The sequence below is a fragment of the Mya arenaria genome, chromosome 14 (assembly GCF_026914265.1).
Source record: "Mya arenaria isolate MELC-2E11 chromosome 14, ASM2691426v1".
In the NCBI taxonomy this organism is placed as follows: Eukaryota; Metazoa; Mollusca; class Bivalvia; order Myida; family Myidae; genus Mya; species Mya arenaria.
The window spans coordinates 43,197,628-43,763,578 of NC_069135.1; the positions used below are offsets into that span (position 1 = coordinate 43,197,628).

The 565,951-nt window shown below is 35.8% G+C and overlaps 14 protein-coding genes and 1 pseudogene across 30 annotated transcripts; 3 read left to right on the plus strand and 12 right to left on the minus strand.

Moving 5' to 3' along the window:
• Positions 1 to 60,947: 60,947 nt before the first annotated feature.
• LOC128217800 (metabotropic glutamate receptor 8-like) lies at positions 60,948 to 152,184 on the minus strand. 3 transcript variants are annotated; one of them, XM_052925195.1, is made up of 10 exons: positions 151,792 to 152,184; positions 77,109 to 77,325; positions 68,937 to 69,028; positions 68,449 to 68,644; positions 66,915 to 67,040; positions 65,123 to 65,329; positions 64,645 to 64,771; positions 64,111 to 64,276; positions 63,020 to 63,784; positions 60,948 to 62,799 (listed from the first exon to the last, which is right to left on the minus strand). In XM_052925195.1, the coding sequence occupies exons 1-10, from the start codon at positions 152,143 to 152,145 to the stop codon at positions 62,386 to 62,388; spliced, it is 2,664 nt and encodes an 887-aa protein (XP_052781155.1). In that variant the 5' UTR covers positions 152,146 to 152,184; the 3' UTR covers positions 60,948 to 62,385. The 3 variants fall into 3 exon arrangements, with proteins under 3 accessions (XP_052781155.1, XP_052781153.1, XP_052781154.1); XM_052925193.1 differs by lacking the exon at positions 151,792 to 152,184 and adding an exon at positions 125,222 to 126,052; XM_052925194.1 differs by lacking the exon at positions 151,792 to 152,184 and adding an exon at positions 111,217 to 111,609.
• An 8,678-nt stretch (positions 152,185 to 160,862) lies between these two features.
• LOC128216729 (translocon-associated protein subunit delta-like) lies at positions 160,863 to 167,859 on the minus strand. Its single transcript, XM_052923382.1, has 6 exons — positions 167,729 to 167,859; positions 166,634 to 166,752; positions 164,713 to 164,793; positions 163,870 to 163,959; positions 163,265 to 163,330; positions 160,863 to 161,117 (listed from the first exon to the last, which is right to left on the minus strand). The coding sequence occupies exons 1-6, from the start codon at positions 167,790 to 167,792 to the stop codon at positions 161,010 to 161,012; spliced, it is 528 nt and encodes a 175-aa protein (XP_052779342.1). The 5' UTR covers positions 167,793 to 167,859; the 3' UTR covers positions 160,863 to 161,009.
• A 1,484-nt stretch (positions 167,860 to 169,343) lies between these two features.
• On the minus strand, positions 169,344 to 171,771 carry LOC128216159 (52 kDa repressor of the inhibitor of the protein kinase-like; annotated as a pseudogene).
• Positions 171,772 to 175,898: 4,127 nt separating this feature from the next.
• Positions 175,899 to 203,401, plus strand: LOC128217108 (copine-8-like). Of its 2 annotated transcripts, XM_052923990.1 has the most exons (21): positions 175,899 to 176,073; positions 177,169 to 177,256; positions 177,869 to 177,972; positions 178,429 to 178,468; positions 178,845 to 178,918; positions 180,232 to 180,263; positions 180,926 to 180,954; positions 188,286 to 188,389; positions 188,936 to 189,040; positions 189,873 to 189,914; positions 191,443 to 191,518; positions 192,980 to 193,036; positions 193,702 to 193,763; positions 194,592 to 194,747; positions 195,105 to 195,177; positions 196,327 to 196,454; positions 196,747 to 196,849; positions 197,165 to 197,222; positions 198,453 to 198,526; positions 199,612 to 199,816; positions 200,216 to 200,355. In XM_052923990.1, exons 1-20 carry the CDS (start codon positions 175,994 to 175,996, stop codon positions 199,783 to 199,785), a joined length of 1,659 nt encoding a protein of 552 aa, XP_052779950.1. In that variant the 5' UTR covers positions 175,899 to 175,993; the 3' UTR covers positions 199,786 to 199,816; positions 200,216 to 200,355. The 2 variants fall into 2 exon arrangements, with proteins under 2 accessions (XP_052779950.1, XP_052779948.1); XM_052923988.1 differs by lacking the exon at positions 199,612 to 199,816 and having other exon boundaries at positions 200,216 to 203,401.
• On the minus strand, positions 181,623 to 186,111 carry LOC128217107 (uncharacterized). The gene is made up of 2 exons (XM_052923987.1): positions 185,595 to 186,111; positions 181,623 to 184,836 (listed from the first exon to the last, which is right to left on the minus strand). The coding sequence occupies exons 1-2, from the start codon at positions 185,924 to 185,926 to the stop codon at positions 183,486 to 183,488; spliced, it is 1,683 nt and encodes a 560-aa protein (XP_052779947.1). The 5' UTR covers positions 185,927 to 186,111; the 3' UTR covers positions 181,623 to 183,485.
• An 8,063-nt stretch (positions 203,402 to 211,464) lies between the features above and the next one.
• On the minus strand, positions 211,465 to 232,235 carry LOC128217106 (uncharacterized). Its single transcript, XM_052923986.1, has 3 exons — positions 232,147 to 232,235; positions 224,370 to 224,864; positions 211,465 to 213,248 (listed from the first exon to the last, which is right to left on the minus strand). Exons 2-3 carry the CDS (start codon positions 224,738 to 224,740, stop codon positions 211,922 to 211,924), a joined length of 1,698 nt encoding a protein of 565 aa, XP_052779946.1. The 5' UTR covers positions 224,741 to 224,864; positions 232,147 to 232,235; the 3' UTR covers positions 211,465 to 211,921.
• A 3,106-nt stretch (positions 232,236 to 235,341) lies between these two features.
• LOC128217680 (transmembrane reductase CYB561D2-like) lies at positions 235,342 to 238,770 on the plus strand. 2 transcript variants are annotated; one of them, XM_052924987.1, is made up of 3 exons: positions 235,342 to 235,480; positions 236,006 to 236,043; positions 236,432 to 238,770. In XM_052924987.1, exons 1-3 carry the CDS (start codon positions 235,414 to 235,416, stop codon positions 237,065 to 237,067), a joined length of 741 nt encoding a protein of 246 aa, XP_052780947.1. In that variant the 5' UTR covers positions 235,342 to 235,413; the 3' UTR covers positions 237,068 to 238,770. The 2 variants fall into 2 exon arrangements, with proteins under 2 accessions (XP_052780947.1, XP_052780948.1); XM_052924988.1 differs by lacking the exon at positions 235,342 to 235,480 and adding an exon at positions 235,514 to 235,888.
• A 1,711-nt stretch (positions 238,771 to 240,481) lies between these two features.
• LOC128216457 (FERM domain-containing protein 4A-like) lies at positions 240,482 to 347,407 on the minus strand. 7 transcript variants are annotated; one of them, XM_052923033.1, is made up of 24 exons: positions 347,349 to 347,407; positions 345,972 to 346,040; positions 305,715 to 305,780; positions 303,949 to 304,043; positions 301,303 to 301,398; positions 295,273 to 295,357; positions 290,908 to 290,987; positions 285,641 to 285,724; positions 279,563 to 279,628; positions 279,067 to 279,124; positions 278,150 to 278,236; positions 277,023 to 277,099; positions 273,923 to 274,027; positions 271,697 to 271,838; positions 270,176 to 270,323; positions 258,147 to 258,280; positions 257,781 to 257,903; positions 256,876 to 257,022; positions 255,593 to 255,674; positions 249,415 to 249,482; positions 248,749 to 248,861; positions 246,576 to 248,234; positions 243,469 to 243,684; positions 240,482 to 242,866 (listed from the first exon to the last, which is right to left on the minus strand). In XM_052923033.1, the coding sequence occupies exons 2-23, from the start codon at positions 345,984 to 345,986 to the stop codon at positions 243,495 to 243,497; spliced, it is 3,720 nt and encodes a 1,239-aa protein (XP_052778993.1). In that variant the 5' UTR covers positions 345,987 to 346,040; positions 347,349 to 347,407; the 3' UTR covers positions 240,482 to 242,866; positions 243,469 to 243,494. The 7 variants fall into 7 exon arrangements, with proteins under 7 accessions (XP_052778993.1, XP_052778987.1, XP_052778988.1 ...); XM_052923027.1 differs by lacking the exons at positions 345,972 to 346,040; positions 347,349 to 347,407 and adding an exon at positions 325,192 to 325,786; XM_052923028.1 differs by lacking the exons at positions 345,972 to 346,040; positions 347,349 to 347,407 and adding an exon at positions 325,192 to 325,779 and having other exon boundaries at positions 243,453 to 243,684.
• Positions 347,408 to 354,718: 7,311 nt separating this feature from the next.
• On the minus strand, positions 354,719 to 368,941 carry LOC128218267 (glutathione S-transferase Mu 4-like). The gene is made up of 7 exons (XM_052925886.1): positions 368,869 to 368,941; positions 364,467 to 364,542; positions 360,971 to 361,041; positions 360,013 to 360,094; positions 357,273 to 357,373; positions 356,897 to 356,992; positions 354,719 to 355,127 (listed from the first exon to the last, which is right to left on the minus strand). Exons 1-7 carry the CDS (start codon positions 368,899 to 368,901, stop codon positions 354,933 to 354,935), a joined length of 654 nt encoding a protein of 217 aa, XP_052781846.1. The 5' UTR covers positions 368,902 to 368,941; the 3' UTR covers positions 354,719 to 354,932.
• Positions 368,942 to 370,848: 1,907 nt separating this feature from the next.
• On the minus strand, positions 370,849 to 383,831 carry LOC128216689 (glutathione S-transferase Mu 4-like). Of its 2 annotated transcripts, none has more exons than XM_052923333.1 (7): positions 383,653 to 383,831; positions 376,555 to 376,630; positions 375,770 to 375,840; positions 374,086 to 374,167; positions 372,581 to 372,681; positions 372,197 to 372,292; positions 370,849 to 371,398 (listed from the first exon to the last, which is right to left on the minus strand). In XM_052923333.1, the coding sequence occupies exons 1-7, from the start codon at positions 383,683 to 383,685 to the stop codon at positions 371,204 to 371,206; spliced, it is 654 nt and encodes a 217-aa protein (XP_052779293.1). In that variant the 5' UTR covers positions 383,686 to 383,831; the 3' UTR covers positions 370,849 to 371,203. The 2 variants fall into 2 exon arrangements, with proteins under 2 accessions (XP_052779293.1, XP_052779294.1); XM_052923334.1 differs by lacking the exon at positions 383,653 to 383,831 and adding an exon at positions 379,615 to 379,763.
• A 3,866-nt stretch (positions 383,832 to 387,697) lies between these two features.
• Positions 387,698 to 389,516, minus strand: LOC128218363 (uncharacterized). Its single transcript, XM_052926022.1, has 2 exons — positions 389,439 to 389,516; positions 387,698 to 389,292 (listed from the first exon to the last, which is right to left on the minus strand). Exon 2 carries the CDS (start codon positions 389,282 to 389,284, stop codon positions 387,917 to 387,919), a length of 1,368 nt encoding a protein of 455 aa, XP_052781982.1. The 5' UTR covers positions 389,285 to 389,292; positions 389,439 to 389,516; the 3' UTR covers positions 387,698 to 387,916.
• A 5,705-nt stretch (positions 389,517 to 395,221) lies between these two features.
• Positions 395,222 to 421,222, minus strand: LOC128216160 (succinate-semialdehyde dehydrogenase, mitochondrial-like). Its single transcript, XM_052922739.1, has 11 exons — positions 420,976 to 421,222; positions 400,844 to 400,965; positions 400,212 to 400,295; positions 399,708 to 399,878; positions 398,653 to 398,769; positions 397,813 to 397,956; positions 397,182 to 397,325; positions 396,307 to 396,465; positions 395,822 to 395,991; positions 395,660 to 395,718; positions 395,222 to 395,430 (listed from the first exon to the last, which is right to left on the minus strand). The coding sequence occupies exons 1-11, from the start codon at positions 421,220 to 421,222 to the stop codon at positions 395,222 to 395,224; spliced, it is 1,626 nt and encodes a 541-aa protein (XP_052778699.1).
• Positions 421,223 to 424,289: 3,067 nt separating this feature from the next.
• LOC128218272 (neuromedin-U receptor 1-like) lies at positions 424,290 to 437,021 on the minus strand. Of its 3 annotated transcripts, none has more exons than XM_052925893.1 (2): positions 436,928 to 437,021; positions 424,290 to 425,692 (listed from the first exon to the last, which is right to left on the minus strand). In XM_052925893.1, the coding sequence occupies exons 1-2, from the start codon at positions 436,954 to 436,956 to the stop codon at positions 424,396 to 424,398; spliced, it is 1,326 nt and encodes a 441-aa protein (XP_052781853.1). In that variant the 5' UTR covers positions 436,957 to 437,021; the 3' UTR covers positions 424,290 to 424,395. The 3 variants fall into 3 exon arrangements, with proteins under 3 accessions (XP_052781853.1, XP_052781854.1, XP_052781855.1); XM_052925894.1 differs by lacking the exon at positions 436,928 to 437,021 and adding an exon at positions 427,544 to 427,664; XM_052925895.1 differs by lacking the exon at positions 436,928 to 437,021 and adding an exon at positions 426,967 to 427,001.
• Positions 437,022 to 489,929: 52,908 nt separating this feature from the next.
• LOC128216162 (uncharacterized) lies at positions 489,930 to 491,296 on the minus strand. Its single transcript, XM_052922741.1, has 2 exons — positions 491,261 to 491,296; positions 489,930 to 490,790 (listed from the first exon to the last, which is right to left on the minus strand). The coding sequence occupies exons 1-2, from the start codon at positions 491,294 to 491,296 to the stop codon at positions 489,930 to 489,932; spliced, it is 897 nt and encodes a 298-aa protein (XP_052778701.1).
• A 3,033-nt stretch (positions 491,297 to 494,329) lies between these two features.
• On the plus strand, positions 494,330 to 558,200 carry LOC128217888 (leucine-rich repeat serine/threonine-protein kinase 2-like). Of its 4 annotated transcripts, none has more exons than XM_052925323.1 (67): positions 494,330 to 494,456; positions 495,748 to 495,976; positions 496,329 to 496,420; positions 500,675 to 500,757; positions 501,109 to 501,197; positions 501,569 to 501,712; positions 502,138 to 502,269; positions 503,976 to 504,101; positions 504,588 to 504,710; positions 506,872 to 506,981; positions 507,247 to 507,332; positions 507,799 to 507,905; positions 509,362 to 509,491; positions 509,813 to 509,943; positions 510,610 to 510,738; positions 511,288 to 511,368; positions 512,123 to 512,265; positions 512,651 to 512,762; positions 513,105 to 513,205; positions 513,581 to 513,700; positions 515,658 to 515,757; positions 516,444 to 516,542; positions 516,961 to 517,152; positions 517,789 to 517,929; positions 518,145 to 518,291; positions 518,729 to 518,817; positions 518,945 to 519,017; positions 519,268 to 519,446; positions 519,570 to 519,680; positions 519,915 to 520,057; positions 520,243 to 520,391; positions 520,883 to 521,006; positions 521,729 to 521,840; positions 522,048 to 522,119; positions 522,409 to 522,519; positions 523,246 to 523,341; positions 523,805 to 523,947; positions 524,203 to 524,362; positions 526,048 to 526,174; positions 526,415 to 526,483; positions 526,814 to 526,910; positions 527,111 to 527,165; positions 527,287 to 527,415; positions 527,652 to 527,810; positions 528,297 to 528,388; positions 529,214 to 529,305; positions 529,628 to 529,728; positions 530,012 to 530,077; positions 538,056 to 538,147; positions 538,409 to 538,542; positions 538,775 to 538,881; positions 539,022 to 539,095; positions 539,244 to 539,307; positions 539,481 to 539,546; positions 540,200 to 540,379; positions 540,705 to 540,803; positions 541,567 to 541,692; positions 541,873 to 541,977; positions 542,426 to 542,632; positions 546,798 to 546,902; positions 547,562 to 547,740; positions 548,212 to 548,290; positions 553,786 to 553,952; positions 554,263 to 554,406; positions 554,777 to 554,949; positions 555,307 to 555,375; positions 557,095 to 558,197. In XM_052925323.1, the coding sequence occupies exons 2-67, from the start codon at positions 495,760 to 495,762 to the stop codon at positions 557,214 to 557,216; spliced, it is 7,776 nt and encodes a 2,591-aa protein (XP_052781283.1). In that variant the 5' UTR covers positions 494,330 to 494,456; positions 495,748 to 495,759; the 3' UTR covers positions 557,217 to 558,197. The 4 variants fall into 4 exon arrangements, with proteins under 4 accessions (XP_052781283.1, XP_052781284.1, XP_052781282.1 ...); XM_052925324.1 differs by lacking the exon at positions 494,330 to 494,456 and adding an exon at positions 495,149 to 495,296 and having other exon boundaries at positions 556,225 to 558,200; XM_052925322.1 differs by lacking the exon at positions 494,330 to 494,456 and adding an exon at positions 495,149 to 495,296 and having other exon boundaries at positions 557,095 to 558,196.
• The last annotated feature ends 7,751 nt before the right edge of the window (positions 558,201 to 565,951 follow it).

A 565,951-nucleotide genomic window follows, 5' to 3' on the forward strand; every position in this document is an offset into this window, starting at 1 on the left:
CTTAATTGGCACAATTTATCGTTCAGTTCTGTGATGAACATTCGTTTCATTTGGCAAAATATACAAAAAGCTTTTGAAGACAAGAATTCTTTTGGTTTTACTATAAATACCAGATACTCTTACGATATGAAGCATTGAAAACAGAAGGCCACCTAGCCTGCTATTTACAATATTTGATGAAATGACAACATAACACAGGACCTATTTGAGCTGACGATGTCAGGTTTCATAGAAACGCCAACAAAAATATTACCATCGTAAACAACATAATTTACCTTTCACTGTAAACAGAATTTGTTCATAAACAATTTGAAAAAGGTATTTCCTGATTTTGAAAATGATTTTATTAAAAATAACTGTTTTGGTTGAGGGAAAATATTATTTCTTTTCAATCTCAGTTGATGAAGAGTGTAAATATACGACTTCAATAAGATGATCGGTAAAAATATACTACATAGTGTAACGATACCACTGCGTCTTCAAAACAGATAAAAAAACGTTGTATTGCAAGTATACTGCCATTTTAATGAAAGAGAGATGCCATAAACCTTAACCCACGTCTTCGACAAAAAAGTTACACAAACAAGGCTGTGTTTTAACCTTTCACACAAGACTCGTAATTCTTGTCTTCCCTGCTGTGGAAGGCCAATTTTCCTGGATGAATAAACAAATCTTGAAAAAGCGTTGACAAAATAATTAGTAACGAGCTTTAACAATGTTTATAATTAACAAAATAAAAATGAAGATCTGAAGATCATCAATTTTCTGGTAGCAGTTTTGTTTCCTTGTGGGCTTATCTTAGTTGATTTAACTGTATTATTTTTGCATTTAATTACCTGCAGAAACGGCAAAAAGTTAATTAATTATATACAATACAACTCATTTACAAAACAAAAAAAAAACATTATGTTTTATGATGAAATATGCTAGCATCAATAATTCCTGGACAGCCAAATGTATGCGATTCTAGTAATATTATAGTTTTGACATTTTCAAGAATGAATCACATGCTATTGTCATACAATATGTTTCGTGTACGCAATGCATGATTCTTGTCGTATACCAAACTGCAGATGTTCTATGATTAACCTCATGATTAATTGACGCCAACGTGTCATCTCATGGTATGAGAAATGGTATGAGAAACTTGATATGGAGAGTATTAAGTCACATCAACATTTAAAACATGAAACAGAGCTGGATCAACTAAAATAAGCCTTTTTTCAAGATAACGATAGTCTAACATTAACTCTCCCTGAATATAGGTGTACGAAGTCCGCACTTTTGATACTGCATGTCCAATTTAGAGATAATAACATATGTTCTAACCAAATTTCTTCGAATTAACGAACGGCCTTTTCGTCGTAATTTCCTTCGCCAACATGTTTAACACAACAAACATGTGCAAAATGCAGACGACGGATATTTCATGAATAAGAAAAAAATATTTTGATATATGAAATGTTTAATTTCTTGTTTACAACTTACAGTTCAAAGAAATTGTTGTCAAACCAATACACATATTAGTACTTTGTATAAATAATGTGTTTGTACACTGAAATGTAATGAGAAAATGCTAGGAAACATTTACAAATGCGACACATGATTCGTGAGCAAGGAACTATGTGAATAGGAATATTAACAAAATGACGAACATTTCCCTTAATTGCTTCACCTTAGCAACATTTTTTTATGGCAGATTTTCGAAAGTGTGCTATAAACGTTTGTCAAAGTGAATATGTATTTCTTTACCAGTTGACACCCTTAGAAATTCAATTGCTGTTCAGTGCGGTAGCTTCAGAACGATTTATGTATGTCAAAAAGTAAATCTAAAGGTCAAGGACATATATGAAAAATATATTAAAACTTCATTGATTTAGAATAAAAATACAATCGGACTAGTACTTAAGAATGTTGTTTTGTGTGTTTTTCTTCAAAATTGTATACATGGATATAAAATTAGAACTAAAGTGACAAAACTAAGAAGCATGTTTAAAGCTTACGATTAAACGGCACTTCTATAGCTTCAAAAATAAGAAAGTAGATAAAAAAATGTCATAATCATGTCAGCAAATGACAGTTTTGAAATTTGTTTACAAAATTGTTTACAAAACAACATAACGGTACACATTCTACACATTTCATTGCATTGTAGTTGCAAATATTAAAAATGAATTTGAACAGTAATGGTAGACTGAGGTTATTATTGCAGCCATGTTTTTGACGAATCGGGTTGATTTTAGCACTTTTAAGTATAATAATTTATTTCAAATTACTTTGAATTTTGACAATCGGCTTCGTCGAAGCGTCCTAGAAATTCATATAAAGAGGGAAGGTCCTGCCTCTGACGGCCATATTTTGTTGGCAAGTTCGGTTTGATTAAATTAATGACAAAATGTCGCCTCATGATTATATCAATTTATATCATTTTCTGATAATCAGTTTCAGTAGAGAGGATTTGTTTTCTGGGGAAAAGACATGTCCATTATGACAATTAATTTTACATTATTATTTTGAATGTATACAATTAGTTTCAGAGGAGAATTATTTTTCGTTAAGCGGAAAAAAGTGGCTCGATCTATGTATTTCAACGGATAAGATTTGTTTTGTACAGTTTGAAGTCATCTAATGAACCTTTTTTTTAGAAGAACTTCTCAAAAGATATTGCTTTTGCATCTAATGAACCTTTTTTAAGAAGAACTTCTCAAAAGATATTGCTTTTGTCACAGCAACAAAATTTCTGGGTGGAATACTTGTTTCAATAATAGATAGAGGATACAAATTTGACAATGCGGTTATAGTGCAATTGTTGTTAAAGAAAGGACGAGCGACGAGCGATTAGTGATCACAATAGCTCAAATAGAGGCTAAACAATCTGGGTTTTATATAATAATGCCCTTATGCAATTCTTTAAATCATTATCCTTTTCTTTTGCGCCAATTATTAATTTATTGGGAAGACGGTACTTGTGTTGAAGTATGCTTACATCAAATCATATGGTCTAAAGTATTGAAATTGTTATATTTTATAATTTGGTAATCGGGGTGAACGAGAATAGATAAAGATTATACAATATTTGACACGTTTCAATGAGTGTGATTGTTCGGAAGTTGAAGCGGCTTTATACACAGTTGGTTTAGGAATGAACGATGCGTCACAAAAGTCATCATCATCTTCTTCCTTGCTATTGAGACGAGGAAGTGTTTTGACGAGTGCCGATGCTTAGATGAGACAAAGAGATATGCCAGGCATGTATCTATTTACTGTACATAAGTTCACGCCCCGAAGCAATTATTAAAGGAGTGCGATTAAATTGATAAACACGTAACCAGCCGCCAACATTCCCAATGTTGAAACAGAAAGCGGATTTAGAATCCAGAGAGTGTCCCATTTGAGTTGCATGACAGGAAGGGGAAAACATAAGGTTAAATTTTCATTCGGCGTGTAGCCATCTGGGCAATTCTAACAAGTGAACCCGTTCAGAAAGGTCATAAAACAATAAATTTACATGAACGTTGAGTGAAACCTTGCATAATATTCACATTCATATCAAATCAATTGATAATTAAGCTCAGTGATCAAGGCCTGACCAACACAATTATGAGTAAGTCTCAGGTTAGATATGTCGCTTAAAATTCAATATAACTCCTTAGCCTGTACAACCTAAAATAAAGCCACTGCTCCAAATCCACAACCGTTATAAAGAACACCATGTTAAGTGCAAATATTACTGATGCGGTTAAAAATATTATCCAAAATAAAGACAAACTCTTGTGTGCGCATGGTTACACATTAAATGATTTTTAAAAATCAAAACAAACAAATGCTTCATAATCATTATAAAATAAACATATTACCTCCCTTTAATACTTCATATATTAATAGTAGCGTCATCATGGTGTACATAAATATGTAATCTATAAAAAAAAAATAATGGTTGATCAATATAAATTAAACAGAAACATTATGTTGATATCTTACATGCACGAATATATTATTGCACCCTTATAATGGTTGTCAATTTGCCTTGATTCTTGATCTCCCATAAAATAAAACTGTTCTTTTTATGAAAATTTTCATTTAAATGCAAGAAGTGCACACGTTATTTAAGGCAGGTGACAAAAAGCACGTTTTTTCATACTACGGTTATTGTAAAGATTATGATGATTTATTATAAAAGTACACGGCATTTCCCTAGTGGACGATGACAAATATTTTAAAATTAGGGCAACAATAAGACGCCTTATGTAAATTTAAAATAAGGAAAATTGGGGCTCTCTTTGTGGTTATGGGAAACATTGCAAAATAAGTTTGTGTTGTACCTTCATTTCAATATCAAAAGTGATTGAACTGATGCAGACCGACAAATACATCATAACTGGACAGAAAAAAGCTTAAACTTTCATATGTTGAAAAACACCACATGGCAGTATCATTATCCTGTGAGAGTGCAACAACACAACTGTATTACATGAACATTTCTGTTGGTGTATTACAAATAACCATTCTGAAATGTTTCCTGCTGATTTTATGACAAAAATAACAGATGCACTTCCATAATGAAGTGCTCCTTTATAATGGTCTAACTACCGAAGGACATTTCTTCTTTATAAATCCTTGTATGTTATTTGTCGCGAAGGTGGTTTTTGCAACAAAGCCAGTCGTTTGAGCGTCACAAATTTGCAGTGATTTTTTTGCTTTTGACAAATATCATAATAAATAAATAAGAAACATTAATAACTGACGGGCGAAATCTGGAGAGAAATAACGTGGGCATATGGGAATAATTTATTTCCAAGGCACGCGTATAAGTCACCGTCGCCAATTTCTGGTTATTTTCCTTAATGATTTATAATGCCGGCGATTAAATTGATAAAACGGCATACATTTTTGCAAACGAGATAATTATTATAATAAGTAATACATATTGGCACATGGTTCAAATGTCTAAACTAAGATGCAATCCAAACCAAATCGCTAATCTGAAGTACAACATTTGTTTGTTTCTTTTCCAGAAAATAACTCATATAGACATGATGAAGTGTCATTTCCTTTCAATAATACAATGAAATCTATAGGGACAAGCCCAGTAGTCGACAATTCACATATTAACCCTTTTAGAGGCACAAGGCCAGAACCAAAACGTCAATGAACTAGAGACACAAATGTATGAACATCACATGCAAAAATCAACATCAACGACTTTGATTAGAACGTCTGTGAAAAGGGTTTTCGCAACCCCATAAATGAACTGACATGACAAGACAACTGAATGAAATATTATTCACGCTATATGCTCCGAACACAATACATCATCAAAATGAATAATATTTGAGAATAGTAATGAGTTATTAAAATCCAAACAAATTGATTTTACCTGCATTAACACGACGCTTCGGGAGCAGACATAGCGTTTCCATGCGAAAATTCGCTGCCCATCATACACAGGATGTATCTTGGCACACCACCTGACTGACGCCAAAAACGTCAATTACATCGTTCTGTTTACGATGTCGTAACGTTATTAGCAGAGTACGACAGTTGTTTTCGTTGACAAATATTACCACAGCTTTTGGCTACTTAATTAAAAAAAGGTTTTATATTAATACAGTTAAAAGATTAATCATTGTGATTTGAGTTATTCGACAGAATGGTTAGGAATACGTCCCGTTGGGAAATAACCCACAGCATCGCACTGATTATTTTTTAATCAAATTCAAATTCTTCTTAGAATATATATAAGTACTTGATCTCTCAAAATTCCCTTTGCATTATAACTATACTGAAAATGTAGGCTTTGATCTCACTTGGCCCAATCATCGAAGATATCGTGGATGGCGACGGCAGAAGAATTCGACAAAATTATGGACGATCTCATCTCTATTCATTAAAAGTTTTAGATTAGTTGAACCCGTGTTTTATTTAGTTTAAAGCTCCTTCTTATATATATATATATATATATATATATATATATATATATATATATATATATATATATATATATATATATATATATATATATATATATGCTTGATATGTTATGCAAAGGATACGCTAGATGAAAGAAATGTTATTTAAAAATATTTGTATAATATTGATATTACGCTTTATCAGGACAAAAATAACACCATTATTCATCGCAAATTCGCCTAGAAATTTCTTTAGCATTCCAGACACGGCATCGGTAGATTGACATTATTGTTCTAGATTGCATGTAATAGTTCATCTGAGTTATATCGTAATCGAATTTATTAACAATAACGACGAGAACTGCCCCGTCGCAAATCATGTATGTAAAGATTGACGAACTACGACAGAGCAGTGCTTGTGGAGTTGATTCTATAATGTAATAATTGTGGTTATTTCAGATGTAACATGAAATGGGATAAGTTATTTACGCCCGAGTTAAATATTATTTCTCGTCGTTTAGTATTACGGTGATGAACAACCGAACGACAATCGGCCTCTGTTGCGTAGTAATTATACAAATACCACACACAGACCACATACGCATCAGAATAGCATTACCAAGCCTTGCCTTATGACAATATGAACAAAGATTACAAGTGTTCCTATATTTAGTAGGTAAATTCGTTTTGAACATTTTCATCAAGAACTTGTTTAACATAAAGTGTCATGCCTATAATTATCAGAATACTAGTTGGCATTTGAACTTGTACATCCGGTTGATGTCATAGAATTTTGCGGTGAAAGGGCTTATTTGCGAAAACCTGTTTATCGTTACTTAAAAGACAAAATATGCACTTGCAAAACGTTTAAACACCGAGATTTGTAAATTCAGCTGATCAATGCATCATTTCTTACCACACACATATATGACGACTAGTTGATTTTTACAGATAATCCAAATGACACATATGTTGGTGACTTCATTACAGCTGTCGACCACAGTTTCCCCGTAAAATAAATGTATTTAATCATAGCTCGGAAATTATAGTCCTCATATAAATCAGGATGTCGCGGAAAGACATCTACAAGATGTGAACGTTACGTTCAATGACCGAATTCCAGCTACCTTTTGCCAACATTTCTCCAGGCTCTTGTTAAAGCGAAATGCTTGGAAATGCTTGAAGACAAATATAATGACACTGGGTGAGAATAAATACTTAGAAAAAGTTCAGACGTGTGTCGTCAGTAGTATGACAGTTTTTTCTTATAGCGTTTATCTTAGTAACACCTTTAAACATTTCTAATCACGACTAGAAGATGTTTCGCTAATGCATGTCAAAATAAGGTAGAAATAACACCTTTGTCATTCTTAAAATACGAAAGCGATCTTGGCTGGTATTCAATATTGGTGTTAATTGGATCTAAGAACTTTGTAGCCGATTGGATTACGTGTTATTTAAAACTGACCAATAAAGTGAATGAGTCAATGATGTATAGCTAACACTATTGGTGAATAATAAGTGATTTCGAATGAGCGCCGGCTTTAAAAGGGACTAAACCTCTAAATGACTTTAAACTGATTTGTTGGCTTTCGATGCTTTTAATCATTTCGGGTGACATTTATGAAAATCTAGGCCTCGCATCTTCTCCGTTGTCCTCCTTTTCTGACGTTTCTACTGGCATTGATGGTAGCTTAAATATAGTGCAATACAGTGTGCAGAGATATAGTAAACAGGACATATTGTATACCGATCTACGTAACGTTCACATTCTAGCTTTCACAGACACATGGTTGACACCTTAAATTGATTCATCCCAGTTGTTTCGTTCTATTTTTCAAAATACTTACAGAATAGGTAGTCCATTTGATCCGCATGGAGGTATCATTGTTTACTTCAAGTCTGATGCTTTTTGTTTCGGAGCGAATGGATCTCGAAGTTAACGATATAGAATGTACGAGTATTTGACTGGAATTAGGAATAAACATCTTCTGTTGGGTATTGCTATAGACCTTATTATGCTAATGCGTTTGTTTTTGAATGCATTAACAATTCAATATGACTGGGGATTGAAACTGGTATAAACAATATGGTACTCGCCGGCGATTTCAACCTTGACATTAACACATATTCGCCATAAGGAAGAGTCTGTAAAGAATTTTGACTTTTTTCATGCCGATATAAATATTCATGTCGAGCAAATTCCTAATCAACTAATGACTTTTTGTTAATTATGTAAACCTTCAAAGGTGGTCACTATTCATATCATAATGATATTAAACAATATCTCCGTCAGAGAAGAAAGGCTTACAAAATTGCTCAATGTTCTCAAAATAAACACCAGTGGCGCAGATCAGATTCGAAACTATGTTACTCATCTTCTTACAATCGCATTATAAAACTTCGAGAAAGTACTATCCCCCTATCAGATTTTTTGGACTATTAAGAACTTTTCTAATCAAATGACTGTTTCTAAAGACCTTCCTATTCCATCTACAGTTTCACTGTCTATCAATTTAACAATGATAAGGAAAACCTTCTAAACAGCTTCGTCCAATTTCAGACCCATATGAATGTACCGAACGTACCTCTTCCGAATTTTAGTGATTTTATGCTCCGTCATTACAGGACATTTATATATCCCACCAAGATGTTAAACAACCTGAAAACCGAAAAGCCAAATGGGGCCTGATTGTGTTAATAGCTATGTTAGCTGAAATATCGCAGCCTCTTCGGGACCTCTTCCAATCATTCGCATTGCTCTGGTAAAGTACAAACAGAATAAAATGTTGCTCATGTCCACACTATATTAAAGAAGTCTGATCCCATTAACCTTGGTTATTACCGTCCAATATCTTTATTGGGTGTACTAAACAAGGTAAGAATTTTGCACAAATAGAGGTTCAGCTTCTAACACCATGATGATTTTCTTTCTCCTATCTAATCAGGCTTTATTCCAAAGGACTCCACAGTCAATCAGCTTGTATAGATTTTCATTAGTTCTGACTTGCATAAGATCAAGGAGAAGAAATTATAACCGTTGTCTGTAATATCTCGTAAGCCTTAAATAGCATGTGGGACGAAGGTCTTCTTTTTAAGCTTCAAGAGAGTGGCATTTCCGGATCCGTATTGTTGTTGATTACTGATTATCTCAGTGAAAGAGAGCAGTAAACCAAATAGACCGGTGCATCCAGCTATTTTTATGAATAACGTTAACAAAGCAGACGTTGCAACACACAAACATTTGGGTGCCACACTTTCTAGTAACTGTTCATGGCTTAAACATATCCAATCCATCATTCAGAAAGCCTACTAGAGTATCTACTTTATGCGATGCTTTAAATACGTCCTTGATCGGAAATCTCTGCCAGTGCCTTACACAGAATTTATCTGACCTTTGTTATAATATGCTGACGTTGTGAATGAAAATCCTTCCCAATCTGACGAAGACCTAGCGAAAGTATAAAAAGAGGCGGCACGAATTATCTCCGGTGCAAAACGACTTTTGTCCTTATCAAACTTGTACACTAAAACGGGACTTGAATCTCAAATAGAAAGAAAACGGAAAAATAAACTAACCTTATTCTACAAGGTGTTTCATTTTCTTACACTGACCTTTCAAGACTAATTCCATCACCAGTTGCAGATACAAACTCGTTCAATTTTTAACTCTCTTAACCTATGGAATGTTGCAAGTAAATCACAAATACAATCAGCCTCCATTTTCCAATGTACCATATTTCTTGGAATGTTCCATCAAAAGATGTTTGTTGTTCTCTGTCGCTTCATTCTTTGAAGCAAAACCTTGAAAAGAATACAATTACAATCCATTATTATTGCGATCGCAAATGTAGGGTTGCCCATACAATATTGCGTATTTACAGTAGGAGTCTCAATAAACATCTGTTCTCCAAAAACGTCTTACTTTTATACTGGACAAATTTAATCAAATATGTTCCGATGATCAATTCAATGTAATATTACTGTTTACTGGGTTTTCCTCCTTAACACAGTTTGTATACGTACAAAGTATTCCTTTTCATAAAAAAGGGAAATATTTTTTTTTATTCAACTCAAAGATAGTAGCATAAAATGTCTTACCAAATTTCTCATTAATCTCTTCGAATGCACTAAGCCTTTTTCGCCGTAATTTCCGTCGTCGGCAAGGGTACTGACATAGTTCCAACCGAATCAGGCGGTAATCTCAACCATAGCGCGTGCTTAAAACGAATTGGGGGAACAACTCATGAGAAGTATTCGAATCAAGACTTGTCACTGAGATCGATACTCGTTGACACATAACTGATATGAGTAATCTAAAAAAACAAAGGTAAATAATAGAATGGAATAGTTAGAATTATAATTATGATACTTTTTCTTGAAAAAAGGATGTGTATATTGATAACATATTGAAGGTGTGTTAGACATTTGTACAGAAGGGTGAATACCTGTAACACACGTTAGGTGTGGTAGATATATGTACTGCAGAGCTGATACCTCAAAGAACGTTATTGTGTGGTAGATCATTTTTTTTAAATACATTTAATGCACTCTCTGGTAATATGTTTATGGGAGGTGTCAAACATTTGTTAAGCTCACTTATTTGCATTTTGTGTACATACATTATTCACACGCTAGGTATTGAAGAAATGTGTCTGTAGCTAATATTTTGAGAGTCAAACAAGGTGTTCAAATGAAGTCTAAAATTGGCAAGAAGCAGTTTGCCAGTGAAACCAGCCAATCGATACCCGACTGAATGATCAGCACAAATATAATATGGGGTTATGCACCAGTCAATTGTAACCACGCCCCAGGTCCAGGGGTATGCAGGGGAAATGGGCCGTGTTCATACCTTCCAGGTGGCCGGTTGAATGTGGTGTCTTTTCAACAAAAATAGCAGGGAATGGGCCTTACGTGGGGTGCGTGGGCATTTGGCGGGGATTTTTCCAGCAGATTGATACCGCAGGGTGGGGATTTTACCAGGGCTTGGCTGTACCAAAAGTTAAAGGCCCTGCTATTCCATGAACCTGGGGCGGGGGGGGGGGCGTAGTTGCAATTGACTAGTGCATTATCAGTTTCTCATTGATATCCACCATGACCTCTTACAATTAGCTCTGTTATCAACAGTAGTGCACTGCTTGGAGAGCAGAATCTGGTGGGAAGCAGTAGCCTGCATTGCCATTTTCTCTTTTAAATTATGTTTTTCATACAAAGTGTTATTGTTATTTCGTAAAATATGTAATTTTGCATCAAATGTTAAACAAAATATTAGAAGAATCATTCCGAATTTGTGATGGGTGTTTCAACGCTTCAAATACACAAACAATGTCATTTTGGTTTTTACGTAGAAAATGCAGGATACCTAATTGAATGCCTACTTTAGTGCCTCAATTTGAAGCCAGCTTTATTCATAAATATTAAAAATAAACAATCGTATCACATAGTGATAAAACGATTATCGAGTACAATCCATTAATCGTCAATGACTATGCTATGTCGGCGACAATCAATAGTACTTGTCCAAAATCGACGTCGCTAATGTTACTTCCCGTAACTACATATATTTCTTTTATTGGCAAATGTCAAGTAAAGGTCTTTTTTTCCGGTAAATTCTCGTTGAGTTAATTTTAACAAGGGATGTCACTGACTTACACAAATGCCGTGAATGTAAACACTTTCACTTAAAACCGTATAAACTCTCCCAAATTTCTAATTGTTGTTAATTTTTTACATATTTCATAAAACCTTCTTCAATAACCTGTCTCTTATGGTGTAGTGGGTCCGGTCTTACCTGCAAATACCGGGGGTCCCGGCTTGATGCCTTCTGTTTTCGAAACCTTTTTTGGTATCGTTTGTAATTAATTAAGTTTCATGAAATTAAGATATTCCAATAGAAATGTTGAATATAGCAGGTTATTGAATGTTAAGCTGATTCACAAATATATAATATGCTTTTACATGGATAAAATGCTTAGATAACTGACCTGATGCAGTGTGCATCATTTTGCAATTGATTTGCAATTAAAAAGTATGTGTTGTGTTGTTATGTGTTTTTCGTTCAGTTATTAAAGAAAAAAAAATGGAAATATACTTACTGTTGCTAAAAGCATGAATATAGCATCACACGTACTGATTCCAGGTATAACCATTATTATCCGATAGTAAATCGAAATGCTTGGTCCGATTCGATTCGATTATCGATAGCAAATAGGGTCCGATTTTCAATCACTAGTATCACATTGACCCCTAGTTTGTGTAACTACAAGTATTATTTCTGGCAATACCATTGTAATGAAAAAAATCTTAAAAATGCACTCTTACTCCCAAATAAGATTTACCACAATTATATAATAATATCGTTTTAATATTCCAAAAAGGATGAATGAATGTCAAAAACAATGGTTCTTATGAAGGATATCGAGTTTAATTTGAAAGAAATGAGCCTGAAACACAGTATTCTACCTTTTAAAACTATAATAGACCACAGTAAATCTTTTAGCATTCACCTATCATTTAATATATCGCTTTCTGCTAGTAAATACACAGTTACAATCTTATTATCAGTTTTTTTTATATTTTCCATAAATGCATTATTTAGTCAGTAGTTTAAGGTTTAATATCAGTAAACATTTATGTTTGTTATACATGTGTATGTATTGATCTTAAATAAGAGTGTCACTTGAAAAAAAATTGCTTGACACTGCTGTTCAACCAGTCAAAATACAGACATGTTCTGAAAACAATACTAAAATAACAACATCTGAATTCATGTTGACCTTTATAGTAGCAAACTTCAACCCTCCAAATGTTCTAATTGTTTAATGTAACCATACATATTTTAAGTAATTAAAACAGGAAATATCATTACAAGCACATGGTATCAGGTTTACTCCCACCTCAGATAGGTATATACAGAATTTTGGACATGCTGGAAATTTTTATCTTGCCTTCGGGCAAAGATAAAACGGGCAAAGATAAAACAAAGACCCGTATCGAACTAAAATTGTAATCACACAATTACCTGCCTTGTTGAAGACCGTCATCTGTACTATCATGGAAACCTTGTCCTGTGGCAATATTTAAACTCCTAATTAATTTATTTCTCGCTTCAAATAGCACCATTAAAAAGTGTTCATGCTCCATTCAAGAAACGATGCTGCACTTTCCTCAGAACTATTTAAAGAACAATTTGACTATTTACATAATTTGAATCACTGCATGTATGTCCATGACAACCACGATTTATCACATATCTATATGCACATTATTTTAAATTTTACACTTTGACGAAAGAGTTCCAGCGTAAAAAGTATATTTTAACATAATTTTGTTAAACTGTGGTGGGAGAAGAAGCATCTTCCATAGCCGCTCATGTAAGATAGGTTCGTCGCGTAAAGAGGTTTACCGTTACACCCTATGCTTGGTTTGGGATGAACTATCTTACACTTTTGGCCATGGAAGATACTTATAATCCGTAAAATAGGCTATCTTGTTATCATTTTATATCACCCTTATGTTCAAAGTGTTAAATCTGAAGCATACATGTATATACAATTGCTTTTTAGTTTGATTATACATACTTTAAGGGAATAAACAACTCAGTTTACAAGAAATGTTAGAAATTAAGGTAAAAGATCTAATGCAGCATAACTAAAGGTCAAAAATACATATATGTTTAGATGAAAAACAAATCAGATTTTTCCATGTATTTGAATCTTGACATAAATGTACATCTTTCTGTACATTATCACTTGAAAGTAGTGATGTTGATGACAATGATGTCAACAAAATTTAACGTCATCACACAATGAATAGAGAGTTGAAGACAAAATGATATTTTTCGAAGAAAGATGAACAGAAGACTGGGGGACGTGTTACGCATCATGTATTTGTTAAAATAGAATTTTTTTCCCGGATCAGACATCACAAAAGTTCAGAAAAAATCTCAGTCATTCGGACGAACAGCCTCTGATATTTTGTCGGTCCGAATAAAAATTTGCTGGTCCGACAATGTTTGTTTGATAACTTGCTTTATCAAAGCCTTTGTTGCTAAGAAATAAAAATGTATTAAGATATTAACCAGTTAATCTTGAACACAAATAATAGCTCACAGAGCTTTATTTGACAAAATCTGATTAAACCATTTTTATTTCAGGTTCCCATATTTTAACAGACAGTGTCACACTCCCACTTAATCGTAACGAAAATTCCGATTGGGCGATTGTTTGGCAATTTGTATTCTTTGGACCGTACCGGTACCATTTTCGTTATCAAATAGCATGTTCCAAAGGATAAGATTATTGTTTGGAACATTTGGAACTTATAACATTTAAAGCATTCCAATGTTTATGACAAAAGTTTACCATTTTAGCGTTTCAAAACATCGCGCGTTAAATACCCAGTAGTAAACATCATTTGGTAATGTATTGCAAATGGAGGCAAATGCTGCATTGTGTTTGATTTAATGCGGTATGCATTCCGACATTTACACTATCGGAAAACAACATCGGATTCGAAAACAAATGGTTATTTGATAATTTTATTAAAAAAAAACTCATGATTTTCTGTTAAACAAAATAAATTATTCTTTAAGAATAAATCTTCATTATTTTTTTTACACCTGGCCGTGAACAGTCGGTCAGATGGACTGACCCCATAACAAATTTAGTCGGACCAGGTCAAAATTCACCAGTCAGGATCGTCAGAGCGACAGCTTTCCCGATGTCTGCTGGATTACCTGCAAGTCTAGTGCCTCAGTGAATCATTCCTATTTGAAAGGAAGAACGAGCCAATTGACTCAACTACCCAGCATGCATTCAACCATGTCTTCTCCATCATGTTGGGAATAATTGCATGGCTATTATCGATCATGTGATTGATAACATTCCCGGTGCTATAATCACGTTTGATGAGTATGGCCCTAGTGCGCAGGTAATACCAATTGGACAATGCAAACTGTTACTATATAAAGTAACACATGTTTAAAGATAATATATGGTGTTGCAGAAACGCATTTACATGAGTCAAATTAGAAAGTACTAAATTGAAAATGAGATGAAAGGGTATTTATTTTAAGAGTTTCACAACTTATTACAGCAATTCACATATTCAATAATGAATATTTTTATAAAATCCTTTTAAATCAGCTAAACTATGAACCTGTAGAAATCCTCAATTGTACAAAATACATCATTGGAACCAAGGTGAAGGTAAATTCTCCTGAAATGCTGATGTTCCACCTCTTCCTGAACTCGGCAGCGGAAGTTCTTCCTGTCTTTTACGTAACGAGCACCTTCAAACAAGTGAAAAATACATAGATATTAATTTTAGCATAGTTTGTGTGGCAACTTGTGAAAGTCACTAATCTCACGATTGCTTATTCAATCTATTCTTAAAGATATGGTTCCTTTAACAAATGCGGATTTATTCGATTGCACCACCATTTCATACAGGAGTCACGGTCTATTGGCTTGCCATGATGGCTGGAATCGTCTCTTCCTTTTTATGTTTAGAGTTCGGTTTTAGTTCAGTTTAGCCTTTTAGTCCCTCAGTGCCAAATGAATTCTGTTGTTTTATTTTTCGCGCTGAAAACAGTGGGGAATGGGCCTTACATTTGGCAGGAATTTTACCAGCAGTTTGTTCCCAATTTTACTTGGGATTAACTGGACTGTAGGTCAAAGTTTGATGGACTGGGGGGGGGCATGGTTACAATTGACTGGTGCATTATATCTCTCCTTGGCACAACATTACCCTTAACTGTGGTCTTGTGTTGTCAGGGAAACCATGAGTACAAGGGGGGAACCCACTTGAACAACTTGGTACACTCAGGCAACAAGTTTACCAATGTTAAGGACTTAGATATTACTATTGTGTGTAACACTCTGTGGCCTTGATGTCCGCCTACGGAGGTTGTGGGTTCGATTCCTGGCCGCGTCATACAAAAGACATTAAAAGTATGGTACAAGTATTTCCCTTGCCTGGCGCTCGGCAATTAAAGACATATAAGTGATGTACTCAGTACTGATTAAACCCAGGAAAGTTGTAGCCGGTGTATCGGTGCTTTACACCGAGTACGTAAAAGAACCAAGGGGTCTCTTCGAAAAAGCTAGGGTATTGCACGCGTATTTCCTTGTATCCCGCCACTGTCTCTTCCACGTGCTGTCCATTCAGCAAAATCAAAGGACCCAATTGGAAATAAGTGCTTGCACTTTCATGGGTTATCCTTGACCACAAGGTCTAAATAAATACAAACATACATACATCTGGAACGGCTGCAGTTTTGTACTCAAAAACCTTCTTTTGACAGTTACTATGATTGACATAATCAGTATTAGCCACAATAATGCGCGTTAAGGGAACGTTTTTTAACATTTGGATATTTATTGTGTTCCCTCGCCAACACAAAAATTAACTAAGACTCTGAAGCGGCTGTTTGTATGGACTAAATCAGTATAAGATCTGAAAGATATACTTATGAATCAAAACAAACTGATAACGTAGAAATTAAGGTATTTATCTAATTCAAATATTGTATAATGAAACTTACCTGAGACGGCCAGGAATGAAATATTCACGTTGCTAGGCCGAGTGTTGCTCGAATCTCGGAGTCTGTAGACATTGGAGTCACCAGCCACCAAAACACCTTCCATGATAAGCTTAAAATAAACTAAACAGCAATTTTGCAAAGTGTACGGATATAATTTGATTTAAAATCAGCCTACAACACGCGGATAAATTCAAAAATCTAGATTCGATCGCGAAAATACAAGACTTTTAGTACTGAAGTTGACAGACTTCAAAAAAGGAGCGCGTCACAAACTTTTAATGCGTAACGAAGGATTGAATAATTTTAAAGATCAATTGGCAATCGAAACGTTATGACAAAAACAAGCAGAGCGCTTAGAAAACAGTCTTTTTGCAATGTTGAGAAAATATTTGGGGTTTTCCTCTGGCACATTCGAGAGAATGCACCGCATCCGTTTCCGATAACCTTGACCTTATCTAAATCATACGACCGGTCATGTGATTTCTTTATTATAGTGCTATTTTTAGCATTACCAACGCGAACCAAACGGCCTCTGCTGAAAACATCTAAGTCAGGAGTTATTGCTTTAGTTTTGAAATAACAGAAATTATATGGGCGACGTGAAAAACGTTTGCAAACATTACTTTTCCTTTTAAAGATAAACAAGTATGCTTGCACGACTCTTTGAAGATATACATTAACAGTTTCTAAATATCTGCCAGGGGAAAATTGCATAAAGCTGGATTGATTATCCGCAGTTTTTAATTGGCCAAAAGTCATTATTCGATAATCAACATTTTGACCAACTTTGACCAAATAAAATAATAATCGGTTTTACACAATTAACTGCTGGCTTTTTTAATCAATACTGGACAACTCTAGAGGAGAACTAGACCGAAATTATGGAATCAATTAAACAATGAATTACAGATACAGGACAAGACTTCACTCTTTTAGCCTTTAAATCTGCGAATATTTTAGAAGTGCTAAAACTAGACAATCTTTTATAAAAAGTGTTTGATATTAATGCTCAATGCGGCAATATGCAAATAATGTTATAGCTCATCTGGTGATTTAATCAAATTAATTTTACCGTGCAACCTTTCAATTCAAACATTTACTGCAGACAACTTGTTGAAACGTTGAAAGCTATATAATAACGTTGTATTATTTCATTTTAGTTTTTGCATACAGACAATTTCTGTACTTCTAATTTATATCTGAAAAATATATAAAAGAAACGGAGCAAAACAAAATTACATACTTTAATTAACTATTTTTATGTAACTATGTCTATAACTCGTTGTGACGTATGATTTAAATCATCAACATTTAAAACTAAATTCACTAGGCAAGTACGTGTATGTACCGAGAAACAGGAGAAATACATGGCAGTCAAGCTGTCATGCGGCAGAAAGATAACAAATTAAACTTCTTCTTTTTTTCTTTACCAAAAATAATAAAACATTAATGATTTACATGCCTAAGGTACTTAAAGCATGCAGCTTTGTGCACAAGTTTTCCACAGGCAATGCATATCTACAGCACCTACTTTCGGCATTAGTAAGTGACGACTTATGCCTTGTTTGACCGGTAAAAACGGAACAGACGAGCGTTTGCAATCGCCCCGCTACGCTCTGGTTTAACACAATCGTCAACGTAATATGACAATAGAAAAGAGATCTTAGGGAATCACAATATACCCCCGAATTATGAATAAATAAAGTTTTGTTTGACTGAAACTGTTTATTATCAGGCATAAGGAGTGTAACACTGCCAGCGCCAGTGTATATTTACTCTGTTTTAGTGAATCAATAGGACATACGTAGTGAGTGTTTACAATCGCCACTAGTCAGAATTATGAAATGGCGTTATTGAAAGATAACTGGTGTTGAAGGTAAAATACGCATTAAATAGTGTTTCAAAAAGCTACCACAGTCATATGTTTTTAGGAATGAATGATGTGAACAAAAAAAACAATAAGATTTTCCCGTTTACGGATAAAACCTTCCTCTTTATTCTCAAAATTATCTTCGTTCCTTAAAGTGACACTTTTATTCAAAATCAATACATGCACATGTATAACAAATACATATTTTTAGTGATAAACCATTAACTACTTACTAAATAATGCATATATGGAAAATTACCGATAACAACATTGTAACCGTGTATTTAATAGCTGAAACGCAAAAATATTAAATGATTGGTGAATGCTAAAATAATTTCTGTGATCTAATATAATCTCATAAGGTAGAAATACCGTGTTTTAGCGCATTTCTTTCAAAGTAAACTCGGTATCCTTCATAAGGACCATTGTTTTCAACATGTAATCATCCTTTTTGGTATATTAAAACAATTGTATCAAGTGTGGTAAATATTTCGTCTTGTGACGAAGAGTGCATCTTTAACATTAATTCTTAAACAGTTATTACTACACATTGTACAGACTGATTTGCATGCAACATTGACACTTAAGACGCTTTTCTTTCCCGGGCTTATCAACCATAAAATTGGAGACAACTAGGATGCTACATTTAGAGCGCATTATTTTTTCAGCTCCTGGCGGAACTAAAGAAAAGATAATTAAATTGAATTGGATTGATTTAAATTGTTAGAAAATAGTTTCCCGTGAGAACAATTATTGTCCTAACAAATATAATATGACTGATGACACTCATTGGAAGATTTTATAAAAATAAATTTGGCTGTGGAATAAATAATGAGTTGAGAGACATTGTATTGGCAAATGATTTTAAACACATGACTACAGGTCATATCTATATATAGCACATCCTTTTTTATGTAGTTGCATTTGTCCATATGGGCCATGGCCTTCTCGATATGTTGAAAATAAATCTTAAATCTTGAATTTTTGAAAATATATCTAGAGTAATTTGGATACACTTGTGTATCTATTAAACAGTTCTAAAACAGTTGAATCATTGAATACCAATCGTCAGTTTCTCCGATATTTAAACTTGATTAAACGTAAACATGACAAACAACTACATGAAAAGCTATTTAAAACATATTCACTAAAAGTCCTTCAAATGTTAAGAAGTTTTGTTTTATATTTTTGGACTTGCAAAAACAACTTTTTTCATTGACATCACTTAAAAGAGTCCTTGAAGTAACAACTTTCCAAGACTTTAAGAGTTAACATAGGCGATGGAAATGCATCTGTGAAGTATTGAATACATAAAGCTGCCACATCACATACCAACTCATGTTATATATCAATGTAAACCGTGCAGGAGAACTTGTCAATTTAGACTTTGGATAATTAAAACAAATTGTATGTCTTTGGAAATAAACGTTGCTGAAAAAAATGCTAACAAACTGTTTCGACAAAATAATATAAATTTTGCAATTTCTACATGAAATAAATAAATTCTGTTTTAATCTATACTAAACCATTGGAAACATCAGGACAAGCGAAAAAGACAGAACTGTATCACCAGCAAATATACACTAATATGAACACTTCCCGTAAATAGCTTTGCCTTATTTTGTCCGATGCTTCATTTTAGGAAGGCATTTTCAATTGACATACTCTAGAAACGGAAAAATAGGAATGGATACATGCTAATGACGGTGAATATGTATAAACCGATGGCGATTTCCAAACAAGTTGGATATAAGTCTTTGGAGTCCCGATCGAGTGTAGTTAGGACAGGTTTATAAATCATGCACTATGACCTGCAATTTTGAGCGGTCATAAGAGGGTCTTACGTGTTATTGGTATTACTGCTTCCTGCTACGGGGTTAATGCCAGCACCAGTCTTTTACAGGTCCAACAACAATCGGGTTAGGGGGCTGGGACAAGCAAGATTCACAATTGGCTCCGTTTTAACTCGCTGGACTTTTATTTACGTATAATATAGTTGTTCACATTGTGACTTCGATTATTGATTGCAGTACAATGCCTCCCAAATTACATACGTTACGGCCATTGTCATGCGATGAACAAGTCGGACGACTAGTTGTGACATATCGGGTTTAAGGTATAAGCCATGTAATACAACTCGGGAAACATCGGGTAACATCGACATATATCGCCACTCGCAGTAACAGATCGCGACGAATATCGGGCATATTCGGCATGTACCGGATGTTGCTATTTTTAGAAACAGAAGGTTTTTCCCCGCTATTCATAGGTCAATAATGGAATTTCTACATCGTAGTATTTAGAAACTCGGTGATGTTTTTCTCATGAATATACGTTTAAAACAAATAAACACTAAAAGTGCACGCTGACAGTTGATTACGATACATCTAACAATTTGAGTCATTATAGTAAAACATGGATAATAAGTGAATTATACGCGTAATAGCAGATTTTTTCTGTCAACAATCAGCATGGATCTGGGAAATTCAGATATTCGTATCAAGGGGCTATGAATGTAAGTATCCTTGAGCAGTTTTGTACGTTGATGTGTTCAAAAACGCTCGTTTTTTAATTTATCTTTGGAATTCTTAAATCATTTTTTTATTAGCTAAATGTTAAGACAGCATGTTCATATTTTTACATGTACTTATGTACATGTTACATATTTTACATGTACTTATGTACATGTTACATATTTTTATATTTAATTATGTACATTATTTATGTATATGATATGAGTATGTAATCTTTAATTCGATTGTTTTATCTTAGAAATATAAGACATAAAATATTGTTTAAAAATGATGTGTTTTGGTACTTGACCTATTTCTAACATACCATAACAAATGAACATACCCGTATTTTTTTACAAAATGCATATTTATAAAATTAACCTGTGAGGAAAAGTTTAACGTTGTTTGGGGCTTGAAGCCATGACTGCTTTGACACTAGCGACATTCATTTGCTTGGTGTAGGTCTCGTTAAAACCCCAGACTGTCTTTAATCATTATCAACCATATGCACAACAACTAGACATTTGTGCCTACCAACCCTTACTCTTGGCTAAAACGGATATTAGTGCAGAATGTATAATACTTGTGCATTTGTATTTTAAGGTGGTAGTTTCTGCTGGTTGATGATCAGAAGTCTAATTTCTTTCAGGCAGGAAAATGACTGAATACTACTAAGTCAACAACACTGGGTTATGAAGAATTCCAACCTGCATTAAATACTATGTCGGATCCTTGAGAGCGGATTTGACAACCATGTCTATCAAAAAGGCAGTCGCATCTGATAGAGATGATGTTAGTATTTCATATAAAACATATTTGACTTGGTTTTTGTGATGATGATGATGATGATGATGATGATGATGATGATGATGATGATGATGAATTTTATTGATAAATTTAATAAAACAAATATATATATATATATATATATACATGTATGTATCAGCTTGTTGATGTTGAAGTACAACTTTTTCCTTTACAGCACTAAACATTCTAGATGGGTAAAGTACCTGAAGGGGCATGAAACCAAATCATCATTGACTCAGCATTGACTAATTATCATCTGTGCACACACTACAAGTACAAACGCATGGGAACAGACCAGACTTCAAATGTTGAAGAGTGAAGAATTATTGTGAAAAATCTAAATGTTAGAATACCAATGACGAAATAAAACAGATATACATCAAATTACCCACAGAGATGGTTTACATGTTACAATATTAAAAAAACATTAGTTGAGAACTTTCACTCTGACATTTTTGGAGGGGCATTAACGCCCAATTAGTGTTCTTGTTTCTTCACATATTTTAGTTTAAAAGTACACTCATTTTTTGGGGCTTTGTATTCTGAGTTAGTATCATAAGGAAAATTCATTTATTTGAAAGAGTACATTTTATGAATAAGTTCAATTAAGCTTTTTAAAATTTTAAAAGAAAAAGGTTGATTTTTAAGCATTTTATTAGCTATAAAAGTGTATGGTTACATGACATAATGTATATTTTCTTCAAAACTGGACGGTAAACTATCATATATTGTCTTTTAAATTATTCAATAGACATCATAGATAATATTTAAAATGATTTCAGCAGCTTGCCTTATATTTAACTTTTTTTTATGAATTTTATAAAACTGCTAAATATTTTCAAACATTGAAAAACTGCTCTGTTCCGAAGACTCACAAGATCAATCAAAATGATTTTTTTCCATGTGTATCAATAATGTGTTCGTTTGAACTTTCGTTTTCTGTTAACTAAAGTTTATTTTACAAGAAACTGTTGTGTTTATTTCATAATCTCTGATAATGCGAAAAAAAAATCAAATATAGACAAAATATTTACTTGTTGCACTTTGTAGCCCTTGGAGTTTGGGGGTGGGTGTAATGAAACATAAATTACTTTTTTAATTCACGGTAAAAAATCTTCAAAATTTGGATAAAAGTCCCATAGTGTACCATAATTATAACTATGTTGTCGGTTAAAGCTTTTATAAAAGTGTGTATTACGCGGCTAATACCTTAAGAAGATACGAGTACATAAGCATTTATGACCATGCAATAAAACTTGCGAAAACAAACTGCACATTCATAGAAGAGGTAGTACGACCTGTTCTGATCAATAGTATTTCATAATTATAATCTAATCTCGAATTGTAGCGGGAACATTTTGAAAATTTCACTCATATAAACTTCGAAAATAATATTAGTCATAGTTAAATATGATAGGACTTTTTATTCTAACGTATGATCTGGAATAATTTACATTCGATTTTGAAGTTGAAGTGTTTAATCCAGACAACACTGAGAGTTAGTTTACCAAAATGTGTGAAGTATACCTAATCTTAAAAAATGATTTCATAAGTGATTGCTTTATCAATTGTATAGTATACATGCTCTTCATCGGTTGTTTTGCAGCAGTACTAACATACTTTGAGCTTGTATTAAATAGATAACTCAGAAATCATGATTCGACATGTTTTTTCCTGACCAATAGTATACCGACATGCGTTTCCATGTAGTTTCACAATTGATGTGTTTACTCTAAGTCAATAGCGAAAAAGCATTTTCTCCGACCTCAGATAAGTAGATCCAAACATTTAACCATGCTAGAAATTCTTATCTTGCCCACAGGCAAAAATAAAACAAGTACTCGTATGAAACTCTTTTTTTATTGTCATCACACAATTACCTCACTTATTGAGGACCGTCGTCTGTAGCATTATGGAAACCTTGTCTTGTTGCAATGTTTAGAATGCTAATCGATTATTTCTCGCTGCAAATGGCTCCATAAAAGAGTTTTCACGCACCATTCAAGAAATAATGCTGCAATCTCCTTAGAACTATTTAAAGACCCATTTGACTCATTTGACATAATCTGAATCACTGCACGCATATCAATGACAACCACGAATTATCACATATCCAAACGCATTTATGTTCACTACGCACAAGAGAGTTCCAGCAAAAAATACATTTTTACTTTATTTTGTTTAACTGAGGTGGGATAAAAAACATCTACCATAGCCGCTCGTGTCAGATGGGTTCATCCCAACCCCCGGTAAACCTCGTTTCCGCAAAATACCCTACACTCGGATCGGGATGAACCAATCTTACAGTCTCGACAATAGATGATACCTATAAAATTCAGATTTTAAGTAGTGCCTCCGTCGTTACAAACATTTATATGTCTGCGACAGATTAGCTGTACTGTACATGTTTTCGTTAAAGCAGGATAGTTTCAACTTCGCTTAACGAATACAACTTGAAACACTTTAACATGATCCCCAGTTAAATGTAATGACGCACGAGTTTGTCAATTAAAATGAATTGTCTACTGTGTAAAATCTATTTATAAACACAAAATAAGCAGAAACTACAGTTATGCTTCGCCAAATATTCAGCGAATGCAAAGAACCTTATGCATTAAAGAACAGATTTAGCCAGGCTGATGAATGCTCTTCTCCCCGAATTTAATATAACCTCCAATTACTTGTCCAAAATTGGCCGAAAAGACAGATCTGTTGGCGAAGCTTGTCTCTTGAGATTAGAGACTTAGAAAAAATACAAAGTAGCCAAAATATAATCTCTATTCAGAAATCAATTTTCCAACGTCAATTTTTAATGAAACCTTCAAACGGAGTAAATCTTGCTTGGTTTTCATTTGATTACACTTTTTGTACACACATATATTTTCTCTCGAATTTTCATTGAGCTTTTGAAATAAATGCAGTTTATGCTTTTCGTATCGTTGTATAAATTATACATAACAATACTAACAAACTATCTATATGAATACAACTTTACGCGAGAAGAAATTTGCCTATAAATTACGGACAATAGTGTCGAGATTTATTAGATTTTATCTAAATCGAAAACAGCCCATCAACTGAGTCAGGTTTTTTATTTGATTTTTAAGCATAGGCAGCAATTTGTGTAAACAGCGATTGAACTTGATTAATGATATCAGCCGCCGTCAGTTGTTTTAAGATCGTAGAGAGTCGAACAATATCAATCATGTTTATTTTATAAAAAAAGATTATCCAATCCAAGAATATAAGTGTTGGCGAATAACTGCATTGATGTTTTGTGTTTATGTTCTGTATTAAAGTATGTTTCTGTTTCGTTATTTAATGGACTATTGCTAGTATAAATGAGTGGGTTACTGCAAAGGTTTACTTGTCCTGTCTTCTTCTGGCCAAATGCTGCCTGTATCGTAAATCATAATCTCCGTATCAGTTTTGGCCTGCCTTAGTTGTTTCAATGATTTTAGGGTAGTTAATATGGCGGAAATCTTTCCATTATGCTTTTTTGCAACATCAAAACTAGAAGCCCACAGATCTCAAGACATCAATTTTGAAGCATTGCCTTACTTTTAAGCATACACGTAATGTGACAAACTAATTCGTGTACACTTGAAAACACGTATCTCTTAAATATCTAAGGCTGTATTGCGAATATTGATCACATGGAGTGATAAATGACGAAAGTCAACAAACAAAATTTATGCTGGAATAAAATTATTTGTCTGCGATATAGATCATACAGTTATCATTTGTTTCTATTAATCTATTGTTTGAAAGCCAACGACAAATTGTGTTCACGTACTTCTATTCGGCTGATGTTTAAGACAGTTCCATTTTACGAAAAATAAACAGGTGCACATGTAAGAGATACCCTGTCATCTCAAGAAATGTTTTTGGAATATGTGTACTATATTACAGGTAACTTATTGTATATAGCTAGTCTGCATCACACTTCCTCTTTAGTTACTTATCTAATAATCCTCAAAGAGTAACAGATTATCAATTCAATTTTGTTCCTTTGCAGATTAATTTGTCTGTATCTAAGCTAAGTCAGAAAGTCTCTTACCTTAATAACCAAGGATTTATGTTAGATGTTTTGCATAATAATTAGATTTTGGGATAATTGGTACTTAAAATGAAAGATTCGGTGCCTTACAAACATTTGTTTTAATCGCCAAAAACAACCTGTTTTCACAATGGCCACTATTGAAATTGTTAAATTGCACCTAGCTGGGTCGATCGACTAATTGATCTGGCAATTTTAAAATGATTTTAGATTTTACTTGGATACTTACTGTTTGACAGTTCGTCTCTATACAGAGAAGAGATGTTTGATAATAATACATACTTAAGCATTGTTATTGATGTGCAGGTTCCAATGTGAAACAAAAACTTATATAACACTTCTTGTAGTTCCATTGGTTGATCGATTTGCTCTGATGATGTTTGCCTTCACAAATAAATCATCTCCATATAACCCTCTCTCATAAAATATGCACAAAATGACTCAGGATTGCCTTTGAAATTGCTTTTAGACTATGTACAGTTTATACAATAATGATCGATATGTAATCATTGAATGACCGTCTAAAAGGAGAGCCATTGTGTATCACGATGACGGCCTTGTTTCTGCATATATCTCGTATGAACGGACATGATTAATAGTGAGCGAAATGAATGTTGATGTTCATACTACAGTTTAAGACCTTTGGGTGACCTGGATTAAAAGAACTACCTTTATTCGATTTAAATGGAGAAAATAAATAATACTAATTATTGACTTTTAAAATAGGAAATTATCATTTCGTACTTTCCTTTTGAATGATAATTCTAAATGTGAACATAGTATCATAAAATAGCTTCCATGCTCCATCAATGGTTCGTTACTTTATCGCTAATTACCATTATCAGTTGGTTAAAAAGCACAGAAGATGTAAAAGCGTTAATGGTAAAAAACAACTGGAAGCAGACAAAAATGGCACATTCTTAGAGAATTACACATCGTTTGGATCTAATCTCAGTTTGCATGGATTACGGGATGTTTTGAAATCATGAGATCCTGAAAAAAAAATATAATGGAAAAATAAGGCACAATCCAAGTGGCCAAGCAAGAAGAGCCTGTTAAGAGCACAAGGTTAAGACATAACACATACCATCAGCCTCTATGAGAAAACAAAACGAAAGTGAATTTATAACTATAATAGAGTCTCATATAATGTCTGATAAAATCTCGAGGTCCACATTATGTTTTATTAATAGAAGTTAATGGGTAATACCAACGGAAAGCCGAAATGAATCACTGACTCACTATAAGCTAATGAGGTAGATAAGTGAGTGGAGCAAGGCGCTTTGCAAACAGTACATGAGCAGCTGCCGGATTACTCTGGTGAAAATAACTAGATAAGTAATGAACGTTTTTATATGAAATTTCACGTAAAGAAAATAAAACTATTTTTTTTCTGAAATAAATCCGATCGAAAGATAAATTAGCAATGCTGTTTACTGAATCGCAGACGTATGTACTCGCTCATGTTTGTTCTCGTATGCACTTTTTGTGTATGACGAAATAAAGTGTGGCAAATCATTAGGAGTGTTCAAACTTAGATACTTTCAGTTGAAACCCTTCAACAAATGTTAATATTTGCTCAAATATCGTTCATAAAAACCACAAGTTTCCTGATAAGCGTCAACAGCTTTGTTGTTCTAGAAGAGGACCACCAAAGGAACATTCATACAAGGTTTAGAGAAGCTAGTTGAAGAAAACTGTTGACGACGGACGCCGGTCGGTCGACGTCTGACGACGGGCAATCACCCTATCACAATAGCTCACGATAAGCAATTTGTGCTAAGTTGAGCTTAAAATATACAAGTGCTCGGGAAAAAAGTACAGTGATGATTGTCAAGTTTTTTGCATGTGTTAACGCTATGAGGTTGGTTTAACTTCAAGTGATCGTTTTTTGCAAATTTCTTTAAATTTTGCCATGTTTCGCATGCTTTCAATGAATTAACACAGGCAAGCTTAGGTAAGTTTATACTTTTCTACGCTATGAAATTTGACCAGATCAAACGAAAAATAAACGAAAAAAGTAAACCCCTTCAGCAATTAATGCAATTAAAAGTATTGAAACTGGTCTTCGATATTTAAACTCTGGAGCTCAGTATCTATTTTTCGAAACAATCTAAGAAAATGCATGTGTAATATTCTGGAATCGATACATCTAATCACATCTAGTTTGTCGTATAATGTCACACTGCCCTTTAGTCACCAGTCTTTGAAGCAAGCGTGAGAACCAATCGTCCACTAAATCCTATTCCTCTGGAGATAAATTTGTCAATACTTAACGAGATGAGAATATTGTGCAAGAAATAATGATTTACTCCAAAGTATGATTAGAAATTTATCAACGGAAATACATCTTTTGAAGATTGTAACCTTATTCATCATATCCAGATCCAACTATAATAAGATTGAATTCTTTGCCAAAACCTTGGTTTTATCAGCTTTAAAAAGCAAGAATAACTGGTCGTTGACGACGAAATAAGTAGTACGATGATAGATCAAAAGTGCATGCTTTTATTCTCTGCAGTAATTGGATACTTAATGTAAACTAATTGCATATCCGTTTTCCCCATGAGATGCATTTGCACATTGTTATTAAGGATTGATTTTATATCTATGTGTGCTTATTCTGTTCACTCGAAGTTGCGCAAGCAATCAAATCTATGAGGCGCACTAGCCATTTGGAGAACATTTTCAAGTTGATGTCCATGCATTCATAAAGGAAAAATTGATTTATAACGTATTTATCGTCGGCATGTACATAATTGAAAACAACCTCTTTGAACCGATGGATTTAAAAAAGTGTAGGCAACATACTGTTTTTTTTTTCATGAATCTTTATCGTTATTTGCCTATAATTATGATCATGTTATTTCAGCATTTACTTTACACTCCTTTGACAACATCGTACACGCGTATTTGAGTATTATAAGTCGTTGAATTACTTTCGTGATGGAAATACCTAATGTTTCAGACACTATCGGAACTGTACATACTAGAAATTAATACACAACAGCAACTATAGAGAGCTTGATATTATAAACCGAGTGTATTAGCGATATCGGAGTTTTCATAGATTTTTAAAAATAAATCTTACCTCGTTCAAAGCATGTTATATTTCATTTAACGCTAACTTTTCACATAATAACCTGGGTTATGTTGTTTTTGAATTTATCCTTTAAAAGAATGTTGCCAGGAGTGGCTAATGTTTTAAATTCGAAAGCTTCGACCTGCGACTTTAAGCAGGCAAGGATAGCTTTTACACTTTAAACTTGTAATCTGTGACGCTACTGACGGCTCGTTTTGAATTGGTCCGTCAACTACTACAGTCGGGCGTGAGGGAATATGTATTGGAAGGTGAAGGTCAAGCCTGGTTCGGTGACGGTCCAGATATTGGTCTAGCATTAGTCTTACATTACTTACAAAGATTAGAAATATGTAGGTATTTCTTAGTGCGATCGCATTCCAAGCCGTGGAGGAAATACAACTTTTGCCTTCCGATCACATTAATAGCACATTGTCGTCCAAATATCGGATGACTTCGTTGGACTTCGAGAAGATATAGAGGCATTTATGGGCATGTAGTAAAACCCGAAGTCGACAATAAAGGCACTTTCATGGACGGTGTCTGATATCTCGTGCCAATAAATTTCGTCCCACAATTGGTATATAATCTTATTTAACACTTGAAGGGTTACGATACATTTTCGCCTATTTTTTAAACCCAGAATCACATTCTGTAAGAGAGATCATTTGAAGAGTACGCAATACTTTAGTAGGTTCAGGACTATTTATTACTGAATTGAATGTATGTAATTTGCAACAACAACACGATGCCGTCTTGCTTTTAGACGGTAGATGATGAAGAGCGATGCAAAAAATATACCTTTGTTAGTGCGATTAAAATATATACTTATATGTAAATAGCCCTTGAAGGTAAACAAACTGTTATTTATTCAAGAAGCCATTCGCAACTCAAATTAAGAAATCAATATGAACTTATTGTTTCAAATAAATAAAATTATTGAAAAAGCACTTACATTTTAGCGCCGTTTATATACTTTGTCTATAAATGTACACATTTTTATTGGCTTTTCAGCATTCTAGCAGAAAACATATCTCATCATGCTGCATTACAAAAGGTAATACACATCGGGATGGAAGCACTGAGAGATACAGGAGCACTTTGTTTAATAATAGCACAGAAATGGACACTCGTTTCTTCTTTTCCTGAAGCTAATCAGTAGTGGCCCATTACCATTCCTACCTCATTTGTCACAGAACATGCTTTCTTTTACACTCTGAGACATTCCATCAATAGTGTGCAAGTAATCGAAGTAAGGGTTTGAGAACCTTAAGTAGTGCCTAAATAGTGTTTAGCAAGGTCTACGTAGTGTATTAGTTTGTCTCTGTATTGAGTCAGCTAACAAGGAAAACAAGGTCAACGTAGTGTTATGTTATGTCGCTGTATTGAGACAGCTAACAAGGAAAACAAGGTCAACGTAGTGCTATGTTATGTCGCTGTATTGAGTCAGCTAACAAGATCAACGTAGTGTTATGTTATGTCGCTGTATTGAGTCAGCTAACAAGGAAAACAAGGTCAACGTAGTGTTTTGTTATGTCGCTGTATTGAGACAGCTAACAAGGAAAACAAGGTCAACGTAGTGTTTTGTTATGTCGCTGTATTGAGTCAGCTAACAAGGAAAACAAGGTCAACGTAGTGTTTTGTTATGTCGCTGTATTGAGACAGCTAACAAGGAAAACAAGGTCAACGTAGTGTTATGTTATGTCGCTGTATTGAGACAGCTAACAAGGAAAACAAGGTCAACGTAGTGTTATGTTATGTCGCTGTATTGAGACAGCTAACAAGGAAAACAAAGTCAACGTAGTGTTTTGTTATGTCGCTGTATTGAGTCAGCTAACAAGGAAAACAAGGTCAACGTAGTGCTATGTTATGTCGCTGTATTGAGACAGCTAACAAGGAAAACAAGGTCAACGTAGTGTTTTGTTATGTCGCTGTATTGAGTCAGCTAACAAGGAAAACAAGGTCAACGTAGTGTTATGTTATGTCGCTGTATTGAGTCAGCTAACAAGGAAAACAAGGTCAACGTAGTGTTATCTTATGTCGCTGTATTGAGACAGCTAACAAGGAAAACAAGGTCAACGTAGTGTTTTGTTATGTCGCTGTATTGAGTCAGCTAACAAGGAAAACAAGGTCAACGTAGTGTTTTGTTATGTCGCTGTATTGAGACAGCTAACAAGGAAAACAAGGTCAACGTAGTGTTTAGTTATGTCGCTGTATTGAGTCAGCTAACAAGGAAAACAAGGTCAACGTAGTGTTTTGTTATGTCGCTGTATTGAGACAGCTAACAAGGAAAACAAGGTCAACGTAGTGTTATGTTATGTCGCTGTATTGAGTCAGCTAACAAGGAAAACAAGGTCACCGTAGTGTTATGTTATGTCGCTGTATTGAGTCAGCTAACAAGGAAAACAAGGTCAACGTAGTGCTATGTTATGTCGCTGTATTGAGACAGCTAACAAGGAAAACAAGGTCAACGTAGTGTTTTGTTATGTCGCTGTATTGAGTCAGCTAACAAGGAAAACAAGGTCAACGTAGTGTTATGTTATGTCGCTGTATTGAGTCAGCTAACAAGGAAAACAAGGTCAACGTAGTGTTATGTTATGTCGCTGTATTGAGACAGCTAACAAGGAAAACAAGGTCAACGTAGTGTTTTGTTATGTCGCTGTATTGAGACAGCTAACAAGGAAAACAAGGTCAACGTAGTGTTATGTTATGTCGCTGTATTGAGACAGCTAACAAGGAAAACAAGGTCAACGTAGTGCTATGTTATGTCGCTGTATTGAGTCAGCTAACAAGGTCAACGTAGTGTTTTGTTATGTCGCTGTATTGAGACAGCTAACAAGGAAAACAAGGTCAACGTAGTGTTTTGTTATGTCGCTGTATTGAGACAGCTAACAAGGAAAACAAGGTCAACGTAGTGTTATGTTATGTCGCTGTATTGAGACAGCTAACAAGGAAAACAAGGTCAACGTAGTGTTTTGTTATGTCTCTGTATTGAGTCAGCTAACAAGGAAAACAAGGTCAACGTAGTGTTATGTTATGTCGCTGTATTGAGACAGCTAACAAGGAAAACAAGGTCAACGTAGTGTTTTGTTATGTCGCTGTATTGAGACAGCTAACAAGGAAAACAAGGTCAACGTAGTGTTTTGTTATGTCGCTGTATTGAGTCAGATAACAAGGTCAACGTAGTGTTATGTTATGTCGCTGTATTGAGACAGCTAACAAGGAAAACAAAGTCAACGTAGTGTTTTGTTATGTCGCTGTATTGAGTCAGCTAACAAGGAAAACAAGGTCAACGTAGTGTTATGTTATGTCGCTGTATTGAGACAGCTAACAAGGAAAACAAGGTCAACGTAGTGTTTAGTTCTGTCGCTGTATTGAGTCAGCTAACAAGGTCAACGTAGTGTTATGTTATGTCGCTGTATTGAGACAGCTAACAAGGAAAACAAGGTCAACGTAGTGTTTTGTTATGTCGCTGTATTGAGTCAGCTAACAAGGAAAACAAGGTCAACGTAGTGTTATGTTATGTCGCTGTATTGAGACAGCTAACAAGGAAAACAAGGTCAACGTAGTGTTTTGTTATGTCGCTGTATTGAGTCAGCTAACAAGGTCAACGTAGTGTTATGTTATGTCGCTGTATTGAGACAGCTAACAAGGAAAACAAGGTCAACGTAGTGTTATGTTATGTCGCTGTATTGAGACAGCTAACAAGGAAAACAAGGTCAACGTAGTGTTTTGTTATGTCGCTGTATTGAGACAGCTAACAAGGAAAACAAGGTCAACGTAGTGTTTTGTTATGTCGCTGTATTGAGTCAGCTAACAAGGTCAACGTAGTGTTATGTTATGTCGCTGTATTGAGACAGCTAACAAGGAAAACAAGGTCAACGTAGTGTTATGTTATGTCGCTGTATTGAGACAGCTAACAAGGAAAACAAGGTCAACGTAGTGTTTAGTTCTGTCGCTGTATTGAGTCAGCTAACAAGGAAAACAAGGTCAACGTAGTGTTATGTTATGTCGCTGTATTGAGACAGCTAACAAGGAAAACAAGGTCAACGTAGTGTTTTGTTATGTCGCTGTATTGAGACAGCTAACAAGGAAAACAAGGTCAACGTAGTGTTTTGTTATGTCGCTGTATTGAGTCAGCTAACAAGGTCAACGTAGTGTTATGTTATGTCGCTGTATTGAGACAGCTAACAAGGAAAACAAGGTCAACGTAGTGTTATGTTATGTCGCTGTATTGAGACAGCTAACAAGGAAAACAAGGTCAACGTAGTGTTTTGTTCTGTCGCTGTATTGAGACAGCTAACAAGGAAAACAAGGTCAACGTAGTGTTTTGTTATGTCGCTGTATTGAGTCAGATAACAAGGTCAACGTAGTGTTATGTTATGTCGCTGTATTGAGACAGCTAACAAGGAAAACAAGGTCAACGTAGTGTTATGTTATGTCGCTGTATTGAGACAGCTAACAAGGAAAACAAGGTCAACGTAGTGTTTTGTTATGTCGCTGTATTGAGACAGCTAACAAGGAAAACAAGGTCAACGTAGTGTTTTGTTATGTCGCTGTATTGAGTCAGCTAACAAGGTCAACGTAGTGTTATGTTATGTCGCTGTATTGAGACAGCTAACAAGGAAAACAAGGTCAACGTAGTGTTTTGTTATGTCTCTGTATTGAGTCAGCTAACAAGGTCAACGTAGTGTTTAGTTCTGTCGCTGTATTGAGTCAGCTAACAAAGGAAAACAAGGTCAACGTAGTGTTTAGTTCTGTCGCTGTATTGAGTCAGCTAACAAGGAAAACAAAGTCAACGTAGTGTTATGTTATGTCGCTGTATTGAGACAGCTAACAAGGAAAACAAGGTCAACGTAGTGTTTTGTTATGTCGCTGTATTGAGTCAGCTAACAAGGAAAACAAGGTCAACGTAGTGTTATGTTATGTCGCTGTATTGAGTCAGCTAACAAGGAAAACAAGGTCAACGTAGTGTTATGTTATGTCGCTGTATTGAGACAGCTAACAAGGAAAACAAGGTCAACGTAGTGTTTAGTTCTGTCGCTGTATTGTGTATTAATTCAGCTAACAAGCATAATACACTTTACGTAATGACATGTTCTTTCGCTGTATTATGTATTGAGTCAGCGAAAACGCATAACAAGTTATACGTAGTGTTTTGTTCTGCCGCGATTTTAAGTCAAGTCAACCTCAAGCATAACAAGGTTTACGCAGTGTTATATCTTGTCGCTGTTTTTAGACTTCTTTTTCTTTTCGCTAATGTACAAATATCTACAACGGAATACTTCGAATTTGTATTACTAAATGTGTCCGACATTTATAGATAAAGAAAACTATATCAAAGCGTTATCAACGTCATTATCGAATTGTAAATATAGAAACAAAGGCTAGAATTCACCTCACACAGGTAAACACCGAGTGCAAATCATTGAACTATAGCCGACAAATTGGAAACACCAGACTAAATATAAGGCCACAGACCAATAACGATTTCTATATTTGGGATTTAATACACCTTCCCTTTTGCATGTGTTATTCTTGTAAGCAATGTAACAGCAAAAAAGGAAAATATGACAAGTTTATATGAACAAATGATACCAGGTCAATATTCAGTTTGAATAAGGTCTCATTTAATTTATATTCCTGCTAAATGCATCTTCATTAAAAAATATATTTTGATACTCTTACCATTAGCACTGAGCCGTGAAAAGGCCGTTAATAATTTCATGTATTATTAGTTTTCTTTCAGTGTGGATGAAGAAGAAGAAAAAGAAAGTTTATTCAAAGAAATATATCACACAATACATATTTGAAATAGGCCAACATGACCCGTGATCAAATCAATGTAATACAATGACTTATATATACATGTATGGCGGAACAGATTGATTGACTCTATTTATGTATTCACAGATTTAACAACTATATTCATATAATTTAATATAATTGTCTTTATCGGTTATGAGTTATAACTTAAATACATATCTATCAACCGTATGACTTATGCACAACACTACAATGATACCATGAATTTTGATAAGTAGTTCTCGTTACTACTGTACTCATTATCTACAAATAACTTCAATAATGTTTTGCTAGTTTGGACTAAGTTTTTAACAGAAAGATAGGCTATGGAATACAAAAATCAGGCTTGTACGTACAAATATGTATGGTTGTCATCGATACCGGTTAATGTGTGTCAACTTATTCCGAATAATTTATTGATCTGTTGTATTTCATATATACACTCTACGTCTAGCATAAAGAGTACCGTTATTCAAATACAATGTAACCGTACACTAAGTCGTGTTTACACTCATTCTTAATTTTCTTAATTCAAAAGCATGATATATGTATGCTGATAAGTTTCTTACAGTATTAACGTTTTCGGACTGCAGAAGTTATACAGTCTTATACATACTAGGCCTAAGTCTATAATATCGTTTTATGTATTTATCTCTAATAGTATTATAAAGATTACATTCCATCAAAAAATGGTATTCATCTTCAAGTACTTGGCATAAATTACAGATCCTATCTTCTCTTGTACATTTAACCATCGTCCAGTTTCTATTTGTAAACGATGAGAACTAAGTCTTAACAGTGACATAGCAATTCTATATTTTTCTACATTAACAATATTCAAGTATGCTTGGTATTCAAAATCTGATAATCTGATGTGTTAGATTATCATTAATACATCCAAACAGCATATCGTAAAACATGAAGGCTTAAATATTGACAGCTTCATAAAATACCATTCTTGACCTTTTGACTATTGACTTAAACCAATTCATCACATTTTAAACTCGCAAAAAAATGTCGTTTCTTCGAGTCAAACCGGCATAAAAGTTTCCTGTTCCACTCACTTCAAGCAAAATGTATGATCCAGCATACGCGATCATTCAAAGAATATCAAACTACTGAATACGACTGAAACAAGCTTTTGTTCCAAAACCACTTATTGCTGTTTGCCTTTGTCATGAATGCGTCTTTTATACAGTATGTTTTTTTTGTTGTTTTTTCATATTTTGAAACGCTGAAAATGTGTATCAATACTTTTCAACCTCTTCTAGTCTGTAAATCGCGATATTTCGTTTGAGGTTGAATGTGAATTCACTGTATTCATAATCATCTATATGATGTATTTTTCTTGTAAGATATTGTTGTTTTTTTTCAATGTTTTGACATTTTCCCGGTAACTCATTTTCAAGCTTAAATCTGATTTTTTAATATTATGTCAATGAATGTTTCGGATATGATTTCAAGTTCGGACAATATATACTGAGAACGTATCCTACATTCCGATGTGCATATTCAAACTCAGTCGTGTTACTAATAAAATGAGTTAAATATTTTAAAAAAGGAAACAAGTCCAACCTTCAAGTATTTAGTTGCAATTGTAAACTCAATTGTCCTTTGAATTAAGAACAATACGAACTGGTATGAGTTCCGATCGGCGATATATGGTTTTCAACTGTATACCTTAAACTTCACTCAATGTTAAAAAAGAACAATTTAATATATTGATTTAAGGATGTATTTTCTGAATTCGAATTAAGATAAAACACTGTTTTGCTAAGGCAGTTTTTACTCGGCACATTATATTAAGTTACTACAATACGTCCTTCCAAGAACAATGTTTAGACGAAATTCCTACCCATGTCGGTTAAAGATTGGTAAGCGAAACGTTTTGTTGTGGGTTGGGAAAGAAAATCCTTTACCTTGCTAACCTCGCTTACGTTAAGTATCCTCCACTTGGTATTGGATCTATATAGCGCTTTAATCTGTGGAGTAGACTAATTATCCTTTAATACTCGTTTCTGCCAGAGTTTTAAGTATGATGTTCAATTAGTCATTTTCAGAATAAAATATAAAGAAAGCCAAAGTTATTAGATGCATTTCCAATAAATAAAACAAAAAAGACGTATTTCATGACACCAACTAAGTGCAGGTAGCATTTGTCATACATGCGTGATTAAGTTTGCATTTTCTGATCGATATTCACCAGGGATGATCGTGCTATCTAATGATTGACAGCGCATGTTGTGAACGTCTAAACCTTTTTGTAATCTTTCAACCTGTTCTTGTTTAATTTAATCTCGACAGACATGTTTACATATCTAAAGCAAAATCACTACTTCGAAGGATAGAACATTGTGCTTTTTATTTGTTTATACCAGATCAAACTGCAGTACTTATAAACCTATTGTATTCCACTTTGACAACTATTATAACCAAACCTTTCTTGGCACTATTTATCCGATTTTATAAAGTGTCATCGTTGTGCTCGCAGTCTTACTGCATCTTAATGATGGAACCCCTTTCTCAACAATCGTTTCGCACGATTGTTTTATTCGGTAAGACTATTATTTATGTCATAATACGTTTTGTGATTGGTCACGTAAGACTCAGCTGGTTTCAAATTACGATGTCGTTTTATTACAAATTAGACCGAAATTCTACGAATAACTTACAATCTTACAAACGAAAATTTCTGCGACTGTTTCAATAGCGCGTTCAAACATGTTTTCGCACGATCACTATGTATTAAGTCTTTCTACGTATTTCCGTTTTAAATAGAGGTGTAATGCACGTTAATAATAAAGCATTTTGTAGATTAAAGACATTAGTTAATTTAAGTACCAAAATGGCCATATACTTATCATATATTTTTTAAAATGTGCACGTTGTGTTTGCAAACGCCAATCTAATAGCTGTTTATAACATTAATACCCATCTGTCTGCATGAACGGGATAATCATGTATGAACAGGAAATGAAATAAACATCAATAACAACCGCCTGGTTTTAAAATCAGTATTAAGGACATGCTTTATTCTTGATGGGTATATTTCTAACCAGGGTTTGCTTTGTATTAATGTATTTCGTGCTGTTTTTTGTTCTAAGCGTTTTCAATTGAAATCATTGACCTTTAACATAATTGAAAAGCTAAGAAAGATAAGCACATTTTTACGTGCGGTTGTATATATTCAGATTAGTATTGTTTTGGATTATAACAACTTATAATCCTATAAATATGTTTATTGATTTCATACATCAATATGAGGACTGTTTGGGATTCCATCAGACTTATTATCCTATATATGCGGTTATTGATTTCATGCACTGAAACGAGGATTGGTTATTGCGTTCATATATTAAGATCGCGAATTATCAACTATTAATATTCAAGTAAATTTAAGTGTTTATCTTGTAACTGTTTGCATTGTGCCAGCAGGTCACGAACAACTTAAATCCACTTTTTATAATGTGTTAAATGTATCATTGTCATCAGCGTTTCAATTTTTCGTTTAAAAGTTATTTGAAGTGATTTTCCCGCGTAAGTGTGACGTAATATGATTAACTTTTTCCGGTTACATACGGGTCGTTCTATTTAAATAATGGATGAGAGAGAGTTAAGGAAATGAAGTATTTGTTTACATTGTTGAAAGAACTAATGAAATAAACTTTTGGTGTAAATATATAAATATAAGTATTGCAGTGCGGGATTGATGTCATTATTACGGATATGGCCGCAGTTGGTCTGATTAAAGCTCTTGTTTAGACATGGTTTTGTTTTTTAAGGATTTTTGTTATTGGAAAATCACGTAGTTAACATAACGTTGTTCTGTGCAAACTCTCTGCAGACGAATATGTTTTTTTTAATTATTTTTGATTTACGTAATATTAGTTTGATTCACAATATAACGAGCTTAAATTCATGTTTACATTGATGTCTAGAATTTCAAGACCGCTAACTCCTTGTATGGGAAGAATGTTCCACCAAAGAAATCTAGATTACTTATAAGAGAAAAATCTATGCAATAACCCAAATACGGCTACACAAGCAATGCCGCTTAAAGTTAAACGCACATACTCCGTGAGTTTTTTTAACTCACAAAACATCCAACTTTAAAGATGGCAAGTTTTCCATGGTCGAATAAAGTATAATGATAATAAAATCAGTGCCAATTGTTAAAAATATGAAAAACAGATATTACACTGTGTAGTGAATTCCGAAGTGTTGTTATCTGACCTTTACATCAATTGAACTAAGTTTGGGCAAGATAAGCCTCTTCCAGTAACACAATATAACTGTTGGTATATAAGTATACTTAAACGTTCCATTCACATATGGATATATATTCTGTCTAGACATGCTGTACTAAGCAAAAATATAATATTGTATTCGACTGACTTCTATCATGCTGGCCAAATAGCCCTAAAATGCGAAAGCTTTTAAAGTTATCCATTCCCTGTGTCATCTTCATTTCGATTTGCTCGATTGCTTGATGTATTGTGATCATGGTTTGTACATGCAACCAACCCACACACATGCGAACTCTTAATAAGGATTCTAACAATTATGCGGATCATTTTATCCTACGTTTGACTTTAAATGTGATGATTATATAACTCGTATAGGTGTTGAATGTAAAGTCTTCCAATAGCACAAAACCATCGTTAGCGGTTGAATTCTCTAATTTCGCTAAGAGGCACAACGTAACGAATATTTATTTAGCCTATGAGTGCTCTGCCACGAATATTTGCATTGTCGTTCTAGACAAGCGTACCAATTGGCAAGTGATATTTGACGTCATGGTTGACATTTAAGCTCTCGCACTGAGCAAACGTCCACCAGAACATATACGAAAAAGACGACGACATCAAAAACTTTGACAGTTCCTGTCCAAAAAGATAGAGAGTCTCTATATCCGGTCAAGATTATTGACGCATAACGTATTTGAGGTAATCCTGGTATGACGTTTTAAGTAAGCTCCGCACTAAAGAGAGTAAACGACGCATACTAAAGTAATGTTATTTATTGACATTTTCTATCTATTTAATATTGCTTTTAATAAAACAATATATTTTTGCAGCAACGCATTTGCTAAACACGAAACCTGATTTGCCTCTGGGGGTATTTCAATGTTGCCAGGGTTTTTTAGTAAATGTTCGAAAAAGTAATGCTTTACTCTAATAAAACTTTTGTCGAATTTTTCGGCAAAATATTTATAAAAAAAGTTGCTGCTGTGTTTTAATACAATGTTTACGTCTGATTTACCTGTTTCTTTTTTCAAGTTAAGCTTTTTAGCCTTCATTGAGGTTAAGAACTGCCGAACTCCATCTTATGCATTTTTTAGAATTCAAAAACTAGATTCCTACCTTGTTTTTCAACTTAAAGAACATCATTTCATAACAGCTTATTTAAAGTTTTCTTACAAGTTACAATAATTGAATGGCATGGCATAGGGCTTTTAAATTAGTGTCTCTATTTTTTTCTTTTGCATGATACGTCTTAAGGAAAAACTGTTATTATTGAATTTAAATATCGATCACAATCTCTTATATTAGCTATATCAACATGATTCCTTCTACACAACTTATTGGCTTTTTATTAGAATATTCAGTTTCTTAAATGCCATATAAACGCATCTGAAATACCACAGGGGCAAATGGTGGTCATGTAAAAGAGGTATAATGAAATTTTATATAAATGTTTTAGGTCCTAAACTGAGAGATGGTACTGTATGGATTAGCATGCAGTTATCATTTGTACTAAAAGCGATTTGATTTAACCCAAGCGCTGTGTGATTTTATTTGTTTAAAGTTCGTAAACATTCATGTCGATGAAGATTGTTGTAAACGTGTCGTACATCATTAATGCCAAATGAAACGCTTAATTGTGCAAAAGCATTTTAATTCTACCCAGCTGCCTTATTTGTCAAGTCCGTTAATTTCATTTACGCAAGGGGACCGTAAATTGTTAAGTGCTTTTAAGATTGTGTCTTCAAAATGTGACATAAATGATCACGTTACATGGGAATCAAGCTTAAACGCAATGTTAATAAACCCTTGATAACACAATAGGACCTGAAGGAAGGCCAAAGACCTCAATTGCTTCCATAAACTTGTATAAACTAGAAACACCCAATTCCGCAACATACACAAAAATAATTAAAAAGCCGCCAATAACAAAGAATATGCATTGATCAAGACAACTTGTATACCATTTGTTTAGAAAAGCCATTTCGGGGGATGAAATTTAACTGCCTACATTTTCAATGTTACACACTCGCAATCTTCTATGCGTTATAGGTGGGGAACATGTCTGGCTTTGTATTGGTGTGTGCTTGTTAATGTGCATACTTTACTCAGTCAAGCGACCTCTTTAATATACGCAGCTAGCCGACAGCATTAATATATGCAATAGAGCGACCACTTGAATAAACGCAGCCGGTCGACAGTATTAATATACACAGTCGAGCGACCACACATTTATATATGCAGCCAGCCGACAACATACATATACGGAGTTGAGCGACCACTTGAAGATACGCAGCCGACCGGCCGATTTAATGAGAAAAATGCATGACTTTTGTTATAGTGGTCGACTTAGTGTTCATACTTAGATTTTTTCTTCTGACACAGCATCCGTTCAATTCAAGCAATGAACCTGGTTTAAACAAATAACGAATGATTGATAAGTAACCAAAATACATGTATGGCGAAGTTTGAAAAACTCTTCAATTTCATTTTACAACATATCATTTTGAGCATTGGGTACTGTTTGTTGCTGCGTAGAGAAGAGTTAAATAAAAAAAATACGCACGCACAGAGGACTGATATCTAGGCTTCACGATCCCCCGAAAACATAACTTTTTAAGACAGATGGTCAGACAGAAAAAATCGGCTTCTTTATAAGAAAAATAAAATTGGTTGTACGTTATCACTATATATTCGATAAGGTGATTTCACATTCCTTGAAAGCTCTTAAATCAATATCCTATAATCTAATTTAGCAGAATATAGGCCATTTACAGCTACATGTTGAGGTTTCATCTCGACACTTTTAGGCTAACCCATATATTAATGATCGAAATTATATGGAGGCGTCATTCAGAGAGTTAATGTTTCTTTCTTTTCAAATGAAAAACAACTGCCGTGTAACTACTTCAGAAACAATGTTCTAAATGCAATTTAATAAAATAATGCATAAATAAGTGAAAGGAAAGTTTTCAAATACACTAATATATAAAGCTGAAATTTAGTTTCATTTAATTTCGTAGGTTACAGGAAAGATGGGGATTGTTCCCGGCCCAGAGTTATAATTCAAACAACTCACACGTTTGAATAAAATGACATTCTCTCACTTTTTTCTCTCCATGTACGCTGGCATTTGTTTGTTAATGATCATGAGAATTATGTCACTGACAATGTAATATGGAATAGAAGAACTTGGGTTAAACAACGCACTTGGATCTTATAATAAGGTGCCATTTGTTTGTAAAGAAATATTGTGTTAAGTTGAAAGAATTACAGATATTCTCTATTTATCCTAAAATTGTCGGCATTGCTTGAAACGTGGCAAAATGACCGGAGGAAAAAATCATATGGCACACTGATCTTTACTCTTTACCCCACAACAAAAATATCCACTTCTAAATATAATAATATGAGTGCGTATATCAAGACAACGCGTTACTAGCTAATATTTATGGTGAATTCGAACATCAACATCCACGACCAATCCCTATTTATGCTTGCAAAGTTACAATTAGCGGTGTTAAAATATGCCCCATGTAAATATATCTTCCAATGACTTATGAGATGGGGAGGGGACACTGCTGACAGGGATAATTCAATTTCTTTTTGTGTATGTGTGTTGACTGTCAATTGACAGTTTTATTAAAAATAATATTATATCATTTTAACAATTGAATTATAACTATACTAGCTACCCTGTCACGTATTTTTACTGTAATCAAATGCTTACCGGTGTGAAACATATCAATATTTTATTTCATATCTGCGTCTTTATATAATAATACTGTAAAAGTCATTTCTGAGAAATAATTCATGTGTAGCTGAAGCAATCCTATCAGCAACGAACAATTTCGTCATTTTTGTTATGTTTTTCATGTTTAGTGTCTTTGTATATACAAAAATGGTGTGTACATGAAATAACACTAATTTGGTAAAAAATGAAAAAAAACGAAATGTGATTATACGTTCATCAAATTCTCTGGGTTTTTCTCTAGAATTATGTATTATTTTTGTTTTAAGGAGATAATTAAATATTTAAGGATACTATTTATAATGTTATAATTTAATTCTAATTGAGAATGCAATAAAGATGCGTCGCTTTGTTGCACATGACATGTATGGCATAGGTTTGCCGAATAGGATTTTACCAGCACTTTCTTTATTATAATGAATATTTGATTATTTATGAACATTGTATACAGTGAAAGTAGCGTGAGAACTTTATATATACTTCATCTACTTTTAGTCTAAAATATTGGATAAAAATGAGATTAACAGCATATAAACAACAAGAACCAAAAACGATCAATGTACTGTTATGTCAATTTTAACCCCTATACATTAAGATAATTCCCAACCCTTTCAGGTTTTAGGTCTCCAAGTGTTTTAAATTGCCAAACAAGCCATGGCCACAATTTCATAAAATGATTGATATATATTTAAGCATGAACTTTGCATGGATTATAGAGAAAATCATATATGTCATTTGCTTGGAACAGAAAATATATAGACTCACAATGTGTATGCTTGAAGTGTATATACACACTAGGAATGGATGACATTGTTTAAGGAAGTACTTACTGAAAGTATTTATTACTAAAATAGTACATACATTCACGTTTTTGTTAAATACGGATTTCAAAAAATGCCACGATCAAGATCATATGAAGATCAAGAGTGTGTGCACACTTAAACGTATGTCATTTGCTTCCGAAACTTGAGGAAATTAAATACCACCTTTGTCAATCGTATTCGCCAAATATATTAGGTTTATGTGAAACATTTTTACACGCAGATATCAATGACAATATGCTGCAAGTTAAGAATTACACGTTTGAAAGGAAAGACCGAGAACATAAAAAGGGAGGGGGTATTCTTGTTTACGTGAACAATAATATACAGTACCGTAGACGTCTAGATCTCGAGGTAAATGACATTGAATCGATTTGGCTTGAAATTAATGGTCTATATTGCAAATCGTTCTTAATCAATTTCATTTATCGACCTCCGAACTCCCAACAAAAATGGATTGACTTATATGATAAGCAGTTAGAAATAGCTGATAGTTCTAATATTGGGTTTCATTTAATTGGAGATTTTAATATCAATTATTCGCCGGAAAGTGGCAAATATAACAACACTAAATGGGCAGATCTTACCACGAAGTATGGCTTGGAACAATTAATCAAATCACCAACAAGAATTTCAAAAAATAACTCTACTATAATAGATCATTTATATACGAATATGAGTAATCATGTAACTGAATGGTGTGTGTCTCACTTATCACTAAGTGACCACTTTCCCGTTTGTTTCACACATTCTATTACAGACAAATTACCAAAATTGGCCCCTAATAGCCATACAGTTATACAATATAGATCTTTTAAGAAATTTGAAAAAGAAGCTTTTCAGGCAGAATTGATGTTTTCAGGACTGGATGAAATAGACTCATTGTCAAATTCCAATGATGCACTGAAAAGATTTTATGAAATTCTAAATGGCATTTTATCTAAACATGCCCCAGTCAAAGATAAACGTGTGAAACGCGAGAATCAGCCTGATTGGTTTACTGAGGAAATTATATCTATAATAAATCACAGGGATAAATGCCGAAAAACTGGCAACATAGACCAGTATAAAATACTTAGAAATAAAGTAACTTCTATGATAAAGAAAAGTAAAAAGAATTTTTTCAACAATGCAATAAAAGACAATAAAAATCCGACATATTTATGGAAAAATCTAAAAGATATTTCACATTTGAATCAATCAACTGTGACAGCATTACCTCATAAAATGACATTTAATGAATTTCCGGTTGAAGATCCGTCAAATATTGTAAACGAATTAAACAGTCATTTTGTAAGCATTTCAAACATTATAAATAAAACAAAGTTTTTGAATACAAATTTTAGAAACTTAAAACATATTCTAGATACAAAACTAGGTACAAATAGGTTTGAGATTAAACATATTACCCCTTATGAAGTCCATACTATTATTGATAAATTAAATGTTGGAAAGGCCACAGGCATAGATGGAGTAGGCCCCAAAATTTTGAAGCAATGTGGTGATACTATTACACCTTGTATAGCATCAATTATCAACAGTAGTATAGCGCATGGAGTTTTCCCTGATAAACTGAAAGAAGCACGAGTAATACCAATTTTCAAGTCGGGCAACAAAGAGGACCCCAATAATTACCGCCCCATTTCAATACTCCCAACTATATCAAAAATCTTTGAAAGGCATATAGCGACACAGGTACAGTTGTACTTTGAGAAAACCGATGTCATACACAAAACACAATCTGGATTTAGAAAACACCATTCATGTAACACTGCTCTAATAAGACTTATAGATACTTGGCTTAAAGATGTTGACAGTGGTAAACTAGTTGGTGCGATATTTTTGGATTTGAGAAAAGCTTTCGATTTAGTTGATCATGAAATTCTTCTTTATAAATTGAAACTGTATCATTTTTCTGAAATAGCATTGAATTTGTTTAAATCATATCTTGAAAATAGAAACCAAATTGTAAAGATTGGCAAAATTAAATCGCAAAAACTCACTGTTACATCTGGGGTACCCCAGGGTTCCATACTGGGACCCTTGCTTTTTATTTTATACATAAATGATATTGCAGTTATGCATCCAACATTAAATATAGATCTATATGCAGATGACTCAACACTTTATGAATCTGGATATCAGTTGACGGATATTCAAAATAAATTACAACATCATTTAAATTATGTTAATAAGTGGTGTCAACTAAATAATATGTCATTGCATCCTTCCAAGACTAAATGCATGTTAATAGGGTCTGCAAATAAATTAAAAAACACTGGGAATCTTGAACTTTGTATTAATGATGTTCAAATAGTTAATGTTGTTGTGCAAAAGTTATTAGGGTTGTATATAGATAATACACTAAACTGGCATGTGCAAATCGATTATGTTTGTAAAAATCTGAATAAGAAAATTGCACTTCTAAAAAATATAATATATTTCCTCACACCTGATACAAAACGAATGTTTTACAATGCATATATTCTGCCAAATTTTGATTACGGCTGCTTGGTCTGGGGCAAGGGAACCAATTCATATGTGAATAAAATAAATAACTTACAAAAACGAATTGCAAAAATCATACTTGGTAAATCTAAACGAGATTCATCAACAAATCTATTTAAAGAACTAAAATGGCTAAACTTCTCGGATAGATGTAAATACCACGCAGCAGTATTAGTTTACAAGACGTTGAATAGCATGGCTCCATCATATATGTCAGAATTAGTAACAGTTTCAGACAATAATGTATATATGCTAAGATCAATGGCACACAAAGATATTGTTTTACAAACTAGACCTCGTACTAATTATATGAAAGCATCGTTTACATATTACAGCAGAATTGTTTGGAATAATATACCTTTGGAAATACGAGAATCAAAAAACTTTAATACGTATAAAATAAAGGTCAAACAGTACCTCATAGGAAACTTGTGATTATACAAATTGTGATGTTTTATTCATAATTATATTTAACTGAGAGTATCTGTCTAATATTGATTCAACATCATCATCATGTCATCATATGCATCATTATCGTCAGCATCAACAGCATACTTATAATCATCATCATCATCGTCATCGTTGTTAGCATCGTCTTCATGTTTGTCTTATGATTATTTGCCATATTTTCATTCTGTTTCAGAGGGCCATATCGAAAATAAGATTCTGTAGTTTTGTACATGATCTTAATATGTCACCTTCTTAAAATAAAGATATTATTATTATTATTATTATATAAATTCAAAGTAATAACATTTAAGAACGAGAAGTAAATAAAAGACAGAAAAGATTATTAAAAGAATATTAAAACTTGAAAAGCAAAACGACAAACAAGAAGCTAGACATAGTATAACAGAAGCGAGACATAGATTAACAGAATCGAGACATAGTACAATAGAAGCGTGTCAAATTGTACACATTGTATAACAAAAGACAGTAAAACAGAAGGGAGACTTAGTTTTACAGAAAATAGACATAGCATAACAGAATCGAGACATAATACACTAGAAGCGAGATATTGTATAACAGACGCGAGACATATTTTTACAGAAATTATATTATAAAAAGCAGGACATAGTACAGCAGAAACGAGAAAAAAACTATAAAAAGACCGAGACATAGTATAACATAATTCAGACATACTATTACAGTAGTGAGACAAACTATAACATAATTGAGACAACGTATAACACAAGCGAGGCATAGTCTGGCAAAGAAGCGATACTTAATGTAACAGAAGTAACCATTGTATAATAGAAGCGAGACATGGTATAACAGAAGAGAAACAAAGTATACCAGAAGCCGGGGATAGTTTGAGATAAGTTAAAGCTACTATAACAGAATCGAGATATGGAATAGCAGAAGAGAGTCAAAGTATAACAGAAACGATAGTAGAAGGAAAAATAAGTACAAGCTTCAAAGCTTTCTTTTCGGGGTTTTATGATGTTTGTTTTGCATTTGTTACGTCTATGTTCAACTTTATTTTACTGGAGAAAATCGTTGTATATCTTGAAAAGTTTTATTGAAATTAATATCGAAAAAACCAATACGACAAACTTTTAACTCATTTTGCTTTTGTTAATAATTGTGGCTCTTTTCTAGTATTGTTATGTGTGTTTTTCAATTTGAAATAATCCGATTAAAGAAGAGAAGTGTGGAAAAGACAAAGAATGCCAATAATAAAACTGAAAGGAACTGTTCTTTCACGAAAATGTCGATTTGAGCCCATAGTGGGAAGGTGGGGGAAATTTAGATTGGGGTCATGACAGATTTTCTAACTGTTCGTTCTTTTAGGAGCCAATAAGAAATAAATTGAAATTGGGAACTCCTATTCTTCTCAAGAAGGAAAATTGTATTGGTCAATATAATACGTGTAACGCGTTATGACAATTTTCTAAAATAATGGGTCAATATTGTCGTTATTTCACAGTTAAACTTATCCTTGTTCAAACTTACAAAGCCATAGTATTCTTATTCAAAAGTATTCAAATATAATATGTGAACAAGTGCCAAAACAATTATAAGCGCGAAAGGGCTTACAAAAAGGAGAAAATACATTGTATAGATTATGTATATAGCTCATTTTTATCAATATTCATTTTTTATTTCGATTTCAAGTCTATTATGGTGTTAAAAGTTTTACAATGACCGTAAGGGTAAATAGAATCCGACAACTCAAAACAACTCTAGTGGCAGCAGCCCTTTTGCATTGGTTGGACGGGTAGATATGGCGAATTATTCGAACAAACTTAATATATCGACTTATTAAGGCATTTTCATTAGTGGATTGAAACTTGAAAAAGGATTTTACAAAACAATGCTTGCGTGTGAACATTAAATAATGCCGTATTAAAGACTGCAGTGTTGAGCATTTCACCTTAATTTACATGACATTTGTACATCCGGGAAATCTTTTCTCAACATTGCATTGCCTAAGTGCATTTTATTAGACAAAATTCAATTTGTGTAGGAATTAAGTAAGTTGATCGACATGTCATTGGGTCCAGAGGTAAATTAAAACCAGAGATGCCCAACGAAATAAGCCGATGAGATATGCTCGAAATAAGTACTATCAAATAACTGCGGTGTCCTACATTTTTGCAGAGTTCATTTGGGGAACTCAGTAGTCAACTATTTCACTATGAACGTTTTAAAGACACATGTATCAAAGCATAACAGATTTCTAAGAAGCCAACAAAGGGATTAAATAGATATTGGGGTTGAGTACTTTGAACGGTCTTCCTTTAGTAAACTCTTACATATGTCTATGGAATTGTGATAAATCTCATTTACTAAACGCTTTGCTGGTTTACCGTTTAACGGAGTAATAAATATATATATATTCTGCACATATAATACAGTCCATCTACCCGTTCATAGAACCCTAACGCAAACCTGGTGGCATCAACTTCACACATGTCGATTGTTCCAACATTGTTATAATGCAGGACCTTAATTACCTGTTGTAATATTAAAAATTATTTTTTTCTTCTATTCTTTATTTAATAACATCTTAATCATATTTTGTATAACGTATTATGTTTTTAAGAAAAATAGCATTTGCTTCATATAAGCCGTCTGCTTCTTCTTAAATCTTAAACCTTATTTACTGTTATGTTCTTCACCGGATAAAAACATACGGAAACAAATCTTATAACGATGCCTGACATTTCAAAAACGATATTAACATTCCATGAAAGAACACTGCAGGACTAATGGGGATACAGACAACGGATCAAAGTCGTATTTTGTCACAGCGGATGCCTTTTTGACAACGATGTACGTTGATGGTGCTAATTAATTAACACAATCAACCACCACGGAGACTTTTTTATGAAAGACAAGGGATAAAGGCCACAGCGTTGTGCTTTGACACTCTTTTAACCGATTATTACAGCAAGATGTTTTATCAAGATTATGTGAGGCAAAGTGAAAATATTATTGACATTGCTTAAATGACGGTGATGGAAATTTGGAGAAGTGAGGCGAAAAGCGATTAATAGACCTAGTTAACATGATTTACCCATCAATCCGACTGTTAAAAGATGTGGATGATCTTTTTTTTGCAAATGAAGGCATTTACGCAGAACAAATAACCTTGTATGGCGTTCTCAAGGATGGTCACTGACTTCCACCAGAGCTTAATTCCGGTCACATATGAGATAAAAGTAGACATTGATCGGACATGTCTTGAAACTGAGACAAATATGAAACATATGCATCTAGCAGAACCTAAATATCCAATTTCGTTACAAGCGTGTTTCGTAAAAACACGCTGAGATACCTGGAACTGTATACATTTGTCTTTAACTTTCACACTCTTTTGCCGGATAGCTTTTGGAAGCGCCTGCTACTTACATGTCTCAAAGAGGTATATATAATCAATTGTGTATGGCCTTATCATTTCTCTATATCCACTTAAAGTGAATACGAAATCTCCTGAATATTACCTTGGATCTGATTGCCGAAGATACCATTTGAGCTTGTAGCGCGATTTTGGGCTTTCGGACATAAATTTGCTTTCACTGTTTTATTGGGTATTTGAACTAACTGACATTTCAGGAAGCAATACTGAAAATTACATGAAATTATCACTTAAATTGCGTTAGATACGTGTTTATATGTGAAACTATGTATTGCACATTTTGAATGCTAAATATGACGTCACATACATGTCGTTATTACGAAAGTACATTATTGAAATTACTTGCACAATTTACGATCAATCAATATTGCAACTAGCAAATAATTTATTTATTTTTCCAAACACAGAATCTTTCTGAAACAATAATCCAGATAAAAAGGATGATTCATTTGTGTATTTTTTATCCATTGGGTCATTTTAAAAAACAGACAAAAATGCCTTCAAATTCAGTAAGACCGAAATTCGTGGTTGCTATGGAAACATGATAAAAATACTCCTGATAATGCGTCTAGAAAATAACTCGAATACTGAAATATACATAGAAAAATTCACTATTTTTGGCATTTTTCATGAATGATTAATTCATTTGTAATAATTATGTCCGAAGGCCCAAAATTGCACGATGCGGCTCATTTATCATGTCGTTTCACACAATAGGTAGGAAGAAACCCGGCCGTCATTATATAACATGAAGAAGGTTGATTTCAAATCCAAAAAGCTAAATATTTACAATGGTACATACATAAACATGAAAAGGGGAAGGCACGCAATAATTGTTTAAACAAGCGTGAAAGAACAAAAGAAAATAATAACTATATAAGTAAGTTGTGAAACAGTAAAAATAATATGTGCTTCATTTTTTATTATAGCAGTCAGATTTGAATTTATTACAAAATGTAAGGATAATTCATTCAGGAATAAAACGTTGTACTGGCTTTCTTCAGAAGATAACATGCTTAGAATTGTGACAGTTACATGATGTATTAATCAATACCGTTTGGTTTAGCTAACAAACTGTATGAGTATTATCGACTTACATATCCAAACCATGTAATGACAGCCCAAATTATTGATCGAAAACAAAGATTTGTCTGGGACTTTAAACATGATGGCATTAAAATACAAACACACACTCACTACATTGCGTAAAACAATATCATTGCCTAAATGATAGTTATTGTGTTTTATCAAACGATCGAACAAACAACATAAATACTAAGGCAATACAAGGACTTTCCTAAAAATCATGACGTACATAAAGGAGGACCACTATTTTGTGATATAGTTATACCTCCTGCTGTACAAAGCAAAATGGAGGCTATATCCGAATCACACAGGTCGTCACGTCCGTCCGTCCGTCAGTCTATCCATTCGGTTGAAATCTTTCTCTTTCATAGTCGGATTTAAGAATTAGTTCGCATAAGTGACCTCCATAATATATAGGATGTGTCGCGAATACGACCCTGTGACCATATAGTTAAGGTCAAGGTCGTAGCAATCTTCTTAATTTAGTTTACCTTGCTATTTAAGCCTCACCGATAATTGTTCGCGTCCATATCTGTGCCAAGTAATATAGGATTTTAAAATTATCTGTCGAAGTGACCACAATTATATGAGGGTGACATGATTTATCAAAGAATTGTCTTTAATCATGTGAAATCTGCTGTGTTATGTATTACGTTTAACGTGAACGCTGTGGGTATTTTTCGAGACAAATGTTATGTATATCGATATAAATAATCTAGCTCCCACTTCAATATGACATTCCGTCAGATAACAATCAATTTATGATAGTGTAAATACTGGGCGAAATAGCCCGGAATCAATCAAATGATATCATTAATTTTCAATTATATGACGTTATTGATTGAGACAGTGCGTATGAACTTGTCTTTTACCTCATAATCTCTCTTGTCTTGGTCTTGATTAAAAATTGTCAAAGCCCTTCCTTATTATGACCTCCTATTTCACATTGCGTGCTCTCTGTAAATTAATTGGGATATCAACGTACACTCTTACAAAATGTACTAACTAAACAAAACAAAAGAAATACATTTTTCTATTGCCAAAACCATTCGGATTAAAGAAATATTTCTTTTTTTAAAGGTTGAAAATACGTTAATTTTGAAATTCATCAAAGAAGTTTGATATGACATCGAAATTGGAAATGAACTAGGTCATCCTTTACAACATTGGTTTACAACACAACTCAATACAACTTACTTAGAAACGTGAAGAAAGTCCACTTGTTGTTTCATCGGTTGACTGTGTTTTCACACAAATATCAGTATCATCTCTTAAAATTTCACAAATTATAATTGTTTTGTGAAATATGTATACTGTCGAAGGTTAAAACGATTCGCACTTAATACCTCCATGGTTTCATGGTGTCAATTCACTCATTCAAAGACGAAAGGCACATACAAGAGCCAGACGCTCGAACAATGAACACCTGGTGAATATACAGGAAGATACAACCCTGTTAATATTACTATTAGAACCGCCAAGCAAACCTATTATGACTAACTTTCTCCGAAACATGGAGATAATACCTTCTCATATCAACAGAAATATGGTAATTAACAATTTTACGCAAGCTGACGAAGAGGACTAAGAGAAAGTTCGGTATGAGCCAGCGCGAATCATCTCCGGAGCAACACGACTCTGTATATTGAAGCATAACTTAAGTCTCTGAAATAAGGAATCTGGAATTAATAAACGTACTTTTTATAATCAAGTATGTACTTAATGACTAGCAATATCACGACGAGATATTGAAAGCAAAAAACATAAGCGATCGATGTTGTACTATCATGGATGTTAAAACTCGAGACCTGGTCCCAGTATTACAAAGATACTTACATATTTCGTCTCAATCTCAAATAATTTGATAAAATAACAGCATATTATTATTCAAAAAGGATCCGATGATGTTGCTGTGATATTGACCCAAACAAAACAAGGCCAAAACAACAATGTTGTCTTTCATAGCAATAACGCCTAATTATTGTTACAAAACGGACGAGCCGAGCTGCTTGAATGGGTGTGTTTTTAATTTATGCCATTTTCGCTCGATGACTCGTATTTGTCATTTATTAATGCAAATTTTATTTTTACGAAAGGACGGATCGACTACGATGTTCTTGTATGACACAGTTTATATTGGTAGTTGAGATTGAAATCTCAAATCTTAGATAATTAGGTTTGGCCATTGCGACTGTCTTAAACTACAAGACAAACGTTTTCACAATGAAAATACAGGGATAAGCCCTCTAGCCTGATTAAAACTTTCAATAAATATTCTGTGTAAATATAATATAACCATCGAAAACAACATAAATAACCTTTCAATGTAAACCGTATTTGTTCAAGAAGAATTGGTAACAGGTATGCACTGATTTTGAAAATTATTTAATTTGAAGACAAGTGTTATGCTTAAGGCAAAAAAAATGTTTTTATTAAATCATAGTTGACGAAAAGTGTAAATGTACGATTTCCATAACGCAGATTATCGGTAAAAATATACTTCGTAGTGTATTGATACCACTGCATCTTCCAAACAGATACAAACACGTTTAATTGCAAGTACATGGCCATTAAAATGAGAGGGACATGTAATAAACCTTAACCCACGTCTTCGACCAAACAAGGCTGTGTTCTAAACCTTTCACCAAAGACTCGTATTTATTGTCTTCCCTGCTGTGGAATTCGAATTTTCCTGGATGAATAAACAAGTCATGAAAAAGCTTTGTAAGAAGAATTCGTAACAAGCTGTAACATTGTTTGTTATTTACAGGATCAAAATGACACAAGAAACATGGTCATATTAGAGGTAAATCTTTAAAAAAAATGATTTTGTATCTGTATTTGAAGATCCATTAATTTAATGGTAACATTTTACTTCGTTATATGTTTGTCTTACTTTTTGTTTAACTGTATCAAGTTACTGAAGTTTATTAGCTGCAGAAACGGAAAAAATAATTTAATTATATACATTATAACTCTTTTCTAAAATGAAAACGTTCTGTATAACTACTGAACAACAAAATGTATGCAATTCTTGTAGTATTATGGTTTCAACATTTCGACATGTTCAATGCTGAGTCACAAGTTCTTGTTATACCATATGTTTTGTGTACGTATAACATGATTCTTGTACGTATACCAAACTGCAGATGTACTAAATTTGGTTAACCTCATGATTGATTTACGCCAACCTGTCATCTTATGGTATGAGAAATGGTATGAAAAACTGAATATGGAGAATATTAAGACACATCAAATTTGGCGGTCATTTAAAAAACCCATAGAGCTTGATTAACTTAATAAAGCGGGATATTTAGGATAAGCATAGTGTAACATTTACCTATGCAAAAGGAGAATGTTAGCAACTATAATGGACACTGTGCTTGTTGCAGCCCCTATCACACCAGAAACATTCAAAGTTGGACCTATTTAGGAGCCTAACCCTAATACTGGTAAAAATAAACTTTTCCCTGATTATTGGTGTACGAAATCCGCACTATTGATATTGCATATATATCTATTTCGAAGAGAGAAGAGCAAACGAAACGAAACTAATGTTATGATGTCGAACTTAGTTATAATAAAAAAGTTCTTACCAAATTTCTTTGAATGCACAAACATCCTTTTCGTCGTAATTTCCTTCGCCAACAAGGGTACTAACATAGCTCCAACCAAATAGTGTAGCATCGTGAACCATATCGCGTGCTTGGAACAAATCAGGCGGCACAGCACGGGTGAATTATTTAAATCTAGTCTTGTCGCTTAGATCGATACTGGTTGACGCGTTATTGATTATAGGACTCTCAAAATAGCAAATATATACAATGGAAAGTCATCAAATTGCAAAGGGTAAAACGCATACATCAGATATTGCTTTATCACACATTTGTAAGAAATGCAATTATAACGAAATGTATTTCTTAATAACACACGCTAGGTTTGGTATGTATTTTTATGGAAGGGCGAATACATCTTTATATCTGAACACCATGGTTTTACTTTTTAACAATTCTATAATTATTTCAAAATCAATCAATCGAAAGCCACCTTTAAATAAGCTTACTTTCCGAAGGTGATTCTCTTCAGTACCAATAAAATAGCTTGACACATAATGTTGTATTACGAGATTTGCAAATCTACGCCTCAAACGGCAATAATAGCTTTAATTTTAGACAAGTTTGGAAGATTTGAAGATCTATTATACACATAAAAAATTTACTTTCGTCGATGGTTTCAAGTTAATGAAATAACGGCACTGAGTGTAATGAACAAAAACTTAAATGAGTATGCATAAAAGGGTTTACTGTTTATTGTTTCTGGCATCTAATCCTCTAAACAAATTGCACTAATCTTTATTTAACATTATTAATGAACCACACTAATTCTGAAAGAGCTTCCAAGGCTAGGGGAAGCCCTCTTTTCTCCATTAACGGGGTGAAAAGGCATTATTGGTAACAGTTTTGCAGGGATTTCGCACACAACCTTCATTTTTACAGAAACCTTAATGTCAGGAGTTATTGTTATAGTTGTGATAGTACAGTAAGTTCATGGCCATTTTGAAAAAACAACAACACAAATCTTACTCTGTCATTTAAAAATCCGAACACTCTCAATCACTTTGCAGATATAAATGTTCATTTTGTAGAAATCTAGCCTCTGAAATAACAAACGTCCTTTTTTCAAAGTCAATACTAAAACAATATAAAGGCTAGTATACTAAAACAATATAAAGGCTAGTAGAGGAACTTGGCTGTAATATACAATCCATTATAAATTGGTAACGCATACAATGTTGCGACACTCTTTCATGCTTTAAATCGGCTCATGTTTGAAGAAATCTTGACAAGGTCTCACTTTTTGGCGTTACTTGCTTACTTAAGCGTTTGAGTAAACAATGTTTGAAGCACATAATTGCATTAGAAAATAAAATAATAATATACTACATTGTATAGAAAAGAGATCTTTATGAATCAGAATACACTTCCGAATTATGAACAAATCATGTTTCATTGGATTGAAACTGTTTGTTGTCAGAACACTGCCAACGTTCCTTTATATTAATTTTGTTGCGTTAGGATGTAGAACGGGGCGCCTGCTTTCAACCGCAACTAATCAGGGTCATGGTACACCAAATGACAATATTGAAAGATTTCTAGTGCTGATGGTAAATTACATTAAGCCATATTGTGTTGCAATGCAAACCATTCTTCATCCATTGTGTACACAACGATTTAATCAGACAACAGTGTTCTACCTGCATTTAAAGACGAGTTGTACAATTTTCAGCCATCCATTGTCAAGTTTCGGAAATAGTATCGTATAAAACAGAAAATATGATACTTATTTAATAGTATACGCAGGAACGACTAGAGTATAGGGGAAAGCAAATATGAAAATAAAAACTACGCAGATTGGTCCTGCTCCTGTACACGATACTTGATCCTTAGTATGCATTTTTGATACCAAAAATGAAAAGACGACAGCTACTATAATATCGTTTCCAATAAATGCTTGCTTCAATTACAATTATTATTATTAGTACCATTCATAACTCAAACTCGATGAATGACATCCATTTAAAGACTTGAATGAATTTGTAGCTTTGTTTGTGAAATAATTATGTTTTAGGAAAAACAGACGTTCATTACATTGGCGAATAATACAGAACATAGAATGTGAAGGACGTTCATTAAATTGGCAAATAATACGATAACATAGAATGTGAAGGACGTTCATTACATTGGCGAATAATACGATAACATAGAATGTGAAGGACGTTCATTACATTGGCGAATAATACGATAACATAGAATGTGTAGGAGAGTGATAAGGTTCGCTCATATATTTGAAATTTGAGTGGAATTTGAATATGAACACATGAATAAAGAGCAATTCTGGGTTATCCAAAAATATGTTCTAAAGCAGTAGGGTTAATCTGTTTAAATCATTGAATACTAAGCATCCGTCAATCCCTCCTCGTTTGCCAACCGATAACAAAATGTTCAATTCAGTGTTTCCATCACCGACAGCAAAAAACGTGCGGTCAAATAGTCTGTGTTTTGTAAAAAACAAAAAACATGATAATGTATTCCCAAGATAGGAGATTTAAAAGAGATTTCGTATACGATCTCTATACCATTATAGTGAAGATCTGAAGTCATGATTAATTTAAACATTTCAAGCTAAAGGGTCACATATTGAAGACCAACTTTTGTCCTCTTCTCGGCTTCTTTTTACAATGTTTAAATGAGAAATTTTGGGGGCATTACGCTTCCCATTTCTAGACAATTGACGTTGACCTTGTGATAAACTACTCCTATAAATAAACTATATGGCAAATGCAATATCAATAATCAGCGCAAATTGCTATAAAAATTTAGGAACATTTCATTTAGACGAAAACATATGTACTTCTATTTCAATTGAGCTCTCTGAACAACTCTTTCGCTTTCGCTTTAATAACATTAAAGCTGAGTTTGAATATTGTAATACAAGGCTTATACTAGAAATGAAACGATATTTTATTCTTGCCGCACAGTTAAGCCTTATTTAAATGAAACATTATTTTATTTAAAGGATTAAAGCAAAAAAAAAACACACTTTCCAAAACCTCAATTGTTCAAAATGTCGATGCAAATGCATCTCAAAAGTATCAAATACATTTATTTGTCTGCAACATCGCATGCATCACATACAACTCATAAACGATGTCTATGCTAAACCATCGCATGATCCATTAGAGACCAGATTAATGTAGGCTTAGGATGCTACAAGTAAATGACAAAAACATAAAAGTCAATGTCGAGACGTTGCATAATGTGAAGCGTTCTGCTTAATTTATCTGAAATATCTGCATTGCATTATGCATCATTATAAGTTCCTCTTAATTATTCATTGCATTTGTTATCGCTTGATTTATTAGGCTTAATGATTGTTTATCTTTCGTTGTACCATTTATTAAAATATATACTTTTACAATAAAACGAAAGTCTAGCCAAACGATGGATACAGTTTAAAAAATTATTCTCTCATTGTATAATGCATTCTTTATGATTTCAAATACATGTTTTCCCATTGTCTTTACAGTGGTCATGTTTGTACTTCAAAGCAATTCGTGTTTGTTAATTTAGCATATTTGTTTATACCCGTTCACATTCTCAAACATTTTCCATTCTATCTAAAAGTACAATTTACCTAAAGCATCCTTTCTAAATTATGACGTGTATTTCCGCTATTAATGATCAACTGTATTAAATTCACCCTATAAAGTAATGTATGAACACTTTTTGTCTATAAATATATCGTTTGATATTTAATATTTAACAATATACGTCCACGTAGATTTCATTCATGCTAAATAATCTGTATTAAACTATTGAAAGACCTTTTTATGGGGGAATACCTTGTATACCGTAATGACAAGTGAAACCTTGCTTATTTTTATATATAATTAATTATAATAATATCATGAAAAGTACGGGATAAGACAAGAAATGCAAATACAAAGCAAATTTAGAGGCACAAGGTAAGGACTTAAACGATTTCAAACTAGACACAAGACTAGACACAACAATCAGAGAATACACGCCTTTACCTCTAAATGAAAGTATAATCGCCTTGAAAAACAATGAAAACTACAGAGACAAGCACAGCAGTCAAAAAATAATAAATGAAACCTGTTAAGAGGCGCAAGACAAGAGCAAAAAAATACTGAAACATGAATCTACTATATGCCAAGTGTTATATTAGTATCGGTGGCCTCGTCATGTGAAGGTCTTCCTTCGATTTACTAATTCCTCTTATTGTGACACTTCACATGGGGTTGGTCACACCGCCAGTGTTGAGACCTCCACACCGCTTTAACACAGTTCGAGGGGAGTACGAATGGACATGCTGGACTCGCGACTGATGTTTTGTAATGCTGTTTGGCTGTTCGTAGAGCTCGTTGTTATTTAAGAGTCTATGAAAGCATTATGGCGTGACCCCAGTGGCATACATAAATCGAACTGCACATCTGTTCTAAACATTCTTATTCAAGTATGAATTTGGCATAACATCGGAATTATATCGATTCAGTTGACAATGAAAAGCGTCAAGAGTGATTCTATGCTTTAAAAAAGGAAAAAAAATAGTAAAGAAGCGCTTATAAAATGTTTGTAATTACTTGTTTAGAATTAAAACACTGACCATCACTGGCTTCATAGCATTTTGCGATTGGTGGTTTCAAATGAAGCCGGTTTAAAAATAAATAAATATAAAAACACTAAAATACTTAATTTTGTTTGAAATAAATAACTCAAATTTCTTGTCTTGCTCTGATAGATATATCTCTTGCTTTTTTCACAGTTAGTACGTTCTTCTTCAAAGATGTTACGTCATAGTATGCGAGAAAGCAATAAGTACAGAATTTAAGTTATGCCTCCGCCATTTATATCATGTGTACGTCTGTAACAGAATATATGTTCTGTACAATTGGTCTAAAAAGGCATCCGTTTAACCAATGTTAATTAAACTACATTTTCATTAATTCAGTTAAATATAATGACTCATGAATTTGCGGAGGAAAAATGAATTTTCTACTATGTAACCTATTAATGAACATGAATATACAGAAAGTTGAGAGACACAATCCAAACCATAGTGGTCCTTTGCCATACAATCAACGAATGGTAACGAAGCTAGTATAAAAATAAACAGATATAGGCAAGATGATTAATGAACCTCCAATTTCTTGTCCTAAATTGGCAAAAAGACAAATTTGTTAGCGAAGCTTTTCTCATGAAATTGGAATCTTATAAGAGCAGTTTCCATTACACCAGTTTGTCACTTCAATATGGTCTAAGAGTTCAATATGTACAAACACTTCATAAAAGCGATAGACATGCAGGTCTTACGGCATTTTAAAGTAAAATGTAAGTCTTTGAGTTGCTCTTGTATTTTGGAACACTTTATCGATACTCTCTGAGTCTTAAAAGTTACGCACTTACATGATGATTCTTTCTGGCAATTAGTCAACATAAAAACATGCACAGCTGTGCTGTATAAAGAAATTATATGGCATTATGACGTACCATGTCATTGCTTCCGTTCCGTATTTTTATTAAATATTTGTTCAACATATGTCTAATCTCCTGCTATATGTGCCTAAGGTTATAAACATTTGTTTAAATAGACAAAAATCCACTTCCGTCGAGTTTGACCTTTACAAAACATATATTGTCATAAAATGTCGACAACCATCATTGGCATAATCATGTTTACGGTACATGGAAGAAACTACGTCTAACATAAACAGGCAGTTAACTATTTAAATGTTATTACCATAGTAAAAATCATATTACGCTTAACTACGTACTCAACTGTTAATTAAATTAATTTATACTGGGTACGGTTTCATTATTCAAGGCGATGTTGTTGTATACTAAAATAACAACCTCTTTGTTCCAAAAGGCCTTAACAAGAATCCAAGAACAAATAAAAATAAGAAGTCTTCTTATTTCGTTTTAATTATTCAAATTTCATGTTCATTTTTGTAAAAAGTGATTGATAAATTTTGAATGTCAAAATATTTATTTGAATATGTACATTTATATACATAAAAGAGAGTTTTGGCTTTTCAGATACATAATATGAGCATTTATGATCTACATCACAAAAGGGCACATGTATATTTACACACAATACATAATATACAGCTAGACGATTGGTCCGAAGTATGTGTGTACATCACCTTTTTACAAATACATATGACAATGTGAAAAAGAAATGCTATGTCTATGTACATAAAGTTTCACTAGTGTATAAACAGGGCGTTAACATCATTTATCCTTACGAATAAGACAGCGTTTGCTTTTTAAAAATATCTTTTTATCAGTGAAATCAAAACTGACCAAGAACGACGATGAAATTATTATTTAAATATAAACATAACTTGTAAGCTGTTCAACACAACATAAATGTACAAAATAAATGTAAAACAACTGCAGGCGACGGATTTTTTATAAATAAGAAACATAATTTTGGGATATAAAATGCTCAATTTCTTGTTAATTAGTAACATTTTAAAGGAGATGTTGTCAAACTATTACACATAATATTATTGGAAAATTGTATATATAATGTGTTTGTTTATACAAATTTAAAAAGACAATGATAGAAAACATTTACAAATGCGTCATATAATTCGTGAGCAAGGCAATATTGTTAATCTGAACATTACCCTTAATCGCTTCTTTATTATTATGAAATTTTCGAAAGTGCGCTATATGAATTTTTTACCAATTGACACCCTAAGAACTTCAATTGCTGTTTATTGCGGTAGCTTCAGAATATAATATGTTTGTAAAAATGTTAAGCTCAAAGTCATGGACATAGTTGGAAATATTTTAAAAGTGTCTAAATTTCAATACTTGAGAATCATAAATAAGACAATGAGTTTAAAGGATATTGTTTTGTACTTGTTTGTTTTTTTTACAAAATTGTACACATGCTAAAAATACTACGTATTACAAAAGATTCAGAAGCAGGTCTTAAGCTCACGATCAAACGGCAGTTCCACTGCTTCGAAACAAAGTAAGTAGGTCAAAATGTCATAACCAATGTCATCCAGGGAAAAAAATGAAATTTGTTTGCAAAACTCTTCACAAAACAATAAAACTATACACTTTCTACAAATTCCAATGCCTCATAGTAACAAATATTCAAAATACATTTGAAAGGTCATGCTAGAGGTTATCTTTGCAGCCATGTTTTTGACAAATTTGGTTGGTGTTAGCACTTTTGATTACGATAATTTCTTTCAAATTACTTTCAATTTTGACTATCGGTTCCATCGAAGTGTCCTTTAAATTCATTGAAAGAAAGTAGGTTCTGCCTCTGACGGCCATATTTTGTTGGCAAGTCTGGTTTGACATTCATGAAAAAGGGGTCACCTTATGATTATATCCGATGTCCGATACAGATAATTAGTTTCAGTGGAACGGTTTTGTTTAAAGCTTTAAGGGGGAATGCTCCTTATGACAATGCTATTATTACTTAATTATTTTGAATTTATACAATAAATTTTAGTGGAGAATATTTTTTCTATTGAGTCGAAAAGCGGAAAAAGTGGCTCGATCTCTTTTTTCAACGGATAAGATTTTTTTTTGCCATCATGAAGTAATCTCATGATCATTTCTCCAATATGAATCTTAAATGATATTGCTATTGCCACAGCATCAAACTATTTCTGCATGGAATTATTGTTTCAATATTGTAAGGGGTATATATGCAAAGCTTTTTTATCAATTTGACAATGTGGTTATAGTGGAGATATTTGTTTTTTACCTTTTGCTAATATGTGTTATGCGCCAATTATTAATCAACCGAATGTGCTCATGGGGAAGTCGGTACTCATGTTGAAATATGTTTATTACGAATCATTTAGTCTTAAAACATTAAAATTGCTATAGTTCACAATTAGTTATCGGGGTGGGTTAGATTAGATTATAATTATACAATATATGACAGTTTTCATTGAGTGCTATTGTTCTGAAGTTGAAGTGGCTTTATCCACGGTTGGTTTTGGAATGAACGGTTCGTCACAAAAGTCATCATCATCTTCTTCTAAGCTGTCTGAAAATACATCATTTACAGTCTCAATTGTCATAGTTGTAGTAAGTGCCGATGTCGTGATTTTTTGAGCGTCCTTCACATGCCCGTTGTGGGTCTCGTAAGAGGCATAAGACGAGGCGTTGCACAACGCTCCTGGACTGTTAACGCTCGGTATGAAAGGTTTGGCAAAACTTCGCCCGGCTGCCTGTAAACCTGGCGTTGCGCCTTGTCGAACGTTCTTGTGTGGTTGAAAAATCACAATGTAAACCTTTGGTCCAAATAAACACACAAGCGCGACAGTAGCACTTATACTAACACACATACACAATGAAGTCACTTCGATCTGAAAAGTAAACAAATCTACAGTTAATGTGATGTAAAATGGATCAATAATTTAAAACAAAATAAATCGACGATTTTGACGAATTTAAAAAAAAGCATTTATTTTTTCGTAAGCTACAACCGTTGTTTAGAACTATTCTTATTGAAACTAACATTTCTCGCGCCTGTGTGAAAAGCATGCATCTAATGTGTAAAAGAGTATTATTGAATGATGTCGTTACCTTAAAGTCATGATTGGCACCAAAGTATATTGGAATGAATGCTAACCACACGATACACGTGCTGTACATGGTGAATGCTATATACTTGGCCTCATTAAAGTTTTGGGGGATCTTTCTCGTTTTGAATCCAAACACCGTACACAGAATAATAAGAAGCATGTTATATACGAGCGATAGAAGGATTGCTATCTGGCTCGCCTTGCAAGTTAGCACGAGGAAGTCCGTGTAGTGCTTCACGTATAGTGTTTCTGGCTTCTCGAAACCAATCCATGTTAATCCTCCAACTATTTGCACGGATACAAGGCTTAAACAGATACAGATTTGAGACCGCGGACTCGTGTAACTTGGTTTCTTGACCATCGCCTTCACTCCGCGGTTAAATATCCTGTATATTCGATTTGTTTTGACGAGCACCGATGCGTAGATGAGACAAAGAGATATGCCAAGCATGAATCTTTTTACTGTACATAAGATAACAGTCGGTTGTGCAAGAAGTATAAATGTTGTTCCGTATGACATGAAAATCCCACACAAAAGAACATAACAAAGTTCACGGCCCGAAGCCATTATTAAAGGAGTGCGATTAAACTTGATAAACACGTATATAACGTAACCAGCCGCCAACATTCCCAATGATGAGACAGAAACCGGAAGTAGAACCCAGAGAGAGTCCCAGTTGAGATGCATGACAGGAAGGGGAATACATAAGGTCAAATTTCTATTCGGTGTGTAGTCATCTGGGCAATCCTGACAAGTGTACTCATTCTGAAAGATCATAAAACAAAAATGTTACATGAGCGTTATGTGAAACCTAGCATTATATGCACATTCATATCCAATCAATTGATCATGATCATGGCCTGACAAATACAGTTATGAGTAAGTCTCAGTCTAGCTATGTAGCTTAAAATTTAAATATTACTCTGATGCCTGTACAACGTAAAATAAAACCATTGCTCAAAAACCACAACCGTTATAAAGAAGACCATGTAAAGTCTATATATTAATGATGAGGTTGAACATATCCAAAAGGAGGTTAAACTCTTGTGTTCGAATAGTTACACATCGTGTTTTTGAAGTATAAGGGCTACCTTTAACATCTGATTTTCCCGGCATCGTATGCAGACCCAGCAACACGTGTCGCTCTCCACAGTGTTATTCTTGATGTATCCAAACGGGCATTCTTCCGAACAAACAGACCTCGGAACGTTGGTAGTGCGGTTTCGGAAAAGTAGTGTGTCGTTGAATATCACCAATCTGAAATTAAAAATTGTTGAGTAGACTTTGAAAAAATCTGTAAACAACATTTCCTTACTATTTAAAAATAAATAAGGCTGTTTTTGCAGAATAATTTTAAATGATAGTAAAATAAAAGCAAAACTAGATAATTAATTGTGTATTACCCTGGTTGTCTAGATTTCTATACTTTAATATATCTTAATGATTGTTTCAATTTAAACAATGCATAAGCCCGTGCTCATGGACCGTTAACTGTGGTATTTTTGCACTGGTTAATTCAAACGTTTTCCATACATTGGATGTAGTTTGTTCTTGTTTTTCGGGAAAGATAATTTTACCAGACAATATGAACGCGAGTGTGCTTTCGAGGGAGAGATACTCCATACCTATCAATCCACTCGCCCACTCGGACATAGTCGTATCTGTCTCCCGTGAGATGCTGGTATTGGAAAATGTCATACTTGCCCAGCCCGTCTCCTTTTGAATCAAACTTCACCTCATCTCCTCCGATACCTAGGGTAAAACGTAAACAATTGACTATACTACAATAAGAAACCAAAAACACAAAATCTGAGTTTTGAGCTTATTGAAATAATCTTTGTAAAAATAGATATAATTTTCTTCCATTATATTAAAACCAGCAAGTTTTCCACGTTACAAAACTAAAACGTTTGTACTGTAGAGAAGAACATGAAATGGATATTTATAAAAAGAACAAGATAAATATATATCTTCTGTAAGTTATTGACAATCTTCATCAATAAAAATAGAGACAAACTTACTTTTTCAAACATATGGAGGTCTTAACTGATATAAAGGCTTAAAGAGTAATTGATTCTTATTACACAGATAAAAATAATTTACCAACGAAAGAGACATTGCGGATATAATTCAGCACTTCCTCTCCCGTTATATAGCCAGCCTCGAGGCATTCCCGAGGACCTAGCGGACATGAGTCCGTTAGAAGGCTGTGCACGGCATGGGCGAGGGCATAGACCGAGTCTATCACAAACTGAACCAGGCCTTCCTGCTCGTAGTGGGCCTTGTTGAAAGCTGATATGTCCTCTGTACCTGATATCAAATAAATTTATACGGTTACAATGTCACAACTGCTTGTGTTTTATCAATTCCTTTCTAGTTTTTATAAAGTCCTTGGTCATATAGGGATAGGTTCACAAAGACTCATTTTTGGCTTTGCAAATTTGCAAAAACAAAAAATAACTAAACGTTTGTATTTAAAGAAGTGCTATAAAACTAAAAGCCTTATTATGTAATGCAAATAACACAATCGTTTTGCGTTGTGTTTTTTTGTATAAAAGCAATTATAATTTTTATAAAAATGATAATTATGCAGTTGATGAAAACAGCGTACATTCGCATCTAAATAATGTTTTTAGATATCATATGAACACCTCTCTTATATTCAATTTATTATATATTATTGATATTTTTAATAAGTGACCACAAACTCTGAATGCTGTACACTACTCAAACGCTCGAAAAGGATGTAGTCACTCCGAAATAAATTAACAATAGTTCCAAAAAACCTAAAATATGGTAAAACATTTTAACTCATAGAGTGTGGTTACTATTTTTATTTGTATTTGTTAAGGCTTATGTAAAGCATATATTTCCTACATCGAAGCTGCGGTAGCAAATAATTGAGCTTTTGTAAACCATCCTATTCGAAAAATACATAGAAAACACTTTAATGATAACTTAAAAACCCAAAAACAAAGTTTGAAGACACGGGTGTACGAATCCGATAAAACTTGACATGTATTTCATATTAGCGTAAACTATCCGTCATTAATACAAAAACCGCTACTTGAAAAGATTTAATATTTTTAAGTTATATATAAGTTTTCTCGGAGAGAAATTCTATTAATACACTATACTATTTGAGAAACAAAACAAAATGCTATATAATCATAGTAAAAATATATTACTTCCCTTTAATACATCATATATTAATAGTAACGTCATTATGGTGTCATTCAAAATGTAATTTATGGAAAAATGATATAATGGTGAACCAATTTAAATTCAACGAAAAAAAACAACGATGTTGATATCTTACATGCACTAACACATCATTGCATCTTTATGAAGAAATGCTTACCTAGATATTTCTTGACTCTTTCATCATATAATACTGTTTTTTTATGAAAATTTGCAAATTAACACTATCAGTGCACACGCCTTTTAAGGCAGGTGACAAAAATCACGCTATTTCAAACTACGGTTATTGTAAAGGTTATAATGAATAGTTGTTAAGGAACATGGCATTTCTCTGGTTGGCGTTGACAAATAGTTTAAAATTATTGCAACAATACGACACCTATCTTTATTGAGTGCATATGACAATCTTACAGGCTTACCTGTCTTCATATGATGTATATTTTGGTGGGGTTCAAAGCAACGCAGTTGTTTACATTATTTTAGTGAATACACACTCATAATCATTTAACCAACTTAGTGTTCGATATTATATTTTGTCATCTGACCAAGGCTCTGTCCACCTGATTCATATCAATAACGGCTCACTGTTGATTCACCAACATAATTTCTACCGCATATTTAAAAAATACAGTCATCCCATTTGACTAAATATAATTTCGAACACTAACGCACTTTTATGCGTTGGTCTACCTACCAGAGCAGCGTGTTCTGTTCGGCTTGTCTTGCATGGTGCAGTCGAAGATAGACTCCCAATATTCACTGAACCATGGATCAATCTGGGCATGAGGCAACGTAAGACCCAAAAAGTACTCGTCGAAATCTGAAAAAGAGGTGATCTGATATTTTAAAGATATATAAAGAATTATGCTCATTTTGTGATGGTGTGAATATTTGCTCCAATGTACTACAGAAACAAATTCTTAAGGTAAATGTAAAATAAAGAAAGTATGGGCTTTCAATGTGTGTGTAGGGGGTGTTACACATTGCATGCAGTATACTCTTAAGATGGTTTGTCTACCGGAGTTCATATTGGAAATAGGCACTTACATAACACCACTAGTATTTTCTCTTATAATAGTTGGAGTGATACGATTGTCCTCAATCAACTAATATTAACGCCTAATCATGGAATGTTAGAAAATCAAGTTTATTTTAAGGATCGTCTTGACATTGTTTGGAAGAACAATGATATGGAATACGGTCACATGTTCATGTCTGAGATTGTGTATGTTGATATTTTTCACGAAATAGTTAGGATAAGTTTGCTTTGTAGGTTCTTTTCAGCGCAAAAGTGATTGAACTGATGAAAACCTACAAATATATCATTACTGGACTGGAAAATAACAAAGCTTCAAAATTAACGTTTAGACGAAAACCACATGGGATTATGATTATCCTGTGAGAGTGCAACAAACACAAATGTAATGCATGGAAATTTCTGTGGGTGTATTAAAATAACCATTCTGAAACGTGTCCTGCTGTTTTTTATGACAAACTAACCGACGCACTTTCATAAAGGACAGCTCTTTATAGTGGTTTTACTACCGAATGACATTTCTTCTTTAATAAATCCTTGTATGTTACTTACTTTTTTCGCGAAGGTGGTTTTTGCAACAAAGCCATCCGTTTGTACGTCGCAAATTTGCAGTAATTTATTTTGCTTTAGACAAACATCATCATAAATAAGAAATATTCATTATTGTCGGGCGAATTCCAGAAATAACGTGGGCATAATTTTTATGGGAATAGCTTTTTTCCAAGGCACGCGTATAAATCACCGTCGCCAATATCTAGTTAATTTACTTTACGATTTTTAATAGCGGTGATATAATTTATTAAACGGCAAACATTTTTGCAATCGTGAATTTTACATAAATAAGTAATAAGAATGGGCACATGGTCGAAAGTGCCAGTTGCTTTCAATAATACAATAAAATCTATATGGACACGCCCAGTAGTCGACACTTAAATTAAACCTGTTTAGAGGCACAAGGACAGAACCAAAACGTCAATGGACTAGAGACACAAACGTATAAACACTTCATACACAACATCGTCAACTTTGATTAAAACCTACGTGAAAATGGTTTTCGAAAAACCATGAATAAACTATCAATGACTAGACAACACATAATTAACGCTATATGCTCGGAACACACTACATCAACACAATGAAAACTATTTGAAAACAGCAATACATTATTAAGATATAAACAAATCGTATTCACCTGCAATAACCCGACGCTTCGGAAGCAGACTAAGCGTCCCTTCTGCGAAAATTTCCTGTCCATACACAGGATGTATCTTGGCACCCCAGCTGTCTGACGCCAAAAACGTCAACTCCATCGTTCTGTTACGACGTCGTAACGTCAAAAGCAGTTTACGACAGTTGTCTTCGTTGACAAACATTACCACAGCTTTTGCCTATTAAATTTAAACAGAAACATCATAATACATATTAGATCATGGAATGTATAAGACATGGCAGCATTTTATGAAATATATACATATATATACATTAACCTGTTGGGTTTTTTGTATATATGCAGCTAAATGAATTTATTGTGTTATAAATTATTCACCAAATGCTTAGGAATACACTCCGTTTGGAAAAATTCCACATTATCAAACTGACTATCCTTATCTAATAAATTTAAAACTTCTTATAATAAACAGATTTGCATGTGGTCCCACGGGTTCGACTTATCTGAATAACCTTATGAATAGAGATGAGATCGTCCACAATTTTGTCGAATTCTTCGTCCGTCGCCATCCGTGATATCTTCAACGATTGGGCCACACAGATGCCTGAAGTGAGATCAAAGCGTTCATTTTCAGTATAGTCATGACGCAATGGAAATGTCATGGACACGAAGTTTACACCCACCTTGTTAACAGGCATTTGGGGTACACAGGATCAAAAAGAATTACATCCACCATGTTAAATCTAATGCACTTGGGATATACAGGGACAAGAAAAATCTTACTTCCACATCCTTTAATAGCAATGGAGATAAAGAGGGACAAGAAGCTTACCCCCATCTTATTCAAACGCACTTGAGTTATACAGGGACAAGAAGCTTACCTCCATCTTGTTCAAAGGCACTTGAAGTATACAGGGACAATAAGCTAACCTCCATCTTGTTCAAACGCACTTGAGGTATACAGGGACGAGTAGCTTACCCCCATCTTGTTCAAATGTACTTGAGTTATAGAGGGACAAGAAGCTTAGCTCCATCTTGTCCAAAGGCACTTGAGGTATACAGGGTCAAGCAGCTTACCCCCATCTTGTCCAAACGCACTTGAGTTATACAGGGACATGAAACTTACCTCCATTTTGTTCAAACGCACTTGAGGTGTACAGGGACAATAAGCTTACCTCCATCTTGTTCAAACGCAATTGAGTTATACAGGGACAATAAGCTTACCTCCATCTTGTTCAAACGCACTTGAGGTATACAGAGACAAGAAGCTTACCTCCATTTTGTTTAAACGCACTTGAGGTGTACAAGGACAATAAGCTTACCTCCATCTTGTTCAAACGCAATTTAGGTATACAGGGACAATAAGCTTATCTCCATCTTGTTCAAACGCACTTCGGGTATACAAGGACGAGAAGCTTACCCCCATCTTGTTCAAATGTACTAGAGTTGTAGAAGGACAAGAAGCTTAGCTCCATATTGTCCAAAGGCACTTGAGGTATACATAGTCAAGAAGCTTACCTCCATATTGTCCAAACGCACTTGAGTTATACAGAGACAAGAAGCTTACCTCCATTTTGTTTAAACGCACTTGAGGTGTACAAGGACAATAAGCTTACCTCCATCTTGTTCAAACGCAATTGAGGTATACAGGGACAATAAGCTTACCTCCATCTTGTTCAAACGCACTTCGGGTATACAAGGACGAGAAGCTTACCCCCATCTTGTTCAAATGTACTAGAGTTATAGAAGGACAAGAAGCTTAGCTCCATATTGTCCAAAGGCACTTGAGGTATACAGAGTCAAGAAGCTTACCTCCATATTGTCCAAACGCACTTGAGTTATACAGAGACAAGAAGCTTACCTCCATTTTGTTCAAACGCACTTGAGGTGTACATGGACAATAAGCTTACCTCCATCTTGTTCAAACGCAATTGAGGTATACAGGGACAATAAGCTTACCTCCATCTTGTTCAAACGCACTTGAGGTATACTGGGACGAGAAGCTTACCCCCATCTTGTTCAAATGTACTTGAGTTATAGAGGGAAAAGAAGCTTACCTCCATATTGTCCAAAGGCACTTGAGGTATACAGGGTCAAGAAGCTGACCTCCATCTTGCCTAAACGCACTTGAGTTATACAGAGACAAAAACCTTACCTCCATTTTGTTCAAACGCACTTGAGATATACAGGGACGAGAAGCTTACCCCCATCTTGGTCAAAGGCACTTGAGGTAAACAGGGACAAAAAGCTTACATCCATCTTGTTAAACAGCACTTGAGGTATAATACAAGACTGCTAATTTCTGATACCTAGTGCCCTATTTCATTCTGCATAGATTGAACGAGTTTTACGTCCAAAGAAAATATTTTTAAACATATACTCCAAAAAAGCAGTATACACACTATTGTTTGGCTTTCAGAAAAATGCTATAAGTCAATCAATGATATATTGCACATTTTAGTAATTAATAAAGCATACATTTTCAAATGATTATGATTTGACGGGGTAACCAAGCACCATATTTAACATTTTCGTGAATGGCTCAGTGAACTGACAAGCTCATTTGTACACCTCTCCAGAAACAGACATTCAACACTTCACCCTCTGCACAAAACGGTCATAAATATTAGGATCACAGGCTAAAATAAATGTATTTTTCACATGTACGAAGAAACGTACATTTACTTTACTTATGGTGGCTCTTTCTGTACAAAACACACAATCCAACATAAATTATATATTTCTATGTGTAATATGTAATGACGGACGCTATTGGTGTACCTGTATTGTGTTCATTGGAAGACATTTCGCAAAAGACGGGCTAGATGAAAGAAATATCATTTCGAAATATTTGTATACTATTGATATGATACTTTATCAGGACAAAAGTAACACCATTATGATTATTCATCGCCAATTCGCCGGAACATTTCTTTAGCATCCCAGACACGGCATCAAAGAATTGACAGAATTGTTCTGGATTGCATGTAATAGTTCATCCAAGTTATTCTGTAACCGAATTTATTAGCAATAACGACGAGAAATGCCCCGTCGCAAATAATATAAGTAACGATTGACGAACTACGACAGAGCAGTGCTTGTCAAGTTGATTCTTTAATGTAATAACTGTGGTTATTTTAGATGTTCCATGTAATAAAATAAGTCATTAACGCTCGTGTTACATGATATTTCACATCGGCCCCTGTTACGTAGTACTTGATACACAGTTATCCATAAATTTATTGATAAAACAATGAAAAACGAAGGGACAATCCCAGTATCCCAAAACTTATTAAGTAGAAAATGACCCAAGCGATAATGAACAAGAGACACAAAGGTATAAACACCACATATACAAGATATACCACAAACAGACCACATACGCATCAAAACATCATAACCGAGCCTTGCCTTATGACAATTTGAACATTTACTTCATGTGTTCTTATTTTTAGTTTCATTCATTTTGAACATTCCATTCTAGTAACATGTTCTACATAAAGTACCATGTCTATAATTTTCAGAATACAAGTTACAAATTACAACTTGTTCATCCGGTGGATGTCATAGACATTTGCGTTGGATGGGCTAAAACATATATATCGCTAATTAAAAGACAAAAATGCATAAACGATCATTTAAACGCCGTGATTTGTAAATTCAGTTATTCAATACATCAGCTATGGACAAGTTTCCCCGAAACACAAATTCAATTGATTTTAGATCGGAAATCATAGTTCTTATAGTCCTCGTGTAAATCAGACTGTCTCGGAACGACATCTACAAGATTCGGACGGCATGTGAATTTACCAAATTTCAGCAACCTTTTGCCGACATTTCTCCAGGCACTTGTTAAGGCGACATGCTTCGACATGCTTGGGGATTAATATTAAGACCTGGATAGGATAAGATAAGTAGAAACAATTCAGACACTTGACGTCAGTGGTATGACAGTTATTCGTATAACATTAAGCTTATTAACGATTTAAGACATAACTAATCACGACTTGAACATTGTTTTCCTAATGCATGTCAAAATCAAGGTAGAAATAACACGTCCGCCATTCTAAAAAGACGAAACCGATCTTGAATTGTATTCAATATTGGTCTTAATTTGATCTAAGAACTATGTAGCTGATCGGAATTCGTGATGATGATAGATGACTAATACAGTGAATGAAGTCAGTGATGTATAGCTTATACTATTGCTGATTAACTGTATAGGCTCAACCACATGTTTTGAGTTTCACTCTTATAAAACAGTGTTAAGCTGAATAGCATGTGTAAATGCCAAATGTAAAGACTTTTAATGATGTATAAGCAACTCGAAAACTTTAGTATTATAATTCTTATTCAGATATTTCGGTTATAATAAATCAATGTCATGGCAAAATATGCTGGCAATTAATAAACACTTACTTGAAATCATAAACATTTTAAACTTCACCCAACCTTATCACTTAAGGGAAATCTTCTTTTATTTTTTTTCGAAAGAATTTTGTACGTCTCCTATTTACAAAATCTTTCTTACTTTTTATTTTTACTTTTCCTCTTAAAATTTCTCTCTGGTACAGGTTAGTTAATATGTGGATTCAATACGATATTTAATTCTGGTATTACCTGATTTCAAATGTCTATTGAAATAGGCAGACTTCGAATGAGAGTCGGATTGTTCTGCTACTACCAAATACGCACAAAAGGGACTAAACCGCTTACGGAAATGAACTGATTTGATGGATTTCGATGCTTTAAATCATTTCGATCGACGTTCATAAGATCCATGCCTTGCACCTTCTCCATCGTCCTTCGGTTCTGATGTTTCTACTGACATTGATAGTAGATTAATATAGTCCTAAACAGTGTGCAGAGCTTTTCCAGAATGAAGGACTAATTGTATGTGGATCGACGTAACTTTGACATTCCAGCTATCATAGACACGTTTACATGTTAAATTGATTCATCCCAGTTAGTAAATTATATTTTCACATTCCATCTGAATGTAATAAATATATCCCTCCCAAATTCAAGTGAGTCTGATGCTCATTCATAACAAGACATTTATATATCCCGCCAAGTAGTTCTAGACTCTATAAACATCCTTAAAACCGAAAAGGCAACCGTGCCCGATTGTGTTAATAGCTGTGTTTACCGGTAATTGCATTGGAAATATCGCACCCTCTTCGGGAACACGCTCTGGTAAACTACAAACACAATGAACGCTATTTTAAAACAGTCTCTTCTCCAAGAAGTTGGTTATAAATATATCCCTCCCAAATTCTAGTGAGTCTGATGCTCATTCATAACAAGACATTTATATATCCCGCCAAGTAGTTCTAGACTCTATAAACATCCTTAAAACCGAAAAGGCAACCGTGCCCGATTGTGTTAATAGCTGTGTTTACCGGTAATTGCATTGGAAATATCGCAGCCTCTTCGGGAACACGCTCTGGTAAACTACAAACACAATGAACGCTATTTTAAAACAGTCTCTTCTCCAAGAAGTTGGTTATTACCGTCGAATATCTTCACTGAGCGTTTTAGAAAGAATTATGCACAAATATAAGTTCAACTTCTTTCACCATGATGATTTCCTTACTAATCCCTTCCAGTCAGGTTTTATTCCAAAGGACTCTACCGTCAAGCAGCTTGTTTCGATTTATCACTCGTTTTTTCTTGCATTAAATCAGTGAAAAGAAGTTAAAGCAGTTGTCTCGAAAGTCTTTTAAAGTGTGTGGCACGCAGGTCTTCTTTCAAGCTTCGAGAAAGTGGCATTTCCGGATCTCTTTTGGTGTGAATAACTGATTATCTCAGTGAAAGAAAGCAGTGCATTGTTCAATCTGGGACCAAGTCAAACACCGAAACAATACCGCCTCCAGGCTCAATTTAAGGTCCCTTAATTTTTCCATATATATATATATATATATATATATATATATTTCTTTCATGCTTTTCGATGAAATATGGGGTTTTACCAGTGAAATAACAACAGTGAAAATATCAATTTGATATTTTCACTGCAAAATAAGGAGTGAAAATATCAACTTTCAGAACTACTTTAAATTTCTTTGTTGTTACATGTACTTGCCTTGATCAAAACAGAACACTGGACCTCAATAAATTATGTCAAAAAATGTTTAAAAAAAATAAAAGAAATGTTTTATAAATTTAAACAAATAAATATATAATTGGAAATTAACAACTTACCGTTTATTACCGGTTATCCCGTTTATCAAACATTTTACTGATCTTTGAAGCTGAATGTTCGAACATTTGCTTTCATACCAAACAAATTACAGACAAAAACAACTGTTCGAACATAAATAAAATTTTATATCATCGTTCAAATGTATTTTGAACTGTTAACCATTGTAGTACGTAAAATGAGCTTCCTGGAGAATTCACACAACAATTTACAGATAGATCCGAGTTTTTTTACCCCACCCACACCTCAAAATGTGTCAACAAACTAGCGTGGCATTTACTCTTTTAATATCTGGAAAACAAACATTTTAAAGCGAAACAGATTGGTCTCTGACAGTAAGATGACTGAATATTAACTTACTATAAAAACACGCGTACATGCAGCCTTAAACTAAGAAAAATGGTTAAAATCCAATGAGTATCCACATTTGTTTTGCTAACACATTTGACCTTCCAAATTTTCATTCTTTAAATAGCGTAGTAATTTGGTTATGCTTCATGTCCAACTTAAAATAAAAAGTGTTTTCATTATTTTTGGAACATATGTGCACTAATAATACTTCATTGTTTACTGTTCATAAAGCTTTGCAATAAAAAACGAGCGAATATTAAGCTATAAGAATGAATAGCAGAGAACTATTTCTCAGCAAACCGAAAGTAGAAAAGTTGACAGCTATAATTATGCATGAGGGGCGCCCCACGGGTAGCGGCGTAAAGCCCACCCTTTTCAAAAAAGGAGGTAATTCAGAAATAAATAAAAAAAACAAATAAACTCCGAAAATAAGCATAGAAGAAACAGAAAATTTGTTTATTTCAGTGTTAGATCGTATTTAATTTCACTCGTGATCATAAAAAATCTACATTGAAATATGTTTTTCTATGACACTCGTGAAAAAAATATGATCTTACACTGAAATAAACAAATATCCTCTATATATATATATATATATATATATATATATATATATATATATATATATATATATATATATATATATATATATATATATATATATATATGGAAAAATTAATATATATATCAATGATATTGCTCTGGAAAATAAATCACCCAAACGTCATTTTTGCGGATACCACTACCTTAAATAGTTTTGTAGATGACCCTTACGATGCTGCCGAGCAGCTCAATACTGAAAGGGAAAGGATTCACACGTGGGCTTAAGTTGGTTTGTATCATTGAGTCCGGCAAAAACAGAGACACTTCTTATCCATCGTAAAACAAAAAGACCGGTATATCCGCCTATTTTTATAAGTTACGTTCGAATAGCAGACGATACATCACACAAACATTTTGGTGTCTCACTTTCTAGTCAATGCTCATGGCATGACCATATATATCCACTCCGTCAAACAGAGGGCCTGGCAGCGTATCTACTTCATCCGATCCTTTAAATATGTCCTTGATCTGAAATCTCTGTCATTGCTTTACACAACACTGATTTGGCCTTTGAAAATGCAGACATTGTCACGGAAAAACTTATTTCTCTAAAAAAAAGCGTAAACATAAACCTTTAAAAGAAATATTCGAGATGTTTTACTCTCTTACACTGACGTATTTTTCAACACCTAATACATCACGAGTTGGAGATAGAAACACGTACAATCTTTGAAACCGTATCAACCTTCGAAATATTGTATGTTATTCACAAATACTATCGGCCTTCTTTTTTCAATCTAACATCTCTTCTTGGATTGCTCTATCAGAAGGTGTTTGTTCTTCTCCATCGTTGCATTTTTTTCAAGCAAACCCTTATTAAGAATAGTACTACAGTACCCGAAGCCTATTATAATTGCAAATCTAGTGCTGCTAACACACTACTGCGTATGCACTGTAGCATTTTTTGCCTTATGGGACATCTTATTCATCATATTACATATTCTTAATATTCAATTAAACATAACGTCCGTTTCACCAGTATTACTAGCTCTGCGGAGTGGTAAAGCTCTCTTCTCTATTCTAAATATTTATTGTTTTGTGCATATATTACGTGTCTGCTTTTTTAAGTAATGTCACCCATACAAAAAATCATGTTACCGTTCTTCCCTTTTATGAACACGTCTTTTGACATACACTAATATACAAAATATGTTGGTGCACGTTGGGGAACGTTGTTTTATTACGAAAAGAAAAAAGAAACTACGTTTATAACGTACGTATAATTAAAACAATATATTTTAAATTCAAATTTCAAAGACAACGAACTTTTACAGACAAGTTAGTTGATCGGACTTTCTTACCTAAAGAATACTGTTATTTAAAATCGTTTTTCATTATTTATGTTTAGAAAAAAAACTCATTCAAATATAATCAGATGACCAATTAAATACAATAAACTTTTGTTTGCTTGGTTTGTCCCCTTAAAACATAATTTTCATACGAACAAATATTTTTTTTGTTCTTTAAAGAGACGAAATTATTTGTTTGTTTTTTTTCAACTCAAAGAGCGAAGCACAAAATGTCTTACCGAATTTCTTAGCAATCTCTTCGAATGCACTAACGCCTTTTTCGCCGTAATTTCCGTCGTCGGCAAGGGTACTGACATAGTTCCAACCGAATCGGGCGGCAATGTCAACCATAGCGCGTGCTTGAAACGAGTCAGGGGGCACAACTCGTGAGAAGTATTCGAATCGAGACTTGTCACTGAGATCGATACTTGTTGAGGCGTAACTAATTTGAGGAATCTGAAAAGACAAAGGTAAAAAATCGTATGGATTGGTGAGAATTACAATACTAATACAATTTCTTTGATCAGAATGTATTTAAGAAATATAACATCCACTGAGGGTCATATGACATTATAAGGACCGGCCAGTCGGCCAACGAAGGTGTATATGGACAGAGGCGTTAGGCGAGGTCAATTCACCTTCGGGGACTGACTGGCCGGTCCTTATAATGCCATATGGCCCGGAGTGGTGTGCTATATAAGAAATATTATACCGAACACTTTTCATTACAATTCAATATTTTTAAAGCGATTTAAATGTGTTTTATTGAACAAAGCTAATAATGTTTACTTGCGAAAAGTTTTCGCCGTTGTGAAAATAGCAAGCCGCACTTACCAATTGCATGACGTCAGCGGTCCATATTATATTTTTGGCCGGTCCGGACCTCGCCAAAAATGTAATATGGACCGCTGACGTCATTAAACTGGATTTTCATCAAAATACAGTGATATACGGACCGATCGAGTTTATATATACAAAGAAGGGACACATTTATGTGAGGTATAATACTCATAAATAACACACTTAATGTGTGTTTGATATTTGTACGGAAGTATGAATACCTGCAGCATACGTTGGATGAGGTAGACATATGTACGAAAGGTTGAATACCTGCAACACACGTTAATTATGGTGGATATTTGTACGGAAGGGTGAATACCTTCAATACATGTTAGGTGTGTTGGTACATTCGTACGGAAGTGTGAATACCTGCAACACACGTTAGTTATGGCGGACATTTTTACGAAATGTTGAATGCCTGCAACACACGTTAGGTGAGTTGTGACATTAGTACGGAAGGATGAATGCATGCAACACACGCCAGGTGTGGTGGACATTTGAACGGAAGGGTGAATGCCTGCAATACACGTTAGGTGTGTTGGGACATTCGTACGGAAGTGTGAATACCTGCAACATACGTTAGATGTGGTCGACATTTGAACGGAAGGGTGAATTCCTGCAATACACGTTAGGTGTGGTGAACATTTGTTCGGAAGGGTGAATACCTGCAACACACGTTAAGTGTGGTGAACATTTGTTCGGAAGGGTGAATGCCTGCAACACACGCCAGGTGTGGTGAACATTTGTTTGGAAGGGTGAATTCCGGCAACACACGTTAGGTGTGTTCGACATTTCTACGGAAGTGTGAATACCTGCAACACACGTTAGGTGTTCGACATTTGTGTGGTAGGATGAATACCTGCAATACACGTTAGGTGTATTAGACATTTGTACGGAAGGCCGAATACCCGCAATACACGTAAGGTGTGGTGGACATTTGTACGGAAAGGTGAATACCTGCATCACACGCGGGATACGTGAAAGTGGATACATTAAATGTCCGCTATGATTTTCAGATATTTGTTGAATATATTTAAGGCACTCTTTGGTAAATATGGGTATGGCAGGTGCAAAACATTTGTTTAATTTCACCAATTTGTATATTTGTGTACATACATTGTTCACACGCTATGTGTAGATATTTGTATTGGAGCGTTTATACATCGCAGCTGAATGTGGTAAGTAATTGCATTGAAGGGTCATAAATCGCACACAAGGTGTTGTTAATATTTATTTGAGAGGGTTAGTTCATACAGCACACACTAAGTGACGTAGATATCTGTATGGGAGGTTTTATACGAAACACGCTACGTGTGGTAGATTGCATGGGAGGGTCCATATTTCGCACGCTAGGTGTGTTGATATTTGCATGTGAGGATAAATACAAACAATATAAGCTACGTGTATTTGTATTGAAGTTATTATTCTTACCACAAACTGTGTGTAACAGATATTTCTATTAAAGTTAATACATTTACCAAACGTACCATGTGGTTGATACTTTTATTGAAGATTGCATATATTTAACACATGCTAAATGTGGTTGATATTTGTACGGGAGGGTTACTTCTTACAATTCAAGCTAGGTTTGTGAGGTACTTGTGGGCCAGGGTAAACATATAACACACGTCAGGTGTGGTGGCTATGTGTGTGCGAAGGTGAAGATATTTGTATTGATGAGTTGATTATTGCTCCACACGATAATTGCAGTAGATATTTGTAAGGGATTGTTTATACAAACAACACAATGATTTAAAGGCTTGAAGAGTCTTCATTCTCATATTTAACAATCAATAAATCGAAAATACAAAAACCTCGGAAATGGAATTTCGTATGATAATGACATCAATCCAAAACAATACTTTATTTTAGGCTTTTCTAAAGTAAATGAAGTAAGCCCACTTTCCCAAGAACATCCTCTTCAAATAACAATGTGAAAAACCACGATGCTTCATTACGGAAACGTAAACGGCATGGAGAAAATTTACGCCACAAATGGAAAGAACGGCTGTTATTTTGCAGTCTGGAAGATTTGAAAAAAAAAAAAATGGCAGAATTAATTGCGACTTTCCTCTATTGTTACGAGAAAACGAAATAACGAAATGGAGCAGATTTACCCTCAAAAAGCTAATTAGGGTGCATAAAAGGACCTACGAAATTGATTTCTACTGTTCTACCCTCTGACTAAAAATTTGTATTTATCTTTATTAAATACCATTCAAAAAGCAATCTGCTTTTGAATGACTATTTTAAGCTTCAATGAAGAGTTCTATTTGCCATCAACAATAATAAATTAAAGGTAATGATTTAGCACTGATTTCATACAAAACCAGAATTTCTGAGAACATCTATATGTCAGGGGACTTCTTGCTTTAGTTTTAATATAACAAATATTATATGGGTGACAAGAAAAAGTTTGCAAATATTATTTTCCCCTTTTAAGATCAAAACAGTATGTTTTTCAGCTTCTTTGCAGACTAACATTGATCTGAATATCTGGGCCAGTTGTATAAAACTGGATAAGTAATCTGCAGTTTATCTTCTGGTAAGTTTGCAGATGCAAGCAATTTAATTGTCCAAAGTCATTATTGGATAAATGTTGACAAATCAAAGAACATATCGACTAGCTTACACCAAACGAAAGAATTACTTGGCTTTATACAATATACCGCTGGCGTTTTTTAATCGATCCTGGACAAATACTAGAAGAGTACTTGACTGTAATATCGAATCCATTACACAATGTGTTACGGATACAAGAAAACTTCACTCGTTCAGCCTTTAAGTCTGCGAATATTTTAGAAATGCCGAAACTAGACAATATCTTATGAAAACATGTTTGATATTAAAGCTCAAAGCGGCAATGAAATATGCAAAAAATGTTTAGCTCATCTGATCCTTTGATCAATTTAATTTCACCGTGCAGCCTTTCTATTCGACAATTGTCTACAAACAACTTGTTAAATCGTTTAAAACTAGATAATACCGTTAACTAGTTTAGTTTGCTTTTGCATACAGACAATTTCTTATTGATATATATCTGGGGGAAAAAAGAAAAACACACGAGTGTGTGCATTTGCCCCGCTACGCTCTGATTTAACAAAATCGTCAACGTAGTAACACACTATAAAACAGAGATAGTTGGGAAGCACAATAAACACCTGAATTATGAACATATCATACCGTTAATTGCTATGAATACGTGTATATATGCTCTGTTTTAGAGAATGTATAGGATAAACGCAGTGTGTGTTGACAATCGCCACTTGTTGATGAACATGCGTTATTGAATATGTCTTTACGAATAAGGCTATGAACAAATATAAACAGATTTACGGATAGAAACTTCCTCTTTATTCCCCAAATAATCTTCATCCTTTAACATTCATTGTTAAACAGATATTTCTGTACATGGTACATACTCATTCGTATGCAATATTGACACTTTCCCCGGCTTATCAACCATAAAATTGTAGACAAATAGAATGTTGCATTTCGATTCCCTTTTTTTTCTATAATCATCAGCTACTGGTGGATATAAAGAAAAGTAAATTAGAAACTTGTTTCCTCTGAAAAAAAAACAATAAGAAAATAATACAGTTCAATGTATATTATTCTGACAAAGAGAAAATGAGTGATGACTCCCATTGGAAGATTCTATAATAATAAAATTCGGCTGTGGAATAAATCATTTGTTGACTACAACAAGCTCAGAATGTAAATGACAACAGCCATCAAAGTCAATGTCGTGACATTGCATAAGCTATGTCCTTAATTCCGTCTAAAATATCGTCATATCATTAAGCATTGTTATCATGTCAACTCAAAAATTAATTCGACATATCTCCTCATAATGAGATATGAAGCCTTAATATCAGAAGATTCGCGTTAATACTCTCAATGCAAAAACTTTGTATTGGGAATAGATCTATGACAAGACTGTTATGCAGTTGTCGTAAATTTGGAATAATGAAAATAATGAAATACGGAACCCGGTAAACTTGCATTAACATGTGTCTGAAATTGCTGTCTTAAATACAGAAAAACTGTTTCGACAAACTAATTAGTTGGCATTTTTACAGAGAAAAATAATTATTTTCTGTTTTAATCTAATATATTGAAACATTGAAAACCAAATAAGCCAAATAGACATACATTTGAAGAAGACCTTGATAAAGTCCTAATAGGCACGAACTTAAGACACATATGTTAGATAGTGAATGATTAGTTATGTTTTACGTATACAAGCTTCACTCATACATAATGATCGCTAATGAAATATTGGATATGACTGTCCTACAGTGAAAGACCACATATCAAAGTGTTGGCTGTGTTTCGATAATAGAAACACTACGCTTAAATAGCTTTGCCTTATCTTAGTCAAAGCTTCAATCCTGATCAGTAGTATCCAATCATCAAAATCCATGTAGTTTCACATCTGATGCGTTCTCCTCTATGTCAATAGCGAGAGAGAAAGTAATAAATTCAGACTAAGTAGTACCTTCGTCACTTCAAACATTGATACGCCTGCGACAGATGAGCTGTACGGTACTGTACAAAAGCATGCTTTTTCAACTTCGCTTAACAATTACCAATTGAAAAACATTAACATTAACCTAGATAAATGTAATGACGCACGAATTTGGGAATAAAAATAATAGTATGTAAAATCTAACTATATTATTGTTTCGCAATACATTCAGCGATCCCATGAACCTGATTCATAAAGGAACAGATATAGGCTTGCTGATACTTGTCCCCGAATTTAATATAATCTCCAATTATTTGTCCTAAATTGGCAAAAAGATGAATCATCTGTTAGCGAGGCTTATCCCTCTTGAATAGAAACTAAGATAAAAAGTTTTCATTTAATACAAAGAAGCCAAAATATAATCCTTATTTCTAAAACACAACATATCGACTTCAATTTCTATTGAAGCCTTCGAACGAAGTAAATGTTGCTTGGTTTTCAAATGATTACACATTTTGTACGCACTTCTTTTTTTAATTTTCATTAGGCTTAAGATGCAGTTTATGTATTTCTTATCGCTGTATAAATTATGCATTACAGCATCGCATACACACCTCAAAAACCAGCGTGCACTTAGATTTACATAAATAAACTTTTATGCGAGATGAAATTTGCATATTAAATAAAGACAAGGAAGTCGGGATTCATCATAATCTATCTTAATCGAAAACAGCCCATCAATTGAGTAAGATCTGTTTTTACAGTATCAGCAGCAATTTGTGTAAAAGAACTGCGATCGAACTTGGTATAGTGATATAAGCACATCTTAGTGTTTTTTAGATCATAGAGTGACGAACAATGTTAATTATGATTATTTCATTAAAAAAAGATAATCCAATCCAATAATATATGTATTGGCGAATAATTGCATTGATTTTTGTATTGGTGTTCTTTTGCGTATGTTTCATTATGTTTATTTATTGGACTATTGCTTGTATCAATGGGTGGGCTACTGTAAAGGATTTACTTATCTTGCCTTTATAAGGCCATATGCAGCCTGTGTCATAAACAAAATATTGGTATCGGTTTGTTTTTTGGCATGCCTAAGTTGTTTCAATAGATTTAGGGTATTTGCTGTGGTGGAAATGTTTCCAGTATGATTTTTGAAACATCAAAACTAGGGGCTCACAGATATCAATGCATTAATTTTAAAGCATTGACATCCTTAAAACATTCACGTTAAGTGACAAACTAATTCACATTCACTTTCAATGCAAACACGTTTTAAATCTATAACCAGGCTTTATATTAATCACATGAAATGGCAAATGCCGAAAGTACAACAAACACATGCATGAGTTTATGCAGGGATTAAATTATTTGTCTATTTTAAAGTTATCATTTGTTTCTAAACGTCTATAGCAATATGCGTTCACGCACTTCTATTGGACTGGGGTTTTAGACAGTTTTATTTTACTGAAATAAATAGTTTCACAAGTAAGATATGTCTTCTCAATTTTCTTTAAGAAATTATTTGTGTATGTGTTCTGGAATATGTATCCTGTATCACAGGTAACTTGTTTTTAGCTCGTCTGCATCACAATTCCTCTTTTGTTACTTGTTTAATAATCCTCAACGTAATCGTATTTCACTGCAGATTGATTTGCCTGTATCTAAGCTCGGTCAGAATGTCTTCGTTTAACTATCAAGGGTTTATATAAGGATTTTTGTCCAATACTAATGAGATTGTTATACAATCATAGTAACACAAGTATGATCATATGTATGAATATTTATTATCCAGGTTTTTTGGTAGTTATGAATCGATGCCTTACAAACAAACCTTTTAATCGCCGAATACAGCCTGTTTTCAAAATTGCCACTATAGTAAATGTAAAATTGCATCTAACAAGGTCGAATGACTAATTGATCTTGCATTTTTAAAATGAATTCAGTTGTTGCTCGAAATTTCATATTGTTTGACAGTTCTTCATTTTACAGAGAAGTATTGTTTGAATACGATACATTCCTAGCATATTTCAAGGCAATCTGATTGTTAAAGCACTTTTGTTATTGATGTGCAGGTACCAATGTGAAATTAACTTCCCTCTGAAAGGCCAATATAACACTTCCAATGAATCTAAAGGTTGATCGATTTGCACTGATGATGTTTGTCTTCACAAATAAATCTTCGCCACATAAACCCCTCTCATAAAATCTGCACAGAGAGACCCAGGGTTGCTTTTGATATTGCCTTTAGACTAAGTACAGTACATACATAATGATCGATATTTAATCATTGAATGACCGTCTTAAAGGAGAGACATTGTATATCACGATGACGGCCGTGTTTCTGCCTATATCTCGTATGAACGGACATGATTAATGAAGAGCGAATTGCCTGTTGATGTTCGTACTACGGTTTAAGACATTTGGTTTGTCTGAATATAAGAATTTCTTTTAGTGTATATAAACGGAGAAAATTTATAAAATTGTTGACTTTAAAAATAAGAAATTATTACTTCGTACATTCCCTTTGAAAAATAATCCTCAACAGAACGTAAACAAAGTATTGTAAAATATATTCTATGCTCAATAAATTTGTCGGTATTTTATCGCTTATTACCATTATCAGTTGGTTACAAAAGTAAAGAAGATGTAGAAGCATTGATGGCCAATAACAACTTGAAGCCGACAAAAAATGCACATTCTGAGACAGAGAATTACACATCGTTTGGATCTTATCTCATTTTGCATGGATTACGGGATGTTTCGGGATTATTTGATCCTGATTAAGATACAATTAAAACATAAGGGACAAGCCCAGTAGCTTACACTTTATAAGAGGAGTATGTTAAGTCAAAGGGTTAAGGCCCAACAAACACTTAAAGCCACAGTGCCACTTAAAAAATAACCAACGAATTTCCTGGATCACTGACTCACTGTAAGCTAATGAGGTAAAAAGAGGGCGGAACATAGTGCTTTGCAAACACTACCTAAGCAGTTGACGGATAAGACTGGATAAATAAGAAGATAAATACCGTACTGAACATTTTCAAATGACATTTCACGTAAAGAAAATTAAGCTCCTGTTTCCAAAATAGATGTAAAACATATATTTTCGAATGAGAAATTATCAATTTTGTTTATTGAAAAATCACAGATTGGTTCATGTTTTTGTAGAATGCACTTTTTGTGTTTGACGTAAAAAAGTGTGGCAAATTATTAGGAGTGTTAAAACTAAAATGCTTAAAGCTGGAATCCTTAAAAACATATTGATATTTGCTGAAATATCGTTTTTGAAGACCACAATTTTCATAATTACTGTCAACAGCTTTGTTGCTCTTGAAGAGGACCACCCATGCATCATTCATACGAGGTTTAATTGAAATTGTCCTAATTGATAAGGAAGAGATGTTTTTGGCAGGAAAATGTTGACGACAGACGACCGTCGGACGACGACTGACGACGGACAATAACCCTTTCATAATCTCACGCTGAGCTCTTTGCGCTAAATTGAGCTTAAAATACACAACAGTGCTCCGGGGAAAGTCCTGTTTTGATATGTCATGTTTTGTCTATGTATGGGTTTTGCATGTGTTAAAGAACTAATGTTGGTTTAGTTTTAAGTGGTCCCTTTTGCGAATTTCTAAGTTTTTGCCATATTTGGGATGTTCAAGAAGACTGAATCAGGCAAGCTTCGACACATTTATATTCTGCTACGTTTTAACGTTTGTCCTGATCAATTCTCAGCAAGTAATACCATATAAAGTATTTAAACTTGTCTTCGATATTTACACTCTGGAACTCAGTATTTATCTGTCGAAAACAATCTAAGAAAATACACGTGTATTTTCCTGGAATTGATACATCTGATCATATCTAGTGTACATGGAATGCCACACTGTCCTTAAGTCGTAATTCTGAAAAGCGTGAGAACCAATCGTCCACTGAATCCTATGCCTCTGGAGATTAATTTGTCAGTACTGAAAGAGGTGAGGATGCTGGGAAAGCAATAATGATTTACGCCCAAGTTTAATTACATTTATATCAATTGTACATATTTTGCAGATTGTTACCTTATTTCATCATATTTATACAGATCCAAACACAATATAATTAAATTACTTGCCCATTACTTCTTTTTGTCAGATTTAATGAGCAATAATTACTGACTACGAAATCAGAAGTACAACTCCATGAGGCACACTAGGCCTTTAGGGAACATTTTCAATCGTATGTTTTGCATTCATAAAGAAAAACATTAATTAAACCAATGGAATCAATCCCTATTAAAATGACTCCATAAGATGATTATGTTCAACTACTCATCTAACAATTTAAATCAAGAATGGTGACAATAAAGCTCTTCCTACATAAATTGTATTGGTCATGGATTACTAGAATTGTTGTACTTATAGACAGATTTTACACGTTGTCTTTTGGCTACTGGCGATCGGCGACGCTACTGATAGCTGTTTATAAAGTGAATTGGTCCCACAACCACAACTGTCGGGGGATTTTGACATTCACTGCTGGTTCGGTGATGGTGTGAAAATTGGTCAAAGATTTAAACTTTCATTTCTTGCATATACTAGAAAGATGTAGGTATAACTTAGTGCGATCGCATTCGTAGCCGTAGTAGAAGTACAAACTTTGCCTCAAAACCACAATAAAGGCCCCTTGTCGTCCGATGAACATGTCGAACGACTTCGTTTGACTTTGGCTTGGAGAAAATACAAAGCCATATATGGTCATGTAGTAAAATTGGAAGACGAAATTAAAGGCGCATGAATAGGAAATGTCTGAAGTCTCGTGCCAACAAAATTTCGTCCCATAATTGGAATGAAATCTTATTTCACACTCGAATAATTACGAGGTGTTTCGCCTATTTTTTTACGCCCATAATTACATTCTTTAAAAGAGGTCATTTAAAGACTATGCAATACTTAAGTAGGCTCAGGATTATTTATTACTGAACTGAATGTAAGTAGTTTCAACAGAAACAAAGAATTCAACACGATCTGGTCTTTTTTCAGAAAGGCGATATTGAGGAAAATAATTTAAAAATTAAGAAAACTCCGACAATTAGATTAAAGAAACAAACAAAATGTTGATTTCAGTTTAGGGTCGTAGTTAATTTCACTTATGATCATCGAAAAGCTTCACTGCTAGTGAAAATATGTTTTCCTGTGACAATTGTGAAATATATACCATCTTATACTAAATTCAAAAAGTATCATCTACGAAATAGTTATTTCAAAGAAATAAAGTTAATAAAATAGCAGTTCAATGTAAGTGCCGTTTGTCTTCCTTGGCTTAAAGTGTACACATATTTATTGGGTTTACAGCATTCTAGAACAAATATATCTCACCATGTTGTAGTACAAAACGTTATACACATCCAGTAGAAAGTACTGAGAGATACAAGATGATTTTGTTTAATAAATAACACAGAAATGAACACGCATTTGTTTTTGTCCTGGTGCTGATCAATAGTGACCAGTTACCATTCCTACCTCATATGTCACAGAACATGTTTTCTGTTACAATCTGATGCATTCCATTAATAGTGTGCAAGTACAAGATCTACATAGTGTTTTGTTCTATCGCTGTATTGAGTTATGTAACAAGCATAACAAGGTCTACATAGTGTTTTGTTTTGCCGCTGTATTGAGTTAGGTAACAAGCAGAACAAGGTCTACATAGTGTTTTGTTCTGCCGCTGTATTGAGTTAGGTAACAAGCAGAACAAGGTCTACATAGTGTTTTGTTCTGCCGCTGTATTGAGTTAGATAACAAGCAGAACCAGATCTACATAGTGTTTTGTTCTGCCGCTGTATTGAGTTATGTAACAAACAGAACAAGGTCTACATAGTGTTTTGTTCTATCGCTGTATTGAGTTAGGTAACAAGCAGAACAAGATCTACATAATGTTTTGTTCTGCCGCTGTATTGAGTTAGGTAACAAGCAGAACAAGGTCTACATAGTGTTTTGTCCCGCCGCTGTATTGAGTTAGGTAACAAGCAGAACAAGGTCTACATAGTGTTTTGTTCTATCGCTGTATTGAGTTAGGTAACAAGAAGAACAAGGTCTACATAGTGTTTTGTTCTGCCGCTGTATTGAGTTAGGTAACAAGCATAACAAAGTCTACATAGTGTTTTGTTCTATCGCTGTATTGAGTTATGTAACAAGCAAAACAACATCTACATAGTGTTTTGTTCTATCGCTGTATTGAGTTATGTAACAAGCAGAACAAGGTCTACATAGTGTTTTGTTCTATCGCTGTATTGAGTTAGGTAACAAGCATAACAAGGTCTACATGTTGTTTTGTTCTGCCGCTGTATTGAGTTAGGTAACAAGCAAAACAAGGTCTACATAGTGTTTTGTTCTATCGCTGTATTGAGTTAGATAACAAGCAGAACCAGACCTACATAGTGTTTTGTTCTGCCGCTGTATTGAGTTAGGTAACAAGCAGAACAAGGTCTACATAGTGTTTTGTTCCGCCGCTGTATTGAGTTAGGTGACAAGCAGAACAAGGTATACATAGTGTTTTGTTCTATCGCTGTATTGGGTTAGGTAACAAGCAGAACAAGGTCTACATAGTGTTTTGTTATATCGCTGTATTGAGTTAGGTAACAAGCAGAACAAGGTCTACATAGTGTTTTGTTCTATCGCTGTATTGAGTAAGGTAACAAGCAAAACAAGGTCTACATAGTGTTTTGTTCTATCGCTGTATTGAGTTAGATAACAAGCAGAACCAGACCTACATAGTGTTTTGTTCTGCCGCTGTATTGAGTTAGGTAACAAGCAGAACAAGGTCTACATAGTGTTTTGTTCCGCCGCTGTATTGAGTTAGGTGACAAGCAGAACAAGGTCTACATAGTGTTTTGTTCTATCGCTGTATTGAGTTAGGTAACAAGCAGAACAAGGTCTACATAGTGTTTTGTTATATCGCTGTATTGAGTTAGGTAACAAGCAGAACAAGGTCTACATAGTGTTTTGTTCTGCCGCTGTATTGAGTTAGGTAACAAGCAAAACAAGGTCTACATAGTGTTTTGTTCTATCGCTGTATTGAGTTAGGTAACAAGCAGAACAAGATCTACATAGTGTTTTGTCCCGCCGCTGTATTGAGTTAGGTAACAAGCATAACAAGGTCTACATAGTGTTTTGTTCTGCCGCTGTATTGAGTTAGGTAACAAGCAAAACAAGGTCTACATAGTGTTTTGTTCTGCCGCTGTATTGAGTTAGGTAACAAGCAGAACAAGGTCTACATAGTGTTTTGTTCTGCCGCTGTATTGAGTTAGGTAACAAGCAGAACAAGATCTACATAGTGTTTTGTTCCGCCGCTGTATTGAGTTAGGTAACAAGCAGAACAAGGTCTACATGTTGTTTTGTTCTGCCGCTGTATTGAGTTAGGTAACAAGCAAAACAAGGTCTACATAGTGTTTTGTTCTGCCGCTGTATTGAGTTAGGTAACAAGCAGAACAAGGTCTACATAGTGTTTTGTTCTGCCGCTGTATTGAGTTAGGTATCAAGCAGAACAAGATCTACATAGTGTTTTGTTCTATTGCTGTATTGAGTTAGGTAACAAGCAGAACAAGATCTACATAGTGTTTTGTTCCGCCGCTGTATTGAGTTAGGTGACAAGCAGAACAAGGTCTACATGTTGTTTTGTTCTGCCGCTGTATTGAGTTAGGTAACAAGCAGAACAAGGTCTACATAGTGTGTTGTTCTATCGCTGTATTGAGTTAGGTAACAAGGTCAGCCTAGTGTTATGTTCTATCGTTGTATTGAGTCAGCTAACAAGCATAACAAGGTCTACATAGTGTTTTATTCTATCGTGTATTGAGTCAGCTTACAAGCACAACAAGGTCTACGTAGTGTTTTGTTCTGCCGCTGTAAAAAGTCAGCTTACAACATAACAAGGTCTATGTTATGTTTTGTCGCTGTATTGAGACTCCTTTTTCAAAAGCAAAAGCAAAGTAGCTAAGATTTTAATGATGTATTTTTACGATTCAAATAAAGTCAAATCACTGTTTTAATTTGAATTATTTAATTGTTTTCGTTACGAACCTGAAACTGCATAACATCCTTCAATAGAAAATGTTTAGATGTTAATAAGTAGTCCCACGTCGGTTTAAGATTGTTAAAAGACTTCAAGAGTTTTGTTTGCTTTCGAGCGGGTCGGGCGGGCGTGGAAGAAAAATGAAATCCAAAACTCGCTCACGTTAAATATCCTCCACTCGGTATTGGATCTATCTACCATTCTTATCTATGGAGTATAGTAATTATCCTTTAATTGCCGTTTCTACCAGAGTTGAAAGTCTGAATTTCAATTAGTCATTTCAAGAATAAAATATAATGAAAGCAAAAGTTTTAAGTTTCATTTCCTAGAAATAAAACAAACAAGAGACCTATTTCCTGAAACTCTAACTACTTGCAGGTAGCATTTGTCATACACTCGTGATTAAGTTTGCATTTTCTGATCAATATTCACCATGGATGATCGTACTATCTAATGATCGACAGCGCATGTTGTCAGCGTCTCAATCTTTATTTTAATCTTTCAACCTGTTCTTGTTTAATTTAATCTCGACAGGCATATTTACATAGTTTAAGCAAAATCACTACTTAGAAGGGTAGAACAGAATGATAACTATTTATTTATTCCGGATCAAACAACAGTACGAATAAACCTGTATAGTATTTTATTTTTACAACAATTATAACCAAATCTCTCCGGGCGCTATATACCCGATTTTATAAAGTGTAATCGTTTGTACTCGTTAAGTCTTACTGCATGTTTATGATGGAACCCCCTTCCAAATGATACTTTCGTACGATCATTTTATTTAGTAAGAATAAAGCAAACGAGTATCTTTTATTTCGAACTAAGTTTTGTAATTGGTCACGTAAGACTCAATATTATACTCAAGTTTCAAATTATGGTGCCGTTTTATTACAAACTAGACCGAAACTCGACGAATTACTTTCGAACGTGCGTACGAACATTTCAGCGACTGTTTCATTTGCGCGTTCAAACTTGTTTTCGTACGATCAGTACGTATTCAGGCTTTCTACGTATGTACGTTTCAAGTAGAGGTGTAATGGACGTAAACAATAAAGCATTTCATGGTAGATATAATTTCTTCTGAAATATAAACATGAAAAGCGAAATAAAAACGCCAGATGTATATTGGTTCATTAAAGAGGTCTGCGCCTTTGTGAGGCAGATCGAAGATAATTCATTTATTATTGAAGGTGTAACCTGGGAAGATGGCATCGACCGGGGAAAATTAAATATGGAATGAAAGAACGGTAAGGTATAAACAAATAGATTAAATACATTAAAGTCAATTTCAGTACTCAATTGGCCAATTATAGATATAATTATCATATTATGTTCATGTTTGTCTTTGCAAACCCAATCTTATATCTATGTAATACATTACAGTATATACCCATTGTATATGTCTACATTTGCGGGATATAATGTACTTATTTACGCTTGGTAAGATTGTTAATCATCGCGTATAAATATACTTGTAAATCGAAGTGTTTATTTTGTTATTGTATGTTTGTACCAGCAGGTCACGAACAACTTAAATCAACATGTTAGGAAGTGTTAATTGATTATATGTTAAATGTATTGGTGTCATTAGCGTATCGTTTGAAAGTAATTTGAAGTGATTTTTTTCGCGCGTTAGTGTGACTTAATATGATAAAATATACCTGTTTACGGTCGGGTCGTTCTACTTACAGAATGGGGGAGATAGAGATTGTAACTGAAATGAAGAATGTTTTAACAATTCTTAAAAGAAATATGAACTATTGGTGGCAGTTGTGCTGGTTAAAGAACGCGTGGTGTCCTTCGGACTCCACACACTTTAACCAGCCCAACTGCGTTCATGAACTGCGTTCATATTCCCGATAATGACATCAATCCCGAAATTAATTCCTAAAATATACGCTGTTATTTCGGTATTGAAATGGTCGTATCTAAGAAAGCTAAGAGACTAAACAATCTGAACAAAGTTTGCATATTTTATCTACGTTATTTTCGCAATGAAGCCTTGTGTCGATGTGATTGCATCCGGGCTTGAATCAAGTCTCCCGACTTCTGCGGAAAGCTTCGGATATAAAAATAATATATACACAGATATAATTGACATGGCTAGAAAGTGCATAACACTTTCCCTGCAAACGAAGCTATTTTGATACAAACAAGACTCAAGGACAGTAAAGCTCTTTAGACATGTTTTTATTTGAGAGGATTTTTGTTTCTTTTTTTCTGTTTCTGTTATGCTCAAAATAAAGACAATCCTCAAACTAAGTTGCGTTCATTGGAAAATCACGTAGCTAACACAACGTTGTTCTGTGCATACTCTCTGCAGACGAACATGTTTTTAATTATATTTCATAGTATAATATTACGAACTTACAAATTCATGTTTACACTGATTTCTAGACGTTTTAGACCGCTAGTTCTATATGTGGGAAGAATGTTCCACGATAAAAAGCTAGAATTCTTATAAGAAAAAAAATCGATGCAATAACCCAAATCTGGCGTAAAAGTACAAGCAATGCTGCAAGCATACTCAGCGAGTTTTCTTAACTCACAAGCCATCCAGCTTCAAATTCAATAAAGATGGCAAGTAGCCCATGGTCAATAATAGTATTATAGTATAACATATAACAATAATAAAGTCAGTGTCTATTGTTAAAAAAGATAAAGAAAAACAGACTTTAGACTGTGTAGTGAATTCCGAAGTGGTGTTGTCTGCCCTTATAAAAATGGAACTTTGTTTACACTGACCGTCCCTATATCACGGTTCTTAATTTGGGCAAGATGAGACTTTTCAAGTCACGCAATATAACGGTTGGTGAACACCCAGTTTACTTAAACAATCCATTCATATATAAATATGTATTCTGTCTAGACATGCTATTCTGAGAAAAATATAATATTCTCTTTGACTGACTTTTGTCATGCTGGCCAAATAGTCCTGAAATGCGAAAGCTTTTAAAGTAATCCACTCCCTGTGTCATCTTCATTTCAATTAACTTGATTGCTTGATATATTGTGATCATGGTTTGTACATGCAACCAACCCACACACATGCGAACTCTTAATAAGGATTCTAATAATTATCCGGATCTTAAGTAACATTCATCCTACGTTTTACTTGAGATGATGATCATATAACTCGTTTAGACGTTGAATGTCTTCAAATAGGACAAAACCACCGTTAGCGGTTGAAATTTCTAATTTAACCAAGCGACACAACGAAACGAATATTTAATTAGCCTAAGCGTGTTCTGCGTTGAATATTCGCATTGTCATTCTAGACAAGCGTACCAATTTGCATGTTATATTTGACGTCATGGACCACATTTAAGCTCTCACATAGAGCTAAAGCCCACCAAAACATCCACGAAAATGACATCAAAGACTTTGACTATTCCTATAAAAAACCATACAAGAGAGTTTCTATATCCGGACGAGATTCTTGACGTGTAACTTATTTGAGGTAATCCCGGTATGTCGTCTTAAGTAAGACGTACTCAAGTTAAGCTGTATATTAACATAGTTTCTATCGATTTAATAATACTTCAATAAAACAATATATTTTTGCAGCATCGCACTTGCTAAACGCAAAACTTGCCTCCGTGGGTTTTTTAATGTTTTTTAGTAAATATTCGAAATTATAACCAAAGTCAGTTGAAAAATATTATAATTACAAAACGCTTTACTCTTTTAAATGTTTTGTCGAAATTTCTCGGCAAAATATTATAAAAGAGCTGCTGATGTGTTCGAGTACAACGTTTACGTCTGATTAACCTGTTTCTTCAGTCTCCATTGAGGTTAAGAACTACCGAACTCCATTCATCATAATGCATATTATGCATTTTTAAACATACTAGAGTCTTAATTTTTTTTTTTGGACAAGTCACTTATAACAGCTATATTATTATGTTTCTTCAAATACAAACTATTTCCTTTTTTATTAATATATTCAGTTTTTAAATTTCCATATAAAGGCATCTCAAATACCACAGGGGCAGATGAAGGACATATAAAAGTGGTATAATTATATTTCTTATAAAATTTGAAGGGCCTAAAATGAGAGATGATACTTAATGGAAAAGCATTCAGTGATCAATTATCTGACCTCACGTTTAAAATCTGTGTCTGGAGATATATATGCACTGAAAGCGATTTGATATGTCTCAGGAGCGATGTAATTTTTTATTTGTTAAAAGTTCGTAAACATCCTTGTCGATGAAGGTTGATGCAAACGTGTCGTACATCATAACTGCCAAACGAAACGTTAAATTGTGTAAATGCATTTTAATTCTTCCCAGCTGCCTTATTTGTCAACTCCGTTACCTTAATTTACGCAAAGGGAACCGTAAAGATCTTATGTGGTTTTAAGATTGTGTCTTCAAAATGTGATAAACATGACAAAAATACATGTGTATCAAGCTTAGATGTAAATAAACCGTTGGTAACACAATGTAACGTACAGGGACGAGCCAAGAGACCTATTATGCTCCTTTGAACTTGTTTAAAGGCCCATAAAACACTGAATGAGCGACACTCACTTCCATAACAAACACGAAAGCATTAACATACCATCAGTAAGCAAAGTCTTTTCAGGGGTACGAAAACTTGTGAAACATTAGTTTTGAATAGCCGTTTCGAGGAGTGTTTAACTGCATACATTTTTAATGTATGAGTTGTACGTGGATACTCTCCTCTGGTAGCTGTAATTATGTCTGACTTTGAATAGGTTTGTGTTTAATATACGCAGCCGAGCGACCACTTTAATATGCACAGCCTGTCGACAAGATTAATATAAGCAGGCGAGCGACCACTTATATATACGCAGCCGGTCGACCACTTAAATATGCGCAGCCAGTTGACAAGATAAATATAAGCAGTCGAGAGACCACTTGAATATACGCAGCTAGTCGACAACATTAGTATAGGCAGGGAGCGACCACTTGAATATACGCAGTTGAGCGACATCTTAATTATACGCAGTCGATCGACACATTTTATAAGAAAAATGCATATTAATAGTCGTCGGATTAGTGTTTACTTATTATTGTCTCTACTGGCACAGCCTTTGTTTCAATCAAGCAATGTGCCCGTTTTTAAACAATAACGGATGATTGATTAGTAACCAAAATACACGTACCGGTGAAAGCACTTCCATTTCATTGAACAACATCTCATTTGTTAACATTAAATACTGTTTGATGTTGCGTAGAGAAGAATTTAAGAATGAAAAAAATGCACGCGAAGAGGATTCCTATCTAGGCTTCACGATCCTTGTAAGGAAAGATTCACGTATGCACGGTTGGAAAAGGTCGACTACGTTTCTTATAAAATAAACAACACAAATTGGTCGCACGTTATCACTATGTATTCGATGAGGTTCTCATAGATCCGCTTTAGAATAATCCCAAAGAGAAGACAATGTAAAAAGGAGTAGACAAAGTAAATTCAGCATTTTCAGTAAATGTTTGTAAAGCTTCAAAAAACTGAAAATACGGAAAGTAGCCCATATCCTGAAAATATATACCAATGCTAAGATTCACCACCATGTGTTCAAATAAATAAAATAAGTTACACAGAGTTTGAATTTCCGACTTGGTTATATACTCAAAACTGCTATCGAAACAGGTTGGTCAAGCTTTTATCTACAAAACAGTTTGTAGATTTGAGAGATTAAAAAGATTTTTTGAAACTGTGCAATTAAGAATTAAGATGGCAACCTTACTAGACTGCAACAAACATAGCTGGCTGTCAATTATGTAGAAAAAGAGATTTTAGAAGGAGATTGGCGATTAATGATTTTATATATATAGCATCTGACGAAACAATCTTAGCACGAAGTAAATTAATTATTCCGACTAAGAATTGAAATTTAGACAGGGCATTTTCCTGCCATATGGCACCTCACAAACTCTTAAAAGATGAGTGGGTTGTGATATATCTGAACATAGAAAAATGAAATTGTACTTAAACGTCAATAAATGTCACACGAGTTAGGTCGGAGATATTCCTTCGCATGGCATAAATCGTGCTTTTGGGTATATACCAAGTCGAGTGGAGGGAATAAAGAAAATGCTTTTGTCTACATGGGGTGTATCGTACTCTGTGGAGTTATGTGTGTATGGTGTGGTTTGCTTGATGTTTGACATATAACGGAACGTATTGAAGTACCCGCACACGTATATGATAATGTTAGGTGGCAACATAGAGTGTGTAGAATAAGTATTTGAAAATGTAATGGATTCACATTATCATTTCCTTTATATTCTTAGATATAAAAAACAACACAAACCCATCAGGCCATTTCAATACTCCTGACATGGTTGGTGCATTTTTCTAACCATTTCTGTAGATTTTTAAATGACATGATACATGGTATGTCATGGAAACATTTCACTCATTCTGAGAAGATAGATAATAATATAAGCTCCTAGCTATCTCCGAAATCCTAACGATGATATATTTTCAATATGTGTTGTTTCAACGTATGCACATGAAATAAATAATGATTAATATAATATGATGAATGACATTAATCTCCAGACAGCTTCCGTCATCTTTATCGAACGGTTTGGAGACTTTATACTAGGATAAGATATGAGTTCATAATAAGGTTTGTCATCCTACGAACAATACACATGCAGAGAGCAAACGGGTCCTTGAGCGACAGTTTGAATTTTTTTACATCAACTTTGACGTGGACTGCTTCGTATCAATCCAGTGAAGCTATGTGTCTGGGACATTGCTAAAAAGCGAATTATCTTATAGCATGGCTCATATTATGTACATGTAATTACAATTGTAAATTAAAGTCATTATTTCATGTCATAAAATGGGAACCAAATTACAGAATAATATCAGTTAAATGGATATTAAAGACGTGAAATAACTTATTGTTAGTGTGTTTCAAACAAATTGATGTAGTTTTTGACGATAATTATATATTCACTGTTTATTATGTCATAATTTAATTTTATTAAGAATGCAATAGAAATGCGTCGTTTGTTGTATTTGACATGTATAAAATAGGGTGCCAGATTTTTTCCAGCACTTCTTTCTTCAACAAATATTTCAAAATTTATGAACATGAACATTGTGTACAGCGACAGCTGCGTAAGTAGTATATTAAACATATAAAATCGATCAATGCAATTGTAAAACCATTTAAACCCCTATAAATCAAGATAAAATTCAACCCTTTCAGGTTTCAGGTCTCCAATCGTTTTAAGTTTTCAAACAAGACACTCCACAATTTCATAATGAATATTTATGCATGAAATTTCCATGGATTATGGAGAGAGTCATATAGATCATTTGCCCTGGATCTAAAGATCTAGACGCACAATATGTATACTTAAAGTTTTCTACTGACAGTTTATACAAACGATTGGCATGGTTGGTCATGTTTAATTTCTTCTAAGTTGTTTTTACTCTAAAATAGCACTAATATTTATAATTATACATTTCTTTTTTACCTTTATATTTACCAGAGTCAATCGTTGTATATCTTGAAAAAGTTTAATTGAAATACATATCGTTCAGAGCTAACGACAAACTTTAAGCTCATTTACCTTTTGGTAATAATTGTAGCTCTTTTTAGTAGTTTTGTGTCGTTTCTGTCGAGATAATAAGATTAAAGAAGAAAAGTGTGGAAAAAGACAAAAATTGCCAATAATAAGACTGAAAGGAACTACATTTCACGAATATGTCAATTTAAGACCCGAGCGGGAAGGTGGAGGAATTTAGATTGGGGTGATGACAGACCGTCTGGCTGTTTGTTCTATTAAGAGGGGGCCAATAACACATATATTGAAAATTTGGAACGCATACTATTTCGAAGAAGGATAATTGCAAAACTCAGTATAATACGTAAACAGCGTATTGTATTTTTTCTTATAAAATTAGGTTAATATCAGCGGTAATTTCAAAGTAAAATCTTATCCTTGTTCAAGTTAACATAGCCTTAGTATTTTCATCAAATATCATTAATAATATGTAAAAAAAAATGTTATTAACTTAATGATCAGCCCGAAAGGGCTTACAAAAAGGCAAAAAAGCTTAGTATAAAGCATATATATAAAACGTTATTATCAATATTCAAATTGTTTTTCGATTCCAAATATGTTATGGTTTTAAAGGTTTCACAATGAACCTAAGGTTAAATGGAATTTAGGTCCGGCAATTCAAAACGACCCTACCAATCCAGTTGTAACTGACTTTTTGCATTGGTTGGCCGGGTAGATATGAATAATTATTCAAACAAACTGAATATATCGACCCCTCAATGCATTTTCACTTGTGAATTGACATTGAAATATAATTTTACAAAAACACGTGCTTGCAATTCGACATAAAATAATGTGTTTTGCAGACAACAGTGTTGACCATTTCTTCTTAATCGAACTGGCATTTGAACATCCTCGAAATCTTGTCTCAATAAATTGCATTGCCTAAGTGCATTTTATTAGACAAAATTCAATTTGTCTAGGTATTAACTAAGTTGATCGACATATAATTGGGTACAGAGATAAATTAACAACAGCGATGTTTAACGAAATAAAGTCGATGAGTTTTGCTTGAAATAAATACGTATCACATGACTGCGGTATCCTATCCTGTGATCTTTTGTTACTAAGAGCAAAACTAAATAGTGCAATGGAGACAGACAATATTATCGAGCCCAGAAGTCAACTAGTTCACTATGTACTTTTAAAGGCACATGTATCAAGACATCCAAGGAGCACATGAAGCATATATTACATTAATCAAAATATCATTAATCAATAGAAATTGGGGTTGATGCCTAAGAACGGTCAGTGATGACATAGTACATTGTAAGACTTATTCAAAATCTCAAACTATTGTCCCTTGTCAATATATTGCAATCAAACAGAACCTTATCTTGTGTATAACGGTTCTTTCCTTTTTTGCTTTAGTACATTTTTACTTTATTGTGTATGAAAATGTGTTTAATCTTATTTTTTTTTATGCTTTGCTTGTTTGGTTGGAGTATTAAATATATATTCTTCATATATATTTCAGTTCTTCTACCCGTAGATAAAACCCTAGCGCCAATCTGGTGACATTAATCTGATACCTGTCTATGGTTTACACTTTGCTATGTTGCAGGTCTTTAACTGTTGTATTAATGTTCCATCTTCTTCAATAACATCTTTTGCATGTTTGTATAAAGACTTATGTTCTAAAGCAAATGATTCATATAGGCCCCCAGCTTTATTTTCAATCTTAAACCTTATTTACTGTAATGTGCTGCACTTGGTAAAACCATACGGAAACAAATCTATGAACGATGTCTAACATTTCAAAACCGATGTTAACTTTCACAAAAGATCACTGTATGGCCTTTGAGGGTACAGTTAACGGATCAAAGTTGTGTATTGCCACGGCGGAGGGCATTTCGACAACAGCGTACGATGATGGTGCTAATTATTTCGACACAATCAACCACCAGGGAGACATTTGTCATCAAAGACAAGGGCTTAAGGCCACAGCTTTGTTCTTTGACACTCTTGTAAACAATAATTAAAGCATGATGTTATATCAAGACTTTGTGGGACAGTGTTGCGATATCATAAACATTGCTAAAGTGACGTTGATGAAAGTTTGGAGCTTTGGGGCAAAAAGCGATTAATAGACCTCGTTTACATGTTTTAACCATCAACCCGACTATGGGAAAATGTTCTTTGCAAATGAAGGAATAAACGGAGAACACATACTTTATATGACGTTGTCAAGGATCCTCACTGTGTTCCATCAGAGCTTTATTCCGGTCACATATGAGATAAATGTAGTCATTGATTGATACATTTCTTGAAACTCAGTCGGGGAAAAACATATATGCATGGAACAAATGACCTAAATGTCCATTTAATTTCATGAGCATACAACCAAACATCAACAAGCAGTTACGCATTTAATCAAACATTTCTAAACCCAAGGATGTTATGAATTAATGTTTAACAGCGTAACTAGGGCATTTCGGGACCATCGAGCATTCCTGTCACATTTTAGATAATTAACAATAAAATAGCCCTAACTTAACATTTTGATGATGTTTTATTAATTTTAAAAGAATGTTTTTCATGTTTTACTCGATTCGATTTTGATGGCTGACCCGATCAACAATAATCCACGGCACGCCAATTGCTTTCATTTGTATCAATTATCCTACATCCATGATCATTTTTCATATTTATTAACATAATGCATACGTGCAAACTATTTAACTCGAGAGTTAAAATGTTTATGTCTGAACGATTTGTTTCTTAGCGGATCAATATTTAAAATGAGAATCCCAGAGGTCAAAATCCTTTTTCATTGATATAATTCTATAAGGGCCATTATTTTTCATCACCCTATGCTTAGCACAAATCACTGGTATGTTTTGAATGTTGAAACCAGAAACACCAACCATTTAAGGAAATGATCATGGAACCTTTGTTAAGTTGTGTTAAAAGCGAGAAATCACTTTAAATTACCTGGAACTGTATACATGCGTTTTCATTTTTCACACTCGTTTACCGGATAGCTTTTGGAAGCGCCTGCTACTCACATATCTCAAATAGGTATATATGATCAATTGTGTGTGGCCTAATCCGTTCTATATTACCACTAAAAGTGAAAATGTAGTCTCCTGAATATAAAGCTGAGCTCTCTGTTACCAAAGTTACCATTAATCATGTCATTTCACACGAGATATAGAATGAAGCTCGACCATCATCATTATATAACATGAAGAAGGTTTATTTCAAATCCAATATGTCATACGGACCATGAGGAAAACAACAAAACTGTACATACATTTACAAGATCAATTTTGATGCAAGGCATTAAAGACGTCGCGAATGGTTTTGAAACATGTCTAAAAGGAAGCTGATGCATTAAATCAGGATACCAAGTTTTAAGTACATGCATTATTCAGTTATTGAAAGAAATCGGGGTTTCAGCTTAAAGTCACCACGACCTTGACCTTTGACCAACTGATAAAACAATAGTTAGGGTACTACTCATTGAGGGATCTCTGCCATGTTCGAGGTCTCAAGACCTCAGCGTTTTTCATATATTGATCGGAACATAATGCCATTCAACGCTTTGGAATGATAACTGCATTTAAATATTTTTTTTGATCAATGCTGATGTTTTGTTCACGATAACTTAAAGCTCTTGTAGATTATCAAGTCAGCACTCATCTTAATATACAATGTTTTGTCTTAAACGACGGTCATTGAAATTAACAGTGAGGTACTCGGTTTTGATCAAAGGGACTTCCCTACTATAGATTTTTAAAGTAGTGTTTGATGTTGAGAGTGAAAGTTCCACTGTTGTTATTTCAAATATAAAACACCATAATATTTCACTAGGGCATAGAAGAAGTATACATCTATATTCCCCACAGACCACAAGAGACTGCATTCTTGACTGGTCATAAGGTTCAATTAACAAAGTGATTCTTACAAGAAACATTTCTATACATTTTGTATACGCTTTTACAGCTATTACAAACGAAACAAATACAAACATAACATTGCTTAAGTGATAGTAATTGTGTTTTGTCAAACGATCGAACACACAATATTTATGCTTAGGCAATACAAGGATTTATCCAACAAAAAAATGACGTACCATTTGAGTCAAAACCGCCTTAATCTATTTCACATATAAAGGAGGGGCGAGTCACTATTTCGTACTATTGCTATACCCGGCTTAACAAAGCAGAGTGAGGCTATATTGGAATTGGGCACTTGCAAATGTCCGTTCGCCCGGTTTTCGTAAGGTTCATATCTTTCTCATTCATGGTCGAGTTCAAAATGATTTCGAAGAAGTGAACACCATAGAATGAGGATGTGTCGCGCACAAGACCCATGTTCCTATTTTAAAGGTCAATGTCACAGTAATCTTGCTATTTAAGCCTAAATGATTATAGTTCGTGCCCGGTCCATATCTTTGTCATACATTCCGAAGTAAGCACACAAGTATGAGGATGTATTGCGCACAAGATCGGTATCCATACCTTCAGGTTCATAGTCTTGGCAACCTTCTAAACTTGCTATAGACCGTAAGTTAGTCCCGTTTTTGTCCGGCTATTTCTCATTCATGGTCGGGTTTTATAATTATATGCCATGAGTTGCGATGTGTTCCATAGCACAAAGAATTGTCGTGGCGTACTAGACCCGGGCCCCTACTTTAAAGATCAAGGTCACGTCAACCGTCTGAATTTAGAGTGGTCCCTCGGTCCGTCCAAATTTTTGTCTGGTCAATATCTTTCTCATTCATTGTCAGATTTTAAAATTAATTGGCAGAAGTAACCACCATAGCATAAGAATGTGTCCCCAACAAGACCGTTGTTTCTACCCTTCAGGTCTAGGTCACAGTAAACTTTTGAATTTGGTATGTTTGGCTAAATGAGTTTTAACGATTAACAGTTTGTGTCCGGTCCATATCTTACCAGTCATACAATGTTGGATTTTAAAATTAATTGGCAGAAGTTGTCACCATAGTATACGGACTTATTGCGCAAAAGACTCGTGTCCCTACCGTTGAGTTAAATGTGAAAACATTTTTTTTCTGAAAGTAGTTTGTTAGTCTATAAAAGCATTACTGGTGATAGTTTAAGATGCATAACAGTACCAATAGTATCCAATGTTCATTATGTCTCCACATTATTGACACTAATATAGTACAATTACCTTTAATTAAACAATTTCCACTTGATTTCTTTAGTTGTTCTGTCCGGGCAGTATTTCTGACAATTTGACGAGCGGGGGTATTTATGACATTAAGTGATAGCTCTAGTCTCTTTTGTTTCAGGCATTTAATTCTTGAAGAAATCACATAGCTTTCACTGTAAAAGATGATCGAGGAATATAATGACGGGTTACGATTGATCCGGACATGAGCTAATGTGTCTCGAATTCTCAGTTATATGATCCTGTATTTGTAATTCGATTGATTAGCACTACCTTTCTAAACAAAAAGACCCATTTCACCCCAGGAAATTGTTTACTCTTCTGCGATCGAGAAACAATAAAGGTAAGTGGTAGGATTTCAATAAGCAAAGCAATTTCTCCATAACTCAATTGATTTTATTTCACACAAAATACAAATGGATATTAGAAAATAGATTAACACCAACATCAAAGATGAGGAGAGAAACTGCTCACAGGCCTTTTTCTTGTTCTAAAGTACTCGATGGTATGATTTTATTTTAAATGTCTGTAATTATGTAAAACCCATTATGTTGTTTACTGCGTCTAAAGTGCACACTGATTTCTTTTCGATGCATACGCTTACAGACATAGATAATCTAGCTCAAATATAAATATTCTGTCCGATAAATCTCAATTTATATCAGTGTTAATATTGGGCGAAATATCAAGGAATCAATAAAGTGCAAACTATCATAAGTTCCTAATTATTGGACGTTAATGAATGAAACGATGCGTTTGAATTTATCTTTAACTGCATGCTATTTGGTCAAAGTCAAAGTCGTGCCTTACCTTCTATTTCACATAGCGTGCTCACTGTCAAAACATTTGGCTAAGGATTTATGCGAAAAAAACTATCTGTGCCAGCGAACCTAGAACGAAATAATGTTACTGGTGTAACCCTTAGGTAAATCAACATATCTTTTTCTTTGCAAGATTGAAAAACACGTTTAGAAAATTAGAAGTTTGATATGACATTTTCAATTTGCCTTGACATTAGATAAGCCTTTACAACATTGTTTACAACTCAATTTAACTTATTTAACAAAGCCACCGGTGTTGTGTTTCATCTTTTGACCGGGATTCTTGATTTCACACAAATATCGATATAGAATATACGTTAATAATTTCATTAATCAAATTATGTTTGGTGAAATATGTTTACTGTCAACGACATTACGATTTGCACTCATGGAAGCCCATGGTTTAATAATGAACGTCGTAGTTCACTCCGTCAAAGGCGAAACACATATGAAATAGTCAGATGCTCGAACAAACAACACCATTGACGATTTAACAGGTACAACCATGTCAACCAAATTTGTTAAAATCGCAAAGCAAGCACATTATGAAAAACTTTAGTGTTCACAATCGATTCTAACTTTGTTAAGGAAAATATTCTGAATTACTTCTTTCAATCACAAACTGATCGAAATGTACATAACATACGTTTTCTGTACATCTCGGATGTTCCATCTCAGCGGACCGTGAACAGCTTCGTTCGAATGTAGAAAGGAACTGAAATTTCACTGCCCCTTCCCGAACCTTTTTAAATACTGTTTTGTTCCGCGGAGGTACCAAACCAGTGCAAACTGGCTTATGTCTGTGCTATGTTTAAGAGGTCATATCCCCAAGATGTCGATTACTACCGTTCAATATCTATGTTGAGTGTTGAAAGTAAGGTCCTAGAAAGAACACATAGACACATGTTTAACTTCTTACGTCATAGCGACTATTTAACCCCAATTCAGTCATGCTTTTTTCCCAAGCAACCCCACTGTTAATCAGCTTGTATCGATCACTTGTTCTACCTTGCTCTATATGAGGTCGAAGAAGTTATAGCAGTGTTCTGTGACATTCTCATAAAGCCTTAAATCGCTTATGGCTTGAATGTCTTTCTTTCAAGCTTCGGGAAAGTGGCCTTTCTGGTTTCCCATTATAAAGACTTATAATAACCAATTGTCTCATTCAAAGAAACAGTGCGTTGTCATGTTTGGGTATACATCTAAAACGGTTTTCAATAGATGCCGGAGTCCCGTAAGGTTCTTTTTTGTACAATTACTCTTCCTTGTCTTTATATATAATATTGTTCGTGAAATTAAATCACTCATACGTCTTTTTGCAGATGATATTAACCTTAAATACCATTGTCGACCACGCTATTTTTGCTGCTCAGCAACTAAATAGGGACGTATAAAAGATCCATCCGTGGGCCGAAACGTAAGCCCAAATTGCTAATGAGGTAACATTGAGGACACCTACCAGTTTTTTCACCAGTCCCCTAATACTTAAAGATATCACCGCATTGCTTTATGCGAGCTGTTACAGTATGTCAGCTCATTTTTTCGGACAAAATACACAGAAATAATCATCGATCCTTCCCGGTTGAACAACGTACTCAAAGCAAATTACGTACAGAATCTACGACTCCGACTCTAGAAATCTGCGTTATTTAGTTTAACAGAACGACCGAAAGGCGACAAACTTCATGATTAAAAAGAAAACAAGTACGTGATTTAACACTAATAAAAAGCTACTCAGTATTATTTTTATTTTTATAGAAGCCAAAAACAATTTCTTGAATGGGCCAATTGGTTAATTAGCCATTATAGAGATTGGCCAACCATGTTCTCCGCCACCGGATTGTTTCGGATAAGAAAAGATTACAGAGGATCGTATTACACTACTTTAAGACTAACGCATGTTACATGTGACGTAGAATATGACATTTTTATATAACTGAATTTTGACATTCACGATCTATAGTTACCTCATCGAAATATTCTATCGTTAACTAACTTATCAAAAGTGCGATGAAATTCCGATTGCCTAGACAAACTCCATACACATAAGAGTTCAGCATAAAAATAAATCCAAAATTACCGCTTTTAGGTGCTGCGGCGTGATTTTATAAGCGCAGGATAAGATATTAAAACTATACAGCACCCCCTGTACTCTCCAGACCTAGCACCATGTGACTTTTGGCTTTTCATAACAATCAATAACGAGTGTAGAGACTCGCGTTTCGACGACGTCAAAGACTTGCTAGTGGTTGTTCGGGTGTGATTCGGGAGAATACCAACAGAAAACTTCAACTACTGCTTTAAAACTTTGGTTCACAGACACGAAGAGTGTGAGAAGTACTCTGGGGAAAATTTTGAGAAATTTTGATTTTGCTTCTGGAAATGAATAAAAGGTATATAGGGCTATGTGTGTTTAACGAATTGTGTACAAATTTTACAAAAAAAATAAGAATGTTACGGCACTTGTCCAGGAACTTTCCTAACACCCATCGTACACCCCTTTTAGAAAAAATATGATTTATATACAACAACTACTAAGCAAACACGTTTTCTGTCAAGTTCTAATAACCGATTAAGCAAATATGCCAGAATGATGTACAATCTGTTATTGGCAAATGTCGTAAACACTGTAAGTTATTTTAAGACACAACGATGAGATAATTGCGGAAATGCATTTTTATAATTCCCTTGAGGTTCTTTATTGACATGTCGTGTGTTTCCGACGTACTACGCTTTAACTTGTATTTACACAAGAGGCCTGTAATGTTGTTAAATGCTTTTACGTTATCTATAATGTGTGACAGACCTGCACACAATACAGTAATTATCAAGACACCGAAACGATACGTTTTTAAAAGGATTAAATATACCATGCAACGTTTCTGCGTTGTAGAGCAAAAGAGAAAACGTTGTATTAGGTGATTCACGCCAAAGAATTGTCCGTGTAATGTCAAGTTTACAAAACTAGACATGAGTGCATGTTGTTTGACATGTCTTTACAGTCAGTGGAACAGGAGGTGGGTTTTTTCAAGAATAAATTCTGATAATGTTTAATTATTCAGATAGACATAAACATGTATTACGGAAATGTTGACTGGGAAACTGTTTTATTTGTGTGACAAGATCGTTTCACAAACGCTTATTACCATCAAAGTGCAAACGACGTTACCTTTAATTGTTTGAAGTATTTACGTGTAACTTTTGATTCCTTGCCAAGAACGATATTTTTCCTGATTGCCCTTCTGAAGATGAAACCGAGTGTCTCCTATTTTTTTCTGTCTGCTTTTTCAACAAAACCTTCTCAATCATTCTTAACCGTCAATAACATTTCCATGAAAGAGCTTTATCAATGTGTATGATTATTAAAAACGTATATATATATTGACGATTTATTCGATTTGATATTTCACACAAATGTGGGCCTTTGTCAAATTATTGTCGTTGTGTATTCAGGTCAGATGTTGCCGTATCGGCTGGCTCTGGAAACATTTTTATTGCTGTGTACTTGCCATGTCAGAGTATGATGTCTCCTTTGGCCTTGGTCATATTGTTATCGGTGTGTATTTAAGTAAGACGTTGACGTATCCCTTGTTCTTGGTCATGGTGCTATCGTTGTGAATTTAGTTTAGAGTTTGGACGTCGCCTTTTTTCTTTTTATATTGATATCGTTATTTTTCTAGGTCATAAGTGGACCTTTCCGTTGAGTTTGGTCATATTGCTATTGTTGTTTATTTGGGTCGGAGGTGGACGTCTCCGATGGCCATGGTGGTATCGATATCGTTGTCTATATAGGCCAGAGGCAGGAGTATCCGTTTCCGTGCTAGCTTCAGCTGGGTTTGAACTATCCATTTCCTCTGAAGTGAAGTTTGCTTTTCACTTTGGAGTTATCTAGGGACTGTAAAATTTAATCAGAGGTGTATATTTTATTTTTTTCTGTAAATATTCATTGAAGAAAATAAATAATAGAAGCTTTACTACTTCATAATGAATTTCTATTTTAACCTGTTATTATTGACTCGCACTTTGATCCACCGCAATGTGCATATATTTTAACATAATTTTATTTTTCATCAGGCATGTCTATGATGTAGAAGATATTTTATGCAGGACATATTCAGCAAGAAATAACACGGATTAATTGAATCCAATGAAAAGCCATCTTTTCTGATGCCACTGGAGTTTGAATTTCCGGAGAAAGTTAACTGTTCCTTTTCTATGTTGTATCTAATATTAATGTTCTGATCCATTTAAAGACGGCAGAAATCAATTTTCAACGGAAAGCAAGGCATTATTTTCAGAAATAAGTCTGACCAAGGGACATTTTGAAAAGGCGTCCTACGGGTTAGTTCCATGATCTGACGTTGGGGGGGGGGGGGATAGGGGAAATACTGCAATCTCTTTCTTAAAACATATCGGATATTTTTACTAGAATTCCTCATGAAATATTTAATAGTTTTTAAAAATTATTCCACCTAAGGAAAGCTAGGCTTTCAGAAATATGTAGCAATTAAAATAATATAACAACAGATGAATGCATATATTTGTTGTTTGTTAAAAATGTGCAGTTTAGGCGAGTATATTTGGATGAGATTTTGAAGTAAATTGATTGATGAAAAAGACATTGAAAACGCCTTAAAGCGGAAACGATTTTTGTAACGTTAACTATACATGTATGCCATCATTATATTTTATCCGTGTTTTACACTGTGTTTGACATAACCTCTGCTTATTGTAAAGCAAAATGACAAGTGCAAGATTTAACACAACATGCCAAACAATCAATGCTTGGTTTACCATGGTTACAACAATCTGTCAATAAGTCTCTCCTGTACTTTCCATGTTGCGGGATATGAAAAGAGTTTCGAATTGTCATGAGATATTCCCGGAAATGAAGATAAAGTTTGAGGATAAAGGACCGCTTTTCTGGAAAAGTACCAGCGAACTTATTATAAATTTAAAGGAAAGTCAGATGTTCATTATAAAAAAAAAAAAAAAAAAATGGGTTTGATTATATGTATTTATATTATATTACAATTATAAAGATTATCATAACTCAATTGATCATGAATATTCCGTTATTTTATGAAAAAAAATCCAATCATGACTATGAAATTCATATAGCAAACAAACATAATAAGTTACTGAAAACGAATAGCATGTACCTCATATATAATTTTTCATGGTCATATGTGTCTGCTGTCTTGTGCGTCTCTCGTTATGCTTAGGTCAATCTGGCATTAAACACGCTCATACATGCTGCTGGGCTCGTCCGTTTGGTAACAATAATATCCAATTGGACTCTTCTTTCCTGATCAAGATGTCTTTTAAACGTTATTTAACGTAATTAAAGTAGCGGTGTTTACAGAAGGGGGATAAATAGTAATAAAAATAATAGCAACTTTTATCGAGTGTGCATTTAAATTATATCTGTAAATGAGAAAAAAGGACGAATCGAATTCGATGTTCATGTGTGGTACAGTTTATATGAGAAGTTTAAAATAAAACCTAAAATCTTAAATTGAAACGTTTGGTTATTGCGACTCCGAGACAAACATCTTTCACAATAAGCCCAGTAGTATAATTGAATCTTTCAAAGAATACTCTGTTAAGAGGCACAAAGTTAAGGCCTAACATAAACCACATGAAGACACACAACGTTCAGAACAAAACAAACAATACAAAACAACATTTAAGCACACAGAGACCACACACGAATCAAAATATCTGTATATGTTAGGGTTACCGCTTTGGAACAGTCAGGAAACAGGATGCACTGGAGGATTTCACTTACGTATGTGCGCACAACCTCACAGAGCAACAGGGATCCAATGGAGGATTAAACTAGTGTACGTGCACACACACAGAGAGAGAGAGATTCTTTATTTCCTCCGATATGAAGAGACATGACACATTATAAACAGAACATAATACAAAGAAACATATTGAACAAAAATTTACATAAATTATATACAACAAACAAATATATCAGACAGGAAGGATAACTATAAATAATACATCTAGTAATTCTGTATGATAACTAAGTACTTATACAGTGAATGAGACATAGTTTTGTAATTTCATTTACATTTCCCCATTCTACGACGTCTTATTGTTAATAATTTGTTTACATATATTATAATTTCTTGTTTATATTTTGAATTTCTACCGAGCTAGCCCAAAATAACCTAAACGACGAAAAGCGAAAGTCTAGGTCATAATCACGGGAGTTATTATTTGTTGTATCCGTATTTATACAGGATCCTAATGTACTTCAGTGCCGCTTTGAAAGCCTTGACTCTAACTGTGTCCTCTATAGATAGCTGCGGAAAACCAGTTAAAAGTTCGATTAATTGCTCATAAATCGTCTCTAGAAGCGCTCGAGATTTTACAAAACATTATTTTGTGCAAAACCATTTGTTCTGTTATTATTTCACATTCTTGGCATTTGGATACAAAACTTCTTGAAAAATATTTACTAATAATCAGCATAGCAGTCCTACAATTTTTCAGCTGGTCTCTATACATGTTACTAAACTGCCACATTAAACAAGGTTCATATTCACAATGGATAGACTTAAATAATCGTAGGTTCACATCGTTTTCCTGTGATATTTTGTATTTGGTTACAACACGATTATTTATAGATTTATTTACAGTAGATCTCCAGCTATCATGACTCGGAAAAATTGCATCCCTTTGGAAGTGTCATAATACATGTATTAGATTATATTTGCCTAAGATTCTGTAAATGTCTGGAATAAATCCTGTTACTGCACTTGGTTCTCTTTCGAATTTGCATAGTCTTAATAGGAATAAGTTTAAGGATTAAAATAGTGTGTTTGCGCACAACCTCACAGAGAAACAAGGATCCACTGGAGGATTAAAACGGATCCACTGTAGGATTAAACTAGTTTGTGTGCGCACAACCTAACACCGAAACTAGGATCCACTGTAGGATTAAACTAGTGTGTGTGCGCACAAGCTCACACAGAAACTAGGATCCACTGTAGGATTAAACTAGTGTGTGTACGCACAACCTAACACAGAAACTAGGATCCTCTGTAGGATTTCACTTACGTGTGTGCGCACAACCTAACATAGAAACAGGGATCCACTGGAGGATTAAACTAGTGAGTGTGTGCACAACCTAACACAGAAACTAGGATCCACTGGAGGATTAAACTAGTGTACGTGCGCACAACCTAACAGAGAAACTAGGATCCACTGTAGGATTAAACTAGTGTACGCGCGCACAACCTAGCACTGAAACTAGGATCCACTGTAGTATTTTATTTAGTATCTTAAAGTATAAACAATGGTATGAGAAACTGAGTATGGTGAATATTCAGACAAATCACCTATGACCGTCATTTAAAATAAAACATAGCTGGATCAGCTAAATATACTGTAATTTTCAGGATAATGATAATGTAAGAGTTACCTTGAAAAGACGAAGTATGTTAGCTACCATAATGGACACTGTGCTCGCTGCAGCCCCGATCACACCAGAAACAGGCTTCAGTTGGACATATTTTGGAGCCTGGCCGTCATTGCATTTGTAATCCGCAAGATCAATGGTCGTCATTTGGGCTTTGATAAAATCCATACATTGTTCTAACGCGTAGGTGTCAAAACTACAAGTATCTAAGATGTGAACTCCAATTTTTAAACCTGGCAGTAAATCTGGGTCTCGGTTAATGCTGTCTACTGCAAACAACATCGCTTCAAGGCGTTGAATGCCCTTTTCACGCTTGATATCGCCGCAATTCACACCGTTCTGACCTTTTTCGTGCATCGGGAAAAGCCCTCCAAATATTATGTCTCCGTCAAGACGAAGTTTCATGTCATCTATTCCAACTGATTGTTGAAAATGAAAGACGACAGTCAACGTGAATAACACACTGACATAATATTCCATCATTTATTACAGCTTTTTGACACAACGTCGAATCAAGTAACTTTTTCTGCTTTCATATGGTCGTTTTCGTAAAATATTGACATCAAATTCTTCCTTGGAATAGAATTGAAAAAAACTGATTGTCTGAAAGTTTCAAGATGCAAAAGCTTAGAACAGTATCGCAGATAACAGCATTAATGGCTCTAGAACACTTCGAATTTAAATTTCCATTGGCAGCGCCAAACAAGGAAAAGCTTTATCTGATATTTATGTCAGAGATGTGAGAGAAAATGCAATTATGGTATCCACTATTTAACAATAAATTTACCGCTTTTTTCCCGTAATAGATATCCAGATGGAAAGACGTATTCCTTTATTCCAGTGACATCCTTAAAAGTCAGATTAAAACAATTCACTTTTAATGATATGCCCAAACAAAATTCACGGATGACTTAAATATCCTTTGAATACATATTTATAAATTTGACCTTGTTTTTTATACTTTCTCTTAATTATATTTTGTATTGAAAATATTTTCAATATGCATGCATAAAACTACATCTGAATATTATGAAATCACCGTCAATTTATTCTCGCAAACTTTTAACTATCTTTTATTTTCCTGGTACACTATTTTCCAAATAATTTGCGTACAACGCGATGTCGATAGGCGAATACAACCATGTGTTTTTTTTTATTGATGCCATACATTTATACTCTAAATCAACGTAAATCCAAACAACAGTGTGTCGATTTACAATTTAATGACATTCCTTTTTGTGATGTTCATTTTCTCGGATCCGCTGCGATTGCGTATAGGCGCATGTCGCGAGTGAAAGTTTCCCAGTGGAAACCACGCTAGCCGGGCGATTTTAGCGCCTCGCTGAGACGATGACAGTCATATTGGAAAGTTGAACAGATCGAAGGTCAGTAAGTTTTCAAGATTGACTGGTAAGGATGGTTCCTCGTTTTGTATGCTCTCCGTTAATTTCTTCGTTAATTTTCGTTTTAAGTTTTACGGCTCATGTTTTTGTCCTTGTAGTTTTCATTGAATTATTTATGTTTAATAAAATGAGCGAACAGCATGACGATATTCAAGGCCCATAAAACGTTGAATGTCTGACATTTACCAACTGATATTACTTTTCCTTGAAGGGAACTGCAACACCAGTACATATCAAAGTTTTGTTTTGTCATTGTGGGTGACACTTTCGACAACGGCGTACTTCGATACATGTACATTTTATAAATTCATTTTGTCACAATTTATTTTGACATTTATTATTTCTTTATTATTACATGAAACAAAATTAGCTTGCATAAAACTGTTATTGATATGTCTATCTATGACCCACTCCATTGCCTTTTTAATGGGTGGTCACTATTTAACATATCTGCAAAATTATGCCATTGTTTATCTGGTAAAAACATGCTTTCCTCTAATGATATTTTATAACCAGATTTATATATCAATTCCAGAAATACGATAGATATATTTTATTCTTGACGTTTGCTTCCGATTACTGCTTTTAATTTACCTAAAAGACAAAACTTCTAAACAGATTGTCTCTTGTGATTTTGACATCTGGGAAATAATTAAATAGTCGTGATTTAGTCATTAATTTATATTCATATTTAAATATGTCTTCCACATCGATAAGATCGTGTTTTTATAACTTAACAATCTATTTCAATACAATTTAAACATCATTTTCAATAATTTCAAGGTCATTGGCATAAACAACATCGACTAGTTAATCAGCTTTGTATCTTATTTATGAGTATGATTTTAATGTATCATGATAGAGAATATTTCTTCCAAAAACATGTTTAAAGCCCTTGATTAAGGTAGATAATTTAAAAAAAAGCATTGTAATTGAAAAATCGTGCATGCCATGTTCTGTTCAAAATAGGAATAATTTACAAGATTATTATTATATGCATATGTAGTAGTATAACAATACACACTGAATGAGATCTCATTAAGATGAGCTACTTCTGTATACGGCCAATGCCCACTTATACCGATTTGCAACGGTTTGAACGGTATTCTAATTTCATGAACAACAAAAGCATATTAATGTAATAAGTTTGATATTATGACATTATCCATTTTATTATTAATGTTATAACTGCAAGACTTATAAAGTGCAAGCCTGAAGTTTAAAACACTTCACCACCGTTAAATAAAGTGTAAGGGTTATACTTTTTATGTAATTCGCTATCAGTATTTATATGAAGAAACAAGTAAAGCAGTTGAAAATTTATTCAAACCAATAAATAGGGCATATTAGAAAAAAGGTTTTCTTTAAAAAAAAAAATTCGTTTCGACGATTTCTTTGTGTGGTATTTTGTGGAATGGTGAACTGTGTGATATTGAATCAGAAAACCCAGCGTGCAATACGGTTTTGATTTCCGGTTTCTATATGTTATGCTTAAATCATGCATTATTTTAAACAGAAAGTTAGGTATGAGAAAGTATTACTTTAGCTACCTGCAAGCGTATGTGTTGTCTTAGTAACATTATCAATCAAAAATAAGGAGAGAAACGAAAACAGAACACTTGCTTAAACGCAAATAAAACATCATCAACAGATGGAAAATAGTAACTAAAAGAAAGTCTTCGAACAAAGGTAGTTAAATTTATTCATTGTCATTTATTGTGACTTCTTCAAAAAAAGAGTATCGCTTAAGCTAGAGTTGAGGGGCGTTGAAACTGTTTCAATTGATATTAATAACCAGCCTCAAACAAACCGAATGAATGTCGTTTGTGCTTCCATAGAAACTTTCTTCCAGATCGTGATGCCTGTTTGATTACGCTAAAGGTGTCCTGGTGTTGTGGCATATCCACTTTTTCACCATGCTCATATTCATCTTTGTTGTCACAATTTGCATAAACCATAATCCATTATTTACTTACTCTAAAGAATATCGATGACATGAATACATTAAAGGAATGTCTTCAATCATGAACAACCTTTATCGGTTGCGACTAGCATTGTATGCTGTGCTTGTTCTAGACGTATTTTTGATTTCGAGACATAAATAATCTCCTACTCCAATATGGTGTTCTGTCATTTATATCAGTGTTAATACTGGGCAAAATGTCCCGGAATCAATCAAGTGCAAAATAAGATTAGTTTCCAATTATGGGATGTATTGATTGAGACGGTACGTAACAATTTGTCTTTGACCGTATGCTATTTTGTCTTTATCTAGATAAAAAAAATGCCATACACGTACCTTATCTTCTCTGTGCCTTGTATGGACTAAGATTATTGGCTATGGATATAAACGAGCAGGATAATTATTGGTTCATAACAAAAAAAGCAAAACAAATATTCCTCTTTTTATTTTCGAGTAGTATTTAGTCGTATCCCTTGCTTTGCCAAGTCGATAATAGTTCATGGTGTTATTCATTTATCCCAAACCTTTTATATCATTTATACACTTCTCGGTGGAAATCCTTTATAAATTGGTTTAAAAACATGGACCCAAACTAATTGTATTGGGTTGTTTGGTAGGTGCGAATTATGAGTGATAAATTGACTTTTTATATGTTACCGTTTGCTGCAGAAGTCAATAAGTATTCTACTCGGAGCCTTTTGTGTGTGTTGGATGTTCTTTTTGATAAAACATTGCTTGAAATGACAAAGATAAATATTTCTGTCTTTCTGCGGGTTTTTTCACTTGCCCTATGTAACCAGGAAACATTCTGCTAAAAAAAAGGAATCATAGATCCTTAATAACTGTACAACGTTCTTTAAGCCAATTAGGATCATCATCCACCAACGTGACTGTCAAATCCACTAATAATTCCGTCAATTCTTTATATTACCCAATCAAGCAAAAATCACAAATCCCAAAAGGATATATATACACGTGTATACTCGACCTTCTTGGACCGTACTCGAAAAGCTTCTTTCTAAATTGCTACATATAAAAAAATACACTGTACTGTATGACAGTATAGATTAATTTGTTTTAACAATTTTTATTCTAATAAAACATGTTCAATAAATACAAGTGATATATGCACAAAACAAAATAAAATAATCACGACATAATTGAAAAGGAGCTTTGCGGCTTTTACTACATCTCGCTTCTTTCACTCTTTCTCGCTGTCTATACTTGTGTTAAAGGTGTTCTGAATTTTATTATGTTTTCACTTGTAAGAATGCGATCGATATTTTAGAAGGTGTATGACAAATGAATGAAGTCGTAAGTATTAATTCGCGATAGGAGAATGAAAGTAGACAAAATGAAAGACACGGAACGAAACAGGGAGAAAGGTGCAGTGCGTGGTGGGGGTGCGTGGACAGATCGGGTCAATCGTGAAATCAAGTATGTTTTAATTTACAGAACATAAAACCGCGGCGTTTTAAAGGGACTGTACTCCGTATGATGAAATAGCGAAAAAAAAATAATGTCGAAAACTGACATAATATTGGTATCGATGTGAACAATGCATTGAAACTTACTTACTGAAGTACCACATGGTTTACAATTTATTATTGTTCGCAGTGTGTTCGGTTTTTTTTTCATTAAAAAATATTACTGGGGATGTCTACCTAGTAGAATTCATTCCTTATGCGTGATTGGCTAGTCGATGTTATCACGTGATATTACCGAGTTAGGTGTATAGCTTAATTATATCACCCTTTAAGATTAAGACTTCGTAGCCCATTGGATACAACGCTGGACTGAAATTTTGGCGACACCGGATCGAACCCGGTCTCCGACGCATTTTTTATTATGGTATTCTTTTTTACAATTGTGATATCAACGAGTAAGACATTTTATTAAATAATTGTCCTGAGATTCGTTACAGAAAAACACTTTTTTTGGTGCCAATCTGGTGTACAGTTCCTTTAACTTTGAAGAAAGTATGCTGAAAGTGGTTAAATATCGTTGTGTTTGTCAGGTACGTGGCTTTTCGTAATTTTTCCATTACTGACAATGAACTTGCGTTCACCCTCTTAAGAATGTGGAACTGTTTTTTATTCTTGTTAATGCACCAGTCAATTGTAACCATGTCTCCCCCGCAAGTCCGGTGGTATGCGTGGGATAGTGGGGGAAATGGGTCGTGTTGTAAGGATTGTAGTTGAAGGATGCAAGGGTGGAGAAGAATGACATGCAGATTTTGTAGGTGACAGGAACAAATTGGAAAATAATTGGGTTAACAAGAAATATTAAGAAGGTAAACACAATTTCGGCGATAGTAAGGGACTATTTAATCAACTCGGGATAGAGTGTTATAGGACCTGTTTCTGGTTTCCGTGCCCAGCCTCTTTTCTTCCGATATTTAAGTCCTGTTTAAATATTCAAGTCGAAAAGGGAAACAAGTCGTGTTATAATAAGGTCATTGCCTCAAGCTAACTTTTACTAGGACGCCTTCGTCTGCGAGCGTAAGATTGTCACAAATAGAGATCGAAAAAATAGTGTTGTTATAAAACCTGAAGTGATTTAAGATATATGCGGTTTTTAAATATCGCATGAGGTAAATACATTGCCAGGCCTTTTTTTGACGGACTGAATCTGTCAATGCAATGCGCAGTACTAGTGTGATGCCTTGATGTTTGTGAGTTGGATCTTCCGTTATACAAACACTACCCATACAGATAAGTGGATGTGTCTATCTGTTTGTCTTTCGAGATGTGAGAAGTGTTTTGGTTGTGGCTTGGGTTAAATGATAAAAGTCACTTTAATGTCACCATTTACTTGCTAAACAACAAACTTCGACAGTGGTGTATAGGGGGGGCAGATGAAAAGACGATTTGGTTATTTTTTCACCATGTCATTAATATAAAAGAGGGGGAGTAAGTGACCAAGAACTGAACCTTGAGGTACTCCGGCAGATATAAAGACCTTTTCAGACATAGAACCAAACAAGACAACGCAGTGTTTTCTTTCAATAAGATAATCAGTAAGCCTTAATACTAGTGAAACGGAACTTGAAAAGAAGGCATTAATTTCATACGCATGTCAAAGACTTTTGAGATGTCGCGGAATACTGCGTAAAGCACGTATCCTCATCTATAGCAAGGCCCAACGAGCACTAGATAGATACAAGCTGAATAAAAGTGGTGTTGTTGGATTATTTTCACCATTTTAGTTGAATATGTACTAACAATCTTAACCACTTCTCATTGTTTACTTAAATATACAGAATACATTTTGACTTATTTATGTGTTTCATCAAAACTTCATTAAAAAGCACACACAACAACTTCACAATAGAAGTTCAACCTACTGGTCCATGAAAACAGGGTCAGAATAGATATGTTTGTTAATCGACGTGCTTACGTTCGAGAATATCAGCCTTGATAATATGTCGATTCTGCACATATATACAAGTGTTGTTCGGAACATTTCGCGTAAAAGCTTGTATCCTTGTACATTTCAGTGACCCCATACACTGGAGTATATCGTGGTATGAATACGTCATTCATGACCTATAATGCTAAATAGTTTGAAATAGAAACCCATGTAACGTTTTGAAAATTAGGATTTCTGAAACTCGTCACTGTTTCAATTTGATATTATCGCAATGTGAAATAACAAGCAAATACTGATGTTTTGTATGTGTGTTCATAAGGTCCAACAATTCATAGATAGCTTTACTTAAAGTGCATTGCATATTTTTAGTAATAAACTACTGTAAATAAACAGTGGAACTTTGCAATGTTCATATTCAATGTATCACACAACAGCTTTATAGTCTTCGAACGAGTTTATAACTATAGTTTATCTCCTTGAATAAGATAACAAAGTTTTGGCACCGATGATATCATCAGAAAGACTTACTAGTAGTGTCGCGGAGCAAACACCAACCTCCTTCGTTCCTTTCAGTAGAAAATGGGATTGACTCAACCATTACTTGAGTTACGGGACTTGCTGAACATTAATGTTTGTCTCTGGCAGCATGCATTTGTACCGAGTTGCATTTGAATGTAAGTATCTTAAACGGTGTTTTATTGCTAGCTGATGTTAGAATCTTGGCACGCTGGGCACGACACCAATACTATCCCAATACCTTCATAATATTCTCTCAAAAAAAGGGAAGACCTAAAAGTAATAGCAAATATCATATCAAACATATAGAAAACAGAAAACAGTTATATTTGTCTTACATAGATATGTATCTCTGTTTACGAGTTGAAAATGCTCTGTCCACTCACCCCTACCACGCACTATAAAATACGTTGTTCCTGGATGTTCCTCTGACGTTGACAACAAGTCAATGAAATTTACATTCCGTACGTAGGTCACAGTGTCTCGGAAGGCATTACATAAGCCATTGGTGATATCGAATTAATAAATCGACCGTGTCTTCTGACGTTTGGAAATTTCGTTGGGTGTCTGTAGGTGATTGATCACTGTGCCATTAAACAGAATCACAGTGATGGGATCGTCTCTGAAGTTTCCATTGTATCTTTGTAGACTGTCTTATAAGAATTCAGACAATAACCATTTTTCTGCCAAACATTGTCTTGTTTGGGTCTTACGTCGTAAAATTAAATATTTGTCCAGACGTTATTGATTAAGATAGAATCTAATAAATCCTGTTCTTTATTTTCTGTATTAACCTAAAGGGTGTAAAATCTGTTTTCGATGAATTCGTTAAAACTGTATATTTTTATACGACGGAACAATCCAATGTTAAAAGTACAAATTCATTTTAATTCATTCCTGGCTGGTTTGTATTTCGGGCGTATAGTGTTTTTACAATGATTGACACAAGCGCCGTGTATTATTGTTAAATGCTTTTTGAGGTAATCTATATGGCCTTTTGCGTTTTCAGTAGTAACATAACGTAACCAAGTATTGTTTGATATTGTTACATAATTTATACCGTTTCAGATCTTACAAAAAACAACATTTCTTACCGGTCACCATTCTTAAAGATAAGACAGATTGTCCCTTAAATTTATTTACATTTTCCGCTTTTCACAACAAAACAATTAGTTCTGAACGGACCCTAACATTTGTCTGAAAGAGTCTATTCTCATCTGTTTTATGACACCGGATATTAAAGTGTATGGCTTCTTTCTGCCATGAGAATTGACAAAATATTATTTTCTTCACAGAAAATAGGGTCTTGGTCAAATTTCTAACGTTTCGTTTTCAGTATAGAGGTGGACGTCTCCGTTACCATACTCGCTTCAGTCGGAAGGTACATCATCTTCAATTAATAAACGCTCTCTTTGTTTCCAGGCTTTAGTCACTGTCTCTTAAGTGAAGTTTGCTTTTCACTCTAGATTTCTCTAGTGACAGTAGGAATCAATGAATGATGTATGTTTGTTCGACTACTTGTTAATTGTTCACCGAAGAATTGAATGGATAGAAACTGTACCTATTAATACCGATATTCAATTTAAAGGTGTTATTATTGACTTGCACTTGGATCAAATACATTTAACATACCTTTTTACATAACAAAATATATAGTAGTTTTATTATGTAGAAGTTTTAAATACATGAAATTTTAAGTCCAAACAAGAACTGACACGGATTATAATCAATGTAAAGCCATCTTGTCTGAAGCCAAAGGATTTTATATTTCCGGAATGTGTTTCTCTGCATCGTTCTCATCGATGATTTGATCCGTCTTAAGATGGCAAAAATCAATTTGCAACGGACAAGAAGGCACTTTCACCAGAAATAAACCTAAAAAAGTGGCATCTGTAAAAGGTTTCCCAGGGGCGAACCGAGAATTTGACACCTTTTAGTTGGAGATTTAACATGGACATTCCTCTCCCATACACAATCTAAACCCGGACAACGTATCTTTCCCTATACCACTGAACAATCATCGACAATTCGTAATAAACCTGTATGTTCACAAGTTCTTATTAAATGTTCCTTTAAATGTTAATGTCGATGACAGCGCATTAAATTGTAAGGGTTTGCAAATCCGTTTTCTGAGAAAAAAAAATAATTCAACGTTTCTATAAAAAAAACGCCCGTATTAACACCCATTGTTATGTTTAAAATCTACTGTTATAATAATCAAATGCTGGTCTTACCTTGGTCAAACGAATTATATCATTACTTTCTTTAGTACTTTGAATGTTTCTTGACATTTACGAAGAGCATTTGCCTCATACAAAATGCTTTATGATAATATTTATGTGCTTAGCGCTTGACATTCTATGATAACACTGGGAAATGTGCAATGCTTAGAATGGTTAAAAACTTGTATCGGTCCTAAACACCGGGCAAGTTAAGGGATTTTTTTCAAACACAGCTCGTCGCACGCGAACCTCCTTGTACATCAGCTTGGATTTTCAACAAGTTTCAATAAGTCCTTTATAAACTCTAAGAGATACGTTTTTGCTTGGTCTGTTCTTTGATTTAACTTTCATTGCGAGCTTTTGAACAGTTTGATTTACTCTTTCCTGATCAAATGTAACAAAACCACGTTATACAAACAACACAGATAATGATCTTTTTCACAGACTCCAAATACTACTTAAATAGGTTGAAAACCTAGTGGCAAAGAATCTAACATCAATCATGTTTTCAGTTGTGCCTTATGTATAAAACGCTATTTATAAATTAATTTAAACAAATCTAAAATGCATGGCCTTTGCGACTGTAGGGCAAAAGCAAATCAAAGGTAATGTTACTGATAAAACACAAAAATTTGACTTCACAGTTGCGTTTCCCCTTTAATTATACCTTACAGATGATATCATTAGGACATAATCACAATTCTTAACGACGTTCGCGGGATATTGATCGTGTGTCTCTTGAAGGTTATTTACCACATTGAATCGTTGTGTTTCGAGATGAACATCACCTTTTGCAAAAGTTTACGGCAGTTTTAATGAGAGAGAGAGAGAGAAGAGAGAGAGGAGAGAGAGAGAGGAGAGAGAGATCAGACACAGCGCACGTCTATGAATACAAACCGCAAACAAACATGGCTGCGTTTAACGTTTATTTCCATACTCGTAGATAAATGCATACTGTGGAAGTCCAATTTTCCCGAACCAATAAACAAGCCTTGAAGGACCTAGGTACCCGGAAACATTTGTAGTTATGCAAATGCCAGAGAACGGGTATATCTATGATAAAGTGTCTGCGATAGAAGAAAAACAATACCTTCATTTTCTGCATAATTCTAATATAAATTATTTTTTTGGCCGCGTTACGTCTATAGAAAATGACGATTAGTGTTTACTCGTAAAATATGTTCCGTTTTTGTTGTTGTTGCACAAAAAGTGCTGTGACATTTGTGACATATTGTTTTCGTATTAGCTGATCTGTTAATTCAAAAAACATTTTGTTCTAATTTTGCTCAATAAAGTGAATTCTGTTATTTCTGACTTCGTTTCGCTGTAGTAGCCTACCTTGATTTCAATACACAAAAATACGAAACACATTAGAATTCATACGCGCATTTGAAATGGCGGTAAATATAAATCAAATTGAAACCGAACAATAAAAAGGAATAATTAAATAGGCAGGTATAAAATAAATGAAATATCTCTTTGTCGGTGAGTAAACATGTATCCGACTCGACCTTCAGTTTTGACGAATCCGTGTTTATACACCGAACTCGGCGTGATTTAGGTCACTAGAAAAGCGTCCTATCATACTATCCCCTATACAGTCGATACCCGTTGGCTCGAATTTGTTGGCTCGAATTCCTCGTTGGCTCGAATTTGATGTAAAGGGACCGATTTATTTAACTGAAGGTAAACGTTTCCGCTTGGCTCGATTTTTACGAGGCTCGATGTATTTTCGCCGGTCCCTGGGAGTTCGGGCGAACAGGGTTCGACTGTATATCAAAACAAGATTATATATAGAGAAAGAAATATTTCAATCACATAAGACATGTTCTTGTGTATGTTGCGTATAACGTGTGCATTTAAATTGTTCGAGACATATGTCATGTTTTGAAAAATTCATAATCTCCAAAATGGCATTCTGTCACTTATATCAGTGTTTATACGGTGTAAAATGTCCCGGAATCAATCAATGGCAAACCATCATTAATTTCCAATTACGGGACGTTATTGATTGAGACGGTACGTAAGAATTAGCCTTTGATCACATGCTATCTAAATTTGCTAGAATCCAAGTTGCCATTAACACGACTGAACTTCTCCTTTGACGTACATTGGTCGGTGTAAGATAATTGGCTAGAGAACGAGTAGGAAAGTTTTCGATGCTGACATAACAAAAAGATAAGTTATCATTCGATTTAAAACCTAGTTGTTCATAGATTTATCACTTTCTGTTCCAGATTTAAAATATTTCCATGCAGGTTAGAATTTCATAAAACTAATTTAAATAAAACTTGCGCTTCCTCTAACATAATGAACAAAATTGGTTTGCAGTAACTGGACCCAAACTATTTTGGTCGGTAGAAAACTGTCTTGTGATGGATTTACTCTCTAGTGGAGAACAACATACAGAAGTTACATTTTGCAGTGAGTTAGCTGGGTCATTTATAAAACAATGTTGGCAATGTATTCAATAGAGTTTTACATCCTTGTGGGATGCTTTTTGCATGTCCTAGATGACCCAGGAATTTCCGCTAAAAACGCAGAGAAAATCATAGATCCACTTATGTCAAGGAAATTATGCACGTTATCTATTAACGGTCAAAATTCGTGTCCATTAATGTTACAGAAATGACGAAAGACGCTAAACTTCATAATTTAACAAGAAGGGAGAGTGTAATAAAAGGGATAATAGTTGGGGGCTCGTCCCGGATGTTTTTATTTTGTATTTGTAGACAACCAAACATATAATAAAATACGATAATACCCTTTTTTGCTGCACAATATGAGCTCCGTTGGTTCCCTCGTTGTAATAATGTAAATAACTGTTCAGACGGCAGTGATGGGATGCTATTGATTAAGAGAGAATCTAATGAATCCTGGTCTTCGTTGCCCTTAATTACTATGGACATTTTGTCCCTTGCGAAAATGCGTTTGTAGATGTTAAGTGTAGGGTTGAGGAAATCAGAATAAAATAACAATACATTTAGTACGTCCATAATTGGTGCATCTTAGAGTCAATACAATGTGGGCTCAGATATATCAATGGAGAAACCTCCATCGTTCTGTCAACATATTGTTTTACTAAGAATAACATTCAAAATAAACGAGTAACTATTACACGAAAAAAAATCAAAGAGAATGAAATGATTTAAGAGTTATAAATGACCTGTTATTGTGATATTCGGATTTGAATTCATTTACTCCTGAAGTTGTGTTTCGAGGTTCTGCATATGTTAAATGTAATATAGTTCATACTGTGTACATTTTCGACTACATTGAAATAGAAAAAATAGTGTTCAAAGTTAAACCACTTCGGCTATTAGTGAGATTAAAGAAAAAACTACGGACTGAATAGAAATGTCATATGTATGCGTTCAAACTCAGCATATAAAAATAAGATACAATATTGTTTGTACTAACTGTCACCCCTTTTTAAAAAGTATGAAAATAATATGAATATCATATAACGTAGATAACGCATTGACGCACTGACCTGTCCATCGATTAAAAACATACACATTAAATTTAAATCATTAAGGAATAATATTTATAAGGAGAAAATTTCGTTATATTAAATGGCAATTACGATGAACTTCATAATGATATTAATGAGATATTAACTGTGTATTTGCAAATCAAGATTCTGTCGATGACGCATGTTATGCCTGCACAAAAGGTTTTATTAAGACAGCTCAAAAACATATTCCACGAAAAGAAGTAAATATATGGCCAAATGATAAACCGTAGTACGACTCTGATGGGGTGATATTCTTTACCCTCGCAATCGGGTGTAATACATTATGTGAGCTCGGTTCAATTTACATGTACAATATTCTATTTGTACCAACGCTACATGTTAAAATACCTGCATATCGCGGTAAGTTGCATCGCGGCGATATGCCGCGTGCATGTACGCGGTAGCAGCAGATGAACATGGTTATAACGCGCACCACCGCGTTGGCTACCGCGGTATATATCCCCGCCTGTTTTCGCGATGACGCAATCTCGCCCGCGGTGGCAACCCGATATTTGCCAAAAAACACGCTTGGTTGGTAGTGTAGATGCCATAAAGCTCAATAGCGCATGTCAATTTTTAACAAACTCCAAACACGACAGTGTTCTTTTCAGCCTAGATTCGTTATTTCTTGCCTGCTGTGAAAGTCCTATTTTTCTAAACCAATAAACAGTTACGCCCCAGCATGTACTCGTGTAATTATCATTTGATACTGCATTTTATTCACTAAAGACGATAGTAGCATGTATATATCTATCACATATTCAAAGTCGAAGCACTGGTTATTTACACCGTCTTGTATGAATACAAAACTACGAAGAATTTTATTCTTTGTTAATGACAAGATAAGCCTGTCACAAAATGTCATCTTAGGAATCGAGAAACGTGATATAAATAACAGTTTTAACAAATAAAATATGGCCGTAATTGGGTGGTTTAAAACTTGAAATAACGATTTGAACAAGACGCATCTCAAGATGAGAGTAACGTTAGATTTATTGATTAGAAATTTACATACCTGGAATAAACGGAGAATGTTAGCTACCATAATTGACACTGTGCTCGCTGCAGCCCCTATAACACCAGAAACAGGCTTCAGTTGGACGGATTTTGGAGCCTGGCCGTCATTGCATTTGTAATCCGCAAGGTCAGTGGTCGTCATTTGGGCTTTGATAAAATCCATGCATTGCTCTAACGCGTATGTGTCAAAACTACAAGTATCCAAGATGTGGACGCCAATTTTTAAACCTGGTAGTATATCAGGGTCACGGTTAATGCGGTCTACTGCAAATAACATCGCTTCCAGACGTTGAATACCTTTTTCACGCTTAATATCACCACAATTTTCACCTTTCTGTCCTTTTTCGTGCATCGGGAAGATCCCGCCAAAAATAAGGTTTCCGTCAAGACGCAGTTTTATATCATCTATTGCGATAAATTGTTGAAAATGTAAGAAATAAGTCAACGAGAATAACACACTGGCATAATATTCCATCATTTCATAAAATTCTGACACAAAGTCGAATCAGTAGCCTTTTTGCTTTCATTTATCACTGTTAATCCATGGAAATCAGTGCACGTGAACCCACTAATTGCCTGAAGGTTTATAGCTACAAGACTTTAGAATATTATCGCAGATAACGACATTAGTGAACACATTGAATTTAAATTACCATTGCTAATGCCAAATGGGGAAACGTTCTTTCTCCCTCTCTCGTTCTCTGATATAAATGTTATTGATGTGAGGTTAAAATGAATTAATGATATTCACTCATATTCACAATATTCAGACTATATTTTCTTAATAGATTTCAGAGAATCGGATGAACATATTCCTCTATTCATTGTACTGTTCACCACTTACTAACATAATAATGGAAAACAATGCAGAGTACTTCCATAAGCTTTAAGTATATAAAACATTTAATTTCCTCTTTACTCCATTATTAATTAAACAGGATATAAATACTTCCGAATTATATATCATCGTCAATTTATTCTCGCAATCTTTTATACTACGTTCATATCCTGGTACTCTAATTCCAATATTTCTTGTGTGTATTGAAAAGAAAACATCATGATGTTAAGTAAACCCAAAATAAACACTGATATTATTTATTGATGACTTCCGTGTATCATCCGAGTGAACGGTTATCTTAAAACGACAATAGAGTGTCGGATTACAATTTTATGATATTCCTGTACACGGCGTATTAGAGCATGTCGCAAGTGAAGGTTTCTCATCGGAAACCATGCTAACTGGGCGGTTTTATCGCCTCATTGAGAAGATGAACGTGGTATTGGAACGCGAGCATAGATAAATAGACCGAATAGCAGTTAGTGTTTAAAATGTATTGGGTGGGATGTTCCTATGGTGTGTTTCATCTTCGTTAAACATTTGGCTACTCTGTATGTCCTTATTGAAATGATTAAAACGTCAACGGTATTTCAGGCTGTCAAAACATTTGTTTTCACTTATTAATGTTTTTTCCTCATATTTGGTAGGACTTTCTTCTATTAAGACGTCTAGATGTTATTGATAGCTGATGACTTGGTCCTTATGGAACACTTTACGCGTGTATTATGTTTGCAATCAATTTCATTCAAATAATTAACGAAACACGTTGTTGTTGTTTTTAAAATAAAAATATATGTTATCTAAAGTGGCATACATTTAACAATTACAAACAGACGTTAACATTTCCTACACAATAATGCAGGACCAATGTGGACAACAAATAACATATCAGATCAAAGTCCTGTATTGTAAGGGTTTGATGATATTCTATCATCGGCGTACATGGTGCTAATCAATTGCACACAATCGACAATCTAACAACTGCTCATCTGCTGGAGACATGTTTTAGATGGAATTGGAGACAACAATACTGCACTTTGGCAATCATGATAACCATAATTAAAGCAAGATGTTTTTATTCAAATGAGTGTTGTTTACATTGTCATTGACTGACGTTGATGAAAAGGGTGTGGAGCAGTAGGGCGGATGAGGATTAATATACATTTTTACTTGATTTAACCATCACCCGACTACGGAAAAAAGTGAATTAAATAGTCTTCGCATCTGAAGACATACACAGAGAATAGTGACATTGTATGACGTTGTAACGAATACTCCTTATATCCCAGTTACATTTTTGCAGTTAGGTCGTCTTAAACCCCGACTTCATGTAAAATTCACAGACATTAATTGTATAACCACATAATTTTATTATTCATTATAGGCTTAAACAAGAAATCACATCGGTCATTGTAAATAAGTCAATTAACATAAAGGAGTTTCGGAAATGAGATCTTTAGCTCTCTGATTGTTTAAAAATTGAAAATGTTTGTTTTCCCGCGAAGGATTTTTCAAGAAAAGTAAGACAGATCATCTTTTAAGGGTAAAAACGAAGAGTAAAACGTAAAATAGTATACACATTATTCAGGACTTTTTATGTCAAATGGACTTGCCTTGTTTTCCTTTATTGCTTTGAGACCTACATATCAAAATTGTCATTACTGGTCGTGCTAAAGTGCTGACCAATTAGCTGACGTTATCAAAGTAGAGGGATACTGTTGGCCAAATACTGCTGACGTAATAAAGAAGGAAACTCTTATTAGTGAAATGAAAGTAATTCGAAGCTTTTTATGTACCATAATGCACCATTAGTTTGTTAAATATTAGTTTTTTAATGACATTTTATTAATGTTGATATTTTTATATTTCATCAGAGCGTTTAGTTGCAAACCACGAGCAAACTGCAAACTGGGTCGATCATTATTGTCAAAAAGAATATTTTCAAGAGCTCAGTTCTTGTTGGCCATATATATTTACGCCCTGGAATAAATCGAATAATACAGCACATGGCGTTTCATTACATTTTTTGAGATGAAAACATTTCTGTATTGAAAAATAACACGTAGTCAAACAGTGCAATACTCTGTAATAATGGGTTATGATATTCCTTTCAAAGCTGCCATAGGAATAACCCAACAAAAATTCAGCCAAAAAACAATCTCTATAACATGCTATCCTCTGACACTTTACAATTCCAGCTATAAGCATTAACACTTTATAAGGATGCAAATTGTATTATATGTTGAAAGTTCAGTCCTATTACGCTACTAAATTGCCAATAAGACAAAGATGTTATTCAGACTATCTCTTGAGATTATTAGTCTGAAATATCATTTATAAGTTCTGGTTCGTTAATTTAGTTCATATTTTAATCTTCAATCACATTGCATATGTAGTGTACCATATAAATTGTACCAATTTTTTTTTTAACAAATTAAGATGTGCCGCTAGTCTTATACCATTTTAAATACCAGTTTCAGTAAAAGTCGAAAAAATCGTCATTGACATTATTGACCAGTTATTTGTCTTTGTATTATATAAGAATCATTTTAATAATTAAAAATGATTCTTCAAAACAACAGTTTAAGGCTTTCGTATTGTATTGCTCGTTTGTTTTAAACAACCAATCAACAAAGATTATGTTCGTAAACAATTTTAAATTTTGTTTGGGGTTTTTAAATAGAAGTTTTACATAACATCGTCGCCATCATGCATTCACAAGAGAGCTACAAGTGTTTACTGAAAGTAAAATAACCCGGAAGCACGTGACATGAACACAGCAGCCTCGGTTTGATTTGGAATGTTCTTTCACAGCGATGTTATGTGATACACTATCAACACCCTTACACCGGTATACTGGTTTCATGAAACACAAAACGATATTAAATTTAGTCAATTGGACATAATGTTATTTTGCCAAAAAAGGTATTACCAAAATGGAAGCCGCATTTCGAAACTCTTAAATAGCTAATTGATTAAGCAGACATATTGATTGCTTTCTAGTGCTTGCTCTTTTGTGTGAGTTTTCTTAAAATAAATGTGTCAAATTTGTCCATTGAATAAGTTTAATCCTCCAGATAGTTTTCAGCATCTTAGAAAGACTTTTTTCCGGAGAAACTGTAGCCTAATGATCCACGGTACATCATACTACATATTTCTATCGAGCTCATACCTGTACTAATACATCTTAAAAGAGACTGCTCAATACAATCACTTAATTTACCAATGGTAGCTCCATTCGGGTTCTGTTATTTTTTTGGAATGTATTCCCCATTTTCATGAATACATCTTCATTCTCTACGCGGAATCCTAGGTAACAAATGTTATAAAACGTACCGGATAACGTCTAGTTTTGAGTGACTGTGCTAATATAAGAGCCATGACGACACGATAAAAAGCCGTGGAAAGTCGCTAACCAAAAATTGGGTTATCAGCTGTAATTCTTACCTCCAAACGATTTTGTGCACTTAATGTCCACTTCATGCCTCAAACGGCTTATATAAAATCGAAAATTAATACTTTATTTCAAACAATTTTTCGAGAACACCACACATGAATACATAGGTATAACGATATAGAGTTAGGTAATTTCACACATTCCCCTTTAGAAATGTGTACAAAAATAAATCTAATAATTTTAAACAAATACATTGATCAGAAAATAGAAAAAGGTAATTGTGCTCCCGCTGTTCCCAGCTTTCTACATACTATTCAACTAAGTCAATCTAGCAAATACTAAATGAACAATTCAATGTCTACCACTTTAGATATGTTTTATTCGTTCAAACACTTGTCCTAATTTCTTATTTCATAATTATATACATGTATTAATATTTTGACGGAGAGACTTTCGGACAATTAAAATGAGATATATATATAGGGTTGCTTCGTGACTGGGTTACTGTCATAATATTTCATGATAAACGTTATGCTTACATAAACGAAGTATGATCGATTGTTGCGCGTCTGTGTATATCATTACAGCTTTAAGAGTTTTGTTACAGATACATACTTGTTATAAAGACGGTAGCATTACTTAAGGCTTGAAAACATTCTTTGGGATTCCCACACGTTATTGACGTAACGTCTAAGAGTATTGCAAAAAGCTTCAATTTCTGAACTTCGAGAAATCTGATGACGGGCCACTATTGATCCGGACGATATCTAATGAGTCTTGTTGAGTTATTATTTTTCTATCAAAGAGATCCTGTATTACTACTCCAGTGAGCGCTAAGTTCCTCATAAAGATACAAAAATATCAAAAATAGTTGGCGGTTTTTAACAAGGACAACACTGCCTGCGTAGCTCAAACACAAATTACAAATGGATATATGTCAATAGATGTACATTTTAATACCAGCAAAGATGAATAGAATGACAGAAACAGTCTACTTAATAAAACGCAAATAAACATTTTCAACAGATGGAAGTGAGAAAATAAAAGGAAAGCACAATGTAGAGTTATTCATTTACATTAAAGAGCGTTTGATTTGACTGATGATTCTTAAAAATGGTGTATCGCTGCATACGGTGCTTTGGGCGTTGACAGTAGCTCACCTTCCAGTGCTGTCATAAAACAGTTTCAATTAAAACGCGATAACTGTCATATTTATTTGATGCTCGATGACGCCAACAGGAAAGTGTGCTAAATTTCATATTGCATGAACACTAATCCATTTCTGCGATGAGGCCTCTGTCTCATTCTAGACAAAAGCATCTTGAGGTCTTGTTTGTATTTAAAAAATGAGTTCAAGCATATAAAACGAGTTGTTTTGTCTGTTGCATCTAACGTTGTATGCGGGGGTTTTCGAGACATATCTTGTGTTTCGAGACGTCAAAAATCTAGATCCAGTGCCTCGGAATCAATCAAGTTCAAAATATAATTAGTTCCCAATGTAAAGACGTTATTGATTGAGACGGCATGTAAGAACGTGTCTTTGATCGCATGCTAATATGTCTTTGGATTAATTAAATTTTGCCATAAACGTACCTCTTGTTGTGAAATTTGCTCTGTCAGATAATTTCCTAGTCAACAAGAATAACAAATATAGAAATAAATTTATCGTTATGTCAATAACCAAGACGTAAACATTCATATCATGTTCTTTGCTTGGTTGCAAATCATTATTGCAGTTAGTATTTCATCAAAACCAATTGATATATAAAGTAAACACTTCTCTATGGCATTAGCAACTCCCATTAAAATTGGTTTACAGTAGCTTGACCAAAACTATTTCCATTGGATTGTTTGGTCAGTCGAGAATTATGAGTGGTTGATTAACAATTAAAAAGAGAACAAGAAACAAAATTTACCTTGAAGGCACTGCAGAAGTCATAAAATATTAGACTCGGGGCATTTTGAGTCAGTTGGATGAAGCATTTCAATATGCTGACGCTATTACGCGATGCTATGCGCAACCCCTGTTTCAGCCAGAAACTCTACTAAAAATTAGCACGGAAAAAATCATCAATTCTTCAAAATTTGACAAGATATTTAAAGTATATTAAACCTAACCCAATTTGACTGCCAAAATGCATGTCCTCTTTAACAAAAAAGGACAAAATTGGAGAAACTGATAGGGGACTTTGCAAACGTGGGGGATGTAAATCTATGGCGTGATTCATCTTAACAAACATTTTACACAAATTGAAAACAAAATCTATCCTTCAGTCCTTTGTTGTATTATACGCAGCAACAGACACCTCTGATCTCAATATTCATAAGATCAGTATTCTAGTTTTGTTCGATTGGTGAACGAGCAGAATGGTGTGGAGGCAAGGGACACAATGCTAGTAAACTATGACGTAGACCGGGAGCAGGAATTAATTACAACCATATCGTTATATACTCAAATTCTTGTAACTTTTTAACATGAACTTATGTATCAAAGGTGTTCAATTGCCTAAAACGCAAAATAAACAAGAAGTGTCTATAATAAGGTACTCGGCTATGGTAAACCGGCGGGATGACTAATGTCCGAATGGTTTAAATGTTTGACATGATATATAGATTTGTTTGGTTTAATTGCTGTCGGTTAATTCCTGGGTCAGTGTAACTGTTTGAAAGGAATATCATAACCATGGACAGTATTACAGAGTATTTCAATGTTTGACTAAACACTGTTATTAAGAAATGTTTCCATCCCTAAAAAGGTAATAACACGTCATGTGCTGATCAAAATTAATGAAGGGTGTCAATGTGTATGACCAGCAGGAATCAAGCTCTTGCAAACATTCGTTTAGACTATATAGACCGACATTTAAGGTATAAAGCCAGTTTGTTTGTGGCTTGCAACTAAACGCTCTTATAAAATATAAATACATATACGCTTTAATGAAATATCATTATAAAAATAATATTTAACGGTACATAATGAACATAAAACAACTCTTCGTACTACTTTCATTTTATATGTTTGAATTTTGTTCTTAATCTATATGGCAGCAATTGGTCAGCAGTAACCCTTTACTTTTATCAGATAATTGGTCATGACTTAAACCTGACCCGAAATGACGTTTTTGTTAAGTTGGTATCAACACAAGGAGGAAAACAAAGCAGGGTCGTATTACACCAAAACAACAATGTCCAACAAACGATATATTATATTATTGTTAGCGTTTTACCTCGTTTTATTAACCATTTAAAGATAATCTGTCTTAGTTTTCTGGAAAAAAAAAACGTTTGTAGGAAAATAAAATTCGTGGACTTGTCAACAATCAAGAATCTGAAGAAGTCATATCCGATACTCCTTTATTTTATTTGACTAATTTTACAATTACCAATAGGATTTCTAGTTTATAAGTTTATAATGACAAATCTTAATTTTGTTAGTTCCTTTTTTGTGAATTTCATAGGAAGACAGTGCTTTCAGACGGTCTAACGTTGGACGCCACGTTATGAATTTAGTTTTTATTTACTTAGGAATGAAGAGTGGTATATACGCATCCATGCTGGATATCTTCAAGTGTAATTGTAAGAGCTAATAGCAGAAAGTACCACATAAATGTTGATGGATTGACCAATAAAGTATGGAAGAACCGTTCTTTGGACTTTTTGAATCCTTCCTTAAAATAAAGTTAACCAATTGTGATCAATTAATTGCTCAGCGACATACAGTAGTGAGTGCTACTTAAGAGCAATATGGTATTTTCTTATTGGAGAAATGATGTTTGGTATAATAAGAAAACGTATACATCTGAGACCTGCTCCCAATATAACAAAGTCCAGTCTCATTTGACTTCTATCACATAACAGCATATAATTATTCTAAATCGGACATGTATTCCCCTTTTTGATGCGCTATGTCTCATTACGCATTCTCTCATACATCATGCGATTGTTTCTAATAATCAAATAAGGTCATTAATAATGCATAGACCAATAGAGAACAAATCATTATGTATGAGTGTTAGCTCTAGCATTAACTTACTTCAGAATATTGAAGGTTTTTTTATCAACATAATTTCTGAGATAATGCGATTTTAAATGAAGTAAAACATGTCAAGTTTTCAATAATGTTAAGCTGTAATGTACTATATGGTGTTGAAGTTTCGTTTGCGAAATGAATTTAGTAGTTCATGATATTAGGGCCTGCTCTCATCTGCAATTCAAGTTTTGTTTCGGGGTTCTGCATTATTTTTTAAGTACATGTAGTTGATACCTTGGACATTGCAATTAATTATTATAAAAAAAATATTTAAACTGTGTATGCGACATTTCAAAAATATACTACGTTCACCCATTTTGAAACCAAAACATTAAGAGAAAATGTAAGTAGTATTCAACTAACACTACGAAAACATTTTTTAAGTTCAGAATTCCACTAAATGAGTCCAAAACATAAAGAAAAAAATCCTGTAAAAAACTTAACAAGAAAAGGAACTTCAGTCATGCGAATACAAATATAATATTGCGGCTGAATTTTAAGATAGATGATGAAAGAATATACAAACATGCCTAAAACCGAGTATCAACTGGGTGGTATTCATCATTTGTCTTACCTTGAACTACGCAAAACAGTCACAATTTGGACTGCAGTATAAATAACGTAAGTATCAATGCCATGAATTTAGTTAAATATATATGACCAAAGTAATGGTCAGAAACGGTCAATTGATTATCAACAAATCCAACAAAATCTGCTCGCACAAATTGTCGATGTCTTTATCAACAAATCCTACATCATTTGCTCGCACAAATGTTCAGTGTCTTTGTGAACAAATCGCACATGATCTGCTCTTACAAATGGCAAATGTCTTTGTCAACGAATACACAATAAAGGCATAATCTGTCCACTCGTACAAATGGCCAATGTTTTTGTCAACAAATCCCACATAATCTGTTTGCTCGTGCAAATGGCCAATGTCTTTGTCAACAAAACCCACATAATCTGTTTGCTCGTACAAATGGCCAATGTCTTTGTCAACAAAACCCACATAATATGTTTGCTCTTGCAAATGGCCAATGTCTTTGTCAACAAAACCCACATAATCTGCTCGTACAAATGGCCAATGACTTGTCAACAAATCCGAAATAATCTGCTCGTACAAATGCCCAATGCCCTTTTCAACAAATCCCACATAATCTGCTCATACAAATGGACAATGCGCTTGTCAACAAATTCAATATAATCAGCTCGTAGAAATGGTCCATGTCTTTGTCAAAGAATACAGCATAATCTGCTCGTACAAATGGTCAATGTAATTGTCAACAAATCGCACATAATCTATTCGTGAAATGGTCCGTGTCTTTTGTCAACAAATCCCAAATAATTTGCTCGTACAAATGGTCAATGTCTTTGTCAATAAAATGCCACCTAATCTGCTCGAATAAATGGCCAATGTCTTTTATGATAAAATTACTTGCTATGAAGTGACAGTGACGGTAAACTCAATGAATGGTGTTTGTTCAATTGTCGTTATACAATTAAATGGATAGTATATAAATTGTTTTATACCGACAAAACAAATTAACGCAGTTACATTTTACTCGCAGTGGATTTACAGTTTAAAGTTTGGGTATGTTTGAGAAAACTGCATAATGACAAGTTATCTAAACCTTTAGTTAAATGTCAAGAAAAAAGTAGATGTAAGAGCTTTCATAAAAGAGAATATGTGTTCAAAGCCGTGTTCTTGTAAGAATAACTCAAATGTCAACTTTACAAAAGACGCACACATAAGCGCACACAATTATTATTGACATTTATTGTATCATTAAATTGATATTGGGCTTACCATGTCTACAATAATATGTCAATAAATTTATTTTGTTTTCTTTATGAGTATGAAAGACATAAAAATATAATCGATTTATCAAGGGATATTCCCGTGAATGATTTTTTTCTAGTTCAGAGGTCCGATTACCTCTGGAAATAACAAAATCAAGATTTTCTTAAGAAACAACGGAAGAGCATTATCTAATTGGTTTAGGTATGCTGATAATTAAAGAAGTCCAACTTCAACACAAATTATTTATTTATGAAACAACGTTTCGGCCATTCGGCCTTCATCAGGTTGTATGTATATAATGAACAGGAAATGACGTCAACATCAAATGATGTCAACGTTGATAACGTCAAAATATAGCATACATTTTTGCGTAAAATAATGTCTTATAGGATCTAAAGAGATACAGTTATACTGGTAAAATGCAATATAGATGCATAAACAAACATCAATAAACCAGTATAAACTATGCAACATTAAATAGGTTAAAACAGTTATAAACCAGATTAATTCTGTGATTTTTTTTAATTCTGCAAGAAGAATTAAAATAATATTTTTGAATTCATACCATTAGGAATTACTGTGGCAAGAATGTGCATCCATTTACTCTCCTTTAATAATCGTTTCCAATTGTTCTCAATTTTAACGATTGGCATAAAAGAAAAATCATTGAATTGGTTTAGGGAAAGAGATATATATAAGTAAGAAGACATTAGAAGACATGAGAATTATAATTAAAGACATTAAACATTAGATCATGGATAGTCCAATTCATATTATGAAGACTTTTCAAAACAATCTTAACATGTAACTGTTAGATAATTATTGCATGTATATATAGTGTTATTCAGTTGAGTTGAGTGTCTGTTAGGCCTTCAACCGTGTTGGTTGTTGGGCTCGTCCGTATTATTGACAGCTATAAAACAATCAAATCAGAGAGCAGAAACTTTCTTGCTTGATCTATTATTCGGCTTTAGTGAACACAGCTATTTTGCTCTTGTATTGTTTGGGGTCTACTTTCCTGATCAAGATGTCGTTCAATGTGTAATAAAAGTAACATAAACGTAACATAGGTGACGTGATTTAAGCAATACTTAAACGATCGATTGTTCCTGTTTGTTTTCGTATGCGTTTACAGTTTCTCTTGAAATAATGCGAGAGTATACATCGAGTGTTTATTGTTTGACTTGCATATCCAGTTTTGATACAGAATATCGTACTTAACAAATTATGATAAGAATTTTAAATCGAATCGCAAATGTAAAACGTTTAGCTATTGCGACTGTGAGGCATATTTTTTTACTTTAATTCAAGTCAAACTGTGACAAATGGACTGTCAGCAGAATTGACAATATTACCGATGTAATTTCACAGATACCTTTCCCGTACAGATGATATGGTTAGAAAATGATTACATTTCTTAACGACGTCTACTGACAATTAAGCATGGGTCTCTTTGAAAGTAATTACCACATTGTATCGTTTTGCTTCGTGATTAACATCAGGAAGAATGAAAGCTTTTACAAAAAGGTACAAAACCAATGATATGTATATGATAATATATTGGGATATGCCATATTTAATATGTTATTGTATCTAATTCGGCCAACCGAACAACAGAGTTGGGGGAGGGGGCTACACAATTGCTTCTCATCTCAGTCTTTGCATAGAAAATATAGGGAAATAAATCATATCATTAAATAAAAACCATAAAAATCACGAAAAAAATATTTATCTTAAGATATGAAAATCATTCGTGTCCTATTAAACAAATGTTATGGTTGAGATTGTTTGTCATGGAAATGTATCTGAAGAACACTTTACGTACATTTTCGTTTTGGTTGTATGTTTTTGTTTTTAGCGTTGCAAACGTAAACTGCGCTCATGAATGTGGGGTGGTCGTGCTTGTCTATTTTATTGCTTGTTTCCTTTCTGTATTCAGCTGTACCAATAACGAAGAGAACCTTACATTTCTTTATAATAATATTAAATAAAATAACAATAAATAATATCAGTCCGAATTCGCACAATTGTGTTTCTTTTGTTACAAAGAAATTTTCATTATATTGTTCACAATAATTACGCAATACCGCTTATTTAACGTTAAATAGCTGACAATAACTAACGTATTAACGCTTGTTTAAACACTGTCCTCGTCGTTTCATTCTTACTTAAAATGCCACTTTAACGACCTTTACAAACGGTAAATATATAGAATGCTTGAAAAATACAATTGTCAATTTTCAACTCTGAAATACATGGATATTCATGAAGGATATCCGCATTTCATAATAACATCACAGTATACATATATCGTAGAAACATCAAAAATTGTTACTGTATATGCAATATCCAGATTTCATATCAATTCCGGAACTTTGTTTTTTTTTTCTAATTGAGGCCGATGTCGGAAAAGCTTGGCCTCAACATTGATGAATAAATAATTAAAATGTATGTCTTGCTTTGATTGGTATAGTGCTCATGCTTCAATTAATTGCACGTAATATAGTTCAATAATTCAAAGGCAAGAGTAGAAAAGACTAGTATAGGGAGTAGTATAGAGAGTAGTATATATAGGAGCATTCTCGTACTTTCGCTCTGCGACATGGTACGCGTCTTCGTATTTACACATTCCGAGGTTTGCATACATAAGTATAGGCATTCGATTCAATAAGACCATGTTCACGTGTTTTCTTTTACACTCCATTTATATACGGGCCGTGTTCTATTTATTTGTACAGATTCAATTCACACCGTACTGACCTTTTTCTTGCATCGGGAACAACCCACCAAATAGTATATCTCCGTCAAGACGAAGTTTAAAATCATCTATTCCACTGCTTGATAAAAGTGAAAGACAACCATTAATGCGAATAACACACTGGCATGAAAGCTATTTAAGCCATCTGACACAGTGTGGAATCAAAAAGCCTTTTCAGCTTTCCTACTGTCCTTTTCGTAAAATATTTAAAGCAAATGATATTTTTCCTAGAAATTGAATTTAAAAAACAAAAACAGTTAATTGACTGAAGGTTTCAAGATGCATTAGTGGCATTAGAGACTCTGAAACACTTTAAATTTTAATTCCCATGCGAAAAAGCTTTATCTGACATTAATGTTTTTGATGTGAGGGTAACTTCAATAATGATATTCGCTCTGTTACACGAAATTAACCGGTTATTGAACATTATACATTTCAAGGTTGTAAGACAAATCGTCTTATTCTACTACAGTATTTAAATCAAATGAGTTTGCCATTAACTAAAATTACAATGGAAGAAAAACACAGGCCACTGCCATGCACTTAGGATATAGATTTATTAGCTTATATTGTTGTTGTTGTTGTTGTTGTTGTTGTTGTTGTTGTTGTTGTTGTTTATTTCCTCTTGATTATGTTTTCGTATCGAAACATATTCAAATATACGTGAATCTAAAATAAAATGCATAAATCAAGAAACGAATGGCATGAAATAATCGTTAAACCATTCTCGAAATTGTGCACTACGTTTCAGTTACTAGTAAATGAAATTATCGACAATTTAATTCCCGCGAGCCTTTTCATTGAATTCATTTTCCTGGTACATTATTTTCCATATTTCTTGCGTGCATTGCTATGTCAACGGACGACGGTAATAATGTCTCTATTTGTTAATGCCTTACAACAAGATGTCGAATAACAATTTAATGGCATTCCTTTACGCATATTGATGTTAGCACATATCCGTGGGCAAATGACAATCGACGATTTACCCCCTTTACTGTAGCTTCATATGATGTTGAGGTTAAACACCACCATTGTAAAATGATCATTTTTAGACAACAGCAATTACCAGAAATCCTTGTATCCCATTTTATTGTATTCTTTTTGAATGTCTGAATGTCTTTCTGACCTTTGGTAGGACTTTCTTTTCTTTAGACATCGAAGCGTTTCTTACAGAACGCACCGATCGTGGTTTCTGTTGGTACTAAATTTTATTTAAACAAACTAATAATGAAGAAACAATAGGTCTTTATAATATATGTTATAATGGTATGTCCATCTACCGTTACGTGAACAAAAAGTGTCATCAAACTCGTAAAGTGATTAAATAGTACCTATGTTTATATTGCATAAGACCTTGCAAAAGTTGTCTCCGTGTTGTCAAAGTCAATGCATCGCGCATGTCTTGAGCTGTTAATGTACGCTGATTAAAACGAGTTTCCCTAGCAACTAAACATAACATCCGATTAAATAAATCTAGGCGGCTGTACGACATAATTAGTCAAGGATTAGGTATAAATGTTCTAAGGACTATTAATGTTAGTATATTACGTGAAGAGCTAAGTAAAAATAAATGATATTATTTGTGTATAATGTTATGGCCAAACAGCGACCATGGCTTCATTGAAAAATAATGTATGAGCAGTTATGAGGGAATCATATAAGGGTAAAAATGTATTAATTTTCAGCGCGACGACGCTTTGTGTTTCAAGTCAAGTCAAGTCAATACATTTACTCACTCAAATCCATGTACAACATAAAAATAAAGAGGTTTATAATAATAACAATGTAATGCAAGGGTTCGAAGTTTAGTAAATATAATGTGATAACATAGTACCATATTCAAATTACAAAATAAATATCAAATACTCAATCTGTATCAAAGTAAATAAACGGTGTTACACAGAAAGAGTGTCACTTGTTATCAATTTCCATTACGAGCAACACTTAAATATATACGTTGGGAACACCTGTATCTCCTTACAATTAATTAATTATAAATATCAACTAGTACAAAAAAACCATCATGTATAACATACCGTATATAACATGGATAAAAAGAAAAACGAGAGATAATGTCATAATAAACGTTGGGATTGTGAAAAAAGAAGCATATTTGCAAAAGCCTTTAAACCAATTTACTGTTAGCATCGTTGTAAAATGAAGGAAATTGTGAATACAAGTCTCCATTTCTTTCAATTTTAAACAAAGAAGCCGGTTTCTTTCGGAAATAATAACCGACGTTAATGACTTTAAATTACAATTGATTTTGTGTTTCTTGTGAAGTAATCACCGCAGCTCGCTGATTATGGTGGAAATGAACATGCAAAACATGTTTTTATTTACTGCGAACGGAAGACTTTCGAACAATTAAGGAGACAATCCGTGGTTTCATGTTTTATGTCTTAGTAAGACAGCATGCAAGAATATTATAAGTTTCCATCTGATGTATTAGTGTACATGTGTAATGCACAAAGTAAAACACAGGATTAATATTGAAGAGCCTTTGTTTTGGTGTCTTAAGGAGTTAAGCAAGTTTTACGAAGGGATATTTTTTCAGATATTTGTTGCAATAAAGTACTTCTTCATGGAAAAATATATCGAATTATATTTATATTTGTTTTGAAATAACACCAACATTTATTCATTCAGATAAATTTGAATGCATATGAATAGTCTGTCCTTGTTTAATGACGTTGCGTGTCACTCTTTCGTGACGGTTAGTATCAAATACTAAGCCTTAAAACAACGTCTTATTTAATGGCTTCACAATCGGGCTTGTTCTTGCAATTTCTGTTTTATTATGACTATATAAAACATGTCATATTTCAGCATCGATATCTCCATTTCTAGCGTATTTGACTCACCAAGTAGAGTACGGGCCTACGATAGCTAATTATAAGTATTCAAGAAAATGCTAAGACAGCGAGTGATATAACACAAATGTATTGTATTTCCATTTATTGCCAATTTATCAATTTTGATTGTGTGTGATTTAACAAACCGACGATAAAAACAACAGTAGAAAATGAGAGAGATATTACCACTGATAACAAATCGCTGCCTCTTTCTTTTTCTATAAATTCATTGTTTTCATTAACTTATTGCATGTGCGTCGATAAGATTACCAATAAGGTATATTCTTGAAAGGGCGATGAAAAAGGGAACGGTTCCCCGTAAGCAGATGTATCGCGGCATCATTTATTCATCCCAAGTCAGTTATTAAGTGTGTTTGACCTGTACAAAAATATTCCACAACAAAGAATGGCTTCACTTCTTTTATCCTTTCACAGTTGTCTCAAAACGCAAGAGGTTTTCTTTACAGCGCTGTTGTTGGTGATTGAAATTAGATATAAGGACCGTTGCTTTGAACATTTATTTCTAAAGCATGCGGAATATTGGTTTTATACTGTTACCTTTCAGTAAAAGTCAAGGAATGACACTGCATTTTTTTTCGAATTCTAAACATGAATCAATAGTTTCCGAATACGATTGATTGATAACGCATGTGTTAAATGGGCTAGACACCAGATGGTCCAAAAATCGGCTATGTATATCATAATATCTTTTCCTTGAAAACGAAATGCCAGACTGTTCCTAACGTTAAATTAGCGTTAACTAGGAGCTTACTCAAGATAAAACAAGACCAGACAAGACATTAAAGATTAGACATTTTATTTGTGATTCACTCAGACTGACAAAGACATTTATTGTTTTCAGCTCCTAATTAACGCGATGAAGTGAACTGCGTTAAAGAAAATCACTAACGTTAAAGGGTCTAGACAGCAGATGTTACAGGAAAAAAAGGAAATTGTCAAAAACTTGCATTAAATTGTTATCGTTATGTACAACGCATTGAATCTTACTTACTGATGTATCACATCGCTTAAGATACATGCTTTTGCGCATTGTCTAGTTTGTAACCCTCATGTAGAATGCCATATCATATGTTGAGCATCGAAACCGGTGGATGGCATAAGCCAACTGCAATAATTATAATAAAAGAAATTGTCTAGTTTGTAACCCTCATGAAGACGATTTCTCTTTTTACTCGAATGTCGATTGTATGCCGCAATACTAAATTTAATATGATATATTTTGAAGCATATTTTTTAAGAAGATCTAATATGTTTAATTGTATTGAGTTGATGATAAAAAAAACTGTTAATGATAGAACTTTGTCAATGTTTGTGTGTAAAGCGTTTGGATTACGATGTTCTTTTTTATATATTATAAGTAGAAACATATACTCTATTCTCTTTTTTAGACCTAAGACTAATTTGTATACAGATTATCTATTATGATTTGTAAACTCATTGACATATTGGCGTATGTATAATGCAATACATTTACTAAACTTAACTATCTGGGTCACGGTTAGTGCAATATATTTCAAACAATGTTGCTTCCAGGCGTTGAAAGTCCCCTTTACGCTTGATATCGCCGGAATTCGCACCGTTCTGCCCTCTGTTTGCTGCAGAAACAACAAACAACTATTGTGTGTCCATCCAGGTTACAGATCATTTATTGATTTCATTCCAATGGATATTTGAAAATGAAAGACAACCAAAAAGGTTATAATTAGGCTTTGGAAATATTCCTTGATTATATTACATACATGTCTTTTTCTGAATGGAATGTACCATCAAGACACCCATTCTGTTTTTATATAATTGTTTTTGTAAAAAAAATGAATAGCTTTGAATTAAGTTCAAAGTAACCAAATAAATATTTGAAGGCTTCAAGATACAAAAGCTTAGAATGGTAGCACACAAAATGTCTTTAATGCCTCCGGGGCATTTTGAACTTTCAATTGGCAACTCCAAAATGAGAAAATACGTTATCTGATATTAATCCCTATAATCATGTTATTGATTGAAAAAAAACAGTTTCACATTACTTTTTACACAAACTTCCGTATTTGATTTCGTCTATGTTGGCAGCAAATCTTCTATATTGTCATTACACGTAAACGTTGCGCACTCTGTTTAAATATATATCGGCCAATATTTACTGGAAAATAATCGCATATTATCGCATATTAATTAGTTTCTGTTTATTTTCAAAAAACTTCCCCAATTTAAAAATGTTCCTATAAGTGCATGCAACTTAACTACATTACAGTAACATGAAGGCATTGTCAATTAAATTCCAGAAAGGCTTGATAGCGGGCCAGGGCCGCTGAATTAAATTCCCGCAAGGCTTGATCGCGGGCATTGTCCTTGTACTTGATTTAAAATATTTATTACGTGCATTGCTTTGTCAACGGACGAAAATAACAATGTCACTTTTTATTGATGATTTCTAAACCTTCCAACATTGTTTCGAAACGCAGTTTAATGACGTGTCTTGACGCGATGCACATTTCAACGGATCCGTTTCGATTTTCCAGATGGAAACCACACTCATTGAAACATTTTAGCACCTGGCTGAAACGATGACAGCAGCCCTGGTGTACGGCCAAATAGGTATAGATCAATGGTGAGTACACTGGCCAAACCTGAATGAAAATATTTCTGTTGGTAAGGACGACTTTCTTACACTGAGATGTTCAAGCGTTGTTGATAACTGATATCGCCCTTACAAAACGCTACCATCATGTTTAATATTCAATTTCATTTGAATATATATATATATATATATATATATATATATATATATATATATATATATATATATATATATATATGTTTCGATTTCATTCTGATCTTAAGGCTTGGTTGAACTTTGCAACGAAGTTCTTGTTTTATTCAAAAGCTTCGTTTACCAAATATCAAACTAATATATCAGTTATACACACCGTTGCGTGTGTGGAAACCTGAATAATAACGTGTTAGGCTCTTGTTGATATAACCGCTGTTCTACAACAATACATTCCACATATCGATAAATAATTTCCATGATTCAGGAAATGAATATGCTTTCAAAAGATATTACCGAAAATGGAAATATATCTGAGCTATAAAAGTGTGTAATCATTAGTATTCCATATAATGTTTTTTTTTTATCAAAGCTCACACCTTTATAAAAAGATATTCTATTCAGTATCAATACATACAACGATTTGACAAAATATTATATTTTATAGCATAAGAAAAGATGATTTTTTTTAACTGGCAAAATTAACCACTAGTCTGTTTGTCACATGTGTAGAATGTAGCTTATGTCAGAAAATTGTAAATAAGTGATATTTATTAGTATGATGGAATTTTACTGTATGTGTATATATTGTATGTTAAACTGTTCAGAGATGTAGGAATAAAAGTATATATAAAAGTGCGTTATTATTATTATTCCATATTATGTTGTGTTTTTTATTAATTACACGGTGCAATTATGATTGAATTATCATCAGTTGTAAATGTTTTCTTCCGACAATGTAAAATATGACAGATGATATTCAAAATATATATGTACACCAGAATATGATATTCACAGTATCATAACACTATCACCTTTACGTGACGTAAAAGCTCACACCTTTATAAAAGATTTTCTATTCAGTATCAATACATACAACGATATGACCGATGATTCAACGTACATGTATATGACAAATGACAAACGACAACGTCGACTGAAGACAAGAATAGATAATAAAAATAAATGGCGAAATAAAAATAGTTTTTTACGAGCAAATGTTCTAAAACAAGGTCATAAAGTCAGTATTAAACACCTTTGCGAAAAAGCTTGTCAGCGCGATAAGTCGAACAAAGGCTCCCTGAAAACGAATGTACCTCGGTAACAAGTATTTGTTCCAATTTAACTATAAATTGGATGTGGCAAATACAAGAATATTCCCGAAGAAACTATGAAGCCACTTTCCTTTCATATAGTTATTGACATGCAAATAAAGGGGATTACCTCGCGATAAATGAACATAAGAGTTGTGGTTTTCCGAACATAGTTTTCAAATGTATGCATCATTGGTGATATACTGTTGGTCTTTCATTTGAATTTATGAACTCACACTGCCTGGTGGTTAGTATTTTTCCTATCGAGTAGAGAGTTCAACAGTTCAAAAATACCAGCGATTGAAGACGCAAATGTTTGAGTAAATGAGAATAAACATTTATGTAAAACTAAAAAATGTTTAAGGGACTTCTACTCGTTTTTAAGCAACTCAATAGAACAAAGTTCCTTTGTATATGTATTGCATTTGGGCTTCGATAAAATCCAAACATTGTTCTAACGCGCAGGTGTCAAAACTACAAGTATCCAGAATATGGACGCCAATTTTTAAACCACGCAAAATGTCCGGGTCTCGGATAATGCAAAGTTTAATATCATCGAGTCCGACTGCTTGATAAAAGTGAAAGACAACCATTAATGCGAATAACACACTGGCATAAAAGCTATCATTTTATTTAAGCTTTCTGGCACGGTGTGGAATCAAGTAGCCTTTTCAGCTTTCCTACTGTCCTTTTCGTAAAATAGTTCAAGCAAATGATAGTTTTCCTAGAAATTGAATTTAAAAAACAACAACAGTTAATTGACTGAAGGTTTCAAGACGTAGGTGTGGCTATAGAGGCTCTAACACACTTTGAATTTAAATTTCCATTGGAACGCCAATGAGGAAAAGTTTATCTGATACGAGCTCGTATTAATGTATTTGATGTGAGAGTAACTTCAATTATGATATTAGATCTGTTACACGAAATTGACCGCTTATTGAACATTGTACATTTCAAGGCTGTAATACAAATCGTTTTATTCTATTACCGTATTAGAGAATAAATGTGTTTGCCTTTAACTAAAATTACACCGGCAGAAAAACACAGACTACTTCCATGCCCTTAAAATATAAATTTATTAGTTTATGTTGTTGTTGTTTTATTTCCTCATTACAACGTTTTGGTATTGAAGAATGTTCAAATATACGTGCATGTAAAGAAAAATGCGTGAATCAATTAACTAATGGCATGAAAACTTTTTTAATGGCATTCCTTTACGCATATTGATATTAGCACATATCCGTGGGCAAATGACAATCGAGGATTTGCCCCATTTACTGTAGCTCTATATGATGTTGAGGTTGTAAAATCGTTACATCAGTTCGTATAATTTGGTTAATATAAAACTTTCGCTTATTGAAAAAAGTTTAAGCAAATTTAGTGAAAAAAGCATCTTATAACTAAATAATTGCTTAGTATTCAAGCAAATGCTAAAACAGCGAGTGATATAACAGGAAGTTGGTATCTGTCCATTTATTGCCAACAAAGCATTGAATATGTCTGATATAACAAACTGCTTCATTGCGATAAAAACAATACTAAACAAAGAGAGATATTACCACTATAATTTAAAATCGCTGAATCTTTCTATGTTTAGAATTAGAACAAGAATAAACTAATTGCATGTGAGTCAAGAAGATTACCTATAAGTTATATTCTTAAAAGGTCGATAAGAATGGGAACGGCTCTCCGTAAGCAGATCGATCGCGCCATCATTTATTCATCCAAAGTCAGTTATTAATTGAATGTGGCATGTACAAACATATTACACAATAAAGAATGGCTTTATACTGCTTATATCCTTTCCACAGTTGTCTCGAAATACAAGAAGTTTTCTTTACAGCGCTGTAGGTTGTGATTGAAATTAGATATAAGGATTGTTGCTTTGAACATTTATTTCTAAAGTATGTGGAATATTGGTTTTATACTGTTCATCATTCAGTAAAACTCAAGGAATGACACTGTATATTATTTCCTATTCTGAAATATCATTCAATAGTTCCCGAATACGAGTGATTGATACGCAAGTGTCAAAGGGGCCAATTTCTCGAAACTTCTTATGCACAACACTTTTACAGGCTTAAATTGCTTATTTCAAATAGCCAAAATTCATTCATAAATTGAAATGAAAAATGGTTTGTTGTATTTATTATATAAGATAATTCGCAAATAATTGAAAAACAAAGATAGTAAGCTTAGCTTAATCCGGTTATAAGGGACTTAAGAAGTTTCGAGAAATTGGGGCCAGATGTTCCAAATATCGGCAAATTAGTATTTCCTCAAAACATGCCTAGAATTGTCAATGCGATCTATTAGTTAGTACCGACGCTATTCTTTTAACTTACTGGGAGTTACGTTGTAGACAACCGTAGTAAATTTCGATTTAGACAAATGCGCAAAAACTGCGAAAGATACATGTGTCGTAAGCGATGTGATACATCAGTAAGTAAGATTCAATGCGTTGTACACAACGATGACAAATTTATGCAAGTTTTTGACATTTTTTCTTCTTGTAGTTGTAACATCTGATGTCTAGTCAATTTAACGTTCGCTTCAGTCGCGTTAATTATGAGCTGACACAATAAATGCCTTTGTTAGTCTGAGTGAATCACAAATAAAATGTCTAATCTGTAATGTCTTGTCTAGTCTTGTTTTGTCTTGAGTAAGCTCCTTGTTACGTTTTTTTAAAGTTAGCAACGGTATGGCATTTCCTTTGAAGGAAGGGATACTATGATAGAGTTGTTTAGTAGTTTGTTTGTTTTTTTTGTTTACAACAAAACAAACATGTATGCTTAATTAGAATATATGTATATTATCTCTTGGTAATGCTTTAAATGCAAAAAAATGGTACATACAATGCAATTTATCTAAAAGAGTAAGCAGTTCATGGATAGCTCAAAAAGAGTCGGGAATTTCCATCACATGGTAATTACCCATTGTGACATATAGCCAATAAAATTCACTATATAGTATCCTCATATCATGCCAAGAACAAGACAGATAGAGTTTGAATATATTTGAGGTTAAAAGAGCAAAATATATTTGGAATTATAGACCAAGTGTATAACCTCGGTGGACTTTACTCATGCGGTTTTATGTCCATTTCTCGGAAAATACACTTCAGCACTGATCATGTGACAAAATAAATACAAATGGTTAAAGTTTAAAAGTTAAAAGTCTTGGATAAGCTAATCTCCATATTCGGAGTGGGTTTAACCAATGGTCTCTTATTATAAAGCCAATTATGTGTCATATAATATTACATTGGGGTCAATTTATGTTTAAGGGTATAGAATTAGATTTTTTCACATCAAAATGATGCATTGTTTGGACTGGCAATAAATCCATGTTTAAACTTAAAAGTTATTCATCTCAATATCCCTGCATTTCAGTTATGCATACATTGGCTCTTTTCGATAAACTAATGAATCCAGTCCCAAGTCACGGGTCTGAAAAATGAGGTATTGGTAAAGGTCCAGTAATTGTCTATCTGGGTCACGGTTAATGCGATATACCAGGCGTTGAATGCCCGCTTTACGCTTCATATCGCCGCAATTCTCACCGTTCTGACCTTTTTTGCTGCATAAACAACCGCAAACTTTTATGCGTCCGTCTATGTTACAAATCATTTATTCCAGAGGATTGTTGAAAATAAAAGACAACCAAAAAGGTTATTATTACGCTTTGGAAATATTCCTTGATTGTATTACATATTTTTGAATGGAATGTGTCATCAAGTCACCCATTCTAATTTTATATAATTGTTGTTGTTTTTTTGTAAAAAATTGAAATGCTTTAAATTCAGTTCAAAGTAGCCAAATGAATATTTAAAGGCTTAAAGATTTAAAATTTAGAATAGTGGCACATAAAATGTCATTAATGCCTCCGGGGCATTTTGAATTGAACTTTCAATTGGCAACTCCAAATGAGAAAAGACGTTATTCTGATATTAATCCCTATAATCATGTTATTGATTGAAAAGAAAAACAGTTTCACATTACTTTTTACACAAACTTCCGTATTTGATTTCGTCTATGTTGACAAAAACGTTTCCTAAGTCAATAAACGTACACATTACGCACTCTATTTCAATAGTATTCGGCCAATACTTACTGGAAAGTAATCGGATATTATACCGCATATTCAATAATATAAGTTTTCTATTCATTTTCAAAATACTTTCCCAATGAAAAATATGTTCCTATAAGTGCATGGAACATAACTTTTAGAAAACTACATTACAGTAGCATGAATGCACCGTCAATTTAATTCACACAGGGCTTGATCGCGTGCTGATAGAAAATGCATATTGCAATGCAATTGGTTCTCTATGTGAAAATAAGGTGAGTACACTGACCAAACCTATCAATATATTTCTGTTGGTAGGACGACTTTCTTACATTGAGATGTCCAATGGTTGTTGATAACTGATATCGTCCTCACATTACGCTACCATCATGTGTTGAACAGTTAGATTCTTAAGCTGATGATATTTATGCTTATTAAATTGGATTCGTCTAGTGACCTAACAGAACAAAAGACATCATCTAGAACGGAATAACGAAATAATCCGTTAATGAGAAAAGTACATTGCTAAGGTTTCTTAATGCTAATAAATCACGTGATATACAAGGTAAAAATAATTAAGCCCTGTACCTGGAGTGATGCACATCCACAGACACCGCATGGACACAGAAATGGTAAATTTAAACAATATGTATCAAAGATATATTTTGATTTCATTCTGGTCTTTAGGTTGGGTTGAGCTATGCTACGAAGTTCTTCTTTCATTCAAAGCTTCTTTTCCCAAATTTCAAACAATTATATCAGCTATACACAACGTTGCGTATGTAAAAATCTGAATGATTACGCGTTAGGCTCGTGTTGATCTGACCGTTGACCCACATCAATACATTCCACGTATAGATTGGTAATGCCCAAGATTCAGGAAATGAATATACTTGAGATTGTCAAAAGATATTACCGAAAATGGAAATATATCTGCGCTATAAAATATCGTAATCATTATGATTCCATATTATGTTGTGTTTTTTATCAATAACATGGTGCGATTATAAGTGAATTATCATTAGTCGTAAATGTTTTCTTCCGACAATGCAAAATATGACAGATGATATCCAAATTGTATATGTACACCAGAATATGATATTCACAGTATCATAACACTGTCATCTTTACGTGACGTAAAAGCTCATGTCTTTATAAAAGATTTTCTATTCAGCAACAATACATACAACGATTTGAAATGATGGTTCAACGTATATTATGTATATGACAAATGGCAAATGACAACGTCGACTGAAGACAAGAATAGATAATAAAAATAAATGGTGAAATAAAAATATTTTTTACGAGCAAATGTTCTAAAACAAAGCCATAAAGTCAGTATTAAACACATTTGCGAAAAACATTCTTGTCAGCGCGATAAGTCGGACAAAGGCTCTCCGAAACCGAATGTATCGCACTCGTTCAAAGTCAATAATAAATTGGATGTGGCCAATACAATATTATTCCCGAATATACGATAAAGTAGCTTCCCTTTTCTTCCAAATATTGTCTTTACATGCAAATAAAGGGGATTACCTCGCGAATACTGGACATAAGGGTTGTGATTTCCCGAACATATTTTCAAGTGTATGCATGACATTGGTTATATATTTTTGATCTTTCATTAAAATTCATGAACTCACACAGCCAATTGGTTAGTAGTATTTCCTGCCGAGAAAAGAGGTTCAAAAGTTCAAAAAGACGAGTGTTTTAAGACGCAGATGTTTGAGTTAATGAGTATCGCCATTCTTGTAAAAATAAAAATGGTTAAAGGGACTTCTTTTCCGGTTTTTAGCATCTCAATAGAACAATCTTCCATCTGAAAATAATTTGAGGCGCTCCTACTACCTCCTATAGCATTCAGATGTGATATATAGTTTGGAATAAGCCGAGTAAGACGTCTTTCTTATGCTTTAAATTTACATTAATATTTACATTAGTGTTAAAATGAGCTTGGAAATAATCGCGACTTTTCGGAAAGTAAATCACCTGTCGACTAACCATGTGGTATATACAGGCAGCCAATGAAAATAAATGGCGGTCACTTTTATGCACATATCATGCCAAGCTATGGCTTTAAGGAGGGAATGATATTTAAATTAGTTTTAAATTTGTTATGCAATTGTGTCGTTCACATATAAATTCAAATATATTCTACATCGCCGCTTTTAATCAGGCTGATCGAAAATCTATTTAGTGGACAGGGAGGTAATTAAGGTAAAAAGAATATTTGAAAATTCAGAGAAAAGGTGAAATATCATTGAGCTATACTTAAAGTGAATTGTGGAAGAAATAACTATTCTAATGATGGGCTTTCAATAATTGTTTATTGGTCCGGTAAAAATGGATTTCCAGCAGGCAAGTAATAACTAGTCTGAGATGAAAATAGGAAAATACCGACTTCTCTGCTTCGCTTTCATTTGGCAGTAAAATTACAATACTATGGGTTCCTTTTTTATTTTAAAGACCCGGTAAAATCAATAATCAATTGTAGATTTATTAACGGTTGTCCGTCCTTACAGAAGTTGTATACAGGAGATCGATCTATACACAATTTGGCTCCCTTACCCCATACAGATGACAATGAAAAACGCTCATTTTTATATCTAGAATGCAGTATTAGAACATGTGTTACACGATTGTTTACGCTAGCATTAAACATTGTATGACACATGCGGAAATGATATAAATAAGGAAATGGCATATTCAATGAAACCGCAGTGCTGGTACAACACAACGACGCGGTATTATATTCTACGATCAGGGTCACGTGATGGCAAAACTTATATGACGATCAAAAATATTCATTTAGAAGAACCCTAGCGGTCATCTACTTCAACAAGAGTGGAGCTGAAATACTTTTGATACTTTTTTATGCGATTTGAATGAGAATGGTGCACATGCTTTATATAAATTATACATTTTAAAATTAATACACATACCTTGAATAAACGGAGAATGTTAGCTACCATAATGGACACTGTGCTCGCTGCAGCCCCGATCACACCAGAAACAGGCTTCAGTTGGATGTACTTTGGAGCCTGACCGTCATTGCACTTGTAATCCGCAAGGTCAGTGGTCGTCATTTGGGCTTTGATAAAATCCATACATTGTTCTAACGCGTATGTGTCAAAACTACAAGTATCCAAGATGTGGACGCCAATTTTTAAACCTGGTAGTATATCTGGGTCTCGGTTAATGCTGTCTACTGCACATAACATCGCTTCCAGACGTTGAATGCCCTTTTCACGCTTGATATCACCGCAATTCGCACCATTCTGACCTTTTTCGTGCATCGGGAAAAGCCCTCCAAATAGTATGTCTCCGTCAAGACGAAGTTTCATATCATCTATTCCGACTGATTGATGAAAATAAAAGACAACCATAAAGGTTTTTATTACACGGAGGTAATAGTCCATCATTATTTTAAAGTTTTCTGACGGAACATGTGCTATCAAATCGCATTTTCTGTATTCATGACTGTTTTCGTTAAATATTGAAATGTATTCTCTATGAAATTAAGTTGAAAGTGATCAATTGGGTATCTGCTTGATATTAAAAAAGGAAAAATGGAGTTAACAGTTAAAAAAGACTTCAAATTAAAATTCCCATAGGCAACTCCATATGAGGAAAAACCTTGGCTGATATTCATCCCAATATTATGTTATTACTTTACATTATATCACTACTATATTATATTACTATATCAGCACGTCCAATTAATTTTCTTTTTCCTTTAAACATTTTCGGGTGGTAAAATATGTATAATAAACTTTAGTAAAATACGTTACAGTTACATGAAATCACTGTCAATTAAAATCCCGCAAGTCATAACAGTGCGTTCATTTTCCTGCTACATTATTTCCAATAATTCTTGCGTGCATTGCTATGTCAACGGACGAGAATAGCAATGTGTTTATCTCTCGATGCCTTCCATTTATTCCAGAATTAACGGTAATCCTTAAAATATTACGTCGAATAACAATTTAATGACATTCCTTAACGCGACGTATATTCTCGACTCTGCTGAAATTTAAGGTTCCCTTGCGCAAAGCAGCATGTCGCGATTGAAATTTCCCATCGGAAACAGAGCTAACAGGGATATAAGCGTCTGGGTTAGGCGTTGACAGTGGTATTGAATTGCTGGAATAGATCGAAAATCAGTTGGTGATGTCTTTATACCGGTTTACTTTTCATGCCAAACGATATTATTACGCTGTGTTTTTACTACCAAGTGTTTGTTCGGTACAGGGCTTTTCCCCAGTTCATATTTGTGTAAATATGAGTTCGAGTTTTACTGAACGTTCCAATGCAGAAATCCCATCCTATATCGGTAAAGCTTTTTTGATGCGTACGTGGTCTGTTCATGGTGTTTGTTGTAGTACGTTCGTGTCTCTCGCTCAGTGCTGTACATTGTGTTTCTAATCAGGGATTTTATTTGAATATTTAACTATAAGGCTTGTTCCTGTAGTTTTTATTATACTATTAAATGGTCGAGAAATTCGTCATCAATTGAAAGTTTTATAGTCACTTGGTACCGGTGTTTGGCACTATAAAATACCGACAGAAATATTACTAATTTATATTCTCTCAATTGAAAGCTCTTTTATAATGAATAAAATTGAAAATAAAAACGTATCGACCGAAGAAATATTTTAACTGTACATTTTGACAACGAATGTAGTTATTTCTAACTAATATTTCTTATTTTGAATAGTCGTTTACGGGCTTGACAACACTTTACGAGTTTTGTTCTCCAGTGCAGACGTCATTTATTGATATGAATCAAAATCATCGCGCAAACTCATAAAATGTTAAGAATGTTGTTAAAACAAACAATGCACAGAAAGAAATGGTCTTCTGAAAGGCCTCGTTTAAAGAATTTTTGGCATGATAATCCCCTGCTGTGCAAATCCTGCTAACTGCACCGGTGTCACAGTAGGGGCCAATTTCCTGTGTTTTTGTTTATGTGGCTCAGGGTCATTTAGGGTCCATTTTTATAAAAACAATAGCATTCATAAGTATTTGAGTAGCAATAATCTGAGTTCACATGAAAGCTATATCATATACATATAGACAAGGAAACTGTAAATGTTTAGCTCTTAGCCCTGTCCTTATCTTCTTATTGGTATACGTGTGTGTTAATTGCCAGATACAACAGTAAACCATAAATCACTCAGTGCCTCTTGGAACTGATTATATGTGCTCAATGTAAACACTGTCCAAAATCTAGAGGTCTCCGTATTTTCAAGGTCGATACATTGCGGCAAACAGTTTCCATAAGACGTTGATTTACACTAATTCTAAGGAATGTAAGTTCCCCTCGCCAGAATTTGATCCAGATATATGGAATAATGTGTCTAGTAAAAGGTTTAAATCTTCTTGAAGGTCATAAATCAAGTGTTCTTGTCTTATTATACTAAGGACTATTGATGACAGTGGTGCCTTTTCGGTGGTTAATTTGAACATAGTTGTGTATTATAAACATGATAAATCCACTGTTTCAATCCGTGGGTTTTTCAAAACAGCACATCAGCAGTTTAACCCGTGTCATTCGCACACACTGCTTGGGAGAAATATCAATAAATTTATTTAAGAAATGATGTCATTAATTAAGGAAACATCAAATATCGAATATCATTCTTCAAAGAAATACAAGCGTGAAGTCAAAACAAAATGTGTTTGTTTCAGTGTAGGAGAATATATATATTTGATATGATATTGCCACGTCTAAATTCGGAATCTGCCATTCAGTTTTGCTTCCTACTAACAAAAACAAGAAGCGTAATCGTAGCCTTCATAAAGGGGCAAATTACACCAATTCGGAAGTACCTAGTAATTGCTAAATGCCTTATTCCTTTTAATTAAGACATTATTGTGATTCAAAGCATGCATGGTTATACCATCTCAGACCATTTGCTACCTTTTATATTTATAAGTCTTGATAGTGAATGGTTAGTGATTTCAAAAACAGGCTAACATGCAGGACCTACTTGTTCGACATTTAATTGTTACATTTTCACCGCATTGTTTGTCCTCGTACACCGGATATTGTCATTTTACCGAATACACAGTGGTTACGTTCAACTAATTTTATTTTTCTTAGAAAGAAACGTAACTTTTTCTAACGTTGTTTAATGTTTAGTACACAAGTGGATCTCCCCATATATGGTGTTGGGGGTCATGAAGCACTAGAAACCAGTGTAATCTTGCATGCAAATTGATCAGTTGACTATAAAGATATTGACTATAAAGATATCGGAAATTTATTTAGTGGTATCTGACCTAAAGGCACGAAGAAATTAACAAGTTACGTTTAAGGAACATTTTTTTCTATAAATAAGATAGTCGTGAACTTTGAACTTAAGAATGCTACTAACGTGATTCTAACAATATTAATTTAGATAGTCAGCAAATGGGTATTTGTCAAGATTTTCTCAAAACATAGTCTATATTCTATGGGCAGACAAAAACTAGTATCCGTTTCATATTCAAATTACAAATATCAAAGCTGAAAAATATTTTGATAAACAAAAATAAGGAGTTATTTTAGTACAACAAATCAGAGGCTGGATACAACGACAACTTTAACAAAAGCTTATCCTTTAGCAATGACCCATTTTCGTTCACATGAGCAAGCTCTGGAAAATAAGAAGTTTGGAGATAAAAACAAAATGTTGTTAATTTGCCACCATTATGTTTGTCTGTCTGTTTATAAATCGAATTAAACAAATGGCGTTTTTAGAATTGCGTTATATTCTAAAAGTCGATGTATACGTAATGCAGTAATAGCACGTGGGTGTCTAGTCATTGGGTACATATATATATAAACACGATTTAGCTCATGATATTGACGATTGGATATATACTACTCCCTCTTACATCTGTTAAACAAACATTCGGACTTCGATGAATGTCTTGTTTAAGCAAATTGATAACGGAAATATTTTATTATTATACTTCTCGCTACATTTTATCTCATTCTGTTTGGCCGTAAACTGTTTGTATGCTACAGGCATAATTGCCCGAATGCATTAAAGTTGTTTTTGTTGTTGTTGCTGTTGTTGTTGTTGTTTTAATTTCCAAATACATGTAAGTTTAAATCTGACTTTTTGACGTTCGCTGTCGGTGTGTGAGTCCCTCAAGTAATGTACAAACATGAGCGCATAAGGTGTGTCCATTCCAGACAATAGTGTGTATACTCTCTATATACTAGTATAGTAGCGGAATAAAGTGAGTATGGATACAAGATGAGTAAAGACATTATGGACAGGACATGAATAAAGGAAGTATGGATAGTTGATGAATGGAGGAAGTATGGACAGTACAGGAATAAAGGAAGTATGGATAGCTTAGAAATAAAAGAAGTATGGACAGTATATGAATCAAAGAAGTATGGACAGTAGAGGAATAAAGGAAGTATGGATAGTAGAGGAATAAAGGAAGTATGGACAGTAGATGAATAAAGTGAGAATCGACAGTAGAGGAATAAAAGAAGTATGGACAGTATATGAATCAAAGAAGTATGGACAGTAGAGGAATAAAGGAAGTATGGATAGTAGAGGAATAAAGGAAGTATAGACAGTAGATGAATAAAGTGAGAATCGACAGTAGAGGAATAAAGGAAGTATAGACGGTAGATGAAAAAAGGGAAGTATCGACAGTAGAGAAATAAAGTGAGTATTGACAGTAGAGGAATAAAGGAAGTATGGACAGTAGAGGAATAAAGGAAGAATGGATAGTAGATGAAAAAAGGAAGTATGTACAGTAGAGGAATAATTGAAGTATGGACAGTAGAGGAATAAATAAAGTATGGGCAGTAGAGGAATAAAATTAAGAATGGACAGTAGAGGAAAAAGTATGGACAGTAGATGAATAAAAGGAAGTATGGACAGTAGAGGAATAAAGGATGTATGGACAGTAGATAAATTAAGGAAGTATGGATAGTAGATAAATAAAAGGAAGTATGGACAGTAGCGGAATAAAGGAAGTATGGATAGTAGACGAATAAAGGAAGTATGAATGATAGCGGAATACAGGAAGTATGGATGTAATAACATTCTTTTTTTATTCGTTCTTAAAAACTATAGAAAAAGGCAGCAATATCAATAATTACCGATTGGACTAATCTGAAAATTGCTACTTGATGAATTTCTCTATATTAATGATGATATTATCATAGCTGCATTCACGTGTTAAATAGCAGATGTAGACATCTTCAACGAACTTCTTGCGATCATTTGCGACAAATTTCTTACGAACCATGCTTGAAACTCCAGTTTTTGGCCTTATATTCTAGATCTAGCCTTCTTTGAATGAGATTAAAGAATCTGTCAAAGCATTACCGTTGTAGCCATTTTAACACAGCCATAAAAGGCAATTACTAATAGCCCATAAACAATACAAAGAAAAGTTGGCATCCTGCTGTGACACCAGGGCAATAAACAAAGGGTGCACCGCTGGGAATAAAAAAGCCGCACATTAAACAAGGCCCAAATGCGATGTCTTAGTCGTAAACCTTACGCTGATTAGGAGAGTTCGGAATCAAGTTAAAGGCAGAACCTATGCCATGAATGTCCTTGCGATATTTTAATGAAACTCAGCTTAAGCCCAAAACAAAGTTACGCCTACAAAGTTACGATCTTTATTGAAACGAGCAACGCCTAGCCTTAAAACCTGAGCTATACAAAGAGTTGTGTTGAGTTCTCTGTAGTGGCTTTATAATTATCGTAATGTTACCCTTTATTATGGGCTTAATAACCCTTAAAGTACGGCCAAAGGCATTCTGAGAAGGGAGTATCTGTACAGTTGGAATGACTAATGTTTGTGACAAATATTCATAATGATAGAAAGTTGCTTTGTATTGTAGGGCGTGAGTATTTTAAGTTATTATCAAATCTCAAAATGCGTCTTATTGCTTTTAACCGAACTTGTTATATTCTAAAAATCTTGAATGTACAAATATTAAGGGTTTTCGCAAGTGGAAAAGTTGTTAGAATGACCAAAACATTAAATGTTTAAAACTTTCATTTTTTATTTAGTCTCGAGGTTCATTATTTAGTATTATACATAAATACTTTGTAACTTGTGTAGATGCAATGAGTTGAGCTAATTTTACGAAGGCAGTTTTATCAGATTTCTAATAAAAAATCATTTGCATTATTCCGGATATGTCTTAATACACAATTTATATATGTTTTTGTATCAACAAAGTCTTTACTACTATCGGATCAAAAATGTATTGAGGTCTAATGGTGATTGCAGATGTTTTAAGAAAGATACCTGCATTTTTGTAACCATGAAATGATTTAAACCCACTAGTTTTCATTGTTTTATTGAATATATTTCTCATTTGAAAGTATATCATCAGGACATTTTTAATTAAGGTAGTCTCGGGCACTTTGACACACAAACATACTTAAATATTTTTGGCAGACTTTTCCGAAATAATGCAAATGCTTTTTGGTAAAAAATCTGATAAAATTTACTTTCGTTAAATTTGGTCAAATCCTTATTACCCCAAACATGTCACAAAGGATGTTTGTTTTACTCCCTAAAGTATTGTTCCTCAAACTAAATAAAACATGAACTATTGAAACGTTTCAATTTTTGCCCTTGCCCACCAACTATTGCACTGTGGAAGGCCCTTAAAGAATCTACGTGTCGGTGTGTTGTTTTTTGTAACAAGTTAGATAACAGAGATATACCAGTGGAAAAAGTAACGGTGCATGTCTGTGATATTTGATACTCAATGCGGTCGTTGACTATGCCTCAATTAATTAATAGTTTGCCTCGCCTTCCCCGATCAACATTTGAGGGGTGGGTCGGAGGGAAGGTTTTTTTGTACTTCCTAACCCCTTAATTCCGTAATGAAAAATGAACACAAATACGACTACGGGAGAAGCTAAATCACTTTAAGGATAGCTAGTAGTTCTTTTTGCGTTGACTGGGTAAAGCCAAGCAAATTTCTGATTATTTTAGACCTTATTAAGTACAAAGTAGTACATCAATGGACCCCCGATACATATGCCGATACATATGCTGTCTTTATGATACGACTTTTAAGAAATCATGTCTTTATTAAACACTGTTACTTCTGAGTTATTAAAAATCCAGTATTTTGAATTCAGCTACTTTTTTCAGTTTGAAGTGCATGTTTCTCTAATAAGATTTATCAAGAAGTTTATCTTTGAGACTTTGTAGATAGAAACAAAGTAGAAGCATCAAGAAGTAGTTGTTATGGCTGGTTTCTGACTTAAAGTATCTGTTGTGTCTTGTGTTAAATCATGATCAAGTCCGGCAGAAAATATTCTATGGATACATCAGTTCTTGTCAAGATTGAATTTTATAAATACATTTATCACACCCTATACCTTGATACCGGTTTAATACAACTATCACATATTTTTCTGTGTAACTCGTGTGCAATATAATAATATCACTCCGCATGTTTGTCAACAATTTAATTAAGGGTCATACGCCAATTTCTAATTTGCTTTTAAAATAAATTTAATTTAAATGAAGTTGTTCATTTTTCATGGATATCATCTCAGTATTCATTCTACTTAAAAACGGAATTAAAATGATCAGGATTTTTTTTTAAATTCTTTTAAGAGTTCTACATTTTTGCAATGCATATAGCATGGGAAATAGCGTTGCCTGTCAGTTGTGTATTCGATTTATCTTCAGGGCAGGTAAACCGGGTCTTCTTTTGCTCATTATTATCGCAAAATGCATGCGTGGAAAAATAATCTGACACTGGTCAACATATAAATGCCAGAGGCTCGCTTAGTTACAAATTTCATGAGATCGTTGAATAAATTAAGATTGTGTATCATATGACGATTCGTGACATATCCTATACCTATATATATGTGGAGAGAAATAGAGTGCTAAATCAGTGAAGATTTTTCAAGAAATGGTTTACGGTCCTGTTATCATTCAACAAGATTAAAGTGAGTGTGTGGCATGTGGGCTTGTTCCAATAGTTTCCATTACAAAAACATGTAAAATGGTGCGGGTGGTCAAGTGGTCAAGGTGTCCACCTCTCTCCCCAGAGGTAGTGGGTAAAAAACGTGTCTCTTGGCCTTCCAGAAGGGACATCAATACTTTGTTCCGACCAGGAAATGATATTCAGCTGCTAAAATCAGAATCAATAAACCTTAAGGTAAAACTTTATTTGTTGTATACAATAGATATTTGTTGAATTGAATGAAGATTTTTCGATATGAAGAAAGAAATTAACGCATTTACATAAAAATATTTTTATTTCACTTAATTCTGTATCTTCAATACATAAGTTACAACGACTAAACAAATTATATGCACACCATTCCTTCCGCAAGTTTTCACTGAGAATGCAGGCAAATTGAATGGGAGTATAACGTTCAGCGAACCAAAAACAAATTCTAGAAGGAAGTAATAATTTCATTGGACGTTTTTCCATAAAAATATCCACAAATAGAATTATTCTGCCCGAATTGTGAAAGTTGATTAGTTTTCTAGGGGTGCGGGATGACAAGGTTTTCGCAGCGCTAATGAAACATGGTTGTTTTTTATCTATAAAAACCACATCCAGACTTCATTTGCATACTGTTTTTCATATAAAAACACTGAACTCCAATATTATTTTTAGACACAAATCAAGCATACAAAAAGCTAGAAAATTAAAATAACCACAAAGTTTTCCACTCTCTCTAATGAATATAAAAATGTAAATAGGTTAATAGAGGAAGGAAAATGAGCTTGATTACAGAAATTAGAAAATCATTTGTCACTTTTCCAGTTCTAGGCACTTTGTTATTCCTTAATTTAATGTTCTTGTTTTTTTTACACAAAATGCAAATTCAAAGCTATTAAATAAATATTGATTCAATATCTGACAAAAAAGGGGGTTATATTTGCATAATCCTTTAAAACATTGTTTGTAGCCCAATCAATTTCTTTTTATCAAAGTAGTTAAACAATTACAAATACTTAAATGAAGATCTAGTGAAAAAAAACACTTAATAAGTATTTTATTTACATATTTAATGTTTTAAATAAAATTTGTAAACAGGTTTTGCATATTCAACCCTTTGAGTTTGAGCCATTGCAAACAATTCTTTTTAAAGATGGCCTAAAATTATTTAATTAAATGTCACTAAAGATGGTTTGCTTTTCAAGAAGACTGCAGGCTATTTCTTGCAGAGTAAGCCAGGAACCAGACAAGGACTGCTGTAGCAGTGGCTACAAGTTCGCTGGGTACCAGTGGGCCCTTCCATACACCCTGTAAACAAAACATAAATTAAATTGGTAACATTCTTTAATCTACAATAAAACTTCAAACAGACTTTATTCGGAACTATTTCATTCTAAGTTGTTCCATACATGCAAGAAAAGCTCATTGATTAATTTTGATAGAATTCTACCCTTGAATTTTAATTGTCATTTCATTTCAAACAGTGTGTACAATCATGCATTCATAAGGTAAAATAGTTGAATCTATTTATAGAATGTTTGTTTTAAAGCTGCACTCTCACAGATTGAACGCTTTGACAACTTTTTTTATTTTTTATCTTGGAATGAGCAATATTTTGCGAAAATCTATGGAAACCAGTTATATAAGACTGCTGACAAAAAAATTAGATCGCAGATTTTTATATTGAAGTTCAAAAATTGATGTTTTATGCATTTTTCTTAACCCGTTAGTAACAGTTTAAGCCATAAAACATTAATTTTCAAACAGAAATATGCAAATCTACGATCTGATTTTTTGTCAGCAATGTCATATCATTGGTTTACAGATATCTACGCAACAATTTGCTCTTTCAAAGACAAAAAATTAAAAAGTTGTAGACACGCAGGGCTCTCAATAAGAGCCGGGGGCCGGGGATATCCCCCGGCAATTATGGCTGTATGACCCGGCTATTCTCAGGTTAACAGCTGCCTTCTTAGTTAGTATTATGTTGTGATTGTATTCTTAAAATGTCCCTTATCTTAAATAAAAATAATACTTTGTCTTATCGTAAAAAAAAATGAATTGAAACGATGTATTACGATCAATTTTATTGTTAAATGCGCCCGATTGCCGATTTGCATCGTGGGATTCAAAGCGCTTGTATTTGAACTAATATGCATCTACAAGACTTGGAGTGCTTTGAATCCGACAGACGCTTATTTAAAATAACATGAGATGATATTGGCATATTAATTCGTTAAATTACAACCAAGAACATTGGCGATAACAAGCTAAATATTCGATTAAACAACAACAACATTAAAATGCGAAAATGTCAAACAGTAAAAAAGAAACAAAGAAAAATAGAATCGTTCTTTGTTTCTAGGAAGGTATATGAATGATATTCCAGTTATATTTATGGCGACTCAATGACGGCGCAATTGTGGGTCTGAAATGTCATTGCAAGAACTGCACATATTTCGGATACGATTATTTTCGACTGTGTTGATATTCTTTTGAAAGACCCATTTTTCTGTTACAATGAGTGCTGGAGGATGACTATTTTTATGAGAAGATGACTATTTTATATGACTATTTTGATTCAATTTTCCTTTTTTGAATAAAAATATGTACGTTTTTGAACAAGGATTATTTTTGTTTACTTGTATCAATGGTAATTACACATGTAAAATGATGTTCAAAACAGGAATTTTGCTCTAACGTGAGCTAACCTTGACTGAATTCATAATGCTTAAAATCGTTTTCGGCAGGGGGCCTGCGGCCCCCTGGACCCCCGGCTGAATAGGGGCTCTGCCCCTAATACCCTGCTGGGAAAGATCACCCAGACCCCCCTTCTACTTTCCTAGAACACCCTCCTACTTCAAAACTTATTGAGAGCCCTGGACACGGTAAATCTGTGAGAGTGCAGCTTTAACTAGGAAGTTGCAACAAATGCTAGGATGCTTGAAATCAAAAACAAAGAATGAGTTCCAAATAGCGACTATTTGACAAACTTCATTTCCTTTCTATTTTGTATATAAATTCATTTTTATTATTGAAATACTTAATTTAAATAATAATTCCAAATGTCACCAAATCAATTAGAATATCAAACCAAGCAGTACATGGTTTTACCATCCTAACTTATAAATAGTTTGTTTTTTCTGATATCATAAATAGGATGTTGACGGGTCCAATGGCTATGCATTGTTCTTAAAAGCACTGCAGAGCAAATGCTAACGCCAGTTTTATGCAAGAGGGCTTTCCTATACATGTGCATATTGTCTCTTGCAATGTCTATACCAAGTTTCATTTTAATATTTTGAACGGTTTAAAGAGTAATGGCCAATGTTAAAATTTTGCATGACCTTGACATCGCTTCTAAAACACCACGAAGGCTCTGACAATTGCTGACATTTTCCTTCGAAAAAAGACAACTTGAAAAAATCAAAACAAAATCCAGAAATAATACTCACAGAGTGGCTGACGTTGATGGAGAAGATAGACTTGACAGATGATGTGCCCTCACTGCTTCTCTGGGCCTGGAAAATAAACATACCAATTTTAGGCCAACTGATTTAGAATTTGTTACACAGAGGCACTTTTTAACAAGCCATATAAGAGTTGCATATGTTCAGTACCATCCCGTCCTGTAATAAAATCGCAACGCAAACCCTTACAACATGTTAAAGGAATGGTACTTGCTACCAGCGCTTTTATCCACCTTATTTGTGAATGGCACAAAGGACCCTTAGAATTGTGAAAATGGCTACAAATGCCCAATATTGAGAATTGACCATAGTATATCTCAAACAAAGAAAAGCCCCCCTTTCAGCTATTAGATATCCTGGTTATGTGAAGCTTTCAAAAGGCCTCATTCAACCTATATATAGTTTTATGTCTAAATAAAAACAAAACATTTCCGAAGATGACCATGCCTCTTTTTGGTAAAAATCTAAGTCAACTTTATTAAGTTAATATCAAGTACCAGTAATCAATCATTTATTTCATAAAAGTCCAAAAACAATTAAGACTTTCAGCATTAAATATTTTATGCAGCAAACTGCAACTGAGTGCATACCTTTCTCAAGTTGGAGAATCCATCTTCATCATAAAACTTGACATCATATGATCCAGATGGGAGGTTCTTGTTCTCATCGCTGAAGCTCACCTGAAATTCGGGTATTGTAAATCATTTTGCATTATATATATTATTATAATGAATAAATCGATTAATGCTTGTAAAATTCCTGATGGTTTGCCATTTTGGGCATTTTTCATTACAAAAATGTATTGACCTTAAAATTTTACATTAGGTCAGTGGATTGATTATTACAAATTGTTTTGCTCAGACTGAAACTAAGTATACTGGAGTCCATTATAAAATTGGAAATATTTCATTAAACATGATGAATTTCAATTTGGATTTATAATAACATCTTAAATGTAAAGGTAGTGAGTTTGAGAGTCATTACTGTTGACTGGTTACTTGAAATGTCCAGTAAAAATGCTCTAGTTTATGAAGTCTTTTTTCTATTTGGAGCCTAGTGCCTGTGGCCTATGATTTGTATGTAATATTTGGATATAAACAGCAGAATTTTTACTTCTAGTTCATGATATTATATGAAAGCATTATTATGTAATTATGTAAAAGCACCTTGTATATAATGAACCAGGTGTTCTAAACTTAATTTAAATCTGCTTCTGTCTTGAATGCATCTTTTGTATTCCCATGTTTCAAAATCATGGATCCTGAGCAAAAAAAAATAAGAGTTTTAACTTCTATGCAAAGTTAAATGCACAGATTACTTTATAAATATGCATGCTGCATATGCACCTGGCTTTTCAGGAATAACAATGAGTATAGGACTCGGAATGCTGAGCAAGACAAATCGTTGCAGTTGTATTTGGTATTGAAATTCACCTGATATGGATATTTTTCATTTTCTGCACTCCTTGTCACAGGAACGGTTTTTCCGTTGATATCTGCATACAGGGTCAAATCCTGGAAACATCAAATGCTGTAATAAATCTTTCACAACATGATACACGTGATTACGTGCATGTTTACCAAATTCCATAAAAAGAGTTGATTGGTAAAAATATATATTGAAATACATCAAAAGTGAATAAGCATATCTCTTAAATTAAAATGATACTAAATTACTAAGTATATCTTAAAGAAATCAATAAGGAACTCATTACTCAAATTATTCAAGAACTGCCAATATATTTCAAAGGTGTTTCTACTCTTAATATTTTTTTATTATAAATGTACAGAATTGACCTTACGACAGGATTTGATTGACAGGTCCTATCAGCCAATCAGAATGCAGGGCTGATAAGCCGTGTTGCTATCCGCCATTTTGTCCGTCAAACTGACCAGAGTCCGTCATATACATGCGCTGGCAATTCCTCGCCTTTTTAAGTATTATGGTAAAAAGGTGTTGTCATGGCACTTGTAATTCGGATACAAGGTAGCCAGGCCGACTAAAGATGGCTTCCAATTCGTTCCGTATTCGAAACCAGCGAGTTATTTAGAAAAATGCAAGTGCTGTATCAGACTCTGTGGAAGACCTCATCAACAGCTGAACTTGGAAATTTTGAAAGATCGTTCAAAGGCGAAACATCTATACGTCTGTACAAAAGTATTTTTTTGAACAAAACTACTTATTTCAATCCGCTCAAAATTTATTTAATACTGAAATTGTCCGTGCATGACCTAAATAAGTGTTTCTATTTTTAAACTATAAACATCGTACATTTATGCTTTGGCTTGTGTTGTCAAATCGGCATTAATGGCCATTTAATATCAGGTTCAACATGGACATGATTGATTTCATTCAAGATAGAGGTATTTTTGTTGATACCGTTATGTAGTTTTTATAAACTGCTTTGCTTTCAAAGTAAATCAGGAAATATCGTACAACTAAATTTTTGTCCGAACCATCGCATGCTTCCGAATCTCATCTAATCGTATGGATCCTATGTAAACAATGGCTTTTGTAGCTGTCATTCCGACACATTTCATAGATTTCTTATTTTCATATCAGCACTTTGTCGACGGGAAATCCAATCAAGAAAACTCTGACCCTCAAGCAGCTACTGTATTTGACCAGCTCACACCAGCTATGCGTTACAGTATGCGTCACACACACGCTTTTCCTTTGTATCGATGTCAATGTTGACAACATGGCGGCTATCCGATTTTCTCTGACTTGGATAGATTTCACCCCGTCAATGTTAGATATCGTCATTTTCTAAAGATATATCGAGCCTTCCGATGTAGCAGCCAGTTACAAATTCCTTTGACTTCTATTTTTTTCGCATTGTAATGTCACATTTATGATAATTTGTCAGGAATATCGGAAAGCGAAACGACGCGAGACGCCATTACTTCCTCGTTTGTTTGACGGACATAGACAGAGTTCGCTCCCTTGATATCAGGGGGCGTGGCTTAGAAGCCCCTGTCGTAAGGTCAATAGCAGCAATATATTTGCAGTTGTGTTGACTTGGAACTCATGGTGCTATTAACAATCGTGACAGGAATTTTGATATTTGAACCATCACAAGTAGAAATTGGTCTAGTTATTTTTTTTAATAGTAAATTTTAGTCTTAATACCAAATATGCCTTCCATAAAAAAGCATTAAAATGTAAATGTCCTTGAAAGTGCCTATGACCTTTAAATCAAACTACACCATATCTGCTATATTTGTCTTAAATATGATACCTATTTCAGCCTGTTGCATTTATGTGATTAATAAAAGCAAATATTTGCCATTTTACTGTGTTGCCATTGACCTCAGCTAGAATCACTGACTCTATTTTAAGGGTCACTCGTACCTTGGCACCATTCTTGCAGGACAGCGAAAACTGGACAATAAACACTGTGTTGGTAGAACTGCTTGCTTCTGAAGTGGTGTATGTGCTCGACTTCACTGATGGGCTCGTACATACATCAGCTGAAATATTACAGCACAACCTTCTTTTCAAGAACAAGAGGAAGATTTCCATTTTTGTACAAGGTTATTTATAAGATCTAGGCCTACTTTTTGGCAGATATGCATCAATTTAGTTTCTCAGGTAATTTGTTAAACAAATGGATGATTCTCTTTGTACAGTATTTATTAGTCTTAATTGTAAGTTAATAGAAATAATTTCCAACCTGATTATCCTTTAACACTTGCAGAGAAGAAGACAAACAAAAGATTACTTGCAAGATGCCCCTTTCGATACCACAAGTCCATGTAGATTTCTAATCATACATAATTTAATATCAACTTTGACTAGCTTGTCTTCAAAATTTCTCAGTTTTGATAACTCCAATGTGAATGCAAATTTAAATGTTAGTGTGTTGAGAGGTCAGGTGATTACTAAAGTTAACCCAAAAGGAAAAGTGTGGCAGCGCGCTGGGTTGACTTGAACATATGACTGCCAGAAGACTAGTAGCTCGCCCACAAACCAACTAAGATTACCGAGCAGCTGGTTCGTGCCAACACACTACATGACAGACAGGGACAAGGATAGGAAATAGACTCAAGACAAAAAAAACATACAAATAATACCATTGCAGAGAGCAGAAAAAGATACTTATACATAATCCTCTCAGGTTTCTTTGGTCATTTATGCCCAGAAAACAGTCACTTTTAAGGACACCAGGAATTTTCATTTTCCCATCTCCAGGGGTGGCATTTATACAAAACCTGCAAATTTTCTAAATCCCCTGAATGGGACCTTCGTAAATGATTTCCTTAAAGTCACGGGCAATTAGTCATTTTATGCAGCAAATACAAACAACTGTGCCTGAGATGAGATTGAGAACATATTTTGCCACGTTGACAAATCGACAATGAGGATTCTGGGACTTACAGCGAATGAATCTCTTAATATTTTAATAATCAGATTAAATGTTTGCATACTATTATACATAACACTTACCCAGCACCATGAATGGCGCAATGACAAGCATAAAAGCAAAAATTGTTTTGCCGGCGACTATCATCTTTCTTTTTTTGTCCACGTCAAGGAAAAGGTTCGAGTAATCCGAAAAGTTATCGTGTTAACACGGCGAATAATAAAACGGTCTGAAGCAGTCAACACTTTATAACGGAAATTGTAAGTTGGGTAGTTCTGTAAGATAACATTTTCTATAATTAGCAATACAACCTACCTTGCGTAAATAATACCAAAGAATAACGGCCAGAATAACGACTGTTCCGACCATTTATTCAAAATTATTTGTCTTGTTTCGGAAACAGCAAAAAGCACAACAACGCACCACTTCTTATTCTTTATAGTTTGGTTTATAAAACTAAATAATTTCAATGAAGTATAATCAATTATGTAAGTATGCAAAACTTTTAATTAAAATGAAAATAAATAATCGGCAATAACGCTATATTTAGAGGAAATATTTGAAGTGAACAGTGATCTTAAATTAGTTCGCCTCATGACATCAATAAGGTCACATGCGCTTTTTGGTGAACCGTGTACACAAATGCGTTTTCTACGTCATTTTCCCCCAAATTGACCATTTTAAGTGTGCAAGAACAAATATGAATAATTGATTACTGGTCCGGATAAAAAATCCTAACCTCGGGCCGGCTTCAAAATTAAAACAGCGTCGTAGTAGTCATAAAAAAACGGTTTGTTGTTGAACGTTGATACAACTTCGAAGTTACAACGTTGAAATTGATTTTTAATGTCCATTTGAATACGTCACCGACGTAAACGGTGTATAGGTCCGTGCTAAATATGTGACAACATTTATTTAAATTAGAACAACTCGCGATCGCCCTCTTCCCATCCAAAACAACATCGGATGTATGCGGATGCTTTTGTGCAAGAAGTTTGTAAAATTAACAATACTAATAATAATACTAAATTGGAGTATTTTAACGTGTAATTTGCATTTCAAACTGATTTCCAGCGAAGTGTTTTATTGCATAAATAACTTTGAAGATTCCTTAGGGTAAGGCTTAACTGCGAAATTGATATTGCTACGCGAACTACTTGCAATGCAGATTGATATAAATAATATTGACATTATAAACCGTTGATATGCATCCTATGATATATTACATGACAAATGGCCGAGGTGTTCCGATTGCATTTCTTTAACATATGAGTTTTATTGGTTTCTATTTTACATTCAACGCATATTTACAGAAATATATGTTGTTGTAACCAGGGGCGTAGCCAGGCCATAATTCGAGATACTCCCGCCTTTCTAGGGGGGTCCGGGGGCATGCCCCCCGGATTTTTTTTAATTCACAGATCGTCTTAGACGGCATCTGAGGGCATTATGGCATCAAAATTGTAAGACTTATACCGTGCAATATATCTGGGGGGGGGGGGGGGGTTAATGGAAATATGTAAGGAAAATGCAAAGTCACATATATTAACATTCGATACGTAACAAATACTAACTTCATTATACATTTTTGTAAAGTTGAAATAACATTCGTATAATATCAAACATCTTTCGCTGCGGCGTCAGTTAGTTCATTAAGTGTTTATGCAACCACTTAACCAGTTTTCGTCTACAATATGGTTAAACTTTGAAAATAAGAGCAAGGCGACGATCTTTTTGACGGGCAAAAGCATCCAGCACTTGCTCAACGTTGATGTTTCGCTCCTGGTAAATATTCAGTAGCCCAAGCCCGGATAACCTCTCTGTGGTCATGGTATTTCGGAGGTAGGTCTTGACCCGCTTCATCGTTGAAAACGACCTCTCTGCCGTAGCTGTGGATACAGGCATACACAACAAAATCATCATGCATATCCGGATATTAGGATAGGACGCCTCAGTTGCCACGCCCAAGCTTGATTCTAGGCATGGATATGGAGCAGGGGATGTTGTCGTCCATTTAGCCGTCCATCTGTTGCACTCCCGCACGAACGTCTCCTGGTCGCACCCTGGTAGGTCTGGCTGGTACACTGCGTATATCTCTGCAGCCCGAGCAGGTGTGAGCCCAGCAGCCTATAGTTATAATAAAACAATAATCATGGTTATAAAGTTTGCAATTGTTTTTACCGCGACTAGTTTGTATCATTACCAATATGATGAAGACATTTAACGATATAATATCTACACGCCAATATATTATTAATAATAAAGAAACATGTTTCGCTATTCGTGAAAATATTATTTCTCTGACCACTCGTGAATGATAACATGATCATACACTCAAGTCAACAAATATCCTCTATATCATTGTTGAAACATGTATTAATTCACTAGTCATATAAAATATAAATATAAGACAAAATTAAAGACAAACTAATTTGTACTTTTGTTGGCAGTAGATACTGAGCAGTGAATCTTCCATGTGGATTTAACAGCCGATTCGTCAACTCCACAATGAGATGGTCTACGAATGGTAGATACATGTTGACTCTCCAGAATTGCGAAGGGGTTTGGGCCGGAGCGTTTGGTCTGTTGGCTTGCCGACCGTGGCAACGAGGAACGGTGGCCTCAACACCGATGTCGTCTGCTAGAGAAACGGCTTTGTCATATAGGTGGTCCCACAGCATATCGTCATTTCGTTCATTCTGTAATGAGTTCCGGTTAAATGTATAAATATAAATATGACCAGAATACTGTTTTAATACCACACAGAAATGCGGTGGTTTGATATTCATATAAACGCATATTGTTTATAAGCATTAATCCAGCCATTACACAATCATACATAATACTAAGTCTTATATTAATGGCTATTTGATCATTTCATATAGTACATAATTATTTTTTTTCGAGAGTTGCTATGCGTAAAACTTATTTGTTAATTCCAGTAAGTCGAATTATTATACTATATCTATAGACATTACGTACATGTCTGGAACAAGACAACTTGAACGGCAAATGATCATACATACATACAATATTAATACTATATTATGTATATACATATTACATATAAATAACGAAAATACCTCCAGCATGGTGATAACAACTCGTGCTTCCTCGGCTGCCTCAAGCAAGTCGCAGTCTTTCTTCTGGAGGATCTTTGATATGTTAACAAGACCCGACAACGCATGCTCTACCGCGACCAATGTTATGACAAACTCAAAGTTCTGTATTGAGCGGCTATATCCCGCGGCTTTTGTGTCCCCATAGTCGCTCGCTAGCTCGTCCAATGACCCCACAACAACTCTGAAATATGAATAGTTTAATATGGAAGTAAAGAATTAATAAAGTGGTTTTGAAACGTACTATTTCAGGCATTTACAGTCATTTTAATCGCAAAAATCAGAGAATATAAACTCAATTTAAAATGTTCTTATGTTTTTAATACAATCATGTAGAGTACAAATTATATTTAATGTTTTATGCATGTTTATAAATATAGTATGAAATAAGTTAAAAACTGTTCTTTTCATCAGAGTATTCATTATATTTGCAAAGTATTGAATGTTTGACTATGAAAATACCTATATGAACACAGGAACGTGTGCAACGCCTCTGCCCTTGCGGCCCAGCGGGTCTCGCACAAAGATTGGAGCTACGTGCGCCGGTCCATCTCTTCGCGTGCAGCAGCGTCATTCTCAAGGTTTTCTTGGAACCTTAGAACGCGCTTGGCGGAAAAGTTAAACGCAAAAGCAATTTGCTGGACAGTCCCCATCATGTTCCGGGCGTACATTTCCTTCGAGGCATGGATAATTGACAAGTTAAGGCTATGTGCCTTGCAATGGGTATACACTGCACCAGAAATACGCTGCCGAATCCTAGCTTGTACACCCCTGGATCCCTGACATGTTGGCTGCGCCGTCATATCCTTGGCCACGCATGTGATTGATGTGCACACCCGCACGCTCAAGGTTGGCTAAAAACGCATTTGCTAATGATTCGCCTGTGGTCGATTCACATTCTGCAAAGCCTAGAAACTCCTCACGTAGACCTGTTCCATCAAAATAACGGAGACACATGGCCATTTGCTCCATTGTACTGGCATCGGTGGCTTCATCTGCTATGAAGCCAAAACATTTTGCTTCGTTACACTTCGAGACAATATCGTCCGAAATCTGTTTAGCGCAAAGGCCAATAAGTTCGTTTTGAATATCCGGACTCAGGTACATGGACCGGGGATCTCCATTTGTAAGATGATCTTTCAAGACTCTATCATGTTTAGCTTGAAAGCTCAATAAAGCTTTGTAGTTTCCCCCATCATCATCGTGCCCCCTGAGTGCAATGTTCTGCTTTGCACAGAAGATAATTGCTTCAGTGATGCTTATCATTATCTGTCTGTTCTTTTTAACTAGAGTGTTGTATTGTGATGACAGTATTCGCATTATGTCTGGTTGATTGCCATTCATGGCGGACAAGAAAGTATCAGCAGAATCACAGTTCGCCAAATGTGCTTCAGACTTAGCATGATTAGCAACAATTTTTGCGATATTGTTCCAGTCACGGAGAACCGAGCTAACAAGGGTTTTCACGCGTGAATCAGGGCCGGAAAATAAGTGGCATTGGGCGCAATAGACACCATCCGTCGATAAAGAATATCGCAGCCATGGGAAGTCCACAAAATACTTTGCTTGTAGTGTACGAAATCGTCCTTGGGCGTACCTGAATGTATACACAAACAAAAAATATAAATATATTAAAATATTTATGTACGCGAGTCATATTGTCAGTTTTATGTCACATTTAATGATTTTGGTATCTCGGGTTAGTTTAAAAAATAAAAAATTAAAGACGTCGGTTCGGATCGAACTCACATCGTGAAATTCGTACGTCCCCCATGCATTCTTTACACCACGGTCTCTGCTGCTGCCATCAGTGTATTGAGTACTATTTGTATTGAGCTGATGGTACTGCTGATTGAGATGGAATGAAATAAAGTTGTATAAACTATTACTAACACTGTATAAATTAATGCTAATATGTACCAATCATTTAATGATTATAACATATACATCATTAACAACAGCAGTAATGATGTAATAAATACTGTACTATTTTACACTTTAGAATTTAAAGTGTGTAGAAGGGGGAGGGGGTGTATAAAACATTTCTAACCTTGTTGGAAATTTAAATGTAGAAGCGGCCGTCCATTGTTGCGACATCAAAGTGTGTTTGAAGTTGTCTTCATATGCTCTCGAAGAGGCACAGGTGCCATCTTCCCGAAAAAGATCTGGATACGGTGGACCGGCTGATGTTGTGGAAGCCATATTGGTTTAAAATTACCCGCTCAATAAACTTTACTTGACATGTATATAATGTATGGGAGACAACTCAGATTTATACAGCTATGTAATTGTTCCGGTAGTTTACCTTCGATTGAAAAACAAGAAAAAATATTGCTGAAAACAAAAGCTAGTATAAAAACACATTTATAAATGTGGTGAAAATTTTATTTTATGCGAATTGTGACTGTCTTCATTGTGTAATATGTTGCCTGTACCCCCTTTAGGGTTCAAGTTTTACATCATTTTTAGGCCATTTGAAATTTTCATTTTTCAAAATCGAAATACTCCCGGGAGTATGAGAGTATGCCTGGCTACGCGCCTGTAACTGTTGTTTGATGTATAATTATCGCCATTTAAATAGTTACCAACGCTTCTGTCTGCTAATAGAGATAAGTAAAAAGTATCTAAAATGAGAACAGCATCATGCACTAGTCTGTGTTTTTCGTAAATATGGCACGGTGGTTGGTGCAGTGGGAGTGAGGGGGGGGGGTCTTTGGGGGATAAAGTTTACTTGGTATTTATACATCGGAAGATACACCGCAGTACACATACACCAATGCCCCGACCCCTACCTGGTGGGGGTAAAAGATTTGTCGTAAACGGCTTTAGTAAGGGTTAAGATAACTATAAATGTGTCATTATACTTCTCATATTACACTTTTAGACGGAATTCACCACGATCAATATAACCAATTTGCAACTGGATCGTTTTTCATTGTTCTTTATCTTATAAACCCGCTGTTTACAATATTAAGGTTTCATTGAGACGAAACAGATACCTACAACCAAACCATGCTTTTAAAGTATATTCAATGATTATTATTAAACCATGGAAGACTTTTTAAAAATAGGTGCCCGCTAAATTACAGAATATTTTTCTTGCCCTATGAATACAGTTAATTCATGCTTAACTGTTCATCAAATGTGATCCATTTTGCCTCGAAGAAATCGTGTTTATGAGTTGTATATATACTTCTGATTATACAACGTGTATATGAGAAATGGAGCATTGAAATAGCGAATGCTGATTGGTTGGATTAGATTGAGCGTGGTCCAAGGAACTATATAATGCCAAAATATAACACCAGAACAGTGGCGGATCTGTGGTCTTGAGGTTACACACTCGACTATCAATCCAGGGGTCGCAGGTTCGATCCCCCGTCGCATCACTAAAAAAAACTAATCGTCTTCCGGGAGGGACGTTAAATGGGGGTCCCGTGTGACAGTGTTAAACACTGGTGCACGTTAAAGAACCAGGGTAGCTCTAACCAGGGTTACTTTCTGTCTGTGCACTATGCTCCAAAAACCTAAAATGACTAACAATCTTAACGGAGCACTCGCCGAATGGGCAAGGCCCGAGTGCGAGTATAAATAAGCTTACACACCCACTAGAACATTTATTGGATTGTGGATGGAAAGCCCGGTCAACCAATGCATACAATTGTTAACACTTGCAGCAAATTTACCAAGTGATGTATATAGTGCAAAAATTATTTGCACCATGCGCAAGTAAAGTATTGTTAAGTCGAAATTAGAAAGCCATTAACCAGCATTTATCAACACTACAGTTTGCATAACTAGTTAGTTCGTTTGCATTTATGTGTAGATAACATTTCATTTTGAGATGTTTTTTTCATAATTATATTGATGAAAAACATGTTAAATGATTGATTTATAACTTAAGTGTGATGCAAAGGTGGATTCTAGAATTTCGCTTTCGGTTTAGCCCTCGCCTTATAATTTGCATCTGAACTATATTCTGTGTGTCACTGCTTGTGTGTGTAAATATGTGTGTATATAAGTATCAATGTATCGTATTTTGCAGTTCGTTCTTTGCTCTTCATTTATTGGAGGAACATAAATATCTATCTATATCTAAAAGGCTTAGTTTAAGGAATGTTTGGCAAGATACAGGTATAGTTCCCTGCTGTGTATCCTTTGTTTATTGCATTTGTGTCACAAATGGGTTCCAATTTCCTATGTATTTATTTATTGGCTCGCTCAGGCCATTTAGAGTTGACACTTTAAGAGTGGATTATCTCATTGTCTAGCTAATACATATAAATATATGCATAGCATACATATACATACAAACCTTCGATGTCCCCTCCCGATTATTATCACAAAGATAACGATACAGTGACGCAAACTCCTGACAGAAATTAGAAAGAACTAGTTCACAACCTTTAAACAGTTATATCCCCCCTTTGGATTGAACATACTAACATATTTAAAAATAATTAGCCTATCTATTTTTTATAAATCATATAAATGGCATCAGGTAAAAGGCTATTAATTGCATGCTGATTAAAACATGTTTAATGTATGACATGTCCGGGGATATACCGTGAATAGCGGCGGGGAAATGGGCCGTGTTTTTACCTTCTAGGTAGCCCGCAGTGCCGGGTGGATGCGATGGTTTTGTCTTCGCGCCCAAAATAGCGGGGGATGGGCCTTACCTAGGGTCCCTGGGGTGCGGGGGCATTTGGCGGGGATATTAACAGCAGTTCGTCCCCGCTGGGCGGGGATTTTACCCGGGCTTGGCTGGACGGCAAGTCAAAGTCTCCGTTATTCTCCGGACCTGGGGGTGTGGTTTCAATTGACTGGTGCATAAGAAGTTGATCGAACAAGACAAAAACGTTATTTACTGTATAATTAATATTTCATTGATATAATCTTGATAATATTTTCCCCAAATATAAGCACATCGATTTAAGTTAAATAATCAAAGCTTTGAAGCATGCAAAGCAATTCTATTCTAAGTTATCTGAGACTAAAATTCTAATGCCATATAAGTTCCGGACAATATTAATATCTCACATGTATGTTTTTACGTGTTTTAGTTAAACTCCCTTCCGACCGTGGACGTTTTGACTAAAACAATATTCTGGGTTAACAAGCTGAGTGTCAAGCGTTTGTCAACACTGATATGTTTATTTCGGGGTACGTTATTTCGGAAATAGATAAAAAAATATTACAAAATAATACAAACACTGCGTATGCTTCAACATGTCAGCACGTCCAGCGCAGTTTCAAGCAGGAACCTCGGCAGTGCCTGCCACTCAAGTTGAAATTAGTGTCAAATGCAGGTGAGAATATTGGTCAAGCTTTTTTAATCAAGGCATTAATGTTGAAAACTTATTAAATTCGTGAAAATGGCATTATTTTTTTGCCATGGGCAAAACAAAACAAAAGCTGGATTATTGTTTGACCACGGCATGCACCAGGTTCCCCAATTCTGGTGCTATGGTCTTTGATCTGGGAAGTCTTTACCTGGCAGGTATTTACTAATCCTTATAAATTTCCTGGTATTTTCCATTATTTAAAATCCTGGTATTTTTTGCCAAAATGAGATATACTGGGAAATTCTTTATGAAATATAGAAAAACATTGTTAATTAATACCAACTTAAACCACAAATTAACTGTCCAATTGACAGAGTTGTCAATTTGTTCTGATTTCAATTTGTACCTAATATAAAATATCATCTGTGTATTTTCCACTTTCAAGGGAATGGTGGCAAAAAGGAAAAAAATACTAAAATGATTAATAAAGTGTTCAACTTGTTTGCAAATCTTTTATTCAACAATCCTGTCAATATATTCATGAATTACACTATATTGCTTGTAAAGAGGTCAATGGTCCCCCAAAAAATAAAATCTAAAGGTATTTTTTTTTCCTAAGAAGGGGAACAATATATATACTTTTTCAGGAGGAAAATGAATTTCAGGCTTTATCTGTAACTGCTTGATTGATGAATCTGTACATTTTTATATGATCTAGACTTTAATTTTTATATACAAGTTGCATATATAAAAGGTAAAAAAAGTTATCAATTACTTTATCTTTTAATTGGACTTTATCCCATTTTTCCTAACTTGGGACTTACCTATCATGCTTTTTTCCAAATAATTGGAATTTAATAAGCATGATGAGTCACTAGTTTGGGAAAATTAGATAAAGACCAAAAGTCTTTTACTCCTTAAGTACAGGGAGATAAATTGAATGCAAAAAATAACTAGTTCGAGTCACTGTCTCTCACCAAATTGTCCATTCGCCAAAGCAATTGTAATTAAAAAGTTAATCAATTGCAACAATGTGTAATTATTTGTGTACAAGATATACTGTGATGGGTCTTTTAAGTATTTGACATAAAAATGTATTTTTTGTTATTTATATTTCAGAGGACTAAGAGATTTAGACACATTTTCAAAGTCAGATCCAATGTGTGTCATGTTCACAAAAGATGTGAAGTCGGGGCAGTTTTACGAGGTAATTGGAAATATGAAGAAAAAAATACTCCTATATAGCCATATAAAATGATGACCAGTGTAAGTGAAAAAAATGATGACATTTGTCATTGATATTTAGGATTTATGTGTATAAGGTATTTTTTTTCCGTACTTAAAAAGAGGTCGTAAATTGGGCCTTATTTCACATTTTCAAAAATACTTTGTACAAACAATTTCATAACCATTGTTTTAAAATCTGGCTTTTTTCCAGGATTGAGTGGCACTATTTTATGTGCCATCATTAATTGAAACTCTTGTTCTTTTATCAATGTCTCAAGTATATTTTTGCTCTAGAATTAGTTTTCTTTGAAATATTAAGATATGTATTTTTTTATCAACACGTTCCATGGGATAAAAAGTTTTTAAAAATAGTTAAAACTTTAACATTCAGGGTATTGAATACTTCTATGGTATTATGTGGGGAAATTAGTTGATATTGAGAATCTATTTAAGCATTTTAGTGATATTGTGGTCAGGTATTCTAAATATGTCATATGTTAGTGTCTTTATGCTATTAAATTGATCTCTGACTTTATTCTTCGATCATTATGTTATATACTTATTTTAGCCAAATGTTTTATGCATATTCCAGTATGGCCGCACAGAAACAATACAAGACAACCTTAATCCAGACTTTGTGAAGAAGTTTGTTATCAACTATTTCTTCGAGGAAAGCCAGAAACTCAAATTTGAACTGTAAGTTTATTTAAGCTTGTTTTATTCTTTCAGTATAACTAAATATATTGAAATTGCTGACAGACTATGTTGCATTATTTCTTTTGGGTTTTATATTACAGATTTAATGAATATGATTATCATTTTATCATGGTACCAGTGTGATTTAATGTACTTTAAACATTAAATACAAGCTGCATGGGAAATATTTTAAGATATATAGTCCCACTTGTCTGCCTTGGTGACCCCCAACCAATCTCATTTGTGGCCGGGCCAGCTAGGGATCGAACCCAGCACACCTGGGTGATAAGCAATTGCTCAAGCCAATGCAACCATGGTTCAATGAATCATGTTTAATGACTCACATTCAATAATTGTACAGTGTAGTATTTATAAAATAACCAAGCAGACAAACATACTACAACATACTGTGTAAATTTATCAGTGTTAAAATTTTGATAAAATTTTATATTTCAGTTATGATGTTGATTCAAAAAGTGCAAAATTATCAGACCATGTAAGTATCTAAATGAAGAACTACCGTAAGTTTGAAAAGCGAAAAACATTTTTAGATGATGACAAAGACAATTAACAGATTTAAAGAACTGCTTTATTTTTTAATAGATGTGTGTCTCTTTGGGGGTTTCTCCAGATTTATTGCATTCAAAAATGCATATGCTTGTAGGATTGAGTTATATCACACACAAATAAAAAAGATCATGCTTTTCTTGCAAGATGCCAATAAATTAACATTTTTCATACATTTTGTAAAAATTAAATCCTAAATAGATAAGGTCTATCTTTCATACAGAATATTGGAACACAATAATGCAATAAGTTAAATCTGAAATACCAAACCATCATCATAACATTTACTTCTACCTTGCTTGTAGGATTTCCTCGGGCGGATGGAATGTACTCTGGGAGAAGTGGTAGCAGCAGGCGGAGATTTTCAGAGACCTCTCATGTAAATTTCTTAATTTTGAATTCTATTGGGTGCTCTGTAGTTTATGTTTTTCTCGCTTCATAATCAAGCCTACTTTGAATGTACTTATGCCTTATATTTCACGGATTTTCTTCATTAACCAGGTTTTCACCTAGTTAGTTGAATGACATATGTTCTTGTTTTGGCAGGCGAGCGGGCCACGTCAAACTTACCTATGAAACTGAATTACTTTAGTTAGGTTTGACATATCTTGACAAAACTTTGTATAATATAGGAAGAGATTATGGAGACCTTTCATGGGGTTGCATTTTGGGCCCCTGGTGTCAAGATTAAGGTCACTGTTACTAAAAATAGAAAACAATTGATATATCTTGACTTAAACTGATATTTAGGCAGAGTTTATTGAGACTTTTAATGGGGTTGCATTTGATGCCCCTGGGGTCAAGTTCAAGGTCACTGTTACTAAAAATAGAAAATCAGTTGATACTGAAAAACTTAAGTTATAGTTGACATATTGTGACCAAACTTGTATGTCGGAAGAGTTTATGGAGGATTTTCATGAGATTGCTTTTAGAGCCCCTATGGTCATGTTTGGTGTTATAAAAAAAAGCAAGGCTGAAGTACTTTAGTCAATCAAAAACCTGGTCTGTGGCATTGTGGCTTTTCTTGTTAAACATGCTTGCATTTACAGATTTTAACAGAACAACAGCTTTAAAAATGCTTGGCCTTTCTCTGTACAAACACATGTCCTCCATCACTCACACATTGTTCAGTGTGTGTATACCACGTGATAAATTACGTCATATATACTACGTCGAAATGCAAAAATTTGCTTAAAATGAAGACTTAAATCAAACATAACTTTTCATTTACAAAACCATTTTAAATGATACAAAGAGCAGTCTATACTGCTTATAGAGCCCCGCATTTGTTTTATATCCGAAATTTTATGAGGTCATTAGTTTCCTCAGACACTCGACAAACATGTTTCCAAAATAATGTTTTGACAGTGCTCCGTCAGACCGCTGTATTGTGAAAAGGTATGTCAAAGTGTTTTAAGAAACTAAACTCGCAATCAAATTCTGGTAAAAGACTGAAGGTAGGGCTCCGAAAGCGGCGTAGACTGCTCTATGTTTCATTTAAAATGGTGAAGAAATAGTGAAGTTATCTTTATTTAAAGTTTTTTATCAAATCAAATATTGCCTTCCGATGTAGCATTTATGACGCAATTTATCACGTGGTATACACACACTGTTGTTGAAGGTTTCCTAAATGTAGTACTTGTATGATAACACAGCAAACTAACATACTACAATGTATTAATTGATTTTCAGAGGGCAAGGAAAGAATTGTGGAAAAATCATTTGTAAGTACAAAAAAAACGATTTAAATATTTCTGATTTATTACAACATTAGAATTTGAAACAACTTCTTTATTTTTCCTCCTTGCATTAGTAGAAAGTGACTTAAAATTAAAGCTTCACTATAAGACAGAATTTTTGTTCCCACACGCAGAGTGTAGATATCTGTGCCTGTATCATTAAGTACTTAGAAATGTGCCTGCACGTTTAAATGCCTGACCCACACATATGTGGGCTTTGGATGTGTCGTGACCCCCTATTATTTTGGTATCATTTAAAGTGTTTTATGTAAAGAAAAAGGAAATGTAAAAATTATACAGAAAATATGACATACCAGGATTTTTTGAAGTGGAAGCATTGCAAATAGGTTGTTTTATGTCCAATTTCATTTGAAATAAAGAGCAAAAACACAAACTACAATATCTTTATGTTTAATGAAGTTTAGGAATTTACATATGAGTAATTAGCAAGCAATACCTTTTCAAAGAATATGATAAATGCTATTTACATGGGGTCACCTGACCCAAAAAATTAGCATAATTGTTCATTGTCCTATCAGTGAAGTGAAGCTTAATTGTGCTTCAGATTCCATGGCTTCAGTACTTTAGTTAATATTTGTTAAATTGATTTTATATTTCATTTAAAACAAAATTCACCTTATTTTCAGGTCGAGCAGAGGAGTTAGGAAATTGTAAGGTAAGGCGAGATTATTTGCTTTGTTTTGGATATTCTTATCGCCTACCACCCATCTCATAAACCTATTTTACCACCATTTTCTTTAGTGAGACATAGATTAATTTATTAAGGTAATTTGTTTCATTCCTGTGACAGTTCTTGATTCTTTGAAACTCGCAAGGCTTGGTAACAAGCACACAGTGTGGAGATCAAAGAATAATCTAAATAATTTTGTGAATTAAGAGTAAATTTCATTTGTAACCCCCGACATAGTATTGAGCTGAAATTACTGACCTTACAAGATTTTCTCCTACGCACATTGTGGAATTGCTCTCTTATTATTCAATAAAACAATAGTGAGGACATTCCTCCGGGTAGTCCCAATGTCAGTGTCGTACTGTGAGGTAGCTAAACATTGCCACAAGAAATTATTAAGTGCTTTCTTGTATCATACCGTTGCATAGGAACTAGAGAGGAAGAAGCCCATGAATAGCCTCTATCAATCAACATAAGACAACTGAAAACTTACTTTTAAAGCTTACATCTTACCACAGTGCAATGTTTACTGTTGACAGTCGTGTAGAGATATTTGTTAATGAACATGTAAAAAAAAAGGAACTAATATAATCAAAGAAAAACATAGATGGATTGATACTTATTATTTTGCCTATTATGAAAAACATATCATATTTACAAATTGCAATATATAATGTATATTGTACAGTTTGATTTCATGCTGTTTATTATTCAGTGTAAAACGCAAAACATTAGCATATCATGTAACGAGGTACATTCCTCCCGGTAATAATAGGTGAAAAATATGTCAAATAAAATAAGGTAAATACAGCTTACAGCAATATTCTAATATGATACTTGTCACGTAAAGTTAAAAGTATGATATAATACCACAGACTTTGACCACACTACAAAAGGGTCCGGTGTTGCAAAATTTTTGCCTGGTTAAAAAAAAACACAATAAAATTCTTTTGAGGGTTACTGTATTTAGTTGTTCCTGCTACATTTAAGCTTCGTAACCAAGTGCAACAACATAAAGCAGATACACCATGACCCATCTAAAGATGGCAATGACCTATGATATAAATAAATAATATTATATAAATGACCAAATGTTTATGGCATACAGTATTAACAATATTTCGTAAATAATGAAATGTTGAAATGTATTTCACTGTATAAACTTAAAAACTCTAAATTAGAACGTTTTTTTACCAATTAAAATGAATTTAACTCTCAAATGTTATTATACCCCCCAAAACAAAGTTTGGGGGGGTATACTGGAATTGGGTTGTCCGTCTGTCCGTCCGTCTGTCTGTCTGTCTGTCCGTCTGTCCGTCCGTTTTTTTTTGTCCGGGATTCATCTTTGTCGTTATTGAACAAATCTTTTTCAAACTTTCAGATATTAATGGCCATGATGTAAACTTGCGCCTCTGTGAAATTGGTACGGGTCACATGACCCTGACCAGAGTTATCTCCCCTTGATGTGTTAAAGTAGGCAAAATAAGCCCTGTCCGGGATTCATCTTTGTTATTATTCAACAAATCTTTATCAAACTTTCAGAAATTAATGGCCATGTTGTAAACTTTCGCCTCTGTGAATTTGGTACAGGTCACATGACCCTGACTGGAGTTATCTCCCCTTGATGTGTTAAAGTAGGCAAAATAAGCCCTGTCCGGGATTCATCTTTGTTATTATTCAACAAATCTTTATCAAACTTTCAGAAATTAATGGCCATGTTGTAAACTTTCGCCTCTGTGAATTTGGTACAGGTCACATGACCCTGACTGGAGTTATCTCCTCTTGTAGGCAATATTAGCTTTGTCCGGCCTAACTCCAGGGCAAACAACCTTAAGACATGGAGGGGTGGGGGGTATTCGTTAGCCTATGGCTTACAGTTCTAGTTTCACAAACCATTTGTTTGCTTAAAGATATAATATTAGTCAGAATTTAAAGTGACCATCAAACAATGTTATGGTTCTAAATATGTTTGTACAAGTAGGTCTAAAGTAGGCAATTTGGCTTTGTTTACAATAAAATGGATGCAACCTTGCCATTTAAAAGTTTTAAAACTATGTACAATTGTCAGTTTGATTGGTAGACTGTACCTGTATCATGTGATGAGGTTATTATTTACCTTCAGAAATAAAAAAAAAATCTGACTGAGCATTATATTTGTGTATGCTACTTTCGGAGCTTTGTTTGGTGTATTTTGTACCTCATCATGATGATCTTTAAAGAATTTCTATAATGTAAACTTCTTAGACCAATTAGATTTCAAATAATGCATAACTTATTTCTCTTTTCCTATAAAATATGCACATTTTGTTAAAATCTCTGGTTCACCGTTAGATTTTTTGTTTTGGTGTATAGTTTGTAGACACATCAATTTAAAACCATGCTCGAGTTAAATATTTAAGACTGACAGGATGTTGAATGTTGCATGACTTAATCTACTGTTCCTTTAGATATACGAATTGTGTTCAAATCTTTGGTTTTCTGGTTGTCTTGCCATTTAGCTTGTCTATTTGTTGAAGTTATTCAAGCTCAAACACTGAAATCTGATTGTCTTCATATCGTCCAACAATAAGACTTTGTGTATGTCCTTTGAACCATACTGCTAAAGGCATGCTAAATTCATCTTCCTCTGTGACCAGTGTGGCCAGCTTGTATTTACCCTCTTTGTCCACCTGAGTCACTTTCTGGGACATTTGTGAGCAGACAAACACATGTCCTCCATCACTTACACACACTGAAGTAGGCAGATCAAAGTCCGGGTCCTGAAGAGTTGACAGAATATTCCCACTTGTGTCAATGGTGATGAATTTGTTTGTGTGTGTAGCTGGTATGTAGATGTTGGTGCCATCTCTGCTTACTGTGAATCTATTCACTGTTAAGTTGGAAGTATTGTCTTCGTAGATCATTTTTACTAGCCGGCCTGACATTGTGTACTGGTAAATCGCTGTCCTCGATCCTATATAGAGGGTACCATTGTGGTGAGAAATGCCGAGACAAGAATGTGGAAATGTTAGCCTCCTTGTTACACTCAGTGCTCTACCTGTTACTTTGATGAAATGCACACCTTTATTGGTGAGAGTTACAGCAGCTTCATTTCCTGCAATATGACAGATATGTTGTGGTCTATCAGGGAGTTCACATGTGGCTGTCACCTGGTACTGGGAGTCTAGCAGCTTTACCTTGTGGTTTTGGTGATCTGTGATGAGGATCTCTCCTCCTGGTGTCTCACATATTCCAGTTATAAAGCTTTCATGTTCATCATATTGCATGTGAACTGTGTACTGTGAGCAGTTCTTGATCTTAAAAATAATACCTATGCCTAAGTGTTTACCTTTGCCCGGTACTCCGGTGATTTCTCCAAGTATGTTCAGTCCAGAGAGGAATTGTTCAATCCTGGGATCAGCCTGGAATGTGAGGGATGTGTCCGGCTTGATTGACAGTTCCTGTAGCAGGCTCTCTGCTTCCCTCATCTTGTCCGTGCATTTCTTATACGCAATGTAAGAAGTGTTGTCATCTTGCTGGGATTGGATTGTTTTTAAGTAAGTGCTTAGTTTGTCAATGAGCTGAGTGCACTTGTCAATGTTCTCCTGCAGGAATTCATCTGTCTCATGGAGCAGGTCATGCAATATGTCTTTGGTCTTTTTTTCTATTTTATCAAACTTCTCATTCACCTTCTTTCTCAGTGATTTGATTTCGGCTAGCATTTTCTTCCCACAGTCTTTCAGGGACTGTTTGTTGTGAGTCCTTTTCTTGGTGATGCCTTGAAGTCTGGTAGTGATCGTATCAACATTAGCAGGCAGTTTCTTGAAGTCAGTTTGTTTCTTTAGACCTTTAGCCAGGTCTGGAATGTGTTTGATACTTTGACACATTCTGAAAGATGTTAGCGTTGATTTTTTTAACACATATTCAAACGGATAAAAAAATAAAAAATAAGTGACATTAAAGGGACTTGTAAGTGTTGAACATCAACTAAAACCATGTAATATGTGAACAAAATGCTTGTTTCAATGATAAAAAATCAAAATCTGAGATTTAAAAAAAAACTAATTTGATTTTATAGACATGAGAGGTAAATAAGAGTTCAGTTTGTAGTATTCCACCCAGTCTTGCAATGCATATGACTACATATCAGATGTTTTTGAATATTTATCAAATTCTACATGTCATTTGTACATATCAGACTGCTCCCGTGAAGTCACAACACTCTGTTCAAACGCTTGCAGAAATTATGTCCCTTGATTAAGTTAGAATATACACTTAACTTTTATTTGAATATCACGCAAGGATAAAAATCAGATTTTAGGTTATTGACATGGAACTAAGATGCTTTATTTTAAATTAAAAATAAAAAAATAAAAAAATAATCTTCAATAACCAAATCAAAAGTTTGATTTAGTTTGAAACGTGAATAGGTCAGATTTACAATATGTAGATGTATTCAAAAGATGACTAAGCAATTCTTTGAAACAGCATGGATAAGCCAACAGACGATACTGCGACAATTGAAACCATGAATAGATATCAAACATGTTAACAAACATATTGGTGACCGAATGGCCCAAGATCTGCATTTTATATCATATTACAAGGAAAAGGATAGGTTACGTTTTTTATAATGAATGACTAACCTGTGATTAAGAGGGACACAAATGTGGCAACACAGCTCATCATGGTCCTCACAGAGCAGTTCAAGCTTCTTGTCACCATGTTTGTCACATATCTCTATGGGGCTCAGTCCTGCATACCCCACCCACTTGCTCACATCTTGTCTTCCAAACATTGAATGTGTCCTGTGCAGTTTGTTGTGTAGTTGCTCACAGTTGTTGCAGTAATATTTCTTGCATTCATCACAGAAGATCTGTGCCTCATTATTTAATCCGTCATCTTTACATGGAGAGCAGGTGAAGTCATGAATAAGGTCAGAGGCTTGTTGAACACATAAGTCAAAATTAAACGCCATAGTTTCCTTTTGAAATCACATGTTTTATCTCTTAATGGATCTTTTTACATATAAGTTATTTTTTTCTTTCTATCCATGATTAAAATTCAGCAACTGGCTATTTTATAAAATGATTCAAAGTCAGTTGTGAACTATCAAGGTTTTTATCCTTATAAAATCAAATATGTGAATATTTGGAAAATGAATGTGAAATTGACTCTGCTCCTTTTACCAAATTTTTTGTTGGCTCACGTTGTCAAGACAGCTTAAACAGAACATTCATGACAGTGAATACAAACCTTAAACCACATGCATCGTTAAGTTTATACTGGATACAATAGTAGTATACATTTAAATATACATCAGAGCTGAATTTGAAATTGTTTTGCAGTGTCAAATATCCTATGTGCAGCTAAATACATAAAGTTTCATCACTGTAAACTATAATATTAGTTTAATAGTCGATATTTCAGGTCTTAATAAACTTAAGATAATTCATTGATTAAGATTACTTTAGGTGCAAAATAAAATGACACCATTAGAAATTTGCCACATAACACTTATTTTTTACTATTTTGAGTGTATATCGGAGATAGTTACACACTTTCTGTACAATAGTTGCCTGCTTCTGTTGAGAAAATGAACACAAAAAGATCCTTCAAGGTCGTTGGATCATCATGAGAGCAGTTTACAGGTCATGGTCTTTAATAAGTGCAAAATAGATCATATTATAATTTTGTGTTGCAGTATTACCTCTATAAATATTTGGACTAGACCCATCGCATTTCTTAAAGTTATATATGGTTGAGCATGAAACAACAATGGTTACAGCTCCAGACGTAGTAAATAATTGATGTTCATATCTCCAAAAGTATTGGGCTTGGACTTCCAAAACCTTTTGGTATATTTTCCAGCATGGTAGTTGTGCACCTTGGTCCTATTTCATAAAGGATATAGACTACCTAATAAATTTTATATCAATTCTATATATTGAACTGAATTGAACTATTTGAACACAAAAATAACACTGATTTCTAGTGTTTCACAACCCCCTAAACTATTTATCAGGGTTCGACACTAACGGTAGTCCGGTAGTCCAAGACTACCAGATTTTTGGTCGGACTACAAGACATTTTAAGTCAATAGTCCGTCGGACTACTAGAAAAAAGTAAATATCACATCAGTGAGCATAAAATCTTTATTACGCTTAAACTTGTGAAAACGTGATGTCAAGAAGCCGATTATCACCGTTAAACACTCATTGTAAAGCTTGCCGAAGATGGCGGAACAGTTCTGGACAACGCGGACTGTTAACCAAATTTTGCGCGCATTTCGTATAGCCTTCGATCAATGTTTAAACCAGTCAGTAGAATGTCTTTATTTAGAAAGAGAAAAACCATTTTCGCACTCTATGGTGTGTTTTAAACGTCAGACATGTGCACCTCTGCCAATGTCAGCTAGGTAGATTTGGGTCCAAGTGGCAGAATTTCTAAATTCCTTACATTTTCAGTCAAAAACAATGAAAGATACGATGAAGACAAACACTTGATGGTTGTTACTATTTTTAAAATTTCGGAAAATAAGTCATGGTTATTATGGTTTAGGGTATTGCCAAATGTCGGTGTTTATATAAAGCAAACAGAAGGAACATTATGTCTGGCTTATGAAATCTTTTAAACTCGCTTTTTGAAGAGCAGCTGATAAATTAATCATACTGCCAAAACAGGTATAATGCAGTGTAAGTGCAGACAACGACAGAATTGTGTGCGTTAATTTACGCGCCAAAATGTTGTAACATTTTATACATGGAAGTGCTAGGGCCTATAACAATTGACACCACGCCGATAGCGATAAGGCTACAACTACAGTGTCACATGACCTCTTAATTAGGGACCTCTGACAAATACCCAGAAGCAGACGATAATAATACAAAAGTTATCAATGACAATCAGATAAAAAATGCATGGAACATGGTAAAACATAGCAATAAAAGCAAGTATAACATTAAATAAGTTCAGTATTATTAATTGTATGCAATGTATAATTCAGGTAGAAAAATGTCTAGACTAATTTATTTCTAAATAACATCAGAATTTTGTTACAGTACAATAACAGTCTCTAAAACTCAAATAAAGGGAAACGAAACATCTATTAATTATCCTAGACGCTCAAAGAATTTAAGCTGGCGCACAGGAAAAACAAAACCATGAAATAAGTAAAAAATAGTTACTTCAGATTTAAGATTTTTGAAATCATGACTAATATCCTGCAATGACATATGCCCCATGTTTTCATTTAAACATTCAAAGCTGTGTTGTTGCATATGCTTTGCTTGTTAAGGAGACATATGTCTTAAAAAGTCACAATTTTCTTCTTGAAGGAAGTGATCCATCTGCAAATGAAAGGCAGCCAGCTAGACAAGAAAGACTTTTTCGGCAAATCAGACCCCTACTTGGAGTTTCAGCGTGCTAATGAAGACAACAGGTATTGATTATTAAGTTATAAAACAGTTTGTAGTTAGTAATAATTCAGTGGATTTGCTCTACAGCTAGTCTACATCGGTCGAAGGCCCCCAAAATTGAGAGATTTCATGCATCTTAATGAATCTGAAATGTAGCAGTAGGGAAATGGTTGTCTGAAAAAGCCTCCTGCTAGCTCAGGACCAAAATATTACTTCTTTTGCTTGATATTCTTGACAATATAAGAATATCAAGCAAAAGCAGTAATATCTAATATAAAAGATTGCTCTATGCCCTAGCTATATTATTGCAAGTATATTCATCATTATCACATGAATTGTTATTCCCTTATAACCAAATGCTTTCCAGTCAGTTTTATCTACTGAAGCAGCGGTATTCAGAGACTATCAAGCCATGTGAATTGTAATTACCGGTATACAAACAAATGCAGGCATTCGTTTCAAATTTTTATTGTAAATCTTGCTGGACCTCTGCAAGGCATCATATAACAGAGACAAGTTTATCGAAATATTTATTGTGCTGATCTAACAAAACAAGTTCACATTTTCAGCTTTACCGTAGTACACAGGACAGAAGTGATCAAAAACACACTTAACCCAACGTGGGCCCCTTTCCGGGCCACCGCCAGAGCCCTGTGTAACGGAGACTATGATAGGTAAGATTTTTACATATATATATATTCTTTTAACCTCCGTGCTGAAAAATTGATTGAAGATATGGTGAGATACAAATGCCATCATATGGCTCATACTTATATAAAATGCAATTATATGGCTCATACTTAGATGAATGCCATCATATGGCTCATACTTAGATAAAATGCCATCATACGGCTCATACTTAGATAAATGCCATCATAATAAATGCCATCATATGGCTCATACTTAGATAAAATGCAATTATATGGCTCATACTTAGATGAATGCCATCATATGGCTCATACTTAGATAAAATGCCATCATATGGCTCATACTTAGATAAAATGCCATCATATGGCTCATACTTAGATAAAATGCCATCATACGGCTCATACTTAGATAAATGCCATCATAATAAATGCCATCATATGGCTCATACTTAGATAAAATGCAATTATATGGCTCATACTTAGATGAATGCCATCATATGGCTCATACTTAGATAAAATGCCATCATATGGCTCATACTTAGATAAAATGCAATTATATGGCTCATACTTAGATGAATGCCATCATATGGCTCATACTTAGATAAAATGCCATCATATGGCTCATACTTAGATAAAATGCCATCATACGGCTCTTACTAAGATAAACTGCCATCATATGGCTTGTACTAAGATACATATGTTATCATATGGTGTGATACAAATGCCATCATATTGCTCATACTAAGATATAAATGCCATCATATGGCTCATACTAAGATAAAATGCCATCATATGACTCAAACTGTCAGAGATGCCATCTTATTACTCATACTAAATACAAATGCCATTGTGTTTACAGGAGCATACTTGTCAAGTGTTGGGATTGGAACAGTAATGGAAAGTAAGTACATGGAATGGAATGATGGTATGAAAAGTTTAGTACGATGATTTCCTGGAGTCTAATGTCTTGAATTTCGTTTTTTCTCTCTACATCTTTTTTCATTGATTCAAGTGCTTAAAGGGGACTTTTCAATTATTGATAATTTTTAGGTCAGTTAAAACATAAGGTACCGTATTATACTATGCATAGGACGCGCTTTTTTACCCCAGATTATCGTCTAAAAAATTGCCTGAGGCCTTTCTATGCTATTAGGATTTTATCAGTTTTTCACAAGTCCATTTCAGGCCCAAAATGTCGGACCGGAGACGAACACGGTAATGGTAAGTACCAATACTGTGTCCACCGAAGAGAGCAACTGATTTAGGTAAAATAACACAAGTTAACACACGCAGAAATATATTGAATGTTTACTTTAAAATGATTTATTGAGAAATAAATTGAAAACAGACATGAGCGTTTACTTTTTTACAAAAGGGACGCTACTCACAAAAACTTGATGTGAGTCAGCACTTTAACTGGATTGAGTTATAACGGCAACGGAAAATCGGGATATGAGATAAATATCAATTAAACGTTGTTCACGATTTTAACGTTTCGATATCAATAATTTACAAAACATTTTGTATGTTACTGTTTTAAAAAAATAATAAAGGAATGTGCATAACGCAAAGTAGCATTATTGTCACTATCAAATCTTTTCAAATGTAGGAAGGTGTGAAAAACACCCACTGTCTGTCATTAGAAAAACATCAATAGAACGAACTATTGCGATGGTAATACTATATGGTTGTTTGTTCGCACTTTACCCGTCGTGCCTTCCGCTGGCATGGATAATTACCGACACGCATTAATTATGCCTGACATGCTTTATTCCGCACAGCGACAAGCTTTATCAAAACAATCATCAGTTTTGACGATACACAGTTCTGCAACGGTTGCAACGGTTGACTGTCAGTCAGAAGGCATGTCGGAACTATTGCAACGGTTGACTGTCAGTCAGAAGGCGTGCTATTACAGCATTTGTATAAGTCTTATAATATGCGTGAATGTTCTCAAAATGTCAAGACTTATATCATGGTTGTGTACACTAAATTACCGAAATGTTAAATTACCGAAATACGACGATATGCTATGCTATGCTAGCGTCCTATACATGATATAATACGGTACTGTCTTCATACTTGGTATAGCCGTTAGTCATGGTCAGTAGATGACTACATGTACCTATTGACTTAGGAACCAATAAGTTAAAGGTCATGGTGATCGTGACCTTTTCTAGGAAAATATGGGCATTTCTGATCAATAACATTTGAACAACTTAGTATAGAGTCTTCAAACTTGGTATGCACATTGGTCATGGTCAGTAGATAACCCTATTAAATTTTGGGTCAATAGATGAAAGGTTAAGGTTATATTTATTAGAAAATTTAAGGCTACTCCTGACAGGTGACACATTCAATTCTAGTCTATAAGTAATGAAATGTCAGGGAATACATGAATTCTTTAAAACAAAATGCTCTGTTTTTAGCCCAGAACTTATTGGTGAGTTTTCCACCAATCTCCGTGAGCTGACTAGAGGACCAGGGCCTACCAACGCATATGAGGTACTATCACAGAAAGCAATATACTACATACATGTATTGTTATAATTGCAAACTTTTATTTAAAAAATTGTATGTTTTTGTAGATCAACTGCACGTTCCCCAGCACTCTTAAGTTTCTTTCTTACTTGTTAAAATTCAAACTTTTCATACTTTTTGGTAAAACATGCTGATTTTTCAATCAGTTTTTATCTCATACCTTAATTTTTTCACCAATTGCCTCTTGAGTTTGAAGCATCATATATACAAGTGACTTGAAACATTTCTGACCCGAGATGACATGATGACTACCGTATAAACTTTCAACAAATGGAAATATTCGTTTAGGGCTCTGCTTCATCAAAAGTTTGATGAAATAGGTATATGAGATAAAATTATATTTGTTAAGATAGAAAATCTTTGCCAAATGTTCTTTATCCAGGGTACAAAATTACTTATTTTTCTAATTTCTTATGTCCCCTAACTCCTACTGTCTCCTACTATTTTCTTATAAAAGCTCCTATTTCCTAATGTGCTTTGAGCCTCAAAAACTAAACTTTGATCACATTCAAAGTCATGGCAAACTCAAGGGATTGCTTTCGAGCATGTTTGTCAACATCTTCATCAGCATCTTCACACCTTTCATTTCTGATCAATTACATTTGACTTATTGATTTTAGGGTCAATGATCAAGGCCATGGTACCCTTTACTATAAATATTACAGATGCTTTTGTTTTTGATCAATAATGTCTTGATGAAGTGTTTCAAAGTAAGTCTGTTCACTGGTTATGGTTGATGACCCCTTTTTATTGAGGGGTCAAAAGGTCAAAGTTTATGGGAACGTTTGCTACCTTTGCTATTTTGTGTCCGTCTGTCCACATTTGTGTGTGCAATGCAATCAAATATAATGTTTTCAGTACATGCATATTCGTATATATTTATATAGTACATGTATGTTTATGCTCATGTATATTTAGTCCATTTATATTTACATACATGTATATGTTTCTACATGATAACATGAATACTATGTACATGTTTTACTTGAGAAATGAGAAAGTTTATTATTTTTTTCTCTCCCAATAGCAGCAATTGAATTTGAAGGGCAAATTAATATCACACCATCTGTCCCAACTGTTTTTTTGTGTCCAGTCTGTAACTTTGTCATGCTAGGAGGGATTTAAAATTACTTGGCACATGTGTTAAATACATAAGGATGGCCCTTCCTCAAAGGTCAAGGTCACACTTCAGGTTTATCATAATGGAATGCTGCGTATATGCACATAGAGTATAGTTGGTTGATATGCATGATATAGTTGGTCGATATGCACATGGAGTATAGTTGGTCGATATGCACATATCGAGAGGGATTTTAAGTTAAATTGGCACTCATGTTTGGCACATATAGATGATGTGTTGTGTGCAATCATTATGAATGTGTCTGCCTGGCAGATAAACTAACAAAAAGTGTTGAAACATTTCAGATCGTAAACCCACAGAAAAAAGCTAAGAAGAAACACAAATATAAAAACTCAGGAGTGGTAAGTACAATATGTTAAAACTTCCTTTTACATTTAAATCCTCTAGAAGGCTGCCATCTCCCCCCTCTTGTGGGGCAAAACATTGATGCAAGGTGCAAAAGGTCTTTGAGAGCTATAAAAAAACAAAACTGTTCATAAAAGCCATGCCATTCTCTATTCCGAAATCAGACATTTTCCGTCAAAAACAACCTCGGATGTCTATGGACGATTTACAATGTCAGAAATCTTAACTTTTAACTATGCTGCAAGTAGCTCGCGTAGTGATTTCAATTTGGGAGACATAATTATTTATACAATAATAAACTTCAATGGCAATCAATTAAGACTGAGTAACACTCAATACATTATAATACTACAATTAATTGATACTGAAGTTTTTTTCCATGGAAAATGGCCAAGGAGTTCTGACTGGCCATGCTCAAATGTATGAGTTTCTAGAAGCTAATAAAATTTAAACTATAAACAGGAAATACTATGTTTATGAAACAATGTATATATAAACAAAACTGTGTGATTCTTCGACCTTCAAGACATCATAATTGCTTTTTGGACAACTCATACATATATTTATTATGATGATAATTTTAAGGCCATATTTTCGTACAGTTTTTTAAAAAGTATTTAACATGCATATAGTTTTTCCAGATTATGAAATTATTTTCCAGGTTTCTCTTCTAACATGTCGAGTGGAGCAAGAATATTCATTCCTCGATTACATTCAATCTGGGTAAGAGTTGTATATCAATTATGAATTATATTAATGAATTCTTATATCCGATGAATTCTGTTCTGATGAGTGTAAGTGTGATTTTTCTTTTCGCAAACTATTTGAATTGAAATCTCAGAAAGAAAATGTATTGCACTTAGTATCCTTCATTTTCAAAGATATGAAATGGTACTTTTTTTTGAAAAATTCAACTAAGGAAATCTATGACTCGTACAAATTTTCAAAAATGGATGAAAAGAAACAATTTCTTTCTTAATTGAATATAAATTGACAGATATTGAACTGTCATAAGAAAATAATTGAAAGTTTAGTTTGTCCATCAAATAAAGAGACTAAAAGTGGTTTAAAAGAAACAGTTATTCACTTAATATCAAATAGATTGACATATTTTATTTTGCAGTAAGATTGAAATGTCACAAAGTCTTAATATAAACTCAACCTAAATTATCATTGATTTTATAAGCTCATCTGGTTTTTCAAAGAAAAAGAGGAAGTTATTGTCTGTGTTGTCAGGCTTGCAAACCTTTAACCTTGCCCAGATACAGTATGTGCATATATAACAAGGCCCATAACTCTGGCTGGAAACACTTAGAGTTATGTCCCTTCTTCGACTGAAAAAACAACAACAACAAGAGTGTGATCAATTGCTCAGCAGTGTTCTTGTTTAGTCAATACATGTATGACATCTGAATATGTTATATTAAACTCAAGAAAAAGAAAAAAAGTGCTATTTGTTATATATGTATTATTAGCTCGACTATTCGAAGAATAAGGAGTGCTATACTACTCGTTCAAATTAAAGTATGTATTACGTTGTATGTTACTCAGGACAGAGATGGCGTTCACAGTGGCAGTAGACTTCACAGCATCCAATGGCAACCCAATCCAGCCCAACTCATTACACTACATTAACCCATATGGACAGCCCAACCAGTACCAAATGGCCATACAAGCCGTAGGAGACATTATACAGGACTACGATACGTAAGATTTGAATTAAGTTTGGTTTAAGTCATTTTTTTTAGGTCATCTGTTCTTGAAGAAAAAAGTGGTGGTGCTATAAAAGCCTGCAATACCGTTTGTGTGCAAATTTATAACTGAAAAGAAAAGATTCTACAATAAACCTTGTCAAAACTAGACCAATTACCAATGAGAATTAAAAATCTTTTGCAAATGAAAATCAAACTTTCAAAAAAATACCAAATAAACAAGTGCAATCTAAGATATTTAATTAGTTGTATTAAAAATTAAGTAAGTTTGGACTTTGAAGTTTTAAATATGTTTTGTTTTTTATTCAAAAGTAATTTTATAATTAAAATAATCTGTGATATACTATTTAAGGGACAAGCTATTTCCAGCATTAGGATTTGGGGCCAGATTTCCAGATATGAGTGTACAACATGAATTTGCATTGGTAAGAGATTGCTACACTTGACTGTCCGTATTTTCTCTCAATTAAAGTTGTTTAAATTTTCCTTATGCTCTACAATATAAGGGTTGGGTATAAAAGACTGGCCGGACCGGACCAAATCTGGACCAACGGAAATCTCCGAACTGTTACGGAATTCGTTCGGAATTTTCCTAATTTTGTGTTCGTATAAAAGACTGGCCGTACAGGACAAAATTAAAATATGCATTGCTATGTTTAATAGATATTTTATTTATTGAAATTATATTTTATTATGTCTGTCTGTGCGCCTGTATGAGCGTCTGTATGTATGTCTGTGCGTCTGTATGTGTGTCCGTATGAATGTCTGTCTGTCTGTCTGTATGTATGTCTGTCTGTGCGGCTGTCTGTGCGTCTGTAAGAATGTCTGTCTGTCTGCAAACATAGCAATGCTTTATTAATTTGGTACGGAAATTAGGTAAACTTCCGAGCGATTTCCGTAACAGTTATGAGATTTCAGTTGGTCCGGATTTGATCCGGTCCTGCCAGTCTTTTATACCCAACCAATATAAGTGTGAATAAAACATTTCATTGTTTAACTTTGTGATGCCCCTCATCAGATCCACCCTTGACCCAACATTATAGTAAGGACCTCGGACAATATCTGGTTAAATTTTGCAATTTTGGTTATTAAAGATTACATTTATTCTTGCCCATGATACACATTTTTCTGTTACTGTAATTTTCTACATCAATGGACAACCTTTTTTATTAGTTAAAACACACTGTTGCATATTTTTCGCCATTAAAGGCCTTGTTTAAGGAATGTTTGGCATGACTTTCCCCTGCTGTGCATCTCCTGCTAATTGCACTGATGTCACAGTAGGGGACAATTTCCTGTGTATTTGTTTATTGGCTCAGGGCAATTTAGGGTTCATTTCTATAATAAAACCTCCCAACCTGCACAGCAGGATATTTAGATCAGAGATCTGATAAGACAATTAGGCAATTAGATTAAGATAAAGCCAACAAGGTTTATAATAAATTACAAAATTATTGAATACTAATATTAAAATTAAATCAGAAAATATCTCTCAGCTAGGGTCAATCAATAAAAATAATTGGACTGAAATGTGAAAAATCTAATGACTACAAATAACTTGTGTTGCTTTCCAGAACTTCACCCCTCAGAACCCGTACTGTAACGGTATACAGGGAGTTTTGGGTGCGTACAACAATGCCATCAAAAGTGTTCAGCTGTACGGACCAACCAACTTCGCACCTTGCATTAACCATGTGGCAAAGTGAGTACTAGTATCAAGAATTATTTATATGTAATGTGTTTCATTATGAACGTAACTTAATCATACGTTGCTCAGTTATATATTGATACATGTAACCATAATATGGTGTGTAATTTTGAAGATTTATTTTATTAAGAAATGGAAACAACTCTGACATGGCCTTTACTATAGTAGGTAGGGTTCAATGCAAATAAAGCAATATGCTGATAAGTTTGTGACTTATTTTAATACTGTTTTTATGCAAGTCCTCAATTAATTTTGAAATAATTAAGCACATATTAAATCTCCTCAGATTTGCTGCAACAAAACGTGATGGTTCTTGCTACTTCGTATTACTTATTATCACCGACGGGGTCATCTCAGATATGCCACAAACCATGCAGGCCATCGTAAATGTAAGTAAAGCAGTTCTTATTTGTGATCAAGGCTCGGCACAAAACATTTCTAACACCTTAGTTTATTACAGCTGTCCTGCTTTGAGATCTTCACAAAGGTTCTAGGGGTGCATTACTTACATTGTGATTGTAGTTTATTTTTGATAAAAAGTTAAAGAACACATTGTTTGTTTCGCATACTGTAGGACCTAGGGGTTTTTTCTATTGTATTCTTTGTTTCCACTAAAACTTGGAGTAAAGATATACATTTGGAAGCTCACAACTATTTGTATTTATTTTCAACATTTGGTTATTGAAATGCTGGTCGTTTTTCAGGCTTCCACTCTTCCCATGTCCATCATCATTGTCGGTGTTGGTGATGCTGACTTTGAAGGTATTATTATACAAATTAAACCCTAATTCCTTAATTGTATTTCAATTAATAGCTCTGTAGTATTCTAGAATATTGCAGTATGAAATTGCTACTTAGGAACTGATGTTTCTGTGGTAATCAGTAATAGCAAATCAATTGGAATTTCTCGGACATAAATCTCTGTTAATGCATAAATTTGTGAACCACTGGAAAACTAATATCACTGTATGGATGTGTGAAAAACTGGAATTTCTTGCATACCAGACGTGTGTTTTAAGTCATGTGACCGGTGCTGGAAAAAACGTCTTACACCCACATGTAATATGAGTCACGTGCAACAACGCGCCACTTCTTACTTTTTTTATTGCATGATTTATGAAAAGTATATTATGCCATTCCAATAAAGCATATCAGATATGCAATTATGCAAGACTTTTAATTAAAATTTAAAAGAATTAAATCGTAAAAACGTGAGTTTTAAAGAAATATTGGACGTCAATAGTGATTTCAAATTACTACGCTTTATGACATCACTGGTAAACAACGTCACATGCGCGTTTTAGTGAAATGTATAAAAGTGTGTTTTCTACGTCAATTTTTCCACAAATTGATAATTGTAGATATGCTAGAAAAAAATTTAATTATGTTTTTCCGGTACGGATCGAAAAATCCGACCCCCGGGCACGCTGTATGGCTGGTAACTTGTCAAGCCCCATTACCGGCTTACGCGCATGCCCTGGGTTGGATTTTTCTATACATACTGGAAACAAATGTTAGATAGACTAGTTATTTAAAGTTTTCTCATGTAATTTTGTGTGTTTTTTTGCTGAACGTTTCACAGCATTAACCGCTTGTTGTCAGTTAAAGGCTGTTTTAAAATACTTCTCTTGTAATTACTGGAATGCTTGGTTATCTATTCAACTCAACTCAACTCAATTTATTTGTAAATAAAGGCCTCCGACCCAGAATACAACATCAACAAACGTTTACAATAATATAATCTGTGCCACCCTGAAATACTGACTGCTTTATGTTTTATCTACTATCTAATGCAGTTGCAATTTGATAGATAAAATATGCAACATGTTTAACGACAAAGCTATTGTTACTGCTCATTAAACAATTAAATGAAAATTGATTTCTCTGACCACTATATACCAGTTATATAGATAATTTATTCGTATTTCCTCATATTGTTGGCACTCGAAAAAGGCGTGGTGTTCATTTTCAATTACCTGGAATTTATTACAGCTATGAATGTCTTGGATGGAGATGATGTTCGGCTTGCATACCAAGGAAGGGTAGCGCAAAGGGATATAGTTCAGGTAACATTTTCTATAAATAGCTTGTCTTTGGAATGAACAAGTCAAGCTATTGTTGTAGCCTTGGCATCATAATTATTGTGGACATCATTTCTTTTTTGGCCTGAAAAAAAAACATTTCAAATTATTCACTTTAAACTTACTAAACATGTTTCATTACACAGTCCATACATGTAACAAAGTCCATACTCTGGGTTAATAATTGTCAAGCCCATTTAAACTGAAAAAACAACAACTGTCTACAGGGTTAGTCTGCATGTAGTGAGCTTGTAACTATGATACCGTCATCACAGAATACTTCTAGACTAACATAAATAAATTACTACATGTAATAAGTAGGATACTGTTTTGATATTCATAGTCATCGGTGGCATCTTAACATTTCAAACATAACATTTAATTTGGATGCAATCTAAGCACAAATCAACCCATATCTATCCATATATATGATATTGCACCAACTTATTCATACCCAATTTAAATATAACAGAATGTTCTATTTCACATCGGCAAAAACTATGGGATTCCGAATTTGAGGGGTTTTCAAACCACAACCTCATCCTGTCATGAAACATTTGCAAATGTTAAATTCACCTTGCATGTGCTGAAAATCTTTTTAAGGGGCTAGACACCAGATACAATTGCAAAAGAAAAAGAAAAATGTCAAAAAATTTACATCTATGTGTACAACGCATTGAATCTTACTTACTGATGTATCACATCGCTTTCGACACATGCTTCTTTCGCAGTTTTTGTGCATTTTCCCAATTCGAAATGTACTACGGTTGTCTACCACATAAAACCCAGTAAGTTTAAAAATAGTGTTTTTATATATTTATCTGTACTCATAAACAGATGTGATTTAAACTGGGAATGCACCGTTTTAAACAGGGAAACACAGATGGGACAGCAACATTATTGTTGCGTTTATTGTTTTAACCACTTAAAGTGACGTATCATCAGCCTCCTACTAGCTCGCATTGACAATTCAAGGCTTGTTTTGAGGAAATACTGCATTTGCCAATTTTTGGACCATCTGGTGTCTAGCTCCTTTAAGAAGTTAAGAATAATGTTCAATCTACTTGCAGTTTGTCCCTTTGAGAAATTTCCTGCAACGTAACCAAAACTGTCAGGTGGCACAAGCAGCTCTTGCTAAGGAGGTTTTGGCCGAAATTCCTGAGCAAGTAACGAGCTACATGAAACAAAACAGTATCCTACCACGAGCAAGACAACCCGCCACTGCCCCACCCCCTTACCAGTAACTAGACACAGAAATGCATATAAAGGCACCATGTAAGCCTTTCCTTAGTCGTGTTAAATAGTTTAAGATACTATCATGTTTAATAAAAGTTTGCAACATCTTAAACAGACTGTAACTTGGGTCGGCTGTGTAACTTGGGCCGACTGTGTGTTTCTCATGGTAAATAATGGCTCATAAAACTTGGCTTGTACTTTTTTTTGGATTTGGAGTCTTATATGTGGCTTAGCAGTTTTATTGGGGGTTTTATTATTCAAATCAAGTTATTTTTAGAGCTATGATATTCAGGTGAGCGATAAATAGCAAGTCTTGTTAACTTTAGAAATCTACTGTTAATTTTGCACATATTATGTACACTATATTATCCACATTAGAATATAACATAACTCTTGTCAGTCTCCATACTACATGTAAGCTACTCAATCTCGTTACAGTTTGTACCATTCCGAGAATTCAGCCAGCGCTATGGTAACTCCAGTGTCGCTGTGGCACAGGCAGCACTAGCTCGTGAAGTGTTGGCAGAAATTCCTGAACAAGTCACATCATACATGAAGATGAACGGATTCTTACCTCGTCAGCCATCAAGCCACGCCCCCTCTGCCCCACCCCCTGTGCGATAGGATCCTCTAGAAATCTTGAAATTAAACTTTGTTGTGAAAAAAAGACTGTGAAATAATAAATGTGAAATGAATTGATATTTTGTGGTACCAATAATTAACAGCATTATGAATTGAACATCATATTGTGAGATAGGTGAAAAACAGTGAAATATGATTAACAGTGAAATATGATTACATGTATCCGTGTTGTTTTTTGTATTTCAGTATATGCAGTAGATCAATCCGTATTGTTTTGTTGCCATCATGGAAACTGATAGGTTCAAATTATTTCCATGAAATAAAGTGTGCTAAGCAAATTCAGAGGTTAATACTAGCTTTTAAGTTATTTTACATTCTATTATTTTCTCTTTTGATAGAAACTTATGTGCAATATTTAGATGTTTTAAAACCATTTTTTTAATTCAATGTCTGAAGAAAACTGAAGTTAGAACTGATAAAAATTATTTTACTGTTAGATGCTATCCAAGCTTGTTATAACTAAGTGTAAAATGAGGAGATTTAATTAGTTATGTTTAAGTATGATTGTACACATTTATATTCATAATGCTCAATTATAATCAGATATAGTTATTATGTAAAATAAGAAAGAAAAAGGGAACAACATGTGATAGTTTGCACTACCAGGCTGCTGACAAAGGCTGCAACACTTAATACCAATTTTGTGTTGGCACAAATGTCTTTATACTGTCCATTTCTCATGCATTAAATGCTATAAAACCCACTTTTTAAAATCAATCAATGACAAAACATTAGTTTGGAGATCCATTTTGTTGGAAGCCTTTTTAATAATTGAATCAATGATCCCCATATGTGCCATCACTAAAATGTCTTGAAAGTTGTTAGTTTATGCACAATACAGTGTTATTGAATGGAAATCTTTTAGGGTCTTGGATATTTTAAAACATAAATGAACAAGACTTTTGCTAGAAAAATACCAGTATTTGTTTGAGCCTTTCTGAATTTCCATTGTATCATGTGTATATTTGATTGTATATTTGATTTCTTTGATGATTTTTTCATGCAAAAGAAATTATTTTAATTTTGTTATTTCCAAAGCTATTCTTTTTGTTGTGTAGTGAACTTGAGTAAATTATTTTGATTTTAATGTAATGCATTTTTTTTTTGTAATGTTTAAGTGTAAAAAGTTCATTAATACAGTTTGAAAAGTAACATTGTATGTTATTTCATTTACTTCAGGGTAATAAGTTATCTTTGCAAATTATTTAATGTATTTAGTAAGTGTTCTTAAAATAAGGAAACACTCCTGAAAAATCAGCTTTTGCCAAAATATCTGAAGTCGACTAAGACAAAAATATGTACCTAAAGTCTCTAGTTATATAAATAATTGAAAAACCTTGTATCTCTATTATCATACCTTGATGATTGCTTTAACTCTATAGTTCCTCTATCTTTACAAGTATTGTTTTATTTCTATTTTTTAAACTATGATATGTTGGCCATTTAACTGTGTTGCAAGTAACTCATGCTAGTTTTGAACAAACAAGCACAGTCCACCAATCACGTGATAGTGGCAATAGTCATGTGTGAACTTCATAAATTTTTGATACAGCCAATGAAATTGCAGACAGGCAATCATTAAATACTAGGCTTAATCATTAAGAACTTCAACTTTCGTGGCTGTTGAAAGGTCCACCCACTGCCACTCATTGGATCCCTGCATCAGATTTTGCATTGACAATGTGTCATCCAATGAGATTGTATTCTAAGACATTTAAGCTTTGCTCACTCCACCCATTAATCATTAAGATTTTAATTCAGGTCATCTAACTATTACATAAATCTTTAAACACCTTTTTTTTATTTCATTAATAAATCTTAAATTAAAGGCAATACTAACTCTTACACCTCATTCCCTACTATACACCTTAAAAGACATAAAACATGCTTTTTGAAAAACGAACAATGAAATAAATGATATCAAAAGTCGGCTTACTTGAGCCCAAAACACAAGTGTTGGCAGTGATCAATAACAATGTGTTTGGAGATGTTGGTCTGCTCAAAACCATTGTGACCAATTTCAAACCATATTCGTAGAACAGCAGTACTCAGTTGAAATGATATCAGTAAATCAAATGTAGGTTTCAAAATGTCTGTAAACAGAATAGATAAAATCAGTTTGACCAATTCAATTTTTATATCTGGTTCAATTCTTGTTAGGATAACTGTTTTAATTTTAAGGTTGTGGACTCATGTGTAAGGTGTTATGTATCTTACATGTAGTATGGTGAGTCAGTTTTACAACATTTTACAAAATGGTTTATCTGTACTTTTGAAAACTTATTAATAGTTTAAAAAATGATACGTTACTGTCAGGATATAGACTGTGAATACATGTGTTTTTATGCCGATTGTTTCTGGCGTCAATACCTTACAATCATATATGTTTTGTAACCGAAAGTTTTGCATGTAATGGGCATTCCAGACTCTCCTTTTGACAGGCCTCATGTCAACCAAATACAACATACCATATCATGCCTATGTTGTACCGTACATCCTCTATGTTGTACCGTACATCCTCTATGTTGTACCGTACATCCTCTATGTTGTACCTTTCTTGCTTATGTGTACTTTGCATTGTTAATTGTTTCATATGTGAACAAACTATTTTAATACTAATTCATAATTATTACTACATATACAATAATACGAGTATATTAAAGTTAGTTTACTCCACACATTGTTATGTCATGGTTTATGATAGAACATAACTTACTACCATATCTTCATATATAATATATATTATGGAGATATTTTAGTTACATTTTCTCAGAACATGCAAAAATATAACATATGTATGGTAATGAAAATTTAATATAAACCATGTTTGTACATTTTATTGCAATGAGTTTATTCTGTGATTTATTGAGACAGCCCGTGGAGATATAATTATAAATTGTAACTCTGAGTTTTATTATATAAACTGTATAAATATATGTATATATGCGTGTTATATTTACAATCTTTATAAAATAAAATCATTTACAGCATTATTTGTGTACTCACAACTATTGGTTTACCTTTTTTTTTTATTAAGTCCTCATAATTAGTCAAGACATTATCAGCTGGTTGTTCCCAGAAACAATGGATGTGATGGCAATGAAAGTCTACTGTTTCTATGGAAGTCAATGGTTACTAAGGAAGTCATTGGATGATATGGATGAAGGTAGTTTCATAGGTATTCATTGGTTGCTAAGGAAGCTATTGGTTAATAAGGTAAAAAATGGTTGCTAAGGAAGTTATTGTCTGCTAACAAATATAGTCAATGGTTGCGAAGGAAGTAATTGGACGGAAAAGAAGTCATTGGTTGCTATGAATGAAGGTAGTTGCTAAGGAAATCATTGATAACAAAGAAACTCAGTGGTTTTTAAGGAAGTCACACACCAAATATCAAGGGTCTGGGACTTGCAGTTTCAGATATTTTCAAAAGAAATGCTATAAAAGTATATGGAAATCCTGAGACCCCCATGGCGAGGCCAGCTTTGGCCCCAGGGATATTATTTTAACAAATTTGATGAGGAACACTACATAAGACTACATACCATAGCAAAGGACTGAGCCATGCCGTTCAAAGATTATTTTAGTATATAGAAAACCTGAGACACCGAGGAGAGGCCAGCTTCAACACCAGGGACATAATTTGAACAATCTTGGTTTATAAGAGCCACTACATGAGACTACATGCCAAATATCAAAAGTCATGGATTTGTGTTTTCAGAGAAGATTTTCAAAGCTTTTACTTTATAAATACATGTTTTATTTCTAGATTATTTTACTTTCAGATATTTGATTTTTAGCTCTACTGGCCAAAGGCCAGAAGAGCTTATGCGATGGTAATGTGTACGTAGTATGTGCATCTGTGCGTCTGTAAACAATTGCTTGAGAACACGATACAGTCTTCAGTTTTGATTGTATCTCGATGAAACTTGTACAGTATCTAGATATCCTTTAGAGCTTGAATCCTTTCGAAAACCAGCCAGATCCGCCCATGCATGCCTAGATTATGGCCCTTGATAGTATAAAAAAATGCTATTGTGTAAACAATTGGTTGTGAACACCATACAGTCTTCATTTTTGATTGTATCTCGATGAAACTTGTACAGTATTTAGATATCCATTAGAGCTCGGTTCCATTCGAAAACCAGCCAGATCCGCCCATGCATGCCTAGATTATGGCCCTTGATAGTATAAAAAAATGCTATTGTGTAAACACTAGCTTGTGAACACGATACAGTCTTCAGTTTTGATTGTATCTTGATGAAACTTGTACAGTATTTAGATATTCAGTAGAGCTTGGTTCCTTTCGAAAACCAGCCAGATCCGACCATGCATGCCTAGATTATAAGCCTTGAAAGTATTAAAAAATCAGTTTGTCTGTAAACAATTGCTTGTGAACATGATACAGTCTTGTTTTGATTGTATCTTGATGAAACTTGTACAGTATTTAGATATCCATTAGAACTTGGTTCCTTTCGAAAACCAGCCAGATCTGCCCATGCATGCCCCCCCCCCCATGGAGATGCAAACGACATCTGCGACGTTGGCGGAGGCCTAGGGAAGAGTTCTCTTTTCTTTGTAAGGGACGGACTCCCCCACCCCCCCCCATCTTAAATTGGGAAATGTTAAAAACCTTTTTGTCTGAAACCACTATGCAAATCCTTGCTATTTTGAACAAGGCTTTATTTAGTGGTCCACTACCATGGTTGTTCAAATTATGCCCCTTGGGTCAAAACTGGCACTGCCCTGGGTGTCACTATTTTCCTAAAGACTTATTTAAGAAATATTTTAAAAATCTTCTTGTTTCGAACCACAAGGCCCATACTTAATATTTGTTGTGGAGCATCATATGATGCAATTGAAAACATGTGAAATAATGCCCCTTGGGCAAAAGCTGGCCCCACCCCTTTTGACTTACTTATTAATTTTTAAAGCTACAGTAAGGAAATTTTGACCATGTGAACAGTTTTGCAAACAAGCATTAATGTTGTCCTCGGATGTCCTCGACTTTGACCGACTTTTTATTTTTAAAGCTACAGAAATGAAATTTTGACGATGAGTACAGTTTTGAAAGCAAATATTTTTTACCCTCAGATTATCTTTACTTGGCACATATTAAAATAGTTCATGCAACTAATCTGCTTACAACACTTCCTGTCCTCAGATGTTGAACGTGAAGCGTTTTCAGCTAACCCAAACACTAAAAATGAACTATATATTTGTTGCCTATTACTCAAACGTACATGCTCTGGATTGAAAATGACCACAAGAGCCATGCCAGTAGAGCATAGGCCCTTTTGGGCCTCTTGTTATTTTGTATTAGACTGAAGTACCGGTATTTATCACATTGAAAATACATAACTTAAACAGCAATAATAACTCATTTTACCTTTCTAACTTTGAATAGTCAACATCTAGATAACATCATACAAATACATTATATCCAATAATAACTAGAACTGTAAGCCATAGGCTAACAAATAACCCCCACCCCTCCATGTCTAGGTTGTTTGCCCTGGAGTTAGGCCGGACAAAGCTAATTTTGCCTACAAGGGGAGATAACTCCAGTCAGGGTCATGTGACCTGTACAAAATTCACAGAGGCGAAAGTTTACAAGATGGCCATTAATTTCTGAAAGTTTGATAAAGATTTGTTGAATAATAACAAAGATGAATCCCGGACAGGGCTTATTTTGCCTACTTTAACACATCAAGGGGAGATAACTCCAGTCAGGGTCATGTGACCTGTACCAAATTCACAGAGGCGAAAGTTTACAACATGGCCATTAATTTCTGAAAGTTTGATAAAGATTTGTTGAATAATAACAAAGATGAATCCCGGACAGGGCTTATTTTGCCTACTTTAACACATCAAGGGGAGATAACTCTGGTCAGGGTCATGTGACCCGTACCAATTTCACAGAGGCGCAAGTTTACATCATGGCCATTAATATCTGAAAGTTTGAAAAAGATTTGTTCAATAACGACAAAGATGAATCCCGGACAAAAAAAAAACGGACGGACAGACGGACAACCCGATTCCAGTATACCCCCCCCCCCCCAAACTTTGTTTTGGGGGGTATAAAAACTTTGTTTTGGGGGGTATAACTAGAGATTGCTTTTTAGCTCACCTTAGCCGTAGGCTGAGGGTGAGATTTTAGGATTGATGAATGTCCGTTGTCTGTCGTCTGTCCACACTTAGTTTGTTAACGCTCTAGTGGTCTCATTTTTGCCTCAATTGTCATGAAACTTGGTCAGGATATTTGTCCCAGTAATTACTTGGACAAGTTCGAATATGGGTCATCTGGGGTCAAAAACTAGGTCACATGACCCAAAATAGAAAAAATCTTCTTAACACTCGGCTACTTTTTCAGTCCAAATATTCTGAAAATTTGTCAGAAAGGTTGTTTCGATGATTTCTAGCTCAAGTTTAGATATGGGTCATCTGGGGTCAAAAACAAGGTCACAGAGCCCAAATAAAGAAAAACCTTGTTAACACTTTAGAGGTAACATTTTCAGCCCAAATATTCTTGAAATATGTCAGAAAGGTTGCTCCGTTGATTTCTAGCTCAAGTTCGAATAAGGGTCATCTGGGGTCAAAAAGCCCAAATATAGAAAATCCTTGTTAACACCCTAGAGGTAACATTTTCAGCCGAAATAACCTTGAAATTTGTCAGATAGGTTGTTTCGATGATTTCTAGCTCAAGTTTGAATATGGGTCATCTTGGGTCAAAAACTAGATCACAGAGCCCAAATATGGAAAAAACCTTGTTAAGGCTCTGCAGGTAACATTTTCAGCCCAAATATCCTGGAAATGTGTCTGAAAGGTTGTTTCGATGATTTCTAGCAAGCATTTTTTACACAATAGCATTTTTTTATACTATCAAGGCCCATACTCTAATCATTTCAAGGCCCATAATCTAGGCATGCATAGGCAGATGGTTTCCGAAAGGAACCGAGCTCTAATGGATATCCAAATACTGTACAAGTTTCATTGAGATACAATCAAAACTGAAGGCTGTATCGTGTTCACAAGGAATTGTTTACAGACGCACAGACTCACATACTACGTACAAACTACCATCGCATAAGCTCTTTTGGCCTTTGGCCAGTAGAGCTAAAAACTGGACATAAAATAGTTCCACCTATGGTGTATGGAAGGGCAGACAGGCACCATCCAGTATGTAGTCCGATCAATTACTTTTGAACCCTTTGTCCAATCATGACCAAATTTGGTCAGAATGTGTATAAAAGTGTTTAATAATTAGCAAAATTGCTGTAGCTTTAATTATAGAAATTACCTAAAATTGCTCTTGTCCTTTCAATAACTTTTGAAGCATTTGTCCAATCATCACAAAATTTGGTGAGAATGTGAATGGGCATAATAAATCAGAGAAGCCAAATCCCTGTTATTGCCCTTTAATTATCAACAAGTCTATAGCACAAATTTTTACTAAGGTGAGCGATAAAGGGCCATCTTGGCCCTCTTGTTTGAAAAAAGCGCTTTTCTCCCTTATTGTGTTGTGGTAGCTGAGAAATAAGCAATGATGGACATACCCCATGTAAGATGAGTCACGCGCAATAATGCGCCACTTCTTATTTCATTTATTGTATGGTTTATGAAAAATATATTATGCCATTTCAATAAAGCGCAATCAAATATATATGTTAGCAAGACTTTTAATTAAAATCGAAAATAAAAATTCCTAAAAAACGCTTTTTTAGTTATTTCAAATTACTGCGCTCTATGACGTCAGTAAACAACGTCGCACACGCTTTTTGGTGTAATTGTACAAAAGTACGTTTTCTACGTCATTTTTTCCACAAAATGATAAATTAAGATATGCAATAAAAATATCAATCATATTTTTCCCTCGGGCACGCTGCGTGGCCAGTAACTCGGCAAGCCTCGTTACCGGCTTACGCTCCTGCCCTTGGGTCGGATTTTTCTATCCGTACTGGAAACACATAATAGATACTTATAAACTTTGTACTTTTGGACTGAAGACAAACTGACAGTGACCTACAGACTGGTGACTAACATTTCATTTTTACCTGTAATGTGAACTTGACCTACTGACCTAAAAAATCAAAAGGGGTCATCTACTTATCATGACCAGCTTGCATACCGAGTATGACCTGGGCTCAAGCATTCTTTAATTACTGAGTGGAAACTGTTTTTTCACCTGAAGGTCATCGCAACCTAGCTTGACCTTTGACCTACTGATCTCAAAATCAAGGCATCATCTATTAGTCTTGTCCAGGTAGCAATCCCAAGTATGAAGTTCCTGGGTGCCAGCCTTCTTTAGTTATTAAGCGGGAACATATTTTCAGCTCAAGGTCAGTGCCAATAAAACGTTTTACACCTGAAGGTCACTGCGACATTGGCCTTTGACATACTGATCACAAAATCAGTAGGGGTATTTGACTAGTCATGAACAACTTTAATTTCAAGTTCCTGTATGAAAAGGATTTTCAGTTATTGAGCTGAAACAATTTTACATCGCCACGACCTTGACCTTGGACCCACAAAAAAAGACAAATTATGAAGCATGAAATACTGTAACAGCGGAAAAAATATCATGATTAATCAGGAGTCAAAAAACTTAGTTATTGTTATTGAAATAATTAAACTGATACAATTTGACAAACACATTAAATTATAAACAATTCACAAAGTTCGTGACACGGCCCCAGTTGGCAAAGTTTTTAACAAACCAACATGGCTCGAAGGAATTTGATGAAGGATCACCTTAGGAACATTACTGAAATTAATTTTAAATCTTGTTAACAGCTTCTGTGGAGTTGATTATTTTATATAAGGAACATTCTTATTGGTTTCAATTGACCAAGTGGTTGAGAAAGAGAGTTTGAAGGAAAAGGTTGATGACGTACGACAACAGACAACAGCTCACCCTGGAGCTCTTTGTGTTCTGGTGAGCTAAAGAAGCATCATTAAAGTATATATACAAATAAATGATCATATCCTTCCATCCACACTATTAGATTTTTTTTATAATATAGTTTATTTTTGCACGTATGGGCATTCCCCACTTTCCTTTGACTATTGCATAACCCAAATGGCTGAGTGTACACATATTCAATATAGCTAACAATTGAATTACGGTAGATTGTTACAATTGATTAAGTGAATAAGAAAAGGTCAAAACAGCATTCACTTTTTATTATTACAATTACTAAACTAGAGCTATCACTGAAGGTGATTAATACCCCCGAACGCTGCCTCTCGTTATGATTTAACATTGTATGAAGTTTTATGAAATTCCATCTAGTAGTTTTCAAGTTACTGTACGGACAAAAGTTTGACCAAAAAAACACAGAAAAAGGCAATAACTCTGTAATTTGCTAAAATAGTGTAATGATTCATGTACACTGAACTCCTTCTCATTGTGCTGTAGCATTGTATAAAGTTTTATTACATTCTATCCAGTAGTTTTCAAGTTATGCCCCGGACAAGAAAAGTAACAAAGGGCAGTAACTCTGTAATTGGCTGAAAAAGAATTGCAGTTCCTATACACTGCACTCCCTCTCATTATGATCTATCACTGTATAAAGTTTTATTAAATTCCATCCAATAATTTTCAAGTCATGCTCCGGACAAGAAAAAGTAACAAAGGGCAGTAACTCTGTAATAAGCTGAAATAGAATTGCGGTTACTGTACACTGCACTCCCTCTCATTATGATCTATCACTGTATGAATTTTATTAAATTCCATCCAATAGTTTTCAAGTTATGCTCTGGACAAGAAAAAGTAACAAAGGGCAGTAACTCTGTAATAAGCTGATATAGAAATGCGGTTCCTGTACACTGCACTCCCTCCCATTATGATCTATCACTGTATCAAGTTTTATTAAATTTCATCCAATAGTTTTCAAGTTATGCTTCGGACAAGAAAAAGTAACAAAGGGCAGTAACTCTGTAATTGGCTAAAATAGAATTGCTGTTCCTGTACACTGCACTCCCTCTCATTATGATCTATCTATGTATGAAGTTTTATTAAATTCCATCCAATAGTTTTCAAGTCATGCTCTGGACAAGAAAAAGTAACAAAGGGCAGTAACTCTGTAATAAGCTGAAATAGAATTGCGGTTCCTGTACACTGCACTCCCTCTCATTTTGATCTATCACTGTATGAAATTCTATTAAATTCCATCCAATAATTTTCAAGTTATGTTCCGGACAAGAAAAAAGAAACAAAGGGCAGTTACTCTGTAACTGGCTGAAATAGAGTTATGGTTCTTGTGCACTGCACTTCCTCTCATTGTGCTTTACCATTGTATTAAGTTTTAATAAATTCCATCTATTAGTTTGTAAGGTAGTGTCTGGAAAAGTATTTGACAGCAAAAAAAAACAAATAAAGGGCAATTACTCAGTAATTAGCTAATGTAGAGTTATGGTTCTTGAACACTGCACTTCCTCTCATTGTGCTTTACCATTGCATGAAGTTCCAATGAATTCCATCCAGTACTTTTCAAGTTATACTCCGGACAAACAAAAGTAACAAAGGGCAATAACTCAGTAATAAGCAAGAATAGAGTTATGGTTATTGTACACTGCACTTCCTCTCATTATGCTCTATCATTGTATGAAGTTTAATCCAATTCCATCGAGTAGTTGTTAAGTTATGCTCAGGACAAGGTAAATTGCAACGGACCGACCATCAAACCGACAAACCGACCAACGGACCACAGGGTGACTCCAATATACCCCCTTCAAACTTCGTTTGTTGGGGGTATAATTGGCAATGTTGTAGGGACATGTAAATTAGTTTCTGTAATAAAATAAGTTATTACAAAATTACATACATGTGTGTGTGTGTGTGTGCGTGTGTGTGCGTGTGTGTGTGTGTGCAGCGTGTGCATTTGTGAAAGTAGGCTTTTTACCCTGCCAATGGGGCTACATACATTTGTACTTTGAGATTTCTGTAGCCAAATCCAGACTTCTGTAGCCCCACAGCTTACAGAAAAACATTGGACAAAACTATGAGTACTTTTTATGATTTTAGACAAGGAATAATATAAAAACTATTCAGTATGTTATTTTATTCAGAACTTTAAAGATGCAAGTATTGGTTGGTCCTGTCAATCTGTGTTCAGTATTCAGAAATCCTCGGCCATTTTCCACCAAAACTGTTCTAAACACCACTGTTTTCTATGGAAAAACGGCCGAGGAGCTCCAAATGATTATCCGTAAGTAGGTAAATGGTGTCGAAGTAAACATTGACCTGACATATTTTTAATCAACAAGCCTGATGATTTCATCCTTATTTTATCCTAAATAATTTTTTCTTAGCCTGGGTAATTTTTTAGTCACCTCTGGCGATCCGGCTACCGTTAATTTCGCACACTGTATATGTAAAGATCTTACAGGATTTTGAAAATGAGATAACCAGAATAGAAGCAAAATTTACAGATTCTGTAAAAAAACTCGAGTATATGTTGGTTTCCAATCTCTTCCTGACTTTTAGTTTGTTGATTTGTTTAACTATTTAAGCTGAAACACAGAAATCTCATTGCTCCGACCTCCAACTATGATACTGTGTCTAGTAAACAATACTGCGCAAGGTTTGTAAAGTACATCTGCCAAGGTGGCCAGTTTGTGTTTGCCCTCCTTGTCCACCTGGGTCACTTTGTGGGACAGCTGTGAGCAGACAAACACATGTCCTCCATCACTCACACACACTGAAATAGGCAGATCAAAGTCCGGGTCCTGAAGAGTTGACAGAATGTTCCCACTTGTGTCAATGGTGATGAGTTTGTTTGTGTGTAAAGCTGGAATGTAGATGTTGGTGCCATCTCTGCTCACTGTGAATCTGCCCACTGTGACTCCGGCACTATTGTCTTCGTATATCATTTTCACTAGCTGACCTGACATTGTGTACTGGTAAATGGCTGTCAAGGATCCTACATATAGGTTACCATTGTGATGGGCAATACCGAAACAAAAATGTGGAAATGTTAACTGTCTTGTTACACCAATTGTACCACCAGTCACAGTGATGAAGTGCACACCTTTGTTACCGGCACCTAGAGTTACAGCAGCTTCATTTCCAGCAATGTGACAGACATGGTTTGGCGCAGGAATAAGCTTACATGAGGCCACCTGATAGTGGGAGTTCAGCAGCTTTAATTTGCTGTTGTCTGTGATCAAGATTTCTCCTCCAGGCATCTCACATAAACCATTTACTTTGCATTCACTATCACTGAGCAATTTTACAGAGTATTTTGAACTGTTTTTGGTCATAAAAACAAAGTTTGGGTGTTGATATGGATCTTTGACAGGAATTCCTTCAATTTTTCCAAGTGTGTTTAATCCGGAAAGAAACTGTTTGATCCCGGGATCGGCCTGGAATGTTAGTGATATGTCAGGCTTAATGGACAGTTCCTGTAGCATGTTCTCTGCTTCTCTCATCTTGTGCTTGCATTTTTTGAAGGCTATAAAGAAGGTGTTGTCATCTTGCTGGGGTGAGATTATTTTTAAGCAAGTATTTAGTGTGTCAGTGAGCTGAGTGCATTTGTTTATGTCCTCCTGTAAGAAATCATCTGCCTCATGGAGTTGTTCTTGTAAGATGTCATTGGTCTTTTTCTCTATTTCATCAAACTTGTCATTCACTTTTTTCCTGAGTGACTTGATTTCTGCAAACAATGTATTCCCTGAGTCTTTGAGAGACTGTTTGTTGTGTGTCCTCTTCCTGGTGATTTCTTGAAGCCTGTGATTTATGTTTTGTACATCAGGTGGCAGTTTTATGTAGTCAGTTTGTTTTTTCAATCCATTGGCTAGATCAGGAACATGCTTGATGCTTTGACACATTCTGAAAATTGTGAATGTTTTATTTTCTGAGCTCTCACAGCATGAACATTATTCCGTATGCTTTTTATGCCCCCAAAGGTGGGCATATTAAAATCGCACCTTCCGTCCATCCGTTCGTTCGTCCGTGTGTCTGGCTCAATAACTCGTGTCCGGGCTGTAACTTTCCCTTGTATGGACAGATTTTAAAATAACTTGCCACATGTGTTCCACATACCAAGACAACGTGTCGCGTGCAAGACCCGTGTCCCTACCTTTAAGGTCAAGGTCCAGGGTTCCCGCGGGTCGGTGGAATTACCGAAAATCCGAAAATCCCCGTAAATACCGAAAATCCCTTCCATTCTCTGAGGTATATAGCGTTTTCTTTAATACGCCCGGATTTACTACTTTATTGTGTTCGAATGTTGTATGCCGTAATTGTTGGAGGTTGGAGAGGGGTGGGGAAGCCTGGGGAGGGTGGGGGTGGGGGTCGTGGTGACTAAAACCCGGGACCCCCTTTCATTTTACATCGAGTGTGCGAGGTGGTTTGTACGCCGGGAGTAATTACTTATTATTAGTGTCATCGCTTGTATGCCATAGTTGGTTGTAGAGAGGGGAAGGGGAGTCGGTGGAGGGGTGTTGGGGTGACTTAAACGTAATCAAAACCAACGAAGTATGATAACAAGATTTATTCATTCAGTTTCGTTTATGAAAATTGAACTGTATTGGATGACACCGCACAGCAAGACACTTAAATGTGCGATCTGATAAGACAGCAGACGGTAATAAAGATACACAGAAGTTGTGTACTGTACATGGGCTGAAGTTATTTTGTTATCGTAGATATTGATATTTAATGTTTTAACTTCAAACTAGTAATTCAATTGATATCAAATTATAGTTTTTTATTGATTTTCTGATTTTTAATATGTCGTACATTGATTGTTTAATAGCTTTTGTATTGATATTGCTTGTAATTAGTTATCAGTTTATATTGTTGAAAGCGCCTTTGAACGTGTATATAGAAATGGTGCTGTATAAGTAATCGATAAATAATAATTAATTGTGTATTGTGAACAAGTTGTGTGTCGATAAAGGTGAATAACTGGTATCAAGCGGGAGTTGATTATACAATTGTCCTTATGTGTATCATAACGAATTGTATGTGTCTCAACTGTTATGTGGAATCGCTTGGTAATTTTCATTGCACAATCTCGCGAAGAAATAAATGCAAATTGTACAATTTCACTTAAATACCATCACTGCACCTAAATACGAATCATCAAAATCATATTAACATTGGTCATGATAGGAAAGTGTTATTAATGAATAAAGGCATAATCTAATATTTTATATCGTAAAGCATACCGTTTAAATACGTACATGCAATACTCGTCTCAATATCGATATGGACATGTCATTGTGAGATATTGGTCCATGTCTGTTATCTATCAGTAATGACACCCCGCTGTGACAGATTCTTATCGTGCGGTCAGTACCTGGAACCATGCTGTCACTGATGACTATAATACGATGTGTATTGAACCCCAATCAATGGCGTTCTGGTTCAAAACGGAATGCTCCTGTGAACCAGAAATTAAATCTTGTATTTTCACGGAGGTAACAAGTAAGAGTACGCGGTGTATGAAAGAAACATCGGAAGTCTGAATATTTATTTCTTAGTGTAATGCAGTTCAAGAGTACGTTGCACGTCAGTGTTTACGATATTAAAGAAATTTAATATAATACACCACTGAGGGCCATATGACATAATAAGGACAGGCCATTTACCCATCGAAGGTGTATATGGACCGAGGCGTAAGCCGAGGTCTGTTCACCTTCGGGGGCTGAGTAGGCGGTTATTATAATGCCATATGTCCCGAAGTGGTATATTATATGAAAGAGGATGATCTTAAGCGAAGTGATATTGCTAATTTTCGACCATATGAGAGCGTTCAGTTATGGCAGGATGAATGTGGACTTGAATTGGACCAAAGATTTGTATTATATATAAAAAAAATTCTAATTTAGATGAAAAACAGATTGTTCATTCACCGTGCCATATCCAGGCCACACCACGAGGAGGCGCTCTCGGCATGGCCCATCCCCCACCCCCACCCAAAACCAACCCTCATTTAGTTGAAGAAGTTTCAACACATTCCTAATTTGTTACGTACTACAGCTTCAGAGAACATTGAAATGCTACAGCATCTTCAAAAAATCATAAAAAATTGGTCTAATTGAAAATAACCTCCCTCCCTTATGGACTTTCATTTCGTATTATTTTAAGACGGACTGCTTATGCAATGTTAAAAATATTCATCAATTAATCCCGAAAGAAATCGATACTTATTTTGAAATAATCATCCTATTCTGCGAAAACAGTTAGGTTGCCGAAACATTCACGGGAATGACCGTAAAGTGATATGTTCGAATTAAAGGTAATTAACAACCGTCTTGCCACTATGACAGTACTCGTGAACTGTACCTTGTTTGTTATATAGACCTATCTAGCTCACAAACATTTTTCTATAAACCTTAATATCCCGTTTTAGAACTATTCACATAAAGGCACACCAGCATTTAAATGGGTTAGTAATCATACAGAAATGCAATGTTTTAAGTCCACGTAAGAGAGCTATGTAATGGCTCTCTTAAGCAGCAATGTAGCACTAACGCGCAAGGGTTGTGGCAAATGTAAAGCATGTATAATAATAGAAGTTAAATACACATATGATAGCCTGAACATTCAGTGTATAAAACAAAATAAATAAAACATATGTACAAGATGTAAAACTGAGTTGACAAAACAGTTGTATAATGACTGTCAATTATCAATCAAAGCATACAAAGAACCCATGGCTAGAAAGATACTAGTAGGTATAATGGTGTGACATTGTTGGCAGTACTGTTGAATGTCACGTCAATGCATATGTCTCAGCTTTCCCTAAAGGGGGACATAAACTGAAAACATAAGCACCTTTTTTTCATTTTTTAAGTACAGTTGTTACTTCATGGGTACCTCAAAGACTCGAAAGCGAAACGCGAGGAAAATATGCCTGTAACATGTCATGTTGTCGAGCAAGTTCGAACTCTTCATGAACTTTTCCTGAACTATTTTTATTTATTTGTTGTTGATGCGATATAGAGAAATATTTTATCATAAAGCGATGATTATGGAATAATTCATCCCAGTAAATGTAGTCGACATCAGCTAACCGTATTTATTGCTGGCCGATTACAAAAGGAGTAATTGCATTTGCGACGTGAGTTGCGCTGAGAGATATGCCACCTCAGTGAGACTGAAGTTTCCCTACAATGGGATTCACGGCGGGTCTCTGCAGCAACAAACTCACGCGCTTAAATGGGTTTCACTGATTGTCTAGCTCTGACATAAATGGTACACCCCAAAATCGAATGTACCATGTATATCGTTTGACATAAAAGTGCATGTTGACATCAGCTAGCCGCTATTATTGCTTATTATTGGCGCATGGTTTTCGACGACGACAAAAGGTTAACGCAATTTGGAAAAAGGAGTAGTTGCATTTGCGACGTGAGTTGCGCTGAGAGATATGGCACCTCAGTGAGACTGAAGTTTCCCTACAATGGGATTCACGGCGGGTCTCTGCAGCAACAAACTCACGCGCTTAAATGGGTTTCACTGATTGTCTAGCTCTGACATAAATGGTACACCCCAAAATTGAATGTACCATGTATATCGTTTGACATAAAAGTGCATGTTGACATCAGCTAGCCGCTATTATTGCTTATTATTGGCGCATGGTTTTCGACGACGACAAAAGGTTAACGCAATTTGGAAAAAGGAGTAGTTGCATTTGCGACGTGAGTTGCGCTGAGAGATATGCCACCTCAGTGAGACTGAAGTTTCCCTACAATGGGATTCACGGCGGGTCTCTGTAGCAACAAACTCACGCGCAAGCACTTCAAAAGGTATGACATGTTTTCCATAGTAGACACAGCATGGCACGAGCAAAAATGATACAAAATGTTACATAATTCAAAAACACATTATATGAACAAAAAGACATACAATAAAACACATAACATCTAAAATGACAATGTTTTTTTTTTGTACCGGACAATGGCGCACAGTAAATCCACAACAAACAATTGAATGCGCCTATGCATGAATTTGATGTTACTCCATATAATGGGAAATTTTCGTTTGGTAATTTTCAACACGCTTTTTTCGGGTACGTCGGCGTCACATGATCTCCCATATGAGGCGCCCTATCAGATATGGTAAAAAACAGTAAAATTTGGGGTTAGTTCGTAAGTAGCTGGACATGATGAAGGCAGCGACATCAGCATTTACGTAGTTTCAATTAATCTAGATGTTCCTGTACATAACGAATGTTCTGGTCTTACCGAGCGCCATATCCGGTGATCTTATATATATATCGAAACAGTTATCACAGATAATTACAACACAACTGAGAAGCACAATTAAGGCGTTTTCGAAGCACAGCTAGACAAACTGATACATGACATAGGTCTTTAATATATTTAAATGTCCGCTGACTGGATTTAAATGTATGTTTTTTTAATTTCTTTGCCATTTTGCTTTCATCTATATTTGTTTTAATCGGTGGTAGCTACGTGAATTATTTTGTTGTATTATTTTCATTTTAAAGAAGGATTTTGAAAAGTTATCTGCATTTCATACAGCGCCCTTAACTGACTGTGAACACAAGTGGAGGTTACACAATTTCTACAAACAGTAAAAAACGGGGACCAAGTGACAGTTGAAAAGATGGAAATAAACTGGGCAAAAGAAACGCGAAATTATACACCAATAGATTAAGTTTGGTAAAATGTGGCAAATATCACAACAACACAAGCATGACATGGACATAAATAATGGTTGCATAGAAGTATTCATGTTGAGCTCCATTTTTTCGAGAACAACCTCAGTTAAGAAGGTCCGTAAATTCTACATTATATAATGAAAAAAATGTGTAGATTTAAGTTGAAAATAGTTGCCCGTTAATTTTTATAAAATTGCAAACATAAGTACAGCTGCTTAATTCAATGTACAACGCGATCTACTTGCGTGCGGCGTAGTTAAAGTGTACCGATTTCTTACTTTGTAAACCGTTCATAGACATTTGAGGTTGTTTTCGTAGGAAATGGCCAAGGTGCTCCGAATGAAAACATCGGCGTACATGCATAAATAGATTGCATAGGTTATAAATATAACAAAGTGACCACGAAAAAAATATTGCATAGAATAATCAACATCAACTCATTGCACACAATATCTGATACAATACAAATAAAACATTACAAAATCATGTGCTACTGTCAGCGACTTTAATGTGAACTGATTGGTAACTGAATGTGAATTTGCAGTGAGCATTAAAAGTCCTAAATGAGCTAATTCTTTAAATAATTTAAATTAAATTATAATACCATATACATCTTTTCGTAAATTTTTACAGTTGTTACAATCTGTGAAATCTTGTCTAACTTAGCACGTAGCGATGCTTTACTTTATCAAACAGTCGGCTAACCACAATATAAATATTGTAAATGGCTTCACAGTCGTTGCCTTTGTAATATTCTTTTCAATTATCACCTCATTGCAGCATTGTTTTAATAATTGTCATCCGTATATATTCAATTGAAGTAAAACATAATATATACAAAACAGAATATATATGCGGCCTTTCAATTATAGAATTACTTCACAATTTATGACTGTAACATTTCACAGTGTGCAAAGTGCTTAAACATCACATATGAATACATAATATATCATTGTACATTCAGACCTAATATTTAGTACGCTTAATTAGGTTGAGTCATTAAATCGTGACAGTAGGTGTTTAAAAAAAGTCTACAAGCTGCACTCTCACAGATTGACCATCCTAAAACTTTTTAGTGCGAGTATATTGGCATGTCGTTATATGACAACTAGAAACAAACACGTATAAATCGCCGATGTAAGCTAACTAAATAGGAAGTTAGGTTTTACTGTACATAGTGAGTGAACATGAAAAAACAACGCACCTTGTGGTCCTCATTGCAGAATGCGCCTAGTCGCCAGACGTGACTGTCCCCGAAAATTGCAACTTTCTTCATTTTTAATAACAAGAGTGAACACAACATACATGCAATATATTTGAACACACCTTTATATATACTGACAATCTGGCGATTGTGCTCAAGCCATGCCAAGGTGTTAATTCTACTACAAACACTCATTACACGGTTCTAACTTTGATATATCAACAAGCGCTTTCATTAGGTACTGCGAATTCACACCTTTTTACCAAACACGTTAAATTTAACATATCACGTTCTCAAGGTGTTCCGACTTTAATTAGCCAATTTTAAAACCCATATTCGCTTTCTTTAAAAGCAAATGCTAACAACGCTTTTCCTAAAATGTATTCACTAAATCTATATTGTACTATTATTATACCAAGAACAATACGAATATAATTGATAAAACATACATATATATATAAATAGAAACACTGACGTGCAATGTACTCTTGAACTGCATTGCATTAAGAAATAAATATTCCGACTTCAGATGTTTCTCTCATACACCGCGTACTCTTACTTGTTACCTTCGTGCAAATAGAACAGAACAGATATTTTATTAAGACTTGTACAACGTACATCATCTTCTTAACCACAAATGAATAATAAATAAACAAACACATGGTATGACATAGGTTATACATAATATGAAATAGAATCATAAATACATTCAAAAAAATATTCACATCAGGTGAGGATGAACATAACTATTATAATTATAAGTCAATATTTAAAGTTGATCTTCAAATACTCCTTTGTGTAAATACAAGATTTAATTTCTGGTTCACAGGAGCATCCCGTTTTGAACCTGACCGCCATTGGGGTTCAATACACATCGTATTATAGTCATCAGTGACAGCATGGTTCCAAGTACTGACCGCACGATAAGAATCTGTCACAGCGGGGTGTCATTACAGATAGGTATCAGACATGGACCAATATCTCACAATGACATGTCCATATCGATATTGAGACGAATATTTCATGTATGAATTTAAATAGTATGCTTTATGATATTAAATCTTATATTAAGCCTTTATTCATTAAATACACTTTCCTATCATTGTCATGACACATGTTAAAATATGTTGATGATTCTTATTTAGGTACAGTGATGGTATTTATGTGAAATTGTACAATTTGCATTTCTTTCTTCGCGAGATTGTGCAATGAAACATACCAAGCGATTCCACATAACAGTTGAGACACATACAAATCGTTATGATACACATAAGAACAATTGTATAAATTAGGCACACAATTGTAAGATATTCTTTTTTTTTATGTACAAGTGATTCAAAGGTAATATTTCTACTATTGATACAACCTTATTCATTGTGATTTGACTATAATGTTTTCTGGCTTCATGTGAATGACCGTCCGATACTCGTATTGGGTATCATATGAATTGTAGTTAGAAATTATAGCAATCAAACACAATAAAATGTGATATTGAACTAGTCGTTAAAACATTAACATATATGAAATTAAAAGGACTTCCCGGGATTTAGCCATCCCCCTCGTCCGACTTCCACACCCCCCTCCACCCACCAACAACATTGGCATACAGGACGACCAAAATGAAGTATTACATATCGGCGTACACACCCTCGCATACTTTTTTGTATACGGTAAGGTACGACCATACCCTCCCTTACCTCTACAATTTGAAATGAGATATGTGAAAGTAGTATTTGAGACTTCTTCGTAGCCACCACCCCCTCCTCCGACTCCCCCACCACTCTCCAACCAACCTCAACCACGACATACAACCCACTTAAACACAATACAGTTTTAAACCATACTGCATACTCTTGTGTATGTAATTAGATATATGAATGGGGTTCCCGGGGTTTAATCACTCCCTGCCCCACCCCAACTACCCCGACTCCCCCACCCCTCTCCAACCACCAAGATATACAGCATACAACCCACTAAAACACAATGCAGTTTTGAAGGAACGGCGTAAAAACCTCCTCGCATACTGTTCTTTTGTACGAACTTTTGAAAATGAAAGGGGGTCCCGGGTTTTAGTCACCACGACCCCCACCCCCACCCTCCCCAGGCTTCCCCACCCCTCTCCAACCTCCAACAATTACGGCATACAACATTCGAACACAATAAAGTAGTAAATCCGGGCGTATTAAAGAAAACGCTATATACCTCAGAGAATGGAAGGGATTTTCGGTATTTACGGGGATTTTCGGATTTTCGGTAATTCCACCGACCGGGTTCCCGCTGGCGATCGCCATTGTCGCCATTTGCGACAAAATCGCAAAAGTGGCGATAACTTTTTAAATTTGGCGAATTTATGGCGACAACGATTTTTTTCTGAAATATTTTCTTAAAATGACGTAAGTGGTGACCATGCGGCCTGCATGATAATCGATTCTGTCACTGCCATAAATCAAGCGCATCTGCTGGTGCGACAACAAAAATTAATCCGATAATTAGGGCAAGCAGTCACGGCCCAGTCAACACCTCGCTAATTATTGCAGAATTTTATTGCTTTCACGGATAAACAATGACATCCTTCAACTGTTATGTCTCTTATTAGCAAACAATTTTAATATTTAGCTCAACAGCCTTGTTGTTGAATAATTATCGTGTTAGTTTTAAATATGCAAATCGTAGAATTTTATGTTGTCGGAAAGTCACGTGATATGCAAATTTCGTAATGACGTTTACGCGCTTAAAATAGACTTGCTTTCGGTTTTGTCGCCATTTGTAATTGCTATAAATGCAGCATTCTAAGAGTTCAAAAAGTGTCAAAAAGATTAACAGAAATCAAATAAATAGGATTAAACCCCATTTGATAAGGCTTCTAATATATTGGCTGGAGTAAAGAGTAGGTAGACAAATTTCTATTAGGAAAGTTATGGCCCTAGTTTGACAATGTATATTTCTTAGAGTTTTCATTTATTTTAAATTTATCTCATAATTTCACAAATGTATTCTTTTATTGTATGCAGGCATTAGACTGAAATCAACATATTGATGTTTATGTCACATTTTTTGCAATATTTTTTTTATTTATATACTAGTCCATATACAATGAATTTTGTCAACAGAATAACAATTTGCTATTAATATCTTGTGCTTCATGTACAACAAAATGTTATGATTTGCACGACAATGTGCTAATTAAATGCAATTTAAGGCTCTTTAAATGCTTAAACCCCATTAGCTTCAGGGGGCTTCGCCCCCTTGGCCCCCACAAGGGCGCTGCCCTGGACCCGTAAGGGGGCCTATCGCGGCCCCCTTAACCCCCCGCGAAAAAGTGGCGACAACTTTTTAGAACCCAGGGGGAACCCTGAAGGTCACACTTAGTGTTTATTCACAATGGAGTGCTGCATATAAGGACATAGAGTATAGGTTGTTGTGTCCAGGCTGTAACTTTCCCTTGTATGGACAGATTTTAAAATAACTTGCCATATGTGTTCCACATACCAAGACGACGTGTCGCATGCAAGACCCATGTCCCTACCTCTAAGGTCAAGGTCACACTTAGGTGTTTATTCACAATGGAATGCTGCATATAAAGACATAGTGTATAGGTTATCATGTCCGGGCTGTAACTTTCCCTTGTATGGACAGATTTTAAAATAACTTGCCACATGTGTTCTACAGACCAAGACGACGTGTCGCATGCAAGACCCGTGTCCCTACCTCTAAGGTCAAGGTCACACTTAGGTGTTTATTCACAATGAAATACTGCATATATAAGGACATAGAGTATAGGTTGTTGTGTCCAGGCTGTAACGTTCTCTTGTATGGACAGATTTTAAAATGACTTGCCACATGTGTCCGACATACCAAGACGAGATGTCACATGCAAGATCCATGTCTCTACCTCTAAGTTCAAGGTCACACTTAGTGTTTATTCACAATGGAATGCTGCTTATAAGGACATAACAGTGTAGGTTGTCAAGTATGGGTGGTATTTTTATAGGCAATTTAAAATAACTTGCCATATGTATTTGACACGTAAAGGCAAGATCAACTTTTCATGTACTGACCTTGTTCATAGGTCAATGTCACATTCGGGGGCATTCGTCACATACTGTGACAGCTCTTGTCTTTATCTTAAAGAATTTGCTCAATCCGATCCAGCCTTGCAATACTTATCAGTAAATATCAGAATTGTTCAATGTTTATTAAAGCAGTTATGTTTCTTGATAAACATAATTTCAGTTGAATATCACAAACAAGGGGTCCTGCTAAACGTCACTGTGAGCTATTAAGAGAGCTCTACTAAGAACTACAAAGAGATAGTAAGAACTACAAAGAGTTACTTTAGAGCAATAATTATAAATATGAAGAAGTTTAAAAAGGGTTAGTAAAAATAGACTTTTATTTTAAAATTCACTTATTCATAATTGAAAAAAAATTCTTTTCACCAAAGAAGATTATCATAAATATTGTTCTATTAATACCCAAATACATGCAACAACTTGAAAATAAGCTTACTTTCTGAATTTTAAATACTGTCCTAATCTTTGATTTTATGATTCATTAAATTATTACATTTCTTTTTGTGCATTTAGGTATCTCTTAAGAGTTCTTAGTAGCTCTTAGCAATTATTAATAGCTCTATATTAGTAGTTCTCAGTAGCTGTTAGTACTTAATTGCTCTTAGTTTATAGTAGCTCTTAGTAGCCTTTTGTAGTTCTTAGTAGCTTTTAATAGTCCTTAGTATGTTACTTAGTTCTTAGTAGGTCTTAGTAGTTTAGAGTAGCATTTTGCAGGACCCCAAAAATGAACAAATTTAATTTCAAATATATTGGAGTGTTACTATAGGTTGTTGATATCTAATCACAAACTGTAATAAAATTGCTTTTGGAATTAAATTTCTTTTAATGAAATTAAACAAAAAGTTAGCTTGAATGGATACTTCAAAGAAATGTTGATTAAAATTAAAAACTGAACGCTGAATACTGCTACAAACAAATTGATGAGTATATTATGATGATATAATAAAATTGATAACTAATCAGTATTTTGCATTGACTACAATTATTTAACAATGATTTATGGATTGATAAGTTATAAAATAGAATAAACGACTAACCTGTGATTAAGAGAAACACAAATGTGGCAACAAAGCTCATCATGGTCCTCACAGAGCAGTTCAATCTTCTTGTCACCATGTTTGTCACATATCTCTATGGGGCTCAGTCCTGCATACCCCAACCACTTGCTCACATCTTGTCTTCCAAGCACGGAATGTGTCCTAAACAGTTTGTTGTGAAGCAGTACACAGTTGTTGCAGTAATATTTCTTGCATTCATCACAGAAGAATTTTGCCTCATTATTTAATCCATCATCTTTACATGGAGAGCAGACAAAGTCATGAATTAGGTCAGATGCATGTTCAACAGATTCAAAGTTAGATGCCATAATTTCCTTTTTAAAAATAACCCTGTTCAAGTACTTGTTCATATGAATTTATTAGGTTGTTAATGTTTCTTAAGTTAAGATGGCAGACAACAGTCATCATCATTTCGTCAAATGGAGGTGTGTGGTCCATACTTGACAAGAATCACCACTTGTAACTGAAATCAACCTGAAATGAAAAAAAATCACATTTTCAATTTTCACCTTACATTGGTTGACAAAAATGCTAAAAACAAATGCATTGCATGCATGCAGTGGCTGTCTTGAAGGCAAAGAAAATAATTTGGAGTGATGATCATTTGCAAGGTATTATTTTATGTAGTTTTACAACTTTAATTGCAATAATATCCCCTGGAGGAGAGAAAATACCCCAGATATTTGATCCATCCCCTGGTCCTCCGGAGGGGGATGAATATTCGGTCCCCCAGATTTAAAAAAAATATATATCATCATATTAAAGAATTATAATGATTTAATAGAAGCAATATCTTGATCAATTAATCACATTTCCCTAGTCTAATGTCAATTTATGGAATTTATGTTATCAATGATGATACAGCTTTTTTGTTGAGCTTTTTTGTCAGAGTCATCTGTTTCTGCAATATATAGGAATATATATCGCAATAATACATACCATATCCCCCAGTGGAGGGAAATCCCTAGGAATTTTATTCTATCCCCTGGTCATACATGCCATATTTCTGAGAGGCTTTCCAGGGGATTTTTGTCTGAATTCCAGGGGATTTTGAAATTACACCAAGCAATTTTTAGGCAGCGAAATCTTAAGCAATATCTACATTTATGATATAAGAATAAATACAGAAACACACTCTTATTACAATAATTTTTGGATTTTAAGTCATCATCGTCCATCATGTAATTTCCCACTTATAATATTATCGATGCTTTCCACTGACAACCTTGAGCAAGTTTTTTTTTTAAAAACGGGGGATAGGTCGGAATTCCGGGGGATTTCCCCCACCACCAACAGGGTATAATGGCATGTATGCCTGGTCCTCTGGAGAGGGATAAATATGCCCCTATATTAAATGGTCTCCAGAAAGATGGCATGTATGCAATATCTACCTAAAATATGCTTTTACACATACATGTCTATATTTATACTGGTATACCAGCATCCAAAGACTTTCCTACAGTTTCCTCAATAATAACAACATGGCATTGGTTATGATATTGTCCCTATTATAACTGTCTTACAGTCTAGTTAAGTCGCTACCACCAGCTAGAGATTCAGCCTAGTCCATATAAACAGCCACTTCAGAGTCTTTGACAGTTTTTGATTTGGCAACTCTACGCATCCATATCCCACTTGTTGTTTTCCTAACCAATAATAACAGGTCGCAGCACGAAGTATATTGAGCGAAAAGATAACAGGCACCTGCTAGATGGTTTCAAAATGGCAATGCTTTGCGACAGAAGTTGATCTAAATTAAACTAATTATTTGTGTTAAACACTTAAGTGTAATAAGTAAAAGGTATTGGCTAAAATAATTAATAAAGTCAGGCACGTAGCGTCCTATACGCAGAGTACGCAGACGCGTACAGATCATCTCAAAAAATCAAAAAAATGAATAGTTCAATTTTGCAAAAAAAATTAACCCCTACATGTAGAAGGATGAGTAAAATATAATAAGTTGTTTTGTTTAGGTCAGATTTCAATTGTAAAACTATAAACTAAATTGTTGAAATAACGATTGTTTACAAATCAAGGCGTCTTCTTATTTTGAATGAGTATACGACGCGTAGAGCTACTCGATAATTCAATTATAAATATATTTGTCTGCCTTTAATACTTTCTATGTTGCAATGTTTTGAAAATGGCTGAAATAAAATCGAACGCTCCAAATTAGGGAAACAGTTTCAATTTCTGAATCACATAAGACTTATTTACACACATCGACCAACGTCAACTTGACATTATCTTTTGCTTTTCAGACTGATTGGATCAAGCTTATGGTGGTAACAACCTCACTGGTTCGTGTCAAACAGTCGGTAGAGATATTCCACAAGCAAGGATAATGAGTATTGTGGGCCTTAACGAGGTTTTGGTCCACAAGGTGGGGATTCGAAGGAAAAGGCGTTCGGGTATCGCCAATCAACGACTGGAGCAACCTAGGAAAGCTGGTTACAAGGCACCAGGCGTTGAAATAACACAATGTTCGCTTCTTGCAACAGATAACTTCATCAATATTTCAGAAGGTAAAGAGAACGACATCGTCGCTAAGTTGTTTGACGGCATGATATTGTTGTAACTAAAAACAGACAGATACTGAAATGTATTAAACTCTCCATTATCCTTTGTGGAAACTTAGGAATAGCATTGAGAGGTCACGGAGAAGATGATGGAAACTTCAGTACAGATAATAGGCTTTTACGTAACTACTTGGTTAAGAAAGAAACTGAAAAAAGTACACGTACCCTGAAATTCAGATTTAGCTAATACAGATATGTGGAGAAATCATTGTTGAAGATATTTTGAGAGAGTGCAACAAAAGCCCATGTTATGGATTCATTGCAGACGACGCTATAGACTGTAGCACAATATAACAAATGGCTTTAATGGCTAATACCTATAATCACTCTAGTGGACACCGAACACGTCTTGTCAGGCTTGATTAAATTAACTGCCCTATTACAAAAGAATGACTGTGATCATTTCGTCGCAGTAGAGGAGTCAAAGGTTGAAAACCCCATGATCAACAAAGAAAGTAATGACCCAGCAATATGAGACGCTCTCTTCCAAAGTGCCATAAACATTGCCCAACACAATGCCATTGAGCCATCTTTACAAAGAGTTGCGCAAAGCCAATTGACACCACTGGAATATAGACCTAAATGACCTTAGTTCCAACAGAAGATAAACATGTTCCTGCCATTCATTGATCACCTGTCTGCAGAATTGGATGAACGCCTTCTTAACTCTACTCGGCGCAGTATCCGCTCTCGAAGCGACTTAACCAGCTGTCAGAGGCGCTGCATGACTCTATCTTTGATTCATACAGCCGAGATCTTCAGCTTACGAGATGACGTTTCACAGAGAAGTTTAAAGATGGAGAACAAGGTATAAATATTCTGTGTTACTTACATACACACTTATATGTATTGTACATGTGTAGCAGTGGTGCAATAAAGCTGTATTTCTTTTCCTTAATTCTACCTGCATTTTACATATATTTGGCTTGTTACAATAGTACTTACAGCCAAAAGTGTTAAAAGAAAAATACTACCCATATAATGCTTGGATATTTACATATAAACCATCGTATTTTATCATTAAATCTTAACATCAGAACGCCGACTTTTTAAACTTTTTTTTATAATTGATGATATAAATAAATTTATATTTGCCAAAATACGAGAGACATTCTAAGATCGGTCAATGTTGATGAGGCAGAAAAGCCATCCGATTTGTCTGACACAATCAGGGCCAGTAAATTGTCTTGTTTGTATATTAATTAAGAGAAGCAACTTGACAGTGTTGGATAATTTTGTAAGACGCAAAAAGCAGGTAACTAGTGCTTGTCAGGGATCGAATTTAACGGTCGCTAACTCGCAAAATGCGAGTAAGAATCGAAAAATGCGAGTAGAAAATCCTGGCACTCGAATATTTTAGCGACCGCGAATAAAATCGTCGAATTCGCTCAAACTCTCCTTTGCGCTTTAAAAACTTTCCGCAAGTTTACTGCATAATAGATAATCACGTGACCCGGTATATGGACGCTTGTCGCTGCGTACAAATGTTACTATCGGATATTTAAGTAAGCGCCTGGAAGATGATCATGTGACCGTGTATGGACGCTTGTCGCTATACTCAAATGTTATTATCGGGTATTTAAGCAAGCGCCTAGGAGATAACTGTTTTCGTCTCGTTTGTGATTCGCAACTGTCAAAAAAGAAGAGAAAATTAACCACGTTTTGTTACGCGAAAAGGCCTGGAAAGGTGAAAAGGCTGACAGCGACGCGGGGATTGACCGAGAAGCCCCCCAATAAAACCAAACCTAGCGAATAGTCATGAATTGTCGGTACTTTGTCGCAAACCAAAAATTCTCGGTCCGATTCTACGGCATCTGTCAGAACCGTCAAAAAATAGGAAACGGAGTTGAACACCAAACTTTTGTATGCAACAACAGAGAATAATGGCAATGTTGAATTCAAAATGTAGTGTGATGTTTGTAAAGAATTCGTCAGCGATAAAACATCAACTGTAGGCATTTCAGTATTTTATTTTTTATTTACTAAGCAACAGTTCGCACCCTGCCCATATTACTTGCTAGATCCTCCATGCTTTGGTCACGTGTGCAATATACATTACCATCGAAAAATGTCAGTGTACATATATATTTTCAAGAGAAAAACATCTACTCTGTGTAGGATTCGAGCCTATGAACCCCTGCTTGTAAGTCTGGTCCTCTACCCAACTTGACTTACCAGGCACTTGGCTACTCAGTCGCATTGAATGGCTTAGAATAATGACTGTTACACTCCTCCCCACTTTACATTTTGAAAGTATAAACTTTGGTGGGGAGGAGTGTCACTTACTACTAATGATTCAAGGCTTTTAAGTAACCAGGAGCTCAGTTAGCCCAGCTGGGTATATGATTTATTTATGTAAGAATCAAAAACAAAATGTAAACGTTTATAGTTTATTCTTATCTCAATGCACTTGATAAACAATGAACATAATGCTACAACAAAACTACTTGTTTATTTGGCAACTAACATGAAGTAAAACAGCCTTTTAATAAGTGCTAGTGGAACCCACCATTTTGCTAGTTGAAAAAAATGGCACTAGCAAAAACTTGCTAGTGGCAAAAAAAGTTAAATTTGATCCCTGGCTTGTGTTCGAGTGACTGTTTCATTGTGTCCATACAGAAGAATGCTAATAGCATCCGTTGCGATAAGTACCGAGTCTGTAGTGACTAAATGTTGAATGATGATGTTATAAATACTCGTGGTTTTTAAGTTTTACACAAGCATTGGCGTGTATAGCTGTATACATGCTGATCACACATATTACTGCTTTTTTGCCTAAAAATGAATTGTGGTAGCTGTCAGTTATCATGATTATTATGGCATCACTTTTATCGGATGGTGTCAGGATATCAATATCATTTCATGATCAACCTCATTCCCTCTATATATATCAATTAAACCATTATCTTTTTTGTTGACAAAACTTTGATACGTTAAGGGGTCAGATTGCTCCGAGAAGTCACTACAGACAATCTGGTAAACAATAATTTTCCGGGGAAGTACTTGCGTACACATCACAAACCTTCTTGCTACGCCCCTGAAAGTGTAACTTTTGTGTTTTTATTTAACAGTGAAGTGTTAAGTATTGTGGAGTAACAGTTGAAAAAATATATTTTACATTGGTATGGATCAGTCGACTAAGATTCAGCCGAGCCACACTACCACACTCACTGTTGTCTTCTACCTAAACACACCGGTAGTTTATGAGACTATTTAGTTGGGCCTCCATACAAATTGGCCCCTTACCAAATCGGCCCCTAGTTGAAACGTTTACCTTTCCGGCCCCTTACCAAATCGGCCCCATCCTGTAGACGTTTCGACATTTTGGCCCTTATTTATTTATATTTTTATTTCCAAATATAAATAAAAATCATAAAAAAAATATTTGAAAAGAAGTTATAATGAGATATGTTTATTCACATAAAGCTATATATGCACAAAAATGTATTGATAAAAAAAAAATTTAAAAGAAAATATATTTATACTTGAACACAAATATATATACTTGTGAACATAGACATTTATTATGATATTGTTTTTCTATAAAAAATAAATCGAGTTAAAACATTAATCTTTATACATATGTACTTCAAAAAAATCTTGAAATAATCTTTAAAATAATATTCATAAGCATGTTGTTAATATTTACATGAGGTATAATGAAATGTATTTTATATCAAGTCCACTATCTAAAACTGTTTCAAGCACCCATCATCCGCCATAGATGGCATCAACATTTCTCAAAAACTTCTTGCACGTGACCTCACGCGAGTCATATAAGTCCCACTCATCCATAATCCTGGCGTCAATATCTACATAACGCTCTCTACGCTGACTAGCCCATATAAACAGCCACTTCAGAGTCTTTGACAGTTTTTGATTTGGCGACTCTACGCGTCCATAACCCACTTGTTGTTTTCCTAGCCAAGAATCACAGATCCCAGCGCTTAGTATATTGAGAGGAAAGATAAGGGGCACCTGCTAGATGGTTTCAAAATGGCTATGCTTTATTGACAGAAGGCGATCTAAATTAAACTAATTATTTGTGTTTCATAAAACACTTAAATGTAATAAGTAAAAGGTTTTGGCTAAAATAATTAAAGTGTAACTTTTGTGTTTTACTTTAACAGTGAAGTGTAAAGTATTGTGGTGTTGGTGTTATAGTTGAAGAATATATTTTACATCAGTGATTTTTTTTTTTGGTGCAATTTACTGCCTTCTAAAGGCTGTTTACCCTTGTAAAAAACTGTCCATTTTTCCCTAAATTTTAAAACTTTTCCCAATTTGATAAATGCAGATTACGTTAATGAATGAAATAAGCAATTAATTTCGTGAAATATAAACAAAATCTTAACAAGACTTACTCTTTCACAGCATAATGTATGCATAAAAAAGTTAAAAAATGTATATTTTCCATTATAATAGCTATTTTGGCCTGATTTTGTATTTTTCCCAAAGTCAACTTCTTTTACCAATTTGCAAGGCACATGCAGTAAAAATAATTCTTAAAAAAAATCACTGTACATTGGTTCGGCTCAGTTGACTTGTGGCATTTAAGGAACAAAATGAATATCCAAATGATAAAAAAGGTTTTCTAAACCCACATTATTGTGGCTGTACGGTGACAGCCAAGGGCTGCCTCCAACATTTATATAAGTTGTTTTTTTTCTGAGACATTTCTTTTATCAATCTTATCAATGTATTTCATTAATATTTGTCTATTTGTGAATTTACATATCTCATTTACAACTTCTTTTGAAATAAAATTTGACAATTTTTTTTTTCTTTATATTCAAAATAAAATAAAATTAAGGGGCCGAAGTGTCTGTGTTCAAATTCAGTAAGGGGCCAAAAAATCTTGAGTCAATTTAATTAAGGGGACGAAATGGCAATGCCGAAACGTCTAAGGCTTGCCACAATAATGCGCGTTAAGGTAACGTTTTTTAAGATATGGATATTTATTGTGTTCCCTATAACGAAGAGTCGCCAACACAAAAATTATCAAAGACTCTGAAGCGGCTGTTTATATGGACTAGTCTAAGGCAGTAAGGGCCGATTTGGTTGTAGGCCGATTTGGTAAGGGGCTGATTTGTCTCGCTCCCTTTAGTTGCACTATATGCCAGTAGCTCATCTAACGTATAAAATTATCAATGAGAATGTAATTGTTCTCTACTTACCCAAGTTATGAGGTGTGCCACTATGTTTTACCATGTTTTACCACTAACTTTTCTTAAGACCATTATTTCGATTGATCAGTGTTAAGGAGACGCTTGGGAGCAGCCAACAGTATTCATATATCGATGATGGGAACGGTTCATGAATTACATGCCCTGTATAAGTGTAGATATTTTCATTATAAATATACCCTTTAGAGCAAATTGCCTAACAGTTTGATAGATAATAAACTATGAGGAAAACCTTTTGAGTCAGAATAGGTCTTCATTTTTTCTTTATATATATTTAAAAAGTTTATATATTAATAGACAAAAAATAGTTCAGTTATAGCAGTGTAAATCAAAGTTTTTTTCCTTCTGTCAAAACTGAATGCCAAAAGATCGTACGCTATTTCTGATCCATCATGAGAGGTAATTGCTCTTGACTTACAATTTTTGTTGTTCACAAAATAAAAGTCACTTATATTTAAGCTTAGGTCAATAGATATCACACTAAACATACAACCTTTAAGAGTTTTCACATTACCAAAGTTGGTGGAGAAGGCTAGAAGTATTCAATTAATGGTTAAGATTGATAATTCATATTTAAATTCATTTACTTAATACACATGTTTGATAGTAGAAACAGTTATTACTTGGGCTTTAATTGTATTATTTTTGTTAGTTGAAGGCCTCCCGGTGCTGATGGTATAACAGTTGATTCTGATCCGCTTGGCGCAACCAGACGCACGTTAGACTAGATTTTATAACGTCGATTGAATGTGTAATCAGGTTGTCAGCCCATCCCCACCTAGAATCTGGAAAATAGCTTACTATAGGACCAAATTCCGGAATACCGCTTCATTTTGATATTGAATCCGGAATACCATAAGTAACCAATTTAGTTAAAATATTACACGTCACAATTTGTCTTGAGTTTCGTATATTTTAATTAAAAATTGCCTTCTCTAGCCATGTTTTACCATACTTAGTTATCACACACATGTATCGATACCTATATATTTGTAACTTGCGACGTCAAACAAACACCAACAGATCCCTTTAGAGAAAATCATGCTCGACCCTGAAGGGGTCCGTTGGTCTTTATATACAGTAAATTCTCAATCCACACAGAGCCTGGGCTTTGCTTATTTGCATATTACCAACCAAGTAAATATACGTACTATGAACGTACTTCCGTCTACAACGGAATGTTATTCTATGAACGCAAATTCGCCGCCTACAGCGGACCGTTACAATACTATGAATGCACATCCGCTGCTTACAGCGGACCAAACAAGTAAACATACGTAGTATGAACGTGCTTCCGTCTATAACGGGATGCTATACTATGAACACCATTCATGTTTAGCGTTTTTTTTAAGAAATGCGTGGGGTTATATACCCGCACATTTTTAGCTATACACCAAATGGACAAATAGAAGCAAAATCAGTTATAGACCGCACAGAACCCAATGTTTTGTTCTTTTTTAAAAACGTTGTTTATGCTGTAAATATATATAATTCAATATTGTTCAAAATGAAATATTATTGTCAGTTATATTTGCTATTCCAATATTATCCATCCTCAGGATGATATTATCCAACTTGACTGTAATATTTAATACACGTGACAAGCGGCGGTTCGTAGTTTGGATGTTGTGTTTCGAGCTTGGAACGTGCCCTTTCCAATGAGCAAAGCACAATTAATGTCCTACAGTAGTTTCGGGGTTTCTTCCTCAGGAAAATATATGAATATATTCTTCGAAACTGTTTTCATATTGACGACTTGTCGTGAATGAACGTCATTATACGGACGGGATGATTTGTGATTTTTATTATTATTAATTTGATTGCTAGTACATACGTATGGGAATCACATTTAAGTTACGCATAATTTAGGATGCACGGTTTTCGACGAGATTATTGGAATGAGGTACGTGCATGCTCTTTCCACACTTTTTTAAGACTATTTCATTATTTACCATGAATTTCATTTTCGATTGTCTTTATTACTATTTTTTTCATGGACTTTTTCGTTTGCTCAAACAGGAAGTATAAAAATACAAACCAAGCAAAGTATAATTAAAATGTACATACATGATATAACTGGTATTTTTATTTCCTGAATAAGAAATAATTTGGTCGATTTTATAATCGTTTAACGCAAACATGTATGATCTTATACTTTGTTGGGGATCAAGAGCGCATGATCTTGTATCAATATACTGTATAAGGAATTAATAGATGAAAAAGAGATTATATAATGTCCCCTCATATAAAGAAATACTAACATTCATACTATATAACAATGTATGATTAATCATAGTACAATGCATGCTAAGACAACATGCTATCTATACTGGCCATTTTAAGCTTATATTTACTTCGCGGCACGTATATACTGCCTCGAACCTATGTTGAATGATATAACCCCATTCAATCATAACCATTTTTATACTGTATCGCTTAAAACGCTGAAAAATATCCTGCTACTAAAAAGATGCGTATCTGTTTTTAACTTGCGTAGAAAACGATTAACCTCGTCATCGATGAACTATTAAAATGCATTTGTTGAATTACACATTCATAAAAGTGAAATCATAGAAATTTGCTTGCTGGGATTTTATTTGCATTCGAATAACTGAGCCGCACATGTGTCAACTGAAAATAAGTTCGAACAACCAAATACTCATAAGAATTTAAAAAAATAAACATTCATTTTTCAATAGCTAATTTAAGTAAGCTACTTTCAATGCCATTTGTGATAGCATTTATTGGCGCAATAATGCATATTGAGTCACGTTTTCAAATAGTTATTAACAAACATCCCTTCTTTGAATCTTCGATTAATGACCACTTTAATAACATCATTCTCGTACACCAGAGTAATGATACTATGCGTACCACCGATTTATCATTATCAAAGCTCATCTGAATGAGAATTAATAACATATGCGTTCGTTGATACATGTACAAACATTCTGTATACTTTACACATACACCCAGTACGGAAACGCAGAAGCTTTTTTGACCAGTCTTCGATTTGGATTTTATATGGCGTTGTCTCAATCAAGTCTATTCATCGTTCCTACTTGATTTGTACCCCTCGTACTATTGCTATACAAAAGCTCGATAGCAATTTTACAGGAACAGGTAATTCAGGCAACATTCCCATCCTCATTAGCTCAATAACTGTTGACTGCTCTTTTTAAAAAAGCGTCTCTTTTACTAGTAACATTGATGACATTACGCCCAATACTTTCACAATCTTTTTTTTAGTGGAACAATATGGTGGCACATATCATTACTGTCCTCTTCTCGGGGTTTATGATTTATACTGCATGGCCAGGCTCGAGTATGTTCGGATTCTCTGTTTGATTTTCGCAATCAGTCATTTTGCCATTATTGCTTATATCCGGATAAACAGATTTCGGATGGTCGACAATTGAATGTCATAAATAATTCACATTCATCAATCTTCATAAAGTTTTGTTTTAATTATTAATAATCTTAAATATTTTTTGTGTCAATAACTGACTGTTAAGTGTTTGGATGTAAGTAAGAACAGGAAAAAGATCTATATCTTAGCTGACCGATGTCAGTAATTTTTTTTTTTGCTAGTGTTTAAGGTGTCATGTGTTGAGAAATAATCCAGCCTGCAGTAGTTGGAAGTAACAAGTTAGATTAAGTTGCCAATTCTTTTGATTGTGGAACACTTACAAGCATTTGATATCAAAATGTTGTACAAGCCCGGTTTTGCCAGGTTAGATTGAGCAATTTCCTTATTATCAACTATTGCAGTAATTAATTGAGTATTGTATTTTACTCAGTGAAATTGCTATGTGACAAAACTTCATAACGCTTTCTATTCTTGTTTTAGGTCTGTTTTCATGGCATCCAACATTGATGACATTAGCGGTAAGTTAAATATTAATATGGAAAACTGTTTACAAGGGTCATTTGTAGCATTAGGAGTCTTCAAATGTACATTGCTCAGAAAGCGAACATCAATTCATTAATGACAAAATGAAAACATGACCAGAAGCTAATAGTATATATATTAATCATTACAATGCCAACAGTTTCCAGTTCATGAAAAGCTGAGTTTTTCATTGGAATATATTCTAAAATAGTGATCTAGTAATATTTGTACTGATTTATTAATGTATTTCCTATTTTATAAATGTCATTTTTTTTAAAACATGTCTATGTACAGACAAAACGATAATACACAAGTACAAACGAAAACGTATTAAATATAATTAATTTTTTTTTATATGTTTATGTAATTTGCATATCATTTCAGTTTGTGGTAGGCATGTTTGAGGCTATGCTGGTGTTCAACAGAGAGAGCTCAATATTTGTTAATATGCAAAGACCTACAAAAGTCCTCATCCATCACGTGCTTCAAGTGTTCGCAGTTGTGTGCTCACTCACAGGATTTACGGTCATTTATTATAACAAAGTTTTAAATGAGAAACCACATTTCACCTCATGGCATGGTCTGCTAGGCATTATAACAGTGTGTGCTATTCCTTTAGCAGCCTTGGGCGGAAACATTGTGAAATACCAGTTTTTACGAGATTTGTTCAAAATTAAGATCAGCCTGGGAAAATTAAAAATATATCATGCCACAGCAGGCCTTGTGGTGTTTACCTTGGTCATGTTCACTCTTATGCTGGGACTGTACTCCGATTGGTTTGTAAATCAAGTCTCCAGCATTCTGTGGTATATTTCTGCGATGTCGGTTTCCTTTATGGCTGTTGTTGTGATGAATCAAGTCACCCAGGAGTACCTTCCAAGAGCACAAGGTCGGGTACCGATAACAAGTCTGGGCCCAGCATCTGCAGCAGCTACAGGTAACAGAAACACTGCAAAATTTTCATCAGGAAACCAGACAGGCAACAAAAGTGCTAAGAAAGAGTCCAAGAAGAAGAATTAGAATAAACATGTAGTACTGTTTTTACATGGTTTAACATGTCCATGTTGTTGACATTAATGATCAGTCTTTTTTAAAAATCAGATTGTTGAAAAATTACTGCTCAATAAAAAATTGATGAAAAATAAATGCTCATTTAAAATTTGTGTGAATATTGAAAAATGAAATGTTTTAAATTTATAGTTTCTTCTGATGTGACAATTTTAAAATTTCAATTGCATGTATTATGCTACTGAGTATTGAATGTTGAAATCAAGATATTGGTAACGAACAACTTTCAAGAAAGTTCCATCATATACAAAGAATCAAGGTATTGTCATAGTCTGTGTTTTGTTGTCGGCCTAGTGCATTACTCATTTACCATTAAGATATTCATATGAAACTTGGACACATTGTCTCTTGCAACATGTTTACTGTGTGTAGCAAGGCTGGTAACTCTGGGCTTAATTGTTGTTGATTTTTCCCCTTGTTTGACTGAGAGAAAAAAACAGAGACAACCATTGTTTTTTTGCTTATCTTCCTCTTGTTTGTTTTTTGAAATGCTTTGTCATTATGTTTATAAATGCACTATATTTAAGATTTGTCATTAGTATTTTAATCAACTATATTGTTAAAATTCAATCAGCTGTGTTCAAGGTTACTTATGTGTAACTAAGTATTACTTATTTATCTGCCTTGACATTACATGGTAAGGATCGTATTTATCTTTTACAAATTAATGATCAAAAACTGTATATTGCCTGTGCCTTTTAAGATATTTTGCCTTGAAAAAGGTAAAAAAAATAAGTATATTATACTGTAAGTGATATTACAGAATTAATAAAAAAAACTCTCATGTGTTAATGGGTTTAAGGATGCTTGTCATTGAATACATGTCATATACTTGCTGTTCAGGATTGTACATTTGATTTTGTATTTGCCTTTAAAATCATTTCACATTTCATGATTTGTTGGTTTATAGTCTGTTTTTAAAACTTAAGTGCCTGTTATATCATTGGATTTTATTTAAAACTCCTATATCTGTAGAAATTGTACAGATGGCTACAAGCAGATAAGATTTTTTTTAATATTGTTTTCAACTTAACTATACTATCTGAAGTTCAATTTACATGAATGTATAGCAAAACAATGAAAATATAGACTTAAAAAGATAATTTCAACTTGCACTTAGAATCTACAATAAGAAGGGCTTAGGTCTAAAACTCAATGACAAAACCTTTCTGGCTTTACATTCAATTTTGGTTTGAATTTTATTTTACTACTGTTGTGAAGGAAGAACATTCAATTTTAGTTTGAACTTTATTTTACAACTATTGTGAAGGAAGATATAAGAACATATGCTTAGTCTATCTGTGTGTGCAAGAGGGTGGTCTTGTGTTGTGGGGAAAATTGGAGAGACCGGGGAAAACCCCAGCTTGGTGACCACCAACCAAACTTACATAGGTCCATGCTGGCATCAATTCCTTGGGCGCCTTGCTGAGGAGAGAGTGTGCTAACCAATGTGTTCATTGCAGTATTCCTCATATTTTGGACCAAAAGCAATCATCTGGTATATAGCAACGAAAGTCCAAACCTGTTTATACACCATGTTATTGTGATTTCCTTGTTTATACTTTCCTAGTATAATCCAAATTTGGGACCAGTTAGAAATTTTAAGTGTACATGTAGGTATTTCTTCTTTACAGGATATTAAACTTTGAAATCCATTTGTTTAGGTTTACCTTTATTTTATGCCTCTGCAGGGATGAATATAGTAATCAGACTGTCCTTCCGCCTGTCCGTCCCTCGGTTACCAGTCAATATCTGAAGAACCAGGGACCCCAAATTAGGAAGGCAAGTTGGTCATGACAAGCAGATGAACCCTATTGATTTTGAGGTCAGTTGGTCGAGGTTTTGGTGACCTTGAGCTGAAAATCTGTTCCCGGTCAATAACTGAAGAACACTTAGAAATAAGGACCTCAAACTTGGTAAGCAGGGTGGTCATGACCAGCAAATGAACCCTATATATCTTGGAGGTCAAGGGTCATAATGACCAATGACCTTAAGCTCAAAATCTGCTTCTGATTAATAATTGAAGAATGCTTAGGCCCAGTGACCTCAAACTTTGTAGACAAGTTTGTCATAACCAGCAGATGAACCCTATATATATATATTTATAGTATGACCATATGTCTGACAAGTATGATGTGAATATCTTATTACAAAGTACATTGTGACAACAGGGTGTATTTCAAAATGATATGGCAGATGTTACATTTCACTTCATCATAGATCAATATATGGTAACACATTTTGTTTCGATTGGTGATAGTATCATATTATATAATTATAATGAGCAGTGTACGCAAAAACTTTTTGGACACGCTGGACATTTTGTCTGATGTCTTTATCGTTTACGCAGGACAATTTCTGGTTATGTAGGACATTTTTCAGAAGACATGTAAATAATGAAATAGGTTGTATTACCTTTCCCATCTTTGTATCTAGAAACAATCGTGTCCTTTTTATTTACACAATATCCAAAATCAGCCGGACATTTTTTCCAATATGAGGTCATAATGTAGCCAAAGCCTACCGATTTTCCACTTCTCAGAGAAGTGCCTTGTTACTTTGGAAGGATTTACTTTTTCACTATCGGACTGTTTTCTTTTCTTACTACCGGGTTTAGCCCCAGTTATATATTTTAACCCTAACATACTTGTTTACACCTCTAGAGACTAATAACAAGGCTATGACCTCATCCCACTTGACCCGAGAATCTCTCATGACAGCTAGTTTAAAGTGTGGAACTGAGATATAACACTGCATTATTGTCTCGTCGAAAATGTTCCATTAATTGCTTAAGAACAAAAACTGTTTATTAAACTAACATATGTTGATACATGGTCATTATCCATGACTTATAAAGAAGCTGTCATAGTTAATTAATTTGGCAATACTGGTTTACGTGGAAAATTACGTCAAAATTACGTCTTTTAAGGAAGACGCATTTTAGTTCCATCTGTTGCACATGCGTACTACACAGATTAGGAGTATAAACATCCGGTTAAAATGACAGATGTCAAAGGTTTCATATGCGATGAATATTTCAACTTTGGATATTATTTTTACCCAAACATAAACGTCGGACAAATCTGTCCCACGTTCTTTGAAGATACGACAGACAGTTTGAAATCTACCGGTAATGTCCAACTGTCCGACGTGTTCGCGTACACTGCAATGAGGAGAATAAAATCGAAGCTATTGCCAACACTGAACTGTTTGCAAAAAGCCTACAACCTTAATGATGGGCTATGACAATTGTCAACAACAACGATGATGATGGCAAGACTGTGACAGTATCCCAACATTTATCTCCAAAAACCAAACAAGCTAACAGCAACCTGTATGTCCGGGATTCTGACAACAAACAACATGTAATGTTTTTATCAATTTATTCATTGTCATAGCATGACATTTAATTCATTCAAATCAAAATCAATAGCAACATTGCCTTCAAAAATATCCTCTTTACAAGATGAACAAGTTATAATAAGGAAACATGAGAGAAATACATGTACCAAAATGAAGGTCGAATGTAAAACAAATCAAAATAACTTTCTACACATTATAAATGTTAGCTGAATGTAAGTATAATGCAGGATAAGTTAAATGTTCAGACTAGCATATAGTATTTGTTAAATCTACACATATTAATTATAATATTGACAAGAAAAGAACAGATGAACATTTTTGGTCGTCATTTCCAAACACAACCTACTGCAGTAACATAATAAATTAACATATAGTCTATATAACAGACTATCTGAGAAAAATAAAAATATTTTGCAATTGTCATTAATATAAAAAGTGAAGCAAATTTGAACTTTGGGCGTTAAACCTCCTAGAAATGGAAAACGAATTCACTGTCTTCCTGAATTAATATAATTATTGTAAAACATTTTTGTCAAAAGCTCATTTTTCCCAATAATTACATTTTTGCTAATCAGTCCTGTTATTTGGCACCAATAAAAGTTGTTCATAAAACATCTTAAAGAATTTCCTAACTTCATAAAAATTTGCATTCAGTCGAATTAATAGATATTAAAATTAATTGTATTTTTATCAAAAAGTATAAATTTTAGTAAAGTATTACCAGTATATGATTTGAATATTAAAGATGTTTCCCAGTATCAACCCATCATATGATATGACCTACAGACATATTGTGAGACAGTTAAGTTAGCAAAAGGCCTTCAGTTAGGAAAATGCCATAAGTTAGCAAAAGGCCTTCAGTTAGGAAAATGCCGTAAGTTAACAAAAGGCCTTCAGTTAGGAAAATGCCGTAAGTTAGCAAAAGGCCTTCAGTTAGGAAAATGCCGTAAGTTAGCAAAAGGCCTTTAGTTAGGAATAAACCTTCAGTTAGGAAAAGACCTTCAGATCTTTTAGGAATCCAATAGATAAATGTAATTTTCAAAATAGGGCAATTAAAGAGAGTAAAATTTGCCTCGCAGGGTTTACGCTGTGATCATGTAGACACATGTATAAAGTATGATGTTGATAATTTAAAAAATAATGACAATCAACATTGCACAATTTGATAAATACATTTCTGAATACTGAAATGTTCAGGATAAATTGTATCTGTTAATAGAAGTTGATGATCAAAAAGCATAAAGAGTCTATTTGCTTAGGTATAATGCTTCTTAAAACCTTCACCCGTTCATTAGGGAAAAAATGAAATATTGCAAAATAAATAAATATCTAATCTCTTCTAGTTAATGTTATGTTATGTTTGAGTCATGTAATGTATCTCTTTTTTCAATGTATTGCAAATCAACTGGCCTTTTCAAATGGCATATGAAAACAAAAAGATGAAATATCCGAAGATGTTAGAAGAAATTAACACTCAACAAAAATAAATAATGTAAGTTGTAAATATTCATAAAAACAACTGACTTTTGACAGAAGCCTATTCGAAGCAGAACTATAGGCTCATAAGCGTACAAGAGAGTTTCTGGTATATATGTAAAAGTTTTAATGAAATCTGACTGTGAAAAAAACAGTTGCATTGATAACTGTGGAGTAGGTTAAATAGGGTAAAGTTATTACGGCATGTGTTACAATCATTTTAAGCTAAAAGGAACTTATGCATTTAAAATGTAATTGAAGTAAAAATGACACATATATTAATACATGTTTCAGATTCTGTACAAGTAAAATTAATGTTTTGTGTTAAAAACCTTTATGTATCACAGAATGTTTTATCTCATGTCCGAGCAAGATTCAAGTTTTACAAACAATACAGGCATACTAACAATACAACCATTATTCACCCTACAAAGCGGCGATTTGGTGTCCACAAAAAGGTCGTTCACACATTTATTACCAGTGGCAGTGCCTTCAATCCAGTGTTGTTTATTTGTTGAAATTCAAGCAATATTAGCCCTTCTTTATAAACTTTGTGAAATAAACATGAGATGGAGGTGTAGATTGAATGTCAATTGTTTACTCAACGAGCTCAAACTTTTAATGTTCTAGTCACTTCTTTTAATTTCAACATGCATTTATGACACTCAATAAGATTCCCCTTTCAAGAATGTTACAACAATCTATTTTATCACCATTTATGACTGCAAGAATGAAGATACTACTGTAAAGTCCCTCCCATTTTGTGTGTGTGTATGTGGTCATTATTGTCCTTGCAACTAATAACAGTAACTCGTATGATGACCCTGTCTATGTAGCTCCGCTGTAGAACTGGTGTGATGGTTAATCTCGTATATATGGATAACGAGGTCCGATTGTCTGGTCAAAAACTGCCTGAAATGATGGAAAGAAGAGCTCAATCATTTCAAAGTAATCAAATACTGATAATAATGAGTCTTTAGCAACATACTTTAATAAGACTTTGTCGTTTGCGAGTAGAAAATTATGATACATTAAATAGTTTCCTTAATTTATGCAATCTAAAAAGTAACCTCAAGTAAGAAGTAGAATCATTGTCACTAAATATGCATCTTTAAGGGTTCAATTTAATGATTATCAATGACAACTGACTCAAACAAATAATAATTTTTCCTCCCTACTTAATAAATACAAGGAATTATCTAAAGCTGATGTTGGAGTATGCTACCTACTTCAGGCAAATTGTGGAACTCCCTTGGTTTTCAAATAGGTGGTGCAATATCTTCCTCAGACGAATGTTGAAATATCCCTTCCAGTTTTAGACAGATGATACATTATCTACATTAGACTTATGTTGGACTATGCAACCTGCCTCAGACAAACACTTTCATCACTTACCGATCTCAGATGGTTAATGACTTGTCTCAGACGGATGTTAGATATTGCTTGCCTGCTTCAGACAGACAAGAGGTTGCCTTAAACAAATGCTAAATTCCCTTACATTGAAATTCCTGTACCTGTCTCAGACGGATGATGGCTAATCTCAGACGGATGTTGGATTCCCCTCACCCTCGTACCACTCGAGCATCTCATTACTGAAGGCCTTGGAGAGGCTCCCTGCAGGGGACAGGTGGAAACTACTCATGGTCACATTGAGGGGGTTCACGGGGGATCCTGGAGTCCTCTCGGGGGTTGAATACTGACGCTGGTGATGGCCGGTCCTCGCCGGGGTTCTGTGAAAATGAAATATAAGGTTGAGGGAAAAGGTTTTCATTGGTTTACATTTCAATTGTTTTGCTCAAGTTTTAACTGAACATCCGAGGCCTGCTGCATAGTTCTGTTGTCCGCTTATAAAAAATTGCATTAAGTATCTCTGAAATGAGTCTAGGGCTGACATCACCTTTGTGTGAATAGAGTTCATATTATTTTGTGTGCAGGCATATATATGCTTATGAAACAAAATTTAACTTTCACTCAAAAATTGTATCACTTTTTGATTAAAATTCTTCTTATTCTAACTGATTGTGCTTTAACAATTTTTTTTTTTATCAAATCAGCTTTGAGACAGTAACTGAAAAACAACAATGAACTTACCAAGAGTTGGTTCTGCCATATGACATAATGATGATGTTATTTTTGTAGAATTTATGCACTAGCACAGAAAGTAACTTTGTATAAAAATAATATAGCTAAAAATGGTATACAGACAATTGAATGGTTGTCCACCTCTGTTGATACTTGTATCAATCAAATGAGACCTTTACAAAATGCGATAATCTTTTGAATTTAATTATCATTTAAGGTTGTTTTCTGAAATTTTATAAGAGACTCCATGTCTTTGATTGCAAAGTTACTTTCAAATCTGCTAGTAATATTTATATACCAGTTTAAAAGTGTATTAAGATTTAGCATTTACAGATAATTTACATGTTTCAATTTCTTTATTTTACATAATGTTAACATTGTTCATAAAAAACCCCAACATGTCATGGAATTCAAAATAAAGCCATATCATAGATACAACATAATATCATTATAAAGTTGGCAACAAAAACAGAAGAAAACATCAAACAATACATGACATTGTGTACAATGAAATATTTTGGTATACAGCTCATGTAAGAAGAACAAAATATATTAATGCAAGAAAATTGTATTCAACAAACAATGATGTGACCCTATATTATTATGGCGTCATTTTGAAATAAAACAAAAATGCTATCAGGTCACTTGTCATCAAAAAGGCATCATCACCGGATAAAATGACCCGCTTTGTAAATGAAATACTTTGAAGGTTTTAAGTGCAATTATATAAAGAAATAGATAGACCCCCGTGGCTTTGTTCTCCTTTTTTATTGTATTGAATTGAATTCATTCAGTTGTTCCCCCCCCCCTCCCCAAATAAACAGATATGACTATTTGAGTCTGCATAAAACAAATAACACAAGTCGCTTAAATGATAAAATAAACAAATAACAGCTAAGAGTATCAAAAAAATTGCTATTGGAATATCCTTATGACTTCATTATGTCAGGACCTGTTGGGGTGAGTCTAGCATTTAATATTCCATGTGAACTTCACTATCACAATAATTAATAAAAGTCTATCCAAAATTTCAGTTAACATAGTTTAATGCTCTTTTAACTCTTCATATTCTTATCTTACTAAATAATGTGGTCATCTGTCTAAATTATGTGGTTATTTTTCATACTATCAATTTAATGTCATTTTATTGTTTATGCAAACTCAGCCCCAACAGTCAAAATACCAAAAAAAATGGAAAAAGAAACCAATAACATATCAAACAAAAAGGACTATAACAAATATACAATGTATATGCTACTGGCAGTTCAAGGATAACCAATATTCTGGTACATAAGAGTAAACAATAAGACATAAATATTACATATTGATTAATTCTACAAGTACTACTAAACTGAAAATGCGACAGCTTCATGCAGCCAATGTGCCTTGTGCTTGCTTCCGTGACACAACACCACATAACACATGTTCTGATTGGTAGAAATGATGTGAAAGTTAGTGGAATGCCATGCTAAGAACCAATGAAAATGCTTCTTTTGTAAGTAATGCACACACGTTTTACACACATGCTTTACTCATGCATAATCTAGGGATTGATCTTTTACTAGATGATATTTCTTCTAACGTATTTACTAAAGCAGCTACTAATCTAAACTAAAATTATAAGTTCTAGCAGTATATGTATATGCTAATAAAATCATAATGAAAAACATGAATGCATTTGTCTATAAAAGCTGAAACTGCGTTTAATTGCATTCATCTTCTGCTAAAAAAATTATAAATGTTTACTGACTTTTTATATTGTTTTAAAATCTTGAAAACTTAACTCAATTTTAATATGAAACATTTTAACACAGATTTACCATTAATGTCAAAGCAATGGTTCCATCACTCAAAATTTGTGCAATTCTTTTGAAACATGGCCAGTTTGCTCTAGTCAAAATATTTAGTGCATACTTACATACATCAGCAAACTGTGCATTTTGCACACAGCCATAATCCATTGCAGTACACATGACACAAATATTAAAGCGTGCGCAAGATTACCTTACAAAGCAGCTTAAATGAACTCGAGCCTCGATGAAACAGCAGTTTCGTTAAAATTAAAGTTGTGCACAAGCCATACATATCAGCAGCAACATATCAACTTGGGTAAATAAGCAGTAAGCCTTAGTGCATGCCTCAAGTTTGAACGTAATAATACAGAGAAAAAGCTTTATAAATATGCAACTTAAATTGAACACTTAGTAAAAAATTTCATTTTACTTTAGATTCCATAATTTTGCATGTTAATGTTCAATCACATTTGAGGACGTTTTTATCACAAGAATCATATGCACATTGAATCAGTATTAGACAAAGCATGACACATTCATTTGTCAGATCATTCATATATTTCACATCATCAACATTTCACATCTTCACATCATTTCCTATCAATTCACCAATCAAATACATGTACAATTAGAAACTTTGTCCAAATATTAAAGGGTACCATCCGGATTATCACATATCTGGCCATATCAAGCACAAGGTCACAACTTTCTGCACTTTCCGCTGACCGCATTTCTTGGCCTCTCACCTTTGCCCTGTTGTAGCTGGGGCCTCATGGCTGCCTCGATGTGTGGGTGTGCCGTGTGACACGCGGACTGGTTCACATTTCATGGACGTAGGAGGTTGGTAGTGCGTTTGTTTGCTGGACTGGTGTTGCGCTTTGTACAAAACGCGGCCTCCTGGAGACTGTACCGTGTATTGAACCCGTGAGGTTGTGGTGCTGACGCCGTATGTTGTTGCTGTTGTTGATGATGATGATGATAGGGAACTGATTTGATTCGACTGGCCACTTGGATTGTCAAACTGTGAGGTGCTACCTGAATGTGATGATGGGTATGGATAGTTGCTGACCATGTGACGGGATGAAAGAGGGGACCCAAAAGGTGAATTTGACCCAGCCCCGCTTTGGCCCCTGTATGCTGGATGGTGGGCCCCTGAAGGGGTCTGAGTCCCGTATCTTGCCCCATGTGATGGGTACTGGAGATTGGAATGATTGTCACTTTCTGACATTTGCGATGGTGAACTTGCCCTACTCGAGCCTACCAGAGCATGGTGATACTGTTCTACAAGTCTTTGTCGACGTAGCTTTTCGCTATATTTATAAAAGTCCTTCATCTCAAATGGTTTTGACACTTCTACATGAGGGGACATTTTAACAGTCACAATTTTACTTGAAATTGGCTGAGGCATCCCATGGGAGGATTCTCCTGCGTACCGTATATTAACACTAAAATCACTGTGAGATTTAGGGGGAGGATGCTGCCCCCTATGACCCTCATAAACTCTTGGACTATAACACTGGCCTGAAGTTGAATCACCTGCTCCACTTGAGCCATATGACTCAGGGGGAAATAACCGTTTTGTTGGACTTTGAACAATAGGCGAAGGTTCTGTCGAGGCTGAATCATTCCAGCCAGACTGAGCATACGTATCATGGTTTAGTATCTGATTCGGATTTGCTGATTCATGTTTTACAGGCAACTCAATCATTCTACCACTCGAAGAGGTCGAATCACGCCAAGCATCCGAGTTATAACGATCAGCCCTATTTATCGGAAAGGGTTGCGAACTACTTCCAGTGTATTTATTATGAGTCCTATTTTTAGCAAGTGGAAAATCCGTCTCTTTTGAACTACTGGCACTAGGGTTATCCCTGTCTCGTCCTTGTGAGGAGAGATCAAACTCAGATCTAGATGTCCGTTTACCAAACTTTGCTGACGTTACTGTAGAAGCTTCACTTTCCGTGCCCGTATCACTTAATTTCCTTTCATATGTAGGCCGTTTTTTTGAATGCCGTTCTAAACTTCCGTAATTTTTTAGGTTATTTTCCAGACTACCATGCTTCACCTGTAGATGTAGTTTGTTCTCAAACACACTATCTAACGGATCACCAGTGGGATCACTGGGCGTCACAAGATCCTGGTTACTCTGGTAACGAGAAGTCCGCCTAGATATTACATTGTACATGTTATTTGTAGAACTAAACCCACTGTCCCGTGACCCCTCCAAGCCAGCCTCTAATCGTTCATGACTCCCAGGAAGGGGCCCAGACTTTGACCCCTTGACTTCCTGGTCCCCATGGCTACTGGTGCTGGACGGTTGCCGTGATGCCAAAGTTGGGTATGTCTGATTGCGGTATTGATTTGAGTAGACGGCATTTGGCTTGTAAAAGTCATCTAGACTGGGACTGAAATGACACATTTCAAAATCAGCAAAGTTTTTAAAAGATTCTCATTTGTTTCCCAAATACAATGTTGAAAAAATACCAACACTTATTTGTCTTGGTGTTTTGTTTTTGTTATTAACATAATAAGGTAAAACATGATAATTTTTACAGCTAGTGATATTGGATTAACTATATATGTGCCCATTGTCTCTCACACAAGGTAAGCCAAGTTCCATGTGAATGTCTTGAACAATTCTGGTTACTGGTTATGTTGATATTTTTTTTAAGAAAGGCTTTAAAGCCAGAAACACTTAGGCTGTGACAATACACCTTTTCTTTTAAATAAGACTTGCTGACATAAGCAAAAGCACAAGTGTGCAACAAGTTTTATGGTCCAAAATATCTTGAATGTGTCCTTTACTTAAATAAAGGTCTATAGTTAGGATTAAGCATGACCATGAGAGCAACACTAGGACAAAAGTTTTGCTTTAAACAAAAAAGTTTAAAGTTAAACAAAACTTGACGGTATTCCCACCTGCCGTGTGCCCCAGGCAGGGTCATGGAGGCGATCTCCCGCTCCACATACTTGGGTGCGGTGTTGGAACGTTGAAGAGTTGATGGCTCCTTCACACCCACACGGTCCTCGTGCTGAAACATGGGAGGAAACCAAGTTGTTGTTAATTTATTTTATTATTACATTTAAGCTCAATTGTGAAAAACGCTCTTACCAATGACCTCTTGTATGGGAGGCGGACATCACTAGACCATACTCGCTCACTTTCTTTTATAATTGCACAAGAGAACTGAATACAGACGCCATCGTGCACTTATTTGTCTTTAATCACAAAAGAGATCTGAATACAGACGCCAAATAGCAAAAGTTTTGGGGTTGCATCTCAAAACACAAACAATTTGACAATTACATAAAAGCTATGACAATACCAGTCCTGGATTTGTACCCTTATAAACAGTCCTGACAAATTCCTCAATTCTATAGAGAACAAGCTCAATATCCCATATATAAAGATGACAGTATTTACCTCTTAGTGAACATGACTATATCTGACATGTTTGTATGTAGAAACTACTAAATTTTCAGTTTCAAAGAATCAAACCAAATATCATGAGATTAGTAGTTAACACATATTTTCTATTTGAAGTGTTCTATTTAAATCCAGATGAAACCAGTATATATATAAACCTGTTTGTAGTTACTACGGGCCCCTCGTGGTATCAGTGGAGATTGAGCAGGGGAGATAACATCCGAATCTGAAACATAAATTACACAATAACTTCTCTTGAATTTTAATTTGTTCAACAAAATTGGTCTTAAATAAATGAAGGATTTATAAGTGCAAAATTTCAATAATTTGTTCAGCAATCTTATTCATCTTTAACATTTGATTTCTCAATTTGGATCAATATTCCATGCATCATAATATAATAGAAAATTATATAGATCATGATACTAACAATTACATCTGTATCTATCTAAAAACACATTTTCTGAATAATCAAGAAATAAATGTAACAAAAGTTGTTCAACATTTAGATTCAGCCTCACATCTGAATGAACACTGACATGGATAACACATGCAAGATGACATGACAAAACTTCTCACAGAGGGGTCCATGCAAAGCAAAATCACAAATCAGTTTCGGGATTACCAGAATTTTGTATAGATCTACAACATGTTAGAAAAACATCATCAATCATATTATCAACCTATGTCACAAGTCAAAATCATCATTCTGTTGTTAAATAGAGTGCTTTGTACTTAAATTAAATTTGGTTTGCAACAAAAAAGAAGTTTGGTACAGTTAAATGTAAAACATTACCTACATATTGTTTTTTAGTTTGGTGCTCACTAAATCATTCGATGTGCTTCGTGACTAATTTTAAAGTCTATAAAAATTGACTGTTTCAGGCCATGCTCATAAATTTTGAAATTACCTTGACCAAATATTCCAGGTCTTGAAAAAGTAGCTTTTTTCTCAGGCATGTGACAAGAAATTAAAATAATGTAAGAGAAATTTTTGGAAAAGAGACAAAATCTAACACAGGAAAGAAACAAATCATACCAGAACAAACGCAGAAACTCTTATATTACTGAGAATTTTGTCAAACTGTGGTGATTAGACATTGATTAAACCCTGAGTTATTTTGTTACTCAGAGCCCATTATCATAAGCCCAATAAACATGTATATTAACCCAGCCTTCAGGATCTAATTTTGATACCAAGTTTTAAACGGAGACGAAATTGTAGAAATCTTGTATGATATTCTACTTTGATGTCATTAAATTTCAAGTGAACTTATTACCTACATTTGCGTCAAATATGAGCAGACATGCAGTTATAAAAAACAATCAAACCCCTTTAAATATTTTTTTTCCATCAAAAATTGACTGATTGACAATGTACAATCACCACAACCTTAAAAGAGCAGCAGACAACAAGAATTCAAAATGAAACAGACAACACTTTCTACCAACCACTGTCTGTCATTTCCAGACTCTTTACACTTTTCGCTAGAAGACATAAAAAATAGTTGAGATTATGTATATTACAACATTCTTGAAATTGATAGTATATAGTTAAACATTATGTTGCAAGCTCATGTCATATAAAAAAAAGTTTTAATTATGTCACCTTGCAGTGTTACCAGTCTAACTTAACAAGGAAAAACATCAGCATTTAAATGTGTATATTTACACTTAACACACCAAATGCATCTATCATATAAAATATAAACCATGCTATCTTTTTTTAAAACAGCTACCAACATTTGTAATACACCATCCTTCTAGATTTCTATCAGATCTATGATGCTATAGATAGATATTTCATAAAATATTATACAACAGATAACAATTTTATGTTATCAAATGCTTTTTTTATAGTCTACAAAGATTTCAAGATAAATTTCAGTTGAATAATTGCTGTTTTTTCTTCAAAGAATCCATAGCCGCCTCCAATCTCCACATAGAGTTCCTATTGAAATAAATTTCAGTGGAAAAATAGTTGGCTATCCTTTTTTAAGATCTCAACATCCAGACATGATACTGTTGAGCAGAATCATACATCTTTGTAACATATCCTCCTTAATTGTTTAACTCACTTTATTATCTCCATTTTCCTTGTATCAAGTTCAATATTTTGTGCGTGTGTGTGCATGTTTTTTTCTCCATCCTATTATGCATTCAATCCAGGTTTTTCTGATGAAAATGATGTCCATCCATTTAATTGTATCTTTTTGTAGATGGTGTTAGCATATAGCTACCCATCTGACATGCCTTTTCCTTCTTTTCAGTAATGTATGACAATTCTGTCCTCAAGTTTTTCCAGAGACAATAGTTTTATTAGTTTTACAACAATAGTAATCCTGTTGTTGGTTGTAGTAGTTGGCATTAAATATGTTTGCCTCTGTTTTCTACCATGAATTTTGTTTTGCAAAGATTTTCTTTCCTGTTTTCTTTTTTTCATGATACATACCTGTACCTTTCACAACTGTTTCACATGCTTGAATCTGATGTTAAAAACATCTTCATAGTGACTGTACACTGAGTACATTGACAACACCAACAAAAAAACCTTCTTGGGAATGTACTACATTTACCTGCAATTCAGACCACCATTAGCAATTTATTTGGTTGCATCATTTTCTTATGCTCATGTAAAAGCCACAGGGTCTGTTTTATTCATCAAGAAAAAAATACAAAAAACTACTCCTTAAATGATTCTTTCTTTCTTTTATGTACAACCTTTTTCAGATGGCTTATGTGCAAAATAATTGTTGATACTAGATGTGTGCATATTATGGCATAACACAATCCCTTACAGCCAAAATATGGCCATGAAAAAGACAATTTCTCTGTTTTAATTAATTATCATCTGCTAGGATACCAAATGAATGATACTAAGGTCATTATTTTTTGGTAGAGGCTCATAAGAAACTTAAATAATAAGCACACCCAAGTAATAAAGACATAATGAATGCGAGACAAAAGAGTTCCTTGTTTTTTTTTGTTCTGTGCACGCCCATTGCCAGCATAATGGCTTCTTACGCCCCATGTGGAATTTAAGAGGAACTTAAAAGCAAAAGATATAATGTACCACCATGTTTTTAAGGAGTACCTTGGATACATATGGGTGTTAAACAGTTATCAAAAATTTAGTATTGACTTAATTTGGTACACAGAAAAGTGTTACATAATATTTGTTACCAAGAAATCAGACCAAAAAGAAGCAAAATTAGGTATGCAGGGGGACGTATGAAGAATTATTTTTTTATTAAGAACACAAATGGTTGTTGTACAGACTGGCTCAAAACAACTTTTTGGGTCAATCAGTATTAAACCCTATAGAAAGGATAAGTTATGCCCTATATTTTTGGGAGCCTTTCATTCAAATGCAAAGCATTTTTACCAATTAAAACATTTGATCAGTGAGTATCCAAATTGATGACTTGAAATGTCTACTTTTACCTTAAATTCTGTAACAGGTTTATACCTAACAAGCCTATATGCAAGTCATTTGAAAAAAGGGACTTTTTGACTTAACCAATTGCGTTTAAATACGTAGTCCAAATTATTTTGACTTTTTTTTTTGATAAATGCATCTCAGTAACTGCCTTATCTTGAGATCTGATGATTCTGAGTTGAAGGGGCAGTAGTACATTCCCATATGAATTTAGTTACATACCTTTTATCAATATAGATATAAGGATATAGGTATGCATTTATATGCTTCCTGGTGGTTTTTAGAGATTTATCAGTGAAATAGAAGTGATAATTTAAGCCCGCTCTCAGTTCAGAATCAAACATCAGAGCTCACAGGGCTGGGACACAATTTTATTTATGTCAATTCAGAAATGATGTTTCTTGCACAAACGATTACAATTAGTACGATTTTCTAAAAATATGTAATTAAATGACTTTTAACTCCAATTTTAGGTATATAATAGAAAGAAAAATTGTTTGTTTCAGTGTAAAATTGCAATCTATTTCACCTCATGCTACACCACTTGTGGACTATATCTTTTGGAGCTCACTCAGTGAAATATATTACAATCTTACATTGAAGCTAACAATTATCCTCTATTTTAGTTTATGTATATGTTACATATATATTTACTGGTCATTACATTTTAGTAAATATAATCTTGTGTCAAATTGCGAAACATATTTGGAAATTATATCAATAGAATTTCAAAATGCCAACGGTTATCCGTTTTCCCTTCCATGGGGGGGGGGGGGGGGGGGCGTTATTTTTAAACCATGAATTTAGAGCCTTACGTGTGTATTGTCACCGGTAATTGACTATTGACTATAATAGTTGTATGTGAATGTCTGATCTATAAATGGCGTATGCACAAAAATGCCATAAACAACACCAAGGCTGACAATACCTCAACTAGACAGGCTTTTTAGTTCTTTTTAAACTGCAATATTGATGATGAACATTACCATGTTGTTGGGTTTTTTTTGCAGATAACCGTGGTCATTTGATTTTTCTCTCTTGAGTATTTTCACTCTCAGGAATTTCATAAAAAAGGTTGGTAAACAAAACAAATCATTATCATTTTTCCTAAAAAAAATGCAACTATATACCGTTACACCAAATGATTTCCACCGATATATGAAATGGAATCTTATGATAATGACCAATGAATACTTTCCATCCCCAAATGGCTAATACAAAGCCCATGTTTTAAAAACCATCACCAATAATAAATCTCCATACAGGAATATAGGAGAAGTTACAGGGAAGTACACCAAGCAAAGCCCCATAGGTTCATGTTACTTTATTATTACCAAAATATATATTCATCTGAGTGCATTTATTGTCCTAAATATATTCATATCAAATAATGCTGCATATCATATGTATCAAAATATAAATGAGACAAAATGAGACATTGTTATACAGACAGACAGGCAGACAGACAGACAGATGAACAGAAAGACAGTGAGACAGCAATAGTACATAAAAAAAACACTATTTACATAGACAATACAAACAAATAAATAAAAGAACTTGGTCCAAAAGGAAGAGTTTAAAGTATTCATAATTTTTTTTAGTTGATTCGTTTTTTGGTAAATTAATCAAAATATTAAAAGATTGGTAAACTAGGCTATAGAACAATTAAAATTGTATGACTTGATAAAATATTTGACTTAAAACTAAAGATGAAACTGTGTTTGCATAAAATGAGTACCGGTAAGTTTTTTTGGTTTTTAACAATATTTACACGAATATTGTCAAATAGAGACAAACAATACTAATACTAAATAAATTACTGAGATATATACATAATGATTGAGCTTTAAATATAATATCAAAATTGATGATTGTCTGTGTCTTGGTTTTCAGTCATGAAATTTTGATCGGAGGTAGAATTAAAACTTGGTCATCGTTTGTATACAACTTTTAGAAAAATTTAAGCATAAGCTGAAACATTTATAGCAGAGCCTTTTGTTACTCCAATAAATTGGTAATACAACAATATATATATAAGAAAGCCAGCATCCACAAATTAGTACCCAATAGAATATCACCCTATAAAATCTAACTTGCAATGCGTGACATGTTAGTTTATGATAAATATATATAGATATATATGAATGATTTTTTATACAACATAGCACCATATGTATATTGCACTAACTGTGTGATTTCCAATACATTTCAGACAGTCTTTCCCTGTTTTCTTCGCTGAGATTCATATAATTTCATATTTTGCTAATACTGAGACAGATTTACTTCCCCTGATTCTCACTTTTAGAGTGATCTCCATTAGTCTATGCCACCTATGATTTCTATAAACCTCTACCCCACTATTCAAACTGCAGTTTCCTTGTTGGATCTGGGAGTGAGCGGAGAGTATTTCGGAAACATGGTGTGATGCCAAGACGCTCTCTTGCTTCGTCGTGTGTTTGGAGACATACAGGCTACTTCTCGTTGCTTGTGTGCAGGGGGAGGAGTGAGGAAAGACAGATCTAGCGGTGAATCGTCTTCCTTCGTTTGAGAGTTCTTAAAGGATGAGGGGTAGAGAGAGTCGTTTGAGATCTTGTAGGACTCTTCAGAGCTAGAGGTAGCCAAGGTATCCATGCTGGTGTCAGCTAGACGGCTCTCCTCTAGGCGTGACTCAACAGTCAAGTCCCGAGAATCATCCATACTAGAGTCGATTATCACTGACAGATTCTTCATATCTATAATACCACCTTTCACTGGTGACTTCCCAGAGTCTATAAACCGGTGATACTTGAGCAGGTTCTTTTCGCGAAATGATCGAGACAATCGATGGGCTACTGATGAACTGTGACGAGATTTGGCGGGTCGGTGAATGACCTCTGTGTCAGTGACACAGTACGTACCATCAAACTTCCCCGACGTTGCAGGAGAGGATGGAACGCTTCCCTTCCGGTACTCACTCAACTTCTTCTCCATCTCTTTCAACTGGAAAAATATGAAAAGTTGAGAATATGAAGAATATGAATATTCATATGCTTTGAATTAAAAAAAATACCTTGAAAAGTTGGGTAGCTCTTGGGATAACTCAATATCAAATTAGTTTTTCATTGCATTGCAATCACATTTTTTCTTTTGGCTTGAAGACTGTTACAAAACTTCTTTCATATTGTAATCATTGTTTTTAACATGTCTAAGCTTAATGTTTAGATTAGTAAATGAACTTTATAAATATGTAAATATCTTACATAGCTGAAGTTACAGCTAATTACATTTAATTTACCAGTAAGCAGGTCATTAACCGCCAACTTTGGGGATTATTTTCAAATTGGAACAAAACAGAATTCCCATAGGTTACCATAGTTATAAAAACCTGCGTGCCAAACAATTACAGCATCTTTTCAAGCATTTGCCAAAGTTTAAATGAAGACATTTAAGGGTCACCATATAAATATACCAATCACACAGATGGTATTATCTTAAAGACAGGAAGGGAGGCACAGCCATTCACTTGACCTGTTTAGTTATATTTTCATGAACTATTTGCTGAGATTTGTTTTTGTACTATCATGTTTTATAGGTTATCGACAGATCATTCTTTTCTTGGTTACATGTTACATTGAAGTTTTCAAAACTCCAAACAGTGGCAGATTGTATCTGTCTTAAAAACAATTCTTCTGGAGACTAGCCAATGAAATATACCCAGAAATAAAACACAACTCAGGAAGCTAGCTAGGATTTATCATTCAATCACCTTTGGGATGTTCCTGATAAGCTTTCAATGCTTTCAAATCGTAATAAAAATTGATATATCACAAAATACAACCTGTTTCCTAAACTTTATTGATGACTCAGTGGAATGTTTTGAGAGCTACCCAACTTACTTAATATTCCATTACATATTAATTTTGCTAAAAACATAAACATTTTGAGCATAAGTAGATTAAACCATTAGTTATAGAGTTTAAATTGTCCTGCTGAATTTCTGTCTGTTTCTTCATGGCAATATTTTTTATATTCATTTAACACAAAAAGCAAACTTAACAGTTCTAATTCTTTTATTGTCTTTTTCTAAAAAAAATCTTTTTCATTGATATGGACACAATCATAAAACATTTTTTGTTCATAAAACATTTAGAATTAGAATGAACCCCATAATCTTTGAAGTCTAGATCAAGCCACTAGTTACCTTATTCTGGGCTTTGATGAAGGAGTGACGTCGCTGCTTGCGTACAAATCGTGACACTGACTTGTCGGAGGCAAGCTTGTGCGCGGCGCTCGTGATCTGCTTCTGTAGCTCTAACTCAAGCTCAAGTGTCTGGCTCATGTCCTCCGACTGAAAGTAGACATAATATACAAGGTTAGGAATGTAGGCTACATTGAACCAATTTAATAATTTTGCATAATTCAAACTTAAATGATACAAAAGCCGTAGACATGCATAGTCAAATATTTTGTGTTTTTGCCTCGGTTTCATAATTTTTAAAATATATATAAGATTGACTCATAAAATGATAATAGACTGCACACTTGGATATTCTGTGACAAACATTATTTACATTGTTAGTACTTGATGATAAGCTGCGTGTCTTATGGCTTAAAATCAAACATAGTAACCGATCAGTTACATCGAGTAACAAACTTAACCCTAAACGGGGGACTTTGGATTCTAACGTGTGTTAAACAAGGAGTACTTATGATAATAATGTGTGATAATCAGAATTAACCCACATGGGTAAAAACACTTCAAAATCCTTGAGTATCTCTCTTGCTCTCGGAATTATTCTGCACTTGATAAGAACATGACTAAACTTTACCTCTCAGAAATGATGATGTCAACTACCTAACCAAAACCAAAAAGTTTTCCCTCTATGCTCACTTCAATATCCATGACACATGAGTCAATGACCTATGATTGTTATTCTCATTAACACTTATCAGCCCTGGATTTAGCAAGTTATAGCTGAATAACGAATTGCAACCATTGAACAATGAACATAACAATTGATCTTCAAAATTTGAAGCAAAAAGGGACAATGCTTCTAGTATGACCCCTGGTGAGCATGAATTCTGACTGAAGGAAAGAGAACCTACCTCATCCTTGTTGCCCATGATGTTTGAGTGGAGGGAGAATGCGGTGCCGACACGCCGACGGATCTGCGGGGGCTCCTCCCCAGGGGCTAGTGGTGTCTCTGGTGGCAACACACCTGTCAACTCCTGGAATAAGGGGATAATTTGTTAGAAATTTGTTATAAATATAACATTATATCCACAAGTATCAATTTTCATGCAGGCCTTCCCTTGGTCAAGCTGATATGTCAGTTTGTATATATAACTATACCAAGTTATTTTTGACACCTTATTACAAATGAAAAATAATGCATTTACTAAAAATAGCACATTTAATCATTTTAATAAAGTTTCAAGACTTAACAGAAATAATCTTACTCTCACACTTACCCCCTCTTTGATACATAGTAGTTTGAGGTCCTCCGTACGCTTCTTCAGAATCTCTTCCAGGGCCTCGCGGCGAGCCTTCATCGCCGTGTACATCTCCCGCTGGACCTTGCTAGTCTCAGCAGGATCAAAGTTCACTGAAAATACACAAACATAAGGCATGGTTAGTTTTGCATGACTGTTTGCATTTTCAGTACTGTGCTGCATGACTGAATTTCTGATTCAATTACAATTTAGGAAACAAATCCTGTTGCACACAGAATAAAGACAACTGTTATACTCGTACCATGTCACTTATTCACAACAAAATCAACTTTTTGAAAGCCAGAATGCAACATTTTTTTTGTTGATTCTTTAATAGCACACCAACCATTTGCTGCACATTTAGGAATTATATTTACTTCAACTCTCCCTTCAATGCAAATCTATGATAATATTCAATACATAATAGCCGCATGTTGAGCAATCAAACTTCAATTTCTAAATTCAATTCAGCTTAGATCACCTACAGAATGCCAGATTTGTTAACCATCTCAAAACCATGTTTTCTGAATTTCTTTAATATTTTAAAGAATGTTTCTCAAAGGCACAATTTTTACAAATAATTATTTTACAGCATAAGAACATACCTGTCGTAAATAAATAGACAAACCTTATTGTTCTTTTATTGAAATAATTCATAAGAATCATTGTGCCAAGTTATTTCAGAACGAACCAATCAATTTTTCTTGTCAGCGAAACCAATAATGGCATTTATAATTGTCAATTATTCTTTTTTGTACCCAATACCCTATGTAAAATGAAAAATCTGGTCTTTAACTTTACCATAATTATGTATATCAAATATTACGGGTGTGTCAAATGTGTGTTAAACCACATTTGCTAAGCTATGATATTTTTAAGCTCTTTAGTGGTTACAATGACTTTCGTCTCATTATCTTTAAGAAAACCAAAGTTTTCACAACATGTAATCGCAATCTTTCTTAATATCATTTCCAATTTTCCATAATGGTCCTTTTCTGCCCCATTTCATACTTCCAAACTTATAAAAGTAAATATTTTTAATCTTTCTTAATGTCAGATTGACCAATCTTTTCTTAATCCTGACTTAAGATTTATCTGTCTAGTACATTATGCAAAAAAGAGCAAATAATTGGATAATACCTAGTACAGTGGTTTAAGATGGACCATTGATTATCAGAAAGTTTTAGCACTTCAATATTATCTACCTCCGAATCTTAAATTTGTCACAAGATCAACTCCACAGGAGTAAGATTTCTCCATTCCAAAGAACAAATTTAGATCGAGCCATAATGTTCCATCTCATGATATAATTCAAAATATTTAAAACTGTGATACATAGAACTTGGCAAACATGAATTTCCTTTGAAAATGGGAGCGTTTTTTTGCGGTGAAGTGAAAGATAAATATGATAAAATAAGGGCATATTGTACAAAAACGGGGTTTTGTTTGTTCAGAGTTTATAAGGACTCGTGTCGTTTCCTGTCTCACATTATCGCAAACCCAGCATGAAACCCTTCCTGAAAGACAGGTCACATTTGACGCGATATTGGCCCGTAATTTGAGAATGTTATCAATCTAACTGGTAACAATGACGTGATTAACATTAACCAAATACCATTGCAGTAATGCAGGTGATTTATTATTGTGTATCGTAGGTGTTAAAATAACAAAATATAAATTTTGCATCACACCGAGCCTGGCAACAAATAAAAGGCATAGGACGCTGTTCATGAATCATAATATAAAGGTTTATTACCTGTTACTTAAATTAAAGCACAATGCACATCATTCTTAAAATATCTATGAAATCTCCATTTGGATATAAAAAAATAAGGAAAAATCACACATAATTATATACAATGTCTCATAAATTTTTATGTGACCTCTTATTTTAACATTTTTTTCTTGTGTGTACATTGTGACCAGCAGCTTGTATTCACCATTTATGCAAACAAAGGTTGACATAAAATGTCACCATAAATTAATTATAAAGGTGGTCTCATATGTAAATATCCGGGTCATGACTTAAGTTAATTTATGCTATCATTAAAGAATAACCATATTTGGGCGAGGGAAAAATAATACATTCCTTTGCTATGAAAATAATGACTTTGATAAGATTACTTAAAAGAATTTCATCAAGATTTTTTCTTTATAGTTGTTTTAATTACATAAATTAAACAAAGATTACTATCACCATTGGTAATTTTTTTTGATCTAGTAGATTCTTTAGTGAAGTTAAAGAAATGTTTTATAAAAACAACTAAAATCCACTGTCCAGATCAGAATTAAGATAATGCTGTTATCAAATCATCACAGAAAATGTTTATGTAGGCATGTCTTTGATCTATTATTGTGTAGTGATGTTGTGACCACATTAGTATTGATTCAAACATCAGTTTCCCACTGATTTTATCTTAAGCTGATTTATTAATGATAGTAAATTTTTTTAGTTAATTAAGCCATTATAAAAAAAAATCCATATATATTTTTTTATTATTGTCCATTTCTTCAAAAATAAGGCTTCAATTTTTTAAATATTAATGATATAGTTACTTCATAAGTGCAAGCCTTAAAATTTAATATTATTTTCTTACCTGTCTTTGATGGTGATTTTAAAGCCATTTTAACATTATTATTCTCTTCATCCATGGAAGCATCCATACTTTGTAATGTGTCATTTAAACTACAGTCCTTTAATCGCACACTTGCTGCATGCACCATTGTGGACGGCATTTTTGTTCAGTACTCTTTTAATTTATTTAAATCCATACACATGTGTACATCTAATTAAGTCCATAGTCTCTCTCATAAAATCTTGGTCCTATCTGTCTTCACAATGAATATATCAAATTGATATAACAATATAACTCCATGTTTCCCAATAATGTGTATATTTGTTAACATCCAATACTGAAACAACTTAATTAACAGTTTCTTATTTCTGATACACAGTTTCTATGTCTGTCTGACTAAGTAAATATTAAGGCAGAAAAAGTCAGAAAGGAATTTATCAAAAACTATAAAAATCCCCAATAATTTGTCAGTTTCTCATGTGTCCATTTACATCCAATATTTCCTTTGATTGTCACTATCAACTCTTTCACAGTCTCACTGTAAACCAGTCTAGTACAACTAAGCTGTAAACCAGTCAACTTCTCCACTGTTGCATGATGGGATACTGTAAAATGTCTTCTGCTCCACTCAACTACCAATCATATCAAGTAATTGGTGTTATATGACCTATTATTGTGCTAAATTTTCCTTTTGTCTCTTTCAATTTTGAATAATTTAACTTTCTATAAATGTCAAAGGTCCAAGTAATACTAAACTTGCTCACTATACTTTTGAATAATAGCTGTCCATTTGAAAGATCCACCCATGATAAAATATCCTCAAAACAGGGTCTTCATTGTTTTAAAGCACCAGTATATTTCAGCAATGTTGCAAGTGAATTAATTTAAACAATGATAGCTTTCACTACATTACTTTTTGAAACATTTGTATCATTCACAGTCTATTAAACTTCTTTTTATAAAATGCCAAATGGTCAATCAAACTGTCTGATTAACAAAATACCATTCTTTTTTTCAGATTGTATTTCAAAAACAATCTAATATTCTCTGGGAATAAGTCCAATAAGATATGATTATTTAGTTTTTCTCACAATATTTTCATATCCTGTAACATGCAAAATCGACAGGAAACTGTAGCTTATGAGAACACCGTATTATATCCTGTGTTGTTTAAACGCAACTACCACTTATATTAGTCCTTTATTACCTAATAATTTCAAATGCCAGCTATCAAAAATTCTTCACCTTATCTGTCACATTCACACAATTCAATCCAACAGCTTTTAACCATATAGATCCATTTGCAGTTTATCACTAAATAAATATTTCCTCTCTCTTACAAATTTAATCCGCTTTTAAAATGAATCCATTATCAGCTTTTAAAATCAGTTTTCATTTTACTCCTTCGAACATTAAAAGCCTTAAGCTACATAAAACAATAATAAAACAAACTAATGTTATTCAATTTTAACAAATTTAATTCTCCAGCCCTAAGGCCAGACAGCCATGAAAATTTGGTTAAACACCAAATACTAGATAATATTGAATCATTTAGTCTGGTGATGTTCAGTAAACACTTCTACTCCTTCAAGACCACATTCAAAGTTAATCCTGTTTTACCAGAGTTTTTAATCAAGCAAAGCCATGAGTGAATCTTGCATGTTATTTGATTTTCCAACTTGATAAAAATAGATAACTGAATCACTAGTGTACTTGTATTTTCTGTAATGGTTAAGACTTTTACGTGAATGAAAGAGCAGGCCAACCACGAAACGTCAGGTGCGGGGGGGGTTTTAAATTATCACTTTACATCTCGATGAGCATACTGATGAGCATACGTTAGGTATGTGTAGAAAATACTACAACAAAATTGGCCTGAGGTATGTTTTCATACAAGGAAAACTGTCCACGCCTTAAAGATGTTATTCAATGCATTGGTTGTAATTATCGAAGATTGACATACTTTATGAAATACCAAAGATTAATGGGCAAGGCCGAAGTACCCTAAAATTTAACCAAAATACTTCATCCTATCACATGATCTGATCTGGAAGTCAGCCTATAATCAAGCCCATAAAAGTAGCCTGCCAGCCAACTGTTGGGTAAATTCAATTACATTCGGTCAAGTAATTGGCAGAAACACAAAATTCCAGAAGTTTTCATGTGACTTTTTAACAACCAAGATTCACTATCATTGCTGCATGTTCCTCTACAATCTCAAAACATGACAGTTCATTCAATAGTCAAAATTGTTACATCCAAGTCATTTCAGAGCTTTTCCATTCATCAACATCAATGTTTACACAAGAGGGCACAAACATCAGGATAATCCATATTCAAGTTTACAAAACACAGAAAAACACAAATCAGAAGTCTAGACACAAGTATTACCGATTCTGCATCATGTTTCCTGTTTTCACCAAATATCAGGTGATTCTGAGGCCAGTATTTATCTAACAATCATGACCAACTGGTAATTTGTAGGAACATGAAAGTCTGGAAAAGCCACCAGGATTCTGGCTAGATCAAGGCAGATAACTCTAGGATGGGAGACTGCAGCCTTATCAACTTTATTCCACAAGGACTCTTATCTCCTACATCATTTCATTACACCTGGGAGAAAAAGGCGCCTCACAAAAAAACATACACTGTAATCACTGACAAAAGTACACACATTTTAATGATCAGTCTTCTACCCTTGGAGGAAAAGTACATGCATTACAGCAGGTACAACATTTCAGATAGGCGTGTAATTTGACCTGCAGGATACATGTAGTGATAAACATCAAGCTAGGGCTGTTTTACAAAGAACCTGTTATCCTCAATGGTAATAAAAACTTAATAAACCTTATTTAAAGTCATCGGTATAACACTTTACATCTTTTCATTCTTTTGCCCAAAACTGGTTTTAAGTCAGCTAAACCGTATAAAGTCCTAAATCCCTGGTTTTCATTGAAGTTCAACAATATTTTTACAATAAAATGTATTTCCTTAGCTACCATATGTCTCCTTGAAGAATTTTCAATTCTAATAATATAATTACAGAGGCAGTCATTTTCACTCCATGTGGTGATAGAAAAATATTGACTAAAGATAGGAAATTATCGAAATTTATCTTATGCTCTTTATAATCCATCAATTAATATCTTTAAAATAAACAAATACTGCTGAGAACACCCAAAGAGTAAAACCACATTAGCACCTTCTCAAAAGTATGGCTAGAAACATTGCTAAACTGTCAAAAACCTAGGGTAGCAAGGGTCACACTTCCTACTGTGAAAATGGGGGCAAAAATAACAAGAAAAGTGCTATAACCTTTTCAATGTATCATCTGTTGCCAAATATCAATAAACGTCAATTATAATCATACAAAGAAATTTACCAAACAAATAATACCCAAGAAATGAAACAGATACCACCAGAACTTACAAAAAAAGTTATAAAAGTAAACTTCTGAAATATACATGATACAAAATATTTACCTGAAAAATTCAGAGTTCCATCCAACTTGGTAATACTTGACACATTTAAATTTGTAGCCACCTTCATGATTTTAATTTTTTCTCTGGTAAGCAGGTTCTATAAGTGACTCTAAAACAGCTCTTTTCACACCCAAATCAGCCCAGTTATGTAAGTTTATGGCCCTTTACCACTTGCAAGATCTGGCCTCAACAATTTAGTACCCCAACAGTTTTAGTATTTATGGCCCCTTTAATCCCAGATTTGGGGTCATAAAAGTTCTGCAGTATGCTACAGAGTCCCAATCAGAGAAGTACAATTAATAATCTATTATCATTAATCTTGTTGAAATCCTTGAAAATTCAAGTATTATTTTGATTAGACCAAGATGCTATCTGATAAAAGGATCAGAACTGCATGTAATTTGATTTCAAGCATCATCAATATATATGAAAATCAACTCCTAATTAATTACATCAATTAGAAACCAAATGAAGTATTTCAAATTATAGGATGCAATTTGTGTTGCAAATGACTGGAATAACTTAGTTTCTTAACCTAATAGCAATTAAATGCCCAGAGGGAACAACAAAAGCCACATTTTTCTATTTTCAAAGAGACAATGGGCTATTATAGCACATTGTCTTACACCAAAGTAAACACATAATTGTCCAGGAAACACCCACTTTGTACACAAAAATGTGGTACTTTCAAATGATTAAGACACTTCCTGTGTCATCATTTCAAACATCAAGGCACATGATGACTACTTTAGGTAAACAGATTATCTAGAATATTACTGCAGATTTTGACATAAGATTGTTTTTTACAAAATATTGTCAAGAACTATACAAATATTGTCAAGAACTATACAAAATATTGTCAAACAGACTAAACATAACCAAATAAGGCCAACCTGTGATCATTCTTGATAACAAGCTGAACAAAAGTCCTGTCTCTTAGTTCCTGTTCAGCAAAGTTACACCTTGTTTGCATTTTATTTAAAAATGAGACATTTACTAAAAAGAGGGCCATTTCTTAATGAACTTGGAACCAAACAGTATAATGGTATATAAAATTATATGATTACATATTAACCATATTGTGTGTAAAATTTAATTCACTGAAATATGTTCAATAAGATTTATAAAATTATAAATGTATTTTATGATAATCAAAACTTACATTTCTGTCCACATTGAGTCTTCATGGTACAGGTTTTCAATAGCAATAGGTTGACAAATAAAGAAGAATATGAAGCACTATGATATAAATAAATACAGCACACAGTCAATCTCAAAGGATATCATGGATAATGATGAATATATTTTAGAACAGCATTATAAAGTTGGCTCAAAGTCATCTCAAACTCCACACCTATCCAATCAAAAGCCTTTCTCAGATCAAAGAACACTGTTGTTAATACCTATTGAGATGTAAGTTGTAATCATTACAAAACAATGGCAAACTGAATGGTAAGGCAATAGCACCTGTGAAAACTATCAGGAAATCATCAAACAGACACTTCCCTAACTGTAAGTCACTAAATACTAATCAATTAGTGATTAATTATAATGTACTTATTTTTTCCATTCTCTCATGTGATAATTGGGTCATTATAACTTTTGAAATGATTGCTGGTGTGAAATGGTAATTGATTGTTTGTTATGCCTCATCTATTTCAAAATAAACATCACAAAAAATCAATGTTTTTTTCTATAACTTTCTACAGCATATTCTTACTATGGAAATATTTTTATATAGAACCAATTGCATTTGTCATTACACCATGAATTAAACATTATGAACAAAAATGTTTTAATTCTTTATTTGTAAGGCCCTTTATAATCCAATACACTTCAATAGCCACTGTAAGAAACAATAGAGGAATAACATTTTTCTTGAAAACCTAATTTCTCTCAGAAAACACAGAATGATGAATGACTGAGTCAATCAAATGTCATATTTTTTCTCTTGGACTACTATAAGTTTGAGTTGTGGATATTGTTGCACATACTATTGTAAGTTTCATGACTTTTGTGAACTAGTTATGGCCTATGTAAATTCCAGTTTTTGCACAGCAGCAACAACACAGAAAGATTGCAATGTTATTCCTCAACTATTTTGTCTTCAGCAAAAACAGGCAAGTTCATCAAGTTCCATTTTTTCTCTGTGGTAAAGGATTTCTCAAAAGCATTAGACCTAATGGTACCATAATGTGGCATTTAAACACTCAGAGTACCACAAGAGTGTCAATTTACAATGGAAATGTTACAAGGGGAACACTGCAACTCTCTTGAGAGTGAAGTGATCTAAAAACAAGCTCCATTTTAAGAACAATACAAAGTTCAGCATTGCAACTGTGGGAAAATTTCAGCAAGTTCAACCATATTTCAAATGCCATGGGCAAAATGAAATTGCAATGACCAAGTTAGATCAAAGAATAAAATGTAGTTGCATCATTTGCGAAATCACCATTTCCCATGACAAGACAAAAATGCAGGCTAATCTAGTGTAAAACTAAACATTTGTCGTTAAAGACCAACATTTTTTGTCTTGACAAGACTGCTGAAGTTCTCTAGAAAAGAAAAATGATTGTTGGTTAGGCAGGGACCATCAAAATTTGGGGCTCCAATTGACACGATTAATGATTTTTTAAACATAAATACCAAAAGTTATTAAAACATCACATATATGTATAAATTGTCATGACTTACAAATAGTACATGAAACTTTTCAATGACGTTGAAAGGAAGTTGTTGTAAAATTGAGCAATCATATCTCAATTCATCAAATTATTTTGACAGAAAACACAGAAAAGTGTCATGTTTTATCTGAAGTAACATCCATTAATTTGAAAACAATTTATAACAATGTTAAGTCATGTAATTTTAATTAACAACTGTGTCCACTTTACTAAAATGTATTGCCAATTAGGAATAAATTGACACCAGTTTATAAATAATTGCAAATGAAAATAAACACACAGTGCATTACAGAGATACGTCACTTCTTTTTAATAATTGGAAGTTTCAATAACTATAAATATTGCACTCAAACAAGTCACATAAAAAATAAATAGAAAAAGTAAGACAAAACCTCATTTTCTAAAAGCTGATAAAAAATACCAATATAATTTTAATATAAATAAACACTCAAGTAATAATTATTTCCTCTTGTCTTTTTGCAGAAAAAAATATTTTTTTGCTACTAAGCATGTGGTATAAAATTCAATTTTATCAGCTTGAATGATCTTTTTTCAAGCAAAATGTTCATTTTTTGCTAGTGCATGGTATCATGAAAAATAAACTTGTTCCACACCATGTAATGAAGGTACATGCACCTACCACATCAGACACTCCGTTAAACAGGTGCGCTGGCTCAGTTTCATTCTTTCTGATTGATTACAGTTTACATCAACCTAAACAAAGATGACAATGTATGGTTTCTTTTTTGGCAGCCACCAGAAATACAAAGAAACCTCATAAAAATTACATGAACCATTACATCCAATAACAGGTTTTTTCAAAATTAAATATACAAGGGTTGTATCTTCCTGAACATATTTTAACTTGCACACACATACTGTCAATCCTTTGTGTTTTAAAGACCTCAGCATCAATAACAATTTCACAATCAATTGCATTTCAATTTTATGCTCCAGATGATTTTAAGTATAAAATATTTCAACATGAGTGAAATTGGTCTAGAAAAGTCTTTTTTTGGCAAATAAAACATGCCTGATTAAGGGTGATGGTTAAATTTCAATTATTTTCAACATCAGTTCCTATAAATGCCTTTTTGACCCATGAAAATAAGTGGCGTGTGGCTCAGTACTTAACTTAACAAAGATTCCATTCGGACAATAACAAAGATTTCATTGGATAAATGGGTATCAAAATAAAATTAAAACCACAAAATGAGCTTGGCATGACTACAGTTAATAACACAAGCAAAAGGTCATTGTTTGTCGGACAAGTCACAATAGCTTCCAGCAATAAACGACTCCTTCTATCTGGTCTCTTTTTGTTCCCATATAATTTTATTTATTACCGAAACATTAACGAAGAAAATTAATTGATAATACCCCAAATTTCACCTGTTCTCCTTTCAAATTAATATGCCCTTAAATGTATCTGGTCTTTCATCAGTTACAAAATCTCGTTACAAGGAAAACATTTGGTCTAATTATCCAACCAACAACATGTTCATTATCCAGCAATATAGTTTCCATCATGCTACCATAAAACCATGAGATAACTACATCACGCCACAAAAGTCAGGATTCAATTTTTGATCATCACCATGTTACTTGAATAGGTGAAGATGAATGTTCATAGTCAGATGTAAATGTAAACGGTTGGGCACTTTGCAAATTGATGGCAATTTTATAAAACTTAAAGAATCTTTGGCCCAAAGTCATATTTTTGCGTGCCCATCACCACTCATGCTAAATGAAGCCTAAAAGTCCAACATGGTGTGTAAGTTCTACTACTTTAGGTGCAGGTTGAGTGTATCACTTGCATTAACTCCCTAGTTCTTCGATACAAATGTCTGAATTAAGAAACATCACTATTTGTAAATTAAATGTGAAATTAGATTGACTGAGCCAATGTTAGACACTTCAATGCCAAAAAATGTATTTGTTTGAACCCAGAACCTCTTGGGTGAGAGTCTGACACCTAGATCACAAGACCACTCTCAGCAAAGGTCTCTTTCAGCTTTTAGCCTTCTTTGAAACCAAACCAAGCTGCAAAACAACAATCTTATTCCATGATGGGAACAAGAGCACAAGAAACATCAGATATTACAAACAAACTTTCTTTCTTCTGATAATTCCCCCACATAGTAAATTACTTTCTAAATCATATTCAAAACCCATTAACCTCTTCTGACTACAATGCGCCCCATAGCAGATAAACAATCTCATAATATTCGCATTTATAAGGCCAAAACCTAGACAACCAACCTCCATCACTTGCCGGGATGGAATTTATCAAGACCAATGTTCTCATTTGTATCACTAAAAATCGCATAAAGCTTTGTCTCAGTATGTTGACAATTGCATTAAGTTGAGAGGGGAGGACCTGATTAGCTGATTTACTGGCTACAATTTTAGCCTTGAGATTATTTATTATAAGGGAATAGACATCAATTCTTATGGTCATTTTTGCACAAAATATCTTTTACATAAAGAAATGATCTGGCTGACAGAAAGCATGGTAGCCGTTTGCCAGTGCTGATCTGTTGTTTGTTATTTAGACAAACAAGGGGAATAACTCAACAATTAAGAGAGCCAGAGTAATTAACCTTGCTATCTTTTTGTGTAGAAATGTGCATATTGCTTCTGAAAACAAGTGAACACAGTTTCAGTTAAATATCTTGGACAGGTTTTGTGTTATGGCCAAGATAAACGTTTTTGCAAGCCACAGCCACCAACAATGCAGCCACCAACAACGCAGCCACTGCCACAGCCACCAACAACCCAGCCACTGCCACAGCCAACAACAACACAGCCACTGCCACAGCCACCAACAACGCAGCCACTGCCACAGCCACTGCCACAGCCACCAACAACACAGCCACTGCCACAGCCACCAACAACACAGCCACTGCCACAGACACCAAGGCTTTACCTTAACTTTGATTCTTAAGAACAGATAAACTAACGAGTTAATTGTGCAGCAAATGGTTAGCTAATTACATTTTCCTTGAATATATAAAAACTATTTCCATTCTCATTTTATACATTCAACAGATTTTCACAAATTACTCAAGTTCCAGGTACAAGTAACCAATGTTACTCAGGCAACAACAAATTCAAGAAAATCATATTAAAACTTGTCATTTTTTTTTCATACAATGGTTCAGGTAATAACACATCAACATTTTGTCAAAAGAATATGAAACGCAAATACAGATAAGCCCATTTGAAAAATGAACAATATTTTCATCTTTCTAGACTATACTCACAGTTAAATGTTGAGGCCCCGAGGCTTGGAAGACTGGCTGAACTGCCGCTGCGACTTATGTCTGATCCGAGAGATCCCGTCAGTGACGATGTGCTGGTTGAGAGAGCCGACGCAAGCTCACTGGCGCTCCGAACTGATGGAAGGTTTGCCTAAAACACCCTCCCAACTTCAGTCCCCGGCCCATAAGGACGGGGACACCATGCCTGGGCTAGCAAATTGGCTATCGTTACAGCCCAATATTATGGGCTCAAAACACGATCATGCCTGGCACAAAACTATCCCAGCACAGATTTTTGATGTGTAGGCCAACTTGGGCTATCATTATATAACACTTTGGGCACCATATACATGCCATGAGCTGGGAACCAAAATTAGCTGAAAATTCTGTGCTTAAGCCCAGTTTATAGTGACTTATGACACTAACAAATGTTAGCCTGGAGTTAAATATTTTATTGTATGGGCTCTTAACACTTCCTAAAAAGATCTAAAAGGCCTCTTTTTAGCACTTGCTAAAAGCTTTGCAAAAAGACTAGGGCTTAAATGGGGATGAACTCCAGTCTTTATGGTAAACTGGTAATAGAACTTTGAATAAACAAACATACAGAACTACATCTTACAGTCACCACGATCAATTTGAAATGTTTAATAACATTTTGTTTATTTCTCAAACTCTGAAATCTATGAAATTATAGCAAAGAACTATTCATTAAAATTTCAAAAACTTCTTTCTCAAGCAATTTATTTCAAGGAATCCAACAATGTGCCATCATTATTTAACAACGGGGCCTGGAAAAAATGACCATAATTATGTGTTTTTGTTCTATTTCCAACCTATTGAATATCATGTAATAATTTTCTGAATTTTGTATGAACTTTGTCATTACAAAAATGGCCGGTTTCAAGTCAACTATTTCATTATCTTTTTTTATGACATGTCAACAGTTATAATTAAAGCATCTGTGAAATCAATTGTCTTTGCTTCTGAGAATATCAAATTAAACAGCAAAGACCATCATTAAGCACAACATTAAAATTCAAGACAGCTTTTTACAATTTTCAAGAAAAACTCTATAATTAAAGGCGCTATAGAACGAAAATAAGACTTTACAATTACACATATTTTTGAATTTTGAACAGTTGAAATGTTATGACCTCAATTAACTTTTTTTCTTGATATCACAGTTACTTGCAAGTCTGTAATTAAATCATACTTCCAGTCCTGAAAGGGGGACAACTCGTCAGATATAAACACATTCATTGGATCAAGTTAAACTTACTGCATAGAGCAAGCAAAGAGCTATTCTGACTGTATCTAAACATTAACGAAGAACTTTAAACTTAATGAAAAGCATGGCAGGTTGCAGTATCAGTCAGAGCCAGTGAACATTTTGAAGTAAAAACATTGGAACCATCAATGAAATACCAAAATACAATATTTGACATCTCCACTAACGAAGTACTGACTCCAATTTTCAGGACTAGTTCGAAATAATGGCAGACTCAGTCTTAACACTAGCCGTACCTTGCTTGCTTTTCGCTCGTGGTAGAATTGGTGCTGGGCTACGGCCATTGACCAGATACATTTTGTCAGCTGAGGCGTCGCTCCGAACCATGCGTGGACATTCACGTTTCCTGGACCGAATGTTCGTCTACTGACTGAGACCCTGTGACAGAAGAACATCATTTAAATATGGCTGGTAATGGGAGTAAAAAAAAAAAATTCTGTAAGAAAACACTTTCTGCTTTGTATACACCGACCATTCTTTTTACTACCAATGAATCTTTACTGCAAAATATTTCAAAATCGTTACATTGAAACAGAAGTGTATGTTAACTGAAAACACTTTTTAACTTAAACTGAACACATTAATTACAGAACATGACTTATAAAACCAGTTATCCCATCGCAATTTCAATGTCTGGACTGTAAATCTACTCTAAAAACGTGCCACATTCAGACAAATGGTTTTCTCAAAGGCACTAAGTACTAGCATTAATTTAAAGACTCCATAATTCTTAAACAAACTGTTAAGATATTGTATTATCACCATGTAACATATAACTTACTGAAGTCTACAGGTCTACTAAATTTTTGTATCCTTCGATCTATTCAATCTCAAACATGTAAAGATAGCAAGTTTATCCTAAAATAAATGTTATGACATAAAGCATTATGCTGAACACAAGAAATGCAGATATTATTACACGATATATATACTATAAACATTCAAAGCTGAAATTCATCTGAAACTGAATTTCAAACTAAATGAATGTAGATGCATTTAAAGTGTATCAAATTCAAGTGATGTAAAACACTCCTGTTCAATGCTCGAAAATCAATCAAATCGATGACTTTAACATTGACGAGTATTATTCACATATCCTTAGGTATTCTGTCAACACCACTTGTAAACAAATGTTTGTGTCAAATACGTCAGAGATTTGTACCGAACTCTTTTTTCCAATTTTACTGGCAAAAGGTTTTTTGAGTTTCGATTTCTAAAATTGTATTGAAAAATTAATACTGAAAGATTCAATTTTCCAAATCAAAAGAAATGCAGTGCATGGCTGACTAAATCCTGGGTAGTAAGTCTTTCAAACAGATAACGTTGTATTGAAATAGATGACGTCAGACAGAACAAGACTTAGTGCTATTTGTAAGCTGCACTCAATTAGAAAAACTCAGTTTTGCTGTATGTATGACAGTGATCTAGAACCAAGTTAGATAACTTTCTGTTAATATAGACATTAAGACTTGAACAGTTGCAGTCTCCTATGAGCAAAATCACCATGGAAAGCTTAAGCATAATGTTGATGCATTTAACATTATAAAACATGCCTGTACAGATATGTTAAAGATGTGTACAAGTCTTGGCAACGTACTTGACCCCAAAATCAACAAGATCGAAGTATTTATAAATGACATATGCAATGTCATACATGTCTAATAAACTGACACTGGCAAATTAGAGGCAAATCCCGGATTTGGTATGAGAGAGGCACACTTTCGAAGTGCCTCGGAGGCATGTCCTCCCTTTCCAAGGTACTCCCATAATAGGCTGTTATCATGTCAAGAGGGGTTTGGGGTCACTCCCCAGTGCAAATAACAACAGTCTTACATATGACAACCAAACACGGACGAAAAACAGGCAATCTTGTGTTACAATGGTAAAATAATTCATGAGATGCATGTTAACATTGATGATGATTACTGTGACAAACATCAAAATAGAACCTTGAACTTTCTGTGTATTTAAAATAGAAGAGCAATAAAGAAATAAGCAAATGCAACATCATGCGTGCAACACATGGGGATGACAATACTTGTCTGCTTTTCTCAGTCAACAAAGGTGCATAACTCAACAAATATTGAAGCAAGAGTGGGCCTTGCTTCACACCCTTATTGTCACTGGTAACATGTTAATATATATATATTACAAGAGTTTTTTATGGCAACAGCCTAAAAGTATATCTTGGTTGATTGAAATGTATGCTTGGGGCTTCAAGTATCAACAGATGGACATATTTTTTCAGGTAACAAGAACATTGTTACATGTTATTCACAAGATTTTAAGATGTTTTACTGAGGTATTGAAAAATTAGTTTGGGTGTATGGAATCTACATGAGGATCATCTGACCTCTCTCAGCCAATCGGATAGCATCATATACGTATGAGATGATATTCAATATCGTTTTTCCTGCAAACATGTCTTGGACAAATTTTGTGCGTTTTATTTCCAGACTTACTGTGTGGTTGGGTCAGAAATGGCTTCAGAAAGCTCGTCCGTCTCATCCAACGGTTCTCGTATGGCATCCTCGTACAAGTTGAAACTGCTCAACGTGTGAACCACACTGGACGAACACAAATACATAACAGAAATCAGCACCACCCTTCAAGTTTTTCTTTCCATTTGAAGTCGATTTTTCATTATATATTATAAATCAGAAGTTTCAGGAACTTTCTGAGCAATTTTCATTCTTAACATCAATGTTGTTTTTATTTTGTGTGGTAAATTGGAAAGTTTATGCAAAATTTGTATTGAACAATCAATTACTCTGCAATGAATTTGAAGAAGCAATTAAGTGAAATTTATTGAGAATAAAATTATGTTACACATAGAAATAGTTCTGAAAATGTATATAAAACTCAATCTTCCCTCAAATTCTTAACAAATTTGATGTAGCACTCATAAACGTTATATTTGCAAGCCATATGAAATGAAACCATAATTTTAAGTGTTTACTTGTGCCAAATGACTTGATAGCATTTTACTTACTTCTCATAAAATAAATATATCATAAAACAATAGCAGCTGCAAGAATATATATATTTTTTAGATATCTTAAAATTTTGATGCCAAATATTCGTGAGATTTCACTCAAGTTAATTTTAAGAATAGTTGCTAGTCTAATGAAATAGTTTAAAGAAATTTTACTAGTTTTTTTCAATGAGGTGTTTCTTTTTGACAACTTGAAGAAGGTGCCCAAAAGAATAGAAAGGAAAGACGAACAGAAAACCAGTCTAGAGGTCACGCATCACTAAATTCAGTTTCTTCAGCTGACAGAACACTAGAGTACACAGCAAATATATGAAAGAAGTTAAGATTTGTAGCAGAGGAAAGTTCAAACAAATTTATAAGACCAAATGTGTGTAACAGTACCACGCCACTCAAACAGCAGTGCATGTGACGTGACATCACACCACTAAACATCACTACAAATCTCGATAGTTAGTACAGAATTTGTTATTATGGTAAAATGCTGAACGATTGTGCTTTTGACAGTAACTTCTCCGTATAACTAGCATTGACTATTCTTGTACACAAAGAAATGGATGAGTTACGGTCGAGTGTAGAAAACATCTTAATTAAATCAACGGTCATCCATATCGGACATTTGGACGAACAAGCTCCAATTCCTGGAATAAAGCTTGAAATAAAAAAAATCAACAAACTCAGCTTTATATATTGAGCAAGCACATATATAAAGCATAATGCCAGTGAAGGGTTTGCAAGCGTATGCTAATTTTGACCACTGAACAAGGAAAACAGGAGTTCTACTATTTCGAACATTAGCGCGTTGTAATGGCTTGCCCATTCAAAATTAACATACAAAAACCTGTTTCAATGTTTTTTGAGAAATGAGATAACATTACTTTTTATCTTACTGTTCATCTTGTAAATTGTACTTACATGATTTTCCTTAAATAAATTTGTTGTACGTTATTTATGAAGGAGTATGTACATGTCTACCAGTGTGAGTATCAGCTTGATAGATATAACCATGTAAAAAAGTGTGGGTACCAACTCTGCAGATGTATTATCATATACAACTGTTGTTATAGTTCTAGAGATCTTACATATAATTCTCAGAATTATGATGAACATTTTGTAGTTCTGTGTATTTTGATTTTAATTCATATAACATGCAACATGCCATTAAATATGTTCACTATACCAGTTGAATATTGAGTTATGTATTAGGAGAACAATTGTCACTAATTAGATTTTATTTAATGGATTATATAAACCATTCAAACATTTTTCAATGTACTCAAATGTAAATAACCATTTATGCTTAGTACAATAGGTTATGTTTCTTTTGTACTTGGCCAAAAAAGTTAATTTCTATATTTTGCAAAAATAGTTGCAAATGACCGTGAACAAGGCAGCGTCTCACACTAAAAGAATCTCTCAAGTTGAATGATACAGGAATATCAGGAATGGATGGTAGTTTCATGGGATGACAACATATACACACACACACTGCACTTCTAGTTGAATTGGTTAATTCTGGGGGAAACAGGAGTTAATCAAAGACAGACATTTCTTTTAAAAAAGGGCACCTTCTTTAAAGGGAAACAACTCTATAAAACAAAACTAAGGGAGATAATTTACAAAATATTCTCAAAAGAATTGTTAGCTTTGGGAGAGAATGTTTTTATTTTTTAATTGAATACGGTTAGTAAATTTACAGTAAATAAATAGTTTTGTTATGCTACAATGCATTTCTTTTCTTTTATGACATATTATAAATAAGTAACATTTATCATGCAAATTAATAGGTTTGTGCTACCAAAGCCAATTAATGAAGTTTTTGATTCGTGCAGACTGCTACTGTTTTTGGTGTGAAAAATCTCAAACAAATAGAATATAATGTAAAAGAAATAAAAATATTCCATATATGAATATCTAAATACAACATTTCTTTTACATAGCAGCCAGAAAAGAAATTTATGACACATTGTAACGGAAATTAACTTATAATAGTTTTTGATACCGCATTATTTTAATTGATTCTTTCTTTGTTCAGTAAGCTCTGTGTATGTTATAATTCTGTTTTGATGTACACTGATGCACTATTATATAAGTAATCCTAGGATCACTTTATCTACCTAGGAGAAATTTTCAAATGTACAAAGGGCTCCAGGTTTGCAAACTGCTGCTAGGCCTTTTGATGGAACGGCTGCTGGGTTTTGCTACATATTTATGGCTTTGTTATTTATATGTAAAAAAATATATAATCCTACAAGAATATTAAAAAGAAATACAATAGAAAGACAAAACTAAAATGGAATGTGAAATATTCTGTAACGAATACATGATATTCAAAATGTTCATAAGCGGGATATTTTTCAAATGTTCCTTTTGAAAAAGAAACTAAAAATTGTGAAGAAAACACCTAGCATTTACTGTACCATCAGCTCGTGATACATTTTTTTAGCAATACCAAAAAAATACAGAGCCATATATGTAGCTGATCCATAGTAACAGTGACTGTGTCATAAATTTCCCTATTATACATCCATTTGGACTGCAAAAGGGACTACAATGGTTGTTGTACCTACCGTTTGGGGTCGTGCACTTCAATGGAAAACTTTCGTTCCCGATAATACAGGTTCTCTAATGTTTTCCACACAAACAACTGAAATGGACAAATAAGGAATGAATGTAATATTAGACAAAATTAATATGCAATAGTAATCTTTGTTTTTAAATATTCCAGATAGGTAAGATCAAATGCACCTAAAACAAGGGCTGTCACAGAGACAGCGCGCTCGACTATTCCGCCGCTTTTCGGTATATGGATTGAAAAGTTTTGGCGAAACATGCATGGATCACTGTTAGATTAGATTTAAATGCAATACATGATGTGCTGAGATATTTACATAAATTGAATTTGAAAATTATTGAGGTGGTACGCAAACTTTAACGTAAATTCTAAGTAGAAAAAAGGGGCATAATTTTGTCAAAATGCTTGATAGAGTTACCTCCTCCTGTGTATAGGTTGGGGGCATGATGGTGAACAAGTGTGCAAAGTTTCAAAGCCATATGTCAATGGACTTTGAAAATATTTGAGGTGGTACTCAAACTTTAATGTAAATTCTAAGTAGATAAAGAGGCATAATTTTGTCAAAATGCTTGATTGAGTTACCTCCTCCTGTGTACAGGTTGGAGGCATGATGGTGAACAAGTGTGCAAAGTTTCAAAGCCATATGTCAATGGACTTTGAAAATATTTGAGGTGGTACGCAAACTTTAACATAAGTGGTTACGCCGACGCCGACACCGATGCTCAGGTGACTAGGATAGCTCTCCTTATTCTTCTAATAGTCAAGCTAAAAATCAACTGTTCTATATGTTCATAAACTTATGTACTTATAAGTAGTTATTAATTTGTATCTCTGGAGACACAGTCCATATATACATGTATGTTTTTATCACAGTAAGTATTTATTTGTATAATCAAATGAATTTGATTATACCAGAGATAAGTCTGCTAATATTTCACAGTCATCGATATTAAAATATTCTTGAAAAAAGCCAGAATAATGTATGTTTATATTATAACAAGATAATATCCCAAACACCTGAGTATAAACATATAGAATGAAACCTAATTTGTTCAGCATGTTCAGGCTTGCAGGCTTGTGCAAATTTTGCTCACTGATAACACCAATATTTTGAACACCTACCCGCCTTGGCACATTTTTATCCTGCTTGTCAAAGACACCAATGCCCTTGTTACTGATTCCGAGCCACCAAGGTATGTCTTTTTTATCCTGCAGAAAGAAAATATGAAGTAAATATAAGCACTATAAATACACAATAAATCTGAAGTCAAGTCATTCACTTCACAAAAATAGAGTTGGAGCAAACCAACCCTTACAATACAATGAAGTCATAGTAATCTAGTGAATTCCTTTCTCAAATTGTTGATCTTAAAATTTCTCAAGACTGATTATGCGGACCAGAGAGACCAATTCTAAGCCACAACACAATGCAGACATATGCATACCAGACACATTAGTCTTCATTAGATCTTCTCACATCAGCGAGAAAATAGAAATTGAAATTTCAGATGTTCAACATTAAGAATTTTCAAATTTGAATTCAATGCCAAACAATTCTGTGAAACTAGAATAAAAACTGGTGTCTATCAAATTTCAAGTCATATGTTTATCTCCACTTGGGCAACAAAGTAAAGTCTGCCATATTTTCGGTTCAAATCATCATATAAATTCTATGATACATTACTGTTTGCAAATCAATTTAGACAAATCCATTAAACAAAGCATGTAGGAATTGCGGTTTTGTACCGATGAAATTCAGACTCAATTTCCAACTGTTCTGTTAACATGCACTAACCCCAGCTTTTATAGTTAAAGAACTTCCAAAACCAAATATCTTAATTGTGACTTGCAGCCTAGTGTTGCAATTCAAATTAAGCAGTCTTGTGATTTTTTAAACAACCATTACTGGCAAATTATCCCAAAACAGTTTTGCAGGCAATCATGGTTAAGGGCAGAGTTTACTTTTCAATGTTTCAAAACCTCAAAACCCCGAATCTTTTGTAAACAGTAGTAACAATGTATAGCACTGATATACTCACTTTTACTTCAAAGTAGTGTATGCCGTATGTTGGAAGACTTTCTATGATTGTCATGTAACTGAAAAAGAATGGAAACAATCATGAAAATTAATCATACATATCAAATTCTGATAACAAGAGCGCCATGGAGCAAATGCCATCACTCATCTTGATGGTTTACAGTCAAAAAAGGGGCATAACTGAATAATGATGAAAGCCAGAGTTGTGGGCCCTGCTGAACATGTGTGTTGTGCCTGGCAATATGTGTACCAAGTTTCATATAATATCTTAGATTGGTTTAGGTTATGGCTAGGTTAAAGTTTTTGCACAACAACCACACCAAGCCAATAACATTTTTCAAAAAAACAGACAAGCTACTGAAAAATCTTAGCAGGGCTGGACAGTTTTTTTTATTACTTTTAGCTACTCTTTAATAAGTAAAACTTCAATGTGGAGTCATTGGTTCCAAAGATAATGATATATTTTTTTTAAAACACACATGTTTTGTCATACTAACTTTACAATGGCTAGCCCTCGTGCTGTTCCTCCGATCTTTTTGTAGTAGTCGATAACTCGCTCCTCACTGAAATTAACAGAAATATTCAGAAATATAAATATCCTAATATGCACATTTTTTCCTTTGAGTTTAATTATGAGTACATGGCTTTCCGTTGGCCTCTTTAGTTGGAACATTTCCATATCATATTGGTGACATAACAAAGCACATATTTCTTGGAGGTAGAATATGTAATGCTAAATCCATTTCAAGTCTACATTATGTCATATACCATCAATAGACACCATCAAAATATTCTGGTCAGAAATTTCCCAGAAGTCCGCTGGCACCAACAAGACAGACACTACAAGACCTTAAAATATGCTCAGACAAACACAACTAAGAGACATTTAGATGATATAAAAACATGAATACTCCATTGCAATACACATGAAGCAGCCATTATTAGAACAGCTATATTTCATAATCTTGTCAGATAATCTCTAAGATAAAGGCACTACTGCTGGGATCAAGTTCATTTGTTTTATTGGTCTTGAGATATGCAAATATTGTTCTTCATTATGTAATTCATATGATTATCATAATTAACCTAATCATTTTTGCCAGATGGCTTTACGAGACTTCCATATCCAATTTCAAACATGCCAGGTGCATTACAAAATCTATCCAACTGCATGAATGTTTAAACCTCTATTCCTCAAATCTAATATATTTTGTGATTAGATAAATATTTAAAACTCACAGGCTTTCTAAAAGAAGCAGAACCATGGTCAGTTTCCTTAAATGTAATTCAGCATTATTTCTGGGTGACAAAACAAAGTGTCTTTTCAGTGAGGATAAGAAAATCTTCCTCTGATGGAAACTGAACCTATGACCTCTGGGTGAGAGGTGGGATGCTCTACCGCTACACTATTCCCATTCTAAGAGTGGCTCCCATGACCTCTGAGTGAGAGGTGAGAAACTCTACCACTACACAATTCCCATTCTAAGACTGCATGGCTCCCATGACCTCTGGGTGAGAAGTAGGCAACTCTACCACTACACAATTCCCATTCTAAGACAGGCTCCCATGACCTCTGGGTGAGAAGTAGGCAGCTCTACCACTACACCATTCCCATTCTAAGACTTACCCCCATGACCTCTGGGTGAGAAGTAGGCAGCTCTACCACTGCACAATTCCCATTCTAAAAGTGGCTCCCATGACCTCTGGGTGAGAAGTAGGCAGCTCTACCACTACACAATTCCCATTCTAAGACAGGCTCCCATGACCTCTGGGTGAGAGGTGGGATGCTCTACCACTACACTATTCCCATTCTAAGAGTGGCTCCCATGACCTCTGAGTGAGAGGTGAGAAACTCTACCACTACACAATTCCCATTCTAAGACTGCATGGCTCCCATGACCTCTGGGTGAGAAGTAGGCAGCTCTACCACTACACCATTCCCATTCTAAGACAGGCTCCCATGACCTCTGGGTGAGAAGTAGGCAGCTCTACCACTACACCATTCCCATTCTAAGACAGGCTCCCATGACCTCTGGGTGAGAAGTAGGCAGCTCTACCACTACACAATTCCCATTCTAAGACAGGCTCCCATGACCTCTGGGTGAGAAGTAGGCAACTCTACCACTACACAATTCCCATTCTAAGACTGCATGGCTCCCATGACCTCTGGGTGAGAAGTAGGCAGCTCTACCACTACACCATTCCCATTCTAAGACAGGCTCCCATGACCTCTGGGTGAGAAGTAGGCAGCTCTACCACTACACAATTCCCATTCTAAGACAGGCTCCCATGACCTCTGGGTGAGAAGTAGGCAGCTCTACCACTTCACAATTCCCATTCTAAGACAGGCTCCCATGACCTCTGGGTGAGAAGTAGGCAGCTCTACCACTACACCATTCCCATTCTAAGACTGACTCCCATGACCTCTGGGTGAGAGGTGGGCAGCTCTACCACTAACAATTCCCATTCTAAGACAGGCTCCCATGACCTCTGGGTGAGAAGTAGGCAGCTCTACCGCTATATAATTCCCATTCTAAGACAGGCTCCCATGACCTCTGGGTGAGAAGTAGGCAGCTCTACCACTACACCATTCCCATTCTAAGACTGACTCCCATGACCTCTGGGTGAGAGGTGGGCAGCTCTACCACTACACCATTCCCATTCTAAGACAGGCTCCCATGACCTCTGGGTGAGAAGTAGGCAGCTCTACCACTACACCATTCCCATTCTAAGACTGACTCCCATGACCTCTGGGTGAGAGGTGGGCAGCTCTACCACTACACAATTCCCATTCTAAGACTTACTCCCATGACCTCTGGGTGAGAGGTGGGCAGCTCTACCACTACACAATTCCCGTTCTAAGACAGGCTCCCATGACCTTTGTGGGTGAGAAGTAGGCAGCTCTCCCACTACACAATTCCCGTTCTAAGACAGGCTCCCATGAACTCTGGGTGAGAAGTAGGCAGCTCTACCACTACACCATTCCCATTCTAAGACTGACTCCCATGACCTCTGAGTGAGAGGTGGGCAGCTCTACCACTACACAATTCCCATTCTAAGACTGACTCCCATGACCTCTGGGTGAGAAGTAGGCAGCTCTACCACTACACAATTCCCGTTCTAAGACAGGCTCCCATGACCTCTGGGTGAGAAGTAGGCAACTCTACCACTACACCATTCCCATTCTAAGACTGACTCCCATGACCTCTGGGTGAGAGGTGGGATGCTCTACCACTACACAATTCCCATTCAAAGACTTACTCCCATGACCTCTGGGTGAGGTATGGGCAAATCATGCTCATTCTGGTACTGGCTTATTAAAGCCATGCTTATGCTACAGGTTCTATTGTTCTGCAAGGATTAAGATGGAAGGTGCCTGAAGTTGTGTCGCAAGTTGATGTTTCATTCAACAAAACACATAAATGCAAGCCATGACTACTTGAAAGATTTTGGAATATCCATTCACCCTAACTCTTGCCAAGATATCCAGGTTTTACAACTTGAGGATAAATGGTTTAACTTAGCAATAAATCCTGACTCTATTGATCATGAGGTATCCATAAAATGAATCTTCAAGTATTTCACAGCCAAACCCTCCGCAGACCTATATTTCACAACAACTTATCAATGTAGAGATGTAACAACTGTTGAATTAGTAAGTAATCACTTGTATTTCTGTTTTTCCTGGTGCTAAACAAATCCCCTAAACCTTAATCTTTTATTAACTAACGTCCGAAAAAGCTCCAGAATAAGGACAAGAAATTATCACATCATAAACCCCCATTTCTACTTGGGCTTCCATTCTTCAGGACATTTTTAACTATTTAAACTATTTCAGAAAATATGTGAAATTCCCAGAATAAAACATTTGTCAACAACACTCTTAATTGCTATGTGACAATTCCTCAGCCTAACTTTCCTTCATTAACAGACAGGCTAACAACACATTTAGTACTTTAAGACAAACAGACCACACCTAGATGTTGGCTGGGCTTATCATTGACCATTTATCTGCACTGTCCAAAACAATATAACAGAATATTGGCCAAACCAAGACACTTGGCATGTTATCCAGTAAAACAATAGCTGCCATTTCATCTGACTACTGATTTAAAATTGACAATATTCATGCCAATGCCAGGTTATGGTGTTAGACACATGAATGTAGAGATATAAGACAACAATCACAGTGCAAAACAGTTATAAGTAATTTATGTAGTAATTTACTGGTATAAATTCTTCTTGATAGACAGCAAATCTGTTGCAATTCCTTTTGACAGACATCAGACAGTGCCCGTACTGAACCAATTAATGCTTATATACCCAACCTAATACTTTTAAAATATTCAGGACTAATAGAAAACAAGAGCGCTGCAGAGTGGAACCCAACACCCATCTGAGGTTTTCAGCCAAATTAGAGGCATTACTGAAGAATTATTAAAGGCAGAGTTATGGACACTTCTTCCTGTTTGTTGCATTGTCTCTGGCAACATGACTGTTTAGCCAGTTTCATTTGAATATTTTGAACGTTATGGCCGATACACAGGGCTTCTAAAAACCGGCAATTTGCCGGTCTGGACCGATTTTGAGCAAGCCAGACTGATTTCAGTTTCAAAAAGTGTAAAAAAAATCGGTCCGAAATTTTCAATTTTATTTTATAATTTCGGTCCAAAACGACTAAGTCAGTAAAAGATGTAGAAATTGTAACACACAAACATTCATGGGTCATTCACACATTCAAAACTACATCCAATAGGTCATAAAAGTGTCTTGGTTACCATGAGACCGATGCGACCAGCTGCTTTTTCCACTACGCTGATCACTCTATAGCCTATCTGTTAATTAGCAGACGCTTGCAGTCGGTCCAATCCCGTGTTTTGGTATAAGCAGAAGACACAATTAAACAAACTAGCTCTATGTGTTAATTATCTGCTTGCAGCTTTCCTGATTAAGTGTTAAAATCGGTCCATATTTTCACATGGCAATATGCTATGTCGTCGTCGATCATCACATGATATCCGTTTGTTGATTACAAAACGGTTAAATTTAAATTGTTATAAAGAACCATTGCTGGTTAAAAACAGCTTTGAAGATAAATGCATGTCATTGTTAATCCGTGAAAGCATTAAAATACCGAATTAATTAACGTAATAATATACAGGATATCAACAGCGATACGCTTGATTAACTACATAGTCTGACAGCTGAGTCCGCCGCTTACGTCATATTTATTCGCGGTAATGAAAAAATCATTGTCGATATCACACTTTAAGCTTGTTGCCCCGATTATAAATCTAGATATATATATATATAAATATACTATTATTCAAGATTATCAGTTGAATGTTGACCCACTAAAGAAGCATTAAGCAAATAAATCATCATACTGTTTAATTTTTTGTCGTCTGACCGCCTCCCGACAGCCACAGTTAATTATCATCAGTCTTTCTTGTTAGAAACGCCGCAGAACTCGATGAGAATCTCATTTGAATTAAACTTGTATCAATGACTATCCGAATCGGCTATGCTGGCTCTGGAGCCCTCTTACGAATTGCCAGATCGCAAAAAATATTGACAGAAAAGACATCGCGAAAATGTATGACATTTCTACAATATCACACTATTGAACAGATCTTTCTTTTTTTGAGGGGGGGGGGGGGGGGGGGGGGGTCGTCGCTGGGTCCGGACTGATTGAGGTTCCAAAGTTTTAGAAGCCCTGCCGATACATGTTATGGGTTGTGCAAGACAATGACACCAATAACACGAAGGCTATCATAATACCATGCAAAGCAAAACAAGATAATTAGGCCAAATTATAAAACTTTTTTAATATTGAGGACTACTTCAAAATATGTCTACTATAACTTCCTATACTGTGTACAGATCTTAACAATTACTAATTACTCCTAAACTACAGTTAAAACAAAATAAAGATCAAATCATTTGTCATTTCCATTCTTAGTCACCACAACACAAAGAGTATGATAGAAAGTTTTCTCACTTAATTGAAGTGCCTGTTCCACAAAGTGTCTTAAAAATGTCAATGTGAATTGATGCTAGCAAAAAATTTAAAATCTGACTCATGTTGGATTCATATTGTTAAGAACACTGGGTCTGACAATACGTTGGATGCCATACAAAACAGCCTATTCCTCCATCTATGCATAATTCCATAATGCTGCATGTTTATTAAACCAGCTTATAAATATTAATCTTACAATACTCCTGGCGACAGTTTATTTGGCATTTGCTTCTCTTCCACATTTTTAGGCGTGGGTAGAAAGGTATTTTTAACCCCTAATTTCCATAACGAAAATGGAAACGAAATTACCACCAGAGGCTAAAAATAATATGGCTCACGAGTCAGTCACGGAAGGGAAAACAAATTGTTAACAAATTTTTGCTTAAATTGTCATGCAATCTTTATAATACGGGCCATAATCCCCATTGAGTGTCACCTTAAAAGATAAAACCTCACTCAATCATATCATTCTCAGGAACCTAACCATCCAGATAAAATGTCGCTTTAAAAAGGTAAGCCTCAATCATTCCGTTCTCATTCTCAGGAACCTTACCAGAACTGTATGGATAGATGTTCTTTAAGGGCACTTGTTGTTACCAGGGGCAACCGCTTCAGGTCAGCTTTCGTAGTCTCCTCGCTGTAAGTACAAGTTACAATGTTTGTAAGAGACAGTTTCATTGGAAAAATACAACATTATAAGGTTAGAGACAGTTTCATTGGAAAAATACAACATTATAAGGTTCTCGAATGGAGATACTATAGTCTTCGATTTTGAAAGGGTTCAAAATTTCGTACTTTTTTCTCAGTCTACAATATCAAAATCAAACAAGGAGAGAGGTAATAATCCTTACAATGATAAATGTATTATTTGTGCTGTTTTAATGTATTTTATGAAATAAATCATGCTGAAATGTAACTAAAACAAAGCGAAATATGAATTCCTAGCTGTCTTTTTCCATAATTTAATAATGGTCTCTTAAGAAACTTGCTGAAACCCAAACAATCATATCAGGGATAACAAACTGGGGGTCTCAAGTAATAATTTGGGGTCCAAATATAACTGTTACTACATAAGGTTCATTTTGTGGGTCCCAGGGATGCACAGAAAGTTTAAAATGGGGGTCCCTAGCCAGAACGGTGTGAGTGGGACTCTGTTTTTCTGCGTATGTGAACTCACCGTATTTGTTTCATCATATCATTGTTCTAACAGAAGCTTTCTCTTGCTTAAAATCTAACCAAAATATTGCAAACCGAACATAACAAGATTAACTTGTCACAGTTTTGATTAATTCTTATCCAATTTTCTGAGAACACACACAAGTATTGTCACTGTCTGATGGAGAAAATTGATTTCCAAAATGTAATCTGAATGACTTGAGAATTCTTTGATCCGATTTCAAATTTCATGAAAACTCAGTAAAATTTTCTCCGCCTAAGCAGCAAATCTAACAGTACCATCGATTTTGACTTAACTTTTTTTAAGCTAATTTCTAGCTTATATTTTTTGACCCCATGTCCATAACCCCAGGCTCATCTGTATGCAATCTGAGGATAAACTATTAATTAGAGTGCATCTGAATGCACTACATTCAAAATCCTTTGAAAAATAATATTTATATTCCGACATTTTTTAACACATATCAGACTGCAACTGTACATTATTCCAGATCTGTTATGTATACAACTAAAATGCTACGTACGACAAATAAATTTTATTTTAATGAAATGAGTATACCTTCTAATGCTATACACATACTTCTGACAATTTAATAAATCAAGTTGATTTAAATTAATCCGAACATTTTCCACAAATCTAACTTTGGAGGCAATGCATAACACTCCCTTCCAATACAATAGGAAATGTAATTGTCATGTAAGTGAGAAGCGCTAGGCATTCTCATATGATAAAACCACTTTAAATTGAAAAACAAAAGTCAACTTTTTTCCTGATTGGCACATGACAATGGTTTAAAGACCAGCAGTTAAAGAGCTAGCTACCGTATTTGTCCATATAAATGAGGATGCCCAAATAATGGCACAAGAGGTATTTTTGTGAGTATTTTGTCCGATTCTGATGCTTTAAAAAAAAGTGAAACGGAAATTTAGGAAAAATTTAACTTTATCCATGTGAATATCAAGTCTGAGGTCATCTAAAATCATTTTGTGTTTTCACATCTACTGACAGCCTTTATTTATCCCACCTCTCTTTGCACTACAGAAGGTTGTTATTATTAGTATTAATATGGTACGTACATTTAACAGATTATTGTCATGTTTGCAGACAGAAAGTACTTGCATTGTATGGGAAATAAAAATATACCTACTCAACAATATTGTAAACACATGATTGAGGACATTTGATTTGCACTGGGAATACCCTGGTTTATGAAAGTTTAAACAATAGAATGATTAGTCTTTTCAACCTTGCAGTCACTATTATAAATGCCATTATATGTTAATATGAGTCTTAGTGTCTACACTATCAAATTTCATAAACATTTTCCATTGCTTTTGTTTATTATCGGAATGTTATTTTGATCACCCCTGGAGGTCCCCCGGACACAGAAATTGTTAAATTACAGGTTTTGGAAATAACAGTGTTCATACAGCCAAACTGGCAAAATAAATCAAGCAATTCTAAATAAAAAATATCACATATTTTCAAGCAGTTTTAAATAAACTAGAAATGTGTCCATAGGACACGGATGCCCCCACTTCGATTTTTTGTCACAGAAAATAAGCCATAATGATTATTCAGGATAATCTGAGGGCCCTAACTCCTAAATGATTAAAGCGATTTCCATGGCTATCGAACTTGATCAAGATATTATGGTCACAAACATGTGTTAAAAGTTTGGTGAGGATTGGACAAACAGTTTTCAAGAATTAGATCGGAAACAATCTTCGGGACGTATTTTTCAAGTCTTTTTTTGCAAATAAAGGGCCGTAACTCCTAAATGACAAAAGCGATTTCCATGGCTATCGAACTTGATCAAGATATTATGGTCACAATCATGTATGTAAAGTTTGGTGAGGATTGGACACATACTTTTCAAGAATTAGATTGGAAACATATATTTTTGAAGTATTTTTGGCAAAAAAGGGCCGTAACTCCTAAATGACTAAAGCGATTTCCATGACTATCGAACTTGATCAAGATATTATGGTCACAAACATGTGTTTAAAGTTTGGTGAGGATTGGACAAACGGTTTTCAAGAATTAGATCGGAAACAATCTTCGGGAATTTTTGGCAAAAAAGGGCCGTAACTCCTAAATGACTAAAGCGATTTCCATGACTATCGAACTTGATCAAGATATTTTGGTCACAAACATGTGTTTAAAGTTTGGTGTGGATTGGACAAACGGTTTTCAAGAATTAGATCGGAAACAATCTTCGGGACGTACGTACGTACGTACGGACAAGGGCAACCCTATATGCCGCCACTTTGTGGGGGCATAAAAATAACACATATTTTCAGACTATCATTAATAGAAAGCTATGAAAATAACATACTTTTTGACAAAGTAGCCAAATAGCAGAGTTACTAGCAAATCCTCTTAACTATTTTGTAAAGATAGACCTTTTTTACTACAGAAACTCCATTTGGAGCATAACAAGGAAATTTAAGGAGTATTTCTGAAGATACAAGCACTTTTCACGCAGTTTTAAGACAAAAAATCCTCAAGTAGTTATAAGGATTTTTTTTGCAAATTTAAGCACTCTTCATCCAGCAGCCTAAGATTCAAGGACTTTTCAAGTCTGTGCGAACCCTGTAACATCATGACAGTATTAAATGAGATCAAAATTTTGCCATTTCTTTGTCAGCCTAATAATTTCTCACAGGTGTACATGTTCTAATGCTGACCAACATTCCCATAAAATTTCATTAGAACGGGTACAATTCTTTTAGATCTACATGCAGCAGAGGAATTTTCAGACCATTTTTTTTTTAAGTCAAAGCTCAAAAACACCCTATTTAAACCAAGTGAAATGTCATAAAAATAGCAGGTGCAGCTATTTCCTATGCTGACTTTAATTTCTTTGAGGTTCCATAGGTGTAGGTATAAAACTTTGGAACTACATGCAGAACAAGCTTTTTATACCATGATATATGAAATCAAGGGCCATAACTTTTGTTAGACCAGGTAAAATTTTAAAGAAATGGCAGATACAAAATATCGCATGACGACAAGCATGTTATAAATATTTTGCGCTACATCTCAGAGATGGGACATACACATTTCCCATATTCCCCTCAATAGGATCGCCAGACAAATGACAATCTATAAGCTATATTTTTGCACCCCCAAGATTGTTTAGTGAAGCAAAAAGGAAAATGAGTGCAATATAAAGTGGCATCACATTGAGATAATAAACTTAAATTTAGCTTTGTGATGTAAAGATAGTCCCACTGTAAATATAAATTATATTGCGATCCTATATTAGAGTTATCCTAAAAAAATAATTCTATTGCCATGGTTGTAACAATTATGTTAATTAATTTCTTATTAACCTTTTCATAGAATAAAGCATTTTTATGTAAACACCAACTTTTTCTTATAAACATATGGCCCAGTAATAAGTTGAAAACAGCAAAGCTTGCAAAAAGTACCCCAAGAAGTAAGTCAGCAGGCGTTACAATTAGCTCTAATCATGGGCAAATTAGCCCTACCCTGGGGGGCTTCAGTGAACCTTATCTGCTTCCGGAGTGGAATTTATTGAAAAATATTAAACCATTACTGATAGATTGGTATCAAGTTTTTATTAACTTCAGGATTAACTCATTACATCAGGATCTTTTCTGGAGCATATGTTTTTTGAGTTTAACCCCAAAGGTATAATAATTCATGATCAAATTTAGAGTAAAACCCCCAACTTCAGCACAATTTTATTGAAGCCAAAAAAAGTGAACTGTAGCTACATTTTTACTGCTACATCACTTAAATTGTTTTTAGCTACAGCTCTACATAAACAAGAGAACCAGAAGCAGATGTCACTGGTTATATGCTTTTTTCATTTGAACAGGGAGGAGAAATCAGCATGTTTTTGCCATAGGATGGAACATGCCTCACATATTTCATTGTCATTGTAAACATATGTACCAAGTTACAAGTAAACATCTTCAATGAATCTTGGGCAAGTGCAAATTTCGAAGGTTTGCCACCTAGTCTGGCACTGCCAATCACACCAAAGTTATGACAATGTCTCACACACCAAAGTTATGACAATGTCTCACACACCAAAGTTATGACAATGTCTCACACACCAAAGTTATGACAATGTCTCACACACCAAAGTTATGACAATGTCTCACACACCAAAGTTATGACAATGTCTCACACACCAAAGTTATGACAATGTCTCACACACCAAAGTTATGACAATGTCTCACACACCAAAGTTATGACAATGTCTCACACACCAAAGTTATGACAATGTCTCACACACCAAAGTTATGACAATGTCTCACACACCAAAGTTATGACAATGTCTCACACACCAAAGTTATGACAATGTCTCACACACCAAAGTTATGACAATGTCTCACACACCAAAGTTATGACAATGTCTCACACACCAAAGTTATGACAATGTCTCACACACCAAAGTTATGACAATGTCTCACACACCAAAGTTATGACAATGTCTCACACACCTTTCTTCAATAGCGCTCAAAGTGTAACAACACCTCTGAAGTATTTCAATAGCAAACATCTTAAGCTTAACACTTTAGAAGTTTGGTCCACTTTTTTGCTATAGCTTATTTTCTATTCTAGAAGAACATTTACTGTGTGTTCTGGCCACTGGTGTAACTTACTCGGTATAGTCCCCGATTGTAGCTTGTAGAACATGGGCGGCCAACTCAAACACCGTCTCACTGTCACATTCAATCACCCCCTGGAATCAGAAACAACTAACATTTTACTCTCAATTTAGGAATATATTTTTAGCTATATTTTAACAACATAATGCAGCTAGTTATAAATTATGTATTCTTGAGAAAACCAACTCCTAGTATCTTTTTCACAACAATTCCTGAATTAAGTGGGCTGCCCCACATCATCACAAATCACAAAAATATTCTGTATTGCACAATCGCAAATTAATAAATACCCTATTAAACATATTACAAAATTGTTCATAAACAAAATAATATTCTGGCAGAAATGTCACGTTTTTTACAAACACAATCATGTTAAACAGACCTTTAACTGTATATATTTCCCTTAAATTCCGAGCAGAATAAACACTCCAAATTCAGCACAAATTTCTCAATAAAATTTCAATAAAAATTCCATAAACAGTTGTGTGTGAGTGATGCAGAATATATTCCAAGAAGAGGAAGTTTTCAGACACTTAGCTGCACATGGGAGCAAAAAAAACACGATATCCAGACACAGTTATTGACAAAACAATAGCTCGGATTATCACAGCATGAAGCACATATGAGCTTGTACATGCCTGTTATTTTAAGTGGAAACAATTCACTCTCAACTGGGAAACAATGTGTACAGTGTCAAAATCCAACGATTCACTCCACTGGGATACCAATTATATGTGAACACCTCTTCTCATAGCATAACTATGTTAACAAACCTAAACCTTGTACCAAAGATGCATGCTTATTGCATCCGTCACAAAACCATGCGATGCATGTATGGCATTTACGTATTAATCCTTATTTACATTATTGAAGCTATAAATTCCAAAAAATCCTTGAAAATTTGCATTTTCCACATGGCTGCAAAGAATTCTGCTCCATTCCTCACCGGAAAAAAATTATCTTCCCGAAAAACGAAAACTGTCTGGAACTGTGCATTAAGATTTCCAAGATCTATTCATCTTTGTCCAATAAGAAGTCAGGAAAATACAATACGCCTTTGACCCTTCTGACCAATTTGTTCTTGTTGCTGGTTTCTCCTTTGTTTTTCTGCCTTTGGTTGCGGGTATTGATGATATAGATCTATTGAAATCACTGTCTGGTCAGTCTCACCATTCCCTCTCCAAGAATATAACAATAATGGTAAGAATGTTCTTGACAAAAACAACTCTTGCAGCACCAAACAAGGCCTATTGAAATTGCCTTTCTAAGGATGTGGCAATAACATTAAGCAATCTTTATGAAAAGCCATTCTTGAAGCACCAGCTCTTCTGTAACTATTTGCCATGATGACAGACTGTAGGAATCAAAAATACAGATAACAACACATATCACCAAAGTGATGACTACCCCACTCTTACATAGTCAAAAGTGTTAAAATCAGTTTCAAGGGCACATCACTCAAGACAAAATGGTCGTGGGTCAGGAAAAATATATATTTGGGCACGTAGTACCCATCATTTTGGGGATGTGTACCAAGTATAAGAGTGATTACCTTAAAACTGTGGGAGTAGTTTAAGCTACAGCATTTGCTAACAGCAACACCAAATGACCAAACCGTGACTCCAATAGACCCCTTTAAATTTTATGGGGGTATATAACTCATAAAAGTAATTCAACCTGTTATCTGTTATTTTATATTCAAAAAGGTCAACTTAAATCTCATTACTTTGCCAATGTAAGACAATATATGACAAGTCTCACAGTCGCTGTTGCTCCCATGAAATAAATTTATTTAATTTGCATTACATGATCTTTAACCTAAATGAGGCTTCAGAAGAAAAGTTCACAAATTAATATTTCAAAAAAATCTTAGAAACTCTATTAAGATATTTTGTTGTTTTGTCTGTTATAATTCTTGAGAAAATGTAAAACACCCTTCACTAGACAGAATAAATCAATTTGTTTGCTGTTTCTCATGATTTATGAACAAAATCCATTGACAAGTGGAAATGGAAGCCTTCAAAGATGAAATATTGCTCTTGTCAGGTTAAATGCCTGTAAAAAATACCCCTGAAGTTTTATTGAACTTGGGAAGACACCACTATGTAGGGCAAGGAAACTTTACACCATAACTTGTACTTAAGCAGATTAGCAACAACTCAATACTGGAAAGACATCAGAGATAATAGTTCTGAAAAACAATTTTTAGTCTTCACAGGTATTATGTAAACACATCATCATTATCTGTCTCATGTCTAGTTTCAGCTGATGTTGGAAATAAAAGCATAACCAAACAATTTTTTAGCTAGAGTTATGTGCCTTGCTGGTGCCGCAACACATGTACCAAGTTTCATTTGATTTAGTAACATGTTTGAAGTTATAAGCAAGACTTTTTTACAATTACACCAATCACATTTCGAATTCTTAACTATTTTTCTTCTTAAAACATCCGACAAGCTTCAAAATTAAATTACACACTACTGCTGTAAGCTTTTAGGATGTGTAAATTCATACTTTTCCAGCTATTTGTTTTAATGTTTTAATGTGCAACATTCATTCCTTGGTGAGAGAAAACATAGCTGACACTTAATATGATGCAGGTAAAGACATTTTAGCAGCTGTATCATAGGTGTAACATTTTTTGGATTTGAACATTCCTTTAAATGAAAGCTGCTCCCTGGAAAGCTTCCCTGCCATGATATTTCTTGACATTCATCTTGAGTATTATTATAATTCTGGTTACAAAATCAAAATGCTGGAGTCTGTAATGTCCAGACTTACATTTACCAATGAATACTTTACAAGCCCGTAAATCTTCAATTAATAAGTCCAAGAAAGTGAGAACATTCTCATCAGAAATTGCTGCAAATGTGCCAAATGATGACCATTTATCTAATTAAAACCTCCAAATCTCTCCCTGATGAGATGAACAAAGTCTCCCCAGGGCTTTATTCATCAACACATTGACCTGACAGAACCTGTGAATCTAATTCACTAATTCAAAACCAGACTAAGTAAACAAAATATCCACTGTGTCAAATTGAAATAGGGAATGGATTTCACAACTAAAATCAACAACATTAAGGTCAATGAGGTGACACCAGTTAAATAATATGGAAGCATATTATGTTACAGATATTTTTTGATTTGGTGTTTCTTAAATATGCACTCTTACTCCCAAATTGACCACAATTAATACAATTGCTTTAATATACCTATAAGGATAAATAAATATCAAAAACAATGGTTCTTATGAAGTATAATGAGCTTAATTTGAAAGAAAGGAGCAGAATACACAGTATTTCTACCTTAAGACACATTAGTAGATCACAGTAAATCTTTTAGCACTCACCAATCATTTAATATTTTTGCATATTCAGCTATTAAATACACGGTTACAATCTTGTTATCAGTTATCATTATTATTGTATTATTTAGTATGTAGTTTAAGGTTTATCACTCACAATTTATATTTGTTATACATTTTAATGTATTGATTTTCAATAAGAGTGTCACTTCAAAATTCAGAAATTGAGGGAAAAATCAAACAAACACCAATCAGCAGTGCTATCAATGCATTGATTTGCCAATTGATTGTTGAAAGACAACAAATTCTGCAACCTGAGCATGACAGAAAATCACTTTCAATTAGCCTTAAATCATTGGGAGATTTTTCCATAATTTGTTAGCAAGAGATGATCTGTCAAAATCCTAGCACAAGGATTCTACACCTGTCTTCCGAACATGTCATCACTTACAACACTTGTAAACTGTGGATTCTCTAATGAACAGAATTTATCAAATCTATCACTGAGTTTTCTTAACAAATCAAATCATGGCCAACCACTGGCAAATCATAGCTTTTGGAATTAGGGTTATCATGCCTTCAACATATTAATGAATTTGCAAAATTCTGCTAAAAACAATTTGCAGACATTTTCTATCAATGAACAAATTAGTGTCTATGATTAACATTAAACCTTTCATTTTGATAATTAGAAACAACAAATTGCTTCAGAAAATTAGCTTAACCAATGACGGCAGCTGCTCCTCTGTCCTGTATCAAACTCAGGACTACTTTTGTGCGAGGAAAACACTTTAATTTCAACCAACTGCACTTAAAATCAATAATGTCTTAAACACCATTTAACCCACAGCCACTGAAAATTTTATTATTTTTAATGAAAAACATAATTTAAATTGGTTCTGTCCACAATTTTTAAAGAGCAGCCCTTCAGTGCATTTCATAGAGACAAACACTTCGACCAAATTTCATGGAAAGTGTGTGGGTCAGGTGACCACACAAAACCTTCAACCACTTCGAGACGATCTTACCATGAAGCAGAGTTATTGATTTACCTTGAACACTTGTTGTTTGGCACAGAGGTAGAAGAGTTCCACGGTGGCAGTGTCCCGCAGCTGGATTATACTGTCAACGTAGTACCTGCAAATAGAGGACAAGATATAGTATACCACGGTGGCAGTGTCCCACAGCTGGATTATACTGTCAACATAGTACCTGCAAATAGAGGACAAGATATAGTATACCACGGTGGCAGTGTCCCACAGCTGGATTATACTGTCATCATAGTACCTGCAAATAGAGGACAAGATATAGTATACCACGGTGGCAGTGTCCCACAGCTGGATTATACTGTCAACATAGTACCTGCAAATAGAGGACAAGATATAGTATACCACGGTGGCAGTGTCCCACAGCTGGATTATACTGTCAACATAGTACCTGCAAATAGAGGACAAGATATATTATACCAGGGTGGCAGTGTCCCACAGCTGGATTATACTGTCAATATAGTACCTGCAAATAGAGGACAAGATATAGTATACCACGGTGGCAGTGTCCCGCAGCTGGATTATACTGTCAACGTAGTACCTGCAAATAGAGGACAAGATATAGTATACCACGGTGGCAGTGTCCCGCAGCTGGGTTATACTGTCAACATAGTACCTGCAAATAGAGGACAAGATATAGTATACCACGGTGGCAGTGTCCCACAACTGGATTATACTGTCAACATAGTACCTGCAAATAGAGGACAAGATATAGTATACCACGGTGGCAGTGTCCCACAACTGGATTATACTGTCAACATAGTACCTGCAAATAGAGGACAAGATATAGTATACCACGGTGGCAGTGTCCCACAGCTGGATTATACTGTCAACGTAGTACCTGCAAATAGAGGACAAGATATAGTATACCACGGTGGCAGTGTCCCGCAGCTGGATTATACTGTCAACATAGTACCTGCAAATAGAGGACAAGATATAGTATACCACGGTGGCAGTGTCCCACAGCTGGATTATACTGTCAACGTAGTACCTGCAAATAGAGGACAAGATATAGTATACCACGGTGGCAGTGTCCCACAGCTGGATTATACTGTCAATATAGTACCTGCAAATAGAGGACAAGATATGGTATACCAGGGTGGCAGTGTCCCACAGCTGGATTATACTGTCAACATAGTACCTGCAAATAGAGGACAAGATATAGTATACCACGGTGGCAGTGTCCCACAGCTGAATTATACTGTCAATATAGTACCTGCAAATAGAGGACAAGATATAGTATACCACGGTGGCAGTGTCCCGCAGCTGGATAATACTGTCAACATAGTACCTGCAAATAGAGGACAAGATATAGTATACCACGGTGGCAGTGTCCCGCAGCTGGATTATACTGTCAACATAGTACCTGCAAATAGAGGACAAGATATAGTATACCACGGTGGCAGTGTCCCACAGCTGGATTATACTGTCAACATAGTACCTGCAAATAGAGGACAAGATATAGTATACCACGGTGGCAGTGTCCCACAGCTGGATTATACTGTCAACATAGTACCTGCAAATAGAGGACAAGATATAGTATACCTCGGTGGCAGTGTCCCACAGCTGGATTATACTGTCAACATAGTACCTGCAAATAGAGGACAAGATATAGTATACCACGGTGGCAGTGTCCCGCAGCTGGATTATACTGTCAACATAGTACCTGCAAATAGAGGACAAGATATAGTATACCACGGTGGCAGTGTCCCACAGCTGGATTATACTGTCAACATAGTACCTGCAAATAGAGGACAAGATATAGTATACCACGGTGGCAGTGTCCCGCAGCTGGATTATACTGTCAACATAGTACCTGCAAATAGAGGACAAGATATAGTATACCACGGTGGCAGTGTCCCGCAGCTGGATTATACTGTCAACATAGTACCTGCAAATAGAGGACAAGATATAGTATACCACGGTGGCAGTGTCCCACAGCTGGATTATACTGTCAACATAGTACCTGCAAATAGAGGACAAGATATAGTATACCACGGTGGCAGTGTCCCACAGCTGGATTATACTGTCAACGTAGTACCTGCAAATAGAGGACAAGATATAGTATACCACGGTGGCAGTGTCCCGCAGCTGGATTATACTGTCAACATAGTACCTGCAAATAGAGGACAAGATATAGTATACCACGGTGGCAGTGTCCCACAGCTGGATTATACTGTCAACATAGTACCTGCAAATAGAGGACAAGATATAGTATACCACGGTGGCAGTGTCCCGCAGCTGGATTATACTGTCAACATAGTACCTGCAAATAGAGGACAAGATATAGTATACCACGGTGGCAGTGTCCCACAGCTGGATTATACTGTCAACATAGTACCTGCAAATAGAGGACAAGATATAGTATACCACGGTGGCAGTGTCCCACAGCTGGATTATACTGTCAATATAGTACCTGCAAATAGAGGACAAGATATGGTATACCAGGGTGGCAGTGTCCCACAGCTGGATTATACTGTCAATATAGTACCTGCAAATAGAGGACAAGATATGGTATACCACGGTGGCAGTGTCCCACAGCTGGATTATACTGTCAATATAGTACCTGCAAATAGAGGACAAGATATGGTATACCACGGTGGCAGTGTCCCACAGCTGGATTATACTGTCAATATAGTACCTGCAAATAGAGGACAAGATATGGTATACCACGGTGGCAGTGTCCCACAGCTGGATTATACTGTCAATATAGTACCTGCAAATAGAGGACAAGATATGGTATACCAGGGTGGCAGTGTCCCACAGCTGGATTATACTGTCAACATAGTACCTGCAAATAGAGGACAAGATATAGTATTCCCTTTAGCAAGATATGAAGAGGGTTCAAAGAAAAGCTAAGTTCCTGCACATCATTATGGTACACAAACACACTGCTTAATCATTTTGGCAACAGCATTTGAATAGTTGTTTAACTTACTGATTATCATGAATACATTAATTTTATAGCTCAAACTTGGTAGATTCTTATTTAAAACTTCAAACAAGTAATGTAAGAACTAATGTAAGTAGCGGGAAGCCATATCACACTGATGTCAAAGCATTTTCCCCTTTCCCGGTCTGACAACAAATTTGTGAGGTAGATATTAATTCCTAAGCGCCTGACAACTGACACCTTGCTGTAAAAGCCTTTTGGACTATTCCTGTTGTGCTGATATTTCAATGCCCCTGCAAATTCCCACGGGACATATGGATAGTCTATGCCTTTAAATAGGCACTGCAATATACATGAAATTGTTCTTCAGAAGTGCTGAAAGTAAGGCATGATGCCACAGCAGAAATGTGCAAGTCTTTATAGCTGTCATAAACAGAAGTTCAAGGAAGGCAATAGTTTGTCTAAAGGTTTGAGTAATGCTAATAGTGATGTAATAGCTGACAAGAAAAGCAATGGTTCTATCAGAAAAGGCAATATTGTGTCTTAGAGGTTAAAGCGACAGTCCGCAAAAGTAACCGTATTTCAAAAGTTTTTAATAAGTTCCACATTGTTTCAGACCGACTGAACCGCAATTATTTTTTAAAAAATCGCTTTAATAACTTAGATTTAACAAATTGAAAATTGCCGAAAGTTGCTATTTTTAGACGGCAGAAGAGAAAGTAGGTCTACGGTTTTTCCAACTACTCTTGGGGGCGATACTATTTCCCGGTCCCGGTCTCATCCGGTCCCGGTCTCCTCCGGTCTCTGTTTTATAGTAGCTATCGGGCGTGATCAAAAAGGTGTTAATGACCGCGGGGGGTAATAGGATTACAAAAGATTACAGTTGATTAAAACATTAGATATTTGATGATAATTATGTCACTATTTATTTCAAATTTTATATCAATAAAACATAAAATAAATTTAGGCAAAGATAAAAACATGAAATATGCACATGTACTGAAATTAATGTCATGAATAACAAACACACTCAATGTGTTTTTTTTTTCATATTAAATTCAGTTATAAGTAAACTATTGATAATAGTAATACAAAAAATAACAATGCTTGACTACATGTAAATCAGATATGAGTCGGATATGCAAACATGGAATTTTTCAATTGTAATCATTTATGCTTAAAAAAAATTGTCGGGGGGGGGGGGGGGGGGGGGGGGGGGGGGGGGGGGTAAACATAAAAGGAAGAACAATAACATAACATAATTTAAAAGGTGCAATTCTAAGTTATTTCATACTCTACATAAACATAAACATCAGCAACACAATCCGTTGCCTGGGGCCATAAGTTATGAACCGGGAATTATGAGACCGGATGAGACCGGATTTTACGAGGAGAGACCGGGAAATAGTATCGCCCTGCGCATGCGCAAGAACTTTGGAATCCCACTGTTTTTTCTATTTATATAACCGTTAACTCTCGGGGGCCGATAGTTAAGAAGAGATATTGAAAATGACACGAAAAACTCATTTCTAGGTCGATTTGAACCAAATTTTTTTTGGATTCGTCAGTCAGGAATGCTTATCAACACATAGATGAATTTTTTTTTTTTTTCATGGCTAATTTGCCCGATTTGCGGACTGTCGCTTTAATGCCATGCTGGAAGGAGTGTAATATCTGACAAGAAATGCAATGGCTCTGTCAGAAACAGAAATTCACGAGAGGCAATATATGTTTTACGAGGTTAAGGCAAGGCAAAAGGCTGATAATTCCTGACAAAGAATTTAATGACTAGGCTGGTGCAAGAACAACTCAATGGAGGTAATACCTGACAAGGAATGCAGTGACTAGGCTGGTGCAAGAACACCTCAATGGAGGTAATACCTGACAAGGAATGCAGTGACTAGGCTGGACCTCAATGGAGGTAATACCTGACAAGGAATGCAGTGACTAGGCTGGTGCAAGAACACCTCAATGGAGGTAATAATTGACAAGGAATGCAGTGACTAGGCTGGTGCAAGAACACCTCAATGGAGGTAATAATTGACAAGGAATGCAGTGACTAGGCTGGTGCAAGAACACCTCAATGGAGGTAATAATTGACAAGGAATGCAGTGACTAGGCTGGTGCAAGAACAACTCAATGGAGGTAATACCTGACAAGGAATGCAGTGACTAGGCTGGTGCAAGAACACCTCAATGGAGGTAATAATTGACAAGGAATGCAGTGACTAGGCTGGTGCAAGAACACCTCAATGGAGGTAATACCTGACAAGGAATGCATTTGACTAGGCTGGTGCAAGAACACCTCAATGGAGGTAATAATTGACAAGGAATGCAGTGACTAGGCTGGTGCAAGAACACCTCAATGGAGGTAATAATTGACAAGGAATGCAGTGACTAGGCTGGTGCAAGAACACCTCAATGGAGGTAATAATTGACAAGGAATGCAGTGACTAGACTGGTGCAAGAACACCTCAATGGAGGTAATACCTGACAAGGAATGCAGTGACTAGGCTGGTGCAAGAACACCTCAATGGAGGTAATACCTGACAAGGAATGCAGTGACTAGGCTGGTGCAAGAACACCTCAATGGAGGTAATACCTAACAAGGAATGCAGTGACTAGGCTGATGCAAGAACACCTCAATGGAGGTAATACCTGACAAGGAATGCAATGACTAGGCTGGTGCAAGAACAACTCAATGGAGGTAATACCTGACAAGGAATGCAGTGACTAGGCTGGTGCAAGAACACCTCAATGGAGGTAATAATTGACAAGGAATGCAGTGACTAGGCTGGTGCAAAAACAACTCAATGGAGGTTATACCTGACAAGGAATGCAATCACTAGGCTGATGCAAGAACACCTCAATGGAGGTAATACCTGACAAGGAATGCAATGACTAGGCTGGTGCAAGAACATCTCCAAGGAATGTATTGACTAGGTTTGTGCAGGAGTAATTTAAGGGAGGTAATACCTGACAAGGAACGCAATGACTAGGTTGGTACAAGAGTATTTAAAGGGAGGTAATACCTGACAAGGAATGCAATGACTAGGTTGGTACAAGAGTATTTAAAGGGAGGTAATACCTGACAAGGAACGCAATGACTAGGTTGGTACAAGAGTATTTAAAGGGAGGTAATACCTGACAAGGAATGCAATGACTAGGTTGGTGCCCTGTTTGCGAGGAAGATCATGGTCCAGGATTTTCTTTTCCTGCTGTAACCAGTTGTAATGGCCCCTGAAAAAAGATGAAAACAATAATTTAACACAACTTAAATATATATTCAATTAGTTTTAACATGTGTTAAATAGTATCTTGATTTGTTTAGTAAGGGCCAAGTTTGATGGCATTTTAGCACACTGAAGATGCCATCAACAGACCAAGGCTGTGAAAACAACTTGATTTTTTTCTTTAAACTAAAACAGTGAGCTAAATTGTAAGCAATTAAAGAGAGTTCAAACAGTTGTTGCTTCTTAAAAACCACTTATGAATGATAGTCATGTATAAAATAACTTGACCCTCAAGCCAATGTAGATATATATATATATATTGCTTTTCAGCAATTTCTTCAAAAGTGTACTAGTGTGTACAAATAAATATTTCAGGATTTTGATTATTCTTTCTCCATGTCTGTAGCAACATCTTCCTTTAAACACTTTATAACGAACTGCCACTCATTTAAACAAGTACAAGTCAGGTATTTCTTTCTCTGGTATATGCTCCTGTGGGAAAAAACCAGTGGAGAGGAATGACCATAAAACCAGGGCAAAAATAATAACATGCCACACATATATCATCCGTTAAACTGAACATACAGCCCAGTTCAGCGAGTTCATATGTGTGTTTTCTATATATATTCCATGTTCATATGTTCTCTGTGGTTTTATATGATACAGGTAATTTCATAAAACAAGCTTGAGTGTCTGGTTTCTGTCAGAGCTGTGCTGTCCATAACAAACATGATTGATGGTTCATTCATTATCGCCTTTTAGAACTCATTCAACGAATTTCAGAAATATATCTGGCCATTGATAAAAGTGTTGAAAATCGGACCAGATTTAACAATTGATTATCAGAGATGGAAAACTGATCAATGATCGATTAAGAACTGGAAGGGAGGATTTATTTTGGCAGGGAGGAAGGGGAAGGAACCCTTCTGTTTCCGTAGGAGAGATATGATGATGATGACAAAATGATATAAGTTTATGAAAATATATCATAACCAATAATGAACAAAATAATTACCGATAGTTGCCTGTATTGACCATTTTATTAGAATTGATCATCAAAACAACACTTCTTGATACTAAAGTACCTTAAGATGTTGCTGTTGTTGTTATTTCAGTCCATCAAGTGGCATAGTTCAAGAAATAATTAAGTCAAAGTTATATGACTTGCAATAAATATGCATATTGCCATTTTAAACATGTGATTCAAGTTCCATTGAAATAGTTTAAAAACTTATGAGTCATATATTCATGTTTTTGCATTGTAGCTACAACGAGCAATATCATTTATATAAAAAGTTAAGTCATTTTCATAGAAAAACTGTGCATTTAATATAATAATCAGGCAAAAATCTAAAGCAGAGTATTCAGCCTTTTTTAATAAAATAGCTTACTTAACTTTATACTTATCTCCAAATCATTTCTACATCAGAACAAATTGCAAACATTGAAGGGGGCATCTCTCTCAGACCGATATTTTTGCTATAAAAAGGTGATTTTATCAGATTTGTATCTTTATATCAAACTTCAATCTCATCCAACAGAGTTACATCTTGGTAGAAAAAAAGTGAGCAACATCTGCTCTGATACCAAATCTGCGAAACCTTGAACTTTACAAAACTTAATCAAAATGTAAAGTAAGTGCTAATTCCATTTAGACATTTTTAGAACAAGTGTGATTAGAAGTGTCAAACAAATGCAGTCATTTTTATCAAATTCAGCGATGTTTGTATACATCAACAAAAAATTTTAATTCATTTTTTATTAATACGCTAATATATTGATACAACTATAGTCCTCAACAACACATGTCTAGAAACAATCTTCCTATTGTCAAATAAATGACTCTCATTTGTAGGTTCAATTTGACAAGAGATACTTTACAATTTCTGTATCACACAAAACTGAAACATTTTATTTTTTTCTATTCTCCTTTAATAATTTTCTGACATGGCAGTAACAAGAGAACTAAATTGGAAATCTTTTCAGAATAGACATGTTTATATTTATTTCTTTTCATTTGATTGTGACTTAATCTGAAACTCATACACTCACGCTAACGTCTGTCTGCTCGTCTGCCTGCTCGGTAGAAACCAGTACAGGGGCCGTATTCAATGATCACCTAAGACTGGACTTAATTTTCAGAGTAGAATATCATCTGTGTGTTTTGATTGGACAGTAAAATTAACTGGCCAATGGACTGAATGGAATCACTGAGGCAAATCTAAGGTAAGTATAAGAACTACATTGAAGATATATCGCGCTATGTGTCCATTTCAAGAGGACATGAGAAATTTCCCCTGTAAGTGATCAAACCCACAACCTCATAGTTGAGAGGCGGACACCAGTATATAACACTAGACAAGACTCACTCTCATCCACAAGACATCAATATGAATCCTTCACTCTTTTGAGCAAAGGGAAGCAACTCTCTGTGGTACTTAACAATGATAAACAGAGTTATATGAACTATTCAAAGCTAATGTACAATATCTATATTCCCCTGAACACAACACTTTGCACCTGTATAAAAATATCTTAAATCCTATGTCGAACTTACGTTTCATCTTGGAATGCAAGTCCGAAGTATTCTTTTTCTTTAAGTTTGAAATGTGATGATACAATATCAAGCAGCTCGTATGTCAGCAGTTTGGGCTGTAAATAAATATAAATAATTCTTAAGTTATCACACAAAACATTTTATAAAAAAAGTTTTGTAATCAAAAGCATTAGTATATATTGTTATGAAACTATGTTTTTAAATGTTTTCGCATCTTTCTTTAAAACAATTTTTGCTATAACTTTTTCATTTTCTTTCATTTCAAATCTTTAATCTAATTGATAAATAAGTACACTGATAAATTTATTGCATCATACAAGATTGCTCATCTTTTAGAAGGGAAGTAAATCATGCTAGAATATTTCCATTGTGACATCTATAGTTTAAGCTTACAAGAGTTAGCCCCCTTAAAATATATTTCACTGGCAAGCATTCCAGAACATATTGGTAGGCATAATGATAATATTCAATTAACAAGAAGTGTTTTCCTTCATTTTCTTGACCTGCTATGTTTAGAAAGAACAAAGAGCCTAGGTAAACAATATAATGGTAGAAAATATAACAATCTCATAACTTTTCTGGAACATAAATACCACAAAAAGAGAAGTTTAGACAGGCAAATACAATAATGTGGTGGTTATTATAATAATTCATTGTGTTTGCATAATGACTTGTAGAAATTGTCTTATTATTGTAACAGTTTCTATAGCTTTGCATGAAAAGTAATAAATTCCAAAAATAATGTTGATTTAGGTAAGTCAAGGCAAGCAAGATTTATGAATTGTTGAGAAAATATGATTGTAAAATTAGTCTACTGATGCTTTTTTACAAATGCATTTTTAAGGTTTAAACACATTTTTTAGGTCAGGTAGAATTAAATTCATTAGGGAAGAACAGATTTTTGCAATCCTTACTTTTTCATAAGAAACCCAATAGTACATTAGTAAGCTTACACTGCAAACTTTAAACTTGATAGGCTGAAAATGTACAAAAATCTTGAAACCAAACCAAAAAGATACTCCAGATGAATTTCTCAAATTGGTAATGTCTGGCTTAAATATCTTTAAAGCCAGCGTGCATGTAAGAACCCCAAAATAACCCACTCAATATAACCAATTAATGACTGAAAAGAAAAATTTGGTGGTTGTTTTTGTCAGACACTTTCTTAATCTGGCTTCTCCCATCGGCAGTAACATGAGTATAAACACTTACAACAGTACCGCAAAATGAATGCTGATACTTATCTGTTGTTTTTTTAAATTGTACAAGATTGTGTTTGTTCTGTAGGAAACTTCATTTAAAGCTTCATTAAAATATCTTGACCAGTTTACAAGTCAAAGCGAATGTTAAGTTTTTGCCTGCCCCGGACGACAACGATTTTAGGGCTATGATTACACCACATTTTTCATAAATAAAAACAGAGGAGCTAAAATCAAAATAATAGCAAGGTACCTTTAAATCTTAAGAATAGTTTCTCTTGCTACTTCAGGAAATATTGTGTTTTAAACTGCAAATTAATTGCCTTTGTCAAGTCAAGACAAATCAAAATATTGATAAAAGTGCTTAATAGAATTTGAGTAAATATTGACAGATTTTTCGATTTTTCACTGTGAAAATTGTGCAAAGCTGCAGAATTTCTATTTATACCTTTTGGACATTTGAAATTATAACAATTTTTTTCGAAATAACTCTGTGTGTCCAGCATTGTTGACATAAATATCTTCTGAATTCCTGAAACTAAGAAAAGGATAAAAGAGTCAGCTAACCTGTATCAGGAAGTCAAGACGGCGCTCATCGGGTAACAGGATCTGACATTTTCTCCCCTCTGTCATCTGAAAATAGACAAGAAATACAATGATAATAAATAATGCCACCAGACAAACACACATGAAATCATGCATGGCAAAGCATTCATATACTCACACAGTACCAAATTGTCAAATTCACGAGCTTTATAGTTTTATGTTGACCAATTTTATCTGACAAATAAAGTGAGGAAGAAGCATTTAGTTTGAGGAAGAAGCATTTAGTTTGAGGAAGAAGCATTTGGTCTGACAATTAGTGCAAGGTAGAAGCATTTGGTTTAAGGTAGAAGCATTTGGTCTGACAAATAGTGTGAGGTAGAAGCATTTGGTCTGACAAATAGTGTGAGGTAGAAGCATCTCGTTTGAGGCAGATTTTTTTGCTCTGACAAATAGTGTGAGTTAGAAATATTTGGTTTAAAAAAATAGTTTGAGGTAAAAGCATTTGATTAAAAAAATCATAAGTTTGAGGTAGAAGCATTTGGTCTGACAAATAGTGATGTAGACGCATTTGCTTTGACCAAAAGTTTGAGGTAGAAGTATATGGTCTGAAAAATAGTTTGAGGTAAAATCATTTGGTATGACAAAAAGTGTGATGTAGAACAATTTGATTTAAAAAATAGTGTGATGCTGAACAAAATAATTTTGCCTGATAAATAGTGTGATGTAGAAGCATTTTGCCCGCCAAATTGTTTGATGTAGTGCATACCCATTTGGTCAGTCAAATAGTGAATGAAGACCCATCTGGTCCGACAAATTACTTGATGAAGAGCTTTTATGTCAAAATGCACAAGCTTCACATATTCAGATGAAATATTTCACATACTCTTCATGTTAATCCTGAAATACAAACTTCCTAGTTGCAAACCAAATTTTCATTTGATACAAATGTTTATTTAAAACTGCAGATCAAATTACCCAAATAGTAATTTAACTCTTGTAATGGCCATTCTCATAAAGATGATGATGGTGACTTAATACAACATTTATGACCTATGAGAAGACATACAAAAACACTGGAGCAGACAGAGAGACTACAGAAGAGAGACTACAGAAGAGAGACTACAGAAGCTGTCAAATGTACTTATGTAAGGTAGAAACAAGGATCCTGGTTATGCAAGAGAAATATAAGTATGTGATATCATCCAACAAACTGTGAAAATCAGTTGAGAAATTTTATATAAAACATAGATAATAATATTAGTAATAAAACAAGAGTGTCACAGAGAAAACAACCAATTGCACATCTGTTTTTTTGCTTCAATCATTTAGTATTAAAGGGGCAATAAAAAAAACCTGTATATCTATCAAAGCAAGCAATATGGGCCTTGCTATGCATGTGCATATTTCCTCAGGCCTCAGTGCAATCATGTTGACCAAGTTTTATTGAAATATCTTGAACCCTTTTTGTCTAGCCTTGATCCTATAAGTGCCAGGCTATATAACTCAGGGCCTGTCCCATCCATAATTTCCATTGTTTTATATTATTTGGCTCGACATTATGCAATTTGGTGTAATATAAGGTATTACAAGGCTTTAAATTAGGTCATACTATTGTAAAAAAATAACGAAAAACATTATTATAATGTTTACCTCAATAAAGTCCAGACCATTTTCACTAAGTTCCATCATTTTAAAGCAATTCCGATTAATGTATATGAATTTTTCGCAACAAAATTTACAAAGCACAACAATAGTATACTTGAACTGATTCACAATCCAAATTCATAACCAAGTTAGTAATCCCGCTGAAAATCTGCATTCCAACCTTAAGGCTGTTTAAAACATTTCATCTACATTTTGTACTGAGCGTAAACAGTAGTAAATAGTCATAGATGACTGCTAAGGCTTGTATGTATTTGTATGCTTCATTAAGAAACATGTATGGCTGTCATTTTATTTCATAATTGATAAGTGCCCCCGTTATAGACTTTTCTCCAATATATAAGAACAAACCATTACTTTTGTGGTCAAAGATCAATTTTCATTCTTATAAATTTCAAGTTATGATTGGAGAACTTTATAAAGGTCAATATTTTGCATTAAAGTCTTAAGAGATATATAGAAACATAACCAAAAAATGTTAAAGAAAACACTTGTGGTGTCTATTTATTTAATAATCAAGTAAAAAATTGTATAAGACTGAGTAACTCAATCAAAACAAATCAAATACATACATTTTGAAGAATGTGAAGTAATTTCAGAAGCAATTCCAATAGCCAGAAATCTCATTTTCTGCCACTGTCTGGCAGAAAATTGCAAATAAGTAAATGTTGCAATAAATCATTCATTATAATGGACGTTGCTGCATGACAAGGTACATTATAACGACCTTGAATGTAACAGTAATATTAGTGATGATAATACACTGTTGACTACTTTTTACCATATGAAATATTTATCTGAAGTATTTTCTTCACAAGGTTATTATACCATTGCATAACATGAAAACTAAGAGAAACAATCTATTTTCAGCTGAAAACAATCTTCATTTCATGTCAAAAAGCTATTTAAGCCGTCTAATCCACTAAATATCTTCAGGATGGCATTGTTAGGAGTTAAAACCATCTTGTTCATGATCTATCCCACCCTGACATGAAAATCATGAGAGTCCCAAATAATTGGTAGTCATTTGTACAATTTTATCTGAACCTAAACAGCGTTAGTTTGCCTTACAGTTTTCTAAAAGCATGGTTAATATAATGAGGTGCTCTTTATCACTTATCTTATTATCCCACTTTTGCTGGGAGAAATAACACCATTTTCATGATGTTTTTTTTTGTAACACGGACATTGTATCTCGAGATATAAGAAGGCTTTTTATTGAACATGATGGGGTGGGGCGAGTCTGGTGTTACATAAGGAGAAAACCCGGTAAACCATCAGGCATTGAGCAGAGTCAGTCTGATGAAGGAATTAACATGACGTGAATGGGACATCTGTCCTGCTTGCTCGCTTGACGTGAGTGGGAGGTTTGTCCTGCTTGGTGGCTTGATGTGAGTGGGACATTTGTCCTGCTTGTTCGCTTGACGTGAGTGAGAGATTTGTCCTTCTTGGTGGCTTGACATGAGTGGGAATTTGTCTTGCTTGCTCGCTTGGCGTGAGTCCGACATTTGTCCTGCTTGCTCGCTTGACATGAGTCTGACATTTGTCCTGCTTGCTCGCTTGACGTGAGTCCGACATTTGTCCTGCTTGCTCGCTTGACGTGAGTGGGAGATTTGTCCTGCTTGCTCGTTTGACGTGAGTGGGACATTTGTCCTGCTTGGTGGCTTGACATGAGTGGGAATTTGTCCTGCTTGATCGCTTGACGTGAGTCCAACATTTGTCCTGCTTGTTCACTTGACGTGAGTCCGACATTTGTCCTGCTTGCTCGCTTGACATGAGTCAGACATTTGTCCTGCTTGCTCGCTTGATGTGAGTCAGACATTTGTCCTGCTTGCTCGCTTGACGTGAGTCAGACATTTGTCCTGCTTGCTCGCTTGAAGTGAGTCAGACATTTGTCCTGCCTTGTGGCTTGACGTGAGTCTGTCATTTGTCCTGCCTGGTGGCTTGACGTGAGTCCGACATTTGTCCTACCTGGTGGCTTGACGTGAGTCCGACATTTGTCCAGCCTGGTGGCTTGACGTGAGTCCGACATTTGTCCTGCCTGGTGGCAATGACGTGAGTCAGACATTTGTCCTGCCTGGTGGCTTGACGTGAGTCGGACATTTGTCCTGCTTGGTCGTCCGACGTAAGTCTGACATTTGTCCTGCTTGGTCGCTTGATGTGAGTCCGACATTTGTCCTGCTTGGTCGCTTGACGTGAGTCGGACATTTGTCCTGCTTGCTCGCTTGATGTGAGTCGGACATTTGTCCTGCTTGCTCGCTTGACGTGAGTCGGACATTTGTCCTGCTTGCTCGCTTGACGTGAGTGGGACATTTGTCCTGCTCGCTTGACGTGAGTGGGACATTTGTCCTGCTTACTCGCTTGACATGAGTGGGACATTTGTCCTGCTTGGTCGCTTGACGTGAGTGGGACATTTGTCCTGCTTGGTCGCTTGACGTGAGTCAGACAATAGTCCTGCTTGGTAACTTGACGTGAGTGGGACATTTGTCCTGCTTGGTCGCTTGACGTGAGTCAGACATTTGTCCTGCCTTGTGGCTTGACGTGAGTGGGACATTTGTCCTACCTGGTGGCTTGACGTGAGTTGGAAATTCATCCTGCTTGGTCGCTTGACATGCGATCGACATTTGTCTTGCTTGATCGCATGACATGAGTGGGACATCACTTGTCGTTGATTATTTGTCAGAGGTGGTCCAAGTAATCCTACGGATTATTCAATTATGTACTATTACTTACTGACAACTCATGTATTCCATTTATTGGGCAATTGAATGGTGGTATAAAAACCAGCATCATGTTAATTATAATGTAAAAAGGGTACATTAAAGGCAAGAAACAGACATGTACCTGTGGGTTACAATGGTTTTGGTGCCTGCAGCCTCCCACCCATAAGGACATAGGTTTGAGCCCCACGTGGGGAATATTCTTTTGGCCTCTCAAAATGGAATACAGAAAACAGACTCATAGCCAGGATTCATATGAGCTCATAGCTGTTATCACAATCCAGCTATTAAACTACATGCAAAGCCCAAGGAAAATGCACAATTCCAGGAACATGTCTACCTTTTCCCGTCAATGTGACATAGCAGAGATAGAATTTTCCAATAAGCCCAGACTTGCAGCAAGTCAACAAACCTATTATATATGTATATATAGAAGACATATTCATAATCTTGCCTTTGGAGAAAACCATTACAATATATTATAGTGGAATAAAAAAGATGTCCATGAGAGAAATATACCATTTCTTAAATAACGCAAGAAATAGCAAAAGATGACTTTATTCTGGAAATTGTCACAAGCTCGGAGGAAGTGCCTCTGTATCACATACATTAACATTTATCTTTCAAATAGTCGAGGTTAAAACAGTAAACATTAGTAGTACATACATCAATACAAGCTAGGATAAGGAAATTCAATCCTATATAGTGTGACAGATGGTAAGACTTGATAGACTACATTCTCTGACATCAAACAAGGCAACGTCATATGTCACAAATGGTATTTTACCAAGAGCAAAATGAATACAAACAAGCTCCTACGTTACGTTTTCATAACGGCTGCTGATGATGAAATAAAACTATGTTGTATCAATGCTACATGAACCAATTTATTTTCTTTATATTTCCATTATACCTTATATATCATAAAAATGTGCAATGCCATTTTAAGACTCATGCAGTGCATATTGAAAATGGTGTAAAAAAACTGAGTGATTATATGAATTAATTCACCAGATTCTTGTCTAAGTGATAAAGCTAAGGGTACTTAAGCATGGTTCAGGTTCAAAAATCAGAGAAAGCTTGCTTGTTTTTTTGCTAGACTGTGTCTATTTTAAACATAGGGTTTCAACCTCAACATTTAAATAAAGTTCAATCTCTTCAAAAATTCTCACTTAGCTAATATATATATTATATATATAATATATATATCAATGTATTAAACATTGTTAAAATTTAATGAATCTTGTGTATTTTTTAATATTATTTTTTATAGCTGATAAGCCATCTTACCCAAATCTGACTGAGACGGCGTACCAACAGCTTCGGCTTGGAGCCCATCTTAACTTAAATCCAGACACATATTACACTCAAATCCATACACATATTACACTTAAATCCATACATATCTAACATATATAAACATACACATCTAAATTAAATCCAGGGTTACATCCATCTTTCACTCTTGTTGACACACTACATATAAACCACAAAGCGGACACTCCTATACTTTTTAATTCATCCACAAAAATGTTGTTTCACTTGATATTCAAGAAATATTAATATTTATCACATGTACTACATAAATAGTATGATGAATATATTTTTACATTGTCCTTCCAAACATCTAGAATTCCATACAAGCCTGAATATTAATTAACCTGTCCATATTATATACTACTGGAGTAAAATCGACTTCATGGGTTCAAGTATAATATTTTAGTATAAAAACTTTCAAATTTATCCATTTATCTGATGAACTTCGCCCGTTCACCTCAACAATTATTTTATTTTTTATTATGTATTTAAATACATAGCCTTTAACCAATTTAAAATTGAAAACATAATTAGCCTCAAGTGTGTAATTTCATTTCTTTAAATTGTTTATGTTCAAAGTCAATGCAATCAGACTTCCACATTCTGGATATCAAATAATACACCTATTCCTGTTCTCTTATATAACCTGCATATTTAAATAATTATATAACATTTTCATTTTAAACATTTAAATACTATCTTGCAGAGTTTAACATTATCATTTCCATTCAATTTCTGTATTTTAATGACAATCGTAAATTGATGTTATCAATGGATATTTCTCTGCCTTTCTTTGGTAATATGAAAATAGTAATCTAATCCTCTTGAAATATGTTTAAGTTTTTCAGTTCAAACAATGTGCAAGAGAGAATATTTCAGAATACAAGAGCATGGCAAGCAGGTTCTTTTCTCAGATGATCAAGGGACACTACCCCACAAGTATTTTACACAGAGTTATCAACTTTGTGTGAACTTATAATGTGACCCTTGATATTATAAGTTCACACAAAGTTGATAACTCTGACTAAAATACTTGTGGAGTAGTGTCCCTTGATATTATAAGTTCACACAAAGTTGATAACTCTGTCTAAAATACTTGTGGAGTAGTGTCCCTTGATATTACAAGTTCACACAAAGTTGATAACTCTGCCTTAAATACTTGTGGAGTAGTGTCCCTTGATATTTTAAGTTCACACAAAGTTGATAACTCTGTCTAAAATACTTGTGGAGTAGTGTCCCTTGATATTATAAGTTCACACAAAGTTGATAACTCTGTCTAAAAATACTTGTGGAGTAGTGTCCCTTGATATTATAAATTCACACAAAGTTGATATCTCTGTCTGAAATTACTTGATAATTACTCTGTCTAAAATACTTGTGGAGAAGTGACCCTTGATATCATAAGTTCACACAAAGTTGATAACTCTGTCTAAAATACTTGTGGAGAAGTGACCCTTGGTATCACAAGTTCACACAAAGTTGATAACTCTGTCTAAAATAATTATAAGTTCACACAAAGTTGATAACTCTGCCTAAAATACTTGTGGAGTAGTGTCCCTTGATATTGTAAGTTCACACAAAGTTGATAACTCTGTCTAAAAATACTTGTGGAGTAGTGACCCTTGATATTATAAGTTCACACAAAGTTGATAACTCTGTCTAAAATACTTGTGGGGTAGTGTCCCTTGATATCATAAGTTCACACAAACTCTGTCTAAAATAATTATAAGTTCACACAAAGTTGATAACTCTGCCTAAAATACTTGTGGAGTAGTGTCCCTTGATATTGTAAGTTCATACAAAGTTGATAACTCTGTCTAAAATACTTGTGGAGTAGTGTCCCTTGTTATTGTAAGTTCACACAAAGTTGATAACTCTGCCTAAAATACTTGTGGAGTAGTGTCCCTTGATATTGTAAGTTCACACAAAGTTGATAACTCTGTCTTTAATACTTGTGGAGTAGTGTCCCTTGATCATCTGAGGAAAGAATCTGCTTTCCATGCTCTTTTGTATTCAAAAATGTTCTCGCTTGTGGCGTAGTGTTACTTGAAACTGAATGTACAATCAACTCTAAAGCTATTAACATCTTTTTTTCTTTTTAAAAAAAAAATGACTTAATGCATTCCTATATCATTTCAAATGCATTGAGTAGCTATTGAAATATTAAATTAACACCTTGCAGTATAGTATACATTATTTTCAAGAATCCTTAACTAAATGTTTCATGTCACTAAGTCCAAAATCTGCTAAAATGTTCAACTTTTACCAAATTAATGTCCACTATACGAATTGCACACAAAAACCGCCTGAGCTGGCCTGTCCAACATGGTTTGAAAGTGACATTTTCATACAATAAATGCCTTTTGTTCCCATCAAATTGGACGCCATTCAACTCACTCTCCTTATTTCATCCTCAAAGCAGTGTACACCTCCCTGTAATCTAATGCAATTTCATACTGGACTATAAAGAGAATAATTCTATAACCTAAATAATACAGCACATCATGTTTTGGATTGTTTTGATGTAAGCCTATTTCAGGACACAATTTTCATTTTATGTTCATAAAACACTCTTGTCAACTGAAAATACCAAATTGCCACACCACAATGTCATCATACTGTCAAATTCAAACGATATGTATATAAGGTCTAGCACTCTCTCCAGCCATTTCGATTAACATACAGAACATTTCCAAGAACCACTTTTTCCAATTCATGATATTACATACTTCACAGAACATGAAAACAATCCATTGACCACAAGTATGGGTAAATCAATGCATTATAATCCCAATACAATACTTTCTCTTTCATAATATACAAAGCACATTCAAGAATAAGCATTTTCCAAGCACAGCAGCTGTTCCCCTACTCCATGTTTTATATCCCATAGCTTGCTGAATCAGCCAGGACAGACAACAATCTACATTATCTTCATGTCTCACATGTTTGTCATACCCTGAGTTACATACATACTGCATGCTGCGATAAAGGCCCAGCATCACTGTCAAACAATGACACTCTCACTTAAAGGAACACCACTAACACAGTTGTAATGCATATCTTGAATACTTCTGTTAGTTTATGTCATCTATGCTCTTTTATCTCACTTAGTTAAATTCTCACCTGTAAATTCATTGACTACTACATAAGTTATAGTTGACTACTAATCCTCAGACAATAGTTTTTAACTAAAACTTCAGGCAATAGTTTGATTATTTCCTCAGGCAAAAGTATGCCTCAGGCAATAGTTATACTACTTCCTTATGCAAGGGTTTGACTTCTTCCTCAGGCAATAGTTAAACTATAACCTTAGGTAATAGTTTGTTAGTTACCTCAGGCAATAGTTTGAATATTTCCTCAGGCAAAAGTATGTCTCAGGCAATAGTTATACTACTTCCTAATATGCAAGGGTTTGACTTCTTCCTCAGGCAATAGTTTAACTATAACCTTAGGTAATAGTTTGTTAGTTACCTCAGGCAATAGTTTGATTATTTCCTCAGGCAAAAGTATGCCTCAGGCAATAGTTATACTACTTCCTTATGCAAGGGTTTGACTTCTTCCTCAGGCAATAGTTAAACTATAACCTTAGGTAATAGTTTGTTAGTTACCTCAGGCAATAGTTTGAATATTTCCTCAGGCAAAAGTATGTCTCAGGCAATAGTTATACTACTTCCTAATATGCAAGGGTTTGACTTCTTCCTCAGGCAATAGTTAAACTATAACCTTAGGTAATAGTTTGTTAGTTACCTCAGGCAATAGTTTGATTATTTCCTCAGGCAAAAGTATGTCTCAGGCAATAGTTATACTACTTCCTAATATGCAAGGGTTTGACTTCTTCCTCAGGCAATAGTTAAACTATAACCTTAGGTAATAGTTTGTTAGTTACCTCAGGCAATAGTTTGATTATTTCCTCAGGCAAAATTATGTCTCAGGCAATAGTTATACTACTTCCTAATATGCAAGGGTTTGACTTCTTCCTCAGGCAATAGTTTAACTATAACCTTAGGTAATAGTTTGAATATTTCCTCAGGCAATAGTTTGATTATTTCCTCAGGCAAAAGTATGTCTCAGGCAATAGTTATACTACTTCCTAATATGCAAGGGTTTGACTTCTTCCTCAGGCAATAGTTAAACTATTACCTTAGGTAATAGTTTGTTAGTTACCTCAGGCAATAGTTTGATTATTTCCTCAGGCAAAAGTATGTCTCAGGCAATAGTTATACTACTTCCTAATATGCAAGGGTTTGACTTCTTCCTCAGGCAATAGTTAAACTATAACCTTAGGTAATAGTTTGTTAGTTACCTCAGGCAATAGTTTGATTATTTCCTCAGGCAAAATTATGTCTCAGGCAATAGTTATACTACTTCCTAATATGCAAGGGTTTGACTTCTTCCTCAGGCAATAGTTTAACTATAACCTTAGGTAATAGTTTGATAGTTTCTTTAGGCAAAAGTATGCCACAGGTAATAGTTATGCTTCTTTTTTATAAGGCAATAGTTTTATTATTCCTAATGCAAAAGTATGCCTCAGGCAATAGTTTTACTACTTCCTTTTGCTTTAATTTGACTACATTCTCAGGCAATAGTTTGACTCTTGGGCAATAGTCTGATAAATTCCTGAGGCAGCAGTTTTGTTCTTCTTTCTCTAGCAATAGTTAAACTAACTAGAGATTGCTTTTTTGGAAAAGGGCTTGTCTCCCCTATTGTGTGGTCGTAGGTGAGAAAAAATAAATGATGGACATGAAATTTGTAACTTTGGACTGGAGACAAACCAACAGTGAAGTTTGGTTTATTCGATTATATTAAATAGTGAAGAGAAGAAAGTGTTGTTGATTAATCATGGAAAATGTAAACGAAGTTTGCATTGTATGAAGTTCCTGCGCGCAAGCGTTATTCAATTATTGATCGGAAACCATTTTTCAGCTCACAGTCATCGTGACCATGACCTTTTACCTACTGATCACAACATCAATAGGGATCATCTACATAACCAACTTGCATACCAAGTATTAAGTTCTTGGGTGCAAGTGTTCTTTAGTTACTGAGCGGTAACCATTTCTTCAACTCAAGATCATGGCAACCTTGACCTTTGACCTACTGATCTCAAAATCAATAGGGGTCATCTACTAGTCATGACCGACTAGCGTACCAAGAATGAAGTTCCTGGGTACAAGCGTTCTTAAGTTATTGAGCAGAAACCATTTTTAAGCTTAAGGTCACCGCCAACGTATCATTTTTTACCTGAAGGTAACCTTGACCTTTGACCTTTTGATCTGAAAATCAATAGGGGTCATCTTCTAGTCATGAACAACTAGCTTACCAAGTATGAAGTTCCTGAAACCAAAGGATCTTTAGTTATTGAGCCGAAACTTTTTCTTCACTTCAAGATCATGGCAACCTTGACCTTTGACCTAGTGATCTCAAAATCAATATGGGTCATCTTCTAGTCATGACCAACTAGCATACCAAGTATGAAATTCCTGGTTGCAAGCGTTCTCTAGTTATTGAGCGGAAACAGTTTCTTCACCTCAAGGTCACGGTGACCTTGACCATTGACCTACTGATCTCAAAATCAATAGGAGTCATCTACTAGTCATGAACAACTATGAAGTTCCTGGGTACAAGCTTTCTTTAGTTATTGAGCAGAAACCATTTTTAAGCTTAAGGTCACTGCCAACATAACATTTTTTACCTGAAGGTAACCTTGACCTTTGACCTTTTGATCTCAAAATCAATAGGAGTCATCTAATAGTCATGAACAACTAGCATACCAAGTATGAAGTTCCTGGACCCAAAGGATCTTTAGTTATTGAGTGGAAACCGTTTCTTCACCTCAAGGTCACGTTGACCCTGATCTTTGACCTAGTGACCCCAAATTCAATAGGGGTCATCTACTAGTCATGACCAACTAGCATACCAAGTATGAAGTTCCTGGGTCTAAGAGTTCTATAGTTATTGGGCGGAAACGAAGTGTGACGTACTGACTGACTGACTGACAGACTGATGGACTGACTGACGGACAGGGCAAAAACAATATGTCTCCCCATGAATGGGGGAGACATAAAGATATTACACGCAAATGATTTTTACATGGAAGGTCACCACGACCTTGACTATTGACCTTGTTACCCCCAAAACAATTAAGAACATCTAGACATCATGACCAACCTCACTTCAAAGTTTGGTGAACCTAGATCAAAGCAATCTCCTGATATTGCACGGAAATATTTTTTTACATTAGAGGTCACAGCGACATTGACCTTTGACCTTGTGACCCCCCAAAATATAGGAGTTTTCTAAACCTCATGATCAACCTCCCTACCAAGTTTGGTGAACCTAGGTCAAACCATTCTCAAGATATTGAGCGGAAATGTTTTTTACATTGGGGATCGCCGCGACCTTGACCTTTGACCTAGTGACCCCAAAAACAATAGGGATCTTCTACACCTCATGACCAACCTCCCTACCAAGTTTGGTGAACCTAGGTCAAACCGTTCTCAAGATTTTGAGCAGAAATGTTTTTTATATTGGGGGTCGCCGCGACCTTGACCTTTGACCTAGTGACCCCAAAAACAATAGGGATCTTCTACACCTCATGACCAACCTCCCTACCAAGTTTGGTGAACCTAGGTCAAACCGTTCTCAAGATTTTGAGCAGAAATGTTTTTTATATTGGGGGTCGCCGCGACCTTGACCTTTGACCTAGTGACCCCAAAAACAATAGGGATCCTCTACACCTCACGACCAACCTCCCTACCAAGTTTGGTGATCCTAGGACATGCGGTTTTCCAGTTATCGATCGGAAACGAAGTGTGACGTACGGACGGACTGACGGACTGACGGACTACCGGACTGACGGACAGGGCAAAAACAATATGTCTCCCCCAGAGAGGGGGAGACATAATTCCAACCACAATAGTTTAATTGACTTCTTTCTCTATTAATAATTAAACTACTTCAAATAACAATAGTTTTACTTTTTCTTTTATACTAGTATTTAACTGAGTCTTCCTCAGGCAATTTTTGACTACATGTTCTTACAATAGTTTAATTGCTTCCAATGACAACAGTTTTGACTAGTTCCTAAGGCAAAGAATAGATTAACTACTTTCTTGGGCATTAGTTTTACTGCTTCCTCAGGTAATTAAGTTTGACTACTTCTTAGGCAAAGGTTTGACAGCTTCCTCAGGCAATATTTGTACTTACTTCATCAAGCGATGGTTTGACTACTTCCTTAGGCAATAGTTTATTACTTCCTCAGGCAAAAGATAAACTACATCCTTGGGCAATGCAATGGTTGAACTACTTATTCAGGCAATAGATGGAGTACATCCTGTGGGAATAATTTTACTTCTGATGGCAATAATTAAACTTAGATACTTCCTCAGGCAATAGTACTACTTATAACTTCCACAGGCAATAGTATGGCTAAGTCCACAGGCAATACTTTGACTATTTCTTTCAGGCAATAGCTGTGTTCTTCCTTCAGCAAATGTTTGACATCTAGTTCAGGCAAAAGTGTGAGTTAATTCTCAGGAGAAGTTTATGTACTTTCTCAGGTAATGGTTTTTCTACTGCAATATTAATTTTGATTGCTTTCTCAAGCACTACCATTGTCTATAACATTGGCATTGTCTATAGCATGACGACTACTGACTGCAACACAATCAGACAAGCACACTTCCAACTCTCTTCAAACAAGAATTTACTCTGACAGTCAGAACACAGAAATGCAGGAAAATAGGGTCAGAAATTTCCCACAGCCAATTGGTTGCATGTTCGCTTGCATAACTGATACCTCATACCTTGCATAACTCATCTACTTTCCATTTTTCATCAAATACCTCATATATTAAGATCATCATCTATGCCAGATCAGAGACTCAGGAAATGTGAATCATAAGAAGTAAATGGTTAACTAAAATGTTATATTTTTGAATTTCAAAATTTGAACTCTTTAACTGATAAAATAATTTGATTGAATTTGTTTGATTGACTTGATCAGTGAATGAAACCTGTAAATAACAAATGCATGGACATAAAACCACTGGTAGCATTTTCTAATCTTTAATAGGTTTGCATCTCCCTTTCAAATTTGTCCAAGGTAATTTATGTCCCAAGATCATTTGTACAACAGCCTGTGGGATATTTTGCTCTGAGTGAGGCTATAATGTGACAGCATAATTACAGTAGATGTTAAGATGGCCACTTAGGTGTGGCCCAATGACATTCGAGGGTTTTTAAATTTTCGGTTCATTTATTTTACCTAGATCATTTTTAACAAATGCACACAAAAATAGTTTCATAGAGTATATTTCAGTCAGTCTCATATTTCCCAAGGCAATATTTGTTTTGTGTGGGTCAATGACAATCAAGGTTTTTTCAAAATTTCTGTTAATTTAATAAATTTAATCAGATCAATTCTAACTTATGCATCAGCAAACACCAAAGATTGCCTGTGAATTTTGACCATCTACAGTAACAAGAGGGCCAAATGGCCCTGAATCGCTCACCTGTCATATATTGCACATTCTTCCATTATATACAAATATTGAAAACCTAAGCCTATGAACACGGGGCGTGGCCAATTTTGACCCCAAGCCTAAAGTTTGAACAATCTTAATAGTGGTCCGATAAACAATGCTTCATACCAAATATCTAAGGCCTTCGCCTTTTGGTTTCGGAGAAGAAGATTTTATAAGTTTTCATCATATACATATATAAGGAAACCCATGACCGCCCGGGTGGGGCCATTTTTTGACCCCAAGGCCAAAGATTGAACAATATTGGTACAAGTCAACTAGATAATATATCATGCCAAATATCTAAGCTCTTGTCACTACTTGATTTTACGTGTGTATCTATATATGTATATTTGTTATTCATTGTTGTATGTGGCCCATATTGAAAATTGGTATGTGTACTAAATATGTTATCCAGTTTAAATTAAGACGTTACTTGTCTTTGTGAGTTCGGAGAAGATTTTTTAAGTTTTCACTATAACACGTATAGAGAAAACCCATCAGCCCCGGGGTGTGGCCAATTTTGACCCAAGGGCCATAATTTGAACAAACTTTGTAGAGGTCCACTAGACGATGAATCATGCCAAATATCTAAGCTCTAAGCAACGTAAGCTCAGAGGAGATGATTTTTGAAGTTTTCACTATAAACATATAGAGAAAACCCATGACCCCCCAAGGGGGCGGGGCCAATTTTGACCCCAAGGCCATAATTTGAACAATCTTTGTAGAGGTCCACTAGACGATGAATCATGCCAAATATCTAAGCTCTAAGCAACGCAAGTTCAGAGGAGATTTTTTTTTTTTTTTTACTATAAACATATAGAGAAAACCCATGACCACCCAGGGGCGGGGCCAATTTTGACCCCAGGGCCATAATTTGAACAATCTTTGTAGAGGTCCACTAGACGATGAATCATGCCAAATATCTAAGCTCTAGTCCAAGTAAGTTAAGAGGAGAAGATTTTTGAAGTTTTAACTATAAATATATCAAGTATACCCATGACCCCCCAAGGGGCCAATTTTGACCCCAAGGCCATAATTTGAACAATCTTTGTAGAGGTCCACTAGACGATGAATCATGCCAAATATCTAAGCTCTAGTCCAAGTAAGTTCAAAGGAGAAGATTTTTGAAGTTTTCACTATAAACATAGAGAGAAAACCCATGACCCTCCGGGGCGGGGCCAATTTTGACCCCAAGGCCATAATTTGAACAAACTTTGTAGAGGTCCACTAGACGATGAATCATGACAAATATCTTAGCTCTAGGCCAAGTAAGTTCAGAGGAGAAGATTTTTGAAGTTTTAACTATAAACATATAGAGCATACCCATGACCCCCCGGGGTGGGGCCAATTTTGACCCAAGGGCCATAATTTGAACAATCTTGGTAGAGGACCATTTGGTGATCCTACCTACCATATATCAACAGCCTAAGCCTTGTGGTTTGGGAGAAGAAGATTTTTAAAGTTTTTCCTTTTGGTTGCCATGGCAAGCAGAGTTCTGCATTGAATTGAATTCTTTGAACAACTTTGATAGAAGACCACCCAAGGAACATCCCTATGAAGTTTTATTAATATTGGCCCAGCGGTTATGGAGGAGATGTCTTTTAAGTAAATTGTTGACGCACGACACACGACGGATGCCGGACAAAAGGCGAAAACAAAAGCTCACCTTGTCACAAAGTGACAGGTGAGCTAAAAAGAGCACTGGTGATCTGTAGATGCCAAAATATAGGTAAGAGCTTGCTTAGATACTACCAATTCCAGCTTGTCAAGACTTACCTTGAAATACTGCCTTTGATGACAACGTCATAAACAGGCATTGTGAAAACAAAGCATTTCACAGACTTCTTGGCTCAGTTCCATAAAGATCTTAATAGGAAAGTAAAACGGTCATATTTTTGTTTGTTTTCTGTATAATTGCAAAACCTTAATGTTGAAATCACAATAAATATGAAACAATTTGTTTTTAACTTTGTTGTTGCTCACTGTGTTGTTCCTACCGATATAAGATTTTTGATGTTACACGAGTACTTAATTCCATTTGGACACAGGTCACCAACTTGAAGGTATACATATTTACCTATCTTAACTAAGATGCGGATAAAATATCATTGATAATATATATATATTATCAATAAATAAAAGGACAAGGCTGTAAAATACTTTTTTAAAAGTTTTTACTTTGACCACCTCTGACAGGTGACAAATAAAGCGAGAAGATGCACAACTGTGTCATTATAATGAAACAAAGGGACGAAACATTTACAAACACATATAAGTCTGACAGTGACTCACAATACTGACAAAGAGAAGTAAACTCGTACAACAAGGCCTTACCCTTGGAAGACTTCCGTATTCCTTCAATAATTCCAACATATTTCTGGTCTCTAACACAAAACTGTAAGTTCAAACATACAAACAAACATCTCAATAATTGGCACACACTCTCAGAGAAATTCTCATTTAAACACTATTTTCCGCTGGTGTTAGTAACTCTAAACCATCCATACCACCATCCAATAGTCTGCACTTTTTTCTTTCCTCCTTTCCCCAGCTCTCTCAGACATTTTGACACTCAAAGACAAAGCAAAGTTATGGAACCAACTCCCAACGCTGTCATGACTTAATTTTTACTCCCTGTTTTGATGAAAGCTGTTGATAACTTAATCTTTGTATAAAATCAACACTCCATTTACCCTGATACCCAGATTTTGGAAGATTACTCACAAGTATCAGAAAGCATAATTTCAATTTGACATCTGAGTTTCAGTACAATCAGACAGACAGTTTTGGTTTATTTTACGACACAATTCATACATAACTTCTGAGAAGATAGCTCCATGAAGAATTTCAAAGCCTGGAATAATATGCTTATAGTGCAGAATGATCATAAAACATGCTATCTTGTTATGTTTCAGAGAAATAATCCAGGCATGTGCATTTCAGAAATAGATTGCAGGCATGTCTCCATACTCAATTATTCCTCGCTCTTTCGCACTTCCATTAGCTTCTAGTTTCACTTGTGCATTCTATGATCTCGATGGAATTTTTTCGATCAGTAGTGTTTTTTTTTGTTTTGTTTTTGTATAACCCTTTTAAAACTCAATCAAGACATTAAGCTAGTGATTGCAGGAACTTGGTTATTCTTCATTATAGCATCAAATACAACATTAACACGACTTGATATGTTTTTAAATTAATTTTTCAGTCTGTCAAAATTCAGAAAAAGTAACAGCTTTCAATGTGTGTAAAAGCTCATGACAAGGTCAGTGTTGAATCAAAATGATCTCAAGGAATATTCCACAGAAAGACTGAAAAACCACATTGTAAAATTCAACATCCTCCACATGTTGCATTCAAGTGCAAGCATATGTTTTCTTCCAAGAAGACCAAAAGAAACATAATTGCAGAATTATGAGGATTTTGCAGAATGCTGCTGATTTTCCCAGACCTTTTGACCATTAAACAATAATGTAGCTCCCATTTCAGCGGCTCTCCAAGTGAGGGCTAGACAGACAAAACTCCCTCCATTTCAATATCGGGTATCATCCATCTTCCACCCAACTCTCCACTTGTAATAAACGACATATTTTTAAGTTTGTTTTTTTCAAACATGTTTTTGGGTGAAATTTGACAAAATATCAAAGTGATATAATTATGTTGGGCCTAAAAAAAAATACATTTGATACGGGTTACCCGACCCTACCTACGGAATAGGCGCCGACCCTACGGTTGTTAAAGTCAGTTTGAAAAAAAATAAATAATAATAATAATAAGACTTCAATACCTAGCTTAATTATTATCATTTTCTTCAAAAACAATTACAGAAAAATAAAATTAAAATGCAAAGAATTAAATGACTGTAGTCAATAGGAAGTTATTATTCATGCAACAAATATGGACTAAAATAAGATAACTTATACAGAAAGTTTAAACACAGGGAGGTAACAACCCACTCACTGCATTATTAATTACTGAATGTATTACCTCCCCTAGAAGCATTACATTCTATTGATTTATTGAATTAAGTAGTGAACTCATCATTGCTCCTGGCATAATCTTACACAAAGCTCAGCAACATTTCTTAATTATTCATTCTGTCTAGTCTCATCTTATATAATGAATAATTGTTTAATTTACCAGCAATCTGTCACATAATTATATACCTCAAAGTAAGAAATTATTTGTAGGTCAGTATAAAATTATATTTGCTTTAACAAATAAGTCTTTGTAGTCATCTAAGGAGATATGATGACCTACTAACACTTTGTAAAAATACTGTTAATAATCACAGGTAAATAGTCTTTTCTAACGTATTTTTTTTAGAAAAGCATCAGAGTTTGATACAGATATAAATATTTATTTAGGAGAAATCTGGTAATTTGTTGGTTATTTCACCTTCAAACAATGCTTTCATCATAAAAAATTCCATAACCTCAGAGAAAGAAGTTAAATGATTGAGCTATAATTTTCATTTTCCTTGTTTAAAGTTCCCTTGTTTCTTTGAACCATAAATGTCTGTGAGAACCTGGCTCCAATATCAGGAAATTACTTAAGTAAATTCTCAATCTCAATCTCATTTTTCCATATTCGTAAGTACATTAGAAGTTATTAAAATTGCACATGTTTTTACACTTTTAAAAGCGCATTCTCTTATATAATTCCAAAGAAAAAATATTCTACAGTAAAAAAACAATTGATTTTTGACTCTTTGTTTTTGAACAATTTAATACTCAAGTATGTTTTTTGCTCGAAAATTAGTTGAAATTAGTTTCTGTGATGTACTGACTAAAGGGTTTTATCATACACTTTGTATGAGAAAATACGTTTTAAAAACAGACAAGATTTTACATCATATAATGCTTTATGTGGGAAAATTAGTTGAGATTAAAGTATTTTCGTGATATTGAGGCCTCCTGGCCAAGGTTGGAAATCTAGAATGAACCACATTATTTAACACTGAATTTTTAAGAGTGACGTATGTTGCATGGTCTTATTATTACCGTGATGTTGGTAGTATTTATGGTATTTTTTTTAATTGATGGTAAAGTAAAACCACTGTCACAAATCAGCATTTCATTTTCAATCCTTTATTAAACAGGCTATATAAATTGTACAAATTCCTCTTTTAAAGATAGGGCATTTTATAAAAAAATGTCGTCATTTTTCAATCAAATATGATTATTTTATTTTTTTAACAACACTATGGTAGAGCATGATAAAGACAGCTTCAAACACAAAAAATATAATTCTACAACTAACAAAAATACTTACATACAAACTCTTTCCTGCTTCAAACAATTTCACAAGACTGGTTACAGATTTACGAGAACCTTGGCGCACCAGTCCAATTAACGACCGGTCTCGTTTCTTTGGTAACTCATCTTTACCCCCATCCTTTGATGCCCGAACATCCATCGACTTTGCCCGCCTGTCTCGAGCTCGACCTCGGCTTTGACTGCGGGCTTCGCGGAACGATGTTCTAGTCCCATCTTCAAACCCAACTGACTTTTTATTTCGCTGAATTTTCTCTGAGGCTGACATGCTTTAAATTGTAAAGCCATATAAAATCCCCCTTTCTCATTAAGAAACTTCTCTTTAAATTCCACTTTTCACATTTTTCAAATGTTTACACTATTTTCTCATACCACATATATATATGGCGACTTTCACAAACACATATGTATTTAATTCATCCTGTCTGATTTTCTGTGATTGGTTTGATTCCATTCTTTACCTATCACTTTCATAAGATCAATCCATCGAACACTTAGCACATCAAAACCACAGTATATAAATCACTTCCTGCTCACTTTAATATTAAGTTTCATCTCAAGTGTTCTCAAGTACCAATTTTACATAGTCCATTCTCTTTTTTGCATTCTACCAATTACTGTCGCCAAAAAATCAAGACAATTCAATACTATAATTAGCAAAATTGCTAGGCAGTCAGAAATTAGGATAACTAAGCAGGAGTCATTTATCTTGCTTTATTATACTACGCCTATATCACCATCTAAGAAACAAAGCTATTAAAAGCTGAGCTGAACTGTTGTCCCCATAATGGCAAAATGATTATTTTCTGTCTAGACTTAAATACCAGGGAAATTACTATAAAAATAGTAAAAAATGACATATGAAAACAACAATGTAACTTCAATAGGTCAATCGAACCAGGGGCTAAGCAGCAACCCAAAAGAAGCCCTATACAAAAAGTAAAGCAACAAAAGTTACCGACACATTTTTTGTTGACTCTGCAAAAATACTGACGTAAAAAAAATCTGAGGTATTTCCTATATATTCCAATGAAGACAAATGATCGAATGAACAAATTGCAAAACCTTGTCCTGGAAGGCTGCCTACCATATTTTACAAGGTAGTAATCTGTTACACAATGATTTACTTCCCATTATAATTTTTTTTCGCTGATACGGAATGCACATAATGACAATGTTTTAGTTATCAACATCCTCTGCAACAATATGATATTTCATTACTTGACAAAATTCGTTATATTACACCACACTTTTTGAAACAAGCTCTCACATAACACAACTTTTTTTTTTAAATCCTCAATAAATTGATCTTGCAAGTAGAAGCGGTTACAACAGTAAAATTTTAACTCTCCTATTTTTCCATCATCACAACACATTTTTTTACTTCAATTATCCTTTTTCTATTCCAGATATCAGAGAGCACAAATTCTAGGCAATTTATCCAAACAAATGTAGCCAACCCCTCAGGTAGAGTTTATGACAATGTAAAGCCAGCTCTTCAACACTAATCAAAGGACACAACTGGGAAACATCGCCCACAGTTTCCATGAAACCCCAACAAAGTTGAGCAGTCTCAGTTCAATGAGGGTTATAGGTCCACCTTCCCTTATAGATCATGAAACTAGTTTAAGGGATGTTCAATGCAAAACAGTCTGAAGTATCTCAGTTTCTAACCTCACATGGCACCTTTTCAACGTACTCATGTTCATAATTTCTCTCCAGATGTCTAATACTATTAAGCCATGAAGCTTTAATGTATCATAATTACAGCGTTCATTGACCCATTGCAATTATGATTGCAAGAATTATAAATATTGATGTTATTGAACACAAATAAACCATGACATTTTACAAATATTAACAAATAGTCAGTCTGTTCTGTTCTGTTCTGTTCTGTTCATGAACAGTTTTTAACGATGCTTTAAGCTAGTCCATAACTTTATGAATTAACTCTGAAGTTATATACATAGCAGGCTTTTTCTAGGCATTTCAAGATATTTAAAACATAACAATTTGAGAAAATTATAGCCTTTTAATAAGAATCTTTGAAAATGGGAATAAAAAATTCAGAAGATTTAGCAAAGTGGGGAATTCTGAACATTTATTTAAAGAACATTCCTATTGGGAAAGGGATGCCTAGAAAAAGGCCTGCAATTTGCCAGCATGGCATACAGTGGACCAGGTTGAAGCTCCAGAACATGGCATACAGTGGACCAGGTTGAAGCTCCAGAACATTAAAATTAGTCACAGATATCTTCTTAATCAAGAAATTAAACAAGGTCATTGCCTCCTTATATAAAACAAAGTATAAACAAAACATGAGTCATTTATGATTACAATTCTCTAAGGATAATTACCCATCATCTGTGTCCACAAAGCCTAGAACAATTACAAACAAATGTACCAAACACCAGCATTGTTTTATGAGACCAATGAACTGACTGGATCTAACAATAAAGCTAAATAGATAAGATGCTAGCAATTTAGAACTTGTCCTACAAATAAAGAGCATTTATTACTTCTTTTTGCCTATAAGTAAACATTCAAGCAATTGAAGACATGTATAATGATTTATTTACAAATCCAATTATAGAAACTCTTTGCATTGACATAGAGACAAAATTTCAATCGGAGAATGTCCAACAAAAAGCTAATTTTCTTTAATTTCACCTGTGCAATTAACGTGTGGAAATGCTTGTTTGATCTGCCTAGCAATAGGTTTCAACCCTGAATGAGTCTCTCAACCTACCCAATGTGTTTTATTATCATTTCTCTCTGAAACACTCACAACACTTCCTACCACAATCCATCATAGAACACATACCATGCCACCAGACAATCATAAATACAAAACCAATCTATAGCCCATTTTTTAATATGTAAGCCCAGGGATATAAAACACCAGATGTCAACATTTCTAGAAAATAGGAAATAGGAGCACCAAAACCACCTGTGCAGCACTGTTAATGGATTTATGCATGGTGCATAAACAGTGGCATTTACCTTGTTATAGGAAAATTGACATTAACTGCTGGGAAATCATAAATCATGCATGAAACCATAGCTGTGCATGGTTATTTAGAACTCAAATTGTTGTACACAATGCACTTAAAGATCTTTAATTCTAAACAAAAGACAATAAGCAGAGTCTGTAAGTCACAATTCAATTTGCAACATAACGGTTAGCACCAATATCATTAGTCATCAAAATTCAACTTTTAGATGAACAAGACTGATTACATAAATAAATTATATATACAAGAATTTGCCATCAATATCCTTTCATCTTTATAAAATCTGCAATTTGAGGAAGCCCAGAAAGTATAAGTGCAGGGCTTGCAGCTTTTGCGAATTTTGACCACTATAATATTATTATACAGCTGCCACCAGCATGACTAATGTCCCATCAGTGTTCTCAATAAGAAATTTGGAAAACTAAATGTATTTTCAGTAGAATAAGTAGAAGCTGGTCGGTAACTTTACTATTTGAGACGGTTCAACCGAAACTTATTGAGAACCCTGCCAATTGATCCAACTTGTGGTTCATTATTTTCTGAGTATCTGTCAATTTAAAACCAAAAGAGGACAAAATCACCCTGCCAATGCAAATTCCACAAATATGGCCAATAGAGATTATAATACTTATACTAAAAGAACACACGCAAACTTTAAAGGGGCTGTCTCACGTATGATAAAATACCAAACAAATTTTTTTTATCGAAAACTGACAAAAACCTGGTATTAATCTGTACAATGCATTGAAACTTACTAACTGAAGTACCACATAGTTTACAATTTATTTAAGTTTAGCAGTTATTTCATATTTTTCTATTAAAAAAGATTACTGGGTATGTCTACCAGGTAGAATTCATTCCTTAAGCGTGATTGGCTAGTTGGTGTTATCACGTGATATTACTGAGGTAGGTGAATAGCTTAATTGTCACCCGATTAGTATAAGCCTTTGTAGCGCAGTGAGTAAGACGCTGGACTTCAATTTTGGCGACGCGGGTTCAAACCCTGTCTCCGACACAATTTTTTTTTTACATTTTGGTACTTTTTTTACAATTATGATATCAAAGTGTAACACATTCTATTAGATAATTGTCATGAGATTTGTTACAGAAAAAAACTTTTTTAGTGCCAATCTGTGACACAGTCCCTTTAAAGAAGACAATTCTATATTTCCAGAGAAAGCAATTCAGTTGGATACTGTTCCCATTAATAAAAGTAGTGGAAACCCACTCTTGTCTACTAGACAATCATGTTGGCAAATCACTCTTCAGCCGGTGTCCTCTCCAAGAGTTCTTGTATTCCATTAGCCTAACAAGGTAGCCACACAACAAGCACAAGTCCACTATGGTGCCAATCAAACACACTGATTTTGTACAGTGTCAATAGCACAATTAACACTGTTGATTTTGTAGGAAATGTTAACTTTTTGAAGGCATCAAATATGAATACAGTGGTTACGTAGGGCACTCATTTTGACCTAATGGCGTCCTTGGTTCGATTGCCAGCCTGGGCTCATATGCCTTTCCGGTTGAAGGCCAACAAAGCAGACAAGTGGGTCTTGACCTCTAGGTACTCGGGTGCCTCTGGTGACAGTCACATGATCTTGTTATGGCTTGTTCTACCATTCTTCTAAAATGGAGTCTTACTTAAATTGACATTTAATTAACTGTGCACACACATAAATTCACCAAGTCTCTTAAAAAATTTCTCATTTACTGTATTTTTAATGATTTTTTTACTTCATGCACAATTTGAAACTTACAAATCCAACAATTTGACACAACAAATAAGTATAAATTCCAAACGATTGTATACCATTCCACTGCTTTACAAAACCACCTCGCTAAAACGAACAACCCATCAATAATACATGGAAGATCACGGAAATGAATTTGCTCCTTCGACCAAGCAAGGCTTAATTGCACCAAGCTGTTTGATTAAATGAAAATCAATTTAAAACAATGAGTGCTCTGACCTTTAACTATGGACAGAAATTACAAAGATAAATACCCATTTGTATTCAGAGTTTTGATCTTCAGAGACAGACCTGTCAATCATTCATGTTTCAGTCAGGAGTAAATACCAATTAAGAAAATTGAGAAAACATTTTGTGCAAATACAATACAAAGTATGTAAGAAGATATTTGTATATGTAAACAATAGGGTCCAAAGTCAAATAAACAAGAACCGAAATCCAATTAAAGCTAAACTGGCCCCATTGCTTGCAATAAATTAGAATATTTACTCACTGCTTTTGTAATGCAAAATTATTACAAGTTATTGACGGAATTTAATCTGTATAACTCAATGAAGCAAATGAATGTCACAATATTGCTTTTGATGCAATAGAATGTTAGACTGTTACATCACTCAATGCAACAAATAAATGTTACATTTATAATTGCATTTGATGCAAAAGAAATTTTAACCTAGATCACTCAATGCAGTAAATAAATGTTACATTTATAATTGCATTTGATGCAAAAGAAATTTTAACCTAGATCACTCAATGCAGTAAATAAATGTTACATTTATAATTGCATTTGATGCAAAAGAATCATGTTAACCTACATCACCCATTATGCAGCAAATAAATTTTACATTTTTGCATTTTATGGAAATTAATTTTAAGATATTATGTCCGACAATGCAGCAAATGATACTTAATGCTACGTTTACACTATTTTCCCGGTGGCCACGGCAGCCCTGTTTGCCCGAAACGTATTGCGCCGTGGGATTTTGCCATTTTTGTCTCCATAAACAAGTATTGTTAGGTTGTGCTAAGTTTCCTTACGTTTTATCAAGGAAACCGTGACAAGCCGTAGGGGCAAAAAGTGGTTCGTCCAAGGCGCACTAAGGTCCGGGCGCAGTCTACCAGGGATGCATGTATGTTGCGTCCCGGTCCGATACGTTCTGATGTGATCCCTCACGTTGTTCTCGTCTTCTTCCAGGTCTGATGCGTATTCCACGTTTTGTCAAGGCCTCCTATGCATCGAACGCGAACACCGCAGAGCTTTGGATTACGTTTGTGTCCACGGTATAAAGAAAATCCCCCAAGCAACAGCTATCGTCCACCCTAGCTTGCCGTGAAAACCGTGACAAAACGAAGCACAACGTGACAAAACTGGAAAGAATGCCGGGGATTACATATGATTCCCGTCCCCCCACGGACGATTTATAAGTTGTGTAACGGCCTATTACGTACTGTCACGTGTCATTGCGTTTACCCCGTTTTACAACGACCTACTATGTTTCTCATCAACACTGTGGCAGCCGTGGCAATTTTTTTGACAGTTTAAAATTCTGGCCCGGCATGCACAGCAATAACGGTCTGTCACGTTTGCATATTTCGTTCCCCCGTGCTGTCTCACGTTTATCCCGTTTTCTCCACGGTGGTCTGAAACGGGGCTGCCGTGGCCACCGGGAACATACACCGTATTATATCATGCATAGGACGCACTTTTTTAACCCCAATTCTCGTCTTAAAAAGTGCCTGCGTCCTTTCTATGTTATTAGAATTTCATCTGTTTTTTCCAAGTCCATTTCAGGTTGAAAATATCTGACCATGGAAGAACGCAGTAATAGTAAGTATCTGTACTGCGTCACCGAAGAGAACAACTGACATAGGTAAAATCACGCAAGTTAACACACGCAGATATATATTGAATGTTTACTTTAAAATGAATTATTGAGAAATAAATTGAAAACAAACATGAGTGTTAACTTTTTTACAAAAGGGATGCTACTCACAAAAACTCGATGTGAGTCAGCATTTAACTGGATTGAGTTATAACGGCAACGGAAAATCGGGAAAGGAGGTAAATATCAATTAATCGTTGTTCTTGATTTTAATGTTTCGGTATTTTACAAAACATTTTGTTGTATGTTACTGTTTTAAAAAAAAATAATAAAGGAATGTGCATAACGCAAAGTAGCATTATTTTCACTATCAAATCTTTTCAAATGTGCGAAGGTGTGAAAAACACCCGCTGTCTGTCATTAGAAAAACATCAATAGAACGAACTATTGCGATGGTAATACCGTATGGTTGTTTGTTCGCACTTTACCCGTCATGGCTTCTGCTTGCAAGGATAATTACCGACACGCATTAATTATGCCTGACATGCTTTAATCCGCGCAGCGACAAGCCTTATCAAAACAGTCATCAGTTTTGACAATACACAGTTTTGCAACGGTTGCAATGGTTGACTGTCATCCAGAACGCATGTCGGAACTATTGCAACGGTCGCAACGGTTGACTGTCAGTCAGAAGGCGTGTCGGGACTATTGCAGCATTTGTATAAGTCTTATAATGTTCTCAAAATGTCAAGACTTATATCATTGTTGTGTACACTAAATTACCGAAATGCTAAATTACCGAAATACGACGATAATTATCGAAATACACAAGACAGTTATTGAAATATGCCTTATATATATTTTATTTTTTACTTCAATAAATGTTATAAATACTTTATCAACCTCAAATTTTCAGCTCCGATTTTGACATTTTTCCGCTGCGTCCTATCTTATATATTAAGAGTTTTTACCCCCGTTTTTTCAACTATTTTTTTTACCTGCGTCCTATCTATGCTAGCCTCCTATACATGATATAATACGGTAGTGTAAACGTAGCATAAACGATTATGAATATGATGCAATATAATTACATATACTGTATCTTAATGCAACACATCTCCAAACATGTATGAAGTTTTTAGAATTAATCCATTTCTGAAATCACAAACTCAGTAATAAGTGCAATTAATGGTTTCATTTATATCGCTCTTTTTATTCATATTATACACCAACACATTTGTGCTACAAAAGCTGAGAAACTTGATTTTTGTAGAAAAACATGGAAATAAAATCTATATTCACTGATTATTATCAAAATTTCTTCAATAAGTAGCTGTTTACTGTTCAAACACTCCAGTGTTTCTCAAATTAAAGGCATACAAGTAACAGATGGCTGGTATTAAAATGAAACATAAATGAAAGTGAAGTACGCCTCACATTATGTTTAAGGTTTACTAGTAATCCAAGCCAGAATTACTTTAATATTACTTATCTTGTCAAAGGAATTTTCATGTGGACAAATACAGGGATGGGCTATTTATGAAACCTACTAAATACACAAATAAAAGTTTTCACTACCATTTGCGAATTAAATTTCACCTGTAAGACGACTCAGGCCTCACATTCCTGGAGTTGAACAGATTACCTTAGTGTCACTTTGACCGAGATGTAGACAGTTAACATAAGCTATACAACTTTTAAACAAATACTAAATATATTTTAAGTAAATGACTGCAGTATTATCAGTTAAACTTGAAATTCTATTTCAATGTAAAACCATAACAATTTTATTATTATTTTATGCCAATTTTGTTTTATCAGTAAACTGGAAACGCAGACTTTCTCAGAACCGTACACCAAACTTGACACTTTATACAAATCAAACTAAAAGCCAAATTCTGTTAATTTACCCAGGAGTTGCATTGCCTTTGCACAACAAAAATAACAAGAATGCCTGAAAGAAACTTAAAATAGAAGCTGGAACAGTTTTATGCCACAATAAAAACAGTTACAATCATTTCCAATCTCATTTACAAAATAGAAGCGAAAATAAAAATCACGCGATAATGCAATACTCAATTACGACCCCGAGATGCACATCATGTGCACGCTGCTCATTTTAAAAAAAAACAACACTCCCAGACATTGCCGTCTGCATTTTGAAAACGCTGTCTGCATAGTTTGAAAACGTGATCTTGCTATTTTAATTGTCCAAACAAATTACACAAAGGCTAGAGCCAGGCAATGCAGGAAAATCAATGTCATCCTTTTATCATTAAATTCTAAAACACTCCAGGGACATTGAAAGTTTTTCTTTCAAATCAATACTAGTTAATATGATATTAACAAAATAGTTACAATACCATACACACTTGGTTATCCTACAACTTTATGCAAACTTTTTTATTAATATCCTTCTGATGCCTTAAAATTGCATACAAATTAAAAACCTGATATTTAACAATACAGTTGCTGAAGCTACTTCTTTATTAACTTTTGTTATATATGTACCATATCTGGTTTCTCAAGAAAATGATCTGGTATCTAATTTCCATTTCTGAATTTCCGAATTTTCTGAATTTTTGCACACTTAAAATATATAAATTTCATCACTATATTTTCACTTCTAAAATCACAATTAAACACCATCTTAATAGGAATGTAAAGCTCACTCTTACTTAACAAGATTAAAGCACAACTTAAATTAAACCCAGATTCCTTACTAACACTGAAAAATTCGTCAATATCTCCCAGACTCTTTACACATGGACAGTCATCTCTGTCATAAAGATGCTTGACACTCCAGCTCCATCACACTTGGTAACGCACGTTGCACGATGTTATGCTAATTGACTATTGTGACAGCCCTACAAAATCCAATAACATGACCAAGTTTATGGATTTGAGTCGAACTAGATTTCCCAATATTTCTTTGCTTTCACATATTCCTACATAAGATTAGGACCTAGACTTTGATACCTTGCACCATATGTTTGTTAATTAAATAGCTTCATAATATCATGGTTCAAAAATAGCAACATTCAAATGAAAATTCAATTCTAAATTCAATATTTCCCCCCATAAAATACTGAAATTCACTCTCAGATCAGAATTCTCTATATATAATAAACAAAAGATATGTCTCACAGACATATTGAATATCAGTGCAAATTGTCAATTTTATGACGATAAGCTCCCTGACAGATCAATTCTATGATAATAAACTCTGGAAGGACTAAGACAATAGCTATTTAAAAGAGCTATTTAGGCTGTCTTTCACCTTTAAAAATAGTTCACATGCTGTCATTAGATGTCAAAGTAAAACAGCTGAAATGACTTTTCATTTCTTTTGTTCTTTCAATACCCCATACAAGGTGCAGCCTTTGAAAAGCAATCTGGGAAAATTCCCTATATCAAACGCCTATTTCTTTGAACAGAGGGGGACACTTATACCACTAAAATCCTAATATATATTAATACACTTCACTAATTTAGTTCTGCATCCTTACACCAAGATCTCACTACAGTACAAACTCTTCCCACCAAAAATACCCCCATTGCCACAGTTCCGGAAATGCATTCTGGGGTCACTGCATGAAACCCAGACTTATTATAACAGAGGACACCCATTCCAGTAAACTGCGGGTGCATTTCTCAGACTGACTCCATCATTTACAACACACTGAATACAGATCTATGTCCATAAGACACAATATCCCTAAAAAACAAGCTGATGCTGATAAGCAAAGCCTCCACTCACACCAACTTGCCTGAGACCCTGAATAACATGATGGTGGAAGCCCTGGTATTAAATCCAGACTCCTTTGAATATTGATGACAATTACACCAGTAAAATTCTTACACTTATCTGATTGACACCATCTTACAACACCATGTCCTAACAAGCCAAGATCTCCCCAAAAAACAAACTGATGCTGATAAGCCAAGCCTCTCCTTTCTGCTTCATGGGGCATGGGACAGGTTGACACAGGGGGAGATGATTTGTGAGCACAGTTCTTGTCCATCAATATAATGATTTATAGAGGAAGACTAGAGTTAAAGAAAAGGCATAAAAATATAATATAATACTTCAACAATTTCTCTTGCAAATAGTGCTTGCTGATTAAGTTAGTTTATTCTCATTGTTTTGCCCATTTGTGTTATGAAAGCCATAATTTACTGAATCACTGTGAAAAGTTTGTATCTTTGGTAATGATACCGAGCAGCATGATATCCTACATGCGCTTAATAATGAAACCAGCACACCATTCCCTAGTGGGAAACCAGCATGCTAAGAGAAAGATTCCCTATTGGGGCTATGAAACCAGCATGCCATGAGAAAGCTTCCCTTTTGGGGCTATGAAACCATCATACCATGAGAAAGTTTCCCTTGTGGGGCTATGCAACCATCATGCCATAAGAAAGTTCCCCTAGGAGTGGGGCAGGTAAATTTGGTGATCACTAAGGTGTAAACCCTTACAACAGACTTGACTTAGTCTCTATGAAAAATGAACAAAGACCAAAAAACAATGATCCTCTCTCTTCTTTTTGCTATCAACCCTTCTGGAAATTGCTGATTTGGAGATTCTTCCTGTAAAATAATTATGATGAGAATATCTCTAATAATATTTTATGACGTTCTCTTCATTTTACACACAATATTGTCTCCACAGGGGAAAGCAGGTTATCCTTCTTCACTTGTTTTCTCTGTGGAATCAAGATTTCTAACATATTTTTGAGAAGTCTATCACGAAATGTGAAAACGTAGAATTGGTAAATTGCTTACAAAACGCTTCAAGAACTTCGAATAATGATACTAGTAGCTTCTACAAAAAATCGGTGTCTGACAACATGCATCGTCATCATTATTCCAACAACCTGCTCCACATGTAACAACAGCATCCCCAAAAAACATGCACAAATATGCAAAAATGTCTGAAATATGACGCATTAGCCCTGATTCCCAGTGTTTCTTCCAACTAAAGTAAACACAGGATCAAGGTATTAACAAACAATATTCAACAAAGGATTCCAGGCAAGCTTTTTCTAGAAATACAGCTTGCAACATTGCAGATTCTGGTGAAATTCTTGCCCAAAGTATTAATACATCTGAACCAAATGAGTGATCTGTTTATTCAAAGGTGTAAAGTGATTTTCACCTCACTGATTTTCTTCCATAGCCAATTATATGTACAGAGAAAGTTTTGATATTCCGCTACAACTATGAAAGTTGTCAAATATTTGAAGCACCATTTAGTATTCCATTACTATATTTGAATCTTTTACGCACAGAAATAAAATTTGCAAAAGAAACAATATCATTTTCACTTTCAGTTATTAGAATACTTTCACAACAACCGATCACCCAAGACCATGTGACCCCTCCTTTATCTAAAGGGCGGCTCCAAAATTAACCTGATCAATTAAGAATACGAAAACAACACTCCACAAAAAAAGACATTCCACTTAACCCTCAGTCAATTAGCCAGTATAAAACTGACAGATAAGTCAAGAAATGTAAGCATAATTATTTTTAATGATACAAAAAGAATAAAATCTTATCATAAAATGGATCAAAGACAAATTGCATGAGGAAACACCCTTTTACATCTGATTCAAATTTCAGAAAAAAATAATTCATTACATTTTACCAACATTGCATTGCGGCAACATTATAAATGTCAATTCCAATATCTAAAAACTATTTCCACTTATTTCATCCTAACAACTTGCAAATGTTATTTCATTACTTCCAATAAATCATCCAAAAATCATAACACAATCATTATCTCAAAGCGGTTTACAAAATACAAATCCCCTCTGGTTGCAAAGATTGATTCTTAGAAACAATAACTCCAAATCACTTCAAAATCACTTGGCTACTGTTTTTAGATGTGATCAGTTATCAGCTGTGAGGTTTTCTCTGAAGTCCATACCAATGTTCTTTCTATTTTTGACAAGATCATTCCTAATATTAAATCTGACAGCCAGAATAGCCTTATCAGTTAGTGTGCATTACATCAATGCTATTACAATTGATGGTGCAGCTAATTTGCACCAAAAATAGTACATTTATCAGTAACAGGAAATATCTGATGCTTATGTAGCAACAAAAGCTAACAATCAATTAACTTGATCAATGGATTTCTGTGTCCAAAAATAGGATTTTTTCACTTATTTTTTACAAAATCATTTCTTAACCTATGCTACATTAGCCAGTAGTGGCCACCGATACAGCCAGATATGTGAGCACTAGTGGCCACCAATACGGCCAGATATGTGAGCAGTAGTGGCCACAGATTCGGCCAGATATGTGAGCAGTAGTGGTAACAGATACAGCCAGATATGTGAGCAGAAGTGGCCACTCATATGGCGATATATGTGAGCAGTAGTGGCCACTGATATGGCCAGATATGTGAGCAGTAGTGGCCACTGATATGGCCAGATATGTGAGCAGAAGTGGCCACTCATATGGCCAGATATGTGAGCAGTAGTGGTAACAGATACGGCCAGATATGTGAGCAGTAGTAGTAGTAACAGATACAGCCAAATATGTGAGCAGTAGTTGCCACTGATATGGCCAGATATGTGAGCAGTAGTGGTAACAGATACGGCCTTATATGTGAGCAATATAGGCCACAGATACTGCCTGATGTGTGAGCAAAAATGGCCACCAATGTGACCAGATATGTGAGCAGTAGTGGCCACTGATATGGCCAGATATGTGAGCAGTAGTGGCCACTGATATGGCCAGATATGTGAGCAGAAGTGGTAACAGATACAGCCTTATATGTGGGCAGTAGTGGCCACAGATACTGCCTGATATGTGAGCAGTAGTGGACACTGACATGGCCAGATATATGAGCAGTAGTGGCCACTGATATGACCAGATATGTGAGCAGTAGTGGTAACTGACATGGCCAGATATGTGAGCAGTAGTGGCCACAGATACTGCCTGATATGTGAGCAGTAGTGGCAACTGACATGGCCAGATATGTGAGCAGTAGTGGCCACTGACATTGCCAGATATGTGAGCAGTAGTGGCCATAGATAGTGCCAGATATGTGAGCAGTAGTTGCCACTGATATGGCCAGATATGTGAGCAGTAGTGGCCATAGATACTGCCTGATATGTGAGCAGTAGTGGCCACTGACATGGCCAGATATGTGAGCAGTAGTGGCCACAGATACTGCCTGATATGTGAGCAGTAGTAGTCACTGACATGGCCTGATATGTGAGCAGTAGTAGCCACTGACATGGCCAGATATGTGAGCAGTAGTAGCCACTGACATGGCCAGATATGTGAGCAGTAGTGGCCACAGATACTGCCTGATATGTGAGCAGTAGTGGCAACTGACATGGCCTGATATGTGAGCAGTAGTAGCCACTGACATGGCCAGATATGTGAGCAGTAGTAGCCACTGACATGGCCAGATATGTGAGCAGTAGTGGCCACAGATACTGCCCGATATGTGAGCAGTAGTGGCAACTGACATGGCCTGATATTTGAGCAGTAGTAGCCACTGACATGGCCAGATATATGAGCAGTAGTGGCCACTGACATGGCGAGATATGTGAGCAGTAGTGGCCACAAATATGGTCTGATATGTGAACAGTAGTGCCCACTGATATGGCCAGATATGTGAGCAGTAGTGGCCACCAACGGCCAGATATGTGAGCACTAGTGGCCAGCGATACGGCCAGATATGTGAACAGTAGTGCCCACTGATATTGTTAGATATGTGAGCAGTAGTGGCCACAGATTCGGCCAGATATGTGAGCAGTAGTGGTAACAGATACAGCCAGATATGTGAGCAGAAGTGGCAACTCATATGGCCAGATATGTGAGCAGTAGTGGTAACAGATACGGCCATATATGTGAGCAGTAGTGGTAACAGATACGGCCAGATATGTGAGCAGTAGTGGCCACTGATATGGCCAGATATGTGAGCAGTAGTGGTAACAGATACGGCCTTATATGTGAGCAGTATAGGCCACAGATACTGCCTGATATGTGAGCAAAAGTGGCCACCAATGTGACCAGATATGTGAGCAGTAGTGGCCACTGACATGGCCAGATATGTGAGCAGTAGTGGCCACTGATATGGCCAGATATGTGAGCAGTAGTGGCCACTGATATGGCCAGATATGTGAACAGAAGTGGTAACAGATTCGGCCTTATATGTGAGCAGTAGTGGCCACAGGTACTGCCTGATATGTGAGCAGTAGTTGCCACTGACATGGCCAGATATGTGAGCAGTAGTGGCCACTGATATGACCAGATATGTGAACAGTAGTGGCAACTGACATGGCCAGATATGTGAGCAGTAGTGGCCACTGATATGGCCAGATATGTGAACAGAAGTGGTAACAGATTCGGCCTTATATGTGAGCAGTAGTGGCCACATATACTGCCTGATATGTGAGCAGTAGTGGCCACTGACATGGCCAGATATGTGAGCAGTAGTGGCCACTGATATGACCAGATATGTGAGCAGTAGTGGCAACTGACATGGCCAGATATGTGAGCAGTAGTGACCACAGATACTGCCTGATATGTGAGCAGTAGTGGCAACTGACATGGCCAGATATGTGAGCAGTAGTGGCCACTGACATTGCCAGATATGTGAGCGGTAGTGGCCACTGATATGGCCAGATATGTGAGCAGTAGTGGCCACAGATACTGCCTGATATGTGAGCAGTAGTGGCCACTGACATGGCCAGATATGTGAGCAGTAGTGGCCACTGACATGGCGAGATATGTGAGCAGTAGTGGCCACTGACATGGCCAGATATGTGAGCAGTAGTGGCCACAGATACTGCCTGATATGTGAGCAGTAGTGGCCACTGACATGGCCAGATATGTGAGCAGTAGTGGCCACTGACATGGCGAGATATGTGAGCAGTAGTGGCCACTGACATGGCCAGATATGTGAGCAGTAGTGGCCACTGACATGGCCAGATATGTGAGCAGTAGTGGCCACTGACATGGCGAGATATGTGAGCAGTAGTGGCCACAAATATGGTCTGATATGTGAACAGTAGTGCCCACTGATATGGCCAGATATGTGAGCAGTAGTGGCCACCAATACGGCCAGATATGTGGCCAGTGATACTGCCAGATATGTGAACCGTAGTGCCCACTGATATTGTTAGATATGTGAGCAGTAGTGGCCACTGATAAGGCCAGATATGTGAGCAGTAGTGGCCACTGATATGATCAGCTATGTGAGAAACTAAGTTATTATCCTCTGACAGGTGAGTTGATGTTGAAAAATAGTTGTTAGTTTTCATCCAAATTTTTGTGGGTTAGGGCCCAACTTAAGGGCACATTTTCTTGGCCTCTCAAAATTTACACCCTAGTACTGATTTCTACCAAGAACATATAGAAGAATTTGATTCATGTCCATGTAAATTAGCTTCACTATAGCCTAAACAAGTGAAGTTGAAATGAACTTGCTTTAAAGCCAACACTGAAGGTCCTTCCAATTATACTTCAAAGTGAAAAAAAAATGTTTCCCTCTGTACACAATTCCATAAATAACAAGGTCTGGACTTCTAGCTGTGACCATGAACCAGTAAAATCTGACATATGCAGTCATTAAGATCAATTACTTGCCTCATGATCTACAAAGCTTCAATGACCACAGGGAAGCAATTAAAAGCAGGAAGACTTATTCACGGAGTTCATTTCCAGGTTTCCTCAATTAGGCTGGAGGAAAACAAAATATAAGATTCATGTCCAAAGAATGGGAAGGTGGTTTATTTTATTGAATCATTAAAAAATGCATTTCAATAATTTTGACATCATACTTCTGATTTTCACCACTTCCTGCCGGCCAGGTCTTTTTTTTATCAAAAATAAAAGCATAAGGGCAAGGGGTAGTAAGCAAACAGGAAAGAACATCTCAAGTGTATTCTTCGCTGGCCACTGCTTATGTTCAAGTTACAACATTCATTTTCACCACAAGAATAATCAAATGTTAATTTCATTTCTTCTTTATCTTGAAGTAAGCTATCAGATTTATTGATTATGCATTGGTGTGAAAACTGTCTTTTAATAGGATTTATTTCTTGAGGTTGTCTTTGTAATTCCATTATAAGGAGAGTAGCTCTTAAATCAAAAGTTCACCTCAAAAGTCTCATTCGTTTTTTAGCTGTGAGTTTCTCTGAGAAGAAATTCTGATACAGTCATGATAGCCTTGGTGACGGCAGCATGCAACAATCTTGGGAATAGCCCAAAATCACATATCTCATATGAAACTTAGTATAATGTCCAGTTGCCAAAGATGTGAAGCAAAGGCTTATAACTCTGGTCTAAGCAACCATTAAGTTATGCCCCTTTTTACTATAAACACGGACAAACATTTACATTTGTTGTGTGGCAGGCTTGTTAGCCAATGAGATTTCATTTCACATACATTTTTTATAATCACAAGGTTAACAGCAGTCAATCTCACTTATCTTGAAATAATTACTCAGAAAACAGCTACTAGTCAATAGTTTGACAATAACTGACCTTTCCATATTAAACACTTCGTATAGGCATTAATACTGCATCATATCAACTAACACTGGCATTTACTGGGCAGAAAAAAATGGACACTTTTTACAATGAATGTCACTTATATTGATATATGTCCTTAGAGTAAGCCTTAAAACCAAGTGTATGGAGCAAGTTCGCTTAAAATGGTGAAACAGCACAAAATGCATAAAAACTATTCCTTTACCATAATATATTTTATACAGTAAAATAAAGCAATTATTCCCCTTTATGATGCCTGCTTTGAAGAATATTAAAAGCTTTAAACTGCATTTAAACATAGCTGTACAAGTTAACTTGTCTTAAAAAGAAAACTAGTGCAACCATCTTTAAATGCAGCCCTAAACTAAAAAAAATATATATTGCAAAAAATGTAAATCTCTTTTGACCCATTTCAGTAAAAAAAACACACACTGAAATCTACCCATGTACAGGATATAAACATTTTATCACAACAGCATTGCGAGTCTGTTCGTTTTTCTAAACAATGTTCATCAAAAATTGTTTTTGTTTCTTCAGAAAAACAGACGAGTAAAAAATGTTTACACTTCAGAATCTGAAATACACAAGTCCCAATATATAGGGCGATTGAATGGTACGTTTGTATACAAGTATTCAGGGTGGCTCATTAAAAACAGCTTTCAATGTTCGTGAGAAAATGTGAAATGAGGCAATTGATTAGACTACATAACTGATTGATTTGAGCTTGCTTGAATAGGTAAAATTTTATTAAGTAATACATTCACATCAATTTGTCAGAAATAAATGCCCCTTTAATCAAAACAACTCTTGCATTTCATTGAAACATGTTTGTTCAAAAAAAATCTCATGGGTAGACTTCAACAAAATCATTTCTTTCAAAATAAATCATGTTTTCTATGAGCTGGACTTTTTTTTTAAATCATTGCCAAAATTGCTTTATATAACAAGAATAATCCTAAATACAAGTCATATTTAAAAATATTTTTGGACTGCCTCAAAACCAGTAGACCAAAAGACAAAAAACATTTCCAGCTTAAATGAACATGCATATAGCTGACAAGAGAATTTATCAGAGCAGTCACAAAGCATAGGAATCTGAATTACTCTGGCTGATGATTCTGGAAAAATGCACAATCAATCAAACACAGGACCAGAGGACATGAAAACACATAGCAAACACCAAGACTAGAATCCCTAACCAATTACTGAAAACCATCCACATACATCTTGTCAACCGGAAAACAAACAATTCTGTCACTAGTGGTGACCTTTTCCAACCCTGGGGAAGAACCCTTAAGCCCCTGGGAAATGATTGTATCAATCCACCACACAGCATCAGAAGACATTTCTTCTGCAAATGTCCTGGAATCTTGGAATAAAAGATTAAGACACACAACATACATAAATAACATTATCTGAGTTTGCCTGAAAATTAACGACACACATCCAAGACAATGACACATTTAATTAATTAGGTTAATGGAAGATCAGTACCAATAAAGAAAGTAACTAATCCTAATTTTCATACATCTTACGTCAATTCTTTCATGAAATTGAATTCTAACACTTCCACCTTTGTGACATCAAAAAAGGAAAATCTTTTAATTAATAAGGCACTGATATAACTATCAATTCCATGCTTGCCACTTAAACAAATCACCCCACACATAAGTAATATATATCTGAACATTCAAGATAAAAAAACTCATGTATCCCGGTCAACTCAACATATAAATCTACCAGTCACGGTTGACATTCATTCTTCAACTTTTTAAATATATATCAGAGTTGTGGCAATTCACATCTGTATGTCAAATTATCCACTTCAAAAGTTTCATATAAAGACACAGAGGGGGGTTTGAATTAATTTTCAGAAGCCATGAAATGCCCCTTTCATAAATATGTATAGCTATTTTCACCTTTAACTTTTTTGTAAAATTAATTTAGCACAAACAGTGCTAATGTTATATAAGTCAGCATTTCATGGTAGGTAAAAAAATATTGTTTATCAATTTCATATTTCATTTAATATTAAATGAACAAACAAAGAATGAATATTATAAATGTAAGTGTATAAATGCAATAAGTTCAGTGCTTTCAGCAAATGTTGGGAAGTCTGAGGCCTGTCCTTTCATTTGGGGGAAATTTTAATGTCTAAACTCGTCTTCGAAAGCTTCTTCAGTCTTTCCATGTCAGGAAATTTTAATGTCTAAACTCTTCTTCGAAAGCTTCTTCAGCCTTTCCATGTCAGGAAATTTTAATGTCTAAATTCTTCAAAAGGTTATTCCTCTGTGCTTCAAGCTTATTCATAAATCTATGTTAAATAGATGAGTGGGGTAAGATTTTTTTCTTGAAAATGAAAAGCCATCAGTGAAGCAAGTGATTGTTTTTGGCAGAGAGAGGGAACCACTTGTTACCTTGGTTGTCATCACTAAGCATCAATCAGGAATTCAATATTCCCCCCCACACTCCAAGAAAACATGCCTTACCTCATTAACCCACCCCTGAGAATACACTGAATGAACATTGGCTGTAAAACCAAGCATACAGCTTTTGTTTCCAAGGAAGCTTCATCTTTGATTTCTAAATAGCATATAATTTAGTATCCTATTATGCTTTTTATTTTGCCATTTTGCTTCAATAGATGTCAAAATGTAACATGTTGTCCAGTGTTATTCTGTGTCTTCAATGTTCAGTTCATGTGGATTCATGGTACTACAGTATGTGTTTTCTCTATTGATAAAGAAAAGGGACTTGAGAGATATGTTGAATTTTTCATAAAATTGTTGTGCAAGATTATTCAAACAGTGAAAACAAATAACAGTCTGCTAAATTCACTTCCCTTATTGTAAGAACTGTAAGAACAAGCATAGTCAACTGTGCATTACACAGAATATTTCTTGTTATTTACATGTAGGTATAACTCTATGCTTGCCTTTTTTAGCGAGTATGACTTATCTCCCTTATGAATACTGTTGAATAATCATACACAAAGTGCCACAACCCCAAAATATTTTCCCAAAAGGAACTTGAGTCAAATTTCATAAATTTCTATTTTACATTTGGCAAGATATTGCTACTAAAATACATTTTTAAAGTACATCTGTACATGCTATCTGTTCTAAAGTATACTGAAATGTTAAGTGAGTACTACTGTGTCTATCTCATGCTTTGATATCATTTTTTGTTTCCCATGTAATGCATCTAAAAACACATATAAAACAAATTATAATTATTTTACATTTTGAATTCGAAATTAAAGAAAAAAATACACTTAAAGCATAAAAAATATTCTGGTTTTAGTGTGGAGCGAGCCCACGCCAGTACAGTCAAGTAAAGATAAGAAAACTGACAACAAAACCATACGCCCACAAAGACTCATACTCAATCAAAAGGATAACTTAATCATTAAGCCTTTTTGAAAAATAGTGGACTTCACAGAAAATATTTTAGCCTACATCAACATTTGTAGAAGAGTTCTAACCGTCAGTATCTTAGTTTACACGCATGATTTGGCACACTTTATTTTGTCATAAAAAAAGTGCATTTTACTTAAAGACAAAATGTAACTAACACTGTGGGTAGCATATTTGCTGTGTTAAATATAACGGTTCTTAGAAATATTACATTAAATATTATAAATATAGTTTTAGCATACTTACACTTTCCTGGTACATCTGGGAAGTTGTGCTGTTCAGGTCAGTCACATAAATTTACCTGCAGGATCTTCCCTGAAAACAAAAATTGAAATGAGTTTATTGTTCTCAAAATAAGTTGAAAGCATGCATTTCATAAGAATATAAAAACCAACTTTACAGATGATAATGATATAGAAGTTGTTTTAATGTCTTGCAAAAATGACATTTTTACACAATTCTTTTGGAAAATTAAAGTATTTTGACAGGCCCAAATATTATTTTACATGCTCAATGTTGGGCTTCTGGTATTTCGGGCAAATAAATGAATGGAAAAATCAATTCAGTGATCAACGTCAGCATGATCTTCGATGCAGGGTTTCCGCTCGGGATCACCATTGTCGCCATTTGCAACAAAATCACTTCAAGGGGGATATTTTTTAATAAGGCGATTTTTATGGCGACAAAGATATTTTCTTACAATGATGTAGGCTCTAAGCAGCCTGCATGATAATGGATTCAGTCACTGCAGTATATAAAGCATGCCACTGTTGTAACATATCCAATATTTGGGGCATGCATCAAGGCCACAGGCAGCAGTAACGTTGACAGTCGTGACCCAATTTGATAATAAAAAAATATTTAGGCTAATTTTTTTATTGAAACATGAACATTTATCATAGAAATCTTAAAATCAACCAAAAAATACATGACATTTTTACTATTACATTCTTATATATGTATCTAATTATATTCTAGATATATAATACTAACACAGCCCCTAGACCCCAGGCAAAAAAGTGGCAATAACTTTTCAAAACCAATAGGGAACCATGTAAATGTCATATACATGTATGTCTTACTTTAAGCATAAAAAATAGTTACTACATCAAACTGGCGTGCTGTTGACATTTGGAGATACAACTTACATGTTAATTGTCATATATACAGCGGTTTTTAAACTATGAACACATATTGTAACTATTTATTAACAAGCACTTGTTGATTTTGCAAAGAACAAATCAGTGGCTTCTAAACTTGTTCTACTATTTTATAAGAAGCAATTATTGTGCAACAGAACATTTTTTTTTAATACTATGTAAATTTATCAAGGAAATAGTAGACAAACAACAGTTTAAATATAATTTATTGTTGAGAAGATATAAACTTAATTAATTAAGTCAAATCAAGACTAACATTTTAAGCTGCACATATAAATAGTGCAGTTTTTGTGAAATTCAAGTTAATCTGACACAGGGATGACGTTGCTAACCCATTATTAGTTAACTGACAGGGTTTATTGAAGTGACATGTATGGATAAGAGGCAATTATTTGAACAGGAAGGAAATCTATATCGTTTGAGTGCTTAATCTGCATGACAATTGAAATACAAAGGACATTACATTTTATGACTCAAAAGCGTTTTCCGCTCCTTGGAAAATCAAAACTTCCGGTTCAAAAGGATACCCGGATGTGATAATGGAAGCCAAAGATAATGAAGCAGTCAATATGCGGTATGACCATTCGGAGTTCCGAATAGCGGTATGAGTAGTTAGAGGCGGACTTACCGAAAGACGGAGAAAATTACCAAAATACGCAAGAAAGTTACCGAAAGACGCCTTCTATACATTTTTAGCTCACCAGAGCACGAAGTGCTCAAGGTGAGCTATTGTGATCGGTCTTTGTCCGGCGTCCGTCCGTCAGTCCGTCCGTCCGTCAGTCAGTTCGTCCGTCAACAATTGTTTAAAAAACTTCTCCTCCAAAACTACCTAGCCAAATTAAATGAAACTTCACAGGAAGCTTCCTTGGGTGGCCATCTACAAAAATATCACAAGGGGTCACGATTGATCAACAACAACAACAACACAATGGCCGACGTCCTGTTTTGCTTTAAAAAACATCTCATCTGAACCTACCACTCCAAATTCAATGAAACTTTACAAAAAGCTTCCTTGGGTGACTATCTACAAAAAAACAACAAGAAGTCACGATTGATCAACAAAATACAACAACAACAACAACAACAAAATGGCTGACTTTCTGTTTTGCTTTAAAAAAACATCTCCTCTGAAACTACTGCTCCAAATTCAATGAAACTTTACAGGAACCTTCCTTGGGTGACCCTCTACAAAAATACAACAAGGGGTCACGATTGATCAACAACAACAACAGCAAAAACAACAACAAAATGGCCAACTTACTATTTTGCTCTAAAAAAACATCTCTAAAATTACCAGTCCAAGTTCAATTAAACTTTACAGAAAGCTTCCTTGGGTGACCCTCTACAAAAATACAACAAGGGGTCAGTGTGCAGTCAATCATTAAGTCCTGTCAGTGTGCAGGCGACTGAACAAAATCCTGTCAGTGTGCAGTCAATCACGAAGTCCTGTCAGTGAGCAGGAAACTGTGACAAGTCCTGTCAGTGTGCAAGCAACTGTGACAAAAGTCCTGTCAGTGATTATCCAGGCAACATGTTTGACCAGTATGTTTTTCAATATTCTTTGAGAACAAATATCAAGCTATATTGATTACAAAGGTTAAACTCTTTACTCAGGTGAGCGATTTATAGCCATCATGACCTTCTTGTTTATTTTCTTTTGTACGGTCCGCCGTAGGCGGCGGATGTGCGTTGCCACCATTTGTAACGTGCGACGTCAATGAAACACCACATAACCGAGCTTTCTGGCGTAATGAAACAAACACCAACATATCCCTTCAGAGAAAAGCATGCTCGACCCTGAAGGGGTCCACTGGTCTTTATATACACTAACTTCTCTTTTCTCACAGATCCCGGGCTTTGCTAATTTGCATATTACCAACCAAGTTTACATCCGGTATGAACGTACTTCCGTTTTAACGGAACGTTTTTATGAACGCACATCCTCCACCTACAGCGGACCGTTACACTAATCAGCCGCCTTCAGCGGACCGTTACACTTCTATTAATTAGTTAGAGAAAGAGCAATTTTTGGGAAAGTATGAAAACTTACTGAAAGTAAATGCAAAATACACATTTTTATTAAATTGCACTTTTTTTATAAATTTTGTTTGAGTACATACATATCATTATGTGCCTATTTTTGTTGTTGTTGTCGTTTTTTTTTTTATAATATTTGGAAAAGTTATTTGAAATTTACATATTTTTACTTAGCGGAAAATATGAAATCCTACGGAAATGCATATTTTCTAGAAATTTAAAGAAAACAAATTATCACTTTGTATAACTTTTTGTTTATGTTGGTCAGTTTGGCAGATTTATTGTAGTTTTGCGTATTAGGGACTTCTAAATGTATCTAATAGTAAATAGTATATCTGATGTCACCAGCTGTGCGTACACCTGTTTATTGCCCCTTCGTCACCGCAGGGTTTGACAAATCTGTTGTGTATTGGAGGCATATACACAGGGTTCTTTTGTCTTATGTATACACCCGCGATATACATTAATTGCATATACCAGGGGGAACATGTGATAATCTCTGCTCTGCTCAACCTGACCTCCTCGACGTTGATGTGGTGGTGGATCTCAAGGAACTCGGACTCGAGCACCTCATTTAGGGTACCGCGAAAGATGAGACTCCCTCAACGACAGATTCTAGTCGCACTTACTTTGATCTTCATGTACAAGTTGTTTTTTGTTACTGATGTTAACAGTTCATTTACCGCTGATCACTCGTCTACAACTGACAAAGCTGCGAGCAAATGCATCATAACGGTATTGCATCAACCTGACCTAGTCTCATAAGGAAACCACTGCCACATCATAACAGTATTGCATCAGCCTGACCTAGTCTCATATGGAAACCACTGCCACATCATAACGGTATTGCATCAGCCTGACCTAGTCTCATATGGAAACCACTGCCACATCATAACAGTATTGCATCAGCCTGACCTAGTCTCATAAGGAAACCACTGCCACATCATAACAGTATTGCATCAGCCTGACCTAGTCTCATAAGGGTACCACTGCCACATCATAACGGTATTGCATCAACCTGACCTAGTCTCATAAGGAAACCACTGCCACATCATAACAGTATTGCATCAACCTGACCTAGTCTCATATGGGTACCACTGCCACATCATAACGGTATTGCATCAACCTGACCTAGTCTCATAAGGAAACCACTGCCACATCATAACAGTATTGCATCAACCTGACCTAGTCTCATATGGGTACCACTGCCACATCATAACGGTATTGCATCAGCCTGACCTAGTCTCATATGGAAACCACTGCCACATCATAACGGTATTGCATCAGCCTGACCTAGTCTCATATGGGTACCACTGCCATATCATAACAGTATTGCATCAGCTTGACCTAGTCTCATATGGGTACCACTGCCACATCATAACGGTATTGCATCAGCCTGACCTAGTCTCATAGGGGTACCACTGCCACATCATAACAGTATTGCATCAGCTTGACCTAGTCTCATATAGGCGTCACAGCCATATCATAACAGTCTTGCATCAACCTGACCTAGTCTCATGTGGAAACCACTGCCACATCGTAACAGTGTTATATCAGCCTGATCTAGTCTCACATTGAAACCACTGCCACATCAAAACAGTGTCACATATGGGTACCACTGCCATATCATAAAGGTATTGCATCAACCTAGCTGACCTAGTCTCTTATGGGTACCACTGCCACATCATAACGGTATTGCATCCGCTTGACCTAGTCTCATATTGGTACCACTGCCACATCATAACAGTATTTCATCAGCCTGACCTAGTCTCTTATGGATACCTCTGCCACATCATAACAGTTTTGCATCAGCTTGACCTAGTCTCATATGGAAACCACTGCCAGGTCATAACGGTATTGCATCAACCTGACTTAGTCTCATATGGAAACCACTGCCACATCATAACAGTGTTGTATCAGCTTGACCTAGTCTCATGGGTACCACCGCCACATCATAACATTATTGCATCAGCCTGACCTAGTCTCATATGGGTACCACTGCCACATCATTACAGTGTTGCATCAGCCTGACCTTGTCTCATATGGAAACCACTGCCACATCATAACAGTATTGCATCAGCCTGACCTAGTCTCATATAGGAAGCCACTGCCACATCATAACAGTATTGCATCAGCCTGACCTAGTCTCATATTGAAACCACTGCCACATCATAACAGTATTGCATCAGCCTGACCTAGTCTCATATTGAAACCACTGCCACATCATTACAGTATTGCATCAGCCTGACCTAGTCTCATATTGAAACCACTGCCACATCATTACAGTGTTGCATCAGCCTGACCTAGTCTCATATGAAAACCACTGCCACATCATTACAGTGTTGCATCAGCCTGACCTAGTCTCATATGGAAACCACTGCCACATCATTACAATGTTGCATCAGCCTGACCTAGTCTCATAAGGAAACCACTGCCACATCATTACAGTGTTGCATCAGCCTGACCTAGTCTCATATGAAAACCACTGCCACATCATTACAGTGTTGCATCAGCCTGACCTAGTCTCATATTGAAACCACTGCCACATCATAACAGTATTGCATCAGCCTGACCTAGTCTCATATGGGTACCACTGCCACATCATAACAGTCTTGCATTAGCCTGACCTAGTCTCATATTGAAACCACTGCCACATCATAACAGTATTGCATCAGCCTGACCTAGTCTCATATGGGTACCACTGCCACATCATAACAGTCTTGCATTAGCCTGACCTAGTCTCATATTGAAACCACTGCCACATCCTAACAGTATTGCATCAGCCTGACCTAGTCTCATATGGGTACCACTGCCACATCATAACAGTCTTGCATTAGCCTGACCTAGTCTCATATTGAAACCACTGCCACATCCTAACAGTATTGCATCAGCCTGACCTAATCTTATATTGAAGCCACTGCCAAATTCTAAGAGTATTCGTCAGCCTGACCTAGTCTCATAAGGAAACCACTGCCACATCATAACAGTGTTGCATTAGTCTCATATTGAAACCACTGCCACATCATAACAGTGTTGCATCAGCCTGACCTAGTCTCATATGGGTACCACTGCCACATCATAACAGTATTGCATTAGCCTGACCTAGTCTCATATTGAAACCACTACCACATTATAACAGTATTGCATCAGCCTGACCAAGTCTCATAAGGAAACCACCCCCACATCATAACAGTGTTGCATCAGCCTGACCTAGTCTCATATGGAAACCACTGCCATATCATGACAGTATTGCATCAGCCTGACCTAGTCTCATAAGGAAACCACTGCCACATCATAACAGTATTGCATCAGCCTGACCTAGTCTCATAAGGAAGCCACTGCCACATCATAACTGTTTTGCATTAGCCTGACATAGTCTCATATTGAAACCACTGCCACATCATAACAGTTTTGCATCAGCCTGACCTTGTCTCATATTGAAACCACTGCCACATCATAATAGTATTGCATCAGCCTGACCTAGTCTCATAAGGAAACCACTGCCACATCATTACAGTGTTGCATCAGCCTGACCTAGTCTCATAAGGAAACCACTGCCACATCATAACAGTATTGCATCAGCCTGACCTAGTCTCATAAGGAAGCCACTGCCACATCATAACTGTTTTGCATTAGCCTGACATAGTCTCATATTGAAACCACTGCCACATCATAACAGTTTTGCATCAGCCTGACCATGTCTCATATTGAAACCACTGCCACATCATAATAGTATTGCATCAGCCTGACCTAGTCTCATAAGGAAACCACTGCCACATCATTACAGTGTTGCATCAGCCTGACCTAGTCTCATAAGGAAACCACTGCCACATCATAACAGTATTGCATCAGCCTGACCTAGTCTTATAAGGAAACCACTGCCACATCATAACAGTATTGCATCAGCCTGACCTAGTCTCATAAGGAAGCCACTGCCACATTATAACTGTTTTGCATCAGCCTGACCTAGTCTCATAAGGAAGCCACTGCCACATCATAACTGTTTTGCATTAGCCTGACATAGTCTCATATTGAAACCGCTGCCACATCATAACGGTATTGCATCAGCCTGACCTAGTCTCATATGGGTACCACTGCCACATCATAACAGTATTGCATCAGCTTGACCTAGTCTCATATGGGTACCACTGCCACATCATAACAGTATTGCATCAGCTTGACCTAGTCTCATATAGGAAGCCACTGCCACATCATAACAGTATTGCATCAGCCTGACCTAGTCTCATATAGGAAGCCACTGCCACATCATAACAGTATTGCATCAGCCTGACCTAGTCTCATATAGGAAGCCACTGCCACATCATAACTGTTTTGCATCAGCCTGACCTAGTCTCATATAGGAAGCCACTGCCACATCATAACAGTATTGCATCAGCCTGACCTAGTCTCATATAGGAAGCCACTGCCACATCATAACAGTATTGCATCAGCCTGACCTAGTCTCATAAGGAAACCACTGCCACATCATAACAGTATTGCATCAGCCTGACCTAGTCTCATATAGGAAGCCACTGCCACATCGTAACAGTATTGCATCAGCCTGACCATGTCTCATAAGGAAACCACTGCCACATCATAACAGTATTGCATCAGCCTGACCTAGTCTCATATAGGAAGCCACTGCCACATCATAACTGTTTTGCATCAGCCTGACCTAGTCTCATATTGAAACCACTGCCACATCATAGCTGTTTTGCATCAGCCTGACCTAGTCTCATAAGGAAGCCACTGCCACATCATAACTGTTTTGCATCAGCCTGACCTAGTCTCATATAGGAAGCCACTGCCACATCATAACTGTTTTGCATCAGCCTGACCTAGTCTCATATTGAAACCACTGCCACATCATAACTGTTTTGCATCAGCCTGACCTAGTCTCATAAGGAAGCCACTGCCACATCATAACGGTATTGCATCAACCTGACCTAGTCTCATAAGGAAGCCACTGCCACATCATAACGGTATTGCATCAGCCTGACCTAGTCTCATAAGGAAACCACTGCCACATCATTACGGTGTTGCATCAGCCTGACCTAGTCTCATAAGGAAGCCACTGCCACATCATAACTGTTTTGCATCAACCTGACCTAGTCTCATAAGGAAGCCACTGCCACATCATAACTATTTTGCATCAACCTGACCTAGTCTCACATGGAAACCATTGCCACATCATTACAGTGTTGCATCAGCTTGACCTAGTCTCATACTGTCACATTTGACGTGGTTGTTATATATGGGTAAAAATATTGTTATCAAAGTTTCATGGAGCCCTAACCTTAATTGCAACTAGTGATTTCAAACAAACTAGGACACTGTTGTGAATACTACCGATGCAAAAAAGTTATCCGGCATTAATGCACTTGTGAAAATATGAACCAATTTAGAACAATCGATGCTTATGAAATGTGCAAATACGTTCAGGGTCATAGAAGTCTCTTTGCTTCAACAAGCCAGCTAGGCCTTTTTGGAGAGAAGGTTTTATTATGCTGAAACAACTTTAATTTTCAGAAAATAGGTATTAACAAGTGCAAGAAAAAGGTCAAAACATATCAGTTTACAGTTTATTTTAGAAATATTCTCATTCAATTAATAACAAACAATAACCTTACAACCATTGGATTCGTTGAAAATGACCATTCTTATATATATATAAGTAATACTTGAATGAACACAAATAATATTTTTATAACTCTGCACGTATGTATAATATGGATACATAATAAATAAAATAAACTTGTTTCTTTTTTAAAATACAAAAAAATACTTGCCGTAAAATATTATCTGTTTGTATATTTATACATTTAAAACCTATTTCTGACGGCATGTTGACTACAAAATCTAACAAAAAAAAATAGAACTGTAAACCTAAATCAACCAAGCTAATAACGCTTTGCCAACTATCTATTCTATGGCTGGTAGCATTTAAATTATCCGGGTTTTAAACGCTAACATAACGTCAAGTAAATGTCTTATCCTAGAAATATGTCGATCATTTGAACGCGGCAAATTTGTTGTTGATGGGCAAATTTTTCACACTATCCAGCGCCAGGTATTCTTTAACTTTTGGCAGCTGAGAAAACCTTTGGAGGAAAGCCTTAAGTTTCGGGTAAGCGTCAAGGCTGTCGGCCTTCATTCTCAGATGGTGGTCCAGTAACTCGTACATAGGGAAATCTGCTACAGTCGTCTGTAAATATCAAACATAGAGATACGTTAATAGGTAGTGTATACAGTGTCCACATTTACTGCAGATGTTTCCGCTTGATCCCTTCTACAAGTCTACACCCTTACTGTTTTCTTAAAACGCAGTAATATCTTAGCCCATTCGGAGCTCCTCGGCCATTTTTATCGAAAACAACCTCGGATGTATTTGGACGGTTTACATACTCAAAAAGAGGTACGTTTAAGTCCGCTGCAAGTAGATCGCGTAGTAATTTTATTTAGCAGTTAAACTTTATGACTTTACTCTTGGGAATCTTAATTATGTTCGCAATAATATACTTCACTGACACTCAATTTAAACTTTGATCAATAAATACAATTCTAAAACACTACATTTCATTAATGCTAAAATTCAAAATTTTACGAATTACTTCAACTGATGTACCGGCATACATCCGAGGTTGTTTTCGATAAAAATGGCCGAGGAGCTCCGAATGATCTTAGCCGACGGTGGCAGTATAACCAGACTCATAGAGTTCATTACAAATGTGCATTTAATTATTTGTTCATAATGAACAAGTGTACAGATTTGTATACTTATATATCAAGCGGTGTTAAATCAACATGGCTAATACAAATGTACGCGAAGTTAGCGGCGTAGCGGCCTAGCGACGTGAAGTTAGCGGCGTAGCGGCCTAGCGGCGTGAAGTTAGCGGCCTAGCGGCGTGAAGTTGGCGGCCTAGCGGCCTAGCGGCCTAATTATTTTTTTATTTCCAAGCAATTGTTAATGCGTTTTTTTTAAAACAATGATAAATCAAAGTTTTTTATCCATACAGTGACATAGCGGCCTTAAATTATTTTCTATTCAGAACATGTTTCTTTACCTTTTATTCTAAAACAATGACATATTAACTGTTTTTATGCACAATATACCACATTGAAGCGATTATCAACATTTTTTTTTTTCAAAAACGTCGATAAAGCAGTCAGCTAATTCAAAGCATTAAACATGCCTGTTCTTCTAAAAATGATGTATTTACTGTTTTTATGCACAAATTATCACTCTGTAGCGTTTTTCAACATTATCCAGTAGCAACCAACGTACACATTTCCAGAAGCATTACTAATGATATATCAGCAAATTAAATAGAGGATATTTGTTGATTTCAGTGTAAGATCGTATTTTATTTCACGAGTGTCATAGAAAAACATATTTTCACGAGTGGCGAAGTTTATTATTCGCTCGTATTTTAGTGCAAAGCTTTTATGAACAGTTATCAATGAAGTTTTATAAGTGCACATATGTTCCATATGTTTCTTTACTTGAATACTGAACTGATTCGAATTGAAATTTAAACATTTTTGCCAACTTTTACTGGTTCAAGGTGAAGAGTTCTGTTTTGATCAAGGGAAGGTAACTACAAAGAAATGTAAAAGTAGTTCTGAAAGTTGATATTTTCACTCCCTATTTTGCAGTGAAAAAATATCAAATTTATATTTTCACTGTTGTTATTTCACTGTTAAACCCCCATATTTCATCGAAAAGCATGAAAGAAAGCGTTTTATTCCACACTTATGTATGAATACAAATATCTCCTATTTAAACTTCCGGTGACGTGTTTATACTATTGTTACAAGGTTACTTTTTTATATCTGACCGTGTAAATCATGACAGAGTCCCTTAATACATTTCAGATTTATAGAAGATCAAATCTCATTCACAATTGAATGTATATACATAATTACATATGTATTGGATTATTGATAAATGGCAGGAATCACTACTGTTCAAACCTTATTCCCAACGAACCAGTCGTTGTTCCCAAGCTTCTTTCCAAATAGCGCCAACGTTGGCTGGACGTTCTTGAAGTAGTCCTCTTTCAAGCTCTCCTGCAACGAAATATGGGTTCTGTTATGTGACTATCGGTGCCACAAGGTGCTCTTAACTAGAGTAAATTGTTATGTGTACTCCGAAAATAGTCTGGAGTTGGTCTACACGCCGGTAATGGTGTTTAGTCATAAAGATCGCACACAATGGAAACACATAGTCCCTTCCTTATAAATTTTCTATGGTAAATACTTAAAACATATTCTATTTTTATTAATAGTTTTCCCTGTCGTTATCAACCATAAGTTTATGAAATATGACGGTATCAAATTCTTTCCATACGTAGTCTTTATTGTAACAGAGCCGAACCGCGCCATTCCTCAGGTCCATTGCCTGGTCAAGCATGCAATCAACGTGCGCTTTCTCCGTATCATTTGCGCCGTCTGAAAACGGATAATGAGGGGTCAAACCAATAAAACGTATCATGCGGACCATATATAGTCATTCATAAAACATATTTAGCCCTTTCCTAACCTAATTCAATATCTCAAGTTAAGTAGCTCACTTATTGTATATTTTGATAACTTATTTACTATCTAAAATACTTTATTTTCACTGATTTGATTGAATATACGTACCTTGAGGTAAGAAAAAACATTTTAAACTTCTTTTTAATTGACTACAAACATTTGTTTACATTTTAATTTACTTATATGATATATAAGTACTGTCCGGAACAATATTTGTGTTATTATATAATATATAAGTACTGTCAGGAACAATATATGTGTTATATTATAATATACAAGTACTGCCCGGAACAATATATGTGTTATCATATAATATATAAGTACTGTCTATACGCGTTATTATATAATATATAACTATAAGTCCCCTGTATAAGTACTGTCCGGAACAATATATGTGTTATTATATATAATATAAGTACTGCCCGGAACAATATATGTGTTATCATATAATATATAAGTACTGCCCGGAACAATATATGTGTTATTATATATTATATAAGAACTGTCCGGTAAAATATTTGTGTTACTATTGTTTTGCAACTGTGTATTCAATAAAGACTCCGAAAACATCAAACCATCTGAAGGAGCCAGATTGCCGCTGGACGCCATTTTCTGATAATTGAGCGGTTGCGAAACTTAAACAGGTACGTGTACATGTGTATGTACGTGTGTGCTCTACGTCATACGGGTACGTGAACATAAGTATGCACATTTGTGCTCTACGTCATACGGGTACGTGTACATGATTGTGTGTGTATGTGTGTGCTCTACGTCACACGAGTATGTGTACATGTGTATGTATGTGTGTGCTCTACGTCATGCGGGTATGTGTACATGTGTATGTTTGTGTGTGCTCTACGTTATACGGTACGTGTACATGTGTATGTATGTGTATATACGTGTGTGGTCTACGTCATGCGGGTGCGTGTACATGTGTATGTACGTGTGTGCTCTACGTCATACGGGTACGTGTACATGTGTATGTATGTGTGTGCTCTAAGTCATACGGGTACGTGAACATAAGTGTGCACATTTGTGCTCTAGATCATACGGGTACGTGTACATGTGTTTGTATGTGTGTGCTCTACGTCATACGGGTATGTGTACATGTGTATGTTTGTGTGTGCTCCACGTCATACGGGTACGTGTACATGTGTTTGTATGTGTGTGCTCTACGTCATGCGGGTATGTGTACATGTGTATGTTTGTGTGTGCTCCACGTCATACGCGTACTTGTACATGTGTATGTACCTGTGTGCTCTACGTCATACGGGTACGTGTACATGTGTATGTTTGTGTGTGCTCTTAGTCATACGGAACGTGTACATGTGTATGTACGTGTGTGCTCTTAGTCATACGGGTACGTGTACATGTGTATGTTCGTGTATGCTCTACGTCATACGGAACGTGTACATGTGTATGTACGTGTATGCTCTATGTCATACGGGTACGTGTACATATGTATGTGTGTGTGTGCTCTACGTCATACGGGTACGTGTACCTGTGCATGTATATGTGTGCTCTACGTCACACGGGAACGTGTACATGTGTATGTACGTGTGTGTGCTCTACGTTATACGGGTACGTGAACATGTGTATGTATATGTGTGCCCTACGTCATACAAGTATGTGCACATGTGTTTGTATATGTGTGCCCTACGTCATACGGGAACGTGTACATGTGTATTAACGTGTGTGTGCTCTACGTCATACGGGTACGTGAACATGTGTATGTATATGTGTTCTCTACGTCATACGGGTATGTGTACATGTGTTTGTATGTGTGTGCTCTTCGTCATGCGGGTATGTGTACATGTGTATGTTTGTGTGTGCTCCACGTCATACGGGTACGTGTACATGTGTATGTATGTGTATGTGCGTGTGTGCTCTACGCCATGCGGGTGCGTGTACATGTGTATGTACGTGTGTGCTCTAAGTCATACGGGTACGTGTACATGTGTATGTTTGTGTATGCTCTACGTCATACGGGAACGTGTACATGTGTATGTACGTGTGTGCTCTATGTCATACGGGTACGTGTACATACGTATGTATGTGCGTGCTCTACGTCATACGGGTACGTGTACCTGTGCATGTATATGTGTGCTCTACGTCACACAGGAACGTGTACATGTGTATGTACGTGTGTGTGCTCTACGTCATACGGGTACTTGAACATGTGTATGTATATGTGTGCCCTACGTCATACAAGTATGTGTACATGTGTTTGTATATGTGAGCCCTACGTCATACAGGTACGTGTACATGTTGACGTCTGTATGTGCCCTACGTCATACAGGTACGTATACAGGAGGACGTATGTGTGTGCTCTACGACGTACAGATGCATAAACATTGTACAAGTTTAAAGTTACAAGATCGATAGCACGAGGAACGTGGTTAAGGCGGTACCAGTGAGTCTACAGATACTATTTTAAAGAGAAAATTCGCAAACGACATTTAAACCCAACTGCAATTTTAGCCTGTACGTATAGCTGCACATACATGTTCACGTACACATCGTGTTTCGCAACCTTTCGGAACATTATATACCTAGTTTATGCTTCCTGGCCACGTGCTTCAGAATGGCATTGCTTTGGGTGATTTTCACATCTCCGTCGATGTAGTACGGCAACTGTATTTATCAAAAACATACTGTATGTAGTTCATGTTTACAATAAAGATTTCTAAAAGCACTTTAAGGACAACAAGAGGACCAACTGCATACAAAATGCCCGTCCTAATTTTAGGACACCTAGTTTGGTGATAACTGGTTGTACCTTAAGACAAATGTAGAGAGCCGTCACTGTAAATTCAGTTTTTACCAATTCAAGGGTCATAACTCTGGAGTGACTGAGACGACAAGGCTGGTTACCGACCTGGCCGAGATACTCATGCGATATGGCTGGTAAACGAACTTGTCCAAGAAATTATCCCAATACACATTTTACCTTATTTTGTGATGATTGGACAAATGCTTATAAAGTAATTGATCGTACAAGAACAATCATAAGTACATTTTAAAATGAATCGGCAATGAACTCTTGAATGACTCGAGCAATACGTCTAATTATTGAATTTGTTCGAGATATTATACCCATACATATTCTGACCAAATTTGATGATGATTAAACAAGGGGAACATTTCCATGGTACTTTGCGCATACACATTTTGACCAAATTTGGTTATTATTACAAAGGCATCTAAATTTATTGATCTGACAACACATTGGACGACGCCCGCTCGCCCGTATGCCACAGGTGACACAAGAGATGTTTGTCAAATATATTGCTTCCCTAAGCACCACGTTGACAAGAATATTCGGACGATAAAATATGACTGGACCGAAATGCCAGCTGTTTTGACATACATGTATACCAGTATTCGATAGATATGTCAGTGCAGGTGTTAACTAGACAATTAAGATATTGAAATTAAACACTGCACAACATTTTCAAATATGTGGTATTTGCTGCCAGCAACTCAGGTGTATTATGCGTTCATACATACATTAGGAAAGTCTAGAATGTCATTGAAAGATGGTTTGACGTCCGTCCAAGCTGCTCGACTGAATTCGGGAGCTGTAAAAGATATAATATATATATATATATATATATTATATTGTTCAATTTTGTCAGTATAGAATGGATCAAATACATATATTTACTTGCAACAGCTTGTGATAATATATCTGTAAAGATAAACTGTAGCAAGCAACAGACTGTGATGCACGTATTTTACGTATTTTTGGTATTTCATTTAAGAATTTAAAAGAATACATAAAAATTTAATATCAACATCTTAAGCCCTTCTATTTTACGTTTGCATGGCGCCGTGCACCCTCGGGCTTTCGATTCAGTACCGTCAATTGCTGATATGTGGTATAGAGGGTTTAATGTTATCAGACTTACCATTTTCCATACCGTTAACTGATGATAGATGGTAGAGGGCATACTGAACAATCGGACTATCCATATCCAGCATCGTTAACCTGATGATAGGTGGTAGAGGGCATACTGAACAATCGGGTTCACCTGATGAAAGGTGGTAGAGGGCATACTAAACAATCGGGCTATCCATATCCAGCACCGTTAACCTGATGATAGGTGGTAGAGGGTATACTGAACAATCGTCCTATCCATATCCAGCACCGTTAACCTGATGATAGGTGGTAGAGGGGATACTGAACATTCGGACTATCCATATCCAGCACCGTTAACCTGATGATAGGTGGTAGAGGGGATACTGAACAATCGTCCTATCCATATTCAGCACCGTTAACCTGATGATAGGTGGTAGAGGGGATACTGAACAATCGAATTATCCATATCCAGCACCGTTAACCTGATGATAGGTGGTAGAGGGCATACTGAACAATCGGACTATCCATATCCAGCATCGTTAACCTGATAATTTTTTTGTAGAGGGGATACTGAACAATCTGACTATCCATATCCAGCACCGTTAACCTGATGATAGGTGGTAGAGGGCATACTGAACAATCTGACTATCCATATCCAGCACCGTTAACCTGATGATAGGTGGTAGAGGGCATACTGAACAATCTGACTATCCATATCCAGCACCGTTAACCTGATGATAGGTGGTAGAGGGCATACTGAACAATCGGACTATCCATATCCAGCATCGTTAACCTGATAATTTTTTTGTAGAGGGGATACTGAACAATCTGACTATCCATATCCAGCACCGTTATCCTGATGATAGGTGGTAGAGGGGATATTGAACTATCGGACTATCCATATCCAGCACCGCAAACCTGATGAGAGGTGGTAGAGGGGATACTGGACAATCGGACTATCCATATCCAGCACCGCTAGCCTGATGATAGGTGGTAGAGGGGATACTGAACAATCGGACTATCCATATTGAGCACCGCTAGCCTGATGATAGGTGGTAGAGGGGATACTGAACAATCGGACTATCCATATCCAGCACCGCTAGCCTGATGATAGGTGGTATAGGGCATACTGAACAATCGGACTATCCATATCCAGCACCGTCTACCTGATGAAAGGTGGTAGAGGGCATACTGAACAATCGGACTATCCATATCCAGCACCGCTATTCTGATGATAGGTGGTATAGGGGATACTGAACAATTGGACTATCCATATTGAGCACCGCTAGCCTGATGATAGGTGGTATAGGGCATACTGAACAATCGGACTATCCATATTGAGCACCGCTAGCCTGATGATAGGTGGTATAGGGGATACTGAACAATCGGACTATCCATATTGAGCACCGCTAGCCTGATGATAGGTGGTATAGGGCATACTGAACAATCGGACTATCCATATCCAGCACCGCTAACCTGATGAAAGGTGGTATAGGGGATACTGAACAATCGGACTATCCATATCCAGCACCGCCTATCTGATGATAGGTGGTATAGGAGATACTGAACAATCGGACTATCCATATACAGCACCGCTAGCCTGATGATAGGTGATAGATGGCATGCTGAACAATCGGACTATCCATATTGAGCACCGTTAACCTGATGATAGGTGGTAGAAGGCATACTGAACAATCGGACTATCCATATCCAGCACCGTTAACATGATGATAGGTGGTAGAGGGCATACTGAACAATCGGACTATCCACAGCCAGCATCGTTAACCTGATGATAGGTGGTAGAGGGCATACTGAACAATCGGACTATCCATATCCAGCATCGTTAACCTGATGATAGGGGGTAGAGGGCATACTGAACAATCGGACTATCCATATTGAGCACCGCTAGCCTGATGATAGGTGGTATAGGGGATACTGAACAATCGGACTATCCATATCCAGCATCGTTAACCTGATGATAGGTGGTAGAGGGCATACTGAACAATCGGACTATCCATATTGAGCACCGCTAGCCTGATGATAGGTGGTATAGGGGATACTGAACAATCGGACTATCCATATCCAGCATCGTTAACCTGATGATAGGTGGTAGAGGGCATACTGAACAATCGGACTATCCATAGCCAGCACCGTGAATCTGATGATAGGTGGAAGAGGGCATACTGAACAATCGGACTATCGATATCCAGTACCGCTAACCTGATGATAGGTGGTAGAGGGCATACTGAACAATCGGACAATCCATATCCAGCACCGCTAGCCTGATGATAGGTGGAAGAGGGCATACTGAACAATCGGACTATCGATATCCGGTACCGCTAACCTGGTGGTATGTGGTATAAGGCATACTGAACAATCGGGTTAACCTGATGATAGGTTGTATAAGGCATACTGAACAATCGGGTTAACCTGATGATAGGTGGTATAAGGCATACTGAACAATCGGGTTAACCTGATGATAGGTGGTATAAGGCATACTGAACAATCGGGTTTACCTGATGATAGGTGGTATAAGGCATACTGAACAATCGGGTTAACCTGATAATAGGTGGTTGATGGCATACTGAACAAACGGACTATCGATATCCAGTACCGCTAACCTGATTATAGGTGGTATAAGGCATACTGAACAATCGGGTTAACCTGATGATAGGTGGTATAAGGCATACTGAACGATCGGGTTAACCTGATTATAGGTGGTTGATGGCATACTGAACAATCGGACTATCCATATTCAGCACCGTTAACCTGATGATAGGTGGTAGACGTTCCTGTACACCAGAATGATGATGCTATGCGCACATAGATTAAGCATTGTCGAACATCTGATATAGTAACGTTCTTCAAAGAGATTTCTTTATCCCTAGCGTGCGCCCATTATGAGCATTGGTAGAATGGTCGACCATGGCCCCAGATCAGTTTTACGCCCTTCTAGTATATGAACCATGATGGGGGCGTTTCATCAAGATCCTATTGTTAAAATATTATATGTGCCACAATTGCTACCCATTATTATTGTTGTAGCAGTGGTCAAATTTGTAACTTAAGAAAACAAGTTTCGTGGGCACTTCTTGAAAACGCAGGTTGAAAAAGAAGCAGTAAGTCTTATATATTTATACTCACCATCCCCCTGTTCATACTGCACGTCTTCGAACTCCTCCCCCGCATATGTTAGGAGTAATCTGATTGGTTGAGCACGCTGCAAAAATATTACAATTGTAGGTGTCCGTATAAACAATACAATTCAATACAATACACTACTACAGTTGTTTATTTCGAAAGTAAAGAAGTTACACAGTTTATAGCGAGCTACAAACAGAATGGTAGCGATATATATGAGGGAAAATTTATAATCCGATGGGGTGCCATATTTGCTCGACAAACGGGTCTATCCCAAAGTATAGGGTATACATATATATGTATAAAGCTCATCTTATGCCCCGTGAGACGAGATTAAATTCAATCTGAAGTTTGGGGAATTGGTTGAAAGAACACCATTAAAAGAATGCATATACGAAACTATATCTATAGATCTCACCAAAAGAGTAGTAGATTGTAAGTGAATAGTAAAAAATACAATCCATCGAAACGACTTCTCAAGCTAAACAAATGCGACTCGTTAGGCATCAATTCTGTGAAAGACATATACTTTTTTCAACGGTATTAATGCACTATTGAAAAAAATATGTTTTAGGAAAAAACTCGCTTCTAAGATTTTTGTATGATGAACGGACCCCTAAACCCCGAAGGTAAAAAAAATCATAAGCTGAATAATGCATTAAAATAAACGGAATTAATATCCAAACAGAAAGTGAACTAAATAACAAACACACCTTATAATCAAGATTCATATTGGCAAAAAGAAACACTTAACAATCAGACATACGGACACTCAGACATACAGACACTCAGACATACGGACACTCAGACATACGAACAGTCAGACATACGGACACTCAGACATACGAACACTCAGACATACGGACACTCAGACATACGAACAGTCAGACATACGGACACTCAGACATACGGACACTCAGACATACGAACAGTCAGACATACGGACACTCAGACATACGGACACTCAGACATATGGACACTCAGGCATACGAACAGTCAGACATACGGACACTCAGACATACGAACACTCAGACATACGGACACTCAGACATACGAACACTCAGACATACGGACACTCAGGTATACGAACTCTCAGACAAACGAACTCTCAGACAAACGAAAACTCAGACATATGGACATTCAGACTTTCGAACACTCAGACATACGGACAATCAGACATACAAGCAGTCAAACATACGGACACTCAGACATACGGACACTCAGACATACGAACACTCAGACATACGAACAGTCAGACATACGAACAGTCAGACATACGAACACTCAGACATACGAACACTCCGAAATACGGACACTCAGACATACGAACACTCAGACATACGAACAGTCAGACATACGAACAGTCAGACATACGAACACTCCGAAATACGGACACTCAGACATACGAACACTCAGCCATACGAACAGTCAGACATACGAACAGTCAGACATACGGACACTCAGACATACGGACACTCAGACAAACGGACACTCAGACATACGGACACTCAGACATACGAACACTCAGACATACGGACAATCAGACATACAAGCAGTCAAACATACGGAACACTCAGACATACGAACACTCCGAAATACGGACACTCATACTTTCGAACACTCAGACATACGGACAATCAGACATACAAGCAGTCAAACATACGGAACACTCAGACATTCGGACACTCCGAAATACGGACACTCAGACATACGAACACCCAGGCATACGGACACTCAGGCATACGAACAGTCAAATATACGGACACTCAGACATATGGACACTCATATATACGAACACTCAGATATACGAACAGTCGGACATACGAAAAGTCAGACATACGAACAATCAGACAGACATACGAACAGTCAGACATACGAACAGTCAGACATACGAACAGTCGGACATACGAAAAGTCATACATACGAACACTCAGACATACGAACAGTCAGACATACGAACAGTCGGACATACGAAAAGTCATACATACGAACACTCAGACATACGAACAGTCAGACATACGAACAAACAGACATACGAACAGTCAGACATACGGACACTCAGACATACGGACACTCAAACATACGAACACTCAGACATACGAACAGTCGGACATACGAACAGTCGGACATACGACCTTAGCACTGACGAAAACAGACGAACTGTCGGACATACAAACAGTCAGACATACGGACACTCAGACATACGGACGGTCAAACATACGAACAATCAGACATACAAACACTCAGACATACGAACAGTCGGACATATGAACAGTCGGACATACAAACAGTCAGACATACGGACACTCAGACATACGGACGGTCAAACATACGGACACTCAGACATACGAACAGTCAGACAAACAGACACTCAGACATACGAACACTCAGACATAAAAACAGTCAAACATACGGACACTCAGACATACGAACAGTCAGACATATAAGCAATCAGACAGACGAACAATCGGACAGACGAACACACAAAGAGACAGACGAACAATTATATGAACGAGCTTTGGCAGACATACGAACAATCAAATATACGAGCAATCAGACAGACGAACAATCAGACAGACACACAGTCAGACGACCAATCAACAGATGAACAATCATACAGACGAACAGACTGACGAAAGATTAGACAGACGAACAGACAATCGAACAATCAGACTCACGAACAAAAAGACAGACGAACAGTAAGACAGACAAACGATCAGTCAGACGAACAATCAGACAGACGAATAAGCAGGCGCTCGTACAATCAAACAAACGAGCAATAAGACATTAACAATGAGACAGACGAACAGACAGACACACAACTTCGGGGCGTTACCAATTAATATTCGCCCTTCCTCAGAACGAAAATTCGGATAGTTAAAACTGTCGGCAGTGACAAACAGACAAAACTTAGCCCAAAATGGTGTTATTTGAGCTTATTTTATTATATTTTTCTCCGATTATGACATAAAAAGTAAACTTTATATATATATATATATATATATATATATATATATATATATATATATATATATATTATTTTATTTTTTTTTTTTGGGGGGGGGGGGCGCCGGGTGCGTCCCTCCCTATGCAGTCAATGAACAATCTACAAAGGACCAAGCAGACATGTATATAAACCAATATACGCATTAACAAACAGGCAAACGAAAAATAAGACAAATAAACAGACATACGTACAGTCATACATACATGTACTTACAATAAATTAAGTAACCAAAGAATGAACAGATACATGTAGATCTATAAAGTTATACAATATCAATTAGGCGCGAAGCTGCCTATACGGGAATGCGCGGCTCAATCCACATGAACTGACAAAAAAAACTTTAAAATAACAGCTAAAGTTGCAGTATGCATACTTGACTAAACTGTACATTTTCCAGTATCAAATACAGCAGGTCAGAACGCCCAGAATTCACCAGATTGCACCATGGTTTCCAAACATTTAAGAGGGGGTATGCCCCCGGACCCCCTAGCACAATTATGAATCCACATGAAGAGAGGGCTAGCTACGCCTCTTTCAATATAAAAATAGATAAAAGGTTAGATTAGGTTGGAAATAGGTGTGTGTGTGTGGAAAGACAGATGCACAAAACAGAGAAGAAGGAAAGAATGTCTTAAGAGATGATCTAAAACTAGGATAAACACAATAACCTTCTAGAAAGAAAGTATGTGTGTACACAAAGATAATGACATACCGTGGTAAAGTAATGTAAACGCACAGTGAATTCACAACGTAGGCATGTACATGTTTATTTTCTATCCTTAAAGATGCACTCTCACAGATATACCATTTTAACAACTTTTTTTTTTATTTTTTGTCTTGGAAAGAGCACATTTTTGAATAAATATCTGCAAACCAATGATATAAGATTGCTGAAAAATACTCAGATCGTACATTGTTATATTTCCGTTCGAAAATTAATGATTTATGGCTTAAACCGTTACTAACGGTTTAAGAAAAATGCATAAAACATCAAATTTTGAACTTAAATAAAAAAATCTGAGATCTAATTTTTGTCAGTAGTCTTATATAACTGGTTTCCATGGATTTTCGCAAAAATTGGCTCGTTCCAAGACAAAAATAAAAAAGTTGCCAAAATGTTCAATATGTGAGAGTGCAGCTTTAAAGCGTGTTCTATGATTTATCTTGAGAAATATCATTGCTTAATATTTTTAGTTTATGTTTCTTAAGTACAGCAAAAAATGAACCTGAGTAGTAACGTAACAAATACATGTACTAACATCGTTTTCAAAACATGACGAGCTTTAAAAAATTACCACTTCAACTTAGCTACACACAGAATTGTATACATGTGTCCGTCAATAATATAAAAGCACAGCTATAATAAATCAAAAATCAATAAAAAGGAATGCAACATACCCCGCGAATTTTCCAGTAACCTAATGTCGGCATCTTAAAGCTTTAACTTACACCTATGTACGTTTGTCAAAACCTGAAACTATATAATGCACTCGTTCAAACAAACAAGTGCAAATATACAGCTTTATCTCCCACCTCAGATAAGTAGATCCAAAATTTTTACCATGGTAAAAATTCTTAACCCCCCCCCCCACCTGTTAGAAGACTGTCGTCTTTATCATCATAGAAACCTTGTCTTTGCAAATATATAGCTTTTTCTCCCACCTCATATACGTACATTCAAAAATTTTACAATTTAACAAGTGCCCGTATGGAACTCCTTTTTAATAGTCATCACATTGTAATTACCCCCTTGTTTAAGACTGTCATCTGTAGCATCATAGAAACCTTGCCTTGTGGCAATATTTAGAATGCTAATTTATTTAATTATTTCTCGCTTCAAATGGCTCCATAAAAAAGGTTTCACGCACCTTTAAAGAATAATGCTTCACTCTTCTTAGAAGTATTTAAAGCTGCACTCTCACCTATTGAATGTTTTCACATCTTTTTTTGTCTTGGAACGAGCCATTTTTTTGCGAAAATCCATGGAAACAAGTTATATTAGACTGCTGACAATATAGTATTGCATCAGCTTGACCTAGTCTCATATGGGAACCACTGCCACATCATGACAGTATTGCATCAGCCTGACCTAGTCTCATATGGGAACCACTGCCACATCAAAACAGTATTGCATCAGCCTGACCTAGTCTCATATGGGAACCACTGCCACATCATGACAGTATTGCATCAGCTTGACCTAGTCTCATATGGGAACCACTGCCACATCATAACAGTATTGCATCAGCTTGACCTAGCCTCATATGGGAACCACTGCCACATCATAACAGTATTGTATCAGCCTGACTTAGTCTCATATGGAAACCACTGCCACATCATAACAGTATTGCATCAGCCTGACCTAGTCTCATATGGGTACCACTGCCACATCATAACAGTATTGCATCAGCCTGACCTAGTCTCATATGGGAACCACTGCCACATCATAACAGTATTGCATCAGCCTGACCTAGTCTCATATGGGAACCACTGCCACATCATAACAGTATTGCATCAGCCTGACCTAGCCTCATATGGGAACCACTGCCACATCATAACAGTATTGCATCAGCCTGACCTAGTCTCATATGGGAACCACTGCCACATCATAACAGTATTGTATCAGCCTGACCTAGCCTCATATGGGAACCACTGCCACATCATAACAGTATTGCATCAGCCTGACCTAGTCTCATATGGGTACCACTGCCACATCATAACAGTATTGCATCAGCCTGACCTAGTCTCATATGGGTACCACTGCCACATCATAACAGTATTGCATCAGCCTGACCTAGTCTCATAGGGGTACCACTGCCACATCATAACAGTATTGCATCAGCCTGACCTAGTCTCATAGGGGTACCACTGCCACATCATAACAGTATTGCATCAACCTGACCTAGTCTCATATGGGTACCACTGCCACATCATAACAGTATTGCATCAGCCTGACCTAGTCTCATAGGTGTACATCATAACGGTATTGCATCAGCCTGACTTAGTCTCATATGGGTACCACTGCCACATCATAACAGTATTGCATCAGCCTGACTTAGTCTCATATGGGTACCACTGCCACATCATAACAGTATTGCATCAGCCTGACCTAGTCTCATATGGGAACCACTGCCACATCATAACAGTATTGCATCAGCTTGACCTAGCCTCATAGGGGTACCACTGCCACATCATGACAATATTGCATTAGCGTGACCTAATGTCATATGGGTACCGCTGCCACATCATTTTATTTGCAGATCATAGGAGTCTCTTTGCTTCAACAAGCCAGCCGGGTCTACCCGGACAGAAGGTTTCTTCATGCAGAAACAACTTCAATTTTCAGAAAATAGGTATTTACCAGTGCAGAAGGTCAACACATATCAGTTTACAGTTTATTTTAGAACTGTACTCACTCAAGTTATAACAAACAATAACCTTACAACCATTGGATTCGTTGAAAATGATAATACTTATATATATATATATATATATAAGTAATACTTGAATGAATACAAATTATATTTTTTTATAACTCTGCATGTATGTATAGAATATTTCTGACGGCATGTTGACTACAAAATCTAACTAAAGAAAACTAGAACTGTAAACCTAAATCAACCAAACTAATAACGTTTTGCCAACTATCTATTCTATGGCTGGTAGCATTTAAATTATCCGGGTTTTAAACGCTAAGATAACGTTAACTTAATGTCGTATCCAAGAAACATGTTGATCATTTGAACGCGGCAGATTTGTTGTTGATGGGCATATTTTTCACTTTATCCTGCGCCAGGTATTCTTTGACTTTTGGCAGCTGAGAAAACCTCTGCAGGAAAGCCTTAAGTTTCGGGCAAGCGTCAAGGCTGTCGGCCTTCATTCTCAGATGCTGGTCCAGTAACTCGTACATAGGGAAATCTGCTACAGTCGGCTGTAAATATCAAACATAAAGATACGTTAATAGGTAGTGTATATAGTGTCCACCTTTAATTAAAGATATTTTGATACTGGGTAAGTCGTCGACTCCTACTGGATTCTTAAGATTCCGTTTGATTCCTTGAAAGTCTACGACCCTTACTTAATTCTTAAAACGCCCATGAAACTACACAACTCCAGTTATAACTTATGCAACGGTCGCAGTATAACCAGACTCAAAGAGTTCATTTCAAATGTGCATTTAATTTGTTCATAATGAACAAGTGTACAGATTTTTATGCTTGTATATCAAACGGTGTTAAATCAACATGGCTAATACAAGTGTTTGTGAGATGGTGGGAACAACAACGGTTGAACTGGTATGGTGTCCGCATCTCATTCAATGAAAGTAAACGGGATTTTCCCACAGAGACATTGGCGACGTTCTTTTTAAATTTTGTTTCATTTAGATATATTCATATAAAATAACTTAAAAACAACATCAACCAGTAGCAATCGACATACACATTTTCAGAAGCATTACTAATGGTAAATCAGCAAAAAGCGTTTTATTCCACACTTTTAGCTATATATATGAACACAACATCTCCTATTTGAACTTCCGTTGACGTGTTTATACTATTGTTACTAGGTTATTTTTGATATTTGACTGTGTAAATCATGACAGCGTCCCTTAATTACATTTCAGATTTATAGAAGATCAAACCTCATTCACAATTTAATGTATATATTAATGTATATACATAAATGTATTGGATTATTGATAAATGGCAGGAATCACTACTGTTCAAACCTTATTCCCGACGAACCAGTCGTTGTTCCCAAGCTTCTTTTCAAATAGCGCCAACATTGGCTGGACGTTCTTGAAGTAGTCCTCTTTCAAGCTCTCCTGCAACGATATATGGGTTCTGTTATGTGACTATCGGTGCCACAAGGTGCTCTTAACTAGAGCTAATTGTTACGTGTACTCCAAAAATAGTCTGGAGTTGGTCTACACGCTGGTAATGGTGTTTAGGCATAGAGATCGCACACAATGGAAACACATACATGTAGTTCTTTCCTCATTTCCTATGGTAAAGACACTAAAGACATATTCTATTTTTATCAAGTTTTCCCTGTATGTTAGTGTCAACCATAAGTTTTTTTTAAATATGACGGTATCAAATTTTTTCCATACGTAGTCTTTATTGTAACAGAGCCGAACAACGCCATTCCTCAGGTCCATTGCCTGGTCCAGCATGAAATCAACATACGCTTTCTCCGTATCATTTGCGCCGTCTGAAAACAGATAATAAGGGGTCATACCAATGATACAGATAAATGGACACTCGATATCATGCGGACCATACATCGACATTTATAAAACATATTTAGTCCTTTCCTAACTTAATTCATTAAGTACCTCACTTATTAAATATTTACAATAAATTATTAACTATCTAAAAATACTGAAATACTTTATTTTCACTGATTTGATTGAATATACATACTAAACAACACATTTAACTTCTTCTGATTCGACAACAAACATTTTAGGAAATTTACTTACATATCATTACTGCCCAGTACAATGTATGTATTATTAATGTTTTGCAACTGTGTATTAAATAAAGACCCAAACTTAACATCAAATCATCTGAAGGGGCGAGATTGCCGCTTGGACGTCATTTTCTGATAATTGAGCGGTTGCGAAACTTGACTGGGTACGTTAACATGTGTTTCTACATGTGTGCTCTATGTCATACGGGTACGTGTACATGTATATGTACATGTGTGCTCATGTGGACGGCTGAGTGTGTTCTACGTCATACAGATGCGCGTACATGAGGACGTCTGTGTATGTTCTACGTCATGCAGATGCGTGTACATGTGGACGTCTGTGTATGTTCTACGTCATGCAAATGCGTGAACATGCCGACATCTCAGTGTGTTCTACGTCATGCAGATGCGTGTACATGAGGACGTCTATGTATGTTCTACGTCATGCAGATGCGTGTACATGTGGACGACTGAGTATGTTTTACGTCATGCAGATGCGTGTACATGAAGACGTCTGTGTATGTTCTACGTCATGCAGATGCGTGTACATGTGGACGTCTGTGTATGTTCTACGTCATGCAGATGCGTGTACATGTGGACGTCTGTGTATGTTCTACGTCATGCAGATGCGTGTACATGAGGACGTCTGTGTATGTTCTACGTCATGCAGATGCGTGTACATGTGGACGTCTGTGTATGTTCTACGTCATGCAGATGCGTGTACATGAGGACGTCTGTGTATGTTCTACGTCATGCAGATGCGTGTACATGAGGACGTCTGTGTATGTTCTACGTCAAGCAGATGCGTGTACATGAGGACGTCTGTGTATGTTCTACGTCATGCAGATGCGTGTACATGAGGACGTCTGAGTATGTTCTACGTCATGCAGATGCGTGAACATGTGGACGTATGTGTGTGCTCTTTGTCACACAGGTACGTGCACATTGAACACGTTAAAAGTTATAGGATCGATAGCACGAGGAACGTGGTTAAGGCGGTACCAGTGAGTCTACCAATACTATTTGAAAGAGAAAATTCGCAAACAACATTTAAACTCAACTGCAATTTTAGCCTGTACCTATAGCTGCACATACATGTTCACGTACACATCGTGTTTCGCAACCTTTCGGAACATTATATACCTAGTTTATGCTTCCTGGCCACGTGCTTCAGAATGGCATTGCTTTGGGTGATTTTCACATCTCCGTCGATGTAGTACGGCAACTGTATTTATTAAAAACATACTGTATGTAGTTCATGTTTACAATAAAGATTTCTAAAAGCACTTTCAGGACAACACGAGCGCAAACTGTCATACAAAATGCCCGTCCTAATTTTAGGACACCTAGTTTGGTGATAACTGGTTGTACCTTAAGCCAAATGTAGAGAGCCGTCACTGTAAATTCAGTTTTTACCAATTCAAGGGTCATAACTCTGGAGTGACTGAGACGACAAGGCTGGTTACCGACCTGGCCGAGATACTCATGCGATATGGCTGGTAAACGAACTTGTCCAAGAAATTATCCCAATACACATTTTACCTTATTTTGTGATGATTGGACAAATGCTTATAAAGTAATTGATCGGACAAGAACAATTATAAGTACATTTTAAAATGAATCGGCAATGAACTCTTGAATGACTTGAGCAATACGTCAAGTTATCAAATTTGTCCGATATATCGTAAGTTTTTTCCATAACTATACAAATTCTGACCAAATTTGGTGAAGATTTAACCTGGGGTTCTAAATTTACCAGTTCAATAACAAGACCAATTTTAGGTATTTTTTTATAATGAAAGAACTTTTGAGTGATAAGACCGACATGGCTGGTTATCGAACATTTCTATGGTACTTTGCCCATACACATTCTGACCAAATTTGATGATGCTTAAACAAGGGGAACATTTCTATGGTACTTTGCACATACACATTCTGACCAAATTTGATGATGCTTAAACAAGGGGAACATTTCTATGGTACTTTGCCCATACACATTCTGACCAAATTTGATGATGCTTAAACAAGGGGAACATTTCTATGGTACTTTGCCCATACACATTCTGACCAAATTTGGTTATTATTACACAGTCTTTTAAAGTTATTGATCGGACAACACACTAGACGATGCCCGCTCGCCCGTATGCCACAGGTGACACAAGAGATGATTGTCAAACATATTGCTTCCCTAATCTCCGCGTTGACAGGAATACTCGGACAATTGAATAACATGTGAATGGACCAAAATGTCAGCTGTTTTGACCTTATGACCTCAGAATCAATAGGGGTCATATATTGGTCACGCCCTACCTCAACGTTAAGTTTGAGGACGGTTGGAACATGCATTGCCAAGTATACATTCGGACAAGATTGTTACCTTCAATGTCATTATGACATTTGTCTTTGGGCCCAATGACCCCAAAATCAAATTAATAACAGGGGATATCTATTGGTCACGCTGAACCTCCACGTCAAGTTTGGGGACCGTCAAGCACTAGTGGATTGGCGTGGGAGGGGGCGTTGTGTGTGTGGGTAGAGTGTCGCTCTACTTCTCCTATGTTTATTCTTAATCAGAAAGAGTTTACCAGATCTACTAGAAATGTTTTGTTTATTCTTGTAGCAATTCAAGTAAACTACGTACTATTTCGTAAATATTTGCTAAAACGAGGTGTGTTTTCTTGATGTAAACATATACCAGTATTCGATCGATATGTCAGTACGGGTGTTAACTGGGCAATTAATATATTTAAATTAAACATTGCACAACCTTTTCAAATATGTGGTTTTTGCTGCAAGCAACTCAGATGTACTATACATTCATACATACATTAGGAAAGTCAAGAATGTCATTGAAAGATGGTTTGACGTCCGTCCAAGCTGCTCGACTGAGTTCCGGAGCTATAAAAAAGACACATATTGTTTGTACAACAGTTAAGCATGGATCATAAGAAGAAATTGACTTGCAACAGCTTGTGATAATATATGTGTAAAGATAAACTGAAGCAAGCAAGTCAGTCTTTGATGCATGTATTTTATGTATTTTTTGTATTTCAGTTAAGAAATAAAATAAACATATCCAAATTTCATCTCAACAGTGACACGTTGTCCTAAGCCCTTAGGATATTCAATACTGTTAACCTAATGATACGTGGTAGGGAGTATACTGAACAATCGGACAATCCATATTTAGCACCGCTAACCAGATGATAGGTGGTAGAGGGCATACTGAACAATCGGACAATCCATATCCAGCACCGTTAACTTGATGCTAGGTGGTAGAGGGGATACTGAACAATCGGACAATCCATATTCAGCACCGTTAACCTGATGATGGGTGGTAGACGTTCCTGTACACCAGAGTGATGATGCTATGCGTACATAGCATCGAACCTCTGATGAATGGGAATGGTGGTAGAGGGTACACTGCACCTACAGACTTACATGTGTGACTACCGTAAACCTATTGATAGGTGGAAGAGATCGTCCAACACCATCGGACTCATCATATTGAATACAGTTTACACTGGTCAAATTTGTAACGTCAGAAAACAAGTGTCGTGGGTTTTACATGGACTTGTACTTCTAAAACGCAGGTTATTTGTTAATTCTCACCATCCCCTTGTTCATACTGCACGTCTTCAAACTCCTCCCCCGCGTATGTTAGGAGTAATCTGATTGGCTGAGCAAGCTGCAAAAAAAATTCGATTGTAGGTGTCCGTATAAACAATACAATTCAATACAATATGTTTATTCGCACAAAAAAACTTGCTTAGTTTATAGCGAGCTACAAACAGAAGGGTAGTGATATATGAGAATTAGTCTTATAATCTGATTGGTTTCCATGTTTGCTTGCCGAGTGAGTCTATTCCTAATAGAGGGATAGGGTATATATGTATCTTCCATGACCGTTAGTTGGTTCATCCCAACCCGAGCGTAGGGTGACCGTTAGTTGGTTCATCCCAACCCGAGCGTAGGGTGACCGTTAGTTGGTTCATCCCAACCCGGGCGTAGGGTGACCGTTAGTTGGTTCATCCCAACACGAGCGTAGGGTGACCGTTAGTTGGTTCATCCCAACACGAGCGTAGGGTGACCGTTAGTTGGTTCATCCCAACACGAGCGTAGGGTGACCGTTAGTTGGTTCATCCCAACCCGAGCGTAGGGTGACCGTTAGTTGGTTCATCCCAACCCGGGCGTAGGGTGACCGTTAGTTGGTTCATCCCAACCCGGGCGTAGGGTGACCGTTAGTTGGTTCATCCCAACACGAGCGTAGGGTGACCGTTAGTTGGTTCATCCCAACCCGAGCGTAGGGTGACCGGTAGTTGGTTCATCCCAACCCGAGCGTAGGGTGACCGTTAGTTGGTTCATCCCAACCCGAGCGTAGGGTGTTTTGTGGAAACGAGGTTTACCGAGAAGACAACACTTTTAAACTTAGCTGATGCGACTCGTTAGACATCAATTTGTTGAACGACATAAATTTATACATATTAATTCATATTTTTTTCAACATAATTTATGCACTATTGAAAACCAGTTTAAGGAACAAAATCGCTCCTAAGATTCTTGTTTGATGAAACGGAACATATATTTTATTTTATTTTTAAAGCAAACAGTCAACTGTCAAACAGATTTTAATGAAAGGCAGCAGAAGTCAGACATACTAACACACTATTAGACGAACAAACACACAATAATACATATGAGTACGAACAATCAGTCACGCGAACAGTCAGACATACGATTAATAAGGCGGACGAACAATTAGAAAAACAAACACGTAGACAAAGGAACAGTCAGACATGCAACAGTCAGATATACGAACACACAATTAGACGAACAATCACTATAACAGACAAACAATCAAACATACGAGCAATCAGACAGACAAACAATCGGACAGACGAACAGACTGACGAACAATCAGACATACAAACAGGCAGACGAACAATTAGACTCACGAACAGGCAGACGACCAATCAAACAGAAGAACAGACTGACGAAAAATCAGACAGACAAACGAACAATCAAACGGACGAATAATCAGGACGAACAATCAGATAGACGAACAATTAGACAGACGACCAATAAGACAGACGAATTAGCAGGCGCTCGTACAATCATACAAACGAACAATCAGAAATTAACAATTAGACAGACAGACAAACAATCAGACATATTAACAGACAGACCAGGGGGTCCAGGAATTGACTAAGGGAAGGGCCGTAACTTCGGGCCACAACCTTTTTCGACATTCGCCCTTTCCCCAGAACTGAAATTCGGATAGTTAAAACAGATGGCATTGAAATGTTTAGACAATACTTAGTCCAAAATGGTGTTATTTGAGCTTATTTTATTATATTTTTCTCCGATTATGACATAAAAAGTAAACTTGACTGCTTTTTAGCAGGGGGGGGGGGCGCTGGGTGCGCCCCTCCCCATGGATCCACTAGTGCAGTCAATGGACAATCTTCCAAAGGACCAAACATACATGTATATAAACAAACAGGCAAACGAAAAACAAGACAACTAAACGGACAGGCGTGCAGGCATGCAAAATATGAACAGATAGATCTATATAGTTATACAACATCAATCAGGCGCGAAGCTGCCTATACGCGAGTACGCGGCTCAATCCACACGAACTGACAAAGTAAACAAAAAACAAAGCAGCCAAAGTTGCAGTATGCATACTTGACTAAACTGTACATTTTCCAGTATCAAATACAGCAGGTCAGAACGCCCACAATTCACCAGATTGCACCATGGTTTTCAAACATTTCAGAGGGGTATGCCCCCGGACCCCCTAGCACAATTATGAATCTACATGAAAAGGGGGCTAGCTACGCTCTTGTCAATATAAAAAAAGATAAAAGTTTAGATTAGGTTAGAGAATGGTGTGTGGAAAGACAGACGCACACAGCAGAGAAGAAGGAAAGAATGTCTTAAGAGATTAGTTAAAACTAGGCAAGATAAACACAATAACCTTCTAGAAGGACTGTATCTGTGTACACAAAGATAATGACAAACTGTGGTGAAGTCCTATATACACACAGTGAGTTCACAACGTAGGCATATATATACATGTTTATTTTCCATCTTTACTGCGACACTCTTATCAATACATACAACGTCCTACTAAACAAAGCATTGATGGAAAATATTAATTACTATTAACAATATTATAACTGTGTATTTAATAGCTGAAAACGCCCAAAAAATAAATGATTGGTGAATGCTGAAAGATTTACTGCGATTTACTATGGTCTCATAAGGTAGCAATACCGTGTTTTCTGTACATTTCTTTTAAATTAAACTCGCCATCCTTCATAAGAACCACTATTTTCGACATTTGTTCATCCTTTTTGGTATATTAAAACAAATGTATTAAACGTGTTAAATCTTATTTAGGAATAATAGTGCGTCTTTAAAGCGTGTTATATGATTTATGTTGATAAATATCATTGCTTAACAAGTTTAACTAGTAATTGTGCGGCAAAAAATGTACCCGAGTAGTAACTTAACAAATAAAAAACAACGTTTTCAGAACATGATGAGCTTTGAAAAGCCTACCAAACTCAGAAAAACTTTTTTACATGAGTCCGTCAATGAAATAAAAGCACAGCTACAATCAATCAATACTATAATATATAATCAATTTAAAGCAATGTAACATACCCCGCGAATTTTCCAGTAAGCAAATGTCGGCATCTTAAAGCTTTAAATAACACCGCTGCACGTTTTTCGAAACCTTAAGACTAGATTATGACCTCGTTCAGACAAACGAGTGCGTTAGCTGTATGATGTTTATCTCTGTAGATCTGTGTGCAGTGTGTTTGTGTATACCACGTGATATTTTACGTCATTTGTACGCTACAACAGAAGGCAACAGTTAGCGAACCCACAACCTCTATGGTGTGAGGCTGACACCTTATCATTAGACCACTCTACATGTACAGCTCGAAACGAAGACTTAAATCAAAGATAACTTTTCTTTTACAACACCATTTCTAAATGAAACAAAGGGCAGTCTATGGCGCTTAAAGGACCACGACTTCGATTTATTACCGAAGTTTGATAAGGTGATTAGTTTCTTCAAACACTTCGACAAACCATTTTCCAAAACATTGTTTTGACAGTGTCTGATAGACGGCCGTATTGTGAAAAGGGATTGTCGAACTTTTAAGTTTTAAGAAACTTAACTCTCAATTAAACTCGGTAAAAGACCGAAGGCGGTGCTATAAATGTAAGCGGCGTAGACTGCGCTATTTTTCATTTATAATTAAAATGGTAAAAATAGGAAAGTGATCTTTGTTCAAGGTCTTCATTCGAAGAAAAATATTGCCTTCCGACGTAGCATTTATGACGCATTTTATCATGTGGTATACACACACTTTCATAAAATATTCAATCATCGTATACATGTCGGCGGCACCCAAAATTTAAATCGTCCAGGTTTACTTTTATTTCAATATAGCAGAAAAAAACTAATAAAATACGCCCAAATTGCACCCTTTCGGACTAGAAATTGTTAAAAGATTTCTACGGGGAGTACACTCCTGCCAACACTTTAAACCATAGAAATATCTGTTCTGAGGAAGGGGCGCAAATCAAAAGGTTACTCTTACGTCGAACGGATAAAAAGGTACAAAAACGAACGTCAATAAAAATCGAGTGACAGGCATTGTACAAAAATCTAACGACACCACGTGCTCAAAACCAGACTTGTACACAATCATATTTTCATGTTTCGAGAGTTATTACTCTGAAACCCTACCCATTTACGAACATTGGACGGGATGTTCCGTTTGGATATACTCCGAAAGCGCCAGGGGTGTTTAAAGCATCCACGCCGGTCTTCAGACCGCCAAACAGTACACCGCCCCTTTTCAATTATCTAATAGAATGTGTAACGCTTTGATATCATAATTGTAAAAAAGTACCAAAATGTAAAAAAAAATGTGTCGGAGACCGGGTTCGAACCCGCGTCGCCAAAATTGAAATCTAGCGGCTTACTCACTAAGCTACAAAGGCATATTCTAAGCGGGTGACATAATTAAGCAATACACCTACCTCGGTAATATCACGCAGAAGGAATGAAATCTACCTGGTAGACATACCCAGTAATCTTTTTTAATGGAAAAATACGAAATAACTGCTAAACTTATAAATTGTAAACTATGTGGTACTTCAGTTAGTAAGTTTCAATGCATTGTACACATCGATGCCAAGTTTATGTCAGTTTTCGACAATTTTCTTTCCCCCCCGCTATTTTATCATACGTGAGACAGCCCCTTTAAAGTAAAAGTTATTCAATATGACATTATATTTTTTTCTATAAGAAACATGAATTTCAATACATTTGCATCTTTTTACAATTTAGAAAATCATGATTCCTTGTGTAAAAATGTAACTGGTAATAAGTCACATAACACGAAGAAGGCCGACATAGCTGTGCTAATGATATACACAAGAAAGCATTTTGAAGTCATTAAAAAAATCAACATATAGGTTATACGTATAGGTTTATCAATGGATTTATTTCACTTTACGAAGATGTCTTGTTAACACATGTTCCTCCAATTGATTTAAAGGTAATACTTATGACGAATGCGACTTTTTGAAGATATGGAGCATGATTTCGAGATTGGTAAAAGTTTTATAATAGGGGATCTTAATAGTAGAACTTTTAAGTAAAGATTTCCTTTTCTTTGGCACGTATAAAGTTAACATGCCTACCAGCTGTCAGATTTTTATTTATCCTTCACTACGTGTTTCTAGAAGACATGTGCTGATGATGATGATGATGTGATGATGATGATGATGATGATGATGATGATGATGATGAGGAGGAGGAGGAGGAGGAGGAGTAGGAGTAGGAGTAGGAGAAGGAGTTCTATGGTAGAAGTCAAAATCGCATGTACACACGAGTCCTTTAATGAGTATGAAAGCACAATTTAAATCGAAGACAAAGGGAAACTGTTCTTACCCACGAGTTTTCCAGTAAGCTAAAGTCGGCATCTTTAATAACACCTGCGTTCGTTAAGCAATACCTTTAAATTAAAACCAACTTGTGACCTTGGCATCACAAGTATAAGATTAAACCAGTGCGTTTGGTCATATCGGCGCATGTATAACAAATTATCACTAGCGGGCCCAGGGGAAGGGGGAGCCCGGCACAAACCGCGCCCCCCCACTAAATTTAGCAAAGTTTCATTTCGATATAGGATTAAAAAAAAGTTATAAAATACGCCCGAAATGAACCATAACGGAGTAGCAATTGTGATTCCTGGGGGAGAACCCTCAAACCACTCTGCCAACACTTGAAAAACAAATTAATTTCGCTTCGGAGGGAGGGGCGCAAGTCAAAAGGTTGTATGCATTCTAACCAACCAGACTTCTTTGTATCTGAAATTTCGACTTCAATGAAGTCAGATTACTTATTTCATACAGATACTTAAATCATTCCGAGGTTCAGTCGAGCATGCCATTTGATGACGCTATCAATGATCTGAATAACTTCATAAATACTGCATAATTATACACAATGTAGTACCTATGATGGTGAACTATCTTGTGAATTGAGAAATCACCCGCGCCGTAACTTACGTCATAGAAGAGACACAACCCTTAAGGGGCTGTACTCCTTATGATGAAAAAGGAGAAAACTGACATAACTTGATATCGATGTGTACAATGCATTGATACTAACTATCTGAAGTACCACATAGTTTACAATTATATTTTTCCCCTATTTTTCCATTAAAAAAGATTACTAGGTATGTATACCTAGTAGAATTCATTCTTATGCGTGATTGGCTAGTCGATGTTATCACGTGATATTACCAACTTAGGTATATAGCTTATAATGTTCCAAAAGCTTAGGGTAAGCATTCGTAGCACAGTGGGTACAGCACTGAACTGCACATTTGGCAACACGGGTCTCCGATTAGATTTTTCTTACAATTATGATATCAAAGAGTAAAACATTTTATTAAATAATTGTCCTGAGACTCGTTACAGGAAAAAAAATGGTGCCAATCTGATGTATAGTCTCTTTAATGGGATTATAGTCCATTAAGACTATAGGGATGCTATACCGCTCATTTACAAAAGTTCGCTCAAATGTACGCGGGTCTGGGAAACAATTTGGTCGAACTTAAAATAAACAAATATGAAACCGACATGATAGTGGGATAGCTACGCCCCTGTCAATATAAACAAGATAAAAGTTTAGGTTGAATGTCTTAGGGTGCGCATTTGGTTATAAAATGGTGTGTGTGTCAAGACAGACGCACAAAACAGACACGCAGAGACGAGTTAAAAGAATGCAAGATAAACACAATAACCTTCTAGAAGGACTGCATGTATGTACACAAAGATAATGACAAAGCGTGGTAAAGTAATATAATCACACAGTGAATTCACAACGTAGGCATGCACAGGTTTATTTCTATCTGTAAAGCGTGTTTTATGATTTATATTGATAAATATAATTGCTTAACATTCTTAAGTTAAATAATTGTACAGCAAATGTACCCGAGTCACGAGTAGATCTAACTAAACAAAAAAGACATCGTTTTCAGAACACGATGAACTTTGAAAAGCCTTCCACACTCAGAAAAACCTCTTTACATAAGACGTCAATGATATAAAAGCACAGCTACATTCAATCAATACTAAAATATATAATTAATGAAAAGCAATGTAACATACCCCGCGAATTTTCCAGTAAGCTAATGTCGGCATCTTAAAGCTTTAAATAACACCTCTGCACGTTTGTCGAAACCTTAAGACTAAATTATGACCTTGTTCAAACAAACGAGTGCGTTAGCTATGATGTTTATTTCTGTAGATCAGTGTGCCCTGTACGCTGTTAATATAAGCAGCGAGGTCGTATCGACCTATACATAGCCGGTTTAAGGCAGCCAAGTGAATGTACAACCCTTAAACTTCCTGTATTGTATATTTCATAAAAAAAAGTTGTACAGATTTATTTAAGATTTATCATTCGTTAAGGCTCAAGTTATTGGAAGATTTTCTCCATGACATAAATATTTGTATATATATTTACTAGTGTACAAAATTGATTATTGTATCATCGTATTGATGTCGGATAATAATACAATGGAATTACAAGCGGATTCAGGGCGGAAGGCGCACCATCCACCCCCCCACCCCTTTAAATCGTCCAAGTGTACTCTATATTTCAAGTTAGGAGAAAAAAAGTAATAAAATACGCCTAAAATGAACAATTTCTGACTACAAATTGTTAAAATTACCTTCTGCCAACACATTTGAATGAAATGCATTGTACGATTAAGTTACATAATTGCCATTCGCGCGGTATCGTTGATGCTGTGCTAACCGCACAGAATACAGAATGCACCATGTTGTCCTAGGTCGTCTGATACGGTCTGTAGTAATTCCAGTTAAAATAATACCATTGTTATGTACATGATTGTTCAGTTCTATTATAAAATAGCCTTTCAGTACACAAAATTTCATGTATTGCCGCTTAAAACATTTCATTTTGCCCCTCACCCTCCTCCCCATTGTAAAATTCAAACACACTTTACATTTTCAGTTATAGAAAGGGCTTTATCCCAAATTGGCACAGACTGGGATCAGTATTAAGGAAAAGTTATATTCATGCATAAATGTCTGTTCATCAAAATATGTAGAGAGCGGACTTAATATGTTCCGCAGAGCACAAGAATGACAATGAACTCATTGTTGGTACAATTCTAGCGCTTGTTGAATCCCGTATATCAATAGTGCATTGTCTCCGCAACATTGTTGTTAAATGACTGTTAAATGACTGTAAAGCAATGTCTGTAAAGTCAGCTGTATGAGAATAAGGACGGAATAGGAACTCGACATTATACTGGCTAAACGTCGGCAATTAACCATTATGCCGACATCGGCCCTATGTTGAGCCGTGTTGCACGTCCGACATCGGCCCCATGTAAATGCCGATGTCGGGCTGACAAAGTGTTCCATATCGGGCATGTCGGGCCAACTTGAATTTTGACCGCGCTGAAAGTTAACCAAGAGGTAATTTTTCAACGGATGACTGATCAATGTTTAACCTTGAAAACTGTTCCGACCATTTATTATTGACCCTTGATGGACTTGTTAAAATTACCGCCATAAATTGATCAACGGCGGTATTCATTATTAACTACTGGTACAGTACCGAATGATAACACAGAAGTCTTCTTCTCAGTCTTAAACATTTTTATTGTCGATTTGTTGGTTTTAAAACCATAGCTTGCAAACAAAAATAGCAGTTATCACTCGGCAATCAATTACACGGAAAAGAATAATAGCATTGCCATTTTTTTCACCAAAGAGATGATAAACTCGTTATCATCATTTGACCGCCCATCCAACAATGTCTTCGAACCAAATTTTTTGGCACTTCAAAGAGTTTCGTTTGTCACCTCGCAGTTCTTTGAAGGACGATTAAAATGAAACCGCTGCAAACTGTACATGTATGGCTGCTCTGTGGGTGTATGAGCCCGTCTCAGATTCAGTAGTTAGTTCCATGTGATCATATATATATCACATATATATATATTTTTCTGGAAGCCCACCCCCCAATTTTGATTTTAACGCGAGTATTCGTTACGTAAAATCGAATGTGGTACGAAGTGCACTATATCTCATATTAAAATATATTCAACGTTTTTTTCCAGAATAGTTTTAGCAAAACATTAGGTTTCAAATATGATACTTTTTGGAATATAACTCAACACTATAAACTACAAGAGTTCATGGTTGTGTTGTTTATTGCGTAATAACATGCAAGTATGTGATATTTTTACGGATATAGTTAAAACAACATTAATAAAGAAACTATTCTAAAATGTCATCATCTAAGAAAGCAGTAATAACTCAATGTACTGGAAGCACTGTATGGGACGAAACTGTACATTAAATGTGATGTTGCCTGGAGGGGCATGGAAATGAAAAGATAATATTTTCAGGGCTTATGAAATGTCCAGGGGTATGACACAATGGTGATGTTATAACGTTAAATGGACTCGCTCATGTTTTATTAAGAAAACTCCGTTCTCTGTTATGCAAATGAATACACGTATTTTGTCATAATTTAACATACGATATTAAAATTGCAGAAAATACAATTAAAGTATAAACTAATATTTTGGTTTTAGTGGGGTGCGAACCAAAGACGATAAAGTCAAGAATATATAGACAACCGACGCCTTACCCACTAGGCGACTCTGATTTATACAACAGAGATGGATATTTTGACCTTAGAAGAATACATTGGTAACATCACGTGATAATATCAATCAACCAATCACGCAACAACAAAATCGCTGAAAACCGTTAATAATATTGTCTTAGTCATGGACGATATTTAAGCAAATACAAAGCGGCGCCCCCTCCCCCCCCCCCACACCCCCTTCAAAGCCTCCAAGTTAATTTCTAAGTCGATATCGGAGACAAAAAGTCTTAAAATACGCTCAAAATGCACCATTTCTGACCTGATTTGTTAAAAATGTCTTGGTTGAGTCCCCCACCTTAAAAAATAAACCAGATAAATTCCGTTTATAAGGAAGGGGCGCATGTCAAAAGGTTGCGCCCCTACGTTACGCCCCTTCTAACGTCAATTCATGGAGCCAGCTCTTGTAAATGTGGCATTTTTTTACCTATCTTGAAATCCTTTAACGGAGAATTGTTAAAGCAGCATTCTCACAGATATGCCATGTTTACACCTTTTTTTATTTTTGGCCTTGGAAAGAGCAATTTTTGCGTAAATATCTGCAAACCAATGATATAAGATTGCTGACAAAAACTCAGATAGTAGACTTTCATATTTTCGTTTGAAAATTAATGTTTTTATATGGCTTAAACTGTTACTAACGGTTTAAGAAAAATGCATAAAACATCAGTTTTTGAACTTAACTATAAAAATCTACGATCTAATTTTCTGTAAGCAGTCTTATATAACTGGTTTCCATGGCTTTTCGCAAAAATTGGCTAGTTCCAAGACAAAAAAATAAAAAGCGGTCAAAACGTTCAATCTGTGAGAGTGCAACCTTAACATGTCTGTTATTAATAGCATACATATAACTTTATAATTGAAAACACATGCAAAACAATGACTATTGTACATGAAGACGCCATGTTTTTCAATGTAAAATAAGGTATTAATAAGGTATTGCCTTAACGATTTTTTGTGCACGTGAACTAATGGGAAACATTTGCCCAGTTATCTTTCTCTGGAGTTTGCAGTTGTATATTTTTTACGAAGAAAGAGTTTTAAATGATGCCTTAACTATGAATATTTAATTTATATTACCAGCCTCGTGTTTATATTACCGGTGTCGTTGAGCATGCTATGATCTATTTCTGGAGTGTATTTGCTAGGTATTTCTAATGTCATCACCAAACTTCGTGTTTTGTAAACCTTTTAATAATACATTTTTAAAGTGATTTTTTTTACATTTATATCCAAACATGTACTTATTTGGAACTCCAACTCAGTCCCCCATACACGTGTGTATGCGTACACATTTTATATGGCACAAGAAAATAATCGCACAAAACGTTAAATGATAATTTTATATGTATACGTTATTTAAGGAAACTGTCCGTGTATGTTGGGGGGTGGGGGGAGGGTATATGTAACCAGATATCAATCTTTTATATTTATTTCACGTCACAACAATTATTTTTTTTAACAAAAAATACCATGTGTGGTGTATGTATAGTGAGTTATGTAGAAACGAAAGTTACGAATAATTTATACATATTAAATAATACTCTTTATATACAATTATTTACAATATAATGCACTGTCTCAACTTATCGCATGAGCAAATGAATCAATTATATTAAGTTACTACAAACACACGTCACATAATATAAGAAAAACAAAACGGGTATTCACATCACAAACACCCGTTTTTACAACTTAAAGGTTATGTTTAATGTACGCAAATATTTAAATGGAAATCTGCACCCCTGCCCTTGTGACTTCCCGTTGCTCAGTGATACTCGACCGTCCATTCTTCCAGGCATAGTCGTATCTGGTAACGTATCTTCTCACCGCTGTCGTGACCTTGTCATTGTCAAGAAGCAGCCTTCTCATGAATACTTTACAATTGTTCTGCAGACACTTAGACAGTTGCTGCTGAATGTTGCGTCCGGAAAAGATGTTTCGCTCCCATCTTTTTTCAATACGAAATCCTCGGCGACACATTTTTCTGAATACCACATACTTCCTGCAGCGGTACTTTGGCTGAATAGCAACCTCATAGATAGCAGGGACTTTGGTTTTGCCGCTAAACAATTCTTTAACTCGGAAGCCACCAGCTTTTCTTGAAACGCAGGCTCCTCCGTCGATCTTGTTTGTGGACATCGCCAATTTCCAGGGACTCCAATTTAGTTGCCTCATCAGGAAATTGTTTTCGGGAACGTTTTCGCGTCGCAGTTTTGGGAGATTTTTATCAGCGAATTTATTGGCACTACTTTTGGGTCTCCTTAGGCGTTTAGGTGGGGTCTTGACTTTTGTTACAGAAGTTTTCTTTGCCATCACAGCCTTTGCTGTCAAAATTTTCTTGGCTTTAGTGAGTGGCTTGTCAGACTTTGATGACATGGCTGAATCAGTGTCCATTGGGGCCTTGTCCCTCAAGTCACCGAATAGCTTATCAATGTCTTTGTTGACTTTCCCGCATCGAGCGCGAACCTCCTTCTCATAGGAAGTGAACAGATCGTCACTCTTCTCACGATAGCAAACGGTCATCAAAAAGTCGAACACATTCTTGAAGTCGCTGAGCTTCAAATGCTGACCTCCAGTGCGTTTAGCAATATCGCCGTAGAAATGGTCAGCGCCGTAGCTTGCGCACTGGACACTGTAAATGCGAACGCCAATGCCAGCAAGAGCATCTGCCTCTTTCCTCCAGTCCAGTTTCAGCTTGTTTTGTGGATAGTTTGGCTCGTGGGGGTTACAGTCGCCAATCATGACGAGTGCCCTCTGTGTGCCCGGCGTCCAGGACAATTTGGTGCGAACCTCGTGAAGGACAAGCTCATAGCACTCATCGCTGTCGCCACCACCCGTGGGTTTCACATTTTGCACGAAATCCATGAGTTTTGTAATGTCAGTTGTGAGATCAACGTGTTTCGTAATGTAGTTATGCTTGTCGCAATAATCGCCGTGCGCGAAGATGCCGATCTTTATACCGGGGATGTCAGCCTGCAGCCTTTGTGCCATGTCCGATACACGCCCTCGAACTTCATTGAGGCAGCTGGACATACTTCCCGTCGTGTCGAATGAAAACACGATCTCCATGTTACCGTTTGGTAGAGCCATATTGAAGCCTTGAAAAAAAGAACACATTTTATAAATACTTCTCCATTGCATGTTTGCAATATCTAAACATAATTATTACAGAAGAAACAGCAAATACAATCTTACATACAATACTTTACGTTTAATAATACAATGAAAATCAGCATACATGTACCTTATTTTGTATATAAGGGGAAACTACTGTTCAAGCAATATTCTTCGAAGCTATTTTGGGTTATCCGTTAAGTGTTCGGAAGAATTGGTTTATTATACTGAAGCGCTATCACCGTATTTATACTACCGCAATGAACAAATTATCGCCACTGAGCATGCCCGTATCGACTTCATGAACAGACTCGCAAGCGGTATAAATAGTAACAGTGACGTTATCCTTCACAAATAGAACATGCTAATGATAGTGAATGCATAATTGTATACAGGTGACCTGGTTATAGGTTTTAACTAGGTGTATCTAATAATTATATGGTTCAACATGTATTCATTTAAGTATATTTATTTATATTTAAGAACTATAGTACATGTAGTAGGCAATTTATGATCATAACACACTAGAAACAACAGGGATATATCATTTCATTTTTAAAATGTCCTTAAAGTTGCACTCTCACAGATTGAACGTTTTGACAACTTTTTTATATTTTTTTAGGCTTGGAAAGAGCCAATTTATTCGAAAATGCATGGAAACCAGTGATCTAAGACTTCTGACAAACATTCAGACCGCAGATTTTTATATTTAAGTTCAAAAATTGATGTTTTATGCATTTTTCTTAAACCGTTAGTAACGGTTAAAGACATAAAACATTAATTTTCGAACAGAAATATGAAAATCTGCGATCTGATTTTTTGTCAGCAGTCATATACCACTAGTTTGCAGATGTTTATGCAAAAATTGGTTCATTCCAAGACACAAATTTTTTTTTGTCAAAACGGTAAATCTGTGAGAGTGCAGCTTTAAAGCTACACTCTCACAGGTTAATTTTTTACCTTTTTATTTTTGTCTCAGAATCAGCTGATTTTGGTATCAATAACTTCAATTCTGTCAGGTAAGATAAACAACAAAAAACGGCCAAAAAAATCCAATTTATTTAAGAAATATTATACCGAACAATTTTCATTACAATTCAATATTGACATAATTTTATTACTTCTCTTAGATTAATAAATATTTTCTAAACACAAAATTTTGATTTATTTTATAAAATCAACGAGAAAATCACAATGTATTACAACAAACACTATTTATTATATGTAATTGTATTGTAATTGTATTGTATAAATACGTATATAGGCATATTTCTTTATTGAATATAGATAGGAAACAATTGTCAAAAATTATTACAAACAGATTAAGTAATGTCTTGCCTGGTGTTATTGGTAGAAGCCAGACATGTTCGATTAAAGGTCGCTCTATTTTCGATTATGTGCATTTAATGAGAAATTTGGTTGATTATATCGGACAAAAAGACATTACTGCCTGCTTTATTAATTTAGATCAAGAAAAGGCGTTTGATAGAGTACATCTGTGTTGATATTATAAGGACGCTGAACACTACTGCAGTACAGTAAAATGTGAACGTTCTCTTTAAAATGGACATTTTATTACCTCCCTTAGATTTATAAATATTTTTAAACACAAAACCATGATTTATTTTTTTAAATCAACGACAAAAAAATCACAATTTATTATAAAAAATTACAAATTATTTTGTATAATTGTATTGTATGATTCCATATAGTTCAATACAATGTTCTGAAAGTTTACCGACATTTGCAAAGCAATTATCTTTATGTCCCCCTAAGCGCATAAAGACGAATTTTGGGTATCCTGCACATTGTAGGGTATAAAATTAAAGCAACCCATGTTAATCAATTGTTGAAACACATGCGAGTAAGATAAAAAAAACAAAAACAACACTTGTCTTTGAAAAGGGCAAGGGTATCGCACCCGGATCTCCTTACCAGTACCTCATTCTGTTTTTGAGCTCCACTAATATCTATAAAGGACTGGGTACACACTGGAACTACACTGACACGCCCTACCCTTAAATTGAACGAAGATCATTCCCGTGGATGGCAAGTCGAGGCCAAAAAACACTAAAGAAGAGACAAAACGCTACCTGGTACCCATATACTCATATCTTGTAAATATATATTTAAAATTCAGGAGAAATTGAGATCTACTTGTGTTGTTCTGTAATGAAGAATTTTCAAGTATGGATGTGTTTCTTGCTTTCAAACAGGAAGTAGTGTTTGTATTACTAGTATTATCGGAAAATTCCTCAAATGTGTGATGAATATGATCTGTGAAAGTACGGACTTACTTCATAACGGAAAACAGTTGACGATGAGTTTGTGTGTGAGATCACGTTGTCACTACGATTTTTTTACGATTTTTTACATGACAAATCCTTCAGATAAGAAGTGTCCCGTATAACACGTCTATTACAGTAGACTACCTCACCGCCTTTCTGATCCAATGGAGGCGTCTGCGCCAAAAAAATATATTTGTCTTGATGCTTCAGGACAACTCAGGGGTCTCAACCCCAAAATAGATCATTATTGCTTGATTTATGAAATAAACTAAACTAAACTAAACTATTGAGTTAGGTCTTTATTATAGGAATACTCTACACTCGGCCACGTATCGTAAATATGGTGTTGCTACATGTATATTGGGCATCAATACAATTATTTCACCGTTTGGTCTTGTTATAAACAACTAGTGAAATGTTATGAATGCTCATTATCTATGTCATGTTTCAAATGGAAATACCTCATTGCCATTTGTTTTTAAAACTTATTTTTTATTAAGATCAGTTTCCATGGAAACGACTATAAAAGCATAACATTCTTTCGGAGTAAACAACCTGGCAATTAGTGAAAAAAGCGATTCGGGTGTAAAATGCATATTTGGGGTAAAATTGTAAATTGATTTAAAATGTGAATATTGATGATGAAATGTGACGTATGGGATTTCATGTCCAAGTCACACCGTAGCAAATTTCATAGGAAATGTGACGTATGCAATTTCATGTCACATCGTAGCAAATTTCACAGGAAATGTGACGTATGCAATTACATGTCACACCGTAGCAGATTTCACAGGAAACGTGACGAATGCGATTTCATGTCACACCATAGCAAATCTCCAAATCTCACAGGAAATGTGACATATGCGTCACACCGAAGCAAACTTCACAGGAAATGTGGCGTATGCGATTTCATGTCACACCGTAGCAAACTTCACAGGAAATGTGGCGTATGCGATGTCATGTCCCACCATAACAAATCTCACAGGAAATGTGAGGTATGCGATTTCATGTCACACCCTAACAAATCTCACAGGAAATGTGAGGTATGCGATTTCATGTCACACCATAACAAGTTTTCACAGGAAATGTGAGGCATGCGATTTCATGTCACACCCTAACAAACTTCACAGGAAATGTGAGGTATGCGATGTCATGTCACACCATAACAAGTTTTCACAGGAAATGTGAGGTATGCGATTTCATGTCACACCATAACAAGTTTTCACAGGAAATGTGAGGTATGCGATTTCATGTCACACCATAACAAGTTTTCACAGGAAATGTAAGGTATGCGATTTCATGTCACACCGTAACAAACTTCACAGGAAATGTGGCGTATGTGATGTCATGTCACACCATCACAAATTTCACAGGAAATGTGAGGTATGTGACTGTGTAATGTGAACAATATGCGATTCTATTATGCATAGCTGTGACGCCGAATAATTTCCAATTTTTCACAGGTGTGAACAATATGATTTGTGAAAATTATGTTCATGCAAGGCATTTAATTTACTGCCAGATAATCGTTGTTTTAACAACTGTTTCGGTTCCCGGGCACGCAAGCGCACTAAGACACGAACATATGCGACGACCCATTTACGATCCTGCACGCCAACTGCCGCAGACAGTTCGACGATTACGAACAGTCAATTCGTCCAATTAATTTAAAAAAACAAAACATTTCCAATAATGTCAGCCACTGTTGACAGTAGCCTAGTGCATCATCGTTTTAATTAAAAGAAGTTCTTTATAGAGGTAAATAATTGGTTTAAAAAAGCATTCTGAGCTTATTGTCTTTAGTTGCAACCGAAATGACCATTTAGCTGTATAGGTATTCAAAGAATATTAAAGAGTTCCAGCGACTTTTTTTACTTTATTTTGTTTAACTGTGATGGGAGAAAAGGCATCTTCTATGTCCGAGAGTTTAAGAAAGGTTCATCTCAACCCCCGCGCAAAACACCGTACGCTCGGTATGGGATTAACCTTACAATCTCGTCTCGGCCATGGTAAATACTTAAAAGCTTCTGGTAAGAAAGACAACCTTTGTCAGCTTAAGTTGAAAATGCTTTCTTTGTTTCCTATCTTTTTTAATAAAGCCATAAGTTCAGTGGCTTTTGTAATGCATAAGGATACTGACCGTATTGTTATTGCCAGTTCGAAACTGACAATTGCGGATTAAAAGTCAGTTAAGAAAACACCATTGAAGGTCGCAATCTTTATTCAGCAACAACTCAGGAGTTGCTTTTAAAAACTGGTCCTTATTACTTACAAAAGTTAGGTCCCTCATTAAGGGTATTCGGAACTCCTCGGCCATTTTTCATCGAAAACAACCGGATGTACGGTTTACAATGTCAGAAATCGGTACAGTTTAACTACGCTGCATGTAGTTTGCGTAGTTATTTTAATTAAGCAGTTAAACTGTATAACTTTACTCTTGGGAATCTTGATTATTTATGCAATTATACACCTCACTGGCAATTATACACCTCACTGGCAATTATACACCTCACTGGCAATCGATTTAAACTTGGTAATACAAAATACGCGTTAAAACACTACTATTAATTAATACTATTATTTCAAATTTTACGAACTACTTTTCCTGATGTACCGGCATACAGCCGAGGTCGTTTTCGATGGAAAATGGCCGAGGAGTTCCAAATGTATTGCGGGGGGGGGGGGTGGATACTCTTCACCCATCTAAGCAACACGGCTCGTTAAGTCACGTGAACGGTTGCGTTTTTAAATATTTGTTTATGTATCGTATTGAATTTCAAAAGATGCACGCCTTACGAGGTTTTAAAAAAATGCAAAAAGTTATATTAATCAAACGTTTAAAACTTTTGCCGGTTAATAATCCCTATCGGTCGCATCATGACACTGCGCCACTATTCCAATTAGCGCAGTAGTGGGTGCTGGACCACGCGTCTGCATACATAAGAGAACTGTAGGCCCCATAGAAATACGTCACCCCAACGCCACTGAAACTGCCGTTGGACTCTGATGACATCTGTCAGCTAACTCTGTCCGTCGCCTTGCATCTGGCCAGGTAGCAATTCCTAAACTATTTCGACTTCTTTTCCCAACACATACTTTTTGCAACCGGGGTATGTGTTTGCGCTATTAGCAAGTCTAACGAAAGTGCAACGTCAATGCGTCGACGTTATCTATTGTAGAGCCGTGCTGTGACATCATAAAGTAAAGAAATGACACACGAATGCCGTTATTATCTCAAAAACATATTTGTTTAATTTCCAGGAAATATAACATTGTATATAACATAACATGCAATTGGTCGTCACGAACAATGTGCGAAATGAAACAAATTAAACATAAAAATCATTAAAAATTATAACGCAATATGGACAGCGTACACGAAATATCACCGCTTAACATGAAAACGAAAATGCTTATGTTGGTTTTAAAACTTGTAACGTTTATTGATTAAACAAAACACATAAATTCAACATTTCAAATATTTTGCAAATACCGTATTTGAGAACACAACTTCTCGTTCACATAAACATTGAGACGTTTATTTTTTTCTTAAACACGCTAAGAGTTTCCAGCCATTTGGTTTAAAAAATATTCTGATCATTGAATATGTCTATGTTTTGGTCTTCTACAGTCCACCAATGCACACATACTTCACCTCAAGGAAATCGTCTAAGCCTATCCCGATCCCCCCTTCTCTCCCTATGCCAGATTCCTTAAATCCCCCATGGGGTGACTCTGCGGTCGAAACTAGGCCTTCATTCAATCCCACAATTCCAAAATCTAGAGCTTCCGCCATCCGCCACTGTTGTTTACTGTCTGTTGTGTACGCATAACCTGAAAAGATAGATCCATCTCATAAACTCAAAAAGTTAGTGTCATGCTATCACTATTGTGTAGATGTTCAGGGTCAAGTAAAGCTGCGGGTGAGGGAGGGGTGGTGGTCATCTCTCTTGGTAGAGATAGGTAGATGGGCAATTGGTCGACATTGATGTACAATGTAAAACAAGACACATATTTGTGACATATTGTAGGTCGTATTTCATCTGGTTCTATAATGTCTTACCTGCCAATCCATAGCTGGTGGCATTGGCTATTCGAATGGCTTCTTCTTCTGTCTTAAATCTGGAGGAAAAAAGAGAGTAAACAAACGTTTTATTGATATTCTTTTTTATATCTTTTTCTACGGAGTTTTTTTACCTTATCGAATATACACAAACATACAGACCTGTAAATTGCAATGATTGGTCCGAAGATCTCCTCGTGCATGCACCTCATGTCCAGAGTGACCCCCGTTAAGACGGTGGAAGGGTAGAATTTAGTGCCAGATGAGCTTCGTGTCCCACCTCTTACCAACTTGGCTCCCTTAGAAACAGCATCTTTCACATAGTCGTCAACCTTCAGAGATTCAAGTTGTGGTAACATGTTGCATTTGAAAGGAACTGATTTGTTCTGATTATCATATTTATTAAATCGAAAACATTGTTAAAGTAGTTGTCCATAATTGTCATAAAAGTTTTAAGTTTTAAATTGGTTTGTCATAAAAGATATTTTGTAAGTCAAGATCAAAAGGGTCGTCATATTTAGACTACAGCGATTTTTGCACATAAATAGGTTACACTATGCAGCTGCATAACTTTTGCCCGGGATGTACATAATTGTCTAAGTGTAGAATGTTTCCACGTTATGACACACCCATTCATTTATGCATACTTTATCAACAGCTTTTGCGTTGATCAAAGGTCCTTGCGTTGTTCCAACTGCAAATCCATCCCCGGTAACAAGCTGCTTCTCCATGGCGATATTAAGGCGTTTCACAAACTCGTCATGAACGTCTTCTTGGACAAGAAAGCGGTTTGGACAAATGCATGTCTGCAAGAAATGTTACACATGTGATGAAGGACAAATGCATGTCTGCAAGAAATGTAACACATGTGATGAAGGACAAATGCATGTCTGCAAGAAATGTTACACATGTGATGAAGGACAGATGCATGTCTGCAAGAAATGTTACACATGTGATGAAGGACAGATGCATGTCTGCAAGAAATGTAACACATGTGATGAAAGACAGATGCATGTCTGCAAGAAATGTTACACATGTGATGAAGGACAGATGCATGTCTGCAAGAAATGTAACACATGTGATGAAAGACAGATGCATGTCTGCAAGAAATGTAACACATGTGATGAAGGACAGATGCATGTCTGCAAGAAATGTTACACATGTGATGAAGGACAGATGCATGTCTGCAAGAAATGTAACACATGTGATGAAAGACAGATGCATGTCTGCAAGAAATGTAACACATGTGATGAAGGACAGATGCATGTCTGCAAGAAATGTTACACATGTGATGAAGGACAGATGGACATAATAAAGGACATGCATTTATTGATATACGTATACATATCTCCAGCGAATATATTAACGTGAAAAAAATGAAATGACCAAACAGCATCGTCAATTGTTTACAACGTTCTAATTTGTAAAATATAAATCTAATCAAATGCCAAATGATAAATATTTTTACTGATCTACTGTTATTTTAAACATTTAACCCTTCTTTGGTTCTACAGTGTTCTACCTGGCCCGTGTTTCTAAACTTAGCATCTAGTGCCCCTTTGACAGCATCATCAAGGTCGGCAGAACTCATCACGATAAAGGGGGCGTTCCCTCCAAGCTCCATGTGACACCTCTTCACCGTACCGGAAGCTTGATTGAGGAGAATCTGAAAACAATGTTCAAGATGGCAATCAGTTATCAATGCACACTTGTTAAATATAATGGAAACAACAAGGGCACGCCAAGAAGCTTAAGTTATGTCCTACACATGTCCACAGAACAATGGACAATAATGGCATTACACGAATATTGAAATATCAGTTTTAATGAATATTGGGAACTAAGCTCGGCTTGGTCAGTGACAAAGGAGTCCCTTTGGGTTAGCTTTAGCAGAACTTGGTAAACACTAGCATGCAGTGGTAGCAGTGAAACAAACCTCACTTAAACGTCAAGCAAGGAGACATGCAGGTCGGGATTTGCTTTTAGTTTTAAAACATGAAATAGGTTTAATGTTATTGCATACTTAACTGAGCCATAACAATGCCAATGAGATATTCTGAAGAAAAAACAACAACCCAAGAAAGTACTGCTTTTGTTTTAGATAAAGGAAACCCATTTAACTGGTATTAAAGTATCAATATTGTTAAATTAACCTTTCCAACAGCGGACGAGCCCGTGAATGACAAGAGCGACACGAGAGGGCTCTCACACAGAGTCCCGCCTATATCCGCGGCACCGTCCCTGTCACACGTGACAACGTTAAACACGCCCTCGGGGAGGCCCGCCTCACGAAACAGCTGTGAAATAATTTCGAGAGAAATATAACTCTTTGTGAAAAAAAGTACTGTTGATGACAATTGGTTTCTACAACCAACTATGACCACGTATTTGCTAGTCTACATACATTTGATTTCATCGTTAAAACATAATTGACCAGAAACAGCAGTTTTCGAAAACAGCCGAGGTCTATTTTTGCGATTTTACCCCAGTTATTATGCATTTGATAATGCTAAAATTAACCATATGCTAAAAACTATCTAAAACTTAATCCAATAATTGGTCATCCATTTTGAAAATATTTATTATATAGTTTATAATCACGATGATTTAAATCAATAACTAGATAAATAAGATAGTAAACATCCATCTGAAGCATAATTCAAACCACAGGTCGTTGCCCAAAGAAACATCTGAGTATGTTGGGTATTATACAACGTCAATAACGCAGATGGAAAGGTCAGAGAACGTTTTCGACATTCAAATGTTCATGTTCGTTTTCTATCTTTAATATTAATATACTTTCGAACAAAACAGTCAGTATATAGTTACATTTTGCAAATAGTTAATAGGGTATTAAAATCCATATTCAGTCTGTTATAGATAAATACAATGACTAAACTAGAGAATGGTGCTTTAAATGTTAATCCACATATTTTAGAAACCAGCACTAAGCAGAAAGTACGTGTCCCGTAACCGTTTGTACATGTATATACCTCGGCCAGTGTCAGAGCAGTGAGCGGCGTCTCCTCTGATGGCTTCAGGACAACCGTACATCCAACAGACAAGGCTGCACACGCCTTCCGAGTCACCATGGTGAGAGGGAAGTTCCACTGACAGCAAAATTAGGGGATTTATTAAGCAAACATAATGCCAACAACGACTAAATATGTATTCCACAAACACAACAATGCCAACTAAAACGAAAACGTATTCTACAAACAAAATCATTCAAATAAAAAATAAATATTTATTCTAAAAACATAATAATGTCAATCCAAAACAAGTATGAAGATGATAGTGCTAAGCACAAACAAATGATAAGTCTACAAAAATCAAACATTAAACGTAAAACAGTGAACATAGGCCGAAGTGAAACAAATAAATTAAACATATTCTATTCTCAAAACGTCTACAAATGATGTTGCAACATTAGTTTCACCAGATTTACGAGGAAGAACAACTTGTACATGCATTTTTACCTTTGTTTTAACAACCCTTATGTTAAATATATTTACAAACATATAAGCATGAAGACCATTATCATTAGATTAAACGAACTGGGCCATAATGCGTGTGGTACTGTCTTTAACTGTATTCAAGAAATTGTATTTATTTATAGACACTTTTGTAAAGCACAGTCAAACTAGGTCAGTGAAGATGACCCAATGTCCCCTAAAGTGTCATACATGTATCGGTCAAGAATCAATGTATCTCTTAACATTTTGTTACCTTGCAAATGCAGTGAGGATATCATGTAGGCTATCATTGTGTGTTGATCATATCTTTGTGCTTAGTGTTTCACTGTTGAGGTCAATGATTCAGTTAGTAAAGGTTCATTTCAGGTCACATATACGTTTGTTCATTTTTAGAGACTATCATATATATATATAGTTAAACAACGTTTCAATATATATCACTGCTACATAATTGTGCACGACATGTATATGAAAATAACAAAATATACAACGAAGAAACTTAAGTCATGTAATATTTTGTATTTCCTTAAAATGGTCAAACAGTTGGTGAATCTTTACTGAAGGGATCTTACTGGTGTAATGAGAGCGCACACTCCTATTGGCTGTTTTATGGTCATCATCCGTTTTGATTGGCTGGGGCTAGAAATGACAGTTCCCTGGACCCTTCTACATTCCTCGGCGTACCATTCTATGTAGCTTGACCCAAAAGCCACCTCGCCGAGGGATTCACGATATGGCTTCCCCTGGGAAAAAAGCAATAACATTGTTTACACAAATTTTTATTCGGTATCATGCTTGACTTGGGTACATATATCATAATTTGAATTAAATATACAAATAATTGGGAGTCAATTAAGTCTTGCGTCCTATTTTATCATTGCTATAAACAGGAAATGGATATTTGCTTAAAAATTTTCACATGCCACTTTTTGGATTCTCATTCTAAACGAAAACTCTATATTCATCTATTATACTGATCTTCGAAAACGAAAGTAATTTGAAAAAAAAATGGAACCACATTTTTGTACATTACATCTTTAATAAAAAATGCTATCTACCAAAACGACAACTCTTACATTTTCTAGCGTAATAATCCTGGCAAGTTTTTCTTTGTTTTTCATGACCAACTGGTAGGCTTTCTTGAGAAGGTCACTTCTTCCCTGAAAAGGTTTTATTATTAAATGCGAAAGATCAGTTACTAAATCACCAATTACCACACCAATAAAAATAACACCATTCTGTACAAGACTTGTCATTGTATTGAAAATAGAGATTTAAGGAATTTCGGACAGATTCGTTGTGGAACTTTCAAGCTTGCTGTTATGATGTAAATGTTTACAAAGAATGGAATTGAAGGAAAAAGGAATTGGCAAGGCAACGCAATGTTATTTTTCAGTTGCTTCAGATTTAGCTTAATACCGAAATGTTGAATTTGAGAGTAAGTTTACTAATCGTGGGCAAGCTTTCTTAGTTGATATGATTACAAATGAAGTGGATGTAAATGTTAAAAAATAAGAGCAGACATAAACAGACACCAACAACATATGGATTCAAGGCGTTAAGCCACTACGGAGAAATGATAAATTGGCGCTGGTGCTCATATCGCCCTTCGGCGATGTCTCGGGACGTTATGAAACGATCGGACAATTCTCCACGCAACGGTCCGTCGCAGCCATGCATCAACCTCTAAATGATGAATAAACCAGACCTTTGCAGTCGTTGCCTTCCATGTCTGAAAGGCCGAGTATGCTTTAGATACGGCGTCCTCCGCCTCCCGGCAACCCATGTTAGCCACTGATCCTACCACCTCCTCCGTTGATGGGTTGAAGACTGTAGATGTAAAGTTTTACTACTATTTGGCCTCGTAGTTTAGTTTTATTTATTTTACAACAAATGTGAAATTTAAGATTATGCACAATTACATTAATCACTCTAGTATGTACGATGTCTTGCCTTGTGGGTTGGAAGTACAACAACTTGTGAGGCTAGGTGACCACATCCTTTTAATTTCATACGTCATTTTCATATAAAGTTATACATTTCCATACCGACAACATGAGCATACAAGTACTGGAAATAGTAACTTAAATTAACAGTCATATTGCCATTCAAACTGTTTAAATGGCCATTATAAGACCAATATGGACGATGAATGCATTGCCCGTCCAACCAGATGCATATACCATGGGACCACTTGGTCGTGGATAAACCTCAGACATGCTAACGAGTCCAACCATAGACATATAAATATCTGCGAATAGCATTTGCTATGTGAATATTGAGGACGATACTCTCATCTTAGTAAAACTTGCTTCTGTCGTAGACTTATGACGAGGAACAGGGAAATAATCACAAGTTGTCCCCTCTTCACATAGAAAAATTGACGATAAACTTTAGTTGTTTTTAGAAGAAGCAATCAGTTTTTTTGCAATCCATAAAGATGTCAGTGATCTTGAAGATGAAAGCATTATAACCATATTAATAACACTAAATTATACAGGCGAAATTTTGTTAATGTGAAGAATATCAATTGACCTGGGACAAATACAAGTACCATAAACGTACCAGAAACGGACATTACAGATACACATATTGTTTAAACATGCAGTAGATATCAACAACGCATCTTATTAACAAAAATCACAAGGTCTTGGAAATAATTGTTGAATCCCATATACAATTTATGCAACAACTATACCATTAAACGTTTTCTTGTGAGTGATATACTGATCCACAGTACATTCTGTAACACTAACATCTTTGACAGTCGTCTGAACAAGCGAAGCGCTGGACATTTTCTGCGTAGCAACACGAATGGTTTTGAGACTTCCTGCAACTGAGCGTCTCAAGCTGTTTAGTTATTTATACCAAAATATTCTTAACTAGCAGCGGTTATATAGATTCAAGGTTTAAGAGTTATTATATATTACATCAAAATGAACATCTTGGTTTAACATGTGTTTTATCAGTTTTGTCAAATCAGCAACCGTATAAACTAGTGTAACACATGCGTGTAAATGATGAAAGGAGCACTTCTTATAAGATGAATCCCATAACATAATATAAACGAACACAAAAAGAAAATGGTAAATAAATAAAACCTGTTCTTGAAGTGAGTTGAGTGCTCATTGTACACGTTCCGAAAACAATACATATATCTTCTCTTGACAGCGAAGAATACAAGTTTGATATCATTCAAGCTGTTTAACTGACCAGTGAGCTGAATGAGGATAGAGTTCATGTAAGGTTAGCCGTTGTTATCAAATTTATCAAGGTACATTTATAAGTGTGCATAATCAGTGCATGTTTGTGTGATCTTGGGTTATTGCTCGAGTTGCAAGACATTAGAAACCTTACTTAAGGAAGTGAGCACAGGTCAGTAATGATCTTATATCATTTAGCTGTATATATATAGTAAGTTGCCCTAGAACTTCAATCTAATAACAGCTATTTATAAAAAGAAAGCTAACTTGAGTCATATTCGCGTCAAGAATCATCTAGGCGCTTCTTTCAATTCGTCCTTGCCTTACGCTTATATGATCCTAACGTCATCCAACGTTTTTCAAATCGTTTCTTGGCTTCGAAATGAATCTCTTTCGGTTTGTCATGTTTTCATCTCTTACACATTTGAGCAAAATACATCGTTGATTTCAAATACCGTATCTTCCTGGTACATGAACTGTTTGGAAACAATTTCACAAGCTAACAACCTGTTTTCCTCACATTGAAGCCTAACTTCCCATTTTGTTTGGCAAAGCTGTCTTGATTAAATATGTCTTAGACCACACTCAGTAGACTTCCTTAAAATCTATATTTCCATTTTAATCAGTTGCTATTCTCTATGTAACTACATTCATTAAAATTGTACTTCAGTTGTAGCTCCACGTTGTTTGCTGAATAAAATTTCAAATAAATAATTATCCTTCCCCTTAAAGGAAAACTTTACATTTAGATTTATTCAGTGGCTTCGTTGGCAAAATTAAATGCATCCGTCTTTCTCAAAAATAAGCGAATATGTAAAGATGTAAGTCATTGAAATGAATAAATAATGAAACATGGTGACAGTATTATATTAACCATACCTTGGATTGTCCCAGTAATGTTAACATGCTCATATAATAGACCTAGTTATCAATTTACACTGTAAAAATGATGATTACTCAGCTATTTCATGAAGAGAAATTTGAAAAATTCTACAAACTAGTGAGAGTTCTCGTTATATTTAAAATGTCACTAGTCTCTGGTGCAGCGAAGAAAGAACAGCTGACAGTGGTACTTGGGTTCATTTAATTTATTTCTTCCTCGGGACATTTTCTTGAACTTTTAGACTGTTTCTCTCCTCTTGGGGTCAGATGCTACAAGATCATTTGCTGACAAAGCAAATCCATTTTCTAATGAAATATATTGCCCATTGGAGAATTATTTCTAGGTCATCGGCTGGAATCCCGAAAAATTTCATTAAACGTAAATAAATGTCTCAACTAAATCGTTAACCTGACAATGGATTTTTCCTGCTTTATTGTCCCCAGCGGAGTCCGAAATCCAGTTTTATTACTGCTTTCGTCCATAATCAAAAGTGTACCTGACTAAGATTCCAATTCAAAGCATACATCCAAATTAAACGTTCTTCGGAACAGTCTGCAGTTGTTATCATCCGTTGTTGCCTGTAATTGTAGAAAACATAGACCAGAACAGAACAGAACAGATCATTTATTTACCAGAAGATCTTAGACCGAAAGATGTAAGATGATTCAAAGATGTGACCGAAAAGCATACACAATTTCGCACAAATTCGCTCTACAAATTATAACCATGAACATAACCTTAAACCATATGGCATATTACTAGATTTGTTTAAGAGTTTAAGAAACGAAAAACTCAAAAAACGTTAAAATGAATATCGCATATACACCAAGCAGATGCAAGGAAACACTATGGTGAGTTTACTCCGAAGATCGCTTTACAGCAAACACAATTAATTGAAGACTAAGTTGATGCTTAAGTGAGCCAATAAGTAGTAATACCCACATACTTTGAAACTGAAACATTTGCGAAATACCTTCGACCTAATATAACAAGAAAACAAACAAACAAAAACAACATAAACACTATTTACAAAACACAAACACTGTTTTTATTTCTTTTAATGGCTGATAGTCGTTAATGTGAACACGAACTGAAATTTACATAACGATTAATTGGAACTCGAAGATATTATGTATTAGAGTGTACACTAGCTCATACATTTTTAAACATTTTTGTTATGATTTCCAAAGAAAGCGGAGTCCTTACTTGGAAAATTTCTTTTTTTTTCAAAACAAGTTTGCTACATTATACATTATAACAATGCTTAAACTTCAGTTAGGGCAAAGCTATATTTGAAGGCAATAAGACACTTCCTATCGTCAAGATACATATATTTAATATACTTATGAGAATGTAAAGACATATCCATAATCAAACGATTGCTCTTTATTATTTCAAAAATGATAATATTACAAACTCTAATGCGTTTGGCGCAACGGATCCCGCCTCTAGGCCGTATGGTCTTAGTGCAAACGAAAGGAGTACTTTAACAACTGTTGGCCTTGTCAATCTGGCTTCCTTTAACTTATACTCTTACAACCAGTGCGCAGCAATGCCTGTCAAGGCATGCAATATCTTAAGTGATTAGTGTATTACACAGTTACAGACAGTGACGGAGACGACATTTCAAATTTCATCTGAGAAAGTGCTCAATCTTTTGCTTTGCTTTTAAGATATTTGCGTTTCAAGTAATGAATTTTCTTTCTTCTTAAATTTGAAGGTAAAAACATAGATTAAAAGCAAATATTCTGTTAAAACGATGATGGCTCTTTTTATTAGACATTTCATCTCGTCAACAAATAACGCAGTCTGTTTATATTCAACTTGGTCGCTGGAGGAAACGACTGACAAAGATTTGTTTTAGTTCCTCTAATCGACAAAATTCGAGAGATTGATGACATTCAAACCTATGGCGAAATGACCTTGATAACTGTAACCAAGCGTCCTTCCGAAATGACCTTGATAACTGTAATCGAGCGTCCTTCCGAAATGACCTTGATAACTGTAATCGAGCGTCCTTCCGAAATGACCTTGATAACTGTAATCGAGCGTCCTTCCGAAATGACCTTGATAACTGTAATCGAGCGTCCTTCCGAAATGACCTTGATAACTGTAATCGAGCGTCCTTCCGAAATGACCTTGATAACTGTAATCGAGCGTTCTTCCGAGTGAACAGTACATACTTATTCTACCCTTTATTTGGTCAACAACTAATTGCATCATTCATTCCGTTCGAGGTGCGCCTTCACTCTCGGCTGTGCTGTCACTCATGGCTTCTATTTTCTGTAGAACGTTAAATTACTGTTATATTCGTAATATCCCGAGGTGATTCAATTTCATACCTTTTCGCCATTGACCTGATTACTTTTTTTATTACTGTTGGAAAGCTTTTTGAAATATAAATATTCGTATGTCGCTATGGTTCAAAAACATCTTAAGGTATCCGAAAGTGTTTTGTTTTGTGTGAAAAAATATTATTTTACAATTAATATTATTCCAAAAACAATATTACAAATAAGTATTTTGCCATCACAACGTATGCTATTTCACGTTCATTTTAAATTTAAAAGAGGAACAAAAATACAAACTCAATTACAGCTATAACCTTATTGCTAGTCATTTATGTTACATAGTATAACTTTTATTGGTACATGTGTATCCGCCCAAGATTGATGACGAGATAAAACGAGTATATTTTCATTCATTAATGACATGAGGTTTGAAGAATTTTTGATGTCCTACGTATATTCGTATATTTATTTCTCCCAATGATGTCTACATGCCAGCACACCCTCTAGTTTTGTTCGCACTGTACCAAGGATTGGATATTGGAATGAAAGTATTATTTGTACACAAGCTTCAAGATTTCTTGTACAAACATCAAACGATGGAAACTGCATACCAAAGGAAACAATGAAATTTGAATACAATCAACCTTTAGCGTTACAATAACACAACATGTCTGTATTCCTTGCACATGTATCTCATAAAACGTCCGAACGTCCTTGTCTTATACTTGTATGCTTATGCTTGTATTTGGCTTCCCTCAACACTTCATGTACGATTCAGATATTTGTTGATATCAAAGATTAATGCCTGGATGACAAAAATGATAAACATTTCAGAGTCCCCATTTCTATCCATCATCTCTTATGTTCCACATTGCTGCAGCCCAGAGGACATTATCAGCAAGCAATTCTGTGACAGTCTATTCACCTCTAGCCCACAATACCACCTCCGTTATCAGATAACCCTACGTCTACAAAAATAAAAGGATTGGCAACCTTGGAAATATAATGATGGATTCCTCTTTCATTTTAAGCTATTATGATATATTGGCTTGTCTAGTTTGTAATTTAAACTGTTCCAGTGGCTTAAAGACAGATCATCACTTTACACCTATTATGATTAACCATTGCCATTATTTCAGACACAATTACATGTGTACGTTTGCATATGAAGTGCATAATACGTATCGGTTAGGATAAAGCTTTGTCATGGATCCAAAGGTATGATATAACTAATAGTTTTACAATTTGTTCTTGAAAACGAGAATACCACCGTCCGTAATTTGTAAGAGAAAAATACAACAATTCTTGTTTTATATCATAATAATCAAGTTTAGCTGCATAACAACACTGAGCGGAAATTGAGCAAGAAATATGTAACGATATTCAATACACTTCGGATGTTTGTAAAATTATTTTCTGATTATCCTTAACGATAGGGAAATCGTGTTTTCTTGGCAAAGAAAAAGTTAGATTATCCTGGAGTTTACGAGTAAAATGCCTGGTTTTGGTCAAGGTTAGTCCTGACCTCTGATGAACACGGTATCCAAGACTGTTTTGTTCTTGACCATTGTCCATCCCCCTCAATCAACATCATCGATCGTAGTTCTGGGACTTAAATCTAGAAATGATCTCTCCTGGTTTTGTATGAAATAACTGAATTGAATGCCAACCACAGACACCCAGACAGTGTAGTGTGCATTAATAATATATTATAAAAATATCAACAATTCATTTCGCTTCAATAAATAATTGAAAAGAGTCGGAAATGCGTCATGGGAAAAACAAGAAATAACATTGTCCAATATGCCTGGTATTTAGTCAGTCTGGTAAAAAAATAAACAGAATAATATACCCGTTGAACTATTTACTATTACTTATATTAAGTACCAATGTGTCATAAATTTGCAGTTGAAACGAACACTATTTTCCCCAACAACACTGGGGACTATAATGGAAACATAATTTTTACTCCTCAAAATGTAAACATAATCCCTTTAAATAACATTATGTAGATGTAACGAGACATTTGTAAGAAATACTTAAAGCAGACACACCGAGTTTGAAGAAAATCAAATTGAAGCAATCACTTCAGCCATGTCGATGTTAACATAATCGAAACAAAGACGAAAAGGGGTCTACTAAATATTACAGTTTTGCAAGATGAAATCCCAAGAATACCAAGATAATTCAAATACAAACAATCAATGTTAGGGGTGTTTTACGCTTTGTCGAGTTTCGTTGGGGAAAATATTACTTGGCATTTTGTGTTGAGGAAAGTTAATAAATCCTTTTTCATTCAACTAGTAATCTTTAAATGATCCTTCTTAGTTAACTGATCATTTAAAAACAACAACAAAAAACCCCAACAGTTATGCCTTTAATTGCAAGGATACCATGCTCGGCGATAGACGATGACAAGATATCGAACTTTTATCCCAGTCGATTTATTGATTTATTCATTCATGGAATGATGATTGAATGATTGACTAATACTGGTTAAATATTAATGCACAGTAGTGCTTTCTCTTGCTTTGGAATATGTTGTGAGAAAATTAAGAATTGTCCAGCATATACTGTGATAACTTATTTGAATAAAATTTAAATAAACTATACAAATTTTCTTTTCGTAAGTAGGACAGCCTTTTTATTACACCTGTCACCATGCACGTATTGTCAAATATGATGATTCAAATCAAATGTATATCCTTCTAGTCTAGAACTATCATGGTAAAAGTTCCACGCCTGGGAGCTCTTCTACTTACTAGTATCCTAACTGACGAAGAACATCTGCAGTTTCTCATTTATTATCAATGGAGAACACATACATATTCGTTAATCCGGAGCGGATGGAATGAATGCAAGTGAATTTTTCTTTATTGGATGATTTCCAACAGTTTGCCCATGTAATCGAAGCGAATTTGATATGTACGAAACCATGCCCATTGTCGAGTCATGTTGACTATTTCATCTATAAGGGATATGCAGGATCAAAGCGAGTGGTACTTTTGAATTAGTTATAACAACCTTTCTCCAGCAATTTCTTCTATTTCCTTTTCGAATGCAAGTGTTAGTGTTTTTTTCTCCGTGGTGGACACTTGACTTTGTGTAATTGTGGGCGTTTTATTTTCTTTTTGCTTTTTTGCTATTACATTATAACCAATAATGCTTATGAATGTGGGACAACATTTCTGATACATGGGCCCATGCAAAAAGTCAACATCTCTTTTATCTGTAGATAACAACTGATTTATTAATATACTCACCAGTACCCTGTCAGACCTGATCCTTTGAAATTTATTGTACCAATAAAAGATTTCGAGTAAACCAACGCAAACACATTCCTGCTATTCCTTCCAATCACATTCATGTAATGGAATAATCTAATTAGAATGATAAATCCCTAGTGTCAAACAAGGATTCCATTCATCTCCGAACCAACTAGTCTTTGAGATTTAACGCACATTTATAAAAGTGTTAAGTACATTTATTTCGTTGCCAAAGTAACAGTCAATTAACATGTGCTTTTAATCACTCTGTCTCATGAAAAAATAGTTTAAACCGACATAGATAGTTTTTGAATCGTCACTTGCAAGCGTTGTAAAATTGTTCGTAACCTGTTATACGCTCGTATGAGTCTCGTTGTTCGTAACCTGTTATACGCTCGTATGAGTCAGACACATGCACAACGACTTGATCAAATTGCGTTTTATTACAAATTTTAACCAAATCAATACAACATATAGACGTGTTTTTGCATCATGAACAAAATGATTGGTCGGGAATCAGTTCGCAAATTATAAAGGCTTGACGAATAAGATAATACAATAACCTTTTTGTACTTCGCTGATATTTCCACAGGACCTGAAAAAGAGCATGCAAAGCTGAAATAGGGCAATATAAAATACCGAAATAGCAAGTCTAACTGTATTGAAATTGCTTGGTAAAGTATTCTTTTCATGATGTTCATATAACATTTGGTTGTTAACGAGTTCCACCTAGTTGAAATACGATGAAACATCAAGAATATGTGTCCTTGTTAAATGACCAAGTCTCATAAAAGAACAATACGTATTTAAACGAAACAAACTATGTAATTGCATGCGACAAATGTGTGAAAGTCACCAGAAATGTAGCTATTTGATATAACCATTTTAGTTGCGTCGAAGAGAAGTACGAGGACAATTATTTTTTCTATCAATGTTTAAAAACAAAGTCAGTATTGAAACTATACGCGTAGTTTGTAAGTAAATAAATTTCTCCAATAAAGAATATCAATGTATATAGTCACAATGGGCTTCAGTTATTATTTTGATAATGCAATATCTGAAGAAATAATGACAATCTCGTTCAAAACCGATAGGTTCCAAATTTCCTGCATTGATGATGAACATGTATTGAATGAAAAGGTTTCATTGTCAATAAAACTGTGTGAAGTTAGCTAAACATACGACATTGGACATTGGACATTCAAAATCGAATGTTGTGCTGGTACGACATTGGACATTGGACATTCAAAATCGAATGTTGTGCTGGCACGACATTGGACATTCAAAATCGAATGTTGTGCTGGCACGACATTGGACATTGGACATTCAAAATCGAATGTTGTGCTGGCACGACATTGGATATTGGACATTCAAAATCGAATGTTGTGCTGGCACGACATTGGACATTGGACATTCAAAAACGAATGTCGTGCTGGCACGACATTGGACATTGGACATACAAAATCGAATGTTGTGCTGGCACGACATTGGTCATTGGACTTTCAAAAGTGAAAGTCGTGCTGGCACGACATTGGACATAGGACATTCAAAATCGAATGTTGTGCTGGCACGACATTGGACATTGGACATTCAAGACATTGGACATTCAAGACATTGGACATTCAAAATTAAAACGGTTTGAAATCATCCGCTGGACACTCATTCTCAAACAAAAATCTTTAATGATTATAAAAGTAATAAAATGTGAAATGAAAGAGCTAGTTAAAGCGTTATTGGTTCTGCGGATTATATTGACCAATAAATTATAACACCTTTACTGAACATATTCCAGCTCTCATCAGGGTGTCCACCTTTGATGGATTAAAACTATCCAAATTGAAATAAAGCGTATGTTGTATATCAACAATAAAAGCAATCAACAGAATTTATGAGTAAAAGAAAAAACACACAATCGATTGCAAAATTGCGTCCCACAAACAATAATTCATATTGAGGTTATACAATAACAATTGTTCATTATTAGTGATATATCTACTGCCTTTATGTATACAATGACTATATGTACAATTTGGATTTCAATTTATTGGGGCTAACATCTGCAACATTTTAGAATTGTCGCACTCAATAAATGTTCAAATATAAGACAAGCAATTCAATTCGACTACAATACTGGCCGTATTATTCAGCTCATGAACGCGCAAACTGCTCAAATCTATCTTAAAGGATCATTCAAAGTCTCTGTCTATCAGGTCCAAAATTGATATTTATTAACAAGACAACTAGCCAGCACGACATATTATTTTGAATGCCCAATGTCGTGCCATTTCGATTTTGAATGTCCAATGTCGTGCCAGCACGACTTTCGTTTTTGAATGTTCAATGGACAATGTCGTGCCAGCACAACATTCTATTTTGAATGTCCAATATCGCGCCAGCACGACATTCGATTTTGAATGTCCAATGTCCAATGTCGTGCCAGCACAACATTCGATTTTGAATGTCCAATGTCCAATGTCGTGCCAGCACGACTTTCACTTTTGAATGTCCAATGTCCAATGTCGTGCTGGCACAACTTTCACTTTTGAATGTCCAATGTCCAATTTCGTGCCAGCGAAACATTCGATTTTGAATGTCCAATGTCCAATGTCGTGCCAGCACGACTTTCACTTTTAATGTCCAATGTCCAATGTCGTGCCAGCACAACATTCGATTTTGAGTGTCCAATGTCCAATGTCGTGCCAGCACAACATTCAATTTTGAATGTCCAATGTCCAATGTCGTGCAAGCACGACATTCAGCTTTGAATGTCCAATGTCCAATGTCAACATTCGATTTTGAATGTCCAATGTCCAATGTCGTGCCAGCACAACATTCGATTTTGAATGTCCAATGTCCAATGTCATGCTGGCACGACATTCATTTTTGAATGTCCAATGTCCAATGTCGTGCCTGCACAACATTCGATTTTGAATGTCCAATGTCCAATGTCGTATGTTTAGCTAACTTCACACAGCGGGGTTAGCTGTTTTATTTGTAATATTGACATACACAACACTTCTATCAAATATTGGCGGATATCAATTTGGTATGGGGTTGCTATGCTTTCAAACATAGAAATAATTATAAAAATGTCTTGGTCTGTTAAAAGATATCTGTTGGACATTTGTGTAAATAATGAAAACGTGTCCGACCAAATTGAAGTAAAGAAGTATTTGGAAGAAAAATTCGAGCTCTTAATTTTAGTATAGGGTCGTTAGCCGTGTCGTCGGTGGCGAAAACCTAAACCTAGTCCATTACTTACACAGTAAAATATAAACATAATATACTTTGACGCGCATGTTACAGGTTGCACTATGCGTAACAAGGCTTTGGTCTCAAAAACCTATTATTGTTATTCTCCTTGAATAACTAAACAAACAACGGCAGACAACGGTTGGCAACGCTTGTAGCGCACGTTAGTTTAACAGCAACACGCCTCAACTGATGTTCGAGCTGAACACAGGGACATTCGTGTGCGCCTTATAATCAAACACACGGAACGGATTGCAAAAATAACGAGATCTAGATAATTATATCATGCATTGGTCTCTCAGATCAAAATATGTGATGGTAATGCAAGATCTTGTATCGCCAATTGCAATACAGCTTTTAATACGGGAAACTTTGTCGTGTGATACAGCACAGAGAACCAGTGGGTGTCTGTTTCTAACTTAAAACCTTAAATATATAACACTTGGCTTGTGTTCATAATAATGTAAAAATGTCGATTTCTTACCTACACTAAACCAGCTTCTTTGAATTAAAGTTCAGGCAATCAACAGAAAGTCTCTTTTTTCTACGACTTTTATATTGAAAAGTTCAGTGTTATGAAGAGGCAATTCCACCAATTCTAAATACAGCGACAAATAAATTACTTCAAGAATTAATGACAAAGCGAAAAAGCCCCACAATATTCATTTTTTATGCAATATTATTAAGCGATATTTACGGAAAGCACGGATCTGCATCAGATACCAAACCATTAGTGATGAAATTGCTATTTCTCTTCCGATATTGTGTTCTGTAATTGGCCACTGATGCTGAAGTATCCAAATGGAGACGTTAATTATCAAGGCTGCTTTTTTCAAAACAACATATTCCAGAGGAAACTGTTACTCTAATGAAACGAATGTGACTTTGGGCTTAAAACGCACAAAACAGCAACCGAAGCCCAGTCAACGTTTTATATTTTTATAGAGATGCTCAATTACGATGAAAAACAACGAAGTATTCTCCGTAAATGCCCATTACTACCACAATTATATTTCCGGTGTTTGTTTGTTTCAGTGTACGGTTGCAATATATTTTACAGAGTGAGAAGTATTTTTTCACGGCGGTTGAAAAATGGTTTCTTAAAAGACTTTTAATTGCATTCATAACAAAAACACGACAAACTCTATGCGCACATGATGTTATTTCGGAACTGACGTTGTTAGTTGTGTGTCCCAGCCCTGTGTGCGCTTATGTTTGATTTGGATAAAAGAACCGGCTAAAGTGTTTAATTATTGTAAATATCAAATTGATATTTTTACTGTTAAAAACAGTGAATTATTATGTTTAATTCACTAATAAATGGATATAAACCACAGAAATGCCGTTTGTATTTAAGTCGGTGGTATACTCGTACATACTTCAAACATCGTCTTTTGCAGCACGGTCTTATCATGATCCGCTCTCAAGTACTGTTGTTGCTCCCTTGAGGTTGAACACTTACATTACACAAGAAATCAGGGTATTATCTATTTTGGCTCAATCGACAAATTTCTGCAACGAGGTTTCATCTCCTCTTCCCTGAAATTCGGAATACCGTAGTTTTTTTAATCGAATCCGGAATATCTTTTGAAGAAATTGGAGCTTGCTTTTCATAAGTGAAAAATACTAGAGAGGCTGATTTGTGGTACGCCCCCCCCCCTCCAATATATGTGGCTATAATGACAATTCATTACATAAGAAATGTCAGTTAAGTACTATGTTTACTTGTTTTCATGTGGAATCCGAATCCAGTTTGACCCATTAATGGAATGTCACATTACTAACCTCAGCAGCCTGCACACTTTACTTAATAGCCCGGAATCCAAAAGCGGACGTGATAACCACTGCATGAGGAGGACACGGAAATATTCAGTTTAGTAGGAATCTGTCAGGAGACCAATGAGACGGGTTAACATGTCAAACACAGTCATCGCAAAAATAAATTAGCTGGAGGAGGTTTTTCTGAAGCGTTAGCTTTGACAGACCTAAACGATGCCATTTCCAATTGCACTGAATAACATACGAATTACCAGAAAAAACAATCATGGGGAAATATCGGAGCGCCTGAATCTAATTGTACGGACTAAATGTCGCGTCAATCTTCTCCGGCGACAACATGGTGGTCGCCATGGATACGTTGTCTGACGTAGAACATTCCATTTCAGTCTTGCCGTTGTGGTATCTATAATAATAATAAAAATAAATTGCATATTGTTAACTAAAAGACATATATTGCATATGCTTTAACATGATAGCTTGTGTAATTTATTTTTAGCTTAGTTTGAAGATTTTCTGATTTATTATATTTATTTCTACATTTTACAATCGGTGCGGCACTGTTGTTTTCCGGTGATATATAAATGCTAAAATACCCTCGAGCGTTTTGACCCTGTAAGAATCATTTTACAAAGGTTATGCGATTTCTTAAAAAAACATATAATACAATATAAAGTAAATGCCAATTAAACTTTTAGATTAAAAAAAACCCATAAAGCAACTACATGCCTTTCACACGTATCTCATAAAACGTCCCAACGTACTTGTTTAATGATTGAATTTGGTACCAGGGCTCAATCCTAGTTTCTACACATTACACACATAATGATAACAGCTTGCTGATATCAAAAAGTAATGCCGAAACCAAACCTTTGTTAATGAAATGATGAAATAATGAAGCCTGATGCCAAAGAAAGCAGACAAGCATATCAAATCATCGGAAGTTGCTTTGAAATGCCAAAAAAAAATGTTTCTTCCAATTCATATGTTTAAGTATCTTAAATATGAAAAACTTAATTCGATGACAAAATGCACCTTTGAAAATGCAATTTGTAATCGTTAAGCAATAATATTAAATAAGTGATTCTCCAAATTCAAGGCAGCCGCTACCCCCCCCCCCCCTCAAGGCATCCGCTACCCCCCCCCCCCCCCCCCCCCCTCAAGGCAGCCGCTACCCCCTTCAAGGCAGCCGCTACTCCCCCCTCAAGGCAGCCGCTACCCCCCTCAAGGCAGCCGCTACCCCCTCAAGGCAGCCGCTACTCCCCCCTCAAGGCAGCCGCTACTCCCCCCTCAAGGCAGCTGCTACCCCCCTCAAGGCAGCCACTACCCCCCCCCCCCCCTCAAGGCAGCCGCTACTCCCCCTCAAGGCAGCCGCTACCCCCCTTCCTCATGCTAGTTAAGCTCTGATAAGTAAATAGTATACAACTAGGCGCCAAAATGATAATTACAGGTATGGTGTGTATCAAAATACGTATACCATTGCCAGCTTTATTTATTAGTATAATTGGTGTTCATATGTTCAAGCTCTACAATGATTAAAATGTTCATAGTAACAGATCTAAGTGGTCTGCTAATACAGCCGAACAGTGCTTATGCCATCTTTATCAAACGTACACTAGTGAATATAATTTACCAAATTATCATATTGTTGCAATAAAGAAACATTCTACATAAAGATGTTCACGATGATAGTTTTATATAAAAATAAAACAATATCTATTTTACAAAACAAACGAAATGATTTATACATCTCTTGACATAATATGAATTCATGTTTCAGCTTCATTCTACCACTGCATAGCCAACAGCGTATGATTCAAATTTCATTGTTTTTATTGTAAATAAATATCCTGGTACAGCAAAGCATCGTTCTTACTTAGAAAACTCTGTTTTAATTCATTTCAGGGTCTCCTTTCATACCCATCATCACTTATGTGATCCACAATTACATGACGCTATTAAAGTGAATGCCGATACTTCATTCCAAATGATGTTATCAACAAACAATCCCAAAACAGCCTTTTCTACGATGACCCACTATACCACATCAGCTATCAGATGACCCAACGTCTATAACAAGAGCAGGATTGGCAACGGTCTGATTACGGATTCCTCGTTCATGTCAAGCTTTATTATTGTATATCTGTTTGGCTATATTTGTATTTAACTTATCCAAGTTCATACCCTTCCCCAATTATGATGAACCCTTGCCATAGCTTAATTTAGTTCTTCTGACGTTAAGTTCTAGCCGGAATCAAATAAAGCGTAAATGATTTTTTCAATAAAATCTTTTCCAGATTTCCGCATTTTATCCAGTACAGCTCAGGCACTTTGGTAAGGATGTGCGTGTGTCAACAAAAATGTATCTTTTTTATGACAGACACACACTAGAACTGTGCCCACTTAAAAACATGTGTTGGCCAAGTGCACGTTTCATCTTCGTGAGGATAAACCTTTGACATGAAACCGGAAAATTGTTTGTAATCATTTACCATTACTACGAACGTGATGTCTATTCTAAGGCTTATTCCAAACAACAATACCTTCACCAATGTCAGTTATATAGACAAGGAAAATGCCCTCATTACGTATAATTACGAAGTAGTAGAAGTTAAACGCACGACCAAACAGGAGATTGAAAATGTGCATCATAATCAATTCTTATTTATCTCTATCGATATCTGATACACATCGGAGGTTTGTAAATCAGATCGAATTGGCTGAAAAACCGCTATCAGATTATCCTTAACGATAAGGGAACCATGTTTTCTTGGCGAAAACAAGTGAGATTATTCCGGACTTCACCTTTGTTATAATGACTGGCCTTGGTCAAGAATATAACTGACCTCTGACGAACAAGGTATTCTGGACTAATTTGTTTGCTGACCATTGTCCATCCCATTTCATCATTATCGGTCTTTTTCATAGTTCAGTGACTGAAATCCACAAGGACCAACAGCCAATGATTGAGTTAGAAAAGACCCATGCTGGTTTTGTATAGACAATTGAATTGGATGCCAATCACAGCCACTAGTACAGTTTAGTGTGCTTTTATTTCATATATTTTTTACAAATATTCTCAACTCGCAAGACGCTTCAATAAATTGAATAACGCCGGAAATGCGTTCTGCATGTAAATGCAAAACAATATTTTTAATACGCGTCTTCCTTTTCTAAGTCTAATGAAATAGTTCCAAAAGAGTGATATACCCGTTGAAGTATTTCGTATAACTTAAGTATCAATGTGTCAGGAAAATACAGTTAAAAAAAACACTCTTCTTTCCATCATGAATGTTGCAGGTTTAGGAACCTCGACCATTCCTGGGATTGTTTTAAAGATATCTTAAAATATCATTATGTAAATGCACACAACTTTTCTAAGAAATTCTAATACAAGACAAGCCGAGTTTGAGGACAATAGTTCAAGTTATAGCCATCATTTAAGCACTTCTATGTAAATATGACCAATCTAAAAACGAAAAAAAAACCAAAAAAACTTAAAAACAAACATATTTCCTAGATGAACAATCAAGAATGCCAAGTTATAAAAACGTAAATAATGCTAGAGCAAATAAACTCTGTTTGCGTGAGTACATTTTATGCTTCGTCGGTTTTCCTTTGGAGTAATTATTTCTTGGCATTTTGTATTAAGGACACTTTTTTAGAATAATAAAGCCTATCAGACTTCCACCGTTTTTGTTGTCTTGTTTATTACAACATTGGGAAAAATTAGTACCATAAATAGATGTATATTTTTAAGAGCTGTATCATTTAGTGAGCATCATTAATTAACATTCAAGTTTTAAACAATGTGTGATTGTTTTTCTGTAAAGAGTGTGTAAACAAAATAGTTAGTGTGCATTTCATAAACTCTGTAATGAGACCAATCCTTTGAAAACGGTTAAACTCTGAAAAACGGTATCACAGTGTCACTTTTTGTGATGGAAACCCTTTCGATGCAATATTTAATTGTTTAATCGTCTTTTTGGGTAAAATATTCATTTTAATGAAAAGAGTATGCCTTAGGTTGAATGTCTATTATGTACGGCGAATTACGCTAACAATATGTCTAATAAATATATTAGTTGATCGATTGCTTGATTGGTTATTCGATGGATACTTTTGTTAGCAATATTGTTACTAGCAATTTTCTTCAGCATGAAGATATCAAGCCTAGAAACCCTACTACTAAAACTCATCCTAACCGAAGAAGAATATCTGTTGCTGCTATGTTCTTTTCAACAGCGTACACAATTCTAAACAAACCCATCAATGTCGAATGCAAATGACTTTTCTTGTTTGGAAAACCGATGAGGTTAATCCAACATAATCCACGATACACTTCTTATCTTCTTATAGAATTACTTTGATAATATCTTGTTATAAACACTAACGGAATATGCAATATGGCATGGTCGAAGCGATATATCAGTAAAAGAAAAGGCGGCATTGCAGGTTGAATAAAGAAATATGACAGCATGGCACTGGGTAAAGGCGATTTATCAATAAAAGTATAATGCAGTTGTGTTTTTCAAAGAAATGTATTTGTGTTCCTTTTGTAATTCTTATCTGACGAAACATTTTGGGCTGTTCTTGCTAGTAAACAGTGGCATACAAATGTAAATACTTGATTTTTAAAATCAAACTATGTTAAGTTGCATAAAAAATATGGACCGTGGAAACACACCATTTTAGCCATTGGGGTTTCAAATGCGTTTTAAATTTGAAATCAATCTTTAGAACCAAATATACACTACAATCTAGCATAATATATCGTCAGTTGTACAACTTCTATTATTTTTACGGATATTTGTCATCAAAACGATCGAAGCAATTGTTTACACACTTTGTTTTGCAACAAGGAATATAAAAGAGATAATGCTATCTAAAGAGAATTGGAACTCGGATTCATTCTCTACCCAAAATACAAACCGTACGAATATCTGTCTGATATTTCATCCAAATACACCACATCAAACACAGACAGACAAAGTAAGGCTATTTTAAATCGCAACAATGCAAAAACGTTTCTGTCATTTATTCCAATCGTAATGGAATAATCCAATTAGATAATGACATAATTCCTCAGTGCCAAACATGGATTCCATTAATCTTAGCACCGATGAATTGTCGATATACAATGCACTTTTCAACATGTGTCATGTAAAATTACTCCTTTTGCTTCTGTTACCGTTCAAATTTGTATAATTTTAATCAATATATCTCATGACAAAATTAATATAAAGTAGCTTCACCTTTTTAAAACTGTTATCGTTCGCAGCATAACTCTATATAAACAGTGTGTGTATACCACGTGATAAATTGCGTCATAAATGCTACTTCGGAAGGCAATATTTTGATTTGAAAAAAATACTTTAAACAAAGATTACTTCACTTTATATTCACCATTTTAAATGAAACATAGCGCAGTCTACGCCACTTAAGGAGCCCTGCCTTTTGTCTTTAACCATAGTTTGAATAAGAGTTTAGTTTCTTAAAACACTTCGACAAACCTTTTCACAGTATGGCCGTCTGACGGAGTACTGTCAAAACATTATTCTGGAAACAGGTGTGTCGAAGTGTTTGATGAAACTAATGACCTTATCAAATTGAGGTTATAAAATGAATGCGGGGCTCCTAAAGCGGCATAGACTGCCTTTGGTTTTATTTAAAATGGTGTTGTAAAAGAAAAGTTATTTTTAATTTAAGTCTTCATTTTAAGAAAAATGTTGCCTTCCAACGTAGCATTTATGACGTTATTTATCACGTGGTATACACACACTGATAAAGCACGTCGATCTTTACTGATTTTTTTTTCAAACCAATGTGACGCCTACTTAAAAGGTAATCCATAGGTCAGCATTTTGAGATCCTTCTTCCCGTAGCTAAAATATTATGAGTATGTGTCCATGACAAAGGGTTTAGGTTGTCAAAAGTACAGAACAGAGAACCAGTGGGTTTCTAACTTGAAATTTTATTCACGTTCATCATATTAAGCTAGGAATATCTGCGTAATAATGTAATAATTTATTATTTGTTAACTTACATAGTCCGGTTCTCTGAATTATTGTTCAGGCAATCGTTTAGACCAATAAAAAGTTAAACACCATTTCTACTACTTCTAGAGTACTAAGTGGAGTTGTATGGAGAGGCATTTTTAACGTCACTAAATTAAGCAACACTGTTTAACTTTACGAATACATAGCCATTTACCCCCCCCCCCCCCCCCCCCAATAATTCATTTTTATGCAAAAATATCACTCGTTGTTTAGGAAAAGCACGAATTTGCAGTACAGACCAATTCATTAATGCTGTAATCGCGCTTTCTCTTCCGATAATGTGTTCGGTAATGGACTACTGATGCTACTGTATCAAAATTAAGTCAAAATGGAGACGTTCATAATAGAGGTTGTTTACACAAAACAACATCTTGCAGAGAAAGAAAGTTACACAAGTGAAATAAACGCGACTGTGGGCATAATAGGCGAACAACAGAAATACACCAAACATCTTTGTACATTTTTAAAAAGATAAAAACCTATAGTACGCCAGACTGCTGGGCAATTCCTTAGACAGTTACATTTAAGGCTAGTGTGACCCTTTTCTTTGGCATGCACATCAATCTTTGGATCAGCCAAACTCATTATAATCAACATTAATACGTACGAGTTTAGCTGCAGACCACCAGACAATGTATTTAGTCTTAGAGATCCTGGAAGGAGCTGAAAGGACATGCATCGTTGTATCGGTACAGATCGGTATTTTTATCCTTTTTTTTAAATGCTTGCGAAATAGTTGACTTTGACACATGTTTGATGGCCTACAGCCTGAAACCTTGAAACACGATTGAAGAGCTGTAGCCGTTGGCATTGACATATTTTTTTGAAGGCAAGCTGCCTGAACGTTGATGCATGATTGGCGGTCTACAACCGGTGACATTGACATAGGATTGCTGGTCTGCAGCCGGTAACCTTGGCACATTTGCAGGTCTGCATCCGGTAACCTTGGCACATTTGCAGGTCTGCAGCCAGTTACCTTGGCACAGGATTGCAGGTCTGCAGCCAGTACCCTTGGCATAGGATTGCAGGTCTGCAGCCGGTAACCTTGGCACATTTGCAGGTCTGCAGCCAGTACCCTTGGCACAGGATTTCAGGTCTGCAGTCAGTTACCTTGACACAGGATTGCAGGTCTGCAGCCAGTAGCCTTGGCACAGGATTTCAGGTCTGCAGTCGGTAACCTTGACACAGGATTGCAGGTGTGCAGTCGGTAACCTTGACACAGGATTGCAGGTCTGCAGCCGGTAACCTTGACACAGGATTGCAGATCTGCAGTCGGTAACCTTGGCACAGGTTGCAGGCATGCAGCCGGTAACCTTGGCACTGGATTGGACGCCTGCATCCGTCGAACTTGACACATAATTGGACGCATGCAGCCGTCGAACTTGACATAGGATTGGACGCCTGCAGCCGTCGAACTTAACACATGATTGGACGCCTGCAGCCGTCGAACTTGACACATGATTGGACGCCTGCAGCCGTCGAACTTGACACATGATTGAAGGCCATTAAACTTCTTTGCGCATTTCAATTGCATATTAAATGAACTTTTAATTAATCATTTTCTTTCATTTTTAAAAGTAACTGGGAATACGCACTTGTGCTATTATACTATCATATATACAAATGCTTTTTTTATTTAATCAGGTGTTATGCTCGGACATATTTCAATCAACCATCGTCCGGTTAAACACGTTTTTTCCATAATCCCCTTACATTTATTTAATATGTTACTCTGGGAGATGAACAATTACGTCGCACAAGAATAAAAATAGGCTTTCACTTTAAAACGGAGCATTAATTGTTAACTGGTACATCGACATATTTCTTCTAGGTTTGAACACTTACATATTATTATAATTTAGTGGAATACATCTTGAATCGACCTTTAAGTGGCTTAGATATATGAAAAAAGGCAAAGCAGGATTTTCATTAATTTAGATAAGTGTTGTTATATTTACTTCACCATCAATCAACAGTGTTTGTTCCTATGATCGATTTATTTTTACACTTACATGTTTATTCATCAATTAATTGAATATGTTTTCAATTTAATTTGAATATTTTTGGTTTACGAATACATATGTTTTCGGGCAAGTGCTAGAAAGAAATTCTCACGCGAAACAACGTGCCAATTTAATATTTTTTAATGTTTATTGTATTCAAGTTAAAGAGAGGGCATTTAAAAAAACAGAATCAAAATTTGAGAAAAAAAACAAAAACTAAATTACTTAAAATCTGTAAAAATGTTCTTTTTCTTTGAATTACACCGTGATGGTTTTGAAGGCACCGAGGCGTCAGTAAACAACGAAGAACGAACATGTTTGCGAAACTACAAAAAAACTCTGTTTTTCACGTCGAATGTTATAACATTTGAAACCCAAGTCCATGGAAGAAGATATATCAATGATGTGTTTCAGGTGTGGATAAACAAAATCCGATCATCGGACAAGCTGCGGAATCGTTAACCGGGTATGCTTCGTAACCGATGTTGACGCGTGTCCTCGGGTATAATTTCCCGTCCACACCGGAAATACTGACGGATATTTTAACATCCATAGTATTAGGTCTCAGGGAATAAGAGCAAAGTCGATTGGGCCGACCTTTTTACGCTCACAGTTCTAAGTCATGGGAATAAAAACATACATCGAAAATAATGCATCAGCTTAAAACCTGCATCCTCATCAAACAAAGAAACCACAGCACTTTTTCAGTATCCAAAGATTGTGTAACTTGTGTAAGCACTTGGTGCTTGATAGGAATCATAGCACTATGAATCCAAACTGAAATTCACATTATGAATAATTGAGAGATTATGTTTTGAGAGGATGCAATAAATCATACATTTTGATAATGTACTATTCGCAAGAAAGCTATGCACTTTTGATCATTCATGTAATCCCTTTGTTATAAAACCATTAGCGAGGATAGCAGGGTCTTTATTTAGGTGCGTTTAATTGTTGGCTTTGAATCTGAAGTTATTGAATAGCGCAAAGCACTATAAATGACTATGTATGATACCCTAACATTGATATCCGATACACTGATATGCCCGGTGACCCCATACTATTTCGGTATAAATAGATTTTATGCGCAGAAAAATAGGTATGCAATAGACATAAATAATACCTTCAACTTGTATTTATCTTTATTTGTCATCAGCAAGCATTAACCTTTCAAATGCATCAAATGAAATATAATTGTAAATGGAGCCGTAATGGCTTATTCGGATTCCTCAAATATCGTTTAGCAAACCATACTACACTCGAAAAGATCTGAATACTTCAGATTGGCTTCTTTCCGTTTAAAAATGCCATAGGACAGTCATGCTGTCTGCGTTGTCCTCCAAAGTATTGTTTGATGGCAATGCGAACAAATTAACATCCTTATTTAAACTATTGGTAATTTTCATATTATATTCGAAAAATATAATTTTAATTGCTTTCGTGTGCGATTGACGCCTTGTTTCGTTCTTCGGTGGTCTATTTGATGTCGGCCTTGTCGACATGGCGTTCGTTTAATTTCACAAAGCCAATCCGCGGAAATAATATTCAATTCTTTTATCAATTATTTTAATCAATTTATTTGATGGTATAATATTTACGGAGATGGCATTTTAAATTAAATCTGAAGCGATCCATTATATTTTGCTAAACTAGTGTTTAAGACATTTCTCCATAAGGAAATCTTTTTTTTAATTTGAATTTCAAATATAGATTCAGAGAAGACATACAGTTACAATATATATATTAGTGTTTATCTCGTCATCAGACAGACTACCGATTTACTGCCAAGTATTAACGTGATGAAGATTCATTCCTTCATTCAATCTTCGCTATTGCGTTAATCATTACTTAGCTGTCAGATATTACCAAATGATTTATATCGTTGATAAGCTTCTAAACCTCTAAGGTATCAGATACTCAGTTATGTCAATGTTGGATGAGTTTTGGTATAGTTTTAAAGGGTTCATTTGCATTAAAACAATGTTATTCTATAAATTATAGTTCACATATGATAGTACGAACACGCTAATGGCCATTGAAGTACACAACATATTTCATTTTCGTTTAATCGTAGACATCAGCAAACAACACCATATTAAATGTTACTACAATGGTATGGTGTCATCAGGCATCGCAATTCATTGTATACATCTGATAACTAAATTAATATCCCTTTCCCAGGAAACTACAGTGATTGAATTTAACAAACCTGATAATGTTGTTACTTTTACTTTATTAACAACACAATGACAATGCGAATATAAATAAATCATAAACTTTTAAATATTATACACGGCATTTTTAGTCCACATAAGGTAACAAGACATATAACAATATATTGAGAATCATAATTTTATATATATATATATATATATATATATATATATATATATATATATATATATAATTGACATACTGCATACCAAAAACAAATCATTTCACATTTACAATATAAACTTACATTTCGTACTGTACAGTCATTTGTATTTATATCAGAAAATATCTGGCCAAATATGTATGTGGGTTTTTACAAAACTACGTTTAGCTCTTTGGTACTTTTGTTACTTTTGGTGCTTTTGGAGCTTTTCTGGGACCCTGCTTTGTCGTACATTGGTCGTCGGAACTTGAACTTAAAATGCCGACAAAAGAGTGCCTTCTTTACCAAAATAACACACCGTCTACGAAAACTGATGTTTAAGAAGCTATAGATAATCGGATTAATGGCATTGTTGAGAAAGTAAAATTTGGAAAAAAGCTTGCTGAGAACATGTTCAGCAATTGTCTGATGGCTCTCCAAGTCCTGAATGGCTGAGCGACAGATCATAATTATAATTCCGGGAAGGTAACTGATAATAAACGCCACAGTGACAGCGAATAATACTATCGTGGTCCTTGTGACGCGGAACTTGGTGATGGCTTCAGCAAGCGTTTGAAGAGTAGGCCGAAACGCAGTCCTCGCTGCTAGGTCCGAGTCCTCATCCGAATATTCAGAGCAGTAGCGCACAACCCGTAATTTCTTAGTCTTTTGGTCATTTGAGTTCATTCCATTCAGTTGGATTTCTTCCTTGCTCGGTCTTTGGACCTGATCTCCAATAACAAGTTTCTTCCGCTTTCTGATCTCAATATAGATACGCACGTATAGGATGGTCAGTACAGTTACTGTGATAACGAAAACCGCCCCCAGCATTAGGTAATATATCTGGGAGAAAGATTGTTTACGATATGCCTCCGCAATGGAACAGTCGAATCCTTGAATTCGTCCATCTGGCGTTTCTGTTCGGGAGATTCCATACAGAATAAGGGCTGGGATTGCTATGAGAACTGCGGCGATTCCGGCTCCAATACACATTGATTTAATCTTGTACAACTCAATCAACATCAATGGCTTACATATCTTAAAGTATCTGTCAAAAGCGATCTCCACCAAAATGATCGCAGACCCGTATACAACAACCGCCTCCGTGTATCTGAATATCTTACAAACTGCTTCGCTGTAGAATGTGTAGGAGAACCAAAGGTCATATATCTCTGTTGGGAGGCCAATTAGACAGGCCAACATGTCAAACACCGCCATCGCAACAATAAAATAGTTGGAGGAGGTTTTTCTGAAGCGTTTGCAATAAACGAACAAAACAAGGCCATTTCCAATCGTCCCAACAACCATAACAATTACCAGAAAAGCAAACACTGGGAAATATCGGAGCGCCTGCACTTCATTATAGTGACTTAATGCCGCGTCAATTTCCTCAGGGGACAAGGTCGTGGTCGCCATGGATACGTCGTCGGATGTATTCCATTCCATTGCATCTGTGTCGTTGTTGTCGCTGGAAATATAACATGTATTTGTTATAATAAACTGTATGTTTGCTTTATCGACATATGTTTATTCCGTTGGATGTGTATGCAATACTGAAAGCATGATTTTATTTAATTTCATGCCGAATCGATTCAGTAAATAAACGTTAATAAAATCAATCTTAAATGTAAAAGGAACATAATGACTACATTTCTTTTACAGTATTGAACAACGTTTTTTTTTTCAATAATGTAATTGGCATCCGGCTCCGATCCACATTGCCCTATACACATGACATGAATGACGCTAACCGCTTGCTGATATCAAAGATAAATGCCTGGATAAAATGACAACCTTTGTCAATAAAATGATGAAATAATGACGCCTAATGGCAATGGATGAGACGAACACATTTAATCATCGTACATTGATAAGTCTGGATCATACTCTGAAATGCCAACATGAAATATCCGATTATTTTTGCAAGACTTTAAAGGAGTTTAGCGTAACAACAAATTACTTCTATTGAGGACTTAAACATGTTAACTTATTCAATAATATTTAAGATGAACTCTTACTCCCAAATAAGCAGTACCATAATTAATACAATTGGTTAAAATTTAAAAGGATGAAAAAAATATATACAAGAACGATGAAGGATACCGTGTTGTATTTGACTAAAGGTGCAGACAAACGGCATTTCTACCTCAAGACGGTCGTTTATCACTGTAAATATGTTAGGACCACCATTAATTTAATATTTGTTCGTTTTTAGCTATGAAATGCACGGCTACATTCTTGCAATCAGTGATTAAAAGTGTCAATATCTTTATGATTTTGTAAGTAGCTAAAGGTTTATCACTCAAAATTTATGTTTGTTACATTGATTATAAATACGAGTGTCACTTAAATGTGTAAAGAAATACGAATACTACTGTCATTACTTTACTCGTAGTTGTATGTTGTGTTAATTGTTAAAATTTGTAATGCATCGAATCATTTGAAAGTACATGTAGTATATTGTATATTTATTTGTCAACATGGTCTGCTAGATGTGTTGTAAATACATCTTGAATCTTGAATCATGAATCTTGAATCTTGAATCATTACAACTATATTGTTTTATATATGTTTATATGGTTTTTTTGGCTCAAACTTACTATGTTGAAATTATAAGTGAATATATATATTTTTTTTAATTTATAGAACAATACATACTTTTATTGTTACAAGAAAAAAACAACGTACTAGACAATTTAAAGCAAGTACCTATTTTTACACAAGTGTCAAAATAGTCTCTACCTTCTGAAATATAAACATTAATTGTTCAAGGAAATTCCACCACTGCACAGCCTATAACGTGTAAAGCTACCTTCAAGCAAAGTTTTATAATTAAATATCCTTGAACAGCAATGTATTATTTTTACATGATAGAACATTCTCTTTAAAACAAAATCTCAGAATCCTGTCTTTCCTATTCATCATCTCTTATATGTTCCACAAGCGCATGACGTTATTTAAGTGAATGCGATTGCTGCATCCCAAAGGATTTTGTTAGCAAGCAATCCTGTAACAGCCTATTCTCCGATGGCCCGCAATGTCACATCAGCCTCGCAATATCACATCGGCTATATGATGACCCCACGTCTACCACAAGTGCAGGATTGGTAACTTCAGTGATCTGATTAAAGATTCCTTTGTCATGTCAAGCTATAATGATATATTGGCTTGGCTAGATTTGTAATTAATTTTATCCCAGTGGCCTATAGACAAAAATGATAACGAATCATCACTTTTCTCCAATATAATTAAACCTTGTCATGGCTAAATTTAGTTATTTTGATGTTTATTCGAGCATGAAACTATAAATAGTATATACGTTTATTCAATGAAGTCTCCCAGGTTTTCACATTCAGCACAACATCGGGACTTCGAACCTTCCACAAATAGGTATCCTTTATGACAGACACGCAATAACTGTTCTTATTTAAGTACGTTTGCCTACCACGTGCACATTTCATATCGGTTAGAATAAAGCTTTGACATGACACCGGAAAATTGTCCATAATCAGTTACCATTACGACGAACGTGATGTCTCTTTATTCTAATGGTAAATGAAAACAACAATACGTTCAACAATGTCAGAATTACAGACAAGGACAAGGCGTTACGCAATTTCTCGATTATATCACTAAAAGGTCATTTTTATGTGCTATGAGAGGAATGGAAAAATAACACATATTTGAAGATACTAGGAGAACTTACTTGGTCAGCATAACTAAGTCTTATTTCATTTTTGACTGCTTTGTTGTATATAATATGCATTCATAATAGATCATTTTCACATTACCTGATCTTGAGAGTAAAACAGGGGCATTTTATTTTTTTCATCATTAATACTTAATATAAAAAAACCTAAGTATATTTGTTTCTATACCTGCGATAAACTTCCAACAAACATGGATCCAAGCGTATTACTGTCAGTAATTTGTAAGAAAAAATACAACAACACAAAATCGTAACAAATGCACTGAGATGTTTTGTTAAATGGAGCAGGAAAGATTGTGGGGGATAAAATGTTTTTCTGAAGTCCTGTATCACGTCGAGTTCGGGTTGTAGCGGTCTCAATGGATGAATGTTTAAACATCACATGATACATAGTACAGCTTATCATAAAAGCGTGCTTACGTTTTATTCCCGTTATTATATGTATCCTGTTTGAACTTCACTTTAAATCCACGAAGCTGCATTAATAGTTTAGGAATCTCCATTGCGGATATGACGTCATAAACCGATCGCATTCATGATTAAGAGCTGTTTCTTGAAAACAGCATATATAGAACAAATGAATACATTGAAAATGGGTTCTTTTGGAAATGTTGTTAGGTCCTGAAAGTTAATGAATAGTATGTTTGTAATGTGAAAAACTTGAAAATGAAATAAAGTGAACATCAGCGTAAAAGGTAGCACCCTACAAATTCTACCTTGCTGATGCGGATTTTAAAAACGACAGGAGCGTCATACGGAGTTTTTGGCTGCAGACCGCAGGTGTACAGAATTTAGCACCGCCAATCGAAATCAGGAATCGTCCGATCTACTTTTGACATGATATGTTAAAGTAATTAATGCGCCGGTGTTACAAAACTGGGCGTTTGCTGTTATTCGGTTTAAAAAAGTGCGAATTAATATCACACTTTATTCAAATACGTTCATTAGGTAACAACGTTAATGTGAATTTAAAAGCAAGCCGAAGAATCTTAAATAAATCTTTTTGAGAAACCGAAGAAAATAGAAAATTACACAGAAAATGAAAATGTTTTGACTAAAAGACCCTTCCTTCGTTACCTACTACAAATAGTAAGATCGTCCTCGGCTTTAATCGGGTTTCATTAATTAACTTTACTCTATCAATAAACTTGCTACATGAAGGAAAAGGTCATACATCTTAGTGCAGATATATATATCAATGACTGTTTTGGAACTAGCTAGTTGTATAGAAAAAAGCGCCAATTTACATTACCTGTTTTAAGGTAATGACAGGCAATTATCGTTAACAGTTTCATTTTTTTAATTCGATTGTTTTTGCCTGTGAAAAGAATTGTAAAAAAAAGTGAAATCACGCATGTCGCGCCTACAGTCTTTCAACGCTTTCAGCGCTTTCATTCAATATGGCGTACTTGATGGGCACATAATAAGTAGCGATATCTGATATACTTCGTACGTTTGGAATCAGAACTAATTGCCTGAAATGCCGCTATCAGATTATCCTTAACGATAGGGAAATCATGTTTTCTTCGCGAAAACAAGTGAAACTCTTCCGGCCTTCACAAGTAATGATGCCTAGCCTTGGTTGAAAATATACCTGACCTTTGATTAAGCAGGTATTTCCGGCGTATTTGTTTGTTGACCATTGTCCAACCCCTTCCATCATCGTCGATCTATTTCACGAGGACGAGGTACAATAGCCAATGATTGAGTTAGAAAAGACCCATGCTGGTTTTATATATGTACACCAATTTCATTGGTTGCCAACCACAGGCACTCTTAGGGTGTAGAGTGCATTTGTTTCAAATTATTCACAAATGAATTCGCTTCCACAAATGATTGAATATCACCGCAAAAGCGTCTTGGAAAAGACAAGCATTTATATTTTTCAACGTTCAATTTATTAAGTCTTGCGAAAGGTTTCCAAAGAACAATATATCCATTGAATTAGTTAACATATCTGAAGCACCAATGATTTAGGACCTGGCTAGTTATACAAACATATTTTTTCCTGAAACATCATAGCAATATTAGGAACCTTGAGCAGTAATGGGAAAACAGTTTACTCCAAAGAACGTAAACAAACATATCTTAATATATCATTTTGTAGTTGTAACGAGACTTCCGAAATAAATACTTTAACCAGACAAAGTGAATTCGAATACATTAATTAAATTTAATGTCATCATTAAGATACTGTAAATGTCAACATGGTCATTACCAAGACGAAAACAGGTTTATTTAAAAAAACAACATTTTTCTTAGATGAACGACGAAGAATGTAAGTTAACTGAAAAAGCGAAAAATGAAAAAAAAAACACTGTTTGCGAGACTAATAGTTTGCCTTGTCGGTTTTCTTTGTTGGCAAAAAGGTTTCTCCACCGTATTTAATGTCTTGTATGTAGGGTTTAACCTTGGGACAAAATAGATCAAAGACACGTGAATGTGGTCCGTTTATCTATTTCGAATAAAAACAAGCACACAAATCAACGGTATGGTTTGACATACGTTTGCGATTTTTTCCTCATTTGGGAAGCATCATGTCATCCCTTGAAGCCTTACTGCGAAGACTAATCTTAACCGATGAATACCATCTGTAGCTATATTTGCTATATTTTTTACAACTGCGTACACTTACCCGCGAAGGATCAACTCAGGTGACAAGTCTTGAAAAAAAACAAGGATGCTGATTAAACTGGTTGTTTTTGAAACAGAAATGAACATGTGCGAAACACTCTTGTTGAAAAACACCAAACCGAGGGTCGAATGGAGTCACGGATTCTATGTATTTAAATTAACTACCTCTTCTAAACAAATTCCTACATTTGTTTTACACCCGTTTAATTTTTTTCATAATTTTTTCATCGTTGTTTAAACTTGCAAATATGTACATTAGCTTTGAAATAGAGAATAAATAATCAAAAGTGTAATTAGCATCATTATAAGTAATGCTCCTGACACTTTTGATACTTTGGACAACATTATTTGTGCATTTTTTCTTTGCAAAGGTGAATATTGAAAAAAAACAATATCCCCTTTCTGTTGTAGAAAGCAAGTACTTTATTAATAACCAACCATTGACCTATTTGATATTGCGTCTAAATACATCGTGTCTAGCACAGAATGTAGGGCCCATTAAATAGAACAAAGCCAACGCGAACTCATTTCTGCTATTCATTCAATCATACAATGGAAATTCCAATTAGAGAATGATAAATCCTCTGTGTCAAACAAGGAGTCCATTAATCTCCGTACCCACAAGTTCTCGAGAACGAAAGCGCATTTCTAGAAGGTAAAGTACAATCAGTTTTAGTTGCTTCTACAAACAGTCCAATAAAAGAAACGTATGTTATTCGGTTTAAAGTACTTTTAAAGACCTTGAATGGAAAAAGTACAAAGCACTTCTTAGAGCTATTATTGTTTGCAACAATAATCCCCTTGCTAAGAAAAATGCAGAAAAACCTCCCCAAATTTCGAGGCAAACTTAAATCATCCTGATTCTTATTTAGGAAGTTCAGATAAGTCAGCAATTTGGTTCTTGTTAAGTCTCCGGAAGTTACAATAAATGAATGAAGATTGTCTCCTTGGAGAACCTCACGTATGCAAACGACACAAACAAACTTTTTACACGCTCATTATACCCCTTTGTTTGGTCGATAAGGATCAGCTTGTTCGGAAATTGTATGCGACAATCGCGTAAAAGTGCATAGAAATGCAGCTATTAAATATACACATCTTGGTTGCGCCGATGATGAGAACAAGATACGTTTGTTTTAAAATTAAATACATTTCTCTCATCAACGTCTTTTGTTACAATCTTCTGTTTCTGGCAAAACATTAAATCTGAGAAAATGAAGAAAACCTCTTTCAAATCTTACTGTTGCAAATATGTTCCACGTTGAAACTGTATAAAAGTGAGAATATACACATGTGCATACTGTTGGCTTCAATAGTAATCAAGCTATTCACCTTGACTGGAAAACACAACAACAGACAACCATCGGCGTCCGCTTGTTAGGCAAAACGTCTTAACAGAGAAATTCGAACTACATGTATATACAGGGACATTCACGCAAACACTATCATAAATATTCACGCGTCATAAATCACATGAAAGGGATACCGCAGACAAACGAGACCGAAATGTCCATTGTAACAGCATGAAGAACGTACACGTATCACTTACATTCAATGCTTTGGTCTATCTGTTTCTAATCCACTAAATTAAGCGACACATTTATTACTTAACAAATACATTACAATAGAGAAAAGGCCACGCATTATACACTTTTATGAAATATTACTAAGCGATGATTACGGAAAGCACGAATTTGCAGTACAGACCAATTCATTAATGCTGTAATCGCGCTTTCTCTTCCGATAATGTGTTCGGTAATGGACTACTGATGCTACTGTATCAAAATTAAGTCGAAATGGAGATGATCATTATCAAGTTTGTTTATTCAAAACAACATCTTGCAGATAAACAAAGTTACACAAGTGACACGAATGTGAATTTGGGATAACTACGCAATACAACAGCAACAGAACACAAACTTTTTGTAAACATTTTTTCAAGAAATTCTTATTTACGAATGAAAAGTAAGCAACTATATACTGCTCATTACTTCAGTTTTGAATTTTCAGACTACAGTCATTTTCACCTTTTGACATGAATATTGGTCAGAAATTGACTTACGAAACACCAGTCTTTAGCAAAAATACTCTGATAGCTTTCAATTACTGAGTAAAATAAGGCAAAGTTACAAAAAATTGTCGGCAATATAAAAAAATACAACAGCCAATCAATAGCTAAAAATATACTGTTTTATTTCAGAAATTGAAAAAAATCATTCGAAGGTAAACATAAATAGTGCCTATAAAACATTGCCGGAACACCAAGACAATAATATCAATGCAATTTAGATGGCAAAGTTGATGTTTCGAGTTATTTTCATCTTCTGAAGAGGTCGAACACACAGAGCGGGTATTTTATCGGGAGTGTAATGAGTTTTTTTTATATATAAAAATAACTTTATCATTATGTCTAGTGGGGTCGGTGAATTGTTATAATTGATAATTCTTATCTGTACTTTTTTCCTTCCCAAGCGGTGTATTGACATTCTTTTGATATAATGTCATTTTGAAAGTAAAGTGTCAAGGTTACATTAAGGTTTCCTTTATGTAACAAAAAGGTATACTTTTACTATTTTTTCCGGTCGAAAAAAAAAGAATTCTGAAATATATTTTGCCTATAACACAATTTAACTCAGAAGATTTTTGTGTATAGCTTTAACTAGGAATAGCTAGATATGTTTTCGTCAGGAGGAATTTAGTTCATAAAACACATACAATTTGAAATATGTAAGCCAAAGAATTGAAGTAAAAATTGATTTTGATGTTTCTTTATAATTTGGTTGTTAATTGAACGCATACACTTGGTGTGCTACACCCAAAATATCTTTATAAATGCCTATTTCATTTACTAAGGTTATTTATAAATATTTCCAACATCGGCCCGCGCAACACGGTCTTATCATTATTGCCTAGCGTTTATAGCTGCTACTCTCCGGGAGATGAACAATTACATGACACTAGAAAATGAAAAGAAACACACATAAAATGAAGCATTAATTGTTTATTGCTACGTCGACATATTTTCTTTTAGGATGGAACACTTACAGACTATTCGTTAGTAGGAAACATCTTGACTCGAACTTTGAATAGCCTAGATATATGAAGAATGTTATAGCACTTGGAACTCAAACGGGGATGTTTCGATAAGTGTTTATTGTTTTTAGAATGTTTCAGGATCTATCAGCCTGTTCTTTTCCTTTGGCTGTTATATGTTTACACTATAAATATATGCATATCATCACTACCTTGATGTAAGTTCAATGTAATTAAAGAACTAAAAGCACTATAGCTTATACCTTCAAGATGCACTCTTACTCCCCGATAAGATTTAATAATTTATAATCAATTTATAACAATTTATTACAATTAATAATATTGTTTTAATATTCCAAAAAGGATGAATAAATGTCGAAAACAATGATTCTTAAGAAGGATACCGAGTTGAATTTGAAACAACTGAGCATAAAACACGGTATTTCTATCTTATGAGACTATAGTAGACCACAGTAAATCTTTTAGCATTCACCGATCATTTAATATTGTTGCGCTTTCTTAAATTAAAGACAGGATTACAATCTTGTTATCAGTATTTTTTCTCCATAAATGCATTATTTAAAAATTGATGTTTGTTATACATTTATATGTATTGATTTTGAATAAGAGTGTCACTTTAAATCCTGTAAACGTGCAGACATGTGAATTAGTCTTACTATTGTGTAGGCAAACACTGAATCGTCTTCTACGGTACCATAGAAAGGTGATATGATTTTAACCTGCAAATCCACCATAAATCAAGTAACTTACTTAACTCATGTGATTTCAAATAGACATAAATATGAAATGACAGAGCTAGGAGCATGTTTGTCGAATACGATTTATTGCAGACCGCGCTAATGCCTCTAGAGAAGATCGAATACCAGTCAGAAATAACTTATTAGCACATTTTCTTTCCTAACTGCATGTGCAGAGTTTATCAGGATTTAAAACATCCGGTATCTTGGTTTATCGAGATAATTTTTAACATCAAGCAAGTAATACATTCAACTAACTACGACGATGTTCTATGGTCGATAACCCTACTATAGATTGTTCTATGACCAATAAACCTACTATAGATATGTTCTATGCACGATAACCCTACTATAAATATGTTCTTTGACCGATAACCCTACTAAAGATATGTTCTATGCACGATAACCCTACTATAAATATGTTCTTTGACCGATAACCCTACTATATATATGTTCTATGACCGATAACCCTGTTATAGACCTGTTCTAAGACCTATAACCCTATTGTAGATATGTTCTATGACCGACAACCCTGTTATAGACATGTTCTATGACCGATAACCCTACTATAGACATATGCTATGACCGATAACCCTGTTATAGATATGTTATATGACCGATTACCCTGTTATAGACATGTTCTATGACCGATAACCCTACTATAGATATGTTCTATGACCGATAACCCTGTTATAGACATGTTCTGTGACCGATAGCCCTACTATAGACACGTGGTATGACCGATAAACCTGTTAAATACATGTTCTATGACCGATAAACCTGTTATAGACATGTTGTATGACCGATAACCCTACTTAAGAGATATGTTCTATGTTCTAATATTGGCTCTATCTATAACCGATAAGTATCCCTTTAGTCTACTTTAGTTGTGATATGGTATATTGTCTTTATTGGTTGCGATTTAGTATATAATCTATTTTAGTTGTGATATGGTATATTGTCTTTATTTGTACTTGTGGTCTATAATATTTCCTCTATTAGGTGAGATCTAGTATGTTGTCTTTAATAGGTGTGATCTAGTATATTGTCTTTACTAGTAGTGTGTGTATTGGCTGTGATCTAGGTAATTGTTTTTTTTATTAGTTACGATGTAGTATATTGTCATTGTCATTGTTTGTTGTGATCTACTATTGCTTGCATGTTTTCGATGTGCACTATAGTGTTGCTGAATAGTGTAAATGAGGGGAAGAGCGAATTTATCAAAAGGCGACTATAAATTAATTGCTAGATTTTCATCCCCGCCCGCTGCCCCTTAAATTTCATTGACTCAAATAATAATGTTGAACTTGGGTCTGTATTTGCGTAATGGTCATGTACTGTCCGGGAACCAGCCGGTGTCGATGTACGTGAAGTTAGCGGCCTAGCGGCGTGTCGATATAACATTCACATGTAAAAATGGTGATATATTACGACGGTGTTCGTGGTACGTATAGAAACACATGCATCTGGTCCCTTATGCAATAAGAAAGATCGTGGACAAATATTCAACGGTGAAATAGTCATCTTAGTAAAATTACAAAATAAAAAATGAAATGTTACAACCATTTAGAAATATTTGTGCATGCAAATCTAGCGATTCATCTAAATTGGACAAACCGGTTCTACGTTAGTACGAAATACGTGGAATATGTGTTATCGACAACAATCTTAATATGAATAGGATTACCAACTTCGTCTGCAGTATAATGTAAATGAATGTATTATCAAAATAATACAGTTTAGATATCATTAATAATTAATAAGCTAAATATTTTGTTTAAAGTTAGTTAGTTGAATATAATCAAATTTTAATGCTTGTATATATATTTATATATTTATATTGTGTTTACAGTTTACGGTATACACGTCATGTAAACTTACATAGACTAAATGAAACAAAGAGAAGAGGAAAATTCATGTTTATTTCTTTAAATCAACAGAGGTTCACGCTTATTTTTATTTATATTTAGGTTTTAATATACAGTATTTCTTGTTATGTTTATATTTAATAATAGTTTCATTTACGCACTTTTTTGCTCGCTGATAAAAATAATGGCGTAATATGAAATTTTGCTTCTTATTCAGGTATATTCAGTATTATAAATAATGATAATTCGTATATAAAAACAAACGTTAAGAAGATAAGTGAATTGGAAATGAAAAGCATGTCGACGAGACATTCTATTCCATACGCCAGTTCTCAGAATTATTTATATTAAAATGTTTGTTCCATGTCTGATGAGGTCTTAATGAAATGAATGTTACGAATATGCTTAGTAATTGAAAAAAGTACTAGAAAATACAAAAGCAAAGCAATTTATGTTTTTATTCATGTTCCTTATTGGTGATGGCGTTATACAGAATGTTTGCCTAATATATGGTAGTTACGGTCAGGGATGGCGAGTTTGTTTTTATAAAATCATAAAGTACTTTAGAAGTAGATATAATTACATGTGCATTACTTCAACATCCCCTGACTGAGAATGCAACCCATGACAGTAAATAGAACTGCAAAAACAAGTTGTAGAACAAACATAAATATTTATTTATAAAAGCGAAAACAGCTTACCTCCAAGACACATAGCTAAGCCACTCCATTCCGATATTGAAAGTGATCGCTGATGTTCGATATCTGGATACTGAGCTGGCTTCGTCACAAAATGTTGTAGGAGGCAATTACTTGGGCCCACCTATCCGGAAATCACTTCATATGCTAGCCTTTTTTATACTGAAGTACTTCTAGTACGTAGTGAACCTGCGAACACGGATATTGACAAGTCATAACGACACTTAATTACAATACTATTTATTGTTATTGTGAATCACCAAAAAATGACATGCTTAAATAGTGTCATGTTTCCAAGTGAACGAGTTTGGGAATATCTTAATTTAGTAAGCAAAAAAAGGCACTCATTATGTTTAAACAGGGTTTTTCTTAATGCAGCTATATTTCCGAAATCAGATGTCGATTATCAGTTACAATAAAACCCTCATTATTAATTTGGCCATGACTCTAAACAAGGAAGGGTCCCATAAACACTGCATTATATGAACAAGTAAATTACAGCAAACTTATTCTTAGACGAGGAACATAAATTGTGACTATATACTAGAAATAAAAAACAAAACAAGAGCGCCTCGCATCGAACGCAAACACACGTCTTAATTGTCAGTCGAGCAAGGGGCACAACTCGATAATTGTTTAAGCTAAAGGGCATTGCTATTCATGTACGCAATGTCTCTAGCAACAAGTTTCTTTTTTATATTTTGAACGTCTAAGCTTTTCTTGTGTATTTTTTGCATGAAGACGACTCCAACTTCACCGACGCCAAGAACGGCACCGAGATATCGACCATACCTCGACAATACCATGAATAACGAACAAGCTATAAATAAAACAAAACATCATCTCATTTTTTTAATGTTGAAATGCCTGGAGTGACTTATTAATCATCAATGAGGAAAACATATCTGGATAATTGGGAGCCAGATAGGCCTCATGCTTGAACATACAAATGATTTGATACATACGCTATCCGGTAAGATCACAAAAATCATTGATTAGTTCAGATTAAACATACAACCGGCATAGTAGGGAAGGTATGTTACAGTGACGTGAAATAATGTTCTTGATACTTGCACCTGGAATTGCCTACGTCAAATACCCCATACAGGTTCTGTGAAAATAATCACAACAGGAATTGAAAACAAATATCACAAACAGACAACAACAGAATCATACGGTCGGACTTAATTCCATGTACATATTAATAATAGTTATTTCACTTGAATAAGCTCTAACTGTTATATGTTAATGGAATAAAAAATCATTTGAAATATATCATTTTCCGTTTGGCTGTTTCAATAAAGACATTTGTCATAAAGTAAAGTAATCTTAGTGTAAAATTTTCGTTATTTTTCTAATGCATTTATAACAACAAGTACTTTAGTTGAAAACAGGGTTGCTTTTGCCATTCATGGCGTTTTTATTCGTCTAAAATTTTCGAAGTCATGGCTAAGATCCTTAAATGAAACGGGCCAAGGTACCTTAACATAATGGTGGGCCAAGGTTCCTGAACATAATGGTGGGCCAAGGTACCTAAACAAAATGTTGGGCCAAGGTACCTAAACATAATGGTGGGCCAAGGTACCTTAGCATAATGGTGGGCCAAGGTTCCTTAACATAATGGTTGGCCAATGTACCTTAAAATAATGGTGGGCCAAGGTTCCTTAACATAATGTATAATGGTGAACCAAGGTACCTTAACATAATGGTGAACCAAGGTACCTTAACATAATGGTGAACCAAGGTACCTTAACATGTTGGTGGGCCAATGTTCCTTAACATAATGGTGGGCCAAGGTACCTTAACATAATGGTGGGCCAAGGTACCTTAACATGTTGGTGGGCCAAGGTTCCTTAACATAATGGTGAGCCAAGGTACCTAAACATAATGGTGGGACAAGGTACCTAAACATAATGGTGGGCCAAGGTACCTTAGCATACTAGCAGTAATGGTGGGCCAAGGTTCCTTAACACAATGGTGGGCCAAGGTACCTTAACATAATGGTGGGCCAAGGTTCCTTAACATAATGTATAACGGTGAACCAAGGTACCTTAATATAATGGTGAACCAAGGTACCTTAACATAATGTTGGGCCAAGGAACCTTAACATAATGGTGGGCCAAGGTTCCTTAACAAAATGGTGGGCCAAGTTACCTTAGCCTAATGGTGAACCAAGGTACCTTAACATAATGGTGGGCCAAGGTACCGTAGCACAATGGTGGGCCAAGGTTTCTTAACATAATGGTGAGCCAAGGTACCTTAATATAATGGTGGGCCAAGGTACCTTAACATAATGAATAATGGTGAACCAAAGTACCTTAACATAATTGTGAACCAAGGTACCTTAATATAATGGTGGGCCAAGGTACCTTAACATAATGTATAATGGTGAACCAAGGTACCTTAACATAATTGTGAACCAAGGTACCTTTACATAATGGTGGGCCAAGGTCCTTAACATAATGGTTGGCCAAGGTACCTTAGCATAATGGTGGGCCAAGGTTCCTTAACATAATGGTTGGCCAAGGTTCCTAAGCATAATGTATCACGGTGGGCCAAGGTTCCTTAACATAATGGTGGACCAAGGTACCTTAGCATGATGGTGGGTCAAGGTACCTTAGCATAATGGTGGGCCAAGGTTCCTTAACATTATGGTGGGCCAAGGTACCTTAGCATAATGGTGGGCAAAGGTTCCTTAGCATAATGGTTAGCCAAGGTTCCTTAACATAATGGTGGCCAAGGTACCTTAGCATAATGGTGGGCCAAGGTACCTTAGCATAATGGTGCGCCAAGGTACCTTAACATAAGTGTGGGCCAAGGTACCTTAACATAAGGGTGGGCCAAGGTACCTTAACATAATGGTGGGCCAAGGTACCTTAACATAAGGGTGGGCCAAGGTTTCTTAACATAAGGGTGGGCCAAGGTTCCTTAAAATAATCGTGTAAGTTGTTTACCCTGGGATATCTTCTCGTTTGTTGTTGGTCAGTCCCAAAGAAATGCCTAAGATCGATATGAGTACATTATCAAACGATAATAATTGCATGTTATCTTCCAAGTTATAATACACCACGCTCCTCTTCACTTTTCTCAAAAGGATCAACTATTTATAATAGCCCACTTGATATAAAACAATATTTCAATGAATATCATCCTGTGAATAGTTTGATGGCGAAGATTTACAAATGCACTCAACAAAGGTCGGCCTGTTTGGTGCACCGCTGGGAACGGATCAGACATTTGATTGAACACTATGATGTTGCTGACTCAATTTTTCCAAACACATGGGGAAAAAGGCAGACAGAAAATGGATTGTTATAATGTGAAAAAATATGATACAAACTCTGGGAAATAGGTATTTTCTATCGAGTCATGCTAAAACTCACATGTTTTCAACCATACGTCTGTGGTTAACTTTATGCATTCAAATAATTTCTCATCACCTTTTTGTGTTTATGAAACTTGAAGGAAACTTGAATATTTGTGTCTCTTATATACAGAGACAACCTAAGATAAATATGCATTTCTTATCAAACAATACCAAACAAATTTGTGGCTTAAAATTCGTAAGAAACATAACGTAGCTGATATGGCTAGAATTCACCAGACACATGAAATGAAGAGAAACAAGCTGCTTTGTTTGTCTAAATTCAGTTCATTGATCTTTAACATTTCGATTGAATGATATTTTCCCCATCTCGGTCACAGAAATAAAATATATACTTAAAGAAGACCTTTAATTGAAAAATGGAAATAAATAATCGTCGTAAGCGATTTTAGAGGAACTTGTTGACGTCAAAATTGAACGTAAATTACTACGTGTCATGGCGTCAATAATTAACGTCGTATTTGGTTTTCGATGCAATTTATAAAACAATGCGTTTTCTAAGTCAATTCTTACGCAATTGGAAAGAAAAGGCAATCATAAAAAGAAAGAAATAATGTGTTTCCGGCCTGAATCGAAAAAAAATGCGACCGTCGGGCACACTTCGTAAACACACTGAGGAAATATAAACCGAAAGGAAAAGGGGGATTGGCTCACGAACGACTAAATTCACAACGTTTATAGTCTTATGAAAGTTGAGTCTCTTTGACATGCATATCGCTGATTTATTATATAGTCCACCAAGACAAATGTGTTTACTCAACTCTAGCTAAATGACTTATTAATGGGTATAACTTGTCGTCTCATACGTTTTCTTCAACGATTGTATTTATCCAAGAGTTGTGTTCGTCAAATACTGTTAGAAGTAAATGTTTCTGGAGGTCGTTGGTACAATAACTTTTGTAACTTCAAACAATACGAATTTTCGTTATGATCTACAACTTATAAGTTTTGCACGTATGTTGTTTGACAAACATGTAAATGCTTTGTTTATGCAACATCAATGGGTAGTTCAAATGCGGTGCGCAATATAGTTTACTTCAAAAGCTACCCGAATAGAAACGAATATTACACAGAAATACATGCCTGCAATAAAACAAAACAGGAATACATTAATTGAAACAAGAATAAATGATCCATTTGAAAGAAACGCTTGAAGGTTACTAATCCAGGATGTTGTGGGATTGTACTGGATTCTGCCGAGGAAACAGATTCTAGAGTGATTGTATCTGCTTTCGTCACAGTCGAGCTAAAACAAATTGTTATAAACCAATACACGTTATTAATATGTTCTTTCTTTCTCATTTGATTATTTTGAAAACAAAATATTTTATCATGGTAATAACCATGGACGCATTGTCTTCTGTTCAGCTAGAGAAAGAAGTTTTTAATTGTCTACGGCATCAGATGGTTTATTTGGTTTCAATACAATTTCCGGTGAACGGGTCCATGGGTTGAGTGGGACGCTTGTATATCATGCCTACATAACGCTATCTCCACCATTTATCGGTGGTGCAAAGAAAATGAGCTGTCGACACTTCCGTGGTGCAGCGGTGCATATTATTTATTTGTACACATGCAATTATGACTTATATTTCATCTTATATTGTTTTAACATGGACATATTTGGAAAATCAAAGTTAGTGGTACCGTGTTAGAACACTTTAACTACAGGTAAGGTTGTGGTGCTAGGACCTTTTTCTCCCAATTCGGTCTTGTTCATATTTTGAAATCTGCTAGCATTTGAACTTCATTTTGGTGCATAGAACCACCGTAAAGAACATTCTGGCGCATACGAAATAAACTAGAACTGTTAGTTAAAGTACTTACGCCGGTACCCATCAAAACTTACACATTCTTCTTAAAAAGAAATAGGCAAATACTTTATAAAAGTGTTGGTGCTGTTGCCCTAGTGATGGAGCTGTGAAGTAGTGGTGGCGGTGTTGAGTGGCGCAGTAAGAAGTTATGATTTGAAACAAAAGTAAAATTAAGATTTGACTTGTTACATGTATTTGCTGTGAGACTGGTGTTCATGAGAGCTTTTAGTCTAAGTGATAGACATGGACATGGACCGAGAATGCCCATAGCATTTGTGGCAGGCCTCCAAGATCATTAAGATATATGATTTTCCTTATTTTGCCTATCCATTCGAAAAAAAACATACATTCGATGGTATCGTCTTTGAAGGCCTGTCACTTTTTCTCCAATATAAAATTTCCAAAGCATGTTACACGGTATTAGCTTGACCGTTGTAATAATCACTATTGCACTGAAACTTTATGAAAATAAACTTCTCATTTCGCCCCTTCCCCCAACATTCCGACTTCCATACTAGTGTGTCGCTTCGAGGACTTGAGGTCTAAAAGGGGCAATTCCATGGTAAAATACACCGGCACGCCTCCTTAGTGGGATTGTTTTCACTTTCTTTAACGTATTTTGCATACCCTATTGCTTCCACAACAGATGGGCAAAACAAGCATAATAATACATGGTAAGAATGGCACTCTATTGTTTTCATTTCAAAGGTTTTAAAATATGAACAAGTTCATATAAAGAGTAACAAACTTCTGGCACCACAGTTCTTTTTATATTAAAACAGAAGCGTAGCCAATGTGCAATAAAGTTATTCTTACATGGTACCACATTCTCCGACTTTCGAAATATCTCCATGATATATATATCATATATCAATATAAATCATACAAACATACGTACAAATAAACACTAGGCACAGCTGCACAACGGAAGTGGCTGCAGCTCATTTACTAGGCAGCACCGATAAGTGGTGGTGCTGGCGTTGAGAAGGCGTGTATATAGTGTCAAAACAGTGTCTCTGCTCTCATGACCTGAAGGTCCACATTTTTCATCATCATTAAATGGCGAAGCAATCAATTGCTGAGCGGATTGCTTGGACTACCCATTTGTTAGATGTCAACATAACATTTGCAAGATTAGATGTACAGAAATACATTCAATTGATGTTTTCAAAATATGTACAAAGCCTTGACTTTGTTTATTTGTTCATTGATATAGAAAGCAATCAACTACCCTAGCACACTATTCCTCTGATGGCTTATGTTAAAGTAATTTGTTTTTCTTCAATTTTCAGATACACATTACAAAGCGAAAAAAACCGAAAAAAAAACACATTTTCCCCGTTGAGTTAATTTGTAGCATATACACTTAAAGATATTGTATTCAGTAAGTAATTCATGTGTTAGTAATGGTACAGGCATTCTAATTAAAGTTTTTGAATTGATACTTATACACGTTTAAAAATTGTACTACCAAATATGCATGATGATTTTGATCGAGAAAATTATATATGGTTAAAGTCAATTCAATGTTAGTTTTAACTCTAAAAAACTAAAACTAGTCATTCTAAAATGCCGTCCAGGCTTCTTCTTTTATGATGTTTAGCCTGGTCCAGGCTAAAAGAAAGCCTGGACGGCATTTGGGAATGACTAGTTTTAACTCTAGCACAAAGTTCTGGTTTTAGCTCTACACAAAATATTGCCTTAGCTCTAGCAGAAAATAACTCTGTTTATTTCTAGTATAGAGCTCTGTTTTAGCTCAAGCACATTGCTTAATTTGCAGACAAGAGTATGAGGTTTTTTCGCGCATAAACCGCTTTACCTCCCAATGATTCCATTGAGTGACCGGTTAAATTCCCAGTGATTCCATTGAGTGACTGGTTTAACTCCCAGTGATTCCATTGAGTGACTGGTTTACCTCCCAATGATTCCATTGAGTGACCGGTTAAATTCCCAGTGATTCCATTGAGTGACTGGTTTAACTCCCAGTGATTCCATTGAGTGACCGGTTAAATTCCCAGTGATTCCATTGAGTGACCGGTTAAATTCCCAGTGATTCCATTGAGTGACCGGTTAAATTCCCAGTGATTCCATTGAGTGACCGGTTAAATTCCCAGTGATTCCATTGAGTGACCGGTTAAATTCCCAGTGATTCCATTGAGTGACCGGTTAAATTCCCAGTGATTCCATTGAGTGACTGGTTTACCTCCCAGTGATTCCATTGAGTGACCGGTTAAATTCCCAGTGATTCCATTGAGTGACTGGTTTAACTCCCAGTGATTCCATTGAGTGACCGGTTAAATTCCCAGTGATTCCATTGAGTGACCGGTTAAATTCCCAATGATTCCATTGAGTGACTGGTTTACCTCCCAGTGATTCCATTGAGTGACCGGTTAAATTCCCAGTGATTCCATTGAGTGACTGGTTTACCTCCCAGTGATTCCATTGAGTGACCGGTTAAATTCCCAGTGATTCCATTGAGTGACCGGTTAAATTCCCAGTGATTCCATTGAGTGACCGGTTAAATTCCCAGTGATTCCATTGAGTGACTGGTTTAACTCCCAGTGATTCCATTGAGTGACTGGTTTAATTCCCAGTGATTCCATTGAGTGACCGGTTAAATTCCCAGTGATTCCATTGAGTGACCGGTTAAATTCCCAGTGATTCCATTGAGTGACTGGTTTAACTCCCAGTGATTCCATTGAGTGACTGGTTTAACTCCCAGTGATTCCATTGAGTGACCGGTTAAATTCCCAATGATTCCATTGAGTGACTGGTTTAACTCCCAGTGATTCCATTGAGTGACCGGTTTAATCCCCAGTGGTTCCATTGTGTGACCGGTTAAATTCCCAGTGATTCCATTGAGTGACCGGTTGAACTCACAGTGCTTCCATTGAGTGACCGATTGACCTCCCAGTGCTTCCATTAAGTGACCGGTTTAACTCCCAGTGCTTCCATTGAGTGACATGTTTAAATCCCAGAGAGTCAATTGCGCGGCAGGTTAAGCTCCAAGTGAATACTTTGCTTGACCGGTAAAGCGCCCAGTGAATCAATTACTTGATCGGTTAAGCGCACAGTGGATATATTGCTTGACCGGTTTAACACCAAGTGAATCCATTGCGTGACCGGTTAAGCGCCCAGTGAATCCAATGCATGTTCGTTTTTACTTTAGTGATTCCGTTTCGAGACCGGTTGAACTCCGATTGAGTGACCGGTTGAACTCCCAATGGATTGAGTGACCGGTTGAACTCTCAGTCATTCCATTGAGTGAACGGTTGAGCTCCTAGTGACTGCATTGAGTGACCAGTTGAACTCTCAGTGATTCTATTGAGTAACCGGTCGAGCTCCCAGTGCTTCCATTGAGTGACCAGTTGAACTATCAGTGATTCCATTGAGTGACCAGTTGAACTATCAGTGATTCCATTGAGTGACCGGTTGAACTATCAGTGATTCCATTGAGTGACCGGTTGAACTCCCAGTGATTCCATTGAGTGACCGGTTGAACTCCCAGTGATTCCATTGAGTGACCGGTTGACCTCTCCGTGAATCGAATGCGTGACCGTGCCAATGCAGTAACCCAAACATTGACCGATAATTTTATAGTCGTTTAATGTCTCTTGTTTAGTTCGACTGTATGGACCGTGATAATTGCACCTTAATTAATCAGGACTTTTGTTAAAGGTTAGGCTAATGGACTTGCTCCTGTAGCTCCCGCTGTACAAATAGCAATGACATTTTCATTTCTGATCTTTTATTGATAGACAAATCATTCGATCATTCTGGAATCATTTTTACAATCTAATACAGTTATAAAATCATGTTTGTGATTGTATCATAAAGAGCTCACGAAACGTCTCAAATGCTATCATTTCTTTACAGAAGCATAATGGAATTGGCTTTTAACGGTAGATGGACGACACTGTATTGGTCCCTCGGCGTAACGACATTAGAAACATGATGGCCTCGTCCCTGAATCACCCACGACTAGTTGCAGTTTAATATAAATATTGTTACTAATCATATCATCATAAACATATTCAACCAGTGTGATACCTTTAAATCTTTTTACGTTTCGCTTAGCTTGCCAGTCCTTCATATATTTGAAAACCAGGATGAAACATAGCTTTACAATGGTTGGAAATTGCTTAATTATTGTTCTCAAAATAATCTCGACAACCATTCGCAAGGATCTACAACGACACTCCTACTGTGTGTGTATACACTTAGAGATGGGGTGGGGGCGTTGTATAAAATACAACCATGTTTGTATTAAAATACTGTTCAAGGCTTTATGAATCGTATTTCTAACAATAATATGCCGTTCTTGTCAGAATCAAAGTTATCTGAAGGAAATGTTAATTTAGAAATTCCATTTAATTACGCGACCATCTACTAGGAACTTAGGCTCGAACTGAGGAAATGCTGTCACAGTGGTGGTATTTTATTAATAACAAAGCATAACTTAAGGATGCAGTTACTTAGAAAGCACTCTTTAATTTCAATGACGATGTATATATTCACGCTGTACCAACATACCCCTTTTCGGCCTTATGCTTTTAAGATAAAATGAATACTTATTACCTTACGAACCAATTAGAGATATCAATTTAAACATATTCATTTCTTTGCATATGTTTTGGTAATATGAAAAGTAAGGCATCAGCTAATTATAAAAGACGAATTTCTTAAAAATATGAACATACAAATAAGGTACAATAACTATCTACCAGCACTTGCTTCGAACGGATGGCAAGCACTTAACGTTTGTTTTTGCTTATTTTCAAGTGTATCAATGGTTGCCCGAACTTATTGGCTGCATTATGGCTTGACTCCGCCGTGACGCCATCACGATTTAAACTGTGTTTAAATGCCAAAAGTATAATGAGATGGAGGTGACTGCAATTCTCAAATTCAGATATTAGAATTCTTGAAGAAACAGAGGGATATATGTACAAGAGATCCGAGTGCTTTTCCCTAGCTCCTAGCGAAGAGACCAAGCTCATGGTTCTTTAACGTGCCCAGGGTAAAACATTTACTCGGGATATAACTTTCCTCCAACCAGTACTGAGTACACTATTTAACAGTAGTACAACCCTTAAATGCAGAGTGCTTGGAAAGATGAGCTACCTGTACCATATTTTAGCTGTGTGAATGTCAATGTCCCATGTCATGCCAGCATAACATTCGTTTTTGAATGTCCAATGTCCAATATCGCATGTTTAGCTAACTTCACACAGCTCCATATTTTAATGTATTTTGGTGATGGTCGACAGCGTATATAATAGGTTTGGTCGACTGCACAGTGATATGTCTGTGTACTAGAGCCAAATGAGATCCCGGATCACTCAGCCTTACAAATGAAATTAAATACCAAAATAATATATGAATGTCTGAATATTATCCGACACCAAAATCATTCAAAACGCATGGAATACTTATTGTCTGATTCACTCGACTAGTAGGTTCAAATATAAAATGATAATTTACTCGGCCTGCGATATGAATACACTACAGAATCATTCACAAATATATCGCATCCTATTCGTGTCACATACTTGAAAAATAACCAACTACGGTTTCAAACAAACGTAAACAAGTCATATACAAATAGACAAAAGTACGGAATGCCGTTAGGGCCATCGCCTGAGAATGTGTTGATCTGAAACGCGATACTCGATAGAACGATGATGAAAACGCGAAATCACGAAACTACGATGGTGAAAACGCGACAGTACGATGGTGAAAACACGACAGTACCATAACGAAAACGCGATAATGCGACAGTACGATGATGATATAGAGGATATTTGTTTATTTCAGTGTAAGATTGTATTTTATTTCACGAGTGTCATAGAAAAACATATTTTCACGAGTGGCGAAGCCACGAGTGAAAATGTAGTTTTTTTATGATCACGAGTGAAATTAAATACGATCTTACACTGAAATAAACAAAATTTCTGTTTCTTTTATGCTTATTTTCGGAGTTTTATTTGTTTTTTTATTTATTTCTGAATTACCCCCTTTTTTGAAAAGGGTGGGCTTTACGCCGCTACCCGTGGGGCGCCCCTCATGCATAATTATAGCTGTCAACTTTTCTACTTTCAGTTTGCTGAGAAATAGTTCTCTGCTATTCATTCTTATAGCTTAATATTCGCTCGTTTTTTTATTGCAAAGCTTTATGAACAGTAAACAATGAAGTATTATTAGTGCACATATGTTCCAAAAATAATGAAAACACTTTTTATTTTAAGATGGACATGAATCATAACCAAATTACTACGCCGCTATTTAAAGAATGAAAATTTGGAAGGTCAAATGTGTTAGCAAAACAAATGTGGATACTCATTGGATTTTAACCATTTTTCTTAGTTTAAGGCTGCATGTACGCGTGTTTTATAGTAAGTTAATATTCAGTCATCTTACTGTCAGAGACCAGTCTGTTTTGCTTTGAAATGTTTGTTTTCCAGATATTAAAAGAGTAAATGCCACGCTAGTTTGTTGACACATTTTGAGGTGTGGGTGGGGTAAAAAATATCGGATCTATCTGTAAATTGTTGTGTGAATTCTCCAGGAAGCTCATTTTACGTACTACAATGGTTAACAGTTCAAAATACATTTGAACGATGATATAAAATTTTATTTATGTTCGAACAGTTGTTTTTGCCTGTAATTTGTTTGGTATGAAAGCAAATGTTCGAACATTCAGCTTCAAAGATCAGTAAAATGTTTGATAAACGGGATAACCGGTAATAAACGGTAAGTTGTTAATTTCCAATTATATATTTATTTGTTTAAATTTATAAAACATTTCTTTTATATTTTTTTAAACATTTTTTGACATAATTTATTGAGGTCCAGTGTTCTGTTTTGATCAAGGCAAGTACATGTTACAACAAAGGACTTTAAAGTAGGTCTGAAAGTTGATATTTTCACTCCTTATTTTGCAGTGAAAATATCAATTTGATATTTTCACTGCTGTTATTTCACTGGTAAAACCCCATATTTCATCGAAAAGCATGAAAGAAAATGCGTTAAACTTTCGTGTTTTCACCATCGTACTTTCGCGTTTTCACCATCGTTTTATCGTACTATCGCGTTTTCATCATCGTACTGTCGTGTTTTCATCATCGTATTATCGCGTTTTCATCATCGTGCTATCGCGTTTTCATCATCGTACTGTCGTGGTTTCGTCATCGTATTATCGCGTTTTCATCATCGTTCTGTCGCGTTTTCATCATCGTACTATCGCGTTTTCTTCATCGTACAATCGCGTTTTCATCATCGTACTGTCGTGTTTTCATCATCGTACTATCGCGTTTTCATAATCGTACTGTCGTGTTTCCGTCATCGTACTATCGCGTTTTCATCATCGTACCGTCGTGTTTTCATCGTCGTACTATCGCCTTCCGGTGCGCATGCGCATAGAAGAATTTACCCTCCATGTGACAACATGTCGGTTTCAGTGGTTCTTGTATTAAGTCATTGAATCATGTCTTCAACTGAAGCTTTTATCACACATTTTGAATTCATCATCATCGTCATCATCACCATCATCATCATCATCAGCAGCAGCAGCAGAAGCAGCAGCAGCAGAACCATCAGCAGCACCACCACCCCAACCACCACCACCACAGAAACTTCTGATTCATCATTCAATTTGTGTTAAATTAGTCACTAGAAAGCACTTGTGGATTATTATGCCGTGACTTTGAACAAAAGCGTCTACGATAATCCACAAGTGCTTGTGGGCTATTTTATACGTTTTCTTAAGAATACAACGTATACGACTGATATATTACAGATACAATAACATCTTAAGCAACATATAGTCAATCAGAAAAGAGATCGCGAGTAGTAGTAGTATCAGTAGTAGTAGTAGTAGTAGTAGTAGTAGTAGTGGTAGTGGTAGTGGTAGTGGTGGTGGTGGTGGTGGTGGTGGTAGTGGTGGTAGTGGTGGTAGTGGTAGTAGTAGTAGTAGTAGTGGTGGTGGGTAGTGGTGGGTGGTGGTGGTGGGTGGTGGTGGGTGGTGGTGGGTGGTGGTGAGTGGTGTCGTGGTGGGTGGTGGTGGGTGGTGGTGGTGGTTGGTAGTAGTAGTAGTAGTAGGTAGTAGTAGGTAGTAGTAGGTAGAAGGTAGTAGTAGAAGGTAGTAGTAGTAGCAGTAGCAGTAGCAGTAGCAGCAGCAGCAGCAGCAGCAGCAGCAGCAGTAGGTAGTAGGTAGTAGGTAGTAGGTAGTAGGTAGTAGTAGTAGTAGTAGGTAGTAGGTAGTAGTAGGTAGTAGGTAGTAGTAGGTAGTAGTAGGTAGTAGTAGTAGTTGTAGTAGTAGTAGTAGTAGTAGTAGTAGTAGTAGTAGTAGGTAGTAGTAGTAGAAGGTAGTAGTAGTAGTAGTAGTAGTAGTAGTAGGTAGTAGTAGGTAGTAGGTAGTAGTAGTAGTAGTAGTAGTAGTAGTAGTAGTAGTAGTAGTAGTAGGTAGTAGGTAGTAGTAGGTAGTAGTAGGTAGTAATAGTAGTAGGTATAGGTAGGTGGTGGTAGTGGGTGGTAGTGGTAGTGGTAGTGGTAGTGGTAGTAGTAGTAGTAGTAGTAGTAGTAGTAGTAGTAGTAGTAGGCAGTAGTAGGCAGTAGTAGTAGCAGTAGTAGTGGTGGTGGTGGTTGTAGTAGCAGTAGCAGTAGCAGTGGCGGTGGCGGTGGCAGTAAACATATGTCGACGTTAATTAATTTGTAACAAGGGTTCGTTTGCGATTGCCGAATAACCACTGAAACAATATCTAATATCCTAGATATTTTATTAGAGCAATTATGTAGACAGTGACTGGTCACTATAAAATCAGAATGGCAAGTGCCGATTAACAAATGCATAATACAAATACGAATAATAAACATGTAGATATTAATGCAAATGATATTCAGGCTATATAATTCCATAAATATAATACTGATATAAAGACATAATTACATCAGATGTTAATTGTAAATAAGATATATTACAACACATATTCTATGATTATTTAAAACCAAAAATGTACTAAACTGAAACAATATATAATATCCTAGATATTTTATTATAACAATTATGTAAACAGTGACTGGTCACTAGAAAATTAGAATGGCAAGTGCCAAGATTTACAAACTCGATGCCCAATCACGCGTGACAGGTTAGTTTGAACAATGGTGCCCGTGCCAAAAAAGGTTCGCTAAAGCTAAGCTAAAAGCTGAGCTAAAAGCACAGCTAAAAGCATAGCTAAAAGCATAGCTAAAAGCTTAGCGGTATTGGCCCGAAAAAGCGCAGCTTTTTTATATTAAAAACGCAGCTTTTTTGAAAAAAACAACACAGCTGCTGCGCTAAAGCTATGCTTTTTTGCCAAAATAGCTTAGCTAATTTCTTAAAAAAGCTCAGCTCTTGGTGATATTGGGCAAAATAGCTAAGCTATTTTTATGAAAAGCGCAGCTTTATGGCGGTATTGGCCCAAAAGCTTAGCTTTTTCTAAAATAGCTTAGCTAATTATGAAAAGCGCAGTTTTATGGCGGTATTGGCCCAAAAGCTTAGCTTTTTCTAAAATAGCTTAGCTAATTATGAAAAGCGCAGCTTTATGGCGGTATTGGCCCAAAAGCTTAGCTTTTTCTAAAATAGCTTAGCTAATTATTAAAAGCGCAACTTTATGGCGGTATTGGCCCAAAAGCTTAGCTTTTTGATGGAGCTGCGCTTTTTCTGAAATAGCTTAGCTAATTATGAAAAGCTCAGCTTTTTGGCGGTATTGGCCAAAAAGCTTAGCTTTTTATCTAAAATAGCTTAGCTAATTATGAAAAGCGCAGCTTTATGGCGGTATTGGCCCAAAAGCTTAGCTTTTTCTAAAATAGCTTAGCTAATTATGAAAAGCGCAGCTTTATGGTGGTTTTGGCCCAAAAGCTTAGCTTTTTCTAAAATAGCTTAGCTAATTATGAAAAGCGCAGCTTTATGGTGGTATTGGCCCAAAAGCTTAGCTTTTTCTAAAATAGCTTAGCTAATTATGAAAAGCGCAGCTTTATGGCAGAATTGGCCAAAAAGCTTAGCTTTTGGATGGAGCTGTGTTTTTTCTTCAAAATAGCTTAGCTAATTATGAAAAGCGCAGCTTTATGGCGAATGGCCCAAAAGCTTAGCTTTATGATGAAGCTTTTCAAATAGCTTAGCTAATTTAGCGCAGCTTATTTTAAAAAAAAACGTAGCTCCTTTTTTCATAAAAAATACCACAGGTGAAGAAAAGGTTTTACAAAAAACGCACTAAAAACGCACTTGAGTGTATCTAAAATGCGTTTTTTAACAAAAAAAATACGCTTGAAACGAAATAAAGGAAAAAAAATGCACTAAGTGTGTTTAAACCGGTTTTTTTTGGGTAAAATAACGCATTCAAAACGCACTTCTGTGCAAAAGGGCACTAAAAGGTGCGGGGAAAAACTGCGTTTTTTATCTCCAAAAAGCAACTAAAAATTACCTTCAAAAACGCACTTCTAGAAAAAGACGCACTCAACTGCGTTTTAAGTGCGCATTTTGGTGTTAAAAACGCAGTTAAACACACTTCAGTAAAGAAGTGCTTAAAACACACTTCCTTTTTACTGATTGAAAGGGAATCTTTTGCACCCAAATTTTATGAAAAAAGCTGTGTTTAAAGTGTATTTTTCTGTGTTAAAAAAGAGCACAAATTCACTCAGGTGCATTTTACCTGCATTAAAAGTGTCCATTTTTACAAAAATATTTATATATATATATAAATATATAGAACACATTTGAATAAATACATACACATTTTGCTTAATTTAAATTTCCTAAACATGAGTTTGTGTAACATATATTTTTATAATTTCATATTTAATTTAACATGACACCTTGTAACTGGACATAATGTATTTACAGACGGACAAACAAGTACATATTTGTCAAATTTAGCAATAATAAAATAACCTTTTACTCAGTGGCAAAAATAATTGATAGAAAATCATGAAACTGTTAAAGCTACAAATTTGAAAATGACAGTCTCAAGGATCTTTTGTTATATTTTTATCAAATCTAGAGATGCCTGACAGCTCTGGAATAAAACAGGGTATCAAATTTTAAATAAGTAATGACTTTATTAGTACTTAACTTAAATTGATTGACCCAATTTGGCCAGTTTCCAATAACTGGTAAGCCATGTGGCAGATGGCAGTTTTATGACCCCTCCAAAAACCAACACTGTTATCATTTGTATAGCTTCAAAGGTGCTAGTGTGCATATGTATGGCAATTTCAGCTTAATATGTTAATATGATATTAACATATATATATATAAGGATGAAAACAAGTGCATCTTGATAGTTTTAAAACTATGTAAATCAACTATCTGGGACCAATAATCCTACATCCATCTACTATCTACAAAAGCATTGTTATTTATTAAAATATGTGCACAAGATTGAAAGTTGACAAATAAAAGTCCAACAAGTAGTCAAGTGTCATAACAGTGAAATTAACAACTGAAATAAAGAATACATACCATGACCGGAGTGCTTTCACATGTCAGTTTATCACAAATCATCCAATAGTGGTATGTCATGTTTCTAATCATAGTTCATATTTACCTGATCTAATGGTCATTATTTTACTTCACTAATACCTTTACCATAAATTTGTTTTAATTTGTGTGAATTCATTTATTAATTAAAACATCATCAAAATTATTTTAATGAAATCCCAACAAAATGGCTACCAGTAGCTTTGATTTGAAATTGGCTCCCTAAATGCTGTGATTTAATTGGTCCTTGGTACAATCAGATAAGATCAGGCTTATCATGCATGTTGTAAAATTGGAAAGGAAATGACAAAGAATTTGGTAGTGGCATTACAAGAAATTTAAGGAATAATAATTCTATAAGTGTTATTATTACATGCAAGTGATTCTTGCCTATAAGTAAAATGTGTTCTTTTGATTTAAATAAGAAATTATAATACATTTTTGATTTTTAAAATAAGCTTTCTTTTATTTCATTACTTTATTTTATTTTAGTTTGAAGGTATATTGATCAATAATAAAATGCTTATTTACTGGTTGATTGATTAATTGATTGTTTGATTGATTCATATTCTTGTATTTATGTGTGTAATTTCATAAATGTTCACTTTATTACACAAAGATACTACTTTTTTTACCTAAACTAAAAGATGCACTTCTTAGTAAAAAGATACACTTAAAATGCACTCTTTAATGACAGTAGATTATCAATAAAACTAAAGATACACTTTTAAAAGGGATGCCAATAAAAAAAAGATGTATCTTCTGTTCCTGCCAAAATATTTATGCCAAAAACTACAGAAACTAGCTCTGAGTAGCAAAAAGTTTAAACATAAACCCAGTTTAATGGCACTGGTTCAATGCCAAAGACAGCCAAAAATTGTCTTATTTTAAATCGAATCAGCATGTACAGAGACAAAAAATAACTTGACCAAAATGGATTCAATTTTAGTTTAAAATAAAAAAAATAAAATAGAATAATCAGGACCTGACGAGATGGGACACATTTTCAAAACAATTTAAAGGAATTTAGGAAAATGATATATTTTCAGACACCTGAATAAAAAAAACACAATTTTTTTTTGGAATTTCTATTTAACTGTGTTATAAATAAATAAGAAAATTTTGAAAAGTGAATTTCACAATATAAACCTTTGTTTTTCTCCAAAAGCTTAGTCTTTTGTTTGAAAAGCTTAGTCTTTTGTTTGAAAAGCTTAGTCTTTTAAAGAAATACTAACCCAACTTTAATTTTGGAAAAGACGCAGCTAATATGAAAAATACGCAGCTTTTATAAGAGGCAATCTTTTACCTAGTCAAAAGACGCAGCTTTAGCTAAGCTTTGATTTAAAAAACGCATCTTCATAAACAAAAAGCGCAGCTTAGAAGAAAAAAACTCAGCTTTTAGAGAAAAAAACATAGCTTTAGCTAAGCTATTATTAAAAACCACAGCTTTGCTAACCTTTCTATAAAAAACACAGCTTTTGCTAAGCTTTTTCAAAATAGCTTTGCTAAAAAAACGCAGCTTTTTGAAAAGCATAGCTTTAGCTAAGCTAAAGCTGCGCTTTTTAGAAAGCTGAGCTTTTTTGGCAAGGGTAGTGTAAAATAATGATCATAGGACATGACGGTAAAGTTGGAAGGTAGTTGGTAGTTGGGGAATCGAATATTCAACTATCTACCCGTTGCCAGTTGGGGATTCGAATAGTCAACTACCTGCTAGATGCCAGTTGGGGATTCAAAAAATCAGAGTTAGATGTGGATATTGAGCTACTCGACTATTTCCAGTCGATTATTCGCGAATATCCAACTACTAACCAGTTGGTAGTTGGGAATTCAGAGTATTTCCATTCGGTTCTTTGCGAATATTCCACTAACCAGTTGGTTCTTCGATTATAGCCAGTCGGTTAGTCGCGAATATCTAACTACCAACCAGAGGTATAACTAGTCATGCACACATATGTATCCCAGTTAACTTGGATATTTTTTATTCCCGGGAACGTATAAGAAGTGTCCTCGTTGTTGTTGTAATAACACCCCCCATGTCCCATGCACAAGGAATCGGATGTAAATAGGTTTATTATTCAAGGTCTCTGATAAGCCCAACGGCTGGCCCTCAATTGAGACCTGTTATACTATAATAAACAAACACTTTAGTATGTTATCATTTTGAGTTTAAAAATATACACAAGAGTTGCAATATAAAATACATTTACTGTAAATTAATTGAATTTCAAAAAAATAGATGGTTACATAACTGTGATCTTTATCAACATGTATTGGGTTGTGTTTCAAAATACGGATATCAGCATATGTTCGTCTGTGTTTTATTCTTCTACTTATTTTTGTAATCTTGATATAAAACAGTTTTTAAACACAACATTTCACACCAAACAGTGTTTCTTTAGTTTATCTATGGAATTCTTCAAAATGATACATAATAAGTAACGTTATTTTGTTGTTCGTTGCAATGTTTGATCTTGTTATTGTCATATTTCACATATTTCTACTCCTCATTATTCACATTTCCAAACATTCAAAGTTTATCATAACATCACATTTCGCAGCGTTTTAATTTTCTGGTTTTTATATCTAAAGTGGTGTATACTATATGACACAAATGAAAAATAAAAACGTTTCTCTGCATTTATTTCCTTTTTTAAAATTCTCTAGACTTTAAATATGATGTAATCAAATAACAATTTCAAAAGTTACTGCCCTTTATTATAGCGATACCATGTTAGAAATACCAAATAAAGTACATGCTTTGATCTACATGACATTGGGCGTAGCAATATGAAAACGAGTAAGTATCAGAACCTTTACAGACACGAACGGTATAATATCTCTCGTTTTATAAGCTAAGCAGGCCTCAATTTCTCGAAACTTCTTAAGCTTAACAGGCTTAAGTCGCTTATTTCAATTAGCCAAATACACATACATACTAATAATGGATTTCGATAAATGAAAAATGCTTTTTTTTTTCTAAATAGCATACAGATTTGTCTTATATATTTTCTAAAAACTCTTAAAGAAATAAATATAACGCATATTATAGAACAACAAAAATGGAGAGTTTAGCTTAATCCTGTTGTAAGGGACTTAAGAAGTTTTGAGAAACTGAGGCCTGGTGTATATCTATATTTCAGAAAAAAATGCAAAATATAACTGAGATCCATATGTGACCTTTACAACCGTATATTTATAGACATACTCTGAATCCCCAACTACTGACTGGTAAGTAGTTGAATATTTGCAAATAATCGTCTGGAAATGGTCGAATATCCGACTGGCGAATATAGGAATAAAAGTGATTTAAAACAGCGTTTGTCGCAAAGATACATATGTGTACATGGATAAACAAACATTTTTCGGTCGAATTTTTCATATTGTAAATTGTATATAAAGACATAATCTGAATCCCCAACTACTGACTCGTAAGTAGTTGAATATTCGCGAATAATAGACAGCATGCTACGTAAATATTTTTTAATATAACAATGGTTTTAACATTAAGATATCCCGATAAGGCCTAAAATACATTTGGTGCGGGTAACCAGACCCTACCTTCGAAATAGGCACAGACCCTACCGTTTTTAAGGTCGGTTGATAGTCAGTGTATGTATGAATATGGAGTTTTAACCCTTAAGCTTTATACAGAAGATTACTTAAACATTAATTCTCCAATTATGACAATGTAGTGTGGGTGTCCCAAGACAAAACCACTCAACTTCGGAGTTCGAATATTATTTATTTATACGTAGTCGAACGAAACCTAAAACATATAATAAAACATATAAAAGTATATGCTAACATAATCATATTATTAATAACACCAAATACAAAGACAATGGACAGTGATCGGTAAATATATCAAGGGAGACTTCGCGGTTAAATACATAAAACATTCTAAGAACTATGAGCAATAAACTTACCAGGCACGTCTAAATAATAATTAAATATGAATGAATATTTGAGCTCAAAGATAAGAGCGAATATTAAATAAGTAAGAATATTTCAGCTCAATGATAAGAGCGAATATTAAATAAATAGTAACAACTGTTACAATTGAAATCTTGACTTGCGTCGATGATGATTCAGAACGGAATGATATATGTGTATATATAAATAAGGGCGTGTGCAATGAAGCGGGAAAAAGGGGAAAAGGCATTATGAACCAATCAATCACTCTATAAATTTAGACAAACTCGCATAACCAGTATTCACGCTCTGACGCACTCGGACATAGACGGACATTGACGGACATAGACGGACAGTAACGCACAGAGGACAATAACTACGTAGCACAACACTAAACACGACGATACACAAACAATACAAAACGATATACGATATAGAACCATACCAAACACACAAACTAATAAAACACTGAAATATGCACCTTGCTACATACTCCCCCTCCTGGTTGGAATGTACCCTACATTCAGGAAACATACTTTCCGGGTAAAGAGAGTAAATAACTTTATCTCAAAGAAATGAAATATGATAGATATCAATATTAAGTGTCAACGATATTGTATTCAAATAATATTACGAGAAAAATAAAATCTCATAATGTATAGCAAAGGCTTAAGTATTGTTTATAAAACATGAGACAAAGGATGTGGCAAATACAATAGAGTATATCTCAAACAGATACAACTGTTAATACATATATGTCACAAAGGGCAGCAGTCGCTTCGCAATGAAAATGCCTGTAGCGCAATATGAATATTATAATGGGTAAAACCATAGTACACTACGCTATAATAATAAAACTACTAATACTGTTGTGAAAACTACCTGAAATGCTATAATGAGAGCAGTACAACTCATACATAAGCCTACTCAATCTACTTAGTCTCAAACAAAGAATTCAGCTGTTTGCTGATAAGCCCACTCGCCATACCTATCAGCTGGACGTTTAGTACGTCGCGGCCTGGGCACGGGTATGGGAGTAACAGGACTCGGACTAAGTCTAGAAATAACTGGATCAGGAGTACGTAAGGACGGGACAGGACTGGGCGTAGGTGGAGCGTCACTATGAGGGGTTTGGACAGGAGAGGACGGGGCTAAAGAATTGACACGTGTGGCCGGTTGAGAAGGACTGAAACGACGGAGACCTCGACGCTGAGGGATGATATAGACAGCGGAGGAACTTGACTCATCCGAGCTAGTGTCGCCATCATACTCATTGTCAACAGGGGCTGCTCTGGTCCTCGGTCTGGCTTTTGGGACAGGTTGAGGTGCAGGTGACTCCTCGTCAGTGGGAATTGACTGAAAAGGGAGAAGCATGTTCCGGTGTAATGTTCTTACAGGTCCGTTGCCGGACTCCAGGCGAACCTTGTACACCGGCTGACCATCGTACGGAACGTCTACGATAACGTAGGGGCTACGTTCCCATCGGATGGCGAGCTTCTGCCTTCCCTGGAGGTTGACATTCCTGACCAAAACGATATCACCAACGACAAGCTTATTCTCGTGAACACGACGGTCATAGTGGGCCTTGTTCTGGCTGGCTCGCTTTTGTGCGGCCTCTCTGGCAACCTTGTATGCATAATGCATACGTTTCTGTAACCTTGCGGCGTAGCTGGAATAATTAGAGTCAGCAAGGTTACCCGGACTGGTGCCCATAAAAGCGTCAACGGATAAACGGGGATGCCAGCCAAACATCAGGAAATGCGGGGAGAAACCTGTAGAAGAACTTTTATTTGCGTTGTAAGCTTGAACAAGGGCTGGAAGATAATCTTTCCAGTTGGCCTTAAGATCATCGTTAAGCGTGCCAAGCATACGTAAAAAAGTGCGGTTGAAACGTTCCGCAGAAGGATTACCCATAGGGTGAAAAGGTGTAGTGCGCGTTTTGCGGACATTCGCAATAGTACATAACTCCTTAATAACCTTGGACTCAAAATTACGCCCTTGATCAGAATGCAATTGCTCGGGAAAACTGTAATGCACAATAAAGTGCTCATATAGGGCCTTGGCGGTGGTAGTCGCTTTTTGGTTGCGACATGGAATCGCCTTAGCATAACGAGTGAAGTGGTCCGTTATGACAAGGACATCCTCGTACCCACCCTTGGACCTCTCGAGCTTCAAGAAATCCATGCATACAAGCTGCATCGGTCGTGTGGTGTTGATGGGTACGAGTTCTGCGCGCGGTACCACAGGCGTCTTCCTACAGACACAAGATAGACAGGAAGAAACATGATCCTTAATAAAGGATTCCATACCAGGCCAAAAGAAGCGTTGGCGGGCGAGCCATAGAGTCTTGTCGACGCCAGGATGACCGACATCATGGTGGATACCACGAAAAGCAACAGATCTGTAAGCAGCAGGAACAACTAACTGACGGACCTGCTCACCATCCACGGTAGCGGTTCTGTAAAGTATACCATTATCAAGAGAAAGAGATGAAAGATCACGGAGTAGACAACGGACTTCTCGAGACAACTCCTCCCCCCTCGGCCGAGAACCGGACCGCAGGATGGAAACAACCCTGGAAACATCAGCGTCCTTGGCCTGCTCCTGCACCCAATCGACAGGATTAACTGGGACAGTATCTGAAAAAATATCATCTCCAAGGACTGCGTCACTATCACAAGAAAGACTCTCAACAGCAGCAAAAGAAGTAGTAGCTGCCAGACAAATAGCTTTGACAGCTTCAGAAAACATCTGTGGCTTACGACTCAAACCATCACAGTCGTTATTAGATTTGCCGGACTTGTAAACAATATCGAAGTTGTACGCAGACAAGGCCGCCACCCAGCGGTGACCTGTCGCGTCAAGCTTCGCAGACGCCAAAACATAGGTCAATGGATTGTTGTCTGTGAAAACAGTGAAGGTGTTACCGAACAAGTAGTCGTGGAACTTGTCGGTGACAGCCCATTTGAGCGCGAGGAATTCTAGCTTATGAGCGGGGTAATTCCGCTCACCTGCCCGAAGACCTCGGCTCGCATAAGCAATCACCTTCTCCTCACCTTCCTGCTCCTGTAAAAGAACTGCGCCTAAACCGGTCCCACACGCATCTGTATGGACGATGAAGGGTTTACTGAAGTCAGCGAAAGCTAGGACGGGAGAAGAAGTAAGTTTAGTCTTTAAAAGATCAAAAGAATGTTGCTGGGCGTCGGACCAGGACCACGGGGCTGGGGATTTTTTTTTTAGATTTCCTAGACTTCTTAGAGGACTTGGTGGAACCGTGCCCTTCGAGGAGTTGGTTAAGGGGATGGGCTATCTTAGAGTAACCCTGTATAAACCTACGGTAGAAACCAGCAGCCCCAAAAAAAACTACGCAACTCCTGGACATTCTTAGGGACGGGCCAATCAGAAATTGCAGATGTCTTGTCCGGGTCAGTGGAAATACCATTGGCCGAGATAACATGGCCGAGGTAGGTAACTGACGACTTAAAGAACTCGCATTTTGAGCCTTTTAGTTTAAGACCATGAGAATGGAGGCGTTGAAAAACAGATTGGAGACGGGACAAATGTTCTTCGAAAGAGTCAGAGAAGATAAGGATATCGTCAATGAAAACAAGGCATTCTTTGAGGTTTAAATCGCCCATACATTTCTCCATAAGACGCTGAAATGTAGCGCCACTGTTCGTCAGACCGAAAGGCATTCGGTTGCACTCAAAGAAGCCAAGATTGCCTACAGAAAATGCGGTCTTGTGCTTGTCTTCTTCTTCCATTTCGACTTGCCAGTAACCTGAGCGTAAGTCTAGTTTGGAGAAGAACTTGGAACCTACCAAAGTGTCGACGGTATCATCGAACCTTGGCAGCATATAGGCGTCCTTTCGTGTCCTGGAATTCAACATACGAAAATCCAGACAAAAACGCAATGAGCCGTCTTTCTTTCGCACAAGAACTACATTAGAGGAGTACGGGCTATCACTTTCGCGAATCGCACCGCAGTCAAGCATATCTTTAAGATGCTGTCGTACCTCCTCATACATTCCTGGTGGAATCTTGCGGTATGGTTGCTTAAAGGGCGTGTCATTGGTAAGAACTATCTTATGTTTGACGATATTGGAACAGCCAAGATCAGTAGGGCCGGTAGAAAAGATATGACGCCAATTACCAAGTACTTGGCGAACCCGCAGAATCTGATCTGGTGACAAGTTATCGATGTCGATTTTGACACCAAGATCGTCAACTGGGTCAAGACTAGAAGAAGAAGAAGAGGAAGAAGGAAGTAAAGAAGCAAGATTGTCAACGACCTTGATCTCGTCAACAACGCATATGTCTGACTTTGGCCGGATAAAGACGGGTTTGGCAGTCATGTTGCACAACCTAACAGGGACCTTGACATAATTACCATGGTGGGGGGCCTTCAAAACATGGGGTCTAACAAGGTATGGGCTATCAGGAGAAATGTTCTCAGTAACAATCTTCTGAACATCATGTTTAAGACCTCTGGCAATTCCGTTAAGGGTAACAGACTCATAAGGACCAAGTTCTACAGTATGCTCATTAGTAGACTTTACTGTAATAGGTTCACAGACTAGGGCATCAAAGGCTGATTGCCAAGAATCAGGCAATGGACGGGCGGGTGCAGCAGACGCTGACTTACAACGTCTAATGATATTGGTGCCCACAATCACCGGATGACTGCCGGTGTCGGGAACTACAAGTACTGGAACATCAAGTTCAAAATTCAAATCAGGAACAGCCAGAGTGATTTCAATATACCCAAAAATGGCAAGTTTGTTACCATTGGCAACAGTAACATTTATGTCAATATTCAAATCAGACAATTCCTTCAAAGGAGGCTTACTAGGCAATGACCTAAAGAAAGTATCACTAATAGTAGTGACCATGGAACCACTGTCTATCAGACCTATAGTAGGAACTGAATCAACGACAACATTGGATGTATTGGACGCACCAACAATATCAGAAACACTAACAGACTGGCCGAAAACGGCGCCAACCCCTGGGTGGCCACTGGCAGGGGCGGCTAAAAGTTTGGGTGACTAGGGGACTGACCAAAAGAAGAATGGCGGCCACCACCTCTACCACGGCGAGAACCACGGTTACCACCAGAGTATACATTGGGTGTCGGAGGGCCGTAACCATGCGGTCTGGGAGGTGCCGCCTGGGAAGGGGAAAACAAAGGAGGAATGTATTGGGGTGGGGGTACACTAACATCAGGCGAAAGTGTGAGAGTGTCTAGGCGCTGTAAAATAGTGGAAAACTTTTTATCAACACCAGACTGGACAGAAGATATCCGGGAATTGAGCCGTTGCTCTAAGTCAGAAAGCTTCTTATCAAAGTTGGGGTGCTGAGAACTAGGGGGCATAGATTGCTGTTGGCTAGAAGCATGGGGGGATTTGGACTTTGGTAAAGAAAGGGACAGCTCTTTATCAACTTGCCTGACATCCCGGAGAAACGCGTCATAATCTGCTGCTGCGTCTAACTTGTGGCGTGTGTTTGTGCGCAACATCTCTGTGCGCAAACCAGACCATAGTCTTTCGCAAAGCAGTTCATTACGATTTGTCAATGGGATACGGCCGCTGTCAAAAGCTTGCGTCAAAGCCGACTCGAGCCGACAACCAAAAGATGTGACAGACTCATCTGGTCTTTGAGCCAAATTGAAAAACTCCTTCATAGATAAAGACTTTTGAGAAGGCTCGCCATAATTCCCTTCAAGTTTCCGGAGTACCGTGTCTACTGTAATATTTTCACCAAGTGAAACTAGTAAACGACGAGCTGTATGTACCCCGTAATGAAGACCTGATAGCTTGCAGCACTAAGGAAGAAGACAAAGAAGCGTCCTTTCCTCAGACACCGCACCTCATGGCGCCACTCATAAAAATTGATCTCTGACTTAGGCGTAGGATCATCACCCGAGAACGGTGGGATCTTCGGTGCCTTAGTCGCCATAGAAGAAGAAGGTGTAAAAGCAAAATGAGATGGGGGCGTGGAAGGTTGGGTCAAAAGGGACATCAATGGTTGGGGCTTTGGCTTGACATTAGAACCTGAAAGAGGTTTGGGCTTAAAATCAAAAATGGGTGGGGCAAGCTTAGGCGTAATATTATACTTGCTGGACAGTAACTGTAACATTTCAGCTTCAGATGGGTATGACATATCACCACCAGCTGCACCAAGCTTCTCCTCGGACATGGGGGCTTCTTCGTCACTCATGGTGACAGAAAGCAACAACAACAGAAGGTATAACAAACCCAGAATGAAGAAATGATGTACAGAAAATACAGTAGAAAAGAAAGGGCAAATAAAACAAAAATAAATTAATAAAACAGAAAGCGGCTATGATCCACTACACTGTGTGTGACTATGAGTGTATTAGTGATCACAATGTGCTATGCTCACCAGTGAATTATTAATAAATGCCAATGTATATCTTCAATTAAAATTTTTTTATATCAACGGATGTGTAAAACTATATGTGTACTGTATGTGTAATTAAATTTTAATGTGTGTAAATTAAGTCTAATTAATTATGATGAAAATAAATTTCAAAGTTGATTTATTGAAATAAAAAAATTGAACTTATCCTATTGATGTATGTGAATGTTAAACTTTAATTCAAATGACAAATAAATGAATTTTAATTAAATTTATGAAATTAAATGTAAAGGCCAAAGACAAAGCAAAGGACAGATCCGTTAAAAAGTATAAATAATACAAGTGATAAGTTTAATGGCCGGGGACCAGTCTAGGTTTAAACAAGTTCAGGGTCAAATAGGGTCAAAAGGTGTTCCCTAAATATTCTAGTTGGCTACCAAGTTTATTTATATAACTATTTCTATTTAAGCTATGACACAACTACCATAAATACACCTGGTTTAGCTATATTCACACAGTTACTATGAACAATAAATAATTAAAGTACTCAATTGTGTGTGGAGCAAAACTTAATAAAATGATTTCAGAATCTCAAATTAATCAAAACTGTGAGATCACACTCTGAAATGTAAATAATCACAGGGAAATCTGGAAATAAAGTAGGAAAATTATATGAAAAAGGGCAACTATTTATAACCTAGTCTGACAGGTCAAAATATGAAACATATAATGTACAAAGAACACAGAAACAAAGAACACAGAAACACACAAGAAACAAATAAACAAACAACTATGCAAATGAATACAGTAACTTGCCAAGCACACTTAACCGGTCATGCAAGGGGAAATTTGGGATGGGTCAAAGCAGGGGTAATGTGTATATGTGTAGTTTAAATTTATATGTGTAATATGTGTGAAGGATGGAAAACACAAAAATAAATACACTTAAGTTTTCTAATGATAAATATGATCTAAACTAATGTGCTAAACTAAGTGTAAAGCATGTATAAATTAATTGTAAGCGTGTAAAATTAAGCAAAGCAATGTATGCAACCAAAATATATGCAAAAGCCAGGCAAGATCACAATAACCCAGCAAAATGAAAATAATGAAGCAAATAAAGCACAGAAATACTAATCTATGACACAAGTAAAGCAAGCAAGTTTACACAAAACAAAACATTTAAAGTACAGTCTATAGATAAGCAATTCAAAAGGAGCCGTGTTTACAATTTATTAAACCTATGAATTTAGCTGTCAAAATTAACTGTCAAAACAAATACCGGGTCGTGAAATTATGTCACAAATGAAAATGACTGACAAAGTACAAAATGACAGTTACAATTTCAAGCAAAACGGACAAAATCAATACCAAATGAAATGAAATAAACCAAAAATATATGTACTCTTACCGTAAATAAAGCAATAAATCCAAAAAGTAATCCAAAAAAAATCTAGGTCACGCTATTTTCACTTTATAAATGTCAACTAGCCGGTTTACTCAAAAGGAAAAAAAATAGTTACAGCCAAAATATCAAAAACTTACAAAGTTATGTATAAAATAAGGGTACTCACGGTTCAACGAAAAAAATCACACACACACAAAAATACAATCCACAATTACAAATAACACGTATATCACAGACAAAACACACAGAAATCCATACGCGGTGCTCCTCTTCTGTCACGTGACACGCGATCAGCTGATAACTGTCAAATTTGACAGATAAAATGTAAATAAAACAGGATTAGAGTCTCTCGCGAAATATACTACACGATCAGGGAGGATGGGTGGGGGAAAGGACTGGGGGGTATATTGCACGATCAGGGAGGATGGGTGGGGAAAGGGACGGGGAGGTATACCAATACGGAGGTGCCGGCGGATATGCTGGGCTTCTCGACCTCTTCTGGGCGTCAAAACGCAGACAAAATCCCCTCAACGTCTGGTCTGGAGGACACGACGGCCTGGCTCTGGACTACGCCAACCTCGATCGGGGAGCCATTTGTAGTGTGGGTGTCCCAAGACAAAACCACTCAACTTCGGAGTTCGAATATTATTTATTTATACGTAGTCGAACGAAACCTAAAACATATAATAAAACATATAAAAGTATATGCTAACATAATCATATTATTAATAACACCAAATACAAAGACAATGGACAGTGATCGGTAAATATATCAAGGGAGACTTCGCGGTTAAATAAGGGCGTGTGCAATGAAGCGGGAAAAAGGGGAAAAGGCATTATGAACCAATCAATCACTCTATAAATTTAGACAAACTCGCATAACCAGTATTCACGCTCTGACGCACTCGGACATAGACGGACATTGACGGACATAGACGGACAGTAACGCACAGAGGACAATAACTACGTAGCACAACACTAAACACGACGATACACAAACAATACAAAACGATATACGATATAGAACCATACCAAACACACAAACTAATAAAATACTGAAATATGCACCTTGCTACAACAATAAAGTTCTTATTTAAAGCCTAATGTAACTAATGCTTACCTACCCTATCTGTTTTTAAATAGGATGTTACCCTTACCAAACCTATTTTATTTGACCTAACCAAAATGCTGCTTTAAAGTCCCAACATGATAAAAGCCTTTGAAGTTGCCGCTTACATAAGATAAACATTTTTTTTTTACTTTAATGTAATTAATGTTTCAGGATATTGAAAATACTAAACTATTGTGCAATATTATATTTAAATTTATAAATATGTCTTTACATTTCAAATCTAAATCTGTGTACATGTAAGCATGAATCTTTGAAAAGGGACAGGGACATTCTAGAACCACATATAGGGTCATTGACAAAGTAGAAGCACAAATGTTATTTTTGCCCTTTAAAATATTAATAAACTGGCTGCTTATTTTGGCTTTTATTATAACCCCGACAAACGAAGTTTGAAGGGGGTATATTGGAGTCATCCGGTGGTCGGTCGGTCGGTTTGTCGGTTCGTCGGTCGGTCCGTTTGAACTTACATTGTCCGGAGCATAACTTAAAAACTACTAGATGGAATCAGATTAAACTTCATACAATGGTAGAGCGTAATGAGAGGAAGTGCAGTGTACAATAACCATAACTCTATTCTTGCTTATTACGGAGTTATTGCCCTTTGTTACTTTTTTGTCCGGAGTATAACTTGAAAAATAATGGATGGAATTTATTAGAACTTCATTCAATGGTAAAGCACAATGAGAGGAAGCGCAGCGTTTGAGAACCATAACTCTACTTAAGCTTATTATTGAGTTATTGCCCTTTATTTGTGTTTTTCTGCTGTCATTTTTTTCAAGACATTACCTTGCAAACTATTAGATGGAATTTATTGAAACTTCATACAATGATAAAGCACAATGAGAGGAAGTGCAGTGTTAAAGAATCATTTCGTTTTCGATTCATTTCTACTGGTGTTTTCTTTTCGTGTTATCTTATATAATCTTTTTGTTCCCCGCTCAAACTTTATAATAATCCAAAATGTGTTTGCTACTGTGGAAAAGAGGTGACATCCGTATACTTTATTTATATAATGGCCATAACTTAGTAAATTGAGGCCACAACTAGTAATTTGTTGTACAATACATCCGACATCAACTGAATTTATGAATAAATCAGACACAAGCACTGAGAATTTATAATGCAATAGGAACACCGATATCTTTCGTTTATGTTTTGCTTTTCTCGCTTAAGTGAAGTGATCACTCCCATTTGAAAAGACAAAAATGTTCATGGTGTTAAAAACTTTTTCACTCGGTTGTTGGATAACATTGGTCATTTCTCATATATATGTACAACTAATTCCAGTTTCAGATTTATTTAAAAGAAGGCAACAGATGACAAAGTACAAACATGCTTAATCAATAGAAACATAACAACATACATTTGTATAAGAAATTTGATTCATGAAACACAATCAGAAGCAAAAAAATACAAGAGCTAATATGACAAAATTTCAAAATAAATTTGAGAATAGTTTTTCAGCTAAACTATTCGAGGAATAAGGAGGTCTTTACCACTCGCCCCAGCGTCGGCGTTCGGTTCAAGTTTTAGGGCAAATTGAGATTTTCACTTATAACTTCAATACCCTTCATTCAATTCACTTATTACTTCACAAAGTTGTTCAGGGCCGTGACGTTATGAGGTTAGATAGCTCCATATTATCCTTTATACAAATTATTGCCCCTGATTGACTCTGGAATTTAGGTTAATGTTTTAGGGCTGGTTGGGATATTTATAACTTCTATACCCTCCACTCATTAGACTTAATAATTAATTAATACAGCTCTTGTTTTATAAAGAACTGTTTTGCCATGCAAGTGGTCACTCCCTGTTTTTTCAACCAGACTTGTGACTGGCTTAGGTCAGGTTAAACACTTGACAAAGGAGAAGTTACACACCATTACTCTGCCAGCACCCTTAAGAGCCCTCCCAGGCGGGTTATCTACTGTAGAGGTCCTAGCGAGGAGTAGTACTGGGCCTCTCGGATCATTTCTACGGGGCCACACTGGTATTTTATGAGCATAACACTTTCGAACATGCATCATTGGGTAATGAAGCAATTGTTTGACCACAGACTCACTTTGTCTAATACAAAGCAGGTAGGAAATGGTAACTAGTATCGCAGATAGCTATTTCCGTTATTTTATTTTTTTGTCATCACCATCATGACCACCACCACCAACACCGTGCTTATCACCATCTTAACCATCACCTCCACCTCCACCACCACCACCATCGTGCTCATCGCCATCATGACCAATACCACCACCACCGCGTTCACAACCATCATGGCCACGACCATCGTGATCATCACAATTACCACCGTGCTTATCAACAAAATGACCATCACCACAATCATTGTGCTTATCATCATCATGACCATCACAATCATGATCACCACAATCATTACCCCTATCTTCACCGTGTTCATCCCCATCTAACCACAACAGTCATGACCACCACCTCCACCGTTCTCATCACCATCATGACCACCACAATCATGACAACCACCTCCACTGTGCTCATCCCCATCTAACCACCACAGTTATGACCACAACCTCCATCGTGCGTATCACCATCATGACCACCACAATCATGACCACAACCTCCACAATGCTCATCACCATCATGACCACCACAATCATGACCACCACCTACATCGTGCGTATCACCATCATCACCACCACAATCATGACCACCACCTCCACTGTGCTCATCACCATCATGACCACCACAGTCATGACCACCACCTCCAGCGTGCTCATCACCATCATGACCAACACAATTATGACCACCACCTCCACCGTGCTCATCACCATTATGACTACCACAATCATGACCATCACCTCCACCTCAATCACCATCACCACCACCACCACCACCAGCATCACCACCACCTTCACCACCATCACCTCCATTACCATCACCACCACCTCTATCACCCTTCCATTTCCAACTGCACATCAATCACCATCACCTCAACCTCAATAACCATCACCACAAGCATCACCACCTCCATCATCAACAGTAACATCACCATCATCACCACCTCCACCGCAATCACTAACTCCACCAGCATCACCACCTCCATTACTTCCACCATTTCCAACTGCACATCAATCACCATCACCATCATCGTCTCAACCTTCACCATCACCTCCACCTAAATCACCACCACCTTCACCACCTCAACTATTTTCAACTGCATATCGGTCACATCCACCTCTGCCATTATCCGCACCTACATCACCACCACCTCCACCCACATCACCATCACCATCACCATCATTTCCTTCACCACCATTTCCATTATCATCTCAGCCTCAATCACCTCAACATCATCACCTCCGCCTCCATCTTCTCCACCTTATCCTCAATCACCATCCCTATCACAACCACCAGCATCAATTCACCGACCACCACCATCATCACCTCCACCTCAATCATCATCACCACCAGCATCACTACCTTCATCACCTTCATCAATTCCAACTGCACATCAATCACCATTACCATCAGCATCATCACCTCAACCTTCACCATCACCTCCAACTCCATCACCACCACCTCCTCTTCAATCAACACCACCAGCATCATCACATCCACCTCCAACTCCATCACCACCATCTCCATTACCATTACCTCCACCTCAATCATCATCATCATCACCACCACCGCCAGCAACATAACCTCCACTGCCACCATCACTTCCACCTTACTTAAGTTACTACCACCTCAAACACCATCACCATCACCACCACCATCATCATCACCACCACCTCAATCATATTAACCTCAATCGCTATCACCATCATCACCACCATCAACTCCATCACCACCACCTCCACCTCAATCACCTTCACCTCCACCAGCATCACTTCCATCTCCACCTCCATCACAATTATTATTATCACCTCCACCTCAATCACCATTTCCAACTGCACATCAATCACCATCACCATAAAAAACATCACTTCCATAATCACCTCCACTTCGACCTCAATCACAATCACCATCACCACCACCAGTATCATCACCTTCACCTCCAACAACACCTCCAACTCCATCACCATCACCTCCATCAAAATGACCATTTCCAACTGTTCATCATTCACCATCACCATCATCACCTTCACCTCAATCCTTACACTATCACCATCGTCACCTCACCACCATCACTTCCACCAACATTACCTCCACCTAAATCACCATCACCATCTCAACCTCCATCAGCTCCATTTCAATCACTATCCTCATCACCACCAGCTTCATCACCTCCACCTCCACCATCACCTCCCTCACCACCACCATCACATCCTCCACCTCAAAAACCATCACCATCATCACCTTCAGCTCCACCTCCACCTCAATCACAATCACAATCACCTCGCCAGCATCATCACCTCACGATCACCATCATCACCTCCATCTAAATCACCATCACCATAAGCATCACCTTCACCATTTACAACTACACATCAATCACCATCACCATCACCATCAACACCTCCAAATTCCCACCACCCCGACCTCAATCATCTCCTCCTGCATCACCACTATCACTGCCACCACCATCACCTCCACATCAATCGCCATCCCCATCAACACCACCAGCATCAACACTTCCACCTCCACCATCATATTCATAATCATCACCACCATGACCTCATCCACCTCAAACACCATCCCTATCGCCACCACCAACATAATCACCTCCATATCAACCATCTACTCCACCATCATCAACTCCACCTCAATCACCATCACCACCAGTATCACCTCCACCATTTCTAACTGCACATGAATCACCATCATCATCACCTCCACCAGCATCATAACCTAAATGCAGATCAATCACCATCATTATCACCATCATCACCTCCACCTCCATCACATTCAAAACTACCTCAATCACCATACCAACACCACCACATCCATCACCATTATTCCACCCCAATCATCATCACAATCACCACCACCAGCATCTTTACCTCCACCTCCACCATCACTGCCACCTCCGTCACCACTACCTTCATCACCATCACCTCAACCTTCATCACCTCAACCTCAATCACTATCACCACCACGACCATTATCACCTCTATCACCACCCCCCATCTAAATCACCATCACCAGAATCATCATATCCACCATCACCCCCAGCGTAGCAACCATGTCAAACTCCATCACCATCACCATCATCATCTCCACCTCAATCACTCTTTCCAACTGCACATCAATCACCATCACCATCATCACCTCCACCTCAAAGACCACCACCATCACCATCATCACCTCCAACACCATCACTTACACAACCATCACCGTCACTTCAATCACCATCACCATCATCACCTGAACCTCCAACTCAATCACTATCACCATCATCACAAGCACCATCACCTCCACCTCCACCATCACCTCCATCACCACCACCATCACCTCCTCCACCTCAATCATCATCACCATCATCACCTCCAACTCCACTTCCACCTCAATCACCATCCCCATCACCATTGCCAGCATCATCACCTCCACCATCACCTTCATCACCATCACCATCAACACCAGCATCACCTCCACCGTTTCCAACTGCGCAACAATCACAATCTCCATCACTATCAACACCTCCACATGCATCACAACACCTCCACCTCAATCATCACCTCCAGCACTAACACCATCATCTCCTCCACCTCCATCATCACCACCACCATAATCAACTCGACCTTCACCATCACCTCCACCAGCATCATTACATCCACCTCCACCATACCCACCACCAGCATTATCACCTCCACCACCACCAACACCTCCATCACCATTACCTCCACCTCAATCAACATCACCTCCACTTCCAACACCTAAACCTTTTCCAACTGCACATCTAACAACATCATCATCACCTCAACCTCCAACACCACCTCCATCACCATTACCTCCACCTCCATAACCTCAACCATTTAGAACTGCATATCAATTGCCATCAACATCACCGTCACCTCCACCTCAAACAGCATCACTATCATCACCTACATCACCATCACTTCCACCACCACCACCATAATCACCTCAAACTCCATCACCATCACCTCCATCAAATCAACCATTTCCAACTGCACATCAATCACCATCACCATAATCACCTACACATCCACCGTCAACTCCACCTCATTGACCATCGCTATCACCATCGTCACCACCACCACCATCAACTCAATCTCCATCACCTCCAACTCAATCACTATCCCCATTACCTGCAGCATCAATACCTCCACTTCAACCATCTCCTCCATCACAACCGTCATCACCTCTTCCACCTCAATCACCATCACCACCAAACCTCCAGGTCCAACTCCACCTCAATCACCATCCCAATCACCATCGCCAGCATCATCACCTCCACAATCACCTCCATCATCATCACCATTACTATCAGCATCACCTTCACTGTTTCAAAATGCACATCAATCACCATCAGCATCACCATCAACACGTCCACATCCATCACCACCACCTCCACCTCAATCATCACCTCCAGCACCATCAACATCATCACCTGAACCTCCATCACCTGCACCTCCATCATCCTACCATCATTACCTCCACATCAATCACCATCCCAATCAACACCACCAGCATCATCACTTCCACCTCCACCATCACCTCCTCCACATCAATCACCATCACCATCATCATCTCAAGCTCCACATCCACCTCAATCAACATCCTCATTACCATCGCCAGCATCATCACCTCCAACATCACCTCCATCACCCTCACCATCATCACCTCCACCAAAATCACCATCACCACCAGCATCACCTCCACCATTTCCAACTGCAAATCAATCACCATCACCATCACCATCAACACTTTCTCATCCATCACCACCACCTCCATCATCAACTCCAGAATCACCACTATCATCTCTACCATCATAACCATCATCATCTCCACCCCATCACCTCCACCATAATTACCATCCCCATCACTACCACCAACATCATTACCTCCACCTCCACCATCACTACCTCCATCACGATCACCTCCACTTCCATCACCTCAACTTTAATCAGTTTCACCATCACTACTATCACATTTATCACAACCACCACCATCAGTAGCACCATCAACATCATCACCATATCCACCTCAATCCCCATCATCATTACCACCACCAACAGCATCACCTCCATTTGAATCACCACCACCTCCATCACCATCACCATCATCACCACCACTTCAATGACCATTTCCAACTACAAATCAATCACCATCACCATAACCTTCATCACTTTCAACTCCACGATCCCCTCCACCTCAATTGCCATCACAATCACCACCAGCATCATTATCACCTTTACCTCCATCATGAACTCCATCTCCATCAACACCACCTCCATCACCATTACCTCTACCTTAATCACCATCACCACCACAAGCATCATCATCTCCAACTCCATCACCACCGCCTTCATCACAATCACCTCAATCTACATCACCTCATCCATTTCCAACTGCATATCAATTACCATCACCATCGTCACCTCCACATCACTCAACCATTACCTCCAACTCCATCACCATCACAATCACCACCATTACAATCATCAATTATCCTCAATCACCATCATCACCACTACCTCTATCACCACCACCTTCACCTTAATCACCATCCCCATTACCAACAACAGCATCATTACCTCCACCCACATCAACACCACGATCATCACCTCCACCACAAATACAATCACCACCAGCATCACTACCTCCATCACCATCGTTTTCACCTCAATAACCATCACCAACATCATCACCTCCATCATCACCACCACCCAAACCTCCATCACCAACACATCATCTCCACCTCAATCATCATGGCAAACTGCATATCAATCACCATCACATTCAATTACACTTCAACCATCACCTCCAACTCCATCACAACCAATTAAATCGCCATCACCTCAAACCTTTCCTACTGCACACCAATCACCATCACCATCACCACCAGCAGCAGCATCATCACCATCACATCAACACCATCACCTCCACCTCCATGACTATCACGTCCACCGCCATCACCTCAACCATTTCCAATTGCACAGCAATCCCCATCAACATCACCATCATCACCTCAACCTCCACCATCACCTCCACCACCATCATCACCACCTCCACCGTAATCACCATCACATTAAACCACCATCACCATCAGCATCATAACCTTCACCTCAATCACATCACCATCATCACCTCCACCTCCAACAACACTTCAACCTCCAATAACTCCACCTCAATCCCAATCCCCATCACTACCACCAGCATCATCACCTGCACATCACCTCCACCTCCATCATCTACACCAACATCATCTCCACCTCAATTACCATCACCACCAGCACCAGCTCCAACATTTCAAACTGCACATCAATCACCATAATCACCTCAACCTTCACCATCACCTTCACCTGCATCACCACCACCTCCACCTCAATAACCACCACAAGCATCATCACCACCAACTCCACATCCACCTCCATCACCATTTTCAACTGCAAATCAATCACCATCACCATCACAATCATGACTTTCAAGCCCACCATTCCCTCCACCTCAATCACCATGACCATCACCACCGGCAGCATTATCACCTTCACCTCCATCATCATCTCCACCTCCATCACCATCACCTCCATCTTAATCACCATCACCACCACCAGCATCATCACCTCCACCATCACCTGCACCTCCATCACCACCACCTCCATCACCATTACCTCCATCTACATCACCTTAACCATTTCCAACTGCATATCAATTATAATCACCATCACCATCGTCACCTCCATCTGAACCATTACCTCAACCTCCATCACCACAACCTCCACCTCAATCACCATCACCATCACAATCATCACCTCCACCTCCACCATCACCTCCACCTCAATCACCACCACCTCCTCAATCACCATTACCACTACCATTATCAGCTCCACCACCATCACCTCCACTACCATCACCATCATCATTTCCACCTCCGGCATCACCTCCACATCCATAACCACAACCTCAATCACCATTACCTCAATCACCATTTCCAACTGCACAACAATCACCATCACCTTCATGACTTACAACTCCACCATCACTTCTACCTTAATCACCATCACCATCACAACAACCAGCATTACCACCATCACCTCCACCATTACCTCCACCTCCGTCACCACCACCTCCATCACCATCACCTCCATCTCCATCACATCAACTGCGCATCAATCACCAATACCATCACCATCATCACCTCCACCTACACCATCACCCCCACCACCTCCACCCCAACCACCATCAACATCATCACCTCCACCACCATCACCTCCACCACCATCACCATCATCACCTCAATCACCATCACCATCATCACCTCCACCTCTACCATCACCTTAATCACAATCCCCATCACTGCCACCAGCATCATCACCTCCACCTTCACCTCCATAACTTACACCATCATCGACTCCACCTCAATCACCAACACTACCAGCATCACCGTCTTAATCACCTCCACCATTTCAAACTGCACAGCAACCACGATCACCATAATCACCGCCACCTTCACCATCACCTCTACATCCATCACCACTTCCACCTAAATAGCCATCACTATCAACATCATCATCTCAACCACCATCACCTTTACCTCAATTACCATCGCCATCATCACCTCCACCTCCCCCTTCAATTCACCTCCACCTAACTCACCATCAACACCAGCATCACAACCTCCATCACCACAACCATTTTCAAGTGCACAAAGATCACCATCACCATAATAACCTCCACCTCCATCACCATCACCTCCACCTCCATCACCTCAAACATTTCCAACTGCACATCAATAACCATCACCATCATCACAACCATAACCTCTACCTCAATCACTACCACATCCACCTCAATCACCAATACCATCACCATCACAACCTCCACCTCAATCACCACCACCACCTCAATTACCATCACCATCTACTTTATCACATCCACCACCATCACCTCCACCACTATCACAATCATCACTTCCACCTCCAACATCACCATCAACTCAATCACCATTTCCAAGTGCACATCAACCACCATCACCATCACCTTCATCACTTCCACCTACTACATCAACTCCACCTCAATCACCATCACAACCACCAGCATTATCATCTCCTCCCCCACCATCACCACCACCTCCATCACCATCACCTGCATCTCCATCACCTCAACCATTTTAACTGCACATCAATAACCATCACCATCATCACCACCATAACCTCTACCTCAATCACTACCACATCCACCTCAATCACCAATACCATCACCATCATCACCTCCACCTCGACCATCACCTCCACCTCAATCACCACCACCACCTCAATTACCATCACCATCTATTTTATCACATCCACCACCATCACCTCCACCACTATCACAATCATCACTTCCACCTCCACCATCACCATCACCTCAATCACCATTTCCAAGTGCACATCAACCACCATCACCATCACCATCATCACTTCCACCTACTACATCACCTCCACCTCAATCACCATCACAACCACCAGCATTATCACCTCCTCCCCCACCATCACCACCTCCTCCATCACCATCACCTGCATCTCCATCACCTCAACCATTTTTAACTGCACATCAATCACCATAACCATCACCACAATTACCACCACCTCAACATAACCACCTTCACCTCCATCACCACTATCGTCATCACCATCATCACCTACACCTCCACCATCACCTCCACATCAATCACAACAACCTCCACCTCAATAATCATCACAATCAACATGATCACCTCCACCACCATCACCTCCAACACCATCACCACTAGCTCAATCATCATCACCATTACCACCACCAGCATCATCAACTCCACCATCACCTACACCTCCATCACCTAGACCATCATCACCTAAACCTCAATCACCATCACCACCAGCATCCCCACCTCCATCATTTCCAACTGCACAATAATCAACATCACCATCACCATAATAACCTCCACCTTCACCATCACCTCCTACTTCATAACCATCACCTCCAACTATATATACACAACAAACATCATCAACTTCACCTCCACCATAACCTCCATCACCATCACCTCCACCTCAATCACCACCACCAACATCACCACCACCTCCACCTCCATCACCTCAACTTTAATCACTATCACCATCACACTAACCACCTTCATCACCACCATCATCATCATCATCAGCACTATCACCATCATCACCACCTCCACCTCAATGTCCATCACCAGTATCAACAACTCCGCCATCACCTCAACCTCCATCACCAGCACCTCCATTAATATCACCTCAATTACCGACTCCAACTGCACATCAATCACCATCACCATCACCGCCAACAGCATTATCACCTCAAACTCCACCATCAACTCTTCCTCCATCACCAACAACATCGTCACCTCCACGTCAATTACCATCACCAACAGCATCACCACCTCAATCATTTCCACCATTTATAACTGCACATCAATAACCATCACCATCACCTCGACCTTCACCATCACCGCCACCTACATCACCACCACCTACTCCTCAATCACCATCACCAGCATCATCATCACCTCCACCACCACCTCCATCACCTCACCACCATCATCACTGCAAACATTATCACCTCTACCTCAACCATCACCTCCACCTCCATAACAACCAACTCCGTCACTATCACCTCCACCTCAATCACAATCACCATCAGCACCACCAGCATCATCACATCCACCTCCACCTCCATTACCACCACATCCATCAACATCACCTCCATCACCTCAACCATTTTCAGCTGCATATTAATCACCATCACCATCATCACCTCCACCTCCACCCCTATAACCACTACCTCCACCTAAACCACCATCATCATCGACATCATCACCTCCGTAACAATCACCATCACCATCGCCATCATCACCTCAACCTCCACAATCAATTCTACCTCCATCCCCATCTCCATCACCACCAGCATCACCACCTCCACCAGTTTCAGCTGAACATAAATCACCATCACAATCACCAACTCCACCTTCATTACCACAACCTCCTCCATCATCATCACCTCCAGCTCCTATATCACCTCCATCACCACCAGGTTTGTTTACCTTGTTATGTTTAAAGTTGGAATTATTATTTTGTTCTGTAACTGCTTGTATGATATTCAGTATTTAAGGTAAATAAGTATATTGTGTTTGTAATTATGTGTTTTCTCAAACATTAAAATATTAAATTTGCTTTCCATTGCCTTAAGCTTACTTGTGATGCACCTAAATGATCTTATTGATCGTAGTCATAGTTTGTCATATAAAATCAATGTTGCCTTTTGCACTTGTTTTTTTAAGAAACAAGAGGGCCCTGAAGGCCCTGTATCCAATTCAAGGTTTTCTATGATTTGACCTAGTGCCCTGATTTTTTACCTCTAATTACCCAGTTTCAAACTCTACCTAAAGATCATCAAGAATAATATTCTGATTAAGTAAGTTAGTTCCATGGTCATAAGATTTTATTGAGGGTTACATTCTGACCAAGTTTCATTAAGATTGTGACCAAATTGTGACCTCTAGAGTGTTATCAGTCAAATTGTTGACGACGGACGACGACGGACACACGGCGATCACAATAGTTCACCTCGAGCACTTCGTGCTCAGTTGAGCTAAAAATGTACTGCATTAGCAGTTTCTGTAGTTGATAACATACTTAGAGCCCGTCTAAGGCAGTGCCTTATTTCATATTATCATACTGTGTCAAAACCTTCCCCCTTAACGATTTTTGTATCAAGCAAAGGTGCTCGTCACATTGCCTGGATACAGTAATACATTTTTGTTTATATTTTTTTTTTTTAATATTTTTTTTTTTTTTTTTTTTTATTATTTATTTTGGTCAAAACAGTGAATATATGTCATTTAAAAAATTATTCCTCAATTTTTCATGAAAGAAAATTAGTATAATATATAAATAAATATAAGGTGAACATGTGCAAAAAATCATCAATTCCAAACGGACCTAATCAATAGAGCATAGTTCCTAAAATGATTGAGATAATCTTATAATTTTTACTGTTCTGCTAAGGTAAGATTCCCATCTACAAGAAAAATATAACTTTTATGCTAGTAAGATTGACCTTTACGGCATATTCAAACAAAATGCACCGACCAGAAGCTGAAATTCGCCATAGCTACAGTTATGAGCGATCAGGGATAATATTTTATTATTTTGACATTTCATGTGTATCCCTGTAACGAGTCTGCCATAGTCTAAAAATCGTCAAAAGACTTATTGACGGCCATTTAGGTGGACTAAAATTCGCCATTACGAAAGAACCGGGAGGTTGAAAAACAACAAACAGATTTTCCCCCCTTAAACACGTTAAGAACAGACTGACATGCAAACTTTGCGCATGCATTACAAAGAGAAGCTTAAAATATCATTCCTACCGATAAAAACTCGTCGAGTAAGACGCGTATTTATCCAAATAGAACGTTTTTTGTTGCAGTATTTCTACTTTCACTTTGGATAACATTTGAATGTTTTTTCCAGTTACGTCATTAAAACAAGGAAAGTCGATGGTAGCCGTCCAATGAAAACGCTTCGTGTATTTATGTAATAGCCGAGTGCGCGGTCAAGGTCAAAATTGCAAGAAAGTGATTCGAAGTGAAAGTAGAAATACTGCAACTAATTTTCTTTCATGAAAAATGGTGGAATATTTTTTTAAATGACATGTTTTCACTATCTTGACCGAAATAAATAAATAATAATAAAAAAAAAAAAAAAAAAAAAAAAATATGAAATAAGTATGTATTACTGTATCCAAGGCAATGTGACGAGCACCTGTGGTATCAAGCTTTGGGACAGCTGTTTCAGCTGAACTAATTCTACTGAATTATGAGCAAATATTCAACTACTTCACGTTAAAAAGTTAGCAACGTAGTAGTTTATCACATTAAAAAACTCAAACCAAGTACTGGACAATCGACCCATTGTTCAATCTTTTCTTTCATATAAAAAGCTAACCTTAATTATCCACCATTGCGCTACCAATGATATGTTTCTGATTGCGTCTCTTTAGCCAACTATATTGGAAAGGTTTCACTTCCGGCTGGATGGAGCGACACTTCCGGTACCGTTGGCGCTGAAACATTGAACCTATATGTATGTTCAAAAATGCCGTCTTAAAGAGTTAACATAAATACCACTTAACTCACATCATTAATAAAAGACATTTTAAGATGTAACACCGAGGTAAAATGTATGAGTCGTCTTGCGCCATTTTGGGCCTTCTGTCATCTCGTTTACGGTTATTATCTGATTGATTATTTGAATTAAATGACACTTCAGAAAGCAATTACTCAAAATCTCATGATGATATCACTTATGTTTCGAAAGATACGTGTTTACAAGTAAGACCAATGTTTTCCACATTTAGAAAATTACATTTAACGTCACGCACATGACAGACTTACGAAAGTACTTAATTGAAATCACGTGAAACATTAACGCATTAATATTTCAATATGCATATCATCTTCGTTGTTTTCGTAATAAGGAATCTTTCTGGGACATAAATAAAGAAACATTTCGTGAGTCATTTTTGTACCGATAATCCGTAGGGGTGTTGAAGACAACTTTTTTTTTAGACAATTAATTCAGTCAAAATAAGTAGGGACGAACCCCGTGTTTTCTGTGGAAACAAGAATAAAATGGTCATAAGTCGTCATTGATGCGCCAATGTCAATCCTTCAAAGGAACGAAGTTTAGAAGAAATTAATATACACTTTTATTGACGATTATTTCATTTGTAATAGTTTTGAACGAAGGCCTATATTTTTAAATTAAAAAAGGAAGTTGGCCAGATTGTTGTTGTTGTTAATCAATCCCCTTTTTTCGTATTTTTGTAGAAGGTACCACAAGGAAGCTTCCTGTAAAGTTTCATTGAATTTAGAGTGGTAGTTTCAGAGGAGATGTTTTTTAAAAGCAAAACAGGAAATCTGCTATTTTTTGTTGCTGTTGTTGGTGTTGTTGATTAATAGTGACCACTTGTTGTATTTTTGTGTAGGGTCTCCCAAGGATGCTTCAAGTAAAGTTTCATTGAATTTGGACGGGTACGTTGTTTCAAAGAAGATGTTTTTAAAGCAAAACAGGAAGTCGGTCATGTTGTTGTTGTTGTTGTTGTTGTTGACCTATCGTGAACTCGTGCTGTATTTTATAGAGGAACACCCAAGAAAGCTTCCTGTTAAGCTTCATTGAATTTTAAGTGGTAGTTTCAGAAGAGATTGTTTCTTAAGCAAAACAGGAAGTCGGCCATTTTTGGTTGTTGTTGTTAATAAATTGTGACCCCTTGTTGTATTGTGATAGAGGGACACCCAAGGAAGCTTCCTGTGAATTTTCATTAAATTTGGCCAGGCAGTTTCAGAGGAGATGTTTTTAAGCAATTGTTGACAGACGGACGGATGGATTGACTGACGGACGGACGACGGACAAATACCGATCACAATAGCTTACCTTTAGCACTTCGTGCTCTGGTGAGCTAAACATATAGAAGAAATAAAAAATAAGAATTCTTCTCATCTCCCTTATTGGCGAAAGAGATTGTTTGCGCACACAAAAAAAACAAACAAACAACTATTGATCTTATGATAAAGGTAGCACTCTTGTGGACATTTTGCTTTTTGTCGTTTGACAACAATTGAAAGCAAAAAACAGCGTAAAACCAGTAAAACCGTTCGGGATATTCGTACAAATCATTAAAATGACCAGCAAGCAAAGTGCAAGGAAAACACAACATACTTGCAATCCCGAATACAACCATTACGAAACGTCCATTTTGTCTCGATTCCCACCTTCACCTGACCAATGTCAGGCTGAATTTATCGCTCCATGCATTCACACCTATTCGACACATGTCCAGGGGCTATAATGCATATTATTATTACCTAGTGTCTATTTCGTTTCGAAACTTCCACTGAGAGTGTGGACGCGCTGGTCATGCACGGATTTCATGAATTATATATAGGGCCCGTGACCCCCCCCCCCCCCCCCCATGACATCGGGCCCCGAACATTCGATAAAAAGAATCGGCGCCACATTTTACACAGACAGCGGATCAAAAGTAGACAAACACGGCTTGAGTTGTACGCGTAAGTTTAATGTTTTCAAAATATCTAATACCAGAAACTTTTTAACTTTCCATTTCGGCCTTTATTATCGTCTAGTTCTCTAAATTATGCTAGAGCCTTTGTAATTTAATACATTATAATTTATTTGAAACTTTTTTGGATTTTGTTGTCAAGTTGTTTTTACTACAGTTAACTTAAATAACAATGACATCCGAAGTACCTACAGTATCGTTGGGTGCAATCAATATGATGTAGTGTAGGTTTATATAGCACTAATTTTTAAGCTTAACTACGTGTGTCTCAGGTGGACAAGTGTTTAAAACGACTTAACCTGTTAATCCGTCGACCCTGGTTCGATTCCCCAAAACGGCTAGATATCTTTATTGTCTGTTGAAAGGTTTATCTCAGTAAATGATATCTTTTTAATTCAGTTTATCTGCCAAAAATTATTGACAGTGAAGAAAATTGTTAATTCTATGTCATTATATGATTAAGATAATGCATTCTAAAAAGTTTGATATGTTTATAATTAGTTGTGCCCCCCCCCCCCATTTAGAAAGTCCTGGAGCCGCCACTGGCCTGTTTTATATTTTAAATTTTTAATACATCATTCCCTTTTTGTGTGCAATAATTTCATTTTAATTAGTTGAACCCGTTCGTTTAGTTGGAGACCATTGGCAGAATGTAATGTGAACCATTGGCAGAATGTAATGTGGACCATTGGCAGAATGTAATGTGGACCATTGGCAGACAGATGTAAAGTCTTGGTACCGCATCAATTGTAACGTTCTCGAAACCAAATTTAGATAGTTCTCAAGATACCGCTACCAGGGTCTTGTATACCCAACCTCCTCCAGGGGGAATGACTTCGAAGCAAGTGATTAAGATTGCATTTAAACATATCTGTTCTACTTTTTTGGAGACCAAATGTCCCTCCTCCAAGTCACTTAAAGGGGCTGTACTCCGTATGATAAAATTGCGAAAAAAAAAAGAAAATTGTCGAAAACTGTCATAAACTTGGAATTTATGTGTAAAATGCATTGAAATTTACTAACTTAAGTACCACAAATTTTACAATTTATTTTAAGTTTAGCAGTTTTTTAGGAGAACCGATATTTAGACTGGGGGATAATTTGGTTTTGTTTACAAACAGTTTATTATCATCTTTTATAACTCATCTGAAATGATTCTGGTCATGTATTTTTGATAGAAATTGAGATCATCCTTTAGAAATAAAGCGTTTTCGCAAATAGAAACATTCTAAAAACATTTAACGCCAATCTTATTGAGATTTTATGAAATTTCCGATTGACAACACTGACTTATATCATTCATTTTCCCTTGTCAAGAGCAGTCGAATGTTGTTTTTGAAACTAATGCAGAAAAAAATAAGCCATTTTTACTACAGATACTTTAATGTTTTCATTAATTGTACGAAACAGCCCTTTGCTAAACAAAAAAAGGAATTATGTAAAAGATCTGCCCCCAATATCACAAATATACTTAAGTCAAATCTCAGTCTCAACTCATTTTTCCAAATTACAGTATGACATTATAAAAAATTACTAAAGTTTTACTACTTTTAAAAGCACATATGCATATGCATTGTGTTGATTAACATTATTGTTCAATATTCTAAAAAATACTTCTACAGCACAAAATGTACTTGAGTAAAACTCAAAAATAATAAATTTGACTCAAGTACAATTTTTTCTCTCAAATACTTCTTTATATAAAATATTGACCAAATTCTTTTATCAACATAATAAATGAGAGAATGCAAATTTAAAAAGGGTAAAACATTTACAATTTTGAATCATATGATGCTATAATTTGATAAAAAGATTTGAGACTGAGATATATTAACTTGAGTATTCTAGTGTTATTGGGGCCTGAATCGTACAAAATACGATATCTTTACTTTTTGCCCATTATTACGTCGACCGACGTCAAAGAAGACTGACAAGCCACCTTAATGACACTATTTATCGAATTCCGGTAGCATATCAACGCATCTAAAAACCGGCCGGTGTTGTTGTTGTTGTTGTTGTTGTTGTTGTTGTTATTTCCCAGTTTTATGACCCTCCCGCCTCTTTACGAGGACATCAGGTGTGGACATACTAGCTTTAAATGGTGGAGGAAGACCTCAGGTGCCTCTCCGGGCAATATTCAGGCTCGAGCTGGCCCTTTGGTAGAACCACCGACGTTCCGCAAGCTAGCTGGTTAGCTTCATCACATGAAAGGTCTTGACCCGTGAGTCTCGTTGGCGCAATGAAACTTAATGCTTAATAAAACGGATAAGTCTCACCAAAGGGATATTGTTTCGCCGTATCAAACCTTTGCCAATAGAAACAGATGACCAAATGGAATCGGGATACATAGAGAAATCCTTTTGCAACTTTCAAGGTACACGGTAGAACATACTTCAGATACATTACATCATTATTCAATCTCACCAGTTGGACAGTCTACATATGAATTGTATCATACAAAATATTGCGACTTACCATACATTGCTGCAACTAATTCACTATATATCCACGGTTGGAATGTCATTCACAAATGTATAATACTTTTCATTCATAGAAAGTTGGTTGTAGTACCAAATAGCACGTGGGTGTCAAGTCATTAAGTACATACAAAAACACGAGTTAGCTCATGTTATGTTTTCTATTTCATTATATTCCATGCCAAACATAAATAATTTATTATTTACCTTAAGGATAATAAAATAAAATGAACACATGTGTAGGTGTGCTACAGACGGGATACTTTAATCAAAGATACACTCACATACAAAGCAAATGGTTCCAAAAAAAAAAAAGAAAAAAAAACTTCCAGTAAATTATTACTACTGGCTTCACAGTTCTTATACATATTTCATAATGAAAAACACGCTGCTAAAAGCAGTCGTAAAGTGTCCGGAACCACTGCTGCACCCACTCTCAGACTCAACAATACTCGCATTGCCATGGTAACAGAAAAATACCAATCTGAAAATATAAATATATTTTAAACAAGGTTCAAAATAATGTTTAACATATATTATTGTATGTATCTGAATACATTCATAGATAATGAAAATTTGACAATTTTGCAATGTTTTCTCTATCCCGTCTGAGTGTCGAATAACCAATTCAGTTCAGTAAATGCACGAGGAAAACTCCTGATTTACGCACGAGTAACCAGTCCTATACCTAATAGTACTTTAATAATCCTATACCGCAATAATAATAAATACATTTATGTTTTCTATTTCATTATATTCCATGCCAAACATAAATAATTTATTATTTACCTTAAGGATAATAAAATAAAATGAACACATGTGTAGGTGTGCTACAGACGGGATACTTTAATCGAAAGAAAAAGAACGGGGAATCTTTTACTATATGTTTTTAAAACAAAACAAAACAAATTATACATTTGCTCCAGTTAAACTAAAGATCTACAGATCATCGCAAGTGACTAAGAAAAAGAATTCTTTTTACATAAACATACGAATACTTCGTATAACATTATTCGTTTTACAATACACTAAATACCATTCTCGTCATATTTTAAACAAACCATCCTTAACATGAATTCAAAATAAATGAAATAATTTCAATACTTGTCAAATACAAAGAAAAAATGAATAATCTAAATTCCTAGATTTTTCGATAGACTCATTTTGACTTGTACCGAATCTCTAACATATCTGTCCTTAGCACTGTCGGACTTCCAACGTCCATGCTTTTTAAGCAATCTCTCTGATACACCATTTGCAACCGCTGCTGTGGCCCCACCCGAACGAAACGAATGTAAAGCATATTGTTTACTGTCAATACCGACAGCTTTTAGATTTGTTATCAAAATTTCACTGGCTCTATTGTAAGAAATAGGTTTTTCCGGGCAAAGAATATGCTAATTCAATTTACGAGAATATCTGATATTAAAAAAATGTAATCACATGATTATCATTAATTTCAGCTTCAAACAAAAATTTCTCAAGGAAAGAAACTGGACAAGAACATTTTCCTGTTCTAGAAATGATCACCTTTTCGCCAGCTTTGCACTGATCTGTTTTACTAGAAAAAATAAAAAAATTCTGCACAATCAGAAAAAACTTAAGATCAGACCTTTTAATATGTGAAAGCTCACTAAATCTCAAAAAACCTGCAAAACTTACTAAACACATGCAAATGAATCTTAAATCCAAGATATTGGTTGTATTTCCGAAATGAGCAATAAGTTTAAGCAAATCTTCTTTAGAAATTTCAGATTTTTGCTGAATCGGCCTGCCAGAATCTCGCAACAGACAATTTTTGGTAAAACTTACTAGATTTGTATTACAAGGGCCAGAAAACCCTTAAACTTTATGAGCCCACGAAATACTATAAGTAATGGCGTTCACTTTTGACGCTGACGGTGAAGAATCTTTCATGGATGACAGAAAAAGAGCAACATGATAATCGGAAGCTGGAAGCGGTTTAAATTCATATTTTTTGCACCACTGGCAAAACGATTTAAAATAACAATTGTATTGTTTGTAAGTGTTATCTGATTTTGACAGTTTCACCAGCGTTTGTAAATTATCATGATGTTTTTTTGAGATCATCTGGCAGACATTCTTTGTGAAAATTCCTCCAATGTCCAACCTTGAATGCATCTGTCAAATGTATAATATAATAACATAATAACACTTTTTTGTGTGTAATTATTAACTTTTCCTTTCACATACACATATACCATTCAAAACATATTTCTTATAATCTTCGTGTACAGTACACGACTTCATTTGTACAAATGGGCACTCCGGCTCGACAGGCCGAGAAAACGAAATTAATGCCGATAACGTAGGGGAAACAACCCACACACACTCATATCATGTATTTTCACAATTATCTTTCTTAAACTTTACATCGTCCTTTATGCCAAAATAAATATTAAGATCATGATCTTTATAAACGGTGCTTTTTAAACATCAAGGTATATATACAGAAAACGCTGTTTTACAATTCGCAAATACACATTTAAAATAGTTTTCGCTTCCTTCATGAGCATTAAACGCTTACAATATTAAGCATAACCAGTGTAAACAACTCCAACTCAATGCTGAGTCATGTATAGTCATTACTATCTTTGATATACTTTTCCTCGAAAAGTTATACATTTCCTCTCCATAATTCATAATCGTGTGCATCACACAAGCTAAACAAAACACAACTAAGCACAATTTACTTCTTACTTCTGCAGTCTAGTATACATTAAAATACTGGCCATTAAAGACGAATAGCTAGAACTTTGCTAGAGAAACGTCTAGAACTAAATACGCCATCACTCCTGCTATCAAATATTGATTGCCATTTATCAAACTCCAAAACCTCCAATACAAAATCTCTCTTCTGGCAGTTTGCTTCAAACAAAGTTGGCCAAAATGCTGCACTAGGCCATTTAGGAACAACTAAAGTTCCATGTGCAGAACAAGCAATTAAATGAAATACAGCTCTATTTACTAGATAAATAGGCGGGACTAACCAATTATTTCCACTGGCCCAATTCTGTGTGAATGCATCGACTGCCTCTGTTTCAAAATCATGAAACTTAGAATTGAATCTATGTATTTTCCTATTACTATAATTAGCAAATCTGTCCACTGTAAACGGTCCCCATATCCTATTCATATACCCGAAAAATTGAGGTGTAACCTCCCATTCATCAGCATTCCTATATTTACTGATATCATCAGCAATCTGGTTCAAATCCCTAGGGACCCATTGAATATCGAGATCAATCTTGTTTTGTAAACAAAGTCTAAACATATTCAGAGCTAATTCCTGTAACTCTAAAATGGGGCTGCCAACCTTGATAACATGAACACAAACTTGAGAATCTGAGAACCATTTCACCTTATGATTTGCTAAAGAATGTCCATACGCTCTCAGTGCCAAAAATACAGCCGTCATTTCTCGGAAAGTTTAACTTTTATCCTTGTCATCTTCTGACCACATGTCGTGAAATACAAAACCTGGCATATTGACAATATGCGCTCCACATGCGAAACTAGTAGCATCAGAATACACTTCTAGCATATCTACAGCAGTGCATTTACCCAATTTTCTGTAATTTAAATTGTCTACATGTTCGAGCCAGAATCTAATCTCAGAAATACACGGACAGTCTATTTCTAAACTGAATGGGAAATCCCAACTAGTCCTTAAACAAATTTGAATGTACATAAATCTAGTCATAAGCCGTGCAATATTGCCAATAACCGGCATCATAGAAATTACTTTCCCGGTGCACTTCGCTAAACTCCTAGCAGAAACAATAGGAAGAGAATTTAAAAATTCCAAAAGCAACATTTTAAAATCTTCAATTCTACGTGCTGGAATGCTAATAGAGTAGTCAATGCTATTCCACAACAAGCCAATCCACTCTAGATTTTGAACCGGTAACCAGACTGACTTTTCATCATTTATAATAAGCCCTGCCTGATTGAGGCTATCTTTCACAAATATTGCATCGCGTGTAGCTAAATCACAACTCTTGTTGGTCCCCCACCCATCATCAAGAAACATAACAATTTTAATACCGTTGAATCTCCAGAACTTAACCATTTCACGCAATGCCTTACTGAAAATAAAAGGAGCGCTCGACAAACCGAAAGCAACCACAGAGTAGCAGTAGTATTTTCCTTCTAAACTGAAACCCAGAAATGTTTTATGTTCTGGGAATATATCGATATGATAATAACCTTTAGACAAATCAAATTTGTAACAATACGAGTCTTTTTCAAAATATTCGACTCCTACTTTCCAATCTTCAAATGTCATCTTTTCCTTCCAAATATATTTATTCACTATTCTGAGATCAAAAATAAGTCGTTTCTTACCCGATTTGTTTACAGAAAAACTTAAAGGACTGACTACATGAGGTGGAAAATCTGTTTGTTCTATAAAACCGTTTTTCAACATGTCATCAATAGATTCTTTAACAAACTCAATATTTGAAAGAGCTGACTGATTATTTTTTGAAAACGATGTTTCCGGCATTGAAATGAAAGGAATTTTATAGCCGTTTTCAATAACATCTATTATATCAGGGTTTGTGCAAATAGTCTTCCAATAGTGTACATTGTTTTTAAGGCTGCCTTTAACCAAAGATGTTTTGATGGGAGAATCAGATTCAAACTCAAGACAGTGATCTTGATTACAAATATTGAATAAATACTCATCATTTAGTGGCTGAGTTTGCTCCTGTGGGCTTGACATCACGGTTGGCTTACTGGTTAAATCTGGATAGCCACTCGCACTCGCGCCGGAAGTGACCCCGCTTTCCACATGCGAAGCAGATGACTTTATCTGGCGTTCTAGAATAAGGTTGCTGGGGTTGATACTGGTCCTGATAGGGACTGTAGGTCCGAAAAAGAGCCCGCATGCCCGTAGCCATGGGCCGTGAGGGGAAGATGGGCCCCGCACCGGAAGAACGTCCCGGGTATCCAAAGGTTGCCGCTGGTGCTGGCCTCCGCTCCATACGATCAGGGAAAAAAGAAAGAGAATCAGCATTTGTAGGATTACTCTTTTTAAGTTTTCTGACAGCCTTGGCTTCAGCCCTTTTGATTTTACGCTCGTCATCGCTATCAGAGCCCAATTCTGGGGTTTCATATTCTTTGACTGTGGCCCAGCCCTCAGGGGAATTGTCCGCCAAACGAATAAGTTTGTTTCTATGTTTAATTTTCCTTAGCGCTTCTTTAGCTTTTTCTTTATTTGAATCAAGGCTGTCAGAATCCACGATAAAGTGTAACAAGTTTGAAATGTCAGTATTGAACTGAAACTGAATTTTGCAGGAGGTATTCTTGAAATAAGGAATGTTATCTTTTTCCTTTTGTTTGCAACTTGTACTCGTTAGTTCTTGTTTTAATGTTGAAAGTTTCGTGTCAAAATAAGATCTGAATAGATCAAAAGCTCCAAACAAATCTCCTTCTCTATCCCCCGAGGGCCCAGGCCTACCTTTATCTCCGCTGTAACTTGCTCCAGGGTCTCTATCATTCAAGGTCTCCGAGTCCCTGCCACGAGATGTGCAAACCGGCTCCTTGCCACGTTGTACTTCCGGTCTCCTGCTACGGTCTTCCGGCTGGATAGACTGGCCCAAGGAAATAGACGAAAGCTGCCTATGGCTAAACTTAAGCTGATCTTAATCATTTATTCCCGCAGAGTCAAATGACATCTTCCCGAAGTGAATACCAAAGATTAAGAAAAACCTCGAGATTTGACAATTTTGCAATGTTTTCTCTATCCCGTCTGAGCGTCGAATAACCAATTCAGTTCAGTAAATGCACGAGGAAAACTCCTGACGCACGAGTATCCAGTCCTATACCTAATAGTACTTTAATAATCCTATACCACAATAATAATAAATACATATATTCACGACTGGATAAATTTCACTCCATCTAACTTCTGTTATACAAACACTCGGACTTTTGTGAACTAATTCTTAAATTTTATAACAAAATGTTTTATATAAGCCTTCTGGAATAGTTAATTACTACTGACTAACAATCATTTATTTTTTGTTCACATTTTATTTTAATGCTTCTCGCTAAATTTTACCTGTTTGCTCGAAAACTGTTTGTATGCTTTAGGCATTATTGCCTGAATGCATTAAAAGTTGTTGCTGTTGTTGTTGTTGTTGTTGTTGTTGTATATGATTCATCGTTGATTAAAACGGAACCTCAAAACTAAATTAAAGTCGATTTTGACTTTTGCATCGCAGCCGACCCTTAAGTCTTATTCTCTTAAACTCACAGATGGCAGGTTGAAATTATTGAATATACAATTTGCTACAAACGTGAGTTGGTATAATGTGTTGGAAGTTTCATTGAGCTGACCTTATTCGATCAGTGTTTGATAGTGTGGGTGAACTCAACGCTTATGTAATAAAAACGAATTTAGATCTCGTGTTGGTTGAAAGTGATCTGATTGGTAGTTGGATATTCGAGTCAAGTAGCTCAATATCCACATCTAACTCTGATTTTTCAAATCCCCAACCGGCAACTAGCAGGTAGTTGACTATTCGAATCCCCAACTGGCAACGGGTAGGTAGTTGAATATTCGAATCCCCAACTACCAACTACCAACTTCCTCCCAACTTTACCGTCATTCACAGGACACCTAGGGCGGAGTTACAGTTGGACCAAGGTAAGGACAAAAGTAGAAATATTGGAAATAAGAATAGTTGGAATACCATGGATGTCATAATAAAAAGACTCCTGACTAAAGGCAAATTTAATATATTTTATTAATTTATTCAATACAATCAATACACGTCCTGTGACACATATAACGGTTCGAACTAATTATTATCAGATGTAATAAAGGCCAAATATTTGCGTAAGAGAAACGAACAGAATATATTAACCGAATTAAGTCAAACTAAACCCAGACAAATCTGGAAAAGGGGAAAATCGCAAACAAAATACCGGAAAACATCGGATAGTCTAGACATTTCTGAATAATTATCGTCATTTACAAACCCTCTACAGTACATCCACTAATGATAATGAGGATCTTAATGTTTTAAATTAAAACCGCCATGATTATCTTCAGTTCATAGACTACTAAATAAATACCGTATATATTCTAAAGACAATCGACCAATTTACACTCGAAATAACACTGATTTGTAGCGCTTCATCATCCCGACTCCATATATGGGCATTCTCATTCATCAGAGGTTTGATAATGGTAAATCTAACGTCTCTGACGTCAGTGTGGACAGACCACGTGGTTTATGACGTCACATTTAGTTATAACGTGAAGTAAAATACCGCTCGACTCAAAAAGGATTATCGCTGTTAGTGTGTTATTTTTATATCATTTTTATAAAACCTAGTGGAGGCTAAGCGGAAAATGTACACTACACTCGGTTTCTAAGCGACATGTTGAGTAATTACTAGTTTTTTTTCAAAAATCGTGGGCAAATGGTAAAAATGGACAAAATAATTTTTATTGTTTGTTATGACGAAAAGCAAATTACGTTTCTGGTCCAAAAAGACGTTTATATATATATTCACAATGTTTGCCTTAAAACGGAAGTCTCGGAATGCATATTCTATCCTCAGGATATATACATACCTACAAATGAGGCATACAGTATTTAGAAATATCAAATGTTTGTATTTTGTTATGACGAAAAGCAAAACCTATTTGGTTATGACGAAAAGCAGTTTTTTAGGAACAATTGCCGACCTCTCTCCATCTTGCAATGAGCCCACTTTGAGCCTGTTTTGCAATGAGCATCGGTTATTTATTACAGCAATTAAAAGACATATATGACAACTACATGTCACTGCTAAGTATGTCACTCAATTTACTGATCAGAAAACTTCATGATTCCAAAAACACGTTGCATGTTCTTCATAAGCTTGTCTGGTATTTTTTGACAAAAATGGAGTTTATGTGTCGTCGGTAGGTTAGAAGTGCACCTACATGTAGTTTACATTAATTGTGTTTCAATAAAAACCCTTGGTATGATCACTCGTGGTGAACGAGAACGTATATGGGGAGAAAGTTTCATTATGTGTACTAAACATTAAACAGCGTTCGAAAAAAGTTATATTTCTTATAAGAAAAGCAAATTAAGTTGAACATAACCACTGTGTATTCGATGAAGTGACCAAATCCGGTGTATGTGCACAAGCAATGAGGTGAAAATGTAAACATAGATGTAGATCAAGTATATCCAGCGTTTTGAGCCTGATTTTGGAATCATTCAGCTTTAAAACCTATAAATATGGAAAGTAGCTAATGGCCTTTATTTTTCGTTTTTATAAAATGTCATTAGGAATGACACAGGGTGCCCTAGTTTAAGTTTATCATTTCTATTCTTCGTGAACGACATCGTAAATAATATAAATGACTATTTCGAGCTAAAAATAACATATGGTATGTTGGTAAATGTTGACACTATGTCTGTCAGATAAAACATATATAAGAAGATATTGGCATAGCTGTTAGCAAAGTGTATACCATATATGAGAACAAATACAGCCTACAAACACTATATGCTATGATATAAATATATGGTAAACGAATCATATAAAATATTAAAAAAAAAATGGCAAAAAACCTTGACATTATAAAATCAAATGAACTAGATAGCTAGATCTTTTATTTCCTCCATATGTGAAGAGTATAAAAAATAGAATTTGTAAGGATTCGTTTGTCATCTCACGAGCTCATAAATCAGGAGGATAGACGTTTTTACGTCAATTGTTCCGATATAATATTTTCACAATTTAAAATGGATGTCATATTGGACGAATACCAGTTTCACCTTGTTTGTCATTTTAAGTGAAAGAAGAAAACATTATCTTAATCATATTATCAACATCGGCCCACAAACAAAAGTGTATAAATCTTATGTTGAGTAACTCTTCTTTTAGTATAAGTCAATCTATCTAAATATTTCTATAACATTGAGCTGAAGCACGCAAATCATATTTATCTTACATCGATAAAGGTGCTGTTTTCTTTGTCCGTCTGTACCTGTATTAGAAACTGATATCATTAACATACATGAACTATGCTACTGAATGGTGGTATGAACTCATTTATTTCATGGATTTAACATCCTTATTAGCTGTACACTCGTTTTTACCCTGTCATGTCACTATATCTGTGAAATCTGTACGTAGATTGTAAATGCATGTGTTGGCTATGAGTTGTGAAACATTTAAAGCTGAAATACGTATTTTTATGTGTTTAACAAACCATTTCTCTCTCAAAAGTGAAGGAAAATAATGATGTAAGTCTACTGTATACATACATTTTTCATTTGTGCATTTCCAATATAACTCTGAAAACGCAATTTTCCGTATCCGTATATATATATATATAATTATATTCAACTATATTGATAGAAGTCCGGCGTACATCAAGTACTTAAAAAGTTACCATTTGACATCAGTGACATATAAAATATAACTACAGCTGTTTGTTCATACCGGAGCTGTTGTTATAGTTCAAAGAACAACCTCTATAATATACAGCTCTAGCCCAACTTTGGGCGCTCAAAATACAGCTACAACTATAACCATATATAATAACAACTGCTTTATTTCATCACAAGAAGCCTCAATTCTATGTTAGGTCTCAGTTCATGATATGTTTAACAAGACCATTGTTGTTCCATACAAAATCACAATTGTGGAAATTGTCTTTTAGTGCCATATATCGTACATTTTTGTAAAAAAAACACACACACAAAAACACTCAACAAGAACAAAAACAACATTAATAACAACAGAAGCAGTAGTAACAACAACAACAACAACAACAACAACAATAACGATCGTTAGAACGTAAGTTTGGAACTTCCTTGTTGAATTATTCCCATTTGACTTTGTTTATCAAAGGGAGAAAAATGCAACATTCTCGGACGTATATATCCTATATTGATTGTTTACATTGGTGAATTGAAATATAGCTAGCAAAAGTTGTAAAGATAACTCCGGCATGTGACTATGATAACATGGATTCACTCATGTGTTTAACATTGCAATGATATCAGCTCGACATAATGATACAGAAATGAAAAAAAGATAAACGTCTTGATTTTTGATTAATCGGATATGTTTCAGCCACTGTAAGTGTATTGTTTGCTTATCTCATGATTTGATACCTTTTTAATAATTCAAACTCATTACCATGAGCAGTCGGTATTATCTAAATGTTTGTATAACCTTGAGCTTAAGCACGCAAATGATATTTATCTAACATCCAAATAGAGATAGTATTAACATCAACTAAAAAATAATTGTATGAGAATTTACTTCCTGAAAAATAAGTTAAACATTTAAATAGCTGCTTGTATGATAAATGATAAATAGCCCGTGTAACTAGCTAGTTGTGTATGCATTACCTCGATTGATTCCGATTCATTCTTAATGAACAATGCTCTCCATCTGTTTATAATATATGTGATATTGTACGTATATTGATATTATATGTGCTCATATGATAAATAAAAAAATAATAAATATTTATTTATGTATAAGGCATTGTTTAAATGATATCATTTATTTAAACAAAATCAGGAAAATAACGTCATGGCTGACGACATGACAGACAGTGGGAGGCACTCTCCCTTTATGACGCCTCCTATCATGCAGACGTCTATCGCTGTGCCAAATGCCGTCTTAACAGACGCTAGTGACGTCATCAGGGGCTTATCAGGGGCATTGATGATACTGCAACAAGACTTTGAACAGCGGAAAATCCAACTGGCCTTGGAAGAAATAAACACAACGCTGGAAACTGACGACGGTATAAACATAATCATTCCAACATGTATAGGAGTAGCTCCACCACCATAAGCAGATTAAAACTACGACGGATAATAACCTTTAAAAAATTTCTACACCATATGAATATCATAAACAATACACCAAGGACAATAAACACACACGTACAATGTCCTTGATAGGACTTTCAATATTGTATTTGTATAAGCAAACACATGTTTCCATTCACTTACGCTATTTATTTTTTTATGTTGCGATTTACAAACGTATATGCAATAAAGGTGATTGTCGTTGTTGTCTTTGACAATGAAATCACTACTAACTACAATGTAGAATGCATCGAAATCATTTAACCTTGTATTGGCCCATTCCAGAGGAGGGTTTGATCTACCTATCGGACAACCATGTTCATCAGCTAGTCTTCACGGCACTGGACCATTTTCCTGACAGCCTGGCCATCCAGCAGGTAACTTCTGTTTGCACATAATCTAAGCGTTTAAAAGCACTGTAAGATAATGACTGGCATGGTAAAGACAGCCACCTCTCACGCAAGAGGTTGCGGGTTCGATCCGTACAGGGGTAAGAATAGTCTAGTGTTATACATGTAGCTGTCAGCCTCCCACCAGGATGTTGTGGGTTCGATCCCTACCAGGGTTAGGATGGTGTAGGTGGCAGCCTCTCGCCCAGGATATTGTGGGTTCGATCCCTACCAGAGTTAGGATGGTGTAGGTGGCAGCCTCTCGCCCAGGATGTTGTGGGTTGGATCCCTACCAGGGTTAGGATGGTGTATGTGTCAGCCTCCTACCCAGGATGTTGTGGGTTCGATCCCTACCAGGGTTAGGATGATGTAAGTGGCAGCCTCTCACCCAGGATGTTGTCGGTTCGATCCCTACCAGGGTTAGAATGGTCTAGTGTTATACATGTAGGTGGCAGCCTCTCACCCAGTATGTTGTGGGTTCGATCCCTACCAGGGTTAAAATGGTCTAGTGTTATACATGTAGGTGGCAGCCTCTCACCCAGGATGTTGTGGGTTCGATCCCTACGAGGGTTAAAATGGTCTAGTGTTATACATGTAGGTGGCAGCCTCTCACCCAGTATGTTGTGGGTTCGATCCCTGCCAGGGTTAGAATGGTCTAGTGGTATACATGTAGGTGGCAGCCTCTCACCCAGTATGTTGTGGGTTCGATCCCTACGAGGGTTAAAATGGTCTAGTGGTATACATGTAGGTGGCAGCCTCTCACCCAGTATGTTGTGGGTTCGATCCCTACGAGGGTTAGAATGGTCTAGTGTTATACATGTAGGTGGCAGCCTCTCACCCAGGATGTTGTGGGTTCGATCCCTACGAGGGTTAGAATGGTCTAGTGGTATACATGTATGTGTTAGCCTCTCACACAGGATGTTGTGGGTTCGACCCATGTCAGTGTTAGGATGGTCTAGTGGTATACATGTAGGTGGCAGCCTCTCACCCAGTATGTTGTGGGTTCGATCCCTACGAGGGTTAGAATGGTCTAGTGTTATACATGTAGGTGTCAGCCTCTCACCCAGTATGTTGTGGGTTCGATCCCTACGAGGGTTAAAATGGTCTAGTGTTATACATGTAGGTGGCAGCCTCTCACCCAGTATGTTGTGGGTTCGATCCCTGCCAGGGTTAGAATGGTCTAGTGGTATACATGTAGGTGGCAGCCTCTCACCCAGGATGTTGTGGGTTCGATCCCTACGAGGGTTAAAATGGTCTAGTGGTATACATGTAGGTGTCAGCCTCTCACCCAGTATGTTGTGGGTTCGATCCCTACGATGGTTAAAATGGTCTAGTGGTATACATGTAGGTGTCAGCCTCTCACACAGGATGTTGTGGGTTCGACCCATGTCAGTGTTAGGATGGTCTAGTGGTATACATGTAGGTGGCAGCCTCTCACCTAGGATGTTGTCGGTTCGATCCCTGCCAGGATAAGAATGGTCTAGTGGTATACACATAGGTGTCAGCCTCTCACCAAGGATGTTGCGGGTTCGATCCCTACCAGGGTTAGAATGGTCTAGTGGTATACATGTATGTGTTAGCCTCTCACACAGTATGTTGTGGGTTCGACCCATGTCAGTGTTAGGATGGTCTAGTGGTATACATGTAGGTGTCAGCCTCTCACACAGGATGTTGTGGGTTCGACCCATGTCAGTGTTAGGATGGTCTAGTGGTATACATGTATGTGTTAGCCTCTCACCCAGGATGTTGTCGGTTCGATCCCTGCCAGGATAAGAATGGTCTAGTGGTATACATGTGTGTGTTAGCCTCTCACACAGGATGTTGTGGGTTCGACCCATGTCAGTGTTAGAATGGTCTTATGTTATACATGTAGGTGTCAGCCTCTCACCCAGGATGATGCGGGTTCGATCCCTACCAGGGTTAAAATGGTCTAGTGGTATTCATGTAGGTGTCAGCCTCTTACCCAGGATGATGTGGGTTCGATCTCTACCAGGGTTAGAATGGTCTAGTGTTATACATGTAGGTGTCAGCCTCTCACCCTGGATGTTGCGGGTTCGATCCCTACCAGGGTTAGAATGGTCTAGTGGTATACATGTAGGTGTCAGCCTCTCACCCAGGATGTTGCGGGTTCGATCCCTACCAGGGTTAGAATGGTCTAGTGGTATACATGTAGGTGTCAGCCTCTCACCCAGGATGATGTGGGTTCGATCCCTACCAGGGTTAGAATGGTCTAGTGGTATACATGTAGGTGTCAGCCTCTCACACAGGATGTTGTAGGTTCGACCCATGTCAGTGATAGGATGGTCTAGTGGTATACATGTAGGTGTCAGCCTCTCAACCAGGATGTTGTGGGTTCGATCCCTGCCAGGGTTAGAATGGTCTAGTGGTATACATGTAGGTGTCAGCCTCTCATCCAGGACGCTGTGGGTTCGATCCCTGCCAGGGTTAGGATGATGTAGGTGGCAGTCTCTCACCCAGGATGTTGTGGGTTCGATCCCTGCCAGGGTTAGAATGGTCTAGTGGTATACATGTAGGTGTCAGCCTCTCAACCAGGATGTTGTGGGTTCGATCCCTGCCAGGGTTAGAATGGTCTAGTGGTATACATGTAGGTGTCAGCCTCTCATCCAGGACGCTGTGGGTTCGATCCCTGCCAGGGTTAGGATGATGTAGGTGGCAGTCTCTCACCCAGGATGTTGTGGGTTCGATCCCTACCAGGGTAAGAATGGTCTAGTGGTATACATGTAGGTGTCAGCCTCTCACACAGGATGTTGTGGGTTCGACCCATGTCAGTGTTAGAATGGTCTAATGTTATACATGTAGATGTCAGCCTCTCACCCAGGATGATGCGGGTTCGATCCCTACCTGGGTTAGAATGGTCTAGTGTTATACATGTAGGTGTCAGCCTCTCACACAGGATGTTGTGGGTTCGATCCCTACCAGGGTTAGAATGGTCTAGTGGTATACATGTATGTGTTAGCCTCTCACACAGGATGTTGTGGGTTCGACCCATGTCAGTGTTAGGATGGTCTAGTGGTATACATGTAGGTGTCAGCCTCTCACACAGGATGTTGTGGGTTCGACCCATGTCAGTGTTAGGATGGTCTAGTGGTATACATGTAGGTGTTAGCCTCTCACACAGGATGTTGTGGGTTCGACCCATGTCAGTGTTAGGATGGTCTAGTGGTATACATGTAGGTGTCAGCCTCTCACACAGGATGTTGTGGGTTCGACCCATGTCAGTGTTAGGATGGTCTAGTGGTATACATGTAGGTGTCAGCCTCTCACACAGGATGTTGTGGGTTCGACCCATGTCAGTGTTAGGATGGTCTAGTGGTATACATGTATGTGTTAGCCTCTCACACAGGATGTTGTGGGTTCGATCTCTACCAGGGTTAGGATGGTCTAGTGGTATACATGCAGGTGTTAGCCTCTCACCCTGGATGTTGTGGGTTCGATCCCTGCCAGGGTTAGAATGGTCTAGTGGTATACATGTAGGTGTCAGCCTCTCACGCAGGATGTTGTCTGTTCGATCCCTACCAGGGTTAGAATGATCTAGTCGTATACATGTAGGTGGCAACCTCTAACCCCGGATGTTGTGGGTTCGATGCCTACCAGGGTTAGAATGGTGTAGGTGGCAGTCTCTCACCCAGGATGTTGTGGGTTAGATCCCTGCCAGGGTTAGAATGGTCTAGTGGTATACATGTAGGTGTCAGCCTCTCACCCTGGATGTTGTAGGTAAGATCCCTGCCAGAGTTAGAATGATCTAGTGGTATACATGTAGGTGTCAGCCTCTCACACAGGATGTTGCGGGTTCGATCCCTACCAGGTTTAGAATGGTCTAGTGGTATACATGTAGGTGCCAGCCTCTCATCCAGAACGCTGTGGGTTCGATCCATGTCAGCTGTATTTTACTGTGGTCTCTTTAAATGGACACCAGGACTTGTTTCTATCCAGAAAACGGACTTGCTACCAGCTTTCGCCACATTGGAGATAACAGAATGACCATCTCAGTCGTCTTATGTGTAGAGCAGGGAAATGAATGTCATTTATTGATAAATTTAGATGAATAAACTTTAGTATAACGATTTTTGTCTTCAAAAATAAGAATCATAGAGCAAATACCATTCGTTAAACTCGATGAAATAGTGTAGTAACGTTATATCAAAATTACGTAATGAAAATATACAATGGAAGTAAATTAATCTAGGTTTTTTGTTTATGTTGTACAATTTTACATCGCAGGTTGGACTCGAAGTCCTCTACCTGCTTTGCAAGAAGACCAAAACTCTTTTGCAGACTTCGGCCAGCTATAAGCACATTCACAGGTATTGGCAACTTAATAAATAAATTATTGGAACTTGATTGCTCTGGAATAATCAGTTTACTCTAAGTCTGACCAGAAGTGCAATAACCAAAACTTACACATATACGAGTCGTACTAATGACACCAGATCGTAAGCAAAATAAGATGAGCCCTATCTGTTAAAAACCTTTGCCTTGTTTACCTTATTCACCAACAAGTGCTAAAGAAGAGAGAGGCATTACTGAATAGAATTTAAGAAAATGGCAGATATCCATACAATTGGAGTAGAGCGTGCATAGATGGCACACTTGCTTGGGATGTATATATATATACATCATTGAGATTTTTTTAATTTGTTCAGCTTTGTTTTCAGCTTCCTTGTAAAGCGATTAGATGTATTCAAGGGAGACCAATACGTTCAGGAAAAATGTTTGAAAATCCTTGCAGAGTTCTTGTTACTAGGTAAATGTTTGTGTTTGTGCCATCGCATATTTATTGCTGAATATTAAAATACAATGACGTCATTACTTCTTGTGGGGTTTAACAATGACATCATACATAACCTCTTGCTGGTTCGCACATCAATAATGATTCACTCCAAAGTTTCAAAATGCAATATCCAATGCCTGCACAATCAAAAATCAAAATTGACTTGTCTACATAAAGGTGTTTAAGACAAATGGAATCTTACTTGACGTGTACATTTGAAGAGTCTCACATCAATAGTTTTGAAATTGTATGGTACTATTGGTCTTTTTGGTCACTTTGTGGCGGCCCATCAACTCGATACGTAGTTTTTTTTATCGTAAACACCAAAAGCTTATCTTTTCCAGAAACGTTCCGATCTTATCTGTCTGAGAAGGGTCTACAATATGACCTGTTTGAGAGGGTTAGTCATGCCCTACTGGTCTTCTCAGAAGCCCCCGGAGTAACCAAGGCCGCAATGGAAGTCATAAAGAACTGTATCTGCCATAAAGGTTCGTTTAATGTTGTTTTGGTCCCCGAATGATTTGAACCTGAAGCCTGTTGGAGCGGAGCTAGAAAGTAATGTATTTTCATAGTAATTAATGGAAACAATGTGTTCAATCGTAGCAATTAAAAACTTACCCCACCGTCTAAACCCTCCCGAAGTTTGATGGGGTTTGATTTGGTTTCAGCTAGTCCGTAAACTGGTTTGTTTCCTGGGCTGGTATACAATATACGTATTATATGGATCTAAGAACGATGTAGCTAACCGGATTACTTGTTAAAAATATCTGGCCAAAAGACAGAATGAGATTTACCTAAGTTAAATAGTGAACATCACCTCTGGTATCCGTTTTAACCACGGAGTTTTAGTTTGAATATATTGATGTCAATACTTTTTATAAGTCTGCATGATTTTTATGTGTATTTTCTCCAGCATTTTCGCCTACTTCTGTGAGAGAACATTTTATGGCGCGTGTTGCTGATCACGTCATTGAAAATATTCACGTCGGAGTAGACACGTCGACACAACTCAAACTTCTATCCCTTCTAACAGGGGAGGATGACAGTAATTACTACTTCGTTTTTTAATATTTATTTGAATATATACATCTAATAGAAAGAATTCAAGAAAACATTTTAAAATAGTATTGTTTATGAGGAGTCAATTATTTTCATTCGGATTATGTAGAGAGAACAGTTGACCTTCATAGCGGCCATCTTATCAAAGCACTAATCGTACGATCGCTTTTTGGAAGCGATATATCTTGGAATATCTATTTCGAAACTAATAACTTTATTTGTAGGTTTATTTGATTTTGTATTAATTTTGTGACACCCACTATTTCTTTAATTGAAACTTCATCATCTTACGATATTATGCCGAACGCTCGTTCATAAAATGACCCCATAGTGTTAAACCCGCAAGAGGTTATGTATGACGTCATTGTTGAGCCCACAAGAGGTTATGTATGACGTCATTGTTGAACCCACAAGAAGTTATGTATGACGTCATTGTTGAACCCACAAGAGGTTATTTATGACTTCATTGTTAAAACCGCAAGAGGTTATGTATGCCGTCATTGTTAAACCCACAAGAGGTTATGTAGGACGTCATTGTCAAACCGGCAAGTGGTTATGTATGACGTCATTGTGAAACCGTCAAGAGGTTATGTATGACGTCATTGTTAAACCGGCAAGATGTTATGTATGACGCCATTGTAAATTCCACAAGAAGTTGTGTATGACGTCATTGTTAAACCGGCAATATGTTATGTATGACGCCATTGTTAATTCCACAAGAAGTTGAGGTTATGTATAAGGTCATTGTTTAACCCGCAAGAGGTTATGTATGACGTCATTGTTAAGCCCGCAAGAGGTTATGTAAGACGTCATTGTTTAACCCGCAAGAGGTTATGTATGACGTCATTGTTAAGCCCGCAAGAGGTTATGTATGACGTCATTGTTTAACCCGCAAGAGGTTATGTATGACGTCATTGTTAAACCCACAAGAGGTTATGTATGACGTCATTGTTAAACCAGCAAGAAGTTATGACGTCATTGTATTTTAATACTGTGTTCTGGCCCCAATTTCTCGAAACTTCTTAAGGCTTAAGAAGCTTATTTCAATAAGCCAAAATACATACATAGTACTTAAATTTGATTTTGATAATTGAAAAATGGTTAATTGTGATTATCATAAAGATAATTACTATTTAAAGCATAAACAGTCTTACAGAAGTTAATTTAATACAAATTATAGAAAAAAAATAGTGAGCAAAGCTTAATCCTGTTATAAGAGACTTAAAAAGTTTCAAGAAATCGGGGTCTAATAAGATTAACGTAACGGAATTTAACTAATATGACGTTTCAAATATCAGCTATAAATTTAATACAGACGCATTTCTTCAACAATAAATTATCAATTCCTAATCAAACGTCAGCGCGCGCACTATTTTAACGACGCCGCATACAATTTGACACGCTTTTATTCAATATCCTATTTTGGATTATAACAAAAAGAAGAAAACAAATGTTCGTTTCACTGTAAGATCGCAATATATGTCACCACTTGAACACCAAAACTAACTATTACATGCCAATCGTGGAATATAGCTTTTGGTGTTCACTCGGTGAAATACATCTTCTTCTGAAAGGAGCACTTAACTTATATTAGTTAAACGCTTTCCAGTGGATTTTAGAGATTTATCAGCGAAATAAAAATGATATTTCACTGTTCAAATCGATGTTTTCTTTGCATTTATTACGTTTCAGCGCACGTTTGTCATCTTATTTCAAAGGACGTCCATCTAACGTTGATGGAAATGTGTTTAATCTCACTGAATGACGTCACCATTATTTGTGACGCCATGGAACTACTGGAAACAATCAGCAGAGATCGTACGTGTTTATATAGCTGTATATGGTTTATATACTTCATAATATAAGATGGCATGCCTTTGCATGTTTGTCAGCTGTGCTGGATTTGTTTTTGTTTTTAGTATTGCACACAGGCACGACTTAACTGTTTGTGTAAATGCTTGAATATAACAAGGGATTCGCACGTGTGGTGTATATATTAACTCATGCTATATAATATAGAGTTACGTGCTTCTTGTGCTGATTCAAGCATTATGAATTCAGTCTGGAATAATGAGTCAAATTTGCTAACTGTTTAAAATATTCAAGCCCACGTTTAGCATAAGATAGATACATGGTTCATAAGAGTCTCATACAGAGATCCGAATATGAAACATAATATAATAACAAATATTAGCAATGCTTAATGATAATCTAATTGTTAGTTGTCATGAATTTTATAGGCAACTATACTGTACAGATATGACGAAGAGTTTTATTAGACATATAATGTATTGCGTATTTTAGCGGAGGTGCAGGCGATAATGGCAGCGAACAGTTTTGTTCAGAATGGCCTCTTTACGATTATGGATGTGTTCAAACTGACTGGGAATGTTCAGAAGTCTGGCCTGAAAATGATTGAAACCTTGGGTAAGTGTAACTATATGGTACAAATGTAATATCTATTAGTTATCACTAGTTTCAAAGTTTTTTAAAAGAGTATTGGAATGTCGGATTTTGATTTGTCATGAACAACGTATACGAGACTTATGCGAGTAATGATTACGACATGTATACCCAAATAAGGATGCACAGATTAAAACAATTGATCAAGAAATGATACAGAAAAAACAACACAAAAGCAGTTCTATTAAAAACCGGCTTAAATTCATCTTTGTCATTTTTGTTCGATCTGTCCAGCCTGATGTAGCATGATGTAGCCGTGAAAATACTGAAGACTTTTTCGCTTAATAAAAATGTAGGTGATACGTTCTTTACAATCCTTATTGAATTGATATGGTCATACTTTTTGATGACACGAAAATTCAGACACCGTAATGCTCAATTCCGTTTTTTTTATTAGAAGTTCATAGGATATAAATATTTTGCAACAAAATCGTTTTCAAATATGTATGAGAGTATAGCAATGTTATGTTTGAACCATGAAAGCAGAATGATGTATTGAATCCCTCTATTGAATTTCTTCTATTCATGACATTTGAAACATTATGACCATGTCCGCCGCAGTTGTTGTTTCGGTCACAGGAAACTTTGATTTCAAACTTCCTAGCCATACAATAAGACATATGAACGTGATATGCAGATTTAGAAAAATGTTATTGGTCTTTGCAAATACACTTTTTGCTCATAAATTAGTTAAATTATAACTTTTTGCCACGAAGAGAGAGTACATTTGTAACGACCAAATGGCGGCTTCCAACAGTCAGTTTCAAATCTTCAAAGATTTGTGTTTGTTATTGTGTCTACGAGTAAATTGGTCCGTGGAAGCCAATGCAAACTGTATGGGTGGTTTGCGGGGGTAAAACTGTATGGGTGGTTTGCGGGGGTAAAACTGTATGGGTGGTTTGCGGGGGTAAAACTGTATGGGTGATTTGCGGGGGTAAAACTGTATGGGTGATTTGCGGGGGTAAAACTGTATGGGTGGTTTGCGGGGGTAAAACTGTATGGGTGATTTGCGGGGGTAAAACTGTATGGGTGGTTTGCGGGGGTAAAACTGTATGGGTGATTTGCGGGGTTGAAACTGTATGGGTGATTTGCGGGGGTAAAACTGTATGGGTGATTTGCGGGGGTAAAACTGTATGGGTGATTTGCGGGGGTAAAACTGTATGGGTGATTTGCGGGGGTAAAACTGTATGGGTGGTTTGCGGGGGTAAAACTGTATGAGTGATTTGCGGGGGTAAAACTGTATGGGTGATTTGCGGGGGTAAAACTGTATGGGTGGTTTGCGGGGGTAAAACTGTATGGGTGGTTTTCGGGGGTAAAACTGTATGGGTGATTTGCGGGGGTAAAACTGTATGGGTGGTTTTCGGGGGTAAAACTGTATGGGTGATTTGCGGGGGTAAAAGTATATGGGTGGTTTTCGGGGGTAAAACTGTATGGGTGATTTGCGGGGGTAAAACTGTATGGGTGGTTTGCGGGGGGTAAAACTGTATGGGTGGTTTGCGGGGGTAAAACTGTATGGGTGGTTTGCGGGGGTAAAACTGTATGGGTGATTTGCGGGGGTAAAACTGTATGGGTGATTTGCGGGGGTAAAACTGTATTGGTGATTTGCGGGGGTAAACCTGTATAGGTGATTTGCGGGGGTAAAACTATATGGGTGATTTGCGGGGGTAAACCTGTATAGGTGGTTTGCGGGGGTAAAACTGTATGGGTGGTTTGCGGGGGTAAAACTGTATGGGTGATTTGCGGGGGTAAACCTGTATGGGTGGTTTGCGGGGGTAAACCTGTATGTGTGGTGTGCGGGGGTAAAACTGTATGGATGGTTTGTGAAGGTATGAGCCCGCATGTACATTTGTTATTGTCACGTGACACGTGAAAGTATACTCCATCACGTTGATGGCGGGCAGTCGGTTTTATTTTGTAGTATGAATTCGATTGACAGATGCATTTTGTGGATTAAGGCAGATATAACCACGATCATTCAAGCCTGAAAACACCTCTAAGCACTGATATCTTAAAGCAAACAAGTGTTCTTCTTTTGGAAGCTTCCACTATATCTTATGGAGAACTGTATCAAAAACAATGAACTAACAGTCTATGTTCTATATTTGATTTATGCATATTTACCTAGTGCCCCAGATTTTGGACATGTCCCAGTCGAAAGCGGACGAGACTGCCCGGTTGATTATCAAGGCTGTATACACGGCGATGTCCATACATGTAGATCAGGCTCACGTGCAGGTGAATTTATTATGTCCTTGTTCGTGAATCACATCATTGTCGTAATTATCATAACTTTTATGTAGCATGTACATTTCATACGGTTATAAGTTTATTGAAATAATTTATGTTTAATTCTATGAATTCAATCTATCAACGTGCCTAATTTCACCTTATAATATATTCAGTATATTTTTATGTTTCTCATTTTTTTCGAAGCACATGAGTGACATGACAACATGAATGATTTCCTTTTCATAAGTCTCAGTGTTGATTTCGTCTCTAGGTTGCCGGATGCCGTACGCTGTCAATAGTATTGGAGTACCGCCCCAGTGGTCACATGTGGATAGGGGACAGCCAGGATCAGAAACAGTACCTAAACAACTGTCCTTTATTAAAATAACATATTATACATCTAGATTCCGACTTATTTAAAGTAAAATGTTTCAACCATGTATGTTTATTTTGCTCATATTTAAGATGGTTGCTTTAAAAAACGCTACGTACATTCCTTAAACTCAGACCAGTCACAAAACGCCTTTACGATTGGGCGGTTCTAATACAAATCTTATGCAATTTTAATCGTAAATTGAAATGATCTTAGTGTCGTATTTTGGTTACTTTGTAACATGTTTGAGTGAATTCAAATTAAGCCAGTTTTAAAATATAAACAAAGCTGGGGAGAAATAACAATCAATATGTTGCCATTTGAAAGTTACGACTAAACACTAAGCCTTATTGAAACGACCACCTGGACTCTTTGTTATATTGTTTAAAAAATCATAAAGTACAAGCATCGTTGATGCCTCAAAATCCATGCTGATATCCTCCTATACAGGGACCCCGTGCACAACCTAGTTGTTGGGGCGTTGCTCACCTACAGAAAGGAGGCCGAAGTGTTTGTGGCCGCATGTGAGGCCATTTTCTGGATAGCAGCCGACAATGGTATGTCCATTCTAGTGTGAGTGTTGAGCTTCACGAGTGAGGATCAAGTTCAAATTAAATGTATATAGTTTTCCGCAACTTTTTTTGTTATTTACCTGTCAGATTCCGATTAGCAGCTAACAGTGGTATGTGAAACTTAAGTGTGGAAGGGCTAATGTTCAAACTTAAAGTAAAAGGTATACTGAAGCGACAATTCCAATTCACATATATCTATGCTCAAGTATTGTTACTTTACTCCCATTTGTCGGGCTACCTACTGCAAGGGAGCTAACTACATTGTAGCAGCTGACTGCCGTGTAACAGCTGATTACCGTATAACAGATGGCTACCGTGTAACAGCTGACTACCCTGTAACAGCTGACTACCGTGTAACAGCTGATTACCGTATAACAGATGGCTACCGTGTAACAGCTGACTACCGTGTTATAGCTGACAACCATATAGCAGCTGACTACAGTGTATCAGCTGGCTACCGTGTAGCAGCTGACTACCGTATAGCAGCTGACTACCGTATAGCAGCTGACTACCGTGTAACAGCTGACTACCGTGTTATAGCTGACAACCATATAGCAGCTGACTACAGTGTAACAGCTGACTACCGTATAGCAGCTGACTACCGTATAGCAGCTGACTACCGTGTAACAGCTGACTACCGTGTTATAGCTGACAACCATATAGCAGCTGACTACAGTGTAACAGCTGGCTACCGTGTAACAGCTGACTACCGTGTAACAGCTGGCTACCGTGTAACAGCTGGCTACCGTGTAACAGCTGACTACCGTGTTATAGCTGACAACCATATAGCAGCTGACTACCGTGTGACAGCTGACTACCGTGTAACAGCTGACTACCGTATAACAGCTGACTACCGTATAGCAGATGACTACCGTGTAACAGCTGACTACAGTTTAGCAGCTGACTACCGTGTAATAGTTGACTACCGTGTAATAGTTGACTACCGTGTAACAGCTTACTATGGTATAGCAGCTGACCACAGTTTAGCAGCTGGCTACCGTGTAACAGCTGACTACCGTATAGCAGCTAACTACCGTGTAACAGCTGACTACCGTATAGCAGCTAACTACCGTGTAACAGCTGACTACCGTATAGCAGCTGGACACAGTTTAGCAGCTGACTACCGTGTAACAGCTGACTACCGTGTATAACTTGATTACCGTGTAACAGCTCATTAAAGTGCAACAGCAGACTTCAGTGTTACCTTCTGACTACCGTGTAATGATTCACGCATTACCTTTTTACGACTTTATTACATACCCGGAACCGCACGTAGTTATTCTGTTTTTAACTTTTCCGAGGTCGAGAGTCCAGACGACTACTTTTACCTGAGATTCAATGATTAACTATGATAAACGTGTGGCAGCAGGTATTACGTACATCATAAAAGGTTTATTTCATTTACATCAATTAATACAATACAACTTAACTCATATTGTAGAACCTCTCTGCACGTCACTCATGAACAAGAACGTCCACGTGGCTATTATTGACGGGCTGAGGCGACACCGCAAGTTGGCACGGGCTGTGGAGACCGGATGTAGAGCGATAAGAGGACTTTGCATATTCTTGTAAGTCTGTAATGATTCTCTTTGGTAACAACATAACACAATACACGTTAAACATTCGTATATGCGTTATAATAGATCTAAATTTATTTAACCGTTGTGTGCTTTGGTTTTGGTACCAAATTAAACTCTACACAAGCATTGATTTTACTTTTTAAAATAACGATTTGGAACAAAGGCATAATTAATGACATCGAATAATTAAGATCGGCATTAAATTAACCATTTGACCTTGCAATCAAAACGCAGCTCTGAGAGGCATATCTTCATTCTTGGCGTAGAATTGTGTGTCTGAACCAATGTGTTGTATTGTGTGCATTCAAGGTACGACCACAAGGTGTCCGTGGTTGGAGACGGCCTGTTCAGCGTATTGACTGACCTACAGGGTCGATACAGTGACGACGGGGCCGTCCAGATAGAGGTTCTCAGTGCCATAGCCTGTCTGGCCGACGTGAGTAAGTATCGGTGATGAGGTGAATCATGGTTGACTGTACTAGGGTGGATACATTTTTGACGGTGCAGTCTAAATGGAGATTCTCAGTTCTATAGTCTGCCTTGGAGTCTGTTCTTAAGAATGGTCTGATAAGCGTTTTGACTGACTTTAGGGTACCGTAGGGGCCGTCCAAGTACAGATTCTACGTGCTAAAGCATGTCTTACAGATAAAGGTATCAGTGGCTCGGGATCGCCTTGTAATGACGGACCTAAAAGGTCTATATAGTATCGACGGGTTCGTTCGAATAGGACTGATATTGCCCGTCGGGCTGACGAAGGGCGGTTGCTGGATATATGAGATTAAAATAAAAAGCAATGTGTAGTTTTATGACATTTTGTGCTGTGCGTTTATGCTGCTTGTTCTGGCATGAGTAATGCTTTCATTCAGGAATGGGTTTTTGAATCCTGCGACATTCTGGAGTTTGGTCGTTCTGCCAAAACTAACTTAATATTCCAACAACACACATGTCGTGTTATAACTGAACGCCTGTGAAACTTGCAAATGCCCTCGACCATACCTCGAAAATGCCGCCGCAAAGCAAGATAAATTCAGTTATCATACATCATAGTCGCCACTCTTTTAACAATTAATGCTTACGGTAATTACTTTTGTAATGATTTTTTGCAGACGTTGTGCGGTACCAGTGTTTTATTGAACGAATCCCGGAGAAGATAATCTCGTCCATGGCCAAGTTTCCGCGCGAGTCCATGATTCAGGAAGCGGGACTGGAGGCATTCGCCGTCCTTGCTGGGGCAGGTAGGTCTTGGGCTGATAGCTCAAACAATCCTAAGCCAATAAGATCAACTAAACTGATTATTAACGATATCAATGTTAAGCTTACTGTTTTATGTTTTTCCTAAAGAGTATCAACTAATTGTCACTAAAATGAGATTTTTTTATCTTATTATTAATCAATAATTTAGCCCCAATATTTAGTTTACCTACTATACATTTACGCACTACAAATATTCATTTATAAATGATCGTTTGACAAGTGTTTGGGAAAATCTAATAAAAAAAACAGAAGTCAGATATGGGAAAATCTAATAAAAAAAACAGAAGTCAGATACGGGATCAGTAGATGACCCTAAATGGGGTTAGCGGGGTAAAGCGTACCACAGCGTAGGATATTGAATCGATCAAATATTACCAATCAACGTTCTTTCCTTTAATTGTTAAAATAATCCAGTGTAAACTACAAGAACAACTCAAGTTTCCAAAAATGTCAATGACAACCCTGTTTTATATGGAATAAAGAACAACGAAAATTTGCCAATTAATAACTGTAGCACATTCTTCTTTAAGAGGGCGGACCAGAGATGCTTCTCAACTGCGGAGCATTAGAAGCCACCCTTAACACACTCAACAACGCGCTCAATAACATCCGTAAGTGACAACTCTTTAATTTTTGTAACAACAGATAACTAATAGACATAAAACTGCTTAAAACACGCCTAATTTGGCACGGTGTTTGATTACAGCCAGGTCCTACATTCTCGAGTCATCTAAAGTATCGTATCTGATTAAATAATATTTCGTAAAAGAACCCTTCGATTTTAAAACGATAAATTTATCTGATATGATTACCGTTAAAGCAACTGTGCACCAGATGATCAATTTGCAAGAAAAAAAAAAGAAAATTGTCGAAAACTGTCATAAACTTGGTATTAATGTGTATAATGCATTGAAACTAACTAACTGAAGTACCGCATAGTTTACAATGTATTTAAGTTTAGCAGTTATTTCGTTTTTTTTCCATTAAAAAAGATTACTGGGTATGTCTACTGTAGAATTCATTCCTTATGCGTGATTGGCTAGTCGGTGTTATCACGTGATATTACCGAGTTAGGTATATAGCTTAATTATGTCACCCAATTAGATTATGCCGTCGTACCTCAGTGGATTGCAATTTTGGCGACACAGATTCGAACCCGGTCTCCGACACAATTGTTTTTTTTTACATTTTGGTACTTTTTTTCAATTATGATATCAAAGCGTAACACATTCTATTAAATAATTGTCCTGAGATTCGTTACAGAAAAAAAAACTTTTTTTGGTGCCAATCTAGTGAACAGTCCCGTTAAAACGACAAACTGATATCTCCAGATATTGGTTAATCGATTATTGGTGATATTTTAAGTGATTGTGAAGAAAGGTCTGATTGTTCTCCAACTCCTGGCTTGCCCCAGCATGGTCCTGGATGATCTTAACAGACAAAGAGTGGTCACTGTCATCTGCACAGCGCTCACGGACTACACCGAGTCCAAGGGATTACTCTCTGAGGTGTGGTATGGGATTGAATGAGTTTCAAATCGAGGCTTACTGTACTTTTGTTAAGATGCCAGGGGTCGTTATCGATATCATTTTTTTTATATCCTGTGTATTTCTTTTCGTATAATTGGTAAATTGACCTCATTTTCAAATCACAACTTTACAATTATTAAGATCAACCTAAGGTGTTTGTAATATACGAACCTTTGACAGGTAATCAGTACTTAAGTAATTTAGGTATCATGTTCTCGGTAATTTCTTGGAAAATAAATGATTGATCAAATATTTTCTTGTATACACTCCTCAAAACTTGTTTCTGTATTGGATGGTCAATGGTTAAAATATGGAGCACATTTATAATTACAATTCGTTCATCATTTAAGAGTATCGTTTTCAGGCGTGCGTTGCAATTCAGTTGCTTGTCGAGTCTGACAAAGAGATCAGTCATTCGTTTATTGAAACAGATTGCCACCATCGGTTGTTCGAACTGTTAGATAACGAATTCGCAGGTAAAAAAAACTCAAATTAATAAGTATGGGCAAAGGCAAGATTAATTGTTCAGCCTCATCTCACCAACATTAGTAGTATAACTTGTAAATCAACGACGCATTTGTCATTTACAATTGCTTTATCTCACACTTCAAATGCAACTTAACAACATCCTAGTTAACAATTTTACCGCCTGGTAGTATAAAAGGAATCTTCATGAACACATAAGGTGTTCACGCCAATATTGGCTATGCCCTTTATAAACTCCTCTATAAATATACATATTAGGTGTACAAGCAGAGAGCTACATAATTGTTTCCTCATAAAAGAGATATACCTATTATTCTTTCCACAAACAAAAGGTGTTCAAGCGGTGGCCAGCGAATGTCTGTACGTTCTCAGTCAGGAGCAGAATCTCAAATCCGCCATGCTCCTTTCTGCCTGCAAGAAAGGCACACTATCAGTGAGTATTGCTTACTAAATATATTGTCCAACAATGGCTCGCTCATGTTATATTTTACTGGAAGCGTTAGTTTCATTCTATGCTGTAAACTTAAATGCTTAATAAAATTAGGTTTCATTAAAGTTCATTCCTTAATATGTGAGCAGTTTGATCATGTCGTATCACAGTCTGAAGGCGAAAGTATAGCAAACATAGTATAGTATTGTCTTTCGTACATATAGAGTAAATAAACACGAACATTGCTCCCATTTTCAATATAATTTTAATCAACTTGGTTGCAGTTAAAACACTTTTAAGAAAATAAATAAAAACAAATTAAATTTAAAAATATATAAACATCCAGTCCCCTTTTTCAACTTTTCGATTCTATGTCAGGCCACCCAATGTCTTCTTGAGCTGGGTGCGGATGTGAACACAGGAGCCGACACACATACGCCCCTTTGTCTCGCCGTGCAGAAAGCTCACGATGATATCGTCAGACTGCTGCTTAGACAGGTATTGTGGTATAGGTATGACGTCACCATTGCGTCATATGTACTTCCGTTGTGTGGAAAATTCTCTATAAAATATAATGTTTTTTATGACTGAAAGACATGTTTTCACATGCTCAATACACTGTAAATCAAAAATATCATTATTCCTGAAACTTTTAATCCTTGAGTATCTATTATTGCTTGATTTGTCATTTAGAATAGAGATTTAAGCATAAACTGCTGCCCTATAGTTGAAAGGTCATTTTGGAAGAACTGTCATGGCGGACTGTGCAATTTTTAAAGTTTGTTTTTAAAGTGGAGAGATTTTTCATAGGAATAACTTGACCCCCCCCCCCTTTTTATTGGCTTAAAAAGGTAATAAAGCTTGTACTTTAAGAATATATATGTTTATCATAGTCTGCATTCGCTCGAAATGCCTTTAAATGTTGTCTAAAAATAATCATTTCACATTGAATTATAGAGAAAATAACAATGGTGGTGTGTAACCTAAAAGTGACCAAACTGCTTTGTTTAAAAAGTGTCATTTTTGGCAAGAAATGTATTGCATTTCACTATTTCTGGCATTTTTTCACAATTAAATGCATCTTGTCCGGTTGATCGAAATATGCTATTTCCTGGTTTTCACAACTTTCGCCTATTTATTTTTTTTAAATTAAGTCGTCTGCAATCTTACGAGCACTGAAAAAGTCCAAAATTTGGTGAAAATTTGACTGCGAGAACTTGAAATGTGTGCAAAGATGTGCAAAACTGCCCCATTTGATGCTTAGAATGCCATTTGAGTCCAGGTTCAGTTGAAAACCCTCAAAGAATGGCATTTTGGGCCAAAACGCCTTAGAAAATACAGACGCACTTGGGTGACAGGCAGCGAAACTGGAAAACCTGACACAGACTATCAAATTGAGCTAGCTTTGGGTGTATTTATGTATGAAGGACTAATCGAAAGTGTTTTTCATAAAAAATGCAGGGACGGGTTAAGTTATAACTTTCCAATGGAAGACAGTTGCCTAGACAACAGTAGTTAAGAAAGATAGTCATGCATCGTGGACACACACGTTTAGTTGTAGAAAGTAGCCTAATCATTCAATAGGAGACAACAGTTAAGAGATCCTATCGGTAGTTTTCCTGCGATCGTATTTCAAACGCTTTCCCTAGTAGAAAAGTTCAAAACGTCCCGGAAGAAAGATTCCTCGGAGTAAAGAAACTGTTTATTGACAATGATGCATTGAAATGCTTTCGGCCTGCTACGTTTTCTGAATATTCATGTAATTGTAAAAACAACAACCAAAAAAAATCACAAACATCTAAAGGTGGTATAGGCATGCTTTAGAATTCCCTCGCGAATAATCTGAAGTACCAGTCACTTAAAATACTCATTTAATATGTGGAATACCCACATACATTACATAACTATGGACTACTACTCAACTGCATATTGAGGACTTCTAGAGGAAATTAAACCTTATCTGGAACTTTGATTTCATAAATAATGCAATGCCACGGATAAAGCATTTCTAGTAATATCTACTCTACATCTTAATGCGAGTCGTAATTAATTTACTAACAGAGTATATCCGCTAGACCAAATGTATCAAACAAAATGCATTCTACATGCTCGAGGCTCTGGGCTGAAATTATTGAGACAAACTGGGAAATCTTTATACACTTTTCCACTCGCATTAAATGACTAGCAGGCCAAAAGTATGTCAACTCCTAAGCGTTTAGATTTTAATTGTAAAAGTGTATAATATGTATTTAGCAAAGGGTGACGGATTGTTGCATAACCATTCGCCGAGTGTAAGTATGTACTTACAATCTGTATGAAATCCAGTTCATATATGAGCCGATTTAAGACTATTTTAAACATAGAAACTAAACTAATAAATGAATTGCAATAACCAAACAACTGTTTATAGGATAAAATGAAATATTTAGAACATTATTCCTTCATACCATTTCAGGGAGTTTTAGACTTGCATACTCCATTGAACTTAAGTCTGGAGCAAGGTACAGACGTTGTCACCGGACTTCTTTTACAAGAGATAGGCTACGACAGGGAGAGTACGTTTTGGAATTGTTTTACTTGTGTTCTGTTTTTTGGTGCGATATTGCGATAAGCTCTTGATACAGTTGTTACCTCAAACTAAATACATACATCAAATTTGCATGAAACTGAGTACATAATGTTGCTAGAAACACTACGCATATATGTAGCAAAGCACTTAATTATGGCCTCAATTATTATTAACCAGATAGTTTCAACGCACTCTTACTCATAACCGCACATGTAAGAAGAGTAATGCCCCTGGAAAGTACACAGGAAGAGCGTTAGCAGTAAATACGCGACGTTGCTGCTTATTTATTGTGTTCTATATTGATTGACTAAGCAAGACTAAAGAGAAATTCGTATCGATTTTTGCAGGTCTTTCGTCTATTCTATTAAATAAGAAAACATGAAGGTAGTTAGTGAACAGGACCTAAATTGGGATCTATAAAATAATTATATATAATCGATAAGTACAATTATTTAATGGTTTATTTACGTTCTTTTCATATGATAACACATAGTAACCGTACGAAAACAATATAATCGTTCCGATAAAGGCTTTTGTATGCAAATATTGATCATGTTTTATTGTGAATATATGTGTTGCAGTATAACTATTGTATTGTACAGTTAATGTGTGTGTTAATAATTCATAATACACCTATCACATCGAGTTAAATTATACCATTGTCTGTACTAGATGGTGTGATATGTTGGAATGGCCTTAACTTACGTTCACTGGAGAAGACCTGGATAATAACTGCTATCACGGACAGACAGACAGTTTTATCAGAAACAGGTTAGGAAAATTGCATGAAGGATAATTCTTTGTTTAGATCGTTATATATTTTTACAGAGTGAAAATTAAAAGTTATATGTAAATGAGATATTAAATAGTTATCTTGGTGTTCACGAGGTGAAATATGTCTCGATCTTACACTGATACTAACAATATTCTTTTTATTATATACCTAAAAAGAATATTAATATTAACATTCAATTGTTGTTTTTTTGTTCAGAAAAACGATCCAATTTTTATGCGTCATTTTTGAAATGACGTCGTTGAAATTGTGTCCCAGCCGTGTACGCGCTGAAGTTTGATTTGCAAGTGAGAATGGGGTAACTTTCAAAAATAGTGAAACATATCGATTTATAAAAGTATAGAAGTGTTATTATTTCTGAATGAACTATCCGTTTCTTCGTTTTATATTTTATAGAGGTTGGACGCGCGTACTTGGACAAGATTCGGTCCGGTGAAGAACGGAGACAGAAGAGAAAACTGGCGTACTCCAAATCCGATTCGCACCTTCGATACCCCTATGTCCGGCTGCGACACAAACTGGTTACAGAGCGAACACAAGAGAGGAATATCGCCAGGCTAGAGAGACGACTACCAAAAACGATAACTTGTTAGTATTTTTCTCGGTGTTATAAATGTTTTTATTTAAAATATCGGTTGGTATCATAAGTCGGTAAATCATCGTTTTTTGCGAATTATATTTGTCATTCCCCAACACCCAATTTCTGCAATTTTGGTCATAACACACTCGTTCCTCACCCTTTGAATAATCATAATCTTAAAACTGCCTCAACGGCATCCAGGGGCATCCTTATTTCTATCGACTACTTAAAAAATACCGAGTTCGGTCACCAAAACATGTAACGATCACTCATCTAGTTTAATGATTTGATGTTATGTAAAGTGATAAACTACACCAACATATCTGAAGCGTTCTTCCGAGCGGCTTTCAACTTTATATTCAAACTATCTATTGTTTAAATCTTTTCTTTGCGGTCTTTTAGCAAACAATCTGCATATACATGTATATAAGACCGCTCGAAAAACATTTTAAACAATAGCTAAATATTTCAATTATACAGTGAAAAACCGCTTTGAAAAAAAACGTTTATATTTTTCTATTGTAGTTTATTAGTTCAGTTAACATCCCATTAATAAAACTTGAAAAGTGATCGTTACATGTTTTGTTGACAGAGGTGGGATTGTTCTTGTAATCGATAGAAATTTGTAACATTTGTTTTATTAGTAAGCATCACCCGTTCAACCGGTTCCCGTTCGCGGAAAATAGCTGTCCGTTCTAACAGTTTTGGTTCCCCAACGACCCATACAGCTAGTGGTCAGACAGCACTGCCGACCATAATAACAACAAGTCCAGGAGAGGAGTCAGGTAAGATAGCATTTCGATAATGAGTGCGCATTATTTCTAGCTCATCCAAAAAATAAAGGTGTTTCTATAACCTTGACTTCGTCGTCGTCGGTTGCTTAAATTCTAACACCAAAACCGTCCGGAAAGTTGAAATGAATCATTTGCCAGAGACAATACCTACATGTATAGCAATGTCCATAACTATTGATTTTATAAATATAATCATGCATTCGTAGACCCGTTTGACGGACCCGCGTTTAATATGTCTCCAACGGAAGAAGAAGAGTGGAAGGAGTTCTCAATCAGTGGCGCCGACGTCGCTTACCACAAGCACGACCCGCGTCAGCAACAGTCCCCAAATGCCAAGCGTATAAATATGTCAGGTAGTTAGCATTTTTGAATATACACCGAGTGTATATACATTTGTATACGGTTTTTGTTTGTAAAAGAAGTTTTCTAAAATCAATACAACGAGCATTGGTTCTAGTTGACCACGAATGTAACATTTTTTATAACCTTCTTTCAAATTTAGATTATAAATAACGCTAAATAAAGTTCGCTATATAACGCCGATAATTTTCAATGCTTTACATTTAAAGCGTTATGTCGAAAGGGATGTCACGTATTTATAAGACTTGTTAATGAAGTTGTTTTCCATGTTGTGATTTCATTTAAAAAAAGATAATATAGTAAAAAAGCATAAGTCGTTATGATTGAAAATATACTATATAGAACTGATAATTCACATGATATGATGTATGATTAGTATGCATCTCACTGCCACTTTGAAAGTAAGCTAGCTGTACTCGTGTATATGAAGGACAATGGAAACGAAAGACATCCAGACCAGGGAGTGTATCCAGTGACGACGGCTCGATATCCCCGTCGTCAGTACAACTGCGAAGAAAGGTAAGCATTTGTCGAAGAAAAACTTTATCTCGTGTCTCAATTGGCTTTTTACAAAAACAAAGCTATAAAAAAAACTATTTCTTCATCTTGTTTACTCTTAGTTTCATCTTGATGTATTTTGTTTCAGATGTCTGCACCTGTTTTGTCTAACTTGGACCATTTTGTAATTCCACGATGTTTGAGTATGGTGTTAGGACAAGGTATGGTATTGCGACATGGCGTTCACCATTATCTCCCTATTGAAAAAGCTTTACACTTTGAACTATTTGAATTTTTAATCCATAACAAAAACATATTTTAAGCATGCTGAAATAACAAAAAGCAACATATCGGTTCGCATAATAAAAACAGTTTGATTAGCATAAACGCATTCAATTAGCAGCGAGTATTCTGAGATGGATGACATTTCATTACAATAGTTTTTACCTTTTGGACGTTGTTACGTTTCAGATATCGAGGAGAATGTTCATCTGGAATGGTGTCGTCTGTTTTATTTTGATGCATCTGAAAACGCAATCGATGATTTGTCAACGTTTGTGTCGGAGGATTTGAGGGAATACCTCACCAATCTAGAGACAGTGGACCTTCACAGCAACAAAATCAGATGCATTCCAAACGATATTTACGAAGTTTGTTACACATTGCACTAAATAAGTATATATTATGACAAATCTATTCATCAACATATTAATGTTTATTTTCGATAAAACGTTATAATATAACAATAACCTTCGGATTCTTTATATTTTTAGAATCTTCCTCAACTCACAAAGGTTGATTTGTCGTCCAATGATATTGGAGAATTCCCAGTGTGTTTGCTTCACTGCAAGTTTTTGAAAGAAGTCAGACTTAGTAGAAACAAAGTATGAAATTACTTGTGTATTTATATGTATGTATTAAGTAGTTTCAATTCAATTTCTCAAGGACGTACTAAATAGTTAGAAGATCAAACATAGACGCGTTTTCAGTAAATAATAATAATAATAATGATAATAATAATAATATAATAAATGGATACAACATTCTTGTTTTAAAGTAGTAGAACATAATGTAGTTGTGGCGGACAAGTAGCCAAAATGAAACATTACTTTATTTAGATAACCCGTTTTGTTGAATTCGGCCAAGACACACCAGCAAACCACAGTTTGCGTCACCTTGATATGTCCAGGAATGAGTTGGACAAGATACCTGACACGTTTGGAGTAGCCTTTCCGAAGCTTGAAGAACTACTGCTAAACAAGTACTGTTATGACACTTATCAAGTCATTTTGAAAACGATGTCAACGATACAGAAATAGACAATGTAGCATCTGTCGAATTATATATGTATACTTTAAAATAGTTAAGAACGGGGAGTTTCAATCAGTTTCATATGCTCTATAACAGTTTGTTTGCCATTCCCTTTATGTATTGTTCTGATTGCAGTAATAAAGTGTGTACACTTCCGCCTACCCTGAATCTACCATCGCTTCGAACTCTCGACCTGGCTCACAACCACGTGGAGAGGATTGAACACACTTTCTTGTCAACGTGCAAAGGGATCGAAATGATCGACCTGTCTTTCAACAGATTAAGTGAGAAAACGATTCATATTCTGTGTCGATTCTCAGAACAAAAGATCGATGTTATTATATTTTTTCACATGTCTGTGTTTTTGTGGTTTTATTATATTACTTCATAAGGTATGTTTATTTTCAAAAGGGCTGCTTGGTTTCCATTTACCTCAATATGTATACTAGAAACTAGAGGAAAAAGAAATCCAATAGACATTTTAACCGAGATCCTGTTTAAATATAGCAAAAGGGAAGACATAGTAGGCACTTAACGAGAGACAAAAAGCATCAAAAGACAACGAACTCATTACACGCATATTCAATTATCAATTACATTAAATTTTGGGGTTGCCGCATTTGCAACGTCGCCGAAAACTTAATATATAGTCACAGCTCTCTATGGGTTAAACAGGATTATGAACGGTCTAATGCACGCATGTGCGTTAAAAAATATTTATATTATTATATTATATATGGAGATATATTCATGGAAGTGTTTCTTATCTATGAAGCCCAACTATTTGATGGACCGGATGCTGCCGATCTTCAACTGCTATCAAAAGTGAAGCTTCGTAACAATCGCTTGTCGGAAAAAGCGCCATTTTACATACCAAGATTTCTTCTGGAGCTTCCAAAGTATGTATTATGGATTATTTTTTACTCGCGCAGGTCCTTTATCACGATGTTTTTGGCCAAGTTCAAACTTCGCGACGTCAATATGTTATCATTGGCAAACTTAAAAGAATAAATATTTCGCTTGATTTTGAATTTGCATCTTGATCGAATAGCAAAAATATTTGCGAAATCTTGAGCAATGTATTGCACTGTTTTTATTTCAAAAGGATTCAAAATTTGATTTGCATGATTGAACACGTGAAATACTCATTCGCAAAACGAACATATTTCCATTGCATGTATGAGAGAAATATATAAACCATTTAAACTAATCTATTGACAATACTATTGTGATGCATCATTTTTACTGTCATGTTTTCCTTGTGAATACTTGAATGTATTAGTATGAATTATTTTAAACGTTAATGTATCTATATTGGAGAGGTTGCGCATACTTGTATGCTAGCAACCTGTTCAAGTATTTATAAGGCTGAAGCGGACATAAACAGTCCTTCATCTCTAACTGTGCCGTTAGGTATACCTTACTATCACAAATCACAAACTTGACGTGTGTTTTTAATATTGTCGACGCGTTTTAACTTGGTTTTACCTGTTTAATGAGGCACTCAAAGATTGATTGCATTTACACGTACAGATAGCATAGAAGCCTATTTGGTACATCCTTAGTACATATAATGCGATACGAATAGTTTTTCAACCTAGAATTGTTCTTTTCATTATAGCCTTCGTGTTCTAGACATCTGTGAAAATGACTTGAATGGATTGCCTCCACTGTTGATGTGGAAATCTCGAACTATGAAAGACTTTATTGCATCTTCAAACAACATAACTAAGGTATTGAAAATAGACCAATAAGAACCCTCAAAAGTAAGGTGATATATAGTTTATGGTCAGTAAGTTGATACAAATGCAAGTTACGAGTATCGATATTCAAGTGCAATATCAGCATATTGATGAAAAAGGTGAATGGCAATGGCATAAATATAAACTTGGTACTGTTAAAACTACGTTAAAGCAATATTTGTGCCGTTTCCTTTTAAGCTCGACTTGAAAGATGCGAAAGTCTGGTCGAAACTGGAGAAGCTGCACTTGGCTAAAAATGACATTGCAGAAGTGCGTATTAATTAATTACAAGGGAATGTTAACATTTTGTGAAAAAATATACTTATATGTAAAATCCAAAATATCATAATTATTAATAAAATTAAGCTTGCAGGAAATAATTTGTAACAAATACGATTGTAAAGAAAGTTGCTTTACGCCGATGTATTTTGGAATTTAGTAATTATAAGAGAAAATTAATTGTAAATTTCGAAATAGCTGCATTGAATACAAATTGGAATAGCCATAAATGGAGGAACCGAAATTTTCAGTTAAAGCGTTTCATTTCATTTCATTGTAGATTCCAAAAGAAATAGGATATTGTACATGTTTAAACTCACTGGACATCAGCCACAACGTGCGGATCCGGTCATTACCAGACGAACTGGGCAAATGCTCACGGCTCTACGAGGTAATATATGGACAAACTACGTGTTAAAAGAACTTCCGTGGAACCCGATTGTAACGTTAGAGTATCAGCTTTGACATAAGACTGCAATGACAGTGCTTGTCTGTTCAAAAAATCAGATTTATTGTGACATCAAGACATAGCAACTCAGACAATGAATCCGTCATGCACGATGAAGTATCTTTTTATTACTAATGCATTGTCATTAAATGTGCTGTAGTAGTATTCCAATCAAGCAATACTACAGTTTACAACCTGTTAAGAGGCATGTCTAGGGCCCAAAAGACACTTAACAAGAAACACAAAACGAACAAACAGACACAACAACCCACTCGTCAGGATAGCTTTATCAATAATTGATGGAATTACCGCCTTGGAACGTTCAGTGAAAACCGAGTTCACTGGAGTACGAGTTTACTGGAGTACGAGTTCACTGGGATTTAAACTATTTTATGAATAATTCTCAACCTCACACGTACCCCCAACATTTAATAAATAACTGCAAACGCCAACTATTTAAGACTGATTGAAATCTGCTTCGGGCAGTCGTGGTATTGACTGCATGGTCCTTCTACTAGTAGTTTAGTTGTCAACTCAACCTTCCACAGCTCAAATTATACCTGTAGTTCCAATTGTTTCTTGTAGTTCTTAAAAAACCTTTCACGTTTAACGCGAGTAAACAAACATGTTAATATCATAGTAGTAATTATCGACATATTATACTTTCAGCTGAATATAACAAAGCTTGAACTTGACATTAACAAAAGTGTTCTACGTGGCAGAGTGAAAGATATCATCAGTTATCTACATAACAGACTGAAAAAGGTACTACTTATTATTATTTATTATTATTTAAATTACTCTCTATCAGTCATAACGAGTATGCTTTGGCATGACTTTCCTGTCAAATATTAAGCTATTTAGCTATACAATGGCATTTGTGAAATACATACACATTACTTTATCATATTTGATTTAGCATTGAACTGGGTCAAAATCGAAGTGATCAAAAAAGATCCGACAGACGCTATTCTGTTCCTTGAAAATGTGTTTTGCTCCACATCGTTTTTATAATGATACAAGCCTTTTAACAGCATGTACAGGTGTGAAAGTACACTAGTAGAGAAAGCAAGCTTGTTCTTAATTGCTTCTTCAAGTTATGAGAAGAGAATAATGAGAACGATAAATTGATGACCATATAGATGTGGGCCAAGTGATTAATTATCTAACATTAAAAATCAAGTTTGAAACACAAACAATCGTTTAATGTCGTATTTTGTTTGTTCAGGCTCAAAGATACTACCGCATGAAGTTGATGGTCGTTGGATACGGCGGCAGGGGCAAGACATCATTGCTCAAGACATTGATGAAAATAAAGACAAATGAAAGGGAAGACAGACCGACTGTTGGTGTTGTGGTAAAAGATTGGGTGTATGTACTTTTTATAATTAATATCAATTCCGCTCGAAATACTAAATGTCACAACATTTGATCACAAGCTTGATAGTTGTTGAAATAACTGTCAATAACGTTTTAGCAATCAACCATATTTTAATGAATGTCGATGATTTGTTCTTGGAGTGATCATTGAAAGCGCTTACCAACTCGGATTTAACTACATTGAGTTTTTTATATTTAGCATGTTCTTATAATTAAAATATTCACTATTAATCATGTTTTGGTCAGTTACTTCAAAATGGATCGGAAGAAGAGCGAGGATAATAGCGTCTGGTTTAAAGGAGGCGCAAGAAAAGTAGAGTACACTTTGAGCACCTGGGACTTTGCCGGACAGGAGGATTTCTACAGCACACATAGCTGTTATCTCTCTAACAGGGCTGTTTATTTGGTACGGGCTAACATTCGTTAAACAGTTTATTTAGTACTGATTTCACTAGTTGAACGGCTTATTTGGTACAGCAATACACGTGTTTAACACTTTATTTGCAAAATGATTACACTCGTTAAGTAATTTATTTTGTACGGGCTTACACTCGCTTAACAGCTTATTTGGTACGGGATTACACTCGTTTATCGGTTTATCTAGTATGGGCTTGCACTCGCTTAACTGTGTTTGTTTGGTACGGGATAACACTCGTTTATCGGTTTATCTAGTATGGGCTTGCACTCGCTTAACTGTGTTTGTTTGGTACGGGATAACACTCGTTTATCGGTTTATCTAGTATGGGCTTACACTCGCTTAACTGTGTTTGTTTGGTACGGGATAACACTCGTTTATCGGTTTATCTAGTATGGGCTTACACTCGCTTAACTGTGTTTGTTTGGTACGGGATAACACTCGTTTAACAGGTAATTTGGTACGGGCTTACACTCGCTAAACAGCTTATTTGGTATGGGCTTACACTCGTTTAACTGCCTTTTTGGTATGGGTTTACACTCATATAACAGCTTATTTAGTACGGGATTACACTCGCTTTACAGCTTATTTGGTACGGATTACATTCGTTTAACAGCTTATGTTGTACGGGCTTACACTCGCTTAACAGCTTTTTTGGTACGAGCTTATACTCGCTAAACAGCTTGTTTGGTACGTGTTTACACTCGCTTAACAGCTTGTTTGGTACGTGTCTACACTCGCTTAACAGCTTATTAGTACGGGATTGCACTCGCTTAATAGCTTATTTGGTACGGGCTTACATTCGATTAAAAGTGTATTTGGTACGGGCTTACATTAGCTTAATTGCTTATTAAATACGAGCATACACTCGCTTACACTCGCTTAACGGCTTATTTGGTACGGGATAACATTCATTTAACAGCTTATTTGATACGGGCTTACACTCGTTGAACAGCTATTTTGGTACGGGATAACACTCGTTCAACAGCTAATTTGGTACGGGTTTACACTCGCTTAACAGCTTATTTGGTACGGGCTTACATTCCCTTAACTGTGTTTGTTTGGTACGGGTTTGCACTCGTTTAACAGCTTCTTTGGTACGAGTTTACACTCGCTTAACAGCTTATTTAGTATGGGCTTACACTCGCTTAAAAGCGTATTTAGTATTCACTTATTTCATTTGGTACGGGTAATACAAATTGTAACGCTATTTCATTGGTAGTATTTGTTATGACGTGTATAACATCCATCGTAAAGTGTTACAAATCAGTCGAATTAAAACAAAAGGCGTCAAACACCAGACCGAGCAATAGCTAGTTGTCGCCATCCTTTTTTGTATATCAGGGAAATACTTAGTAGGCAACTAAAGTAAACAATGGTTTAACATAACCACTGTTGACTTCCCCGCCTTTACTTCTCTTGAACTTTTATGGGCATATTTGTGATCTTCAGTATGTGTAATAAATGACAACTGTTCAGCAGTGCATGTTTTATTTAAATATATGAGCATATAATAAACAAATCGCCTTTAAAGTTACCAACGACGTCGTTAATCACGTTTTTAACTTTAACAAACGTCTTCGTTAAGCAAGCGTGAAATTGTCGAAGAATTTTTTGAAAACAGTTAGCTGTTCTATAATAACATAATATATGGAATAAATGTGTGAATATTTCAGGTTGTATTTGACTTGAGGAAGGGTGTGTCAGAAGTAGAAAAGCTGAAATCGTGGTTGGTCAGTATCAGATCACGTGCTCCAGGATGCCCTGTGATAGTTATTGGAACACATTTGGATAAATTGTCAGGTAGTTTGTATTTTCCGCATTTGTCTTGATGAATGAGTTAAATGTTTTCAAACTTTAATAACATCTAATGGACATATAAAACGGTATGCTTTTCTAAAAGGTGTCTTATAAATCTTTCAAAAAAATAAGTGTTTGTTCTGTGTGCACCATATTATACATGTAGGTATTGAAATGCGAATGAACCTGATTATTATGATAATTTTCTGAAGAATGACATCAGACATTTCGTTTTATTTTCAGATGAATCGCGACACGGCTCGACCTTGAATGATGTGAGAGATGTTTTGATAGAATTCAACCAAGAACCAGGTACAGCTAGTTGTTCTCATGTTCCATTGTGCTGTCCCATATCTTTTGTAAATGATGTATCTCTATTTTGTATCACTTAATGTTGAGATTTGAATGATACTGAGCGTTTGTAAACTGGTTTTACTGCTAACTGTTCCAAGTCAGTAGCCCGAACCAATGGCTGTTGTCGTGTGTATCTCTTGAGAATATTTTGTATGGCTTGAGCCTTCGATCCATGTGTCATTATACAGTATCGCAGTATTTGGCTTTTGAGCTAGTTCCAGAAGGTTCAATGTTTGAAATATCCTTTGTAAATAAATCCTTGCACACCAATAATGTTTGCTTTTCTAGGATTTCCAACAATCAAGAAGGCATTTTATGTCGACGCATCGTCTGATGATGAAAATATGGAACAACTTAGAAACTATATAAAGGAGACCGTAAATAAGTGAGTATTGTATGTTCGACTTTTCATTGTACTTTTTAAAAATCGGCTGCGTCAGGTGTCGAAATATTAGGCAGTTTTAAACTTAAATTGATCATCTTCCTTTTAATAATTGCAAAGGATTTGATATAAGTGGTGATAAATTTGTATGTTTTGTCTGTCAAAATCAAACACTGTTTCAAAGCGGCCTTGTATCTTTTCAGTCTCGACATACGTGGACGTCGTGTGATGGGAGAGAAAATCCCAGCCAGCTATGTGGTAACACGCTGTTTTAATAAATTTGTTCTCCGTTAAGTCCTACCAAGTAGAGGGTTCAGTCTCATATATGTCCTTTTTGTAAACAAATGCCCCTTCTATCAACATTTTTTTAAACTTCTAGCACCTTGCGGACGTACTATTAGCAAAAGCGAAGTCGCCGACATGCATTTATCCTGTGCTGGACAAAAAAGAACTTCTGAAGATGGTTAACGAACAAGCCATTGACTTGGACGAAGATGAATTGGATCAAGTATGTTAGAATTTATGTGTCAATTTATTATTTTTACATAGTCATGGAAAACTTCTGTTTATCAGTTTGTGAATTGTATTTTTCCCTTACTCTGAGCTTGTTTTGAGCGTTATCTTATTGGCCGTACGAGACACATACAACGTCACAAAACAATCACGTATATACAATTATCAATATATGCTTGTCCAGATATAATTTAAATTTCATTTTGTTTGGTGTTTTTGTCTGACTTCTAGGCCATTCGGTTCTTGCATGAGGCCGGTGTGGTTCTTCATTACGACGACTCCACCCTGCAGCTGAGGGACTATTACTTCATTGACCCTGGTTGGCTGTGTGAACTCATGGCCAGAATCATCACAGTCAAGCAGATTAACCCTTTCATTTCGGGAAACGGGGTTCGTGTCATGTGTCGGTCGTTTTTATCCGTTATACTGAACCATGTTGTGTATAGTCGTTGTGATACTTTTCATTAGATGTCGTCTGTGTTTTTTAGTTTAACCGATCAAGTATCGTTGTAATTTTACTGGTTTTTGTTATAATAATACAATGAAAACTACAGGGACAAGCCCAGTAGTCGAGCATTCAAACAAACAAACCGTGTTTAAGGGCACAAGGCGACCATGAATTAGTGACACAAACACATAAACACTGCATACACAAATACAAACACCATAAGCAGACCTGATATTTATCAAAATAGCTTCCTGAAGCGAGACATTATATAAGCTTAACGCCTTCTTCTCAATTTCTCAATGAAATATTACGTCCCACTATGCATTTTGATTATATATTTCCGCATTGTGTGTGAATATGCGGTTGTTATGTTTGTTTATTATGCCTTGTACAATTCATTGAAAAACATATTCAGTTTTCATTTTTAGATTCTTGGCAAGAAAGAGATAAAAGTACTGTTCAAAGATATCAAGGAATTTCCAGCAAAGCTTATACCACAGTACATCAAGCTGCTTGAAAAGTAAGGATGCCTTCGTGACAGTGATCGTTTTGCCTCATTTGGAAATACACACTGTCTATCTGACATATATACATGCCTACACGTGTGTAACGGTGTACGCGAAGGTCTTGCCACTTCTCCATACCGCAGTCATATTAATGAAAGAAGTAGTCTGACATTTATAGTAGTTATATGTTACACACGACGTAGCTTAGTCAAATCCTATTGATCAATAATATTTTAACATTAAGACGTCCCAGCCGGTGTAAGGATGTATTTAGATCCCCATAAAATTACACCCAACAGTCACTTTTCTTCAGAAAATCATAATGTATCGACTTCCCGGTCATATATATTATGACTCCTCTACACGAAGAAAAATTAACCCTTACGAAGAATTTCGACCTATATAAAAATGACTCCTCTGTAGCATTTCACGGCAGCAGCAGTAATAGTCGCGGTCTTTGGTGTTGTTGTCGTTGTTGTTGATCATCATCATCATCAACATCATCATAATTATCGATGGGGTCACTTTTATGACGATACGATTGTGGGGGTCATCTTGTAAAGGGGGGATTCCAATATTTCAGAAAATATGTCACTTTTTCTGAATATTAATGACCGGGGGCTGTGATTCTAAGGTGGTCATAATACTTTATTACCGGCAATATCATGATGACCGTATTAGAAATTATTGTATAAGGGTAAGACGATACTAGTGATGTACAGAACGTGTGACTAAGCTACTTGCTTTTTGTCTACTTTATACTTATGTTGTATTAATTGAAACTGTTAATAGAAAAATGCAATAATATGCTTAAATATATATTTTAAAAACATTTTTAGGTTTGAGATTGCACTTCCTCACAGTGACAAAGAGTTGCTCATACCTTGTCGGCTTCCGATAGAGGGTCCGAAAGTAGCCCTTCCGAACCATAGTAAGAACAGATTTGGCTGCATGTGCAACTGATCCACTCCATGGATGATATAATTATTGCATTTTTACCGTTATCTACTAGTTAAGGGTCATTTACGTACAGGGAAAATCCTATCAGAGTGTTTCGGTGTCCTGGGCTATATATTATTCTACCTGAATATTACTTTATTTCTATAGTATTTGTATTATTGTCAATATTTTAAAATATCTTACGAAATGGTAGTATGGATATAACGTTTGCGAAATAGAAAAATAGACAATTGAAAAGCAAGGATACTAATTATATTTTTTTAGACTGATGTGTTTTTGCATGTTTATTTCAGACAAGTATTGTCGATTATATAGATTGCCTTTCGCACCAATTGGATTGGTGTTCAGACTTATTGCACGGATGATATCAATCTTTTCAAGTGAAGATTTCCATGTGCGTAGTTTTTTTTGGTCGAATTCGGCATTACTATGTATGGTGTTATTGTCAAGCATGCTCTAAATTCCATATCTCTATGCAACATTAGTTTTGTTTTATATTATTTCGATTTATTGTATAAAAATTATATAACATATTTTAAAAATATGTTTTCACATTTACTTCGAATATAATTATATTTTAAAAGCAAATCAACAGCAAAGCACAACAACAAAAAACTACCCTGGCAGTGTGTGAGTGCGTATAATTATTATATAGATGTAGGTTTATTTTTTTTCAGTCAGAGATGTTTTCATCTGAGAAGCAATTAGTCTGGAGGAGAGGGGTGTACTCATTTTGGAAGGAGGTAAGGGTTATATCTCATTAAGAGGGAGGTAAGGTCTATATTCCATTCGGAGGGAGGTAAGGTCTATATCTCATTTGGAGGGAGGTAAGGTCTATATCCCATTCGGAGAGAGGTAAGGTCTATATCTCATTCGGAGGGAGGTAAGGTCTATATCCCATTCGGAGGGAGGTAAGGTCTATATCCCATTCGGAGGGAGGTAAGGTCTATATCCCATTCGGAGGGAGGTAAGGTCTATATCCCATTCGGAGGGAGGTAAGGTATATATCTCATTCGGAGGGAGGTAAGGTCTATATCCCGTTCGGAGGGAGGTAAGGTCTATATCTCATTTCGAGGAAGGTAAGGTCTATATCTCATTCGGAGGGAGGTAAGGTCTATATCTCATTCGGAGGGAGGTAAGGTCTACATCCCATTTTGAGGAAGGTATGGTCTATATCTCATTTAGAGGGAGGTAAGGTCTATATCTCATTTAGAAGGCGGTAAGGTCTATATCTCATTTAGAAGGAGGTGAGATCTATATCTCATTTGGAGGAAGGTAAAGTCTTTATCTCATTCGGAGGGAGGTGAGGTCTATATCCCATTTGGAAAAAGGTAAAGTCTATATCTCATTCGGAGGGAGGTAAGGTCTATATCCCATTCGGAGGGAAGTAAGGTCTATATCTCATTTAGAAAGAGGTGAGATCTATATCTCATTTGGAAGGAAGGTAAAGTCTATATCCCATTCGGAGGGAGGTAAGGTCCATATCTCATTCATTCGGAGGGAGGTAAGGTCTATATCTCATTTGGAGGGAGGTAAGGTCTATATCTCATTTGGAGGGAGGTAAGGTCTATATCTCATTTGAAGGGATGTAAGGTCTATATCTCATTTGAAGGGATGTAAGGTCTATATCTCATTTGAAGGGATGTAAGGTCTATATCTCATTTGGAGGGATGTAAGGTCTTTATCTCATTTGGAGGGAGGTAAGGTCTATATCTCATTTGGAGGGAGGTAAGGTTTATATCTCATTTGGAGGAAGGTAAGGTCTATATCTCATTTGGAGGGAGGTAAGGTCTATATCTCATTTGGAGGGATGTAAGGTCTTTATCTCATTTGGAGGGAGGTAAGGTCTATATCTCATTTGGAGGGAGGTAAGGTCTATATCTCATTTGGAGGAAGGTAAGGTCTATATCTCATTTGGAGGGAGGTAAGGTTTAGATCTCATTTGGAGGAAGGTAAGGTCTATATCTCATTTGGAGGGAGGTAAGGTCTATATCTCATTTGGAGGGAGGTAAGGTCTATATCTCATTTGGAGGGAGGTAAGGTCTATATCTCATTTGGAGGGAGGTAAGGTCTATATCTCATTTGGAGGGATGTAAGGTCTATATCTCATTTGGAGGGAGGTAAGGTCTATATCTCATTTGGAGGGAGGTAAGGTCTATATCTCATTTGAAGGGATGTAAGGTCTATATCTCATTTGGAGGGAGGTAAGGTCTATATCTCATTTGGAGGGAGGTAAGGTCTATATCTCATTTGGAGGGAGGTAAGGTCTATATCTCATTCGGAGGGAGGTAAGGTCTATATCTCATTTGGAAGAAGGTAAGGTCTATATCTCATTTGGAGGGATGTAAGGTCTATATCTCATTTGGAGGGATGTAAGGTCTATATCCCATTCGGAAGGAGGTAAGGTCTATATCTCATTTGGAGGGATGTAAGGTCTATATCTCATTTGGAGGGAGGTAAGGTCTATATCTCATTTGGAGGGAGGTAAGGTCTATATCTCATTTGGAGGGAGGTAAGGTCTATATCTCATTTGGAGGGAGGTAAGGTCTATATCTCATTTGGAGGGATGTAAGGTCTATATCTCATTTGGAGGGAGGTAAGGTCTATATCTCATTTGGAGGGAGGTAAGGTCTATATCTCATTTGGAGGGAGGTAAGGTCTATATCTCATTTGGAGGGATGTAAGGTCTATATCTCATTTGGTCTGATTCGGAGGAAGGTAAGGTCTATATCTCATTCGGAGGGAGGTAAGGTCTATATCTCATTTAGAGGGAGGTAAGGTCTATATCTGATTTGGAAGAAGGTAAGGTCTATATCTGATTTGGAGGGATGTAAGGTCTATATCTCATTTGGAGGGAGGTAAGGTCTATATCTCATTTGGAGGGATGTAAGGTCTATATCTCATTTGGAGGGAGGTAAGGTCTATATCTCATTTGGAGGGAGGTAAGGTCTATATCTCATTTGGAGGGAGGTAAGGTCTATATCTCATTTGGAGGGAGGTTAGGTCTATATCTCATTTGGAGGGATGTAAGGTCTATATCTCATTTGGAGGGAGGTTAGGTCTATATCTCATTTGGAGGGATGTAAGGTCTATATCTCATTTGGAGGGATGTAAGGTCTATATCTCATTTGGAGGGATGTAAGGTCTATATCTCATTTGGAGGGAGGTAAGGTCTATATCTCATTCGGAGGGAGGTAAGGTCTATATCTCATTTGGAGGGAGGTAAGGTCTATATCTCATTTGGAGGGAGGTAAGGTCTATATCTCATTTGGAGGGATGTAAGGTCTATATCTCATTGAGGTAAGGTCTATATCTCATTCGGAAGGAGGTAAGGTCTATATCTCATTTGGAGGGATGTAAGGTCTATATCCCATTCGGAAGGAGGTAAGGTCTATATCTCATTTGGAGGGAGGTAAGGTCTATATCTCATTTGGAGGGAGGTAAGGTCTATATCTCATTTGGAGGGATGTAAGGTCTATATCCCATTCGGAAGGAGGTAAGGTCTATATCTCATTTGGAGGGAGGTAAGGTCTATATCTCATTTGGAGGGAGGTAAGGTCTATATCTCATTCGGAGGGAGGTAAGGTCTATATCTCATTCGGAGGGAGGTAAGGTCTATATCTCATTTGGAGGGAGGTTAGGTCTATATCTCATTCGGAGGGAGGTTAGGTCTATATCTCATTCGGAGGGAGGTAAGGTCTATATCCCATTCGGAGGGAGGTAAGGTCTATATCTCATTTGGAGGGAGGTTAGGTCTATATCTCATTTGAAGGGTTGTAAGGTCTATATCTCATTTGAAGGGATGTAAGGTCTATATCTCATTTGGAGGGAGGTAAGGTCTATATCTCATTTGGAGGGAGGTAAGGTCTATATCTCATTTGGAGGAAGGTAAGGTCTATATCTCATTTGGAGGGAGGTAAGGTCTATATCTCATTTGGAGGGATGTAAGGTCTTTATCTCATTTGGAGGGAGGTAAGGTCTATATCTCATTTGGAGGGAGGTAAGGTCTATATCTCATTTGGAGGGAGGTAAGGTCTATATCTCATTTGGAGGGAGGTAAGGTTTAGATCTCATTTGGAGGGAGGTAAGGTCTATATCTCATTTGGAGGGAGGTAAGGTCTATATCTCATTTGGAGGGAGGTAAGGTCTATATCTCATTTGGAGGGAGGTAAGGTCTATATCTCATTTGGAGGGAGGTAAGGTCTATATCTCATTTGAAGGGATGTAAGGTTTAGATCTCATTTGGAGGAAGGTAAGGTCTATATCTCATTTGGAGGGAGGTAAGGTCTATATCTCATTTGAAGGGATGTAAGGTCTATATCTCATTTGGAGGGAGGTAAGGTCTATATCTCATTTGGAGGGAGGTAAGGTCTATATCTCATTCGGAGGGAGGTAAGGTCTATATCTCATTTGGAAGAAGGTAAGGTCTATATCTCATTTGGAGGGATGTAAGGTCTATGTCTCATTTGGAGGGATGTAAGGTCTATATCCCATTCGGAAGGAGGTAAGGTCAATATTTCATTTGGAGGGATGTAAGGTCTATATCTCATTTGGAGGGAGGTAAGGTCTATATCTCATTTGGAGGGAGGTAAGGTCTATATCTCATTTGGAAGAAGGTAAGGTCTATATCTCATTTGGAGGGAGGTAAGGTCTATATCTGATTTGGAGGGATGTAAGGTCTATATCTCATTTGGAGGGAGGTAAGGTCTATATCTCATTTGGAGGGAGGTAAGGTCTATATCTCATTTGAAGGGAGGTTAGGTCTATATCTCATTTGGAGGGATGTAAGGTCTATATCTCATTTGGTCTGATTCGGAGGAAGGTAAGGTCTATATCTCATTCGGAGGGAGGTAAGGTCTATATCTCATTTAGAGGGAGGTAAGGTCTATATCTGATTTGGAAGAAGGTAAGGTCTATATCTGATTTGGAGGGATGTAAGGTCTATATCTCATTTGGAGGGAGGTAAGGTCTATATCTCATTTGGAGGGATGTAAGGTCTATATCTCATTTGGAGGGAGGTAAGGTCTATATCTCATTTGGAGGGAGGTTAGGTCTATATCTGATTTGGAGGGAGGTAAGGTCTTTATATCATTTGGAGGGAGGTTAGGTCTATATCTCATTTGGAGGGATGTAAGGTCTATATCTCATTTGGAGGGAGGTTAGGTCTGTATCTCATTTGGAGGGATGTAAGGTCTATATCTCATTTGGAGGGATGTAAGGTCTATATCTCATTTGGAGGGATGTAAGGTCTATATCTCATTTGGAGGGAGGTAAGGTCTATATCTCATTCGGAGGGAGGTAAGGTCTATATCTCATTTGGAGGGAGGTAAGGTCTATATCTCATTTGGAGGGAGGTAAGGTCTATATCTCATTTGGAGGGATGTAAGGTCTATATCTCATTTGGAGGGATGTAAGGTCTATATCTCATTGAGGTAAGGTCTATATCTCATTCGGAAGGAGGTAAGGTCTATATCTCATTTGGAGGGATGTAAGGTCTATATCCCATTCGGAAGGAGGTAAGGCTAATATCTCATTTGGAGGGAGGTAAGGTCTATATCTCATTTGGAGGGAGGTAAGGTCTATATCTCATTTGGAGGGATGTAAGGTCTATATCCCATTCGGAAGGAGGTAAGGTCTATATCTCATTTGGAGGGAGGTAAGGTCTATATCTCATTTGGAGGGAGGTAAGGTCTATATCTCATTCGGAGGGAGGTAAGGTCTATATCCCATTCGGAGGGATGTAAGGTCTATATCTGATTTGGAGGGAGGTTAGGTCTATATCTCATTCGGAGGGAGGTTAGGTCTATATCTCATTCGGAGGGAGGTAAGGTCTATATCTCATTCGGAGGGAGGTAAGGTCTATATCTCATTTGGAGGGAGGTTAGGTCTATATCTCATTTGAAGGGTTGTAAGGTCTATATCTCATTTGAAGGGATGTAAGGTCTATATCTCATTTGGAGGGAGGTAAGGTCTATATCTCATTTGGAGGGATGTAAGGTCTATATCCCATTCGGAAGGAGGTAAGGTCTATATCTCATTTGGAGGGAGGTAAGGTCTATATCTCATTTGGAGGGAGGTAAGGTCTATATCTCATTCGGAGGGAGGTAAGGTCTATATCCCATTCGGAGGGATGTAAGGTCTATATCTGATTTGGAGGGAGGTTAGGTCTATATCTCATTCGGAGGGAGGTTAGGTCTATATCTCATTCGGAGGGAGGTAAGGTCTATATCCCATTCGGAGGGAGGTAAGGTCTATATCTCATTTGGAGGGAGGTTAGGTCTATATCTCATTTGAAGGGTTGTAAGGTCTATATCTCATTTGAAGGGATGTAAGGTCTATATCTCATTTGAAGGGATGTAAGGTCTATATTTTATTCGGAGGGAGGTAAGGTCTATATCTCATTTGAAGGGAGGTAAGGTCTATATCTCATTCGGAGGGAGGTAAGGTCTATATCTCATTTGGAGGGAGGTTAGGTCTATATCTCATTTGAAGGGATGTAAGGTCTATATCTCATTTGAAGTGATGTAAGGTCTATATCTCATTTGGAGGGAGGTTAGGTTTATATCTCATTTGAAGGGAGGTAAGGTCTATATCTCATTCGGAGGGAGGTAAGGTCTATATCTCATTCGGAGGGAGGTAAGGTCTATATCTCATTTGAAGGGATGTAAGGTCTATATCTCATTTGAAGGGATGTAAGGTCTATATCTCATTTGAAGGGATGTAAGGTCTATATCTCATTTGGAGGGAGGTTAGGTCTATATCTCATTTGAAGGGATGTGAGGTCTATATCTCATTTGAAGGGATGTAAGGTCTATATCTCATTTGGAGGGAGGTAAGGTCTATATCTCATTCGGAGGGAGGTAAGGTCTATATCTCATTTGAAGGGATGTAAGGTCTATATCTCATTTGAAGGGATGTAAGGTATATATCTCATTTGAAGGGATGTAAGGTCTATATCTCATTTTAAGGGATGTAAGGTCTATATCTCATTTGGAGGGAGGTAAGGTCTATATCTCATTCGGAGGGAGGTAAGGTCTATATCTCATTCGGAGGGAGGTAAGGTCTATATCTCATTTGAAGGGATGTAAGGTCTATATCTCATTTGGAGGGAGGTTAGGTCTATATCTCATTTGGAGGGAGGTAAGGTCTATATCTCATTCGGAGGGAGGTAAGGTCTATATCTCATTCGGAGGGAGGTAAGGTCTATATCTCATTTGGAGGGAGGTAAGGTCTATATCTCATTTGGAGGGAGGTAAGGTCTATATCTCATTCGGAGGGAGGTAAGGTCTATATCTCATTCGGAGGGAGGTAAGGTCTATATCTCATTTGAAGTGATGTAAGGTCTATATCTCATTTGGAGGGAGGTTAGGTTTATATCTCATTTGAAGGGAGGTAAGGTCTATATCTCATTCGGAGGGAGGTAAGGTCTATATCTCATTCGGAGGGAGGTAAGGTCTATATCTCATTTGAAGGGATGTAAGGTCTATATCTCATTTGAAGGGAGGTAAGGTCTATATCTCATTTGAAGGGATGTAAGGTCTATATCTCATTTGGTGGGAGGTTAGGTCTATATCTCATTTGAAGGGATGTGAGGTCTATATCTCATTTGAAGGGATGTAAGGTCTATATCTCATTTGGAGGGATGTAAGGTCTATATCCCATTCGGAAGGAGGTAAGGCTAATATCTCATTTGGAGGGAGGTAAGGTCTATATCTCATTTGGAGGGAGGTAAGGTCTATATCTCATTTGGAGGGATGTAAGGTCTATATCTCATTCGGAGGGAGGTAAGGTCTATATCTCATTTGAAGGGATGTAAGGTCTATATCTCATTTGAAGGGATGTAAGGTATATATCTCATTTGAAGGGATGTAAGGTCTATATCTCATTTTAAGGGATGTAAGGTCTATATCTCATTTGGAGGGAGGTAAGGTCTATATCTCATTCGGAGGGAGGTAAGGTCTATATCTCATTCGGAGGGAGGTAAGGTCTATATCTCATTTGAAGGGATGTAAGGTCTATATCTGATTTGGAGGGAGGTTAGGTCTATATCTCATTTGGAGGGAGGTAAGGTCTATATCTCATTCGGAGGGAGGTAAGGTCTATATCTCATTCGGAGGGAGGTAAGGTCTATATCTCATTTGGAGGGAGGTAAGGTCTATATCTCATTTGGAGGGAGGTAAGGTCTATATCTCATTTGGAGGGAGGTAAGGTCTATATCTCATTCGGAGGGAGGTAAGGTCTATATCTCATTTGAAGGGATGTAAGGTCTATATCTCATTTGGAGGGAGGTAAGGTCTATATCTGATTTGGAGGGAGGTAAGGTCTATATCTCATTTGGAGGGAGGTAAGGTCTATATCTCATTTGGAAGGAGGTAAGGTCTATATCCTATTTTGGAAGGAGGTTAGGTCTGTATCTCATTTTGGAGGAAGGTATGGTCTATATTTCTTTTAGAGGGAGGTAAGGTCTATATCTTATTTGGTAGGTATATTTATTTTTTTGGAAGGAGATAATGTCTATATCTCATTTGGAGGGAGGTAAGGTCTATATCTCACTCAGACGATAAGTGTTGATGCAAATTCTATGGAAAGTAGAATTCGAAAATTACTATTTCCAAAACAATATTCTTGAGATAATAACCGTTAGCTAAGAACAATAAACAATATAATGAACCCTTTAAAATGAGTGACGCCAATAAGGCATTAAATAATGTGTCTCTTCAGGAGAAGTACATTCTGCTAGCTTATGAACCGAGAGATGGTAACAAAATGGAGTGTATACAAATCACAGTTCCCGCGACGAAACAAGGCGTCAAGTAAGAAACAAATCATGCATCGTTCGAAACTTAAGTGAACCATTGTGTTGTGTTTCTAAGTGTAAACATGCTGCGCATAATATCATTTAATACTTTCCTTCTGTCGGTACAATTACAAAAGAGACGTAAACCTTGTTGTTGTCAACTAAAGTGTATCTAAACAACAACAACAACAACAACAACAACAACAGCAACATTATCCAACACAATACACTAATACCATAACTACCACTTAAGCATCAGCGGTTACACTATTTAAAGGTTGCTGTGTCGAGCCGTGGACGAGATCGACAGTCTTATAGATGAATGGTACCCGGGATTGACAAGTATTGACCCGATCAAGGGACAGCCCGTTCTGGAAGTATTGACGCCCTGTACACAATGTATAGGAACTGGTACGTAAACAAGGCATTTACCACAGTCTTTAACAGACCAAACGACACTGTGTGTATTAACCTTGCCAAAAACTATCATATACATTTTATCTTACGGTTCATTCGTATTAAGTTAGATCTTTGACGTCGTTTTCAATAAATTATGATCAACATAATATGTTGCCATGCTTCACAGGTTTTGATGCTGTATTCAACACCTACCATTCATTTCGAATGATTTTTTCTCATTTAGACGCCGACAAACATCTGTTTTCAATAAATTACCTGCAAAAAGCGGCATCAGAGGACGACATCGTCAGATGCCCACTGCATGGAGGCGAAGTAGCTTTATCTGAACTGGTACAATCTGCTTTGGCTTATATTGTGTTTCAAGTTCAAACATGTCGTAGTTTATTTCTGTCACAATCTGTTTATTTCTGAATTGCTGAGGTACAAGTTTGATGTTCCACTAAGTTTATTCTTAAATGTTATTTGTGTAGGCCCCAGACCTCATCCTTGGTGATATCGAAGACGAATTTAAACTAGAGCAGAATGCGTTTACATTTGATGAATTGTAAGTGCCACTGTACAATGTTTGTTAGTACATATGCATAAACATCAGTAGTATATGTTAACTTATCCTGGTTCATTAATTTAAATTCAGCATGCTTAATTCAGACTTCCTGATAATGTAATGCCTATATTGTATATTGTGTAAACAGGCCATCCAACCAGCTTGGAGATGGAAGTTTTGGTGGTGTTTTTAAAGGCGAATACAAAGGACAGGTAATCGTTACTCATCCGTATATCATGATGAAAGAGTTTTGATGATTGCAAATAAGAAATACTTTGAACATGATAAATACTTTAAGGTTAAATATTATATGTATCTTACTTTGGTGATCTTTCTCGCGATTAATGAAATGTATCGTTATTAAATTGTATGCCCATTGTTGTAGACGGTTGCAGTGAAGCTGTTCAAAGAAATTGCCGATGTTCATTCCGTGAAAATGTTGAGACAAGAGGTATATTCCCTAGCACATTTATAATTACAATAGTAATTTAAATACAAAATGGAAACTACAGGATAACTCTCAGTTACCAAACTTTAAACTTATGCTTTGTCAAGAGACAAGGCCAACCACTTACTCAGCGAGTGAGGTGAGACACATAGACACGAATAATATAGCCATAAGTACCATGGTTCACGTCTTGTTCACGTCAGTAAAACAGGACTTCAGTGGGTTTCAGTCAGGAGCCCCACACTTGTACCAACATCTGTCGTTGAGAGCAAGATTGAACATATAAATCTAAACAGTTTAAAAATACATGTAACAATATCAGGGGTTACACAACCGGTTGTATAATGATTTAATGAATTAATGATTTGGCGGTTGAAAACACAAACATTAATTCGAGTTTCAAACCTTTAATTCTTTGTTTTTATAACATCTGTAAATACTACTACTTTGACTTTGAAAGTAATTTACTGGATTCGTACAAAATTCATATGTTTGTATATATTCATTGTATAATGTAATAATAAAACGGCATTGCATGAGAGACTACATTTGTTTTCGCCTGATGATTCCACTATTGCAAACCCAGTAGCCAAAATCTTACTAATAAATCGACCTTTTAGAGCTGTTTAGTCCATTAAATCTTGTTAACATTCCAGGCGACGATCTTACAATCCTTGTGCCATCCGAGTGTCGTGGCCCTCCTGGCGGTGGGGGTGAGGCCCCCACTCATTGTGATCGAATACGCTGCCCACGGGACCTTGGCGTCGCTGGTTAAGGAGGGCGTTGAACATAACAAGAGAGACATTAGGCAGCTCAAACACAAAATCGCAATGCAGGTAGGTAAAGGCTGTCTTTTTTAAAGAAACAAAATAGGCCAGAAACGTACGTTTAAGTCCAACTAGCTGCAAAGTCTGCATAAAAGAAGGTTGTTGATGTAATCTTAATGTACACTCAATACATATGTGAGTATATATAGTAACAAGTTTGTACAGGAATTTAGCAATTATTTGGTTAGCAAATATAACAAAAAACACTCTAATACATACATTCTTGGTACACGAATGCGAAGTAATACCTACATACTATAAAATAAACTATTTATATGTACTACGTATTTAACATTTTAGTATTGATAAGTGTTGTATTATAATGATACATCAGATCGCAGAAGGGCTGATGTACATCCACCAGTGCATGATCGTCTACCGGGACATGAAACCAGAGAATGTTCTCATCTTCAGCCTGTCCCTAGATTCAACAGTAAGAGCATTTGCAAATGTGTATAAGGCATGTTATGTGAGTTTGGTTTGTGGTCACCGAGTCGGACAAATGAGTTTCCTTCGGGTACTCTACTTCCCACGGAAACAAAACACCACACTCTCGCGCAACCTTGTGTACTATTTCATTGCTATAACTTGTTTTACAATCGTAATATAATATGCATGTCTTTTACTGAAATAACCAATAACTGTTCGTTTATAAACTTAATATGACAAACTATTTTTTTCTGAAATCTCGACTATCATCTTACCAAAAGACAGAGACATTACTAATAAGGTAGTAAGTAACGGTAATCGTTCGAGTTCTTAATGTAATTGTACGAGTACTGACGGATCATGTGCGATTACTGATGTGAGAGGATTGAACGTAATTGTACGATAACTGATGGTAAATGTACGGATACTGACGGTTAATGTTCGAGGTCTGATAGTAATTGTTTGAGAACCGACGGTAAATGTACGAGTACTGACTGTGATTGTATGAGGACTGACGGTTATTGAACGAGGAATAACTGTAAGTGTACGAGTACTGACTGTGATTGTATGAGGACTGATGGTTATTGAACGAGGAATAACTGTAAGTGTACGAGTACTGACGGTATAGTTTATTTCAGATGTAGCAGGTAAGGGTTTAAAGGTTGTGTAGTTAATAGTTACCTGTTAATATAAAATGCCAAATCAAGTATATATATTTACTTCACTCTTATGCAAGGTTTTGTAGGAATTATATGTTTGTGATCCAGGTAAACGCCAAAATAGCTGACTACGGGATTGCCAGGTTCACAGCCCTTCAAGGCCTCTGTGCCCAGGAAGGCACACCAGGTTTCAGGGCCCCTGAGGTCATCAACAAGGAAAATTACTCATTTCAGGTAAGATACATCAGTTCCACTTCGAAACTACCTGAGATTTTTCTACGATGACAGACATGTAGTTTGGAGTATATACCCAAGAAACGTTTTTAAAAAAATACTTTGACCAATATGCTTAAACGTTAGATTTTCATTTATGTTGTCAAGCTATATTTACAGCAGGCATAGTGTACTTTTCAGGCAGATATATTCTCCTTCGGCCTCACTTTGTTCGTGCTACTCACTGGAAAGCATCCCTTCCAGTACATGGACTCCAGCATGGAAATGGATAGAGCCTTATCAGAGGTTATACATGTTTTTGTCTGATCTATTATACATTCATGTTATATATAAACATTAAACGTTTTCACATTTACACTTTTTTGTAATTTAGTTTTTTTTTAACAGGAACACATATTTCGTTATTAAGTAAAGTTATGGACCAATAACCCCACTTGAATTGGCATATCATTATACAAATGATATAATTTATAACAGAATATACTTCTTTTTAGTGCCAAAAAGGCACCCGTTAACACAGTCAGAGTAGTAAATGTGCTCGCCGCTCACCAAAGAGGTCGTGGGTTGGAGCCCCACCTAGTGAACCTTCTTATTACCTCTCAAAATGAACGTCTGAGTACTGGTATCTACCCTGGTAACAGCTTTCGTCACAGTTGGGCTAAATATATATGCAGCTTAAATAAATTAGTATTCACTAAACTGAACACAATACAAATGAGTTCCTATACTATAGCGGCGTCAAATCCCTCCACCGGAAACCCACACGACTCACACGTGGCCTGATATGCAGCAGGTGATCATGGCCTGTCTTAAATACGATCCCGACACCCGGCCTACCACAGACAATCTGTGGGACACATTGAGGAAGCCAGAGATCCATGGTGTGCATAAAGTGATCACCGTTTCAAGGTCCACGACTGTGGAATGCCTTGCTGTGGAGGTATGTGTTTCTTGTTTCCCCTTTGCTATTGTTGGTTTTAATCTACGAAATCCACAGTATAAACAAGAAATATAAGATACTGTTTGAGTGGTCATTCTTAAATATTACATCGCCAAGTTCATACAAAATCGTAATAAATTTCCACGAATGTTATGTTTTATTTATAAAGTAATGCACCCCAAGGTCCGGGATTATACCGGGGATAGCGGGAGAATACTAAAATAAATAATTAGAAGAAATAAATTGCGGACCGGGAAAAAAGTTCGATCTGAAAATCGAGGTATCCGAGGTCGACATAGCGAGTTTGGACTGTATTTGAATAAGTCTTATTGTGCAGTGGGTGTAAGATCAGATACCTCGTTCAAGCCTTGTAACAGATTACATAATGTTTACTATTGGTTGCTTGTCATCGTATTGTTTATTATTGGATTGAGGGTTTCTTGTCATCGTATTGTTTATTATTGGATTAAAGGTTGCTTGTCATCGTTATGTATTATTGGATTGAGGCTTGCTTGTCATCGTTATGAATTATTGGATTGAGGGTTGCTTGTCATCGTTATCTATTTTTGGATAGAGGGTTGCTTGTCATCGTTATGTATTATTGGATTGAGGGTTGCTTGTCAGCGTTATGTATTATTGGAATGACGGTTGCTTGTCATCGTTATGAATTATTGGATTTAGGGTTGCTTGTCATCGTTATGTATTATTGGATTGAGGGTTGCTTGTCATCGTTATGTATTATTGGATTGAGGGTTGCTTGTCATCGTTATGAATTATTGGATTGAGGGTTGCTTGTCATCGTTATGTATTATTGGATTGAGGGTTGCTTGTCATCGTTATGAATTATTGGATTGAGGGTTGCTTGTCATCGTTATGTATTATTGGATTGAGGGTTGCTTGTTATCGTTATGTATTATTGGATTGAGGGTTGCTTGTCATCGTTATGTATTATTGGATTGAGGGTTGCTTGTCATCGTTATGAATTATTGGATTGAGGGTTGCTTGTCATCGTTATGTATTATTGGATTGAGGGTATCTTGTTATCGTTATGTTTGATATTGGATTGAGGATTGGTTGCTTGTCATCGTTATTTATTATTGGATTGAGGGTTGCTTGTTATCGTTATAAATTATTGGATTGAGGGTTTCTTGTCATCGCTATGAATTATTGGATTGAGGGTTGCTTGTTATCGTTATGTTTGATATTGGATTGAGGGTTGCTTGTCATCGTTATGTATTATTGGATTGAGGGTTGCTTGTTATCGTTATGAATTATTGGATTGAGGGTTGTTTTTCATCGTTATGAATTATTGGATTGAGGGTTGCTTGTCATCGTTATGTATTATTGGATTGAGGGTTGCTTTTCATCGTTATGAATTATTGGATTGAGGGTTGCTTGTCATCGTTATGTATTATTGGATTGAGGGTTGCTTGTCATCGTTATGTATTATTGGATTGAGGGTTGCTTGTCATCGTTATGTATTATTGGATTGAGGGTTGCTTGTCATCGTTATGAATTATTGGATTGAGGGTTGCTTGTCATCGTTATGAATTATTGGATTGAGGGTTGCTTGTTATCGTTATGTTTGATATTGGATTGAGGGTTGCTTGTCATCGTTATGTATTATTGGATTGAGGGTTGCTTGTCATCGTTATGGATTATTAGATTGAGGGTTGCTTTTCATCGTTATGAATTATTGGATTGAGGGTTGCTTGTCATCGTTATGTATTATTGGATTGAGGGTTGCTTGTCATCGTTATGTATTATTGGATTGAGGGTTGCTTGTCATCGTTATGTATTATTGGATTGAGGGTTGTTTGTCATCGTTATGAATTATTGGATTAAAGGTTGCTTGTCATCGTTATGTATTATTGGATTGAGGGTTGCTTGTCATCGTTATGAATTATTGGATTGAGGGTTGCTTGTCATCGTTATGAATTATTGGATTGAGGGTTGCTTGTTATCGTTATGTATTATTGGATTGAGGGTTGCTTTTGATCGTTATGAATTATTGGATTGAGGGTTGCTTGTCATCGTTATGTATTATTGGATTGAGGGTTTCTTGTCATCGTTATGTATTATTGGATTGAGGGTTGTTTGTCATCGTTTTGAATTATTGGATTGAGGGTTGCTTGTCATCGTTATGAATTATTGGATTGAGGGTTGCTTGTTATCGTTATGTTTGATATTGGATTGAGGGTTGCTTGTCATCGATATGTATTATTGGATTGAGGGTTGCTTGTTATCGTTATGAATTATTGGATTGAGGGTTGCTTTTCATCGTTATGAATTATTGGATTGAGGGTTGCTTTTCATCGTTATGTATTATTGGATTGAGGGTTGCTTGTCATCGTTTTGTATTATTGGATTGAGGGTTGCTTGTTATCGTTTTGTATTATTGGATTGAGGGTTGCTTGTTATCGTTTTGTATTATTGGATTGAGGGTTGCTTGTCATCGTTATGTATTATTGGATTGAGGGTTGCTTGTCATCGTTATGAATTATTGGATTGAGGGTTGCTTGTTATCGTTTTGTATTATTGGATTGAGGGTTGCTTGTTATCGTTTTGTATTATTGGATTGAGGGTTGCTTGTTATCGTTTTGTATTATTGGATTGAGGGTTACTTGTTATCGTTTTGTATTATTGGATTGAGGGTTGCTTGTTATCGTGATGTATTATTGGATTGCGGGTTGCTTGTTATCGTTTTGTATTATTGGATTGAGGGTTACTTGTTATCGTTTTGTATTATTGGATTGAGGGTTGCTTGTTATCGTGATGTATTATTGGATTGCGGGTTGCTTGTTATCGTTTTGTATTATTGGATTGAGGGTTGCTTGTCATCGTTATGTTTTATTGGATTGAGGGTTGCTTGTTATCGTTTTATGCATTATTGGATTGAGGGTTGCTTGTTATCGTGATGAGTTATTGGATTGAGGGTTGCTTGTCATCGTTATGTATTATTGGATTGAGGGTTGCTTGTCATCGTTATGTATTATTGGATTGAGGGTTGCTTGTCATCGTTATGTATTATTGGATTGAGGGTTGCTTGTTATCGTTATGTATTATTGGATTGAGGGTTGCTTGTCATCGTTTTGTATTATTGGATTGAGGGTTGCTTGTCATCGTTATGTATTACTGGATTGAGACTTTCTTATCATCATGATGAATTATTGGATTGAGGGTTGCTTGTTATCGTTATAAATTATTGGATTGAGGGTGTCTTGTCATCGTTATGAATTATTGGATTGAGGGTTGCTTGTTATCGTTATGTTTGATATTGAATTGAGGGTTGCTTGTCACCGTTATGTATTATTGGATTGAGGGTTGCTTGTTATCGTTATGTATTATTGGATTGAGGGTTGCTTGTTATCGTTATGAATTATTGGATTGAGGGTTGCTTGTCACCGTTATGTATTATTGGATTGAGGGTTGCTTGTTATCGTTATGAATTATTGGATTGAGGGTTGCTTTTCATCGTTATGAAGTATTGGATTGAGGGTTGCTTGTCATCGTTATGTATTATTGGATTGAGGGTTGCTTGTTATCGTTATGAATTATTGGATTGAGGGTTGCTTGCCATCGTTATGAATTATTGGATTGAGGGTTGCTTGTCATCGTTATGTATTATTGGATTGAGGGTTGCTTGTTATCGTTATGAATTATTGGATTGAGGGTTGCCTGTCATCGTTATGAATTATTGGATTGAGGGTTGCGTGTTATCGTTTTGTATTATTGGATTGACGGTTGCTTGTTATTGTTATGTTTTATTGGATTGAGGGTTGTCTGTTATCGTTATGTATTATTGGATTGATGGTTGTCTGGTATCGTTATGTTTAATATTGGGTTGCTTGTCGTGTTGTTGTTTAATATTAGATTGAGGAGTGCTTGTCATCATTATGTTTTTATTGGGTTGAGGGTTGCTTGTCATCTTAATGTTTAGTATTCAAGAGAATTGCCACAATATGACATATACATATTTTGTTGCCGGTATTTTAATTGGGAGGGATTGAAAACGCTGTCTTCGATTGTGCATCGCCAGTCTCGAGTCTAAATTCTATTGGTCACCCTTCTATATCAGCTGTCTAGTACTTCATGGACTGCGACTGTGGATGGCTAGTGGCGACTCAGCCTTATCAGTTGTCGTACGAGATTAAGTATTTTACAGGAGCGGGAAGGCAAACATGGACTTCGACTGTGGATTGCTAGTGGCGACTCTGAATCATTCCAGCTCTCCTTCTCGGATTTGAGCGACCCTTCGAGCAAAACTAGGGTAAACCTCCTCATCACCATACCAAGTACATAATGATCGTATACAATGCACCCTGTACACAATGCACCCTGTACACAATGTACCCTGTACACAATGCACCCTGTACACAATGCACCCTGTACACAATGCACCCAGTACACAATGCACCCAGTACACAATGCACCCAGTGCACAATGCACCCTGTACACAATGCACCCTGTACACAATGCACCCTATACACAATGCACCCAGTACACAATGCACCCAGTACACAATGCACCCAGTACACAATGCACCCAGTACACAACGCACCCAGTACACAACGCACCCAGTACACAACGCACCCAGTACACAACGCACCCAGTACACAACGCACCCAGTACACAATGCACCCAGTACATTCTAAACGAAGCTCATGCTCACGTATACATACAAAAGCATATACCAACTTATACTATTTTGTATTAAAATCCAGACTGAGTAGTTGTGTGTATGTGTTTATTCAAAACAAGAGAAAGGTTCAAATTATGAGAGAGCACGTTGCAGTATAATGGTTTTGAGTCATGTTATGGATGGTAATTGTGTTCATCAATATGTATCAGCTAGATAGTCTACATAATATCAAATTACCTAATCAGTTCACTGATGTATGGTACTGTCATCAAGTTGCATTATTCTAGGGCGTCTTCTTTAACCATGGGCGTGTGCTTTGTATGCTGTCCCTCGGGTATAGCCGACTAGCTATCGGCACACAGCTAGGGCGGGTCTGGCTGTTTGATACGACAGATGAAACATACAAGACGTTACACTCCTCATTGCAAATGGAGGGTTCTGTTCTTTGTATGACATACTGCAAAAGGTAAACACATACATATATACCAATGTATGTATATTTAGAAGTATTATGGTAGCTTGTATCTCTTTTTCTTACTTTGCATAATTGCCACCTAGGTGATTGTGTTTAAATACTAACGTTTGTCTTGTAATTAATGCATCTTTTTATGGAATCTCATGCCAAACCCATTGAATTCCGTGCATTTTCCAATAAAACACAAATGCGTCACTAAACACCATTTAAGAAGTTTAGATCGACCGCATGTGATTACTTTTTAGATTATTTTTTGTCTTTTTCGTATTTTAAAACGTATCAAAGTGAGAAATTGTTTCGTTTTTTTAACAACAGAATCAAATAAAAAACAAAAACATGATTAATTCGCAATTTCCAGTAACATAATCACAAAGAGTGTCATTATATAGATTGCTATTTGTTTGCAGATTTGGTATATACCTATGCAGAGTTAATCATATGGTATATTTTGTACTTATTCAGGAAAACTAATGACGACACTCTTCTAGTTGGTTTAGCCAATGGTCGCATTGCGTTACTGCCAGTCCAAGAACTGATCCAAGTAAGTCATAGTTATTCTAGATACACAAACTATAGCATAATATAGTTGAAACGACAGGGACAATCCCGATAGCCATATATTAAAAAAAACATGTTTGCAATCATGTTTGCAATAAAACAACAACTTACAAACACTTCGCGAGACACGATCGACGATACATAACAACAACTTACAAACACTTCACGAGACACGATCGACGACACATAGCAACAACTTACAAACCCTTCACGAGACACGATCGAAGACACATAGCAAAAACTTACAAAAACTTCACGAGACACGCTCGACGACACATAACATCAACTTACAAACACTTCACGAGACACGCTCCGCGACACAAAGCAACAACTTACAAACACTTCACGAGACACGATCGACGACACATAACAACAACTTACAAACACTTCACGAGACACGATCGACGACACATAACAACAACTTACAAACACTTCACGAGACACGCTCTGCGACACAAAACAACAACTTACAAACACTTCACGAGACACGCTCGACGACACATAACAACAATTAACAAACACTTCACGAGACACGCTCGACGACACATAACAACAACTTACAAACACTTCACGAGACACGCTCGACGACACATAACAACAACTTACAAACACTTCACGAGACACGATCGACGACACATAAGAACAATTAACAAACACTTCACGAGACACGCTCGACGACACATAACAACAACTTACAAACACTTCACGAGACACGCTCCGCGACACAAAGCAACAACTTACAAACATTTCACGAGACACGATCGACGACACATAACAACAATTAACAAACACTTCACGAGACACGCTCGAAGACACATAACAAAAACTTGCAAACACTTCACGAGACACGCTCCGCAACACATAACAGCAACTTAGGCCACACCAAATTAATGTTTAGTTCCTCGGATTTTTGCCCAAAAAATTGGAGCGAGCGAGCGAAAAAAAAAAAAAAAATTTTTTGTCAGTTTTCATAAAAACCGAAGCGAGCGAAGAGCGAAAAATATATTTTTCCTTATATTCAATATAAATAAGAAAGATTGTTCGAAATAATTGCCCTTTAACCCATTTTAATGCCATCTTGAACTGAACCTCTAATGGACATCGGGAAAATGTCGGAATACATACTATTTATTCATCCGTGTTTAGTACAAACATTATATGGATAAATCTAATTTCTTATATTATTAAAACGTACTTTAATATGACGATCATTTATAATAATAAATATAACCCTGTTTTTAGTAAAAAGTTTGAAACGACTTATATAAATCTACCTGAATCAGTTCAACATCATATGTAACTGTATTTGATTTTGGATTTGTAAAAAATGATCACTTACACAGGCATCATCATCATCAAACATCAGACTCCATATAACAGACTAAATTTTGTTTCTGTTATCACAGGAAATGCAATGACATGTGCTTATTAAAACAAAATGAACAAGGGTATTTTTCAGAGTACTTTTTTTGGTTATTTAGATGTTTTTATGCACCAGCCAATTGTATATGTCCCCCCCCCCAAATCCGGAATAGCGCGGACTTTGACTTCCGGTCTAAAAATCGCGGGTAAAATACCCGACCTGCAGGGACACACTACTGGTAAAATCCCTGCCAAATGGCCCCGCAACCCCGAATACCTATGTGAGGCCCATTCCCGACTATTTTCAATATGAAGACAAAACCACATTCACTAGGCACTGTGGGGCCACCTGAAAGGTAAAAACACAGCCAATTGCCTCTGGTGTCCCCGGTATACCCCTGTAACAAGGGCAAGTGGCGGGCGGGGCAGTGGTTACAATTGACATGTGCATTACAATCCCGGATTATGCTGCAAATAAAAACAAACAAGAGATGTTTGTCAAACATTATGCCCCCCCTGAGCGCCATGTTGTCAGGATTATATGAAATATGCATGGACCGAAATGACAGCTGATTTGTTGCCATTATGGCAGTTTTCAGATTATGACCATTAAAGTGTGAGGATAGAGTGTGTTATGACCATGACCTTTGACTCTATGAAATCAAAATCCAGAGTCATCAGCTGGTCACCAGAAACCTAAATGTCAAGTTCGAGGGCCATGGGTGCAGGCATTGTCAAGTTATCACACAGACAAGTTTTTTTCGTTCAAGGTCACTGTGACCTTGACCTTTGACCCTATGACCCCTTAAATCATAAGGGGTCATCTACAAGTCAGATGCAACTCCAAGTCAATTTGAAGGCCATGGGTTCAGGCATTGTCGAGTTATCACTCTGACAACCTTTTACCATTCAAGATCACTGTGACCTTGACCTTTGGCTCTATGAATCCTAAAATCAATAAGGGTGATCTACTGGTCAGGCTTAACATCCATGTCAAGTTTAATGATCATAGGTTCAGGCATTGTTGAGACATCAGTGGAAGAGGATTTGTTAACTTTTTTGCGTTAAAGGTTACTGTGACATTGACCTTGGCCTGATGACCCCCAAAGTCGATAGGGGTCATCTACTGGGCAGGCCCAACCTTCATGTCAAGTTTGATGACCATAGGTCCAGGAATTGTCAAGGTCGCTTTCAAGGTCACTGTGACCTTGACCTTTGACCCCTAAAATCAATAGGGGTCATCTACTGGTCAGGCCCAACCTCAATGCCAAGTTTGAGGTCCATGGGTGCAGGCATTGTTGAGTTATCACTCGGACAACCTTTTATCATTCAAGGTCACTGTGACCTTGACCTTTGGGCCAATGACCCCTAAAATCAATAGGGACCATCTTCTGGCCAGGCCCAACCTCCAAGTCAACCTTGAGGGCCATGGGTGCAGGCATTGTCGAGTTATCACTCGGATAACCTTTTACCATTCCAGGTCACTGTGACCTTGACCTTTAGCTCAATGACCCCTAAAATCAATAGGGACCATCTTCTGGCCAGGCCCAACCTCCAAGTCAAGTTTGAGGGCCATGGGTGCAGGCATTGTCGAGTTATCACTCGGACAACATTTTACCATTCCAGGTCACTGTGAACTTGACCTTTGGCCAGATGACCCCCAAAAACCATAGGGGTCATCTCCTTGTCAGGCCAATTCTCCAAGTCAAGTTTGAGGGCCATGGGTGCAGGCATTGTCGAGTTATCACTCGGACAACCTTTTACCATTCAAGGTGACTGTGACCTTGACCTTTGGCCAGAAGACCCCCAAAAACAAAAGGGGTCATGTACTGGTCAGGCCCAATTCCAAGTCAAGTTTGAGGGCCATGGGTGCAGGCATTGTCAAGTTATCACAAGGAAAACCTTTAACCATTCAAGGTGACTGTGACCTTGACCTTTGGCCAGATGACCCCCAAAAACAATAGGGGTCTTCTACTGGTCAGGCCCAACCTCCAATTCAATTATGAGGGCCATGGGTGCAGGCATTGTTGAATTATCACTCGGACAACCTTTTACCATTCAAGGTCACTGTGACCTTGACATTTGGCCCGATGACCCCCAAAAACAATAGGGGTCATCTCCTGGTCAGGCCCAACCTCCAATTCAATTATGAGGGCCATGGGTGCCGGCATTGATGAGTTATCACTCGGGCAACCTTTTACCATTCAAGGTCACTGTGAACATGACCTTTGACCCGATGAGCCCCAAAAACAATAGGAGTCAGCTACTGGTCAGGCCCAACCTCCAAGTCAAGTTTGAGGGCCATGGGTGCAGGCATTGTCAAGTTACCACTCGGACGACCTTTTACCATTCAAGGTCACTGTGACCTTGACCTTTGGCCTGATGACCCCCAAAAACAATAGGGGTCATCTACTGGTCAGGCCCAACCTCTATGTCAAGTTTGAGGGCCATTGGTGCAGGCATTGTTGAGTTATCACTCGGACAATCTTTAAAATTATTTTACCATTAAAGGTCACTGTGACCTTGACCTTTGACCCGATGACCCCCAAAATCAATAGGGGTCATGTACTGGTCAGGCCCAACCTTCATGTGAAGTTTGATGACCATACGTCCAGGAATTGTTGAGTTATCACTCGGACAAGCTTTGGTCTACCGACGGACCGACCGACCGACCGACATACCGACATGCCTGTGCAAAGCAATATACCCCTCTTCTTCGAAGGGGGGCATAAATATAAGGTGATAAACTTAGGCTTACTTATGTTGAGGTATATCCAGACCAGTCTTTATATCACTATTTGTGGAAAGATATTTGTTCAAAACTGTTGTTTTGTCAGAATTTGATCAAAAATGAGCTTGATACATCAATTTGGACCAAACAATGACTCATGTTCCAGTTAAGTTGACCTGTCCATCTTCAGCATCGTCGTAACGAGGTAAATTTTTGTCTCTTGTATTATGACTTGAATAAAATAGTACTAAGTTGATCATTCCGATGTCCATTCAAAACGAGTCACTAATTACGCAATATAATCGCTACCAGTCTCAGATACACATGCTTTATTGCATAATGATTGCTTTAAATAAAGATCCTTAAGTGCATGAGACGATCAACAATGACTTCAAGCATTCTCAAAACATATGTATTGTCAAAAATAAGATTTAATTTCCAAACTTCGAGCCACATTGTTTATACCGGAAGCCGCCATTTTGATTGAATTTATTGAAACCCATGCTAATCCGATCGATATACAGTATAAAACACTACGCATCGGTAACTTCCCTTTACAAAAACACGAAAACTAGCGTAGAAAAATTATACTTGATTCTTTTTAGCCTTTTAATAAATTACTACCTGAGAAAAATCTGCTTGGCGATCAAAATGGAGGTGCGGGCGCACAAAAAAAAATTTTTTTTTACATTTTCAAAAAAATAGGAGCGGTAAATCCGCGGAACGAAATATCAATTTGGTGTGGCCTTACAAACACTTCACGAAACACGCTCCGCGACACATAACAACAACTAACAAACACTTCACGAGACACGCTCGACGACACATAACAACAACTTAAAAACACTTCACGAGACACCCTCGACGACACATAACAACAACTAACAAACACTCCACGAGACACGATCGACGACACATAACAACAACTAACAAACACTTCACGAGACACGCTCGACGACACATAACAACAACTTACAAACACTTCACGAGACACGCTCGACGACACATAACAACAACTAACAAACTACACAAACATTTAAGAATCTCTCTTGATACATTTTACTGTTTCCTAGTAACAGGGATTTAAATCGAGGAATACCACATGTGTTTCATTCAATTGATATATAGTCGTATATTCCTTGCTCTTTAATTTCGTAAATAGGGATATAAGTACAGAGGAAACATAGTGTTATCCACGCGTTTATATGATATAAATTTAGTTAGTCTTTATTTAAAGTCGGCATATGCTAACAAGAAACTTTAGCTTGGTGAGATCGTTGAGCTATTTTTTGTCTTGGAGTGCATCTTTAACATAAATAAATGTTAATGAACAATAGTACTTTAAAGCGTTTAAACAATATATACAGCTGATCAATTCCTTCAAGGAACCCAACCGGGAGTTGGTGTGTCTGTATCCGGGAGAGGACTACGAGCCGGTGAAGTGCATGGTGCGACAGGGCACGCGTGTTTATGTCACGTGCGGTTCCCAGGTGCTCGTGCTAAATACAGAAAGGGGATTTGTCTTTGATAAGATTATTGAAACCGGAGAGAGGTACAGAGCTTACATGATAGTAAACAACTGTGAAAACAAATCAGACTATTTTTAAGACATAGACACATTTAAGTAGACATAGATACCCGTGTCAATGTGAAATTTCACATGTTAAGGTCAAATCAATCTACATGATTTTCATGAGTAGCTCCTTTTTGACGAAAGTGACATGCGACCCTCTTGTGTACTATGAATACATTTGCAGTATGTAATTTATTCATAGTACCTGTGTTGGCTTTTCTAGCAAAGTTTTATTCATGAAAGTACCATTGTTTTGAAAGATGTGGAATAAGTGAATGTTCCGTTGCAGGCATCCCTCCGCGGCAGCTATTCACAGTTTAGCGGTTGTCAAGAGTATACTTATATTGTCCAAGAGAAGTTCGACCGTTGTCGAGGTTTGGGACATGCACAGTGAAAAACAGTCGCATACTGTAGATCTGGTCAAAGCGTGCGGGTTCGTAGACTTTCAAAATTGAACTTTTTTTGGTAACAATTTATTTTCGTAACAGAATGATAACTGTATCGTGACAACTTCATGTTGCCTACGATTTTTCTGACAAATAAATATACCATAGTATTCAGTTAGGTCATGGCGTTTATATTGCTTGAACTGCAATCCTTAGGCCACTTCAAATGATTTGTTTGTTCATTTGATTTAAAACAAGCGGGCGAAATAAATATTCAATCATATTTGTTTTCCATTTCGTAAAAAACAAAATCTTACTTCACCTTCTGAGCTTCACATGGAAAGCCATGGAAAAGTTCTATCCCTGCAAATATTTTAACCAGGAAACATATTTGTATAACAGTGTTATTCATTACAGCATTCCGAACACAGAAGCCAGAATAACAGCTATGTCCGCTGACCAGCGGTCGATATGGGTGGGCACTCACGGGGGCTACATATGCATAATTGATATCATGACCTTGAAAATGGTCATGGTGACGAGACGGTACACACAGGCCGTGCGCAGTCTTGAGCACGTGAATAGCTCAGGTATCACCTAAGGCCAACTGTCTTAATTTTAGTTTAAGTTTGCTTAAAGTCCCCTTCCAGTAACTTAAGACACATCAGACTTCTGTGTCTTCGTTTAGTGATTGGCTACTATGTTTGTCCATGTTGTTAACATTGTAATTTTGTTATTTTCAAATTAAGGTTTTTGTTTTAATATAATATGATATCTACAATAATTTATTTGATGAAATGTAGTAGATTCTTGTAAAATGTTCATATTTAGCACATTACTTGAAACGTGGTTAACAATGGAAAGCATGAGGGATGATAGTAGAAATAAAATTACCTTTTCCGACGTCATTATCAAAATATCCTCAACTCTCCATCTGGCTATTTCAGGACCGTTAAAGCATCGAGCAGTGTTCTCTGGAGGCCTTGGGTACGTGGACGTATTCCAAGATACGAAAGGTAAAATGTCCAAGAGCTAAATTGTATGTATATGTATGTAAATAATTACCCGAAGCTTTCTTACATTCTCAAAATAGGGTGTGTGTTTTTTACCTTAGACTTATTTTATTCAATTTATGAATGTCACAAATCACGTACCAGTGAAAATCTTTTGACACCAAGCGGATATTCACTCTTGCGCACAGTGGTCAGAAATTGGCTCAGTGTGAGCATTATTTGATAAGCTCATATAGAGCTGAATTTTTTACCTTCTGTACCCTGTGCGTAGGAGTGTATTGAAATTTGTATTCAATTCATTCCTATACATTTTAGCAACTGTTTACCTGAAGATATAGATCAAAGCGCGAATGCGCTGCGTGCAAGTTTGCGAGTATCTCGAATAGTATTCGAACAATTCTCATGGGTGAACATGAGGATTAAATCAATGCGTTTAATTGTTTGAAAAGTGGCTTTCGCGTGATTGAGCATTTCACGTTATTTTTATTTTCCCTTCACTGTTATCATTATTAAACGCTTGCCTATCTATACATAGATAAAAGCACTAGGGCCCACATATGACAACGAAACAAACATATCTACATTTATTTCATGACGTTTGGTGTCATTTTCTCGATGTACAAGTCGCTTTCATTACCATCCCCATGTATTTAAGGTTACAACTAAAGCCCTTTTATTACCCCTTCTAATGGTCTTTCGGTTTTCAGTTAAAGTATGTATACTCTATTTAAGTTCATGATGTGCCTTCATAAAGCCTCGTTAAACTTTGTGTTTATATTTTCCTCATGTTTGTTAACTATGTTTGTATTATGTGTATAGATAAGCTTTGACGATTGCACCCTCTACCTACAGAAAAAGAGCGGGCGTACGCTATGGAAGGGCGGTGTTAACATAATCAATACGCGGATTGGAATTATGGCCCTACTGCTGTCGGTCGTTTCCTTTTGCGAAAACTATATATAAAGCCCGAAAACCTTGCCTATATGATAAACTGTTTGTTGTTGTATCTATTTTTTCATTTAATTAGCAAAACCACAATCAAAAATATTAATCAGCATTGTCAACATCACAACAAAAAATATTAACAACAATATCGACACCACAATCCGACATATTAATAAACATTATCAACACGACGACCAGTGTTCTTTCTAATAAAGTACATATCACTAACACAACACTGCAGTTTCATCATCATAAGTTACAGAGGAGTTATGATATATTTAAAATACCAATAACACTAGGATTGACTTTATTTACAATTATACAGTATTCAGTACTCCAACTCCTGAAACAGTTATTATTTTGCGTGTTTCCTGGTATTAAAAATGATCATATGCTAATCCTAACGTTCGCTTTGAACTCACGTGTATAATGTAAAATATAAGTGCCAAGAGCTCATAAGATTTTTTTCCCATGTTGAAGTTGCGTTTGATAATGGCTTTTTCATTGATACTAGAATGTCACGAAGTCAATAGAGGATGAGGGATGAACACTATTATCATTATCTTGGTATTTAAATGATCAAATATATTTTAATGTGTTGAAAATTCTCCCATGAACGACGTCCTTTGCATAAGTACGTTTATAATATCCTCACCATTGTAGTATTTTAATTTCTAGAAAATTCAGTTAAAGTTCTCTAGTTTTATTGGCATAGTCAAATGCGAATTAGCATTCGCGGAAATGTGATTGACCAACTATGTCATATTTTACTGGCAGGTTTCTTACATGGCTGTGTTCTAATGTGGGATGCTGACCTGCCGGAATATGCGAAAATGTTGAGGGACTATGAAAGAAGGCGCCGCGAACTCAGTCGATCCAGCAATAAATTCCCAAAGTGATACCACGAATATGAACGATACGCCAAATGGTTATAGTGTTGCCGTGATTTATGTCAACAATTATACATGATTAGCGATGCTACATTCACTTGCAGTAACACCGGGTTTATGCATACGCAAATACATCTGTCGAAATAAAGCAATTTTCCGCCAGGGATTTCGACTGTGTTTTCATCGACCCTTCCAAGGATGTAACTCCAACATGGTTTCGCAATATAAACATTTAGGCCAAGCGGACTGTGTTAAACTGATATGTTTTATATAATACTTTCCTGTGGATAGCTACGATGAAATCGCCTTTATTTGTGCATGAACGATTACTAGTGAGATTATTGTTTACTCTGTGCATGTTGTATTGTGTGCTTCTTGTTAGTTTTCCATTGTACGATCAAACAACACCATACTATATAATGGAAGTGTCATTAAATAGCGCGTTGCTTTATAAGGATTCGCAAATCGGTTGATCTAAAACCTAACAAACTGTTAACTTACCGAGGTTTGCCAATGTTTAGAAATCGACAACACAGACATGACTCATTATCAATAGTTTGATTATCGTTTGACCCTTACAATATTTATGTTTTGTTATATTGTTACTCGTCTATTTATTACAATATGTGTACACGCTTCTCCCCTTAATTCATTTCATTCCAAAAGCAATGCTATGCTTGATATGTAAGTGTATGAACTGAAGTGAGAAAAGGCTTCTTTATAAAATTCCAAAAATACAACAGTTCTTTGGCGGCTTATGGAGTTATGCAGCGCGAGTGTCATTATACACACGACAAACGATGTTTGAACGATATGAGTCGGAATACCCCACCTGCCTGCTATATATTGGCGTCACAAGTTTACCGAATATCGACCTCAAACAACAACCACTCAATGAACGACCAGCAATCGTCCGTTGACCGTTCGCCTGTTGCTGTCATTATCTAAATCTTGTCGGAACAGTCACAGCATTAAACTAGACATGCCCTATATACCAGCAAAGCTTCTGTTCGACTTATTTTGCGGCTATGACGCTTTTGTAATGACTACATGGGAATTTGAGCAGGCTGAAAACGCCGCATAATTCATCTTAGAACGAGACCAAGTAGTTCTCAAACTCATGACGGAAATTCTATATAAATTAAGGGTGGTCTTGTTCAAACTTCATCAATAAATGTTGAATGGTCTTTAAAAACATCAAAGTTAACGTACTATTTGTTATACAAAAGAAATGAATATATCAATCCATGCCTATATCAAAAGCCGAACAATTCTTTTGGCAAAGTGAATTGTGAATCTGCCCGAAAAATAGTTTACAAATATAAAGTGTCGAAACATTCACCGTTCAGACGTTATTTGTGTAATGATTTTCATATTTTAATCAATTCGGCAAATTGAACAGTTTTTGTTGCTAAAATGACATGTTCATGACCGATAATGAAGTTTCCAAAATATTCAGATCGTGTTGCGGACGACTACTGTAAGTCTACTGTGACGTCAGCTTTATCATGTACGATTTTACGAAGCACTAAACAATAAGCATTAAGCACGACTTTCATACATGTTCAAGAATCAAGTGAAGTTATTCAGCAAAAGGATATATTGATTTAGGCTGTCCATAGAATGATTAACATTATCGTATGGATTAATTTTATACCAACCGTGAGTAACATGGAATAAATGACACGAACAAATTCACGCAATTCAATTTCGTGGCATGTCATTGCAACATTGCAAACGGAAGTCAACGGAATTAAAATATAATTTAATTTAGAATATGCACATACTTATGCAAACGTTTTCTTCCTCAATGAAGCCAAAATGTATAAACACGTGCAAAAGCACGTACAAGATCAACACATAAAAGTGATGCCGGTGTAGGGGCTCATTGATCAAGGTATATAAAAATGATTTAGTATCATTAACATGGTAAGTCAAAATATACTACAAACAGTATATGGCGATGACGCTGATTCAAAAGTTGAATAGAAATCCATATATTTCAGTTCCAACCTTTTCAAGCATTCACTGATTAGTGTAAATATTTTACAATGATTGCGAAAATTAGTTGTAATAATTCATCAGTAAATTTTTTTTTTTTCGCAATAGCCCATTCCACACCACAGTTACTTGGTATTTGGACTGCATTTTTTGGCCAGTCGAGCGATTGGTCCCTAGGGTGATCCCTTGGATTGAGAATCATAAAAAATGTGTTTTAGTACTCTACGATACACATAATAAACATATAATCAACTTTTTGTCGTTTATTTTTACATATTAAATATTATACAATTCCATACAATCTTTATCATTCACAAGTTATGAAGGTTAGCCGATTTCGGGTTGAGACATATGTGTGGAAACGAGCTCAGATTTACAATAATTTTTCGATAAAACAACACTATACGTCGCATGCATGTTCAGAAGGAAGTTATCTCCAAGATGCAATCGCTCAACAAGCACAAACTAGTAGTGTTATCGCAATTTTCTTTGACAACTCTGCCAAGAATACTGTTTTTTTACCGACTCACAAATCTTCGCCAGTAATTTTGACCATGCACACCGGCCGGACCCGGCATGCGCTTTCAACTTTACGCGCGAACGGGAACCGGGGTATTGTTTACCTCATGACTGGTACCCGCCCGCGCGTAGAGACACAAAGCGCATGCCGGGTTCGGATCTTGTGCATACTCGAAAGTACTGGCGAAGATCTGTGAGTCGGTATATAAACAGTATTCTTGGCAGAATTATTAAAGAAAATAGAGAACACGCGTCTAGTTTGTGCTTGTTGAGCGATTGCATCTTGGAGATAACTTCCTTCTGAACATGCATGCGACGTTTAGTGTTGTTTTATCGAAAAATTATTGTAGATTTGAGCTCGTTTCCACACATATGTCTCAACCCGAAATCTGCTAACCTTCATAACTTGTGAATGATAAAGATTGTATGGAATTTTCAAAATATTTAATGTATAAAAATAAACGACCAAAAATTGATTATTTGTTTATTACGTGTATCATAGAGTACTAAAACACTTTTTTATGATTCTCCGTCCAAGAGATCACCCCAGGGACCAATCGCTCGACTGGCCAAAAAATGCAGTCCAAATACCAAGTAACTGTGTTCCACACTTGTTCGGCAGAACTTCAGTGACTAGCGGTATTTCAAGTCATGTGAAGAATAATTACATGACTGCGATCGCCAATCAAATGACGAAATCATTTCTGCTAGTCAAGAAACATAAATGTATATAATCAACATAACATTACCATCAGTTTAAATTGGGATATTACCATATACATGTATGTCATATTGAACAAGCAGTATGCGTGTCCTTTTGAGAACTCTGCGTGCTAAGAAAGAACAATTTTTCCCAATCAGCATTTTTAAGGCTGTAGGCCGTTAGGCCTTCAGACTTTTATAACCGTATCTCGGAAATGGCATCGGCAGATCGACATAACATTTTTAACATTTGTCGAATTTATGCGAGCACGAGCGTATCAACCCAAGCGCAGTTAGAACTGTGTTAGTCAACGACCTAATTTACATTAACATTTATATCAAAAATACCTAGTAAGCAATCTGCTTCTTTAGCTACCATAATGTTTTAAATGAAATTATAATACTTCATTTTATCCTACAATCAGTTTATTTTTAGTGATTGAAGTTCATTCATAAGAATATTTTCTATGTTTTAAATTGCTTAAATTGGCTCTTGTGTGAGTACATACTAACAACTTTTAACCAGTAAATGCATGTTACACACTTACCATTCAAATCAAATTGCGTAAAGCGTTGACAGGCTATCGACCTGCTACAATTGTGATGTCATAGTTTTGTAATGTCGAATGAAACGGAAAGTGTGTGAATATTTCTAAGTTTGTCTCGGTAATTTCAGACCAAAGTCTGGAGCATGAAGCATAATGCATATTCATATTTAAAAACCATTGATATAAATGAGTAATCTGTTCATTTCGTGAATAAATAGTATTCGGGTGATTCGATTCAGAGGTATTTGGTGTTGTAGAAGGAAGCCGTATACATAAACCTAATTAATATGTACAATGCATTTTTTTGGGATGCATTTGGTTAAGCTGGTATACCCTGGAAGTAAATTCAATACGCCGAAGTCAAGTTTGAATTGTAGAGTACATTTTACTAAAAAATCCTAACTGCTTTATTCATGGCAGTGCATTGTTTATGAAACAAAAGCTCCAGATAAGGTTTTATATGATATTGAGAATTACTCCATACCTTATAAGTAACTATTTGGCGTATTCCACATTTCAAGTGACTTATACTACATGATCTAATTGAGAATCGACATAAAACTTTTTGCGAAGAAAATTATGAGCGAGCATATACTATCTTTAGATTTTTATGATAATAATTATGTTTTGTAATTAATTGACTATACTCACACAACGTTGGTTGCCGAAAGACATTCAACGCTTTAAGCGCTTTGATTATAATCCTCTCCATCTGGGTCATAAACATGAAATAGCGATCAGTATCGAAACAGAACTACAGCAGTTTCTATGGCTCCCGTAATATATATACAATCGGATATGCCTTTTTTATAAACGCATGACGTAAGCAGGTGCTCTAACATAGCGGGCGTAGGAATGATTTTCATCGGGTTTATTTTGAATTTATTGGTGTTTCGGGTTAAGTTTATCACTATTCATGCCACATTATTGAAAATAGACACTGGAAAAGACCCCCAGCGTTTATTTAGGACATGCACATTTAATAGGACATTAATGGTATCAAAATATTATGCTTTACGATATAACCGTGCACACATCCGCATAAATTCCGATGAATAAGTGTGCAAAGCGCTAATGCGTGGTAATAACAGGTACATCCCAATATAGGGATGAACTACAAATATTCTTCGTCGGTCTTACTCATATTTCGCACACAATTCAAACTTATTTTAAGAAGTAGCCAGTTTGAATCATTGCAAAAACAAACCTGGTATATTAAGTGTAGGAATAAATTGTGAAATGTCCTGATCAAATTTGCCATTCTTCACATTTTGCACTTCATTTTTAATCTGCTTGAAATTGATTTTTACAACCCTTTTATTATGCAATTTGTAAGCATTATTGACCTGGTACACTTGTTCAACCCCCTATACACAACTTCTTGTATGTTTACAGTGGTAGGTCTATTATGGACGTTATTTTTTCTACCAGCATATCATTGGCCTGACGCCCATGTTCTTGGATTCAAGCGTCTGTCGATTTCCATACAGGTCCGTAAAACGTGAAATCAAACTTTGTCGCGGCATCGAATGTTGAAACAATTTTGAAACTACAACATTGAAATAAATACTTATGGCGACATTGTAAATTTTGTATTGTTTTTTCTAAAGATGCTTTAACAATTTTTGACAAAATTTCGTTATGGTAGACAGTAATTGCAGGCAGTAATGAACGTGCAAAATTCCGACATCATCTACACTGGCTCAAGCGGTATTCTGACATATTCAATCACATATAAGGACAATTCATAACCGAAACTGGACAGTCATTTATTAAAATCTCCATAATGTACCATGACACAAACAGTTAAGATGTGAAATATCAAACAACTGAACATGATATAATGACCTAAGATAGCATGGCTAGCATTTTCTCAGAAATCTTATGAGTGAAAAGCTCGAATTTCTTATTGCATATAGCCAAACAAACCAACGCAAAGTTTATTTTACATAAATCAACATCATGATAATCATAAAGAGATTTGCCTTGAACATATCAGAACTCTTCCACAAATTAAGCCCTGATAACAAAAAAATATCTGCTTAGCTTAGTCCTGTAAGAAGGGACTGAAGAGTGTTCGAGAAGAAAGGGTCTGAAGATTTAATGAAAAAAATGAATGGATAAACATAAGGTTTCGCATTTAATCAGTCATTTCTTTAACTTCATAGCTAGAGTTGTACTCATGACTTTATTCCAGCGTGCAGCGGCTGCTCGTCGTTTCTTGTCCTCTTTCACTCGCGCTGTGCCGGTGTTGAGCAGTTGTACAGCGAGGACCAGCGAAATGATAACCAGCACGATGGCAGTTAGGGACATAAACAGAACCACACAGGCAAGCACTGTAACACATTCCTCTCCGCTCTTGAAACCTGAAACAAATTATGACATTACTTGTTTAAAACAATGAATATCGAGAATATTTGTGATAAAGTCACTAGATTTTTTAAATACCAAAACTATCGTTTTCCATTCTTTAATAGGCAATCACACTGAAGTGCCGTACGGCGCCGTTGTTTCAATCCACTAATGGCTTTGCTGGTCATTGGGCTGTGCTGACTCAATACTTTAAAGGAAAATACTTTCACGTGGTTGACCTTCCGTTTAAGAAAGTCAATACTCTCTTATGAATCATTGTGTACACGCATTAGGAATGTTTTTGTAAAAGAGAATGTGAACAATTTCTTGAAACCAAACAAAATACTTATACCGATGCATGAAGTGTCGGTGATGCAGTTGTCGTAGTAAAACTTAAATATTCCTTCACCTGAAATGAACATGAACATTGGAAAAACACAAAATTAAAAGGGGGAGATGGCTCGTTAAGTTGTTCTCAAAATCTTGGGAAATGGAAATCATAGTTTATAATGTGCGGTAGGATATCACTGATTAAATCTACGGGATTGTATTTTAATGTACTGGCTTACCGCTACTACAGCGCAGGTCACAGTATATGGCTTACGGAATTGTATTTTATTATACTGGCTTACCGCTACTACAGCGCAGGTCACAGTATATGGTTTACGGGATTGTATTGTATTGCACTGGCTTACCGCTACTACAGCGTAGATCACCGTATATGGTTTACGGGACTGAACTTTATTGTACTGGCTTACCGCTACTACAGCGCAGATCACCGTATATGGTTATGTTCTTCTCCAGACTGTACGGCACGAACCACGCATTGTCGCACGTGCATTCCCAGTCAATGTTGTCCAGACGAACTTCAGACAATGATTCCAGATTATCGAAAAGTTCCCCAGGCATCGATGTGAGGTTGTTATCACTCAGGTCGATTGATTTTATTTTGGAGTTATATTGGAACACGTCGTTTGTAAGTTCTGAAACCCCTAAGCCCTAAAATAGAAAGTATATGTTACCTATCAAGGATTGTTCTAATTCGATCATAATAAAAACATGTTATTAAAGATGCACTCTTACTCAAAATAAGATTTACCACAGTTAAAACATTTGTTTTAATTTACCAAAAAGAATAAATACATGACATGAATTAGAACTCTCTTTATCGAAATCAATGGTTCTTATGAAGCAGTGTGTGTATACCACGTGATAAATTACGGCATATATGCTAAGTCGGATGGCAAAAAATTGTTTAAAATGGAGACTTAAATCAAAGATAAATTTTCATTTACAACACCATTTTAATTGAAAGAAAGGGCAGTCTATGCCTCTTAAAGAGCCCCGCATTTGTTTTATTTCCGCAATTTGATGAGGACATTAGTTTTACCAAACACTTCGACAAACCTGTTTCCAAAATAATGTTTTGACAGTGCTCCGTCAGACGGCCGTATTGGGAAAATGTTTGTCGAAGTGTTTTAAGAAACTAAACTCGCAATTAAACATTGGTAAAATACCAAAGGCTGGGCTCCGTAAGCGGCATAGACTGCGCTATGTTTCATTTAAAATGATGAAGAAAAAGTGAAGTTATCTTTGTTTAAAGTCTTATTTCAAATCAAATAGTGCCTTCCGACGTAACATTTATGACGCAATTTATCACGTGGTATACACACACTGTGAAGGATACCGAGTTTGATTTGAAAGAAACACATTTGATACAGGTACAAGTGTTAAAATACCACTGCTATTTTTTTGTTATCAATGAAAAAATGCAAAAATGTAACAGATTTATAGTGCTATGGAAGCTTATATATATGTAGTGTGTAATATTAAAAAGAAAACAGTCACTGTACTGAATACTGTTTAATGCGTTTGCTTCATATCAACTTCAGATATAAAAAGTGTATGGAAATGTCGTTCATCGTTATAATGTGTTTGTGTTTTTGTGCAGTTGATTCTGAAAGTCATTAATATCATCATGACATTCCGACGGTGACAAATCCACTCGTTATTTTCCTCCTGTGGCATATTGGAAAATATCCTAATGGTAAAAATGAGCGAACCTTTATAAATATTTCATAAAAACATATATTTACTCTTAAAATTGCTGAAGTCAGATTCTTCATATTATAGAGCAGTCCAGTAGGCAAGCTTGTACTTGGTAGAGCCACATATGCCAATTCGAATGTCCCAAGGTTGCGTGGAAATCTGTCGAGTCAAATTAAGTCAGATTAATTGAAACGTAGGTACCTAATAAGTCTTAACTTGCACAACCCGTAATAGACACCTTATGAGGCGTGTTTCGCTTTTATAGTGTAATAAATTGAACGTAAAACATGAGTGTTCATGTCTACCAGAAACTATTGAATATAGTGTAAACATGGACAATTCTGTTATTTGCATATTGCTATACATACAAGCATAAGCTATGAGTATACTAAATGCTATGCGGACATGTATTCAAATAATTACAGAAAATACATTTCCTTACAATTATTACAATTTTGATAAAATTACTGAATACAATACTCAATGAGGACAAACCCTAGCCTATTCAGAACAAACTGTAATTTAAGATGAACACCCATGTACCTATGTATATCAGATGCCAGTTTCTCCACG

Coding starts and splice junctions, on each gene's coding strand:
- LOC128217106 (XM_052923986.1), bottom strand. CDS start 224,740: ATGAACAAGTACTTGAACAGGGTTATTTTTAAAAAGGAAATTATGGCA. Junction 213,249..224,369: donor TGTGTTTCTCTTAATCACAG/GTTAGTCGTTTA, acceptor CACAATTTTCAG/AATGTGTCAAAGCATCAAGC.
- LOC128216160 (XM_052922739.1), bottom strand. CDS start 421,222: ATGTGTCAAGTTCGACGGATGCAGGCGTCCAATCCAGTGCCAAGGTTA. Junction 395,992..396,306: donor ACGCAAAAGCTGTTGATAAA/GTATGCATAAAT, acceptor GAATCTCTGAAG/GTTGACGACTATGTGAAAGA. Junction 395,719..395,821: donor CCAATCATTGCAATTTACAG/GTCTGTATGTTT, acceptor TTTTTCCTCCAG/ATTTAAGACAGAAGAAGAAG.
- LOC128216689 (XM_052923333.1), bottom strand. CDS start 383,685: ATGCCGACATTAGCTTACTGGAAAATTCGCGGG. Junction 372,293..372,580: donor TCTGTTACAATAAAGACTAC/GTATGGAAAAAA, acceptor ATATCGTTGCAG/GAGAGCTTGAAAGAGGACTA. Junction 371,399..372,196: donor ACTGGTTCGTCGGGAATAAG/GTTTGAACAGTA, acceptor TGATATTTACAG/CCGACTGTAGCAGATTTCCC.
- LOC128216729 (XM_052923382.1), bottom strand. CDS start 167,792: ATGATAGTCGCCGGCAAAACAATTTTTGCTTTTATGCTTGTCATTGCG. Junction 166,753..167,728: donor TGCGCCATTCATGGTGCTGG/GTAAGTGTTATG, acceptor GTAATATTTCAG/CTGATGTATGTACGAGCCCA. Junction 164,794..166,633: donor CCTGCAAGAATGGTGCCAAG/GTACGAGTGACC, acceptor TGATGTTTCCAG/GATTTGACCCTGTATGCAGA.
- LOC128217888 (XM_052925323.1), top strand. CDS start 495,760: ATGGCTGACGACATGACAGACAGTGGGAGGCACTCTCCCTTTATGACG. Junction 509,944..510,609: donor AGCCTGTCTGGCCGACGTGA/GTAAGTATCGGT, acceptor GATTTTTTGCAG/ACGTTGTGCGGTACCAGTGT. Junction 541,693..541,872: donor AGGAAAATTACTCATTTCAG/GTAAGATACATC, acceptor TGTACTTTTCAG/GCAGATATATTCTCCTTCGG.
- LOC128216457 (XM_052923027.1), bottom strand. CDS start 325,461: ATGTCAGCCTCAGAGAAAATTCAGCGAAATAAAAAGTCAGTTGGGTTT. Junction 295,358..301,302: donor GTCATTGCATTCCTTGTCAG/GTATTACCTCCC, acceptor CTCTATTTGCAG/GTACTACGTTGACAGTATAA. Junction 270,324..271,696: donor ACGAGCGAAAAGCAAGCAAG/GTACGGCTAGTG, acceptor AGGGTGTTTTAG/GCAAACCTTCCATCAGTTCG.
- LOC128217800 (XM_052925193.1), bottom strand. CDS start 125,701: ATGATGGAATATTATGCCAGTGTGTTATTCTCGTTGACTTATTTCTTA. Junction 77,326..125,221: donor ACATTCTCCGTTTATTCCAG/GTATGTAAATTT, acceptor TTGTCTTTTCAG/ATTCCTCAAATTAGTTACGC. Junction 64,772..65,122: donor CCGCAATGTCTCTTTCGTTG/GTAAATTATTTT, acceptor GTTTTACCCTAG/GTATCGGAGGAGATGAGGTG.
- LOC128216162 (XM_052922741.1), bottom strand. CDS start 491,296: ATGCCTAAAGCATACAAACAGTTTTCGAGCAAACAG. Junction 490,791..491,260: donor AACAGTTTTCGAGCAAACAG/GTAAAATTTAGC, acceptor TCCTTGGGCCAG/TCTATCCAGCCGGAAGACCG.
- LOC128217680 (XM_052924987.1), top strand. CDS start 235,414: ATGGTGGCACATATCATTACTGTCCTCTTCTCGGGGTTTATGATTTAT. Junction 235,481..236,005: donor TACTGCATGGCCAGGCTCGA/GTATGTTCGGAT, acceptor TTCTTGTTTTAG/GTCTGTTTTCATGGCATCCA. Junction 236,044..236,431: donor CAACATTGATGACATTAGCG/GTAAGTTAAATA, acceptor ATATCATTTCAG/TTTGTGGTAGGCATGTTTGA.
- LOC128217107 (XM_052923987.1), bottom strand. CDS start 185,926: ATGGCGTTTAATTTTGACTTATGTGTTCAACAAGCCTCTGACCTTATT. Junction 184,837..185,594: donor TGTGTCCCTCTTAATCACAG/GTTAGTCATTCA, acceptor AACATCTTTCAG/AATGTGTCAAAGTATCAAAC.
- LOC128218267 (XM_052925886.1), bottom strand. CDS start 368,901: ATGCCGACATTAGGTTACTGGAAAATTCGCGGG. Junction 364,543..368,868: donor GTTACTGGAAAATTCGCGGG/GTATGTTGCATT, acceptor ATATTTTTGCAG/CGTGCTCAACCAATCAGATT. Junction 361,042..364,466: donor GCAGTATGAACAGGGGGATG/GTGAGTATAAAT, acceptor TATCTTTTACAG/CTCCCGAATTCAGTCGAGCA.
- LOC128217108 (XM_052923988.1), top strand. CDS start 175,994: ATGTCAGCACGTCCAGCGCAGTTTCAAGCAGGAACCTCGGCAGTGCCT. Junction 180,264..180,925: donor GAATTGTGGAAAAATCATTT/GTAAGTACAAAA, acceptor CCTTATTTTCAG/GTCGAGCAGAGGAGTTAGGA. Junction 188,390..188,935: donor CGTGCTAATGAAGACAACAG/GTATTGATTATT, acceptor TCACATTTTCAG/CTTTACCGTAGTACACAGGA.
- LOC128218272 (XM_052925893.1), bottom strand. CDS start 436,956: ATGGAGTGGCTTAGCTATGTGTCTTGGAG. Junction 425,693..436,927: donor CTTAGCTATGTGTCTTGGAG/GTAAGCTGTTTT, acceptor TTATATTTCCAG/CGACAACAACGACACAGATG.
- LOC128218363 (XM_052926022.1), bottom strand. CDS start 389,284: ATGGCTCTACCAAACGGTAACATGGAGATCGTGTTTTCATTCGACACG.